Here is a 415155-nt window from a genome sequence, read left to right on the forward strand (position 1 = left end):
ATATATATATATTTTTTTGGCCTCAGCTTTTCCCAAACTAATTTAACCAGAAGACACCTGTCCCCCACAACACTATGAAGAGCTTCTGAAACTACTGCTTGCAACTCTGAGAAACTGTGAAGTATCTGAGCTTTTACCCTACTTGGGAGTAACGAGGTAGCCTGCTGCAGTTTCATAGATGCTGGCAGAAGGTGCAAGACAACTGGGTCAGGGACAAAAGACGAAGGCTTCCCTGAGATGCAGAAGCTTGAGAGACCCACGAACAGTTGCTTCCCACAGCAGCCCTGTTCATGTCATAGCACATGTGGAAAGTGACCGTGTGACCGGGCACCACACAGCCACCCGGAGGGCTCAGGGGATTCAGTTAGAGCATATGGGTTGGGCACTCAGCTCTTGACCACTTCACAGGTTGTGCCTTGGTTTCCCCGGCTGCAAATTATGGGCTATGGGCAGCCTGATCGTGAAGACTCCTTCCGGCTCTGGCTTACTGTGACTCGTCCTTGACAGTAGCATTTGGGGACACGTGGCAGTTCTACAACAGGGCAATACTCCTAAGCATGCCACATTATACCATTAGAAACCCAAATTACTGGGGTGCCTGGGTGGCCCAGTCGGTTAAGCATCTAATTTAGGCTTATGTCATGATCTCACGGTTGGTGAGTTGGAGCCCCGCGTGGGGCTCTCTGCTGTCAGCACAGAGCTTGCTTCAGATCCTCTGTCTCTCCCTCTCTCTGCCCCTCCCCCCTTCAAAAAGAAAGAAACATTAAAAAAAAAAAAAGGAACCCAAATTACCAACAAGAACTCAGAGGGACAAAATCCCTAAGATTATGCCTGAGCGATCCCTGGATTACATAACACTAATTCAAGATTGGGGACACAAAAAGCCATGTGAAGTGTCCATTTTGAAGATTATCAGATGGAGACTTAAAATTCTGCACTGGCTTTCCTTTTTCATTCTATAATCTCAAGGGAGCTAAATTTGATACTAGTCAACCCAGACCTAATTAGGGAGGAAAATCTGTTGCATGGGCATGAATACAAGAACTGCTTCATGAGATGGTACATAGCACTGCTCAGAATGTGGCCACTGTTCTTGCAGAAAATTGAGAATTGACACTATTTTTTAAATACCACCACAGACAGACTCGAAAAGATGCTCAACCTCGGGCAATCAGGGGAATGCAAATGAATCAACAATGAGGTATCCTTTTACGCTCGTCAGATTGGCAAAATTAATAAATATTCATAAGAATATGCAGAAATAGAAACTCGGTCATTGCTGGCGGAGATGTAAGTGGGTTACAACCACACTGGAGTGCAATTTGACCACACTTTGTACAGTTAAATATCCGCATAGTCTGTGATGCGGAAATTCCACTTTGAGGTATCTGTCCCGCCATCCACGTGTAAAAGGAGAAGGAGACATGTACAAAGACGTTCATTGTTACGGTGAAAGCAACGTAAACGACGTCTCACTAGGGAAATGGAAACACGGGGCGGTTCATTCCTATAACATAGTATACATTGTACACTATGCATGGAGTATACTCGTATATAGTATACTAGTATATAGTACTTACCGATGGTCAGGATAAATCACCTGAGCCAACATAGTCTTTCTCCTGTTCTGCTGCTTTGCCTAGCGGCATGAAGTGCCAGCCCCACCTTCTAGTTCAGTGGAACCACGATTGCGTTCCCTGGAAGAAATAGCCCTCGCTTAGATGACGAGTTTCTAAAAGAGCTGAAACCAGAATTGTGGGAATGAGAAGCAAAGCGCAAAATTTTTGCAAGTGGGTCGTTAGGTACATCTCGCCACCACCCCTTAGTTCTTAGCCCCCCGCGTCTGGTTACGGGTGAAACCACACTGTATGTTGCTTACTGGCCCTAGTTCAGAGTGCACAACACATCCTTCAAGGCAGTAAGTACCTCAAACTTTCAGGGTGCTTTCTCCTAGCTGGTGTCATACCGGGTTTTCAGGAAATGATTTCATTGTTCTATTAGGCCAAACTTCTTCTTTTTCAGCTGTATTAAGGTACAATTGATAAAACTTAAGATATTTAAAATGTACACATGGTGATTTGATATACTCTGTGAGGATTCCCTCTATCTAGTTAATTAAGACACCTATTACCTTATATATTTCTCTTCTCTTTCCTCTTCTTTTTTGGTGAGAACATTTAAGTTCTACTCGCCTGGCAAATTTCAATTAGATGATACGGTGTTATCAAGTATAGTTGCCATGTTTTACATTAGATCCTCAGACTTTATTCATCTTATGGCTGAAAGTTTATATCCTTTTACCAACCTCTCCCTAATTCCCCCGCCTCCCAGCTCCTGCCAATAACTTTTCTCTCTCTGTTTCTGTTTCTATGAGTTTGACTTTTTTTTTTTTTTTTTTTAGAAATTTGAGATTCCGTATATAAATGATACCACAAAGTATTTGCTTTCTCTGTCTGGCTTATTTTCTGAAAAAAAAATCACTTATTGGACTATGTTCTAAACAAATTGTTGTGACTACTGTTGAGTTGTAATAATGAATATGTAAGCTTCAATTGGGCACATTTTCATTACATATCCTTTAATCAACATTGTATTTACATGGAAGTTAATTTGGAGAACTTTCAGTTAGGCAATCCCTAACACCTCTTGGACCCAACAACATATGCTCATTTTTGAGAAGGAGTTCATCACAGTTTAAAATCATTCAAGTTCACTTCAGGTACAGTTCATGTCTCCAATACTTGTGTGTTTAAGCAATGATAGCCCAGTGACTGTAAACACAAAGACACAGGGGCGCCTAGGTGGCTGGGTCAGTTGAGCGTTTGACTTTGGCTCAGGTCATGATCTTGTGGTTCCTGAGTTCAAGCCCCAAATAGGGCTCCCCACTGTCAGCCCTGAGTCTGCTTCAGATCCTCTGTCCCTCTCTCGCTCTCTGCCCCTCCCCCACTTGCACTCTCTCAAAAGTAAATAAAACATTTTTTAAAAAAAGTTTTAGGAACACAGAAGTTGAGTTTCTTTTGTTTCCGTCATTTGTGATACCACTCGGAGGTGTTTTTTTTTTTTAATGTTTATTTATTCTGAGAGAGAGAGAAAGCTGGGGAGGGAGAGAGAAAGAGAGAGGGAGAGAGAATCCCAAGCAGGCTCTTCAATCCCAGGAACCGTCAGATCATGACCCCAGTGGAAATCGAGAGTGTGACGCTTAACAGACTGAGTCACCCAGATGCCCCTACTACTTGGAATTTTTAAGTGTATTCAAAATTTATAATACTGAAATAGAATATCAACTGGGAGATACAATGGGGTTGTTTAGTAGGTGGAAATGTTAGCTCATAAATGAAATAACACTTCACTCGTGAACGATTTTACTGAATTTGAAAATCTTTACAATTGACATGCGTCCTTTTTTGTGCATTGCTGTTCCTCGTTACTCGATTTTTGTTAAACTAGAATGCTATTATTCCTTACTGCAACAGGCCAATATATATATATGTAAGATTGTTCCCCTTTTTTTCCAAAAAGTTATTAATGTAATTAAGAAGTATTAACCTATTGTTTTTCTTCTCTCTTTTTTGCACTTTAATTCTAATATTTAGTTTATAATTTATTAATTTTTCTGGCCTGATTATAGATATGAAGTTCAATAAAAGAAATTTTTCACACTTCCTGCATTTCTTTCCTGGCCATTTATGGTTTTTCATTTCATTTAATGATTATTACTGAAAGTAATTGTGTCATATAGAAGAGAGAAGTGTTGGGGCACCTCGGGGGCTCAGTCAGTTAACGGTCCTACTCTTGATTTTGGCTCAGGTCGTGATCTCACAGTTCCTGGGATCGAGCCCCACATTGGGGTCTGCACTGACAGCAGGGAGCCTGCTTGGCATTCTCTCTCTCTCCCTCTCTCTCCCTCTCTCTCTGCCCCTCCCCTGCTCTGCTCTCTCTCTCTCTCTCTCTCTCTCTCTCAAAATAAATAAAGAAACATTTAAAAAAAATAAAGAGGAGAGAAGTGTTAGGGGAAAAAAAAGTGACCTACTCCAGCATATCTGGTGTGAGATATGTTTGTCATCTAATGAAAGGAAATGCTACCTTTCCTCTAGTTGAGACATTGGGCCTCAGGAAGTCTCTTCCAGAACTGTTGGTTCTAGGAAAACACTACTTTAGGTGGGATCTGGGGATCGGGAACTTGCTGCCACAACTGTTGACTCCAGACCCTCACCAGCAAAATGAGTGCCCTGCATGCCACTTTGCTCCCCATCCGGCTCAGTCTGGAATTCAAGCACAACATAATTTTGTCTAATCGGTCATACCTAAATCACATCCAAAACCCCGTCTACAAGGGAATCTGGGAAATGTGGTTTTTAGCTTTCTGGTTTCTGTCGTGTGGGAAGGCACATCCGCACACGTTGGATGTTGATCAAGGCACTACCACCTTCAACGGCCTCACACCCAGCCGATCGGGGCTACCGGCACCCAGGCACTTCCCACTGCCGACCGGCTCGCTACCAGCTCCTTCCGCTGTGCCTCGGCACGTACGCCCTCCTGCGCCTCTCCGCTAACCTCCGTCCTGACACAGAGAAACTACTCTGAATCCTCCCACTTTTCCTTTTCTCTGCTTTCCTTCCCCTTGAATTAGCTGAAGTTCAGCTTCCTACTGATTAAGCCTTCCTGGGTGCATCGCTGGCCTGGAAACCCTCTGTGGTAGGTACTGTTCCTTCCATTTCCGGGTGAAGAGAAGGAGCCAGTAAACTCAGATCCCTGTGCTACCTCAGACCTCGGTTTCAATGCCTGTGGTCAATCTCCTCTGTTTTGGAGCGCCCATCATCTGATTATACCACCTGTTTCACTTTCTGCATGTCAGGGGCCTACGAAATTTCAGAAAATCCTATCCTCTACTTCTCTGACTTCCATTCCATCACAACTCTTGGCCATTACCTTTGGAATGGAACTGGCTACCTGGCTCCTTCGCCTTTCGAAGGCCATTGAAGTATTTGTCTTCCTCAAACACTTTGCAACATTTGAAACTGTTAACTTTCCTCCTTCTCTGAGGGAAGCCATGTGTCCCTATGGTACTATAAGCTCTATGGGAGCAGGAATCTCGCTTATCTTGTCTATTGATGTATTTTTAGTGCCTAAACAGTGCGTGGCACATACTATCCACTGAATAAATATATTTTCCTGGATAATTGCTATGACAAAGCACAATCCTCATGTCCTAATCCTTATCCCATTGGCTAAATGTAGGCATTCCCTGAGATTTAGCCCACTGCTACCTATTTGTGCTGGTTTTTTTCCTGAGTGATATACTTCTTCTCATTTCTTTGGTGATCACTCTGTGTCAGTGATGTTTTAACTTTTATATATCCAGCCTCACCTCTGTCCTAAGCTCCAAACTGGAGATCAACAAAGCAAGTCCAATGTTGTTGCTTCTAGGAGAACCAGATGGGGTAAGTCAGAGGCCCTGGGCTCTGGGAGCCCCACTCTAGCATGGGAAGCAGGCATGTAAAATACAAGTATAACACAATGCGATGAATGCTCTTAAAAACCAAAGTGTGAACAGAGTGTCATAGGAACACAGAAGAGAGGGCAAGTAATTCAGCCTAAAGTTGTCAGTGAAAGCAACTGAAAAGTGACATTTAATTTAGGTTTTGAAGATTGAATAGAAAATGTTCAGGCAAACAAGATGTGAAAGATTGTTTTCGTGGAGGAGCCCAAACAGAGGCTCCGAGGAATGGACGAATATGGGAGATACGGTATGCTGCGAGTCCGGGATAAATATCCTGCCACACCTAGAAGTATGTACAAACCTGACCTTTAGATCTTTTTCTCCCAAACCAGTGCCTCCACCTGACTTCCTTTTGCCTGTGCACGTTCTCATCCTTCTTCCGCTTCCTTCGATTTACAGCCTCTGGGTTATCTTGGATGCTTTATTCCTCACGTCCTGATGAGAGGCCTGTTGATTTTGCTTCAAAATACTGCTCAGTCCCTTTCCTCCCTTCTATTTCTACTTAAACAGTCCTAGCTTTGACCCGCATGACTTCTTCCCTTAACCAGCAAAAGTTTCCTAAGAGTTCTCTCAACCAATACGGTCTCATGGTTCTAACCCACAACTCACTGCAGTCGAATGATTCTTCCTACTGAGATACCTGGCTACAGTATAAATGATGGCCATATGTCGGTTCCCTCCTTCAGGAAGCAGGCTCTGGAGCTCTGGAGCTCCCAGATTTCTGCCTCCTCATTTTCCTACCTGTCTGACTGCTGTTTTTCATTTACTATGCTGGCTCCTTCTCTTCTGGGCCCTCCTCAGAGCCCTCTGCTAGGCCTTCTCTTTCCTTCCTCGCTCTACACTGCCCACCCCCACCCCACCCCCAATGATCACATACACTCCTACAACTGACTTGCCATCATGTCCTGATTATTTACAAAACTACAGTTTAGATCTCTCCTCTGAATCCCACTTAGGCATCTCTGTCTGGCTACCATACAGCACTTAAAACTTCTCACATCCAAAACTGAATGATTATCCATCACGAACTTGCACTTTCTCCGCTATGTGCTGTCTCAGTCAGCAGTACTGCCTTCTATCCAGTTGCTTAAGTGGGAAATCTGGGAGTCTTCTTTGAGTCCTCCATATTTTTCAATCCCCACTCATTCGATCCAGAAAAGCTCTCTCCTCTAACTCTGAAACTATGCGTGACGGTTAGTTTTCTGTGTCAACTTGGCCACAGGCTATAGAACCCAGTTATTCCATCAAGCGCTAGTCTAGGTGTCACTGTGGACGTACTTCATAACTGTGGGTTAGCATCTACGGTCAATTGACTTTTGGTCAAGGACATTACCCTCAATAATCTGGGTGAGCCTTATTCAGTTAGTTGGAAGATACTGAGAGCGAATTTGAAGTGTCCCTGAAGAAGAAATTCTGCCTCAAGATGGCAACATCAACTCCGGCCTGAATTTTCACCCTGCTGGCCTTGCCCTATGAATTTTGAACTGGCCGGCTCCCGCAATCACAGGCGTCAATTCCTTAAAATAAATCTGTGTACCTTGTACGTATTTTTCATGGCTTTTGTTTCTCTGGGGACCCTGACAGATCCACAGTGCTCTTGTTTCCACTGCTTCCCCCTCGTCACCTCTGGACTCCTGGATAGTCTCAACTCGTCTCTCTTAACCTGTAGTCTTGCCCGCGCCGATCCATTCGCCACACTGTGACCACCGTGTACTTGTAGAGACAGAAAGCGGATCGTGTCACTCTCCTGCTTAGTAAACCTTTCAACAGCTGCTTATTATCTGACAACCCAAATTCCTTTCCTTGGTTCATGGTTCCTGAGCGCTCACCTGCTCCGCACCTCGCTGGCCACCCCGGCCTCAGCTCTTGTACTTTTTCCTTCACGTTAGGACCACACCTAACTTGCCCAGACGCCCGATGCTGTCTGCCGCCTTTGCACGTGCTTTTCCGTCCTGTGCTCTTCTTCCTTTGCGCCTCGGCTTAAATATCACTTCTTCATGAGACTTTTCCTGACGGACCAGCTTATGTCCCCTTCTGAAACTTTCCTATAAGATCAGGTCACGACACCATTAATCGTATGGTGCGTGAATGTGAAACACCAAAGGGTCTCGAAAAGTCTGATTCTTCAAGGTTTATGAGGGTGGCTAAAGATAACAAGATGCCAAAGTTGTGGTACCTTAAAGAACAAAGGTTTATTGCCTGCTCACACCACGTGCCCAACACGGGTAACAGTGCGTCAGGGGAACAGAGCGTGGAGAATCACAGCATCCTGGCTCTTCAACGCTTCAGCCCAGAAAGGACACGTATCTTTCTGCTTTCACCTCAGCGGCCAAAGGAAGTAACAGGGCCGGCCTTCACTCAGAGGAGGCCTGTGCCCGGAGGGAAGGAGGAATCAGGAAAGGTGGTGAACCCCAGAAATGCCTAACACTAGCATTAATACTAACAGCTGTCCTTTATGTACGGGGGGTACTGTGCTAAGCACATGACATTAATCCTCCTAACAGGCCCAAGGTGAATGTTAATATCTCTCTATTTCGGGGAAACTGAGGCTCGGAGAGATTGTGTGATTTGTGCGAGGCTGCAGGTGCTATTGAAGCTGGGATCTGAACCTGTGTCAACTGACTGGCAGTCAGTGCTGGCCCTTCCGCATCACCCACACCACATCCTCGTACATAATGCCCTTTCCACAACTCTCTGCTTTTGCACCGATGAGGCCCTTGGCCTGACAAAAGTGGGAAAAGTGCATCCTTGCCAAACTCTTTGTTCGCCCCTGGTGATCCGTTTCAAACCACAAGCCCCCCTGAGAAACTTCTCCTGACTTCCTCCTGCAGAATTCGTTGCCCAGCCTCAGTTACCCTCCGCTCAAATCCCTAGCAGAGCACGCACTGCATGCATTTGTTTTTATCTGTTAACCTTCTTATTTCTTCCACTAGACCGTGGCTCCTTGAACTAGGGAGCCAGGCCCCATTTCTCTCTGTAGTTACAGGACAGAGGCAAAATAGCTTAAATGCAGCCAGCATTGATTATGCATACGTGCCAGACACAGGTCTGAGTGCTTTACATGTGCTCCTTCCACTCTCACGCCATCTCTAGGAATGTTCAGTAACTTGCCCAAAGCCTCGTGGGTAGTAGACAACGGTGCTGGAATTAGAACTCCCGCAGTCTAACCTCAGAGTCCAAGCGTGCTTAGCCGCTGTGCTGCTTGAAACTTCTTTCAGTTCATACCTTACCCCTTGGCTTCTAAATACTTCCTGTATTTCCTAAAAACAAGAACACTCTCTTATACAATCACAGTACAATGATAAGAAATGGGAAAGTAGCATTGTCCTATTATGTAATCTGCAGACCCTATTCATAGCCCAGTTTCCCAATAATGTCCTTTGTAACAGAAGAGGACAGTATTTTCTGGTTCAAGATCCAGTGCGGGACCACATGTTGCGCTTAACTGTCATGTCTTTTTAGCATGCTTTGATTGGAAACAGTGCCTCAGTATTTCTTTGTCCTTTGTGACCTCAATAATGGTGACAAGTACGAGCCTTTTATTTTGTAACGTGTCCATCAGTTTGAGCTTGTCTGATGTTTCCACATTATTAGATGAAGCTGAGTAATTTTGTAAATAGGAACACCACCGAGTGAATTGTGCCCTTCTCAGTGCATCATATGAGGAGGCACGATATCCATTTGTTCCTGTAATTATCTATTATTTTACGCTAATTTTTCTTTTCCCAGTGTCTTTTTCTTCTGCATCTCCCGCATCAAATACACGCTTGACTCATGGCGTATGTTTAAACAACATTAGTTGAATGAATAAATCCTCATTCCTCTAAAAGAAAACTATTAAGCCCAAACTGTGTGAATCATAACCCTAGTTTCCTCCCTTTCTCTTTCCCCACACATGATAAACACCAAGTCTCACTGATCCTATCTCCCAACTATGCTAGGGATCCTACCATCTCCATTCTTACTGTCACTGCATTGGCTCATTATTCCAACAGCCTGGCCTCCCTGCCCCTAGTCTTGCTCCCTTTAATCCATCTTTGGAAGGTGAGTGAAAGAAAGCACGAGTCATGTACAACGGGCACAAGCATAGGTTTGATTGGGATAACTTACGAGCCTAAGTGTTAGCAAGATGAGCACGCGATCTCATGTTCTGTCATTATCCCACAGTGACACCTGCCTTCCCATTGGGCCCAGAAACCAATTGGATTTGTCAGTGGGGTTTCTGGAGTTGGTGACAGTGGCAAAGAAGACGTTGTAAAATGAAGAGGGTCCTAAATAATAATACAAAGTTCAGCATGAGAACTGGAGGCCTTAGACGGGAGGCGGTGGTTTAGAGCCCTGTGGCTAGCTCCTATAGTTAATGTTGGACAGCTTCACTTGCAGTGAGGTGTTCAGCCAGAAACAGCAGGAGCTGGTGGCCACAGTGCACACTGCCTAGTCAGTAAATAACACAAAGTTATGCGGGTATCCAACACAAGCAGAGGTAGGGAATCAAGAATATCTTTAGGAGCGAAACCCCAGCTAACTCATTGGTAATCTCCTCAGGTGAGCCTTAGAAACACCTCTTGGTGGGAGGACAACCCATGTAAGGTGGTGACAAACTGTGCCCCCAAAGCCCCCAGGTAGATCCTGCTAATGGCACCAGAAGCTGGGCATATATAGCCTGTGCCCAGTGGATCTTTGATTACTGAAGGCTTGCATGGCTATTCTCAGGAAGCAGGTAACCCTGGATCCAAACAGGAGGCAGGGGAGAGAAAGGGAGGCTGTCTTACTACACAGAAAAAGTAGTCCCGACAGTGGGTGAGAAGAACACAAATGCTGCTTTGAGTTGGGTCCAAGGTGAATCTCTGCACCCATTTAGCACGGACGTCACAGGCCATGGACACATGTGTATAGAAAGCTGAGGCAAAGAGTGGCTGAGTCCCCTTGCCCGGTAGAAGTAATAGCAGAGGCCTTGCTTGACAGTGAGGGGCTGGTAAGATCCCTCATAGCCAAATCAAATTGGGGGTGACATATCTAGGGTTGTGATAGTTGGCGCTGTGATCACTGCCCCAGACAGGTGTAGCCTGTCCATATCTGGACTAGGAAAAGAGAAGTCCTTTGCCCCTCGATCTTCTACTTGCTTCCCAGGGTTGGACCTGTCCACGCCCAACCAGTTGGGGTCCATGAACTCCCCTCAGGAAAGAACCAGGCCTTATTTTACATCCTGGAGTGAAAAGCTCCGGACAGACCCAGGGCTAACGATTCCCTTACCAAAGGCGATCTCTTGAAATCAAGGAAGATGGCTACAGTGCAAAGGGGACTTATTGCATGAGGATAAGAACCACAGGAGTGTCCTGAGCTTGAAGAGGTATGTGACAAACCCAGTGTCAAAGCTGTCTCCCCAGTGGGAGAGGATACCGGATCCCATTTCAAATTTGTATTCATCGACATTTCCAGGATCTCTTCGGTAAAAACTTTCCAGCTACTCACTACGGTCGATGCAAGTCTAAAAAAAGGGGGCGGTTATTATTATGTAGTGTGGTGCCACCACAAGTATGCCACTTCAATCTGTTGTGGCGAGCTTAATTGCCTGACAGCCCCAGTTGCTACCCTTCTGGAGCCACTGCTGTTTGTGCCAAGGTCATGTTTCCTGTAGACAATTTCCAGCCAATAATTGAGCACAGTGGAGGTACTAATGCAGATCCATTCCTATGAGTGGAAGAATCCCGGTAACAGGTGACTCTGGCTCAAGAACTTCCGATCAGCCTGGCTGAAGCTTGTTTGGAACTGTATTACAGTCTAAGATCCTTCCTACCCAACCCTCCTTCCTTCCTCTTCTATCTTAAATGTCAGATCTGCATCATGGTCTGAGGTCTCTCTTGACCTTCTCTGGCATGTGGCAAAGGTCACAGCCTTAAATCCATGAGGGCTATCTGACTGGAGGATGTGAAATGCAACCTTATACCTAGAGAGCATGTTCAAACGATGTAAGGGCAGGAGGCCTATGGGATGTATCTTCCAGCACGAGTCAGTCCTGTCTTCTGCAGTATGACCGGGTTCACCCTGAATTAAATGCTTACGAAGCTGCCAGGGTGTGCAGGCTCTGGGAGTGTCAGTAGCTTCTTTGTAAGGCAAATGAAAGCCCTTCATGGTGGTTTTGTTACTGTGGTGGGTCTGGACATAGATCTGGTAGGTCATCACGGATTTGACTGATGTCTCACGGGCTCAGTTGACGTACTTCATGCAGATGCTTTGCTTTTCTCGGGATGTGGCCCTTCCTAGGAGACAAATACATATGTGACTTATTGAGCTTGTGGGTGATTTGTATTTTTCATCGGGTATGACTTTACCAGTCTCATCCTGGGTCGCCTAATGGCCTGACTAGAGTGAGGCCATGAGCCACAGCCTGTTAAGTCTATGAAAAGGTATATTCCATTCATTGAGGAGAATTCATTGAAAGCAGTGCTTTCCAGGTCCACCCATTGTGCAGAGCAACTAATGCCATGGGTGGTCCACACTTACCGTCACTATAACCGATGGCTTAGTATTTTCCTGAACTTGTTCAGCCATCAGCGAAACACGTCTCCTTGGATGGTACCAAGTCTCAAAATGGAGGCCTCTATGAAGCCAGTAACTCGGGCAAAGCAGATAATGGGGGCATGTCAGTACCTATCGAGTGGGTGGCCACCTATTCTTGAGTTGGTTTAGCCCCCAATCAGATGTATCATTTCCATTTCACATTTTTTCAGCTTGTTGTACTTTAGCGATCATTGAGCTACTGTCTTTCAGTTCCAAACTATCCTTCCGTCCTCTGCTCTGCTCTGCTCCGTGAGCCTGGGGCTGGGGCCGGGGCCGGGGCCCTGCACACCACATTTCTCTGTTGCCAGTACTGCCTATTAGGTTCGGCCGATAAGAGGCTCTAGAGGGAGACTGGAAGCCCACGGTTCATGGGTCTTCCCTCTGGCAGGAACGGCTTGCTCCACTAGCAGCAGCTGAATTCCGTTTCCAGATTTCCCTCCTCTCTCAGAACCGGTATCATCACGTCTCCTCAGAGACACCAGCGTCAACCAGTTGGCTGGCACTCCCTCCTCAGTGCTCTAGGTCCCAGCCCCATGGGGGTCTTCTGGTGAGTTACCAAGGTACCAGAACCAACCGACAGCACCCATTCCTAGAGGTCTGGGTTTCAATTCTGTGGGCCTTTCCTTTGAGCCTCATCTCCTTCCCCCAGGCCTACAGACCCCGCCTCGGTGTCACCTTAATGGTACTGTTTTGAATTTTCAGTCCTTTAATGTCTGCTTAACCATGCTCTATATTAAATTTTCTGTTAAAAGCACCGCTGTGATTTCTATTTTCCCCACTGGACCTTCGCCGATGCCCCTAATCTGATGGAATTTGGTGTAGTGACAGCCCATCACAGGATGGGAATGTTGGAGCTTAGAATCACACTTTTTTTTCTTCAGTGAGACAATTTGTCTCCACCAGACCCAATAACTGTCATTCAAAAGGCACGGACCATTCAGTAGTGGAGAGATGACCCATCTGTATATATTGGCAGAGTCTTACTGCCAGGGGCATCAGATGTAAGACAGGCCACAGATACTTAAAACTCTATGGAATCAGAATGAGTTGGGGGTGGGGTAGGGGCAGGTACTGTTTTAGTGCTGCCTGTATTGCTTCTGTGGCTTTACTGCAAGGGGTCTCCAATGTAATTTGGCTCCCAGTCTGATGGCTTAGTACAGGTTCTGAAATAACATTTCTGGGTGCAGGATGTGCTGTTTCTAATACCCAAAGGGGCCAAACAGGTGATAAGGGCTCCTTTTGCGTTGCTAGTGTTTGCAAGGCCAACAGTTGTTCCTTATTAGGCTGTGGCATAGCTCTTTGGAAAGCCGCTCAAGCCCCCAAGCTGCTCACTCAAGTGGCCTGGTCCCGGTCTCTGTCCTCACTTAAGGCCTTGCCACCTGTGAACAGCTGTGCTTAGAGAGCATGCATAGAGAGCTGTGAGGGCCACCGTAAAAAAACTCATCAATATAATGGAACGGACCTGCCCAACTCATTACTGATATATTGCAATTTTTAAGTATTCCTGGAGAAGTTCAAAATACCTGAGGCAGGACAGTAAAGGTAAACTTCATGCTCTGCCAGGTAAGAGCAAAATAACTTCCCTTCTTCCTAGAGAGATCTGGAGAAGAGGATATTCGCAATGTCTGAGGCATCCCGTCCAAAAATAATGAGCCACATATGTAATTTAAAGTTTTCTAGTAGTCCTATTTTAATTTTTATTTATTTATTTTTGAAATGTTTATATATTTATTTTGAGAGAGAGAGAGAGAGAGAGAGCATGTGCACACAAGTGGGGGAGGGGCAGAGAGAGAGGGAGACGGAGAATCCCAAGCAGGCTTTGCACTGCCGGGGGAGAGTCTGATGTGGGACTCCAATCCATGAACTGTGAGATCATGACCTGAACTGAAATCACGAGTTGGACACCCAACCGAGCCACCCAGGCGCCCCTCTAGTAGTCCTATTTTTAAAAATAAAAAGAAGGGTGCCTGGGTGGCTCGGTTGGTTAAGCATCGGACTCTTGATTTCGGCTCAGGTCATGATCTCACAGCTGGTGAGTTGGGAGCCCAGAGTCGGGCTCTGTGCTGCCAGTGCGGAGCCTGCCTGGGATTCTCTCTCCTCTCTCTGCCCCTACGCCGTTTGCTCTCTCTCTCAAAAGAAATAAATAAACTCAAAAAAAGAAAAAGGAAAAGAAAAAGAGACAGGTATAACTAATGTTAGGGAGATAGTTTAGTCAGCCCAATAGATCCAAAATATTAACAATTCAGTATTTAAATATAAAAAATTAGTAAGATAATTTTCAGACTAAGTCTTCAAAATCCATTGTATATTTTACACTGAACAGAACCTCTCAATTCAGACCAGCAATGTTTCAAGCACTCAACGAAGCTGCCACATGTGGCTAGTGGCCAGAGACCCGGACAGTGCAGCTCTAAGGCCACACACCGATTGCCAGCAATGGCCACACTCAGTTCAGCCACCCGTTGGCATATCAGATGCTTTGAGTGCCACGGTGGCCGCTATTAAGACCACAGCGATCTGCAATCAGCGGCCACCGACACTGGATTTCCTCACTGGCTAGAGAGGGCTGGGAAGTGGGAGACCGTGTGGCCTCCCGCTCCCTCCTGGCAACGGAGAAGCCCTGTGTTTTCTTTCTCACCTGGTGATATGTGATACTCTTTCAACCGCACGATCCTGGCAGGCTTTGGGATACGAGAGGCCCTGCCTTCACGCGGAAAGATGGCAGTACTCACGCCCACTCCGCGGGTCGGTGCACCAGCATACCCATACCTATTATGCAGGGCGACAAAGGGACCGGTGGCATCTGCAGGGATTGTGCTGAGTCTCTTGGCTGTAAGTGCAACCGATCTTAAGTCCTGCCGGGGAAATTCATTTACCGTGCCCTTATCCGGTCCCAAAACAATTATCCTCGGCCTCCAGTGTCTGGTAGGTCCCTGTCTGCTGAATGCTCCCCATACCTCTGCTCCGCGCTACCTGGACCAGGACAGAAATTCAACAATCCCCTTGAAGAGGGCAGAGGACCAGGCCCGGGGCCAAGTTTGCTTTTGAATGGACTCAAATCTGAATTGAAGGGTCCTCGAGCAGTTGGACCAGGAAATCAGTTTCTGGGGTGGCACACAGGCCTGTGGGAGATGGGGAGTCTTTGAAAGTCTCTTTCAGCAGCACGAAGATGGGACTCACCACTTAGCGTCGTCCTCTGGAGGCTTCTCCAAGGACACGCATGAGAGGCTTTGCAGATTTGCTAGCCAGCCAGTGGGGAAAACGAATGGCCCGCATCTCCAAAAGGAATCCCCCCACCCAGGACCTCCTTGCATCAGCTCTCTACTCCACAGGGTCCTCTTTAATGCCCGATCTCAGATCAGTTACTGTTTGCTGCCCGCCTCCCCAGGTTCTCTCTGCAACCTCCTCAGAGTGATGTGGGTTACTTATCAGCCCACTAGCCTCTGCTTTTCTCATCTATGTCCTTATCTAGGGACCCCTTTGATCCAGACCCAGAGCCATCACAAGCGGCCTGAGGGAGCCTCCGAAAAGAGTGCCCTTCTCCTGCCTTTCCACTTTTGCTGAGACCTGGGGCCCCTTCAGGGCCCCTTATCTCATCTCCCCCGCTTTGGATGGGGCCTACTTCAGACCCCAGAGGACTATCCCTGGCAGGAGTAAAATTAGGGAGGTCTTCCTGGGGTAAGACGCCACCAGCTTTTCCAGCACTCCCTGAATTAAAGTCATTTGGTCACCAGTTACCCCCGGTGCCCAGGGTTTTCATATAACCATGCTAGGATAGCAAAGCGCCTCAAAGCCCTGTGACCTCAGCAGGGGTCTCACTTTGCATTTAGCGCCTCGGGAATGTCTCCTCCTTGTGGCTGTGTGAAACCGATTTCTATGAGCATCCGATTCAAGCACAGGGCAGGCACGCTTGCTCTCTCCCTATCGGTCAGACCAGCCAATTCACTCGGCAAAAGGGAATCCTGCGGTAAACCCCAGATGCTGGCCACTCAGGGTCACTTACCGCATGGCTGCAGCTTCTTCACCATGTAAGCGGCACAAGCCTCAAGGGATGACTGTTGGCACAAGTCCATTTGCCTGTCAGTGTACCTCAGGCCCACCCCCCACAAGCCCCTGGGTGGCACACTGCACAGTGACAGGTGTCACACCTAGGAGGGCAGATTGCATCTACTATTCTTTTTGTTAAAATAGTAGAAGAGGGAGAGAGAGAAACGAGAATGCACAGGGGAGGGGCAGAGAGAGAACCCGAAGCAGGTCCTGCACTGTCAGCACGGAGCGGGACATGGGGCTGGAACCCACGATCCGCGAGATCACGACCTGGGTGGAAACCAGAGTCCGATGCCTCACCAACTATTCTAAAGGCATATGGAGCCAAGGGCTCTTTCCCCCCGATTTCTTTCTTCTTCCGGCTCACGGGGCTGGCGGCCTTGGGGGTGCAGAGGGACCAAATGGTTTCAACCCGCCTTGCACGGAGGACTTTCCAGGGCCCGTGAGGCACACGGAACGGCCGTAAGTGAGCACGGCAACACCACGTTCACCAGTGCTTTTTGCTCAGCCAGGCTTCCCACTGCCAGCCCTGGGAAGGTTGTCTCTATCCGGGTATGGCTGAGACGATCCCTTTTGCGGTTTCCAAAAAGCCAGAGCTGGAATCAGTGCTGTTTGCCTCATGCCGGGCACCATCTGTGAAACAGCGGGTGAAGGCACACGGCACAACACCGCGCAGAAGGAAGAGGTTTTACGAAGGGAAAATTACCAGCCAGAAGAGGCACGCGGATGCCCATTTTCTGTTGCGGTGACCTGTAAAGGTCACGGCGTTGCTGGCTGCACCTTGGGGCTGTACTCCGGGGGAAGGTTATTTCTTCTCTGGGAGTCTACCTTTTCACAGGGCAAGCCTGATAATGGCTTTGTCCGCAGAGGATCAAATCGGGGCTTAAAACTGCCAGCTGTCAGGGGAGGTGTCTGGGAACACACACCGCTAGCGCCTGTGACCTTGTGGGAAGCTGGATTTGGGCTGTGGGGCAGAGGAGCCTCCTGGAAGTTATTTGGGCCCAGTCCCTCCCGCTAGCTGGTTACAAGGTAACTTGGCAGGGGCTTCCGGAGTCATGGGGCAATCCTGTCTGTCCCACACTTCAAGTGGAAATCTGAACATTTAAGACTCTTCCAAGGCTCCCTAAAGTCCAACCTCTAACGTGGCATCACAAGCGTCCCTGACAATACCTCGTCTCACCTCTCTCTCCCTCAAATTCTGTGTCCTAGCCACACAGAACTCTTGGAAGCTTTCCGCACACAGACTTTCTCATGCATGCCTAGATTAATGCCCACAGCACCCTTATATCTGGCTAACTCCTCCTCCAATCTGTTTTAAGGAAGATTTCACTTCAAAATGCTCCACGTCACTCATCATCAGGGAAATACAAATCAAAACCACGAGATACCACCTCACCCCTGTCAGAATGGCTAACGTGAACAACTCAGGCAAAAACAGGTGTGGCGAGGATGCGGAGAAAGAGGATCTCTTTTGCACTGTTGGTGGGAATGCAAGCTGCTGCAGCCACTCTGGAAAACAGTATGGAGGTTCCTCAGAAAATAAAAATAGAACTACCCTATGACCCAGCAATTACACTACTAGGTATTTATCCAAGGGATACAGGTGTGCCGTTTCGAAGGGACACATGCACCCCCATGTTTATGCAGCACTATCAACAATAGTCAAAGTATGGAAAGAGCCCAAATGTCCATGGATGGATGAATGGAGAAAGAAGATGTAGTATATATACTGGAGGGGGTGTGGGAGGGGGGATGGGCTAAATGGGTCAGGGGCATTAAGGAATCTGCTCCTGAAATCATTGTTGCACTATATGCTTACTTGGATGTAAATTAAAAAAAATAAAAATAAAAATAAAAAGATTTCACTTCACCTGAGAAGCTCTTTACTAAGGCTCCACACCACCCCAATTTGGGCAGGTCCCCCTATGTGCTCCCACCTCGGGCTGTGCATTTTAGCACTTAATGTACCATATGCTGAAACTGCCCATTCATTCAAGCTCTCCCACTTGACAGTGAGCTTCTTGAAGGTCCGAGAAATTATTCCTGTATCCCCAAGAAGCCTGTGAAATGCCTGCTATATAGTAATTACTCAGGAACTATTTAATGAGAACCAGATGAAATCTGGTGGGTGGTTCATTACCACTGACTCTCTGTAGCTTTCTCCATATAAAACACGAATACTTATTAATGCATGTACAACTTTGCTGCTGGGATACCTTAGCAACCGTTTATTTAACCCACGGAAAAACTGAACCATGAAGATGAAATGGCTTACTCAGTTATCACAGAGTTAGTCTATGCCCTGATTAAGTGTGGAATCTATCCAGCAATTCCCTTTTCCACAGAATAACTGCCTATGTCCATTTCTATCATGTACACATACTCTGTTCTTTGATGCAGTATCTTACAGGTATTGACTTCCAGGGAAATCTGACAAAGACGCCCTGAGTATTTACCAAAGTGACTTTATACCTGAAGAAGTAACACTGGAATTTTTTTCCTCTCCACATAAGCCATCCAAGTTCCAAACTACACTGAATGATCATCACACGCCCCAATTCCCAGGATTCTGTGTAATCCTATTCTGTTGACACTCAGTCTTCCTCCCAATTTTCAACCTATCCCTGCAATCCAGTGTATGGTATACACAAATTGGTGGGAAAACCTTCAAGCGCTAAATTTTGAAGCTTACGCTTTAATCGTTTAGCAGGTGCAACTTGCAAAGTTTTAATGCCTCTCCCATGAACAAAATTCCTTAGCATAAAAAAAAAAAGGATTTCCCCATTTCTTCATGGCAAGTTCTCAGAAAGAAATGGCAGAGAAAATTTCTAAATAGCCCCAAATAAAATTTTTAAACAGTCCGGAACAAACATACAGTGGAAAAGATGTTCAAGATTTAAATACTGGTACCTGTTAAGCCTTCTGAGCAATTAAGACTAGCATCTGCTAATGGCGATTTCAAAATAACTGGTTACCGGAGGCATGAGGGACAAATGGACTCAACAGGGATCAAGTCAATATAGTGACTCTAAAGGGCACTGCACTGCTACCCACCAGGAGTTCTAAGATCATGACCAGATGAGAGAAATGCCTGAGTGAGCCAAGTTGAGTCTCAAGGCTGATGCCGTAAACAGGCTATTCATAAGGTAGCACTGAAAACCACGGTGAAACCAGAAAATCCCAACGAAATCACTCATGGATTGTTTATGCCTACACCACATCTAATGTACTGTGTTCAGCTCTTCTGGCCCTGGAAGAGCCCAGAACTGGGCAGCACAGGTAGCAGAGAACCAGAGAGGCAGAAAACCAAGATTTTTCAGAGGGGAGCGGGGGGGTTAGGGGGAGAGGCAGGACATCACTGTAGGCACTGTCCTGCATTATTAAATCATTTTTGGATTTGACTCTATCACCTCTCCATTTCTACCCTATTTTCTAGGCTGTGCCAGTTTTTTGAAGTGACCATAATAGCCAATTGAGGCACATTCTACCTACAAACCTGTCATTTATTATGGAGATACTGACATCCAAAGTTTTGCTTTCTTTCTTAAACGACATAGACACATTTAGTATTTCCCAAATGGAAGGATATATTTACGCGTGCACAGACAGGAGTATGTGTTTAATATGGTTTGGTGGTACCCTATGTAATTAATGTGTTGAAATCTTTAACTGGGAATATGGAGAACCATTTTCCAATAGCCATGCTTCTGCCTTTTAAGGGCACATAAACATTATTTGCAAGGCATATATGCTTTGCATGATAAATAACTCCCCCCGCCCCGACAGTGCTAAGTTTTGTTATATTTAGAAATTTAAGACCAGGAGCAAACATCTGTCAGACTAATTTTTTGCTTTTTCATAAGTGCAACTTTTTAATAAAAATTTACATCTAGATAAACAATCTTCAGATTTTTGAAACTTTAATAAGATTTTAAAAACATCAGGACTTAGAACTGAAAAACATACACGTTTAGCACACAAATATTGTAATACGAATCAACTCCAACTCCATTTGAAAACATGTGAATCAAATTACAGTTATAGAAGTTAGTTAATTCACATTTAAGCAAGTTAGCGCCTTGCTGAATTCAGCCTTTGTAAAAAAAAGAGACTTAGTGCATATTGTAATGGCACAATGTGCTTTTGTACCATTTTGATTTTTTTTCCACCTTATTGAACAAGATCAAGTTCTTGAATGTTGGTAGAGAACAGCTAACTTCCTATGACATGTGAAACTTCCAGTGGTAACAGTTACATTTTGTAACAACACTTTCTATAGATTTCTTTTCCTATCTTAAAATTTTAAAAGCAATCATTTGTAAGGATTGCATCAACATCAATTTAGCAGAGGAAGATCAAACTTTATTGAAACTGCTTGCATACAAAATATATTGCACTATAACCAAACAAATGTCAACATAAAATCCAATCTGTTGTCGCTAATATGTACAGAGAATATTGCCCAAGAGCAGTTACATTACAAGGTCATTCTACCTTGGTTAATTATCTACAGTATTTTAAACCAAACAGCTTACAGATGATGTGTGCAAGGTACCAATTTCTGTTTTCAAATACTATACATTCCCAGAATAAATAACTAAAAATCAACATTAATGTTTGGCAATACTTTTAAAAGACTTTTTAATATTCTTGAACTCATGTGCAGTTTGTTGCCATTTTATATGCTTATTTGTATGCAAGGAAAAGTAACTGTAAAATGAAAATTCAAAGAAACAAACTCACAAAAGACATCAGAGGCAGAACTTCGGTTTGCACGGCTCTGTACAGATTCAGTGGTACCCCTACTTGGAGTTATTTTTTAAGAAAAATATAACATCTTAAGAGTGAAGGTCCTTCACGTATTTTTCCTCAGTAAATTTCATTCATAAAAATGACTCAAAAACAACCAAAACCCAACACATCAAAAAAGAAGAAAAAAAAAAACTAAAGAAAAGTATTTGTTAACCAATTCTAGTCTGCTTTCCAAATCCTCTTATACATTAGACCTAATATCTCAAAGTTTACAAACATTTAACCTGCTTCCAATGTTTCTTAGACAAAGTACCTGTACTTCACAGGATTATTATGCACACATGAAAATGACCTTCCTATCTCCCCCAAATAAGCTTGAAATTAAAATATGAAAAACTTCACAAAACTTGGGGAGGACAAAATAAAAAAGGCTAAGGTAAAATTGGTCATCAGGCCAAAGAGCAGGCATATCCTACTACCTTTCGACCAGGAAGATTTGTTCCTAGCTGAAAACATTTTAGCCTCTCAAATGAAAAGATAGTTATTTCTTCTCCTGTCTATACAGAAAAATTACACATCCCTCTCAATAACACTATTTGTCAAACTTCAGTGCAACAAAACAAAAACAGAAACAAGTTCTATTCTTTATACTGCCTAACCTGATGTTTCTGTAAGGAAAAAAATATGGAAAGCATGCATTCTTCTATAAAGTACTAATGTTTGACAGGGTTTGCTACATCTTTAACGTTTAGTGTTTCCAACTTATCTTCCCTGAACTCTGCATCCAAATATAATATTCCTACCTGCCAAGATATAAAAAAGGCACAGATCATACAACTTTTTTTTTTTTTTTTTTTTTTTTTTGCTAATGAAAATGACAAACGTCACATCACACACATCTCAGGGTCCACTAAAATACTGGAAAAGTGGACCAAACATAAACTGACACAGGACATGAAATGACATAGTATTTCATGGACTTCTATAGGAGATTGAAAACGGAAGTGATTACCAAAAAAGCTATTTATTCTGAAAAACTGAAATGTACTGGCAAGTTCTCACCCAATGCAGGAAAATGGTCCAAATTAACAAAAAAATATCACTGCTCAGTACTTTAAAAAATAAACCAAACTAAAATCCTGCCCTGAAGTGCTGAAGTATACTTAAAAGCAACGTTTCAAAATTTCAAGGTATCTTTTTGTGCAAATCTGGAAATTGTTGCTTATGGCCAATACCAAAAAAAAGAATAAGATTCTTAACAGAATTTGTGTTCATTTCATGCCCTGTGCCATCTTGCCTACTATTTGTCTTTGGCCTAACAAAGTTTTCTAATATGGAATAAGAGTTATGGAAATGGTATAGGAAATGTAACTTCAGAATGATGCAGTTTAGGGTACTCCATTCACAAGCGGTTGCTGACCATCCACGTTGTCTGGCTTTTCCTTCTTCTGGTTACGGTCTTTACCCGTGCGCAGCCGATTACCTTCACTGGAGGTATTCTGTAATGTTTTAGTGTGGACACTCCTTTCATTATTGCAGTCAACTCTGATCTAAAACAAGTTATAGTTGTTATATACACAGACCATATCCTATTGTAATCTGTAATTGGCCTGACAAGAAATTTAAGCCTGAAGTGTAAGTTCCACGTGTTAAAAGGGGAAATGTGGGTGAGAATAGAAGTGCAAGAAATTAAGGTCAGGTAGGAGCTTTATTTAGTTTATGATTTTAAAACACTCTTCTTCTTTAACTGGAACACACTGGTCATCTCACTGCGTCCAAAGTTAGACAAAAACTCACAATCCTACCGTGTCTTCTTCTAAGCAGAAGAAAACAGTGAGAAAGAAATAATTAAAATGAATTACTATTACCAATTACGATAATACATACTTATAATACCAGAGTTCAAAAGAATGGGTTTGTGGAACCCAAGAGGGACACAAATTGATGCCTTCCTATTTCACCTTTACCAAGGACAGAACTCGACGAAGGTGGTAACTAGCCTTGGTTTACACCTTAATTATCTACCATCGGTCTGATCAACTTTCTCTACTGAGGCTCCCACTGTCTTACAGTAGAAAAATCTGTGTTGGTTTCTTATAGCTTGTTCAGTAAGGCAGGGCAGATGATTGTACAATTTGAACTCTGTCTGAAGAATAGTAACGGTACAGGGAAATCTGATAACACTAACGCGTGGAAGGACTGGACTCCCAAGATGCGTGTAAAGAGGAAGGTAATTTAGAAATGATATTCTAAGATTTATACAACAGTTTAAGTAGCAACACGGAACACTTAAAACACTGCTAACAGAATTCCAGATGCTGTATAAAAAGAAGATAATATTGACCAATGGGCTTAAAATACTAGAAATATCGATCTGTTTCAAGTGCAAATGCTACATATGTCAGAATGGCTTGCCGTAATTTCAAAGTGCATTTAACTGTTGGTTACAGTGTGTATTTTTTTAATGTTTATTTATGAGAGAGAAAGAGAGAGCACGTGCACGTGAGCGAGCGAGCACACGCGCACACTCAAGCATTGGGGAGGGGCAGAGAGAGGAAGACAGAGAATCCCAAGCAGGCTCTGTGCTGACAGCAGAGAACCCAACTCCGGGCTCGAACCCACAAACCGTGAGATCGTGACCCGAGCCAAAGTCAGACGCTTAACCGACTGAGCCACCCAGGCGTCCCTCAGTGTATATTTTGAAGTGTTTGGCTGTCAAGGGTTTACTTTGATTTGGATCTATTCCCCTACACAAAAATGCAACCTTTTTATTTGATGCTCTGTTTTACTCTGAAGTATAATTATGAATATGCACCCTTTTTAACTAGTATGATCAGATTGCCAACTTCATCCAACATGTCACTTTAAGTGGGTAATGACAAGACTGGCACATAAATGCCTTACATCTTTGTAAAGCCCATGCAAGTACACTATTCCAGCAACCTCTTTATCTAGGCCTAAGGTCTTTTCTACGCTGCTCCTTAAGTACTTGCCAATAGTTAACACCTACGTAGGTCTTATTCTGTCATGAAGTTTCTGCTGTTAAAAAGCATCTCACTAATTTTGGGTGTTGGTCCCAAACCAATCCGTAGTCAATAAGGAACCGTAACTACTTGGATTAAGAATTAAGAGTTAAAGTGGGCATCTGAGTGGCTCAGTCAGTTGAGCATCCGACTCTCAGTTTCGGCTCAGGTCATGATCCCACGGTTCGTTGAGTTCGTGCCTGACGTCAGGTTCTGTGCTGACAGTGCAGAGCCTGCTTGGGGTTTTCTCTCTCCCTCTCTCTCTGCCCTTACCCTGCTGGGTGCTGTCTCAGTCTCTCTCAAAATAAATAAACAAACTTAAAAAAAAAAAGATGAATTAGGAGTTAAAGAAGTAGAGGAGAATATGGGTTCTGGAAATCAGACACCAGGGTTCAAATATCACTCCACTGTACACTAACTATGGGACCTCTTGGCAAAGGACTGAATCTTTCTAAGCTTCAAGTTTACTCGCCTATAGAATAGACAAATGAAACTACCTCAGGGGGCTGCTGTAAGATTAAAGGAGATAACATGCACACAAAGCACTCAGGAACGGTGCCAGACAAGCTCGGGTAATTTTAAAAATTTAACAATGGGTTCAGTGTAGGTGATGACCCACTGAGGTGGGATTCTCAGGATAGAGGCTGGCTATGAACAAGCAGCTGACAGATTCAGCATGTACTAGCTGAACATGATCAGCCCTGTCTGTCACGATTATTACCTAGGAGATAGACACCTTCTTTTCCTCACTTTCTAGAGAGGACCCCCTAGCCCTGCACCTCAGGGGAGGAGGGATCCACAGGGCTTGCTCAGGTTTCTCTCTCATTACATTCCAGGATGTTCCTTTGCTCAGGGGAATTGGGAGGAACCACCAATGTGGTAATGTGGTCCTAATGGGCTCTCAAAGTCTTCACAAATGCTTAAGACTGCATATTCTCTAGAGACATCTTCTTTGAACACTTGGCACAAAGATCTAAGATTGCCCACAGTTGTGATGTTGAAAGGAAAATACTTCACGTGTACCAGTATTGCAACTTTTGAACATGTTTAAAAATCAAGCAAAACCAACTTCTACATGTCAAACTGCAGCAATTCAAATAATTTAGAGGTAAAGAGACGCACAGCTTTACCTGGAGGGATCCATCTCCTGTTCTTCCTTTAGCCTCTCTTGGATTACGCGGGCGATTATCGGTTCGGGAGTGATCGTCGTTTCCTATAGGGTCATTTTCAAAAGGATCAACAGTTACTGACTTTGGCATGCTTATTGGAAGTTCTTTATCCCTATGTTCTCAACTTATTCAGACCCCGGAATCGAAAATATATAATCAACAACCTAGTGATTCCAGCCACACAATGCTTAGAAATCTAGCATGCTACCCAGGAGACGATATTTCAAAGGCATTACAATTCTGCATCCACTGTGTTATTGGTCAACCTGTGCTAACGATCAGATGTTATGTGTAGAATCCCCAAAGAAGCTGAACTAGTTACCAGTGTTTGTTCATATATTTATTCCACACAAGCCATAGGAAGGCTGTCTAATGTTCTGTCGATCACTGCTGAGCCTTTCGTCAGGTGACCAGTACAAAACAGGAGAAACGGGGTTTCAGTAACATGTCCTTGAATCAGCAAGATTTCTCACAGAACTTCAGACAGTTGTGACAATTCACCTTTATTTATTAAGAAATGCCAACTGAGGAGTCTGGGTGGCTCCATCAGTTGAGCGTCTGACTTGGTTTCAGCTCAGGTCATGATCTTGTAGTTCGTGGGTTGAGCTCCGCATCAGGCTCTATGCTGACAGCGTGGAGCCTGCTTGGGATCCTTTCTCCCTCTTTCTCTCTGCCCCACCCTGGCTGCGTCTCCCTCTCAAAATAAATAAATGAAAAAAAATTACAAGACAGGAAATGGAAACCTCTGTACCTTTGAAGCCACCTCCGCGTCCTCTTCCTCCCTGTCCTCTTCCTCCACCACCACGCCGTCGACCGTCTCCTCTGCGCAGAAAGTTCTCCCTCTCTTCCTCTGTTGGAGCTAATGACCAATCACTGAGTTCATCTCTGTGGTCAGATTCTGTTTCAGAAGCATTTGATGCTTCAGAATTAGTTCCTATCGAGAGTTAAAAGTTATATACCGTTGTCCGACTTAAAAAAAAAAGTTAGGTTAACAGAAGCTTCCAGAGACGTTTCAGGGGTAATCCAATACTCTTCCCAAATTTATAAGCCCAAAGAGTATTATCACCTTCCATTTTGTAAAACAAATTATCTTAAATTCAAAATGAAGGGTTTCACAATGTTTGACGTAATTTTGGTTTTAAACATTTTTGGTTCTCGTTAAGAAGAATAAAAGGTATTTTATTAACCATCTAAGTTCAAACCTGAGTATGCCACATCATTAAACAGCTGTGCTCCTTTAAACATCTGCGCTCTCTGGAGGAAAAGTTGTCTACAACAGTTAAATGCAATACCTTGATAAACAAAACCTCTGTAAAGAGAGTTCCTTTTAACAAGGTTTGGCCCAGGGACAGAGGGGAATGCATACATTTTGCTCACCTCTGAGAGGGTGGCAAAGACCACCATGGCAACTGCCTCAGGGAAGGGTCTTTTGTGGAATCAGGGATTGAACTTAGCTCAAGGGGGATGTGCTCACCTGGTCCACAACCTTCCCTCCCACTCCCACTGGAATAATTTATCATTAATAAAGGCATTATTAAGATAAACTCATTATGCATGAGGGGTGGGTTAATGATATAGGGGATGGGAGTGGGGGAAAAGAGCTCCACGGTGAGGTGGGACTCCAACAGCAAAAAGAACACTGTTGGGAGAGGGGTTAGGGGTTAGGTTCAAGGTTGGCCTTAGGAGTAGGTGTCTCTCTCCCCCACTCCAGAATATCAACTCTACTACCTCTCTCTCTTCCTCTGTTGGAGCTAATGACCAATTATAGCTTCACCATTATAGCTTCTTTCCTGTGGATCTTGAAGGCTTTTCCATCTTAAAGAGTTCCTTTTTGAAATGCAAATATTTGTGAGATGGATTATACCTTATACCATTATTAGCAAGTTACATAGTAGATACACAGTTGAGCAAGAAAGACAGTAGGCACTGGCAGGTGGGGACAGTGTTGTTCAGTGAAAGGTACTGGGAGAGAAGAAAGAAGCACTGACAGAAGAGCTGGGAAGGCAAAGAGAAACTTTGCCTGCTTCTTGACTGTGCCTAGGGCTGACTTTGGCCATGACACTCAAAATCACCTTATGAGCCATAGGATGCAGAGCCCTGATTTACACAGTCCATCCAGCAAGTATGACCAGCACATGCCTGACAAAAAATGAGCCACAGTACACAAATGAAAAAAATTTTGGCTATACAGTAATAAAATCAGGAAAGGCCTTAAGAAAGTCATCAACACACAAGGGCTTAAAGCAGATTTATCCCCGGTCAGGACGTGGACAGAACTCACACCTGCCCTGTAAACTGTGTGTGGTATCATCAGTTTTTAAGTCTAGGTCTCTTGCAACACAATTTGACCCACTGTGAATTGGAAACCATGTAGTGAGAAACCGTTATAATGGGGTTCTAATGAATATTAGAGATTAGCAGCTATTAAGTCTAGGAACAGATAAAGTTACTGAGTAAAATGCTTAGTTTGTACCTGAAGTATATCCAGGACCGCGTCTGCCGTGCCCCCTATTTCTGTAAGGTCTACTACCTCGACCCATTCCTTGACCATCATCAGTCACATAGCCTTTTTCCTTATCTGTACGATTTGGTGGTGGTCTAGAACTAGCTCCAATCTGTCGCAACTGCTCATCAATTTGTAATCTCTCCAAACGCAACTGGTCTACTTCCTATTTAAAATATACAAGATAACAGTAAAAATAATTTGACATTTTACTTAATAATACCTTTCTCCTTTTCATCAGATAAAAAAATATACTGGAAATATTTCAAAATTTCAGCTCTAAATTTATAGTAAACACTGTTACACAGAATTATCAGGAAATTGAATGGTCTCCTTACAAAGAAAAATTACTACAGATAACAGATTATTGATGACCATGATTAGAGATACAACAAAAATACTCAGCATTAAAATTCTAATGAATAGAATTTGACGTTGTTTGATTTGGCGCTATAATCCAATAGAATCTCTTAAGGCACAGATACGCTAGTTTGGGGACTTCTTGATGACAGGATATCGAATAAAGCAACTCTAAAATACAGGCAAATGACAGTTAAGGCTTACCCAGCTAACCTTAAAAATCACACACTGTAAATAATCTTAATTGAAATATATTTATTTTATTAAAAAATCTTAATTTATGAAGCACTGAGTTTGAGCTATCGTCTGCTTTCAAAGAAAATATCCTATGGTACATCTTTGGATGCAATTGTACAATTAAGGAAAAGTTCTTTCCAATGAACTGAAAAATGCTCACATGCCTTATATGGTGGGCGGGGGGACGACTATTTAAGAGCTGACCAAACAAGTTAGGTCTTAACGTCATGCCTTGAAACCTCTTAAAGACTGCAGCTCTGCTAGAACGAGTACAATGAACAGTATTGATGTTGATCAAAATATACACCCGGGGTCCACTGACAGACCATTACACACAGTGCTTCGGATATGCTGGGTTCTGTCATATCCAGATAAAGTCCCAATTCTAACCCTTGTCCTTCAATCTACCCATACACATCTCCTTTACTGGCTTTAGGGAACTGGATCCATAACTCTAGTGGTACCGGGTGTCTGAGTAAAGCACAGGCCATCACAGGGACTGTCTACGTGGACAGTCACTGGATAAGCCCCTGTGTTAAGCTAAGTTCTTAATCTTGCTTGTGGAAGCTTCTGGAAAGGAAAGGGCAGATAGTTTGATCTGTGCTCTGAACCAGAATTTCTGTTTTACGAAGGACCTGAGCAAAGGAGAGACTGCGTGAGTGGCTTACTCCAAGAGTATAGTTATAGCTCATGGAATGGGTGGGTGTATCTTGCAAAACAGAATGGTGGTCCAGGTTATCCCACTGGGGCAAAGCAGTCACCTTTTGGTGAGAGATGCCAGGCCCAATCAAGGGAAGATCTGGTGATGGAAAGAATGGCAACAGGACAGCTGCTGATAACCAAAGATATTCAATTGTGAAGAGTAAGTAAAAAGATCTAAAAAAGAACATTAGTCAAAAGAACAAGGGATTGGTTACAATGCAACCCTAACTCTCCAGGTCATTGGAATTCTGTAAGCTAAGAATATGAAGAAACACATACAACAGATTACAAATAAAACACACTTTAAAACAAAAACAAAGAAGCAAACCAACGGGGTACCCTACCCATGCAAACCTTGCTGGATGAAACCTTCCCATTTTCAATTAGTAACTGACCACCAGAAGGAGGAATGCAATGCCTAGCTATTGCACTTTTTCCTTCCTTATTTGCATCCAAGTCAAAACTGTTTCTTTCTTTCAAGAAATCAGCAAAAATGTTAAGATAGCATCATAAATAAAATAGGAAGTTAGATTATTTTTAAAATACTATTTAGTACCAGTCACTTGTAATTTTGATGTATATGGATATAAAGAAGAAATTAGAACAGTGACATGGGTAAGACTCCATTTCATTGAACTATAGAACATTCAGGCCAAAAGAAATTTTAAAAACCATCAGGTATAGGGAGAAGTGACTTGCCTAAAGTCACATAAGCTAGTTCATGGCAGAAGACAGACTAGAAGCAAATCACTACACTGCCAATTAAAGTGCTCTTTCCACTATACCTTGTGGCCTCCTACTTCCTCATTTCCAGTTGGCAATCTAGGAGGCATAACTGTACAAACACTAACTACAACGAGCATCTACAAGACACAAATTGTTTACATTCTGTATAACGGAGCATAGAGAAAAATACAAGAGGTAAATGTTTAAACATAGGACTTCATAAAACACTGGGATTTCCTTGATAAATGACATAAAAGGGACAAACAAAGCCAAGTGTTACAGACACAAAATTTGGCCTGGAAAAAAGTCACAAAGGCTAGAAAGGATCAACTGAATGAAAAGGCTATGTACAGGAGTATCTAAATTGAGTGTAAGGCTTAAACAGAAGAATAATGGGAAATAAGGGAATTCATTGAGAACTGGGATACCGGTCCTTAGATTTATGATGACAGAAAACTGACTTTTGTTTTCAGAAAGAATATAATATAATAAGCAAAACAAAGCGAGTATTTTCTCTATTACCTTTTACAGGTCATTCATCGTAATGTACAGGCTAGAATGAACCTTCACTGATGAAAGATAGACTGTGGAGTTTTTATATGTTAGCACAAAAGGATCACAAGTTAAAATTCTTCTTGTTCTCACCTTTAAATAGTTCAGGTGATAATCCAGAAGAACAGTGGCATTAGCAATGCTGTCCTTTGTTCCCACAAAAACAAATGGTACCATACCCTGAAAAATAAATGGCAACAATGATCCTATAATATTAATAATGGATTAATCTGAAAAAATGCAAATAATGACTAAATTCCTAGCACAGGGCCTGACAAACAGTAGGCACGCAAATGTTTGTTGAAAATATAAAGCAACATCTAGAAACAAAAGTAGTTGGTACATTTTACACATCTACTGTAATGATAAATCAATATGGCAACCTCTTGAGTGCAACAGATTATTGTGTTTTAAAGACTACTATTAAATGTTGGCAAAATCACAAATTATGTAATTCCAAAGTATACAAGCTCTGACAGAAGATGCATAAACAAAACAAATACTTTAAAATAAAATAAAATAAAATAATTAATATACTACAGGTTTTATCTAGATCAAATTCTTTAAAGAGAAATTCTAAGTTAAATACTAGGGCACAGAAGTAAAAACTAAATCAATTTTGCTAACCAAGTCAAGAGTACAAACAAAACACAAACAAAAAGAATTAGAATAAATTAAAAGGAACTAATTATTCTGTGCGGGATGGGGAGGGGCAGAGGCAGATTGATGAGCACAAAATTTAGCATTTCAATACATTTTAATACTGTACTCTAAAAATAGTAACAGGTAGAATCATATGGAAAATTTGATCTTTTCTCAATGGTACTACTTTCATATAGAGATATGTTTTTAAAAAGGAGTATATTAAAATTTTATACTTCTAGCCCATCAGTACAAATGAGAAAAAAATTTTTTCTAGTCACAAGTTATAGGTGTCGTGCAAACTAATACCTGGCAATTATGACATTCAAAGTTTGATGATACTTCATTTTATTACTGAAGAAATACATATGATTGCTGATATTCACACATGACTATAGTAAACCATACGGTGGCTTTGACGAGGATATAATTTTCTAGGCAAAGTTTCTAAGTATGAAAAGCCAAGACGCTGTCTCTTTAGTAAGTATCACTCTTTGAAAAAGAGCATTCATTTGATAGGTGTGACTGCTTTTGCTTGCCTGCTCAGTAGACAGCATCTTAAATGTATGTGAGGCTGGAACAGGTTTTTTTCTTTTCCCTTCCACATGAACCTGGCTGTTGACGGGGAACAAAACTGAACAATTAGGAAATACTGCTTGTAGAATGACCTTCATTTGGTAGGCAAGGCACCGCTTCCTTGTAGCAATGATCACCTAAGAGTCAGGTGCCACAGAAGACCCATGGGCTTCATATGGGTTTTTGTTTGCATTGAGTAACACATAGACTACTGATATAATCAGGACTATGAATCAGATCTCCTTTCCTCAAAAACACTTTTGACTGTTTTTTTCCCCAACTGATGTCGTTACAGAAGCAGCTAAATCTTATTATTTTCCAAAATGCCATATAATGAAATGCTACACTCTTCCCTCTGGATCATGTATGACCAAAATAAACCTTAAAACCTTATGTCACAGATTTAGTCTGATCAACTTTGCAGCAAATAATTTTACAACGTTTTCCCTTTTCCCCATGTCCAAACTGTTGTACCCAAGTGCCACTCTAATTTGAGCACATCACTAGTGGACCAGAATAGTAAATTGAAACAAAGATGGGCAAGAGCACAATGGTGGCCTTCAATATAGACACCCGGAGAAAGGGACTCCCTGACTGGCGTAAGAACTGGGCTCCCCAGCAGAGAGGAATATCCGATCCACTTGTGGTTATATGTCCCTTTATAAAATGGCATTTTTGCTTTTAATCTCTGGTAAGTCATAACATTTTCCCCATAAACAGGTCTCTCTGGCCACTTAGGGAGCCCTGTCCTCAAGGAACTCATGATGTGGCCAAAGAGATTCACCAGTCAATGTCTATGTAGTATGCGCTGCGAGAGGGATGAGCACACTGGAACACAGAAGGGGGCAAGGCTCTGGAGGGAGGGGACCTGTGGCAAGTACACAAAAGAAAGCTGCACAAGGAAAAAGGTCAAAGCAAGGTGGCGAGTTGGAAGGGGAAAGAGCGCTCTGGCAGAGGAAACAAGTGCATAGAGAGAGAGAACAGTGTTCAGAGAACTCTACTTCAGTATGGCCCAAGCCGCTCTGGAGGGCAAAAGGGAGGAACGATCAGAGGTGACAGTGGACAGGTGGGCGTCAAAGCAAGGCCTTACAAGCAACAGGAAGGAATTTGAGCTCTCACCCCAGGGCAATGGATGAACATACCCCCAAACACTCTTCCACCATCCCCCAACCCTGATGATCATTTGTAGTCTCTCTTAACAAGGGGCATAAACATTGAAATATAAAATTAAAATGTATTTTTCAAGGAATGTTTTCCTACCTGCCAAGCCTTGAGTTCAGGTTTCTGGGATTCCCCTGCTACAATTGATGAAACCACTAACACCTAAAGCAGTATAAGGAATGCAAGTGATGTCATTAACTATAACAAATGATACACAGAAGCCTGAACGCAGGACTTTCACTGTAGGACTTCTAAACCCATTTCTAAACAGTTAGGTTAGTTCAAATATTGAAAACCAGTTTCTAAAATATGGCTCTAAGTAGTAACTAATGCATCTAACAGAAGGTACATTTTGAGCTACCACAACCTGTAAAATCTCAAGAGATACAGCATGAAAAAATGAAAGACCACCCTCAAAAGAAAAAAGTGATCACTAAATGTAACCCCATATTTTATGTTTATAGCATCACATTTGTCACTGTGAATAAACTGAGAAGTAGGTAACACTTTGGTTTGTAATCTCTCATATAAGCTGGCAATCGGATTTCAAAAACAAAACAAAAAACAAAAAACAGAAAACAAAAAAAAACAGGCGTAGCCTTATAAGCCTAACCAGAGAAAACACCTAAAACACCAATTGTGACATCTGGGTCAAAGAAATTACTTTGAGTATAATTCAAAGTGATAATTATTTCTTACCCTCTGGACTTTTGTACTGTTAGGTTGAGAAAAATGAGTGCTGTTTTCCTTTATATCTATATGTTTTTTTTCTTCTGAGGGAGTAGGTCCAACCCTTGAGTTACTGGAAGGTAGGGAATTTGGTGGCATAATTTCCTTGGTAAAAAACACAAAAGGAAAAAATGACCAATTTAAAAGACTGTATTTAGCTCCATTTTTGTATCAATGACCATGTTTTACAAATATAAATTATCATAAACATTTTTGGCAGAAAAAATTACAGAATGCAAGTATTATGCAGTAAAACGCCCAAAAGATTTAGCATCAGCTAAAAGAACCTTTCACAAAAGAAGATTCGACAATATGTGAAAATTATGGCAATCTGGGGGGATTTCAAACAGTACTGTTGTACAGAAGAGTATGTCCTTGCCTCCCCCAACCCACACAAGTACTTTTACCAAAAAGCATATATTCATGAAGATAAAAGTGAGGATTATAACATTTAAAGACTGGGAAGAGATGCTACGCCCAGATAAAAATTTAAAGCACACAAAATAAGCACACAAACACACACACTCAAAAAGCCAAAGGATGAAAGCCAGAAAACCTAACCAGTGACCCAGCTTGGTCTGTCAGCAACATTAAGTAATATTTGAGAAGTGCCTCATATTCTTTTTTTTTTTTTTTCATATTTTATGACCATCCATTTTAAAGATTAAGAAGATTTGAAGGGATTCAAATAACTAGTCCCAAGTCACTGTCCAAGTATGACAATGACTGGCATGGTTAATTGTCAGAATTCTTACATTCCCAGTATGTGCATATTACAGAGGACTCAAATTTACGTGTTGAATAAAACATTAAGAAACTTTTATCAGACAGCGCTCCTAGGTGGCTCAGTCGGTTAAGCATCCTGCTTTTGGCTCAGGTCATAGTCTTGTGGTTTGTGAGATCGAGTCCCTGAGTCGATCTCCGTACTGACAGCGAGAAGCCTGCTTGGGATTCTCTCTCTCACTCTCACTCTCTCTCTACCCCTCCCCTGCTCATTCTCTCTCTCTCTCTCTCAAAGTAAATGCACTTAAAAAGAAACCTTTTATCAGACAGACTAGAAACACATGCATTACAACATACCTCTTCTTGGGGAACACTTTTCTCATTTTCAGCCTCAATTCTCACCCTCACGACTCCTGACTTGTCCACAATTTCCTGAATCAGTTTTCCATTTTTTCCTATTACTTTGCCTAAGTGAAGAAGTGAATAATTCATGTTTGGTTTTACAATCGATCTCAAACCAGTAAGCACTCTCCACTGTAAACTATCACATTATATATAAAACTGTAAGATTTCAGGGCGCCTGGGTGGCTCAGTCAGTTGAACATCCAACTCTGGATTTCGGTTCAGGTCACGATCTCCCGGCTCGTGGGTCCAAGCCCCATGTCGGCTCTCTCTAAATAAATAAACTTAAAAAAGTGTAAGATTTCAAAACCGAACCAAAACAGAAACTCTTTTCAAAAAGAGTTCAACTGGTTTGTTTTGTTAACTTGTCACTGTTTAAACTATTTTGGTAAAGTGTCAGAGGTATTTACATCTCATAAACTGATGGGGTGATTTTGAATCTTTAAGGAAGTTCAAAGATAGGGTCTTATTTTGCATAAAAGGGTATACTTGAAACTTGCTACAGTGGCATGTATCACTCTGCAAAATTCTGTGAAAGGAATTAAGGGGAAGGACACATACTAGAAAATACATTTGCTTATTCATTCAACAATTTCAGTTCTATCTGTACCTGATTTAAATCTGCTTTTCTGCCCATGGTAAATATTTTTAGAATTTCATATGGCACATTTATAAAAGATACTCCAAGTCTCAAAGTGATTTAAGCAGCTATACAAACACCTAAAAGAAGTGCACATTCTTGAGGCCAATGTGTTAACATGATATTACTTCTGTGCATCGCTCATAGATTTTATCAATATATTAAAAGGTGAGGTACAATTTCTTAATCTTTTATTAGTCACAGAATGAAAGATTAGGAAGTCACACTTTAAGATAACTCAAAATCACAATGAGAAAACTTAAACCAGTTTGAGATTAACTATTGTTCAATAACATCTGTTAAAACTCCAAAGACGTCAAATATCAGTAATTAACAGGCACTCTTCCCCTCATTTGTACAACTGAATCAATCATAGCCTTAACCGGGAAATGACTGCTTTCATAGCCATCAGCATGCATTAGTGTAAAGCAAGACACTACAAATGAAAGAAGTACTGGTTTTAGAATTTGACATGTGAATTACCTGGGATTCTAAGAGCCAGCCCTCCCAAGGCGCCTAAGGCACCCCTACACTGGCCAGGTCCATCATGTGCTTGCTCTACCACCTTAGCAAGGCAGGAATAGGGGAAGAACTGGAAGCCCAAATTTGCTTGGAGTTAATCCTAGATATCAGAACCTAGGGAAAAGGCCTCACAATAGGATCTTGTGGTTCATCTAATCAGCATAACCTTGGCCCTCTAGCCATGTCTTGCAGCCTCACTCACCCTCATAACCTCTTTTGACTGGTCAGTGGTCAGGGAACAAAACTGACACTAAATCAGGATTCCTGACATAGGTAGGTCCTTTCATCAATTATTTCTGCTTCTCTTCTCTTCAAATGAAAGAGGTGGGTGGGGGGGAGAGAGAAGTTGTATGGAGTCATCCCACAGTTCATTTTTAATCTAGAAAATTTGGATTTTCGTGAATGAATGCTGATTTTAATAAATATCTAAACGAGTTAGGAAAGAAAAATGAGTTTGTCACATGTTGCTATTAATATCTTAACCATCCTGAGTATTGTGTGTTAACTATAGCTAACAAAATAATTAAACGAATTCACTGTCAAAGTGGGGTGAAAAACAAGCAAATTTTCAGAAAAGAATTGACAATCTGTGTACATAGTAGAGTTTGTGAAAAATAGAGATCATAAATCATATACAGTGTGACTCCAAGAAAACTCATTCAATACTAATTAGACATCTCCCTAAAGATCTGCCTTGCCAAACCTTTTACAAAAATGCTTTCTGAAAACTCTCAACATTCCCAGTATTGTAGTAGACAATCTCTAAAACAGAACTGTCTTATTGTACTCACTAGAAACTAAACAAAACCCAGGCTGATCATACTTCAGCAGGCTTTCTTTCTGTTGAAAGGTCAGTTCTGGGACCCTCTTCTCTTTACGTAAGACCACAGGTAGAACCTACTTTTAATAGCAGATAATGCAATTCTGCATCACACAGTTATTTCCAAATACCAACTGACAGCTTATTACAATTCTGCTCTACTGAACTGGATGGAATTGTTCTCAATGAGAGGTAATATTTACAGAGTTCCCTACTATGTGCAGACCTTAAGGTAATGTATATCTATCTCTAGCTTTCTTCCTACAACTTCCTGTTTAGTTATCAAAGCAACCCTGTGAGGTGGACACTATTATGACATTTTTAGAGGTAAGGAAAATAAGAGTCAAGGGGGCTGAATTAGTTATAAGGTTAAATAGGTACCAAAAAGTGAAGGAGGGACCGAAATCTAAATCCAACACCCGAGAACTTTCCCCTACAGGCATCATGCCATTCCCCAAATGAACTTCAATGAATCTGACACCGAAGTTTTTGTTTGGTAATTACTGAAAAAGCAGTCTATTGGCTATATTTTATAAGAATTCCTAAATTTAAGAGAACTTTTCTAATTACAAAATGTATGCAATTGCTTGAAAAATTGTAAACAAAAGGAAAAGAAGTATCATTAAAAACCCTACTTATTCTTAGGAAATCAGGACAGTGCTATCCATAAAACTGGTGTCCAAGTTATCTCGATAACATCACATTCTTTAGCTGTCTGTCCAACACAGTTGAATTAATAATTCTGCATTAATTTTACCAGTCTTTATCCTTTAACAAATTTTCTTCAGGAGAATATTATTCCCAGTGTTTTTAATGGCATAGGAAGATGTTTATAATTCTATGCTGACAAAAAATAAAAGCAGGCTAAGCAGGACTGAAACTATGAGAACAAAATGCATAGGAAATCCTTATTTTCTTCTTTTTTAAACTTTCCAAAGACCTGGCATTACTTTTTGTAATCGGTTGTGATATCAAGTTCAGAAAATAAAAAATGTATAGGCAGTATGTCCCAATTTTATGTATAAATTAAAAACGTAGGTAGTGCTCCTGATAAAAACTGCACCTTATTTTGATTATGTTCTGCTAAAGACATCTGCAGCATTTGAGAGCACTGGTGAAGAGTTTCTGGTATTTGCTGGTACTTGTGATGGTGATAGTAATGAAACAATAGCACTCAAACTCAAAATGGAGAATTACTGTTAATGTTGCAAAAAGCCCCAGAGACCTTCGGAGTTACTTTTAGCTTTGCAACTTACTAGATTTAAGTAACCTACATTCATACCTTCAACTCAGATAATTAAGAATGCCATCATTTCATAGCACATCAGAGATCAAATACCAATCTCCTCCAAATTGTAAAGTCCTCAAATATCATTTGTTTTAAGGAAATATATTTAATTTTAAGATATAGAAGATACACACCGAAGAGGCTGTGCAAAATTTATCCTTCCAGGCACTAGTAGGTTTGAACTAGCAAAGCAGTATCTTTTGTACACCTTCTCAGTTTTGAGCATATTTATCAAATATTTTCTGTACACTGTAACAACAGATCATACTTCAAAGATACAGCTTCAATTAAATGACTCTCCAAGTGGGTGAACATGGAATTCTATCGGTATAACTAAATCGTTTAACTGTTGCTTTTGTAGTGTATGTCAACGTAATTTCTGACTCACCAACTAAGTTCCTTGGAACCTGTATTACATCTTCAGCAAATTCCAGAAAGCTTCTAGCCTTTTTCACTGCATCCTGATCCTAACAGCAAAGGGGAACAGATTTAAGACAAAAGATGAGCCACATGAAATATTGTTTATTTTAGAAAAAAGCTACTTAGTAAAATTTTACCTCTCCATAAATGTGAAATGTGCAGGTATCTTCATCTAAATCGATAGCAGTGACCCCGGGTACCTTTCTAGCTTGCTGAATATTAGCACCATGAGTACCAATAGCCAGACCCATCAAATCTTCTCGTACGATAAACTGCTCATGAAACCTCGAGGCAAGTTGCCTTGAACTCTGAAGAGAAATGCACATTTGATTAATATGCTTTATCAACTATTAAGACAACTGTATTTAGGTCAGCCATGTAAATTATCTTGACTTTACGTATCAGGGGCCTATAAATTACTTTCAGTTGTAAACTTTCAAGGTTTGAGAACCACCCCACCCTCCCCGCAACAGCATAAATACTTTTTGGGTTACTGAAGGTCAATGCCATCTGAGAGATTTTTGTTAATAGCAAAGGGCTTGTTGACAAGTTTCCAAGGTAACTTTTGAAAACCTTTTGCAGGGCTGCCTTAGTCAACCAATGACATCAACCATGTTATACTTAAGAAGCAGATCAAATGTTCCCAAATAAAAACCAGCTCACTGGATCTGACAGACTCAATGTTATTTAAGTAAAAAAAGATGTTTTAACATCTTTTCAGAAAATTGTATTCACTTCATTTTTATTGAAGGATATCAGTACATATACATATTTTTTTGTTCTTTTTTTCCCTGGAAACTGCACCATTTCTGTAACTTATCATTAAATACTGTGGTCTAGATATCCCTCTGATGAAGCAATGACATTAAAACAATACTCTCCTACCCCCACCTCTCCAACCTGAGGAAAGGAATCATAAAAAATTGTATCAAATGACTGTAGAATGTCAAAGATTTACAACTTATCTTGCAATATGCACGTGCAACCTAAAAAGAGATCAGAGTCTGTAAGACCTTGTGATCTGGATCCACAAGTATGATGAATTCTTTCAAATCTTCAGTCATGACTGAACTTAGTTACACGGAGACCTCAAACTTGTGGATAAGTGCTCTCTTTAAACAGCATTATCAAAATTTAATGTTTACTTCTAGCATGCCATTAATGAAAACCAAACATATTAGTGGCTCATGTTGAAAAATGGAAATTTCGTATCTGAATATGTGGATCTCTTTAATATTAGTAGTGAGGAAACATAGGCATGCACACGAATTTCTCAGGATTCAACGTACCTGCTAACTTGAATGTATGAGTGTAACTACTGTAAACAATTTTAAAAGTATAATATCCATTTTGTAGATTAAAGTAACAAAATATATCAAATATTCCTAGGGCTTTTCAAGAAGTCTTGTTTCTGAGTCCTGGTTCATTCACCTGGTTCATTCCTTTCACTGATAATTTTCTGATAAATGGTAAGCCAAAGGTATCGTAACAGATCATTTAAGAAGAATTAGATGTTTAAGAAGAGGCAGGAGTATGTTTTCCATAATACTCACAATGAAAATAAGGAGGCTTTTTTTGCCTAAAAGTTATGAGAGAATTGCTAAAGAAACCACAAATGGGTGAACACAGGGACATTAATAAAGAATGAGAGTAAAAACCAATTAAACAGACCTCCATGGCCGTAAGGACAACAAAGTAGCAAGAGGAGACAGGAATGTCTCCTCTCCTGTAAGAGTTCAGCAATCACACATCAAGTGGGAAGGTGGCAAGTTTCACAGGCTATTTACAAGAATACAGCCTTAACTACCTTCTCTCTTAAAATGCAATTTGGAACTCTTTTTCTTTATTGTTTTAACTGCATGGTGTTTTCCCTCTAATGAAATGAATAATGATGAGCAACTCTGGAATCTGACAATACCTCGAATTGGGACATTAAAATCCATTTAGTTTCTATGGTAATGAATGGAAATACTAGATAGTTATCAATGAAAATAAATGTATGGTGATGGAAATTACTGGAGGATTAATAAAAGTAGATAAAATGCACCTGAAGAGACGCAATAGTAAGTTAGGGAAATAGCCTCTGGCAGGAATCTGAAGACAGGAGTTTTAAAGAGTGACAACCAATTAGAATGAAGAAGTTCTATACCCTTTTAAACAGAGATAAACATACATAATGAAAGGAATATGATTAGATATTTAAATACTCTCTAGTACTTATATGATAACATGTTATATGGAAGAAGCATTGCCTCATTTTATTAGCAGCTTTGATGAACTTCTAGACAAAGTGAGTTGACCAGAAGTTCCTTAATATACATCAACGGCTACTTAACTCTGAAGCCTCAGGCATGAAAAACTTTAGTATGATTAGGCTTTGTAGAATTTAATTTTTCCAAATATAAAATATAGGGAATTGCTAAGAAACAGTAAATAAAGGACAACCTGCCCATATTCAAGTTTTATGACTCCACAGTTATCATTTCTAGATAGCCTTACAAGCAGCGCTAGGGACAGCCACATACCTCTAGCTGCTTACTGGCTTCTTCATTCCTCAGTATCAGAGACAGCTTAGTGCGCAGACTCCGAAAGTGCATGTCAATTAGCATGTGTGCTCGTTTTGAGGTGACTTCATTGATAGACTAACAGATATAAATCGATACCATTATTATCAAAGCAAATACTCCAAATGAAATATACCAAAATAGCCAAGTCAAAAACACTCACCAAAATGACAAGCTGATAATTCTCTGGATCGTAAGTTACAGAAAAGGCACCAACTGCCTTTTTAAAGTCCTTATGTGCCGATTCTTTGGCACACCTAGAAATAAAAATATCCACTCTGAAGCTAAGATGTAGGATTAGCAACTACTGGCATAAATACGAGCAGAGATTTGCACCTAGTACAACTGTGAAATCATGGTAAACATAATGCATGCAAAATATGCTATATCCATTTAGAAGTTTAGTCCCTTTGTCGTACATCTCTGAAATACTTAGTCCACTCCAATAATTGAAATTAAAGAGAAAGGTTCCTTTGCTGTACATCTCTGTAATACTCAGCGCAATCAAGCATTTGAGATTAGAGAAAGGAAAACACCAGTTATGCTCTTAAGAGATTAATTGTGGTCTTAGATTACCAAAGGTGACATTATTTAGGGGAGGTACTCTCCTCTGCCAAGCTTTCTTATTTCAGTTATGTAGGATTAGTCAGTAATTTTCTTGAGTTAACTGTTGAAAACTTTTGAGGAGAGCTGCAGGGTACCCCATTTTGTTTGGTTGCTTCTTTTCTGTAAGAAAAACTGCTGACCAACTTACAGGCGAGAAGGAAATGTATATGAATCGGAAAGCACAAAAATTTACACACAAATGCAAGCCATTTTTTCCCCAAGTTCACTGAATTTAAAACTTGAATTCTATTATTTTAAACTTTATATTCTTTTAAATTAATTGCATATCACCTGTAAGTCCTCAGCATTTCTTGCATACCAACTTACATTTGTCGTAAGTCTTCTGGCACGTCCAGTTTGATTTTATGAAAAGTATCTTTTGTGGCAGGTTTGTTGGGATTAACTGATCGTAGACGTTCGATTGTGACAATTTCATTGTATGTAGCATCACATGCTGCATATTCTATTACATAAAACTGAGAGAAATAGATAAAGTCATGCTTGGTCATAATGTTTGAAGAACAATAGGCTATACCTAATTCAGTTATCTTTAAGCTCTCTAGAGGGAAAAAATTGATCAACTAACACACATGAAACATACTGAACATGTGGAGAAAACATTTTAATGAAATGACAAGTTACATATTACTTTAAAATAGAAATCCACACTGAAATAGAATACATGAGTTGAGAAAAGGAAAATAGTATAAAAAATTTTAAATATGCATTTTCCTACCTCACCCTTTATCATCCTCACTTTAGCTAACCACCAACAGCAAGGCTCTTTTTCATTTGCTCTGGAATAAACCTACACAAAAATTACAACATAGATTATTTCATAATTAACATCATTCAGAAATCTACAGATTATCAGACAATGAAAAAAATTATTAAAATGAGCCAGGTGTCTTTCAAACCCGTATGTTTTATGCCTCAAAGTAGACTGCAACCTTACATCTAGACATAGATACATAATCAGAAACTACTTGATTAACTGGGAAAGCCCTGTACAAAGCGCCTTCCTATTTTCTTTGTTCTATGGCAGTAATCATCAGTTCTCTGCATATGAATACTCAAGAAAAGCTGGCTGTTCATAAACCTGGGCATGCTTTCCTTGGATACTTTGTGAGCTACAAAAACGTATCTAAAAATGTACAAACTTGTTTTTGTTTTAGTCTAATAAGTACCTAAGTGATTGGAAGTTATTGGCCCTGGCCTGCTGCCGGCTGCGTGGTCACTAAATGAGTGAGGCCTCTGACCACTCAGCCCGCTAAGGATACCACCCTGGCAGTCATGTCTCCTGAGGCCTAAGCAAACAGAACCTGGGTCACTCTCTGGTCTCCTGTCCCCTCCCTCTCCCTCAACTCCAAAAATTGGACAACTCCATGCTGGCAATCCTCTGGATACCATTTTCCTGCTCTCACATACCGGATAGCTCTTCTAACCCATCTCTCTAGTGATCTCAAAGTTCACTTACAATGTGCAGCATGAAAGCTTTGGTGATGACACTAGCAAATCAAGGTTAACAGGAAAAGAGACAGCACAGTATACATGAAAAGAGAGAAAGACAAATACTCAGAGGCAGAAGGAACAAACAGGGAGGACGAGGGGGATAGGAAGGAGAGGACAGGTGAGGAGAGGTATAGAGCCTAAGGCTAATGAGTAACTCAAGGCTCCAACTCGTCTCCCTTTTGCAACTGAATTTAACAGTGACACAATGCAGTGACAAGTTAACTCAACCTACCTTTCTCTTTTGCTCCCATCACTTCTTCACAGTTCTGCTCTAGCCAGAGGAATAACCTCAGTTAATTGTTATATAATGCAGTGAGGTCATCCTGAGAACAGCACCTCATTGGTCCCCACGAGCCATGTGACTAAGTTGGGGGGAAAAGCTCCCTTAATCCATCACTATTTCAAGCATTCCTTATATACACACACCAAAAGACCCAGTGGTCTTGTGTCCTTTTTACAACCTAAGTTAATGGTTATACAATATAGTCAGGTATGTATCACTGCTGGGCAACACGATGAGGCTACAGTATCTCATTGGTCACCACCTGTCATGTGACTCAGGTGGGAAAAAAAAAAAGTCTCCTTTGTCCCTCTAAACTTTATTAGAGCACTTCTGACACAGAGAGACCAAATGTCCTAGCCTTCAGGAAGCTTGTAATCTCCTGGGGAAGTGGACAGCTAAAGGTCCTCAGGTACTGATGGTGTTAGTGTTTCCTACTAGGACACCTCACAAAACCAAGCTCAGCTCCTTATACCTGGTAGGTACTGAGTACATTTTTGGCAAATAAATAGTACTTGATGGTATTTCCACTTTAGAAGGAGAAAAGAACACGGGCCTAGACATCCAGAGACCTTCCCTAAATATTCTGTAAATTAAAATTACTGCCCCATATCACCTTCCATCCTCTTAATTTTTTTCTCTAGAACTTAATCTGCCATAATTATTAGCTACTCTGACTAGAATGCAACCTCAAAGGCAGGAGACTCTTCAGTTTTCGTGTACCACCTGTACCTGGCACAGGAAATAAGAATTCAAGGACCTAGTACACTTTACCTTACCTGTATATAAATGTCTATTTAGCCGCTGCCTTCATACCACAAATATTCATGAAGTTGCAAGTATTAACAAGGCATTGTAGAGAACGAAGAGAAGCAGCTTAAAATGGTGTGAGAGGGAGGAAGGAAACAACACAGACTAACTACAACATAAAGCAGACTCCAAGTGCTGTAAGTCCCAAAAGCATTTTCAGTGGCTAGAGAAATTATAATGACAATGTTTTTGTTAACGTGGTGTATCTCCAGAGCACATTTTAGTCAAAGACATGAATGGCACATGAACACGTGGTTCACAGCATGCTCAGTGAAAAGATTTTTTCCCTATATGTGTTTATACTAAAACTCATAGATGGGCTTTTAATAATACACTGGGAGGATTCGCTGCTACTTAAGGAAATTCCAGAATGCTGCTCTACTACAAGGCATGACTTTTTTTCCTCTGTAATACTAATTTTCCTAATCCATTTTGCTTAAAATGGAGACAAAGTTGTCAGCTAACAATGTATTATTTTAATAAAGATTCAGAGATTGAAGGAAGGGGCAAAAGAAGTACTAGCAGGCAAAGGAAATTAGTGGTGACTTCTAAAGATGCGCCCCGAATGCTGCTCAAGCAGCCAGTTAAACATCACATAGTGTTTCAACTCGGCTGTCAAAAGCACATGTCCATTGCAGCTGTAATTTTCAAGGTAGTTTTAAACAGTGTTAAAGAGAAGGGGTGCAAAAGGCTCCGGCAAATTAAATGCTCCCACTCCTCAAAGGCAGGGGAAACTTACCTCAACTTCGTCACTTTCATTTATATCTTTATTATAACCTACGGGTGGTGGGAATCTCACATCATGGAATGGAATCTGCCTCTCTGGCTGCCAGCTGCAAATAAGCAAACACATAATTATTTTACACGCTTTCTGGTTTAATGGAAACAATGACCACCACACTGCCATCAACTCTTGGCCAAACGTGAACCTCTGTTTTTCTAGTGTAAAGAAGCAAATACTTTTAAAATAGTCAGTATTCTGCTGAGTAGGGCCTAATGGCAACGTAGAGACATTTCAACAAAGTCTGCATGCAGCACAGCAGCCTCGTAGTTCTACTTGGAATACTCCTCTAAACACAACAGATCAACATTACAATTTTCCAAACGAGTCTTTCTTCCAGTAATTTCAACCTCTAAGAGTGCTAAATGCAAGGCCACAACAGCAATTTCTTTTGATGCTTAAATTAAATGTTAGTATATGTAAGTGTTAGTAACATCATCACCATACTTCTACTTGCAAAGGAATTTTAACCACATTCTAAGGACCACAGGAACTGGTCCTAAATGCCCTCTAATTCCCAAGCAAAATGGGGCAGTCAGCACATTAGCAATTCACAACTCACTTTTCCCCCTTTAAATTTTAGATCCCACGAGGTGGTCAATTCTTGCCATGGATAGCTGGCTGCTGATCAGCATGGCCTGGTAAGGTCTGCTAAACCACAGAAACCCGATGAAGACAGCCTACAGGAGTTTGGTAAGTTGCCTATGTCTTTAAATTTAAGATGATATGGAACAATTTTGAAAAACACCACGTTATTCTTTTATATCCAAAATGATATAAAATATTAAAAGACAAACTTTGCAGAAACACTGGAGGGATTCAACTGCTGCAGTCATTTCTGGTTTTTTTTGTTGTTGTTAAACTTTCTTAGTAAAATCCTGAGAAAAGTGCTAATTTAAAAAAAAAAAAAAGAAGAGCCATATAGAAGATAGGAGGGTAGGTAATTAAGTTAGAATTTATGGAAATCTGATTAGGTCTATCTTAGACTGAACCCTTTCTCTGAATTATACACATTTGAAAATTATGACACTTTAGAAAACGCTGTCTTTACTTCAGAAAAGCCTTTTTATATATACTGAAAATTAATGACTTTTAACATGTCACAAATTCATTGCTAAGTGTGTTTTCAAAAACATATAATACAAAATATAGTTTTCTTGGTTCCAAAGAAGGAAGAATTATCTTAAATCCTAAATGTACCGAGATAAAAATTCAAATTCTTTATCCAAAAACGTGAAATATGGAAAGCAAAAACATAACATCTAAAATAAGCTGGTATTATGGCAATACGACTTTCTTTATGATTGAAAGGAAACAAAGAGTACATATAGTCTGAAGTTCTATAAAACATTAGTTTTTTCTTAAACAGAAAAACAAAAAGGAAACACCCAAGGATGGGCAGAGACTACTTTGGTAGGGACCTATCAAACCCTAGTGATGTGCTCAAACCCAGCAGTGAATCTCAAACATATTCCACGAACACAAAGAATACAGCTGATTTATTTCAAATCCCCAGAATGATAGTTTGAAGAAAAACTTTTATGCAGCTATATAGTATAGAAGAAAATAAGGAGGTCCAAATGTAGAGTAATTTTAGCTTTATAATAGAAATCTGATTAAAAACAAAAGAGAACTGATCTAATAAGACAGTGCATTAACCAGACACATTCTTGAATGCAGAGAGGAAACGAGTGTTTGCTTAACACTTAGATTAAAGACTACAGGAGAAATTAAAAGAGTGGCAAATAAAGATAACTCTTCCTTTATGGGAAACAGTGTTTGTCTAGTGATGGGAGCAAGCAGATAAGAGTATAATTACAAAAAAATTACTCTCATGTTATCAAAGATTCTTCCGTTAAAAGTGTGATGCTGCTGTCTAGTGTATAACCATGCAAATCCATGGATACTTGAAGCAGCAGAGGCAAATTCTGGAGCTTTTGGCTCTATGCCTTCAGAAAAAGTTACTCTGTTATTCAAATTTATATTCTGGACTGAGGTTAGTGTCTAGAGCTGAGAATAGGGTTCAATATTCTAAATCCTTTTATCCCTGTTCCCCTAAATGTGTTGCAGGCATCTGAGACTACTACTACTATGTCCTGTTGGTAGCTCAAAGACTCTGCTAATGATAAAATTGCAGTATGTCTGGGTCAGATACTACATTTTAACAGATTTACCGATATAACTCACATACCAAATTATCCATCCACTTAAGTGTATGTACAATTCAACGGTTTTCAGTATATTCACGTGTGCAACCATTACCAGTCAATATTACAATATTTTCTTCACGTCAAAAGGTAATCCCATGCCCTTTAGTTAGGACTCCCCATCCCCTCCAGCCCTAAGCAACCACTCATCTTTTTCTCTATGGATCTACAAACTGCTTTTGAGATGCTATCAACTCTCTTGGCACACAGAAGCCAAAATGTTGCAATTGTGGACCATTCTTCAGAGTTCAACATAATCCTAAAATCATGACCACATCTACACTCTGGCTACAGAGTTCATATGTACTTTAGAATCTTGAGTGGCTACTTTGAAAATACCCTTTATTAGTATTAAAAAAAACTCAGTCAAGAGACTTGTCTCTTCCTATAAAATGCCAACATCTATACCACAGGTACCTTCGTATAGCTAATGTTCCTAGGCCCCTAAGTATTTCTGTTTACTCTTCTAGCAGAAAAGATTGGTCACTGATATTATTGATTATAAATACATGATGAAACAGATAAAAGTTCATGAGTAAACATGATTATTCCTCATAACATATACTAGACAATTAGACCATCGATTTTACATTTAACATTATAAAACCCTCATCAATTTTACCAATACCCATGAATCCATTTTCATGTTGTAACAATCACAAATATTTCTATCCAAACTCAAAGTTACTAATACAGAAGAATCTGGTTTCTTTCCTTACATTCAAGGGGACTGGGATGTAGGGATCAAGGTTAAACAAAAGGGATCTTTGAGGTTAACAGCAGGAACAGTCATTCCATTGGTTTTAATATTGAGTTGTTCAGGATCTTCCTGGTGAGTAACATGAAGATCCATTCCTGAAAAACACTCAAACTAGACTCAAATTTTTTAAAATGAGGAGCAAAAAGAACAATTAGTATGAAATATTAAGGAACCTGAACCTTAAAATAAGACACTTACTTGTTTTCAAATGCAACTGTTATTGAATCCTCATGAACATCCTTTACAAAAGCCTGTAAGAAAGACACCAGTTACATTAACTTGTAAGCTTAAAGATCATTTGTTTTCAGTTAAATTTTATAGAGATACCAAACATTTTCTGTTTAAGAATAAAATGGAGCTTCAAATGAAAGCTTCAGTTTGTGAGGATGACTCATTCATGGATCACATCTATTAGCTGGCCACCTACTATGTGCTAGGTCCTAGGAATATGGATTAGTTAAAACAAAACATGAAAACAAAACTGCTTGTTCCAGAGGTCAGCATCTAAGGAGTGAAGTAATTGGAAATTACAATGCAGGTATTGAGTACGTACCTCGAGGTGCACTTTAGGCTAAAATTATTGAAAACTAAGAAATTTGATCCAGCACCACATGCCAGCCAGTATAGATCTCTTGTAACCTATCTTCTTCTCTTTAATACAATTTTAGGAGACTACAATAGTAAATGACTAAGTATAATCTCAAATCTAGGTATATACAAGCACACTAAATTTTCCTGAACAGCAATATGCTGCTGATGCCACTAAAAAGTCCAATTACCAGAGTTTAATTAAATTCTCAATCTCATAGGCACTTGGAGGAAAAAACAGTAATATAAAGTAGAGGTTTAAATCTTTTAAATCTGATGACGCAATTGCTAGTAATCTGCAGAAAGACATAACAAAAGTAATAGCTAACTAATTATCAAGAATTCTTTAAGCAGCATGCCTGTTCTTTAATTCTATAAAATGACATAACTAAAGTAATAGCTAACTAATTATCAAGAATTCTTTAAGCAGCATGCTGTCCGTAATTCTATAACATTAAGTTTTTAATAGGTGCAGGAAAGGTTTTTGTTTTTGTTTTGACAATTAGAGGAGTAGGATAAAGCATAAAGAAACCCACAGGGGCTTTATATCTTAATTCATTTTATAATGGCTTGAGAGATTTAAGCTTCTTACTCAAATTTGTTCTGTACACGTTTCTCTCCTTCCATGCTTTCTCCCTGCCTGTGGGATTATGGCCAAACTCCTTTTTTGGCTTGTAAAAGGCCCTGCTTGACCCTGGCCCCACCCCTCACCTCTCCAAGCTTCATCTTTCACATCCCTGGAGGCTGCGGAACTCCTTGGGCTTCTCAGTAAATGCTGTTCCTTCTTACCCACTGTCCTTCCCCTCTTTTCATCTAGCTACCTCTATCAGTCTCTTAGGTCTTGGTTCAGGTGCCACCGCTTATGCGCAAACCCAGACTAGGTTACATTCCATCCTTGCATTCTTACAGCATATCCCTATGCTCACCCCTACTATAAACTCACCCCACTATATTACTATTGCTCATCTCCCCACTAACGGTAAGCTTCCTAAGGTCTTACTTTATTTACTCTCAGACTTCAGAGGTCCTACTAAGAACTCAATGAAATGGATCATTGCTCAAGGTGTTCCTATCCTACCCATAGAGAAAAGATTGTGTGTGTGTGTGTGTGTGTGTGTGTGTGTGTGTGTGTGTGTTGTGTTCATCAGGGAAGACAAAGTAAAGGTGAGTTTTCTTATCAAACTTGGAAGACTGAGGAAGACTCCGCAACACAAAAGGGAGCGGAAGATGGAAGAAGCATGCCAGGCCTAAGGGAAAATAGGAACAAAGACTCTGAGCTGGAGAAACAGCGTGGGGTGTGATAGAAAGAAATCCTCTGTGGACATGGAAGCAAACACAACTTAATAGGGAAAAAGAATAGCGTTTTCAACAAATGCTGCCAGGGCAACTGGATATCCACGTGCAGAAGAGTAAGTTTTTGACTCTTAGACCACATACAAAAAACTAAAAATGTATGAGACCAAAATGTAAGACCTAAAACTATAAACAAACAAGTGATCCAAGGCAAATGTCTTGGTAAAAGTCTTCCAAGGCTTGAAGCTAAAGGCTTAATCAAAAACTTACACTTCTCCAGATACAAAATTAAAATGTATCAGTCAAGTATCAATTAGTTGCTCTTAAGAAAAACAATGGCAGGTGAAGCAGGGCCCTAAAAAACTTTTATATGGAAGCTACATAAACAGAGACACCAGTCTTCTGCAATTATGTTGAAAAGAATAAAAGCAAAGCTATGCTAAAAAAAAGTTCCCTTATAAGATCAAGAGGGACTATAAAATGGAATCCAAGTGTTCTGCTATACCCAACATGGCTAAGTTATTATTCCTAAATTCAGCATGCACATATATTTCTATAGATGCTGATTTGAAGGTGGGGAGGAATCCATATTTTCTTCCCATCATGTTTCCTCAGCTATATTTAAATCATGAGCACTTTCTACAGCATCTTTTGAAAACTCTAGTTTAATACTAACCACGATGTTTTAGTTTAGAATGGGAATAGCAGACCCCCCCATTCCTGCTTTCTCTTTACCTGATAGTCAATACAATCCACTTTTGAGGGGAGGGAATCCATCAAAGACTAAAATCAAGATTCCTATTATGAGGTGATCCCTTATTCACCAAGAAGGGGCATGATTTGTTTTCATTTACAAAAAATGTTTTTTTTTATTTGTGACAGAATGCGCAAGCGAGCACGAGCACACATGAGCTGGGGGAGAGGGGCAAAGGGACAGTAAGAGATTCTTAAACAGGCTCGATGCTCCATGCGGAGCCCGATATGGGGCTCAATTCTATGACCCTGGGATCATAAGCTGAGCCGAAAGTAGGAGTAGGACGCTCCAGGCACCTGGGTGGCTCAGTCTGTTAAGCCTATGACTACTGATTTCGTTTCAGGTCATGATCCTGTGGTTCGTGGGATCAAGCCCCGATTCCGGCTCTGCGCAGACAGCACAGGGCCTGCTTGGGATTCCTCTTTCCCTCTCTCTGCTCCTCTCCTGCTCGCTCATTCTCTCAAATAAATAAACTTAAAAAAAGAAAAAAAGACTCAGACATTCAACTGACTGAACCACCCAGGTGTCCTGCTTCTGTTTTCATTCTTGTCTCAAGTTTTATGTTTGCATGTCGCCACAGCAATTAACATTAGTTCCTTACTGTATACTATGCAGAAAATGTTAAGTCCTTTAGTCAGTCAAGAGAACCTTGTTACAGCTGAATGAAAAACTGTTCTCACTTAATTAGGCATCTTTCCAATACCATTGCTCTATTCTAAAACTATGCTGTCTACCATAGCAGCCACAGGCCATATGTGACTATTTATATTTAAATTAATTACAATTAAATAAAATAAAAAATCAGTCTCCCAGTCATACTTGCCACATTTCAAATGCTCAATTGCCACACATGCCTTAGTGTCTGTTGTAGTGAGCGGCATAGGTAGAGATCAGTTCCGACATCGCAGAAAATTCCACTGGATGGCACTGATTTAAAAGCATTTTACAAATGTTGGGGACTGTTTTCAAATCCACCTTACTGACTCTAAAGGTCAGTCTCATTGCTTTATTGCTGTTATTTTTATTTTTCTCTTTGCCAAAAAGTTATTGCACAGTTTAATCATACTCATTCACCACATGTGCCTAGTTCCTAAAAATCAAACGTTCCCTCAAAGCAGGAAGATCTGCAACTGTTGTGACTATTAACAACCAAAGGCTTTCAAAGGCTTTGAAAGCAATTCTGGATGTAGAGTGTCAGAAATGATTTGAATAATCATCACAGCCTACTAGCCCTTGGCTTTCTAGTTAATGAGGCTTATTTGTATGTGGATGTTTGTAGGACTATTCCAAAATCAGTCATTTTTAGTCATTGTTTGCATATTAAGTAAATACAGAAGGCACAGAATACCTTCTTGTTGCTGCTGTAACAAGCTGAATAGAAGAAACTATTGGTTGCATCTGGCCTGCTCTCACACCCAGGAGAAACATCTCCTTGACTTCTGAGGCCTTTTACTAACCTGTTCACGTCCAACCAGGGTCCCATCTTCCTGCGGCTCAACATTCTCCAGTAACCGTTCTTTTGGCCACCCTTCCCTTACCCCAACACTCATACACCCTCGTTCCGTGGACACGTCCAGAGCATTACCACCCTACCCACCACCAACCTGGAAAACTAGTAATCCCCACCTACCTACACCAAACAAAGTTGGTATCAGGGGAGAAGATAGGTTCAGGGGGATCCCTGAGGTTACAAAGACGACAGACGGAAGGGGTTTGAATAGAATGCACAAAGGGAGCTGCACTGTACTGAGAGCCAGGGCTCTTACGGGACTCAGGAAACTTAGTGGTTAAAAGTTTTGCCGTGAAGGGGGCGCGCCTGGGTGGCTCAGTGGGTTGAGCATCCGACTTCGGCTCAGGTCATGATCTCACAGTCACAGCTCATGAGTTCGAGCCCCGCATCGGGCTCTGTGCTGACAGCTTGGGGCCTGGAGCCTGCTTCAGATTCTGTGTCTCCCTCTCTCTCTCTGTCCCTCCTGTGTGTTCTCTCTCTCTCTCTCAAAATTAAATAAAACATTTAAAAAAAAAGTTTTGCTGTGAAGGAGACCTAGGCTCCAAATTTTGGTTCTACCAGATAAGCTGTGAAAGTCTCCAAGTAGTCTCTGTGCCTCAGACTCCTCAACTGCTAGTAACAAATGGATACAGGGGAACTGGATCTGCCTCATAAGGGTGTTGTAATGAAATCACACATGTCTAGTGCCTACCACAATGCCTGCCTGGCACACAGTTGGCACTAAATAAATGAGAGGTAAAGCAGAGAGGGGTGTATTTTATGAAAGATGCAGAACCATAGGGGCGCCTGGGTAGCTCAGTCGGTTAAGCGTCCAACTTCTGCTCTGGTCATGATCTCACGGTTTGTGGGTTCAAGCCCCACGTCGGGCTCTGTGCTGACAGCTCGGAGCCTAGAGCTTGCTTTGGATTCTGTGTCTCCCTCCCTCTCTGCCCCTCCCCTGCTCGTGCTCTCTCTCTCTCTCAAAAAAAAAAATATAAAACATTAAAAAAATTTTAAAAAAAAGATGCAGAACCATAAATACTCTTGCAGTTCAGAAAGTTACATCTCAACAAAAGCACACTAAAGAAAAAAGATTTAAAAATTGGGATACAAAAAGAAAAGACTATTTCCTCAAAGATACTAAATACTGAAAGGTTATTTAGACTCTGAGAAGAAAAGATGTAATGAAAACCTTTAGGGTTTGAGAAAGATGCTAAAGTGCAGTGCTAAAGACAGATACAGGCTCCTCATCAGGAGAAGAAACAAGAAATCAAAAAGTCATTATGGGATCCCCAACTTAACTGGCAACTAGATCAAACAAGCAATAGCAGAAATCATACTTACCAAAGTGTGCAATGACAATTCAAACATTACACTACCAGGACTGATGAAGCTAAGAAGTCCATCCCTATTTGGGTGAACTCTTACCCTCCAACTCACACGTCTTCACTTGGTAAACTCACTAGTCACTAGTCAGAAGAGTGGTTATCATAGAGACAACCTGTATGTACTTCAGTGTTAGCCCCTGACCCCCAGAGAACACAGCTACTACACCATCACTGAAGACAACACATGTAGTGCGATGGTAATTCTCGTTAGAGAAAATGTAGAGCACGGCACAATGTCCCTCCTAAAGAAAGCCCACAGGACCAGAGCATAGGGATATAGAATTCAAACCCAAGGCTTCACATATAGAGTGGGGTTATCATTTGTCACCCTTTGAATGTGGGCCCTAACAACACAAAGGAATGAATGGAAAGGGAAAAGCACAATTAACCTCATCAACAACCCTTCTCCAACCACAGCACATGTCCAGGATTACTTGACTTTACTTGGGCACTTAACACAAATTCTGAGAAAAATGCATTCTTTCTGATTCATCTTGACTCTAAGATAGCACACAGGTAGAGAGAATAGTATTAACTTTCCTGTGTGCGTATGTATTCAAACTTTTTAATGCTTCAGTTCTTATATGCTCCATATGACAAAAGCAATTTCATAGTGAGGTCAAAGATTTCCAACTTTCTCTTTCCTTAGTAGGAATTCACAGGAAGAATTACATAGTAAAATATCAAGATGCAAGAGGTAATTTAATAAAAAGCTGATACAGAAGCTGCATATGTCATGGCATCTTTGTATGAACAGTAAAAAGTGGTAACATCACCTTGCAACGCTTACAATGGTACTAAGGAGGTGTTACCCTAACAAGATACAATCGGAAGGTTATAATGAAATTTTAAAAAGGGCAGGAAATCAAGTCCAGTTCATTTCTTCAAGCTAAATTTCATCATTTCAGAAATGATGCTATCTGATCTCAAATCACGAATCTGAGAACCCTTACTAGCTATGAGGCCCAGTAGTAAACCACTTACCTAATCTCTCTGTACATCTCTGTCCTCATCTACAAAATGGGAATAACAATAGCACCTCAGGATTGTGGGAGAGGATTAAATAAATTATTCACAGATGTAAAGTGTCTAGAATAGTGCCTGGCACCTAGAAAGCTCTCAGTACCTCTCAACAGTCATGATCATGATCACAGCCATCTCAGAAAACACATTCCCACGGTGGACAGGAACCAGAAACCCAATTATTATACTAGTGAGTTTTGTATTTAAGGAATAATTTGGAGGTTTCTAGAATGTGTGAGCATGAAGTTGGAAAATGCACACTTCGAAAGGGGAAAAATGGTGCTTCCACAAAGACATCAAACCCTAAAAAGGCTAGACTCGGGGAAGAAAAAAAAATGTGGTTGACCTGAATAACCCACTTCCTTGAAGTATAGAACACCTATAATGCAAAGTTAGATGTAGAGACTTCAGAATAAACATGAATAATGCCTTCTGCAAGTTTATTTGTAGTAAAACACTGATTTCTAGCAGGCTATGTATGTAGCTAACATGACATGTTGGGCCACTAATGTCTTCATTAAAAATACCTCTTCCTGATTGTACATTTTGTCATAAGATAGCTGCTAGTTCAGCAATATTACTTACCACATTAAAGTCTGTCCTCAGATACCAAACTTAAAAACATAAGATGTATTAAATTAAAATCTAAAAATAAGAATACAATTTAGCATATTCACACCGTATTACAATATTGAATCAGATGTCACTATAGTTTCAGAAAACTATCTTATGTTTCAAACACACGATTTATCCATCTTCAGTAATATTCATACTAGTATCCAAAACCTAAGAACTTTAGGATGTACTAGTACATTCATATCAGAATGACATACGTTCTATATTCTCAATACATTAGAACTCTCATTCCCCCCCCAAAGAAACCCTTAACACCAAAACAAAACAAAAGCCACCACTACACTATTTTAGGTAGATGCCCCTAGAATAAAGAACCTATTTCAAAATTATTTGTTTAGGAGATACTTTGGAAAGATTTTGTGACATTTGTTCATGTGTCCTCATGTCTTAAATAACATAAGACTCTAAGTTGTACATGAAACTTTTTCCAAGTCAAAGGAATAAGTAAGCATAAGAGTAGTGGCTCTGACAACTACTAAATGTAACTTTCAAGTTTTTAAGAATAAACACTAGAGGGAAAAATAGAAATGAATTCTCCAATCTTAGAGTTTTGGTTTCATGATTCTGTTAATTGTGAATCTTGAACTTAGTTGTTTTGCAGAGAAAAGAATCCAAATATTTGCAGCTATACTCTATCCAGTTTATATTGTAAACTTGGACCATGTGCTCAGAAGATGGAGAATCATCCCTTGCAATACGGTGGTTGTGTTAGGCAAATAGAAGTGTGAATTCACTTACACTGAAGTTGTTGGAGTTGTTCGGTTTTTAAAGGCTTTTCTTGATGAACCAGGTTCCTATCTTTTTCATAAATGTAACGTTTCTCCGTAATAGTTCATTTTTTATTGGTGTTTTATTTCCCATCTTTTCTGTCCATCTCACTGGACAAGCAACTCGATTTACTTTTTGCTTTACAATTCTTGACAATATTTTGAGTCCTATGAAAAGTTAAACCTCTTCATTATAGAAACTATTTTTGTACCAGCACAGACCATTTGAAGTTTTCTTAAAAATAAACTATTAATTAAGTAAATGTAATAGCAATTTCTCTACACGTATTTGATGTTTCACATTTCCCTTCAAGAAACTAAGGGACAATCCATTCTTTTTATTTACCTTCATATTAAGCAAATTCGTTAAAAACACACACACACACACACACACACACACACACACACACAACTAAAACGGAGGATTAAGAGCAAAGATAGAGGGCATTTCTTATTATAGTCCAATCAGCTTGCAAGCAAAATCACCGCAGCAAATGATAGGTTGCTGGAAGGGAACAATAAATTCTTCAAGACCAGGATGTGCTACTTGCCTTCTCATAGCAAGCAAACTCCACTGAAAGACGGTAAGAGTGGTGTCCAATCTAAGCTAATATCAGAGATCTATTAGAACACTGCCCAACCATTAACCCCTGGCTTATATTGACTACAGTCAGCACCACAAATCTAGTGAGCAAAACTACCCATCTAGGAACCAGGATGATTCCACACTAACTAGCAGAAATTATTATGGATCACTAAAATAAATGCAAACCAACATTTTGACTACAGAGTCAACATAAACAATTTTATATTGGTGAGACTAACAATATAAATGTTGGGTTTTTCCTTTCATAGCTACAGGTTTTATCTTTTGGCTAAAAGTGTTTACATACTTTATGCACTTATGAAATACGTTGATCCCAAATATCTCCACAGAATTGGTAAATACACACGTATGAAGTCACTTGTTAATTTTCCCATAGCCAATTGAGTCTTCTCTGAAATGTTTCAGTTATGCTATAATAAATTTAAGAAATGTGTTGGACAATGACAATAGCTAATTTCCACACTTCCTTCCATATGTACCTTCTATTGCCAAAATACTAAAGTGGAATTTTATTTACAGGAGTTATAGAGAAACATTCAAGAGAAAGCAAGAATTTATAGATCTACAGTGTAGATCTACTAGATCTACAGTGACTACTACCAACAGATGCCCTACTGATACATTAAGAATGTTTTAAATCCTCCTTTTGAAAATGTAAGATATTAAATCTGCAATGATGTAACTTAAAAGAGAAAACCCCACATTACTACTATGCATGCCTATTTAAAACCTCAACAATACTGTCCACTGCAACATTACACATTGAGAAAAGATAGTCAAGTATTTGGAGCACAAAGCAATTATTTCTATTCGCGATTTGAAATCCTCTAGTAATAATGTACTCTCAGTTAATTTCCTGAAGTTTCATGGCATATATTCAGGCCTTTGGAGGGTTAAAAATTGTTTCCTTAAGTAGCAGAGTTGCTAATAATGTTTTCAGACGCTGAAGCATCTGTATTCCTGAATCTGGCCGCATTTATAACAAGGGAGGGGGCCGCCAATATTCAAGATTACAAACTTCTCTAATGCATTACTCGGATATGTCAGGGTCTTCCTGAAACTTTTGGATCTCAAAAATCTCTTCTGAAATCCACAAAGCGAGGTCACTAAAAATCAGTTGCCATTGTGATTCGGTACCGACTACAGCTTCTTACTCCTCTTTCTTCACACCCCTTGCCCAGAACAGTGGAGCTCTCCGAAGTCCCAACGCTGGACCACCGGAAAAGAGAAGCCAAAAGAGATCTCAAACCCTCTGTGAGAGGCAGGAGGCGGCTCGACGGAAGCGCCCCTAGCTACTCAGCAACTACCCACACGTCAGGCCCGGATCCCACGGTGAGAGGATATTTAGGAAAGGGAAATAAGCCGTCGCCGTCACTTCGCGCGGATACCGGCCCTTCCCGCCGGGATCTTGTACCTGCCGCCGGCCCTGGCCCATCCCCAGCTCTCCCTCGGCCCCCGAGAGGACACGCTCTTCTCCTTGCCCGCTCTCATTCCGATAGGCGCCGGGGCCTCTTATAGGAGAGGCAGCGGGGCTCGAGGGGCTTCCTACAGGCCCCAAGTCCGGTTCTTCTCTCCCAAACATCCCAACGAGCGCACCGTGACCCCCGGGCGCCGCGCTCGGGAAGAGGGCCCCAGGCCTGCCTCCCGCCGAGGCCGAGAAGAAAAGGGAGGGAAAGAAGGACGAAGATGGGGCCTGCCCTGGAGCCAAGTACCTTGTAGAAAGCGCCATTGGAGCCCCGCACTTCCACCACCAGCTCCTCCATCTTCTCGAAAGCCCTGCTCGCGCCGGGAGCCCGCCCCCGAGAGGTGGGCTGCGGGCGCAAGAGGCCCAGCCGCCGCCGCCGCCGCCGCCGCCGCGCTCCCGCACGCCCCCCGGCAGCGGCGCCGCCGTCACCGCCGCCACCCGCGCTCGCCGTCGGCTCACCGCCCGCTCGGAGGCGGCCCCTCACCGGAAGTGAAACCGAAACGGAGCCGAGCGCCTGACTGAGGCCGAAAGCTTCGGCCGCTCCGCGTGTAAACAGTGAAACAGCGTCACGTGACCGACACCGCCCCTCCCCCCGCGGGCTTGGCCCCCCTCGGCCCCGCCCTCTTTCTCCCCGCGGGCCCAGGAGCGCGCGCATGCGCGCTGCTTGGAAACCGGCTGGGGGCCGGGCCACACGTACTGTGCGCGGGCTAGGCGTGCGCGGGCTCGTTGGAGGCGGGAAGGCGGGAAGGGCGGTGACAGGTCGCACCGCGGGCTGAGGTCGCGCCGCTTCGTGGCGCCTGGCGAGGGCCAGAGCGCCTATTCCTGTAGAGGGTCAGGTGGAGGCGTGGGAAAGATCCTCCTGTAGTGATCAAGTGTATTCACTTATTCGAAGTCTGGGCTGGCTTGGGTTGGAGGCTTTTTTTTTTTTTTTTTTTTTAAGTGGGGCACATCTAATTGAGCTGGAGGTGGAGTACGGGTCAAGCCTAAAGGTGAAGAATTAGATCGAAGACGACTTTGAACTAGTTACAGTGGCAACCACGGTGACCCAGGCTTGTGTGGCCCTTAGAGGCAGAAGGTGAGAATAACGCCGCCCCCCTCCCCCAAGAGATTTTGGTCTGTCCTATGGATACATCCTGTGTCCTCCGAGACACAGCGGATTGTGTCAGGACCTCTGCAAATGTTAGTCCTCCCTCAGACCCGGCACTGACCCACGTGCTTCCCTTCCGTCAATTCGCTTTCATACTTTTACTTGACATACGTTTAAAAAAGAAAAAAAAAATGTCTTAAGCACTTGTTAATTCCTTTACAGTTTATTTTCCTATTATTTTGCCCCTACTGTATACCCACCCTGTACAGGGCGTCGGGGTGGGCGTTTGTACAGCAGTCAGGTGACCTGTCTACCAGGGACAGCGCACCTGTTTCCTTGCAGCTCTCCCCTTTTACCCGCCCCCCCCCACCCCACAGTACAACAAACCCCAGCTTTTTCTCATTCCTGTTTCTGCACTGTCCTTGTATCCACTTTGACCTAGGTTTCTTTTGGAAGGCTTTTATCCAACTGAGAAGTTTATTGAGCCCCTACCACATACCGGGCATTGTGATAAGTACTAGTGAGAAATTGGTGAAGAGAAAAAAAAAAAAAAGATTGCCAGCATTTAACTGGGAATCCAGAGGCATAGGTGGACATAACTAAATTATCAGAAAAGTAAATGTCGAGTTGCAACTGTGATAAGGGCTATGAAGAACTAGATACCCCTAGAATAGTGGGACAGGACCCAGTCTGGGGTGGGGGAGGGGTGGTCAAGGCTGGGAAATGACTCCAGCTAGAATGTGACCAGAGAGAGTTAACTGGCAGCCCTGAGCTGGTGGAGGTGGGGTGAACGGCCCCCAGGCAGATGCCCCAGAATTAGAGGCATGCTTGGGCCTCCGGTTCCCTTCCCACCCCACTCCTAGCCAGAGCAGCAGTGTCACTGGGGTGGAGCTCCAGTTTTACAGCAGCGGATCAAGGGCCACATTCCTTGAGGCCACAGTACACAGGAGTGACCCATTGGAATAGTCACAAGATGTGAAGACCGCAGGACGGCTGGACGGGGGCAGAGCATATGCTCTTTCACCCCGATGTAGTGAAAGGGGACAGATTGATTAGAATGGTCATACCCTGCACGTGTAGGGTGTTATTCAGTTCACCCAGGAGTTTCAAATGCTACCGGCTCTTCACAACCTCTACAAGCCATGCTAAACCTGGTGCTGTTCCCTGAACCTATGATTCACTCTCATGCCTCCATGTCTCTACTCACACACTTCTGCTTTCCCAGAACCACCCTTCTCCTTAGGGTTATCAGATGGATTCCTATTAGCCAGTTATTTTACCTCAGGTGCAGGGAATTCAGTTAACTTTGCTCGTCAATTCGCAGCACATTATCATCATCAGTCCCTGCCAGGCCCCTGTCCCATTTACATTATTTTATATTATTATTCTCCCTCATCTTAATACCCACTTTCATTCTTCCTCTAGATACCAACTGCAATGTGTTGGTATAGTTCCTTGATAGTTTAAGACCTGCAGTGTTTTGTGTATGCTTTTACATTTGCAGAGATGGTATTGGACTGGCAACATTTTTCTTACTGCTTTCGCTCAACCCTGTGTTCTCAAATTATATCCACATTGCTGTGTGTACACCTAGTTTTTTGCTTCTTCCTGCTGCTGAGTATTCCATAGATTTTACTGATACATTTCCCTAGTGCCGGGCATCTTGGTTACTGCCGACTCCCTGCTGTCACACTGTGGTGAAAACCCTTGTGAATGTGGGTACGAACCTTTGCAAGAATTTGTGTGTGTCTGTGCTCTCGCAGAACTTTGTACATATCTCCTGCTTCCTCACCACACTGCTTGGCACATTGCAGGGATTCGGTAAATGTTGAAATACCTCTCCTGGGATGCTTGATGTACTATGATCACTTATTTGTATTTCAGTTTCCCTCACTGGACTGTGAGTTCCTTCCAGGAAGGGAAGATGTCTTAGTTTTCTTTGTATTCCTGACACGAAGTGGTTGATTTTAGGAAATGTTTGATGACTGAGTACCTGCCTAGCCTCACTTCCTGTACGTGCTCTTAGTCTTGCCCGCTTAACTCCGTCTTAGCCTGTTCTGATCTCTAGCTCTTGAAACGCCCCGTTTCAAGACAGCTTAGCTGAATTCAGACACGGACTCAGTTCTGTTTGTGAGCCTGCTCCTCTCATATTCTCTCTCTCTCAGTCACTGGCAACCCTTTCTTCAAGTTAGTTTCCCAGGCCTAAAGCCAAATCACTTTGTCCCTTTCTCACACACACCTAGTCCCATCAGCAAATCCTTTCGGAGTCTACAATCCATTTGTCACCACTTGTGCCACTAATACCATGTTCCAAGCCCCCATCTTCTCTTACCTGGATGAGGGTAACAGCTTCTCTGGTCTCCCTGCAGCCACTCTTACCCTCTTGTCTATTCTGAACACAGAAGAGACCGTGACCCTATTCAGGTGTCTGTCAAGCTACTCTGCCACTTAAGACCCCTCCAAGTTGTTCCCTAAGTGTCTCAGGGTAAAAGCTAAAGTGCTTATTTATTCTGGACTCAGTGCATTACATACTCTGGCGTCTTATCTGTCTCACCTTCTACCTCCTCCTTCACTCCATTCCAGCCATACTGGCTTCTTTGCTGTTTCTTCAAAACACCAGGTGAGTTCTGTCTCCTCTCACTAGAATGTAAGCTCGGTGAGAACAGAGATTTTTGTTTCTTTTATTCACGGCTTGTCCCCAGTGCCTAAACACTACAGTGTTTGGAACATAGGAGGTGCTTACTAAATATTGACTGCATGAATGAATGCATATGAATGCATGAATGCATGAATGAATGAATGAATACGTGTTGAGGACTCAGATCAAGTCTGCTCCCATGCCCGTGTTTATCTGATATTGGAATTGATGCTTCAGCACTTCTAGCCTTGCCTTAGCCCCTAGTTTCCATTAAATTGCTGCCTGTTGTCTTTGCATTGATTTATTCTGTGTTATTTCCTGCTCCTTCGCAATTTGAGCCCTCTGAGTCTTTTTCATGCCTCAATCCCAGCTGAAATGCCCTTTGTCCTTTCTAATTCTAGAAATCCTATGTATCCTCTAGGACCCAGCTAAAGCTTTCCTTCTTTCATGACGCTTTCTCTGACAATTTCACCTCACTTTGACCTCTCCTTCGAACTAGATATTAGAAACAAAATGTTTTTTTTAAAAAATTAATAATCTTTGTGTTTTAGAACAGTTTTAGATTTACAGGAAAATTGAGGCAATAGGAGAGAGTTCCCGTATCAGTTTCCTGACACCCCCTCCCAGTTTCCTCTGTTATTAATATCTTGTATTATTGTGATACATTTGTTGTCACTGATGAGCCAATACCGAGACATGGTTGTTAACTGAAGTCCATAGTTGACGTTAAGGTTCACTCTTTGTGTTGTACAGTGTATGAGTTTTGACAAATGCATGATGTCATGCCTCCACCATTACAGTATCATATAGAATAATTCCACCACCCTAAAAATCCCTGTGCTCCACTTGTTTATTCATCAGCTCAACCCCCTAACCCTTGGCAACTACTGATCTTTTTACTGTGTCCATAGATTTGCTTTTTCCAGAATGTCACGTGCTTGGAGTCATACAGTATGGGGCCTTTTCAGATTGGCTTCTTTCACTTGGCAACATGCAGTTAAGATTGCTGCACCTCGTTTCATGACTTCATAGCATGTTTCCTTTTATTGAGGAATAATATTCTATCCTCTGATGTACATGATTGTTTATCCACCTGTCGAAGGACATTTTGGTTGCTTCCAGTTTTTGCTGATGATGAAAAATACGGCCTTAAACATTCATGTGCAGGTTTGTGTGGATGTAAGTGTCCAACTCATTTTGGTAAATACCTACGTGTGCAACAGCTGGATTGTATGGTGACTATGTTGGGCTTTGTGAGAAACTGCTAAGTGTCTTCCAAAAGCACTGTGTCATTTTGTATTGCCACCAGAAACGAAAGAGAATTTCTGTTGCTACACAACCTCACAGGCTTTTGGTATTATCGGTGTTTTGAATTTTGTCCATTCTGATAGGTGTCTAGAGGAATCTTGTTTTATTGCAATTCCCTAATGACGTATGGTGTTGAGCAACTTTTTATATCTGTATTTGCCATCTGTATATCTTCACTGATAAGATCTCTGTTCAGATCTTTTGCCCATTTTTTAATTGGGTTGTTTTCTTATGGATGAGTTTTAATAGTTCTTTGTATATTTTCGATACCAGCCCTTTATCAGATTGTGTTTTGCAAATATTTTCTCCCAGTCTGAGGCTTCTCTTCGTTCACTTAACAGTGTCTTTCACAGAGCAGAGGTTTTTAATTTTAAAAACAACTAACTTAGCAGTTTTTTTCTTCATGGATCATGCTTTTGGCATTGTATCCTAAAAGTCATCGCCAAAGCTCAGTTCACCTAGATTTTTTCCCATGTTATCTTTTAGATGTTTATAGTGTTACAGTTTCCATTTAGGCCTATGATATATTTTGACTTAATTTTTGTGAAAGGTGTTAGGTCTGTGTGTAGATTTTTTTTTTTTTTTTTTGCATATGGATGTTCAATTCTTCTAGTACCATTTTTTGAAAAGACTACTGTTTCTCCATTGAATTGCCTTTGCTCCATTGGAAAAGATCAGTTGGCTATATTTGTATGGGTCTAATTCTGGTCTCTCTCTTGCATTCATTGATTTGTCTATTTTTTCATTAATAATGCCATACTCACTGTATGGTATTACTATAGCTTTAAAGTAAGTTTCACAGTTGGGTGTTGTCAGTCCAGCGACTTTGTTCTCCTTCAATATTCTGTTTGCTAGTATGAGTCTTTTGCCTTTCCATATAAATTCTAGAATCAATCTATCAATATCCACAAAATAACTTGCTGGGATTTAAAAACATTTTTTTAATGTTTTTAAATTTATTTTTGAGACAGAGGGAGACAGAGCACGAGCAGGGGAGGGGCAGAAAGAGACAGAGGGAGACTCAGAATCTGAAGCAGGCTCCAGGCTCTGAGCTGTCAGCACAGAGCCCAACTCAGGGCTTGAACCCACAGACTATGAGATCATGACCTGAGCTGAAGTCAGATGCCCAACCCACTGAGCCACCCAGGCGCCCCACTTGCTGGGATTTTGATAGCAATTGTGTTATTTATAGATCGAGTTGGAAAGAAATGATAACAATATTGAGTCTTCCTGTCCATGAACATGGAATATCTCTCCATTTAGATCTTCTTTGACTTCTTTCGTCAAGGTTTTGTAGTGTTTCTCATATAGATACTATATATATTTTGTGACATTTATGCCTAAGTATCTCATTTTTTGGTGCTGAAGTAAATAGTATTGTGTTTTCAAATTTCAGTTGTCCATTGCTCACATATAAATCTTCTTCCAATCACTGCTTTTGCCACAACCCATAAATCTTGATAAGTCCTATATTTTTATTTAGCTCAAAATATTTTTAAATTTCTCTTAAACTTCTCCTTTTACCCATGTGTTATTTAGAAGTGTGTTGTTTAATTTCCAAATATTTGGGGATTTTCCAGTTATCTTTCTGTTATTGATTGCTATTTTAATTGCATTGTGATCTGAGAGCAGACATTGTATGATTTCTATTCTTTCAAATCTGTCAAGGTATGTTTTATGGACCAGAAGGTGGACTGTCATGGTAAATGTTCCATGTGAACCTGAGAAGAAAGTGTATCCTCCTGCTGTTGGATGAAGTAGTCTGTCGATGTCAATTACATTGAGTTGATTGATGGAGCTGTTCACTTCAGCTATATCCTTACTGATTTTCTGCCTGCTCAATCTATCAATTACTGACAGAAGGGTGTTAAAGTCTTCAAATATAACAATACATTGGTCTATTTCTCCTTGTAGTTCTATCAGCTTTTGCCTCATATATTTTGACACTCTGTTGTTGGCTGCACAGACCTTGAGAAATTTCATGTCTTCTCAGAGAATTGACCTCTTTATCATTATATAATACCCTTCTTTATCCTTGATAGTGTTCCTTGCTCTGAAGTCTGCTTTACCTGAAATTAATATAGCTACTCCACGTTTGTTTTGATTAGTGTTAGTCTAGTATATCTCTCTCCATCCCTTTACTTTTAATTGATTTGTATTTATATTTAAAGTGGATATTGTGTAGAAAACATGAGGTTATATCTTTGATGGTCTCCATTCTTTAGTTATTTAAAAAATGTTTATTTATTTTGAGGAAGAGCACGTGCATATGCAAGATGGGGAGGGGTGGAGAGAGAGGAAGAGAGAATCCCATGCAGGAGATCCTATGCGGGGCTCCATCCCATGGCCATGAGATCATGACCTGAGCTGCAATTAAGAGTCAGACGTTTAACTGAGTCATGCAGGTGGCCTGACAGTCTCCATCTTTTAATTCATTTTTGTAGATTATTCACATTTAAGGTGATTATTGATATAATTTGGTTAAATTTTTTAAAATGTTTGTTTATTTTTGAGAGAGACAGAGACAGAATGCAAGTGGGTTAGGGGCAGAGAGAGAGGGAGACACAGAATCCAAAGCAGGCTCCAGGCTCTGAGCTGTCAGCACAGAGCCCGACGTGGGGCTCGAACCCATGAGCTGTGAGATCATGACCTGAATCGAAGTCAGACACTCAACTGACTGAGCCACCCAGGTGCCCCTGATATAATTTGGTTAATTACCATGTTTGTAACTGTTTTCTATCCATTGTACTTGTTTTTTGTTTCTTTTTTTATCTTCCTCTTTTTCCACCTTCTCTGAGTTTAATTGAGCATTTTATATGATTCTATGTTCTCTCCTCTCTTAGTATATCAATTATGCTTATTTAACATTTTTTAGTGGTTTCCCTAGAATTTGCAATATATATTTACAGCTAATTTAAGTTTACTTTCGAATGACACCAAATAGCTTCATGGGTAGTTCAGGTACCTTGTTATACAGTATTTCCAATTCCTTTCTTCTCTCTCCCTTGTCATTTAATTTCACTTATTCATATACTAAAATCAGTAGTGCACTGTTGCTATTATTGGTTTGAAAAAAACAGTTACATGTATTAGATCAATTAAGACTAAGAAAAACAAGGGTTTCTTTTTTTACTTTCATTTTTTCCTTCTCAAAAGCTCTTCCTGTCTTTATGTAGATTTGAGTTTCTGACCTGCATCACTTTCCTTTTCTCCAAAGAAGTTTTAATGTTTTTTGCAAGGTAAACCTACTGGTTACAAATTCTCTGTCTTTAGCTGAGAACGTTTTTATTTCTTCTTCACTTTTGAAGGATAATTTCACTGTATGCAGAATTCCAGTTTTTTTCCCCCTTTCAACAATTTAAGTATTTTGCTGCACTCTATTTTTGTTTGCATGGCTTCTGATGAGGAATCTGAGGTAAGTCTCCTTACACCTCCATAGGTAACCCCCCACTGACTTCTTCCAAGTATTGTCTTTAGTTTTCTTCAGTTTGAACAGGATGTGCCTACATGTGGATTTTTTTGGTATTTATTAAGCTTGATGTCCTCTGAGCTTTCCAGGGCTGTCGTTTATTGTCTGTCATTGATTTTGGAAAATTCTCAGCCTTTATTACTTCAAATATTTTTTTCTCCTTTTTGTCCTGTTATTCACATTATGCTAGTGTTACACCTTTTGCAGTTGTTCCCCGTTCTTGGATATTCTCTTTTGGTTTTTTTTCTTCTTCCAGAAGTTTTTTTTCTTTTTGCATTTCTTTTTGGGAAGTTTTTGTTTGCATATCTTCAAGCTCACTGACTGTTTCCTCAGCCACGCCCAGTCTACCAATGAGCCGATCAAAGGCATTCTTCATTTCTGTGACAATATGTTTTTATTCATTTCTATCATTTTTTTGGTTCTTTCTTTTGCTTAGAGATTTCATCCCTCTGCACTACTGATTCATTCTTTTTCATACTTCATACATATACATTTTTAGTTATTTCTATTATCAAGCAGTATCAAACTTACAGAAAAACTCTGAGTACAATACAGAGTCCTTTTTTCCCTGAGCTATTAGGAGGTAAGCTGCTGAGCTGATGGCCATTACTTCCAAATACTTACATAGAGAATAGCACCATCAAAATCAGGAATTAGCATTGATAATAAAATATGAATAAAATGCTACAATAAAAATACTACTGTCTAATCCTGGTATTCTTTTCAAGTTTGGCCAGTTATCTCAGTAAAGCTATTTATAGCCAAAGGGTCCAGTTCTACAATAATATTTTTACCTTCAATTGCTGTGTATCTACAATAGTTACTTGGTTTTGCCTTGATTTTCATGCCTTTAACACATTTCAAGATTATAGGATACTTGTTTTGTACAGTGTTACTCAAATTGAGTTTATGTTATATGTTGCCAATATTAGATTTAGTTTTATACATTTTTGGTAGTAATATTGAAGTGACTGCAATATTTTCTTCCTTTAAAAAATGTTTTTTTGAGAAAGAGTGTGCGCACACTGAGCAGGGGCAGGAGCAGGGGCAGAGGGAGAGAGAGAAGAGGAGGGAGAGGGAGAGGGAGAGAGAGAGAATCTTAAGCAGACTCCATGCCCAGCACAGAGCCCAATATGGGGCTCAATCTCAACTGTGAGACCATGGCCTGATCCAAAATCAAGAGTCAGATGCTTAATTGACTGAGCCACCCAGGCCCCCCTGATGCTGTGTTTTTCTTACTGCATTCCGTTCCTGCTTGTTACATTACTGTTGATGCTCGTGAAAATATTTTTGCTCCTCAAATTTACACTAAAACTGTAATGCTGGAACTTTTAAAGTATAAGGGCAGGAAAAACAGGATTAGAGACAATTGCAATAATTGTAAGCTGGAAACCAGTTGAGCATATGGTATCTGATTTTGACCACTGATTTGTTCTTGCATGTTGTCTCCTTTTTCCCATTAAATATTTAACATACTAATCATAGTTACTTTAAATTCCCTATCTGATAATTGTAAAACCAGTGTCATATTTAAGTCTTACTCCTGTGTTTGCTTTAACTGTTCACACCGTGACTTTTTCTTGCCTTTTAGCATGCCTCTCAACTTTTCGTTGGAATTCAGGCATGATGTATTGGGTAATAGGAACTGAGTTAATTAGGATTTTAGGTTGAGGTTTTATGTTAATTCGGGTAGGAGCTGAGCTGTGCTTACTATTTGTTCCAGCTGTGGGTGGCAGATGCTTTAGTTTCCTCTAGTGTCCTTGTTTTTTGTATGTGTGACCTTTGTTATCTTTGGGTTTCCCTAAGAACTCCTTCTTACGTAGTCTGTCTCTCAGCTCTCTAAGTTCTACTGCACTGTTACACTGGAGCCCTGTTGGTATGGTGGCAAGGTGTTAGGGAGGGGAAGCATTATATCATCTTATCATTACCTCCCAAAATTTTAGTAGGGCCTGAGTCCCTGGGGTGTCTTCTTCAGAAGCACTTATTAGTTTTTTTCTCCCTTTAGGTGATACAGGAAGGCTAGAGGGGACTTGTACTGGCATATAGCCCCTCTCTCAGGTCAGGACAGGCTCTGGTAAGTAATTTCCTTCGGAGGGCAGGCTTTTGTTGTGGAGAACACAGACTGTATTTTAGAATGATTGCTTTTCCCCACCTTCTGCAGGAAACAGGAGGGAATTTTTCTCTGATCTTCACTGTGAGAACCTGGTGGGTTCCTGGAGGCAAAGCCCATGAAAATATAGGCGTCCCCCCAAGATTGGTCCCTCAGGAGTTTTTAACTCTCAACCAAGTCTACACCCAGCCTCAAGCAATTCATCTAAACCACCTTTTCAGTGCTCCTACCAATAATTGGCTCCAGCAGCTTCTGCCTTAGGTAATCTCTGCTGTGATTCTCCGTATTCACCTGCCTCTCCACATTTTGGGCTGGTGGTTTGCCCTGTGACCTGAGTTCTCTGGGTCTAATAAAAGTCAATGCTTCTCTTTTTGCTTAGCATCTTTCTTGTTGTGAGGCTGGGAGTGACAACTTATAAGCTCTGTATATGTCAGAGCTCAATATTAGACATTTGAGTTGGGATTTCTCTTGCACCTTGAGGCTGAATGTCAGGAGCCCTATTCATAGCCCAAACATCACCAATAAGCCTGCACAAGTACAACTATTAGTTTTCAAGGTCAGTTCAGTATCTACTTCATTATGAGATAATGATATTATTTTCTTTTTATCCATTAAGAACAAATAAGCGTGCAATGTGTGGCGGGCACCGGGTTGGCTAACTCCACTTCCATTCCCAGCCTTATTCTCCCTTGTCTGCCCTACCTCAGAGGCCAGAAAACCTACATATGCATGTTTCCAGCCACCCCAGGACTGAAATGGCCACATGACATATTTGTTTTTTTTTAGTAAGATGCAAACATGAGACTATTGGGAAGTTTCTGAGAAAGTATTAGCTTTTTTGAGAAAAGGGGACACATTTGGCTGGTGTGGACTCTTCCATAATATCTGCCTTGATTGTGGATTTGCTACCTAAAGCTAGGGAAACCATGAGGGGAGGGCCAAATAGCATCAGTGAACCAATGCCAGGAGCCACCTACCACCAGATTTCTTGTGTTAGGAAAATAAACCTCTATTTGGTTGAGCCTTCTTAAGGTGGCTTTTCTATAACCTATAGAGATATGAACTTCTAACTCATGGAGCACCTAACCTATATGAAGTCTGAGGTACAAAACTAAGAAATGAGCCATTTAATAGATAAGCACTAGGAAGAGCATGAGTAAGTTTGGCTACAATGAAAGAGTAATGCTGACACCCATGTATTCAAAGAACTAAAGCAAGGATTAGTCTTTTTTTTTTTAAATGTCTATTTGAGAGAGAGAGGGAGAACGTGAGTGGGGGAGGGGCAGAGAGAGAGGAGAGAGAATCTCAACCAGGCTCCATGCTGTCAGCACAGAGCCTGACACAGGGCTTGAACTCATAAACCATGAGATCGTGACCTGAGCCAAAATCAAGAGTCGGGTGCTTAACTGACTGAGCCACCCAGGCATCCCAAGCAAGGATTAGTCTTAATGTTGAAATATCGATTGCCATTCGTTATACATATATGTTGTGGGAGATGTGGAGGGAATGTTGATTCTGTGTAAGTTCAAAGTGCCAGTGACCAGTAGCATGAGAAAAGGGTAACTTTCAAGGAGGTGGGGCTATGGTAGTGTCCCAGTGATGCACAGATGAAATTAACCAAAGGATAGATTTCTCAAACTATCTGAATTAGGGGTAAGAGAACTTTCCTTAGCCAGTCTTCTTGGGCAAGTTATTTGATCTCTCTGTGCTTCAGTTTCCTTATCTGTAAAATGGGGATAATAATAGTGTGTACCTCACTGGGGGCATTGTGAGCATTAAATGAGATAACCTATGTGAAAAGCTTAACTAGTGTGTGCATACCATAAGTATTGTATCAACAATGTTAGGACTAGGCTGTGGACGTAGTCCTCTGCCTATATTGCCATCACCAGTCACAAACTCACACAGAACGTTGTCTCACTCTGGAGAGCAATACACATAACTGGCTTGTTCTTCACACGTCAAGGAGTATTCCAAGAAGGGCTGTTAATGCCAGGGAAATGTTTCTAAATTACAGTAGACCTTGATTTGATCATTTAGTTGGGCTCACTGAGCTGGCAAAATTAAGTGAACTTTAACCTGGAGACCAGTAAGTAAAGTCCTTCAGAAGCATACGATTGTTTAGTAAGAATCGTGTTTAGAGTTCCTTCAGGAATTGACTAAGCTTGGAGGTCTGTACATCCTTACTGAAGTGTGAAATATCGTCCATCTTCTATCTCCTGGTATTTTTCTCATGCCTGTGATTCCTAAGAGGTTATTTGAAGACGTTACCAACTGTCACCGTCTACAGTAGTACTGGCATGGTACATGTCGCACGTGTGGCTCCATTTATCGATACGGTTACATTTGATTACATATCGCTTAAACCTGACAAATATTGACTTAATGAAAGGGTTTTAAAAATATTATTTGACGTATTATTCTCATGTAATAAGAAGCCTGGAGGCAGGCACTGTGGACTTGGTATGGGGCCTCCTTCTGCTTTCCACTTACTGTTTGTGATGTGCCCATGCTTGCAGGGTGGCTGCTTCTTCTCCAGGCCTTGAGTTTACATTTCATGCACATGCCAGCTGCTCCTTTTCAAAACAAAAATCAGGCAAATACTAGCTTTTCCAAAGCTCCTCCAATAGACGTCTGCTTACCTCTCTCTGGCCAGGTTGATGTTACGTGGCCACACATAGCTGCAAGGAAGCCTGAGGATTGCCGTCTTTTAGCCAGACACATTGCGGCCCTAAACAAAACTGGAGGGGTTTTTTTGGAAGAAGATGAGAATGGTATTGGGTATGCAGCTGGCTGTGAGTGCCACACTCTGCATCCACTGTGTCAACTGTGGAACAATAATAGCTGAGGAGCTGACAATTGCAAACTAGTTGACAGAGCAGAGGGTATCAGTGAAATGTAGCGATGTTTGTGCCTGGCCTCTATGAAAAGGTTGCCTGTTTTGAAGGAGTAAAGGAAAGCCCAACCTCAGAAATATGTAATGATTATATTGTAAAGCTGCGTGCTAGAGCTTTCTTGGTTCTCTCTTAATTGGAAAACCTGCCTTTTCAGAATTAATGGGAAAAAGTATTTTCCATAATCTTTAGAATCCAGGCAGAGCAGGGCTCAGACTCTTCCTGGAGAACTGACATAAAAATATTTCAACCATTTAAAAATTAACGGGACAAGGAGGGGCGGCTGGATGGCTCAGTTGGTTAAGCGTCTGACTTCAGCTCAGGTCATGATCTCACAGCTTGTGAGTTCAAGCCCCGCATCGGGCTCTGTGCTGACAGCTAGGAGCCTGGAGCCAGTTTCGGATTCTGTGTCTCCCTCTTTTTCTGCCCCTCCCCCGCTCACACTCTGTCTCTCTCTGTCTCTCTCTCTCTCTCAAAAAATAAGCAAACATTAAATTTTTTTTTTAAATTAACGGCACAAGGACAGACTGAGGAATAGTAATAGACCAAAGGTGACTAAAAAGACATGATGACAAAATGCAGTTTGATATCCAAGATTGGATCCTGGAAGAGATGAAAGAAAGTAGCAGAAAAACTAGTGAAATCCAAATAAAATCTATAGTTTAGTTAGCGCACAGAAGTTGGTTTCTTGGTTGCAACAAATGTAACAAAGTAATGTGTACGTTAACACTAGGGGAAACTGAGTGAGGGCTTATAGGAACTCTGTATTATCCTTTGTAACTTTTCTATAGGCTGAAACTGATTCCAACGTAAAAATTTTATTAAAAAATTAAGTCAGTGTTAGAGGAAAAACTGTTAACATGGCAAACTGTTTCCATTTAATTACCAGCAACTGTAATTAGAGTGAATGGGATCCATGTGTACTAGTATGAGCGTAAGGTATTTTCACAGCTGGAATTTGGACATGTCCAGAAAACTGATGAGACAAAGGCCCACAGTGAGTCTGGTTTTCATAAGGGATGAAAAGCCTATTATGACAGAACTTACGTTTGGAGTGGAGAGATCAAGCAAACGTGGTTCAAGAACTGAGACCACCATCGGACAGGATGACCAATTTTAAGCATAGTGTGCTATCAGTCATTCAGATTGTATCCTAGTTCTAGAATCCCTGGCATCATGTCCGAGTTCTAGATGTAAGAGAAGCAGTGAAAGAGCTCATAAAGCTTGCCTCCAGAGGATGTAAGGTGTCAGCTGCATTAGGCCCATGATTTTCTCCAAGCAATAGACATGACACCAGCTGTTTTGGCAGTCATGGGAGTGTGCATCATTAATGTTTTCATTGCAGGACCTTTAGCAGTGGACCCAACCATCAGTGGTCTCATGGGCGGGCAGAGGTATCAGGAGGGATGCTTCTCGTTGGCAGTGGTAGCATAGTTTTAGTGATAAGACATATCAGTATCGGGAAAGAGAGAAATATAAAATGCCACAGGAGCCAAGAAGGCTGGTTCTAGGAGGACCAGGGTACTCACCAGAAGTATGCTTGAGAAACTGAAGAGGCCAACATTTCCTCGGCACTGTATAGGAGCAGGGGCAGAGAAATACTAACACGTAACTGCCGTTGTGACTTTCCTTTTACATCGAGGTTGATATGACCTGAGAATCACAGTTTATATGAGAATGCATTTTGCAAGACCTCACTTTAGAACTGATTGCTACTTGCTGGGTTCTTTTAGTACATGAAATCTGACTCATGGATGCTGACCAAAATACAGAATGATAAAAAAGGAAATGAAAATCAGTTTGGCTTAAAAGATGTGTATTTGAAAATGCTACTTTCCTCAAGATCTTGTAAGAAAGAAAATAAGCTATATTTCAAACAGATTAATTAATTGGTCAGTTTTGATGAATAATAATATTCAGGAGAAATTCTTAATTCAGGGTTTGGGGCTGGTGTCAGTCTAATCACTGGCAGTTAAGTCTTCTCATAAGAACACTGTATGAAGACCACCAAAAAAATGTTACAAATGTAATTTTTTAAATCGGAAACTTCTTTACCATAATGAATTTCTGAAAATGCTTGCATAAACCTAGAGGAAAATCAGGTAGAGGTTTAAAATTGAAACTCAACTTATAGCTTGGAATAAAAGATTTCCTCATTTTAGTCGAGTTACAATGTCTTGTAAGTGGAGAGGGAGACACTGAGCATATAGATTCCAACTCCAACCTCTCTCCCTCTCGTGAGACAGATCCTGACACTTGCAGCTATTGAGTATAGGTAAAGCCTTGGACTCTGCATGAGCTCCAGTGGAGAGAACTGCTATGGTACTGTCTCTTCCATGGGCTACAGCAACACGTGGTGACCAGCATTCAGGAGCCCTGGGCTTAGGGGGAGAATGCTAAATATCCCAGGAAAAGCTTGGTGGTCAAAGCAAAACGGAGACACTTTCAGTGCCTTCTTGCCAGGGACTGGCACTCTATCTGCTTCCATATTCTTGACCTGTCAAGACATGAGAGAAGAAAGACCAGAGTCTATGGGTTGAAGGAGGTCACCAGGTTCCCAACCGGGGTGGTGGGAAAAGTTGCTGAAGAGAAATGGGCTTTCTAGGACACTGGAAAGTAGGGGGTGGGGGGGGGGAGATGAAGTACTGCCCAGGAGCACTGCAGCACAGAGTCTGCTCCCTGCCCTGGCTGAGGTCAAGTCCCAGTTGAGAATCAGGAGAGCTCAGTGTTTGTAAACCTTGCCTTAAAGGAAAGCACCTAGATTATTCAAATTGTCCAGAATGTGATGTGAGTTGGAGAATAAAGGGGCAGCAGTGTGCAGTAATTTGGCTACTTTCTCTGATCTGGGAGTACCCTGCCTGCATGGAAAGTGCCACTGGAAGCTGCACCCCCAGGTTGAACTTGGAAGCCAAAGAAAAGCCATGGAAAATTATACTGCATATACTCCCATACTATGGGAGCCATTAGTGCTGTTTACCAAAAATTTCTAGTTCTCTCCCATTCGAGGAAACTGGTAGTATCTTAAGGGTTCTGTGGTCTTTTTTGTTTTGTTTTAGCCTATTTTATTTCTTGTTTGTATTTTTTCATAACAAGGGAGTTGGAACCCTGAATGGAGGGGGGATTAGACATTCAAGCAGGGGCCTGGTGAAGTATATCAAATGGATGTTCCAGGTCCTGTTACTACAGATGGTTAACATAGGAAATTAGGGGTGTCTTGAAGACCAGCTTGAGACCCCCAACAGATGAGCAGTTGCTAACTTTTCAGGCAGGGATTCGATAGTACCCAGGGCTTTCAGAAGTGGGAAGTGGTGACAGCAGTGATGAAAACACTTTCACTTTCCTGGACTTTGCTCTCCTTGTAGAAATGGCCTGAAATTCAGAGACTACAAAACCAGGGGATTTAAATAAATGTGGGAATGGATAATTGTGAGACCAGTGAAGTTTAAAAAGCCCTGTTTTTATTAACCTTCCCTGAAAACTGCCTAAGGAGGAAATGGGCTTCAAGTGAGAAAAAACTTCTTGTTGTTGTTAAAAGTAACTCTTGTAAAATGTGTACCAAACCCTTCCCCTTAAAAGGCAGCTGGAATCTTTGACCTCTGTGATTTATGAAAGTGAATTCTTTTGCTCTTAAGTGATGGTCAAAGGACCAGGATTCAGAAATCATTTTCTACACGGAATTTGACCCTCCTCCCAGAAATGTATATGTAAATATGACATAAAATGTCCATTGGTTAATAGCCCAAAAAACAATGTTCTATCTGACATTTCGTTCAAAAGATGACTGAGTATATGCGTGCATTTTGGGCAGGTAAATCAGAAAATGTTGCAACTTTTAATGGGTCTGAGCAATTGATGCCTTAAGTTTTGACATTTCCATGATGTTCTGTGCTCTCTAAGTGTACTGCACTGAAATGGCCTTGAAGTACTTTATGTAAAGGATTAAAATGACTGTAATTTTAACAAATTAAGCACCTTACTTTACTTCAGACATAATTTTCTGTATGAGGGAAGATGATCTTGCTGGACTGTGATAGAGCTGAGATTGGGGACAAGGGAGCAGATATCAATAAATCCAGACTGTTGTTATTGAATAGTCCCTCTTCTCGGTGACAAGACTTGGGGAAAGACTAGTTTGTTTGCTTTTGTTTTCTTCCCCTTAGAATGTTTTAAAATATCAGGTTGAGCCTGAGGTATCAGAGCTGACACATACAGAATTTGTATGATCCCTTTAATAAAAGCTGGGGAAGTGTAGGTTTGAAAGATGGCAGGGGTATTTAAATGGGCACTATCAGACAAAATGGAAATCTGTTGTATTCACAGTACAATAATAGTTCTGCATTGAGCACACAAGAAAAGAGAGAGTAGGAGGAGATCCAGCACGACATCTTAGAACTCCCATTCCCCACCTTCCCAGGTCACAGTGAGCTCCTCCTACAGGTACAGCCAGAGTCAGCCAAGGTGAAAGATGTCAGAGTCTCATTTTGGACCTAAAGACACCTGCAGATCAAAAGTGAGGGGATGGAGAAACATCTGTCATGCAAATGGATGTCAAAAGAAAGCCAGAGTAGCGATATTTATATTGGGCAAACTAGACTTTAAAACAAAGAGTGTATTAAGAGACACAGAAGGGCGCTGTTTTATAATAAAGGGGACAATCCAACAACAACATATAACAATTGTAAATATTTATGCACGAAACAGAGAAGCACCCAAATACATAAAACAGTTAATAACAAACATAAAGGAACTAATCCATAATAATATGATACTAGGGGACTTTAATACCCCTCTTTCATTGATGGACAGATGCTCTAAACAAAATATCAACAAATAAACCATGGCTTTGAAGGACACACTGGGCCAGATGGATTTAACAGATATATTCAGAACATTCCATCTTAAAACGGCAGAATACACATTCAAGTGCACATGGAACATTCTTCAGAATACATCACATATTAGTCCATAAAACAAGCCTCAACAAATTCAAGAAGATGGAAATCATGCATTTTTTCTGACCACAATGCTATGACAGAAGTCAACCATGAGAAAAAATATGGAAAAGAACACAAATACATGCAGTTTAAAGAACATGCTACTATGGGGCACCTGGGTGGCTCAGTTGGTTGTGTCCAACTTCAGCTCAGGTCATGATCTCACGACTTGTGAGTTCGAGCCCCACGTCAGGCTCTGTGCTGACAGCTCGGAGCCTGGAGCCCACTTTGGATTCTGTGTCTCCCTCTTTCTCTTTCTCCTCCCCTGCTCATGCTCTGTCTCTCTTCTCAAAAATAAATAAAAACATTAAAAAATTTTAAAAAAAGAACATGCTACTAAATAACGAATGGTTCAACCAGGAAATAAAAGAAGAAGTGCAAAAGTATATGGAAACAAATGAAAATGAAAATGCAATGGTCCAAAACCTTTGGGATGCAGCAAAAGTGGTTCTAAGAGGGAAGTTTATACCAATACAAGCCTACAGCAAGAAGCAAAAAAAATCTGAAACAAAATAACCCTACACCTGAAGGTGCTAGAAAAAGAGCAACAAATGGTACATAAAGCCAGTAGAAGTAAGGGAAAAAATAAAGATTAGAGCAGAAATGAATGATATAGAAACTTAAAAAAAAACAACAACAACAACATTACAATAGACCAATGAAACCAGGAGGCGGTTCTTTGAAAAAATCAATAAAATTGATAAACCTCTAGCAAGACTTATCAAGAAAAAGAGAAATGAGTCAAATAAATGAAATCACAAGTGAGAGAGGAGAAATAACCAACACCACAGAAGTATGAACAATTATGAGAGAATCTTATGAAAAACTATATGACAACAAATTGGACAACCTGAAAAAAAATGGATAAATTCCTAGAAATATATAAACTACCAAAACCAAAACAGGAAGAAATAGAAAATTTGAACATACCCACAACCAGCAATGAAATTGAATCAGTAACCACAAAACTCCCAACAAACAAAAAGCCCAGCATCACATGGCTTCCCAGGGGAATTCTACCAAACATTTAAAGAGGAATCGATACCTATTCTTCTTAAACTATTCCAAAAAATAGAAAAGGGAGGAAAAAAATCCAAATTCATTCTGTGAGGCCAACATTATCCTGATAGCAGAACCAGATAAAGATAGTACTAAAAAAGAGAAAAATAGGCCAATATCCCTGATAAACATAGATGCAAAAGGCCTCAACAAATTACTAGCAAACCAAATTCAACAATACATTAAAAAAAATCATTCTCCATGATAAAATAGAATTTATTCCTGAGTTGCCAGGATGGTTCAATATTTGCAAATCAATCTATGTTATATATCACATAAATAAGAGAAAGGATAAGAAGCATATGATCCTTTCAATACATACAAAAAAAAAAAAAAGAAAGCAAGCATTTAACAAAGTATGACATCCATTCATGATAAAAACCCTCAACAAAGTAGGTTTACAGGGTACATCCCTGAACATAATAAGGGCCATATATGAAAAACCCACAGGTCACGTCATCCTAAATGAGGAAAAACTGAGAGCTTTCCCCCTAAGGTCAGGAATAAAACAAGGATTTCCACTCTCAAATTTTATTCAACATTGTACTGGAAGTCATAGCCACAACAATCAGACAATAAAAACAATAGGCATGCAGATCAGTAAGGAAAATAAAACTTCACCTATTTGCAGAGGACATGATACTATTTCTAGAAGATCTGACAGATTTCCCGCAGAAAACTGCCAAAACTCATAAATTCAGTAAAGTAGCACAATACAAGACCAATGTCCAGAAATTTGTTGCATTTCTATACACTAACAGTGAAGCAGTAGAAAAATTAAGAAAACAATCCCACTTAGAATTGCACCAAAAATAATGATACCTAAGAATAAACCTAACCAAAGAGGTTCAAGACCTGTACTCTGAAATTTAAACACTGATGAAAGTAACTGAAGATGACACAAATAAATGGAAAGACATTCCATGCTCAGTGATTGGGAGAACAAATATTATTAAAATGTCTATAGTATGCAAAGCAATCTACACATTTAATGCAATACCTATCGAAATACCAATAGCATTTTTCACAGAACTGGAACAAACAATCCTAAAATTTGTATAGAACCACAAAAGACCCCAAATAGCCAAAGTGATCTTGAAAAAGAAAAGCAAAGCTGGAGGCATCACAATTCAGAGCTTCAAGTTACATTGCAAAGCTATAGTCATCAAGACAGTATGGTACTGGCACAAAAACAGATGCATAGAACAATGGAATGAATAGAAAACCCAGAAATGAACCCACAACCATATGGTCAACTAATCTTCAACAAAGCCAGAAATAATATCCAATGGAAAAAAGACAGTCTCTTCAACAAATGGTGTTGGGAAAACGGGACCACTTTCTTACAGCATACACAAAAACAAATTCAAAATGGGATGAAAGACCTAAATGTGAGACCTGAGACCATAAAAATCTTAGGAGAGAACACAGACAGTAACTATCTTGACACCGGCCATAGCAACTTCTTTCAAGATAGGTCTCCTGAGGCAAGTGAAACAAAAGCAAAAATAAGCTATTGGGACTCTATCAAAATAAAACCTTCTGCACAGCAAAGGAAACAATAAAACCAAAAAGATAACCTATGGAATGAGGGAAACTATTTGCAAATGACTATCCAATAAAGCTCTAGTATCCAAAATACATCAAGAACTTCTACAACTCAACACCCAAAAAACAATCCAATTTAAGAATGGGCAGAAGACATGAACAGATCTTCTTCTCCAAAGAAGGTATACAGATAGCTAACAGACACCTGAAAAGATGCTCATCATCACTTTTCAGGGAAATGCAAATCAAAGCTACGGTAAATCAATAACACGAGAAACAACAAGTTTGGGTGAGGATGTGGAAAATAAAAGAACGCTTGTGCATTGTTGGTGTAAATGAAAACTGGTGAGGCCACTGTGGAAAACAGTATGGAGGTTCCTCAAAAAGTTAAAAATAGGACTGTGTTCTGATCCAGCAATCACACTACTGGGTATTTACCTAAAGAATACAAGAACACTAATTCAAAGGGATACATGCTTCCCTATATTTACAGCAACATTATTTACAATAGCCAGGATATCTTTACATTTATATTTATATCTATAGAAGTCTTGCCATTTGCAACGACATGGATGGAGCTAGAGAGTATAATGCTACTAAGTCAAAGAAAGACAAGTCAGAGAAAGACAAATACCATACAATTTCACTCATGTGTGGTATTTAAGAAAGAAAACAAGCAAGGGGAAAAAACGAGAGTGAGAGAGAAATCATGAAACAGATTCTTAACTATAGAGAACAAACTGATGGTTACCAGAGGGGAGGTGGATGGGGGGATGGGTTAAATAGGTGATGGGGATTAAGGAGGGCATTTGTCATGATGAGCACGGGGTGATGTATGGAAGTGATGAATCGCACTGTATTGTACACCTGAAACTAATATAACAGTATGTTAACTGACTGGAATTAAATAAAAAACTTAGTAAACCATAAGAGACTCTTAACTATAGAGAACAAACTGACAGTTGCTGGAGTGGAGGTGGGTAGGGGATGGGCTTAATGGGTGATGGGCATTAAGGAGGGCACTTACTGTGATGAGAACTGGGTGTTGTATGTAAGTGATGAATCAATAAATTCTACCCCTAAACCAACTTTACCGTGTATGTTAACTGACTAGAAATTAAAAAAAAACAAACATTGAAATCTAAAACAAAATAAAAACTCGAGGATGTCACTCAAACAGGCAAAGGAAGTCAGACAGGACCTGGTGGAACAGAAGCTGCTGTCCTCACCTCCAGAGCTCAGAGAGGAATCTGAGCACAGGCACAGGGAAGATGTAGAATTAGAAAAACGAAAAACTGTTCAGAAAACTGAACTCTGGGGAGAGAAGCTTGACGGAGCCCTAGCCCCAAGCCAGATTGCTGCTGAAAGCAGGTGCTGATTGGACATGCAAAATGAGAACTGCTAGTATTACTGGCCGTGGTCCCACCCAAGTATGAGTAGGAATTTCAACCCCTACTTGGCCTGCTATGGGTCTGGTAAAACCATATTCTATACTTGAATCTTCTGTGGTTTGTATTCACTAGATTGCTTGGAAGGGATGGACTTTGCAATTTATCACTATGTTGATCATGAGGTAAACCACAGAGTGCAAAACTGGGCTATCTTGTTTCTTTGGGTTGTTTTTATTATTGGGGTGTAATTTACATAAAGCATAATGTGCTGTTTTCAGTGTACAGTTCTGTGAGCTTTGACAAATGGTTACCGTTGTATAACTACAACCTGACGCTCTCACACCCAGCCCCTGGCAAACACTCTACTCTGTTTTCTTTCCCTACGTTCTTGCCCTTCTAGAATGTCATATTAATGCATTCATACATATGTAGCCTTTTGATCCTGAATTTTTGCACTTAGAAAAATGCATTTGAAATTCATCCATGTACTGGTGGTTCATTACTTTGTATTGCTGAGAAGCATTGCATTTTGTGTATATGTACAGGTACCACAGTTTGTTCATCCATTTGCTATTTGGAGGCCATTTGTGTTGTTTCCTGCTTAGGGAGATGATGAATAAACTTGGTATAAACATTTGCGTGGAGATACTTGTGTGAATACAAGTTTTTGTTTCTCTCAAGTAAATACCCAGGAGTGGGGTTTCTAGGTCATATGGTAAGTGTGTAATCAACTATATAAGAAATTGCCGACCTCTTTTCAAAAGTGGCTGTACTATTTTACATTTTGACCAGCAACGTATACATGTTGCTCAGAAATTTTGCCAGCACTTGGTATTGTTACTTTTAAAAAGAGTCATTCTAGGGGCGCCTGGGTGGCTCAGTCGGTGAGGTGTCTGACTTCAGCTCAGGTCATGATCTCACAGCTCATGAGTTCGAGCCCCACATCGGGCTCTGTGCTGACAGCTCAGAGCCTGGAGCCTGTTTCAGATTCAGGTCCCTCTCAGTGCCCCTCCCCTGCTCATGCTCTGCTTCTCTCTCTCTGAAAAATAAAATAATAAAAAAAGACTCATTCTAATAGGTGTGTAGTGATAACACAGTTGGTTTTTAATCTGTATTTCCCTTATGGGTAGTCAAGTTGATTTCATGTGATTATCCATTTGTATATCTTAAAATTTTTTTAATGTTTATTTATTTTGAGAGAGAGAGAGAGAGCAGGGGAGGGGCAGAGAGAGAGGGAGAGAGAGAATCGCAAGTAGGCTCCACACTCAGTGCGGAGATCAGCATGGGCCTCGATCTTACGACCGTGAGATCGTGACCTGAGCTGAAATCAAGACTCAGATGCTTGACTGACAGAGCCATCCAGGCACCCCTATCTTTTTTGATAAATTACCCAAAAATCTTTTTAACAGTACATTTAAAAAGTACATTTGTTTCTTTTATTACTCTGGATCCATGTCCTTTGCTACATATAGTGTTTTGCAAATATTTTTTCCCAGTCTGTAGCTCGTCTTTTCATTATTTTAATGTGTCTTTTGAAGAGCACTAATTTTTAATTTTGATGAAGCCTAACTTATTTATTTATTCTTTATAGATTGTGCTTTGTGTGTTCTACCTTAAAAAATCTTTTCTTAGGCCAAGGTGGTAAAGCTTTATTCCTATATTATCTTCTAGTTTTATAGTTTTAGCTTTTAGATTTAAGTCTGTCATCCACTTCAGTTGAACTTTTGTATAAGGTGGGAGGTATGGGTTGTGCTTCAGTTTCTTTTCAAATGGATATCAGATTGTTTTAGCACCACATGTAGATCTTAGGCTGGAAGACTGAGGTGAGTAGAAATAAAGGCCTTTTAAAAAAAATTTTAATGTTTTATTTATTTTTGAGACAGAGAGAGACAGAGCATGAGCAGGGAATGGGCAAAGAGACAGGGAGACACAAAATCAGAAGCAGGCTCCAGGCCCCAAGTTCTGAGCTGTCAGCACAGAGCCCTACGTGGGGCTCAAACTCATTAATTATGAGATCGTGACCTGAGACGAAGTCAGACACTTAACCGACTGAGCCACCCAGGCACCCTGAAATAAAGGTATTTGAAAAGAAAGGCCCTTTTGGGGCACCTGGGTGGCTCAGTCGGTTAAGTGTCCGACTTCGGCTCAAGTCACGATCTCACGGTTCGTGGGTTCGAGCCCCACGTCGGGCTCTGTGCTGACAGCTCAGAGCCTGGAGCCTGTTTCCGATTCTGTGTCTCCCTCTCTTTCTGCCCCTCCCCTGTTCATGCTCTGTCTCTGTCTCAAGAATAAATAAACATTAAAAAAAAAGAGTGTAATTTAAAAAATAAATAAATAAATAAATAAAAGGCCCTTTTAAAAGGGTAGGGTAGAGTGAAATTATTCTAAATGTTTCATCTTACTGGCATGATGAAAAATGGAGGAGGAAATGGAGCATTTTGATACCTTATTTTAAATAAATAGTAATGAAATATGTGTATTAGAGGAAAGGAAAAATAGCATCAGCAATAAAAAATAAATAACAATTAGAGTGCCTGGGTTGCTCAGTGGGTTAAGCGTCTGACTTTGGCTCAGGTCATGATCTCGCGGTTCCTGAGTTTGAGCCCCGCGTTGGGCTGTGTGCTGACAGCTGAGAGCCTGGAGCCTGCTTCAGATTCTGTGTCTCCCTCTCTCTCTGCCCCTCCCCTGCTCATGCTCTTTCTCTTTCTCTCAATAAATAAACACTTAAAAAAGATTTAAAAAAAAGCAAATATAAAGCAAGATGCAATACACAAAACCAAACACATAAAAATTTACATGGTATTTGTTTTTATTTTTATTTTTTAAATTTTTATTTAAATTCTAGTTAGTTAACATACAGTGCAATATTGGTTTCGGGAGTAGAATTTACTGATTCATCACTTACGTACAACACCCAGTATTCATCATAACAAGTGCCCTCCTTAATACCCATCACCAATCTAGCCCATCTCCCACCCACCTCCCTCTGTCAACACTCATTCTTCTCTGTGGTTAAAAGTCTCTTATGTTTTGTTTCCCTCTCTTTTTTTCTCCCTTCCCATATATTTGTCTGTTTTGTTTCTTAAATTCCACATGAGTGAAACCATACGGTATTTGTCGTTCTCTGACTTATTTTGCTTAGCATAATACTCTCTAGCTCCATCCTCGTCATTGCAAATGGCAAGATTTCATTCTTTTTTATAGCTTATGTTCCATGGGAGATATATATATATATATATATATATATATATATACACACACACACACACACACACACACACGTACATACCACCTTTTCTTTATGCATTCATCAGTTGATGTACTTTTTGGCTCTCTCCATGGTTTGGCTATTGTTGATAATGCTGCTATAAGCATCAGGGTTCTCATACCCCTTTGAATCTGTATTTGTTAATCTTTTAGGTAAATACCTAGTAGTGCATTTGCTGGATCTTAGGGTAGTTCTATTTTTAACGTTTTGAGGAATCTCCATACTGTTCTCCAGAGTGGCTCCACCAGTTTGCATTCCCACCAACAGTGCAAAAGAGTTCTTCTTTCTCCTCATCCTTGCCAAATCTGTTGTTACTTACGTTGTTAATTTTTGACATTCTGACAGGTGTGAGATAGTATATCATCATGGTTTTGATTTGTATTTCCCTGATTAAATTACATTTGAATAGACTGATTTCTCTCGGTAAAATATAGAGACTATCAAGTAGATTAAAAATGCACTCTTTTTAAGTTTACTTATTTATTTTGAGAGAGAGAGAGAGAGAGAGAGAGAGAGAGAGACAGAGAAGGCACATGAGTGGGGAGGGGCATAGAAAGAGGGAGAGAGAATCCCAAGCAGGCTTCACACTGTCAGCACAGAGACTACCTCAGGGTTTGATCTTATGAACCATGAAATCATGACCTGAGCCAAAATTAAGAGTCAGATGCTTAATCGACTGAACCACCCAGGCACCCCCAAAATACACTTAAATAAAGTGATAAAGTTTGACATTAGGGAATAGGCAAAAAATATTAGTCCAATACAAATAAAAAGAAAATTGGGCAGAATATAAAGTTAAAAGCACCAAAGAGGACAAACAAGGACATTATGTAATTATAAAAGGCAAGGTAAACATAAGCATAAACCTATATACAGTAAATAACATAGCTGCCAAACACATAAAGTAGGAGTGGTCATTGATCTATAAACAGAAATCATTGGGTGGGGGGTTCTAGGAAAACTCTTTAAGGAAGGCTGCCTCAAATATAAGATTTCTTTTACCCCTCCCCATTCCTCTTCCTGCCTAGAATGTTGGATGTGATGGCTAGAACAGCAACAGGTATTGTTTGGCCATGAAGCAACTTTGAGCATGGAAGATAGCACTCAAAACTGCAAAGCAGAGAGCTAAAAGGAACCCAGAATATTAATGACGTAGAGCTGCCATGTCAGTCCTGGGCTATCTATGCCAAATTTGCTTGTGTGTGTGTGTGTGTGTGTGAGAGAGAGAGAGAGAGAGAGAGAGAGTCTCTACCATGTATAAGCTATTGTCATATTGGTTCTTTAACAGCTGAACACAATTCCTGTCTGATACATAGAGGACTTGCATAACATAATAAATAGACTTGAGTTAATAGCTGTGTTTGGGTTGGTAAGCATGCTATTTTGTGGGGGTAAGGAAAGAAGTAATGGAATATTTACACTATAAATCATGAGTTGGTCCAAAAAGAGAGTTGAAACACAATTTTAAAAGTAGTTTCTTTACAGATTACATTCACTGATCCAATTTAAATAAAATGTGAAGTATATAATATAAAAACTCTTACCAAGTTAGATATTTAAAAACACATTTTAAAATAGTCTCTAGATCAAAGAAAAAAAAGAAAATTGAAAACTATTTAGACAAAATTGAAAACTATTTAGAAAGGAATGGGAGTAATTCATATATAGTTTCAGAGGAAAATTCATGGCTTTAAATATTTTCATTTTAAGAAAGAATGATGAAAAATAAACTAAGTACTCATCTAAAATTTGTTAGAAAAAGAACAACCTGGGGCGCCTGGGTGGCTCGGTCGGTTGAGTGTCCAACTTCGGCCCAAGTCACAATCTTATGGTCCATGAGTTCGAGCCCCACGTCGGGCTCTGTGCTGACAGCTCAGAGCCTGGAGCCTGCTTCGGATTCTGTGTCTCCCTCTCTCTCTCTGCCCCTCCCTCGCTCATGCTCTGCCTCTCTCTCTCTCTCTCAAAAATATATAAACATTAAAAAAAAAAAGAAAAAGAAAAAGAACAACCAAAGAAACTAGGGAAACTATGAAAAATCAGTTAAGAAAAGCAAAAGGTAGAATTAATAAGGAAACAAAAATTGTAGTATATATGATAAAAATCCAAAAATGTGTTCTTTGAAAATACGTATAAATTAGATAAACCCTTTTGTTAGATGGATTAAGAAAAATGGAAAAAACAAAATCCAGTAAAATTTGTATGCAGGAAGGAGACATAAACTCATAAGCAACATGGTGATAGAATTATAAATCAATATTACATACAGGAGTTTGACAGTAGAGCTAAAAACATAGAGGGATTTTACTGATTTTTTTTTTGTAGTATATGATGACCAAAATTGACCAAAGTAGCAGTAGAAAACTGGAAAAGATCAATTGCATAGAAGAGATTGGAAAAGTGATTTAAGGTGTACCATGGCAAAATCCACCAGAGAATGTTGGATAAACTATTACAAAAATCCTTTGAAAAGCATATCTGGGGGCTCCCGGGTGGCTCAGTTGGTTAAGCATCGGACTTCGGCTCAGGTCATGATCTCATGGTTCATGGGGTTCAAGCCCCACATCCTACTCTGTGCTGACAGCTCAAAGTCTGGAGCCTGTTTCAGATTGTGTCTCCCTCTCTCTCTGCCCCTCCCATTCACTCTCTCTCTCTCTCTCTCTCTCTCTCTCAAAAATAAATGTTAAAAATTTTTTTTAAAGGAAAGCATATCTGAAGTCCAAAGAAAGTCAGGGCAATTCCTGGGGAACAGACCAAATAGAGCTGAAAAACAGAGGGGTGGGCTGGAGCCGGAGCTGAATCTCTCACTGTTCTGCACGCCGGTCTCCATAAGGAAGGCTTTAGGCAGGACAGGAGACAAGCCTATGGGATTGCATAACCTGCAGAATTGAACTGAGACCCTCATGTAAAGCTGAGTGAGGCCCTTTAAGTGAAAAGTGAACTAGAAAAATTTCATGTCCCGGGAAATGGGGAGAACCAGAAAGCTTAACTGTCTCAGCCAGGGCTCTGGGTGGTACATCTCCTTGCGTACTCCTTCCCTCTTCCATCTTCAGGCCTTCCCCCAGAGGTGGCTATTACCCTGAAGTTTGTGTTTGGGTTTATCCAAATCTCTGCTTATTTTTGAGCTTTATAAAAATGCAATGTTGAAGTAGTCTTGTTACTTGCTATTTTCACTCTATATTGTCTTCATGAGATTCATTCATGTTGTTGCATGTGGTTATAAGGGAATTCATTTTCTCTGCTGTATAATATTTCACTGTGAATTTACCACCATTTGTCTATATTCGCCTATTGTTGGACATTTTTCTCCTTTTTTAAATGTTTTATTTATTTCTGAGAGAGAGGGAGGGAGCGTGCGAGCACATGCGCACAGGGGAGGGGCAGAGAGAAAGGGGAACAGAGGATCCTAAGCAGGCTGTCTGCTGACAGCAGAGCCCAATGTGGGGCTCAAACTCAAACTGTCAGATCGTGACCTGAGCTGCGGTTGGATGCTTGGACGCTTGACCAACTGAGCCACACAGACGCCCCTGATTTTTCCCCTTTTTATTTTTTGCTATTATAAACTGTGTGGGTATGAGGTTGGCATATATAACTGTAGAATTGGTAGAATTCTCAGAGTAGAATTGCTGTTTGCAATTTTTGAATTTCAATTTATAGCATAGTGCCAAATCGTTTTCCCGTGTGTGTTTCACCTGTTTGTACTTCTACGAGCAGTTCCCAGTTATCTGCATCCTGACAAACATTTGATGTCAGATTTCTTAAGTTTTGACAGCCTAGTGGATATGAAATGATATCTAGTTTGTGGTGTAATTTATATTTATGTGATTATTAATGAAGTAGGACATCTTTTTAAATGGTCATGTGCCATTCATGTTTCTTCTGTGAAGTGTTGGGTCATGTCTTTTGCCCAATTTTGTTTGGCTGTTTTTTCTTTGCTTCCTGACTTGTAAGGGTTTTTTATGTATTCTAGATGTTAATAGTTTGTTAGGCGTATTTGTGGCATATACCTTCTCCTCGTTTACCACTTACCTTCTTTGTTGATGAGCAAAAGTTAATAATGTTAATGGAGTCATATTTATCAAAAGTTTCTCTGACATTGCTTTATGTGTATTACTTAAGAAATATTTCCTTACTTTGAGTTTATAAAGATACCTTCCTCTACTGGTTCAAATTTTTTACAATTTTATGTTTTCATATTAGAGTTTTAATCCATGAACAGCTGATTTTTGAGCATGGCATATGGTAGCCTATTCAGTTGTCTCAGCCTCATTTGCTGAATAATCTGTCCTGTCTTTGTAATATCACTCCTGGCATGTATCATTTCAATATATACGTGGGTCTCTTTCTCCACAGTCTATTCTGTTTTACTTTTCAGTTCTCTATCCCTATGCCAATATCACATTAACATTGCTTTATAATCATTTTTGACATATGTTCTAGCAAAGGCAAGCCTTGGATATTCTAAAGCATACACATCTTAGAATGCACCCATTGAGTACTTTTAAAAAATGTTGAGATTTTCCGTTGCAGTTATACCACATTATAGATCACTTGACCATGAACAAGGCATCCCTTTCTGTTTTTAAGATTTTCATTAATAACTTAAGGGTTTCAAGGCAGTGACAGCAGACCATTAAATGAAGCACTTAGCGCTTTTAGGCTCTGTGTGATTGCACAGATTGCATACCGGGGAAGCCAGGCCTGTCCACATTCCTCCTTCTATACTGTCAATATTGCCTGTATTTACATTCTGTCCAAGAGATACTATCAAAAGTTGATGGAACTAGAAATGGAGCTTTAAGTTCAGTATTTAAAGTTACCAAGGTAACCAGAGAGAGACTAAAAATAACAAAGATCAACAATCAGGGAGATGAGAAAAGGCCAGAGGGACCTTGTGAATTAAGTGCTCCTTTCCTTTCAGGGCTATCAGGGACTCAACAGATACAAGTTAAGAAATAGATGTCTAAACATATTCCCCATACTTCCAGAGAGCTACAAGCAGAAACAGGAAAAATGGATTACTTTTGAGAAGTGGGTTTAGGGTCGGGAAGGGTGTGGTGGGAGGGGATCTGCAGCCTTTTGTCCTAGGATTTTCTGTACCCTTTGGTTTGTTACCATTTACATTCATTACTTTGACAAAATAAAAACAAAGACAAGGAAAGCTGCTTTTTGTTATGTGTTGTGATAAGCTAATATGCATGAATTACCATAATTCACTCTTAGCTGATTATGGACAGAACATATTTGATTGCTTTTTGAATACGAAAATGCAAAGTTTATAATGATTAATTAGACCCAGATGTTTTCTTATTCTCATGAGTTGGATATTTATAACAATGAGAATTCCTTATATTTTACATTCTTAAAAATGGTTTGATCCAAGTATTTACCGAAGAGAAGGAGATTTTATCTTATTAGGTGGCTGGTATTTCAACTTCCATATTAAATGAGGCTTTCTGTCAGGATGAAATAAGATTTTTTTTCTGAGTCATCAGCTCTTCCCAGGGGACATTTTCAAACCAGTTATGAGTTGTAGGCACTAGAGAGAAGTGGTTAAGATTGTGGGGCCATGGTGCTGAAGGTTTAAATCCTGGACTTTCTATTTATTTACTAGCTGTCAGACCTCTGACAAGTTAGTAACTCTCTTCCTCTGTTTCATCCATTCGAAAATGCAGACAGTAATAGTACTCACCACATAGGATTTTGTCACAATAAAATGTGATAAAGGGGCACCTTGGTGGCTCAGTCGGTTAAGCGTCCGACTTCAGCTCGGATCATGATCTCACAGTTTGTGGGTTTGAGCCCCAAGTTGGGCTCTGTGCTGACAGCTCAGAGCCTGGAGCCTGCTTCAGATTCTGTGTCTCCCTCTTTCTCTCTCTCTGCCCCTCCCCCACTCACACTTGTCTCTGTATCTCTCTCAAGGATAAACATTAAAAAAAATTTTTTTAACGTGATAAAATATGTAAAATACTTAAGCAAAAATATGTCAAATACTTAAGCAGTGTCTGAGACAAAACAACTGTCTAGTTTCTATAGGTCACAGGAAAAATGTGCTTTCAAGTATCTTCGTTTTTATCCAAGAAATGGTGACAGAACCAGTAATTTCATGTATTTTACCTCTTTTTGAAAGTCAGTTGCAAAGAATCATAGTCTGGTGATTCGAACATTTTTTGGTTTTTAAATTTCCTGAAAAATCATAGTTAACTCTATATCCTCCATGGTGAATATCAGATAGTCAAAACCAAAAATCTGGATTAATTGTTTGAATGTCTCTAAATCCACTTAAACTGACCTCAGATATGTCTAGGAATACAGGGTTTGATTCTTCATTCTGGAAACAGTATTACCTTAAACTGCAAAGGTCAGGCTAACTGATTTTGAAAACTTACTTTCCTCTGATTTACTATAGTGGGGAAATATATACTTAGTTATTAATTGTTTATACCAAGCTTAGAAGACCTCTATTTGGAAACCTGTCTTGTAGAATTATAATTATGCAAAAATCTTTTGCCTTGTAGTTTTACACCTGAGAATTTGAAATTATGTTTATAATTAACAGTTAATCCAAGGTCTCCCTATTCTTTCCTTTTCCTTTCCTACCCTGTTCCTTCCTCCTTCTCTCTATCCTTCTTCCTTCTATCCCTTTTCTACACCAAAGTAGAACCTCACACTAATCTGAGTACCACATAAGCTCATTGTTTACCAACAGTCTTTGAAAACATTTTTCTCTTTTAATTTTGAAAATATACCTTGAAGGGAATGTGTGTGTGTGTGTGTGTGTGTGTGTGTGTGTGTGTGTGTGTACAGACTATGAATAGTAAATTGTAACAGTTATAAAATAACATTTGGAAGATTTAAGAGATTCCAAAGGATTTGTGATACTTAGCAGATCAGAATTATAATCTCCTTTTATCATGCCTTCATCTGTACTGTATATCTTAGAGTTCACATTTAGGATATATGTCATTTCTGAAAATAACGCTGCCTTTAAAAAATTAACTTACACACACACATCACTAATATTGAAGTACAAGTACAGAATTACTTGATAGACTAATAGGACTTTTCTGTATTCACTTGAAAGATCTTATTGAAATGTGAATAAATCCTGGGGGCAAAAGCTTTGATAGCTGTTACTTGAATTTCTTGAATGTCCTAGGAATGCTTGCTACTATTGGAATCTACCCTTGGGAAACAAAGTTAACATATTCTGGAGATTACCCTCTCATATGGTTATTCTCTGAAATACTGATGCAATGAGTTATTAAATTGGTCAGGATTCTTGCTTTGAAGTGACAGAAACTTATGTCAAAAAAGGGGATTTGTTGGCTTACATAACCTTGGACGGCCAATAGTAGAGCTAGTTCTAGGCATTCAAACAATATCATGTAATTTCTCTTTTCTCTTTCCATCTCTTGGCTCTACTTCCCTTAGTGTTGGCTTCATTCTTAAGCAGGCCTCTCACACTTAGCTGCAAAGATAGCCCTTGGCAGCTGTAGGCTTATATTGTTTCTGGTCCTTACAATCTCGGAAGAGGCCCTTTCATAACCAATGTCTGTATCAGTCCCTGAAACAGGGCCGGACTTGACTTTGTGAAATGTGTCCATCCCTGAACCAACCAGCATGCTCAGGAATATGAGGTTTATTGATTAACCTAGGGCAAGTGCATTCTCCTGAAGTAAGGGAAGCAGAGTTGTGTGCTGATGGATAATCTCCCCGGTGGGGTGGTGGAAGTTTTCAAAGAGAAAAGATGTAGGGCAGTCAAAAATTGAACAGAAGCTTTAGGATCTTTTCTTTGACTTCAATGTTCTGAAATTTCTCAATGAGAGGACTTAGTGTGGTTCTATTTTCATCTATTGGATTGGGCACCTAATGACCCCTTTTGAGTTGGAAAGTCATATCCTTCAGTTCCAGAAATTTTTCTTATATTTTGATATTTCTTTGAAGTTTTTCTCCTGTGGCTGATTGTATTTCCCCAAAATGGTGATGCCTATATAGCCTCCATCCTACATACTCTACTTACGATGTGACCTTGGTATTCCTCCAAGGAATGGTAGAGTCTATATTCCCTCCCCTTGAGCATGGGTAGACCTTTGTAACTGCCTCAGCCAATCTAATGTGGCAGAAGTAACACTGTGCAACTTCCAAGGCTAGGTCATAAAAGGAGATATGATTTCTGCCTGGGTCTGTCTGTCTGTCTGTTTCTCTCTCTCTTCTCTCTCAGAACACTTATTCTTGGAATCTATCCACCACATTGTGAGAAAGCCCAGCCCACATGGGTGTACCAGTTGACAGCCCCAGCTAGAACTTCAGTCAACAGGCAGCATCAACCACTAGACATGAATGAACCTTCAGATGCTTCCACTCTCCAGCCTTGGAGCTTTCCAGTTGAGGCCCAGACATTGTGGAGCACAAACAGTCCACGTTCTGCCTTGTATGAATTCCTGTTCTGTAGAAACCACAAGAGATAGTAAGTGATTATTGTTGTTTAAGCCACCAAGTTTTGGGAGAATTTGTTATGCAGCAATAGGTAACTAATACATTTTCCCTCTTCTCTCTATTGTCTCTACTGCCCTACCATTATAATTGTGGGCTGTAGCTCTTAAACTGCTCCTCTAATTTTCTTAACTTTTTTTCTTGTCATTTTGTTTATCTTTTTGCTGCTCTTTGTAGGAGATTTTCTCAATTTTATATTCTAATCCTTATATTGAATTAAAAAATTTTTACTATAATGTAATTTACTTTCCAGGAACTGTTTTTGTATTGGTTCTTTTTTTTGAGTGTTTCTTGTTTATAGCACCCTGTTTGCATTACGTGTGTGTGCTATCTTTTCATACATCTCTGAGGATATTGTTATATAGGTTATCTATCTACCAGCTTAGTGAGACATCATTTACATACCATAAAACGCACCCTTTCAAAGTATAAAATTCCGTGGTTTCTAGTATATTCACAGAGTTGTGTAACTGTCATCATTATCTAATTCCAGAACATTTTTATGACTCCCTCCCAAAACTCCATACCCATCGGCAGTCTCTCCTTACGCCCTCCTCCCATCTACTGGCAACTACTAATCTACTCTCTGTCTCTCTGAGTTTGCCCATTTTGGATATTTCATACAAATAAAACCCCACACTATGTGCCCTTTGTGTCTGGCTCCTTTCACTTAGCATAACATTTTCAAAGTTTATCCATGTGGTAGTATCGGTCAGTACCTTAGAAGCGGTTTCTCCCCCCATTCATGAGTAGTCTGTGCTTTCTCTAAATCTTTTTTGTTTCTTTTCTGTTTGCTTTGGATTATATCTTTCATGTCGGAAGTGTTCCACAGGTGTCTGATAATCCTTGGATGTCTGCTAAGGTTTAAGAGTGGGGGGACCAAAAGTTGATTGGAAACCCTGAGGCTATGGGTCAGCCTTGACAACTTAGAGTTTCACTGTGCCGCGCTACGGCTGGGCCACTGGGGTGGGGGGAGCTCTGCTATAGTACTGCATTACTTTGCTGCTGTAACAAAGTACCACAGACTGGCGATGGCTTAAACAACAGAAATGTTTTTGCACCCGATTCTTGAAGGCTGGAAGTTGAGGAAAAGCTGTCAGTAGGATTGGTTTCTCAGGCCTCCGTCCTTAGCTTGTAGATGGGCACTTTCTCCCTGTGTCTTCACATTCTTCACACTCACTTCACTCCCTCTGTATATGTCTGTCAAGTTTACTGGTGAGGACGTCGGTCAGATTGGACGAGGGCCTGCCCTAATGACCACATTTAACCTAATTACCTCGTTGAGACCTGTCTCCAAATACAGTCACATTCTGAGGTACTAGAGGTAGGACTTCAGCATAGGGGCTGAGTAGAAGAAAGCTGGAGACCTGGCATTCACTGAAGACTTCTGCTTTCAGTTATAGTGCCCTCAGCCCGCCGCTGGGTCTGATGCCCCCACCTAGACACCTGCTGTCTTACACTCCACAAAATAAAACCTTCAGCTCCAGCTGGGGTTGGGGAAGGGACCTGGAGTTTTAACTGCATTCTAAGTACACTTGCAAGTGACCTTTCCTTTCATCCTGCCAGAGGTACCTGCTTCCCCTACTGGTTCTACTAAGTCACCACTCAAATGCTTTCTAGCTTCCAAAATTGTGTTGCTGTTTTCTCTTCTCCCATTATTTTTTCCTTGTCAGTTTGGACCTCTTAAAAATCTTTTATTGTTGTTTTAGTGGCATTTTAGGAAGAAGTAAAAGCAAATGTGGGTGTTTAATCCATCATCTTTACTCAGAAGTCCCACACATTTATATTTTTAAATGAGCTCACGCTATACAGACTGTTCTATAATCTACTTTTATCATGAAAGAAATTCTAGTGAATATTTATGTTGTATCCATGTCAATAAATAGAATTCTGCATCAGTGGTTCTTAAGCTTGGCTGCACTTTGGAATCTCAGGGAGGGGTCAGGGTGGGGGGGACCTTTAAAGAGTACTGATGTCTGGGTCCCACCTCCAAAAGTCCTAATTGAATGGATATGAGGTATTATGGCCCTGGGAATTATAAGATCTCCCCGAGGCAGTTCAAAAATGCAGCCAAGTTTAAGAGCCACTGACCTACACTATTGTTCATCTTGCCAATACAGTATTCCATGGAAGGGATGGATAGCGATGTGTTTAAACAAGCCTCTTTCTCAACGCATAGGTCATTTCAAATAGTTCAATATTATAAAAAATGCTATTATGAACATCTTTGGACTTCAGACATTATATTTGTGATTATTTTATTGGCTAAATTCCTAGAAGTTGGATCACTGTGCCAAAGGATATGAATATTTATAGGATTTTTGGGTACAGTTTACCATAGTTCCTCTAAAGTGGTTTGGCGAATTCAGATACCTTGTTTCTCCACACTCAGAAATACTGTATACCATCATTAATGAAATTTTTTAAAAAAAGTGAATTTAGTCAGTTTTTAAAACTGAAAAATTGTATTATTGCACGGCTATTTTATTTTTTTCTTATTATATTTTTACTAGGTAAGATATGTATCACATAAAATTTACCATTTTCATCATTTTCAAGTGTGTATTCAGTGGCATTAAGTACATTCACGTTGTTGGGCAACCATCACCAGCATCCGGCTCCAGAACTTTTTTATCTTCCCCATCTGAAACTGTGTCCATTAAGCACTAACTCTCCACTCTCCCCTCCCTCTCTCCCCAGCCCTGGAAACCACCACTTTATTTTCTGTCTCTATGAATTTCACTTTTTTAGGTATCTCATATAAATAGATTCACAAGATATGTGTCCTTTTGTGACTGGCTGATTTCACTTACCATAATGTCTTTGACATTGCTCCTTTATTTTTAATATGTTTTATTATTTGTGAGGTGAAACAATGTTTATGCTATTGTCTACCCCACCTGTTATGTATGAATTCCTTAATCAAATGAAGAACATCCATGAGGAATGTTTTTGGCTTGGAGTCTGAAGCCCTCATTAACAGTGGCTAACACTCATAAGGGTTCATTTTTTCTTGACACACACAGGAGTCTGGAAGTAACCAGCTGCTGGTGGTATTTGTTCAGTAGCTCAGTGATATCACATTTGCAAGATGACCTCCCCAGCTCCACAGCCATACCATCCTTGTCCAAAGCAGGAAAGAATGAGGTAAGGAATATGGGTGACATCCGTACTTGTAATCAACAGCACACAAAATTTCCTAGAAATGCCCCTGTCTTTCGATAGATACTTGCTTGCAAGATTGTGTCACATTACTACCCCTAGTTGCCAGTGACACAGGCAAGAGAGGGGTGGTGGTGCCAGGAATGCTTGCTGAGTTAGACCATCAACAGTGCATGGTCCTTGGCCTCTTTATCTGTTAGAATGCTTGTCTCTTCTTTGTGATTTATAAAAGTTCTTTGGATATTAACACTCTCAACTCTTTTTTGGTGTATGCATGTCACATTTGTTTGGAAAATATAGTTCTCCAGCTTCTTGTTTGCGGTTTAATTTTGTTTCAACATACAGAAGGTTGATGTTATCTGTTAGGTCCGTACGTCTTTTTTATTTTCTTTTTTTGTTCTTGTGCTTACAAAAGCCTGGTCCATTTGGAGAAAAGATGAATATTCTTTCATAATTTCTTCTTGATCTTTCATGGTTTCACTTGAATTTTAAAAAGCTGGAGTGGTACCCTGTTTGATTTCTTAGGAGGAAACACATTTAATCTACCACCACTGAAGATGGACAGAACCACCCAGTCCTGTCAACTGTGGAAGAAAGTACCTTCTGTCACAGTGTTTAGTGGTGGCCAGTGGTGGCAGCTGGGGAAGGTAGACTCTTGGGGACATATTTAAAGGCAAGAAGTGTTTTGTGGTAAACAAACCTCAAGTGCTGGCTGGAGAGAATATAGAGAAAGAGGCTGGTTTAATTTCAGAAATAAGAAGTGTGAATATACAAATGGAAAGACCACACAGAGATCAGGTTTGCAAGCGGTTGTGCCATGAAATAAATGCCCCATGAACCTGATGTACAGTCTGAAGTTTGCTGAGAGAGAATATAGCTGAGACTGCTTTAGCACAGTGGTCAAAAGTAGCTTTTATGAAGGGCAGAGAAAAGCCCAGCCTACTTTATAAAGCTGTTTCTTGTATTCTTCATTAACCTAGGGCTGGACACTCTTGTGTCCCAGATGAAATTACTTTAAGGTGACAGCCAAGTGACAGCGCAGCCCTGTATAATAATGAGAAAATATACAAATATCCAAGACATTTTAGGCTTAGAAAAAAATATCTTCCCATATGTTTGCATCCAATCCCATCTGTCTTTGATATAGAAAGATGACAAACTGAAATTGACAATGAACTTCCCAAATCATTTTTCTCGGCTCCAAATGGAAACTACAGAATGGCCTAAAGAATAACCTGTAAATTCCCACCCCCAGCATGAAACACAGTGACATCGTGGTGTTTTCTAGTTATCGTGACACTGCAAGACTGAATCTGAGAAAAAATATTATATGATGATGCCATATTTTTCCATGTTTCTTTGTCTTTTCTGTGTTGGATAGATTATTGGGTATTTAGACTCATGGCTCCATTGATGCATATTAGCCTTGGAAGACCTTCGAGTTTAGCCACTTGTTTACTGACCTTCAGATATCATATGTCACATATAACACCTGTTCTTTAGGACTCTAGTTCACTTTAGAAGTGCTTGTTCATCAACACAAAGGTAGAAAACTACAACAACATCCATTTAACTAATTATTCCTCCTGAGCTGGTCTTTCAGTGACAGTATTTCCTCAAGAGTTGACTCTTGCTTCTTCCCATGTTTTAATCAAATATTTTCCTGTCTACTCCACTGTCTTCTTCAACTTCAGGTCATTTTAGGAGATGAATTGAGAGCTTTGTTCATAACATTCAACCTTTGGATTTACAAGTACACACATTTTCACTTTGCCTTTGTTAGTACAATAGTCCTTGAAAAAAAAATAGGTTAATTTGACATCATACCATGTACCCATCTTTTTACATTTGGTTCTCCCACAGGATGCTATTAGTGACTAATGTTACAGGCTTTGCATAATCTGTTTCTTTCTGCTTTTGTCCTAATAGTTCTTTTGATCACAGCTAGATCCAAACAACTAATTTAAGGTGACTTATTCCTTAAAAAGAAAAAAAAAAACAACACACATATTATTTCCATCTGTATAAAAGAAAGGCTAAGGCACTTTAATAATGAGCACATAATAGAGAAATTGGGCCTTATGATTCATAGCGTATTAGCAACAGGTCTCTTTTTGTCTGGTGTCTACCAAACACCTCAACAACTTCTTTAGGTGCTGCCTTGTTAAATCTTGCAGTGCACGTGTGGGTCTTACCTTCACAAAGCATTTTCAATTGTAGGTCTTTGGGCTTTGTTGGATCCAACCGCACTTCCCCCAACACAGTACATGTGCACTGTAAGTGTGCATTTCCCATCACAGTATCTTTATGAACCTTGTATCTACAAGCTCTTGACTTCCCTGTATTTTGCTGGCTGGGAACTTTGGAATAGATGGAGCTTTTGTTTCCTGATGCCTTAGGCAGGCTCTCCACTGCTTAGAGATACAATTTGTATCATTGGCTTTTAGAGTACAATGTTTGGCCTGGAATGATCCTACAGTTTAAATGATCGTGCCGTAACAATGGAGAAGTAGCCTTCTGTTTTCTGGAGAACAGGTCACTATGGATGGGGTTCTAACAACGTTAAAGAGGTCCTCTATTGAGGAGATGGCAACATCATGGCAGATCTCCTGTAAAGTTGGTGAGGGGGCCAAGTGCTTGATTACAAGAAAACTAAGTCTCTGTAGAGTTTCCATTTCTATACATGACCTCCTATATAAAGATGAAATTGAACTGTTGCTGTGGTATTGATTCATTATATGTAAGCCTGGGAGAGACAACAGTAAGCTTCATGATGATGGACGGGCACTTCAAGATGATGGGCACTTCAAGCTTTGTTTCGTAGCTTTTCTTCTTAATGGCTTCATTGTCTTCAGGTTTGGGCGGTGGTGTTATTGAGCTCCAGGAAAAAGAAGGTAAGTGGGGCCGGCAGCAGGGAGGAGAAGCTTGAGAGACAGATCAGTGCTCTGGTCCAAGTTTTACTAGATTTGTTCCACAAGGCTCTTGTGAAAGCAGACGACAGATAAATGGTGAAGAATACCATGTGATCACAAATATGTGAAAAAAGCATGCATTGCGAAACAAGGGCAAAAAAATAAACCAAATGTTAACAGTTGTTATCTTGTGGGTGGGAATAGCGTTGACTGGCTTTTTTTCTTAGGTTTTCTGCATTTTCCCATATTTTCCATGCTGATTATGCATTGTTTTATAATAGAGCAATAAGTTTATCAATTAAGAGTGTGATGAAAAAAGATGCCATATGCCAAGATAGATTTACCTCAATGCCTTAGTCTAAATATATTATACCATGAAATAGAATTACTAAATATTTTTTTTCCTGTTGCTGGGAATAAATAACAACACGAAATCTTGGCTTTACTCATCATCTTTGAAAGAACACACACTTAAAGAAGCACAAGTGCATCATCGAGTGTTACTCGAAAACCAACAGTGTTTCAGAAGCAATTTTAAAACTTCAGTAGCAAATAAACTCTGTGTTAACGATCCCTCAGGTATACTACTGGAGGCAAAAATCGTATCTTCATATATACCAACTTTATTGAGATATAATTCACATACCGTGTAATTCACCTATTTAAGGTGTACAATTCAGGCATTTTAGTGTATTCACAGAATTATGAAACCATTACTACAATCAATTTGAGAACATTTTCATCACCCCTGAAAGACACCCCATATCACTTAGCCATTTACTCTCCACTTCCCTCCACCTAACTCCCCCAGCTTCTGGCAACCCCTAATCTATGTTCTGTTTCCACAAATTTGCCTGTTGAGATATCTTAAAATATCCTGTGTGACTAGCTTCCTTTACTTAGCATGATGTTTTTGAGGTTCACCTATATTGTAGTATGGATCAGTACTTCATACCTTCTTCTGGCTGAGCACTGTATGGATATACTGTATTTTATTTGTCCATTTATCAGTTGATGGAGGTTTAGATTGCTTCCATTTTTAGGCTATTATGAATAATGCTGCTATGAACATTCACGTACAAGTTCTCGTATGGATATTTGTTATTCTTCCTCTCACGCTTATGCCTAGGAGTGTAATTGCTAAGTCAGGTGGTGATTCTGTGTTTAACTGTTTGTGGAACTGCCAGCCTGTTCTACAAAGCAGCTGCACCGGTTTACGGTCCCACTAGCAGTGTATAGAGTTTCTGTTTCTCTGCATAATCATCAACGCTTTTTATTACCTATCTTTTTGATTATAGCCCCACTAGTGAGTGTGAAGTGGTGTCTCATTGTGGTTTTGGTTTGTATTCCTATTAGGGCTGTTCATGTTAAGCATCTTCTCATGTGCCCATTGGCCATTTTTATATCTTCTTTGGAGAAATGTCTGTTCAAATCCTTTGCCCATTTTCAATTGGGCATTCTTTTTATCATTGAGTTGTTGAATAAAGGAAAGGATTTGGAGCCTGAGAATCCTGGATTGAACCGGAGAACAGGCACTGAGTGAAGGTGCTCAATAGGGGAGAACCAGCCTTCCTGTTTCTCATAGAGCTCTACAAGGGCTGGAGTGTTGTCTGTGAAGGAATGGGGTATTCTCTGCGACTGAATTTTTCACATGAAGTTTATTCCTTTCTTTTCTTGATTAAAGTTGAAAAACCTCTGAGCTGCCTTATGTACGTACTGTGTTTTGTTCAACAGAGAGCACTGAACCTGATTTAACCCTTTCTTGATGACTACTTGGAATATCCTGGATTGTACTGTATTTGTAGCCCTGTCAGGGCACTCGGGGATCACTCAGGTGCAGAGGGTTGTTTGCTGAGGCTCTTGTGGCTTCTAGTGACTTCTCTCCTCTGTTTGGGGTTCATTTATCAGCGAGTCTGTTTGTCACAGTGTTCTTCCTTCACCCGCTCATTGTGTCTAATTTGACTGTAATTTTAGAAGGAAAGGAGGGTTACCAGGGGAAACCAGATAAGGAAATTGGTTAAATATCACATAAAATCCAAATATAATAGTTTCTATTTCAAAAGCCAGAGGGTGCCTTTTTTTGTCTACTCCACAGTAAAGTCCATGCCCTTTATTACAGCTGTTCAGGTACTCTCATTTAGCTGTTCAGGTCCTGTTTCAGCTTCAGTTGGTTAAAGTTGCTGGAAGTTATCCTATTAGGCAAGTGGAATATTGTACTCATTCCATATTTAGTAAGGGCTTTTGCTCCATTGTCGGTATTCTTTCAGGTATATGTGTAAAATTTCAAAATTCAAAATGTCCTAGGATCAAAGTTTAGGTAACATTTAATTAAAAAAATCAACCAAAAACAGACCCAAACCTTTCATTAAGCAGGGGAGGTTTTTTTTTTGTTTTTTGTTTTTTGTTTTTTTTTTTAAATCAGACTCATATTCAACTTTAATTATCTGGAGGGAAAACATCTGTATTTGGGATTTCCATAGGGAAATATTATCTTCAAAGTACTCCATTTGGGAACTTGGGTCAAACTGACAATACTCTGTTGAAAATTAACACCTATTCCAGACGAACCTATTCTTTTTTGCGTGTAACCTGCACCCTACTGGGAAAGGTTTAAAAACATTACCCAGGTTCCAAGGGAGGGAGGGTTAGGATGATGATTGGCACGAAAGGGTTAACTGCACTGGCTGGGGCCCACTAACCAGAACCACTTTGAGGAGGCTCCTGCTCTGGGGGATGGCTGGCCTGCAGGTGCCTGGCTGTGTCAGATAGTACACTGTACTGTTTATCTGTGCAAAATATTTTTTGAGGATTATAGGATTATGTTTTTGGTCATGAGAAACCAGCTTGAAAATTTTCTGACAGTTTTCGTAGACGTGGGGCTTAATAAGCAAGCCAATGGAATGCAGGGGAACTCAGCCTGGGATGTTGCTAAAACTGCAGAACCAGGTGTCACATCCCTCGAGGGAAGCCATGACCTACAGGGTTAATTGCTGGCACCAGCTTGCCTGGAATGAGTTCAGCTGCAGGCTGGAGGTGGTTGAAGTGGCTGGAAGCTGAAATCGTGACCTAGCAAAGAGCCAGCTGGGGTGGGGCTGCTTTGAGGGAGCGGTCAGTATCTATCTGTCTATCTGTTGGGAGGGAGTTCTCACTGGGAAGGTCGTTTGGCAACCTGTTTTTACCAGAATGCCATGCCCACCATTGCAGGCACACCTTGTTCTAGGTCCTGGTTCTGTCTATCCTACGTGACCCCACTGGACTTCATTCTCTCATGCTCAGCCACATCAGGAAACATTAAAGTGGTAGGCTAGGGCTCCATTCTGGTTTTATTATTGTTTTTCTTGGTCTTCTTCTTTTCCTTTTGGTGGCACGTATCATGCCTATTTTGGATACCTCGTTAATACTTACTTGCTAGTGGACATCCGGGGCTCTCAGATTCCCTCTACATTTCCCAGTGTCTGTGATTGTGATGCAAAATCGTATGTTTTATCTGCCAGTTCTCTGCTGCTGTTGTTACCACTGTGCTCGTGACTACTGTCATTTATAGGGTTTTCTCCTGGCCTCTGCACGTCTGTGCCTTGTGTTGTCTTTTGGGTGCAGGCTTCCTTGTGTTCCTATCTTTTGTCTGATATAATCTCTCAGTGCTGCTCTGTTCCCCCAAAGGTGGGCTGTAGGTCTCAGGATCCTCCCGAGAAACTCCACCCTTGGTGGCGTGACCATGGGGTCGCACCTCCCTTCGAACACTGCTTTCTGGTCTGTGTGACATCCCTGACCCCTGTGAGCAGTGGAGCCTCCTGGCTCACCTTGCTCTCACACCAGACACCCCAGCTTTGCAAACTGCTGACCTCCATGAAGCTCTGTTCCCCACCATCCTTCGGCTCTGTTTGTCAGACTCCGCTTTTCATCTTCCCTGTGGCTTTAGCCAGGAAGGAATAGCAGCTTCTGGGCAGCATGCCATGAGAAAGACTATTCCCTCAGGAGCAGCACTTTTTCTGCTTCTCATTTTCAAATGTTCCTGCTTTAAATCTCCCTTCCCTTCCCCACCATGGCATGCAGGTTCCTTTTCAATCCATACAATCTATGACAGAAACTAATAGTTCCTTACAGTCTATAACAGAAACTGGTCCTGGTATTGCATGTATACCACAAAAAGAAAAAATTCCAAAAGATGTCAAGATAATCATGACTGCCACCTTGGAAAAACAAACAAAAACAAAACAGTAATGGAGAGCAAAGAGGAATTTCCGAGGGTTTCTGATAACCCTGACCTAGAAGGAGTTCTACTGAAATGTACTCACGGAAAATCTCACCCAGAAGGTAATGTGCAACTGTGAAATCAAATGCATTGCTTCTAACGTGAGACAACCGAGTATTGAATTAAACTGAATTTAGGTTCCCCCAGTGATGGGAACTTTCTGTCGTGTGTTTACTAGAAAGCTTCGAGTGGGGAGATGGTACTTTTCACTTCTCCAAAGTGAGCTTTTAGTCCAAATTAATGTTAAAATTCATGAATGTGCAGTGACGGCTTAAAATTGATAAATGTTGGAGAGAGAGTAGCCTCGTTTTGTAAAACATGTATTCCTCAAAATCTTTGTGTAGATACAATTTTGGAAAGCCCAGTCACATTGAAGGGCACTGAGGGAGCATGTTGTTTAAAGGAACTCTGTTTGCAGTGAATCTTTTTTTTGGGGGAGGGGGTAACGTGAATAATCTCTTAATATATCTATTTTGTGAGTTTCGGTTTCATAAGGTATGGGGCCCCTACGTTTTTCTTTTACCTCAATCATTTCATAAGAGAACATTGAAGGGATGGAGATTCCAGTTTTAATTATTTGTTGGTTGATCAAAAGCAAACATACATAAGAATGCTTTAACAAACCCATGCAGGGCCTGAAGGAACAGCCATTTCATTGATTCCGTCAACAACAGAGCTTGACGTGCAGCTTTCTCTTAGGGTTGAGACTATGTAGTCAACTTTCTTAAGAGCCTCAAGTTGCTTCTGACTACTCCCACAAATCTTTTCGTTTAGTGTTTGGCCTTGATTTTTTTGCTGCAGAAAAATTCTTTACTGAAAGCTTTGAAATGGTTACAACAATCTTTTTCATGAATATAAAGAATCCAGACAGGAATGCAGTATGGCTTTTGAAACACACACGTGGGTATGTGCCTATACACACATGTCCTTAGCTAAGATTTCAGCACTCTCTGGATGGAGAAGTGTCATAGCAGGGTCTCTAAGAAATGGGGGCTAGGATAATTTAATTTTTCACCCATTAATTTAGCCAACAAGTATTTGTGAAACATCCATTGAAAGCCAGGCATTATAGTTTTAAACATTTACTGCCTTCTGTAGGGAGAATGCCAGAATAAAGGTAATAGGACTCTAAGCTGGGGGAAGAAAAAAAGGGGGAAAGTCAGTATTTACGCACCCCCCCCCCCACATACTATGTTGGGTCAGTGCTGATTTATCACCACCACAGCTCATAGAATGTTAAAGTTGTAAAGAAGTTCTGAAATCGCCAGTCCAAAAGCTTTCCTGGTACAGAGAAGCAAACTGAAGCTCAGCGCCGAGAAATGACTCCATCAGTGTCACATGGTGAGAAAGTAATAGATCCAGAGCAAAAACTCGTAATAATAGTGAGGAGGGAGCCTGGGGCAGGCTGAGGGCCAAAACACAAGCTAGCACGCTGCACTCCCCCCACCTCCCCCCACCCCCGCCCCCAGGTGGTACATGGATGATATTCTTTGGACACTCCCCGCTACCCAAAAACAAGGAAGGACAAAAAACAATTGGTGACACTGATAAAAGTCTCCACCAGTTTACCAGAAAAAGGCAATCCTATCATAGCCCAAAGTCCAGGAACTCCCTACTGTCTCAATGTTAATGTCTTGCTAGAGGGAAAAACAATTTTAGTTTAACAATAGCTAGGCCTTCAGTAAGTCTTTAGCTTGTGAAAGTCTCTTTGGAAACTCCCTCCCCCCGACTCCATAAAATGGTCACTCCCCCCACCCCCGCCCATATTTACAGTGCAGCTCTTCTTGCCCTGCCCAGTGGTCCTGTCCCCTTGCTTTCCTAAGATCACCTTTTTTGCACCAAAGAGGTCTTCAAGAATTCTTTCTTGGCTGTCGGCTCCAGACCCCACGAACCCCGCATCACCCTAAAAGTTCATCAATAGTGTCCATGTTATAGGGCTGTTAAGAGGATTAAAGTAAGTTTATAAAGTGCTTAGAATAGTGCTTGGTACTAAGTAAGCATGATATTAATATGTTAAATGCCAGCAGCGACAGCAATAATATGCCACGCTACGACTCGAGCAGATCTGATCTTCCCTACTTTATTCTTTCCTGATGTCTTCAGAGACTTCCACAGGCCTTTCGAAACTTGGAGGCTCAGGGAAGGAGCTCACCTCATTTTGATGGAGTCAGACTTGTCCATGGGGAGGGGATAAGATGAATGGGGTCTGGTTAGATTCCGGAAGCTTGGAAGGCCACCAGTAAAAGAACCACACCCACACATCCTGCATTATGCAAGTCATTCTGGATTTTACCTTCTATTGTATTGTAAGCACATTTGCCCTTTTCAAACTACAGGTGATGTTTTTTTAATCAACTCTCCTCAAGTATTGCTCAGTGAGGTGGATACTTCACAATTCTTATTTTATTTGACCTCGACAACGTTTGACTGTTTTGATTATCCCCTCCTGCTTAAAGAAGGTTTCTTTGGCTCCACATTCTTTATCTTTTACTGCCATCTCTTTGCCAGCCTTTGTCTCTTCCCCTCCCCTCTCCTCCCCTCCCTTCTCTTCTCTTCCTTCCCTTCCCCTCTTCTCTTCCCCTCTCTCTCCCCTCCCTCCCTCCCAGGGAAAATTTCAAATGTACACAGAAACAGAATAGTACAGTTCCTCTCTGCCAGGTTTGGCCATGGACTCGGTATACAGTTAGGTTCATTTCTTTGTTTTGCTTTCAGTTTTTATGGGTTGTTTTAAAAATTATTTTTGTCTTATAATTACGTAAAATATTTCTGTAGTTTTGAAATGAAATGTACAAATCAAGGCATATTCAGAGAAGTATAGCTTCTATCTTTGTCCCTTCCATCATGTTTCCTGTCTCTCTATAGGTAGCCATTTAACTTTTTGTTTTTAGTTCGCTCGTCTATTTAAAAAATACATTATATATTATTCAGTTTTTATCCTCATCTCCACACCTGTGCTTACATCTGTTTTCCTGCTCTCCTTTATACACACACATTGCTGTCAAGTCATATTGAATGAATTATTTGAAGTTGCGGAGGGTGGGGAGGGAGTGTGTGTGTGTGTAAACCTCTCCTGCCTAATTTCTTGCCTTTAACCCCATGGTTACACCTGGGTTGATATCTGTCCCCCAGCCCCACCCCCAACCCCCAACACTGTACTTCAGTCACACTGAATTATTTGAAGGGCTTCAATATCTTATGCTTCCTACTGCCTCTGACCTTTCTTAAATGCTGTCATTTCACACAAAATCGTGCCTGGAAAGAGTTCAAGGGAGAACGAGAGAAAAGGGTGTAGGGAAACAGACAGTGGCACGTGTTGCCAATGTGGTGCACATAGTACAGCCTCTATAATGGGCGAGCCTACACATTTCAGCTGATTCTGGGACCTTAGGTATCAGTTATACTTTCACATGTACAGAGTTTGTACATGTATGAATTTATGTGCATATCTCTATCTATTGGCATTGTTGGTAATAGTAAGAGCCCAAGTGTTCTGCCACTTGTAAGCTATTTACAGAAACTATGGAACGCCCACAAGATAGAATAGGATGCAGCAGAAAAAAAATAATGAGGTTGATCTCCATGCAGTGATATTGGAAGATCTCTAGGATATGTTGCTAAGTGTATAAAACCATCTACGAAACCAGTGCATACTACCTCTGGCATAAGAGAAGGTGGGGGAGGATAAGACTCTGTTCATAAATGCTTTCTTTTTATAAAGACACACCGAAGGATAAGAAAGAAAATAATACACATAGTTGCCTATGGGGAGGAAAAGGGTGGATGGGGCAGGGAGAGTTAATAAAACAAACTTATGAAAGAAGGAAAAGGAATTAGAATTGAAAGAAGGATTGGAGAGAGTATACACAGCTCTTTTGAGGAATTTCGCTGCAAAACTTTGCTGCAAAGCAGATGGAAAATTGTATTTATAAAAGGAAACTTAAAATTGTCATTATTTTCATCAAATTCAGTATTTAATTTCTTTCCTAGTGCTTGCTATTTTAGTTTTCTTAATATATTTTCTAATTATATAATGTCAAGAAAGGGTAGTATTTTTTTAAACAACCCCCTCTTAGAGATACCCCCCATGTGGTCCACTTTACCCCACTGCACTGTGCAAATATCACTTCCTATGTGTGCCCTAGTTTCAAAAAGGTGGGAAGCACTGCCTTACAGAAAGGTGCTTGAGTGGGGTTCTCCATGTGTGGGTAACATAACTCACTGCAGGGTCTTCGGATGCTCAGGGCAAGCCCTGGATAGCATCTGAGTAAGGATCCCTGGACCGCTTACAAAGAGTTACGGAGAAGACTGTAGAAGCTGACATTGGTCCCAGGGGTATTCTGATCCTCACAGCAAATAGGGGAGATGAGGACAGTGCAACGTTTAGAAAAGGGTGCCCCAGGAAGACAGACCTCGCCATTATGACTTGGGGGTTGTGAGATTTTATTAAAAGGTCTTATATAAATAGGCACAGTTCAATATTGTTTTTTCATGAGAATATGCTGTTTCAGCCAAATTGACAACTTGTCATGGCATCCTGTGTTGTGTTCCTGCAACCCAGTTGGGGTACAAAGCTGACAGAGCTGCTGCTGGGACTATGATGAAGATCAGGCCTGACTGTGACCCTTGCTGCAGGTGTAATATCCCAGACATAGATTCTGTCTGCAAAACAGGGTGTGTGTTGGAAGTCCTTAATACTGCAACGTTCTACAAATATAAAATGAGCCACGTATATTGTTTAAACAACCTACTAGTCACATCACCCAAGTACAAAGAAACAGGTGAAACTAATTTTAATGTGATTATTTTATTTAAAGCAATATACTTATATATGAATATATAGTCAATATAAAATTATGAATAAGAATTCCACATTCTTTTTTTTTCATATTAAATACTTGAAACCTGGTATATATTTTACATTTGCAGCACATCTCAATTCCGATGCTCAATTCCGAGGTGAAATGTAGTCCTATCAAAATAGAGGAAATAAAATAATGCAAATGTAGCAAAAATATTTTACATTGCTTCAGTCTATTTTTATTTTTTTTTAATTTTTTTTTTTTGAGAGAGAGAGAGGCAGACAGACAGAGCACAAGCAAGAGAGGGGAAGAGAGAAAGGGAGACACAGAATCAGAAGCAGCCTCCAGGCTCTGAGCTGTCAGCACAGAGCCCAACCTGGGGCTCGAACCCACAAGCTGTGAGACCGTGACCTGAGCCGAACTCAAATGCTTAACCAACCAAGCCACCCAGGCGCCCCACATTGCTTCCATTTTTAAATTCAAATTAATTAAAATCAAATACAGTGAAATAAAACACAAAATTTAGTTTCTCAGTTGGACTAGCCACATCTCAGGTGCTCGCTAGCCACGTGTGGCTATTGACTAGTGGACAGCACAGATCTACAACATTTCCCTCATGTTGGACAGTGTAGCTCTAGCGGTATCATACCTGGAACTGAGAATCTGGCACAAACAGCATCCGAAAGACAGATATATTATGAATTACTTTTTAGCTATTAACATAATAACTTAAAAAAGTGAATGTAAAAAATTGTCAGAAACATATTTCTTAGAGAAAAACTTCCAGGCCTGTAAATGCTGACTTTGCTCTTTTTTCTTTTACAATTCACTTTTGGAAAATCTCCAGAAGTATAAGATAGCTGAAGGATCCAAACTGTAGTAGTTGAGTTGTACCACAAGAGGCCCTGCAAAGACAAGTTGAGCTCAAATTTCAGCCACGCTGATATTATTAAACTGAAGTGTAATTAGGAAAACATCTCACTGTCAGAATTAATATTCTCATATCTGCCTTCATTAAAATCGAAAAAAGTAATCCATTTTAATCTAATTTGAAAATAGCACATGGTATGAGGGCTCTAAATGGTGAAGTGAAGCTACCAGAGGTACCGTTTTAGCAGGACGTAGGAGACAGTATGTTATGGTTAAGAATATATATGCAGTATGAAGTCATTCAGGCCAGGGTCAAGTCACGGTTTGACCCCACAGCAGCTTCATGACCTCAGGCAAGTCTCTTCATCCTAAAATAGAACTAATTATACTACTTATGTCCTAGAATTTTTTGAAGATTAAATATAATAACACCTGTAAAATGCTTATCACAATGTACATAGGAAGTGCCCCCAAATTTTCATTATTATTATGCTTATTAGTTGTTATTAGCTCTTAATCCTCTCAGGATTTCAAATGATTTTTTTTTTTTTTTTGATAGAGAAGGAGCATTGCTTTAATCCTACCATAGTTTGTCATGCAACTCTGTATAAGTAGTGACAGGAAGACTTAAATACAGTAATGTATCAAGACAGGAAGTGACTATGTTATTTATGTAAGGGGTCCAGCCCTGCCTGGCTCTAGCCCACAGTGGCTTTCCCCAGACTTATATTGGAATCAAGTTCCTTGACCCCTTCCAAGCACCTGTTTCAGTCCTAGGGATCAGTTTCCCTGGCTATGCACTACACGGTTCATGCTCTCACTTCCATCAGGGCTGCGCCTTTTGAAGATTGATATTTGGCACCGTTTTCCCTGCTGTGACCTTGACCTCACCCCTTGGCTTTTCCCTCCTAGCCTGCTTCAGATAAACATCTTTCTTTGTTTGATCTGGCACCTTCCTGTTGAATCTTATTTCAATCGGTGGTGCTCCCATTCCTCATATATGAGCAAGAATTTGCTGTGACAGAACAAGAGAGCTCTGACTACAGAATGCCCATTTAGTCACTTTATCTCCTTTACAAAAATATTTGTTTAATTGAATAATAGTATGTGCCTTCAGAATTGGTCATGTGTGCATTTTGATTTGCAGTATTCTGTTAAATGTTTAATATTCGATGTAAATATGCACATCTTTATACTGCCACCCCACTACCCAAGCAGGCACTCTGTCCCTTTATTCTTTGCTAAATTTGCCCCAGAGCACTTATCACCATCTGATAAACTGAGCATTTTAGTGATATATTTGTTCTCTGTCTTCCTCTACTAGAAGGTAAGCTTCATGAGAGCTGAGGATTTTGTCTTTCTTATTTGCTGTTGTATCCCTGGTACCTAAAACAGTGACTGGTATAGTATAGGAGCACCATAAATATTTGTTGTATGAGTAACAATGCCTATAAACAAGAGAGTGTAACACTGGTAGACCAGAAATTTTGAGGGATTCCTAGAAGATAGAAAGCAGACAGGATCACATAGATGAGAAGAAAGGAGACTGCATCCCAAGACACATACAGGAGTAAGAACAAACCCAAAGCAAGTCTAAATTCATTCAGTAAATGCTGGGAGGCAGAAGGGATCCTTGGGGTAACCACCAGTAAAATTCACTAAAGAACTACATTAGAATAATAGGACTAGTTGCTCTTCTTCTTCAACCCTTTTCCACAATACTCTCATTCTTTTTTTTTTTTTTTTTAATTTTTTTTTTTCAACGTTTATTTATTTTTGGGACAGAGAGAGACAGAGCATGAACGGGGGAGGGGCAGAGAGAGGGAGACACAGAGTCGGAAACAGGCTCCAGGCTCTGAGCCATCAGCCCAGAGCCCGACGCGGGGCTCGAACTCACGGACCGCGAGATCGTGGCCTGGCTGAAGTCGGACGCTTAACCGACTGCGCCACCCAGGCGCCCCCACAATACTCTCATTCTTGCAGAGCTGAAGGCTGCCACACACATAATCACAAGGGGAAAACAATAAGGAAACTGGACTTTACAAAACTGAATGAGCCACCTTGGAATTGCTCTTAGTATGGATATAGCAGTCACAAGAAGTAGAACAGAACTTGAGCTAGCTGTGGCCTCTGTGACAGGCCCAGGAGAGTCAGATGGGAAGGAAAGATAGTTCTACTCAAAAGAGAAATTCTTTAATATGTTGGCAATTGCAGTAACAGTGCTCTACTTTAAGCAAAGGTGTCCAAAGACATGCTTTATGCCCTGTCCAATTATATAGAGCTGAGCTCACACAAGTTACCTCCCATTCACCAGAGCAGCCGGTTGGGGAAACATACCTACACAAATACAGAGAAAAACCATGCTAACTACCTGTATTTATAGCCTAGTCCTTCATTTATAAACATGAGCCAACAGCCAAGTACCACTGGAAAGACAAAGACTGATCCCAGAAGAAATAGGAGTAATGGATGCAACACACAAAGAATAAAACAGTAACAACAAGAAAACTTTTTCAGAGACATCTGAAAAGGTATTGCACCCGATAAACAAAATAGAATTTACTGCAAAAGAAAAGCTCGGAGAACAAAAAAGAGTTCTTGGAAATTACACTTTTACAAAATAAGGAAAGCATAATAAAAGGGTTAAATGCAGAATATACATGACCAAAGACCAAATTAGTGTTCTGGGCAATAAAATCAAAGATTAAAAAGTGAAACAAGTGAAAAAATCTTATAAACCAAAGACATGAAAATTTTAGAGAAAGGTTAAGCAATACGGTCAATTACTCTAGGAAGTTTACTCTCCATTTAATAAGAGATAACATAGTGAGGTGGAAGAAACAATAATAGAAATAATGAAACAGAAAAATTGTTCCTGAGCTGAAAAAGAACAGGAATCTTCAGAATAAATGTGTCATTCAATGCTGAGCAGAAAGAATAATAAAAGACCTGCATGTGGGCACATTCTTATGGATTTCATAACTCCAAAGATAAAATTTCAAAGGCTTCCATCAAGAGAGAGAGAGAAAGAAAAGTTTATCTAAAGGAGAAAATTTGTTTAATAAGACAATGGAGGGGTGCCTGGGTGGCTCAGTTGGTTGAGCATTCAACTTAGGCTCAAGTCATGGTCTTGCAGTTCGTGAGTTCAAGCCTTGCATTGGGCTCTGTGCTGACAGCTCAGAGCCTGAGGCCTGCTTAGGATTCTGTGTCTCCCTCTCTCTCTGCCCCTCGCCAACTCGTGCTCTGTCTCTCTCAAAAATAAATAAACATTAAAAAAATTAAAAAGAGGCAATGTAGTAGTATCTTCAAAGTTCTGAAGGAAATAATTAACTTATAATTCTATATTTAGTCAAACCAGGAATCTAGTGAGTCAAAATAAAGACATTCTCAGACATGCAGAGAGTCAGAAAGTTATTACCTACAACCTTCACTGACAAAAATACTCTAGGATGTACTGGAGTAAAAAGAGAAATGAATCCAAAGCAGAAAATTAGAATACAAGAGCCAGAAGTATGTAAAGAGACCAGTAATACTTATATTTAAGTTTAACAGTTGACAACTAATTTAAAAATATTCAGAACTAAATCCTAGATTACTACAATTTGAGACATGGACAAGAAGGGGAAAGGAAGATAGGGTGCTAAGAATTTTATCTTTTTTTAAAATTAAAAAAAATTAATGTTTATTTTTGAGAGAGACAGAGTACAAACAGGGGAGGGGCAGAGAGAGAGGGAGACAGAATCCAAAGCAGGCTCCAGGATTCGAGCTGTCAGCACAGAGCCTGATGTGGGGCTTGAACTCACAAACCATGAGATCATGAACTGAGCTGAAGTTGGATGCCCAACCGACTGAGCCACCCAGGTGCCCCAAGAATTTTATCTTTTTTTTTTTTTAACGGGAAGTGTATAGATACTGATAAGTTCTATAAGATGAAGGAAGAATGTAATTTGTAAAAAATTTTTTAGTTTATTTTTGAGAGAGAGAGAGAGAGAGAGAGGCACAGAGAGGGAGACACAGAATCTGAAGCAGGCTCCAGGCTCTGAGCTGTCAGCATAGAGCCTGATGCAGGGCTCGAACTCATGAACCGTGAGATCATGACCTGAGCCGAAGTCAGACATTAACCGATTGAGCCATAAGGTGCCCCAAGAAGATGTAATTTTTAATGTTTAAAATTTTAAGGGTAACCACTAAAAGAACAGAAAGAAGCTATATAACAAATCCCTACAGGAGGAAGAAAGGAACAAGGAAACCTAATCAAGTCAACAAAGAGTGGTAGAGTTAGAAAGGGAAAAGAGGGAGAGGAAGAAAGGTAGGAAGAGAGAGAACATGGAAAATATAAAATATGAAATAGAACATTAAAATAACATAAATATGTGTAGATTACATTCCCCTATTCAGAGAAAAGACAGACATTTAAGTTGGGTTTCATTCATGGTATAGTCATCATAAAAACACTCAACAAAGTAGGTTTAGAGGGAACATACCTCAACATAATAAAGGCCACATACTAAAAGCCCACAGTGAACATCATACTACATGAGGAAAAACAGCCTTTTCTCTCAGATCAGGAGCAAGACAATGATGTCCACTCTGACCACTTTTTTTGAGGTGTATTTATTTATTTTGAGACAGAGAGAGAGGGAGAAAGAGAATGAGAGGGGGAGTGGCAGAGAGAGAGGGAGAGAGAGAATCCCAAGCAAGCTCTGCACTGAGCCTGACACAGAACTCACTCTCACAACCATGAGATCATGACCTGAGCTAAAATCAAGAGTTGGACACTTAACTAACTGAACCACCCAGGCACCCCCAATCTCACCACTTTTATTCAACACTGTACTAGAATTCCTAGCCACAGTAATCAGAAAATGAAAAGAAATAAAAGGCATCCAATATGTAAGGAAGAAGTTAAACTTTTACTATTTGCAGATGACATGACACTATATTATAGAAAAGCCACCACAAAAGACTCCACCAAAAAAACTACTAGAACTGATAAACGAATTCAGTGAAGGCACAGGATGCAAAATCAATGTATAGAAATCTGTTGCATTTCTAGAGACTAATAATGAAGCAGTAGAAAGACAAAATAAGAAAAAGAATCCCATTTACAACTGCGTCAAAAATAACAAAATACCTAGGAATAACCTTAACCAAAGAGGTGAAAGACCTGTACTCTGAAAACTATAAAACACTGATGAAAGAAATTGAAGATGACACAAAAAATGGAAAGATATTCCATGCTCATGGATTGGAAAAACAAATGTTAAAATGTCCATACTACCCAAAGCAATCTGTACATTTAAGGCTATCCCTATTGAATAACCCACAGCATTTTTCACAGAAGTAGAAAAAAACACTCCTAAAATTTGTATGGACCCCAAGAAAGACTCCCAATTGGCCAAAGCAAAAAGAAAAGCAATACCGGAGACATCACAATTCCAGACATCAAGTTATATTACAAAGCTGTAGTAATCAAAACAGTATGGTACTGGCACAAAAATGGACACATAGGTCAACGGAACAGAATAGAAAGCCCAGAAATCAACCCACAATTATATGGTCAATTAATTTGCAGCAAAGCAGGAAATAATATCCAAAGGGAGAAAGACAGGTGTTTTAACAAATGGCATTGGGAAAAATGGACAGCAACATGCCAAAGAATGAAACTGGACCACTTCCTTACACCATACACAAAAATAAGTTCAAAATGGATTAAGGACCTAAATGTGAAACCTGAAACCACAAAAATCTTAGAAGAGAGCACAGGCAGTAATTTCTCTGACATTGGAAATATAGAGCATCCTTCTATATATGTCTCCGGAGGCAAGAGAAACAACAGCAATAATAAACTAGGAGGACTACATCAACATAAGAAGCAAAGGAAACAGCCAACAAAACTAACAACCTACTGAATGGGAGAAGATATTTGCAAATGACATATCTGATAAAGGATTAGTATCCAAAATATATAAAGAATTTATACAACTCAACACAAAAACCCAAATAATCCAATTCAAAAATGGTCAGAAGACATAAACAGGCATTTTTCCGAAGAAGACATACATACAGATAGACAACAGATGCATGAAAAGATGCTCAACATCACTTATTGTTAGGGAAATGAAAATCAAGACTACAATGAGATATTACCTCACACCTGTCAAAATGGCTAAAATAAAAAACTCAAGAAACAACAAGTGTTGGTAAGGATGTGGAGAAGAAGGAACCCCTGTGCACTGTTGGTGGGAATACAAACTGATGCAACCACTGTGGAAGACAGCATGGGGATTTCTCAAAATTAAAAAGAGAAGTACCCTAATTGCACTACTGGATATTTACCCAAAGAATATAAGAACACTAATCTGAAGGGCTATATGCACCCCTATTTTTATTGCAGCATTATTTCATTATTTACAATAGCCAAATGTGGAAGCAGTCCAAGGGTCCATGGATAAAGAAATATATATACTTCCTACCACTTCTTTATCTTTTTGATGGCTAATAGTCATATATATATATATATATATATATATATATATATATGTCATCTAAAGGAATGAAATCTTGCCATTTGCAACAACATGATTGAATCCAGAGACTTTAACTCCAAGTGAAATAAGGCATTCAGAGAAAGACAAATACCATATAATTTCACTCATATGTAGAATTTAAGAAATAAAACAAATGAGGGGCACCTGGGTGGCTCAGTCGGTTAAGTGTCCAACTTCAGCTCAGGTCATGATCTCACGATTCATGGGTTCGAGCCCTGCATTGGGCTGTGTGCTGACAGCTCAGAGCCTGGAGCCTGCTTATGATTCTGTGTCTCCCTCTCTCTCTGCCCCTCCCCCATTCACACTCTGTCTCTCTCCTTCAAAAATAAACTTTAAAAAAATTTTAAAAAAGAAAAGAAGAAGGAACAAAAGAGGCAAGCCAAGAAAAAGACTGTTAACTGTAGAGAACAAACTGATGGTGAAAGGGATTAAGAATACACTTATCTTGATGAACACTGAGTAATATATGGAAATATATGGAACTGTTGAATCACCATATTGTACAAGTAAAACTAATATAACACTGTATATTAAGTACACTGGAATTAAAATTAAAAAAACCCAAAACAACCCTTTTGACAAAGTCTAGTTATGTATCATAAAGAGAGACATCTAGAAAAAAGCCAAATGAATAAACTGACACTAAGAAGTTGAAAATAAAGAGATAGAAATAAATACTAGGAAAATGTTTTTTTTTGTTTTTACTTTTTCAGGAAAGTGGCATATGGCTGTATTGGTACAAAGTATAATTTAAGGCCAAATGCCAAATGTGGGATACAAAAAAAACCAATCAAATGAGACATGGTGATCTGTCTTGTATTGATACAAGCTATTATCCTCCCAGAAGATGCAACATAATAAACTTTTCTGTACCTACCAGTATTATTCTGAAATGTATAGAGCAAATACCATTACACATATAGTAAACTTTAACATTTCTTTCCCAGAAACTAATAGATCAAGTAGACAAAACATAATTAAGATTAGAGAAGATTGACCAGAATTATGAAATATATGTACATTGATTCTTACATGTATGAATTATATATAATATATGAATGATATATGTATCATATATACATATACATGAATTTATATTCTTATATATAATGATTCATTCTTATATATATTCATTCTTAATATGTAATATATATGTAATACATATTTATTAAAGAAAGACTTCACATTCTTTTCAAGCAAGTATAAAACTTTAATGAGGGTTAGTGATGATTTGGCTACAATGGAAAAGACAATAAATTCTTCCAAGGAGAAACTAAGCAAGTCATTTTCTCTTACCACAGTATAGCAACATAAAGAATTTAATAAATAAGACAGTAAAAAAATTCCTATGTGTATGAGTTTCTTGTTGAGGCTGTAACCAATTACCATACAATTAGTAGCTTAATTATTACTGCACTGGAGGTCAAAAATCCCAAATAGGTAATATGGGGCTAAAATCAAGAGCTCCATTCCTTGGAGGCTCTAGGGAAGAATCCTTGCCTTGCCTTTTCCACCTACCTCTGCTTTTGTCATTTCATCTTCCTCTCTGACTTTTCTGTCTCCCTCTTTTTTTCTAATGTTTATTTATTTTTGAGAGAAAGAGTGCAAGAGGGGGAGGGGCAGAGAGCAAGGGAGACATAGAACTGGAAGCAGGCTCCAGGCTCTGAGCTGTCCGCACAGAGCCCAATGCGGGGCTGGAACCCACAAACCATGAGTTCATGACCTAAACCCAAGTCAGATGCTTATCCGACTGAGCCATCCAGGTGCCCCTCCTATCTTTTTTGTTAAGTTTATTTATTTATTTTGAGAGAGAGAGAGAGAGAGAGAGAATGTGTGCATGAGCATGTGCATCCCAGGGAGGGGCAGAGAGAGAGGGACAGAAAGAATCCGAAGCAGGCTCTGTACTGTCAGCCCAGAGCCTGATGTGGGGCTCGAACCCCCAAACTGCGAGATCATCACCTGAGCCGAAACCAAGAGCCAGACGTTTAACTGACTGAGCCACTCAGGCACCTCCATATCCTATCTTTTAGATGAGATTATGGGCCCCTATTTTGTGGCTTTTTGGCACCATTCATTGAATACCTCCTAAATGAAGAAGGCTGTCCAAAAAAAAATCATTAATAAAGATGGGGGAATGTGCCTTTAAATAGGTCATGTAAAGATGGTGGGAAAATATTTTTGAGATACTAAGCTGTGTTTTTCTCCCTTCGGGTATTTACCTCTTTCTCATTTCTCTTTTCAAACACACAGTTGCCTTTATGCTTATTAGCGGTGGTTATGACAGGGCAGAAAGAAAAAGTATGCGAGTCCTCTCTCTACTTTGTGCTTCAAAAGGCTCAGCCCTTAGGGTTACTTAGAAGATTCTGGGGGGGGGGCAGCAAATGGTGGGAGAAGGAAATAAATGGGGGGACGGGAGTCTCCCTTACTGAACCAGAAAGAGATTCTTCCAGGCTGGAGGGAAGAAACAACGGAGGGAATTTGATTAGAGTAAAGATGTCGGTGGGGCCTCAAAAGAGGGGCACGTACCCCGTTTCCCATTCCCAGGCAGAGTCCTAGAGTGGCAGTAGGAATGATTGTGAGAGGGATCTGCACGGTGTCAGCGGGTTTCGTGTCCTGCTAGCATACAAGCAGCTGGATGACCCTTCGTGTGTGACGCAGAAGCTGCAGAAAAAGTCAAGACCATAAGGTAACAACAGACATCCCTGGGGAAATAGGGAGACCTCAAATTGACCGAGATTATATTTTTGCCATCCAGTGAAATGGAGCTCAAAATATAATTTCATTTGCATTATAGAAAATAAAAAGTGATATTTCCAGTGCATTTGACATTGTGGACTGAGATTCATATAATTATGAATAATGCCAGTTATCAGTTAATATTAACAGTCTACTTGTGCAGGTGAGAGAGAGTTGAGCACATCTTCCTCAGGAGGAAAAGACCAAAGAGACAACAGTATATATATTGTATAAGTCTTTTAGGAAAAGGTAGAATAATGCTTCTTTAGATGCTTTAAATTATCACATGCAAATTCAATCGCTTTTGAACTCTAGTCCAGCATCACTCACTTGAATTAATTGGGAACAGACTTGTGAGAATTAATGAAGCATCAGAATTAGAGACAATTCTCCAATACCTGCAGTAACTCGGGGTTGGTTGTAAAGCCCATCAATTACAAAGACTGTGACCTTGAATAAATTATTCAAAGGCTTTGAGCTCATTTCCTCAGCCCTGGAGTTGATATAATGATCCCTGTATTACAAGGTTGTTGTGCGGATTAAATGAGAGAATGCTTATAGAAGAACCCAGCAAGAAGCAATCATGAAATAAACTATAGTTTCCTTTTCACCTTTTCCTGTATGTGGAATTTATGGAAATGCATTAGTTTCTGTGAAAGCCCAAACTAAGCCTCAGAACGTGATCATGACATAAGTCCTAGGAATATGGCTCCATACTAAGAATGGGAAATTAGAAACCAAGGTCATATCTTTTGAGTTCTGAACCCATCAGTTAGCTTGCTGGCATTTTTCTTTTCTTTTTTTTTTCTTTTAATGTTTATTTATTTTTGAGAGGGAGAGAGACAGAACATGAGTGGGAGAGGGGTGGAGAGAGAGAGGGAGACACAGAATCTGAAGCAGGCTCCGGGCTCTGAGCTGTCAGCAGAGCCCAGTGCGGGGCTCGAACTCATGAACTGTGAGATCATGACCTGAGCCGAAACTGGATACTCAACCGACTGAGCCACCCAGGCGCCCCTGGCAATTTTCTGATATTATAGCCAATATATCTGATATTTTTCATCCTGTAACTGAGCCTTTTAACCAATTTGGATGAAACTTATGTTTATTTTCATTAAAAATACATCATCAAAAAAACTTAAATGATATAGAGAAAAACAACAAACTAGCTTCAACTCTGTAAAGGTTTCACTTAAGAGGTTAAATAAATATCAGGGTTTCAGTTTCTTTGGCTTGACCTAATTATATCTTCTCTAAGCATAGCAGAATGTGAGTAACATTTAACAACTCATTTAAACAAAACCTTATTATAAAGAGAACAGGCACAGAGCAGCGTATTTGACAGTCTGTGATGCGTGTGGCTTGTATCCACAAGCCCCAAACAACCTATGAATAAGACACATTTTACAAAGGGAAAATAAAACCTTGATGGTGAAGTGTGGGAGGCTTATGTTTTTGTTAAGAGAATTAGGTTTTGGAAAGTACAGGGCTGTTAGAAAAGGTGAAGCTCGTATTTCTCAATTTGTGGGTGATACAGTTTGGGACAATGCAATGGTAATAGCTATTATTTATTGAATGTTTAGTGTGTGCCTTGTGCTACAGTAGCTCCTTCACATATTAATTGGAGGTGTATTTGGTCAGGAGGATCTTAAGTCCTTACTTTACTCCTCTTCATCTTAGAGAAAAGAGCTTGGTGACACTTAGGAATGTGACACCTAGGTACGGGAAAGAGGTCATTTCAAAGGTTGTGCAGGTTGTTTGTGGAGACATTGCCAGGTGGATAATAGCTCTGCAATTGTTCCCCTTTCCCTCGTCCTGTCCTGTGTCTCCCTCTGCCTCTTCCTACTGTGGGCAGAGATCTGTGTAGACCATGTTTAATTTAGGGAAATGTTCTTCTTACTCAGATTGGAGCTAGATTGTGTGTGTGTGTGTGTGTGTGTGTGTATAATGTATGAATTTGTGTATAGATAGGTATTGTGTATGTGTGTATAGTGTGTGTAATTCTGTACATGTGAAAGTATAACTGATACCTAAGGTCCCAGAATCAGCTGAAATGTGTAGGCTCGCCCATTATAGAGGCTGTACTATGTGCACCACATTGGCAACACGTGCCACTGTCTGTTTCCCTACACCCTTTTCTCTCGTTCTCCCTTGAACTCTTTCCAGGCACGATTTTGTGTGAAATGACAGCATTTAAGAAAGGTCAGAGGCAGTAGGAAGCATAAGATATTGAAGCCCTTCAAATAATTCAGTGTGATTGAAGTACAGTGTTGGGGGTTGGGGGTGGGGCTGGGGGACAGATGTCAACCCAGGTGTAACCATGGGGTTAAAGGCAAGAAATTAGGCAGGAGAGGTATACGCACAGACAACACACACACACACGCACACACACACACAGTGCAACTTCAAATAATTCATTCAATCTGACTTGATGGCAGTGTGTGAGGGAGTTTTTTGGGAGGGAGGGGAGAAGTGTGTGTTTGGTTTTGTATTGCCTGCTGGATGGCCGAATGACTCCTCCTTGCTCTCTTTGTACCGGCATGAGGATCTTGGAGTGGGAGAGCAGGTTTAGAGGGCAAAAGTCCCCCAGGTTATTGTGCCGACAGTCCAGGAGGATGGACCTACAGAATGAGCAGAAGGGCTGGTAGCTGGGAATGTTCTAGACGGGAATTCTGTAAAGAGTAACTTGTGGGGAGCTTGACTCCTGGGCCATGGGAACAGTCATATGGAGAACACAGTTTTTGGTCTTTTCCCTCCTGTGCTGCGGTCTCCTTTAGTTACTCTTGGTTCCTCAGGAAACACTCAGTTGCCACCACCTTGGGTGGAGGTGTGAGGACTGACAGGACAAAGCTGCACAAGGAAGTGTGAATTGCCCTGCATTGGCCCTCCTGCTGATGCCCCTGTGCAGGGAGCAGCATGCTATGTAGTGGGCGACTGTGTTCCGGTGTTTCTGGAGGCGACCAGCATCTAAGAAAGAGGTGGCGCATGGCCGAGCTGAAAATAGCAAGGAGGAGCAGCTGCAAGGTGGGAGATTCAGGAGCAGATGTGAGATAAGCCCGTTTTCAGCGTATCCGAGAAGGTGATCCTTACAAAGGAAGAAGACTGACTTGGACTTTACACAGATCATCCTTTATTTTCCCAGGAAACCTGTGTGAGAGGTCCTCTTCTTCCTACTTTGCGTATTACAATAAAACTGTTTTTTTTTTATCTCATGCTGTAAATAATGGTGACAATAACAGCACTTGTTTGTTGTGTACCTCCTATGTGCTAGGCCCTCTGCAGGTTTCTTTACATGCAGCATTATTATGGAAAGATTGCTGCAAGGAAATAATTGTTTTCTTAGTTTTACAGATGAAAAACTGGGGACTCAGAGAGTCAAAAATATACACAGGGCCATGGAGTTTACAAGTGCCTAACTGGGACTAGAATCCAGGACTTCGGGGCCAGAGCCATGCTAATCCCCTTCATACATTGAAGAGATCAGAGATGAGAGAGACAACTAGGGATGAGCTTCCCCAACTCCACTCTCTTGCCTTTTCTAGACTTACTCATAGCCTTACCTTCTGATTTCTGTAGTTCCTTCTCTCTAGGTTATTTTACCCAAGTATCATTTGGACTCCATTTCTTTCTGCCCCCTTGAGACCTTTCTCCGGCAATCATCTCCCTTCTCTCCTAAACTTATAACTGTGAGCATTCGAAGAAGAACTCCTTCACTCTGTTCTTTCTCTCTTTCAAGCTAGTCTTCTTCAAAGAAAAGTTTCCATTCATATGTTCTATTCATTTGTCAATTCATTTCAATGAAGCGCTCACTGAGGTTATCACGGACCTCCTGATTGCCAAACCCGGTGGCCTCCTTTCAGTCTTCATTCTTTTGAACCTTTCTGAAGCTTTTGACACCATGCTATTGACTATCTCATAGTTCTTAAAATTCTCTCCTTCTTCAGTATCCAGGACACCAGTCTCTTGTTCTCCCCCTACTTTTCTTGCTTTCTTCCTCAGTCTCATTCAGCTGCTCTTTCTTCTTCCCTGTCTACCTCTTTTTTTTTTTTTAAAGTTTATTTTGAGAGACAGAGCAGACGAGGGGCAGAGAGAGAGGGAGAGAGAATCCCAGGCAGGCTCCATGCTGTCAGCACGGAGCCCGATGTGGGGCTTGCACTCACAAACCGTGAGATCATGGCCTGAGCCGCAACCAAGGGTCAGACACTTAACCGACTGAGCCCCCCGGGCGCCCCTTCCCTGCCTACCTCCTTACACACAGGCGTTACTCACAGTTTCCTCCTCTGTGTTAATCCCCTCTCTCCTGCGATGGATTTATTCTGTCCCATTGCGCTGACTTCCAAACCTGAACCAGACTTTTTTTTTTTTTTTTTGAGATTTGGAAATGTATTGGCAATTGGAATTGTTCTAAAGCCTTGTTTAAAAAGAACCCCCATCTGTGGAACATTTTGACTGCCTCAAGTGGATGCACTTTCTCATTCTTTTGCACCTCCATGGGATTTGCCTCTCACCTCTTAGCTGATACTCATCATATCAAACTTGGTCTGGTAGTTATTTGTGAGCTTATCTTACTCCTTCTGGTAGATTAGAAGCTCCTTTACAGCCAGAACTTCGGTTTTCTTATCATTGCATTTTTTTTTTTTTTTTTTTTTTTACAATACAGTGCCTTGTCCATGATAGGGGACTGATGCTTGTTGAATTTCACTTTATCAATTTTTACTATTAAATGGACTCTGATTATATCTTCTAGAATTTCTCTGAGTTGAGGCCCTTTGAACCAGACCTCCTCACCAAGCTGCTGGAGTTTGAGGGTTGCAGTTGGATTGCTGAAGAGGATGTCATGAAACGTTTATTCCTCCTCAGTTTGGGGAGAGCAGATCCACACACTCCCTGACACTATGTCCATATTTACAGTAAAGGAGCTTTAGTTCCAGAAGGAGGCCAGCCTGACATAGGCAGGCCAGCTTTCCACATGGTGGACACTGAGTTCTACAGCCATAGATCTAGGCCCAAGCAAGCAGTGGCTGAACAGATTCCACACCCCTCACCTTACAGGGAGGCCCCCGACTGTATCCCCCTTGTGTGTTGCCTGCCTGTCTGCCTGACTCATGCTGACCTGCTCACATGGCCTCTGCTGCCTGCCAAACACCTGACCATTGGCTTGTCTGCTGGATGCTAACAGAGCCCTCATCACTTCTTAAAGGAAAAAATGTAAGTTGGTGGTTACTTGTCCTCCCATACAAAAATCTCATAATGCTTGTTTTCCTTGTCACTGCTCCCTATTTCTTCTGTATGAACATATGTACATATATAATTTTAGTTTTTTCTGTTTAATGGCTACTCTTAATATGTGTGTCTTGGTCTAGATTGATTATATTATGTTGCAGGTTCCTAGAGGATAGGGATGAGTCTGGTTAGCTAATTTGATGTATTCTTAGCATCATTTGAAATGTGCACTTAATAAGCAAAAATGTCTTTGATGATGATTTAACACCATCTACTGGTCTTTGATCGAATACATCAGTCTTTAAAATCTATGGTGATTTATCAGCATTGTGATTTATCAGCCTGTATTCTTGTGATCTCATCCAAATTGGTATGACTTTGAGACAATAACTGATAGACATCTTTCATCATATTGAAAAATTAGAATGTAGTGGGGGGGTTTACACTGAGTCAAACGTAGATAACTGTGATGTAACAAGGCAAAATATATGTGCCTCCATGATGGCAGTGACAAGTTGCTCTCTCAAAGCAAGCAGTAGTTGCATCCGTCAAGGGGGTTAGGAAAACACTTCATGAAGGAGTTTAGATGTGATACAATCAGATTTGCAGTTTCGATGGCATTCTTGTGGCTGAAGTGTGGAAGATGAATCAGAAGAAGACAAAAATTAATATAGGCACACTAATGGGATAGAAAGACCAAAGAGAAACCATTGATAATCTGGAAGCTGGCCTGGCCTTCACAACCTGTTGGACATAAACAATTTTACAGAATACTAACATCAGGCAAAGTTACTCTGAGACCATGATAAAGTGAAACAAAACATGGCTACTGCATTATTTTGTTTAAATACAGACAAAAATAAGCTTGCTGTGCCACCTATAGAATACCAAACTTTGTCTTGTTTCTGTTAAAATGAGTGACCAATACTTCTTTACCAATTACAACTTTATTTCTGCTCTAGTCTGTTCATATAGATAATATTTATTGAGACACGTAACTATAAAATTGCCCCTATTTTCTGACAGCATCCATTCCAGAGTGAAGCCCTATTTCCTTAGACCATCCAAACCCAAATCCTATAATTTGGTTCTTTTAACACCCTCTTACTTAGATAACCCATGGTTATCCCACCATAGGTTAGCTTTGGTGTTCTCTCCTTCACTGCAATGAGTAAGAAACCCAACTTGTTCAACTACAGGTATATTCCTGATGGTCTTTGGCTAGAGGACATGGGCACTAATAAGAGAACAATTACAGAAGTATATGTAAGCTATGCTGAGGGCATGAAATAAGCAGTGATACCAAGGATGGAGAAGAGTGTGCAGAGTCTAGAAACATTTAAACTGTAACATCAGTAGCACTTGATTGATTAGATTTGGAGGTTGAGAGCATGGGAAGGTCCACGACAATGTCAAAGTCTCTAGCATCGGTAACTAGGTGGGTAATGATGCTGTATTCATGAATAAGGGGAAAACAGAAAGAGAGGAACTTTTATGGGGGAAGATTCTGACTACTTATAATGGAAGCACCTATGAGATATCCAGGTACAGAGGTCCATCAGGCAGTTGAGTGTATGGGTTTGAAGCTAGGAAAGATCTTATCTAGTAGTTAAACCCCAAAGAGGGGATGAAATTACCCTGGAAAAAATTATATGTATATGTGTGTGTGTGTGTGTGTGTGTGTGTGTGTGTGTGTGTGTGTATATATATATATAGAGAGAGAGAGAGAGAATGAATTTGGCTGAGATCAGAAGAACTCTGAGATTTGTTAACATTTAAAGAATAGGCAGAAGAAAACAGAGAGCCGGGAGAGATGAATGTTATAGAAGCAAGGGACTTTGAAGTTTTAAAAAAGTGAGGAGTCATGGGCAGCATCAAATGCAGTTGAGAGATCAAGTCTGTTAGGTGTGGAAATTACAAAATCATTGATGACCAGAGGGAGAGCAGTTTAAGTGGAATGGTGGGTGTGTATGCAGACAGCAGTGGGTTGGAGAGTGAATGGTGAGTGAGAAAGTGGAGGCACTAATTGTGAACAAGTCTTCTGAGACATTTGGATGAGGAGAAAAGTAGAGGTTCGGGGTAGAAGCTAGGTAGAAATGTGGGATCAACAAGCAAAGAAGGATAAGATAAAAATACCACGAGAATGTCTGTTTTGTTCTCTGATACATTACCAGTAACTCCAACAGTGTTTGGCACTTATGAAGGCATTCAATAAATATGTGTTGAATGACTGAATGGCAGAGGAAAATTGGTAGAGATCTTTCCAGAAGATGTAGGAGTTGGAGTCAATTAGAGCAAATGGTAAGGCTGTTGTTAACCAGAGAAGTGCAGACTTTCCTCTGTAGTGAATTCAGAGACATCATCCCATTTAAGCCTAGGGTCTTTTTCTAGAACCATTTGGTCTTTTCTGTTATCCCATTGTGCATAGTTTCATGTAGTTCAAAACCTTGAATAATATCACCATAGATTTCTTTTGGTAATAGGAAGCAACATCATTTAGAGAAAGTTTGTGAATTGATTTATTTCCAATGTTAATAACTGTCTTTAATATTCTACTTGTGCAACATTTCCTCTTTATGAAGCTGTCATGATTTTGTAATTTTGTAGAACTTTATGCAATCCAAACTGGCCACCAATAGACTGGTGGTCTGGTTTGCCCCAGAATGTGCTGATTTCCCCATCACTGGAGAGGCAGTCATGCACAGGCTAGCTGACCCCTTGCTGGGGATAAAGTAATTGGTATCCAGACATCATGTAAGAATTGAATTAGATAGCTTTGCAAGGTCTGTTGTAATGCAGAGCTTCTAAGATTCTGCAACTGTGTGTCTAACTAATCTAATACCATTTCCCATTTTAAAAGCAATCCTGTTACCAAAATTGTCATCTGATATGCTGTTTGTGTTAAACCTTTTGATATTGGAGAACAAATTTTGGACATTGATAATTATATCGTAGGTAAGGGAGTTTACCTAATGACAAATAATCTAAGTAGTTTTTTCTGAGAATGTGTGTGTGTGAGAGAGAGAAGATGAGAATGAAAACAAACTACTGAACTTCATTTGCTTTCCACTGACAAGTTAGGATTTTCTCTCTACCAATACTCAGAAGCTCTAGACTGAGATTAGGGATTTTTTTTTTTTTAACAAAGAAAGAGTTACTGTCAGGAAGTTATATTATATTATATTATATTATATTATATTATATTATATTATATTATATATATATTTTTTCCAATGGAGCATAAAGCTGTGGTTCTCTTGAGGTCCCTGACAGATTTTTTGTTTCAGGGGCCTGCTTTGTCAGTTCCACTGGATAGTTTTACCAGTGCAAACTGGCCTTTCGGAAAAGCCTGTTGTCTGCTATCTACTGATAGCCTGGTATCTACTGATGCGAACAGTATGAGGCTGGTATGGCAGAAAAAATAAAGTGCACACATGACTGAGGGCAGATGGTGACAAGGGGTAGACTATAGAGACCCTCCCTCCTCCAAATCTGACAGTCTCCATGTAGCCCTAGCCCAGAATACAATCTTTTTCAAAAGCCATAATCTTGGCCCCTGGGTAAAATAACAGAGGAAGGCCTTGATGGAAAATCAGAGCCTTGTGATGTGATCTGTGTCTCAAATAGGAGGTCAGTGTGATGAGGCTTCACCAACCCAGTGCTCTCCTTAACATTGCCGCCGTCTTCCTCCCACATCCTTCAAAGCTCCTTGGACAAGTTCAGACCTGATAATTACTGAACTCCTAACACCTTTTCCTCTCTAGTGACCTGAAACTTTGTGACTCTTGCTCCAGCATAAAGTCATATAGAATAAGTCATGTTTATTCACTGCCTATACACAGCACCCACTCTATGGACTATCCTCATACTAACTGTGCCAAGCTGGTATCATTGTATAGCTGAGGAAACTGATGTGTAGGTCAAAGTGACTGTGACATGGCCACACAGATATTAAATAGAAGATCTAAGATTTCGGTTCTGATCTGTTTGGCTCCAAAACCAGTCTTTGCACTATATTATTTGTTTATGAATCAATTAATGATGGTTCTAATGAGTTTTAACATTTAAGTCACCAAATTTGATTTTCTTCAATGGTTAAATTGAAAAAGATAATGTCCAATGAAGTATACACCTACTGAATAGGAGATACACATACGCTTTCTTTCTCTCAGTTGAAAGATAGTTTCACAGTAAAGATAGTTTTTCAAACTAACATTGCCTTTTAGCCACTGGTGAAATTTTAAACTTATGATAAAATATAATTAAAATTAGTGTTGGCTGGTTGGTCTCAGGTTGTCAGCATCTCCGCAGCTGAACTTGAGGTCCTGAGCATATTTTCCCCTGTCCTATCACTCCATCCCCTCAAGGCCACCTCACATGGGTTGCAGGTTGGACGTTGAACAACTCTAGGAAGCCCCATTCACATTATAGTCTATATGAATGGCACCTGAACTGCTCTCTCCTCCACGTCTATTTCTGAACACACATGAAGATCATCTAACAGGGAAACTAATTAAGGGATGACTGGTGATAGTTATAGCATTAATTAAGAATGATATTGTCAAAGCAGGAAGAATGGCACCTGACAGTTTAAACTCTGACAATCTATCTCAGAACTAGAAACCAACAAAGTGGCAAAACAAATTATGAATTCTCTGGGATATTTCGTTCCTGAAAACTCAGACACAGATACATACAGTCAGGTCAGCAGCTTGTTTCTAGTGTTGAGTGACATGTTTTGAGATGTTAACTGTGTCAGAAGAGAGGGAAGGATAAGAAACAGCTGACTAAAGGGTTCCCCTTGACCTAAATTCCAAAAAGATTCCCAGTAACAAAAATGGCTTCCTGATCTGAAGGGCTGCAAGCTTTCTTTATGGGAGACATTTTAGATTAGGTCAATAGGACAGAATCTAGAAGTTGATTAACCATATACCTAACTAGTTGCCACAATTGGAGTCTTTGTAAGGAAGTAATTGGATATCCTCAAGGTACACTGTTGTCGGTCTAAAAGGAGGACAATGTCAATGGTAAAGGCCAAGTGGAGGCAGCTGAGCAGAGAAAATGGCAATCCTTGAAATTTCAGATAATGTAGAAGAAGAAAATTATGCTATGTTGGGATGAGACAGGTTTTCTTCATGTGGGGACATGGAGACATAAATGTCAGGACACTGAAGACTTCCATTTTGAATGTCTTCCTTTAAGAGCCTTGTATTAGTTGGTTAAGGTTGCCATAACTAAGTACCCCAAACTATCAGCCCATGACAGAGCCCTTACAAATTTCTTGGATGCGAAGGTATATTACAAATACAAAAGAGATTCAAGAAAAGAAATATTGCATCTACAGTTAAAATCATATTTAGATATCATTTTTGGAGAGTTAAGATGGTGGAGTAGTAGGAGGAGCCTATGCTTGCCTCATCCCTCGAACACAGCTAGATAAATATCAAATCATATCGAACACCCAAGAAATGAATCTGATGACTGAGAGAACTAACTGTACAACTAGAAGTACACAGGAGGCCACGTTGAAGAAGGTAGGAGGCATGGAGACATAATTTGGGGGAGGAAAGGGTGGTGGGTGCTGCAGACAGGAGGGAGCCCTAATCATGGAGAGAGGAGAGAGAGAGAGAGAGAGAGTGAGCAAAAAAATGCACAGGGGATTGCACAAGAAAAACTCTTCCCCAAAACCACTGATCGGGAAAATGAGATAGGCTGATTATTGTGAGTTTTTAAAACCAGTGGAGGTCAAAGACTAGAGTTTTAGAAGTCCATGCCATGGCCAGTGTGGAGCCTGGCAGATGCAGTGGTGCTCCTGTGGAGGAGGGCAGAGACCCAGGATTGGGTGGTGAAATCTGAGGATCCCTTGGGATCCGCGGGGAGAGACATTTCCCCCTTCTTACAGTGTATCTGGGAGAGATGGCATTGCTTCTAAGGGGACAGAAGAGCCAGTAGGCACCACTGTGCTTCCCTGTTCCTTAGCATAGGGGCAGAGATACCTGCTGAGGGCAGCTAACCTGGACACTGGATTTTTGCTGCACTTTACTCTAAAATCCAAGCTCCTTTGTGTTGATGTGACTGCCCTTCTGGGACAAACTGGAGGGGTGAGACCCTCCTCCAAACGACCAGGAGAGGTCCACGCCATCCTGAGTTGTGAAACTCACCTGACATGCCTGAGATAAACCACAGGGGTACTGTGCAGCCAGGCAGGCAAATGGCCTGGACATGGTGAAGGCAGGGATCTGAAGGATGCCTGGGACACATAAGGCGAGATTGTTCCTTCTTCTGTGAGGGCTTCCCCGACAGTGGCAGGTGTGAACTCCCCTCTCCAGGGATGAGGGAGAGGGCTGACACCATTTTTATCTCCTTCCCGTCAGCAGAGACTAACTTTAGTGAGCAGAACAGCACCAAAAGTGGAAGCCTGAGCTGCTTACACCAAGCCCCACATCCCTGCACCCTTCAGGTGCTCCTTTACTAGGGAAAATGTGCCTGAGAACAAGTGCGATGGGCCCCTTCCCCAAAAGACCAGCATAGACTCCCTGGCATACACAAAGTCTACTTACTATAGAGTGCTGCAAAACTTCAGCTCTAGTGGAAAGAGGATCAGGCCTCTTTTAACAAGCAGACCAGAGCACACCTAGTTAAAACTTGCCATACTCTCATCAAGGTCCAAACACTCCCCACTGCAGGCAAGGAGAAACTCTGTAGATGATTGACCTGAGGGAGAGAGCATCCAAAACACAGCAGCAGAGTGCACGCAACATACATCAGAAACATTTCCTGAAGTACCAGGCCCTAAACAGCATATGACCTCTTCTTCATAAAGCCATTGCTCTCAGGAAACCTAACAGGCTTTCCTAATACAAAGAAGAAGACAGAAGCTTAGACAAAATGCCAAGGTGGAGGAATTCATCCCAAAAGAAAGAACAAGGAAAGGTCACAGCCATGGAGCTAATAGAAACAGATATGAGTAATATGTATGATCCAGGCTTTAAAGCAACAATCATAAGGATGCTAGCTCGGCTTGAGAAAAGCATACAAGATATCAAGGAGATGCTTTCTGCAGGGATAAAAGATCTAAAAGCTAGTCAGGCCGAAATAAAAAATGCTGTAACCAAGATGTGAAAACAACTGGATGTAATGACCACCAGGATGGAAGAAGCAGAGAAAATAATAAGTGATAAAGAAGATAAAATTATGGAAAATAATGAAGCTGAAAAGAAGAAGGAAAGATAAATACTAGATCACAAATGTAGACTTAGGGAACTCAGCAACCCATAAAGCAAACATTTGTATCATAGGACTCCCAGAAGAAGAAGAGAGGGAAAAAGTGGCAGAAGGTTGTTTTTTTAAGGTTTATTTATTTATTTTGAGGGTGAGGGGTGGCACACAAGTGGGGGAGGGGCAGGGAGATAGAGGGAGAGAGAGAATCCAAGCAGGCTCTGTAGTGTCAGCACAGAGCCCAATGCAGGGCTCCAACCCATCAACTGTGAGATCATGACCTGAGCTGAAATAAAGAGTCAGTCACTAAACTGAGCCACCCAGGCACCCCCAGAAGGTTTATTTGAGGAAATTATAGTTGAAAACTTCCCTAATCTGGAAAAGACACCGACATCCAAATCCAGGAGACATGGAGAACTCTCATCAAAACCAACAAATGCTGGTGAACACCAAGACATATTGTAGTAAATTTTTCAAAATACAGAGATAAGGAAAAATCCTAAAAGCAGCAAGGGAAAAGAAATCCCTAACTTACAAGTGAAGACCAATAAGGTTAGCAGCAGAACTATCCACAGAAATTTGGAAGGCCAGAAGAGAGTGGCATGATATATTCAACATGCTGAATGGGAAAAATATGCAGCCAAGAATACTTTCAGAAGGTCTGTCATTCAGAATGGAAGGAGAGATAAAGAGTTTCCCAACAAGCAAAAACTAAAATAGTTCATGTCCACTAAACTGGCCCTGCAAGAAATATTAAAGGGGACTCTTTGAGTGAGAAAGATCAAAGGCAACAAAGACTAGAAGGGAGCAGAGTAAATATCTAGAAACAACCACTTTACAGGTAGTAAAATGGCACAAAATTCATATCTATCAATAATCACTCTGAATGTAAATGGACTAAATGCTCCAATCAAAAGACATAGGGTATCAGAATGGATAAAAAACAAAAAACCCAAGACCCATCTATATACTGCCTACAAGAGACTCATTTTAGACCTAAAGACACTCAACCTTGAAAGTGAGGGGATGGAGAACCATCTGTCATGCTAGTGGATGTCAAAAGAAAGCTGGAGTAGCCATACTTACATCAGACACACTAGATTTTAAACCAAAGACTGTAACAAGAGATGAATAAGGGCACTATATCATAATAAAGGGGTCTATAATAAAGATCTACCAATGATAAATATTTGTGCCCCCAACTTTGGAAAACCCAAATATATAAAACAATTAAAAACAAACAAAAAGAAACTCACTGACAATAGTACAATAAAAGTAGGCGACTTTAACACCCCATTTACAACAATGGACAGATTATCTAAGCAGAAAAATCAAGGAAACAATGGCTTTGAATGACACACTGGACCAGATGGACTTAACAGATATATTGAGAACATTTCATCCTAAAGCAACAGAATACACATTCTTTTAAAGTGTACATGGGACATTCTCCAGAATAGATCACGTATGGGGTCACAAATCAGGCCTCTACACGTACAAAAAGATTGAGATCATGCCGTGCATATTTTCTGAGCACAATGCTATGAAACTTGCACAACCACAAGAAAAAATGTGGAAAGACCACAAATACATGGAGGTTAAAGAACATCCTACTAAAGAATGGATGGTTAACCAGGAAATTAAAGAAGAAATAAAGAAATACATGGAAACAAATGAAAATGAAAACATGATGGTCCAAAACCTTTGCAATACAGCAAAAGTGGTCATAAGAGGGAAGTATATAGCAATACAGGCCTAACTCAAGAAGCAAGAAAAGTCTCAAATACACAACCTAACCTTACACCTAAAGGAGTTAGAAAAAGAACAGCAAATGAAGCCTAATGCCAGTAGAAGGGAAATAAGATTAGAGCAGAAATGAATGATACAGAAACAAACAAACAAACAAAAAATAGTGCAACAGATAAATGGAAATAGGAGCTGATTCTTTGAAAGAATCACAGCCATACTTGTTAAAAAAAGAGAGAAAGGACCCAAATAAACAAAACCATGAATGAGAGAGGAGAGATCACAACCAACACCACAGAAATACAATTATAAGAGATTATTATGCAAAATTATATATCAACAAATTGGGCAGTCTAGAAGAAATGAATAAATTTCTAGAAACATAGAAACTACCAAAACTGAAACAGGAAGAAGTAGAAAATTTGAACAGACTGATAACCAGAAAAGGAATTGAATCAGTAATCAAAAATCTCCCAACAAACAAAAGTCCAGGGCCAGATGGCTTCCCAGCAGAATTCTACCAAACATTAAAAGAAGAATTAATACCTATTCTTTTCACACTGTTCCAAACATAGAAATGGAAGGAAAACTTCTAAACTCATGCTACAAGTCCAGCATACCTTGATTCCCAAACCCGACAAAGACCCCACTAAAAAGGAGAATTAGAGGCCAATATCCCTGATGAACATAGATGCAAAAATTCTCAACAAGATACTAGGAAATCGAATCTGACAGTACATTAAAAGAATTATTCACCATGATCAAGTGGGATTTATTCCTAGGCTGCAAAGGTGGTTTAGTATTTACAAATCAATCAATGTGATACTCCACATCAATAAAAGAAAGGATAATAACCATATGATCATTTCAATAGACATAGAAAAATCATTTCTCAAAGTATACATCCATTCATGATAAAACCTTAAATGAAGTCGGTTTAGAGGGAACATAATAAAGGCCATATATGAAAAACCCATAGCTCACATCATCCTCAATAGGGAAAAAACAGAGAGCTTTTCCTTTATGGTTATGGAAAACCACAGGGATGTCCACTCTCACCATTGTTATTTAACATAGTACTGGAATTCCTACCCTCGGCAATCAGACAATAAAAAGCATCAAAACTGGTAAGGAAGAAGTCAAACTGACTCTTCACAGAAGACATGAAACTGTATGTGGAAAACCTGAAAGACTCCACCAAAAAATCACTAGAACTGATGAACAAATTCAGTAAAGTCTCAGGATACAAAATCAATGTACAGAAATGTGTTGCATTTCTATATATCAATAATGCAGTGGAAAGAGAAATCAAGGAATTGATACCATTTACAATTGCACCAAAACCTGAAAGATACCTGGGAATAAACCTAACCAAAGAGGTAAAAGATTTGTACTCTGAAAACTATCAAACACTTATGAAAGAAATTGAAGATGACACAAAGAAATGGAAAGACATTCCATGCTCATAGATTGGAAGAACAAATATTGTCAAAATGTCTATACTGCCCAGAAAAATCTTCACATTTAAAGCAATCCCTATCAAAATACTACTAGCATTTTCACAGAGCTAGACCAAACAATTCTAACATTTGTATGGGACCACAAAAGACCCCAAATAGCCAAAGCAATCTTGAGAAAGAAAAGCAAAGCCAGAGGCATCACAATTCCAGATTTAAAGCTGCATTACAAAGCTGTAATCATCAAGACAGTATGGTACTGGCACAACAACAGATAAATAGATCAATGGAACAGAATAGAAAACCCAGAAATTGACCTACATCTATATGGTCAACTAATCTTTGACAAAGCAAGAGAGAATATCTAATTGAAAAAAGTCTCTTCAACAAATGGTGTTGGGGAAACTGGACAGCAACATGCAGAAGAATGAAACTGGACCACTTTCTTACACTATACACAAAAATAAATTCAAAATGGATGGAAGATCTAAATGTGAGACAGGAAACCATCAAAGTCCTAGAGGAGAACACAGACAGCAGCTTCTTTGACACTCGCTATAGCAACTTCTTACTAGACACCTCTCTGGAGATGGGGGAAACAAAAGCAAAATGAACTATTGGGATTTCATCAAGATAAAAAGATTCTGCAGTGAAAGAAACAATCAGGAAAACTAAAAAGCAACCTGTGGAATGGGAGAAGATATTTGCAAATTACATATCTGATAAAGGGTTAGTATCCAAAATCTATAAAGAACTTATCAAACTCAACACCCAAAAAACAAATAATCCAGTTAAAAATGGGCAGAAGACACGTATAGACATTTTTCCAAAGCAGACATACACATGGCTAACAGACCCATGAAATGATGCTCAGTATCTCTCCTCATCAGGGAGATTCAGATCAAAGATACAATGAGATACTACTTCACACCTGTCAGAATGGCTAAAATTAACAACACAGGAAGTAATAGATGTTGGTGAGGATTCAGAGAAAGAGGTACCTTCTTACATTGTTGTTGGGAATGTAAACTGGTGAAGCCACTCTGGAGAACAGTATGGAGGCTCCTCAAAAATTTTAAAATAGAACTACCATATGACAGAGCAATTACACTACTAGGTATTTACCCAAAGGATACAAAAGTACTGATTTGAAGGGGCATGTGCACTCCAATGTTTATAGCATCATTATCAACAATAGCCAAATTATGGAAAGAGCCAAAATGTCCATTGACTGATGAATAGATAAAAAAGAAGTGGTATATATATATACAATGAAATATTACTTAGCATCAAAAAGAATGAAATCTTGCCATCTGTAGTGACATGGATGGAGCTAGAATATATTATGCTAAGTGAAATAAGTCAGAGAAAGACAAATACCATATGATTTCACTCATGTGGAATTTAAGAAACAAAACAGGGGCATCTGGGTGGTTCAGTCAGTTGAGCATCCGACTTTGGCTCAGATCATGATCTCGTGGTTCATGAGTTCGAGCCCCACATGGGCTCTGTGCTAACAGCTCAGAGCCTGGAGCCTGCCTCAGATTCTGTGTCTTCCTCTCTCTGCCCCTCCCCTGCTCACGTTCTTTCTTTCTGTCTCTCTCTCCCCTTGCCCCCCCTGCCCCCCGTCTCTCAAAAACTGAATAAAACATCAAAAAAAAGAAAACAGATGAACATGGGGAAAGAAAAAAAAGAGAGGCAAACAGACTCAACTATAGAGAACAAAGTGAGGGTTGTTGGAGGGGAGAAGGGTGGGGGGATGGGCTAAATGGGTGATGGGCATTAAGGAAGGCACATGTGATGAGCACTGGGTGTTATATGTAAGTGATGAATCGCTAAATTCTATTCCTGAAACTAATTTTACATTGTATATTCACTAAAATTTAAATAGGAATTTGAAACATTAAAAACAATAGACATCATTTTTGGCAAGTCACTTATACTCAACATATTCGGGCAGGCCCACTCCTAACAGTTGCAAAGCCTGGGACAAGAGTATAAATGGAGGTCTGCATATCATTTTATCTAAATATTTAAATGTTATAAATCACACTAATAGGCTATTGAATGCAATATGTTCGATCCTTCCACCTTGACAAATCTACCTTCATAATAATCTTGAGGGCAGGATCCAATTTTGAATTCTTGGGCAGCTCAGAGCTCTGTGCCTGAGGGTGATGGTGCACTTTTCTTCCCAACCCATCTCAGCCCCACGTCAGGAAGGATCTCCTGCACAAGCACGTGGATGCCCCAGGCCATGTATTCAGGTCCCTCTAAATGGCCATCCCTTGGTAACCCTCAGATGTAGGGTGTATGTGCCTTGGTGTGGGTGGCCCCAGAAGGACAGACCAGAAGAAGACACCTGAGCAGGCCTAGGAAGCATGCTGAGGTCATTTGGGAAGGGAATTCTTGGGTCTTGGGTGCTCTAACTGGTTGCTGAAAGAGCACAGCATGGGCTCCAGGGAGGTGCATCCTCCTAGCTCTGTGCACTCTTCACCCCTGCAGAAGGGTTGTAGCCAGAGGAAGGCCAAAGCAGAATTTGTTGTATAAACCAGGGTAGTGTCACAGGCAAGCCACTGTGGACAGAAGGCAGAGCTCTGCTACTATTCAGTGGTAGGACCTAGGGCCTTCCTTCCGTGGGGGAAACATGGCTAAAGGACATTTCAGTGAAGTAGAATGCAATGCCCATACTAGGCAGGGATCACGGACATTGAAGTCACCTTCTGACGAGGAAACCAAGTGAAATGAAGCAAGAATGGATGCAGAAAGAGTCTGCTAGCAGGAAGCCACCTGACAGAAGGCTGAGCTTTGCTCCTGCTGGGACTGGGTGGGTAGAAGTGGATCCCTGGTCGTTCCTAAGGTCTCCCTCTATGAGACTAGAGCAATCCCTGACTTCAACCAGGGACGCCCGCTGGAGCTTATGCCACGTAGTACTGCCTTGTCATATCAGAAGGGTGGGGCCTGGGTGCAGCTGGAAAAAGGAGCAAGTGCTAAAGAGAGAGCATTTGGCTGGGTGGCTCCAGCCAGCTCTGGCCAAGGGAGCCAGGTACTGTGTCTTGCAGACAACTGTGCTGCTCCCGAAGTGTGCTTGGGAGTGGAGTGGGGTGATTAATTCTGCAGCCCTTATCGCAGCCTGAAGACAATGATCCTGCAAGTAGGCCAGTCCCTTTGCTCTCATTCCATACTGGAAAAGTAACCTTCAGAACCTTGGGTTTCCCAGCTACCTCATTACTAGCAAGGCCTCGCACACCAGTCACACGGCACAGAACTGCTTCTTCCACACAACTTGAACCTGTGGGTTTCTGCTTTATCAATTAAGTTCGTTGGCATGAAGCAGGTCCTTAAGAGGATGACTGACTTTGACAAAAGAAAGCATCCCAGTGAGCAAAGCCGAGCTGCTGGCTGTGGCTTTTCTCTCTCTCTGTCTCCCTCTGTTTTCTCTGGTCTTCTCCTGTCTCTGTCTTCCTTCTCTCCTGTCCTCATTTTGTCTCTCTCTGCCTCCCTCCGCTTTTACTTGCTCCCTCTCATCTCTCTGCTTTCTCTCCGTCTCTAGCTCCTTCCCTCTTCCCTCTTGTTCTTTCTTTTCTTCTCCGCCCCTTACCCCCCATCCTTGTACTCCCTTCTTCCCTTTCTAACTCCCTTTAGAAACCTTTGAGAAAGTCAACTGATCATGTACATTTTCAGTTGTTCCAGTCTACAGTTTATTAATATTTCACCAGAATCCAGCTTTCTTTTCAACCAGAGAGTTTAATGTAGTGGAACAGAAGAGAGAACAGGATATTTCCAAAGGAGCATTAGATCAAAGCCCCCACCCTCCCCACACTAAAGGCCACCCTGAGATTCAAGGGACAAACTCAAGGTGAGATCTTACACTGGAAATTCTTCTATCTTTCGGTTTTCTTCTCTCAGTTCTGGATGAGGCCTCATGGGGGAGCTGCTATCTCACTGTAGATAAGTATACTGTTGTTTCCAACAGGGACTGACCTTTACAGGTTGGAATGAAGCATGACTTTTGCTACAGAGAAAAGGGTTCCCAATTGTTATTTTCCTGCAGGTGTCTTTATTTCCTTCCCTACAAGAGCCCATAAACACGTTTTAATCAAGTTTAGAGCTCCATGTTGCCTTAGCAAAATAAAATCTCAAAATACAAAAATAAGATGTTCATTGTGGAAAGATTTTACTTGTTGAACATTCAAATCAAAGGTAATTTCAAGCATTTTTTTTTCTTCCACAGAGGGGTTTCACATGTAACGTCCTCAATAGAAAGAGTTCATTGTATATTAATTTTGTTGTTGTAGCTACATCAGATACGTAAATCTTAAAAAAATATCCAGGATAAGAAAATGAAAATGAATCATATGGGCATACCTTGCAAATTAATTTACAAATACAAATCTTGTCAATTTATTTTTTAAAAAACAAGTTCCAGGATAAAGTAAATGAAAGTGATTACTGCAGGACATTTATTTGATGTATTTGATGTTCAGTCACTTGGGAATTCCTGCAAATCCACATTTTCATGCAGCTCCAGTACATGAGCATTGATGTTCCTATTGCTGATCCACAGGCACTGGAGATCCTCTCCTGAAGCATCAGAGAAGAAACAGTTTCATCTGGCAGAGCTTCATTGTTAAGCAGTGTTTTTTTTTTCCCCTGTGTCTGTATTTTTAAAATTTTTGATTAACCAGAACATTTGACAAGATTGGAGATTATTTAGTTCATGTTCCTCATTTTGTGTTTGAGGAAACTGAAGTCCAGGAAGGGAAAGGGACCTCCTCAGGGTTGCACAGTTGCTGTCCTTTTCCAACTGTGTTCCATGGAGTCCTTGTAAGTCCTAGGCATACATTCAGGGCCACCAGTGAGAGAGGGGTACTGATTGGCTGTCCCCTGGGTCTATTCTTCTGTTTTTGTACCAGAGCATCTCTGTTTTTATCTGTGAGGTAGCCAATAAACTTGCCTCCTTGCTAATCTCTAGTTCGCAGCCATCCCAAGATTTCTGAATCAAGAGCCATGCCTGGCCAACACGGATCATAGGGTTTCTGCCGTAATATGTGTAGGTTGTTTCTTTCACCATTAAGGCTTAGTCATTAACCTTAGTGCCCACTGAAAAGGGAGTTGGCTATGACCTAAGGGAAATCTCTACCACAAAAGAAAAGGGAAAAGAAAGCCCAATCCTTCTGCCTAAGTAGACTTTGGGAAGAGAAAGAAGGCTGATGTAGAAGGTGGTGTGAGACAAACAAGTCCTGACCACCCTCTATAGGATCAAGTGCTGGAGTTGGGAGGTTATTACACAGGGAAAACTAAAAGCAAAGAGGCTTTTTCCTCACACCCTCTTTAGAGCCCTAGTGAGTGATGGAGAAAGGTGGCTAGATAGATGATTTTGGCTCTCCATGGCCTGCACATGGTAGGCAGCAGATTCAGAGATTTCCAGGTGCCTCACCCACGAGAAGATCAATAGAAGCCTGGGGTCAGGCCAAGGAAATGGTTTGTAGGTAGGGACTTCTCAGATTGTGACAAACGGGCTCCAGGGGTGAGTATATAAACCCCAAAGGCCAGATGGGACTGGTTACATCTTAGTGATCACCAGTTCAAGGACCAGACCAATGCAGCCATTCTCCTGCAGAGGCTAAAAAAGCATGAGAAGAGCCCAGGGAGATCTGAGGTCCCACTTCTCTCCCTTCACTGTTGACATGAAGTAAGACACCCCTTCTCAACAGGAGGAGGATCAAAGGTGTAAGGAAAAAATACGAAAGAACAAGAATTTACCCGGAAGAGACTGTTATCCCAAACAGATTCCTTATCCTTAAATCGGCCCTGTTTCAGGGGTTGGAAAAAGGCCCAGGGCTTGCAGGCCCTCACGGTTACTTCTTTCTTCTTTGTTCCCTCTCAACTGTGTTCAGGGTTCCGTCACTCAGAGCAGCTGTGCACAGGAGGCAGTGTGATGAGGTGGAGAACCAGGAGAGTTTTGTTTCTGTTGTTTGTTTTAAAGTAAGCTGTACACTCAACATGGGGCTTGAACTGATGACCCCAGATCAAGAGTTGCATACTCTACTGACTGAGCCAGCGAGGCACCCCAGAGCTGAGTTGAAGTACGGGCTCTGCAGTTAGGTCCCTGTGACTCTGGGGAAGTCACATCACTTTTGTAGGCTGCAAATTCTGTATCTATAAAATTGGGATGAATCGTCCTGTGAAATTCCTTCTAGCATTTGCATTCAATATTATAGAAATCCCAATGTTTCCTTTGGTGGAGCCCAAGAGCCCCTTCTAAATTCCTCCTCTGGTAGGTAAGAATAAAGTTCAAGAGAGAGCCTCATGGGTGGCATTCCATGGCAGGGTCACCATAGCTCTGGTCTGGTTCCTAGCCTTACCTGTTCAGTACTTTGATGGGGTCAGTGAATGTGGAAGGAATTGAGCTGTGGGGACTGACTGACAGTTAACCAAATTCACAAGAGACTGATGGGGTTCTCAGTCTTTTCAGTGATCTTGACCCTTGGGGTCTAGAGGAAGCTTAAAAGAAAATAAATAACTGCCTGCTTTCCCAGTCTCTTCAGAAAGTCTGTGGATGTCACAGTGCCTTTAGCACCAGAGGAGTTTGGGTACTAATGCTTCCTACCTAACTCCAGAGTGATGTTTAATAATTGAAAGACATTTTTGTCGGGTGCTTTGTCATCTTGTGATGCTCTGCAGGTAGGGAACTGAGAGGAATAGGGCTTTCTCGGTCACCCTGGTGATCTATGTGGGCCCTTCCCCTTTATCCAGCATCAATTAGCCAAATTCCCAGGATTTTAGAATTCTTACATATCAAATGGAAGGGAAACTATTTTAGGACAAAAAAGCCACGGATAGTCACCCAGTGGCAATTGATTAGACAAAGAAATGCAAGAGTCCAGGAACAACAGGCAAGAAATAGTAAGTAGGCTGGCTTTGAGTCAAGATTGTCAAGAATTAAGTGTGGAGCCCGAAGCAGAAATCTAATTCTCGCTGAAGAGACCCAACAGTATAGATCACAGTGCGACAGTGTCATTTAAATGGAAATACAACTGCGTCCTGTGCCCTTTAGGAAACCATACATGAGGAAGCAAAGCTTCTATCAGGAGATGTCTTGGTGGACGTGGACTCAGAGTAGAGGAAACCTGCCGACCTCCATGGTCAGTGTCATTAGCTATCATGTCCTGATGACACTAGGACTGAGATGAGAATTGGTTTTTCAATGATCAGAACCCTGGGCTCGGGCAAAGCTGCAGACCTGGGAGTCAGTCCAACTCTGGCTTCTTTGGCTGGACTCCAAGCAGGCCTCACCCATCTGTTGCCACATGGTTGCTTCAGACAGTCCAGTTACCATGCAGTTGAGTAAATTACATCTTCACATCAGTTACATTCTAGTTCCCAGGAAATAGTCTGTGCTTTTATGGATGCTTTAGAAATCCCCCAAGCTTTAAGCAAGATATGTCTTCTCCTTGTGTCTTATCTCCTCTACCACATGCCGATTTGTAGTAGCTTCACCCTCGAAGGGTGGGGCTTGTTTTGTGGCTCCCTGTTCATAGAACTGTAGCTACCACTGCCTTTCTCCCTACCAGCAGCAGCCAGCTCCTAGATTCCCTTTCTTTACTGCATGCCAAAAGAACACCTCTTGTCAGGTAGTTGGCATGTGTTTGAGGTAGAAAATAGTCCACTTGGCTCTGCTGGGAATATGACTAAGTCTGAGATGTGACTGTAAAGGGCACATCCTAGATAGAATCCCCTTTAGCCCTCTTTTCATTGAGTATTCTTCTTATGTAAATAGGAAAGCAAGGTTCAGAGAGGTTAAGTAGCCATCTAAGGGTAATGTCCAGTGTTGACTGATGAATAGTCCTTTCCTGTCTGGGAGAATTGTTTTCTTTGAGCTCTTGATGGAGCTTCCAGTAGGATGCAAATGGTGTGGAAAAGGAGGAAGGCAGTATTTGGCCAGTCGGATCTGACTCCTCTACCCTCATGGCCAGTGGCGTGAAAGAAAGAATAGCCAGCACTAGTGCACTAGCAGGTGGCAGAATGCGAACTAGAACCCCAGTCAGCCCGACTCTGAAGCCCAAGCTTTCCATACCATCCCATACTGCTAGTCACGCTCATTCTCAGGTCTAAGCATTCACTGCTTTTCCCTAGAGGCATCCATTTATTCTTGTGAGGATCGTTGCCAGCTGGCAACCACGTGACTAGGTCTTCGCTTTGCTGCAGAGGAATCCACTCCTAGCGTTGCCTTTTTATCCTTTTCCACTCCATTTGGATCCCACTGGAAACTTCATGGATAGGTTAGTGAAGGTATTTATTCCAGATACAGGGGAAGCATTCATCAGTGAAGATCAGCGCAGCAGAAGTCATGCCTGTGATACGACCTCAGCCTTCAAAGGGAATCCTGAGCAAATTTATCTCCAGCACTGGTCTGATTCTGCCACATGGCATCATTAATCTCTTGTCCTCTGAATCTCCACTTGTGAAATAGAGGTTTTGGACATGATTGCAAGCTTTACTTTCCTCTTGAATCCCTCTGTCCCTTTACATTGTTCTTGAGGAACTATGCTTGTAAGCAGGATGGGAGACGTCAGCTGCTTAAGGAAGTTGAAGTGCAGTGAGAGTCTCCTGCACCCCCTTAGCAGCTTTGTGTGGTCCAAGGGGTTTGCAGTGCTCAGCTGCAGAGAGAAACTTCCTCACTGATCATTCATAAACAATAACCAGGCCACAGACTAATTGAAACCTTCCCTGACTGCCCTGTGTCTGAATGTGGGAAATAGACCTTCTTCCTTCTAGTGCCAGAAAGAAACACAGGGTGAGCAGTAGCTAATTATATCAGTTACCAGTTCAGGCATAGTCAGGCATGAGGACTCCCAAATTCATTCCCACAGAAGCATGGAATTGAATTGGGGGACTTGGAGGGACAGGTCAGAATGTAGTCAGCAGACAGATCAGGTAACTAACGTGTGGCCTCTTGGAGGTTTTTGGTCACCTTGACACCCTGTCCCTAGCCAACTAGTAGGTCTCAGTGGTATGTTCAAAGCAGAGGACCCATGCAAGCCCTGTCACCAAGCTAGACAGGGAGACTCATGGTGCCTTGTCTAGGCAAGGTGACTAAGAAGAAGAATCTAGGTCAGGAACCAGCACACACAGACTGTTTCTGACTTCTCCCTGTATGTGCACTTGTAATTTCTTTAAAAATTAAAAACGAACATCCTTAATGGTATTTACATATAACCAACAAATGATAGGAATGTTAATCATGGTTCCTAAGAAAGTGACAAGACAATGGCAACTGATGGAATAGAATGAAGGCAATGAGATTTCAAGCTTCCTTTTTTTTTTTTTTCTGGTCCCTTGAAAATTTCCCCCATTGAACAGACACTGGTGGGACGTGTGGTATACCACATATCTACCAGTTCCTTAGAGGGAAAAATTTTTGTTAGGGAGTTGCATTTATTCCTTTAAAATAGGAGGCACTATGGCAACTGAAAACATGATTTGCAATAACCTTCTGCCTATGACTATTCAGATAAAAGCACCAGGCAATAAAAATAGAGAAGAAAATATGGGGAGTGCTATAACACATTTGGACCCTAATATGTATCCACCTCAACATTTTGTGAGAATATCTCTTCAGTTTGAGTCGCATTTCTGTACATTTCTTAACAGTGTGAAGTTGAAGGACAAACTCAGCAACTTGCTCAAGGCCTTAGGTTGAGCAGTGAACAATCACGAACAGTTTTCTCTATAATCTCATAATAACCCTCTGCCTTTACCCATATCAGGCACATTGTAAACTCTCTACAGAAAACAGTCTGTTTGCAAATTCTAGCGATTGTGGGTAATAGCAACAGTTTAGTAACAGTAACAGCTACTTTGAGAGTCAGTAAAATGTTATTTTAAAAAATCCCATCCTGTGCCTTCTTCAAAACCTATAGTTGCTGTCTACAAGTGTTTCTGAATTAGTATTGGGATTATATTGTTGTAGCAAAATAAGCCCGCTCTGTTCTTCCTGGGCACTGATGTCTTTCTTGGTTAGAGCCTTGCTTGATGAACTGTCTCTTCAGGCCACAAAGGTATAGTTTAGGGTGAAGGTTTCCAGAGTGTGAATATGGACTATTGGGGAGGGGGGGTCCCTGTTTCTGTTGATGGGGCTTCCAGTCTGGCACTGACAGGTTTAAGGCTCCTGAGAGACCAAAAACATGTGAGACATTCTCACTAAGCATGTTTTCATTCCTAAGCCATGTTTTTTCCACAAAACCCCATTTTCTTTTCTTTGATGGGTTGGGATGGGCAACCTAGAGGGAAAACTTGTATTTCTCTCCTCTGTCTTCTTTAGAACGTGTACTCAGTCTGAGGGATCCAGCTCCCCACCATCTGCTATCTGGGCCCTGCCTTGTTCTCTCTCGGCCAAAGACACCTCTCAGAAGATGACTTCCAAACAAAGCTCAGAAACACAAAGGGGAAAAAGACCCTTCACAACGTCCTTTTGGCTTTTAAAAAGTCTTTGCTTTAGTCTTCCCTGGAGAGGCTCCATCTAATCAAGCACTGTGATACCCTGTACTAGTGGGACTGTGAGAGCACGACAGAGCCCTTTTTAAAAAAATTGATGTAAAATTTTTCTTTTACACTTATTTATTTTTGAGAGACAGAGCACATGCGGGGGAGGGGCAGAGAGAGAAGGAGACACAGAATCTGAAGCAGGCTCCAGGCTCTGAGCTGTCATCAGAGGGCCCGACATGGGGCTTGAACCCACAAACCGCGAGATCATGACCTGAGCTGAAGTCGGACGCTCAACCGACTAAGCCACCCAGGCGCCCTGACAGAGCCCTTTATTCTACCCAGGGTGGGGCTATCCACAACCCCGGTCCAAGTGTTATCATTCTCTAGTTGTAGGACCATGGTGCCCGCTCTCGAGAGAAGCTGGGATGGGACATGGGATTTGCCAAGGGCTCTTCTAATCATTCCTGGTCATTCTTATTTGACTATCCTCTGCATAGACTTTCTGAACTTCCAAACGGAGAGGAGATTGCCCAGTCTGGATTTTAATGTGACAGTTAATTCTTGCCCTATCCTTGGGAAATGAAGAGCAGCTTCTCATGCATTTCTTGAAGGGACTGAAATAAGTATTTTGAAAAATATCATCTTTTAATTAATTTTCCCATAATTCTGCTCAGCATTGGAAAATAGAGAGTGTTACTTAAAGCATTTAATAAAGATAAATATGGAAACATCCAGTTGAGAAACTGCCTTAATGCAGGAAAAAATATGTCTGTATTAGCACAATCTACTGCCTTCAAGAGGTTGAAGCAAAACCAATATTATTGACTCTATATATCAGTTCCACTCAATAATGGCCAAGGCCTGCCCAAGATACACAGTAGTGTTTGCCTATGAAAGCATATCACTATGTACAAAATTTCCTCATCACTGTAGCATGGGGTGGAGTTGAGACTTGGATGGAAGACTAAGCTGGAGGCAGGTCAACAGAATGTCATTGCCAGGAGTGGTGTTGGTGGGTCTTATCCTTTAGAGTTTTTAAGATATAGCAGCAGGCTTTGGGGGTGCTTTTTGCCAAATAAACTGTGAAATGCAGCTTATTTTAATGTGTGGATGCTTGATAAAGGTCTCATGGATTTTCTACCCTAATTTCTAGCCTAGGCCATCCTATTCTTCCTCCTTGAAGGTTATGCTTAGAGTGTTAATTGGAAACATTGGATCAGAGAAACCTTCAGATAGCAGGGCTGTTTTGCTACCAGACAGTCCTGTATTCTCTCCTAAAGTCTGTCCATAATAGTTTTGGCTCTAGGCCCCATATCTAAGTTCTTTCCACCTTTTCTTTTTACCCTGAGAAAGAAAGCCTTGCTGATGTTCTCCTGGGTTTTATATAATTTGAATCAATTTAACAGGCATGATATTTTCCTTGCTGTGCCATTTCAATTAGTTCAATTTAAGAGAATTAGGTCCACTCTGGTGTTTGTTATGCAGCCCTAAAAACATGTCACTGAAATGCTTAAAATCAAAATCTATTTTGTGTTCTATGGAACTGTCCTAAGGGATATATCTTTCCTTGTGGTGCAAGTGATTATTAGAATCAAACTAATACTTGATGTTGATATCTAACTTTCCATTGAGAATTAGATATTAAGAGCTATGGCGGTTCTTTCTGTTTGATGAAGAGAGAAACATTCAGAGAATCCAGTGCTGAGTACACTTTGTGAACTTGACCACTTGAGGACTTCTAGCCAAATGTGGATGCCATGGTTGTTTGCTCTCCAAATAGACTATAGTGAGCTGGAAATCTTTTCAAACTGGCATATCTTGAATGGATCTTTTACTCAGTGAGTAATATAGTTTCACACTCAATTTGTTTAGCTTCTGGAAGTCCTGTGGAAGTAAGTCTGCTATTGTTTACAGGTACTAATTATGAAAATTTATCAGGTAAAATTACACATGAAAGTATTTAAGGAATAACTTATTGCTTTTCATGTAATTCACAATCATGTTTGCTTATTTTCTCTACATTTGTGGTATTCCTAGAATAAACAATAATATGTTCATGTTTAAAAGAAAGCGCATTGGGGGCACCTGGGGGCTCAGTCAGTTGTGTCCAACTTTTGATTTTGGCTCAGGTCATGATCTCATGGTTCGTGAGCCCGAGCCCCACATCAGGCTGTGCACTGACAGTGCAGAGCCTGCTTGGGATTCTTTCTCTTGGATTCTCTCTCTCTCCCTCTGTCTCTGCCTTTACCCTGCTCTTCCCCCCCCCCTCTCTCTCAAAATAAATAAAGAAATAAAAAGAAAAGAAAGCACATTGGAAACAAAAGCAGGTAGGAAAAAAGGAATTCACAATATAGACAAAATTGTACAGTCATTACATTCACCTCAAAGCAAAATGTCTCTCCTTTGCCCGTTACATTCTATAGGCTCGCTGTCAATATTGGGGAACCTAGTGCTGGGTATGATATTTAGTTCCATGATGTATGGGATAAATCAGGTGAAATATTTTGGGCTCATCAACAATGCCACGTATGTGTTTTAATGTGAGCACCCTCTAGAGTCCTGGCTTATGAACTTCACAAATCATGTCTTTTAGTGTGCTTTGATTTTTGGTCCTTGAAAACTGACAGCACATTTAATGTCCCACATTTCAAAGCCTGTTGAGATAGTGACTGCAGGGCAGAGCATTGCAGGTAGAGGGAACAGTATCAAAAAAGGCATGGGGTTGAGAAAGTATGTTCAGGGAGCTATAATATACATATAGCTTGTTTAGAAAATAAGGTTTATGTTGGTAAGGCTATAGATTTACGGTAGAGTTTTAATGCCAAACTTCTGGAAAGTGAATTTAACAGTTTCTCATTAAAAAATTTTTTTAGTGTTTATTTATTTTTGAGAGAGAGAGAGAGAGAGAGAGAGAGAGAGAATGAGTGGGGGAGGGGCAGAGAGAGAAGGAGACACAGAATCTGCAGCAGGCTCCAGGCTCTGAGCTGTCAGCACCAGAGCCCGACGTGGGGCTTGAACTCACGAACTGTGAGATCATGACCTGAGCCGAAGTCAGAGGTTTAACCGACTGAGCCACCCAGGTGCCCCTTGTTTTCATTTTTTTAAAATGTTTATTCATTTTTGACAGAGAGAGAGAGAGAGAGAGAGAGAGCGAGCGAGCATGAGTATGGGAAGGGAAGAGACAGGAAGACACAGAATCCGAAGCAGGCCCCAAGCTCTGAGATGGCAGCACAGAGCTACATGCGTAGCTTGAACCCATGAACTGTGAGATCATGACCTGAGCCAAAGTTGGATGCCTAGCCAACTGAGCCACCTAGGCACCCCTGGAAAGTGAATTTATTCAGTCTAGGCCGGGGGTAGGCAAATTATGGCCCTTGAGTCAAATCTAGTTGGCTGCTTGTCTTTGCAAATAAAATTGTATGAGAACACTATAAGGCTCATTTGTTTATGAATTGTTTATAGCTGCTTTCATGCTACAAGAGCATAGTTGAGTGGTTGCAACATGTACCTGTATTGAGGCAGAAACTTCAACTTCATAATGTACCTTATGAACATAGCTTTTGCTACACAGATCAAGTGCAGAAGACACTGGAAAACGAGCTTGTGCAAAAGAGCGCCAGTCCCTACAAGCATCCCCCTCTTTCCCAAGTGACTGCTGCATTTTGGGAATCTGAAACCTTGCTCACTTTGCAATTTTGGAAAGTGTTGCTTGTGGGCTCCGTGTGTATTGTACCTACTGGAAAGAAGTGATTTTCTAGTCTGCCTTGTCCAAAGGCCAACTGGGTCAGATTGTATTACACTGGTCACTTGAGACCAGGAAAGTATCCGTTGGGCCATAGCAAAGCAGACAGCACAAACTGTCATTATGCAGCATAAATTAAAGTTGCAGAAGTTATGAGGAAATGAGCACATGGGAGGCATAAGACAGCTAAATTTATATCCCAAACTCAGATATTTTCCTGGCTTTAAAATTGGAATGTCTGAAGAATGTCTGAATATGTCTCCAGAGAGTCAAACCAGGACTGATGGGGAGGGAGTTTGAGGGAAGCAGAATTCCACCTCGACATATGGAAGAGCTTTTAGACTCCTAGGATGCACGATTCCAGGAATTGTTGTTTAAGCATACAATTGGAAATCTAGTGGCAACTTACCTTTTGGCGTGCACCTGGAGAACATGCACAGGAAGAGCACTGCCCTGGGACTGGGGTTTATTCACCATGCGGGATCATCCACCCTTCTCTAGGCCTGTTTCCCTGTTTGTGAATTGAAAATGGACTAATAACCCTAGAGAGACTTTTAGCTCTACTATTCCTAAATTCAGTGTTCTGGGTAAGACGCAGAGGTACGGTGCCTTTTTCCTCTTTTTTCTTTTCTTTTCTTTTTTGCTGGGGGAGGAATCTGATATTCCAATAACTTTTGTTTTTAAGGGTAGCCTTCATGAGGCAGACCTTGTAACCCTGTCTTTTCCCATTAAAGCTTAAAAAAAAACCCAGGGATCTGAGATACTGTAGTTTAATTAAGACTTCTTTTCATGTCTGTGAAGAACAAAGAACGACTAAAACCGTGTCAGATGGTTAAGAACATAGACTCGGAAGTAGAAATGGGTTAGAATCCTAACTTGGATTCCTAATAGCTGTGGAGCCTTGGGAAACCTGCCTACTCTTCATGAGCCTCAGTTTACTTGTCTGAAAAACTGGGATGGGAATAGTAACTATATCTTAGAGTATTGTTGGAAGAATCAGACAAGGTCGCATCGTTTTTAGGAGGGCTGTGGAGTGTGGGCAAAGACCATACAAGTCCATTTGTTCCCAGTGAGGTCATTTCCTGAAGGATCCAAAATCTCACAGGATGTGCAGTGGGTACACAGAGAAGGAGAGAAGCCCAAAGCCTGCTGCTATATCTTAAAAACTCTAAAGGATAAGACCCACCAACACCACTCCTGGCAATGACATTCTGTTGACCTGCCTCCAGCTTAGTCTTCCATCCAAGTCTCAACTCTACCCCATGCTACAGTGATGAGGAAATTTTGTACATAGTGATACGCTTTCATAGGCAAACATTATTTGTATGTTGTGACCTTGCTGAATTTGTTAGTTTTAGAAGGTATTTTTTTTCTAGATTCCTTGGGATTTTCTATATAAGACTATCATGTCATTTGCTAATAGTGATGTTTTTAAGTTTATTTCAGCCTTTAAGATCTGTGTGACTATTATTTTCTTTCCTTATTACACTGGCTGGAGCCTTCAGCATTATGTTGAATCAGAGTCCTTTTATATTTGGGAGTCATTCCTAAAGAACTGCCTCAAATAGTCTACCTACTAAATTTGCCCATTTCAAGGAAGGTTTGGAGACTTCTGGCCTTTCCTGGTCCTCAGGCCAAAACCAGGTAACAGCTTTTCAAACCTGGCTTAAAACACAGAAATAGGCTCTCTGAGCTTCCTGAGCATTGTGTCCACGTCTAGCTCTCTTAGCATTCAGGAAAGCCCATTTCACCACAGGAAAATGTGTGGGGACCACTTAGCACAGAGTCCGGCAAGACTAAGCACTAAATAAATGTTGGTTGCTAGTATTATTACTATTAGACCAGGGCTTCTCAGACTTTAATGCGCATACAGATCACCAGGGGATCTTGATAAAATGCAGGTCTGGGGAGCATTTTGCATTTCTTTTCTTTTTTTTTAAAGGTTTTTAAAAATGTTTTTTATTTACTTTGAGAGAGAGAGAGAGAGAGCGCGCTTGCGCGAGCAAGTGGGGGAGGGACAGAGAGAGAGGGAGAGAGAGAATCAAGCAGGCTCCGCACCATCAGCAGCACAGATCCTGACATGGGGCTCCATCCCCCGCCAACGGTGAGATCATGACCTGAGCCAAAATCAAGGATTGTGTGCTCAACTGGCTGACTCAGCCACCTAGGCGCCCCTCATTTTGCACTTCTTACAAGCTCCCAGGTGATACCAAGTCTTCTAGCCTGAGGACCAGACTGGGAGTAACAGGATATCAATTATTCAGCACCCTCCTTCTTGGGGAAACTACTTCTCACTTGGTGGCTATGACTCAGAATTCTGACAGGGTCCATGTCACCTGAGCTAGTTAAGCAAGAGACAAGAAGGGATCTATTTCTTATTGCCCTATTTATGCCTAAGACCTGCTCAGAGAAGTTATCTCAGCCACTTTATCTTGCACAGGGAGACCAAGTTAACTAATATGATGAAGCCAAGCTTTGGTGGCCAGACCTTATTGACCAGGACATTTGAAACTGAGATGTGGTCGGTACGATTTGTTTTCCCCATTGTCAGGGTAAAATAAACACCAGTATAATTTGAAGAAGTGTCTCGTGGACCATTACTGAAATCAGAACAAAGCAATAAACAAGCTACTGTAGAGTTCTCATTTTCTAAGTTTACCCTTGGATCCACACATCTGTCTGATGAACACAGCCACAGCATCTGACGAGACAGGCATTGCGTGTGGCCTACTTGCCTCCTTTAAGCGCCACCGTCTGCGCTAGGACACAAACTAACCACTGACAGGAGGACAGTTTCAGACCATGCCCACCCTCCCAGGCTTAGCTCTGAACCACTTCCTAAATCCGCTGGATTTTATCCAGCTTCGGATCTTCTGGGGCTATTGACTTTTCAAGTTTCCTTTCCCATTTCCACCTTTGTTTTGCTCCTGGACTTGTGGGTTGAAATGCCCTGCAAGGCAGGCACTTACGGGAGTAGGGAGTACGTCGTCGAGTGTGTGAGTGTCCCGGAGCTTGGTTGGGAGGCAGGGCTCAGCCCCCGGGCAGCATATTCCAGGTGAGACTTGCAGAGATAGGCTTCCAAGAAGTATACAGAGGGGAGCGGGGAGCAGTAGTAAGTAGTTTTCCTTCTAACGACCTTGAGAATAATTGCAGGCATGTATTCACCTCGTCTTTTTGTGTCGGCTGGGCCTTAAGCTCCAAATGGGAGTTAAAAAGAGCAAACTGGGTGTCTGGAGTTCTGGGCTGGAGTCCCAACCCTTGCACGTAGCTCAAGGACCTGGAGTCTGCTAGTTTCCTTTCTCTGGGTCTTATTCCCCCATCTCCAAAATGAGACGAAGTGCTTGTGGACTCTGTCTCTGTGGGCTTGTTCAGCAGCGATAGTCTAGGATTTTATGTGCTACCTGGCCACAGAGCCTAAACCCAGTCAGCTCAGTACTTAAACTACTAATCTGTTTTTTTTTCTTTTTATCACATTTCCTTAGGTGGCTTGACTTTTAAGTGAGTAATGGTGCTTGGGCTTACCCCAGGTCTATTAGCTTTGGTAATCTGCCAGAGCACCCACCAGGCAATAGATAGATTGATTTTTCTTTGTGAACTTTGGTGAAGACTGTTTTAAAGGCAAGTGCTCTGTGGGTCTCTGTATCATCATTTACCAACCACTTTCTTGTTGAAACTTGTTAAATTCAAAAACTATTTCTGCAGCCATTTAATTTCTTCCATTAATTCAAATATTGATTTTGCTTTTCCTAGACACATGAAATAGATGACATGTGTTTTTATCTGAGAGATTTAGAATGCTTTACACTTTCTCAATTAGAGCCCTCTCTATTAATTAAAAAGTACTTACACTAAGTTGGGTAGGGTAGATTTATGGAGCTAAACTCCTTCCCTCCCTCCCTCTTTCCTTCCAAGTATAGAGAACAGACATATATATTGAGCACCTACTATGAATCAGCCCTTGTGCTAGAAGATGGCTTTCACATGCATTTAGTCATCACAAAATATTTTTAGGTAGGACTTATCACTATGTTGCAGATAAGACTGAGGATCCCTGAGGTTAAGTGATCCACTCAAGGTTCTATGACTAGTGTGTCTGCTCCCCACATGCCTGCTCTCTCTCGTGTGCCAAACCCAAATCAGTTTCCCTACCCCAAAACTATTTCGCTGGATTCCCTAATCCAATTTATTAAATAGAATCAGTGTCTACTATTTGCATTGTATCTTATAAGAGCATGTTCTTTTCCTCTCTAGCTTTCTGTGGAAATCTCGGAAGTCTACATGAGCGTAGTGAAGAACGTAAAAAAAAAAAAAAAAAAAAAAAAGAAATTATAGTCCCATTATGCAGAAATAACCTCTGCTATTATTACAGTCAATGTCCTTCCGACGTAAAACACATTCACACACATCATTTGTGCTTCTCAGCAACCCCATGCAACATCATCCCCACTAAACAGCAGAGGAAGCTGAAGCTCAGAGAAATAAGGAGCTTGCCCAAGGTATACAGCTGGAATGTGCTTGAGCCCACAATCACCCCGACGGTTGACATGAGTCCAGGGCTGGTTTTTACCACATAAACGATTAATGTTAAGGGAGAAGAAAGGAGAGTGTTTCAGGAATCACTTATCCTTCTCGTTTGAGCAGATGTCAATATTTGGTAAAATGCAAATTCTGGCAGAGCCCCACTAGTGATTATTTACTAAGCACTCAAATGAAGCCAGTCGTACTCATTTGAAGCTCTAGTTCGATTCTTGAGATCGAAGGATGGTCTCTGATAAAGGTGCTTCATTAGTGGTTACCAACAGACAGGACTCTAATGCCTTGTTTGTTCTGTAGCCTTTTGTCATACATTGGCTGGCCACCAACTTGGAAGATGTCTGCCCTCATAGGAGTTTGGAAAACCCACTGGAGATCTGAATCCAAGCTGTGGTTCCCTCTAGGCATATGTAAACACTCATTTGAATACTTATGAGTGGCAGGTACTTGAAGGTACCACCACAGTCTGACGGCTGTGAACAGAAGTCCTTTAAAAATGGATATTTCGGCATCAGAGACTACCATTTACATGTGCCTCAAGCCAAGGCAGAAGGAGGGGCCTTATAAGCCCATGCACCTCCTCCACCTAGCTAAGGATTTTGCCCTTTGGGGAAAGTATCTGAGGGCAGGTGCTCTCTGAATTAAGTTCGAATAGAATTCAGGATTTTTTTGTAATGTTTATTTATTTTTGAGGGAGAGAGAGAGAGACAGTGAGCACATGAATAGGGGAGGGGCAGAGAGAAGGAGACAAAGAATACAAAGTGGACTCCAGGCTCTGAGCTGTCAGCACAGAGCCTGACATGGAGCTCGAACTCACGGACCACGAGATCGTGACCTGAGCCAAAGTCAGACGCTTAACCAACTAAGCCACCCAGCCGCCCCTGATCCCTGGCTACTTTTAAAGATCTTTTTAAGAAAGTAATGGAAGATATATATGTTAATTTGAAAAGTTAAAAATGATGTTGAGGCTAAAAAAGTATAAGAAAGCCCCTTTTCATTCTACCCCCTCTCCAGTCTAACTCCCAAGGGTAACTAACCTCTGTTGACGGTCTGATGTGTATACTTAAAAACTTTTATCAGTGCACAGACTAAGTATAAATATACATATATATATTACTTTTTATTGAGATATATAAAGAAAAGTGCACAGGTATTAAGTATATATTCCCTTTTTTTTTTCTATATTTGTATACACCTATGTAACCATTATCTAGATTAAGAGAGAAATCACTGGTGTAGTTTTAAAAAAATACTAAAATAGGATAGTAGCATGCATGTAACTTTGTGACATTATTTTATCACTTGTAATATCACTATATGCAAAACTACCAACTCAGTGGACATAACGTTCCATAGTATGCATGTATCACAATTTATTTAATCATTTGCCTGTTGATAAGCACTTAGATTGTCTCCCTAGATTTTGCTATTAGTAGCAATGTTTTGGTGACTGTTGTTATGTATACATTTTTGTGCACATGGCTCCAGACTTTTGCATGAAAGAATTTGAGGCAGTGAATGTAATAATCCCTAACATATGCACAGTGTTTCCTACGTTCCAAGAATGGCCACAGTTATTATCCTTTTGGCTGCTATTAACAACTCTGAGAGGCAGTTCTGGTTATTTGTATCCCTTCATGGAGTCAGAGACTGAAGTCAGAGAAGTTACAAATCTTTGGCACCTATAAGTCACATCGTCTTGAGTGGAGGCAAGAACAGAAGCCAAGCACAGATGTGTGATTCCAGATTCCATGATCCCTTCCATTGCTTCTCAAGTGCCTTCTAATAGAGCTCTCCATTTGTGTGTGGACTCACTCCCCAGATTGTGTTACCAAGTTGCCTCTCTGATCAGAAGAGTTTACTCAGTTCAGTAAAGAGAGGAAGGGAAAGAGAGGACTCTGGTGCCAGGCTCACTGGGTTTGAATCTGAGGTCCACTGCTGATTAGCCAGGTGATATGGGATCAGTTCTAAGCTACAACTTCCTTTAACTATAAAATGGAATAAAACACAGCATCTGCTTATAAGGTTATAGTCAGACTTAAGTGAGAAGATGGGTGTAAATAATTTAGCAAAGTTCCTGCCATTAGAAGAGTTCAAAAAAATATTTTAAATAATAGCTTTATTTGAGATATAATTCACATATCACACAATTGACCATTTAAAAATGTATAATTCAGTGGTTTTTAGTATATTCACAGAGCTGTGCAACCATCACCCTGATACAACTTTAGAATATTTTCATCATCCCAAATAGAAACCCTCTATCTACTGTCACCCTCCAGTTCCCCCCAACAACCCCAGCCCTAGGCAACCACTCATCTACTTTTGGTCTCTATAGATTTGTCTCTTTGGACTATTTCATATGAATGGAATCATACTCTACTTGTCCATTTGTGTGGGGCTTATTTCCCTGTGCATAACATTTTCAAGGTTTATGCATGTTGTAGCATGTATCAGGACTTTGTTCCTTTTTGTTGCAGAGTCATATTCATTATACAGCTCTACTGCCTTTGTTTATCCATTCATCATTTGATGGATAAATAGATTGTTTCTACTCTTCAGCTATCATGAATAAGGCTACATGCATGTACAAGTTTTTGTTTGAATGTCTGTTTTTAATTCTTTGGGGGGATATATATATATATATATATATATATATATATATATCTATCTATCTAGGAGTATATATATAGCATTACTGCATATACTCCATAATTCATGTACTTTATTAAATGAACTTTAATAAATTCCACCAGGACTGGAATTGCTAGGTCATCTGGTTAATCTTTTGAGGAAACTATATTCCAAAGTGGCTACATCATTTTATAATGCTGTCAACAATGTGTGAAGATTCTAGTTCCTCTACATTCTTACTAACACTTGTTGTTTTCCATTTTTTGAAATTATAGCCATTCTGGTAGGTGTGAGTGATATCACACTGTCTTTTTTAAAAAAAATTATATGTTTTTATTTATTTTTGAGAGATAGATAGAGTGTGACCAGGGGAGGGGCAGAGAGAGGGGGAGACAGAATCTGAAGCAGGCTCCAGGCTCTGAGATGTCAACACAGAGGGCTCAAACTCATGAACTGCGAGATCATGACCTGAGTCAAAGTTGGACGCTTAACTGAAGCCACTCAGGCACCCCTCACACTGTGGTTCTGATTTGCATTTCCATTATGACTAATGACGTTTAGCATCTTTTCACGTGTTTCCATTGTGATTCTAACTATTGTTTATTCAACAGATATTTACTAATTCCTACTTTGGGCAACTCACCCTTATCCTCTTACATGGCTTAGAATTGCCCAACTAGACCATGAGCTTTTTGAGAACAAAGACATGACATGCCTCCAATGTCTTGCTCAGGGATGGCCACTTGAAAATACCTAACATACATATTGAGTAAATAAATGAATAAATCATCATTGGATATGGGAATTCATTGGTGAAGTCGAAAGAGACACAGATCAGAGGCAGGCTCCAGGCTCTGAGCTGTTAGCACAGAGCCCGACACGGGGCTCGAACTCATGAACCATGAGATCATGACCTGAGCCGAAGTTGGACGCCTAACCAACTGAGCCACCCAGGCGCCCCAAAGTGACACCATTTTAGGCCTGTGGTTTTCTTTTTAACAATTCCCTCCCTTTTGATCAGACTCCGCTTAACTGAGACACATGATCAAAATTTAAGACGTTAGAGTCAGTCTCAGCTACTGCTCTGAAGTTCCCACAGCTTTGCAAGCAAGCATTTCTTAATCACCTACTTTGTGTGTGTCCCTTGTCTGTGGTTGGGCTTTAGTGACAGGCACATTAACTTCAAAAGTGATTTGTCCTGGCCCCAGTCATCATTCTGCTCGACATTACAGTTTTAACTCTGATGAGGTTCTGCTAATACTTGGATCTACAGAAGTGTGGGTATTATAATCAAGTGCATGGTAAGAGGAAAAACAAACCCTGCTCCTACCAGGAAGTCAGTGTGCGCCTTTCTGGGAAATACTGTGAGGGTTGGGTGACTCCTGACAATTGGAGGCAATGTGTGCCTGGTGTATCGAAACCCTTGTGCTATCTTCTGGTATTAGTGGATCTAAGAGAGTATTTTCTGTTTAAAGTGCTTTCAGTTCTGCCAGGAATAAGCATCTTCAGTCTTGGATGAATTTGCAGAATGATTCTGACAACTTTCATCTACATTTGTTGTGAAAAGTATATGTATATTTAATATACACACTCACTATTCCTTCAGAATGTGGAGTGAAACAGCATTGAATTATTTGAAACTTTGTTTTGAGTCCTTTATTCCAAAGGTATAAGTCATGTTGAAAATTGGGAACAGACTGTATTTACTAAATACATTTCTGCTTTAAGACAGTTTTCCTCCTTTGTTTTCCTATTTATTATATACTCTAACAAATGAAACACATTAGAAAGGCAGGGTAGGCACATGGGAAGAGGTTGAGCCTTAATGCCAAGTTGACCCGATTCGCATCAACTTCGGTCACTTGCTAAATGTGTGATCTGGGGAAAAGTGGTAGGTAGAATAAAGCCCTGCAACGGCCTCCGTCCACATCCTAATCTTCAGAACCTGTGTATATGTTATCTTGCATAGCAAAATGGACTTTGCAGATGTGATTGAGGTTATGGACCTTGAGGTGGGGCATGTCCTGGGTTATACAGATGGGCCCCATCTAATCACGTGAGCCCTTAAAAGCAGAAAACTTTCTACCTGAATGAAGTCAGAGAGATGCAGGAAGTAGGAGGCAGAAGGGAAAGTCTGAGAGGTTCAAAGTGTGAGAGGGACTGGACCCGCCTTTGTTGGTTTGAAGAAGGAAGGGCAATGAGATAAGGAATGTAGGGGCCTGAAGGGGCTGAGTAAAACTCCTGGCTGACAGCCAGTAAAGAAATGGGAATCTCAGACCTACAACCACAGGGAACTGAATCCTGCCAAGAAGCTAAAGTAACTTGAAAGCCCATTTTCCTCAGACCCCCTGGTAAAGAGCACAGCCCTGCCCCTACCTTGACTTCAACCAGTGAGACCCTAAGAGGGAGACCCAGTTCAGCAATGCCATACCTGGATTCTGATCTGCAGAACTGTGAGATAATAAATGGGTGTTGTTTTAAGCAGTTAAGTTTGTGGTAATTTGTTATAGCAGCCATAGAAAGCTTATATAGTAAGTTACTGACTGTAAATTGGGAACAATACCTACCTTGAAGGGTTGTTGTAAAGATTAGAAATTACATTTGTGAATTGCCTGGCATATAATAGGTAGCTACTAAATGATAGCTTCATAGGTGGAAGGACCAGAATGAGAAATAGAGGAGAAGAGATGTTAATAGAAAGAAAAAGGATCTTTGTTCATATGTGAAACTACATTTGCGTAAGGTCAAGTTTAGCTGACTTGTATTACACTGATTGGCCATTGGTTGGTAACAGCTTGAGAACATCTGCTTACCTGCTTCTACTGCTGAGTATTAAAAAAAAATAGCATGTTCCAGTGACAAGTGATGCAAGGAAGTGTTGTGAGGCAGTAAATATTTAAATGAACTTTAATAAATCACTGGAGATATTATGCTGGGTAACTGCATCGGTTTTCCACTACTGCTGAAACAAGTCAGCTCTGATTTCCTGTTTTTACAGTGAAGATGGTGGTAGTAGGAGGGAAAAAAATCAATTCGTACAGGGCTCTACTGGCATGAATTTCCTCATCCAGGGGACCCAAGGAACAGGGAATGACCCCAAGGAATTAATACTAGATCCCCCAGAGATGGTAAAGCTCCAGTCCTGGGGGCAACAGCAAAAGATGTCATGCCATTCGATGATACAAGGACATAGAATTTTCCCAAGTGGACCTGGGAATTGAGAAAAAAACTATTGCAGCATACTTGTCTCCCGTGTCCACTCCTCTACCCTCCCACCTTGTCTCTGGACACAGCCTTGGCATCCCTTGCGTATTAGTCAACTCTGTTGCAGTAATAAACAACCACAAACTCTTGGTGACTTACAGCAGTGATTTCTTTCTTGTTCATGTTACATGCTGGTGGGTCTGGGTCTGCTCTTGGCTGTGAGGTGGCTTCATGCATTTTCTCATTCTAGGACCTAGGCTAAAGGAGCATGTTCATTCTGTTTGGGATATGTTACATTCATGGCCTAGGGAAAAAAGTAAGAGTCACAGTCATACGATGCAATTTAGCTTAAGACTTCTGCTCAGATGTGACAGATGTCATGTCCACTCACATCCCATTGGCCATTTACATCAATGGACTGAGAAGGTGTACCTCTTAGCCCTCCCATATGAGACATTGCAAGTCACGTGACACTATGGGTGTGGGTCCATAATCCTTTTAATGGGAATAGAAGGGAGAATCCTTGAAAACCTATTATCTAATCTACTAGAATTTATCCTTCTGTGTCAAGACTTCCTACCTTACTTCATGCTTCTCTTCCATTAGACTTACTCAGAGTTCCTATCCTGCCTGCAAGGGACCTTGTCCTGGTGGTTTCTTTCCTTAGATAGGATACACTCTATTCCTACTGCCATGCAGAAAGAAATGCAAATTGTTTCAAGGGTATGGTGACTTATTGAGAAATACAAGTAAAAAAAAAATTATCGTTTACTTTTGGGTGGGGTGAACTTGGCTGGGCAGATCCTCATGGCTTTAGATAGCTCAGGGGACCCAGGGATTGACCCTGCATATTTTGGACACAGGTCAGCCTCAAAGAGACTACTTCACTGAGATGCTATGCACTGAAAACTATTTTGACTCAAATTGAAAGAGCATCAAAGGAGCCTTGTGCATTAGAAAGCACTTTGTGGTGGAAAGAATCTTGCCATAATGAGCCTGTTTGTATTTTATGGGAAAGAGATAGGTTTATCTCACCAAATGGACACTTGGGAAAAGAGGGGGAAAATTCTTTATGGCAGTACTTGCTAAGGCATAATCAAAACTGAATTCTGACTTTCACCACAATTGGTCATAACCACACGTACACACACACACATACACACCCCTTGCTGATTAAAGATCATGAACTAGAGTGACCCCTGTTAGCTAGACCTGTGCTAGATCTATACATGAAGGCTCTTTTCTTGATCCATGAAAATGAGACTTATTTTGAGTCCCATACAAAGACCTGTAGACTCAAGGCAAATTTTTACTGCCATATTAGCATAACCATCATGAGCCTCTTTTTTTTCTACTGCTTAAAGTTTCCTGATTTTTATACCTCAGAGAATTCCTTAGGAAATCTCTTCACTGGTGTGTCAAATAAAAGAAAAAAAATCTCAGCTTTTTTTTTCCCTTATAAAAAATCTCTGGGAGAGGGTCTGTTTTTGATTCTTTGTAAGGTAGTTCTATATAGGCAAATTTTTCTTTATTAAATCTTTTGTTCCTTTATCTTTTTTCCCCATCAGTAGTTCTTTCAGTATAATCCCAGTACATTTAAAAATTATCATATACAAGACACACACATCCAAAATTATACAGATTCCTAAGAACTTGAGAAATTCCATTCAGAACGTGACCTAGGGCATTGGTCAAGGATAGTGAGTAGTCACCACACTCTTTCTTACCCAGTCTGGAAAGAACCCACACATTAAGGGAATCTCTTTTGGAACAGAGTTATGTCATCAAATGGAATTAAAAAAAATGCAACTCACCATTGTCATTCTCTGCTGGGTACGCTACTTACTACTTCCTGAACGTAAAGGAAACGTAGTAAAATTACCACTTTAAAGTTTTAGGGTGGGGTGAGGATGGAAACAGTAATGTTTTCCTGTAGCTCTGGTATTCTGTGATTTTGTTAACCAGTCTAAGGTCACTCAAGCCATATTTTCAGTTTTATAGATTTTGAACCTATCCCTTCTCAGTCTTCATCCTTCCCTGCAAAGAATCTGAACATATTTGAATCTGTTTTCATAAGTCAGCCCTCCTGCAAGCATACATCCTTTTGATCATTTATATTACCCTTTCCTGTAGCAAAACCAAGTATAGTACACTTTTTTAGGGTGTGGCCTGACTACTGCACATGGTGTGCCAGGTGGGAGAATGCAAGTGAAAGGGTCTCTGAGGAAAGGCTTCTACCTTCCAGAGAAGTAAGATATCCAGAACAGTCATAGATGCCAGACCACATCTATGTCTGTGGTCCCTAGATAAGTGCACTTTGTGTTTTCTTTCCTATTTTGTCCTTAGATTACAATGACCCGGAACCCTTACCCATACAAATGCTCAAGCAGTCTGATCTTTCTCTCCGGGACCCTTCTCTCTGGGACTTGGCCTCTTATAGTTCCCAAAGTTCCCAGGGTTCTTGGTCCAAAGGCTTAATCCCTAATGTTCTTATTTGTTGCTGAAGATTGAACAAACTGTGAAAAGAGGTGTTCTAGTTGCTGCTGCTATTCTACACTGAAGGTCTAGGATCTCCATGCAAGCTAAGCTCTCATTCCCGCTGCTGGCGCTGTTGTTGTCTCTGCCCCATTCAAACTTGGAAGAAAAGATAACATACTCCACCTCCTGGCCTTATGATCATCTCAGGATGTGCTACATCTAAATTGGTAAGGGCCTTAAGAGTTACAACTTGTGATAATCTCTCTCAGACACGGACACACACACATACACACGAGGACACGTGTGCACAAGCTCACCCGCCCACACCAGTTGTTTTCCCAAGGTCCAACCAGCAATAGAGTTAAGCCAGCAAAAGCTGGTAGAAACATCAACCCCCTCTAACCAGAACTAGCTTGACTTCTGGTGTTGCATTTGAGTCACTATTCCAGACTTTTTTTCTCTCTCTCTCAGGAATCCTTTTTGTCTTTCACCATCTGGCCTCATTAGGGGCCATCCCACCCATCAGATTGGCTTTACTACTGTATTTTTGAACTGCAGTGTAGTGGGAGGTGGAAATTCTACTCATTCTGCCATAATGATCCTTGGTTCCTACATAAACTTGTGGGTACAAATCGATATGCATGGGAATGATAAGAAAAACACTATCTACTATCACTCAGTAAGATTATTGAAAAACGAAACCATTGTCTCGTTTACCTCTCCCACTCTATGGCAGTATCCAATTACATCCTTATTTAAGAACAATGGTAGAATACTGATTTCATTTATGTAATTTAAAGAGGATAGTTCATGATTTTTTTTCCACAATGAAGGAAAACTGTTTTAGAAGTGAATTGCTCTCTAACTCTGGAAAAAGAAAAGTAACTGCTAGGAACTTGTTAAATGTTTATTTAACTTTCAGTTAGTTCACATACACTGTAATACTGGTTTCAGGTGTATAATATACTGGTTCAACACTTCCATATGTCACCTGGTGCTCATCACAAGTACACTCTTTAGTCCCCATCACTGATGTCCCCCATCCCCCACTCCCCTCCCCACTGGTAACTATGTTTGTTCTCTATAGTTACGAGCCTGTTACTTGGTTTGTCTCTGCCTCTCATTTTTGTTCCTTTGCTCATTTGTTTTGTTTCTTAAATTCCACATGTGAGTGAAATTATATGGTCTTTGTCTTTCTCTGACTGACTTAATTTTGCTTAGCATTATGCTCTCTAGCTGCATCCACTTTGTTGCAAATGGCAAGATTTCATTCTTTTTGTGGCTGTGTCATATTCCATTGTGTATGGATACCACATCTTCCTTATCCATTCATCAGTTGATGGGCACATCGATTGTTTCCATAATTTGCTCTTGTAGATAATACGGCTATAAATGTCAGGGTGCATGTACCCCTTTGAATTAGTCCTTTTGCATCCTTTGGGTACATACCCAGTAGTGCAATTGCTGCACTGTACGGTGGTGCTGTTTTTAACTTTTTGAGGAACCTCCAAACTGTTTTCCACAGTGAGTGCACCGGTTTGTATTCTTACCAACAGTGCCAAAGGGTTTCCCTTTCTCCACACCCTCGCCAACATCTGTTGTTTGTTGTGTTGTTGATTTTAGCCTTTCTGACCACGGTGAGGTGCTATGTCATTGTAGTTTTGATTTGCGTTTCCCTGACGATAAGTAACGTTGAGCATGTTTTCGTGGGTCTGTTAGCCATCTGTACGTCTCCTTTGGAAAAATGTCTATTCATGTTTTCTGCCCATTTTTAATCAGACTATTTGTTTTTTGAGTATCGAGTTTTACAAGTTCTTTATAGATTTTGGATACTCACCCTTTATCAGATATGTCATTTGCAAATACCTTCTCCCATTCTGTAGGTAGCCTTTTGGTTTGTTGATTGTTTCCTTTGATGTGCAGAAGCTTTTTATTTTGATGAACTCCCAATAGTTTATTTTTACTTTTGTTTCTCTTGCATCAGTAGACATATCCTGAAATATCTTGAAAGAAGTTGCTATTGCCCATTGTCAAAGAAGTTACTGGCTTTGTGCTCTTCTATGATTTTTATGCTTTCAAGTCTCACATACAGGTCTTTAAGCCACTTAATTTTGTGTATGGTGGAAGAAATTGATCCAGTTTCATTCTTCTGCATGTCACCATCCAGTTTTCCAAAACCATATGTTGAAGAGACTGCTTTTTGTTTTTTTGGCCATTGGATATTCTTTCCTGCTATACTGAAGATTAATTGACCATATAATTGTGGGTCCGTTTCTGGGTTTTCTTTTTTTTTTTTTTTTAATTTTTTTTCAACGTTTATTTATTTTTGGGACAGAGAGAGACAGAGCATGAACGGGGGAGGGGCAGAGAGAGAGGGAGACACAGAATCGGAAACAGGCTCCAGGCTCCGAGCTGTCAGCCCAGAGCCTGACGCGGGGCTCGAACTCCCAGACCGCGAGATCATGACCTGGCTGAAGTCGGACGCTTAACTGACTGCGCCACCCAGGCGCCCCCATTTCTGGGTTTTCTATTCTGCTCCAATGATCTTTTTTCTGTTTTTGTGCCAGTACCATGCTGTTTTGATTCCTACAGCTTTGCAAGATGACGTAAAGTCTGGAATTGTGATGTTTCCAGCTTTGCTTTTCTTTTTTAAGATCACTTTGGCTATACAGGGTTCCATACAGATTTTAGGATTGTTTGTCCTAGTTCTGTGAAAAGTGCTGTTGGCATTTTGACAGGGATTGCATTAATGTGTAGATTGCCTTGGGTAGTATAGACATTTTGACAATATTTGTTCTTCCAATCCATGAGCATGGAATGTCTTTCCATTTCTTTGTGTCTTTCACATCTTCAGTGTCTTTCATCGGTGTTTTATAGTTTTCAGAGTACAGGTCTTTCACCTCTTTGGTTAAGTATGTTCCTAGGTATCTCATGTTTATTGGTGCAATTGTAAATGGGATTGATTCCTTAATTTCTCTTTCTGAGGCTTCATTATTGGTGTGTAGAAGTGCAACAGGTTTCTGCACACTGATTTTGCATCCTGCAAGTTTGCTGAATTCATTTATCAGTTCTAGCAGTTTTTTGGTGGAGCCTTCCAGGTTTTCTATATATAGTATCATGTCATGTGCAAATAGTGAAAGTTTTACTTCTTCCTTACTGATTTGGATGCCTTTTCTTTCTTTTTGTTGTCTGATTGCTTTGGCCAGGACTTCCAGTACTGTGTTGAATAAAAGTGGTGAGATTGGACATCCTGTCTGATTCCTGACCTTAGGAGAAAGGCTCACAGTTTTTCCCCATTGAGGATGATGGTAACAGTGGGTTTTTCATACGTGGCCTTTATTATGTTGAGGTATGTTCCCTCACAACCTACTTTGTTGAGGATTTTTATCATGAATGGATGTTGTACTTTGTCAAATGCTTTTTCTGTATCTGTTGAAATGATCATATGGTTCTTATCCTTTTTCTTATCGATGTGATATATGACATTGATTGATTTGTGATTAGTGAACCACCCTTGTAACCCAGGAATAAATTCCACCTGATCGTGGTGAATGAGTTTTTTAAATGTATTGTTGGATTCGGTTTGCTAGTATTTTATCAAGGATTTTTGCATCTATGTTCATCAGGGATACAGGCCTGTAGTTCTCTTTTTTAGTGGTGTCTTTACCTGGCTTTGGTATCATGGTAATGCTGGTTTCATAGAATGAATTTGGAAGTTTCCCTTCCTCTATTTTTTGAAATAGTTTAAGAATAATAAGTATTAATTCTTCCTTAAATGTTATACAGAATTTCCCTGTAAAGCCATCTGGTCCTGAACTTTTGTTTGTCAGGAGGTTTGGGGAGGGCATTTTTATACCTTTATTTTAAAATCAGTGGGTACTTTTCATCCACTTTAACTATCTGTAGATTTTTTTAAAGTTGTCACAAGTACATAGGTAACCAATGTATAGAGCTTGTTTGGTGCATCTTCATTATTGATACATTTTCTGGACAACTGCACATGAATACAGTATGAAACATTCTTTATTCCTTTGGCCCAGACAGCTTTGTTGAGTCTGGTATCAATGTGTACATCTGTAGTTCCCATCTCCTTAATGGGAAATTTCCAGTTCTTTGAGTGCCCAAGGGGCATGCTTCTTGAAACCCATTCCACGGATGCAGTTGTGAATGTTGATTTTATATTCCCTGGTCATTACCTTGTCGATGGCAGAATAGCCCTCCTCGCTGTCCATCTTTGCAGGAGCAATTCTGCAAGGCCCCAGTTGGAAAGGAAAAGCACGAAGTATTGTGGGAGAAGCTATTGGGAGGTTTTGATTACTGATTCAATTTCTTTGCTGGTTATTGGTCTGTTCAAATTTTCTATTTCTTCCTTTTTCAGGTTTGGTAGTTTATATGTTTCTAGGAATTTATCCATTTCTTCCAGGTTGCACAATTTGTTGGCATATAGTTTTTCATAATATTCTCTTATGATTGTATTTCTGTGGTGTTTGTTGTTATATCTCCTCTCTCATTTGTAATTTTATTTATCTGAGTCCTCTCTCTTTTTTTCTTGATAAGTCTAGCTAAAGGTTTACCAATTTTATTGATTTTTTTCAAAGAACCAGTTCCTGGTTTCATAGGTCTGTTCTATGGCTTTTTTAGTTTCTATATCATTTATTTCTGCTCTAATCTTTATTATCTCCTTCCTTCTGCTTGTTTTAGGTTTTCTTAATTGTTCTTTTCCTAGCTTCTTTAGGTGCAAGATTAGGTTATTTGAGATTTTTCTTGCTTTTTGAGATAGGCCTGTATTGCTATAAATTTCCCTCTTAGAACCACTTTAGCTGCATCCCAGAGGTTTTGGACCATTATGTTTTCACTTTTATTCAAAATATATAAAGAAGTTATAAACTTAACACCCCAAAAATCAAATAATCCAATTAAAAATGGGCAGAAGACATGAAAAGACATTTCTCCAAAGAAGACATTCAGATGGCCAACAGACACTTGAAAACATGCTCAACATCACTCATCATCAGGGAAATGCAAATCAACCCTACAATGAGATATCACGTCACACCTGTAAGAAAGGCTAACATCAAAAATGTAAGAAACAACAAGTACTGATGAGGATGTGGAAAAAAAGGAACCCTTGTGCACTGTTGATGGGAATGCAAACTGGTGCAGCCACTCTGGAAAACAGTATGCAGGTTCCTCAAAGCGTTCAATATAGAACTACCTTATGATCCAGTAATCACACTACTGGGTATTTACCCAAAGAATACAAAAACATTAACTCAAAGGAATATATAGGCCTATATGTCTTTAGCAGCATTATTTACAAAAGCCAAAATATGGAAGTAGCACAAGTATCCATCACAGAAGTGGTGTGTGTGTGTGTGTGTGTGTGTATACACACAAATGCATACATACATATATGTATATACATACATACAATATATATATACAATACATACATTACACACACACACACACACACACACAGTGGACATTATTCAGCCATCAAAAAGAATGAAATCTTGTCGTTTGCAATGACGTGATGGAACTAGAGAATATTATGCTAAGTGAAATAAGTCAGTCAGAAAAAGACAAATACCATGATTTCACTCCTATGTGGAATTTAACAAACAAAACAAACATAAACAAAGGGGAAAGAAGACAGAGAAACCAAGAAGCAAGCTCTTAAGTGTAGAGAACAAACTGATGGTTACCAGAGGGGAGGTAGAGGGGATAAAAGAGAAATAGGTGATGGGGATTAAGGAACGCACTCGTGATGAGTACCAGATGTCATATGGAAGTGTTGAAACACTATATTGTACACATGAAACTAATATGACACTGTATTTAACTAAATAGAATTTAAATAAAAACTTTAAAATAATAAACCGATAAATAAATCCATAAACCAACAAACCAACAAACAGATGAACAAACAAAGTCGCACTTCCTTAGGTCCTTTATGATCCGGTTCCTACTGGCCTTCCCACCTTCACCATGGTTCCTTCTTTCATCTGGACTCCCTATTGCAGTAGCACAGAACTACTTTCCGTTCCAAGACAACTTCATGTTCTCCTTCTCACTTCTTAGGTTTTGTGCATGCTGCTTCCTCTTTCTGAGGCATTCAGTGCACTCCTTCACCTCGCTAACTCGAAATCAACTTGCAGGTTTCAGCCTAGATATCATTTCTTCCAGGAAGGCTTCCCTGACTATCCTATCCAACTAGTCTGAGTTATATGGCTCTCCTATATGTTTTCTTAGCAACTGGAGTTTCCCCTATCATATTGCTTACCACCCTCTATGTTAATTCCCTGTTTATTTTCCTGTATCTCCCCACCAGCTTGTAAGCTCCTGAGGGCTGGGGTCATGTGTGTCCATCTGGTTCCCAGCTATATCCCTACTATCTATTACAAAGTTTGGCTTATAAAAGCCAGTAAAGAACTCCTTACTGATTGAGTGAATAACATGCATGAGATATTTTATAAGTTATGAAGCACCTTGTCTCATTTTAACTTCACTGCCCCGGGAGACAGTATCACCGCAAAACAAAGCACCATGTTACTGTTACATTTAAGCTGACATAGACTATATTTGTGAAGTTTTATTTAAGTAACAATTAACTGAAATATTAACAAATCACACTTTTGGACAACTTTAAAGGAAATCTGACTTATACAAATCCTTCAAAAACAGTGTAATAATAACTAACTGCTTACAAAGTATCACAAAGGAAACGTTACCCTGTTATGCCTTTTAATGAATATAGGACACTCTGCTATGCATAACAGAATATTTTTGCATTCATAAATGTGCTAAAGTCCCAAAAAATGCTTAATACTCTTAAGTGGATTAAGCATGCCTTCTGTGATCTGATTTATATGGTGAATGTGCCAAGTCAAACCTTTCTCCACAGAGCAATCAGACTGTAAACTTCAGCTGAACTCTGATAAAATTATCATATTTCCAAACTAGTGGAGCCCAAATTAATGAGATTTTGCTTTAAGCTCTTCCTGTGAAAGGGCCAGCCAATCTTTGTTGAACATTTTAAATGTATTAAAATGTTCTAAAATCATACTATTTAATATAGTAGTCACTAGACACATGTGGCAGAACGTGGCTAGTGTGAATGAGGAATTGCATCTTTAATTTTACATCATTTTAAGTAATTTGAAGTTAAAAACTAAAGCAGTATGATTTTTTACATTGATTATATGTTAAAATTAAGATATTTTGGATATACTGCATTAAATAAAATATTAAAATTATTAGAATTATTTTTGCCTATTTATTTTTACTTTCTGACATGGCCATTAGAAAATCTTAAATTCCATACCTTAGTTAACATTACATTTCTATTGGACTTCACTGTTTCTATTGGACTTTTACATGCTCCACTGTTCAACTCAGATAGGAAAAAGAAATGTACAGTTTAGGTAAAATGGTACTTGCAATTTATTTTTAAGTTAATTTTTTTTAAAGATTCAGAGACAGCATGAGTAGGGGATGGGAAGAGAGAAAGAGAGAGAGAGAGAGAGAGAGAGAGAGAGAGAGAGAGAGAGAGAGACAAGATCCTAAGCAGGCTCCACACTGTCACCGCAGAGACCAATGTGGGGCTCAAACTCACAAAGCTGTGAGATCATGACCTGAGCCAAAACCAAGAGGTGGACGCTTAACCGACTGAGCCACCCAGGTGTCCTGGTACTTGCAATTTTTAAATGTTGTGTTATTTATCCTTAAAACTGAGTTAAACTCTTTGGACTAGATGACTTCCTAATACCTAGAAAATGCTAAATGCCTTTCCAACCCATAATAACAGCAGGTTATAAAGCATGCTCTAGGAGAGTGTAACTGAGCATTTATTTACCTAATTATACTACCACATTAGTTATATCAATTTATCTTTTTTCTTTATGTTTATTTTTGAGAGAGATCGTGTGAGTGGGGGATGTGCAGAGAGAGGGAGGGAGGGAGAGAGAGAGAGAGAGAGAGAGAGAGAGAGAGAGGATCCCAAGCAGGCTCCTCACTGTCAGCACAGGGCCCCATGTGGGGCTTGAACTCACAAAACCACAAGATCATGAGCCCAAACCAAGAGTCAGATGCTTAACCAACTGAGCCACCCAGGTGCCCCCCCCCTTTTCCAAGGAACATAAATTGTTTTATTTTTGTAATTGTTGCTTTTGTTTTGTTTTTTTATCATCTGTATGTCTGTTAATGAATCTTACCTTCAATGTGCAAAATATGTAAAGGGATACTGCTCTGGTTAGAATGGACACAGAGTGTGATCAATGGCCTCCCTCTGCAATAAGCCACAACCCTAACACTGCAACCGTCCCCCTACACATACACACACACCTCTCGTACCTCTGGCACCTCAGCAGAATCCTAGGGCCCTGCCATAATAAACAATGTAAACAACACTTCTCTACAACACAGCCTAGAATTGGGAAGGAGACAAAAAGAAACCTTGAGCATTCAAATGGGATGTGTCAAATTTCAGATGTTTCTGTTCCCACGCTTCCTTCTTATTAGTGCTCTCTGCAACCTTACAGAATCTGTTCATTCCCTCTTCCTGCATACACAATTCTAACATGCTTGGTTGTGGTTTCCCAGTGAACAGAATATCAGCTGCAGGAAACTGGAAGATGGACACGGTGTAGTTGGGAGGGGGAGGGGGAAATGCCGGGGGGCCATGTAGCCAACGAGGAAAGAAGAGATTCTTGCGACTGGTAGCTCTGAGGAATGAAAGCAACATGGATAATTTCCCAAAGCAGGAACCAGAATTTACATACTCTAGTATGACAAGCTGGGGCCACTGAGTATAGGGAGTTGTCTCACACCCCTTAATAGTTCCTTTGGAAAGCACTGTCTCAGGACACAATAAAATCACTGATGCTCATATTCACCCTTAAGCTTTAACAACAGGATCAGTATGGTCTATTCTATTCAGTGTATAAGTCAGAGGAGTATACAATTCATTTAAGCAACCTGTCCATAAAAGAGACTAAAATAGGGGTGCCTGGATGGCTCAGTTGGTTAAGCATCTGACTCTTGATTTGGGCTCAAGTCACGATCACATGGTTCGTGGATTCGAGCCCTGCATCAGGCTCTGCACTGACAATGTGGAGCCTGCTTGGGATTCTCTCTCTCCCTCTCTTTCTGACCCTCTCCAGCTTGTTCTCTCTCTCTCTCTCTCTCTCTCTCTCTCTCTCTCTCAAAAATATATAAATAGGGGCACCTGGGTGGCTCAGTCAGTTGAGCATCTGACTTCGGCTCAGGTCATGATCTCACGGTCTGTGAGTTCTAGCCCTGTGTCAGGCTCTGTGCTGACAGCTCAGAGCCTGGAGCCTGTTTCAGATTCTGTGTCTCCCTCTCTCTCTGCCCCTCCCCTGCTCATGCTCTGTCTCTCTCTCTCTCTGTCAAAAATAAATAAACATTAAAAAAATTATATATATATACATACATTTAAAAAGGAGAGAAACTAAAATAAGTCAAGCTTTAGTACTTAAAGAGTAACATCCTACCTGAATAACTCACATATGTGAAATAGCTCATTTCCTACCAAAGTTTGACAAATGAGGTGTTACAAGGAAGGAAGGATGCCTCCATGAATCACAACGTATAACTAACGTACATCTCCAGTCAACGCATGCTTGAAAGCATCCTGTGCTTATGGACTGTGAACTTGGCAAAAGAACAGAAGACTTGGTCCTGTAATTCATTCATCCCAAATGGAGATAAGCTGAGTCTGCGTTCTGACAAGTATTTCCTGAATCAAAGTATCTGTCTGGGAGCTGGGTCCAAACTGCTGTAACACTGCAGACTTGTGTAATACAACAGATAGCTTTCAAGGCTGGGGGGGGGTGCAGGGAGTGGGGAGAGAAAGGGATGGGGGTAATCATGGGAGGCCCAAAAGGGAGACCATTTGGGAATGGAAAAGAGCATGCAAGGAAAGTAATAGCAACTTGTCTGCCAATAAGAAATCATTGTGGGTCTATACGTTTAGCCCTGGAGCCCACCAGCCCACCACAGCTATTGGCATAAAAGGAATATGTTCAAGAAACAAAATGTCCTTCAGACAGAACTTATTATTCTTTCCCCTGGGAGTATGCTGAACATGTGGGCAATATTATGCAACCTTTGATATGATCCAGATTAGAAGCAACTGGCAATAGAACTTGACATTTCTCTTTTGCTGGACTGATATTTCAAGACCTCTCAGGTGGTGTGACATAAACAGGAAAGAATGTGTTTGGTAGAAGGGTGTTGGCATACAATGAGTCAAGATAATTGGTCTCCTTAATAAAGCTACTATTCTTTTGGATATGACCACCACAGCAGCCTAAGAAAAGTGCTATTATATGGCCACTGTGATGGCAATGATTTTCCTTCTGTATTGATTTTCCTTGTATATATTAAACATACAATTTAAATGCCTTATGAGGTATGTTTAAGGAACACAAGCAAGAATCAAAATAAGTTATTTCTTATAATAGGAAGATCATCAGACTAAGAAACAGGAGGTTTGTTGTGCATCTTTGGGTAAGACAGCTTGCCAATATCTCCTGCCATACAATGAAGAGACCTGATAAAATGAACTCTGTGTGTCTCCTGTTACAGTTCTGGTAACATCTAGGATACGGTGCACAGAAACCCTCATGACTGCCATAAGACAGAACTTGTGCCATGATCCCACTGACACACTACCATTGCTACATGGTGTCGGCTTAGGGTGTCTAGGACAGAATGTCCTTTGTGACTGATGGCAGTATACCCTCTGGATGTCTAGATGTGGCTGGTAACATGCCAAGTTTTAATGGACTGTCCAATTGTTCTGATGGATTTTATGAAAAGATTAAGAATATCTTATCTCATAATGCCTTCCACATTCCCCTCCCTGGGAGTCCCCTCAGTTACCTTGTTTGGGGACAGTCTTACTTCCCTTGTGACTCACATCTCAATCATTAATTCATACAGGGCAAGGACAAACTGCTGCTAGTATCTTCTGCCTCCATCCAAGCATCACTCACATATGAAGAGGGCTTGTTTTGCCATTCGTACATTTTTAACTCTTTATCCCCTTCCTGAATTGAACAATTCTACCGTAAGACAACAAAACTACAACTAACAGTTAATGGAATGCTAGTGCCTAGGTTTGTACATGACACCAATTTACATGAACACTTACTTCCAATTGAAAGTTTATTTTAATACAATAAATTAGAGAAATCCTTCCTTTGTCTCCCCCTAAACTGATTAGCACCAGCAATTCCCCAAACCCTAGTCAGTGAGGGTGAATTTCAAGAGAAATTCAATCCATGGCAGCCAAAATTCGTCTGAGGGCTTTGAGCTTCCTATGAATTGATACACCATGTTCTTATGATTGTTTTCAATATAAACCTGCATATATGTGAGTACGTATAACATGGTTGACATTAGTCAAATAATTAGTGAGGGGGCACCTGGGTGGCTCTGTCAGTTAAGCATCCAACTTCAGCTCAGATTATGATCTCAGTCTGTGAGTTCTAGCCCTGTGTCAGGCTCTGTGCTGACAGCTCAGAGCCTGGAGCCTGCTTCGGATTCTGTGTCTCCCTCTCTCTCTGCCCCTGCCCCACTCATGTTCTGTCTCTGTCTCTCAAAAATGAATAAATGTTAAAAAATATTTTTTAAAAAATCAGTGAGGCTCTCATGCTGAATAAATGAGCTCCCAGGACGGGATTAATTATTTCAGGAACTGCCTTAACTCTTTCATTCCACTAAGTTTCCATGTCATAATTAGTAATGTTCAATAAATTATATATCTTTTTAATTGATTTATTTTTTAATTTACCTCCAAGTTAGTTAGCATATAGTACAACAATAATTTCAGGAGTAGATTCCTTAATGCCCCTTACCCATTTAGCCCATCCCCCCTCCACAACCTCTCCAGCAATCCTCTGTTTGTTCTCTATATTTAAGAGTCTCTTATGTGTTGCCCCCCTCCCTGTTTTTATATTATTTTTGCTTCCCTTCCCTTATGTTCAGCGGTTTTGTCTCTTAAAGTCCTCATATGAGTGAAGTCATATGATATTTGTCTTTCTCTGACTAATTTCACTTAGCATAATACCCTCTAATTCCATCCACATAGTTGCAAATGGCAAGATTTCATTCTTTTTGATTGCCGCATAATACTCTATTGTATATATATATACCACATGTTCTTTATCCATTCATCCATCGATGGACATTTGGGCTCTTTCCATACTTTGGCTATTGCTATAAACATGGGGGTGCCTGTGTCCCTTCGAAACAGTACACGTGTATCCCTTAGATAAATGCCTAGTAGTGCAGTTGCTGGGTCATAGAGTAGTTCTATTTTTAGTTTTTTGAGGAACCTCCATCCTGTTTTCCAGAGTGGCTGCCCCAGCTTGCATTGCCACCAACAATGCAAAAGAGATCCTCTTTCCCTGCATCCTTGCCAACATCTGTTGTTGCCTGAGTTGTTCATGTTAGCCATTCTGACAGGTGTGAGGTGGAATCTCATTGTGCTTTTGATTTGTGTTTCCCTGATGATGAGTGATGTTGAGCATCTTCAGTTCTTCGCTGGATTCTGTGTTTTTTGGGTGTTGAGTTTGATAAGTTCTTTAGAGATTTTGGATACTAACCCTTTATCGGATATGTCATTTGCAAATACGTTCTCCCATTCTGTTGGTTGCCTTTTAGTTTTGTTGATTGTTCCCTTTGGCGTGCAGAAGATTTTTATTTTGATGAGGTCCCAGTAGTTCATTTTTGCTTTTGTTTCCCTTCCCTCCAGAGATATCTTGAGTAAGAAGTTGCTGCGGCCAAGATCCAAGAGGTTTTTGCCTGCTTTCTCCTCGAGGATTTTGATGGCTTCCTGTCTTACATTGAGGTCTTTCATTCATTTTGAGTTTATTTTTGTGAATGGGGTAAGAAAGTAGTCCAGGTTCATTTTTTTGCGTGTTTCTGTCCACTTTTCCCAGCACCACTTGCTGAAGAGACTGTCTTTATTCCATTTGATATTCTTTCCCGCTTTGTCAAAGATTAGTTGGCCATACGTTTGTGGGTCCATTTCTGGGTTCTCTATTCTTTTCCATGGATCTGTTCTTGTGCCAGTACCATACTGTCTTGATAATTACAGCTTTGTAATACAGCTTGAAGTCCAGAATTGTGATGCCTCCTGCTTTGGTTTTCTTTTTCAAGATTGCTTTGGCTATTTGGGGTCTTTTCTGGTTCCATACAAATTTTAGGATTATTTGTTCTAGCTTTGTGAAGAATACTGGTGTTATTTTCATAGGGATTGCTATTCATATTTTTAAAGGCTTCGTAATTTACAAAATCAATTCCCATTTTACAGATGAGAAAATCAAGGTACAGAGAACTGGCGAATTAATTTCTTCCATTTGTTAATGTTCTTAATATCTTTTGTACCTGGAGCAGTGCTGACTGCTATTATCAATAACTCAATACCTCACAGCATGGAATGGCACCAGCTCATTTTAGATTCTTTTTTTTAGAGGTTTTCAGTTCCTCATCCCGCTTCAGTCAATTAATAAGCTCTACTGGAATAAAGCTCTCCTTATGACATTACCAGTATTAATACAACAAAGAAAACAGCCAAATCATATATTGGTATGAACTGTGCGACTCAATGGCAATGTTCCTACTATATTGCATGGCTCTGTGTCTTTACACAATGAAGCCATTTCCTCTGCAGCTTCTATCCATTCCCAAACAACAGACGGCACAATCAGTCCTCAGTGCAAGTGTGACGACACCGGCAAGTCTTTCCATTGCATCTCGGTGGCATTCCTCCACTTCTTTATGTTCCCTGCACTTCCTGTTCTAAACTTTCTTTCCATCAAAGCAGAAAAGGACCTGATATTGTTTTAGGAGACAATAGAGATGTTCTGGAAAGGCCCTTTCAGCCTTGGCTTATGAGGAACCTCTCTCCAAATGTACAAGCCAGAATCCAAGGCCTACTGGCCAGCTCCTGTTCCCTAAGAATGTTAGCAATATTAGCATTTCTGTATAAAGGGCTAAGGAAAGGGAAAGTAAAAATTAGCATATCAACTATTTTTCTCTCCCTGGTCTGTGCGTGGATGCTTCACTGGCCCAAATTTTGCTTATCAGTCAGTGCTATGCTCCTCTTAGGGCAAAATATAGCCACAAGAATTTTCATAGTAAGGGGTTTAGAATAGAAATAGAAATTTTGAGCTAGAAATGATCGTAAAGATGTTCTAGTCCAGGCTCTTCATTTTAGAGATGAGAAAATGTGAGACTCCCAAGATAGAGAGTAGCCTGCCCACACACGGCCTAGTGAGTGGCAGGGAACAGACAGCATTTGGGTGACCCAGGTTTGCTCTCATACCCTACCTACTCTGACAAGTCAGAGTCTCTCTGGGGCTTGGTCACGAGCCAACTGAGGCTCTGGGGACTGCTGCAGATCCATCCTAAGGATGGAGGCCATCCTTAGGTTTGTCTTGTTTGGCAAAAGAATTATGGCAAATGTATGGCAATGTATGGCAAAAGAAAACAGAAAATATAGAGAAGCAAAAATAAAAGTAATTCCTAATCCCACCACCTCTGGAATTGCCACTGCTAACATTTGCAAAGTTTTTCTGACAGTGATTTGAATCTCTATAAGGCTTTTCTCCAGTTAACAGTGGCAGGGCCATTAGGTCATTGCATCATATTCTTTCCAAAAAATAACACTTAACCAATCATCTTTCCAACACCTTACAGCACTAAGTTTATTTCTGCCTCAGGACCTTTGCACTAGCCATTCCCTTGGTCTGGAATACTTCTCTTACACCTTCTCAGGCTGGTTCCTTCTTGTTATTTCAGGTTTCTGTGCCTTCAGAAGAACCTTCCCTTACCAGCTTCCTCACATTATAGCTCAATCATTCCCAATCAGATTACCCTATTCTATTTTCAATATATATTTATCATCACCTGATATTTTCTTCTTTATTTCTTTAGTCCTTTATTGTCTGTCACCTTAACTAAGCTGCATAAAGACAGAGATTGTATGTGTCTTGTTCATCATGAGACTGTCCAGCACCTAGCACAGTACCTGATACACATTACGTAGTCAGTAATGGTTTGAAAAATATGAGTGATAGTTTGAAGTAAAAGGTTTGAAATAAATGAGTAGACATGTACTTTGGGTTGTACTATAATTTAATTTAAATTAGCCATAGCATTGGAAACATCTTGAATTCATGGAATACCACACAATACAGGCAACCTGAATAAACACAAATGGTGAAGTTTGCCTTTTGTAGTACTTCTATATTCAACTGAAGCATTTTTGAACAAGCATGTTTCTCATAAATAGTTATAATTGCTATACCTTTTAATCAAAACTATTATGGTATGAGGTAAATATGAAATTCTATCCCTAAAAGTGTACTGTAAGCCTAAACATTCATGGTCAAATTTGACCTGACCTCTAGCACAATAAGTACTCAAACAGTTTCTCTTCCTTCAGGAAGCAGGACTTTTTTGATATATAAAGCCCACTTGTCTAAATCCAATCTAATATGAGGGAAAGACAGGATAATTTTACCTTTGAGTCCATATTCAATTCGACTGTAATCTTTTAAAAAGTAACAAACATCAGAACTTTCTTTAAAGGCACAAAATTATCCCATTGTAGGTTGGTATTTGGGAGTCATGTCTAATCTAACCTTTAGAGAGTAAATGGCCAATAACCATTGGCAATAACTATAGGCATGGGCTTTGTAATCAAGAGTCCTGGCTCAAGTCTAACATTCACCATTTACTGATACCTTGGGCAAGTGGCTTTAACTTCTTTTAAACTTAGTTCACTTATGTGTAAAATGAGTAATAGTGCCTACCTCCCAAATGGGCTGTAAAGATGAAATAACATATACATCACTCTGGAAGGTACCTACTACACAGCAAATACTCAACAAATAGTAGCTAGTATGACTCTATGGATAGAATATATAAATATATATACATGTATATATATATAATATGGTAAAGAAGTTATATATATATGTGTGTGTGTGTGTGTGTATACATATATATATGTATATATATATATATGTACATAATTTGGTAAATTAAAATGCTTATTAAGACCCACTTGGTATGAAGTAGGAATCATCTAAGACATAGGAAGAGTCTGTCGTGATTCTATTTCTCAAGAAGTTCACACCTACGTGCAGGAGATAAGATGAAAACACAAATAACTAGAATCCAAGGTAGATCATGGCTAAATGCTCTAAAAAGTAAAGTTGTATGGTTAGAATTCTTCTCGTTGCAGATGCCAAAAACCCAATCCAAACCAGCTTAAGCATAGAATGATAGATTGGCTCTCAGAACCAAAGAATCAAAGAATGGGTTTACACTGGAGACCTCATGCTACTGAGTTACATAGGTTCTCTCCCTCTCCTATTCCTGCCAAAGATCACAGATTTTTGCTTGACTCCATTCTTTCCTAATACAGTAAGAATTCCTCTTTGTTATAGAAATTAGAGCTACAATTGGCCTTCAATTCTAATCCTTCTAACTTACCCCTGACAGATCAATATGGCCAGGATGATGGAATATTATGATTGGCTTGGTTTTGATTATCTATCCACCTGTAAACTGCAATGAGGGCAGAAAAAAATTCCCCAAAGGAAGGTGGGACAGGTTCCTGAAAAGAGATAAATAACAAATGTGTAAACAAAAGACAAGTATTGGTAAAAATGTGAAGCAATTGGATGCTAAATGGTGTAGCTGCTATGGAAAATAATGTGGATGTTCCTTAACATTTTTTAAAAAGAACTAACATATGATCCAGAAAGCCCACTTCCCGGTATTTATCCAAAAGTATTAAAATCAGAAACTCAAAAGGCACTCTCATGTTCACTCTCATGTTCACTGCGGCATTATTCACAACAGCCAAGATGTGGAAACAATCTAAATGCCCATCATCAGATGAATGGATAAAGAAAATTTTGTGTATACATATAACAGAAAATTATTCAGCCTTAAAAAAAAAAAGGATAAAACTTCAGGACATTATACTAAGTGAAATAAGCCAGTCACAGAAAGACAAATATTGCATGGTTCCAATTACATGAGATATCTAAAATAGTCAAATTCACTGAATCAAAGAATGCAGTGGTGGTTGCCAGGGGCTGGGGAGGGGAGAAAGGTGGGAGTTACTAATCAACAGGTATAAAGTTTCAGTCAAAGAAGATGAATAAGCTCTAGAGATCTGCTGTCAAACATTTTACTTATAGTCAACAATAATGTGTTGTTATACTGTACACTTAACATGGGATCTATTCACTCAAATTTTTAAGTATTCTTAGCACAATAAAAGTTTATAAAAGAGGAAATGTCAACTGAAACAATGACCGGATAATACTAGTCATATTACATCATGCCAAACAGTCCTGCATTTTTAGTATGAATATATTTGTTATTATTATATCACTGGGAAAATGCTTAATATCAAAACAAGTGATATTTCTCTCATTTTCTTGTCCATTATTTATCTGGGAGGAGCTGGAGAGAAATCCAAAATTTAAAAAAATATCCTGACTATAACAGACTCAATCTCTATCAGATTCTTGGTGATCTGGAAGTCCTGTGTAGTCAGTGCGTCAATTAAAAGGTAGAAATAGGTTACGTTTCTCTTAGAAGACTTTTAACCAAACAGAAAAACCAGTTAATTCTCTCCAAAATCAGTCATAAGCCAGCTAGCTGATCATGAAGAATACTGCTGAGAAATATTTATGCCCAGGATGTGAAACAAACTTCACATGGCCATGAAAGGGGGGGAAAAAGTCCAATCACCCCAGAGGCATTGTTGGAATTCAATAGAATCCATTGTAGCTCTGATGAAGGTTAATGAAATCATCATGTAAAGACAACATGAGGCACGCATTCTTTTCCCAGCAGTCCACTTGGATAAGGGACACAAAGGCCTTCCTTGGATAAGGGAAAGACCATTTGCCTTCCATTCTCTCCTTCTTTGTTAATAAAAGAATCCCAATTTTTAAGCTGGATACATTGTTGCTTAGCTAAGAAAACTACATTTCCAAGACCTCTTTGCAGTTTGGAATAGCATTGTGACTGACTTCAAGACAACCAGAAGTCTGCCATGATACTTCCAAGAAAAATGGAAGTGGTACCCTTCTTGTTCCCTCTTCCCCTTTTCTGCTATAGGTAATGTGGATGCAATGGCTGGAGCCAACTTGGTCTCTGAGGTGACATTGGGAATCTAAGTCAAGCATGGCTGAGCATCAAAATAAGAGAAGTTTGGGTCCCCAACACCATGCAGCTGCCATCCTAGCCCTGAAATGCCTCTGTCCAGACTGAAATAAATCCACATCTTGTTTAAGGCACTAATTTTCACATATTTGTTACTCATAGACAAACCTAATCCTAATTGATGTAAAAGATGTCCTTAATCAGTATACTTTATTTCATCTGAATTAAAATTCCTAATAGCCTTTTCTCTGTGAATACACAGCCTTATACCATCTTGAAACCAGAAGACAAGTGCCTAATATTCTTTGTGCTATTACACATCTTTTGTAAGTTTAATGGTACTGTTACATGAATGAGACACCTAAATTAATACAAATGTTTCTCATGAAGAATGTTTTCATTTTTTATTTTAATAATGTTAAAATGCAAAGGTAAATATAAAAATGAAGCTTATATTTTATGTCAGCTCTTTATAGATTCATTGTATAACTAAATCGTTTAACACCATTTTAGATGAGTCAGCTCCCAACAAGCTAGCCCTAAGAGCTGAATTAATCTAATTGTTCTGTCAATGCTTACACATTTTATGTTAATATTAAAAGGTTCTTCTATGGAAATATTATATTCTTATTTTTAATATGCTGGCAGCCCTCCCATGGAGGCAATATAGTTTGCACCCATGACAATGAATGAGTGGAAAAGCTGGAGTTAGGGAGTTTTTGAATTATTTAAAAAGAGTGACAACGCTGAGGCTATAACCATGTTAAACTAGGAAAGTTACATTCCCTTCCTCATAGATGAAACTGTACAGGCCAGTATCAGTGAAGGATACAGCATGAATCCTTCAACAGTGTAGATGGATTTAACTTTTGTGTATACCACATGGTCAGGTGAAGTTGACAAAGCAATGATCTGACTGAATTTAATGAACATTTCTAGTACATCGGTGACTCGTTATTCATTCGCCAACCCATCCAAACTACTATGAGTACTTACTATATGACAGGCAAAGTGCTAGGTGTTAAGGGTATAAGGATAAATAATACATGAAGAAAGGGAAATAACCCAGGGTGACTGGAGGAGAAGGCACATGGGAACATAAATCAGGAGATTTTTCTATTCATCCATTCAGCCAACTCCCTCAATCGACCAACAATGATTGAATATCCACTATGCATCTGGTTAGGAGCTACAGATACAGAATCAAATTCAAGCATAAATTTGTCCTACAAAGTATCTAATTGACTCTAAGGCTCAATTAGAGCCCACTACTACCTGTGTAGTAGCTAAAATATTGTTTATATATGAAGAGGACTTTATCTGGGTCTTAATAAAAATATTAAGTCCTTATCACCAATCCCCAAAGGAAAAATCCTCCATCTAACTGGGAGCAGACAACCCTTGCTCAGAAAGTTTTTTGGCACCTATCATATGTTCAATAATGATGACAAATAATTATCATTTGTTGTGTAAGGCCTAACTCTTCCTACAAAAATGTGCCACCGACCTCATTCTCAGGAATACAGGCCATTCCTTCATTCAGTAAGTAAATACCAATTGAGCATCAGTTATGCAAGGGGCACAGTTTTAGACAGTTGGAATACAATGGTGGACAAAACAGACAAAGATCCCTGCACTCAAGGAGCTTATATTCCAGTGGGGAGAAGCAGGCATGCATAAACAACAAATTATATAGGATATTTTAAAAAGGATAAATACTATGGAAAAATAAATAGAGAAGATAAAGGGGGTGAGAAGTGTCAGATTGGGGGCCAATTGCATTATTAAAAAGGATGGCCCAAGATGCCCCCACTGACAAGGTGACATTTGAGCAAAGATTCGAAAGAGGTAAGTAAAGTGAACTAGTTAAACAGAGAAATGGTAGGAGAATAGAACTGCCAAAGCAAAGGCAGGAGTATCTGAAGAGCACCACAAGGTGTGGCTGGAGTAGAGTGACTGGGGGAGTGGGAAACAATAAGATCCAATAGGTGATGAGAGATCAGATGACTTAAGGCTTTTAAGCCATTTTGAAGACTTTAGGTTTTACTGAGTGCACAGTGAGCCACTGGAGGGTTCTGAGTTAGAAGTATGGTGTGGTAAAACTTAGGTTTTTAAAGGACCATACTGGTGTCAAAACATTTAGAATAAATTGAAGAATAGAGGAAAAGCAGGGAGACCATTAATAGGCTATTATAGTAATCCAGGGAGATAATGATGATGGCTTGAACAAGTATAGAAGTAGAGGTTGTGAAAAATGGTAAGATTCTGTATATATTTTGAAATCAATAAAATTCGCTAAAAAATAAAAACTGGAGGCAGGATATAAGAGGAAATTCAGGAAGTGATCCTTAAATTTTTGGCTTGAGTGATTACAAAGATGGAATTGCTCTCAATAGAGAAAGGAAGGCTATATTGGAAGAACAGGTTTAGTGATGGAAACAATCAATTTAGGTCTGAACATGTTGAATTTCAGACGTTTATTAGCCAACAGTTTGAATATATTAATTAGAAAGTTGAGTCTGGAGTTTATGAGATGTACAGGCTGCAAGCATTCCTTCAGCCTTTGGTATTTTGTTATGGCAGCCCTCACAAACTAACAAAGAGGGACTACCAGTCTATCCCCCTCCTGAAGGTAGTGGCTCACCCGGTGTTGTCTAGGTTACTTCCTTTGGTTGCCAGACGGTGGGGGCCAGTAAATGTTGGGTTTGTGTTGCCTATGTTGTTGGGTAAGGGAAAACGTGGGATGTTGGGGCCCAAACACCAATTTCTGTTCTTTTTACCAAATCTCCCTACTTTTCCAAGTTCCTGTTGGTTGCCTCTTACATTATTTCCAGAGATTAAAGCTGTACTTAGTAAAGAGAAGCAGGAAGAAACCTGCTCCAGACTGAAGTCCAAATCCAATCATTTACTCAGTAACGTATATATAAAAAAATAAAGACAAGCGCAATATCTTCCAGTGCCCTAAACACCTAACCTAGTGTTGGACATCTAGTGGAGTCTCAATAAATACCCTTTCTTTGAAAATTGATGTCAGTTTTCAACTGAAAACTGAATTTCAATTGAACTCAATTGAAATTGAATGCCAGTAAATGACTCTTGTACTTTCTGCAGCCCAATCCCCTAATAGCTAATACATGTTAATAGCTCTTCAGTTTATGAAGCTATGGTTACTTAATCCTAAACATACGCTCAGCCCCAGCCAAGGCTTTGGGACCATGTAATTAACAACCTATTCTGATCAGGAAATGTAAGGAGCTGTGTGCCAATAACTGGATATGAATAACTTTGTCTCTGATCTTGCTTTAACTTTGTACCCTGGTTATAGTAGCTGAGACCTTACATATATTCCCACTCTAAAAACTCGGCTCTGTTCAATTACTACCTAACTCCTGTGGGCTGCCTTAATCCAATGATGTATATCTCAATTTCTTTCCCACTGAGGTCCTGTTTTGGTCTTAGGTCCTTAGACCTTGAGGCAGTATCCTTATTGCTGGATCACCATGGTCATGCCTGTCTACCTGCCTGAACATCTGTCTATAATACTTACTGTCATACTTTCTACCTGCCACATGCTACCTAATGTCAAAATGTCTTCCTGCTGTTGGACCAGATTGATACCAACTGCCTGCTAACTGCTTGCTCCTAAGACTTATACTAGCCACCTAGCCCAAGAGACCTAGCAAAGCTAGGAGTAGGTTTGCCAGATAAATACAGAATACCTAGTTAAATTTGAATTTCAGAAAAGTAATATTTTTGGTAAACGTATGTTGCAAATATTACATGGAATATACTTATACTAAAAACTTATTTGTTTATTTGAAAATAAAATTTAACTGCATCCTGTGTTTTTATTTGCTAAATCTGGCAACCCTAGCTGGAACCATGAAAACCAGAGCTCCCGGGTGCTTAATAATATTTTTATTCAAAAGTGTTGTTCTCTTCAGGCTTTAAGATGAGGTTTTCATTTATTCCAATTGGTAATAAGAAACTGAATCACCATGCAAGTGGATTTAAAATAATGTTTTCATTTTCCATTTAAGAAAACCCTGAAAAATAGACAACTGCTTGTATCCTTCTAGGCACTCCTCAATGAATTCATTATGGGTAACAGTGTAAGTAGAATTGCATTTGGTTCCAGACTGAAAACTGAAAATTAATGAAAGAGGATGAGGGGTGAAGCTTGACATCACCTTCGAGAGGGATGTTCTATTTAACTAGTCAGGTTCATTTCATTTTATACAGCAATCTGATTGATTAGAGGACCATTCAGGGTACATTAATGTCACCTCATCACTGTAGTCCTAAAAAGCTAGATGTGCACATATTTGGACAACACAAACTATACTTATACCTCAGATTCCAACTTGGGAAAGAGATCAAGAGTTATAGACTTTTCCCAAAGACAATGTCCCAGGAAGTTATATCATAAGGACCTTCATCAAAAATGCCTCAAACTATGATCCTTCTCTTTTATAACTGGTAGAAAGCACCTAGTAGAGAAAACATTTTACTCTTTTTTGAAGGATAATTAGCATACATTGTTAAATAGTTGCAGATGTACAATATAATGATTCAACAATTCTATACATTTCTCAGTGCTCATCAAGATAAGTGTGCTCTTATCTCTTTTATCTATGTTACCCATCCTGCCACCCACCACCCCTCTAGCAACTACCGGTTGGTTTTCTGTATTTAAGTGTCTACTTGTTTGTCTCTTTTTTCTTTGTTTGTTTGTTTTCCTTCTTAAATTCCACATATAAGTAAAATCATATGGTATTTGTCTTTCTCTGGCTGATTTCACTTAGCATTGTACCCTCTAGCCCCTTCCATTTTGTTGCAAATGGCAAGGTTTCATTCTTTTTATGGCTGATGTGTATATATATGTATACATATACATACCATGCTTTCTTTATCCATTCATCTATAAATGGACACTTGGGGTACTTCCAAATCTTGGCTATTATAAATAATGCCAAAATGAACATAGGAGTGAATTATGTTTTGGAATTATCGTTTTCATTTTCTTTGGGTAAATACCCAATAGTAGATTTACTGGATCACATAGTAATTCTACTTATAATTTTTTGAGGGAACTCCATACTATTTTCCACCATGGCTGCACCAGTTTGCATTCCCACTGACAGTGCTCAAGGGTTCCTTTTTCTCCACATCCTCACCAGCATATGTTATTTCTTGTCTTTTTTATTTTACTCATTCTTACAGGTGGAAAGTGATATCTAATTGTGGTTTTGATTTGCATTTCCCTGATGACGAGTGATGCTGAACATCATTTCATGTGTCTGTTAGCCATCTGCATGTCTTCTTTGTAAAAATGTCTATTCAGGTCCTTTGCCCATGTTTTAATCATGTAGTGTGTGTGTGTGTGTGTGTGTGTGTGTGTGTGTGTGTGTGTGTGTATGTGTTGAATAGTACAAGATTTTTATATATTTTGGATATCAACCCATTATCAGATATATCATTTACAATTATCTTCTCCAATTCAGTCAACCCATTATCAGATATATCATTTACAAATATCTTCTCCAATTCAGTAGGTTACCTTTTTGTTTCCTTGATAGTTTCCTTTGCTGTGCAAAAGCATTTTATTGTGGTATAGTCCCAATAGTTTAATTCTTCTTCTGTTCCTCTTACCTGAGGAAACATATCAAGAAAACTGTATCTGTGACTAATATCAAAAAAGTTACTGCCTATGTAGTCTTCTAGGGGTTTTATGGTTTCATATCTCACATTTAGGTCTTGAATCCATTTTGAGTTTATTTTTGTGTATGGTGTAAGAAAGTTGTCCAGTTTCATCCTTTTGTACCTATCTGTCCAGTTTTCATAGCACCATTTGTTAAGGAGACTACCTTTTTTCCATTGTATATTCTTGCCTCCCTTGTCATAGATTTATTGACCAATTAAGTATGGGTTTATTTCTGGGCCCTCTACTCTGTTCTACTGGTCTATGTGTCCATTTTTGTGCCAGTACCATACTGTTTTGATTACTACAGCTTTGTAGTATATCTTGAAATCTGGGATTGTGATATCTCCAGATTTATTCTTATTTTTCAAGATACCTTTAGCTATTCAAGGTCTTTTGTGGTTCCATACAAATCTTAGTATTATTTGTTATAATTCTATAAAAAAATTTGTTTATATTTTGATAGGGATTGCATTAAATCTATAGATTGCTTTGGGTAGTATGGACTTTTTTATGTATGTATGTATGCATGCATCTACGTATTTATTTGTTTACATATTTTGACAAAGTACAACATCCATTCATGATAAAATTCTCAACACAGCAGGTATAGAGAGAACATACCTCAACATAATAAAGGCCATATATAAAAAACCCATAGCTATCATACTCAATGCTGAAAAACTGGAGCTTTTGCACTGAGATCAGGAATAAGACAAGGATGTCTACTCTTACCACTTTCATTTAACATGTATAGTACTGCAAGTCCTAGCCACAGCAATCAGGTGAGGAGTAACAAAAGGTATCCAAATTGATAAGGAAGTAAAACTTTCACTATTAGCAGATGACAGGATACCATATACAGAAAACTCTACCAAAATACTAAAACTAATAAATAAATTCGGTAAAGTCACAGGATAAAAAATTAATGTACAGAAATCAGTTGCATTTCTGTACACCAATAATGAAGTAGAAGAAAGAGAAATTAAGAAAAAAAATTCCATTTATAATTATACCCAAAATAATAAAATACTTAGGAATAAACCTAAACAAGGGGGTAAAAGACCTGTGCTCTGAAAACTATAAAACACTGATGAAAGAAATTAAAGATGACACAAAAAAATTGAAAGATGGAAAATTGAAAATTGAAAATTGAAAAATGGAAATGCTGATGGATAGGAAAACATTTTGCTTTTGTATGATGGAGGATTATCATTTAAAAATTACATTTGCTTTTGTATGATGGGGAGGCAGGAGAATGGTGGCAAAGTAGGAGGACCCTAGACTAGCCTCATCCCACAAACACAAGTAGATAATCATCCTAAATATCCCAGAAAGCAACCTGAAGACTGAAAGAACAAACTCCACAACTAAAGGGACAGAAGAGGCCACATCAAAGAAGGTAGGAAATGTGGAGATGTAGTTTAGGGGAGATATAGATCACAGCTGCTACAGAGGGGAGGGAGCTGTGGTTGCAGAGAAGGGCAAGAGAGAGGAGAGCACACAGGGGAATGCACAAGGAGAACATTTTCCCAAAGGCACTTGCTTGGAAAATGAGAAGGACTAAATTTCCTGAGTCCTTGCAACCAGTGGGGATTAAAGCCTGGAGTGGGGCTTGGCTGGGATAGAGCCCAGAGGGCACTATCCTGATCCTAGAGAGAAGGCAGGCAAAGAACCCGGGATCAGAGAGTATGGAAAGAGTGATCTGAAGAGCACCTGAGGCACAGGGGGAAGAGTATTTGCTCTTCTTGAAGCATGTCCCCGAGACACAGCATTCACAGAGACATCTCACTGAGAACAGAGGAGCCTACAGTGCCATTATCCTCCCCCACCTCTTAGCATAAACACAGAGTCACATATTGGAACCAGCACAGCACCAGCACTGGCTGCCTAACTTGCTTACATTAATCCCACCACCCTGTGCTCCAGTGGGGCTGCCCTTCTCTGTACCGCTTGCTTCAGTCCCAGTTCAGTGGGCTCCTCTCCCAGAAGAACAGTACAAACCCCTGCCCACAACACATCTCCCAACCAGAGAGTTTTGCAAGGCCTCAGCTCTGGTGGAAGTGATGACAGGTCTCATTTCACAGGCAGACCAGAGAACGCCTAGTTAAAATTCCCCCACATTCAGGCCAGGTGCCAAATACTGCCCATGGCAGGCAATTAGAGCCTCTGCTGATGACTGGCATGAAGGAGAGAGCAGCCGGAACACAACAGCAGAGCACATACAGCACACACCAGAAGCAATTCCTGAAGTGGTAGGCCCTGGGCACAATACGACATCTTCTTCATAAAGCCATTGCTTTCAGGAGCAGGAGACATAACTCGCTTCTCTAACAGAGAAGAATGCAAAACCTTAGACAAAATGCAAACATGCAGGAATTTATCCCAAAGGAAAGGAAGAGATAAGGCCACAGCCAGAGAAACAGATTTAAGTAACATTCTTAAAAGAGAATTGAAGGCAACAATTCTAAGGATATTCACTGGGCTTGAGAAAAAAATAGAAGACATTAGTGAAATCCTTACCTCAGAGATAAAAGACATAAAAAAAAGTCAATCAGATATGAAGAATGCAATAAATGAGATTAAAAACACACTTGATGCAATGAACAGCAGGACTAAAGAAGGAGAGGAATGAACAACCAGAAGACAAAGTAATGAAACATAATGCAGCTGAACAAAAGAGAGAAAGAAGAATTATGCAACACAAGAATACACTTAGGGAACTCAATGACTCCATCAAATGAATAACATTCGTATTATAGGAGTCCTGGAAGAAGAAGAGACAGAAAGAGGGCAGAAAATTTATTTTAAGAAATAATAGCTGAAAACTTCCCTGATATGGGGAAGGAAACAGATATCTACATCCAGGAGGCACAGAGAACTCCCATCAAAATCAACAAAAGCAGGCCAACACCAAGACATATTATAATTAAATTTGCAAAGCATGGTGATAAGGAAAACATCTCAAAAGTAGCAAGACAAAAGAAGACTGTACCTTACAAGGAAAACCCATAAGGCTGGCTTGAGATTTCTCAACAGAAACTTGGCAAGCCAGAATGAAGTGGCATGATATGTTCAAAGTGCTCAGTGGGAAACATCTACAGCCAAGAATACTCTATCCAGCAAGGTTATCATTCAAGATAGAAGGAGAGATAAAGAGTTTCCCAGACAAATAGAAACTAAAGGAGACCATGACCACTAAACCAGCCCTGCAAGAGATATTAAAGGGGAATCTTTGAGTGGAAAGGAGAGACCAAAAGTGACAGTATAAAGGCAAGAAACATGAAGTAGCAAAAATGAATATCTGTGTAAAAATCAATCAAGGAACTCATGGAAAATAAGGATATAAAACATAATAACATATACCTAAAATGTGGGGGGGGGGAGAGGAGATAAGAATGGGTTCAAACATGAAGGGCCAACTTAATATAGACAGTCTATATTAAGGTTTATATACAAACTTAATGGTAACCATAAATAAAAACCGTTAATATACATGTAAGAATAAAGGGAAAGAAATCCAAATATATCACTAAAGAAAGTCAGAAAAACAAGAAAGAGAGAAATACAAGAAAGGATCAGAGAAAGTCTTCAGAAACAATCACAAAAGAAGTTTAAAACTGGCAATAAATACATACCTATCAACAATTACATGGACTATAAATGGGCTAAATGCTCCAATCAAAACACATAGGGTGTCATAATAGATAAAAAAGACAAGACCTATCTACATGGCGCCTATAAGAGACTCATTTTAGACCTAATAACACCTGCAGATTGAAAGTGAGGGGATGGAAAAACATCAATCATGTAAATGGATGTCAAAAGAAAGGTGGAGTAAGCAATACTTATATCAGACAATCTAGACTCTAAAACAAAGACTATAAGAAGAGACAGGGGTGCCTGGGTGGCTCAGTCAGTTGAAGATCTGACTCTTTTTTTTTTTTTAATTTTTTTTTCAACGTTTATTTATTTTTGGGACAGAGAGAGACAGAGCATGAACGGGGGAGGGGCAGAGAGAGAGGGAGACACAGAATCGGAAACAGGCTCCAGGCTCCGAGCCATCAGCCCAGAGCCCGACGTGGGGCTCGAACTCACAGACCGCGAGATCGTGACCTGGCTGAAGTCGGACGCTTAACCGACTGCGCCACCCAGGCGCCCCGAAGATCTGACTCTTGATTTCAGCTTAGGTCATGATCCCAGGATTTGGGACTGAACCCCACTTCAGGATCCATGTTGAGCATGGAGCCTGCTTAAGATTCATTCTCTCTATCTCTCTCTCCCTTTGCCTCTGTCTCTCTCTCTCACTCAAATAGAAAAAAACTTAGAGAAGAGACAAAGAACACTATATAATAATAAAAGTGACAATTCAACAGGAAGATATAACAATTATAAATCTTTATGAACCCAACATGAAAGCACCCAAATATATAAAACAATAACAAATGTAAACAAATTAATCAATAATAACACAATAATAGTAGGAGACTTTAACACACCACTCACATCAAGCCACAGGTCATCTAAACAGAAAATAAACAAGGAGACTATGGCTTTGAAAGACACACTGGATTAGATGGACTTAACAGATATATTCAGAATATTCCATCCTAAAACAGCACAACACACATTCTTTTCAAGTGCACATGGAACATTCTCCAGAATAGATCACATATTAGGTCACAGAACAAGTCTCAACAAATTCAAAAAGATTAAAGTCTACGATGCACTTTTTCTTACCACAATGCTATGAAACTAGAAGTCAATCATAAGAAAAAATCTGAAAAGACCACAAATACATGGAGGTTAAACAACATGCTACTAAACAATGAATGGGTCACTCAGGAATCAAAGAAGAAATTAGAAATCACATGGAAACAAACAAAAATGAAAATGCAATGGTACAAAACTTTTGGGATGCAGCAAAAACAGTCCTAAGAGGGAAGCTTATAGCAGTAGGGGAATACCTCAAGAAGCAAGAAAAATCTCAAATAAACAACCTAATTACACTTAAGGGAACCAGACAAATAGCAAGAAACAAAGCCTAAAGCCAATAGAAGAAAGGAAATAGTAGAGATTAGAGCAGAAATAAATGATATAAAAACTAAAAAAACCCAAAAAAACAAAAGAATAGATTACTGAAACCACAAGCTGGCCCCTTGAAAAAATTAATAAAATTGATAAACCTCTAGTCAAATGTATCAAACAGAAAATAGAAAGTACCCATGAATAAATAAAATCACAAAGGAGAGAGAAATAACACCACAAAAATACCATTATGAGAGAATATTATAAAAAACTTTGTGCCAACAAATTGGGCAACCTAGAGGAAATGGATTAATTTCTAGAAACATATAATATGTCTAGAGACATATAAATTACCAAAACTGAAACAGGAAGAAATAGATAATTGAACAGACTGATACCAGCAATGAAATTGAATCAGTAATCAAAAAAGTCCTAACAAACAAAAGTCCAGGACCACATGACTTCACAGGCAAATTCTACCAAACATTTAAAGAAGAGGGAACAGTATGGTGGTTCTTCAAAAAACTAAAATTATAACTACCCTATGATTCAGCAATTGCACTACTAGGTATTTACCCAAAGGATACAAAAATGCATTTTTTGAATTTAAGGGGTATGTGCACTCAGGTGTTATATAGCAGCATTATCAACAATAGCCAAACGATGGAGAGAGTCCAAATGTCCATCGACTGATGAATAAAGAAGTGGTATATATATACAATAGAATATTACTCATCCGTCTAAAAGAATGACATCTTGTCATTTGTAACAACACGGATGGAGCTAGAATGCATTATGCTAAGTGAAAAAGTCAATCAGAGAAAGACAAATACCATATGATTTCACTCAAATGTGGAATTCAAGAAAAGAAATGCAGGTATATATGGGAAGGGGAGGGAGAGAAGAGAGGAAACCACACCACAAGAGACTCTTTTTAAAAATTTTTTTTTTTTTTTTTTTTTTTTTTTTTTTATGAAGTTTATTGACAAATTGGTTTCCATACAACACCCAGTGCTCATCCCAAAAGGTGCCCTCCTCAATACCCATCACCCACCCGCCCCTCCCTCCCACCCCCCATCAACCCTCAGTTTGTTCTCAGTTTTTAACAGTCTCTTATGCTTTGGCTCTCTCCCACTCTAACGTCTTTTTTTTTTTTTTCTCCCTTCCCCTCCCCCATGGGTTCCTGTTGAGTTTCTCAGGATCCACATAAGAGTGAAACCATATGGTATCTGTCTTTCTCTGTATGGCTTATTTCACTTAGCATCACACTCTCCAGTTCCATCCACGTTGCTACAAAATTTTTTTTAATGTTTATTTCTGATAGAGTGAGAGAGACAGAGCACTAGCGGGGGAGGGGCAGAGAGAGAGGGAGACAGAATCCAAAGCAGGCTCCAGGCTCTGAGCTGTCAGCACAGAGCCCAATGCAGGGCTCAAACTCATGAACTGTGAGATCATGAACCTGAGCCAAAGTTGGATGCCCAACCTACTGAGCCATCCAGGCGCCCCAAAGCACAAGAGACTCTTAATGATAGAGAATAAACTGAGGGTTTATGGAGGTGGGTGGGGGGTGGGCCAGATAGGTGATGTGTATTAAAGAAGGCACTTGTGATGAGCACTGGCTATTATATATAAGTGATGAATAACTAAATTCTATTCCTAAAACCAATATTTTACTATATGTTAACTAAAACTTAAATGAAAAATTATTTTTAAAAATTTAAAAATTTATCCAATGAAGGGTGCCTGGGTGGCTCAGTCAATTGAGCGTCTGACTTTGGCTCAGGTCATGATCTCATAGCTCCTGGGTTCAAGCCCCACATCGGGCTATGTGCTGACAGCTCAGAGCCTGGAGCCTGCTTTGGATTCTGAGTCTCCCTCTCTCTCTGCCCCTCCCCTGCTCATGCTCATTCTCTCTCTTTTAAAAATAAATATTTTTAAAAATTTTTAAAAATTCATAGGGAATCATAAAAAAAAATAAGGAAGAGTGATACCTATTCTTCTCAAAGTATTCCAAAAATAGAAGAGGCAGGAAAACTTCCAAATTCATTCTGTGAAACCAGCATTACCATGATACCAAAACCAGGTAAAGACACCACTAAAAAAGAGAACTACAGGCCTGTATCCCTGATGAACATAGATGCAAAAATCCTTGATAAAATACTAGCAAACCGAATCCAACAATACATTTAAAAAACTCATTCACCACGATCAGGTGGAATTTATTCCTGGGTTATAAGGGTGGTTCACTAATCACAAATCAATCAATGTCATATATCACATCGATAAGAAAAAGGATAAGAACCATATGATCATTTCAACAGATACAGAAAAAGCATTTGACAAAGTACAACATCCATTCATGATAAAAATCCTCAACAAAGTAGGTTGTGAGGGAACATACCTCAACATAATAAAGGCCACATATGAAAAACCCACTGTTACCATCATCCTCAATGGGGAAAAACTGTGAGCCTTTCTCCTAAGGTCAGGAATCAGACAGGATGTCCAATCTCACCACTTTTATTCAACACAGTACTGGAAGTCCTGGCCAAAGCAATCAGACAACAAAAAGAAAGAAAAGGCATCCAAATCAGTAAGGAAGAAGTAAAACTTTCACTATTTGCACATGACATGATACTATATATAGAAAACCTGGAAGGCTCCACCAAAAAACTGCTAGAACTGATAAATGAATTCAGCAAACTTGCAGGATGCAAAATCAGTGTGCAGAAACCTGTTGCACTTCTACACACCAATAATGAAGCCTCAGAAAGAGAAATTAAGGAATCAATCCCATTTACAATTGCACCACTAAACATGAGATACCTAGGAACATACTTAACCAAAGAGGTGAAAGACCTGTACTCTGAAAACTATAAAACACCGATGAAAGACACTGAAGATGTGAAAGACACAAAGAAATGGAAAGACATTCCATGCTCATGGATTGGAAGAACAAATATTGTCAAAATGTCTATACTACCCAAGGCAATCTACACATTAATGCAATCCCTGTCAAAATACCAACAGCACTTTTCACAGAACTAGGACAAACAATCCTAAAATTTGTATGGAACCATAAAAGACCCCAAATAGCCAAAGCAACCTCGAAAAAAGAAAGCAAAGCTGGAGGCATCATAATTCCAGACTTCAAGTTATATTACAAAGGTGTAGTAATCAACACAGTATGGTAGTGGCACAAAAGTAGCCACACAGATCATTGGAGCAGAATAGAAAACCCAGAAACGAACACACTTTTGTATAGTCAATTAATCTTTGACAAAGCAGGAAAGAATATCCAATGGGAAAAAGACTATCTCTTCAGCAAATGCTGTTGGGAAAACTGGACAGCAACATGCCAAAGAATGGAACTGGACCACTTTCTTACACTATAAAAAAATAAATTCAAAATGGATTAAAGACCTAAATGTGAGACCTAAAACCATTAAAATCCTAGAAGTGCACACAGGCGATAACTTCTTTTTCATTGGATGGAGCAACTTCTTTTAAGATATGCTTCCTGAGGCAATGGAGACAAAAGCAAAAATATTCGGACTACATCAAAATGAAAACCTTCTGCACAGCAAAGGAAACAACCAACAAAACTACAAGGTAACCTATGGAATGAGAGAAATTATTTGCAAATGACATCCGATAAAGAGGAAGTTGGACTTTATTTTATCCCCAGGACAATGAGTGATCATCCCAATATTTTATGCAGGGGGGTTTCATGATCTGGTTGCATTTTGGAATGAACACTTCAGTGACTTCAAGGTTAAGGGGCTGTGGAAGGGTGAGAATGGAAGCATTGAAATCAGTGAGGTCTTGGCTGGAGACACTGGGGGCTTGAACCAAGGGACTGAAGGGAGGGAGTCAGAATTTAATAGGTATTTATGGAGGTAAAAATAATAAAACTTAGTGTTTGATGAGATGTAAGGGGAGAGGGATACGGAGGAGTGACATGGAAAACTGGGTAAATGGTGGTAACTGCCATTCATTAAAATACAGAAAAGTGCAGGTGGAGCAGGTTTTAGAGAGGGTGATGAGAGCATGAGGTCACTTGTGGACGTTCTGCAGCTGGTGTCCCATGGGCAGGCTCCAAGTGTGTATGTCCTGCAGTTGGTTGGATTTCTGTGTAACTAGAGTCTGCTGAGATACACTGGCCTTTGAAATTCAAATGGAAATGATTCAAACCACATTCCACATGCAGTGGGAGCTCTACATCCTTCCCTAAGTCTCGGTAGATTCTTGAGGGGGTGATTAATGTTTTTCCTCCTTGCCTCTAGACCTCAATTCTTGCCTCTGCTGAGTTGGTTCAGTTGATGGATCATTTTTCTGCCCTGGTTTCGTGCCACATTACCCCAGCTGTTGAACTCAGCTACTTCGCCTTAATTTTCACAAAGCCCAGACCAAAAACTCAATCACACAAGGCCATTGTATATGCAGCAGGTTTGACTCAGTGATTTGTGGAGATGCAAGGGGGTTCGGTGGCAGCAATGCAGAGCAATTTTAAAATGAATAACTGTCATCCTTGTTCTTGAGAAGCCCTGGGCCAACCTGTCAACCTCAGTGGCAGCCTCCTCCTAAATTGCTTTGACCTCTCTACTTTGTCTCTCTCAGTGCGTCCTAGCAATGGAAACAAACACAAGTAAAACAAAACCAAGCCTCCTATTTTATTATGCAAAATTTCTTTATAGTTGCTTTCTTCAAGCCATATTTGAACATCCAAAGATTCATAATGTCTTCTGCTAACAGTGGTCTGTATGTTCTGAGTTCTCCCCAATCGTCCCTCCTCTCTTCCTCCAGCTACCACATCTCTGTATGGAGAAGAAGGGGTATGAGTTATTTCACCACTGATAGGAATAGTACTCCCTAGAAGAGAAATGGCCACAGCTCGTTTTTATTTTAAATATTCATTTGTTTCCCTTCGTTATATAACTCTGGCTCTTGACAGTGGGCTGGAGGTAGGGGTTTGACAGTCAACAACAGAGAGCTTCTATTTGAAGCAGTACAAGTAGATGTGAGCACCCATCGAGAACGTGTAAAATGAGAAGAGCAGGTGGCCTAGGACGAAAACTTGTGATCCAAAGACATTTAAGCCTTAAATTCTAAGGGAGCTACAGAAGAAAAGGGGCCATCCAAGTGAATTAAGGAGGGTCAAGAACCAGGAAGAAAAGCAGCAGAGTGTTTTGTCATGAGTACCAAGGCAGGGAGGTGCTATGTCTTCTTAGAAAGGAGGTGAAATCTGGATTTGTGTGTCTTTGTAACCTAGGGCCTGTCAGAGTGCCTGGGCTGTAACAAAGGCTCGAGGAATATTTGTTGAATTGAAACAGGCAACTTGCTAATCTGACTTCTACTTTCTCATAGTTGACCCAGCCGCTTTCTCAATTATTTTCCATATATTTTCAACATATTCCTCATACCCTCATCACATGACTTAGCTTGAGGTCCTTTGACAGTGTTTCCTCAACATCTTTTTTCTCATGCTTACAGCTTAAATTTGTATCTATGGGTGCCCTCTCTACCTCAACATTTTGTCTCTCTTTCCATTGTGTTTTAGAGAAGATGATGTTTTTTTTCCCCCCCTTTTGCCAGGGCTTAACTATACTGCTTACCAACTGTTCCCTTCAGGGGAACTCTGATTTGTGATAATGAGAAGCTCTAGTGAGCAACTTGCCTAGATTAAGAAAAATTATGAACTCCATTATCATTAAACACCATTTGATAAACAGTAACTTTGCAAACATTGCCTCCAGGGTAGTGGTGCTAGTAAGGGGAGAGAAATATGAAAAAGGCTCATGGTGCGGAAAAAAATGGGAACTCTGGTCCACGTAACTTCTTTACTTCCTTTCTACTGGAAACTTCTGGAGAGAGGACTATACTCAGTTCTAGTTCTTCACAACTCACTTGTACTTAACCCCTTGTAGTCTGACTTCCTGTGTTGCCAGAACTGTGGTCCACAGGATTTGGCTTACCAAGTGAATGGATTTTCCTTCAGACCTTATCCACCTCATCTGATTTGCAATATTGGATACTGTCAGCTTCTTTTTTCCTTCCTTTGATTCACTAAAACTCCATTCAATAGCTTCTCATCTCTTTTCTCCCCTTTCTTATGGAAGCTCATCATTTTCTAATGTCCTTTCTAACTGGAGACTGCCTTTTGAATGATCTCCAGGCTTGCACTTTGAACTGTCTGCTGAACATCTAAATTTGAACAGTAATTCGAAACTACATATCTAAAAACAGATATTTTACTTGATTGGATCCTGGTTTAAAAACCAACTATAAAAGACATTATTTGTAAAATCAGGTACATTTGGATATGAACTAACTCCGATATTAGGGAATTATTAAATTTCAAGGTGTGATAGTAGTATTGTGGATTTATAAGAAAACAACCTTATTCTTAGGAGATGTATGCTGAAGTATTGAGGAGTAAATTGTCATGATATCTGCAACATACTTTTAAATAGTTGAGAAAAGATATACGTACACACAAACATGCATAGAGACAGGAAGCAAATATAACACAATGGTAACAATTGTGGAATCTAGATAGTTGCTATAGAGAGGTGCTCATTGTGCCATTGTGTGACCTTTTTTGGTATGTTTAAAACATTTAATAATAATTAATTGGGCAAAATGTTTATAATCTCTTCACTGGTCCCACACCAGCTATTCCTTCCTGATTTGCCAATAGGACCATAGTCTTCAGTGTAGTGGGCACCTATAAATTTCTCGCCTAGCACACTTTTCCAGAAACTACTTCTCTCAGCCCTTTACATGGCTGTGCAGTGACATTCTGTGTTGCGTGGCCCAAAGCACCTGACCAAATCTTCAATAAATCCATTCTCTTGGATTTTTGGATTTGGGACTTAGAGGGCCTCTTAATGGCTGAAGCTACAAGATGTAAAACATCTACAAGATGTAAAACATAGGAACATTGGTTGCTAGGTTTTCTGCCATATGAAAAAATAGAGTTTGCAGTGAGAGACGACAATAGATGAGCAAAGAAGGCCAGAGGCAGGGAATAGAGAGGGTCCTGTTGATACCTTTAATGACCTCTTCTCTGTGGGCCATAAAATTCTTAATTGAGAACATTCAATCTCCGTGGTTGCAGAGGTATCCGGTATATGGTAAATTCAGAGCAAATTCTGTTAAATAGAGGATAATCTTCTTATGTTTTCATATTTAATTTTGTAAATATTTTCATCCAGACTTTTTCACAGGTACTGACTTTTTATCTCTTCTCAGAGATGCTTTCTTAAGCAAATATTTTATAAGACAAAACTTGTTAAGTAAGTTGTCTGAATTTATGATATTTTGGGAATTCTTTGCCAATTTTAAATGGTACAAGATCATAGGCCTTCTAGGTTTCATTCCATTATGGTACATAATGTATATTTATCCAATTAAAAAAGGACTTCCTTGAAAATAACTCTTCTTACAAATAAGAATAATCCAAAACCCAGTTATAGAATTTAAAAATCAAAATTTGCTCACCATATGCCCTGCCATTGTTTGATTTGTTTCAGTCTCTTCCTTGCTTTTGTGGAAATATATTTTAGTATCTTTTGCAGACTTCGTTTTCAGTAAATAGAATTCGCGAAAAGCTTCAAAAGGTAAAGTTTTTATCAGTCCCCTTAAAGACTCAGATAAAATTTTTAGATGATTTTGAACAAAATTCAACCAAACTCTAGATAACTAATTTATAAGAAAGTTCAATTTGTAGAGGATACTTAGGTTGATTTAAAATGTAGTTCTTTAAAGGCTCAAAAATGTCTAAAATGTAATAGATGAAGGTGTTCAAAGTGAAAAAGCACATACCAATATAGTGGAGTAACTTTTGGTGTTACAGTTGGCTTCTTGATGAAAGTGCTATAGTTGACTTGTATAACTGTGTATATGTAAAACTATTTATACATTTTGAGAAGTACAGCTTCTAGTTCAACTGGAAGACATCTGATTCCTTTGGGTGTACATATGAATGATGTGTGTACCACAAATAAATCAGAGTACATTTTATCCTCCATAGGTTCCTTTTTGAATTAGTGAAAACAACGTTTTTACAGTGACATTGTACCTTGTGTATTGCCACTCAAAAACAAATATTTTATGTTCAATCTTGAAACTTCTTATGGAATTTACAAATTCACAATGAAGTCAGATGTTTCACCAGAATCACCTTCTATATCTTTAATGTGATTCTGTGAATTGAATGAAAGAAATCAAATAATTATTGGATATTCTATTTGAAACATTTGGTGGCCCAGATACAACTAGCATCTTTTAACTCTTTGTGAAGTTTTTCTGCTAATGGAACCGATATATTAACAGCTGTACTTTCCCTCAAAGTATTAGGAAATTTGGAATGGAAAATGATTTATATGAATTAAGAGCAGTCATTGGATCGAAATGAAAATTACATTTCACAGTGTTATGTAAGTCTACCTTCTGCAGCTGCACGTTTTCTTTGGGCAGATTCTTCTTAAAATAACTACTCATTTTTGAAGGAGATGCTGATGCTTCTTCAGCATATTTGTGTCTTCTGGTTGTCATTGTGGGCACAGTGATATCACTTTGGCTCCCATGGTGGAGAGTAAATGCTGTCAAGCATTTTGTGCAAGTTTCCCATTCATCATCATTTTTTTGGAGAAATAGAAATTTGGTACTTAATTTTTCATTAAATATGCACTTTGATATTTTGAGTTTATTGATTCCCAGAAGGATTCTTGCAGAATAAAAAAAAGCATTGCCAAACAATATTACACCATACAATAAATAACAGATTCACTGTAGCAGGAGCAATCAGGCTACTTTCCATACGCTAGTGCAAGGCTACTGTCTCTATTCCCTGTTTATATACACCTAACATATCCTGCTTTGAGCCACTTGCTGGTCAAGGCCTGGGCCACAGCAGAACTTGCTTGTACATCAAGTTGTCTGGCTAGGCCGAAGGAGCTGTTACTAAGCCCTTATGTCAGAGAACACTTCATTTCATCAGTGATTGTGCTCCAGTTATGTCCTCGAATAGGAAATGTTGATCATGGATCGGCAGAGATGGTTATCTTTGAGATTTAACAGTTTTTAAATTTTTTTTAACGTTCGTTTACTTTTGAGAGAGAGAGCGCGCGCGCGTGCGCGCGCACACACACACACACACACACACACACACACACACACACGCATGAGTTGGGGAGGGGCAGAGAGAGACAGAGACATAGAATCCAAAGCAGGCTCCAGGCTCCGAGCTGTCAGCACAGAGCCTGACGTGGGGCTCAAACTCACGAGCCGTGAGATCATGACCTGAGCCGAAGTGGGACGCTTAACCAACTGAGCCACCCAGATGCCCCGAGATTTAACAGTTTTTTAAAGTGAGCACTCCGTGCATGGTACATGCCTCTCACACACTTCGAGAGGAAACCATGGCAGAAGCTGGATCCACAAAGTAGAGGGTACCAAACACATCCCAGCTTATTTTAATGCAACTACTACTACTAATGCTTCATTTAAAAATCACCAGAGCAAATGCTAAACGACATGGGGGTTCTGGAACAATAGGTATATACTATGACTGCCCTGGACAACCGGGCATCTTATGTTTGACTCAGTTTAGGAAAACCCATTACATTCACGGATAAAGTTCCTTTAAACTTGCATTGAACGTGGACTGTATTTGTTTCTGATTGGGTTCCCCGTAGCCTCTCACATCCAGTAAACGTGATCACTGGCTGGTCTTCTTTTTGGGAAAGACAGTTTGACAAAATAGGAAAAGACTGGTGTTAACTCTATTGCTTTCTAGCTGTGTGACCTTTGACATTTACTTAGTTTCCTCATCTGTCAATTGGGGTCAAGATGCCCATCTTATAAGTAGGTTGGATTGTTTGTTGTCAACCTAGCATCATCCTCGCCACTCTCTAAAATTTCTCTGGCTCACAGGGGAGACACTTAGAGCAACGTTTCACAGAATGCCTTTCTGGTGTGAGTCTGGGTTTGTAATGTTCCACTGGGAGGGACTTGTGTGAGCTTTGAAAGGCGAAAGAGGAAGAGAAGCTGGATCCTTTGCAGATGCTTCCCTCGGTTTTCATTGTCCTGAGATTCCCACCCCGAAGTGCTGTAGCAGCTGACATCATCACAATGGCCTTCGTGAGATTTCTGCGCTTTTGGATTTCTGGGAAGTGGCCTTCCTGACTTTCACTCCCTTAGCCTTGCCAAAGGTTGCAAAGGTTCTAATTCCCTGCATTCAACCTTTCTATTTAGCATACAGAGTTTCTGTGTTCCTGGTAAGCTCTAACAGATACCTGGAGTGGTTGTGAGGATGAAATCCATACTATGTGTACAGCACTCACCACAGAACCTGACAGGCATCAAGCAGATGGTCAATCCACAGTAGCTGCCTTATTGTTATAATCAACAGGAGAATGCCTTGATTTATTCTGTTTCTCATTTTGGTACTGGGCGAACTGGGGAGACCTCTGGACCCTCACAACTCTGCTAGTCTATCCCTGGGACTTTTCTGGAGGCTCTTAGTCTGATAGATGAGAAAAGAATTCAAGGATGGACCAGACACAGCGTTTGAGCGGGACAAGTGAAGAGTTTATTAGAGAGAGTACACTCTCGAGATATGAGAGCACTGAGCTCAAGGGAGGGTTGTGCCTGGGGTTTGGCTCTTTATCTTTTATCGAGAGTTGCTAACTAAGGGGAGGAATATTTAATATTTGGAAAGGAGATTTCTTTGCCAGCAGGGGTTCACACCTTTTCTCTTCTACTTGGTCAAGGATTCCGTGGCCTTCTTTGTCTTGGGCCTGTCTGGTTTGATCTGGCTTCTTGTGACTTTGTAGAGTACTGCCAGAACAGGCTGCTAACTTTCTCAATAATGGGGCTTGACCCTCCCTTTGTTGGCTCCATGCATCCTGTTAAAGCCTAACTAACTACTTACTCTAACTGTTCTGTCTCAGAACAAAAGCCCGTGTTCTTTGTACCTTTGAATCGTTTCTCTGTTCAGAAGCCTCTGAAGTATGGCCATTGGTTGGAAGATGGTTTGTGCTTTCCATGGCTCCAGCCTGCTCCAGCTCTGACAGTTGGCCATGGTTCTCTGTCCTGACTGCTGGACCAGGCATAGTAGGTCCAGGTAAAGAAGCTTCATAAGGATGAAGTCTGAACTTCAGAGGAGGAATGTAGAATAAGGAGAGGACAGCCTAGGGCCTTCCGCTTCATGAGCAGCTGACATAGAGAGACAGCCAGCTACCAAAGGGATGACTCCACCTTGTCCTGGTGCTAAAATCCACCTAGTTCCCCAGTACTGTTCCAGACTGATTTGTGCTAACAGTGCTCTGTCATTACAGACAGTGGATGGCACTGCCTCTACTTCTTCCCATGTACGCAATTTGGGACTTAATTTTTCTCAATATTCTGATCTGTCCTCACCCGTATGGAAACTGACAGGATAAAGAGAGAGAAGAATAGTATTTTCTCTAAACTCTAACATCTTCACTTCTCCTTTCCCACCCACAAATCACCTCTTGGAAGTATAACTGTCTTCTTTGTCTCTTGAGAACATTAAGTGAACAATGGGGATTAAGGGAATTGGCTTCTTTTAACCTGCTTTTCTGTTTCTCAAATGATGCAAGACAAATTTCTCTTGCAAGACACCCCAGGTATGTAGCATGGTCCATAGGGTGGTATCATGGTATAGTGGAGATAACATTGATATAATGAATAGGAGAGCTGAGTTCTCAATCTAGCTATGATACCTTAAACAATTCATTTCCCTTTTTTCTGGAACTTTGGCTTCTTCATGTGTGTAATAAATATGGAGTTATACAGATCTGTTGTCTCTTACCCCAAGCTCTTGCCAGATATGAAGAAGATTTCAAAGTTTTTCAGAATACTAAAAGGTAATTCATCTTGTATCATGTAACACCTTCAACAGGGTTAGGGACAACATCCTGTAATCAAATACATTAATATTTCTGCAGCAAAATGTATGAATATTCACAATGAGTGAGATAGACATTATAAATAGCCTAATGTGTGATCAGGTCACATCTTTGCTTTGTGGAGGAAGTAACACTTGAGCTGAGATCTGGATGACAAGATGGCACGTGCCATGTAAAGATCACGAGGAAGGTAAAGGATCAGGTAAAGGATCAAGCTAGGGCAGAAGTCAAGAGGTGAGAATGAGCTTGGCACACATGGAACAAAGGGAAGGTCAGTGTTGCTGAAGACAGGCAAGGATGAAAGGGGCAGAAGGGACTTAGTGAGGGAGTTAGGACTCAGATCACAGAAGGCCCTGCTGGCCTAGCTAAGGAGTCGGGATTGCGTTCTAAGTGGAGTAGGAAGATTTTTGAGGGCTTCAAGCAGGGAAATAACATAATCTAAATGAACTCTGAGCAAGTTTCCACTACTAGCATGTGAAGAAGGGAGCTGAGCAAGGGAGCAGAGAAGCCAGGGACATTGGAGGGAAACCAGGAGCTGAAGAGGCCACAAAAAGAGTTTCAAAAAGAAGCATGTGGGCAACTGTGTTGATCGCTAGTGAGAGGTTACGTCCAATGATTGATTCTCAATCAGAAACTGGTATCAGACTTGGCAATGTGGAAAAAGTCATTGCTCTGGAAATGGTTTCAATGGCGAAATGAAGACAGAGAGCTTGATTGGAGCAGGTTGAGGAAAACATGGTCCTGCTGTTAAGGGGAGCAGAGAAGTGCAGCTGCAGTTGAAGAGAGATGTGGGATGAGGGACAGTGGGTGCCATACTCTGAATGTGGGGCTAGGATTGCGGGTTGGGACAAATGCTACGGATATAGAGTGAGGAGGGGGTGGAGGAAGTCACATAGCTTGACCCCCGTATTGCAAAATGTGACTGGCCACAGCTGATGGACTCCGGTCCCAACCCATGCTGCCAGGATTGCCAATAATATTTCCTCTTAGCTCCGGAGTCTGCTTGAGGCTTTCTCTTGCAAATGTACTGGGAATAACGATAATTAAAAGTGTTTGGGGAAAATGTCAATGCCTGAATACAAATGCTCCAAGCTCATCATTCCCACGAGATTACCTCTTTCCTTGGCTACTTTTTATCTGAGGTAATTTATCTGTTACTTAAGAATTTCCAAGCTTATCTTAAACCTGGCTGGTTTTCTGCTTTGCTCGTGGTTAAAAGCTCATTCTTATGAAACTGGAATAATCTGGCACTTCTCAAAATGAACAGCGGCTCACTGGAAGCCTTCACAGTTGTTTGTGAAATAGGAAGCGTCAAAGGCAGCCTGGTCTGCTTGGGTACAGTTTGAAAAGGGCAGTTCCATTTCTTACCAACTGTTTTGTCTAGTAGGGCATCCTGTAAATATTTGCCAAGTGTGTGCCCTATGCAAGACTCCGGAGAACATGCCAGTGAACCAGACTGCATGGTATTTCCTTTCAAGGATTTTTTTAGTTTACTTAGATGATTAATGATTTGTTATTATTTATGTGCCGGACATTCTGCTGAGTACTTCACTTTTGTGACCTCACTGGATCCTTCTCTGTGAGTTTGCTTCTCCTCCTAGCTTTCTTCACAGACAAAACTGAGGCTCAGAGAGCCAAAATCATTTGCCCAAACACATAATTAAGAGGTGGCAGGGCTAGGAATTCAGATTCTGGAGCAGCACTGGCCAAAAGAACTTTCTGCAATGATGGGAGATGTTCTATCTTTACACTAACTCCTGTAGTGCTTATGCACTAGTTAGTGCAACTGAGGAACTTCGTTTAAAATTTGAATTGAATTTCTTTACATGTAAATAGCTCCTTGTAGCTCAGGAGGCTGTATGCTTTCTTCTAAACCATGCTGGGTCACCATAAGAAAGGTGGAACCAGGATGGCCATTCCTTTGTTCTGCCAGCTTTGGGGGCACTAGTGTTCTCCAGTCATCCCTAGAGTGTGCAAGGTAAGCTCCAGCCCCCAGCACACATAGCGACTAAGGGAAACAGTGAACACGGCCACCTAAGTACAGGCACGGGGAGGTAGTGACTGCTGATGGGCTGGCTTTGTCTCCTGCAGCTGCCCTGGTTGAGGGTCATTATGGTGGTGGACTGCCTCGGCGGGCTATGACCCAGGCTGTGATATTGCTCAGCACTCAGCATAGGTCCCCTCCCCCAGGTGCTGGCATCTGTCTCTGGGGCCTCAGCCTACAGTGCAGGGCCAGATGTACTCAAATGCCCATCCTTTACTGTCCTGAGCAACGCCCTGCATTCTTGCCTCAGAATCCTATTATGTCTTCTTAAAAGATGGGACTCACATTTTCAACATGTTTGGGTGAGAGAAGAAGGGCACGGTGGATTCTCTATCTCTGCCTATCCCTGTTTTGTTTGCTTACTGTGATTGTCTTTTGAGATATGACCAAGGTGACTTCTTGGTACCCTTCTCACTTAAAGCCCAGGTTAAAAATCTTTTTGTATTCATCTCCCTCCTTAGTTTGTCTTCAGGGAATGGAAAACATTTTTCCCAAGGTCTTCCTAGCTCTGTTTTCCATCCGGATCCTTAGAATGGAAATTTGCACATAGAAAGCAGTGCTCTGGTATGTGGGTGGTATTTTCCCCAGGCTTCCCAAGTGCTGTGTAGCTGAGCCTGGATGCTGGATGATTTTCTTGTTTTCCTTTGCCACTTGGGGCCAGAATTTTAATTTATATGGTTCTCCGTTTACCTCTATAGCATTCCTATAATTCAAAGGTAGTTTTCCTACCCTAATCTCCTTACTGATTTATTAATTTCACTCCTCTTTCCCACACCCTCAGTCTGGAAGCACACCCTCAAGTTCTGCTTGGGTGGCTGCACCCAGATACCTCCCTGACTCTGATTCATCATATATGGGTGGGGGGCAATTTCCCCTACTAGTTCTCCTTGGGGCGTGAAGCAATTCCTGCGGCTGGCTCTCACCTTTCTCGCTCACTCCTTAGTATTTGAGCACAGGAAGGCTCCTGAGGCTACCTGAACACAGGAATTAGATGTGTTCTTTCAGAAGTTGGCCAACATGAGTCCTATAATTGGTCTCTAAGGTCCTACATATTCTGAGTCAGGTTCCCAGAAGTCTCTCTAGCCTTACTTCCTCCAAAGTAGAAATTGAATAGCAGCCACAGATTCCCCCCTACATATCAAGAAATATGAGGTAAATCCTGTGGTATCGTTCCAGGTACTTATCAGTCATGTTCTAAAATGTCATGTTGGTTTCTTTTTGCTCAGTCTGGGATTGTGCCCACAATTTAATCTGCAGGTTTTTTTTTTCTCTTTTTTTTAACGTTTATTTATTTTTGAGACAGAGAGAGACAGAGCATGAATGGGGGAGGGTCAGAGAGAGGGAGACACAGAATCCGAAACAGGCTCCAGGCTCTGAGCTGTCAGCACAGAGCCCAACACGGGGCTCGATCTCACGGACCGTGAGATCATGACCTGAGCCGAAGTCGGCCGCTTAACCGACTGAGCCACCCAGGCGCCCCTAATTTACAGGTTTTAAGAAAAACCTTTGTGTTTGGAGATTTCATGTGTGTGGTAAATAGTGACCTTGGATTTCCATACCTTTTCTAGCCGAAGTATTTCTCACAGTGAATGACTCTCAGTGCCTTTCCCTTTGTCTTAGTGGCTGAGCAACCCATCTAAACTTTCAAATTTGGTGTCTATGTGCACAGTACAGGACTTAGTAGAGCCATTAGTGCTAGAACGTATGCCTGTATACAACATCCTATCACTGTCTGAACCTCTGATCACAGACCTCTCTCTCCCTCTGAAGAAGTTGGAGAGAGCCTGAGGAGGCTGATAATCTTGTCCTGGGGACTCCTTCCTTTATTGGTTTACTGGTCTCGACCGGATAACTTTGACTTAGATCTAGTCAGGAAAACCAATCCACTTTAGGTGTTTCAAATAGCAGGGATTTAATATGGGGAACTGGTTATAGCAATGTTGGGGTTCCCAAATAAGCAGGATGCTAGACCCAAAGCTGTTCTCTATTGTTGAAGCCATGCCAGTGGTAAGCACAAACAATAAAGAAGTGTGTCCTTCCCTCCTCCTACCTTCTAGTCTCTTGCTAGTTCTCCTCATCAGCAGAACCATCAAGGAACCAGCTGGCATGGAAATCTGGAAAATATGGTATGCAGACTCCCAGCCCCAGAATCATAGAACCAACTGTAGAAGGGTGGGCTTGGAGATCAAAGAAAATTGGGAAATAATGAATATAGTCATGAAATGGTTTGGCAAATCTGGATTGATTGTTCATAATTATTTCTTAGAATACATTAAATTCAGGAAGATCTCTAGTTTTCTCTGGTTAGTGGAATTCGACCAGTATCATGTTGAGGTCTGTGGCTTGCCATGTGCTGGGACTCTGTATATCTGATGTATTTTTTACTGAGGCTTTTGGAACTGCTATTTACCAAGGGAGAGCTTCAGACATGCCTTTCCCAGATACGAGTATCTTAAGGGGGTGTATCACCTTCAAGGTCCACTGAAAGGTCATGTTATTTAAATAACCTAATACTTCAAAATACTTTTTGTCCCCATTCACTAGCAACTGAGACAACTTGAGGCATCATTTTCAGAACATATGAAAGCAGTTTTTTCTTTGTTTTTAGTTGCCATTTGATAGGGAACAGTGTGAGACGTTTGAACTCAGGGTACAGTATATATTTTGTCATGCCTGTTCTGAATATGGCATTTTATACATACCTGTACCTTGTGTGTTATGGGCTATATATGGGCCATAAGACTCTTTTAATACGTTCTAAAAGAATAGAAAGAGTAGTTGAAAGGGAAAACCGAAGTCAGGAGTAATATTTTCTCTTTCTATAAATTGGGCCTGAGTTGGGCTTATAGTACAAAGGTTAAGATAGATCTTCAAGACCCTCAACCATTTTGGGAAAGGTCTAGAAAACTGGATAGTAGAACTTACTCACCCCTTGAAAGCCTAGATCTATGGAAAATAATAGGATTATTTAATATTTCTACAGTGATTTGTCCTTCCCAATGTGAGAATTTTCCATCACCTCTTCTTCTAGGAAAAGGAGAGAGAAAATGCAAAACATTCTATTGCACTAGCTACTGTTTATGAAGAGACAACTATGTTCCAGGAACTGTGTGAGGTTTTAAATATATTTTGTATATAATCAACAACTGTGCAAGGTAAATGTTTTGCCCTATTGTAAAGATGAGAAAATCTCCTTATGGAACTTCCTCAGACACAGGGGAAGTCTTCAGTGAAGAACCCAACAAGCAGTTCAGAGTTCTAAATCCTCACTACCCAAGGGGTGGTCTTTGGACTAGCAGCACGGATGTTATCTGAGAGCTTGTCAGAAATGTAGAATGTCTGCTCCCACTTCAGACCCACTGACTCAGAATCTACATTTCAACAATATTCCCTAGGTGAGTCATAGGCTCATGAAAGTCGGAGAAGCATGGCTCTGGGCTGATGTCAGCAACTTTTTTTTTTTTCTGTAAAAGGCTAGATAGTAAATATTTGAGGTTTTGCGGGCCATATGGTCTCTGTTGCAACCACTCAGCTCTGCCTTGTAGCATGAAAACAGCCACAGACAACGTGTAAATGAAGGGGTGTGGCCATGTTTCAATAAAAGTGTATTACAAAAATAAGCAGTGCTGGGCTGTATGTTGCTTATAGGCTGTAGTTGGCCAAGCTGTGTCCTAGATGGACTGTAGTTTATTTTTTCCTACTATGTTAGATTGTAAACTCCTTGAGGGCCATGACTATTTTCTCTAGCACGGTCTTTGACACATAGCAGTGCTCTATGCATCCTTGGTGCTAGGTGGCTTTGCCATGGGGATAAGATGCTTCATTCATTAAAAATTCAAATGAGAGGAAAATTATGTGTGCTGGAGGCAAGGCTGTTGTTCTAACACAGGAGGCTTTACAGTGTTTGGCATTAGTCCAGTGCCATCTGTCAATCTTGCAAGCACAGAAACATGCTTAGTTAGCTCACTGAGAGCAAATTCAGTCCTCAGAGCTGAACTCATAGTAACCAAGTTCATAAGACTGATGTATAAAGCCAGAATGAGCAGTTACTAATATACAATGAGAAATAATCTTCACAGGCATGACCAACATATTCTTTTCCCTTAGGTTGGCATTTCTTAATCTGGCGTCTTGGGGTTCAGATGATCATAGGACATCTGAAAATGGTATGCAAAATATATGTCTATTGCATTTTTCTTGAGGGAGGGTCTATAGTTCTAGTAGATTCCTAAAGAGGTCTGTGAATGATGTAAAGGTTGAGAATCACTGTAGGTACACTGACAGGAAAATCCAAATTATAATTTAAATTCCTTTCTTTATTTTTTTAATATGAAATTCATTGTCAAATTGGTTTCCATACAACACCCAGTGCTCATCCCAACAGGTACCCTCCTCAATGCCCATCACCCACCCACCCCTCCCTCCCACCCCCCATCAGCCCTCAGTTTATTCTTAGTATTTAAGAGTCTCTTATGGTTTGCCTCCTTCCCTCTCTGTAACTTTTTTTTCCCTCTTCCCCTCCCCCGTGGTCTTCTGTTAAGTTTCTCAGAATCCACATATGAGTGAAAACGTATTGTATCTGTCTTTCTCTGCCTGACTTATTTCACTTAGCATAACACTCTCCAGTTCCATCCACATTGCTACAAAAGGCCATATTTCATTCTTTCTCATTGCCAAGTAGTATTCCATTGTGTATATAAACCACAATGTCTTTATCCATTCATCAGTTGATGGACATTTAGGCTCTGAACAAATCAGGAGACTATAGATGCTGGAGAGGATGTGGAGAAATGGGAACCCTCTTGCATTGTTGGTGGGAATGTAAACTGGTGCAGCCACTCTGGAAAACAGTGTGGATGTTCCTCAAAAAATTAAAAATAGATCTACCCTATGACCCAGCAATAGTGCTGCTAGGAATTTACCCAAGGGATACAGGAGTGCTGATGCATAGGGGCACTTGTACCCCAATGTTTATAGCAGCACTCTCAACAATAGACAAATTATGGAAAGAGCCTAAATGTCCTTTCTTTATTTTTTAATGCTTATTTTTGAGAGAGACAGTGTACAAGTGGGGGAGGGGCAGAGAGAGAGGGAGACACAGAATCCAAAGCAGGCCCCAGGCTCTGAGCTGTCAGCACAGAGCCCAATGCAGGGCTCAAACTCATGAACCATGAGATCATGATCTGAGCTGAAGTGAGACGTTTAACCAACTGGGCCACCCAGGCGCCCCTGCTTTCTTACTTTAATGAGAACTGTTAATGGTATGACAAGATAATATTTTTGAAAAATTAACCTTAGCTTATTTTTCTGGTATTTTCAACATTCCCTCTCCTCCTCATTTTGTTTGCTCCAGCTGTACCATTCTTTGCTTTAGGGGAAAGATGACAGACTAGGTTGGAGAAATTTATTCTTGGCTTTTGAGTTTCAAAAAGTCTAGCCTTGGGGAGGGTGGTGGGTGGGAAATAAGTACCAGAGCAGTAACAGTGAACACCAAATTTGGCTGTGATGAGAGTACTATTTGCCTCAGCTAAGGATTCTTCAGACTGAGGGACAGGAAGTCAGTGTGAAGCCAGAGTTTCGATTTTGGTGGGTTCTTTGAGTAAGTGGCATTATGCTTGCCTCTTTAGGTTGAGCCCTCCAGGTAGAGGAGCACAGTTGTCATTGTAAATAATTTTGGGTTATTGGAGAGCAGAGAGGACCTGCACTTTCCACTCCCTTTTCCCAGATAGAGTCCAGTGAATCAATGACACGCCAAGATAGAAATGTCTGAATGGTATGGCTAGTGGGTGGGCTTGAGACAGCCTCATAGACTGTCCAGAGTCCAGAGTCCAGTGCAGTGCAGGAGCAGCAGAATATTTATTGAGTACATGGGAGATACACAGACCTGGCACAGAGAAATGGTAAACCTGAAGAAGTCTTGTGGTCAGGGCAAGGAGGATGTGGCAGTGATCTGTGTGGACAGAGGGAGGACCAAAAGCCAGTTGGAAATGAAGATGGCTCAGTGGACGTGAGTGAGGAACATGAGACTAAGGACAAGACTGAACCAATCATGCTATTATGTTCTCACCAATTTAGCAACTCAGGAGAAAGGGATGCAGCCAAGATTAAATACTCCCACCTGGGATTCAAAATAGCAATTAATCATAGCTATGGAAAAAAGTAAAGTCAATTATTTTTTTTACCATACTTCTGAGTTTGTGGATAGTAATTCATACCTGCCACCTGTCACAGCGTATACTTCGAGTACCTTAAGTCTGTAGAAGCACATATTCTTTTTTATTAACTCAGTGATTCACATCCCTGGTCGCATATTAGAATAACCTGGGGAGTTTTTAAAATCCTCATCCCAGGTCATTTTGCAGATTAAACTAGATCATTTTGCAGATTAAATTAGAATCTCTGGGGTAGGACCGAGACATCTGTATTTTTTTAAAGTTCCCAAGGCAATTCCAATTTGCAAACAAGGTTGAGAATGGCAGCTATAGGCCAGTCTCCAGGGGAAGTAGACCAGAATCAGAAAGTTACATGGTGATAATGGAACCAAAACCTAGTGGATGAGTTATGTGAATTGAATGAATAATGCTTTCAGGCATTCATGTTCACTGCAAGGGTGGCCTCGATGGCCTTGTTGATGGGGTTAGAAAGTCTTAGCTTGTGACAGAGTTTGGATGATCCAGCTAACATTTGCCTCACCTACTCTTTTTTATTAATGTTTATTTTTATTTTATTTTTTGAGAGATACACAAAGAGAGAAACAAGCGGGGGAAGGGCAGAGAGAGAGGGAGAGAGAATCCCAATGCTTGTGGACAGCATGGAACCTGAAACAGGGTTTGATCTCATGAATCATGACCTGAGCTGAAATCAAGAGTCGGACACTCAACCTACTGAGCCACTCAGGCGCCCCTGCCTCACCTACTCTTAATGTCTTCCTGATTTCCTAGGTAACCAAGTCCTCTTCTGACTAACACATTCTTTAGTCATGTTAACGGGTTCATTCTGGTTATTGTACAGTCCTGCAGGCTTGGGAGGTCTTCTGTATTGTAAAGGTGATTGCATATCCCTGCTGTGATTCATTATGTTTTGATTTTAAAGTTTAACTCAGAGGGTAGCCTTATTTTCCCCATTTCTAAGTTCTTAGGGGTGTTTTACTACAATTCTACCCTATCCCGGTCCTGACAGTGGTCACATCACAAACCATATTATCTCTTCACAAAGACTGTTAATAAATAATGTTGCCAAATGCGCATCTGCCACTGATTTAAAAGGAGATTCTCATGAACAATTTCTTTGAAAACATTGTTCAAATATCATGGCAGACATTCTCCTGTTGTGTTAGATAATGGAGATGTAGAAATAGCTTGCAAGCATGACCATGTAATCTTACATCAAATCATTTGGAGCAGTGTTCTTAAATGCCAAGCAGATGAATTTGCCAGCAAGCATTTATTGAGCACTCATTTTCTGTCAAAGACTGTACTTGTGAAAACAAAAATACGAAACCTGGTCCCTTGCTGAAGAATGACTGGATCTAGTCTACAACCTATCTGGGCACCATGTTTATTTCAGCATGTACATTGTAATCACTTATGAATCTGGCAAAATGCCTGCATTTTGAAAGAGCTAATGATGAGTTTTGATGATACCATAAGGTTTGTTACATCACACACACACAGCCATTCTTTTTGTCCAAGCCTGGCTAATATGACACAAAGTCATAGGTGATACTTTTTTCTATATATTCTTTTAACGTTTATTATTGAGAAACAGAGCATGAGCATGGGATGGGTAGAGAGAAGAGGAGACACAGAATCTGAAGCAGGCTCCTGGATCTGAGCTGTCAGCACAGAGCCCGACTCAGGCCTTGAACTCACAAACTGAGATCATGAACTGAGCCAAAGTCGGACGCTTAACCGACTGAGCCACCCAAGTGCCACTGTGATACTTTTTTCTTAGCAGATTATAGAGAGAGGCCATTTTTGCTTAGTGGTTAATAGGAAGATAGAAATGTGCATTTTTTCCCCTTCAGAATATTCCTCAAGTATACTGTGCTTTTCCCTGTCAATCCACATAGTAGCCGGAATGATTTAAAAATCATTATGTCCTACCCCTATTTGAAAGTTTCAATGTTTCCCATTGTCCTTAGAATAAAGTCTACATTTTAAAACATGATTAACAACTCCCCTCTCCCAGCTCTTGTAGGAAGCATTCCTTAATTTCCCATTCCATGCCTACCATCACTGGATTAAGATGTTTTTTTTCTGGATTCTCCAATCATAGCACATATACTTCATTATCATTGCTTGCTAAATTGCTTGCTCTATTTTCCCAATAGACTCTAGGACCAAGTCTAGATATTTACAATGGTACCCCAGGTACCTATCCCAGTACTTGGCCCACAGTTGATGCTCAATATTTATCAAATGAATGGATGAATGTCTCAGTCCGTATGGGCTGCTACAACAAAAATACCATAGACTGGGTGGCATAAATAACAAATACGTATTTCTTACAGTTCTGGAGACTGGGAAGTTCAAGGTCAAAGTGCTGGTATCTGATGAAAACACTCTTCCCTGTTCATAGATGGCTGTCTTCTTGCTGTGTCCTCACATGGCAGAAGAGACGAGGGAGGTCTCTGGCATCTCTTATAAGACCACGGATCCCGCTCATGAGAGCTTGACCTTCATGATGTATTCATCTTCCAAAGGCCCTACTTGCAAACACTATCACACTGGAGATGTGGTTTCAACATACGAATTTTGGGGAGAGACAAACATTCAGTCTGTAGTAGCCTCCATATAAGCTTGTGTTTTCTGTGTGTTTTCTCTACTAGCCTATAAATTCCTGGAGAGCAGGAGCTGTTTTTCATCTTTGGGTCCTCATAGTGTCTAGAACAACGTAGGAGCTCAGTATCTGGTAAATGAATGTTTAAATGCTGTTCCCTCTTTGTAGAATGCCTCTCTATTCCCAGGGTCCTCTTCCTTTCTTTCTCTAGAGAAAGCCTCCTCCTCAAGGTCCTGCTTAGTTACTACCTCCCTTGAGCAACCTTGCCTGAAACCCATGGACAGAGCCAAGTCAGTTTTCCTCACTCCCTCTCTATACTCTTACAGAACCCTAGTCCGAGTGTATGATCTTTACGGTCACACAGCATCCTACACATAGAGGAGTCCCTCACAAGGTTTAATGCTCTGCTGTCACCGTCTTCAAATTCATAATGATTTTGAAAAAGTGGCCCTTCATCTTCATTTTGCCCTGGGATCTGTAAATGATGTAGGCATTCCTGATCCCAGCACAGTGCATGGCACCTAGCATGGGGTTCAGTAAATGATTTTGAATTTGAATGTTGAATTGTCCATAGTTATTCCTGTCCAGAAGAGGAACCATAAATCTGTTCCTGTGAAATTCTTTTGCATTATTTCAACACATTTATCAGACTCTTACTACTCTTATAGATCCTTCTCTATTCACGCTTGGCATTCCATTCGCTGAAACCACAAAGGAAATGTTCTCATCCTTGGAGAACAAACCCTATTCCCAACTTTGCAGTCATGCAAACTGTCTGATAGAAAACAGAAAGTACTATATGGCTTATCTTCAAGAGGATTCATTTTGACTTGCTGGGACACTCATGTGAGAAAGCAAGGGCAGGTGATCTAATTGCACACTTGGGAAGTGCATTTTACCATCTCCATTTTTCACACACTCAGACGTACAGGATTTGGCTTCCAGGAATGGCAGAAGAGCCTTCACTATGATAGCACCCATAAGAGAGGGCTGTTATGAAATTGCTTTTTAGCTGAAATAGGAAAACATGTTGTGAAACAAATGAATGCCCTCTCAACCTGGTTTGATATAGAGGTATGATTTAGTAGTTCTGCTTGATAAGTCTATTCATTTGTTGTGATTTGTACAGAACTTTGGTTTTAGGAGTGTATGTAAGTCATCAAGGTCAGTTACAAGAGTCAGACATTCTCAATTCTCAGGTTTGGATGCAGCTGACAGAGTGTAGCATACACTGTGTGATTAGAAACAGCGTGAGTGGTATATAGCAGTGTATTTTCACTGACTTGTTTAAGTAGTATTGGTCCAATGGTTGTACTGCTTTGTTTTCAAAGCCTTAGTAAGGATGTGATGGACATTCCATGAAGGAAAGGTGGGGTTTTGCGATCAGCAATGATATCAGGACCATGTTGCTGCCTTCATCATTATAATCATTGTCATTGTAATAAGCACGTACATTATTTTAGGGCTTAACAATTTCCAAGGCATGTTTCCATCCACTGCCAGTCTGTTATTGCCAAGAGAGCAGGCACTTCTAGGAAGGTATGTTTGTTATTTTTGTCCAACATCCACTTACTGGAGATGTTTCTTTGAGAAATCAAAAGGAAAACTGGAAGAGGCAGAAAAAATTTGGAAACTCAGAACATAAATTCTGTAAGAGATATAATTGGTTTAGAAGGAAAAAGTCTAAAATAGCAAGAAAACATGAATTGGAAACATTAAAGGAAGTGATTTGGGCTCTATTCCTAAGAGGTTGCCACAGGTGTCCTTCATGGAGGTGCCCCACCACTCACAAGCCATGAGTTGGCTTTCATGGTTTGTAGCTGTCTCTGGGCTCTCAGGAGGAATGGGTTAACCCAATTAATTGCTCTTTATGCAGGCTTCCTGAGTAAATGATAAAGAGAAGTGGGGGGTAAAAGTCTGGCTAATTGCTGGCTGGAAGAAAATGCATTATGAAGATGAAAGTAGTCACCTAACAAAAGGATTTCTCTCATTACAAAAGGGATGGCAGGTCCTTTAAAATAAGGACCTCTCAAATGTTTGCTTGTAGGTCATTAATTACTCAACTGAGTAAGAAACCAAAAGCCCCTGATGAAGAAATGTCAATCAGAAATTAAGACAAAGCAAATCTAAAATCATACTGGTAAATGGACTTTAGAAGTTAGGTTTTACATGTTTCATTTTATTGGGGAGCAAGTTAAAATACCAGAGTAGGGTTCAATACCAGACCCTTAGCAATCCTTGAGAGAAAGCAAGTGAAAAAGATCACAGCCTTGTAATAAAACCTATAAACTGCAGTTAATATTGATAAGGGCAGCATACTTTCTAACCCTCATAGATTCCAAGTTCTGAAAGAGTAGGACTGTGTCTTGTTCATCTTGCACCACAGGCATAAAATAGGAATGCAGGAAATGCTTGACTGAAGATAAAATTTAGAGGGATTTCGAAGTGATGGGGGCAGCATATTTGCATATTTGGTATATTAAGTCAAGAGAGTAAGTAGTTAAGTCTTGACCAGAGTTAGATAATTTGAGACACTAAAAAAATTTGCTTGTTATCCCGATGCGGCGTGTTTTGCCTTGAGAAACATTATGGTCTGTGTTGTGAAGTATGTGTTTGGCTTTTTGGGGAGGGATGCAGTGGGGCATCATAGTCCCTTCTGCTACACAAATGATACCAGACAATTTGATAGACTTGATAGCAGAAAGACTCTGGACAGGCCCCTCTTTTCACTTCAGTGCCTTGAAAAAGGAGAGGGGGGTGCTCCTGGGTGGCTCAGTCAGTTAAGCATCTGACTTGGGCTCAGGTCATGATCTCACGGTTCGTGAGTTCATGTCCCACATTGGGTGAGCACGAGTTCCACTTCTCTCTCTCTCTCTCTCTCTCTGCCCCTTGTGGGATTTTCTCTCTTTCTTTCCCTATCTTTCTGCCCCTCGCTCACTTGTGCCTTCTCTCAAAGAAAGAAAGAAAGAAGGAAAGAGAGAAAGAAAAAGGAGGAAAAGATTTTTCCTGCCTTCTCTGCCCACTACCCTTCACTAAGCCATTAAGCCTACATTTGTGAGGAAGACATGCTGCTATAAGGGTAGATCCTAATATTCAGGAGATTCAACTCAATAAATATTTCTTGAATGCCTGCTAATTGCAAGGCTGCAAGTAGTGGATTGAAGCTAAGGTACTAGTTAAGATTGAGCAAGTATTTCCCTCTAGCATCAGTTGAGTGGATATTGGCTTGTCACTTCTTCCTGAAACTATCTTAAATCCATGCCACATCTTAACCTTCTTTCAACCTTATATTCTAAGCCATCATTATTTCTTTTACAGTTACTGCAATGGCCTCCTCACTAAACTTCTTTTTCCTCATTTGTGCCCCTTCAGTCTAACATGCATGGAGTAGCCAAGGGATTCTTTAGCAACTGCAGTCAGGATCGTGTTACTTCTCAGATCTCTGCCATGGCTCTTGATTTCACTCAGTGTTTTTAAAAGCCAAAGTCCCTCAAAATCCCTACATAGTTATCCTGTGGTCATTTTAACTCCCATCCTCTCCTCCATGCCCTTTCTGGTCCATTTAAACTGGCTGCCTCTCAGTTCCTTCAAGGTGACCAATTCCTGCCTCAGGAGTTTTGTGGAGAACATATTTTAGAAACGCTCTTTACTCACTGGCTCTTACCTATCTTTTAGGCCATAGCTTACTTGTCTATGCCTCCATTCAGTCAATTTATGTTTCATAGCATTCCATTGGCTTCCTTCGTGGCATTCACTATAGTTTCTTACTCTACGTTGTGATTGATATAATGTCTAACTCACCCACTAGGATATAAATTTCATGATGGCAGAGGTCATGCAAATTCTTGCTCAATATTTTATGCTTAGAGCCTTGTAAAACATCTGGTGCATAGTATGTACTGGGTAAATATAACCAATAACCCTTTACCTAGTGTGAGGTATAAATAATGTAGCTGAAAGTTTGCATGCCATTTACAGTGTGTACATTCTATGTAGTGTTTCTTTTATTTCCTAGGAGCTGTTATTGAATCAATTGTACATTTCAATCAGAGGTACCTTTGAATAAAGGAGATATGGCATGCAAAGTCACCTTAAAGTAATGCAATGATTCAGGGGTCAGCAGGACTTGAATGTAGCTTGATAGTAACACATCAAATGAAAGAATGTGTATGTACAAAAGCTGTTTGGGTTGTTAGTGGTAGAAGCTTAACAAAAGATGTACTAGCGATAATCATATTATTCCTTATAAATTAGTATATTGACCTCTGGTTTTATAAGTCAGTATCTGTGGATTTGCTTAATGTGGCTTTGCCCTGGGGAGATGAATCCATTCCATTTCAGGTGGGCTAATACAAGATAAAAATCAAATTTCAGAGTCTAGAACATTGAAGTCCAGACATTTGAACTACCTTGGTAATTCATCAAGATAATGTTAGTCTGATAGGGCTTTTCCTATCAGAGTATAGTGTAGGACTTTTCACATAGGGTTCATCCTGGTGCTGTGGGATTTCAGTGCATGGATTATCGTCAATCTTTGAATTTTAACTGAAGCTGCTCTACTGTTTCAGATTTGTGGCAAACACGCAGTAGGCTACAGAGAAATGCTAAACAGGCTTAAAAGAGTTTCAACAGGAAAATTCCCTCAAAATTGAGCATACTTACTGGAAATTATTACACACTACAGAGAAATGTGTATGTCATACTCGGTTCAGATTACTATAACTCAGGCTACACGGAGGTAAATAAAATACACTATTTCTCTTTCTTTTACTCTCCCATGTTGAACTACATAACATGACATTAAGTTTCTTTCATCTTCTTGACTCAATAGGTAGCTCTTTTCTTCTTTGGTTTTCTTTTTTCTTTTTCTTCCTCAGGAGATTTGCATGGCAATTCATGAGATCTCTCTCTGTCCTTTTCTCCTTCCCCCCTTTCTTACTTCTTCTCCTGTTTTCTCTTTTCTCTCTCTCTTCCCTGCTGCTTTTTTCCTTCACTGGGCTTACAAGTAAGCAATTTACTCAGCTACCTGTGAAGTAGTACTAGAAAATATCAATAGGACCCTCTGCTCCCAAAGAAAACTGCCTGACCCTCCAAAGAAGGACATTTTGGTGTGGCCATTGGATGCCATGGGTATTTTGGTACTTTTGTGTGATACTGAAGCTTTATTCTGGGGAGGAAGAGTTTTTTTATTCTCTCTTGAGAAAAATATGGTCTTTGGTCTTTGTCAGGAAAAACATTTCAAGTAAAGGATGGTCATTTGTCTGGAAATTGTAGCAAAGATAGCTTAGCTGTGTGTTTCAATTACCTATTGCTGTATAACAAACTACCCCTATTCAGTGACTTAGCACAATAGTCATCTTATTATTTCACATGACTCTGTAGATTGATTAGGCTCAGTCTAGTGATTTTTCTGCTGGACTTTCTTGGCTTCTGTCACATGACTGCAGTCAGATGATGGTTGAGGCTAAATTATCCAAGCTGTTTTAACTTACATAGTCTGATACCTTGATGGGTATTGCTGAAGGCTGGGCTTGGCTGGGCTGAGGGGACATCTAGGTCACCCATTCTCCACATGGCCTTTTCATGTGGTCTCATCATCATGGTTGCTGGACTTCTTACATGGTGGCTCAGTACATCCGAGAGCACAAAAGCAGAAGCAGTAAGGCATTCTTAAGGTTTTGTTTCAGAACAGGTACAGGGTCACTTCTGTATTCTGTTGATTAAAACAAGACACAGAGCATCCCAGATTTGCTATGGGTGGGGCCTACCCAAATTCATGAGTAATGTGAAGAATTGTTCATTTGGAGCCATCTCTGGATTAACCACCATGCTGGGTAGCACAATTTATATCCCTTCAGGTGTTGCTGAATGGTAGCTGACCAGTCAGAAACTGTATTTTCCAGAATTCATTGCTTCTTGTGGCCATTGACTAATTATTTGGAATGGGAATGAAAATTATGTATTTCACTTTAGAGTTAAGGCTTTTATGAAATGGATGACTTTTCTATCCTCTTTCCCTTTTTTCATTGGCTAGATGCAAATAGTAAGATCTTGAAGATGACAGAGACACAGATTAGCAGAGGCCTAAGTCCTTGCAATACTGCATGGAGGAAAGCTGTCAGTAAAAACAGATATGCTCACTTTTCACTATTATATGAATAAGAAATAAACTTATGATGTGTTAAGTACATGGAAATTTGGATTATATTTGATACCATAGCCTAGTGTTATTGCACTAATAAAGAAATCTGGTATTTGCACCACATCAACAAAAAATAGTATAAAAATCATATGTTCATCTCCATAGATGGAGAAAAGGCATTTGTCAAGATCCAACATCCATTCATGATAAAAACTCTTAACAAAGTGGGTTTAGAGAGAACATACCTCAATGTAATAAAGGCCATACATGAAAAACCCACAGCTAGCATCATACTTAATGGTGAAAAACTGAGAGCTTTTCCTCTAAGATTGGGAATGAGGCGAGGATGTCCACTCTCACCAATTTTATTAAGCATCGTACTGGAAGTCATAGCCACAGCAATCACATAAGAAAAAGAAATGAGAGGCATCCATATTGGTAAAGAAGAAGCTAAACTGTCACTATTTGCAGATGACATGATACTATACATAGAAAGCCCTGAAGACTATACCAGAAAACTACTACAAGAAATAAATGAATTAACTGAAGTTGCAGGATACAAAATTAATACCCGGAAATCTGTTGTATTTTTATACACTAATAATAAAATAGCAAAAAGAGAAATTGAGAAAACAACTTCATTTATAATTGCACCAAAAAGAGTAAGATACCTAGGAATAAACTTACCCAAGGAGGTGAAAGACTTGTACTCTGAAAACTATAAGGCACTGATAAAGGAAATTAAAGATGACACAAATAAAGGAAAAGATATTCTATGCTCATGGATTAAAAGAATTACTATTGTAAAAGTGTCCATATTATGCAAAGAAATCTATAGTCAGTGCAATCCCTGTCAAAATACCAACAGCATTTTTCACACTAGAACAAATAATACTAAAAGTTGTATGGAACCATAAAAGACCATGAATAGCCAAAGCAATCGTGAAAAGAAAAACAAAACCGGTAGTATCACGATTCCAGACTTCAAAATATACTACAAAACTATAGTAATCAAAACAGAATGGTACTGGTACAAAAACAGATACATAGATCAATGGAACAGAATAGAGAGCCCCAAAATAAACTTATATTTATATGTTCCATTAATGTATGAAAAAGGAAGCAAGAATATACAATGAAGAAAAGATAATCTCTTTAAAAAATGGTGCTGGGAAAACTGGACAGCTATGAGCAAAAGAGTGAAACTGGACCACTTTCTAATTCCATACACAAAAATAAACTGAAAATAGATTAAAGACCTAAATCTGAAACCTGGAACCATAAAAATCCTAGAAGAGAACACAGGTAATAATTTCTCTGATATAGGCCATAGCAACATTTTTGTAGATCTATCTTCTAAGGCAAGGGAAACAAAAGCAAAAATAAATTATTGGGACTATATCAAAATAAAAAGCTTTGCACAGTGAGGGAAACTATCAACAAAACAAAAAGGCAACCTGAATGGGAGAAGATATTTGCAAATGTTATATCTAGTAAGAGGTTACTATCCAAAATATATAAAGAACTTATACAACTCAACAGCAAAGAACAAACAATCCAATCAAAAAATGGGCAGAAGACTTGAATAGACATTTTTGTGAAGAATACATATGGATGGCCAACAGACACATGAAAAGATGCCCAACATCACTAATCCTCCAGGAAATGGAAATCAAAGCAGAGTGAGATATCACCTTATACATATCAGGATGGCTAAATTTAGAAGGACAAGAAATAAAAAGTGCAGGTAAGGATGTGGAGAAAAATGAGCCCTTATGCACTGTTGGTGAAAATGCAAATGGTATACCCAACGTGGAAAACAGTATGGGGATTCTTCAAAAATTAAAAATAGAAATACCATATGATCCAATAATTCCATTACTGGATGTTTAGCCAAAGAAAATGAAAACACTAATTCAAAAATATACACACCCCTAGGTTTATTGAAGTATTATTTACAATAGCTTAGATATGGAAGCAACCTAGATATCCATCGATGATGAATGGATAAGGAAGATGTTCCATACAGAATGGAATATTACACAGTCATTAAGAGGATGAGATTGGGCCATTTGGGACATCATGAATGGATCTAGAAGGTATTATGCTAAGTTAAATAACTCAGACAGAGAAAGACAAATACCATATGATCTCACTCATATGTGGAATCTAAGAAAAAAAAAACAACAAATGAATAAACCAAAAAAAGCAGAATCGGATCTATAAACACAGAGAACAAACTGATGTTTACTAGAGGCGAGAGAGGTGGGGAGGTGGGCAAAATGGGTGAAGGGAAGTGAGAGATATAGGCTTTCAGTTACAGAATGAATAAGTCACAGAAATAAAAGTGACAACTTAGGTAATATAGTCAATGATATTGCATTTTATGGTGACAGATGGTAGGTATGGTGAGCATAGCATAATGTTTAGAGAAGGTAAATCACTGTGTTGTACACATGAAACTGATACAACATTGTACGTCAACTATACACAAAAAAATTAGAAGAAAAGGAAATGTGGTATTTGATGAAGGCTAATTGGCATTGATTGTCATCCTATGTATAAGAATACCGTACACCATTTCATGTTTCTGTTGGCCATCTAGATGTCTTCTTTGGAAAAGTGTCTATTCATGTCTTCTGCCCATTTCTTCACTGGATTATTTGTTTTTCGGGTGTGGAGTTTGGTGAGTTGTTTATAGATTTTAGATACTAGCCCTTTGTCCGATATGTCATTTGCAAATATCTTTTCCCATTCTGTCGGTTGCCTTTTAGTTTTGTTGATTGTTTCCTTTGCAGTGCAGAAGCTTTTTATCTTGATGAGGTAGGTCCAAATAAGGTATTATGCTAAGTGAAATAAGTCAGAGAAAGACAGATACCATATGTTTTCACTCCTATGTGGATCTTGGGAAACCTAACAGAAGATCATGGGGGTGGGGAAGGGGAAAAAAAAGTTACAGAGAGGGAGGGAGGCAAAACATAAGAGACTCTTAAATAGTGAGAACAAACTGAGGGTTGATGGGGGGGTGGGGGAGAGGGGAAAGTGGGTGATGGGCATTGAGGAGAGCACTTCTTGGGATGAGCACTGGGTGTTGTATGGAAACCAATTTGACAATAAATTATATTAAAAAACACCATACACCATATTTTTCATGCCTACTTTGTGGTGACACTAATATGCAGATCCTAAAAATTTCAACTATTTAACTCATAGAGGAAATGCAACAGATACCTCTGTTGGCTAAAGAATTTCCCATTAATTCGTGGTCATAACCAACTAATTTTTCCCTTTTACTTATGGTCAAAATTTGTGCCAAATTGCTGTTAATACACTGTGAATTGATATGAAAACCACTGATGAGTTGCATAAAAGATGTCAGATGCTGTTGGTGTACTAAAAGAGCTCTGTATTAGTGTAAAATTATTATCATAGACGCCAAAATTTATGGGAACTTCACCATCATCAAAATCTGGGCACAAAAACTTTCATCTCTTAAAATTATTTTGCATGAAGAGTTGCGGCAAAATTATAATGGCAATAGAAGGATACAGTGGCACTCAGAATAGCTTAGTGCCAAAATAGCCACAACAGAATAGCAGATTTAAATTCATTATGTACCTGCTATAATGCCTGATATTCCTAGTATCAAAGTCTCACAGGGTTGGGAGGGGCCAAAAAGTCATGCGGTTAACATTATTAGGTTGGTGTTAAAACCATAACATATTGGATTGGGATAAATGCAATTCAAGATCCTGTAGAGTGGAGAATAGGCAGGCTCAGATACCACACTTGGGACTAAAGTTTCTGCAGGTCTGTTAATCTCTCTTGATTTTGAAGAGCAGAGAAGCACTTGAGATACCTTAAGTAATTAGGGTTTGTTGTAAGACTATAGACTAGGAGTAACCTCACTGGGCTGACAGCTGTCACTCGGTATCCAAGAAAGCTGCTCCAAGGGTGGGTTTTCTTGTCATACACCCTTAGATGAAACTATTCATGGATCTCCACTCCAGAACTCTGTTGTTAACTAGACTCTGCTACTTTCTCAGTTTTTGCTTCTCTTTTATCCTATGCCAGAATAGACTATCTGATGAACCCCACCTCCCAGCCTCTGTATCTGTGTCCATATACTCAGTCAGCCTCCTTTTGGTACGATGGAGGACCCACATGAGCTCCTACTACAGCCAAACCTTCCATATGTGCTGCTTTTCTTGCTTGCTCAGAGACAACGTTCCATCAGTTTTCCCTTTCTTCCTTTTATCATCAGCATTTCCCAGCTCAACTGCATCATTCCTGTGAGCACAAAAATATCTTGTAATTTCTCCATTCTTAAAAACAACACAAAACACAAACTTGGCCTTACTTCCATCTCCAGACATTGTCTTATTTGTCAGCTCTCTTTTGTAGCAAAAATGCATGAAAAGAGTTGCCCGTGCTCACTGTCTTCATTTCCTTTCTTCACATTTGCTCTTGAACCTACTCAAATTAGGGTTTAATCCTCAGCACTCTACTAATACAGCTGTTGCCAAGGTCAAAGAGCTTTTCATTGAAATCAGTGGTCAATTATCATTTCTCATTATGCTTGACCTATCTGTAGCATTTCATACAGTTAATCATTTCTTCTTCCTTGAAACACTTCAACCTGGATTTCAGGACTCGTGCTTTCCTGGTTTTCCTTCTATCTTACTGGCCACTCCTTATCCGTTTTGATTGCTGATTCCTCTATTTCTCTTACCCCTAAGGATTGGGTTGCCTTGGACTAAGTCCTCAGATCTCTTCTCTGTATGTTAATCCTTCTTGACTTATCCAGTTCTATGGCTTAGAATACCATCTCTATGCTAATGATTTCCAAATCTGTACCTCTAGCCCAAAACCTCTTCCCTAATCGCTCAGCTCATGTATCCAGTGACCTTGACATCTTCACATTAATAGATAATGACGTTTTAAACTTTATTCTTCTGTTACTGACTGAATGTTTATGTATCCCTAAAATTCATATGTTGAAACAAAATCCCTAATGTGATGGTATTTGGTGGTGAGGCCTCTGGGAGGTGATTAGGTTATGAGAGCAGAGGCCTCATGAGTGAGATTAATGCCTTATAAAAGAGGCCCTAGAGAGCTTTCTCAGCCCTTCTGCTATGTGAGGACACAGTAAGAAGAAAGCTATCTGTGAACCAGGAAGGATACCCTTACTAGATACCAAATCTGCTGGCACTTTGATCTTGGACTTCCCAGCCTGCAGAACTGTGAGAAGTAGCTGTCTCTTGTTATAAGCCACCCAATCTATGACATTCTGTTATAGCAGCCTGAACAGAGTGAGACAACATCTAAAACAGAACTCCTGATGTTCTGCTCCAAATTTGAGCAATCTGTAGCATTTCTTACAGTCAGGACATGGTAAGCCCATTATTCTAGTTGCATAGGCCAGAATCTTGGAATTATTCTCACTCTTCTTTTTATTCTCTCACATCCCACATCCAATATGTCAGCAAATCTTATGTCTCTACTGCCAGTTGAAACCCAAAAATTCAACCACTTCTTACCCTGGGACCACTCTGGTCCAAATGTCCACTACTTTCTTTCTGAGTTAATTGTAACAGCCTGCTGATGTGTCTCCTTTATTCTACCTTTTCTGTCTATAATCTACTCAATGTAGCATCCAGTGATCTTTTTAAATTTTAAGTCAGATCATATCAGTCTCCTGCTCCAAAGCATCCAGTAGCTTACCACCTCAAACAGGCAACAATGCCTACAAGACATCTGTTACCTCTCCTAAAAACAAATGTTTTCATTTCATCACCTACCACTTCCACCTTAGTCCACTCCAGTTTTCTTGATCTCTCTCTCTACTTTCTTTGCCTTTTCTCCATAGCTTTTATATCACCTATGATGCTATTTTTTCTTTTTCCCATTAGACAGTGAGCTCTGCAAGGTCAAAGATCTTGTTTTTGTTTTTGTTTTTTAAGTTAACTATTGCAAACCCAGTTCCCAGAAGAATGCCTGGAATACAGCAACTAATTTATAAATATAAATATTTGTTGAATGAATGTATAAAGTACCAAATGGCTTTACCTGTTTTTTTTTTTTTTCTAATTTCCATTCTGGGGATGAGACTGATTGGTCTAGTGAATTATCATTGCACTTTCATACAACGCCAGTTAATATATATTTATTGGTTATGAGTCAGGGCCCACTCTTTGTCTAAATAATGAGTAGAGGCTAGGGCTTTCTTTTTCCCCAGAGGAGGCCTGTGGCCAGTTTCTGTCTATTGCTGTTAGGTGGGATGAAGATAGTTATACATTAGGTTGTGGCATGGACTGGATGTTCTGGAGGAAGATGGGTTTTAATGTATTGCCATGTAAGATTTCAGGTTATGACTTCAATTTCTAGGTAGTCTATATGAAGTTAACTCTCACTTATACTTGAGGATAGGGTTTTTAGCTCTACAAATTGGGAAATGAGTAGCTACATATGGGTTTGGGGATATAAGATATGTGACCTCAGAAAAATCACTTACCATCTGAGCTTTAGTTACTTTATCTATAAAATAAGGGACAATCACAGCATTCCCCATATAGGATTGATATGAAGATTAAATGAGAATATATATGTATATATGTATATTGGAAAGAGAACCAAATAGAAATTCTAGAACAGAAAAAAAAGTAAGTGAAATTAAGCTATACAGTTGTTGATTTAACATCTAGAAGAGAGAGAGAATTGGTGAGTGAAATAGACAATGATTGAGGAGAAATTTTCCAAAATGAAACAAAAAAGATGGAAAATAGAAGAGATGATAGGATATAGAGGATACAGAGAAAAGCTTGAACATATATTCAAAATTGATGTCCAAGAACAAGAACGGGAGAAAGCAATATTTGAAGAGATAATGGCTGAGAATTTTTCAAAACATGTAAAGAGAATAAAGACAAAATAAAGATCTCAGAGTAACAAAAACAAAGAAACTCTTACAAGCAGATTTAAAGGGTAATACTTATACAGAAGAGAAATAATCCCCAATGAAGGTGTGGAGATGCAGGGAAGAATAAAGAATGATAAAAGTAGAAAACATTGGTTAATCTGAATGAACATTTTAAAGCAAGTATAATAACAATAATAACAGCATATTGCATGTATATATATGTAGCATATCTATTCCATACACACACATATATAATATACATGTAATTGAAATACCCAAAAACCTTAGTATAGAGTTTATGCATTGTCCTTGAAGAGATAAAAGTACTCACGCAGCAACAGAGCATAATTGGAGCAACAAAGGCAAGTTGTTAAAGAATGCATATGGTATAGATTTCTTTACAGGAAATTCATAATCCGCAAAATTAAACAACATATTATTTAGAGACAAACGTGTGGTTAACCGGTAAAGAATCATTCTGAGAATGATGAACACAACATTCAATGTGTGGGTATCTCTGGCCAGGGGAGGGGGAGGAGAGCAGGGAGGATCCCACAGGGAATATCAGTATCAGTGATACTTAAATCAGGTGATGGACAGTGTTTGGTAACTTCTATTTCATTATATGTAGTTTTCATAAGAGTTTTGTATCTACTCAGTGTTACTAAAAACAACCCGAAAGAGAAAGTAGGCTTATAATGTCTTATGAGATTAAGAAGTAATTTAGAAATAATAAAACGCCAAGAAAAAAAATCCCTAAAACCTAGAAAAAATGACAAGAACTCCTTTGAGCCTTACACAGTTAGCAGAAAATAATTAAGCCCCAAAGATAATATAGCTATTAAAAAAAGGTCATAAGACTGTGTAAATACTGATAAAATAACTTGTATTAACACACTAGAAAGCAATTATAAGTATCTAGGAACAGAAATTATTTTACTATCAAAATGTTGTATATATAATTTTATTTTGAAAATATTTATATGTTGTATATTTTTATTTATATATGTATATATTTTACATTTATATCTATAAATCTAACTCTATGTATCTTATTCATTATTAAAAAAACTATTTATTTTGTGAGAGAGAGAGAGAGAGAGGGAGGGAGAGAGAGAAAATCTCAAGCAAGCTCTGCATTGTCAGCATGGAGCCCAATCTGGGGCTCGAACTCACAAACTATGAGATCATGACCTGAGCTGAAATTAAGAGTTGGACGCTTAACTGACAGAGCCACCCAGGCACCCCTATATATTTTAGCATACACTTAAATATTTTATATTATATGTAAATTGATATGTGCAATTATAAATAAATAAACAATATTATATACAATAAACCTACACATACCGATTACTCAGATGCAAAAATTATCAAGTTCTCGCAACATATGTCTCATTTCTCCCATCACCTCTTATGTTGCTGAAGTCGGCTGGATATTAAAATATAAGAATTAAGAAAACCTATGAAAGAAGTAAGAGAATCTCAAAGAAAATTTGAGCAAAGAAAGATTTGTTATTGCAGTGGAGAATTCTACAACAGTGGTTGGAGAGTTGATGTCAGATTTTAGAGTTTGTGTAGGGTGAGATTTAAAATCTAAGTTAACAACAAAAAAAAAAAAAAAGAAAAGAAATTTGGTCAGAAGTACTAGAATGGGGGACAAAGAGCAGGGAGAGGAGGTCCTTACCGGAAGAAGCCTACTGTGGGTGGCAACAGTCTGCTATAGTGTGGCGGTACAGCGTGAGCTGAGTGCTAGGAATTTAGTGCTATGGGATCAGAGAGGAAGGTATTGTAAATCATGCCTGAGGGTCATCCAAAAGGCCACACAGTCTATCTGAAATATCCTCTGACGGATGGGCAAAATCTTGGCCAGGGGAAGAAAAGCAGGAGAGTACTGATCCATTGAGAGCAAACAGCAGTAATCTCTCTGCCCTGAACACTGGCAAGTCACATTCCACAACCTTTTCCCTCACCCAGCTCTAAGCCCTACCCTTGGCTCCTACCATTTGGCTAAGGGTGCCCATTGACTCTGTCAGTAAGCCATATAATGCAAAATGGGAATTAATGAAGTAGGTCAGTTGTTGTTACATCACATGCATGACAGGACATGGCCACAGGATAGGTCATTTTGATGAAAGGGATTGGGGAGTTTGGAAAGTGAATAAATCCTGGGGTATTACCAGGGGTGGGGGTTCCAAGTTGTGTGTGAGAACCCCTCATAAAGAGATGTGCCAGGTAGAGGAAAGGGGTAAAAACAAGATAGAAAGCATTGATTTTTTTTTTAATTTTCAAATCTTTTTTTAAATGTTTGTTTATTTTTGGGAGAGACAGAGCACGAGCAGAGGAGGGGCAGAAAGAGAAGGAGACACAGAATCCGAAGCAGGCTTCAGGCTCTGAGCTGTCAGCCCAGAGCCCGACATGGGGCTCAAACTCACAAACCACAAGATCATGACCTAACCAACTAAGCCACCTAGATGTCCCAGAAAGCTTTGATTCTTGACTGTTGCAAGGGCTGTTGTTCTCAGTCTTAGTACATGTTCTCAGTACATTAAAATTGCCCTGGAGCTTTAACCTTTGGCCCAATTTTGCCTGTGTGGATTTTATTTAATTGATTTAGGGCATGGCCCTGGAGTCAGAATTTTACAAGCTTCCCATGTGATTGGAATGTGCAGCCAGGGTTGAGAACCATCACTCGATCTATCATGTCTCTTCTGGAACAGCTATATTGAGGTTGTGTCGGACAGGGACTATTTTCTTATTCATCTTTATTCCCACTGATAAGCTTAGCACAGTGCCTTGCAGTTAGCAGTTCCTTAGGAAATGTTCCTTATGTTCTCAATCTCTAGAGAACATCCTGTACTAAAATATTGGTGTGTGTCTTTTTGGTGCAATGGAATCATCATTTTCTTCCAGATATACATTGGTTAGATATTTTAGTGAGAATCTCTAAAATAGTATATTAGCTCCATGCCTTGCCGTGGCAGGCATTTTTGATGTCCTTTCTGACAGTCCTTTCTCCCACCTTGTTTTCCTTTGCTAACAGAATCCTGGGTCTTGTTCAGGGGATAATGGACTCAGTCTAAACCAATTACCACTGACCACTGACTAGATAAGATCTAGAGATAAGTATGTATGACACAGTTTTTGGCCATCTAGATTACAAGGGCCATGTGAGAAAGAGTTTTCTTCCTTATACAGAGTTGTGTAAAAAGGGTTTGGGGGGAGCCCTCTTCCTTCTGATTGTGCTTTGAATCCTGTATGAATGTCTGGAGCTAGAGGATGCATCTTGTGACCAAGAGGCGACAAACCTGAGAATGGTATGATAGGATGATAAAAAGGGCTTGAATTGTGGATCATGTCTTTGAGCGCTCAAACCCTGGGACTGTTTTCCACTAGATTTCTAGTTCAGTAAACAATAAATGTCTTCCTGGCATAACCTGTTGTTGGTTAGAGTTCTGTTACTTGCAGCCAAAAGCATCACACATTGAACAACTCTTTTTTTCCTACATTTTTCCAAATGTTTATTTATTTTGAGAGATAGAGTGTGAGTGGGAGAGGGGCAGATAGAGAGGGAGAGAGAATCCCAAGCAGGCGCCACGCTATCAGTGCAGAGTCTGACGCGGGGCTCGATCTTACTAAGTGTGAGATCATGACCTGAGCCGAAACCAAGAGTTGGATGCTTAACTGAGCCACCCAGGTGCCCCTGAACAACTCCTTTTTAAAAAAAAATCGACATATTTCTGGGGCACCTGGGTGGCTCAGTCAGTTAAGCGTCTGACTTTGGCTCAGGTCATGATCTCACAGTTCATGGGTTCAAGCCATGCATCCAACTCTGTGCTGACAGCTCAGAGCCTGGAGCTTCCTTCAAATTTTGTGTGTCCCTCTCTCTCTACCCCTCCCTTGCTCGTGCTCTCTCTCAAAAGTAAATAAATGTTAAAAAATAAAAAAAATAGGGGCGCCTGGGTGGCGCAGTCGGTTAAGCGTCCGACTTCAGCCAGGTCACGATCTCGCGGTCCGGGAGTTCGAGCCCCGCGTCGGGCTCTGGGCTGATGGCTCAGAGCCTGGAGCCTGTTTCCGATGCTGTGTCTCCCTCTCTCTCTGCCCCTCCCCCGTTCATGCTCTGTCTCTCTCTGTCCCAAAAATAAATAAACGTTGAAAAAAAAAATTTAAAAAAAATAAAAAAAATAAAAAAAATAAAGTCAAGAGATTTCTTTATTTTCAGAATATACTCATCTTTAATATCATAATTTTCTCATAATAGTAAGGCATTTTTAGTTTATTTTTTTCATTGAAGTATGGTTTACATACAGTGTTATGCTGGTTTCAGGGGTACAACGTGGTGATTCAACAACTGTATAGGTTATATTATGCTTGCCACAAGTGTAGCTACTATCTGTCACCATATAATGTTGTAACAGTATCATTGACCCTATTTCCCACACTGTACCTTTAATCCTCATGATATACTCATTTCACAACTAGAAGCTCTACCTCCCATTCTGCTTCACCCATTTTGCCCATCCCCCCCACCTCCCATCTGGCAGCCACCATTTGTTCTCTGTATTTATGGGTCTATGTGCTTTGTTTGTTCATTTGTCTTGGTTTTTAGATTCCACACATAAGTGAAATAATAAGATATTTGTCTTTATCTGACTTATTTCACTTCGCATAATACCCTCTAATTCCCTCCATGTTGTCACAAATGGCAAGATCTCATTCTTTTTTATGGGTGCACAATATTCCTGTGTGTGTGTGTGTGTGTGTGTGTGTGTGTGTGTGTGTAGGCCACATATTATTTATCGTTTCATCTATAGATGGCCACTTAGGTTGCTTCCATATTTCATATTTTCGCTAGTGTGAATAGTAATACTTCACTAAACATAGGGGTACATATCTCTTTTTAAATTAGTGTTTTTGGTTTCTTTGGATAGATACCCAGTAGTGGAATTGCTGGATCATATGGTAATTCTTTTTTTCATTTTTTGAGGAGCCTCCATACTGTTTTCCACAGTGGCTGCACCTACTTAACGCTCCCACCAGGAGTGTAAGAGGGTTCCTTTTGCTCCACATCCTCGCCAACACTTGTTATTTCTTGTTTTTTGGATACTGGGCATTCTGAGAGGTGTGAGGTGATATCTCATTATGGTTTTGATTTGCATTTTCCTGATGACGAGTGATGTTGAGCATGTTTTTATGTGTCTTCTTTGGAAAGGTGTTCGGGTCCTCTGCCTGTTTTGTAATTGAATTGTTTGTTTGGTGTTGACTTGTATAAGTTCTTACTATATTTTGTATATTAACCCCAATAGTAAGGTATTCATAATTGTAATTGCTGAGTTTCCTCAGTTTTTCTCTCAGTCTTTTTTATCTGCTTATAATAATAATCCAGTTTCATTAAAGAGAAATTTCATAATACAGAGAAGTATAATGAAGAAAATTAAAGATACTCATAATCTTACCACTTAGATATATGCTATTAACATTTTGGTTTGTCTCTTTTCAGTGTTATTTTGAAAATTCATTTTATTTTTGTCAAAGTTTTATGTACTTATAGTTTAAAATCAAATAGTTGTATAAATTCTATAAAAATAGCAGTCAACTATCCAGTATTTCCCAAACCTCATTACCATTTCCCAGATGTAGTTAATTTAAACTCTTTTAGCTCTTTCTTGTCATATTTATCTCCATATGTATAAATAACATGTACTACTTATACTTCTTTATACTGAAGTTTCACATGTTTTCTTTTACTTCCAAATATGAATAAAAGGACTTGAATTTCTTACATAGCTTGCAGACTTTCTAGCCTAATACATATCTCCAATCCCATCCTTCTAATATGGTCATATTATAATTATATTTAATTTTATAGTCCCTATTTACATTATTATTATCATAGAAATTTTAATGATGGTTAAATCATGTAGTATATTATGATTATATTTCCTTTCTTATGTAACTCTCTAATCTCCATGAATTTAACAATTATCTTTTCTTCTCTCATATACCTGTCACTGTTATACCATCATATTCTCTTAAAAGATAGGTATATTTCCTCTTGGTAGCTTCACCTAAGTTATTGAAGGAATTAAACTTCTGCAACCTCATATTCTGAAAAATGCCTACTTTCTGTGTCTTTGCTTTATTGTTATAGATTCTGGGAGATTTCCTCAGATTTATCTTCCAGTATTTCTATCGACTGTTAAATTTTCTGTTACCATATTTTAATTTCCTAAAGCTATTTTGGGATATGCCTTATAGGATTCTATTTTTGTTTTATAATTTTATATTGTTTACTGTATTCATTCTTTTCTTCATCTTCCTTTAAAAATTTTTTTAATGTTTATTTATTTTTGAGAGAGAGAGAGAGACAGAGACAGAACACAAGCAGGGGAGAGGAATAGAGAGAGGGAGACACAGAATCCAAAGCAGGCTCCAGGCTCTGAGCTGTCAGCCCAGAGACTGATGTGGGGTTTGAAGTCACAAACTGTGAGATCATGACCTGAGCCAAAGTCGACAGACACTTAACCGACTGAGACACCCAGGTGCCCCTCTTCATCTTTCTTCTAAATTTATTATTCTTTTTGTATGATCCTTTCATGTTCTTCAAGTGTATGGTGCTACTTAGCTGTTCATTGATAGCCATAGTGGGGTATCTCTGCTCAGGGTGCTATCTTTTCCTTAATTCTCCTCCTCTTTTGGTGTTTCCATCCTTAGCTCTGATTGGTGTTTAAAATTCCAGAGTTTCTCTAGATTCTCCACAGTCTACCACAGTCAATATATGTAAGGGTTTCTCAATTAGACTTTCAATTAATCCTTCTGGTTTTCAGAACTTTCCACATCCTACCACCAGTGATACCTCCCATCTCTAGTTCCTGGGCTTTTCCAGGATTGTTTACTAGTTTATTATAAAGGATGCATGCCAGATGAAGAGGTACATAAGGTGAGATCTAGAAGGATCTTGAGCACAAGATTGTTTACTAGTTTATTATAGAGGATGAACAGCCAGATGAAGAGGTACATAAGGTGAGGTCTAGAAGGATCATGAGCATAGGAGCTTCTGTCCCCATGGAAGTGGGATGTGTCAAGCTCCTGAACAACTCTCGCTTTTTAGGTTTACTAGATACCTCCACAATAGGAACATATGAATATATATATGTATATGTATATATATATATATATAATATATGAACATATGAACATATATATATATATACACACATAAGCACTGAATTTTTTGATAATGTAAAAAGGTGGAAGAAAAATAAACATCTATCAATAGGGGAATGGCTGAATAAAATATGGTATATCTAAATCATAGAATATTATGCAGCCGTTAAGAAAAAATGTTTGAAGGGGTTTCCACAGAGTAATATTAAATGAAAATTGCGAGATGCAGAAGACTATGCTTTTGATGATCTTATCTATGTGAAACAATCATCAACAGAAAAAAAATTCTATATGAGATGTATATATAGGCATGTGTTTGTATAGAACTGAGTGGGGAAAAATATGGATGATCAAATTCTAGGTGGTTAAAGTGGTTTATCTTCCTGTGAGGAGGGGCTGGGGATCATATGGAGTGAGGGGGAGAGAAGAGGGAATAGAGAGCCAAGTTACAAAAAAATCATCATCATAATGGAAATATATTTTGTCTGCATCCTACCCGTCTGGCAGATATCAGATTTAGAATTCTCAAGTTTTAATTTCCATTTTGCTATAGCAACAGCCAACTAATGGCAGGACCTTATTGAGTGAGTTAATATCGTTTGATATGTCAAAATATAGCCTTCTGATTAGAAGACATTGGCCACATATTGGATTCTAAATCACATAAATAAGGGCTATAAATAGGAAATAGGATGATGGTTAAGCATATTAGAGAAAATATGTGGGGTGTGTAAATTATGTTCTTTAAGTATACTGGAACTTTTGTAACTTAAAACTGTTCAGTAGACTAGGTAACTAACAGTAGTTTCCTGCAAGTTCTGAAATCCTACTATCCTAGGATCTAGTTCTTTGATTAGATTTGCACGTTAAGTATTAAGGAATGAAAGAAGGAAAATAACGTTTAATGGCTTGTGCCAAACTCTTTCCAGTGGTAGTTCTCTGGTGTGGCTTTGGGTACCAATCTCTAAAAACCACCTCAAAGTCACTGCAGGTAAATATATGGTCAAAGTAAATATATTGTGTCTGCTGTGCAAATAGAGTTTCAAGACACATCCCTCACCCCCTTTCCAGATTGCTGTTCCTAAGCCCCTCTCAGAGAGATTCTGGGGCCTGCCAACAATACTTTGAGTTACCATTTAATTTAATCATCGCAACTACTCTGTAAGACTAACTAGCATTTCCATGTTACAGATAAGGGAATCAGAGACTGAGAGAGGTCATATAGGATTCAAATTCAGGTACCCTTACTGCAGAGTCAGAGCCTCCCCTATTTGCAGTACTTTGCATTATTTGCAAGCAACAGAAACACTTCCGGCAGATTTAGACGGAGAAGGGATTTAATCACTAGGAATGTTGGAATATGAGTCTCAGAACTATGCAGCCGTGAGCAATGCTCACCCAAATTCAGACCAAAGAATGGACTGAGTGAGGACATTACTGAATGCTGTCGCTTTCACTGAGGTCCACAAACACAGGACCACTGAGGATGGGTGCTGTCGTTGGCACTGCTGTCCCTGCTACCTCAGCAATCCACTTGTCTGCAGTCACTACTAATCCCTGCTCATAGCCGCACTCTCCTCTGGAGTCACTCCTACAGCAAAGTCCCAGCACCTGTTTGGTGACATTGGTTTAAAATAGGGGTTTTTTAAACTTCACTGTGCAGTGGAATCATCTGTGAAGCTTCTCTCTCTTTCTCTCTCTCCCCCTCCCTAGCCCCCCCCCCCCGGTTTTGTCTCTCTGGCTCCATCTCTGTGTCTGTCTCTCTTCTTCCCTCTCTCACTCTCTTCTCCACCCCTGTCTCCCCCTCCCCTCCACTTCTGTCCCCTCCCCTCTCCTCCCCTCCATCCTGCAGATGATTTTGATTCAGTTGGTCCAGGGTGGGGTCCAGGAAGCCTAGGTTTGAAAAGTTTCACAGGTGGATCTAATGTGCACTCAAGATAAAGAACCACTTGTCTACTTCACGCCAATGTTTGGTTACCAGGCTTTTTTGATCAGAAGAATCTCCTGAGTACTTGTTAAGGTAAACATTCCCTGGCCTAATCCCAGAGTCACTAAGTCCGAATCTCTATGACAAGAGCCCATGTAGCTATTATCAAGAACCTCAGGTGATTCTTTTTTTTTAATTTTTAAATGTTTTTATTTATTTTTGAGACAGAGAGAGAGAGCATGAGCAGGGGAGGGGCAGAGAGAGAGGGAGACACAGAATCGAAGCAGGCTCCAGGCTCTGAGCTGTCAGCACAGAGCCCGACGCGGGGCTCGAACTCTCAGACTGTGAGATCATGACCTGAGCTGATGTCGGACGCTTACCCGACTGAGCCACCCGGGTGCCCCATCAGGTGATTCTTTTTTTTTTTTTTAAGTTTATTTAGTTATTTTGTGTGAGAGAGTGCGCACACGAGCGGGGGGTGGAGGGGGGAGAGAGAGAGAGAGAGAGAGAGAGAGAGAGAAAGAAAGAGAGAGAGAATCCCAAGCAGTGAGCACTGCTACCATGGAGACTGATGTGGGGCTCGAACCTACAAACTGTGAGATCATGACCTGAGCTGAAATCAAGAGTTGAATGGTTGAGCCACCCAGGTGCCCAGAACTTCAGGTGATTCTTATCATTAGTTAGCAAAGTACTCTTCCGGGACACATGACCATACTCCAGCAGCAAGGAGCCTGGTATGACAAATGTCTGGCATTTCCAGCCTCTCTAAGGGAAAGGCGGGCCCTGCCTCCCAGCATACATCGGAAGGGGGTTCGTATCCCGGACTTCCAGAAAGGATGACGAATGCCTGTTGCATTCCCACACGGTTTCACTGTTGACACCTGGGTTTCTTTAAATGGAGTGTGTATTTTCTTCCAAAAGGTTAATTGTGACTAAAACATCAATTCTCGGCACACGTCTTTGCCAAGAAAACCACATTGCTGCTGCTTCTTAAGTTAGTCTTTGTCTCTGTACACATAAGAAAAAGGGGAGGGTGCTTGACCTGAGTTGGCGACGAGAGAGACTGTGGATGAGCTCCTGAATGTTATTCTGGTTGACATCTCATTTTAGCAGAAAAAGGCTGAACCGGAATTTAGCCCTCAAGAAGTACGATAAAATAAATGTGACAAAGGCCTGAATGTTGCTCAGATAATTAGTGTAAAATATGACTCAGTTGCTTCCTTAGTGGTGCCATGTCTGGATTATGAGTGATATTTAGGAATCAGAATATCTCAGTGCATTGCATTTTTTAAAGATGACCCCTTTGAGGGTCTGATACTGTCTTTTACTTGGAGTTAATTTTTCTTATGTTTTCAAGAATGGCCCTTCTACAGAATTCAGTCTCTGTCTCTCTGAGTGTACTAATTTCTCACATAGAGTGTAAGTCAGTGTAAACATTCCAATTTCAACTGCGTTCATACATCGGTATGTTCCTTCACCCAGGAAGAAAAGGCCTTCTCATCCCTACTACCAATAGATTAACTTTCTCTTATAGTGACCTATTTAGGGGGAAAGACACCCAGCCCGCATATTCCTTACACAATCAACTGCATGTTGATTGTGAGAGTGTTAGAGTGAAGAAGATAGCTTCCTGTGCAGCACAATTACAGGAAGTTCCCAAAGGAAAAGCTCGATAACAGTGATAAGGATATCACTCTCAGTGACGCATATCACAGCTTCAAACACTCCAAGCTGTATGTTGACTGTCAGTGGGTTTATCATAATGACTTTTGTTAAAGTCATTCTCAGTAACTTTATAGATCCCTCTTCATAAGTTGCTGTCTAGGGCCGCTGGTGAAGTTACACATTTGATTGATAAGACGCTTTCTCCATCCCAGCTGTGTACAAGGAAGGGCCAAGTCTGTTTTACACTAAGCCAGGAAAGCTCTTCTTTGATGGGAACAGTGTGGTCTCTGTGGGTTCAGAACGTTTAATTGAATTGTGGCTTCTTGACCTCCAGATGGGACAGGGCCCTGTGTTAATAATCAAAAACATTTTATGCATCTAGGACCGAGCGACCGGCACCATTACAACAAACTACAGTGCTCTTTGTTTCTTGCTCTTTTGCTGGGGCCAAGTGATAAGTGCTGCCAACTGGGAGTCCTGGGGTCAAGCAAGCTGGGATGACTACTACTACTGCTGTTAAAGTGAATAGAATGAAAGGAGGGGGGGATGACGTGGATTTTAGTCTGAAGGTGTGTCTGAGAAGGTTCGCAGCAGGCGGCGCTTATGCCTGGGGTCAAAGGGCACCTCCAGTCACCAAGGGCTAGAAGCCTTGAGAGGTCTACGTGGAAAAATGCTGTTGTTTATGCTTTGGCTCTCCCTGCTTGGCATCAAGAGGCACTGACCTCAGGGGATGTTATCACATTCTGTTGTGCTTTGGGGAAAAGACTGAATTTAGGTGATGATCCATTTCTAATACTTCATTTTGTAATTGGTAATTTACAAAATGATTGTGTATAGATTGTTTACAACGTATAGGTTTGTTCACAGTGTCTTCCAATAAACTTTAGAAGAGCAGGGGTCTGTGCTTTCTGTGGAGAGGGCCAGATAGTAAATATATTAGGCAGTCTGGGCCATATGGTCTCTGCCACAACTACTCGGCTTTGCAGTTGTGGCATAAAAGCAGCCGTAGGTAATATGTAAACAAATGGGTGTAGCTGTGTGCCAGTAAAACTTTATTTACAAGACAGCCAGACTGATATAACCTGTGACACAGTCACATAGTAATCATAATGGCATTGGCCCGAGAGACTTAAGACCTGGACTCGTGTCCAAGCTCTGTCATCTACTAACTGTGTGACCCTTTTAAGCCTCAGTTTCTGCGTATCTGAAATGGCATTACCTCCCGTACCTACTTCACATGTCTGTTGAGAGAGTAATAATAATAAAATAATACACAAGTAAATATTATTAGTGATTATTATCATCTGTTGAGCACTTACTACGTGGTAGGCATTCGGTTAGGTTAGTTACAGTCATCATCTAGTTGCGTCTCATGCTATGAGAAACGTTCCATTTGGTGTATCTATTACCACTACTAATAATCAAAAATTATAAATGTTATTGAGCATTTGTTATGTACCAAACACTGTGCTAATTGTTTTACATGAATTACCTCAATCTTCATGACTTTGGTAGCTCTTGTTATTATGAACTCCATATTACAAATATTAAGGTCAGCGAATGCCACTATTTTGCAGAGTATGCATTAGGGAAGTAGAGGCAACACCGATTGACTACTGAGTGAACCTAGACACTTCGTTCTTTTGCTTTTTTATTCTAAAAGGGCATTCTCTTGAAATTTAATCATGATAGGAGTGTGCCTATCTCCTTTACCTCCAGCTTAAGGATGTCTCAGTCTCTCTCTCATTTCTCTTTGCCTCGTGTCCCGTTTGCTGATTCGAATAGCTTATGAATGTCCTAAGGCAGAAACTGTCTTGACAGGTGTCTAAACAATCTGGTTGCCCAGGCTTTGAAGCACCAATGGGTTAGTAATACCATCAAACTATGGCTGGACAGTTTATAGGTGCAGGCTTGAGATAAAGGCAGGGCCCGTGGACTGTGTCTACTCTTGATTGAGAATAGCTAATAGGTGCTCATTTCAGTTTTCCTACTGAGCCACTGGCTCTGGCGTTTCCTGTCACAGTCCAAATGCGAGGGCTAGTCTCAGGGATGAAGATCAACTATTTGAATTTGGAACTTGGCGCCCTTCCCTTCTGCCCCCTTTCCCCCAGTTCCTTTCTAGGTCATCACGTGCCCATTCATTCCTTTATTTGTTCATGTATTCAACAAGCATTTACTGAGCACCTAGAATGGAATGAGCCAAGTACTGAGCTAGACACTGGGAATACAGCAGTGAACAAGATTGGGAGATAGTGACCTGAAAGAGCTGACAGTCTAGTGGGAGAGTCAGAGAAAAAAACAAGTGACATGATTATGAATTATCATAAGTTCTATGGAGTTAACACATGAACAGCTTAGCTCGGGAGGGAAGATTGGAGGGTGGAGGGGAGTTAAAGTTATCAGGTAAGGCCTCTGCAGAGCAAACACGTGTGCCGAGAGTTGCAGGAGACAAGGAGCCAGCCGGACGGAGAAAATGGGAAGAGACTTGCAGGCAGAAGGAATAGTGTATACAAAAATTCTGAGACAAGAAAGAGATTAGAGTTTCTGAGGAATAGCAAGAATGCCAAGTGCGGCCGGGGTCCAATGAACAAGGGGAGAAGAATGGTAGGAGATGAGACTGGGCGGATAGGAGGGGCCACAGTAAAGACCCTGGATTTTACTCTTATCATAACAGGGAGTCATTGGAAGCCACGCAGTGGGATGGTGACTGGTCTGGCTTGGATTTTAAAAGAAATCACTGCATGCAGGCTGAGAATAGACTGTGGGAGCCAGGATGGGAGCAGAGAGAGAACAGATGGGAGGATGCAACTGAGGTGAGGAGGATGGTGACTTGGGCTACAGGGGTGGTGGCGAAGAGGGAGTGACACTGACGGGATCTATGTCTATTTTGGGAATAGAGGTGACAGGGCTTGCTAATGGGTCGAACATGGTGGTGAGAGGAAGAGAGCCCTGAAGTATGACTGTGGTGGTGGGGGAAGCACCCCGACCTCTAGAGACCTCTGCAGGAGGAGAGGCAGTGGATGTGAGCATGGAGTGGCTATTGAGATAAAAGGAAAATCAGCAGTGTGGTTCCCTCTGTCAGGGATTCTGAGGAGATATAGAAGATGAGTAGAGAGACATAGCCCTTGGGTTAGGCAATATGGATGTCACTGGTGATCTGTGGTAGCCCGGGTGTCCTTGGTGTGGGCAAAAGACAGGAGTGGGTTAAAGAGAGAATGGGAGTAGAACTGGAGACAGTGAATATAGACAAATCTTTTGAAGACTTTAGCTTTAAATGGGAGGTGAGAAGTTGGGAGCATGTGGTGGAGAGGAATATGTAGTTGTGACGGGGTTTTTCATTAAGTTGGGAGATACTGATGCCAGAAAGAGTGGGGGGGCGGGGGGGTGGGTGTGGTGGTGGTTAGGGAAGGACTTGAAGGCCTTAAGAAGCCCAGAAGAGGGATGGGACCCGTAACCCCAGTGGAAGTGTTACCTTAGGGAGGCCACAGTAAATAGAAAAGGATGCCACCGTGGGTGGGTTTGCAGATTTGGCCATGGGAAGATGATGGAGTTCAAGCCAAAAGCGACCTGCTTTGTGCATTCACTTAACACATTTTTTGAGCACCAGCTTTGTGCCAGGCACTGCATTAGGCTCTGGGGAATGCAGGGAATGAAACAGATTAAAATCCCTGTCCCTGTGGAATTTAAATTCTAGTGGAGCTAAGTGTGGAAGAGTGGGTATGCAAGGTTTGAGGAGCTAGAAGCAGGCTTGAAACAGGCCTGCTGGAGGAAAAGAGTGGGATCATGTCTGGGCATTTGATGGTCAGTTACGCATCCAGGGCTCGCTCCTGAGCAGTGCAGTTCCAGCTTGACTCCCCTGACCACCTCACACACCTCCGGCTTCTAGGCATGGCGACCTTAAGCGTCTGTCCACCCCTCCATGAGCCCGAGGTGCCCCGAATGGATTAGATGTGCAAAAGAGGAGACGCAAATACTATCTTAATCTCTAGATAATACTCTAGTATATCAGTTTGCAGTTACTTAGGTATGTCTTCGTAATGGCAACTTACATGCTCTCATTAAAGATTTTCTGTCCCTAGCACCTGGGCTCTCTCAACTTTAACTTTAAAAAAATGGATCGAAACTGTCACGCCAAAACAATGGGTCAACATGTCAAGCTGCAGGTACTGAGCGTGTAATGTGTGCCGCGAGCTGCCTGACCCTCATTCCATCCCTACCCTTTACCTGATTTGAACAAATATCCACTTTCACTTCTGTGTTATTTGAATATTTATGCGTACATATGACTTTTATACTCAGAAAAGGAAAAGATTTAAGAAAATTCTGCCTCTAATGTGGTACTCCTAACCTTCTAGACCCGCATCATAAAGGAAAAAGGAGCGGCGCCTGGGTGGCTCAGTCGCTTAAGTGTCCGACTTCGGCTCAGGTCATGATCTCATGATTTGTGTGTTTGAGCCCCGCCTCGGGCTGTGTGCTGACAGCTCAGAGCCTGGAGCCTGTTTCAGATTCTCTGTCTCTCTCTTTCTCTCTGCCCCTCCCTGGCTCTCACTGTCTGTCTCTCAAAAATAAATAAACATTAAAAAAAATAAAGGAATATGGAAATAGAAAGTAGTATGTAGACAGGACGATGTCAATGATATATTGTTTTTTTCCCTTAATCTTTCCCCTTTTTGCCCTTCTCCTCATTCAGGTATCCAGAACTGCACGATTCGATATGATCGTTGCAAGCCACATGTGGTTAGTGGGCACTTGAAATATGGCTAGTCCAAACCGAGATGTGCCAGTAGTGTGAAACACATACTGCGTTGTAAAGCCTTAGTATGAAAAGCAAAGTAGCTCTTTAATAATCTTCATATTGCTTACCTGTTGAAATAGTTTGGATATAGTAGATCAAATAAAATATATCGAAATTAATTTCACCTCCCTCCACCCTTTTAAAAAATGTGGCTACTAAAACATTTACAATTTAATATCTGGCTCGCATTATACTTGTTTTGCACAGAGCTGGGCAAGACCATACTGTGCGGATGGCTTCCCCCATCTGGTCCTCTGCTGCCTCACTGACCTGTTCCATTCTCCTCGCTGTTCCCGGCTTTACTTGGCTGGTCGCTGGTCTGGAATGCACTTCCGCCAGATAGTCACATGGGCACACTCCCTCCCTTCCTTCAGGTTTTTATTGAAATGCCACTTTGATAGTGAAGCCTTCCAGCTCATCTAAAGTTACAAAATTGCACCCTCCATTCCTCAGCCCTCCCCTGCTTGATTTTTCTTTATAGCCCTCATCTGCAACTGAGACACTGCATTTTGTGTAGTCGTGTGCAGAGTTTCTGTTTGTCCCTATGAGAGCAAGGATTTATTTTTTCCTATTTTGTTCACTGCTGGAATGGTGCTTGGAATGTAGTGGAACTTCAGTAAATACTTGTTGAATGAAGTTGCCTCAGGGGAAGGATTTGACCCAGTGGGCCGTAGAAACAAAGGAGGTAACTGACTATGGTTTACAAAAGCCTAAGTCTTAGGGGAAGAGAATATTCCTGGCACAAACAAAATATTTGGGGGAGATGTTGGTAAAACTAGCGGGATTCCCCCCTATGGCAGAGTGGGAATAGAGGTCCCTATAGGACTCAGATACGACAGGGGTGAAAGAAGATGGACTCATGAACTGACTGAGATTAAATTTCTACCAACTGGGAAGAAGGAAGTTGCAAAGTAGAAATCAACTTGAATTGAAGAAAAGTAAAGTTCTGTATCTCCTAGACAAGAGTTTGTGGCTGAGATTTGCGTACTGAGAGAAATGGTAGACATTTCACGTTAGGATTTCCTGTGCCCTCAGGAGCAGAGAATAAGAGGCTACATTGGGGTCCAAATAGCTTTTCTCATTCCTACCTCTACTTCTATCCCACTGTCATACATATGACCGATAAAATTTCATATTCAGGAATCTTTTCAAATAAATAGTTCCATTAGGACAACTAGATTTTCTCTCTTTGTCTCCACACCTACCTCTATCTGTATATCCATATCTATATTCAGAAAATAACTTCATGTGACCATTATAACTTCAAAGGCAGAATCTGAAAACGTGAGATGCAGACCATGCCAGAAACCATTGTGTTCCGAGAAATTGCTAAAATGATAAATGACACTTCACTCGAGGAGTGAATATGGTAAGCATATGATTCCTGGTTTTATGTGAGTTATCTACCAGATGATATCTACCCCGTGTGGCATTTCTCCGTCCCCTACCTCACCCCATCTCTGAGATTCAGTCCGTCCTGCATCCTTCTTTCATGTTCTGGGATGGAGGTAGGCCAGAAGGAGAAGCCACGTAATGAGGTGAGGATATCCGCTTCACGCATTTAGTGATTTTTCTAAGCTGAAAGTTTAATGGTTTGTTCCAGGCATCAAAATCATTGCGTTAAAGTGGAAGACAAAAAAAAAAAAAAGGCTCATTCAAAACAGCTGCATCTAAATACCACCCGCCTCGCCTGTAACTTGCTCAAACTGCCAGCTCGTGGTCTGGAGTCTGATGAGGCATGTTTCTTTAGTTGGGTCTATACATTTTCGTAACAATCGTCACTGTTTTACCCCTGAATTGGAGGATGAAAAAAAATATGAATATTTTAATCAGAATTGTGTAGGCTTCAAGTCTTTTGTTTGTTTGCTTTTCTAATTTTGGAATTAGGACAGAGATTGTTCTGGCACTTGGTAAATGTTGGATTACACTGTTGGCCTATTCACATTTGCACCCAGGAAAGATATAGGAAAGAATCTAGGAAAGATCATTTCACTTAGTATTCAAAAAAGGAGAATTCATTTTCTTTTCTGTGCAAGCAGAGACACAGAGGAGTGGCTTTGATGGCTTTCCAGTTGGTCTGAGATTAAACAGATGTTCAAAATTCAGTTCAGATCGCACATGTTCAAAAGTCAAATATAGTCTGTTAAAGGGTTCAGTCATGGAAAAGGACATTTTTATTAAAAAAAATCATTCATTTTCAAGAAATTAGGTTGAATAATGAAGTGAACACATCAGTGCTGCTTTGCTCTAATTCTTTCTTTCTTTTTTTTTTTTATGTTAAACTGGAATATAGAATTTGCTATCTTTAAATCAAGTCAGTTACATGGAAAGGAAAAACACTTTTATAATTTAAAGATATATTTCAGAAATTTGAGGGCATATGCACCATACTGAAAAGGGGATAATGTGATCACAATGAAAGAAGGCATCCACTAGAATGATGCATTAAACCTTTCAAAAAAGTGTTTTAGTTGATTTATTTTTTGTCTTGGATCTGATGGGAAAGTGTCTAAAGCAGAGAAATGTGTTCTTCATGTGAAAAATGAAAATTATTGAGTTCTGTCTTTAACTTTTCCAGATACTTTTATGTATTGCATCTTGTTTAGTAGAAAATATTTCTGGTGGTCTTTTAGAGAGGGCACAAGTGAGCAAGGGGCAGAGAGAGAGAGAGAGATGGAGAGAGAAATGGGGCTCACTGGGGGGCTTTACTGAAGCAGCGCTTGAGCTCACCCTAAGTGGGACTCAAACTCAGGAACTGTGAGATCATGACCTGAGCTGAAGTCACATGCTTAATGACTGAGCCACCCAGGTGCCCACCTGGTGGTCCTGAATAGCAGTTGCAATTGCTTTTCCTATTGAAGAAATCAGAAACTGTTCCCTCTTGGTATGAATTCTCTGAATGTTTGTGTTCAGTCTGCTTTGATTTCAAAACTAGTCGTCATTGATTTTTAAAGGTGGTATCCCTTCAAAATGTGATAGCCAACTGGTATCCCTATCCCACAAACAATATTTAAAGAAGAGAATATAGGGGCGCCTGGGTGGCTCAGTCGGTTGAATATCCGACTTCAGCTCAGGTCATGATCTTGCGGTTGGTGAGTTCGAGCCCTGCGTGGGACTCTGTGCTGACAGCTCAGAGCCTGGAGCCTGCTACAGAGACACAGAATCTCTCCCCAGCTTGCACTCTTGTCTCTCTCTCTCTCTTTCAAAAATATTAAACAAATTTAAAGAAGAGAATGTATGACACTTAGAGCTAGCAAACTGATTTTCTGTGTGCTCTACGCATTTTGGCAGTTTTAAACGTCACGGGCTCATGGGAATGCCCTGCTTGCCATCCCAAACTGTGTTTAGGAGCACTTGTTTTTTTTTTTTTTAAATGTAATTTTATTTGTGTATTTTATATATATATATATATATATATATATATGAAATTTATTGACAAATTGGTTTCCATACAACACCCAGTGCTCATCCCAAAAGGTGCCCTAGGAGCACTTGTTTAAGCTGAAAGGTCAGAATGTGCACTGGGCAGTGTGTATAGGCTTTGCACACAAGATGTGCGGATTGTCTGGAAAACCCTTCCCTCCCCTCTCCCACTTTGCCTGTCACATTTTATTCTCTGCATCTCAATTTCTGTGTGTTTTCTTCTGAGAAGTCCTCCCACATGCTTTGGCTCTGAGACTTACCACACTTCATTCTAATTGCCTGTTAGCCTTTATGTCCCTTCTTATCAGACTGTAAGCTCTATGAGGGGTGTTTCATTGTTGGCCTTTCCTCTTTGTCTTTCCGGGGCCTACCTTGATATAGATGCTTATTAATGGTTTGTTTAATAAACGAATGATTTCAAAAGATCTGTTTTGATGTCCCGCCTCTTCTAGTTATTAGCTATATGAACTTGGGGAAATAACCTCTTTGAGTTTATGTCTTCATCTGTAAAATGGGGTTGATTATCCACATACTACACACTTTGTAGGAAACTGAAGCCTGGAGGATGAAGTGACCTTTTGGATGTCATATGATCATACAGATAAAAAGAGGCACAGTCAGGTCTCAAGGCCAATGTGCCTTATTCTACATTTTGCTTTCTTTCTAGAGCATGACAGTGCCTCTTCAGTGAAGTGATTTTGAGTTGTGAAGATAACAAAGAAGCAAGTACATATGAATTCATAAAATATCGTAGCTTAAGCAAGTATATATTAATTCATAAAATATTATTCATCCTGTCACTAGAAATGCTGGGGGCAACTCACTTATCTTTTTGGATAGTGACTAGTTTGTGTACTTTGTAGTCAGAACACCAGGTTTGGGGTCCATGGTCTGGGACTTCCTTAGGTTTTGACACACTGGGAAACTTTCCCTCAGCCTCTGTTTCCTTGTCTATAAAATGGGGGTAATGATGTTTCCCCCCAGTAGGATTATAGTGAAGATGAAGAAATATATACAAACTGTAAATTGCTCTCCACATATAAGATGGTGGCTTCATGACTATTACTAACAAATGTCAAGTTCGTCAGCCAGTGTCACATATGATCTCAAGGGGTCAGCACCCTTTGTAAAACCAACCGGATTAGAAGATACTGAACTTTACTTTTTCCAGTTATTTGTAACTGTTAAAACAATTTTCTAGGTTATATCTTAAATATTTTGAATGAAATTATTCTCACAGTGTCTGAAAGATAGAGTGTCGTGTTTCTCAGCTTCCAACCCATGGTATAACCACAGACAACTGAGTAGCCTCAGCAGTCAACAGACCCCGCCGGAAGGAAGTATACATAGGCTGGAGCTGGCTTTCTTTGCTGCAAGGAAAGCAGCTGAGCCTCTTTGGAAAGAATCCGAGGCCCACATGCTGACCAGCTTTTCTGAGAGTAGCTACAGGTGATAATGAAGTCTGCCGTCAAGAGTCAGGTGTGTCAAAAGGAAATAGGGAGAGTGAATTGTAGTAGCTTCCTCTGCCCCTTGTAACAAATTACCACAAACGTAGAGGCTCAAGCAACACGAATTTATTATCTTACAGTTCTGGAAGTCAGAAGTCTGAAATGGGTTTCCCCGGGCTAAAAGCAAGGTATTGGCAGGGTAACCACACTCCCTCTGTAAACTCAAGGAATGAATCTGTTTCCTTGCCTTTTTCTGGTTCTCAGAGTTGTCTGCATTCCTTGGCCTCTTGCCTACATCACTTTAACCTCTTGTTTCCATAGTCACATGTACTACTTTCTGTTCTTGTTAAATATCCCTCTGCTTCCCCCTCTCATAAGCACACTTCTGACTACATTTTGGGACCACTTGTATAATCTGGGACAATTTCCCCATCTCGAGGTTCTTTATTGTCAATATTTTAATATTTTTATTTATCTTTTTATTTATGTATTTATTCATTTGGAAAGAGAGAGCATGCATGGGGGAGGGGGAGAGGGAAAGGGAGAGAGAATCTCAAGCAGGCTTCACGTCCAGTGCACAGCCTGACACGGGGCTTGAACGCACGAACTGTGAGATCATGACCTGGGCTGAAATCAAGAGTCAGATGCTTAACCGACTGAGCCACCTAGGCACACTGCCCCCATCTCAAGGTTCTTAATCACATCTGCAAAATCCCTTTGCCATATAAAGTAACATGTATGAGTTTCAGGGATTATGATGTAGATAGTTTTGGGGACCATTATTCAGTCTACCATGTGGACATATACAAGGGTGGTATCATGATTATTACTAAGAAATGTCAAATCAGTCAGCTACTGTCACATGATCTCAAGGGGACAACCCCCTTAGTACAGCCAATGGAATAGAAGGTATTGAATTTTAGTTTCTTCAATCATTTATATAGTTAAAGCAGTTTACTAGGTTGTATCTTAAATATTTTGAATGAAATTCAAAAATGCTATCAGCAGTTTCTCTCCAAGGAAGAGAGTTTCATCTTTTCCAACTCAGTCATCCTTCCCTATGCTTCTGTTGATCTAACTGTAAAGATCAATTCCTGTTCCATCTGGCTCTGAGCATATCTAAAGAGATTACTCACACTCACCATTCCATAGATCTGATTCATAGGCCTTTAAATTTTATTTATTTATTTATTTATTTATTTATTTATTTATTTATTTAATACGAAATTTATTGTCAAATTGGTTTCCATACAACATCCAGTGCTCATCCCAATAGGTGCCTCCTCAATACCCATCACCTCCCCCCCCCTCCCTCCCACACCCCATCAACCCTCAGATTGTTCTCAGTTTTTAAGAGTCTCTTATAGGCCTTTAAATTTAATACAACAGTCTAGAATTTGCTTTAGCCGTTCTGTAAGTTTCTTCTAGGTAGGTTTCCAGTTATCACTGTTTGGTTCTGGATTTCTCTTAGTGGATAAGGGAGAAGTTGAATGGGAATATTACCAGACTTAGGAGATCTAAGTAAACATAGTGAGGAACCATGTGGGACATGGAATCTAGGTCTTCTGTTGTTATGAGTTCAAAGTTTTCCCCCTCAGCTGTATTGCTTAGTGTTAAAGGCAGGAGAGTGTAGGTGTTCCATACAGTTGAGATGCAGAAGATTTTTCATAGGCTCTTAGATTTTCAGGCTTGGGATCATACTGCATAACACTTTTATAGCACACAGGGCTCTCACAGACACATATTTCATTCAGTCCTTAAGCCTGATTTGGTGAGGGTGACAGAGTTACCATCCTCTTTTTATAAACTCAGACCTGGAGGAGTGAAGAGCTTTGCATACCTAATAAGGGGCAGACCTTGCACTTGAACTAAGGAATTCTGGTTCCTTATCCACTGTGCTGTCCACTACTCTAGAGCTGTCTGAGACCTTGAAGTTCTGTCTTATTCCTGCCTTAAAGTATTTGAAGCTCCTCTCCAGCATTCTTCTAATCTGTGAAAGCAGGTTTAACATAACTTTGAGTCTGTTCTGCTCACATTTTCTCTTGAAATATCTGCGTAATTGAAGCAAGGGATGTGAGTGTGTACTTATGTGTATAAGGGAACTTGAATGATCTAGGAAACTCTCCATTTTCTATGTTATATGAAGTGGGAAGGACAAATTATGTCTTCTATCAGACCTGTTGATGTGATTTGTATATGCCAGTATTAATGATTTGGGAAGGCACAGATGGGAAAATTGAATGCACTTGGGTGGGCTTTAATCTAATGTGCTGCTTATTTTTGACTATTAATCTGAGTTCATTCTTCTAGAATGTATGATAAAGATCTTTTGGTGACTTTGGGGGGAAAATGAGAACTTATTAAAGAAGAAATACTGACTGTAAGACAGATTTGTTCTAGGGAGAAGTCACAAACTGGAGACTTGGAATGCTAAGGATAAAGAACACTTTGTTGTAACAGTGTCACCTTGTTTTCATTACATGTACAGCACCATTCAGTTATAGAGCTGGAAAGGCCTTTGTAATCACTTAGTCTCAACTTCTCATTTGGTAGAAGAAGAAACCAAGGTTATGATGTCAGTTGTAGAAGTTCATGGTAAAGTTGGGATGAGAAGACAAGTGTAAGTCTCAGGAGCTGGGACCTCGTCTACCATATTTTTGCATTATGCCTCTTACTATTCTTTTATCTCTTTCACTCAATTCAGAGTACTTTTTTACACATACAGAGATGATAACTTAAAAATATACAGTGCCAACTGATTTTTATTCTCTGATTCTTGTACCAGCAGAATGTCTTACAGTATATGCCAAAAGTCATAACCAACCTTGAATTCAATCATAGTGTCAGGAGTAAGATACAAAAATAAAAGAATTACATTGGTCGTAATTCTAAATACAGGAAGATTGTCAGTTCATGACTTGAAAATCATTTTAGGAGAATGTCTTTCCAAGAGGCCATTAATCAGAGAGTTCAAGTTCTAATCTATAAAGAGAACTATTCCTCGTGAATTAGAGAGAATCTGACAGTTTGCTAATTCCTTATAATAGGAACAGTTAATAGAGAGAGGGTTGCAGTCAATAGGCTGTCTCCATAATTGAGTCTTAAGCTTCTGAATTTGTCAACAATAATAAAGAGTGCAATTAGAAAGTAGCTGGGGAAATAATAATAGTTGTGCCTTTAATGAAGACTGAGACCCTTTTATAAACTCTGTGTAATTAGTTTTTGTGTGCTAGCAAATCTTTTTGAGTCCTGCTAAATTATGGGCTATATCATATCTGAATGTTATTGATGCCTCTCTCTCATATACAGAGCAATTAGGTAAGATAGCTAAAAAAAAAAAAAAAAAAAAGACTGGTGAGATAGAAATAGAGCTAATTGAAAATTGAGAAGAGTAATTTCCATTGTCCAAAAAAGTGATAATGGAATCCAGCATGCAATCTACTATTTTTCATCATGTTGTCATTCTGTGATCTAATATCAGATTAGTCTATGGAAGATTTCATCCATCATAATGGGCTTCATATTCTTCAAAACCAGAATCACTGCCAGAAGTTAGATTAGGGCCAAGTGCAGAGAGAACATATGATTTTCATAAGTTTAGGAGGTAGGCAGGTGAGGGATCCCTCAACAGTGCCCCCCACCCCACCTATTTTTTTTTAATGTGGAGTTTGAAACTCAAAGAGGCAAATGACTTGCCCAAGAGGAGTTAAAGACTAATTCTCACGTTCAGGTCTTCCCAGGACACATCTTTCAATTTTCTTTGATTCTTGAATTTCACCTGACACCAAACATATACTTTTGGCTTTGCATTGAGCTATAAATTTTATTAAATGTCAAATTCTGTGCTCTTACATACAGATTCACAATTAAATTTATCTTAGGATGTGTGCAACATAGCTGTACCTTTCTGAATTTAAATAACCTTCCACATTCATTATACATTAGATACCGGGGGATATTCTGATTTACAAGATTTTAGGTTAAAGAATGACATATTCTTCACTTAGGGAGCATCCTTCATGGCTTTCAGAAGGTTGTTCTTCAGATTTATGATTCAATTAGAAAGGGCTTAGAAAAACTTTTCCTTCAATTCAATAGCAATCTAAAAGAAAATTATTTTAGTGAATTGACACCTAGAGTTTTAATGGAAGAAGATTTCTCTGCCACAAACAACCCTCCTGGGATTGTGACATTAACAACAGCCGAAAGATTCAAGCGAATCAATACTGAGGTCCAAAGTGTTGATTGTTGAGTATATGAATTACCAGAGCCAGAGGACATTATTTAAATAACTTCATCCCCAGAGGAAAAATGTGCCATGAAAACGGGCTGTATTACAGCAGTTGCAATTCTTTCATTTAACTAGATAATGAAGATAATTTATTGGCAGAGTAGATTGTGAGTAGGTTGAGAAAAGGAAGCAAAGAGAAACATAAACCATCCTTATCCCTGAAGGTTCCTGGATTTCACTGAAGTTCTTTGAGGTTGAAGTTTCCTTGAAGATTCCTGGATTTCATTGAGGTTTCTCAGAGGTTTTCCTAAAAATGCCATCTTGCTCCGTAAGTTAGATCTGCTCAGTATGGCCTGGTACTACACAACAGATGGGTTACAACCAGTTTTCCTGATGGGGGAAGAATCTGCCCACTTTAATTTTGTGAGGAAATAGCTTGGGAAGTGAAGAAAGTTCTCCTTCCCTGTCTCAAAGAAAATGTACAGCTGTGATGTGTGATTTCTGGGAACATGGTGATTTCTCGAGGACATTAGTGCCAATTCAGAGAGCCTAGGTGTTCTGAGGGGGAATTTTTGGTCTTCTTGAGGCAGACTATTCAGAAGTTTTCTTTGGATTTTAAATATTGATACTCAATTTATTAAGCTTATAAATCCCGAAACCTAGTTTTTTCTTCCCTTTTGAGTTCTGCATACAAATCTTATCATTCTCTTTATAAATCTAATAGATTTTAATAACCTTTCAAAGTGCTTTTAAATAATGTATAGTAGCATTTATCAACATAGTTAATTAAACATCCTCAAATATTTTAAACTGCATTTATATACTTAATATATAGTATTCATTTTCCTTTCTTAAGCCTTTTAATTGTCTGGTAAACAAAGCCTCTGAGTATTAAGTAAATTCTCATAATAAGTTGAATTTATGTATAAAGTGAACCAAAAGTTCTCTTAGATAAGTTCTCTCCAATAATATTAAAGAATGCAGTAGAATTCCACTTAAAATCATAACTATAGGGGTGCCTGGGTGGCTCAGTTGGTTAAGTGTCTAACTTTGGCTCGGGTCATGATCTCATGGTTTGTGAGTTTGAGCCCCACATTGGGTTCTGCAGTGACAGTGTGGAGCCTGCTTGGGATTCTTTCTCTCCCCCTCTCTCTGCCCCTCCCCCACCTCTCTCTCTCTCCCTCTCCCTCTCCCTCTCTCTCTCTCTCTCTCTCTTTCTCTCACAAAATAAACAAATAAACTTTTAAAAATAAAAAATAAAAGCCTTCACTTAAAAAATCATAAGTATAATCAGTTCTTCAGTTTCACATTTTAAATTGGACTTACTAGGCTGTCACTCTAAAAGTTCAAACTCTCTTAAATATCAAGTACATAGATGTCAAATATGTACAAAAATATAATAATATAGTTTGGTTCTCTCAAACCTTTATTTTATTCATTCCAAATCTTCTCACATTTAGAATATCTATACTCACTAAAGAAAATAGTTGCTGTTCTAAATCCTGGTTACTTACAATCAGAGATGTTGGCAGGTATGGGACCTGGAGCTATATAGGTCTTTGGACCACCCGTGCTGTCATTCTGAGCCCTTTTTTATACAGTCACCGTGTCTCAGATGACTCTACTTAATAGGGAATAGGCCTCCTAACTCACACTACCTAATTTTTTATTTCTCGAAGAAGCCCTCCACTGCCCACCCAAGTTGATCACTTACAATTTGGTGCTTCTTGAGATACGTTATAGTGCTTAGTGCCCAAGGATGGACTCTGGAGCCAGATTGCCTAGGTTTCAATCTTGGCTCTACCACTTACTAACTGTGTGATCTTAGACAAAGAATTTAAACTCTTTGTACCTCAGTTTCCTAATCTGTAAAATGTGGATAATCCTAGAAATTATCTCATGGGATTGTCATGAGAATTAAATGTGTGTTGTTTAAAAATTATTTATTTATTTTGAGAGAGAGGGCATGAGCAGGGGCAGAGAGAGAGAGGGAGAGAGAATCCCAAGTAGGCTCTGAGCTGTCAGCACAGAGCCGGACAAAGGGCTTCATCTCACAAACCATGAGATCGTGACCTGGGCCCAAATCAAGAGTTGGACGTTCAACTGACTGAGCCACTCAGGTGCCCCTAAATGTGTTAATATATGTAAAAGTCTTTGAATAGTCCCTGGCTAATAGTACAGGCTATGTAGGTGTTAACTGTTATTTATCATCACATGTATTTTCCTTCAAACTCTAAAGATCTTTGAACTGGAAGTATCTTAAGATTGTCTTTTCCGTTTAATTTTGAAGATCTTTGAACTCAGAGGAATCTTGCTATCCTTAATAATTATTGAATCATATAATTTCCTTAGATATTAAAATTATATCCAGTTTAATTTTGTATATTACTTTGAATTTGTCCTTTCTGTGGTCACAACTTACTAAGTCATTCTACTGAATGGTTTTAGACTCAGCTCTATGAATTTAGTAAATGATTTGCCTGAATCACCTAATCTCTCTGTGCCTCAATTTCCTTATCTAAAAAATGGAAATAATAATCTTTGATATGTTCTATGTATCTTATTCAATAAATACTAAATATTTATTGAGCACCCACTATGTCTTAGGCACTATTCCAGGTTCTTTGAATAAATTAGTGGACAAAATAGACTCCTGCCTCCTCGGAGATTACATTCTGGCCAGGGCAGGAGTGACAGGGAGAAAGTGGTGGGGAAAGGAGACATAATGAATGAGTAAATTACATGGTATATTAAGAGGTGGTATATGCTAAAGAACAAAATAAAACAGGTTAAGAGGAATCAGACATTTGCAGCGGGGGCATGGGGGCCAGTAACAGTATTAAACTTGATAATCAGGGTAGGCCTTAATGAGGGACATGAGATGTGAGTAAAGACTTGAAGGAACAATGTATTAGCTTCTGCTGCAGCAAAATGGAACCCTAACATATATTAGGCTCCCACAAGCACAAACACTTAGGTTTTGCTCATATTATATGCTCAATAGCCACTCCCATAACTGTTTTAAATATTTTCCTTTCTTGGATGTGGAGAATGGGGAATCCTCTTGCACTATTGGTGGGAATGCAAACTGGTGCAGCCACTCTGGAAAACAGTATGGAGGTTCCTCAAAAAGTTAAAAATAGAACTCCCCAACCATCTAGTAATTGCACTACTAGGTATTTACCCAAAAGGTACAAAAATACAGATTCAAAGGGGTACATGCATGCTGATGTTTATGGCCACATTATCAACAATAGCCAAACTATGGAGAGATCCCAAATGTCTGTCGACTGATGAATGGATAAAGAAGATGTGGTACACACACACACACACACACACACACACACACACACACAGGAATATTAGTAAGCCATCAAAAGGAATGGAATCTTGCCATTTGCAATGACATGGATGGAGCTAGGGTGTATTATGCTGAGTGAAATAAGTCAGTCAGAGAAAGACAAATACCGTATGATTTCACTCATATGTGGGATTTAAGAAACAAAACATATGAACATATGGGAAGGGGTAAAAAGAGAGAAGGAAACAAACCATAAGAGATTCTTTATAATAGAGAACAAACTGAGGGTTGAAAGAGGGACGTGTGTGTGGGGTGGGGTAAATGGGTGAGGGGTATTAAGGAGGATGCTTGTTGTTTTGAGCACTGGGTGTTATATGTAAGTGGAATCACTAAATATAACTCCTGAAAACAATATTATACTCTATGTTAACTAACTAGAATTTAAATAAAAATTTGAAGGGAAAAACCCAAACCAAACAAAATAAATATTTTCCTCTCTCAAGACATAATTATAAGTTATTTAAGTGTGTCAGGGGCCAGGTTGTATATTCCATTACAGGGAAGCATGGCAAGATTAGGGAGTGTGAAGAAAGAGTTCACATGGCCAGGGCTGGTTGCTTGCTCCTTGAATGTCTCCAAGTGTCTTGGATTTACTCTTAGCCAATCCAAAGAAATATAGCTCTCAGAATGTTCTCTGTATCGCTGATGAATTGATTATTTGGTTGTGTATACTTGGGAGATATAAAGCATACCACAGTAGCTTTGCACAAATACTAAGATTGATAATGTACATCTGGTTTCATTATTTTGATCCCGAGTTTCAGTTGCCATGGCCAATTGCTAGCAAGATGTTCCTAGTGACCAATTTTCTGTAAAAGCCTCAGGCCCTGAGATTCGAGCGTGTTTCCTTTGGTAGAGACATTCCACACTCGTCCCTGTAGTTTTTTTGCCAGAGAAGAAAGTCCATCCTGGATGGCCTTGGATTAGAAGAGATATCAGAAGCCTATGCTGGATCTCTCTGGACTCTGTCAATACGTATCTTTTTTCTTTGCTACTTTCACTCCTATCTTCTTCTGTGATTAATCTTAGCCAGAGTATAAACCTGATATTGAATTGCAATTCTTTCTAGTGAATCCCCGAGGTTAAGGAAAAGGTTGTGGGATTTCTCATACAGGAAGAGAATTGATAATTGCTATCACAGACAACTAGAACAAGGGCTTAAAAGCAGGAGCATACTTTGATGATCAAGGAAAAACAGGGAAGCCGTTGCAGAGTTAAGGGCATGAGAAGGAGAGGAATAGGAGATAAAGTCAAGGAGTAATGGAGGCGGAGCTAGATCATGTAGGGATTTATAGGTTGTGGTGAAACAGGAAGCCTTTGGAAGTTTTAAGAGAATAGAGTAACCTTGCCCCTTCCACCATGTCGGGACCTTGAAAATACAGCCATGTATGAACCAGAAAATGAGCTCTCACCAGACATCAAATTTCCTGATTCTTTGGACTTCCCAGCCTCCAGAACTGTGAGAAATAAATTTCTGTCACTTATAAGCAAAAAAAAAAAAAAAAAAAAAAAGAAAAGAAAAGAAAAAAGAGTAGTGTAATCTAAGTGTTTTTTTTTTTAAACATTTATTTATTATTGAGAGACAGAGAGAGACAGACCGTGAGCAGGGGAGGGGCAGAGAGAGAGGGAGACACAGAATCGGAAGCAGGCTCCAGGCTCCGAGCTGTTAACACAGAGCCCGACGTGGGGCTCGAACTCACAGACGGTGAGATCATGACCTGAGCTGAAGTCAGACGCTTATCCGACTGAGCCGCCCAGGTGCCCCAAAGTTTTAAAAGAGATAACTGGGGCTGTGGTTTTGAGCATGCATGGTAGATGGGCAAGGGTAGACATGGGGAAAGTCATGAAGAGGCTATTGCAGTAATCCGAGTGAGAGATGATGGTGAGGTGGACCAGTTAGCAGCAGGGCAGGGGGTTAGAAGGGTCAGACTTCAGATATTTTGAAGATGATTTTTATGGGTCAAGTGGAGGAAGGGGGTGCGTGGAAGTCTGCCAGATGTAAGCACCATACGCAGGTAAATGATTATTTTGGGGTTTGGAGTACTATTTTGGCTAGGAAGATGAATATACCTGAGAATCCTGAGAGAGGAAGACTGCTCTTATTGCCAGGCCATTCATGAAGCTACGCACAGAGATTTTTTGATGAGAATCTCAAGAAACAGGATTCGATGGTGCTGCTATTTCAGACTGTTTGTGGTCAGGCCTAACCCACCAGCTCAAGCATGCGAACATGGAGGAAAATCCCTTGCTCTCCCCATTTTCAAAGGGCACCTGCATAATTAATTTTTTCCCCTAAGACTGTGTCTGCATATTGGGAGAGGACTTGTTCTGCCTTTATTCATTGGCAGGCACGTAACTAGTGTGGTTTCAAAGTGTGGGTATTTTCTGTCACCTCATATCATTGAAAATACATGCTGATGTCACATGCAGTCTCAAGCCAGCTTCTGAGTTGAGGTCACCAGTAAGGATTTTGCCTGTGCCCCACTTTCTGGTTTCCTAGTGGTTCTCTTGTGTGCATTTTCTCTTTCCCCAATTCCCCACCCCCCAACACACATCTATAGCAGTATTTCGGAAGATATGATTCCCTCTTGTGCCCAGAGATTATACTGCTAACTCTGATGCAGAGGAGAAATTTGAGCTGAATTATTTCTATTGCTTCAGTTCTAAAAATATCACTTCCTCTTTGCCTAATGTGTGCAGGAAATATGTGGCTTTATTTCTGTATAACAGATGCAAAAGCAACTCAGGTAAGGCAGTAAACCCCAGGTGTGAATGCATTTTTGATGTACTGAGAATTGCCACAATTAGAAAGCTAAACCCTGATAGAAGACCCGAGCTAATTATACCAGGAAGAGTCAGGAAATTGTTTTAACAAAGAGAATTTGTGATATTATCCCTGTTGACAATTAGATTAGGGGATGTTCCCAGCTCTGTGGTTTACAGGATATTTCTCTACAAATCATTAGCAAAAAAATGTCAAACAAACTCTTTTGTTCTTCACCTTGAAAGAAAGCCATAGATGCTTTAGGGGATCGGAAAGTGGTGCAGGAGAGCAAGGAAACATATTTAGAAAGTTGCCTGGCCAACAAGTTGCTTTGCTACCTGACCCATGAGACAGTGACTGACTAGCTGGGTAAGGCAGCTTGCATAATGATGTGCTACTTGGGGTGTTTCAAAGGGAGACCGTGCGGTTTTCTGAAAATGTCATTTACCATACTTAGGAAGCTCTCCGTTTGGAAACATATGAATGCATTTTTTCTTGTTTGATGCATGGTAGCACCACCCAAGCCTTTATGATATATAAGGGGCTCTTTAGGAGGGAAGAAGCCTTTGAGTTCTATTACCTGTCACAGGTAAAGTGCATGTGGAGGGAGAGACGTGGGGGCCAAATGAGGGTCACTTAAACTGATTTCCATTCCTTTATTTAGAACTGTAGTATCAAAGTGGACCAGACCTGGATTCTTGCCATACCCCTGTGGTTGACAAGCTTGTTAGGAACTTTGTTTTCTTAAATGTAAAGTGGGGCTTTTAGTTGGGTTTGATCCATTCAGAAGATACTTGTTGGGGCGCCTGGGTGGCTCAGTCGGTTAAGCAGCCGACTTCGGCTCAGGTCATGATCTCACGGTCCGTGAGTTTAAGCCCCGTGTCGGGCTCTGTGCTGACAGATCAGAGCCTGGAGCCTGTTTCAGATTCTGTGTCTCCCTCTCTCTGACCCTCCCCCGTTCATGCTCTGTCTCTCTCTGTCTCAAAAATAAATAAACGTTAAAAAAATTTTTTTTTAAAAATCAAAAGATACTTGTTGAGTAGCTGTTATGTGCCAGGTACTGTTATAAGTGCTTGGGCTGCATCAGTGAAGAAAACAGGCAAAGACCCTGTCCTCATGGGCTTTCCACTCTAGTTGCAGGTGGGAGGCAGACAACAAACAATAAGCATAATAAATAAATTACGATGTTTATATTATGTTAGCAGGTGGTAAGTGCTATAGAAAGGAGAAAGCAGTAGAGTCAGGTAAGGGGTATTTGCAGTGTCGGCAGAGGTAGGCGATGTAGGGGTGGTGAGGGTAGCAATTTTGGGCAGTCTTTAAGATGCTTACTGGTTCTTAAAATCTGTAATTCTATGGTGTTTATTCATTTAATCATCATGATCATAGCAGCTTTATATTAAAATATATCTACAAAGAGACACTAGAATCCATCATGTCTACTAAGATATCTTTTGAACATACAATGTCTTTGATATATTTTGTTCTTTCTTCAGGATCAAAGGCCCTATACAGTTTACTTTCTCTTTTCTGGCCTGGTTTCAGATTTGTCTAATCTCCTTCTTTCTGTTTCCCTGGCCTTTTTGGTTCTGTCTCTATTATGGTACCTCTCCATCTGGTTTCATGTTCACTAGGCTGTGGGCCAGGACAGAGGTCAGGTTGGACAGTGAGTACATGTCCAATTCATGTTTATTAATTTCATGAATGAACTTTCCAGGCCTCCAGGCTTAATATTCCACAACTTCATACTAATTGGTTCCCAGACTAGTGCTACCACCCAAGAGCTTTCAGTGAACAGAACAAGCAATAGTTAGGAACTACTCATTCATGTATCCACAAATTTTGTGCCTGGAGAGAAAGAGAGGGAGAGGAAGAGTGAGTGAGAGAGAGAGAGAGGGAGGGAGGGATAAAGAGAGAATGTTTTAAAATGCCATTTGAAGATAAGAAATATAAGCACTTTAGAATTAATGATACTGCTTCATATTGCTTAGAGGCCAGAAGACTACTTTTGGAAGTCAGTAGACCCAGTGGACCATTTGCCACATTTGTTCTTACTTATTCATTCATTTTGCCATTTGTTTCTTTATCAAATATTATTGGGCATTAGGAACTGTGAATGACAGCTTTTCATAATATATGCATCAGAGAAGAAGTATATTACTTTTGAAAATCTAATGGGAGGCATCATAATACAAGTATTACTAATTCAAATGAAAATCAAATAGAAAAATAGTGCTTGATTAGAGATATTAATACTACTCAAGAGAAGACTACTTACTTTGAAGAGCCTTAAGGATTGCTAATCATCTATACACCAGATGGGGCAACTTACTCGAGTTCAATGTATAGTCAAATAGTGGTATCATTGAGTCCAATTCCCATGAATTCCTATTGTCTCATAATGTCCCTTGCCGGAGACCAGCTCCAGCAACCAGGGGTTCCCGAAGGATGAACGGCGTCGGCGAAAAAGTGAAAATAAAACAAAATAAAAATAAAAATAAAAATAAAAAACTAAAATAAAAAGCTAAAATAAAAACTAAAATAAAAATGGACACAGACAACAGCAGTGTGTTGAACTGGCCGATTTATTGTAGCAAGCGTGGCATTATATTTGCTAGTGATTTCCTTGTAACATACATCATCTAGGTTTTTCTAACATTACTCAATTCTAAAATTGTTCCTTTGTATAATCACTCAATAAGGAGTAACATGATTGTTTTGTCATAACGTTCCCTCCTGGCCTTTGCTTATTGATTGATTTCTTTTATTGTTTTTATTATGTATCTATGTTTATCTATAATTTATAAAGTATTTGCTTTGCTGTTTTCATGAAAGGTCATTTATCTCTCAACACCTCAAGTGGAACAGTTATAGGGACACGACCTCTTAGTTGTCTCCCTGTACCATTCGTGGTTTTGAAGAACAAAAGTGTTCACCTGGGTCCGAGGCGCCAGGAAGGGGGCCAAGAGGTCCTTAGAAACCCACGCCTTATACATTCTCAGAGAGACAATGCACCTAGGAACCAATGAATCATTCTGTACTTTAACCGACTAGGTTCAGTCATCATCTGGAATGCCTCCTGGGGGCCAAGTGGGCCCAGGGGTCAGAGTGACCTGTGTCCATAGATACACTCCTTAGTTGCCGGAGTGGGGCTTTCGGATCCATATGTCTGTCCTTCGTTGGCCGCCTTTGCTGGCAACTGCATGAGGCTATCCTTCCTGCAAGTAGAGGAGTCTCCATAGGGAATGGCAAGGGCTAAATGTAAGGCCGCACAGTTTCTTGCGGAACCTTATTTTCTTCCCGAATGGTTCTTTTCCCAGGGGGCCTGCCGAGGGCCATTCCCCAGCAGACAATACCCCAGGTAGTTTTAAGGCCGAATTACCTAAAAGCGGGAGGACAAGAAGCTTCCCTGTCCGTGGGCCACCCCGCAGTCACTAATCCGTCCACGGCCCGGGCCCTGCCACTCAGGCTGGGATAGCTCGGCTTCCAGCAGTCCCTGACTCATATATTACCTGTCTATGCCTGTAGACATCTACAAAACATATCATTCTATAAAACAAGATCATTCCAGATGGGAAAGGACACACAGGGCACTAATATTTTGGCAGAGTCCAAATGGAAGCCTGTATATGTGTTATCTATCCAAAGGACAGATGTGGCAGGCAATTGGTAGAAGTTCCGTTTTCAGCCATTTGTTGGAGAGGTATGGCAAATATCAGAGACTTAGTTACAAGAGGACTGGGCTATAAGGCAGACATTTTATCCGTTAAGGTTCCAGGTTAAATGTAGGGTTCCCGATGTTTGGGAGACATGTCTATGAGGCGGAGAACCTAGGTAGTACAAGGTCGGAGCTTCAAGTTCACAGTGGAACCAGTAGCTGAGTCAGCAAGCACTCTAGGACCTCAATTCCTATGACCAGGTTTTGTCCCGGGGTCAGGGCAGAATTGAGGTGACATGTGGGGATGAAATAAATTCAGTTTACATGTTTGGAAGAACATGGAGTCAGGGTACTAGACATGCCATAAAGCATCTAATGTATAGAATAAAAAGTTGGCTATACGAAGCATGGTGGTTAGTGGCATACATCATACATAGACTTCCAGCAAATCCAATCAATCAACAAAGATTTAGTGATCACCTAATGTATTCCAGGCACTAGATACTCAACGAGGAAGAAAACGTTGTTCTGAGATGATCACTGTATCTACTATATACCACAAATTACAGCATGTACGAGCTATTAGAAAGATATGTACGATAGGACCACGTAACTTTGCCTGGGGAAATAAAGAAAGATTGCAGGCAAGAGGTAGTATTTGAACCAGATTTTGAACGATGAGTAGGGCTTATCCAGGATATGAAGGTAAGGAAGACTTTTTGAGGGGACTAGGGCAATATCCAGAAAGGCATGGAGTTAGGAAAGGGCCTATTGTGTCAGTTGAGGTAGGTAAGAGTACATAGTGAGGAATGTTTGAAGAGATAAATGGAAAGGTAGGTTGGGCAAGATTGTGAAGGGACTTGTATGTTAAGAAGTTTAGAATGTTAAGTTCCAGGACAGCTGATACTCTTAACACTGCCTGTTATAGTGAATTTCAAAATGTACGCTGGTCTGAGCACAATATACTAAACGTTTATTTTTTGCTCACGTATATTCCAAAGCTGTACTTCCGATTGAGAGGTAACTCTACTCCAAGTGTTGACTTTCTTCTTGATGCTCCATAATCTTTAACACATGGCCTCCAACATTGCTGTGCTCTTTTGTATCACCCTGGCGGAAGGGCAAAGAGCAAGGAAAATAGCTTATGGGAAGACAGACATTGAGACCAGGCCTGGAAGTGATATTTGACACTTCTCACATTCCACTGAGCAGAATACAGTCAGGTAGCTGCACCTAACTGCAATGGAATCTGGGAAATGTCTGTGAGCCCAGGGGTAAGAGAAATGCATATAATGAATAGCCAGTGTATGCCACTCTCTTGGTGTGTTTCTAGTGCCTAGTAATAGACACTCACTAAATGTTTGCTGAATGAATAAATTAACAGGGCTTTTGCTTTGCTTTTTGATTTATTTTTTCCTGTCAGAGTGATGTGAGTTTATTATTTTTTAATTACAAAGGAAACATATTCTTCTTGTAAATATGTAAGTAAATAATTAAGAAATGTGCAATGTCAATACTTTGTTAGGATAACTAGTGGTTGTGGAGCGGTTTGACCAGATTGGGAGAGACAGGTGGTGGGCAAGCAGTTAAGAGGCTGTTCCAATAGCTTAAGAGAAGAATGTTTGACTCAGGGCACTAGGAATGAGTATAGGAAAGGCTGAATGTGAGACCCATTCCCCAGGGAGCATTAAAAGGACTTGGTGGTGAATATATTTCGTGGGGTGAGAAAGAAAGAGGAGTAGAAGGTGATGTACTACACGGTGCAGCTCAGCAATGGGATAGAGAATGCATTAGTTTTCGATTGTTGCCATAACAAATTATAGCAAATTTAGCAGCTTAAAACAACATCCATTTGTCAAAATCACAATTCTACAAGTTCAGAAGTCTAGGCAATCTTAACCAGGCATTCTGTTAGGGCAACACAAAGGCAAAATCAAGATGGTGGCTCACCTAAGCTTTTGTCTTGGGGCTCTTGGGTGGGGGAAATCAGCTTTGAAGCTCATTGAGGCGGTTGGCAAGAATTCAGTTCCTTCTTACCATTTCCACATGGTCTCTTTCATCTTCCAGTCAGCAATGTGGGTCGAGTACTTCTCAGGCTTTAAATCTCTCTCAACTCCACTTCTGCTGCATCTTTCTACTTCCTCTTCTGCTTTTAGGGCTCTCATATCATTACATTGGGCCCACCCAGATAATCCAGGCCCATCTCCTTACCTTGAGGTCATCTGTAAAGTCCCTTTTGCCAGGTAATGTAATGTATCCACAGGCATGACACCAGGGGGCAAATGTCATGGGGTCAAAATTGGGCTTACCACATGGAATGTGCAGGAAACATACCACATGGAATGCGAGTTGACTCATTTAACAGCCATTCTAGCCTCTTTGAAATTTTTTTTTTTCAACGTTTTTTATTTATTTTTGGGACAGAGAGAGACAGAGCATGAACGGGGGAGGGGCAGAGAGAGAGGGAGACACAGAATCGGAAACAGGCTCCAGGCTCTGAGCCATCAGCCCAGAGCCCGACGCGGGGCTCGAACTCCCGGACCGCGAGATCGTGACCTGGCTGAAGTCGGACGCTTAACCGACTGCGCCACCCAGGCGCCCCTCTAGCCTCTTTGGAGTACATTTCCCTGTACTGTTCCCTCTGCAGCTGAGGTTCTGGATGTGATTTAGGTTCTGCTAATCAGATGTACTCCCAGGAGACTTGAACTTGGGATTGCTGTAAGGGGGAGAGAGGAGTGTGTGAGACATCTGTTTTGGCTGGTGAGAACTGGAGCACCACTGACATGGTTCTGGCACCAGCAGCTATCGTGGTGACTTCTTGATTCAGCAGGCAGCTGTAACTTAAACCAGCCCACACACCAGATTCTCCTTGATTGTTTCGCTCATTGATACACGGATCTCCTACTGAATGTCTTCCTATGGGCCTGTGGATTTGCCAAGGTTACCTACTTTAGTGGAGGCTCTGTCCTATTTCGACAACTGAAGAAATGGAAAATCAGATGTTAAAGGGACTTGCCCAAGGTCACACAGTGATGAGAGCTGAGATTTAACTTCAAAATTCTTCCATTGTGTGAGCGAAGCCTGCTTTGTTTGTTGTTGTTGCTCTTGCGAAAGATTAGAATCATTTTCCCTAAAATGTGTGGTTTATAGCCATGTTCTGGGTTCTAACCTTGACCTTATGTGGAAGTCAGCCATTTTCAAAGAGCTTTCACATCCATAGCTTCATTGAATGTCAGGGATCATAACTGGGGACTCAGGGATTATGGAAGGGGGGGAAGGAAAAGAGAATATCCCTCCTGAAGTTGTCATAAGCAGCCCTGAAACCTGCAATTTGCAGTTTAAACTGATTCTGAGAGAGCCACACTTTTGTACTCGCTGCCCGCATAGAGTGACCTCCCAGAGACCACGTAATTTCAGGAAGACTGCTCCAGAAGCACACAAAGAACTTGGATTCTATAGACACAGCTGCACCTGCTGCCACAGGAGATAAATGAGGTGCTCTGGCAGGTCAGCCGGAAGAGACAAGCTGGGCTGTCACATTCGTACAGTGACAGATGCCTGTGCTCATGTAATGTGAGAGAGAGTCTCTGGAGCTGGAAGAGACAAAGAAATGCCACATTTTCATAATTTCTTTAAAAATGCAAAGGATGTCGCAGGGTTGTTATGTAAAAGTTGCTGCTTTGTGAAGGTAGGGAATTGTTTCTTTCAGGAAAGGGCAACATGAGTGGGAAAAGGAGCTCTGAGTCTACCCCTGGCAAGGGTAAAAGCAGCCTCAGGATGGGCTCACTTGACTAAGTTTGGATGTGGCCTGGGGGCAGGGTGCTGGAGGAGTGAGGAGGCTTAGGGAGTGAGGGCCTGTATTTTGCCTTGGAGCTCTGTGTCACGCTCTTCCACCTAAGGCGGAAGCTCTTGGAAGCAGAACCTCTGGTTTCTCCTTTACCCCTATATCTGTAATGATTAGAAAAATACCTGCCATATTTTAAGGACTTAATAAATATTTGCAGCTTGACCATTGTAAATAATTACTAGAGCTAGATTGTGTAAACAAGAGGTCAGCAAACTACCCAGCTCGTGGGCCAAATCAGGCCCATTGCCTGATTTTGCAAATAAAGTTTTATTGGCACACAGCATGCTCATTCATTTGTGTATTGTCTGTGCGCTGCAATAGCAGAGCTGAGAAGTCGTGACAGAGACCATATGGCTTGTAAAGCTGAAAATATTTACTATCTGGCTCTCCACAGGAAAAGTTTCTTGACCCCTGGTGTAAAGTACAACTTAAAGAACGTTACCCTGTAGCAGATGGGAAAAGATACCTTTATTTGACTCCACGTAGCCCTCCAGCTACCAGGACGTTTCTTTGCTCTCATTTGAAGAAAAGCTCTTCAAAACAGTTTTCTGTACGGTCTGTAATTCTTCTCTTCACATTTTCTTTTAAATCTACTCCACTGAAGCTTTTACCCTCATTGAAATTGCTCTTGTCAAGATCACCAGTGTTGTGAAATCTGTGCTCAAATTTGTCGTCCTATTATTTGACGTAGCAGTAGTATCTGACATGGTTGGGCACACTTGGAACATTTTCTTGTCTTGGCTTCTGGGTTACCACATTTCTTCTAGTTTCACTGTTTGCTCCTCCTTATCATACTTTCTTAGTCCTTCCTCATCGTATTGGCCTCTTAAGATGAATGTCCCAGGGATCAGTTCTTGGCCTTCACTTAGGCTATCTAAATTGCCTTGGTGATTCCATCTGGTTTCATATCATTAGGTACCATTACACAACCATGACTTTCAAATTTCGGTCTCTAGCCTGGATCTCTCCTCTGACCCACATATCTAACTTTTGCCCCTCTGTTTGAATATCTCCAATTTAACCTAGTCCAACAGAAAACCTGATAATTCTTCCTCAGACATGCTCCTCCTACAGTCTTCTCTATCTCTGTTGATGGAAATTCCCTTTTCGCGGTTGCTCAGGCCAAAACCCTTTGAATTATCCTTGACTCCTCTTGCTTACACTCCACATCCAATCCATAAGCAAATTCTGTTGACTATACTTAAATTACATATCTAGGCTCTATCCCCTTCTCACTACTTCTTTTGCTAAAGTCATAGTCTATCACTGCAGTCTCCCACCTTCATGAGATAGCTTTTGATTTGTCTCCCTGCTTTGTTCCTTCATCCCCTTTCTCTATTTTCAACATAACATAATATTCCTGTTAATTTAAATCACGTAACTCCTCTAAATTTAATTTAATTCCACTAATGACTTGTTAATTTAAATCCCATAACTACCCTGCTTAAAACTCTCCGATGGTTCCCATGTCACTGAGAATAAAAACCAGAGTACTTACGATAGCCTATATGGACCTATGTGATCTGGCCCTCTTATCTCTCTGTCCTTATATGCCACCACTTTGGCAGTCATGCAAATGCTTTCAGAGATCTCCTGCTGCAGAGAGAAGAACTTACAGACAGTTCCAGCTGCTGTGCTCTGAAATCCATTGCTAGGTTTATGCCAAGGCCATGCTTCTCATGACTGTTCTCAGGCAATGACTGAGCGCAGCCAAGATGCTGAGGCAGATCCATTCCTCGAAGATGCAGGATTCCTGTAATGGAAGGCTTTGGCTAGAGGACACCTCCTTGGTCTCGTCAGAACTTTTCTAGAGCTCGACTATATTCTTAAACTCTCCCTACCTCTCTTTCCTTCCCTCTCTTCTTTATAAGGTTCAGACCTGCATCATGGTAGGAGGCTCTCCCTACCTCCTCCAGCTCCTTCTCTCTGTTTCCTCACAAGTGTTTTCCCTATCAAATAAGTTTCAAAATTATGTAAAATGATGACATATAATTTGTTGTTTTCATGACACCATTGACTAATTTGACATTTGTCAGTGATTTCTTTTTTTTTTAATTTTTAACATTTATTTATTTTTGAGAGACAGAGAGAGACAGCGCAAGCAGGGGTGGGGCAGAGAGAGAGGGAGACAGAATCTGAAGCAGGCTCCAGGCTCTGAGCTGTCAGCACAGAGCTTGATGCGGGGCTCGAACTCACGAACCATGAGATCATGACCTGAGCAGAAGTCGGACGCTTAACCACCTGAGCCACCCAGGTGCCCCAGCATTTGTCAGTGATTCCTAATGATGTGGGCAGTGTGTTCCAGAGTTTATTTTTCATGCTCAAGTTCATTGGCTATACTGAGCCAAGGGTATGAATGTTTCATTTAGGCACAAAAAATAAACGCTCCCCCCAAAACCCCAGAGAACCCAAACCCTACCCTTTTGACAACTCCATTAAATGAATTTTTATCAAATACAAAATGGTCAATCCAACTTGTATTTTTTGTGTGTGTGTGAAACTTCTAATGAGTGGAACAACTTCAGTTTAGCATTGTAGACTTGAAGAATTATTGTGTTTATAACTGCAATGAAGTGTCAGTGTTGAAACTGATGTCAAATTTTATTCAATAGGCACAATCAAAATAAATGAATTAGATGCTTTTGAAGCTTTGAAGAACTATTTGATAAAGACAACCACTGAGGAATGTGAAATTTTATCAAGTGGCATTGTTAAACATCTAAGAGTATTTGAAGATGTTTGAAAAAAATATTTGCTGTTAAACAATGAAGATTTAGACTGGTTGAGAACCTATTCATTAACTCTCTTCAAAGAAAACCATTTGTAATTAGAGATTCTGAGTTATTGTTACATATTGTCTAAACAATTTCTACCACTCTCTTTTCTAGCTTCTAGATCAATTTAATAGAAAACTATTCTGGATGGAAAAGCAGGCTGTAAAAATAAAGAAACCATCAGAACTATTAACTTAATGTAACTACTTATCTTTGTGAATTAAAGCTTCCTTGAGTCCTTAAAATCAAAACAAAATATACTGGATGCTCAGCCTGCTGTAGTTATCATTTGTAATCTCAATTTTACATTATTATATTTACTGAAATAGCTTTATTTAATCCTCAAAATAAGTGAACATTTTCATGTGGTAAAGTCTTGTGCACGTTTCCTTCATGGTTTTTATATGTACTTAGAAGGAATCTTTTCATCCCAATATTAATATGACTCTTTACCCATATTTTCTTTTAATACTTTTTTGATTTCCTTCTTTTTTATTAAAAACATTTTTTTTCAACGATTTTTCTTTTTTTATTTATTTTTGGGACAGAGAGAGACAGAGCATGAACGGGGGAGGGGCAGAGAGAGAGGAAGACACAGAATCGGAAACAGGCTCCAGGCTCCGAGCCATCAGCCCAGAGCCTGACGCGGGGCTCGAACTCACGGACCGCGAGATCGTGACCTGGCTGAAGTCGGACGCTTAACCGACTGCGCCACCCAGGCGCCCCTAAAAACATTTTTTTTTACATTTATTTTTGAGAGACAGAGAGAGACAGAGCATGAGCAGGGGAGCAGAGAGAGAGGGAGACACAGAATCCGAAGCAGGCTCCAGGCTCCGAGCTGTCAGCACAGAGTCCGATGCCGGGCTCAAACCCACAAACCGTGAGATCATGACCTGAGCTGAAGTTGGACGCTTAGTCAACTGAGCCACCCAGGGGTCCCTTTTTGATTTCCTTTTTTACATTTGTATGGGGAAGCTATTAATTTTTGAATATGCCTTTTGAAACTGACACTGTCCTGAATTCCCTTGTACGTTACAGTTGTGATTGTGTAAAAATTATGTATAGAATATAATATGGCAAAAAAATACTGTAATTGTGTTAGGTGATGGGATTATGGGAAACTTTCTCATGTATTAGGAAACTTTTTACAAATGATTACTTTTCCCCTAAACAGGGAAAGAAAAAGCAGGAATTTATGGATCCAGGCTGAAGCCTCAGTTCTACCCTTATCTAGTTGGGTGATCTTTGGCAAGTCGCCTGTCAATTTCCTTACCCAGGGAGATGAAGTTATTTGAGCAAATTTGAGACCCCAAGGTCTCTGGGAACTCCAGCACTCTGGATTGTGCATTTTGACTGAACAGATCTTGTTAATAACTTGCCAGTTCAGATCAACACAGAAAACTGTTTTGGAGTTCTTTTAGACACATTTTTAAAATGTCTTTGGGTTTTAAACAAGGAAGTGATAATCCCCAGTCTTGCTTCCAAAGTGAGTCACTGGAAAGGTAACTGCAGTGATAAGATTGGTTATTTGATATTTTCTGGGAATATGAGTCATGTTGCACAATTCACAGAGTTGTTACAGTTTGTGGAATGTGCTCTGGAGAAAGGAGGCTGAGCAAGCATGGAGACTAAAGTCCATGCAGTGCTACCCACTCTTTCCTCAGTAGTGGTTCACAGGCCTTAGACATGAGTGTTCATTCTGTTTACTCAAAGTACGTTAATTTCCAGCTCCCTTGGTTCTCATCTGTAAGTGGTCACTATGTCTACTCACTTCTTCAGTTAAAATGTACCAGAGTGAAGTTGTCAAAAACACTACAATGCTCTTACAGTAATTGGATTTTCTGCTCTGAGTTGGGAACATAAGAGATATATTAAATGGAGAGATATATTAAATGGAACATGCCAGAATGCTAAGGCAGCATGAGGGACACCATCTGTCACAATATTTTTCTAGTTAATTTTAAGTGAGCAAAAGATTAAAAATATGTTTTCTGAGTCCTTGCATCTTCACTGAGGAAATCTATTAAAGCAGGAGCTGTGACGTTTGTCGTTCGCTAATCTGTCTCCCTAAGTTTCCAGCATTTAAATAAGGTTATGAATCACGTAGGAAGGGAAAGGGGGTTTAGAGGAGGAAGGGTGCTGAAAAGTGATAGAATTCTTTGCCGACTGTTTTAGTTTCCTATTGCTGCTGTAACAAATTGCCACAGACAGTGATTTAAACAACACATGTTTATATTATAGTTCCATAGGATAGAAATCTGAAATGAGTCTCACTGGGCTAAATTTAAGGTGATCACAGCGCTGCGTTCTCTTTAGAGGCTCTAGGGAAGAATTCATTTCCTTGTGTTTGTGCTTTCTGGAGGCCACCTGCATTCTTTGCTTCATGGCACCTTCCTTCGTGCATCCTCAAAACCAGCAAGGTTGCGTCTCTCTAACGGAAAGGACGTTGTTTAAATGCATAACAGGTGACAAGTAGAGAAGTACAGCCAGAAGAGAATTTGTTAGATGAAAATAAGCCTTTCCATGTATTAAGCTCAGCACAGCTTATATCTCACAGGCCCATTTCAAAAGTGGGTCACAGGTTCAGGATTCATTTTGTTTATTGACATATAATTGACATATAACATTGTGTAAGTTTAAGGTGTACAATATTTTGATCTACACGTGGCAATATGATTACCACCATGATGTTAGTTAACACCTCCATCGTGTCACATAATTACCATTTTATTTTTGTGGTTAAAAAACATTTAAGACCTAGTCTCTTAGCAACTTGTATTGTTGATTACAGTCACAATGCTGTGCATTAGATATCCACAACTTAATTATCTTCTAATTGAAAGTTTGTACTCTTTGACCAACATTTCTGCAATTTCCCTGACTCCCAGCCCCTGATAACCACCATTCTACTCTTTATACAAGTCTGGCTCTTTTAGATTCCATAAACAGTAAAACCTTAGATTGTGAGTAAGTTGTTCTGCAAGGGTTCCACAAGATCAGCAAGTATTTCTAATAAATTTTAATTTGATAAATGAGCAATATCTTGTAATACATGTAGTACATGATGCCAGATGTCACATGATCACAACTGAGCCAATGGTTCCTCTCTCTCACTCTCTCTCACTGTGGGATTGTGAGTGATTGTCTCTCATGCTCGGATGCTCAGTCTCAGCCACGGTGTTTAGCAGAAATCAGTGCTTTTTCAGAACGTTGGAAGGTGCCCACAACTGACACTAGTGTATTTTTTGTCACTTCAAAGCACCTATGGATAGTTTTTGGTTTTTCCAGACAAGAGTGAGCTTAGGAATGCTTTGCTTCATTCTAGGTCAGGTTGCCTGCACATAGAGACCCTTTCCTCTGTTGCCTTTTTGCCAGTTACATTAAATACAGTATATCACAAGAGTTTATTAATGCCGCACTGTAGTCAACATCCATGCGAGCATATAAAATGGCTCCCATGCAGAAAAAGTCTGAAAAGGAAGGCAGTAAGAAGGAGATGATTACGGTGGATGTTAAGAAAGAAATCATTGAGAAGTACGAATGACGTATGTGAATAGCCAAAATTGCAAGGTTATATAAGAAGTATATGTCTGCATCTCATCTGCAGGGGAGGAGGAAAAAAAGGCAGAGGAATCCCTTACTTCAAATGAGATTAGGGAGACGTGTAAAATGTGGGAAACAGTGCAAAATTTTGTAGAAAAGCACCACCCGGCAGGCACCTGGGTGGCTCAGTTGGTTAAGCATCTGACTCTTGAGATAGGCTCAGGTCATGATCTCATGGTCGTGAGATAGAGCCCTACCTACATTGAGCTCTGTGCTGTTAGCACAGAGCTTGGGATTCTCTCTTCCTCTCTCTCTGCCCTTCCCCTGCTAGTTTTCTGTCTCTCTCTCTCTGTCTCTCTTTGTCTCTCTCTCAAAATAAATAAATAAACTTAAAAAAAAAAGAAAAGCACCACCTGAGTAATGCTGTAGCAGTATAAGTGATGAATCTGTTGAATGACAATGCAGTGTCACATATCCATGAAATCCTCAAAAGGAGGCAAAAGCAAGTGTCATTGGATAGGTTACTTGTTGTGATCGCTTCTCGGCCTTTTGGCTAAGATCAAGTGTGGATAGGTTACTTGTTAAAGTTACACACGAAAGAAAGATTCCTTTGAGCCAATAGATAGCAGTGATTCTACTAGTGATAGCGCAAGTCATCCTAAACAATAACTCTCCTCTCTCTCATCTCCCTGACACCAGCCACGAAGGCTTTCAAAGGTAAGCGCAGGTTAATTTGTTTATTTTTCTTTATATTTTGTATTTTCTTTATTATTTTATATTATATTACAGTATTATAATCATTTTTTATATGAATATTTTTGGGTTGTTGAACAAATCTTCTGAATTTCCATGATTTCGTATTGGGAAATTCACTTTGATATCCAAGTGCTTTGGATTACAAGCATGTTTCTGGAATGAATTAAGCTCTCAAACCAAGGTTTTACTGTATAAGTGAGATCATACAGTATTTGTCCTTCTCTGTCTAATGTCTCTCACCATAATGCTCTCAAAGTCTATCCATGTTGTTGCAAATGGAAGGATTTGTTTCTTTTCTGTGGCTGAATAATATTCCACTGTCTGTATTCATATACACCACATTTTCTTTATCCATCCATCCATTGATAGTCACTTAGGTTGTTTCCATGTCTTTTTTTCTTAAATTTTTTTAAGTTTATTTATTTTGAGAGAGAGAGAGAGGGAGAGAGAGAGGGGGGAGAGAGAGAGAGAGAGAGAGAGAGAGAGAGAGAGAAGGGGTGGGGCAAAGAGAGAGGGAGAATCCCAAGCAGGTTCTGCACTGTTAGCACAGAGCCCAATGTGGGGCTTGAACTCACAAATCATGAGATCATGACCTGAGTTGAAACCAAGAGTCAGACAATTAACCGACTGAGCCACCCAGGCACCCCAGGTTGTTTCCATGTCTTGGGTTATTGTGGACAATGCTGTAATAAACATGGGAATGCAGATATGTTTTTTATTAAGTTTGAAATTTTAATTTCAGTATAATTAACATACAGTGTAATATTAGTTTCAGGTGTACAATACAGTGTGATTCATCACTTCCATACATCACCCTGTGCTCATCATGACAAATGCCCTCCTTAATCCCCATCACTTGTTTCGCCCATCCCCCCACCCACCTCCCCTCTGGTAACCATCAGTTTGTTCTCTATAGTTAAGAGTCTGATTCTTGGTTTCTTTCTCTCTCTCTCTTCCCCTTTGTTTTGTTTCTTAAATTCCAGATATGAGTGAAATCATATTGTTTTTGTCTTTCTCTGTCTGACTTATTTTGCTTTGCATTACACTCTTTAATTCCATCCATGTTGCTGCAAATGGCAAAATTTCATTCTTTTTTATTGGTGAATAATATTCCACTGGGTATAGACAGTTCGGCTGCTTCCATCTCTTGGCTTTTGTAAATAATGCTGCAATAGACATAGGGGTGCATGTCAGATATCTTTTTGATGTACTGTTTTCATTTCCTTTGTATATATACCCAGAAGTAGGATGGCTGGATCATATGGTAAGTCCATTTTAAAAATTTTTTTGAGAAACCTCCAAACTGTTTTCCATAGTGGCTGTACCAATTTACACTCCCACCAAAAGTACACAAGGATTTATTTTTTCTACATCCTTGCCAACACTTATTATCTCTTGTCTTCTTGATGATAGCCATTCAAAAAGTATGAGGTGATATCACATCACCATCCATTTTTGAGTTTCTCCTCGGCTGTGAGTATAAGTGATTAATAAAATGCTGTTGGTCTCATCTGTCCAGTATCAAGTGTCATGTGTTTAACCCTAGTGCAGGGTCCCTTCTTCATCAGTGGGGTCAAGAGCAGTCATTGAAAACACCCAGTCTTTGGAGAAATTGAATTTATAATGATTTTTCTGAAGCATTGGGGATTGTGAATCCTATACAAATTCTATGAAAGTTAAGAATCCTATTCCCAGAAAAAATGAGCTGGTGATCAAAACTCAGACATTTTACATAGAATATTAGGAGGCTCAAGGAGTCCTCTGATACACCAAGAATGACTGTCCTCATGAGCTCATGAGTTTTTGCTATGACATAAAAATTTGAGTATCATTTGTTTTGCACAATTTAAAAAATGAGTCAGTTTGATTCCTTTTCTGTGTGAAATGTGCTTCTAGTAGCTCACATTATAAGATATTTCTGTAACAATGTTACTACATATATTACTGTACAGATGGACTCAATGTTAGATATGTAGAGAGAATATTAGATATGTGGGGAGAATAGAAGCCTTGCAGCTCCTGTTATCCCGTCAAAAGAATTCTGTCTGGTTTGGCTGTTTTGTTTTTTGTTTTTTTGTTTTGAAAGACAGCGCTGGAAGAAAGTTGGAAAGCCACAAGCATTTCACTTTTTTTGTGTGCCTACTTCATGTCAGGCTCTGTGCCAAGGATTTTACAAACAATAGCTCCTTTTATCTTGTAAATTTATAAGGATGATGAATATAGATTGCCTAACACACAGTAGGTATTCCATTAATTGAGAATCAGGAAGCTGTAGTAGATTGGGTTTTGGCAATAGAGAGACCTGGACTTGAACCTTGATTTTGCTATAGTATAACCTCTTTGAGTTTCAATTTTCTCGTGTAAAATGGAAATAACAACAACAATACTACTCCTCATCTTCTATGGTGTATGGGTATTAAAAGTGTTATTATATATTAAGCGCTTGTGTTAGTACCCGATATTAGAAGGCCTCAGGAAGGTTTCAGTATTACCATCCCTCTTTTACAGATGTAGTAACAGGTCTTGAAAGGTCACAAAACTAGTGACTTATCAAGGTCATAGAATTGATATCATGGTCTGAGTCAAGTGACAGATGATTGGGCACATAATTAAATTAATTTTCAGAATGTGTGCAATTTTCTGCAGTTTCTATTAGCATATCAGCATCAATCAACAGAATGAAAGCTTGGGGCTGGGGAATAGGGACATCATATTAGATAAGAAATAGAGGAACAGCTGTAGCTATAACATCTTGAGAATGCTCAAAGAGCACAGGCTCAATGGGAAGCCATTTAGGAAATCTGAGTTGAGAACTTGCTCTCTGAGTTTCTGCCATGGTGTTATACCACAGGGGGCTCCTCTGCTGTGATACAGTTGTGCCTAGGGCTATCTGCTATATTTCAGATGCTGAGATCTTGCATACATTTTCTCACTTGAGTCCTACAACTAAAGAGATACATTTATCTCCATTTTTCATATGTTGAAATTGAGGCTCTCAGAAGTTAAAGAACTTGTTCAAGATCACCAACTGCTAAGTAGCAAAGGCTGGAATGCAATCCAGGACTGGCTGAGTGCTCTTACCTAAATTGGTTGGGGAGTAAGATTATAATTATATAATGATAATAGTAGCTATTATAATTGCCATGTATTGAGTGTTTACTGTGTGCTAGGCTTGTTGCTACCACTCTATATGAAGTAGTTCATTTAATCCTCACCAGAATCAGAATAGGCACACTTATTACCCACATAAAGAAGACGAAGCAGGTTCAAAGAGGAAAAGTAACTTGTTTAGCCAGGATCTATGGCTAGGAAGAAGTTGAGCTAGATTACAAACTCACATACTCTTACTCCAAGAATTGTGGGTGAAAACACAGGTAATTTGAACTTGACTAGGAAGCAAACTTGTGAAAAACTTAAAATTTATTAAAAATGGTTTTTTTGTAGCACCAGTGATTTAGAACAATTCAATTCCCCACCCACCCCTTGTTTTATTTTAGAGAGAGAGAAAGAGAGAGTGCACATGAGCAGGGGGAGAGAGAGAGAGAGAGAGACATAGAATGTTAAGCAGGCTCCATGCTCAGTGTGGAGCCCAATGTGGGGCTTGATCTTATGACCCTGGGATCATGACCTGACCTGAAATCACGAGGTGGACACTCAACTGACTGAGCCACCCAGGCGCCCCTTACCCCCTCCTTAAGGTAAACACCTGTTACAAAAAAAGCTAAGGACAATTTACCATCCTGTATCTATTTTTGCTGGGAAATGGTGTAAAATAATTGGCTATATATATATATACACATATATACACATATATGTGTATATATGTGTATATATATATATATATATATAATTTTTTTGTATTTTTCTTATGAAATATGGTGTAAAAAATTTCTTATGAAATGGTGTAAAATAATTGGCTATGCATATATATATTTTTTATATTTTTCTTATGAAATATATGGTATACAACCAGAACATAAATGTATGAGATCATGAATAATTATAAATCAAATATCTGTGTAATCAGCAATCAGGTTAATAAAGAACCTTGCCGGCACCTAGATGCCTGAGACACCCTTCTGATCTTGCACTTCTTCCATATGTATATGAACTATTTGAACTTCACGTCTTTTGCTTATTTTTTCTTAGTTTTTGGAGCTCTTTATATTCCCGATATGAATACTAATCATACATGTTGCAAATATCTCCTTACATTCTATTATAGGTTGTCTATTGTGTCTTTTGGTGCATGGAAAATTTTCATTTTAAGGTAGTTTTATGGAAAAGTTCTATGGAACATTGATATAAGTTAAACTTGAAAGAATTTATCAAGCATTTATTTATGCTTAATGCCTTTTGTGTCTCTTAAGAAATCTTTCCATATATGATGCTCTCCTGTATTATTCTGAAAAAGCATTATACTTTTGCCTTTTCACGTGTCAGTCTACAACCCACTCAGAGTTGATTATACAAGGGGTAAGTTAGAGGGTCATTCACTTGCGTATCACTGGAGTATCACTTGATACTCAATTATCCCAGCACCATTTACAGAAAAAATTATTCTTTCATCATCCCAATGGCAAATCAAATTTTATGTGTATTCTACATACGATTTAGTGCATATTATTGGTGAGTAGTGTTCAATTGTGTGTATGTACTACAATTTGCTCATCCATTCACTCATCAAAATAGCTTTTGGGTGGTTCCAGTTTTTTTTTAATTTTATTTATTTTTTTAATGTTTATTTTTGAGACAGTCACAGGGAGAGAGAGAGAGAGAGAGAGAGAGAGCAAGAGAGCGAGAGCGAGCGAGCGTGAGAGAGCCAAGGAGGGGCAGAGAGAGAGGAAGACACAATCCGAAGCAGGCTTCAGGCTCTGAGCTGACAGCACAGAACCCGATGCCGGGCCTGAACTCGCTAACCGGGAGATCATGACCTGAACTGAAGTCAGATGCTTAACCGACTGAGCCACCTAGGTGCCCCCCCACCGCCGATGGTTCCAGTTTTTGAAGATTATGTATTATGTTGCTATAAACATTCTGTACAGGATTTTGTGTGAACAAAACTTTTCATTTCTCAGGAGTGGGATTGCTTTGTCCTATGTAAGTGTCTGTTTAACATTTTAAGAAGCTGCCCAACATTTTTTACAAAATGGCTACACTACTTTGCATTCCTACTAACAATGTAGCAAAGTTCCAGTTGCTCTTCATCCTCACCAGCATTTGCTATTGTCTTTGCAAAATTATCACTAGCCATTATAATATGTATGTAGTGGTATCTCATTGAGGATTTCTCTTACATTTCTCTAAAGATGAATGAGGTGGAGCAGCTTTTCACGGGCTTATTTGCCAGCTGTATGTCTTCTTTGGCAAAGGGTCTGTTGAAACCCTTTCCCATTTCTTGGATATTGTTGAGTTTTGAGAGTTTTACTATGTATCCTCAATAGAACTCTCTGGTCAGATATGGAACTGACAAATATTTCCTTCCAGTCTGTGGGTCACCTTTTTCTTCTCTTAGCTGTGTCTAATGCAGAAAAAAGGTTGTTGTCTTTTTTAAATGTTGAAGAAGTTCAATTCATCAGTTTTCTTTTGTGTATCAGGCTTTTGTTGTCACAAAGATCTTTCGTAGGAATTTTTCCATTTTTCCATTTAAGTTGGTAATCTATTTTGGGTTAATTTTTGGATAAGGTGTAAGATAAGGGTGGGTTCTTTTTTGCATACAAATATCCAATATTTCCTGCAATATTTGTTGAAAAGACTACCCTTTTAGCATTGAATTGGGTCAATTTATATACTCTTTACTTTGAAATTTCTTTAGTATTCCATTTTAATATATCTCTTTGCTTTTTGGCTACATATTTTTATATTTTTGGTGGTTTTTATAAGAATTACAATGCACCTACCTTTTTACAGTCTACTTAGAATTGATATTTTACTACTGCAAGTAAAATGTAAAAGGTTTACAGTTGTATGGATCCCTTTGCCCTTCCCACTTTATATTAATGTTTTCATGTGTATTACCTTTGTCTACATTGAAAACTATACAAAGTCAACTTTTGGTTTCAATAGTTACACACATTTTAAGTAATTTAAAAGGAGAAAAAGGGTCTCTTATATTTACACTGATTTATCATTTTTTAATGTTTATTTATTTTTGAGAGAGAGAGAGAGAGCTGGGGAGGGGTAGAGAGAGAGGGAGATACAGAATCTGAAGCAGGCTCCAGGCTCTGAGCTGTCAGCACAGAGCCTGACACGGGGCTCAAACCCACAAACTGCGAGATCGTGACCTGAGCCGAATTGGGATGCTTAACCAACTGAGCCACCCAGGTGCCCCTGATTTATCATTTTTATTGATGTTCCTTCATTCCTGAATTTTCAGGTTTTTCTCTGGTATCATTTTCTCTCACACTGAAGAAGTCCCTTTAGCTGCAAAGCAGATATCCTAGTGATGTGTTATTGGTTTTCCTTCATCTGAGACTATTTTTATTTTACCTTAATTACTGAAGGCATTTTTCTTGGTTACTGAATTCTGAGATAATAGTTTTCTACTTTCTGCTCTTTAAGATGTTATTCTGCTATCCCTGGTGAAAGCTTTCACCATTTGAGTGAGTGTTCCCCTATCTATAATGCCTCAGTGTTTCTTTCCTTGCTTTTAAGACTTTTTCTTTTTAATTCATTAATTAATTATTTTTTAAATTTGTGTCCAAGTTAGCATATAGTGCAACAATGATTTCAGGAGTAGATTCCTTAAACCCCTTCCCCATTTAGCCCCTCCCCACTCCCCCAATCCCTCCAGCAACCCTCTGTTTTCCATATTTAAGAGTCTCTTATGTGTTGTACCCCTCCCTGTTTTTATATTCTTTTTGCTTCTCTTCCCTTACATTCCCTAACTGTTTTGTATCTTAAATTCCTCATATGAGTGATCGTTAGATATTTGTCTTTCTCTGACTAATTTCACTTAGCATAATACCCTCCAGTTCCATCCACGTAATTGTAAATGTAAGATTTCATTCTTTTTGATTGCCAAGTAATACTCCATTGTGTGTGTGTGTGTGTGTGTGTGTGTGTGTGTGTGTATACCACATCTTCTTTATCCATTCATCCATCGATAGACATTTGGGCTCTTTCCATACTTTGGCTATTGTTGATAGTGCTGCCGTAAACATGGGGTGCATGTGTCCCTTCGAAACAGCATACCTGTATCCCGTGGATAAATGCCTAGTAGTGCAATTGCTGGGTCTTAGGGTAGTTCTATTTTCAATTTTTTGAGGAACCTTCATCCTGTTTTCCAGAGTGGCTGCACCAGCTTGCATTCCCACCAACAATGCAAAAGAGATCCTCTTTCTCCGCATCCTCGCCACATCTGTTGTTGCCTGAGTTGTTCACGTTAGCCATTCTGACAGGGGTGAGGTGTTTTCTCATTGCGGTTTTGATTTGTATTTCCCTGATGATGAGTGATGTTGAGCATTTTTTCATGTGTCAGTTGGCCATCTGGATGTCTTCTTTGGAGAAGTGTCTATTCATGTCTTTTGCCCATTCCTTCACTGGATTATTTGTTTTTTGGGTGTTGAGTTTGATAAGTTCTTTATAGATTTTGGATGCTAACCCTTTATCTGATAGGTAATTTCCAAATATCTTCTCCCATTCCATTGGTTGCCTTTTAGTTTTGCTGATTGTTTCCTTCACTGTGCAGAAGCTTTCATTTTGATGAGGTCCCAATAGTTCATTTTTGTTTTTGTTTCCCTTGCCTCTGGAGACGTGTTGAGTAAGAAGTTGCAGCTGCTGAGGTCAAAGAGGTTTTTGCCTGCTTTCTCCTCAAGGATTTTGATGGCTTCCTGTCTTACCTTTAGGTCTTTCATCCATTTTGAGTTTATTTTTGTGTATGGTGTAAGAAAGTGGTCCAGGTTCATTTTTCTGTATGTCACTGTCCAGTTTTCCCGGCACCATTTGCTGAAGAAACTCTTTATTTCGTTGGATACTCCTTCCTGCTTTGTCAAAGATGAGTTGGCCATATGTTTGTGGGTCCATTTCTGGGTTCTCTATTCTGTTCCATTGATCTGAGTGTCTGTTCTTGTGCCAGTACCATACTTTCTTGATGATTACAGCTTTGTAATACAGCTTGAAGTCTGGGATTGTGATGCCTCCTGCTTTGGTTTTCTTTTTCAAGATTGCTTTGTCTATTTGGGGTCTTTTCTGGTTCCATACAAATTTTAGGATTGTTTGTTTTAGCTCTGTGAAGAATGCTGGTGTTATTTTGATAGGGATTGCAATATTTTTTCTATCTTTGAGTCAACTGAGCTTCATGAAAATTGATATTTATCTCTTTCACCAAATTGAGGAACTTTTCAGGCCTTGTTTCTTCAAATATTTCTTTTGCACCAGTTTCTTTCTTGTCTCGTGGAACTCTGATGACATGAATGCTAGACCATTTGAGATATCTATACAGGTTTTTTGAGCTTCTGGGTTTTTTTTTTTCTTTAAACTTTTTCTTGTCTCTTTTTCAGTTTGAATGATTTCTACTGAAAAGCAGAGATAAAAATTGCGGAATCCCTCTACATTCTTTGGACCACAGGATTCCCTTTTTTGTTTTTCTTTATTCTTGTTGAGAATATTGGATCTTCCATAGTTTTACCTACTCATGCCGCTGGTATACAGTTCCTTGGAGAATGGCAGAGAGCGGAAAAAAAAACAGAAAAAAGGGGATTTTTCTCTCATTCTCTGTTGGCCACTTTTCTGAGTTTTGTGGCCAGGAATATAAGGCTGGGCCTGGGACTTGCGCCAGTCCACATACAGAATTATGAGATCCTTCTCCAGCTCTGGGCTCCCCTCCCACGCCCTAGCTCCCCGGCCCCATTTCCTGGTTCTCTGAGTAAAAAGACAGACATTCTCTCAGATTTTTGACTACCTCCTCCATGTACAGTTCCATGACTGAGCCATAATTCATGTCAAAGCCAGAAGCTGAAAGAGGAAATAAACCTGAGAAAAATCAATTCTGTATCAGTTGCTTTTCTAACTTTGAATCACCTCTTCAATCTGCCTGCTACTGTTTACTTTTCAGAACACTCAGGTAGTTGTTTTTGTGTTTTGTCCGGAGTGTTTAGTTGTAATCAGTAAGACAGATAGGCTGTGAGGGGTTTGCTTCATTTTGGCTGGCGCTCGCTCTGAATCCTGTTGTGGTTGGGATTGGGATTGGAACTGTCTTAAATCTCTAGGTCATTTTGTGGAGAAATGTGGACATTAAACAAAATATCGAGTCTTCAAATCCTTGACTAGAGTATATCTCTTCATGTGTTTATATCTTCTAAATTTCTCTAAATACATTTTATAATCTTCATTAGAGATGTTGATCATGTTTTTGTTGGATTCATTCCTAGGTATTTAATATTTTTATGTTCTTATTCATGGTACTTTTAGAAAAGCTTTTTTAAATTGTTATTGTTTATATAGAGAAATACATTTGATTATTTTATATTGGTATTTTAATGGGAAAATTGCTGAACTGTTATTTTTTAATGACTTAATGTTCATCAAAATTCATCAAGTGCTTTTTCTGCATTTATCAACATGGTAAGTTTTGTTTATTTCTTTTCTAACCTACTAATGTGATGAATTCTTTTTTTTGATTATTCAACATTAAACCAACCTTGGGTTCCTGAAATAAACCTGACTTGAGCAAAATGTATAATTTCTTTCATTAACTTTTATATTTGCTTTACCACTATTTTGCTTAGGACTGTATATCTCTACCCATTAGTCAGAGTGGCTTATAATTTTTCTTTTACAAACCATCTTTTCGGGTTTACATATCAAAGTTATGTTAACCTTATAGAATGAGTTAGGGAGTATACCCTCTTTTTATGTTTTCTGGAATAGTCATGTAAGATTGGAATTTTTCTTCTAACAATGAATAGAACTTGAAAATTGACAAGGAAGTTCATGTTTTTCACTGTGTGCATGTGTGTGTGTGCATGTGCACACATGTGGGGTAGTTACAGGACTGTTCATATGTTCTATTTCTTCTTGAGGCCATTCTAGTAAATTCATATCTTTTAGGAACTTGCCCATTGTGTCTGCATTTTCAGACTTATTAGAATATAATTATTCTTAATATCTTAGCTTTCTCTTTTTTAACGTTTATTTACTTATTTTGAGAGAGAGAGAGAGAGAGAGAGAGAGAGAGAGAGAGAGAGAAATAGAATGAGTGAGTAGGGGAGGGGCAGAGAGAGGGAGAGAGAATCCCAAACAGGCTACACACCATCAGCACAGAGCCTCATATGGGGCTTGAACTCACAACGTGAGCTGACGTGACGTCAGATGCCGTATCAACTGAGCCACACAGGTGCCCCAATATCTTAGTTTTCATGTCATATTTGTAGCCATGTCCCTTCTTCATTTCTTACATTTAATAAGTGCTTTATCTTTTAATCACTCTCATCATAAGATTATCCTTTTTTTTTCATTTTTCAAAAACCAACATTTGGTTTTTGATCCTCTGTATTTTTTTAAAAAATGTTTTGGGGCGCCTGGGTGGCGCAGTCGGTTAAGCGTCCGACTTCAGCCAGGTCACGATCTCGCGGTCCGTGAGTTCGAGCCCCGCCTCGGGCTCTGGGCTGATGGCTCAGAGCCTGGAGCCTGTTTCCGATTCTGTGTCTCCCTCTCTCTCTGCCCCTCCCCCGTTCATGCTCTGTCTCTCTCTGTTCCAAAAATAAATAAACGTTTAAAAAAATGTTTTAATGTTTATTCATTCTTGAGAAACAGAGCACGAGCAGGGGAGGGGCAGAGAGAGAGGGAGACACAGAATGGGCTCCAAGCTCTGAGCTATCAGCACGGAGCCTGATGCGAGGCTCGAACCCATGAACTGTGAGATCATGACCTGAGCCAAAGTCGGATTCTTGATCAACTGAGCCACCCAGGCGCCCCTGATCCTCTGTTTTTTTGTTTGTTTTCTATTTTATTATTATTTCTTTGCTTCCATTAGTTTTGGGGGTTTATTTTGCTTTATTTAATTTTAACTTCATTTAGTTTTAGCAGTCCATGGCCTTAACCACAGCAACCTTGTCACCTACCCTTATGTATTTTTAAATTGTCCTCTTTTCTAACTTATGCTCTTAACACTACGCTGGGTGTTATATGTGAGTGATGAATCACTAGGTTCTACTTCTGAAACCAATACTGTGCTGTATGTGAACTAACTTGACTTTCAATAAACTAATTAAAAATAAGAACATACAGTTCTTTTCTATGTATTGATTTAGCTGCATTTAGTCTTGATATGTAATATTGTTATTACAGTTTAGTTCAAAAAATTAAAAAAAATTTCCATTATCATTTATTCTTTATGCATTATTTGGAAGAGTATTTCTTAATATTTAAACTTATGGGATTTTATTTGTATTTCTTAAATTGAGTTCTCTTTTAATTGTCCTGTGGTCAGAGAATATGCTCTATAGGATAAAAGTGGGATCTGGGATTGTTTAAGTTTACTGGTTATTCTTCCTTTTATCATTAGGTAGTGATCCTCTTTATCTCTGTAATGATTTTACCTTAAAGTAAAATTTGTCCGTTCTTAATATAGCTATACCAGCTGTCTTTTGTTAGTGTTTGCATGACATATTTCTCTATCATATTTTAAATCTTTAAATGTCATTATGATTTAGGTTTGTTTCTTGTAAATAACCAATGCTGGAATTTTTTAAAAATCCAGTCTTACAGTCCTCTTGTTGTAAGTATAGCAGTTCATACATTTGCATTGATTATAGCTACTGATATATTCAGGTTAAATTCACCATCCTATTTTGAGCTTTGTATTTGTCTTGCCCGTTCTGTATTTCGTTTTTCCCTCATTTTCTTGATTTCAAGTGGACTGATCATTAATCTCATTCCATTTTCTCCCCTCAGTTGGTTTTGAAATTATATGTTTTCTTTCTTGAGGTTGAGTTTCCCTAGACACCCCAGTTGTTATAACAGTGGGAAGCAACTTGGTGTGAGAGATTTCTCTTGTTTCACCTTGACTTTGGAAGTGAGTTCTTTCAATGTTTTTAGTCTGAAAGGGGTCAGAGTCCCTGACTTTGGTAGGCCCTGGGTTTTGACTTTTGTTGCTTTAGCCCTGCAAAGCCACCAACACTGCAGCTCAATTTCTCAGCTTTTCCTTTTGTATTGGTCTCTACCTAAGTAGGCTTTGAGTTCTTCATCCCTGGGATTTGGTTGCTGGCAATTTCTCACTATATTTATTAGCTCTTCAGTTCTTTTAAAGGACATTCTTGATGTTTTTATAGCATGTAACTTATTATCCTGAATGGTAGAGAAGGCTATATTGCTTAGTTTGCCTTTTGTGAAAGCAAAAGTCCTAAATATCCATTTGATTTTAATAATCCTTTGATCCTTATAACAGCCTCCAAATAGGTTTAATTATTCTTATTTGGAAGACAGCAGAACCTGAGCTGAGTTAGGTCAGATAGCTTGTATGTGGTTGATAAACCTGGTGCTCGTGTCATTATACCATGCCGTCTATTTTAAAATAATTTGAATCATGTAGTAGTGGTACTTCACATGATATTTAGGAATTTTTTTTGTTAGGCAAACACATTTTTCTGTTTGTTTACTGATATGCAGGATATGAATTACATAGACATGGCACTTCTGAAAATTGTACTTTAGAACTGTTTAAAAGAATAATAGTTAAAAACAGAGGCAGTATGGTAAAACCCATCTATTACGAAGAAAAATGAGCCAGTGATAAATTTATGTGTGCAAAACAGGGCTGTTTGCTTACAAAGTTAATTTATAGTTGGTCAGTTTATTTTATGAGTTGAAAAGCAAACTCCTGGTTTGAGCCCCTTTTGTTGAAAAGCAAAAATGTTTCAATGGGAATAAGACACATGAGATTTGAATATCAAATTTTTACCTTGATAAAACATTATGGTAGATGTCGAGTGACTGAGTGAATCCACCCTGAGTATGTGGAGTGGCTTTCTTTCATGCACAGGAGCAAGTCCACTGTTTCATGATGCTCAGTTGTTTTTTTCATGATGCTCATTTTTTTTCCATGATGCTCAGTTTTGAATGTTAAAATCAGAACGTTTTTGACTGCAAACAGTAGTCACAGATATTGTTGCAAATAGTAGCTAGTGAGATTTACAATACAGATCTCTAGTAGTTATGCGTTTAAAATGTTTCTTTTGTGCAATTTAAAATACTGCTTCTTCAAAATGTTCAAATATTATACAGCAAACCAAGCAGTTTCTCAGTTCTGTTGCTATGCAAAAATCTACCTAACCAGCTTCACTGCATGTTTTTGGCTTCTTGGGCTGAATGAATCTTTGTTGTGCCATTGCCTTAAAGTTTGGATCTTAAGAGTCTTTGAGACTTTTCATGATGCCAACTCACGTTAAATTAACATACATTTTTGGGGGGTATGAATTGGATATGTCAGGATGAAGGTGAGCTGACCTGGATGATGTAGGGCAGAGTTGGACATTTGCCCTCACTTAAGGTAAAGCAATCTTTTCCCATTGGTCACATACCAGGAGAAAGCACGAGAAACTAACTACTTATGGATCAGAGTGGAAAATGAAGCTAGTTATTTCTACAGCTAAATAATATGCGGGCACTTAAAACATTTTATGTTGAAAAATGAGGTGTGAAAACATTAAAGCTCATGTCTGTTGAACCTGGTAGTCATCTGCTCCAGGTTTGGTCTCCTTTGCTCATTAAGTTCCTGACCCAACAGGTAGCAGGCAAAACAACCCAACCCAACCCAACCCGAACCAACCCAACCCGTACCAACCCAACCTGAACCAAACCAAAAAGCCTCTATACCAGGGTGAAAGTTAAACTGGTTTGACTTTCATGTTGAAACATGACCCCATTGAGCCTCCTATTTTGGGGGCTGTCATTGAAGCACAACCAAGATATTGCCCAAGCAAACATATGGCTCCCAGTCAAGGACTTCATTGCTAATTAGAGATTTCTTTATTAGGTAGCTGTGATTTGTGTCAGTTTGTACACACTGGAAGACAAGACCTTTTTGAAAAATACAACTTCATATTAAAAAAATTTTTTTTTAATTTTATTTCTGAGACAGAGAGAGACAGAGCATCAGTTGGGGAGGGCCAGAGAGAGAGGGACACACAGAATCCGAAGCAGGCTCCAGGCTCCGAGCTGTCAGCACAGAGCCTGACGCGGAGCTCGAACCCACGGACTGTGAGATCATTACCTGAGCTTAACCAACTGAAGTTAGACACTTAACCAACTGAGCCACCCAGGTGCACCAATACAACTTCATTTTTAATTAAAATTAATCTATGCTTATTATCAAAACATTACAAATACATATACAAAAAAGAAAAATAATTGATAATTTCATAACACAGAGGAAACAGTTAATGCTTGTGCATTTTCATTTAGTCATTTATATATGTTTATGAGTATGTGTGTGTACATGTTTTTTACACATTTGGGATAGTAATGCATATGCAGTTTTATTTTTTGCTTCTTTCCACTTTGTATTATATGTATTTTGTCATGTCGCTAAATGAACATGCTGTAATTTAATTACTTACTCGTTATTGAATGTTTATGCTTTTCTAACCTTTCATTATTATTAACATATATTTATATACTAATTATCTAATTGTTGTATCTCTGATTATTTCCTTTAGAGTCCCAGAGATGGAATTACTGGGTGAAAGGATACAGCACACTTTTAAATAAGCACATTTGGTACACATTCCTGAAATGCCATTCAGAAATCCTGCTGTAGTGATTTGTATTCCCACCAGCAGTGTATGATAGTAACTATTTCTTTGCCCCCTAACTCCCATACAGCAGCACCGTCCACTAGAAATATAACATAAACCAGGGGCGCCTGGGTGGCTTTGTTGGATAAGCGTTGGACTCTTGATTTCAGCTCAGGTCATGATCTCACAGTTGTGAGAGATTGAGCCCCACTTGAGCCCCACATCGGGCTCTGCACTGACAACATGGAGTCTGCTTGGGATTCTCTCTCTTTCTCTCTCTCTGCCCCTCCAGCTTGCTTATGTATGCATGTGCACCTCTCTCTTTCTCTAAAATAAAAAATAAGGGGGCACCTGAGTGGCTCGGTTGGTTAAGCATCTGACTCTTGATTTTGGCCAGGTCATGATCTCACAGTTCATGAGATCAAGTTCCACGCCAGGCTCTGTGCTGACAGTGTGGAGCCTGCTTGGGATTCTCTCCCTCTCTCTTTGCCCCTCCCCTACCTATGTTTTCTCTTTCTCTCTCTCTCAAAATAAATAAACATTAAACAATGATAAAATAAAGTGAAAAAAAGGAAAATAGAAAAAAAGGAAAAAATCTAAAAAAGAAATATAATGTAAGCAATACCTGTAATTTAATATTTCTTTTAAAAAAATGGTGGCCATTTTGGGATGAGCACTGGGTGTTGTATGGAAACCAATTTGTCAATAAATTTCATATATATATAAAAAAATAAATAAAAAAAATAAAAAAATGGTGGCCAAGTGAGGAGATGATATGCTTATTACCTTGACTGTGGTAATCATTTCACTATGTATATCAGATCAACATGTTATAGACCTTAAATCATATATAATTTATGTTAAAAAATAGAATTAAAAATGTACTAGTAACCACATTAAAAGAGCAAAAAGAAGCAATTAATTTTAATAGTTATATTTAACCCAATATATCCAAAATATATCATTTCAACCTGTGATTTATATAAAATATTTACTGGCTTAGTTTACTTCTTTTCTGTGCTAAGCCTCTGAATTCCACTATAGAGTTTATACTTTACAGCTCATGTCAATTTGGATGAGCTATATTTCAAGTGGCTAGTCATGACCATAATGGATAGCATAGCCATAGAGGATTGCATTAAAAAATCCCTTGCCAATTTTATCAGAGGAAAAATAACATTCCTGTGTTGATTTGAAGTGCAGTTCCAATTACTAATAAAGCTGCATATTTCCTCACATATTGTATTTTGGGAAATACCAACAGATGAGTTATCTCTATATTTAGGATGTTAACCCTTTTTATGTCAGAGTTGTAGAAAACATTCTTTCTTCCCTTCATCTGACATTTTTCCAAATTTTTGGTAGTGAAGTTTAAAGTTTCTGTATAATCAAATTTATGTATTTTTTCTTTGTGATGTCTTTCACTGATCATATGCTTAGGAAGTCTTTTCTCGTTCCAAGACAGTTAAATATTCACCTATCCTTTTTGTGGTTTCAGTTTTTTTCGAAGCTCAACTCTTTTATCCATCTGGGTTTTATTTTGGCTTATGGCACGAGGTAAGGATGAAAAGTTACTTTTGTTTGTTCTGAAAAAGCTAATTTCCATAATACCATTTATTGAATAATCCATTCTTCTTCTTTGATTTAATTTCTTGTTAAGATTATCTGGGCATTAGGGTCCATTTTCTCTGATCTGTCGCCTTGATATTTCTTTGGTGTCTGTGTTTATTACTCCAACATTTTAATTATTATGGTTTAATAATAGATTTTAACATCATTCAGGGTAAGTTTCCTTTCTTTCTTTTTGTTTTGTTTTTCTAATATTTCATACTCACTCTTGCTTGCTTTTTCTTCCAGAGAAAATTTAGAATAATGTTGGAAAGCTCCAAACAATCCTGCTGACAGTTTTTCTATTGGTGGTATTATTAGAAATATTAAAAAAAAATTTTTTAATGTTTATTTTTGAGAGAGAAGGAGACAGAACACAAGCAGAAGAAGGGCAGAGAGAGAGGGGGACACAGAATCCAAAGCAGGCTCCTGGATCTGAGCTGTCAGTACAGTGCCTGATGTGGGGGCTTGAACTTGAGAACCTTGAGATCATGACCTGAGATGAAGTCAGGTGCTTAACTGACTGAGCCACCCAGGCGCCCCTTATTAGAAATATTTTTAAACTACATATTATCTTGGGGACTATTGCTATCTCCCTAACAGCCACTCTTTCCATTCAGATATACTGTTTCTGTCTCCATTATTCAAATCATTTCTGTTGCTCAGCAGTGTTTTCTAGTTTTCATCATATAATTTCCTTAAGTTTCCTGTTAATACAATTAGCAGGTTATTTAAATTTTCTAACTGGTTATTTTTGGCTCGTAGGAAGTATTAAATTTGGAATACTTCTCTCCTATCTAAACATTATAGGGAACTCATACTATTTGTAGGGAGCTGTTTTGTGAAAAGAAACTGTTACGGAAAGAAAGCCACTAGGAGACTTACCCTTAGTTAACAAAGGATATAAAAAAGATACGTTGTTAGGCTTTAAATCAAGGATAAGTGATTCCTATATATACATCTCTATGTTCTTCCACCTCTGGGCTCTGAGAAAACGCCTTGAGCTGTAGCACACTCTGCTTTTAAACCTCCTTTCTAATCAGAAGCTTTCTGACATTCCTTTGCCTGCACCTCTGCCCCCTGCTTCCCTGAGCTGCTGAGATTTAAGTCTCTTAGGAAGCACAGCTGCCCTTTTATTTCACTAACTGACTACTCCGTTTGTTTGAAGGCTGGTTTTTCCTGCTCTAGCAGTCATGAGCTCTTCCTGTGCCTTCTCACCACCTGATTCAATTTAGACTAAATTCAAAAGGCAGAACGTGGCAAGGGTCCAGCTGCCCACCCTGGATTTCTATGCCTCAGCAAAAGGGCCTGATCAAGAGGTGGAAATGTGGGGCTGCTGGTCTGCATTCAGCCCACGCTATCCCTCCTGACTCTCCTCCTTAGCTACTGCTTCCTTGATCGCTCCCCGCCCCTCCTCCTCTCTGCTCCTGCACCCCTCTGCCTGGGCTCCTAATGGTTCTCTCACCACAAGATGGCTTTACCAAACCCTTCAGCTTCTGTTAAAGCAATCAAGCAAATCTGCTGACACTGTTTTAAGTATTTTTTTTTCTTTAGTTTAAAGTCTTTTTAAACATAAATGATTTTGAACAGTTAAAGCAGCAGTCTTTTCTACAGTGACCTCATTAAATTCTGCTTTTGCTCAGCTCTGGGGCCCGTATGTGACAGTTGATTCCAATCACTGAGTAATTTATCTTGGAAAAATGTGTTCTATGCCATCAAAGGTAGAGGAGGTAGTAAATTTTAAAAGTAAATGATATTAATTGTAAATAGAGAATGTGAGTATACTTAGAGACACATTACACAATAGCTTCATGATAAATTTGCATTGACACTTTGTGAGAAAACAGTATTTACTAACAGAAGCATGGTTCCATTCCATATCTATTACCATGCCTTACATGAGTTTGACATTTTATTAAGCGTCTAGTCTATTTCACAAGAATCTATGATTTGCTAAGAGTTTGGTTGGACCATGGGAAATATATTATTTTGGAAATGGTGTATAATCTCAGAGATTTCATCATTACTATCCAAAAGTATGAATATTGTCCCTACTTCTTTGTGAATGTGCATGTACCCAAGCCCATGATGAATTCAAATCTAAAACTAAGAGCAAAGTGATACTTTAACACATCCACAACAAAACAGACAATTCTTTCAGCTTTTTTTTATTACCGTCTCTATTATTTACCAAATACTAAAATTGGTTCGGCATCGTGCACATCTACCCTGAAGGGTACCCAACTGTTTAAAAATTAAACCAGTGACCTGGTCACACAAATGGGTATCTTTATACTCTCTCTCCTGGGACCCTAACGTCAGATTCCCTCAGATCTATAGTAGGATACTGCATCAAGGCACCTTGACAATGAGAGACTACCTTTACTGTAGCAAACAGTTCAGTCTAGAATTACAAAGCAGCCTCTCTATTCTTCATGCAAAGGAAACTGACCATTTTTCATTTCATACATCATTTACACCGTGATACAGTGATTCCACAAAATCACTTGACTTTAAAAAGAACAAAGGAGACAGAAATATTCCTTTCCTAGTTCTAAATGTTCTGTACTGTGTAAAGGTGGACATGTTGCCACACACTTCATTTCCTTTGTTCTATATTTAAGGCAAAGGTAACATTTGTAAGAAAGAAGAGTGTGTTAGAAACACTCTTTTTCTTTAACAGTGTTAAGTATAAAGTTCCCTTTATTGGGAGAACTGAAGATACACCTTAAATCTAGATAAATTCAATCATGTGAGAGAGAGAGATTCCAGGGCATTTGTTCAAACTATATTAGTAAAAGTATGGCTGATTAATTCAGTAGGTACCTTTCACAGTATTTAATCTGCTTGATCCACAAAAGTTAGGAGTATGTGTCAGAAATTTTACCCAGATCTGGTATTTCATACTGTTCAACTTTTGCCTAAAACCAGCTGGTATATTTCAGTAAAAATTTATGGGTCATAATTATACAGTAGTATTAAATTTGAGGGCTTTCTATTGGTGACCCAGTGGCATGTCAGCTTCCATTCAGTTAAACAGTTTCATTGGTATTTTTTCTAATTAGAACTTTTAGTGTGCAATACATTCACATGGCAAAAAATTAAAAAAAAATAAAAGGAAAGATAATACATTTCAGTAAACTTGGAGAATCGTCAAAGGATGGTTGGTATAGGTGGGATTTGAGGAAAGAAAGGGTAGAATTGGAATTGGAGAGCTGGAATGAGAGCTTTTGAATGAATAGAGAAATTCATTTGGATAAACAATGGGTAAGATAGGTCAGGCAAGCAGCTAATAAATATTGTGCTTAGTAACCCATTGTGTTGATCGACATTTCATCTATTTAAGATACTTCACAGTTGCTTATGATAGTATTATGTACCCAAAGTTGGATTTGGTTTTGAAACCTTTCTTTTTCTCCCCTTATGTGAAGTCAGAAAGTACTTTTGCCAGCACTTTTCATTTGTAAGTTGGCTGTTTTTTTTAATATTCTTTAAGTTTGTTTGTTGAGAGAGAGAGAGAGAGGGAGGGAGAAAGAGAAAACAAGCAGGGGAAGGGCAGACAGATGGGGGACAGAGGATCCAAAGTGGGCTCTGTGCCAACCACAGAGAGCCCAGTGAAGGGCTTCAGCCCATGAACTGTGAGATCATGACCTGAGCTGAAGTCCGACGCTTAACCAACTGAGCCACCCGGGCGCCCCTGGGTGTTGGCTGTTTTAATGCCGGCTTTGTTTTGGACAAGTGAGCATGATAACTATCAGGTTCCCATTCTGCTTCGTCTGAAACAATTTCCCCTGCAAGAGGGAGTTGGGGAGCATAATGTAAACTAAACACTATGGCTTTTATACTGGAGTTACCTGGTTTTGTGTGACACTGAGACGTCACAGAATGTCAGTGGGGGAAAGGTATTAGATGCTGGCTCTTCTGACTTCATTTTACTAATGAGGAGCCCCGAGACCCACATGTGGTGAGGCCTTGGCTTTGTCACTTACACAGCTAGCCCTTCCTCCTGGATTGTAGTTGGGCGTATAACTGTCTTTCTCCCCACTAGACTGTGGGCAACTTGAGAACTGGTATTAAATTTTACTCGCCTTTATGCTCCCTGTGACACCCGTGTAGGGCTTCCATGCAATAGACACTCAAGAAATATTTGTTGAATGCATACGGAATGAATACTTAGTAGAGATGAATTTTACAGGCCACTAAACTTAGACATTGAAGTAGTATAACAATTTTTTGTATAACCCAATTTAGCCTCTATTTTGAATTCCTTCTCAGCTCTAAAGAAGAAAACTTAATTTTGCCAATTCAAGTTAATTTTGTAGCCTCAGGTTTTTGCAGCTGATTTGGAATGAATACGCAGTCAATTTAGGGTTCTTTTCCTCACCATCTGTCCACGATGGCACTTAGGTCTGATGCGCTCACTTAAGTGTATCTGACACTTCTCTTGCATTTGCATCCCTTTAGGTCCTTTTGCTCTTTCAGCCACCAATGTGGGGACCAATTTGTCACCCACCAGCTTGGCCTTATTGAAGCTGAAGTGTGAGATGTTTCAGAAATCACTCAGAGCCCATGCATGCACAGTACAGAAATGGGGAGTTCATGCCCAGTGGGGCAAAGCTTTGAACCATGGGCATGAGGGCTAGCTGGTAATTGCTTCTCAATTTTATCCCCAGGAAGATGCATTTCGTATGGTCTCTCAGACATTCCATTAGATCAAGCAGCCATCTACCTTTTGCAGTGGCTAACTCAAGAATGCCTTCTTATTTTGGTTCTGCCCCATCCCTGCTTTATTTTCCTGTACCTCATCCTTATTCCTTGGGATCACACTCTCAGGAAGTCTTTGTGTCAAGGCTTTCCTTCCAGGGAGCTTGGGCTAACACACAGTGCGGTGGATAGTGGGCCCGAGGTTGGCCTCTGCCCCTGCTGCCCTGAAATGTACTTATTCCTGTCCTGTTTTTAGTCATCCTCGCCCCTCTGTCCTGCTACCTGCTGAAATGTTTCATTCCCGTCAGTTCCCATTCCTAGCCTTAAAGTTCCTGTGGTGTCGGCAGAGTGGCTTTTCATTGAAGTTCTGAGGCCTGTCCAGATCCGCGACACCGTGGGCCGCAGGGGACATATGAGATGTTTCCCACTTGCCACGGGGATCTGTGAGGATGCAGTGAGGCCTGTCTGCCTAGGATGAATCCATCTTTCCTTTCCTCTCCTAACCCGTGATGGTTTGAAGTGCCTCTGTGAGTCTTTTTGCCTCCCAGAGCAATAGTTAGAGGAGGTAGTGTATGGGGTCTTCCTAATCTTGATTCCAAAATTTATCTGGAAGCTTCATCACCTCCTGCTCCTCACGGGCCTAGGACACCTCACCAATACCTATCTGGCATTTTTCTTGGGCCATCTCTCCCCTACTCTATACCCATTACTCACATGAAATCTTCAGCATATCTGGATGGGAGGGGTGCAATTCATTCTGAGAGAGGAATATTATTCTTTTCCTATTGCTTAGACCAAGGCTTTGCCGTCTGAGACTCAAAAGACATAGGCTCTTGTAACTCAAAAAAAATTTTTCCTCTAAAGACAATTGTATCTGTCTCAAATTAAGAAATTCTCCTGGGAGAGCCAAAGCATAAGAGACTGTTAAAAACTGAGAACAAACTGAGGGTTGATGGGGGGTGGGAGGGAGGGGCGGGTGGGTGATGGGTATTGAGGAGGGCACCTTTTGGGATGAGCACTGGGTGTTGTATGGAAACCAATTTGTCAATAAACTTCATATAAAAAAAAAAAGAATTCTCACAAGAAAATGTGAGCAGTAAAAAAAAAAAAAAAAAAAAAAAAATTCTCCTGGGAAATTCAGAAACTCAGCACTGGTCACTTTTTTGCTTTTATATTTCTGTCCTCACAACCTGCCCTGGGGCAGTGAAGTCTCTGATACCCTAGCTGCCTATGCTAGAAGAGGACCTTGGGGAACCATGAAATGGCAAATCAGTTAGCAATAGTTTAATGTTTCATGATATTGTCATACCACTAATGTAAGACTGGGCATGGATGAAATTAAGGCTAATCTTAGGTAAAGTTTTTCTTTGGCATAACCATCATTCCCTGGCTCGGTATTACCCTTCTTTCCTCTTTGTGCCCAGACCTCCATCTTCTACTTCATTAAGATGCTCTAAAGTAGTCACTAAGATAAATGTTACGATATTCCTGAAAGCAAAATATGCTTTTTTTTTTTTTTTTTTTTTTTTTAATTTTTTTTTTTTTTCAACGTTTATTTATTTTTGCGACAGAGAGAGACAGAGCATGAACGGGGGAGGGGCAGAGAGAGAGGGAGACACAGAATCGGAAACAGGCTCCAGGCTCCGAGCCATCAGCCCAGAGCCTGACGCGGGGCTCAAACTCACGGACCGCGAGATCGTGACCTGGCTGAAGTCGGACGCCTAACCGACTGCGCCACCCAGGCGCCCCAAAATATGCTTTTTTTTAATAGGGGCATTGACTTGCAGTTTTGTTGAACTGGGCTTAGACTAAACTACGAGTTTGATTTTTATTGTGGGTTACCCCTTTGTGGGGCGGGGGTGGGGGGGTGGGCAAGAGGATTGATTAACCAGACCCTGCTCTGACTTAGGATAGAGCATTCCTTTTACTAGATTCAGAGACCTTTCTCTCTTTTCTTCTCTATGTATTCTCTTTTTAAAATTGAGATCTAATGCACATACCATGAGTTCACCCTTTTAAAGCATACAGTTCAGTGCTTTTTAGTATATTTATGGATTTGTGCGCCTCTCTCTACTATCTAATTCCAGCATGTTTTCATCACCACAAAAAGGAACCTCGTACTTATGAGCAGTCATTACCTGTTCTCGCTCTACCAGCTCCTGACGGCACTAATCTAGTGTCTGTCTATAGATTTGCCCATTTTGGACATTTTATATTAATGGGATCACACAACGTGTACTTTACTGTGTCTGGCTTCTTTCAATTAGCATCATGTTTTCAAGTTTTATACATGGTTTAGTGTTTAGTAGTATGTCATTTCTATTTTTTTTCTGTCTTTAATGAAGTATAATTGATAAGTAAAATTACATGTATTTAAACTTTACAATATGATGATTTGATATACATATGAAATTATTGTCAAAATGAAATTCATCAATACATTCATCCGCTCACACAGTTACCATTTTGTGTGTGAGTGTGTGTGTATGGTGAGAACCCCTAAGATCTACCTACTCTTAGAAAATTTCAAGTATACAGTTCACTATTATTAACTATAGTCACTATGCTGTATATTAGATCTCCAGAACTTATTCACCAATATCCCCATGCCTTAACTTAAAATTTTTTTTCAAGCTCTATTGACATATAACTGACATATGAGATTGTACAGGTTTAAGGTATACAATGCATTGATTTGATACACTTACATTTTGCAAAATGATTACCAGTGTGGCATTAACTAATTCCTCCATTATGTCACATAATTACTATTTCTTTTTTGTAGTGGGAACATTTAAGATCTGTTCTCTTAGTAACTTTCAAGTTTCAGTACTATTACTAATGATCACCCTGCTGTACACTAGGTCCCCAGAACTTATTAATCTTATAACAGTGAGTTTATACCTCTGATAGCCACTACTCTACTCTCTGTTCCTACCAGTTCAGCTCTTTTATTTTTTTGTTTTTAATTTTTTAGAAGTTTTTATTTATTTATTTCGAGAGAGAGAGAGAGAGAGAGAGGGAGAGAGAGAATGAGCGGCAGAGGGGGAGTTAGAATCCCAAGCAGGCTCTGCCCGTGGGGCTCCAACTCATGAACCATAAGCTCATGACCTGAGCCAAAATCAAGAGTTGGATGCTTAACCAACTGAACCACCCAGGTGCCCCAGACTTCAGCTCTTTTAGATTCCACATATAAGTAATACAATGTTTCTCTTTGTCTGACTTATTTTACTCAGTATGATGCCCTCCAGGTTTATCCAATAGATCACAAATGGCAGGATTTTTTCTTTCTTATGGGCAAATAATATTCCATTGTATGTATACACCGCATTTTCTTGATCCGTTCATCTGTTGATGGACACTTTTTTTTTTTCTGTCTTGGCTGTTGTGAATAATCTGCAATGAACATGGGAGTGCAAATACCTCTTCAAGATCCTGGTTTCATATCCTTCAGATATACATAGAGGTGGGGGAGCTGAATCATGTGGTAGTTCTATTTTTAATTTTTTTCTAAGTAACTGCAGTACTGTTTTCCATAGTGGCTGTACCAATGTACATTCCCACCGACACTGAACCAGCATTCCCTTTTCTCCACACCCTCACCAACACTTATTATCTCTTCTCTTTTTCATAATAGCCCATCTAACAGGTCTCATTGTGGCTGTGATTTGCATTTCCCTGATGATTAAGGATGTTGAGCATCTTTTCATGTACCTGTTGACAATTTGTATGTCTTCTTTAGAATGATGTCTATTCAGGTCCTTTGCCTTTTTAAAAAACTGGATTATTTGTTTTTAATTATTTTATTTTTGCTATTGAGTTGTATAAATTCCATATATACGTATATTCCATATACATGTGTGTGTGCGAGTGGGGGAGGGACAGAGAGCGAGGGAGGCAGAGAATTCCAAGCAGACTTTGTCAGCTCTGCACTGTCAGCGCAGAGCCCAACATGGGGATCGATCTCATGAACCACGAGACCATGACCTGAGTTGAAACGAAGAGTTGGATGCTTAACTGACTGAGCCACCCCGGTGCCCCATTTTCCTTATATTTTTTGGATATTAACCCCTTAATGGGTATATGGTTTGTAAATATTTTCTCCCATTACATCCATTTCCTCTTCATTTTGTTGATTATTTCCCGTGCTACACATTTGTCTTTTCTTTTGTTGTAGTTTCATTTGCTTATTTTTGCTTTTGTTGCCTGTGCTTTTAAAGGTGTCATGTACAAAAAATCATTATCAAGACCAGTATCAAGGAGCTTTCCCCCTACATTTCCTTCTAGGAGTATTGAAGTTTCACATCTTACATTTAAGTCGTAATTCATTTTGAATTAATTTTTCTGCTTGGTTTAAGACAGGGGTCCAATTTCATTCTTTTGCATGTGGATATCCAGTTTTCCCCATACCATTTATTGAAGGGATTATCTTTGCCCATTGTATATTCTCAGCACACTTGTCAAAGATTAGTTGATTAATCAACTATATATATATATATATATATATAGTTGATTATATTAGTAAAAATGAGTATACACACACACACACACACACACAGACACACACACATATATATGTATGTATAATTTCTTGTTTCTATTTCTTTCCATTGGTCTATATACATGTTTTCCTGCCAGTACCATACTGTGCTATCACTATATCTTTGAAATATAGTTTGAAATCAGGAACTGTGGTACCTCCAGCTTTGTTCTTTGTTCTCAAGATTGCTTTCACATTTGGGGTATTTTGTGGCTCCGTATGAATTTTAGTATTGTTTTTTCTATTTCTGCGAAAAATGCGATTAGAATTTTGCATTGAATCTGTAGATCACTTTGGATAGTATGAATGTGTTAACAATATTAATTATTCAAATATGTGAACACAGGATATCTTTCTATTTATTTGTGTCTCCATCAATTTCTTTCACCAGTGTCTTACAGTTTTCAGTGTAGGTCTATAATTCCCTTGGTTGAATTTATTTCTAAGTATTTAGTTATTTTTGATACAATTGTGAAAGGATTATTTTCTCAATTTCTTTTTCAGGTAGTTCATTGTTAGTGAAATACAACTGATTGTTGTATGTTGATTTTGTAACCTACAGCTTTATTGAATTTGTTTATTAGTTCTAACAACTTCCTGTTAGAGTGTTTAGGGTTTTCTATGTATAAGATCATATCTGCAAATAGACAGAAGTTTACTTCTTTTCCAATTTGAATGTTTTTTTTTTCTTGCCTAATTGCCCTGGCTAGGACTTCCAGTACTATACTGAATAGGAGTGGTGAGAGTGGGCACTATTTTCTTGTTCCTAATCTTAGAGGAAAAGCTTTCAGTATTTTACTATTAAAGCTGTGGGTTTATCATATATGGCCTTTATTACGTTGAAATACATTCATTCCTTCTATACCCAATTTGTTGCAGTTTTCTCATGAAGGGATATTGAACATTTTCAAATGCTTTTTCTGCATATATTTAGGTGGTCATTTGATTTTTATCCTTCATTCTGTTAATGTAGTGTATCACGTTTATTGATTTTTATACTTTGAACATCCTTGCATCTCAGGGATAGATTCCACTTGATCATCATGTATGATTCTATTAACATGTTGTTGACTTTGGATTGCCAGTATTTTTTTTTTTGAGAATTTTTGCATCTGTGTTCATCACGGTTATTGTACTATAGTTTTCTTTTCTTGTAATGTCCTTCTCTGGCTTTCGTACCAGGGTAAGATGGTACTTGCCTTGTAAGACAAGTTTGGAAGTGTCTCTTCTTCAAATTTTTGGAAGATTTTGAGAGGTGTCTGCATTAGTTCTATAATTATTTGGTGGAATTCACCCATGAAGCCATCTGGCTGAACTTGTCTTTATTAGGATCCCCACATTTGTGTGGGGTCACCGACTGTCTTCTGTGGTCAAGTGAGGTTGCTGGCTATGCTCTGTGATCAGGTGGGGCCTTAGACTGGCCTCCACAGCTGGTCTGCTGGGCAGAACATCTCACTGTGCTCCTGGCCAGATGGATCTGTCAGCTTGGCTTCATGGATGGACAAAGCTGATGGCTGAGCTCTCTGGCCAGTGAAGCTGCTGGCAGTGATATGCAGTATGCAGTGGTTGCTGTTAGCCCCAGCCCCCTTCTTTGTTCCCAGATGACTGCCAAGTCCCCCAGTGTTCCCCATGTCATGAAACTAACGTGCATGCTGTGGGTTGTGCCACGGAACCCTGGGGAAGCTAGATATCTGCCTCAGGCTCTCTTTTCTCCATTGGAGAAACAACAGGCCCAGAGGATCCTTGTAGACGTGTTGGCCTCATGTAGAGACAATGTGGTCAAAGTGAAATGGCTCCTCTCACCCTTCTAATGTGGCTTTTCCTAGCTTTTTTTCTAAGGGAGTGCTTCAGCCTCACTCCCAGGTTCTAGGATTTTTCACAAAAGTGTCCTCTTCTGTTTATAGTTGCCGATCAGTATTTCTGTGGGGATGACTAGAGCTAGGGACCGGCTATCCCACTATCTTGTTGCTGTCATTCCTTTGTCCCTCTTTATGGCTGAATACTATTCCACTGTATAGCTCTAACCACATTTTGTGTATCCATTCACCAGTTAGGTATTTGAGTTGTTTCTATCTTTCGGTGATTTTTAATAATACCTCTGTGAATGTTTCTATGCAAGTATTTGAATATCTATTTTCAGTTCTTTTGGGATATACCTAGGAGTGGAATTGCTGGGTCATATGGTAACTTTATAGTTAACTTTTGAGGATCTGCCCAGCTGTTTTCCTAAGAGGCTGTACAATTTTACTTTCCCACCAGCAATATCTAAGGACTCTAGTTTCTCCACATCCTCACCAACACTTGTTATTCCTATCTATTAATGAGTTTTCATAATATGCCCGATTGTATTGAACCATAAGCATGCTCTGTGCTTTTCATAAAAAGACACACATCTTATCACTTATTGTATTTATTGAAGTTTTTATGAGGTTCAAGAGCATATGCATGCTTTCTTATGGATAACACTTTGTAAGGGTTCCTGTTTGCTAGCGGGGGTTGTCTGCTGCTAACCATGCAAAAGGAAGATTTATCATAGTGTTTACTTACACATGGAAAAGTACCTATGTCTTGTTTATCCCCAAACATATTCTGCTGAGGAGTCATCTTCGCTGTCTCACATTCAACCCTTTGAATTAATGCAGCTGAAATCTTGGATAAATATAGAAAATTTACATGGTCCTAACAATTGCATGCCAGCTTTTAATTGTGATTTAAACAAAGACAAAATATCATGTGCGAAAGCAAACAAAAAATAGTTAGTCAGGCATTGTTGTTTCTAAAGATGGAACCCAACCTCCAAAGCTAGAGATTTTTCCTCTATTTATAAACCTATGTGGAAATGTCATTGCTAATTTTAAAGAGTTGAAGCCTGAGTTGTTGGGTAGTTGTTGGGTAGTTTTAGATAAGCATTTGAATTTGGATTTCTAAAACAAACCCAAACTCTGAATCTGAAAATAGTTTCTTATTATGTATTATGTACAGTGCTTGGGATATAAAAATGTTTGAAATTAAAGCTTTATATAACAGTGATTTTAATTTATTTTTTTAGAGGGAGAGAGAGGGCATGTGTGCGCATGTGCGCACAGGTGCAAGCAGGGGAGGGGCAGAGGGGGATAGGAAGAGAATCCTAAGTAGGCTCCATGCCCAACATGGAGCCTGATGTAGGGCTTGACCAAACGACAGTGAGATCATGACCTGAGCTGAAACCAAGAGTAATACACTTAACTGACTGAGCCACCCAGGGACCCCTATTTCTTTTATTTACCAGTTTAATGGAGGGGTATTTTTTAAATACTAATCTATCACATCTCCCACCCCACCACCTCCAAATCATGTCTCCAGTAACCTTTACACCATTACACACCTGGGAATGATGGGGGTGTCTTCTCCCCCATTATACCACGTAGCTATTTAACCACCTAGGAAGGAAAAAGGTTAACAAGATAGAGGAAGTGGAAAGCCCACACTACACTGGACAGTTAGCATGCCGTTTGCTGCATGGTAGCATCTAGATTATTTTCCTTTGGGGCAGCGCCTACTGTATGCGCTTTCTTCGCAGCAGAGAAACTGGAAATACCTGATACTTGCTTTGCTGTGGTCCTTTGAAGCCAGGGTTATCCCAGTCCCATTGCCCCAGACCTCAAGTGGCAAATTAAAGATACAAAGCTGGGATTCTGTAAAATCCATTCTGGCAGGCGTAATATTGATGTGGCAGCCACATCCACTGTCCGGTGTTACTGATGTGGCTCTTAGTCATGATACCTCTCTGCTTGGTTCTTCAGCGCTTCTGGAATCTATGAGATACCCATTTTCCAGGAATGAATTCATTTTATGTTCTATTTAGGCAAAACTGTTTTTTGTTGCTTAGAGTTAAGACCTCTAACAGGTACATTCACCCCTCCCTGTCCCTGGTGAGTTGAGGGAGAGAGAAGAGATCAGACATATGGGAATCAGATAGTGTTTCACTTGTGTTTTAGATTCGCATTTCCAGCCTGGGGTTGAGAGGAAAGCCTAATCAAGAAAAACCATTTACTCTGCTTCTCAAATTTGGGAGGTCTTGCAGGGTATTTCCATGGCCACATGGAACAGCCACATCAGAGTAAAATGAGCAGCACAGCATAGTTAGGCAGAAAGAAGGCCTAAGTAGGCCCTTTAGAGTTTCTTGGTCTTCCATGTAGTAGAGAAAGCGTCTAGAGGTCCCCATGTATCCTGAGAAGGAGAATGGAATGTAACTGATAGTGCTTGATGGTGAACTTATGAAGGGAATTACAAAAAATGGGACAAGATGATCTTGTAGATGAGGACTGCAGGGCAGACTGACTGGGTCAGGGATGTACTAAGAGATGTAACCAGATCTCAGGGTGGTAAACTGTGCCAATGAAGTGAGGCCGAGTTAACAGGACCATTGGGCCCTTTCTGCGCTGAGAGATAACAGGCCATTAGTGTCCATCCATAGGCCACCAGATGGTTGAACAATGACAAGGGACAACTACTACTCTCACCACAGAAGCCACTGTAGATCCAGGGACATAGTTATTATGGAGCAAGATAGAAAATAATGTCCCATCTTAATAGGGAATAGACATTCCTTCTATGATATTGAAGGGAGACTTGGATAGAACTCTATGATCATTGTTGCAAACTCGTTTCAGCTCAGATAAATCAGGGTATGGCTAGTTGACTTGTGGCCTTTTAGGGAGTTTGCTTATGAAAATGAACTTCCTGTTCACTGAAATGTGGCTTGGTGGTATTGAGATCCTTGCTGAAAGAACTTTTTTTTCCTGCCTCTACATTAGGCCAGAGTTTCTCAGAAATATTTGCATTAGTCAATATTTACATTTTTCATTCCCGTAAATTGCTGTGCTTTTTCAGTATACTGAAATTTGACTATAGAACCCCAAAGCAAATTGCCTAGCATATACATGATACTCTCATTTCCCAGTGTTCAATGCAGGAAATTAGCATTTCCCTTACTCACTTGGACCAGAGAGCATGGTTTATTTCAAGTATTCAAATCCTATGTGGCATCCAGATCCCCTGACAGTACTGACCAACCAGACATCTTAAGAACCAAATGGAGTGAAAATCAACATTACTATTACAAAATTTTGATTGATATGATTCACCCATTTATATCCATTCACATTGCCTGATTCATGGCTAATTCTTGTAGTTAAAGGAGCTGATGTAGAGAGGGATGCCAAGGAATTTGCCTAAGGCAGAGGTGGAGTTAGAACTTTTTAATAAGTCCTTTACCTGCTCTGAGGGAACTGGTATTTGTTGGAGATATCCATCATCACTTTAATTTCATGCCTTTGGGACTAGGTAGTCCACCTATGGAATTAGTGGTGCTGTAACCACTTCACAGTTCTAAAATGACGTTGTACTAAGAAGGACTTCATATAAATTATTTGGTTCAGCTAATGATATAATTTGAAAGACCATTTGCTGTAATATATTTGAACAATTTTATTTATTGTTAAAATTTTTTTAAAGTTTATTTTGAGAGAAACAGAGAGAGAGCACAAGTGGGGAAGGGGCAGAGAGAGAAGGGGACAGAGGATCCGAAGAAGGCTCCATGCTAACATCAGAGAGCCTGATGCGGGGCTCAAATCCACGAACCCGTGAGATCGTGACCTGAGCCACCCAGGTGCCCCCTATTTGAACACTTTTATTTTTTTTTTTATTTTTTTTTTTTATGAAGTTTATTGACAAATTGGTTTCCATACAACACCCAGTGCTCATCCCAAAAGGTGCCCTCCTCAATACCCATCACCCACCCGCCCCTCCCTCCCACCCCCCATCAACCCTCAGTTTGTTCTCAGTTTTGAACACTTTTAAATGAGATTCTGTATTTCCCCAGAGGACAAAAATGTATTAAGGTTTGTATGTATGTATAATATGTATTCTTTCAATTCTCATTGTCTAGGGACAATGGTATTTAATCAGCTTGATATAAAGATAGCACTAGGATAGGGATAAAAATGAAACTTTCATAGATTTACATTTTAGAAACTCCGTGCTATTGCCCAGAAAAACATAAATAATCAAGCTGATTGGATTCTCCTATATACATTAATGTGACCTTGCCATTTGTAAGATGAAACTATATGAAAGAGTGACATACTATTAATGGTTGAACTGTTATTATTAGCCATGATTAAAATTTTGTTAGAAATTGTATGAAGACAATCTGAAATTAGCATGACCTTAATCTTGGAAGTGTGATCAATTTAAATGTCATTGTAGAGCATTTAAGATTCTTCTCTTTATCTGTTATGATTATGAGAAAGTAATTGAAAATCATACTTTAAGTTCCATTTTACAATAGCTAAATTTATACAGTAATTATATCACTTTTTTCTTATATGTATAATGGCTCTCAAATATTATTTAACAGGCATTGTCTAAGTAATGCTAACATGAACTTAGATGTATTCAGAGTGCATGCCTATACAGATAACTAAATGTTATTGCTTCAAAGCCTATTCGTTTACTACCTTAGATTACTGTTTGTAAGATAGGCTCCAAGGCATTTATGAAAGTGATTTATTTAAAAAAAGGTCTAGACTAGTATGAATATAATAAAATCCAAACATTGTTATGGGCTGAATTGTGCCCCTCCCCCAAATCGTATGTTGAAGTCCTAACTTCCAGTACCTCAGAATGTGAGTGTATTTGGAGATGGTTTTTAAAGAGGTAATTATGTTAAAATGGGGTCACTAGGATGAGCCATAATCCAATATAGCTGGTGTCATTATGAGAAGAGGAGATTAGGACATGAGGCCATGGAGGGAAAACCATGTGAAAATACAGAGATAAGATGGCCAACTGCAAGCCAAGGAGAGAGCCCTCAGAGGAAACCGACCTCGCTGACACCTTGATCTCAGACTTTTAGCCTCTAGAATTACAAGAGGATGCATTTTTATTGTTTGATCTGCCCAGTGTGTTGTACTTTACTGTAGCAGCCCTAGCAAAGTGATACAGTTATATATACAGAGTTGTCATTTGTGTATATTCAATTGCATGGAACCCCATTACTGATGGTGTATATGGCCTTGCAGCTGCTAAATTTGGCCCAAGAAGCAAGACAACTTGGTGTTTTCAATTATTTTCAAATGGAAGACCATAGACTGTTTGTATATGTTATTTTGCTATTGTGGAGTAGTAGTGGGGTGTAAAAGGGCAGCGACAAGGAATAATTCCGCTGTTTTCTCAACTCTGATAGTCTACTACCTATGAGTGTCATCAGATTCTGCTCTTTGTGCACGCGCTCTCCGTCTCTGTCTCTCTCTGTCTCTCTGTCTCTGTCTCTCTCACACACGCACAGTATGTGTCTGTGTGTGTGGACAGCATCAGCACTTTTCAACCTCAATTCTATACCAGTGAAATCATCAATTGTATATGTGATAGAGATAAACATTTCAGAAATTCTAGATCTTGAAAACTTTGACGTCCCACATACCCTTTCTGAAGAAGCTATTAGAGGCTGTTTTCCACCAAATGAGAAAGAAAAACACGGGCTAGACAAAACAGGCAGCATCAGAAAGGGGTGAAGAGGATTCCAGGAGGATGCTGAGCAGAACCCTGGGATGACGGCTGTGCCCCAGGTATAACTGGTCCTGGTTCTAGCTTCTTTCTGAAGACAGAGTGTCGGGTGAGCCTCACCCAAATGGCTTCACATTTGCTGGTAAACCTCCTGTTCCACTGTCCAGGGCCTTCTGCCTGGGTCAGCCAGCGACACCGTTTCATCCTGCAGAGGTGTTCTGTACTCTCTCCACGAGGAGCCTAAAAGCAAAAAGTACGTGGCAGCCTACCTTCCCGCCCATAGCCCTGTCCGACCTCCAGTACCGGACCACATCATAGCCCTGCCAGACGTCCCCCATGTGGTGAGCTTTTGCTTGCCCTGTTCTCACTTAAACCTCATTCCCATTACTCCAGAAAGGGCTCTGGTAAACTCTCAGTGGAATCAAAGTTGACACTCCACTCAGCACACCTTCTCTTGAATGTCTTCATCTAACAATGGTGATACTGCCTTTTCTTCAGAGCTTGATGGGTTTGTGCTCCATACTTGGCTTTCCAAACAAAGTATTGTGTGGAGGAGAGAGGAGGATGTTATAAGGGAGGGGCTTACAGGTCTTTTAAAGTATTGGTAAGGGTTAATTTCTTCACCTGGGTGTTGGGTGCTTGGGAGTTCATTTTATTGGTATTACTACTATGAACATATTTTGTTTATTTATTAGTACTCTTTAAAGTAGGTGCCTATAAACTTTTTCTGTAAAGGGCCAGATAGTGAAATAAATATTTTTGGCTTTGTGGATCATGCAGTCTCTGACACACCTACTCAATTCTACTGTTGTGGCACGAAAGCAGCCATGGACATACATAAACAACTGGATGTATCGTGTTCCAATAACGCTTCATTTACAGAAACAGGCAGTGGGTTAGATTTGGCCCATGAACAATAATTTGCCAGCCCCTCCAAATTGCACGTACACGTTTTATATAGTCTTATAAATGTAAGAGGATGCCAATGTTCACTCCATGGTTGCTATGGTCTGAATATTTGTGTCCATGCCCCCTGCCCCCAATTCATATGTTGAAAATCTAACATCCAGGGTGATGGTATGAGGAGGCAGGACCTTTGGGAGGTGATTAGGTCATGAGGGTGAAGTCCTCAGGAGTGGAGTAGTACCGGGGTGTAAAAGGGCAGCGACAAGGAATAAGTGGGATTAGTGCCCTTCTAAGAGGCCTCTCAGAGGCCCCTTGTCCCTTCCGCCATGTGGAGATAATGAGGAAAAGTGTGCAACCCAGAAGAGGGCCCTGCCTTGACAACGCTGAAACCCTGGTCTTTGGGCTTCCAGCCTTCAGAACTGTGAGAAATAAATTTTGGCTGCTTATAAGCAACCCAGTCTGTGGTATTTTGTTACAGCAACCCAAGTGGACTAAGACAATGGTAAATTTACAAATAACTTTTTATCAGGGCACCTGGGTGGCTCAGTCAGTTAAGCATCCGACTTCAGCTCAGGTTGTGATCTCACAGTCTGTGAGTTCGAGCCCCACATCAGGCTCTGTGCTGACAGGTCAGAGCCTGGAGCCTGCTTCAATTCTGTGTCTCCCTATCTCTCTGCCCCTCTTCCACTCACTCTGTCTCTCTCTATCAAAAAATGAATAAACATTAAAAATTTTTTTTAAAAAATATTTTTTTAGTTCTTTCCTCTTTCTATGTGCTTCTTCCCTTCTTTTCGTTTATCTTTTAGTTTGATCAGTTGTCATATTACCTTAAAATTGTGATTTCTGACATATGCCCTTCCAGTAGGATGGCTACTGGATTGGGAATCAGGAAAACTCACTCTTACTCCCCACCTCTTCTACTGACTAGTTGTTAAGTGAAAATGCCTTCCCTCCCTCTAGCCTCAGTGTCTTCCAATGTGGAATGACAGATTTGGACCAAGTGGTTTCAGAGGCCAATTCATAACTCAAGTAGTTCACTTTTTCAGATGTCTTACTATGATTCAATTTCAGACACTTACTCACGTACTTCCTGCCTCCCCCCCCCACCCACCCCACCCCAAACCCACAAGTGTAGCTTAAGTCATGCATGAACATTTTCTTGGTTATTTCCATCTCAGTGTTCTAGGTGAGAGGATTCATATTCTAATCAGTGTTTTAGATCTCAACATTCTGGGGTTGTCAGGAAGACAGTTGTTTTTTTTTTTTTTTTTTAACTGCACAGATGAACTCCCAAGTGAAGAATAGAGACTTAGTAATTGTACTGTCTTCAGAGAAGAATTACAAAATCTATCCAAAATCTGTCATAATATCCTAATGGTGTTGGTTGCATTATAAATGAAAGGCTTGTCAAGTAATCTATTATAGAAATGCAATTTTTTAGGTGTTTATAAATCCCACAGTGCTGATAGTTTTCATACAGGTTGTCAACTGCAGTATAAAATTTTATTTCTATAGGTTTAGATTTATAGATGAGTATTAGAAATGAGAAGATAAAGCCTATAGTTCATTGGTAGAGAGCTGGACCAAACCCAGGGAAGAGTGAGTGGTCCTTGATGATGATTCATCTCTAAAGATGAAGACATCCGTCCAGGCTACCTAGGTAGTAGCTTGAGGCAGCACATTTAAAATAAAATGTACAGTGTTCTTATGAAGGGAGCAATGACAGTCAAATTTTTTTCCAATAAATGAAAATAAAAAAATATGTCAAATGAGAAGATTGAGCATAATTAGTTTTCTGTGCTTTCGAGTCTTTGAGGTGATTATCTCAATAAGAGAAATCTTAATGTAATGAATTCCACCTATATGTATCAATTGGTTTCCATTTCTCAGTTCCAGCAAATGCATAGGAAATGAGTGCAAATTCAGATTCCACTTTACGTAGTACTGAGAAATATACACTAGGAAAGTGAAGGTATTTTCAGAGAAGAAAATCAATTCATCCCAGTGGGCTGGGCTTGTCAATAGTGGCCTAGAAAAGTACCAATTGCTTAGAGAGAGTGCAGGTATTATGTCCTCATTTCTACCCTTTTCCTCACTCTGCCTCTATGATCTTCCAGTAAGCCTGGAACAGGGCCCTGCACATATTAGCTGCTAAGTAAAGATTTGTTGGCCTGAATTCTCTTTATATAGCCTTTTTTTTTCTCCAGAGGAGCATCTCCTCAGCTTGAGTACCAGTCATAAAACAAGTCAAAAAGAGCATGGCTGTCTAGGTCAGAATGTAATCCTAAATACTTTATTTGAGTGAGGCTATTCAATTTCAATGTACTGATTACCGAGTTCCTACTGTGTGTCAGAAATGAGGGAAGAGTAAATGAAGCTCCGGGTTTTGAAGTTGTGAGAGGGATATTTCAGTTTAAATTCTATTTTATTCCATTCTAATAAATAGATATTTATTGAATGTATACTCAGAGCCAGACTATGCGAGGCGCTGATTGTCAATTACTCTTCAAAATAGCATGGCACAAATGGGGTTTTCGTTTTCCCTGTTTTGTAGATGAATTTAGAGGGTCTAGTGAGGTTATAAGCCCTCCCAAGATGATCCTCAAAATAGTAACATATAAGGTGGGAGTGAAGTATAAGTTTTTTGCCTCCAAACTCCATATTTTCTTCCACCACACCAAACTGGTCTTTAAGAAGCTCTATTGCTTAGACACAAATAGGAGCTCTTTAATCTGGCTGTTCTCCTACTTTCAGAACTGGGGAGGCCCCCTTAGACATTGACCAGTTGTCTGCCTCCCTGTTGCTGAGCCTAAGTAACCAGACCTGAAACTTAGGATACACAGGGCAAGGTAGCTAATTTGCTTACTTGTCTTCCATTGGAACAAGTTAATTTCTCTGGGATTTTTTTTTTTATTTCTAAAATAGGTTTAACAAAATCACCCATACCGCAGGGGTGTTATGAGTATTCAGTCTTCCAGTTTCTTAGATAAACCACTAGCCCTACCTAATCTAGGCCACACCCCTGCCCATTTGTTTGTTTGTTAATTGATTCATTCACCCAACATTTATTAAGCATTTAGTTTATGTTGGACAGTGTGGTTGGTACAAGGAATTCAGCTGTGAATGACACAGCTCTTGCCCTTATAGACTTCTGGTCTAGAGGGGAAGACAAGCATGAATCAAGCGATTATAATGAAGTATGACTACAATAGGTGGTGCTATGGGACTAGACTAGCGGGCCCCGAAAGGCCACTCCCTAGAAGAGGTGAGAAGTAAAGAGATGAATGGAAGTTACCAGGCTAAGGGGGAGGAATATAGGAGCAGATTAAACATGTTGCTGGATGTCTGCTGTTTTTAGCCATTTCCTCCCCACATCTCCAGCCCCCACTTCAAAGCCTTCATAAGTCATATAATGCTATGGTACTTGGCCACAGGGGAGCAGGTGTAAGGATTAATGACCCTGTAGGAAAATGCTCTCGCCCTAATTAATCAAGAAAGACTCACCCTTGGCCACGTCCATTCAGGGCCTTACATAACCTATGTTCACTTGGTTCTTATGCACTGTTAATATTCCTATATATTGTTACATAGGTATATTCTTATATACTGTTAAAACTATCCACATCTCTCTGAGATGTTTAAAGACCTTGCTAGGGAACAAGTTCAGGAGAACTGGGCACAGGACTGAAGGGATGGTTAGCAATACATCTGTTTACTAAATAAGGCAACTTTTCTCCAGAGCTTTTCAATCTATGTGGATATAGACAGTGTGGGTGATGTGTGAATAGATCTTTTCATCTCTTATGTGAGCCGGTATTTACTTACCTCAACCTTCATACTTCCTCTTTGTGTTATTTTCCTTTCTTTTGATTCAGACTTTATCTTTGTCCCTAAGAGCAAAAGAAACTAATGATTACTACAAGGGCAGCCTAGTCAGCAAATAGTGTCCTGTCTTGTTAGTGATTTTCCAGAAGCTTGAAATTGCACTGTGTGTGTTGGGGGCTAAAGATGGTTTAAAAAATAATAAATTATTTCAGAAATCTTTGAATAGTCTTGAAAAACACCGTTGTCTGTCTGTTCAAATGTTACCAGGTTTCTGACATGATCTATATGTTCTTTCCCTTCTGTCAGTTGAGTACTTTTCATCTGTAGCTTAATGGGCCTATGGTGCACCTTCATTATCTAGGTCACTATACACAAAAGGAGACTTTTTGATTCTCTGCACCCTTTGGCTCTTTGATAGTATCTATACATTTATGCCCTTATTCAGTTGTCTATCAAATATTTCTTGATCAAGGCTCTGGAGAGGTACTGGGGAAAATCCGAGAAGAAAAAGACATGATCCCTTTGCCTAAGGGATTCAAGGGGAAAAGCATACACAAGCAGATAACTCATGAGGCAGTGTGATACATAGTGTGACATTGATGTGTACAAATTGCCGTGGGATACTTTCTCTCAAGTTGGCAAAAGTTTCTAGAGGGGATGAGGGTGTTTGACTCCTATTCATTAAATCATAGTATCTAAGATTTCTTTCATTGAAGTATACTTGACACACAATGTTTCATTAGTTTCAGGTGTATGACACGTTATGCCATGCTTACCACAAATGCAGCTACATTTGTCATCTGTATCTAAGATTTTTGAATAACATTGTGACTGATGGTTGCAACTTATCTAGTGAGAATATGGCCTCTGAGAACTGAAGTTATAGTTTTGTGTATTCTGTACCCTAATCTCATGATCACAAGCATGTCATAAAACATTGGTCTTTGACTCAGTGCCCAGTATCAAAATCTCTGTAACCTGGACACCCCTCCCGCCATTTTCCTCTCATCCAACAGGTGCCTCTAAGGGTAACCTGCATCCATACCTCTTCTGCACTTTTGGATGCATTTATTATAGTCTCAGCAAGCTTAGCTTTTTAATATAATTGAAGTATAATTGATCTACATTATATTAATTTCAGGCATATAACGTAAATGATTCAACATTTGTATACATTGCAAAATGATCACCACAGTAAGTCTAGTTACCATCTGTCACCATACAAAGTTACATTTTTTTTCTTGTGATGGGAACTTGTAAGATTTACTTGTAATACAATATATTTACTGTAGTCACCATGCTGCACATGACATCCCCATGACTTACTTTTTATAACTGGAAGTTTGTACCTCTTGATCCCCTTCACCCATTTCACATATCCCTCACCACCCCCTCCCCTATGGCAACCACTGTGCAGGCAACCAATCTATTCTAAGTTTGATTTGATTTGTTTTATTTATTAGAGTCCACATGTAAGTGAAATCATATGGCATTTCTTTCTCTCTCTCACTTATTTCACTTAGCATAATACTTTCAGAGTCCATCCGTGTTGTTGCAATTGCCAAGATTTCATTCTTTTTTGTGACTGAGTAGTATTCCATATATATATATATATATATATATATATATATATATATATATATACATACACACACATACATACATACCACATCGTCTTTATCCATTTGCCCACCCATGGACACTTGTCTCCAAATCTTGGCTATTGAAAATATAATGCACTGAATATAGAGGTGCATATATTTTTCAAATTAGTGTTTTGGTTGTCTTTGCTGGATCATATGGTAATTTTATTTTTAATTTGTTGAGAAACCTCCGTACTGTTTTCTATAGTGGCGGCACTAATTTACATTCCTATCATCAGTGCACAAGTGTTCCTTCTTCACATCCTCACCAGCACTTGGTATTTCTTGTCCTTTTGATAATAGCCATTCTGACAGGTGTGAGGTGGTATCTCATTGTGGTTTTGACTTGTATTTCCCTGATGATGAGTGATGCTGAGCATCTTTTCATGTGCCTGTCAGCCATCCATTTTCTTTGGAAAAATGTTTATTCGGATCGCCTGCCCATTTTGTAATTGGGTTGCTTGGGTTTGTTGTTGTTGTTGTTGTTCTTACTGAGTTGTGTAAGTTCTTTATATATTTTAGATATTAAGCCCTTACTGCATATATAATTTGCAAATAACTTCTTCCATTCAGTAGGTTGCCCTTTCATTTTGTTGATAGTTTCCTTCACTGTGCAGACGCTTTATAGTTTGATGTAGTCCCATTTGTTTATTTTTGCTTTTGTTGCCATTGCCTTTGGAGCCCCTGCAACTATCGCCAAGAGTCAAGGAGCTTACTGCCTGTGTTTTCTTTTTTTTTTTTTTTTTAAGATTTATTTATTTTTGAGAGAAAGAGCACACAAGCAGGGAATGGGCAGGGGTTGGGGGGGACATAAAATCCAAAGCAGGCTCCACACTGACAGCAGTGAGCCCAGTGTGGGGCTTGAACTCACGAAATGTGACCTGAGCCGAGACTGAGCCACCCAGGTGCCCCCTCCCCCACTGCCTGTGTTTTCTTCTAGGAGTTTTATGGTTTCTGGTATTACATGCAAGTCTTTAATCCATTTTGAGTTAATTTTTGTGTATGGTTTATAATAGCGGTCTATTTTCATTCTTTTGCATGTGGCTGTCCAGTTTTCCCAGCACCATTTATTGAAGAGACTGTCCTTTCTCCATTGTATATTCTTGCCTCCTTTGTTGTAAATCAATTGACCAATTTATACATGGGTTTATTTCTGGGCTCTCTATTCTGTTTCATGGATCTATGTGTCTGTTTTTATGCCAATATCATACTGTTTTGGTTACTACAGTTTTGTAATACAGGCTTTAAAAAGTTTTTATTTAAATTCCATTTAGTTAAATACGGTGTAATATTAGTTTCAGGTGTACATTATAGTCATTCAGCACTTCCATACAATACCCTGTGCTCATCACAAGTGCGCTCCTTAACAACCCCCCCCCCACATCCCACTTCCTTTATGGTAACCATCAGTTTGTTCTCTATAGTTAAGGATCTGTTTCTTGGTTTGCCTCTCTCTTTTTTCTCCTTTGTTTTTTTCCCCTTAAATTCCACATATGAGTGAAATCACATGGTATTTGTCTTTGTCTGACTTATTTTGCTTAGCATTATACTCTGTAGCTCTATCCATATCATTGCAAATGGCAAGACTTCATTCTTTTTCATGGCTGAGTAATATTCCATTGGGGTGTGTGCGTGCGTGCGTGTGTGTGTGTGTACACACACACATACATACATATATACCACATCTTCTTTATCCATTCATCTATTGATGGACACAGGCTGTTTTCATAATTTGGCTATTGTAGGTAACGCTGCTATAAACATCAGGGTGCATGTATCCCTTTGAATTAGTATTTTTGTATTCTTTGGGTAAATACCTAGTAGTGCAATTGCTGGCTCATAGGCTAGTTCTATTTTTAACTTTTTAGGGCCTTCCATACTGTTTTCCAGAGTGGCTGCACCAGTTTGCATTCCCAACAGCAGTGCAAGAGGGTTTCCCTTTCGCCACATCCTCACCAACACCTGTTTCCTGTGTTGTTGATTTTAGCCATTCTGACAGGTGTGAGTTGGCATCTCATTGTAGTTTTGATTTGTGTTTCCCTGATGATGAGTGAAGTAATATAGTTTGAAATCAGAAAGCGTGACGCCTCCAGCTTTATTCTTGTTTCTTAAGACTGCTGTAGCTTTTTCAGAGGTTTTGTGGTTTTATACAAATTTTAGTATTGTTTTTTCTAATTCTGTGAAAAAATGCTATTGATACTTCAATTGGGACTACATTGAATCTGTAGATTGCTTAGGGTAATATAAACATTTTAACACTATTCATTCATCCAATCCATGAGCACGCATTATCTTACCATTTATTTGTATATTCAATTTCTTTAAGCAGTGTCTTATACTTTTCAGTGTCTCTCACCCCCTTGGTTAAATTTATTCCTAGATATTTTATTATTTTTGTCGCAATTGTAAATGGGATTGTTGTCTTCATTTCTCTTTCTGATAGGTTGTTGTTAATGTATAAAAATGCAACAGATTTTTGTGTATTGATTTTGCACCCTACAAGTTTACCAAATTCATTTCTCAGATCTAATAGGGTTTTTTTGTAGAGTCTTTAGAGTTTTCTACCCGTTCACAAATTGTGATAGTTTTACTTCTTCCTTTCCAATTTGGATGCCTCTTATTTATTTTTTTCTACCAAGGACTTCTAATACCATGTTGAATAAAAGTGGTGAGAGGTGAACTTCCTTGTCTTGTTCTTGATATTAAAGGAAAAGCTTTTAGGTTTTCACTGTTGAGTAGGATATTGGCTGTGGACCTGTCATATATGGCCTTGATTATCTTGAGGTACGTTCTGTCTATACTCACTTTGTTGAAAGTTTTTATCATGAATGAATGTTGATTTGTGTCAATTGCTTTTTATGTTTTGTATTCATCTACGGAGATGATATGATTTTTATCTTTCATTTTGTTAATGTGGTATACCACGTTGGTTGATTGGTGGATGTTGACCCATCTTTTTATCCCTGGAAGGTAACTTGATCATTGTATATGATCCTTTTAACGTATTGTTGAATTTGGTTTGCTAATATTCTGTTGAGGATTTTTGCATCTATGTTCATCATGGATATTAGTCTGTAATTTTCTTTTTTTTTGTGGTATCCTTGCCTTGTTTTGGTATCAGGGTAATGCTGGCCTCATAAAATAAGTTTGGGAGAATTCCCTCCTCTTCAGTTTTTGGAAGATGTTGTGAAGGATAGGTATTAAATCTTTTCATATTTTGTAGAATTCACCAATGAAGCCATTTGGTCCTGGACTTCTATTTGTTGGGAGATTTTTGAATACCAATTTAGTCTATTTATTCATGATGCAGTCTTGGAAGATTGTGTGTTTCTAGGAATTTATCTATTTCTTCTAGGTTGTCCCACATTTTTGTTTATAATTGTTCATAGTAGTATTTTATCCTTTGTATTTCTTTGGTATCTGTTATAACTTCTCCTCCTTCATTTCTAACTTTTGTTTGAGCCCTTACTCTTAATGTCTAGCTAAGAGTTTGTCAACTTTATCTTTTCAAAGAAGCAGCTCTTAGTTCATTGGTCTTTCCTATTGTCTTTTTAGTCTCTATATCATGTATTTTTTTGTTTATGTATTTCCTTCCTTCTACTGACTTTGGGCTTTTTTTCTTCTTTTTCTAGTACCTTTAGGTTCACACTTAGATTGTTTATTTGAGATTATTCTTGTTTCTTTAGGTAGGCCTGTATCAATAAACTTCTGTCTTAGAACTGCCTTTGCTGCATCCTATAGATTTTGGTATGTTGTGTTTACAATGTCAGTGGTCTTAGGTATTTTTTCATTTTTCCTTTGATTTCTCCATTGACCCATTGGTCGTTCAGTAGCATGTTGTTTAATTTCCACATATTTGTGTTTTTCCAGTTTCCTTTTTGTAAATGACAGTTTCGTTCCACTGTGGCTGGACAAGATGCTTCATATAATTTCAGTCTTCTTAAATTTATTGAGTCTTGTTTTGTGGCCTAACATATGATCTGTCCTGGACAGTGTTCTATGTGCACTAGAGAAGAATGTATATTCCACTGTTTTTAGATGGAATGTTCTATATATATCTTTTATGTCCATCTGGTCTAATGTATTATTTAAGGCCAATGATTCTTTATTGATTTTCTTCCTGGGTCATCTATCCATTGATGTAAGCAAGGTATTAAAGTCCCCTACTCTTATAGTATTGCTGACAATCTCTCCTTTTAGGTATGTTAATATTTACTTTTACATGTTTAGGTGCTTCTATGTTGGGTGCATGAATAACTACAAATATATATTCTTGCTGGATTTTCCCTTTTATCATTATATAATCCCCATCTTTGTCTTTTATTACAGTATTTGTTTTAATGTCTATTTTATCTGATATAAATATTAGCTACCTCAGCTTTCTTTTGGTTTCCATTTGCCTGAAACAAATTTTTCCACCCCTTCATGTTCAGTCTCCGTGTGTCCTTACATCTGAAGTGAGTCTTTTGTAGGCAGTATATAGATGGGTATTGTTTTGTTAATCCATTCAGCCATTCTGTATCTTTTGATTGGACATCACCTTAAAGAAGTCCCTTTAACATTTCTTATAGGGCCAGTTTAGTGGTGATGAACTCCTTTATCTTTTGTCTGTCTAGAAAGCTGTTTATGTCTCCATCAATTCTGAATGATAATCTTATCCTATAGAGTATTCTTGGTTGGAATGTTTTCCTTTCAGGACTTTGAATATGTCATGCCACTCCCATTTGGCCCGGAAACTTTCTGCTGAGAAATCTACTGATACCTTTACGGGATTTCCCGTGTATGGAACAATTTGTTTTTCTCTTGCTGTTTTTCAGATTTTTTCTTTAACTTTTGACATATTAATTATAGTGTGTCTTGGTGTGTATCTCTTTGCGTTCATCTTTTTAGTTTTTTTTTTTAATTTTTAACTTTTAAAAAAGTTTTTATTTTAGGGGCATCTGGGTGGCTCAGTTGGTTAAGCATCTGACTCTTGATTTAGGCTCAGGTCATGATCTCATGGTTTGTGGGATTGAGCCCCACGTCAGGCTCCACACTTGCACTCGCTCTCTCTCAAAACAAATCAATAAACTTAAAAAAAAAGTTTTTATTTTAATCACCTGCTGTTCATCACAACAAGTGCATTCTTTAATCCCCATCACCTATTTCACCCATCCCCCTACCCATCTCCCCTCTGGTAATCATCAGTTTGTTCTCTATAGTTAAGAGTCTGTTCTTTGTTTACCTGTCTCTTTTTGTCCTTTGTTCATTTGTTTTGTTTCTTAAACCCCACATATGAGTGGAATTGTATGATACTTGTCTTTCTCTGACTTATTTCACTTAGTGGTATACTCTCTAGCTCCATTCATGTCGTTGCAAATGACAAGATATCATTCTTTTTCATGACTGAATAATATTCCATTGTATATATACATATACCACATCTTCATTATCCATTCATCAATCGATAGACACTTGGGCTGTTTTAATAATTGACTCTTGCAGGTAATTCTTCTATAAACATCAGGTATATACTTTGAATTAGTATCTTTGTATCTTTTGATTAAATTCCTAGAAGTGTAATTGCTGGTTTGTGCGGTAGTTCTATTTTTAACTTTTGAGGAGCATCCATACTATTTTCCACAGTGGCTGCACCAGTTTGCATTTCACCAATAGTGCAAGAAAGTTCCTTTTTTTTCCATACCCTTGCCAAAACCTGTTGTTTCTTGTGTTGTTGATTTTAGCCATTCTGACAGGTGAGAGGTGATATCTCATTGTGGTTTTAATTTGCATTTCCCTGATAGTGAGTGACAATGAGCGTCTTTTCATGTGTCTGTTGGCCATCTGTATGTCTTCTTTGAAGAAATGCCTGTTTGTGTCATCTGCCCATTTTTTAAATTGGATTATTTGTTTTTTGGATATTGACTTTTATAAACTCTTGATATGTTTTGGATACTAACCCTTTATTGGACATGTCATTCTCCCTCTTTGGGTTCATCTTGTTTGGAACTCTGGGCTTCTTGGGTCTAGATATCTGTTTCCTAGCCCGGGTTTGGAAAGTTTTTAGCCATTATTTTTTCAAATAAGTTGTCTGCCCATTCGTCTCTCTCTTCTCCTTCTGGAACCCCTATAATGCAAATATTATTTGGCTTGATATTGTCCTCTAGGTCCCTATATTAAATTTTTGACATTCTTCTTTCTTTTTGCTGCTCTATTTGGATGAGGCAAAAGGAGAGCAAAAAGATGGCATCCCCCAGCCTGTGTGCCTTGAGAATACTTCCATAGCCTCTAGATGTGTTGTAATCCTGAAGCATGCCCCTCAAACTCAAGCTCTAGGACAAGTATATAGGCCTTTTTCACAGGAAGATAGGGTGTGTTTTATTCTACTCTTTGTGCAGTGCCCTGGGGATGGTAGCCAGCCAAGAACTATCTTTCTGATTATTTCAGACCTGTAGGGCCCAGGAACACAATCTTTCCTGGCAAGCAGAACCAGGCCTTCAAGGAGTTTCCATTATGTTGGCTACATGTGCCTAACAACTCTGGCAGACCTCCAGGGGTGATGCAAAGGTGGGGCATCCAGCTGCCTGGCTCTGGTGAGGCCACAGCGGTGAGGTGTGGGCAGGGTGTACCAGTACTAATAGGTTAGAAGGGGAGTGCAAAAATGGTACCTTCCACTGCCAACACTAGCAAGGTAGAGTAAGAGCATAAAAATTGCACTAACCAGTCCCTGAAAAGAGTCCTAACAGGCTCCTCCCTCTCAGTTTAAGATTAGCAAATGAGACTCCGTCATGTATGGTCTAGGCACTTTTCAAATTGTTGCTTTTGTGTTGGATCCTGGGGCAAGTGAGTCTGCATGTGAGCCCTTCAAGAGTAGATCTCTATCTCCTACAGCCCTATGATTCTTCTGGATGTAAGGCCCATTGGTTTTCAAAGCCAGACATTTTGGGAGCTTATCTTTCTGGTGCAGGTCCCAAGCATTGAAGTGCCCGATGTGGGGCCTAAACCCCTCATTCCTCAGGGAGAAACTCTATATTTGTGGGATTTCTGATTGTGGGTCACTGTGCTGGGGGTAGAGTTTTTGAAAAGACTACATTCCTCCATCCTGTTTCATACCTGTCTCAGTGTGGCCCTTTTATTTATTTGTTTTTAATTTTTATTTATTTATTTATTTTTAATATATGAAATTTATTGTCAAATTGCTTTCCATACAACACCCAGTGCTCATCCCAAAAGATGCCCTCTTCAATACCCATCACCTCCCCTCCCCTCCCTTTGTTGTGGAGGAGCTGTACAGCTAGTTTTCAGGTCTTTTTCAGATGTAAGTATTTCATATGTAGCTATAGAATTTTTGTGTTTGTGAGGAGGTGAGTTCAGGATTTTCCTATGTCGCCATCTTGAACTGCCTCCTCTAATGGTGGAGAGTGCCTCCTACCACCCCTATGGCTCCACCAGAGCTTTTATCTATGCTACTCACCTTTTCTTTCCTTTTTGATTAGTTTTCTTATTGTTGGTTTTCTAGTTTCTTAGCAGAATACTTAACTCATTTGTATTAAATCTTTCTCTTTTTTAAACAAATATTTTAACTCTATAAATTTTCCTGAGTATAGCTTTTAGTTATATCCCATTATATATATTTTGATATGAATTATTTTCCTTTGTGTTAAGTTCTAGAAAATTTATAACTTCAAATTTTTTCAATTTGGTGTTTGTCAGAGTGTTCCTTAATTTTTATATGGTGAAGTTATAGGGTCATCTCTGGGTTGTTAATTTCTTTTTATTGGACTGTGGTCAGTGTATGTGAACTATATTATCTTTAAATTTGAGAATCTAATTAGCTTTTCTTTTGGTCAGTATGTGATCAATTTTTATTAATGCTCCAATAACATAAGAGAAGAATGTATTGTTGTTTGTAAAGGCAGCTTCTCTCTCTCTCTCTCTCTCTCTCTCTCTCTCTCTCTCTCTCTCTGTATTTTTTGTGTGGTGGGTGGTATGTGTTGTATATACACAGATGGTCCCCGGCTTATGATGGTTTGACTTACGATTTTTCAACTTCACAATGGTGTGAAAGTGAAATACATTCAGTAGAAACTGTACTTTGACTTTTGACTTTTGAATTTTCATCTTTTCCCAGGCTAGTGGTATATGATCCAATACTCTCTCAATGCTGGGCAGTAGCAACAAGTTGCAGCTCCCAGTCAAGTATGTGATTCAATGGTAAACAACCAATACACTTAACCATCCTGTAACCATACATTCTGTGTTTCACTTTCAGTGTAGTACTCAATAAATTATGTGACATATTCAGGACTTTATTATAAAATAGGCTTCGTATTAGATGATTTTTTTCCAACTCTAAGCTAATATAAGTGTTCTGAGTGTGTTTAAGGTAGGCTAGGCTAAGCTATGATGTTTGGTAGGTTGGGTGTATTAAATGCGTTTTTGACTTAAAATATTTTCAATATAATGATGGGTTTATTGGAACATAACCCCATGGTAAGTCAAGGAATAAAATGTTTATTAGGTTGAGCTTTTATTTATTTTTTTATTTATTTATTTTTTAAAAAAATTTTTTTTCCAACGTTTATTTATTTTTAAGACAGAGAGAGACAGAGCATGAACGGGGGAGGGGCAGAGAGAGAGGGAGACACAGAATCGGAAACAGGCTCCAGGCTCTGAGCCATCAGCCCAGAGCCCGACGCGGGGCTCGAACTCCCGGACCGCGAGATCGTGACCTGGCTGAAGTCGGACGCTTAACCGACTGCGCCACCCAGGCACCCCTAGGTTGAGCTTTTAATGTATATTATTTAAGTATTTTATAAGTTTTTTTTTTTTTTTTTGGTATGGCCTCCTCCTACTTCTATCCTCATCAGTGATCCTCAGCTTTTTTTAGTTTTTGTTGTCTTCCTAGAACGTTTTGCTTAATGTATTTCATTGGTATGCTGTTTTTTTTTTTTTGCATAGTGATTTACTCTTGTTTTATTAACTTTCTTGGTATTAGCTTTTACTGTCACAAAATTTCTTCCTGTCTGATCTAATACTTTAGATCTTGGGGTGGCTGATATGTATATTGTCACTCTTTTCATTGCATTTGCTTGATATAAGTTAACACATCATTTTATTTATTTGCTTTCTATTCGTTACAAATATTAAGTTTTTGTGAGGAGATAATTGGGGCAAAGTCTGGCCAGATACCCAACCTGGCTGCTTTTTCTGTGTCAGTAGCTAAATGACATTTTCCAGTACTCTTACATGAAGATGGGGACACAGGACTGGTCTGGTCAATAAGATGTGAACAGAAGTAATGTGTGTCGCGTAAAAGCCTTGCCTTGAAAAGGTCCCTTAAGAGCCTTTGTGTTCGCACCCTCTTTTTGTTCATGGGCCGACTAAACTCAGAGGATCCAGCAGAGGATTTTGAGGCCCCATCAGAAGGCAGACCTAAGGATGGAGGCTTATATGGAAAACTTTAAGGAGAACACCCAAGTGGACTGTGACATGAGGGGATCTGTTTTGTCTTGTGGGGTTATGTTTTGGTTATAGTATTTAATCTACCTTAATATAGACATAAATTTACAATGCCACAAACTCAAAAGGTCCACACGTGTATATAGGGGGGAGTCATTCATCCTTCCCCTCTGGCCTTGTACCATGTCCTCTTCTCCAGAGGCAGCCATACTCAACAGTTTTTATGTATCTCCCAAGATAATTTTGTTCATATCCTTTTACTTATTTACTGTTGAATCACTGATATTTTCTTATTGATTTAAAATTTCTGTTTATATATTAAGGAAATCAGGGCTTTTGGTGGTATAAATGGCTAGCATTCTTCTCAGTGTATTGGTCTTTTTTTCCATATGGAAAGTTTGATTTATATGTGGTCAAATTTGTCAGTGTTTTAATGGAATCTCAGTTTTAGCATGCACAATTTCTCTACATTTATCAAAATATCAAGTTTAAATAGACCTGTGCTTTCTCCCCCTCAAGTCATTGACTTGTCCACTCTCCCATTTCCATCAACACCTTTAGAAGTCATTTACAGGAGCACCTGGGTGGCTCAGTCGGTTAAGTGTCCAACTCTTGATTTCGGCTCAGGTCATGATCTTGTAGTTCATGGGTTCGAGTCCTACATCAGCGCAGTGCCTGCTTGGGATTCTCTTTCTCCTCTCTCTCTCTGCCCCCACCCTGCTTGTGCTCTCTTTCTCTCTCAAAATAAATAAATAACTTTAAAAAATTTAGAAGTCATTTACTTTCCTGTCTCTCAAGACTAACCAACTCCCCCACCTTCACCCCGTATCTCTTGGGTTTCACTCAGGTAGTTTGGAATTTTAGTTCCAGGCTATTTATTTTCAATTAGAAAATGTCTCTTCTGTTTCAAAAATCCTTGCAAAGCCATTTTATTAGTTTCTAGCATCATTATTCTCATTCCTTCAGCCATAATTATAAAATGATAATATTCACTGTTCAATGTTGTTTCTTGTACTTTGTTCAGAAGATTTTTGTTCTGATTTGATTTTCATTTAGCTAGAATACTTCCTTGAATGAGTTCTTCAGACTGCCTTCTTAACCCTTACAAGTCTTAAAATATCTGGGTTTTTCATATAAAGAAGATGTTGGCCAAGAGGCATTTCTTTCTTTTTTAAAAAATGTTTATTTATTTATGTTGAGAGTGAGAGCATGAGTGGGGGAGGGGCAGAGAGAAAGGAAGAGAGAGAATCCCAAGCAGGCCGTGCCACTGGCTGTCAGTGCCGAGCCTGATGCGGGGCTCGATCTCACGAATTGTGGGATCATGACCTGAGCTGGAATCAGGAGTCCGAGGGTCAACTGACTGAGCCACCCAGGCACCCCCCAGTAGGCATTTCTTAGCTATAGTTCTTTTATCTCAGCAAACTGTAGATGTTGCTGCACTGTATTCTAGCTTCTAGTATCACACATGACTTGCCAGATGCTACTCTGTTTATTTTCCTTTAATAAGAAAGCTTTCCTTTCTTTAGAAACTTTTAAGAATTTTTTTTTAATCCTGGAGTTCAGAAAGTTAATCAGGGTATGTCCAACTGTGTCTATTTCATTAACCATGCCTGGGTCTCAGCAATCTCTTAGAGTCTCAAAACTCAAGTTATTCTTTAGCTTAAGAAGGTTGTTGCTATTATGTGGTTGATGATTTACTTCTTTTCTAGTACTCTTTTCTTCCTGGAGCTCTTCGTAATCATGTTAGGTTTTCCGGATATTTTCTCAGTGTCTCTTACTTTTTTGTTCATTGGATTCATTTCTTTGTATTTTTGCTCTGCAATATGGAATGGTTCCTCTTTTTTTTTTTTAAATATTTTTTTCAACGTTTTTTAATTTATTTTTTTTTGGGACAGAGAGAGACAGAGCATGAACGGGGGAGGGTCAGAGAGAGAGGGAGACACAGAATCGGAAACAGGCTCCAGGCTCCGAGCCATCAGCCCAGAGCCCGACGCGGGGCTCGAACTCACAGACCGCGAGATCGTGACCTGGCTGAAGTCGGACGCCCAACCGACTGTGCCACCCAGGCGCCCCTGGAATGGTTCCTCTTTTTATCTCGCAGAAAACCAATTTGAATTTTAGTAGAGACTGTTCCTTTTAAAACTTCTCTATTAACTTTAAAAATTTAGATATCATGTTTGTCAGTTTCTGAAACATTTTTTGTGCGTAAGGTTATCATGTTTAAGATCTCATTAAATTTCTTAAATTATTTTCTGTTTCTTTTATTAATTCTCTCTCCATAAGTGCCACCCTATTCAGGTCATTCACCTTTAAACATCTTGGGATCTCATTTGTATTCTATTAATATCAAAGCTTTCTCAACATATCTGAAGTTAAATTAGGCTATAGTATCTTGGGTACTGCCATATCATCAGATTATAGGAGATGTGGTGGGAGTTTATCCTCCAAAGAACAAGCAGTCTGCAATTTGGCAAACTGAGACTCTGATGTCAGTCTGCTGTGAGGAGGCCTCCTTGGTGTCAGGAAGGAATTGTGAAGGATTGTATTCAACCCGGTGATATTGACAGGAATGCTGGCCCCTTCCTAGAGATGCAAATAGGTGTTCCTCTCTATTGTGAGGGAACCCACTAAGGTAAAGTGAACTCTACCATATCTTCATCCTTCCACCTTCCAGACAACCATGGAGACTTCTCTGGCCCATATTCCATTGCAGAGGCAATCCTGTTTACAAAGTTCTGGGTTCTAGGTCAGCCGATTTCCCAGCAATACAACCAATGACGTACTACCACTGAATTTTCTTTCCAAGTGAGTCTATATCGCACATATCATCATGGATCTTGTCGAGGCCCCAGCATGTTGTCAGGGTTATTTTTGGTTGCTCAGTTGGTCTTTCAAAGAGTTGTCAGGAAGAGAGAAGCAAGGACTGAACTCAGGATACTCTCTTCCCAGAATGTCCCTCTCCCTTACTTCCATTCCTAATAGCTGTCTTACTGAAGAGGGAGGGTGGAGAATGCGGTTATAGATCTACTGCCCTGCCCGTTCTCTTTAGTGTGTCCACAAGGACCACTGCCCTATGCTCTCATGGTCTCAGTTCTTCTGTCATTAAGAGTGGCATGATTCTTTGGATTTATTCTTTACTATAGCCCATGATCCCAAGGGGCTTGACAGAGTATCCCTGAGGTACACCATGGGGTACCAAAAACTATCTGTTTCTTCCGACCTCCACTGAGCTGCCGATGGTGTGCTTGTTCCAGCCTGGGCCCTCGCTCACATACACGTTCTTTGCTGCTTGACAAGTTGACCAGGCTGCTTTTGTTCTGACTCTGCTTAGGAGCCAGCGCTCTTCACCTAGTCAGTCAAGGTCTCCTCGCTGTGCCCATGGGTCTGTCAGGTCAGCAAATCCTGGCTGGTGCCTCCTTCTGGATCTCTGGGTGTCCTTTACTTCAGAGTGAATACTTTGCTTAGGTCCTTGTTCTGGGGAACTGACCACCTACCACTTCTCTTGCTTAATAGTGTTCGTATGAGGTTGAAATGAGACAATGTTTGCAAAACTGCCATCTCCTTAATGTAACTGCCCTAACGTTTGTTTATGTGTGTGACATTTGAGCTCGTATCCTGTGTTTAAGGGCATATTAGTGTGCTTACTCTCCTCCAGGGCTTATTTATTCCTTTTGATGTTTCATGCAAGGCATTCTACCAGTTTAAATGCTATGCTATCTCCTTGCTACCACACTACCCTTTGCCTGTTTCAAAACTTCTTGAGTTTCATGTATTTTGATACTAACCCTTCCAGGTGACCCATCCTTGTCACATGTATATCCTTACATCTCTTTATTCAGCTAAGCTAAATGCATGTTTGAATCATATGGTTTGGGACTTTTCCATGTATCTTTATTGTGACTCCTGTTTTAGTATACATTTCTCTCACTTTAAATTTTAGTTTATTTATTTTGACAGAGAGAGGGAAAGAGAGCATGAGTAGGGGAGGGGCAGAGGGAAAGCGAAGGAGAGAATCCTAAGCAGGCTCCACACCAGGCATGGAGCCCAACGCAGGGCTCAGTCTCACAACCATGAGATCATGACTGTGAGATCATGACCTGAGCTGAAATCAAGAGTCAGATGTTTAACCAACTGAGCCACCGAGGCACCCCTTATTATACATTTCTTAAAAGCACAGACCTAACTTATTCTGTCCTTTATGCCTTTCTCAGCACTTGGTGTAATATAGCAAGTGTTCAAAAATTAGAACTAAAGCAATTTAAACAGCAGCACTTCCCCCTCCCCCCACTACTAAAAGCTGAAATTCACCTTTTTTCTTTCTTAGAAGGATTTATCTGGGGGCACACATATGTAAATATCTCACTTTTCAATGATTTTCTCTATACATCTATGTGAAATTATGCATGCCATGAGGCCCACCTTTAGGAATGGGAGTTAGTTTTGAAAACGAAAGAATATATTAGTACATTATGCTTGCCACTTGTGTGGGTGGTGATGCTGGGGAGCAGGAGTGATTAAGTAAAAGACAACCAAGTCGGTAGATAGATGCAGAGATAGATGATAGATAGATAGATAGATAGATAGATAGATAGATAGATATTTTGTGCTTAGGTTTTGGAAAACCTACCTTTAAAACCCACAAATTCTGTTTCTTAAGAGGCGTTTTGAAATCAGGTCTGGGGCAGTTGGCAAAAGACAAGCTGGAATAAACCTGGATATGGCACTTTGTCCATACTACTGGTATCTGAGGACTGAGTCTAATCCTTCCTTGCACTCATGCTGTTTAACTTGCAAGAAATGATGAGCAGAGGAGCTGTGTCTCAGAGAGAGAGAGAGAGAGAGAGAGAGAGAGAGAGAGAGATTGATTGATTGATTGATTTGGTAGTATAAATTCATTACCAGAATTTCAACATTCTATTTTATGGGAGATGTTTTAGTCCAGAGCACTCATGACTTGTTTTGCAGCACATGGGGTGAAAGAAAATACTAAGGGTTCTGAGAAAAATATGACTCCTTGAATGCCGCCATAAAGGGGACCTGCCTGCTCCTTTGAAATTGCAGGGCTAATTAAAACCAGCATCTTAGGAAATACACCGCTAGAGAGAGAATGTACTCAGTTGTTATCACTGAATATGTCACTAGAGATTGCTGTTATATTTATGGCTAAAAGGCATTTAAAAGTGCAAAAGAAATACTGTTCTGCAAATAGCACAGAAAAATCTAATCTATGGTCAATCTCACTGTGGAATGTATAATTCTAGTAATGAGTGCTGAAATGGGCTAATTGGAGCCTGGCTTTCAAATGTATTATAAAATACAGAAAAAAAAAAGGTTTAATGCATGAAATAAACCTGCTGGTTAACCTAGGAGAGTGGAAACTTTCAGGTTCAATGTTTTTTTTAAAAGCCTTAGAAGTTGAGAAGGTGTTCTGGAGACTGAACATGTCTGCTGGTTTTCGCAGTCTGTCGTGAGGACTCAATTTCTGTCTCTAGGAGTCTGTTCTGTTTTTCAACTCATCCTGTCATATCAATTTGGACCTGCCCTCTGATGGAAGACTGCATTACCGTGTAACTAGGAAACTATTAATTAGAGATCGTATTTAAAATTATATGCACCAGGATAGTCTTAGGAGTGAAATAGTTATTTTAATGAGGGGTCCTCTGGGGGTAGATCTGTAACAGTCTGACTACAGCATAGCTTGATTAGAAAACACAGTAAGTTTCCAGCACATACAAAACTGACACCTGAACGACACCACCAACAAACCCTGTTTTCTCTAAGAATGCAAATCAAGTTATGGTAGAAAGTGTCTTCAGTCCTGAATTACTGTTTTTCTCTAAATGTTTTGGAGAAATACCATCTGGAAATGGGATTTAGAAAGCATGTAATTATTGTGGTATTTCTATCAATAAACTGATTTGATTCTGGAAAGTTGAAAGAGTTAAAAACCTAGTTTTGAAAACATTTGGTTCAAGCAAATGAGGTTTTTTGGATTTGGGTTTTGTTTTTGTTTTTTTTTTTTTACATGGGATTGGGATGTCTGGAAATAAGGAGTTTTTACTCCTCTGGATGTCGCTTTATTTTATAATTAAAATGCAAGAAGGCCTCCCTTGGAATGTTTGCTTTGGAGACTGGAAGAACCTAAACTTGTGCTCAAATATTTCCTTAAAGAACTAAATCTCAGTTTTGTAACTGTGGTTTGAGATTGTTTGTACCTGGTTCACTCATTTGAGGACATGCACAATTACTTTAACAAATTTAGCATTAAAGTCATTGTACAGGTGCTGCAGGAATTGCTCACAGAAGAGTGTTTCTCAAAATGCAGTTAATATTAATGACTTGAGTCTTACATTTGAAACTGTAGAAATGTATTATGCTATTTCTTGGGAGTAGAATAAGATGAATAATTCACCAATATTTTATGTTTTTTCTAAAATCTCTTTTGCCCCCTAATCATGTTAGAGTGGCTAGAGTGTAAAAGTCAAGAATTACTTTGTCCTAGCGAAGGGATAATGTGTTCAGCAGTGTTGGGAGAGAAAGGAAGCAGAGTTGGCATGAATATGTCTGCCTTATTAATGAAGAAAGCCACGGGACTTCCTTATTCCAATTCAAGTTTCCAGACACAGTCTTTTGGAGAGCGGGGGCCTCTTTGTTTGTCCACACCGTGTCGTCTGCTGTCTTGCACGTGGCGGGTACTCCCTAAATATGTGTTGAAAGAGAGTGAAACCCACTACTCATTGGCTGTCTACTCCGTGCTGGGTACCCCGCTAAATAGCTTACTTGCAACATCTCATTCAATCTTATGTATCTGCATCATTCCCATTTAACAGGTAAAAAAATTAATGTACACTCCAGTGTTTTGCCTGAGGCCAGAAAAGTAGGAGGTAGATGAGAGTCCAAGCCATGTCTGCTTGATTCTGAAGCCTGTAATCGCTGGAGTAGACTGCTTGCCCAGATGAATGTAGGGATGAATAAATGGATTCATATTATATCACTCCACGATTTTGAAGCTACCTAATTATAATTTCCTTGAGTTTTTACCCACATATTGACGCCTCCCTCAGAACGGATATCAGGATAAAACAAACAGGCAGTCAGAATTTTGTCTTCTAACACACTATCTTAGAACGCACTATTCAGAAATGTTTTGCATTTAAATGTGGGGATGGCCTTTAGTAGTAGGCTTTCTGAGGAGACAGAGGTGTGAGAGGGTAAGGAGAAGAGTTCTGAAGACCTAGTGTTCACAAGTTTTTTCCTTTTCTGTGTGCTGTTTCAGAAATTGGCAAGTTTTAGACATTTGGCCCTCATCTGGTCTTCCGATTATCTGTATGAAAAGATAGCGTACTTCAGCTGCTGTGAAAGGAAGTCATTAGGATGGTTGCACTGAATCTTAGTTCCTATTGAAGTATCTTCTGATACTTCTATGGAAAGTGGCCATGGGCTGAATCTCTTAGCTTACAGAGTGCTGAATCCAGCTCCCAGTTCTTAGACTCCTAAACATCACAGGACATTGACCAAAAGAATATCCACTTTCTCAGATGTAGTTATCTTTGGACTCCTTCAGGTGATGCTCTGCATGTTCCAGATCACCTGCACCGATGTGTTTCCATTACATTTAACAGAATATTGATTGAGTAAAGACATTGCTTATTTAGCATCATGAAAATTTGGGCCATAATGAATATATATCCCATGGAAAAGAAAATCCATAAGCTCTGTCATCACTTTCTTCCAGATCATAAATTTGTGCTGCTTTCTCTGTTTCATTGTCTGTTGATGGCCACCCCATTCTCCTAGGCACCTGAGTGCTAAGCTAAGAGACCTCTTTATATCCTGTGCTTAGTTGCCTCCTGGATGAAGTCCCCAAGATCAAATGAATTTTGCCTGCATAAGATCATTAGCATCTGTTGCTTTCCGTCTCTGCTGTAGAGTCTAGACCACCACTGTTGCTCCTGTGGACTACAACAGCCTTCTGAAAGGTTTCCTTATTTGTGTTCTTGTATTCCCACAGCCCATCTTCCACACCATGGAGTGATCTTCCTAAAGTCAAAGTCAGATATTGTAGCTGCTCTGCTGAAAGGACTTCAGTGTCTCCTTATTGTTCATGGAAGAAAGTGAAAACTCCTACTATAGCATTCCAAGTATCTGCAGTCTAGTTCTGACCCACCTTCGGGTTGTATTTCTGGTTATTGCTCCTCCCACCACACTCTGCCCTCCAGCAGTAGATGGGTTGGCCAAGTATAGTCGATGGAACAAGAGTTGTGGAGTCCTAAAACCTACCTGATTTTGAATCCTGGCTTTGCCATTTACCAGCTGTGTGACTTTTGGTGACTTAGCTAATACCCCTGAGCCTCCCTTCTCCCATCTGTAGCAGTGGGGATGATGGCATGGGCCTCAAAAGTGGTCAGGAAGATTAAATGAGACAATGTGTGCACCTAACATCTGGTGAGTCTATTTCAGTGTGATCCCATTCTGCTTTGTGTTATAAGTGTTCTTGGCATCTTTATTTTCTCTGTGTTGTAAGTGCTGCAGCAGCCACACTGTGTCTTGTTCATTTTTCTATCACACATAGCACTTAGCACAGTGTCTTACACATAATAATTGCTCCAAAATGTATTGAATTGGTTCAAAATAAAATGACAGCCCAACAATTTAGTATCTGAGTTTTGTTAACTTTCTGAAGAACACATGTGAGTCACAGATTGGAGTGTTCACCTATATATGTATAAATACCAGACATTTTGCTCATTAACCAAACACTTTGGCCCATTAACGAAAATACAGTATCATAGATGATTTTAAAACTCTCCCTTATATCATGTGCCCCTGATTCTGGCTATACTTTTCTGAGATCTAATGACTTTGCATTTGCAAAGTGGAGCTACTCTAAAAATACAGCTAACAAGAATGAATGCTTCCATTTTCTCCTCTAGTGCAACTGTTTTATTACTCTCTGCAGGTGTACCTCCTTTTATGCAACAAACTTATTTATGCATAATCTGCAAATATTTATAGATTGGTTCATATTTTAACTCCAGAGAGCCTGTTGTGAATATTTTTTGCAGAGTTAATGAATTTTTAAAAGCTAATTTATGTATTTTGGGTGGGCAGTTTGGGGTCATCCATACTATATTTGTTTTTCTTAAAGTGGGGCATCATTCCCATGTGTCAAAAGCACTTAGCTTCATGCCTTGGGTGTTCTTACCCACACTGACCAGAGATAAAAAGGACCTGGGGGTTAGCTGAGACCTGGGAAAATAGGTCAAAGAGAGAGACATAGTGAGCCTGAGCTGGCTGCTTAGCTGTGTGCAGAGCTCACACAAGTACTTGTCTGATGGATACTCTGGATTGGGGGTGCTGCTCATTGCAAAGTGATGACTGAGTCTTAACACATGTCGAACCTCACAGTTAGAAATCTCCCCATCATGTGCCTTTGTTTAATGGGGCTAAGTGGAAACAATGAAATCCTGCCTCTGGTCATTATTGAACATCTAATATTCAGAAGGGCAGCATCCGTTTCCAGTGCTACTTCAGGAAAGATGCTAATCTGAAAGAAGGTAATGTGGTCTAACAAACACAAAGAGCCATACGGTCACCCCAGTCCTAAGTGGTTTAATCTGAGCAATGTTTAGCTTATAAGATCAATGACCACTTTCAGAGCCCATAATGTTTTGGCCCTCTAGTGTCTCTTGGATAAAAAGTGGGCCTTGTAAACAAATTTAGACACTTGTTGAAATTTGAACCATGATCAGCAAACCTTTCCCCATCATGGGAAGCCAAAACAGGAAACACCAGTTTAGTACCTTTTAAATCACCTGGATGATTTAAAATTTCAACATCCAGGTACTTGAAGCTATGGTCATTGCAGCTGTGCATGTTAAAACGAGATTTTTTTTTTTTTCGCTTTAATGCTAACAGTTAGGTCTCATCCTTTGATTAGATTTTTTCTATAGGTTACAGTTTTATCTCTGGCATCTCCCCAGGCTTGTACTTTATGCTCTATGTTATGAACTGAATATTTGTACCCTCCCCAAATTCATACACTGAAATCCTCACCTCCAATGTGATGATCTTAGGAGGTGGGGCCTTTGGGAGGTAATTAGGTCATGAGGATGGAGCTCTTATAAATGGGATTAGTCCCTTTTTAAGAAGAGATGTTAGAGAGATGATCTCTCTTTGAGCAATGTGAAGATACAATGAGAATCTGGTCATCTGCAAATCAGGAAGTGGTTCCTCACCAGACATGGGTCTTTTAGCACTTTGATCCTGGACTTAACCCCCAGAACTGTGAGAAATAACTGTTTATGGTATAGCCTGAGGAGACTAAGACACTCTAAAAATATGCTTTTGGGGGATGCTTTATTTCTTTCTTACTCCATTCACTTGGGTAACATACACTCTAAGTTTGAATAGCACTGCCTCTTGGGAGCTTCCCCAGGTTGTTCCTCCTTGGTGCCACCATATTGCCCTGTACTTAGGGCTCTCAGTCTACTCACCACATTACCTCATATTTCCTGATTTATATATGTAGCAACGCACCTTTCAGTTTTATTCTGAGTTGTGTTTATATCTTGAGCCTCCCTTTCCCCTGGGGGACAGAAAAGGGTTTAATTACTTCAGATGCATGGCCTCCTTCTCCAATTCTTGAGAGATGGATCAAAATTCTTGGGCTCATGTATTGTCCAGGCATCATGGGAGGATTGCAGTTAGTCCTCGATCATCAGCTAGGTCTGTAGCATCTGATGAATGGTATGGTATCCCAGATGGTTACAAGCTGTAGGTCCATGCAGGGCATTGCTTTCTCTGACTTTGTTCCCAACCAAAAGCACTCTCCTGGGCCAGCTCAGTCAGTCTCTGCTACTTCTGTGTCCTTTCTAAAGAAACTCTTTTTCTCCTGTGCCACCACAGTCATTGGAGAACTGTAGGGGTCTGTCAGGGTAGTCTTCCACCTTGTGTACTTCTCTTGATCATTTGGAAATCATTTTACTGGTCTTCACACCAGACCAGGCAGGGACAAACTAGGGAATCTTGCTACTTTCCCAAGTCTTTCCCAGGAAAAGGACAAAGATTCCCTCTGTTCTTAAAGACACACTAAACTCTCCTTGAACTATTGTTTTCTCTCTCTGTCCCCTCCCCTCCCCTTAATAAGATTTTATGTAGACTCTGGAGGTCGTAGAAGTTGGGGCTAGCTTTTTCCACAGTTCTCCAAATGTTTTCACTTGTCATTGGACCTTGATTATTGAAACTCAGAGATCAAAATGTGATTCCTTTGTCTATCTTCCTTGTGATATCTTTCTTGAGACAATGAGAGCTGCATGTCTAATGGCCCTAATATTTTTGATAATGGAGTTACAAGAAACACAGGAGCAACTGTTAATATTGCAAAATGTGATTGCAGCACACGTTCACCTCCGTCACTAATGTGTGACTTGCTCAAAGGGAAGAACTGTGTCACTAGCCCCTAGCATAGTGTTGGCCACTTATAAGGTACATGGGATATGAACAGATTGGTGCATTCCAAGAGAATACCTATGACTTTGTTCATTCACTTACTCATTAGTGCAAAACAAATGTTTCTGAGAATCTCTTTATTCTAGACCCCAGGCTGAGTACTTCAGATAAATGGATGTCAGGCATAATCCCAGGCCTCTAGGAACTTACATACAAGTTAATTCCTGATAGCTTAAGGTCACAATATGTCAAAGATATAAAATATTGGTGGAGTAAATTAAAAACAATTGGAGGATATTTGTAAGCCTAGGGGTAGTAGAGAGGGTCTTAAGCAAGACTGAAAATCCAGAGACCATGAAGAAAAAACGTAAATGTATTTGATTACATATATATTTGAAACTATTTGTATGGTACAATTCATTATAAATAAAGTAAAAAACTAAACCCTTATAGACTAGGAAAAATATTTGTGACATATATGATAAAAGGCTCATAGCCTCAATGGGCACAGTTTCTACAAATTACTAAGAAAGAGGTAAAGAATCTAGTAGGAAAGATAGGTCCAGGGTATGCACTCTCCATTCACAGATGAGAATATATGTTGCTGGTAAACATATAAAAAGATTCTCTAATAACCAGGGAAATGCAAATTAATAAAACAATGAAATTCCCCTTTCCCCGTCAGATACAAAACTGACATCCATTGGAAAGAGCTGTGGGGCATAGGCACTCTCATACATTGCTTCTGGAAGGGTAAACTGCCTAGCTTTTATGGGAAAGCAGTCTGGCAATATTTAAAATTTACAAATTTAGGACATGCATATCTTTTAGTTTTCTGGGAATATAATTTACAAAAACCAAAATCCTAGCATGTGCAAGGATGTTTACAGCAACAACAACAAAAAATCCCCACAAGCACCCTGAGTGTCCATCCATAGAGGAATTGGTTGAATATATGATAGTAGATCTTTGGTATAATAGAGCTCTGAGTTAAGTCTGGATAGAGCCAGGGGATTTAGGGGAAGCTTTTAATTTTTATCTTGTACATATCTACACTGTTTGACTTGTTATAAAGAGCAGTTATCTTTTGTAATTAAAACTCCAACAAAGTAAAAAATATAATTTTACAACTTTGTAATTATGGCGTAACACATCACATGTTCCGATAGGGGTCAGTCAGGTGCCGTGGGGACTCACAGAAGGAGGCGCCCACCCCAGTTCTAATGCATCTAGGCAGGTTTTCTGGAGGCTAGGACATCTGTGTTTACTCTTGAAGGTTGAGTGGGAATTAGCTTAGCAGGCTGGGGGTGGTGGTGGTGAGTATTAACAAGCACAGGAAGCAGCAGATATGGAGGCTAGGGAAGACAGGTGGGTGGGTTCTTATAAAACTCAACATACTCTTGTCATATGACCCAGCAGTTGTGCTCCTTGGTATTTACCCAAATGTGCTGGAGACCTATGTTCACCAAAAAAAAAACCCGTTCTCAAATGTTTACAGCAACTTTAGTCTTGATGCCAAAACTTGGAAGCAACCAAGATGGTGAATGGCTAACTAAACTGTGCTACACCCAGACAATGGGATAGTATTCAGCGCTAAAAAGAAATGAGCTATCAAGCTGAAAACACAGGCAAGAACCTTCAATGCATGTTGCTGAGTGAAAGAAGCCAGTTTTAAAAGGTACATACTGTTTGATTCCAACTATATGACATTCTGGAAACGGTGAAACTATGGAGACAGTAAAAAGATCAGTGGTTTCCAGGGGTTCAGAGGAGGAAGGAAGGATGAATAGGCGGAACACAGACTTTTTGGACAGTGAAACTATTCTGTATGGTACTGTAATGGTTGGACATAATGAAATGATGCAATTGGCAAAGTTCATAGAAATGCATCACAAAGAGTGAATTCTAATGTAAATTATGGGCCTTAATTAATAATGATAATGTATCGATATTGGTTCATCAATTATAATGAATGTACCACACAAATGCAAGGCCTTACTACTAGAGGAAACTGAGGTAGTATATGGGAACCCTGTGCTGTTTGTTCAATTTTTGTTCAAACCTTAAACTGCTCTAAAAATAATCTACTAATTAAAAACAAGATAATTCAGTATCTCTGTTAAGACGGCTCATCAAAATTTGATTTTACTACTGATAATTGGGTGTATACAACATGAAAGGTCAGACACAGCAGTTTATGGTCAGCAATTCTGATAAATTCTATTGCATAAAATTTCATAAAAATGAAAAAAGGCACATTTATAAATGAATACATTGACTCATCTCAAGAGGATACATCTCTATTTTGACTAGGCATAGATGAGAGTCACATGCTCCCTTATAATGTATAATGGATACACTATCTAATGCATTCTGAAGACAAGCAATATCTAACCACGTATCTGCAATAAAATCCAGGTTTGTCCCACCTCACCTTCACCTAACTTCATCTCCTGGATACAAGTTTGCATCCGTTGGCCACCAAAAATCAGGGTCAAGGCCCCAGGCCTGGGGATAAACTAAGGCATTGCCAATGGGCTGGGGTTCTAGGCTGAGCAACTAATTAGAACTGAAACGTAGAGACCAAAACAGAAGCGTAGCTTATAAATTTGGCAAGTTGGGAATGGGGTGGGTGTGGAAGAGAGAAAATTGTGATTCAGAGTATCTAGCTGGGAGCCCAGAGTTTCACCCTGAGAAAGGCTCTGGGCCCTGAGACTTGCTGGCAAGGAGGAGGCTTGAAGACTCGGGACTGACAGTGGTGCCTTTTCTCTTACTCTGATTTGCAACAAACTCCTTGCACCTCAAACTTCTCTCATTTTCTTGCTGCATCTTTCAGTCTCTCCTTTACCTCCCTGTATCTCCCACCTTCCAGCCATATCCATATCTGGCAGGGCTAGTTCAAGATTGTTCTGTCCCTTGTCAGGGGTCTCATAGACTCTCAGGATTGGAAGCTTTGGAATTAACTCAACTTCTCCATAAGGCTTGGATGGCCTCTGTGGTATTCTCCACACCTGTCTCTACTGGAAAGTCTCTGGTAATAAGGCATCGGTTATATCACAAAGCAGTTCTTATAATAGGGGGATGATTCTATTAATTTTTTTTCTTTTCCTTCTCTTCATGTTTTATCTTTATCTTTCTTTTTTAATGTAAATTTTATTTAGTTAATATACAGCATAATATTGGTTTCAGAAGAATTCAGTGATTCATCAGTTACATACAACACTCAGTGCTCATCCCAACAGGTGCCCTCCTTAGTACCCATCACCCATCTAGAGTTTGATTCCCTCTCTCTTTTTTTTTCTCGTTCCATTTGTTCATCTGTTTTGTTTCTTAAATTCCACATATGAGTGAAGTCATTGTATTTGTCTTTCTATGATTGACTTATTTTGCTTAGCATAATACATTCTAGCTCCATCCAGTCATGGCAAATGGCAAGCTTTCTTTTTGATGGCTGAGTAATATTGTGTATGTGTGTGTGGATGTGTGTGTGTGCATGATCTCTTCTTTATCCATTCATCAGTTGATGGACATTTAGGCTCTTTCCATAGTTTGGTTATTGTTGCTAATGCTGCTATAAGCATTAGGGTGCATGTACCATTCAAAGCTATTTTTTTGTATCCTTTGGGTAAATACCTCATAGTGCAATTGCTGGATCATAGGGTAGTTCTATTTTTAAATTTTTGAGTAAGCTCTATACTGTCTTCCAGAGTGACTGCACCAGTTTGCATTCCCACCAACACTGTAAGAGTGCTCTCCTTTCTCCACATCTTCACTAACATGTGTTATTTCTTGCATTGTTACTTTTAGCCATTCTGACAGGTGTGAGGTGGTATCTCATTGTGGTTTTGATTTGTATTTCCCTGATGATGAGTGATGTTGAGCATTTTCTCATGTGTCGGCCATCTGGATGTCTTCTTTGTAACAGTGTCTATTCATGCCTTCTGCCCATTTCTTTTTTTTTTAAGTTTATTTATTTATTTTGAGTGAGAGAGAAAGAGAGCATGCACGAGTGGGGGAGGGGCAGAGAGAGAGAGGGAGAGAGAATCCCAAGCAGGATGCATGCTCAGCACAGAACCCAATGCAGGGCTTGCTCTTATGACCATGAGATGAAGACTTGAGCTGATACCAAGAGTCAGACGCTCAACTGACTAAGCCACCCAGGCGCCCCTCTTCTGCCCATTTCTTAACTGGTTGGTTTGTTTTTTGGGTGTTGAGTTTGATAAGTTCTTTATAGATTCGGGATACTAACCCTTTATCACATATGCCGTTTGCAAGTATCTTCTCCCATTCCATAGGCTGCCTTTTAGTTTCGTTGATTGTTTCCTTCGCTCTGCAGAAGCTTTTTATCTTGATGAGGTCCCAATAGTTGATGTTTGCTTTCGTTCCTAGGAGAATGATTTTAAATGGGAGATTTCCTTGTTCAAGGCCAAATCTGTCTCCTGGGGACTTTTCTAAGTTCTCAGTATTTGTTGAACAAAGCCATCCAGAATAAGGAACAGAATAAGTCTGTTCCTTCTCTTAGGAGACAGCCCTGCAGGAATTTGAAGACCGTGCTCTCAGGTAACCTTTCAGGTGAAACATCCTGAGGCCTTTAAAATGCTTCTCATATGTCTGTTAGCCCTTTGCCATCTGAGTGACTGCTGTCCGGGCGTGTCCCCTTAACGGGTGCTGCCCAGAAGTGAGCCTGCTGCTTTAGCTGTACAGAGGAGGTTGGAGCTAGGCCACCTCTTGTTCGAATGCTGTGCTTTTGTTCATGCGATCCAAGGTCAGATTAGTCCTCTGGCAGTCCCACAGCACTTCTTATTTCTACTGAACTTGCAGATGACTAAAATCCCTGTCCTCTTTTCACGTACTGTTGCTAAGCCATATCTTCCTCCTCCATTTTTATGTATTTTGAGATTTTGGACTTAAACAGTATGTTTATACTTCATAATGGGAACACAGGCCTCGCATTCCTGCTTGGTGAGATCTCTGGGCACCCTGGTCCTACCATTTCCTGCTATTCCTCTGCCATCTCTGGTTTTGATGTGTAGGCCATTTATGTCTTCATTTTATAAATGTGGAGGAGGTAGAATCTAGCTTCTTGGGCTGCGTTCCTTCTAGAACTCCTATGTGCCTGGCCTTTGTGAGGAGCAAGCCTTTTATCAGTCACTGACTCAACTTTCTTTTTTTTTCTTTTTTTTTTTTTTTAAATTTTTTTTTCAACGTTTATTTATTTTTGGGACAGAGAGAGACAGAGCATGAACGGGGGAGGGGCAGAGAGAGAGGGAGACACAGAATTGGAAACAGGCTCCAGGCTCTGAGCCATCAGCCCAGAGCCCGACGCGGGGCTCAAACTCACGGACCGCGAGATCGTGACCTGGCTGAAGTCGGACGCTTAACCGACTGCGCCACCCAGGCGCCCCTGACTCAACTTTCTAAGTAGGTTTTAGGGTCATTTCCCTTTTCCAGGTAAGGAAATGGAGATTCAGGGAGATTCTCCTTGGTACTCAAGGCCACACAGCTAGCGTGGGGTAGATCCAACACTTACGCAACGTGTGTTTGATGCCGACGCCCATGTGCTTAAGCCCTGTGCTATACCATCTTCATCTTCTGAAAATACAGTCTTCCCAAATCCAGAGTCACATGTAAGATACATTCATCCAGGCACAGGGAAAAGATCAACTAATCTGAGGCAGGAGCATGTCTGATATGTTAGAGATACTGTAGGAATCTCTCCAGTGTGGCTGGAACCAAGTAGACAATAAAGAGGTGGTGGGAGATATTTCAGAGAGGTAATTGGGACCCATATTATACTGGCACTTGTAAGCCTTTTGACTTACACTTTGAGTGCAATGAGGGACTGGGGAGGGTTTTGAGCAGAAGAATGACATGACCTAGCTCTTATTTTAATTTTTTAAAATTAAAGTGTAATTGCCATACAGTGTTATATTAGTTCCAGGTGTACAACATATTGATTCTGCAAGTCTGTACATTAGTGCTCACCATGATAAGTGTAGTCACCATGCAAAGTTATTACAACATTGTTGACTGTATTCCCTATGCTGTACCTTTCATCTCTGTGACTTACTTATTTTATAGCTGGAAGTTTGTACCTTTTAGTCTCCTTTATCTATTTTGCCCACCCCTCTCACTTATATATTTTTTAAAAAACCTAATCTTGTTGCTGTCTGTCTTGAGAGTAGAGTGTGGAAGACATGGACAAAGTACTAGGGAGCTCAGTGGGGAAGGTCCTATGTTAGGGGATGAGGGTTGGAGGGAGGGTCAGAGAAGGCCAAGTTTTCTCATAGCTAAACCCAAAGGGCATGCAGCATAACACACTCAACATTGGGAATGCGACTTAATTCCTATCTATGGGAGATTGCAATGAAACTTAATTTTATCATCACCAGATCAGCTTTGTTCACAAAGGACTTCAAAGTGTTGAATTCCCTGATTCTGAGAGTACTTTTTCCCTTTGTCACTAGATGGCACTTGTGAGTACTTCCCATCTCTAGAACTTTTACTCCGACAGCATTTACACTAGATGGCGCTCTGGCCATTTCCCCCCGGGGGCTGGCTTCCTCCCCATGTGTGTTGACATACAAGGGTAGTTAACCTCTAGTGCACAAAGATACGAAGAACTTCGTCAATACTCTGTTCTGATAAAACAATCAATTGTATTATGAGTGCTTTTCTGTCAGTGTTGAATAATACATGCCAACGCAACGATTCTGAGTCGAATTCAGAATTCAACTGAGATCCAAGGTGATCTCGGGTGTATTTTATCAATTTGGGAAGGAGCTCCCCTGCCCCCCCCACCCTCGGCCTACCCTTTGCCACTGAGATTGGAGATCCGTGCAAATCTGCAATGGGAGATAGTTTTTTCCTGCCTGTGGTCAGCTATGTTAGTTGCCTGCTATTATTATTTTTGAAAATCTCCTTGATGAAATGTCTCTTAAAGCCAGAAAACTGAAAGATGATTCCCTTGCTTCCCAGCTAACATTCATCTTTTAGATTTTTAGGGATGGTCATACCTTTTTTTAAAAAAAAATTAGAGGCTTCTGGCATCCCCTCTCCCTTGTGCTTAGTTCTGACTTTATTATCTTTTCCTGGTTGAGATATATGATCTTAACTGGTCCTTGAACTAGGAACGCATTTCCTTTTCACAGTTTATCTTTCAAAGCTAAACTGACCGAAAGAGTTTATACTCCGTCTGAAAGCCTTCATCATCCTTGTAGCACTTAGATCTCCTCCAGATTTCCTCTGGAGTTCTTTTTGTGGAAAGAAGACCAGACTAAAAACCCTAAGACCTGGATTTAGGCTGGACCTTGCCTCTTGCTAATTGTGTATCCTTGGACTTGAAACAGTATTTACTTTACCTTCACTTTTCTCATCTGTAAAACGGGAGAATAGTTACAAATTACTGAGAGCTGCCCTCTGTTCTTTCCCATCTAATCTGACTTTATGCTGATGAGAGTGTTTCCTTTGTTTTAGGCCTGACTAGAAACTAGAAGTGGCTCTCTGAAACATAATATCTGCTCCGAGAAAAAACATCTATAACTACACATTAAGAGTGCAGAAATTCACACACACACATATATACAACAGCAACTTTCTTTGCTCTTTTTTTTTTCAGGAGAGCAATATAGTTCTAATTTCTCACTTTTGGAGAGTTTCCAAAGGATATTCACACCTCATACCTGATTTAATCCTCCCCCAAATCTGGTATGGAATAAGGCATGCAGCCATTGTAAGTCTTATTTTACAGATGAAGTATGTGAGGTTTAGAAACTAGAAGGGCTTAGTTCAAGGTCACAAGTTATGGGTGCTGGAGCAGGGATGTGAGACCAGGTCTCTGTGAGTCCTGGGCCATTGGGGCCCCAGGTGACTAATGCTGGCTATTAGAGTTAACAGGGTGAGGTGTCTTGAAACATTTGCCCACTTTTTGGGAACATTTGATGTAAGCCACAGAAAAGGGGCAGGCTACTTACCTAACGTCACGTAAAGAATCACACAAACAGAAAATTGAAGAAAGAATGAAGTCAGTCTAACTTCAGTCCATGTTTACAACAAAACCTTTTGTTTAGTTAAGGGCCAGTCCCTTATAAAAAGGAATCTTTGTTCTTTTCAAAAGAACCAAATACATTTCTAAATGTTATTCCCTTTATTAAAATCCTAGGTCTAAACGTAAGATATATTTGTGCTTAAAAAACAAAGGTCCCCCTTTGTATTGAGCAAATGGGAATCCTTTGAATCCAAACTTTCCTATTCCAGGTATGGCTCTGTGGTTGTTTTAAAGAAGTAAAACTGGAAAACATTCAATGCTTTTAAATACCACCTTTCTCTTTCTCAGTTTGCATGCTTATTATTAATACAGTTTGAATGTCTTCTTGCTTTGACATGGAAGTTTATTTTTAAAAGAACCGTGGATAATCTGTTACTATAGCAATAATTTCTCACTCAGAAGCTATTTAATCTTAAAGCAACAAGGGACTTTGAATGCAGCACTTGACTATACCAATGATTCAGGTGTTCGTGATGAAGAGAAATGGAGTTTTGGGGTTTTGTTGTTTGCTTTTAATTTTCTTCCTGTATCCCTCACCTGTTAGGCATTCTCATCAGGGGGAAGCCATTTGCCTGTAATGTCAGCATAGATGCCTATGCTGCTGGCAACACGTGAAAAGCGATTAGCCATGTGCAAGCCACATCTGTTTGTACACTGGGGATCTCTGGAAAAGTGCAGAGATGCCCATGTTCCACGTTCTAACGCAAATATACACCAGAAAATAGAACAGTTAGTTCGTAGCAAAATATGCCTGTGGGTAAATCACTTCTCCTCTGGCTTAGTAGGTTCTGAATCCAGCATCTGGGAAAGGACTATCTTTCACTGCCAGTAGACATTGTACTGTTTGGACATGACTTCTGGGGAGTAACCACTATTGTAAGAGGCAGTTCATGCAGTTTGGTGTAGTTGCTACCAGGTGGTGCTTAGGTTCAGAGCCAGCTTCGGTGCTGTTTCTGGTATGATCTGCCTACGACTTGGCCTTCATTTACCAGACAGGACCCAGTTGCCTGTTCCAAAACACGTATATACGTATATGTACATATACGTTGTGTATGTATATGTAAGCATATATATTTTTTCAGCTGAAATGAGAACAACAAAGAGATACAACCTAAATTAAATCCATCATAGAATCAAAGATCTGTATGGCCTTCTTCCTTCCTGTTTACTTTCTGTTTACTTGACTTGTTCTGAGGAAAACTCCTAGCATGAGCTACAGGGATCTGCGGATCTGATCATCTACCCTACATGTTTCCTCTTACTCTTTCTGCTTTAACCACACCACAATTTAAAAAATTCCTACTAGAGTTCTTTCTTGCTTAGGGGACTTTACATATGCTGACCCTTTGCCTGAGAGCTAGCCCACTTTATTCTACCCTGCTACTGTTTTTACCCAGCTAATTCCTATTTATTGCTTAGGTCTCAGTTCAAGGTCATTTCCTTACAGAAGCTTTGCCTACGCTTCAAGATTAGGAAAGAATCCTTGTTACATATTCCCTTAGCATTTTGGATTACCCATGACATAAAATCATGATCACTGAGGTTGCTTATTCAATGTCTGTTTCCTCAACTAGACTGTAAGTTCAATGATGTCAGGAATCTGTCTTGTTTACCATGGTATTTCCAATGCCTAGCTCAGAGTGGGCACTTAAATGTGTGTTGAATTAATGAATGAATTATAGGCAGCTTTGGTGGTAGAAAATAAGGGCTTCTTTGTTTGGATTCAAAATACTGCTTTAAGATAAGCCATCTCTGGAACTGGCAGAGTCCATTTTAAATGTGCCGCTGAGTTACTCCTGATGAGCTAGGATAAGGAATGCATCTGGTTTTTAACATGTAGATAAGAATGTACATATTGAAGCATCTGCTGTGTCCTTCAAATCTCTTTGAGAAGAGGCCTTTAGATCCTGTGGCATATTTTTTTGTCCTCCAGTGAAGATTTTTTTTTTAATTTTGGAAATTGTTAAAAGGTTTTTAGGAGCATTAAATTCATTAATTGATTCATTCCACAAATTCCATTTTCTTTTTCTCAGAAATCAGGTGTGACTAGTAACCAATGGACCAGTTTTCTTGTGTGACTCATAAACTGACTCAGATTTTCAAGAAGTTACATCTGTAATGAGAAGCATGGAGATTTTATTTTACTCATTTTTGAAGTCACTGTACAACCCAGACTTGGGGACCGACTTTGTGGATAAGCCAAGCATCTACTGAAAATTATAAGTATTGCTCAAATATCTCATGCTTGGGTTGCATTTTTTCACAAAAGACATGTCAGGCTCCAGGACCACACCTAACCCCAGGCAGGTGGGATCTGAGGAGCGAACAGGGTTTCATCCATGAGGCTTGTTTCCTCTTCTCCATCTCTGACCTGTGGCCCTGGTCATCTGTTTCTATCTTCTTTAGAGTCTGTGTCTTACTTGCTGAACTTTCTTCCTGGCATCTGCAGATGGGCAAATCAGGGTGTGTGTTTCACCCCTCCTAGACCTCGTTGATGTATACCATTAATTCAATTCTGTTTAATTCACGTGTGTTGAACCCAAGGGCAGGTGGTCTGCTAAGCAGTAAGACTAAGGGGATTGAGGACATAGGAAAATTACAGGGAAGTTACAGTCTAAGAAGAAAAGTGGATAGACACTTAAATAATTACCATAAACTATTGTGAGTGGTGCAACAACCCATGTGCACACAAGATTTAGAGGAAGGCAGCTTTAGGAGGGATTTACTTCCCTAAGGACCTCACACCATGATGCGTGCCCGTGCCATAAAGGAATCTGGCAGGCATGGGGTGCCACACCATCTTGAAATGTCAGGGACAGGGGTTACCTGCAGCCGGCCATGCCACTTTGGGGTGACAGCTTTCTTCTATAGCTCACGATGGTGTTCGGGAGTGCATTAGTTCCCTATTGCTGCTATAACAAATTGCCACAAATTTAGTGGCTTTAAAGAACACAAATTCATTCTCTTTCACTTTTGGAAGTTGGAAGTGTAGAATCAAGCTGTCTATAGGGCTGCATATTCTCCAAACACTTCAGAGGGGAATTGCTCCTGTGGCCTTTTTCAGCTTCTGGAGGCCACTGCATTCCTTGGTCCATGACCCCTTCCTCACATCATTCCCCTCTTGCTTCTGTCATCCCATCTGCTACTCTGACCTTCCTGTCTCTCTCTTGTAAGGACCCTTGATTACACTGGGGCCATGTGGAAAATCCAGGATAACCACTCTATCTCAAGGTCCTTAACTTAATCTCATCTGCAGAGTCCCTTTGGCCATGTGAGGTAACATCCAGGTTCCAGAGATTACAGCGGACATATTTGGGGGCCATTATTCTGCTTACCACAAGGATTAAGGCAATGAAAATAGCAGCAAAAACAGGAAAGAATTTGATGCTATGTCAATCTTTCTTCAGGCCATTAGCCACTTAAATCAAAATCACTGACAGTGACTCATCCAAATATTTTCTCTTTTTATTTTTACTTCATAATTTTCTACTTCTTTGAAACCTGTCATAAGACCATACTACCCACTACATCTCCTCGTTGATGTTAACTGTCCACATCCTGATTACCACCACCCTTCCCATCATTAACTTAAGACTGTAGAACCTGGTTCACTGTCTTCCTCTCTATTGTTATCATCACTTTCACTGGCCTGACCTGTCCAACACTCCAGTCTTCCATTTGGTGTCCTTTTTGTCACTGACCATTTTCCTCATGACCAAATCAGACACACAGTTCCTTGTTTACAATTCTTTTTGTTTGTTTTCTTTTTTAATTTAAATCGTAGTTAACATACAGTGAAATATTGGTTTCAGGAGTAGAATTCAGTGATTCATCACTTACATACAACACCCAGTGCTCATCACAAGTGCCCTCCTTAATACCCATTGCCCATCTATAGCCCATTCCCCATCCACCTCCCCTCTAGCAACCCTGAGTTTGCTATCTGTATTTAAGAGTCTCTTGTGGTTTGTCTCTGTCTCCGTCTCTGTCTGTCTGTCTCTCTCTCTTTTTTAGTTTTGCTGGATTATTTTGTTTCTTAAATTATACAATGAGTGAAATCATATGGTATTTGTCTTTCTCTGGGTGACTTATTTCGCTTAGCATCATACTCTCTAGCTCAATCCACATCATTGCAAATGGCAAGATTTAATTCTTTTTGGTGGTTAATATTCCATTGTGTGTGTGTGTGTGTGTGTGTGTGTGTGTGTGTGTGTGTGTGTATGTGTATCCATTTATCAGTTGGTGGACATTTGGGCTCTCTCCATAGTTTGGCTATCGTTGATAATGCTGCTATAAACATTGGGGTGCATGTACCCCTTTGAATCTGTATTTTTGTATCCTTTGAATCAATACTTAAAAGTGCAATTGTTGGATCATAGGGGAGTTCTATTTTTAGTTTTTTTTAAGTTTATTTTTTTATTTTGAGAGAGAGAAAAAAAAAGCATGAGTGTGGGGGGTACAGAGAGAGGGGAGAGAGTGAGAATCCCAAGCAGGCTCTACACCAGTGTGGAGCCGGATGTTGGGCTCAAAGCCACGAACCATGAGATCATGACCTGAGCTAAAGTTGGATTCTTAACTGACTGAGCCACCCAGGTGCCCCTATTTTTAGTTTTTTGAGGAACCTCTGTATTGTTCTCCAGAGTGGCTGTACCAGTTTGCATTCCCCCAGCAGTGCAAGAGGGTTCCCCTTTCTCCACATCTTCACTAACATCTATTGTTTTTTGTGTTGTTAATTTTAGCCATTCTGACATGAAGTATGAGGTGTGAGGTGGTATCTCATTGTGGTTTTGATTTGTATTTCCCTGATGATGAGTGGTGTTCAGCATCTTTTCATGTGTCTTTTAGCAATCTGGATGTCTTCTTTGGAAAACTGTCTATTCGTGTCTTCTGCCCATTTCATAACTGGGTTGTTTGTCTTTAGGGTGTTGAGCTTGGTAAGTTCTTTATAGATTTTGGATACTAACCCTTTATCAGATATGTCGTTTACAAATATCTTCTTCCATTCTATAGGCTGCCTTTTAGTTTCGTTGATTGTTTCCTTTGTCTAGAAGCTTTTCATCTTGATGAAGTCCCAATAGTTCATGTTTCCTTTTGTTTCCCTTGCCTTCAGTGATGTGTCTAGTAAGAAGTTGCTCTGGCTGAGGTCAAAGGGGTTGCTGTCTGCGTTCTCCTCTAGGATTTTGATGGTTTCCTATCTCACATTTAGGTCTTTAATCCATTTTGAATTTATTTTTGCTTATGGCATAAGACGGTGGTACAGTTTCATTCTTCTGCATGTCGCAGTCCAGTTTTTCTAACACCATTTTTTGAAGGGACTGTCGTTTTTCCATTGAATATTCTTTTTTGCTTTGTTGAAGATGAGTTGACCATATCATTGTGGGTCCAGTTCTGAGTTTTCTATTCTGTTCCACTGATCTATGTGTCTGTTTTTGTGCCAGTACCATATTGTCTTGATGACTACAGCTTTGTAATATAGCTTAAAATCTGGAATCGTGATGCCTCTAGTTTTGTTTCTTTTTTCTTTTTTTTAATGTTTATTTATTTTTGAAGGAGAGAGAGACAGAGGGTGAGAAGGGGAGGCTCAGAAACAGAGGACACACAGAACCTGAAGCAGGCTCCAGGCTCTGAGCACTCAGCACAGAGCCCGACGTGGGGCTCGAACTCACAGACGTGAGCTGAAGTCGGACACTTAACCAACTGAGCCACCCAGGTGCCCCTAGTTTTGTTTTCTTTTTTGGAATTGGTTTGATTCTTGAGGGTCTTTTGTGGTTCCATACACATTTTAGGATTGTTTGTTTTAACTCTGTGAAAAATGCTGGTGGTATTTTTATAGGGATTACATTGAATGTATAGATTGCTTTGGGAAGTATAGACATTTTAATTGTGTTTGTTCTTCCAATCCACGAGCATGAAGTGCTTTCCACTTCTTTGTGTCCTCTTCAATTTCTTTCATAAGTCTTCTATAGTTTTCAGAGGATAGATATTTTACCTCTTTAGTGTGGTTTATTCCTTGGTATCTTATTGTTTTTGGTGCAGTTGCAAATGGGATCGATTCCTTGATTTCCTTTCCTGCTGCTTTGTTACTGGTGTATAGAACTGCACCAGATTTATGTACATTGATTATATCCTGCAACTTTGCTGAACTCATGTATTAGTTTTAGCAATTTTTTGGTAGAGTCTTTTGGGTTTTCTACATAGAATATCATGTCATCTGCAAAAAGTAAAAGTTTGACCTCTTCCTTGCTGCTTTGGATGCCTTATTTCTTGTTGTTGTCTGATTGCTGAGGCTAGGACTTTCTGTACTATGTTAAATAGTAGTCATGAGAGTGGACATCCCTGTCTTGTTCCTGACCTTAGGGGAAAGGCTCTCAGTTTTTCCCCATTGAGGATGATATTAGCTGTGGGTCGTTCATATATGGCCTTTATGATGTTGAGGTGTGTTCCATCTATCCCTACCTCATTGAGGGTTTTTATCAAGAATGGATACTAGGGGCGCCTGGGTGGCGCAGTCGGTTAAGCGTCCGACTTCAGCCAGGTCACGATCTCGCGGTCCGGGAGTTCGAGCCCCGCGTCGGGCTCTGGGCTGACCGCTCAGAGCCTGGAGCCTGTTTCCGATTCTGTGTCTCCCTCTCTCTTTGCCCCTCCCCCATTCATGCTCTGTCTCTCTCTGTCCCAAAAATAAATAAACGTTGAAAAAAAAAAAAAAGAATGGATACTATATTTTGTTAAACCTTGTTTACAATTCTGAAATTCCAATTTCAAGCATGCTAGTCTCTAATCATTTCCTCTTATCCATTTTGCTTACTTACTGTGGTACTTGCACCGATACAATTTGGTTTACCGTTTCTCTTTATTTGTCTTCCATCTTGTGATCTCAAGTATCTCCTTCCCCAATAGGTTTTATGATCCATCTTCATATTCACTCATTTCCTCAAATATTAACTGAGCAATTTCTACATGCTTGTCTGGGATACAGTGGTGAAGAAAAATAAAGGCCTTGCCCTCATAAAGCTTACATTTTAGTTAAAATATAATCACTTCCATATAATTGTTCATAATTCCCTTGCACCGCTTCTGAAATTTCAATTTCAAACATTGTTTTATAAAATTGAGACCTCCAATTTATTAAACTCACCACTTTCTCTATGTCACCACTTTCTTTTCTTTACTGTCATTGTTTAGTTCTTCAAACTTCCCCTTCCACATGGTCTCAGCTGATGACTATACTTCATATTTGATTGAAAAAAGAGAATGAATAAAATGGGAACCCCCTCATCTTATTTCAGAATCTTCCTTCCATTTCCTGCATCCTGTATCTCTGCCATTCCATCCATTACGGTGAAAGGAGTGTCGTTGTTCATATCAAAGGTGGACACTTCGTCTTTTGCCTACTATGGATACCACTCCATCAGTTGTTCCTTCTCTGGTATCCTGTTTTGATCACATATACCCTTCCAGCTACTGCCCCATTTCTAGGTTCAAAACATCTTGAAAGAGGAGGGTAACTTCTGGGATGCCTCTTCCTCATCCTCCATTCACTCCTCAAGTCACCACAATTTGAGCTTTGTGAAAACATGGACATTGTACCCTTGAGCAACATGGGTTGAACTGTGCATGCCTACTCGTATGTGGATTTTTTGGATACAGGATAGCAGTGTAAATGTATTTTCCATATGATTTTCTTAATAACATTTTTTTTCTCTAGCTCACTTTATTGTGAGGATACCATAGTTAATACATATGACGTACAAAAAATGTAATAGTTGACTGTTTTCGTTATTGGTAAGGCTTCTGGTCAACAGTAGGCTATTAGTGGTTAAGGCTTTGGGGAGTCAAAAGCTATATGTGGATTTTTCACCTGCATGAAGGTCGGCACCCCTACCCCCTGCATTTGTCAGGGGTCAACTCTACTCTTGCCAAGGTCAATATTCATGACACCAATGTGTCATTGATATTCTTGTCTTCAAATCCAGTGAATACTGCATATATAAACAATGGGATGTGCATGGGGTGCCTGAGTGGCTCAGTCAGTTAAGCGTCCAACTTCACCTCACGTCATGATCTTGCAGATCGTGAGTTCGAGCCCCGTGTCGGGCTCTGTGCTGACAGCTCTGAGCCTGGAGCCTGCTTCAGATTCTGTGTCTCCCTCTCTCTCTCTGACCCTCCCCTGCTCAACTCTCTCTCTCTCTCTCAAAATTAAATAAATATTAAAAGAAAAACAATGGAATGTGCACTATCTCCACTTGGATGTTTGTAAGGTATCTGTCTTAATATGTCTAAAATGGAGCTCTAACCCTTAACCCCAAGCCTGTTATTTCCCCAGTCTTTACTCCTCAAATGTTGCTCCATGAACAAATGCATCACAAAATTGTATATTGAAATATCTCCAATCTATCCACTTCTTTCTGTCCCAGTCATCTCTAGCCTAGTCTCCTACCTGCTCTCCTGCTGCAACTCTTGCCCCACTATTATCCGTTCACCACTCAGATGCCAGAGTGATTTGAGAATCATTCATACTTTTCCTCCATTTTTCATTTGGTGTAGAACAGGGGTTACAAACTCATCTCCCCACCAGGGCCAGGGAGATAAATGAGTGACGTAAACCAGGTATAGTTTTTCCTTAAAGAAACAAAATCTGCCAGAAAGCTACATCAAAGTTTAAAAAAAAATTTTTTTTACTGAATTATAGTGTAAACATGTAACATAATAACCTGAATGGTCCTATATATTTTAAAATTAAATTATAAAAAAGAGATAAATTAAAACCAGCAAGGTTTAATTACCCAGCCTTTGTTTTCTTATCTTTTCTAGATTTGTCTACAGATTAACATCTCTACTAAGAAAAACAGGGCAACAGTGATGATAAATGGTGATCAATACACCCTTGAACTCAGAGTGGGGAGTACAGCCACAGGTCTGTAAACTACATTTATGGTTTTTCCTTTTCCAGAATGTCATGTAGTTCAAATCACACAGTATGTAGCCTTTTCAAATTGACTTCGTTCACTTGGTAATATGCATTTAATGTTATTGCATATCTTTTGAATGCTCGATAGCTCATTTCTTTTTAGTGCTGAATAATATTCCATTGTCTGAATTACCACAGTTTATCCATTCACCTACTGAAGAACATTTTGGTTGTTTCTAAGCTTTGGTGATTATTAATCAAGCTGCTCTAAACCTCCATGTGCAGGTTTTTGTGTGGACATACAATTTTCGACTCATTAGGGTAAATACCCAAGGAGCATGATTGCCATATTGTATGGTAAGAGTCCGTTTAGCTGGGTAAAAACCTGCCAAACTGTCTTCCAAAGTGGCTGTCCCATTTTGTATTCCTGCCAGCGGTTACGGAGGCTCACTGTTCCTCCACATTCTTCTCAGCATTTGGTGTTGTCACTGTTGTGCATTGTAGACATTCTAACAGGTGTATAGTGCTATCTCATTGTTTTAACTTGAAATTTCCTAATGACGTATGGTGTTTAACATCTTTTCATATGCTTAGTTACCATTGTTCTTTGGAGAAGTGTGTGTTTGGGTCTCTCATCAGGTTTTTTTTATGGTCTCTGTATTTATTTTATAATGACTTTTTGAGGTATAATTGGTATAGAGTAAGCTTCACATACTTAAATTGTGCAAGTTGGTAAGTTTCCACACACGCAGATCCATAATCAAAATCAATATAATAAACATATTCATCAGGGCACCTGGGTGGCTCATCGGTTAAGCATCTGACTTCGGCTCAGGTCATGATCTCGCAGTTTGTGAGTTCAAGCCCTGCATTGGGTTCCATGCTAACAGCTCGGAGCCTGGAGCCTGCTTCGGATTCTGTGTCTCCCTCTCTCTCTGCTCCTCCCCTGCTTGCTCTCTCTTTCTCTCTCTCTCTCTTTCTGTCAAAAATAAATAAACATTAAAAAAATAAATAAACATATTTATCACCCTTTTGTAATCACTTCTCCCACCGGTAGCCACTCTGACATCCCTAGATAGCCATGAATCTACTTGTTAGTATAGGTTAGTTTTATACTTTCTACAATTTAATATAAAGTGCTTAGTATGTACTCGATTTTGTCTGGCTTCTTTAACTCAGGATATTTTTGAGATTCATCCATCATGTGTCAATCATTCACTTGTATCAGTAGTTCATTTCCCTTTTATTGCTTAACAATAGTCCATTGTATGGACATATCACAGTTTATCCATTCACCTGTTGATGGACATTTGTCTCCAGTTTTTGACTACTACCAATAAAGTGGCTATGAACAGTTGTAAACAAGTCTTTGTGTAAACATATTATTTTATTTCACTACCACTACATACCTAGAAGTGGAATCATTGCATCATATGGTAGATGTATTTAACTTTTAAGAAGCTTCCAAAGTTTTTCCAAAATAGTTGTACCACTTTACATTCCCATCAATAGTATGTGAGAATTCCAATTACTACACATCCTCAATAAATCTTGATATTATCAGTCTTTTAAAATTTTAGATATTTTATTTTATTACTTTATTTTTTTAAAGTTTCTTTCTTGAGAGAACGTGTGCATGTGTGTGTGCACAAGTGGGGGAGGGGCAGAGAGAGGGGGGGACAGAGGAACCAAAGCAAACTCCATGCCGACAGCACAGAGACCAGTATGGGGCTTGATCTCATGTGAGATCGTGACCTGAGCCAAAGTCAGATGCTTAACCAACTGAGCCACCCAGGTGCCTCTTACATTTTAGATGTTTTAATAGATATGTAGCAGTATCTCATTGAGGTTTATTATTGTTTTAAAATTTTTTAATTTTTTTTTTTTGAGAGAGAGAGACAGACTGAGTGCAAGCAAGGGAGGGGCAGAGAGAGAGGGAGACACAGAATCCGAAGCAGGCTCCAGGCTCCGAGCTGTCAGCAAAGAGCCACAAACTGTGAGATCATGACCTGAGCCAAAGTCGGATGCTCAACCGACCGAGCCACCCAGGCGCCCCCGTTTTAAATTTAATTTGTAGTTAGTTAAGTACAGTGCAATATTGGTTTTAGGAGTAGAATTCAGTAATTCATCACTTTTGTACAACACCCAGTGCTCATCTAAGGAGTCACTTTTTGCCAGTTTTTTTAAGTTGGATAGTTTATTTTCCAATTGTTCATTTTTAAGAGTTGTCTTTTTTTTTAGGGGATGTTATAGATACCAGTCCTTTGTCAGATTTGTGTTTTGCTAAGGTTTTCCCCCAGTCTGTGGCTTGTCATTTCATTCTCTTTACTATGTCCTTCACCAAACAGAACCTTTTACTTTTAATGAAATCCAGCTTATCAGTTTTTTTCATGGATGGTGCTTTTGGTGTTATACGTAAAAAAATTATTGCCAAACCCAAGGTCTCCTAGGCTTTATCCTATGGAATCTTCTAGGAGTTTTATAGTTTTTCTTTTTTTTTTAATTTATTCATTTATTTTTTCTGAGAGAGGGAGAGAGAGACAGAGTGCGAGTGGAGAAGGGGCAGAGAGAAAGGGAGACACAGAATCCTAAGCAGGCTCGAGATTCTGAGCTGTCAGCAGAGAGCCTGATGTGGGGCTTGAACCCACAAGTCATGAGATCATGACCTAAGTGAAAGTTGGATGCTTAACTGACTGAGCCACCCAGGCACCCCTATAGTTTTGCTTTTTATACTTAGTTCTGTAATACACCTTGAGCTAATTTTTGTGAAGGGTGCAAGGTCTGTGTCTAGATTCTTTTTTTTGTATGTGGATATCCAGTTGTTCCAGCACCATTTGTTGAAAAGACTGTCCTTTCTCCATTGAATTCTTTTGCCCCTTTGTGTCAAGAATCAGTTGACTATGTTGGTATGGGTCCATTTCTGGGTTCTCTATTATGTTCCATTGATCTATTTGTCTATTCTTTTACCGGTTCTATACAGGCTTGATTGCTGGAGCTTTAGAGTAAGTCTTGCAGCTGGGTAGTGTCAGTCAACCAACTTTGTTTGTCTCCTTCAATACTGTGTTGGCTGTTGTGGATTTTTTGCCTTTCCAAATAATCTTTAGTATCATTTCCTTGCTACCCACAAAATAACTTGCTGGGGCTTTGATTGGGATTGCATGAATTTGTAGATTAATTTGGGAAAACTGACACCTTAGCAATATTGAGTTTTCCTATTCATGAACATGGATTACCTCTCCATTTATTTAGATCTCTTTTGATTTTATTCATCAGTTTTACATTTTTTCCATTATAGATCTTACACATATTTTGTTAGAGATATACCTAATTATTTGATTTTTTGGTGTCAATATTGGTTCAATATTTGTAGAAAATATATCCTGCTAGTATTTGATGTTAATGATAGAGAAAACTCTGGGCAGGAGAAGAAGAGTAAGGTTTACAGCGGAAGATGGTGAGAATAATGCGTGCAGTTACAGTTTATATTTTGTCGGATATTTTTTAAGATTTAAGACCCCCAATAGCTTACAATTTGCTTTGTGGTAAGATAGATGATTTTATGTAATTTTTACAATTAACTTGTAAGATCAGAATTACTATCCCTGTATGAGGAGGAAGCTTGATGGTAGATAACTTACACTGCATTCATAAGAGTGGACCTGCTACCTTTTTTTGTGAAGGAGTCCCTGAGCAGACTGTGACTTACCATGGCTGATATAAAAAAAAAAAAAAAAAAAAAACCCAAAACTCAAAGACGAATCAATGCCATGAAAAAAATCCATTTGGAGATGACAGGGCAGGATGATACTGTGCTGAAGTTTAGTTAAATTTTAAGCATTGTTTTCAAGCTAATGATCACTTACTGTGGATGGAAGTATTTACTGCTGAGTCAGATTAGATTCCCTTTTGATGGACAGCCAACACACAAAACAGGTAAACCTGCCTCACTAGAAACAGAAGATGGCAATAAGGTCTTTTTTTTTTTTCTGGAGCAGGTGGGCAATGTCGACTGAAAAGGGAAATGGCTATACTTGGCATGAAAAAAATCTGTTCCTCTGTTCCGTACTCTATTCCTAGAAGACAAGGATATAATCTTGATGAAAAACTATAGTTTGTTTTCACTACAGTTTGACTACTGAATTCATGTTTTTTTTCTATTCTTTTATTTTATGTATTTCTTTTAATCCTCCAAAATGTGTACATGAAGTATGTTCACAAACACTACACATATAAAATTCACTCCATCAACCAAAGCACACCATTAGCATAGTACGTTTTGGCTGATGGAATAAGTTATTTTGTTCCCATTCTTTGACAACAGCAACAGAAATACATTTATTTTGCATAGCTTCTTTGTTGTAGAATTTTACTGTGTTTCATTTACCAATAACCTTTTTATATGTGATTATTACCTGTAGGACCACCTGTCTTTAAGTAGGGATAGGTTACTCTAGAATTAATACCAGGCTGTTGTCTCTTTATGACAGGTGTCTTATAATTTAAATAAGTATTGTATTGATTAAGAGTTTTTGTTTAAATTCCAGTTAGCATACAGTGTAATGTTAGTTTCAGGTGTACAATATAGTGACTCAGCACTCCCATATAACATCTGGTGCTCCTCACGAGTGCGCCCCTTAATCCCCATCACCTATTTCACCCATTCCCCATCCCGCCTGCCTTCTGGTAACTATCAGTGTGTTCTCTATAGTGAAAATGAAAATTACATATGTGGCAAGCAGCGATACTTGGACTTGACCCATGTCTTCAGACATCCAGTCTCATGATTATAGAATCGTGGACCTGACAGCAATGTCAGGGATGGGCTAGTCCAACTTTATTATTTTACACTGAAAGGAAGGGAACAGGACACAGAATAAGTGGCTGAAGGCTTCACACGTGTAGTTAGTGCCAAAATCAAAACTAAAAGTCAGGATCTCCTGGTCTAGATGGACCTTGGGGTCATGGGAAGATCTTCACCTTTGAAGTTGGATAGGTATGTCGTACCAGTTTTACAAACCGGGGGAAATCCCTAACCTACTTGAGCATCATTGTCCTCAGCTCCAAATTAATGACTCATTCAGTCATTCATTTCTTCATTCATTCATTCATTCATTCCGGTATCTTCATGTCCCAGACAATAATAAGAACAGAAGAATGGTTGCTAAGATCTGAAAAACGAGTTTAGGAGTGTCTAAATGAGCTGTAAATGCTAACTTACTATATTAATGCTCTTTCTTTGCTCCACATGAGATACTTTCATATAAATCACAACAGACTTGAGAAAAGTAGCACAGGGTTATATATTATCCTCATTTTGTAGTCAGGAAATTCATCAAAGATCAGGAAACTCATCTACAAGCAGGTCAAATGAAAAACAAAAACCAAGCAGAGAGTCTCTGTGAAGGGTTCTGAACCTTGGGTGCGCATGAATCTATTGGAGAGCTTTTCTTTTCTTTTCTTTTCTTTTCTTTTCTTTTCTTTTCTTTTCTCTCTTCTCTTCTCTTCTCTTCTCTTCTCTTTTCTTTCCTTCCTTCCTTCCTTCCTTCCTTCCTTCCTTCCTTCCTATGCCTGGATCTCACAGCTGGAGGTTCTAAATTGTTCGGGGTTTGGGGTTGGGGGGGTAAAGGACATTTTTACAGAAAGCTTGCATGTGATTCTCACGTGCAAATGGGATAGAGAGACCCTGTGGGCTAGACTGAACAGTATGAGTTTTCAGTGGGCTAAATCAGTTGACAGGTTTTCCGAGGGTTACGTGGTTGGGTAGCATGAAGGGATTGAAGGCCTCAGCAGGGAAGCTCCTCTGTAGCCAGTTCAGTTCCATTAATGTCTTCCTAAACTCAGTTGTGATCTTAACTAGCCCTAGCTGAGCCCCTTCATTTTTACTGCTTTTTATTCCAAGCATAATAGCAGTTATAGTAAGGTGATGTTGGCATGAAACTCAGAAGAGAGGTGTTTGTCAAATTGAATATGGTGCCCTGCTATTTCCTGGATAGTTTGAGTTTGGTTTTGAAAATGACATTCCCCACCTCTGGAGTGGGGGACATTTGAAGAATACTATGACAACTTGAAATCTCAGCATGTCACAACTTTGCATATTCTTGTTCAAGTATTTTCTTGGAAACTACTTAGCCTAGGATTATCTTTATTTCAGTCTTAATCCATGGGGAAAGTGGGGCTCAGGCAGGGTCATTGGAAACCTATTCTGGCTTCTTTGGCTAAGTTTTCACCATGTTATGCCCAGGAAATGTCTAATAGAAATATTAATGTAAATGTCTATTCGTCAGAAAGTTCTGAGTACTGGGGGAGAGGAGATAGAAGGCAAGGTACATTCCTTGAGCTATGAACAACAGAGTAAGTAAACGAAGAGGGTATTTTTAAAAAATGTTTATTTATTTTTGACAGAGAAAGAGTCAGGGTGTGAGCAGGGGAGGGGAAGAGAGAGAGAGAGACACACACACACACAGAATCCAAAGCAGGCTCCATGCTGTCACCATAGAGCCTGACGCAGGGCTCGAACCCACAAACCTCGAGATCATGACCTGAGCCGAAGTTGGATGCTTAACTGGCTGAGCCACCCAGGCACCTCATGAAGAAGGTATTCTATCAGGATACTTTATTGTAATTGTGGAGTGTCAACCTGGTCTTGTTTCCTTTGCATTCACCAGTTCTCTTACCACCACCACCACCACCACCACACACAGACACACACACACACAGACACACACACACACACACACACACACACACACACACACACACACACTCCTTGGCTTTCCTAGTACTGTTAGACCCATCCTAGTTCATATATATATATATATATATATATATATATATATTTTTTTTTTTTTTTTTGATAGAGAGGAAGGGAGAGTATGCATGAGTCCATGAGCAGGGGAGGGGCCGAAAGAGAGAGAGAGAGTGAGAGTGAGAGAGAGAGAGAGAGAGAGAGAATCTTAAGCAGGCTTCATGCCCAGCACAGAACCTGACGTAGGGCTGGATCTCACAACTGTGGGATCATGACCTGAGCCAAATCAAGAGTCAGATGCTAAACCAACTGAGCCATCCAGGTGCCCCGGACCCATGCCAGTTCTTAATAAGTCCTGACAAAAGAGGAGTTTATACATCTCAGTAACCTTCACCTCCTCATCTTGTCTATCCATGAAGTCCTGGGGATAAAGGTGGTTTCCCAAAACTAAGGTTAGGATCTAGTCAGCAGTGTCTTCTTGTCCTCTCGCTTACCTCCTATGTTAGCCTTTGCTACCCAGCAGCTCTGGACCAGGGAAACCCTGAATCATGTACTCTGCCCTCCATGGTCTGGTCCTCTCTGGAACTAATCTGGTTTTGGGCAATCCCTTTCCTCAGAAATGAATCCTGCCTTCCCCACCTTGGCCTTTTGGCTGGTATACTGTTGTGTGTAAACAGGTCTCTAGATAATACTGCCCCTGCATGTGAGATGTCTGAGCACAGACGGCTTCATGAATCTCCTGCTTTTGTCCCCACTCCTCCACCTGAACGCATTGGGCACGATGGGCTAGTGCCTGCATTTATGACAGAACTTGCCACAACCCATCAGATGGAGGAAGCAGCCCCAGCTCCTTTGTATCTCATTTGTCTCTGTGTCTCTGTTATCTGGCTTTCCACGCTCCGCCAGCTGTATTGGTGCCATTAAGCCTGAGACGTTCTGAGTTTCCCACATGATACCCAGGAAGGATTAGGTGGCCTGCCTTCCTTGGGATAACCTTTGTTATGCAGCCCTCCTTAAGCTTACCTCACTTTGAGCTTGCTACACTCAGCCTACAGGAAACCTTGTGCTATTAGGTTTGAGCATTTTAGACCTTTGGTTTTCTATTTGCTTTGGATCTTTTGAATTAACTTTTCAGTCCTAGGGGAGGCTGTCTTGTCCCAATCTCCCTACTACCTGCAGGCCTGGACACTGAAGAGTTAGCCTATTACCTTATAGACAAAATAGAACTTTGTGTCTGTTTGTTCCCAGCCCTTACCAAATCGGTCTATTTTTTTTCCCTGGGTCTGGTATTTGGGAAATGTTGACATTATGTGTGAACATATATAAATCTCCCCTTGTTATTCTTTTCCTTTGGTCCGTGTGGTTTTTATTCTTAAACTCTTTTCCTGGGGCTCCTGGGTGTCTCAGTCGGGTGGGTGTCTGACTTCAGCTCAGGTCATGATCTCACAGCTCGTGAGTCTGAGCCCCGCGCCGGGCTCTGTGCTGACAGCTCAGAGCCTGGAGCCTGCTTCAAATTGTGTCTCTATCTCTCTGCCCCTCCCCTTCTCTGTCTCTGTCTCTGTCTCTGTCTCTCTTTCTCAAATATGAAAAATAAAACCTAAAAAAAAATTTAAACTCTTTTCCTCATAAGACCCATAGGTTGTAATATATGTTTTTTATGTTTTTATAGTTTAGCAAAATACCAAAAACGTCTTTGGCCTCTAAATGCTATATAAGGAAAACATGCAATGTTGTGACTGTTCATTTTCATCCCCTTCGTACTAAAGCGTCTTCCTTTAGAAACTCTCAGCAAGAGTGGGCAACGGGGGAAGGAGGATATCTGCTATTACTAAAGAACATTACCAAGACCGTTCTAATACCACTTATCTTATTTATAATAAACCTACGTATCAGTTGCATGTAACTAATATACATGGCTAGAAATCCATGATCTCATGCTGGGTTGAGCAATCTCCTATACGTTGAGCCTGTTCTTTTGTGAGGCCCACACAAATAGTGGAGCGTGAGCCCAGGATGATATCTGCAGGAGGAGGGCCCTTTATCAGACCATGTGTTTTGTAGAAGTTATTTCAGAACCACGATGGCCTTAACCGAGAGAGAAAGTGAGAGAGAGAGTGAAAAGGGAAGGAGAGGTGAAACCTTATTGTAGTATTTGTAATTATGCTAACTCCCGAGGAAAGGGCTGAGGCAATGCTAGCCGCTGTATTCTGCAGTGGGGCAAATGTTCAATATCCGTGCTGTGCAGTAGGGTAGTTACTAGCTTCATGTGGCTACTGAGCACTTGAAAATGCGGCTAGCGTGACTGGGGGACTCATTTGTATTTTAATTTAAATGGCTACATGTGGCTAGTGTCGGTGGTATTGGGCAGCTAAACATTTGAGGATTGGATTCCAGAGTGAGTGGCTCTTTGACCGCAATGTTGAGCTTGTCATGGTCTTTGCATGCACATGCTTCAAGGCGGGGATTGTCTGCATTATGGCTTGCCCCCGTTACTAGAGTGCTTCTGGGTTTATTAATCCATTTCCTTTAGTTCTTGTAGATTCCTATGTACCATATTTGTTCAACAAATCTGTTCTAATGCATAGAGTGTGGTGACATGTGCTATTTGTGAAGTTATGCAACTTTTATTCAAAATGGCATTCATACAGACTTGATGAAATACATTTAATTTCCTCCTACAAAGTAACTTGTTTGGTGTGAACAAGTAATTCTCATGTCACTGCGAACATAGACTTGAGGAAGAGGTATAAACAGAGGGAGAGAAGATAGATGTTTTTAATTTACCAACTTCTGACTATCGGTATCTCACTTAGCGCTTAAAAAAAAACCAACAGAACACTCATCAGTTAAGATAGATCGACAAATCTGAGGCCTGGAGTGGATCACGGAGACATCTGGTACACTCTCCTATCGAATGCTGCTTTTTTCCTTGCCACTGTCCTTCCTAACCTCTTTCCCCACAATTAGCTATTCAGCCTCTTCCAGAAGTTTCAGTGACAGGATCTCTTTCTCTTTCCTTCCTGAGGTACTTCATTCCATTGTTGGGTGACTTCCATCCTTAGAAGCTGCCTCCTTATGGTGTCATGAAATCTGTTTTCACCCATGGTATCTGCTTGTGAGATAACACAAGCATATGTAACTCTATTTCCGTGTATTAGTCCTCCAAATCTTTGAAGATAAAACTCTTTTTTACATAGAATTTTCTGGATTGATTTCGAATTAATTTATTCCTGGCAGACTTCGAAGTCTCCTCACTGTCCTCTCTCCTTTATCTTGATCCAGACATATACTAGTTTGTCAGTGGTCCACTTGAGGTAGCACCCAAAAGTGAGACTGACACTTTAGGTGAGGTTTTATCAGTAACAGACTTGGGCAGAATGCTCACTTCCTGACTTCTGGAGGCTACACCTTTACTGTTAGAGTTTAAGGTTACTTTAACTTTTTTTCTTTTCTTTTTTTTAAAGCAGAGCCACACCAATATTCATATTGATCTTACCATCAGCTAAAGGGCCATAGCACTTTCCCAAGTGTTAAGTCATGTCTCTCCTGTATTGGAACAGTTGTATTTGGGCGATCAGGTACAGCACTTTATATCAGCCCATGTTGAATTTCATCTTGATAACTTTGGTGTGTGATGTGCCTTGCCAGATCTCTCACTTCAGACATGAATAACTTGTTTCTCCAGCAGCTGGGAGTAACCCTCAGCTGTCAGCAGTTTTTCTTAACTAAAGGAAACTATCTTGCCAAGGCCACACTTACTTTTAGGGGCAGCCTGCATTCACTGATCAACTCAGGGGCATAAAGTCCGCCCCCTTCTTTGGGATCACTTTTCAGGACCATCTCAGGTCCAGTATTCCCTGTGGGGAGGAAGCTGGGCCTTCACTGGGACTGCATCACAAATCAATTTCTTCCTTTACTTATCTCTGGTTTCTTTTCCTTCCTTTCATATGTGTGGATCCCAAGAGCCGTCCCTAATGTTTTGCATGCGACTTTCTAGCTCAGAGTCTGCTTCACAGAGAGCCTCGTTTGCATTCACATATTACTCCAGTCTGTGCAGTAAATTCCAGTAAATTCATTATGAATCCTGCATCTGTCATCAAAGGTATCAACTTTTCTAATTATCAGGTAAGATTCCTTTCCTGAGGTCCAGAGTCTTACTTTCAACTCTTCACCTGCTATCTCTACCTTGATTTGTCATAGGCATCCCAAAGTCAACACAGCCACAGCAGCATTTTCACCATCTTCCCTTCTGAACTTACTCTTCTTATTACATTAACTCACCCACAGTAGAAATCTTCTCTTCTCCCTCGGTGTAAACATTCAAAGCTTCCTTTCTTACTGCCCTTTCCCTAATTACAGCTGTTAGCCTCCATCACTTATAATATTATAAGAGCCTCCTCCCGGCCTTCTGTGCCACCAATTTTTACACATGACACTCCACTTTTCTTCATATGGCCCTCAGAGAATCTTTCTAAAACTTAGGGGTGATCATGTTACCCTCTGACTTAAAAACTTTGATGCCCTTCCCCTACACCCTTCCTTAAAGGATCAAATTCATACTTTATAAGTTTTAAAGCCTCTTATTCAACTTTTCTCTCCTTCCTGTTTTGTCTGCTTCTGCTCTCTTCAGATGTACATACGTACTACCCTACTCTCTAGCCATGAGAGTCTCCAAACATGAACACTGTCCCATGTACATGTCTTTGAAGGACATTTCACTCCACCCCCCTTCATGCCTAGTGAATTCTCCTTGTCTCCCAGTGGATTATGAGATTCTTGGAGGCATATAGTTCATGCTTGCTTTCCAACATATAATGTAGTGCCCGACACATTGTGGTTCCACTGGGTCACCTGTATGCTGCACAGGTACTAGGGTGTATGTCCCTTTGAAAGAATTGAATATGGGATTCAAAGTTAGAACCTGAAAAAAGGGAAGGAACTGAAAATAGCATGACCAAGGTCAGCCACAGTATGGATTTATAGGTCTATTTGAAGTACTTTTATTTTATTTATTTATTTTAATGTTTATTTATTTTGAGAGAGAGAGAGAGAGAGAGAGGCAGCGAGAGAGGAGGAGAGAGAATCCCAAGCAGATTCTGCACTGTCAGCACAGGGCCTGACACAGGGCTCGACCCCATGAACCATGAGATTATGACCTGGGCCAAAATCAAGAGTTAGATGCTTAACCGACTAAGCCACTCAAAGCAGCCTTATTTTAAGTACTTTTAAAATGGTTTGACATTAAACTACTTTACTTACTATTAGTAAATCCTAGAAGTTTGAACTTTTTATATCTTGTTGATGATTAAACTTGTATGCCCCAGACTAAGATGTCATGGTGGATTAAAAGTACATTTCTTTAGGGGTGCCTAGGTGGCTTAGTCGGTTAGACGTCCGACTTCAACTCAGTTTATGATCTTGCAGCTCGTGAGTTTGAGCCCCACGTCAGGCTCTGTGCTGACAGCTCAGAGCCTGGAGTCCACTTCGAATTCTGTGTCTTCCTCCCTCTCTGCCCCTCCCCCACTCACACTCTGTCTCTCTCTCCTTCAAAAATAAATAAACATCAAAAAATTAATATTAAATGTATATTTCTGTAGAGAATATAGTTTTAGGATTCTTAGAATTTTTGAGGGGGAAAAAGAAATAAAAACCAAGTTACATAGGTGGTTTAACGAAATGTTAAACATACTTTCCATACAAGAGATATGTTTATCCATATTTTTCTGAGAAAGCACACATTTAGACAGTGTTTCTTGGTCCTGAATTTCACATGAGGTATGAGTTTCAAGGTAGTGATTCTGTGGTCTAGTGATTCTATGGAATTACTGGAACAGGTTGAGCAGTTTAGTAGCTTCAACCTGGTAAAAAAAATGGAAAGAGTCAAAATCCCCCAATGTGACCCAAATGGGAATGCTGGACTGAAATCAGCAAGAGGAAAGTTACAAAAAACGAACTGCTTAATCCTGAATTTAACTTTAAAAGTGTTATCACAAGATACAGGAGACCTGACTTAGAAGTGGTTTAGGTGAACAACAACAAAAGAAAACTATATTTTTGTAAGCTAACAGTTTGATGTGACCCTTAAAAAAGGGGAGGCAATCTTGTACTACCATAACTACAACGTCCAGATCACAGAATAAATAGCTAGCCAGTACTGTATTGACTCAGCTATGTCAGGAATATTGTATTTAGATCTAAAGGGAGGATGCCAAGTTAGTATGCCTCCAAAGAAGGGTATTCTGGATGGGGAAGTTTCTGTTTTCAATTAGGAAAGGTTGAAACAGCATAAATGCTAAACTGGAGAAGAGGAGACTATCAGACATGTGTGTGTGGGGGGTCACATTGGAAGCATGATCATGTACAAAGGACCGAGCACTGGGTTATGTCAACTGTGAATATCAATGGCTAAAAGTTAAAAAAATGGCAATTTTGTCTCAAATAAGACTTTATATTCTAATGCATCAAAATATGTCTAAAAGTAAAATGCCCTGCCCTTTGTGGTAATGAGTTTCATGTCATTAAGTTGCGGGCAAATTAAAACTGTATGGAAAATATCAGATGGGAGGTTGGACCAGAGGTGACCAAGGATTTAGGTTTCAGTTTAAGGTGGTATGAACTCATCTAGTGTCAGAATGCATCATTATGTATTGAGGTATTGTGGATGAAGACCATTTTGGATTCTCAGCTATTTTTTATTATTTTTTATTACATTTTATTATGTAATATCTCTTCATTTTTTAAACATGAGAGTTATATTCTATAAAGGCAGGTAAGATTGTGAGTGACATACCATGGAAGTTAAGAGAATGTCCTTGTCCCAGTTCTACCACTTGCTAGCTGTGTGACCCCGGGTAAGTCACTTTGCTTCTCTGAACATTAGTTTTTTTTTCCCCTTCACTGTTAAATATTACTAATAATAGTACCTATATTATGGGTAGTTGTAGAGATGAAATAAAACATGTAAAGCATTCAGGTCATATTCAGTAAATGTTGTTGTTGTTACTATTACTACTTGTTTCTCTGTAATTTTTGGAGGTTAACACAAAAATATTCCCTCCCTATTGAAATAATGCAGACATTTTACTCTTTGCTCATAAGATAATATGGTTCCCTTTGTGGTTGCAGTTTGTAATTATTTGATAAGTTATCCTTATTAAGTCTATGGGAAGTTTCAAACTTTTAATTCTTTCACCTTTATTTGCAACATAAAAAATAACAGAATTCATGAGGCAACAGATGAAAAACGTTATCACTTTTTGAATAACACATTCAGTTGAAAATTAAATGATTTAAAATATAATTGCTTCTGGAAGTGACTTTATGAACAGTGGAAGGATTTAGTGGAGGAATGAAAAATAAAGCAACTGCACCAAGCATGACTTGATTTTTTACTATGGCTTCATGTGAGAGTCACTTACTGCCCTGTTTTCCAGAAACAGGCCACTTTGATATTCGTAAACAGCAGTGTCGCATTCTCTAGTCACATATTTTGAAATATGGTTAGTGCATGTTTATGTTGGTGAAGTTAGGACTCAAATGCAAGTTACAGTTTTTCTTAAATGGAAACACAAACTGAATTGAACAGAACTTTCTTGTTCCTCTCCTGGCTTTGATATTCTTGACTTACCACCCTTACCTAGTAAAAATACCTCTTGCACAGTCTAGATGTGGCTTGTACTTGACCGTGCTGCACGTGGCTCCTGGGATCCGGAGAGACTGTTGAGTGCTGAGCGTAGATTTACCTACCAGCTGCATTTTGCACAGGGTTTTAGGCTGCCACCGCTGGGCGAATCCCCGCCTCCCCACCCCCAGCAACAACTGTCTTGTGGGCTTACCAATTACAAATAGAGGTCTAGCTTTAAATCAAATGTAATTGATATCAATACAAGAGTCTGGTTGGGCTTTTGGTAATTTAGGAAAATGGAGCCATTTTGAACTTAGTCAAAATCTGACCCGTTTAGAGTGAAAGGAAAGCAACTTGTTGAGGATTTTAGTCCTTTGCTGGGTCATATGGTAAGCACCTCTGTAGTTCCAGGTAAGCTGTTCCAGGCTGGCTGTTTTATTTACATTCTCACCAGCAATGGGTGCATGATCTGGTGTCTTCCCATCCTCATCAGCAGTCGGTGGTGTCGCTATTTTCTTTTTTAACCATTTTGGAGGTGTGTGGTGATGTGTCATTGTGCTTTTAATTTGCATCTCCGTGATGATATTTAACAGCTTTCATGTGCTTATTTGCCATCTCTATATCCTTTTTGGTGAAATGTCTGCTTTTGCCTTTTGTCCATTTTCTAATCGGATTTTTTTGTTGAGTTTTGTGAGTTCATTATATATTCTCGAAAAGCATCATATCTATATATGTGGTTTGTTAATATTTTTTTCCCATTCTGTGAGCTTGTATTTTTATCTCTTTATCAAGACCTTTTGCAAAGTAAATCTTTATGAAATCTACTTCATCTGTTTTTCATTTTACGTAAAATGATTTTGATGTTATGTCTAAGAACTCTCATGGAGCCCTAGGTCCTGAAGATTTTCTCCTGTGGCTTTTTCTTCAGGTTTTATGGTTTTGCATTTTACATGTAGATCTGGGGTCCATTTTGATTTAATTTTGTGTGAAGTGTGGGGTTTACATAGAGGTTTTTTTTTTTTTCCTCCTATGGCTTTTGATTAACTTTTAATTCAAAGGAACGATATTCAACAGCAGTTTATATGTTTATAATGTTATGGATTTCCCAGAAATGTATACAAGCATAGTTCTTTATGATCTCTGTATCTTGTTGGTACTCCAAACAGTGCTGGCCTACAGGTAGGAGCTCAGTACATGCTTGGTTAACGAGGCAGAAACTTCTGGGTTCAAATTCTCCACTTACTTGGGGGCACTTTATTACTTTTTTTTCACTTAGAATCACTTGGGGGACTTTGAACAAGTCAGAGTCTCAATTTCTTCATGTGCAAAAACTGGGTAACAATTCCTTTGTCTCTCTCATAGATCAAGTGAAGTAATGCATGTAAAAGTTGCTTTAAACAGTTCAATACTGTTTAAACTGTAAAGTACGTAAACACCTCTGGGATGATCATGGATTTCATTAGTAAGCATGATAGAATTGTGCTCTAGCCCAAGTGTTTGTTGCTGCCTCCCTCTCTGCCCCTCATCTTTATAGGAGCAGCAGTCTCTGCCCACAGGAGAAATGAGAAGGTTTGGTCTTACTCTCTTCCTTTCCAACCTCTCGTGTGTTTGTGAGGTGGCTGTCTGTCGGTTAGCACCGGCAACTCTGACATGCCATTCCCTTGTCAACTCATTACGCTGAGGTCTGCTCCACTGGAGCCTGAGAAAACATGGTGTGGAATTGTCCTTCATGGTCCCTTTGGTCCACGTTCAAGACTAGCACATCTGATGATACAGATTTGGGAGTCCATGATGTTACCCCAGAAATTTCACATCAAATGAGCAGGTTTTTCATAATATCCACAATGGTGCAAATATTCCCTTCCATTTTTCATGCAGAGTCCATTTTCCCTGAGCATCTGGGAACATCCTCCCCCTTCCCCAAATCCTCTGGTCTTTTTATCACCCTCCCTTTCCCCCGAGTCTTGATTTCATCCGCAAGGGGGAAGCAGCAAATCCTTGAAGTCCTATAACAACTTCTGATTATCAAATGGAACCTCTTTTAAAGCCTACTTTAAAAAGCTTAGAAAGCCTGACCATACTGCCCCAGGCAATCCAACCAGAACTTTCCGTTTTGTTATCCTCTTTTATTTTACTTAACACTGACCACTGTTTAATGATACATACATATTTGCCCTTTGTCTCTCCTACTAAAATATCTGCTTCATGAAAGAGAATGACTGAGTCTGCTTTGTTCACAGCCAGATCCTCAGAATTTTGAACATAGAAATGCTAAATAAATAGTTTTTGAATTAATCATTGAATTTTTCAGAGTGGGCTGGCTATAAGACAAATATTTGACCATCTTTTATAGCATGGTGATTATCTCATAGTTTAACTACTTTAGTTTATATGCTAACAAATTCCTCTCTCTTATATGACCTAAATCCCTCTTTCCTTACAAGGTGTATAGGGGGAGAGGAAGGAAGAAGTGAAGAGGAAGGAAAATCCCGTCCTGTCAAAAGGTGCTTTTGGAGGAAGTGAAATGAAAGGCAAGGACACAGTGATCAGGAGACTCGGGTATAATAATGAGATAATAGATTTTTATCCTTGCTAGGCAAGACAGCTGTGAACATAATAAACAAATATAAAACTATGCAGCAGGAAATGATTAGAAGTAATTAGTGGTGAATGGTTTATTAGTCAGGGAAAAAGACAAATGAAAGGGAGGTTTGAGGATATTGTTGGGGGAAGAACAGATATCAAATCCGTGGCCTTTGTGGTCAGGGTTTGGAACCTGCCATACAGGGAGGGGCAGGTTTATGGAAGGGAAATTTAGCTCCCCTCCCAAAAATGCATTTCTCTTTCTCTTAAATGCCTTCGCTGTGTTAATAATGGTAGCAATAACAATAATGATTGCATAAGCTAACAGTGATTGAGCATTTTCTGTGTGCCAGGCACTGTGCTAAGTGTGTGATGTGTATTTGCTTTAATTCTCACTATAACCCTATAAGGGAAGTGCTACTACAATATCTATTTTACAGTTGAGGAAACTGAGGCAAAGTAACTTGCCAGAGATAATAGTAAGTCTCCTTCTAGCCAGTTAGGTTCATTGTGCTCTATGTTGGTTGAAAAGATGGAATGTATTTTGATATTTAGAATGAAGTGATTATGACTTTAATGCATAAAACAAAGTCTTCTAAGTCATTAGAGCTTCTATAACGCAAGATAGTAGGGCAGATTTTTCCAGGTACTGAAGTCCCCCAGTAGTTAGGTAAGTCAGGATACCTGGATGGGCATCAGCATTTTAAGGACATTAAGGAATCTTCTAGACACAGGCTGCTACTTTCTTATAGTTAGACACCACATCTTTTATTCTTGCTCTTTTTTTCTTGGATACCTTGCCACCGTCAGCACAATATCCCCTATTCATTTCAAGGTGGGGACACTAACAGAGAAGACCCTGTCAGAGAGGTGTCACAAAGATGGTTGTGAGTCCAAGCTTTGCAGACAGACTTTCATTTATACAACCAATATTTATTGAGCACTTACTCTGTGCTAAGCGTTCTCCCAGGTGATGGGGATACAATAGTCAACCAACTTGTCAAGTCCCCACCTCTCATGAAACTTAGGTTCTAATGAGGAGAGAGAGAAAGAAGGGCCTCTTTAGATAAAGGGCAGGAAATCCTGAAGGATGAGAAAGGAAGAAGGTGAAGAGAAAATATTCCGCAAAGAGGGATCATGTCACACTGGTGTTTGAAACATTGCAGTGGCGTCAGCCCAACAGGATAAGTCCAAATTCCTGAGTGTGAGACATAAGTATCTTCGTGGTTAAGACTTCTGCTCCTGTACCCCTATGTCTGCAGCCTTGTCTCCCATCAGGCTCCCCCTTCTTGCCACCTGCACACGTTGTGTCCACAGCTCTGAATTCCTTTCCCAAATTTGTTTCCTGGTAAACTGCTCTTGATCCTTCAAGACTCAGATCAAGGACCAGCTTCTCTCACTTCTGCAGGTAGACCTGACCATGTCCCCTTTTGAGACCCTACTATATTTGGTAGCTCAGGCTATGTTAGCACTTGTCACACTGTAGTGCGTTTGCCTATTCTCATATCAGATGTGTGTTCAGAACCCAGCTTTGCTACTTGACTTTCGTGATCATCAGCTTCTCGGAAGTGTACTTCAACAAATCGTGGTCATCGTGATTGATACTAATATCGACAGTCTGTTACAGGTCTCCAAGCCTCTGCTTCATAGATCCATAGATTATAGGTGCTGAACAGTAGCTTAGATGTCTTCTATTATAAGCCTGAATAGAATTCTATAACAATGAAAAGGTCCTTAATGATCTTCAAATTGTGCATAGAGAACTTTTAGGAGTCTCTCAGAGGTGCTTCCGGCGCTAAGTTGGGAAGTTTCTGGGCTGCCACCTTGCTTTACCCAGAACATCTATTTATGCATATATAATCTCATTTGCTGTTTGCATAAGATTTCACTTGCATTGTTAAACATTTCAACTGTTCTTAACAGTTTAAAAGTCATTCATCTCATCCAACTCCTCATTTTACAGAACTCTACCTTTTGCACGGAAACAGAACTAGTTACTGGTAGTGACAGAATCTAGGTCTCTCAGCTCCCACAGAGCCCTCGAGGAAGGACTCTATCCCATCATTTGGAGATTCCAGGTCTTGCTTTGTACTGAATGAGCACACCACGCCTAGGTATAAGATTCACGAGAATCCTAAGACTCTGGGATTTTGTTCTGTGTTTTAGAACCTGGAATTCCTGACTGTCTACTAACAAACCGTTTACCTTGCTTAATCTCTTCTTCTCCATGTGCAAAGATGAGACAGAGGAGACCAGTGAACCCGGAGGTAGAAAATGCTGTCTCATGGGTACTCTCTGAGTGAAAACGTGAATAAAGCTGCCCAAGGCACACGAATCTGGCCCATGCCTTTACAAAGGGAGAAGGGTTCTTCTCCCTGTCTTTGCTTTCCGTGTTAATTACCCTGGTCACTAATGTTTTGTGTGAATTGGGTTTGACTATGAAAGCATCACCTCATATTTCTCACATTTATAAACTTTCACCGTCCTCTTTCCTTTTCTCAAGCTAGAGGTTATTTTTCTTTCCCAGTGTTGGATACCATAATTGTCTTAGTAGCAGGTTTTATAGAGCCTATGTTTTAATTTCAGACTTGAATGTTTAGCTTCCAGTACCTTTTGCGTTAAAGCCCATATGTTTGCTCTAAATAGCATGAAGTGATTAATTGAGTCATTAAGACGACTGTTGCCTTATTAGGGATCCAAGAAAGCTGAATGGAATGGTACAAGTGCAAACTAACCACATTTATTTAGCTTTCACTGCACATGTGCATGTGTGTTTTCCAAGCAAATGATTCTACAGTGCAAATTTGCAAATGATATGAGACTAGAAGAGATTGCTAAGGCTTTAGAGGTAACTAATGCCTTAGGATCCAAAGAGATCTTGATCGCTTAGAAGGAGTGGCCAAGTCAAACAAAATAATAAAGAAAAAATGTCCACTGTGCCCCTGGCTCCAAAAAATCAACTTGACAGGAGAGAGAGTCTTTAAATTGAACATTTTGGCTGATCACAAATTCAATAAGAATCAATCTTAGCTACAGAAATAGGAGTATAAAATCTGGAACAGAATAAGTGATAATATTGGTATCTTCAGTGCTGACTGGATCTCCTCCTTCAGTCCTGTGTGTAACCAGGTCCAGGAATGGCCTGTTTTATTTTGTTGTTTTTGTATGGGTTTTTTTTTTTTGCCTCCTATAATATTCATCACCTTCCATGGTCCCCTTCCCCCACATTTCCCTGTAACCTTTGTTTGGGAGACTTGACATTTTCTCGATTTTCCATAAAATGCTATAGGCATATAGTGTCTCTGATCAGAGGTCTTCCTTTCAACCAGATTGCCACCCAGTAGCCTCACATTAGAGAAATTCAGGAGTAACATTTTAAGAGGTTATAGACAAATCTGAGCACATTCAGAGGAGGCTGTGGAAACGTTCGGCCAGTGAGGAGCGGTGTGGAGATCTGGTGTGGTAATCTGAGGGGAAATGGTTTGTGAGTGGAAGAATTGGAGAGGCACAGACTTTTGAGAGGCTCCCTTAGGCAGGGCCGCTCTGTTTGGGCCTGGGTCCACATACCCTGATCACCCAGCCAACACTGAGAGGGCCTGGGACAGAGACGGTATGTAGACTACTACATAGGATGCGTGCGTGTAATCCCAGTTTGAGGGTGACTTACACTGATGATGATTTTACCTTAGGATTGCATATACCCTGCAATGGAAGGGAGGTGGCTGTTGCCACAAGTGACTAAAAGAATGTAATTCCAATGGGAATTATCCCCAATCTGGGGAGAGTAGTATACTTCCACAAATAGGGGAATGTGGGTTCCAGGCACACCTGTATCTTTTTTTTTTTTTTTTCAACGTTTATTTATTTTTGGGACAGAGAGAGACAGAGCATGAACGGGGGAGGGGCAGAGAGAGAGGGAGACACAGAATCAGAAACAGGCTCCAGGCTCTGAGCCATCAACCCAGAGCCCGACGCGGGGCTCGAACTCACGGACCGCGAGATCGTGACCTGGCCGAAGTCGGACGCTTAACCGACTGCGCCACCCAGGCGCCCCAAGGCACACCTGTATCTTAAGGAGTTGACATTAAATGAAATGATTCTGCCGATAAATGTAGAATTGAAAAAGACTGATAAATGTAAAGAACACTTGGCACAATTATGGCCATGTGATACATGCTAAATACGTGGTTGTCATCATTATGGTTATTATTACTAAGAGTCAACATATGTTTAAGGTATTTCGAGCAATTGCAATTGTGATCTTCCTTTCTGGCTGTGCCTTTCTCACTCTTCTGATGTGGATTCTCGTCTTCCACGGCCCTGTCTCTGACCTATGGCATCTATGTCTGCATCTGACCCAGGTCCAGCCAGACAGGATGCTACCAGTGTGGCTACATCCTCTATTCGCATTTGCTCAAAGTTCTGTCCTTAAAGTATACAAGTTCCCTGTCTCCATTATACGGAGTTTGCTGATTACATTTCTAGTGCTCTCCTCTTGCTAATTTTTATCCTTAATTGCAAGTGCATACATCCATGTGATGCTTCTCTGCTGTGTTAACTCCCTTATAAAACTCTAGAATGCCTTATGTGAATGTACTGGGATGTTTATTGCTCTTGTGCAAGGTGAGGTTGTGTTAGTTAGAACTTCATGGTTTCAGGCAAGAAAAAAGAACTTCCCCTGTGCTGAAAGCTTCCTGGAACATGTTCACTCATTACCCACTCTTTTCTCTGGGTACTTCCTGGCTATTAGGACAAATATCCCCACAGCAAACATAACATCAAAGGAACTGTCTGGGCCAGTATTTAACTGTTTCATAGCCACTGCATGTACAACACAGTTATTCCTAAGTAACTAAATCCTGCGGTGGCCTATTGTTTTTAAAATAAATTGGATGCTTTTTCCCCTCACCTAAAAATAGAAGGACAAGTATCTATCTATGAGCCAATTTTATTACAGCAGATTTTATTACAATGAGCCTGGCCATAAGAGGCAAATGACCCTGTTATCTATGTATTTGTAGGAGCTGTTTAACATTAACTTGGACAAAATAGACCGTTTAAGCCCTTCATCTAAAAAGTTGCATGTCCATTTGTTCAGTTCCACTGGCTGTATTTTGTTGCTATTTTATCTTACAAAAATAGTCAAAAGTAATTTTGTTTAGAACTGGGTTACCTACAAGAATATCATTGATTTTTCCTTCTCATTATAACATTATTTTCTTTTTAACTCTTTGTAGAAAATTTAGAAGTACAGAAAAAAATTCAAAAAAGGGGGAAAAATCACCCACAAATCCCATAATCCTATTACTCACTACTAGCCATTAAGTATATTTTAAGTCCTTTTGGTCATCTCCCTGTCTATTTATGTTATATACATATGTGTATGTAATATATATTTGTCAGATATATCAAAATTATCACAATACTGTATCTGTATTTATACTTTTCATATTTGGGAAAATATAGATACTTTATGGTATCATGATTTTTTCATTTAATATTGTGAACATTTTTCCATGTCATTAATATTATTTTGTAATGATATTTTAGTTGAGTCTGGTTGACACACAGTGTTACATTAGTTTCAGGTATGCAACATGATGATTCCCCAAGTTTATACATTATGCTATGTTCACCGTAAGTGTAGCTACTGTCTGTCCTGATACACTGATACATCATCATGACAATATCATCCACTATAGTCCCTATGCTGTGCCTTTTATCCCCATTACTTTTTCATTCTATAACTGGAAGTGTGTATTTCCCACTCCACTTCACCCATTTTGCCCATCACCCTCCCCCGCAACTATCAGTTTGTTCTCTGTATTTATAGGTTTGTTTCTGCTTTTTGTTTATCAATTTGTTATTATTGATTTTTAGACTCCATTTATGAGTGAAATCGTATGGTATTTGTCTGTCTCAGTGTGACTTATTTCACTTAGCGTAATACCATCTACGTCTGTCCATACTGTCTCAAATGGCGTGATCTCATTCTTTGTAATGGTTGTGTAATATTTCATTCAGTGTGTGTGTGTATAAGTGTGTGTGTGTGTGTGTGTGTGTGTGTGTACACCATATCTTCCTTATCCATTTGTCTATTGATGGGCACCTAGACTGTTTCCATCTCTTGGCTAGTATAAATAATGCTGCAATAAACATAGGGCTGCAATAAACATTTGGAATTAGTGTTTTCACTTTCTTTGGGTAAATGCCTAATAGTGGAATTAATGGATCATATGGTTTTTCTATTTTTAATTTTATGAGGAACTTCCATATTGTTTTTCACAGCGGCTATACCAATTTACATTCCCACCAACAGTATGAAAGGGTTCTTTTTTTCTCCACATCTTGACCAATACTTTTTATTTCTTGTCTTTTTGATTTTAGCCATTCTAACAAGTGTAAGGTGATATCTCATTGTGGTTTTGATTTGCTGATGATGATTAGAGATGTTGAGTGTCTTTACATGTGTCTATTGGGCATCTATGTGTCTTCTTTGGAAAAATATCTATTTAGGTCCTCTACCCATTTTTTTTTTTTTATTTATTTTTTTAAACGTTTTTAATTTATTTTTGGGACAGAGAGAGACAGAGCATGAACGGGGGAGGGGCAGAGAGAGAGGGAGACACAGAATCGGAAACAGGCTCCAGGCTCCGAGCCATCAGCCCAGAGCCTGACACGGGGCTCGAACTCACAGACCGCGAGATCGTGACCTGGCTGAAGTCGGACGCTTAACCGACTGCGCCACCCAGGCGCCCCGATCCTCTACCCATTTTTAATTGGATTATTTGGTTTTTTTTTCCGTGTTGAGTTGTAGGAGTTCTTTATATATTTTGGATATTAACCCCTTATCAGATATATCATTTGCAAATACCTTCTCCCCTCCAGTAGGTTGTTCTTTTTGTTTGATGGCTTCCTTTGCTGTGCAAAAGCTTTCAATTTTGATATAGTCCCAATAGTTTATTTTTGCTTTTTGTTTTTTCTTGCCTTAGGAGACAAATCTAGAAAAAATATTGCTATGGCTAATGTCAGAGAAATTACTGCCTGTGTTCTCTTCTAGGAGTTGTATGGTTTTAAGTCTCACATTTAGGTCTTTAATTCATTTTGAGTTGTGTGTGTGTGTGTGTGTGTGTGTGTGTATGGTGCTAAAAGATAATCCAGTTTAATTTTTTTGCATGGTGCTGTCCAGTTTTCCCAGTACTCTTTATTAAAGAGACTTTGTCCTAGATTAATGGACCATATAACTGTGGGTTTATTTCTGGCTATCTATTCTGTTCCATTGATCTATGTTTCTATTTTTGTATCAGTAACATACTGTTTTGATTACTACAGCTTTGTAATATATCTTAAAATCTGGAATTGTGATACTTACAGCTTTGTTCTTCTTTCTCAAGATTGCTTTTACTGTTCAGGTTTTATGGCTCCATACAAATTTTAGTATTGTTTGTTCTAGTTTATGAAAAATGCTGTTGGTGTTTTGATAGGGATTGCCCTGAATCTGTAGATTGCTTTGGGTAATACAGGCATTAACATTTTTTAAATATTTATTTTATTTTTTTTTTTTTGAAAGAGAGAGAGAAAGAGCACAAGCAGGGGAGGGGCAGAGAGAGAGGGAGACACATAATCTGAAGCAGGCTCCAGGTTCTGAGCTGTCATCACACAGCCCCATGTGGGGCTTGAGCCCATAAACCATGAGATCATGACCCGAGCCAAAGTCAGATGCTTAACTGACAGCCACCCAGGTGCCCCTGGGTCATATAGACATTTTAACAATATTTGTTCTTCCAATCCATGCATGGAATGTCTTTCCATTTGTTTGTATCATCTTCGGTTTCTTTCTTCAGTATTTTATAGTTTTCAGAGTATAGGTCTTTGACCTCCTTGGTTAAGTTTATTCCTGGGTATTTAATGATTTTAGATGCAATTGTAAATAGTGTTTTGTTAATTTCTTTTTCTGCTACTTTGGTATTGGCATGTAAAAATGCTACAAATTCCTGGGTATTGATTTTATATCCTGCAACTTTATTGAATTCGTTTATTACTTGTAGTAGTTTATTGGTGGAGTCTTTAGGATTTTCTACTTAGAGTATCATGTCTTCTGCAAATAGTGACAGTTTAACTTCTTCTTTACCAATATAGGTGACTCTTATTTCTCTTTTAGTTTGATTGCTGTGGCTAGGACTTCTAGTACTATGTTGAATAAAAATGGTGAGAATGGACATCCTTGTCTTGTTTCTGATCTTAGAGGAAAAGCTCTCAGTTTTTCGCCATTGAGGTTGATGCTAGCTGTGGGTTTGTCCCATTTGGCCTTTATTATGTTGAGGTATGTACCCTCTAAACCTGCTTTGTTGGCAGTTTTTATTATGAATCGATGTTGAATTTTATCACATGCCTTTACTGCATCTATTGAGATAATTTTACCTTTTGTTTTTACTTTTTACCCTTTATTTACCCTTTGTTTTCCCTTTGTTTTATTGATGTGTAGTATCATCCTGATTGATTTACAAATATCAAACCATCCTTGCATCCCCAGAATAAATCCCACTTGATTATGGTGAATGATCTTTTTAATGCATTGTTGTATGCAGTTTGCTAATATTTTATTGAGGATTTTGTGTCTGTGTTCATCAGGGATTTTGTCTTATAGTTTTCTTTTTTTGGGGTATCTTTGTCTGGTTTTGGTATCAGGGTAATGCTGCTCTCATAGAATGTATTTTGAAGCTTTCAGTTTTCTTCTATGTTTTGGAATAGTTTGAGGAAAATAGCTCCTAACTCTTCAAATGTTCAGTAGAATTCATTGGTGGATCACTTTGGACCTGGACTCTTATTTTTTTGGTAGTTTTTTGATTATTGATTCAATTTTGTTGTTTGTAATCCATCAGTCTGTTCAGATTTTCTGTTTCTTCCTGGTTCAGTTTTGGAAGATTGTATGTTTCTAGGAATTTACCCATTTCTTCTCAGTTTTCCATTTTGTTAGCATATAGTTTTTCACAGTATTCTCTTCTAATCCTTTTTATTTCTGTGGTGTCAGTTGTTACTTTATCTCTCTCATTTCTGATTTTATTTGTGTTCTTTCTCTTTGTTCTTGATGAGTCTGGCTAAGAGTTTATCAATTTTGTTTATATTTTCAAAGAAATAGCTCTTGGTTTCATGGATCTTTCTTTCTTTCTTTCTTTCTTTCTTTCTTTCTTTCTTTCTTTCTTTCTTCCATCTGTATGTCATTTATTTCTGCTCTGGTCTTTGTTTATTTTCTTCTACTCATCTTGGGATTTGTTTGTTCTTCTTCTTCTAGTTCCTTTAGGAATAAGGTTAGATTGTTTATTTCAGCTTTTTCTTATTTCTTGAGGTTAGGCCCGTATCACTGTATAATTTCCTCTTAGAATTGCCTTTGCCATGTCCCCCAAATTTGGGACCATTGTGTTTTCATTTTCATTCATCTCCATGCATTTTTAAAATTTCTTCTTTGCTTCATTGTCCCATTGGTTGTTTAGTATCATGTTGTTTAGTGTCCATGTGTCTTGTGTGTTCTCCAGGTATTTTTCTTGTGATTTATTTCTAGTTTCATACTGTTATGATCAGAAAAGATGCATGGCATGATTTCAATCTTCTTAAATTTATTGAGGCTTGTTTTGTGGCCTAATATGTGATCCATTCTGAAGAATGTTCCATGTGTACTTGAAAAGAATGTGTGTTCTATTGGTTTGGGGTGGAATGTTCTGTATATATTTGTTATGTCCACCTGGTCCAATGTATAATTCAAAGACATTGTTTTCTTGTTGGTTTTTTGCCTGGATGATCTATCCATTGATGTAAGTGGGGTGGTAAAGTCCCAGTCTATTATTGTATTACTATCAATTTCTCTTTTTATGGCTGTTAATATTTGCTTTATGTACTTGGGTGTGTTAGTATTAGATGCATAGACATTTATAATTATTATATCTTCTTGTTGGATTCATCCCTTTATCATTATGTAACGCCCTTCTTTGGCTCTTATTATGATCTTTTTTTTTAAGTAGGCTCCACACCCAATGTGGGGCTTGAACTCACAACCCTGAGATAGTCGCATGCTCTACCAGCTATACCAGCCAGATACCTCTACAGTCTTTGTTGTAAAGTCTGTTTTGTCTGCTATAAGTATTGCTACCATGTCTTTTTGTTTTGTTTTGTTTTGCTTCCATTCGCATGGTAAATGTTTTCTTATCCCTTCACTTTCAGTCTGTATGTGTCTTTTAAGTCTGGGGTGAGTCTGTTGCAGGCAACATAGATAGGTCTTGCTATTTTTATCCATTTAGTCACATTGTGTCTTTTGATTGGAGCATTTAGGCCATTTACATTTAACTTAATTGTTGAATGCAGTTATTGCTATTTTGTTGTTTTCTGGTTATTTTTATAGTTCTTCCTTGTTCCTTTCTTCTCCTGCTCTCTTTCTTTGTCATTGATGAGTTTCTATAGTGTTATGTTTGGCTTTCTTTCTTTTTATTTTTTGTGTGTCTATCATAGATTTTGGGTTTGAGGTTACTATGAGATTCATCTATAACATCCTAAGTAAATGGCAATCTATATTAATTTGCTATTCATTTAAATTCAAACACATTCTTAATAAAAGGAAAAGTAAAAAAAACCTTTCTTTATCTTCTTCCCCTCTCTTCTTTCTGTTTTACTCCCTCCTCCATGTTTTATGTATAGGTTTATAATGACATAATTTTAAATGATTGTATAATATTCCATTTCAGTTTGTGTGTAACATTTTATTCAATTTCTCATTTATAATCACAGGGCATGAAAATCATTTCTAATTTGTCATTATCATAAGTAATGCTCTGAAGGAAAGCCTGCTAAATAGATCTTTGTACAACTAGGCCTCTTATTTAGCATAGCTTACTAGAATAAGTAGTACTAAGTGAAATGGCATGAGCATTTCTCAGGTTCTTGATAATTATTCATTAATTTACTCACTCATTCATTTGATACATATTTATTGAGAATCTATGTGCCAGCCTCTCTTCAAGGGGTTGGGTATTTAGCAGTGGATTAAAAAAAAATCTCTTCCCTCATGCAGTTGACATTCTAGTGAGAGAAGACAAACTATATATATTTATATGTATATATATTTATAAATATATTATAAATAAACATACAAAATATGTTGGGTGGTGATGTGTGATATGGCAGAAAATAATGCAGGGCAATGGGATGAAGAGCTCCAGGGTTGGGCATGAGGTGGAATGACTATTTTCATGAAGTAGAGAAGATCTCTCTACCTAGGTGGTATTTGAAAGAAAATCTGAAGGAGGAAGGGAGGGAGGCTCATATATCCAGAGGAGCATTTCAGGCAAGGAAAATGGCAAATGTATAAAGACTCCAAGCCAAATGCGTGTCTAAGGTATTTGGTGGACCCACAAGGAAGTCAGTGTGGCTAGAGCAGAGTGAATGGGGAGAGAGCAGGAGCCCATGTGACCAGAACAATGGAAGGGTGGGGGGCAACAACAGGTCATGTAGAATCTTATAGGCCTTTTTGGAGTTTTTGGACTTTGAAGGAAATAGAAGTTTATTGGAAGGTTTTCACCAGAGAAAACATCTGACTTACATTTCAAAATATGAACAAATTGCTCTCCAAAATGATTGTACCAATTTTTATCTCCCACCAGCAGTGTTTGAGAGGTCACCAGACATCGTCATTTAAAAAAAAGGAAATGGAATAAAAAACTTGATTCATTTAATCTGTCCATTTGACAAAAATTGGGTGCCTGCCCTGTGCCAGGTACCATGCTAAGCACTGTATATATGTTGGTAAATAAATGATATTCCTTGGGACGCCTGGCTGGCTCAGTTGGTAGAGCATGTGGCTCTTGATCTCAGGGTCATGAGCTTGAGCCTCCTATTGGGTGTAGAGATTGCTTATATAAATATACTTTAGGGATGCCTGGATGGCTCAGTCAGTTGAGCGGTTGGCTCTTGATTTCGGCTCAGGTCATGATGTCATGCTTTGTGAGATTGAGCCTCATGTTGGGCTCTGTGCAGACAGTGCAGAACCTGCTTTGGATCCCCTGTCTCCCTCTCTCTGTCCCTCTCCCGCTCGCACATTCTCTGTCTGTCTCTCTCTCTCTCTCAAAAATGAATAAACATTAAAAACTTCAAAAATAAATATACTTTAAACACTGATATTCCCTACCCTTGTGGAATTTTTGTCCAGTGGTATAGACAGAAAATCAACATATATATTCTTAAGGTATGTGCTGTGAAGGAACCATGTGGCGATTGTGAAAAACGTGTGTGTCTTGGGCGTATGTGTGACAACTTCAGTAAGGCAGTTAGGAACGTTCTCGAGGTGATATTGAAGCAGGGAGTTAAAAAGCAAGATGGGTTCAGTCACACAGAGAACAGGAGGAAGAGAAATTCAGGAAACTGGATTGACGAAGTTGTTTATGTTTCGCTTTGTTTTTGATTACTTGTAAAATCGAACATGGTTTTATGTACTTATTGGTCATTTGCATTTCTTTGATGAAATTGAGGTTTGTATCCTTTACCGTGTTTCTTTGGGCAGTGTTCACCCTTACTGGTTTGTAAATTAACAGTAAGAACGTTAACAATTGTTTTGTCTTATTTGCCATATTTCTTGCAATATTTGCCCAACTTTCTTTCCTTTTCAGTTATTGTAGGGATGGGTGAAATGTTTGCTGCTGTCTCCAACGTATTTGATTAGGTTTGGTTGCTCAGTCTGAACACTAAGTTCATAGGGTCCATTTTAGGGTTCTGCCTTCTGTCTTCTTGATCAGCCAGTCGGTTCTTGAATTTGCTTTTGAAAGGGTAATTCTTTTCAAAATTTCCTTAAATTACTGTCCAGTATTATTCACGTGAATTTTAGTCTTGTACAAAAACTTGAGTTCAATTTTAGTAAGGGCTTAAACTGTGATTGTTTTAAGCCTGTGAATAATCAAAGGAGGAACTGAAATTTTTATTGTATTAATTCTTCCCATCTAAGAATATAGTATGTTTTTTTCCATTTAGTCAAATGTGTTATGCTGTCAACAAAATTTAATATTCTTTTTATATGGATCCTTTGTTTTAGGCTACTGTGAGGGAACTCTTTTTTTAATCAAATGCAAATCTGATCGTATTACTCCTCACCTTATCATTGGTAACATTCTGATGTATTTTGCTTATCCTTTGCTAGTCCTGTATTTAGCATTAAATATTTATGTAGCTTTGGTTACTTCCACTTTACCATGATTATGAAAATTCCATGATTACATATTTTATTTGTATTTGTAAAAGTTTCTGGAAATTTTTGTGACTGTTCTTTTTATCAGTGAATATGACCTTCCTTTCCATATTTAGTGCCTTTTGCTTTAAGTTTTCTGTCTGAATTTTATATTATCAAACCTACTTAAAAATTGTTTTTACATTTATTTATTTTTTGAGAGACATAGAGAGACAGACCACAAGCAGGGGAGGGGCAGAGAGAGAGGGGGAGACACAGAATCGGAAGCAGGCTCCAGGCTCTGAGCTGTCAGCACAGAGCCTGACGTGGGGCTTGAACTCACAAACTTTGAGATCTTGACCTGAGCCGAAGTCAGACGCTTAACTGACTGAATCACTCAGGTGCCCCTCAAACCTACTTTAAATTTGCTTACATTTACCTGACAGATCTTTGCCTTTTCTTTTATTTTAACCTTTATTCAAAGTTTTCATATGCAAATGGTGGCTGTTAGAACCTGTTAATTGAAAGAGGCATAATAAATAACAAATAAGTAAAATACACTGAAAAACACACTTATCTGTGTCAGTCCTCGGAAAAACAATGCAATAAGTCTGTCATGGTTTCTGGAATTGACGTATTTGCATATTTGGAAACTTCTCTCAGAATGTGACATAATTTCCATTTACAGAATGGAACATTCAAACTGCTGGCCAAAATTTTGGAACAGATTGTCCTCAAATGTAAGATGTATTTGATGAACAGGTACATTAGATTAATCTTATTGAGTGGCAAACTTTAGATTTATGATATGGCAGAGAGGAAAGTATTGTTGAGAGTTTGGAAAGCCAAATACCGTTTTCTGGAATTCCCAGATTTTCCTCCCTTGATAGGACCTCAGTGTGGAGGACTACAGTCAGGTTTGGTGACTCTCTGGTAGTCTGGGCCACTTCCTCCTCATTCACCCTCTACTTGCACTTTCAGTGAGCCAACACCTTCTTCCGCCCCAGGATTCCTTGCAGCTTACTGACATTGTATGGACTTTAGACCATCATGATTTCGTTATCTTTCATTTCCATCCAGTCTAAGGAATACTTCCCCTTTTGGTTTTGTGTATAGTTTCTCTTATACCATTTAGGTTGTGCATTCTCCAGGCCCCCTTTCAGGTTTTTCTTTCTGTTCTCTAAACTCTGAAATACTCAGGGGTCTCCTTCTCTGTTAACATTCTTAAGGTGATCTCAGCTATACTCATGACATCATATACACTTATATGTAGAGGACTCACAAATGAGAGTGAAAGAAAAGGGGAGAGGAGGAAGATTACTTCAACATAATTTATATGCTATCTAACCATAACATTCATTGAACAGTCACATTGTGCCAGGCGTTGGGCTAAGAGCTTTCACTGTGTTATCTAATTAAATTCTCACAAAAATTCTGTACTGTGTCATAGTATATACCATACTATAGTGTATCACACTTGTCCTTTGTTCTGGTTGCCTTTCCATTTATACTACATCCCAATTCTTCTTCAAAGACATTGTTTCAGCAATTCTTCCTACTCATTACATTACCAATTTTAATATGATGGATCTTTTTTTTTTTAATTTTTTTTTCAACGTTTATTTATTTTTGGGACAGAGAGAGACAGAGCATGAACGGGGGGAGGGGCAGAGAGAGAGGGAGACACAGAATCGGAAACAGGCTCCAGGCTCTGAGCCATCAGCCCAGAGCCTGACGCGGGGCTCGAACTCACGGACCGCGAGATCGTGACCTGGCTGAAGTCGGATGCTTAACCGACTGCGCCACCCAGGCGCCCCGATGATCTTTTTTAATAGCAATATGCTGTAACTTCTCTGATCTTAAGAACAGAATCCTCTCTGCACACATCCTTTCCTCTAGCACCACATATCTCTGCTCCCTCTCAGTAAATCTCTTCAAAGGAGTTGTTTCCATTTGCTATTTCCTTTTTTTTAAATATTTATTTATTTTTGAGAGGGGGAGGGACAGAGAGAGAGAGAGAGACAGACAGACAGACAGAATCCAAGGCAGGCTTCAGGCTCCGAGCTTTCAGCACAGAGCCTGACATGGGGCTCAAACTCACAAACAGCAAGATCATGACCTGAGCTGGAGTGGGACACTCAACTGACCGAGCCACCCAGGCGCCCTTCCATTTGCGATTTCCAATCCCTGTCCTCCCTTTCTCTCTTGAACCTAGGCCAGTTAGGCTTTCACCCCCATTATTTTGTGAAACTGCTCTTTTGAAGATCAGCAATGAAATCCATGTTAAGTTCAATGCTCAATTATTAGCCCACATGTTACTTGACCTGTAAGTAGGAGCAGATGACACTCATCACTCTGTCTTACCACTTCTTAACTTTGCTTTCAGTAGTTCTCTGGTTTTCCTCTCATCTCACTAACTGCTCTTCCTCAATCTCCTTTGCTGACTGCTTTTCCTTTTCATGAACTCTAAAAGTTCTAGTGGCCTAGGGTTCACTTTGTTTCTTGGACATCTTTCTCTATCCACATTCACTCATTAAATTGATGTATTAGTCTCTTAGAGCTACTGCAACAAACTATCACAGACTGAGTGACTTAAATAATAGGAATTTATCGTCTATGAGTTCTGGAGGTTAGAAGTCCAAAACAAACATGTCGACAGGGTTGGCTCCTTCTGTGTTCTATAAAGGAAGAATCTGTTCCATGCCCCTCTCCTTGGCTTGTAGATGGCTGTCTTCATGTTAACATGGCATCCTCCCTGTGTATGTGTCTTCAAATTTCCCATTTTCTGTAAGGACATTAGTCCTATTTGAATAGTGTCATTCTAATTACCTTATTTTCCCTTGATTACCTCTCTAAATGTCCTGTTTCCAAATAAGATCACATTCTGAGGTACTGGAGGTTAGGACTTTAACCTAAGAATTTGTGTGTGTGTGGGAGGGCACACTTCTGTTGTTTTCACTAAATAATTTGACTTTAAATACCATCCATATTCTGATGGCTCCCTAAATTGTGTCTCGAGACTGGGCCCCTGTCACAAATTCTAGCTGCCTATTCTACGGATCCTCTTGGATAGCTAATAGATTTAACATACACATACCAAACTTTGATCTCTGCACCCCACCGTCCAAGAAAACCCCTGCTCCTCCCCAGCTTTTCCATTTCAGTAAATGGAAACTTCATCCTTTTAGTTTCTTAGGCCAGAATTATTGCTGTCATTCTCAGCTTTTTTCTCTCTCTCCTACCCAACATTTAATCCCTCAGCAAATTCTGTCTGTTCCATATTCAAAATATGTCCAGAATCTGGCCACTTCCCATTATGTCCTGTCACCAACCTGATCCAAATCACCATCCACTTCCACCTAAATTATTGAAGATAGCCTTTTGATAGATTTCCCTGCTTCCTCTCTTGCTCCCTATGGCATATTCTAATCAGAGAGGACAAGGTGTTTTCTTAAGACCTAAGTCAGATCGGGTCAGATTTTGGTTTTGAACCCTCTGCTGGCTTTCTGTACAGTGGCCTAGCAGATCCTTCATGACACCGGACCCTCGTTACCCTTCTGACCTTAAGTCCTATTACACTTTCTTCTATGCGCTCTCCTCCAGCTACACAGGCGTCTTGCTGTTCCTCAGACAGGCAGGCTCTTACATCAAGATCTTCGCACCAGGCCTTGCCTCTGCCTGGACTGCCTTTCTCCCACTTGACAGCATTGTTTAGTGCCTTATCTCCTTCGAGTCTTTGTCCACATACCGCTTTCATAGTAAGGCCTTGCTTGGTCTCCTTGTTTCAGATTTCAAACCTCCTTCCACCTCCCCAGCACTCTCTGTGTCCCTGTCCTACTTTTTTTCATAGCATTTATCACCATCTGGTAAACTATATGATTTTTTAGTTGTCTGTTTCTCTCCACAAAAATGTCACATGTCCCTTCGCTTAGAGATTTCTATGTGCAAAGGCCATGCTGGATTTGAAGAAACATTAGTGGACTCCCTCACTTTTTCTTTAAGAGTCATCCCATACCTTCTTTCCTCTGCAGATATGCTGAACAGTAGGGGCACAAAGATGAGAACATTAAGATCTTTGTCCTTGCCCTTGAGGAGATCATAGTATAATCAGGGAGAAAGACACAAGTCCCAGTTTTCCCAGAGGGAGTGACACATGGCTGTGTGAGTGACAAACACTAGTGCTCTGGAAGGGCTGTTCATCACAAACCGGGAAATAATAATTCATCGAGTCAAACCCAAATGTGCCCTTCCCCAAGGCTCCTCTGACTTGGCAATTTTTATGTATTTATAAAAATAACAAATGCTCATCCCCACAATGTCTCTGATTTATATGCTTGTGAAGTCATGACTATGACTGTGATTATTTATGCAAATGAAATTAATTTCAAACTTCATCAGAGTCTCTCTTTAGTGTTTGGGGGACTAGGACCCTGCACTACTGCAGGGGCCCCTCATTGTCAGTAGGAGTCAATTCTAATTTCAAATGTAGGAAGAGAACAGCTATTTAAAGGAGCCCACTGTGAGATTTTTTAAAGCAAAGTCTTTTTATTTCAAAGTGAATAATCTCCCCCAATTTATCTTCTTTGTATGATTTGAAGAAAAAAAAAATGGGAACATGAACTTTGAATACATGAGAGTTTGAGTTTGTGCATGACATAGTTGAAAGAACCCTGCATTGAGTCTTTATCTGAGCCCTGGAACTGATTGATTTTGTGACCTTGGACAAGGTTTTTTTTTTTTGTTTGTTTTTTTTCTTTCTTTAAACTTTTCTTGTATCTCAGTTTCCCCCTTTATGAAACAGAAGGCTGCACTTCCTGTTCTCTGTGGATACTTGTAATTCATACAATCTGTGATTCTGTCAGTCTTTAGTATCCTTGCTTTTTTCCACTACTTAATTGACCTCTTCCTACATCCTTGGTTAACAGTGAATTCTCACTGTACCTCATGAGTACTGAGCCTAATTTCTGCTCTGTGGAAGCTACACACCTAATGTCCATATAGAGCCAGATTTTACGTGTATTACTTTTATTTGTTATCCCATGAGATTTTAGAATCTGTCATATGAATGAGACTTTCTTATTCTTACTGTTTTTTTTAGAATATTCACTAGGAATATAAAGGAATGGCAATATACAATTTTATATGCTTAATGCATTTATTTGTTGCCCCATAAAATCCATGGGAGGTAGATAGTATTTTGTAAAAATGGAAGCTATGATTTAGAGAGGGTATTTTTCTACTCAACAGGCACTTAAAGAGCATATCCTCTGCCCTAGACACAGCTCTCAGTAGTTACAAATATGAACTCACTTAATCCTCATTTAACCCCATGAGGAAACTGAGGGACTGAGGATTGAAGCAGTTTGTCCAAAGTCATAGAGCTATTAATTGGTAAAGCTGACACTTGGACTCAGGAAATCTAGCTCAGGATTCATGGTTTTACCTCATACAGTCAACTAGGGAAAGTGCCTCAGTTCACACAGCCACTGCACTGGGGAGCCTGCATTTCTCCCTTTCCTTTGCCCGAGTCTCTGACAACCTGCATAACTAAGTATATCCGTTCCTACATACATGTATCTACACTTGAAAGCCCCTATATATTTGTTTTTCTGTGTCACCAAATGGCATGATCTCTCTGCAGTTGGCAATTACTAATAGGAAGGGAAATTTTGTATCTTAATGACAGACTTGTGAATTGATATTATGTTGGTTAATGTTTTGTTAGAATTCTGCTAGTTCTGATGGACTTGCTGAAACAGTTTTCCATGATTTTCTCATCGATAAAGTAGTGAGGTTGAGCAGTATCAGTTGGTAAAGTCTTAATAAACTGGGTGTCTTCAGGAACCCTTTGAGATTCTAGATAATTCTCCTTCGTAGATAGATAGCTGTCCATCATTGGGGAAGTTGATAGCAGATGTATGTATACCACAGAATACTGTACAGTTCTCACAGGAGATGATTTACTAGATTTACATATGGCAACGTGGATGGATGTTAAAAAACACACTATTAAAATGGAAAATAGTAAGAGTCTGTGATCCCTAGAGTATCTAATTTATGTAGATAAAACCCAACCAAAAAATACCAGCTAAAAATATTGAAGTGGATGCCTATGGAGGATGAGGGTAGGCAGAGGGAGTGAAGGGCAAACTAAAAATGAAATAGCACAAAGGAGATGCCTTTGCATGAACCCTTGACAGTGATCCAGGCAGCATGTTTGGTAGGACGAACACTGGCTCCAAATCCCGGTCTTGCACTCATTAGCTTTATGTCACTGGGCAGGACTTTTAATACCACTAGGCCTTAGTCTCTGTACAGTATGAAAGGCTTCTTGTAAGGATTAAACAAGGAGATAGATGGATATAGGTATAGATATACTGAGAGAAAGCACTTGTCCAGTCCCAGACCCTTATCTGGCAATTTAACTCTCACACGTATCACTTCTGCTAGGTTGTTAGCCTTGCAGAATTCCTAACAATTTGGCCTATGTACAAACCATCCCTTTATAACTTTCATTTCATCATGAAATGATTTTTTCAAGGATATGTTTTGAATGAGCATTTATACAGCAATTGGCACTTTACAAAGTACTTTCACATCTATCGTTTCATTGAATCCAGGCGTTAATTTCTAAAGAAGGTGTCAGTGTCCCCATTTTAGTGATAAGACTGATGGTCACAGACACCAAGTAACATAACTGTCAACACACAGCTTGTAACTGGCGGGCCCAGAATGTGAATCTGGATCCTCCTACTTTAAGCGCCAGCATTTTCCCATAACAACACGCACATCTCTTTTAAATAACCTTCAAGATTTGTTACTCCAGAAGCTAGGCCCTTTTATTTCCCAAGCCACGATCAGGTTATCTTAGAAAGGTAAGCTAATATTATAAATTCTGCTCATGACTCAACATGCATCATTGTGAACCACAGGTCACTTCTGCAGGGTCTTGTCCGTACCTCGTGCATTAAAACATTGGCAGGGCTGCCTCTGCTTGAGGAGCTCTTGGAATTGACAACCCGTATGGCCTCTCTGGAGCCTGTTTTCTGACCTCTGGGTGAGGAAGATGGACTCTATGACCCTAAGGAATTTTCTGGCTCTAGTGCTCCTTGTTTAGTCATGCCCAGGAAAGGTGCAAAAGGGAACTTAAATTCAGGAGTTGAGAGCTGAGGCTATTAGTTTGCCCTATTCCAAGGCAGTGATGATATGAACGTGACACTTGTTTGGGAATAATTTATATTAGGATCACACTTACAGTTAATACAATCCTGTTAAAAGCTGTTAATGGAATTATTATTCTGATAATAAGCTGTTATCAGATTCTGAGTGTTAATGATATTCATTGCAACACAAGATCAGTCTGGTACTGACATTGAAGTTCCCACTGAGTATTAGGGCCATCTTCAAGGTGATAAGCATGCAACGGTTAAGACTACCATGGCGAGAAAAGATTTCTTTTTGTTATGGAAGAAAACATGCTTGTGTGTGTTTTTGAAAACTCTGAGGAAAAAAAAGTTTGTTCTCTGCTTTAGTTACAAACATTAAATAGGCAACTGGACTTGCTCAGTGAACTAGAATCTCGGCTTTTGTAATGAGTTACTTGGTTAAACCAATTGAACTATAATTATTTCTACAACTTGTTTAAATTAGGTTGTCTTCGCCGTTCATCATCGTTTTATCATTTGCAGCCTAATTACCGAGTTTGAAGTGTGGTATTCTTTTACTAAAACACTAACTTCCTGTTTTGGTTAAAACCTCAAATGTTTTCCAGCACATCATATACGTCCCTTCACTGTTGGCCGTGGCTGCTCTGACGGTTCTTGGCAAGCCCACTCAGTCACACACGTGACCTCTACTGAGGTGCTTTGAGTGCGATGTTATGATTCATTAACATCATCATACGTATGGTGAGTTTGGTGAGGGTAGGGGGAGGTAAAGAGAGTTTGTAGCCTTTGATAGGCTGTACCATTGCTCTGTCAATTGTGTGGTTGAGACAGGAATGTTCCATTTATTTCAGCACCTCAACAATTATTTATTAAGGTTTATAAATATCCATTGTACTTCCAAAAAATTCTGTAATAGTAATACCAATCATCTATGAGACATCGCATGTTTTATAAGGAGATTTAATTTACTTTATTTCATCAAAACTTAAGTGCCCTACAAATTAGGAATAGGATATATTAGTTGCTCTGTTTTAAAGACGTAGGCACTAAGGCTCAGAACCCAGACCACACTGCTAGAAAATGACAGAATCCCAGTTATCTCACTGCAAGACACATCTTTCCATTGTACTACATTGCCCCTCCATAGGCAGAGGACAATTGTGAGTTTGGGAATGTCCATTCATTAATCTCTTTCTTTTTTAATTTTTTTTTCAATGTTTATTTATTTTTGACAGAGAGAGACAGAGCATGAACGGGGGAGGGGCAGAGAGAGAGGGAGACACAGAATCGGAAACAGGCTCCAGGCTCTGAGCCATCAGCCCAGAGCCCGACGCGGGGCTCGAACTCACGGACCGCGAGATCGTGACCTGGCTGAAGTCGGACGCTTAACTGACTGCGCCACCCAGGCGCCCCTAATCTCTTTCTTATCAATATTAAAATCAACTGACTCAAGAGTTTTCCAAATAGGTTCACTTTGCGTTCAGTTCTCTCTTTAAAAATGTTCACAAGGTTATTTAACTTTTTAATGTTGCATGGCATTTTAGCCTCATAAAAATGGCTTCAGTCTCATTTAAAGACTCCTGAGCCAGTTCATAGACTAATTACCAGTTGTGGATGTTCTCTCTGAGCTGAGGGTCTTCCTAGTATGATGAATGTTCATCTCTACTAGGTTGAATGAATTCTAAATGAAGTGATTAATTTAAAAAATCAATTAGTATGGAGAGCAAATAGTTTACTCACAACAACCTCTAGTTTGAATAGTCCCCCTTGTACAGACGTGGTTGTGTGGCAATCAAGGTGAACAGGGAGGAACCGAAGCCAGGGAAACGACCCCTGGGGCGTACTAACTTTTCTTTGTTGAGGAGTAGGAAGGAATTTTCTCTGAGCTAACAACTTTCTCTCCCTTGGCCGGCTGAGTAATGACTGCCCTTGACTTGTTCCCTCAGTTTGCCAGTGATCTGGTTCTGAGATGAAATGTGTATTACATTGAGTACCTCCCTGACTTGTTCTTCTATTCCAAGTTAGAGAATCAGAAAGTAATAACTCATCAGTGGGTGTACACTTCTCTCTACGCCAAAACTTGGTCCAAATCTCTGAACTTAAGCTCTGTCAGCCTCAGGATATTTTGGAAATGAACAAAATGTCAAAGTCCATTACATGGACGTAATTAATTTGGGTTTATTTTATTCTGACCTTAACTTATATTTTTCCAAGCTAATTGATAGCTGTAGTTAAATTAACTAGATTGCTCTAGTGGAACTAGTGAATCTTATTAGCAGACCTGGTTGATGGAGAGGGAGGGGGGATAATACCTCCTTGTTCTCCATTGTTAGGGAGACCACAAGTCCTATTTTTTTGTCCTGTTTTGATGATTGAGTCTATTTATTAATAATATTCCATTTTAATCCTCAAAATTACCCCAGTTTGGGTGATAAATTATATGGCTACCCTATTTATTGTTTCTTTTTACCTACCTATACCTTGAAATAGACATGAGTACACTGACCTCCCAAATAGGGTATGGTTATTTTTATATACCCTGTTTTCTGGGGTCCTCAAGCAAACATGATGACCAAAAAGAGATATATATGTGTGCAGTCAGCTTTATTATAAATGTTTATTGTATTAATGTAATATTCGTTGGCCAAAAAAAAGAATGAAATCTTGCCATTTGCAATGTGGAACTAGACAGTATTCTGCTAAGTGAAATAAGTCAGTTAGAGAAAGACAAATACCACATGATTTCACTCCTATGTGGAATTTTAGAAACAAAACAAATAAACATAGGGAGAAAAAAAGGAGGTGCAAACCAAGAGACAGACTTGACTGTGGAGAGCAAACTCATGGTTGCTAGAGGGGAGGCGGGCAGGGGGATGGATTGAGTGGGTGATGGGTATTGGGGAGGGCACTTGTGATGGGCACCGAGTGTTGCGTGTAGGTGATGAAGCACTAAATTATACACCTGAAACTAGTATTATGCTGTGTGTTGGCTGGCTGGAATTTAAACAAAAACTTGGGGAAAAAAGAAGAACATGGTTATTTTATTAGTTTGCTAGGACTTCTGTAACAAAGTACCAGAGTCTGAGTGGCTTAAGCAAAATTTATTGTGTCACAACCCTGGAGGCTCGAAGCCTGAAACCAAGCTGTCAGCAAGGGTTGATTCCTTCTAAGGGCTGTGAGGGAAGGATCTGTTCCAGGCCTTTCTCCCTGGTTTGTGGATGGCTCTCTTCTACCTATATCTTCACATGGTGTTCTCTCTGTAGGCATTCTCCCTGTTTTCAATTTCACCCATTTTATGAGGACACCAGTCATATTGGTGACCTTACTTTCACTTAGTTACCTTTGTAAAGACCAAATAAAGTCTTTATATCTCCTAATAAGGTCATGTTCTGAGGTACTGGGGATTAGGACTTCAAGATATGCATTAGAGGCACAATTCAAACCATAACAATTATGAATAATTTATAAAACACATACCGTGCACCGGAAAAGTATTTTACAAGAATCATTCCATTTAAATCGAGGAACACACTTATACATAGGTGCTCATTCCCAGCTTTCAGATGAAGGGACTGTGGCTCAGTGAGGTGACTCACCCAAAAGTACACAGCTACTGAGTTGGAGCACCCTCGTGTGTTCTCAGGGCCTGGACCTTTCATCACTCCGCTCTGCCGATCCTGTCACACACAGAGGTGGAAGATGCCGCTTTGCAATGGTGTGATTCCGGGGCTCTGGTAAAGAATTGAGAGCCTCATACTTTTCCCTTATCTGGGACCTTATTTTATGGGTGACAAAGTCTTCAACCCCCAAATCGGGAAGTCACACATTGATTCACATGTATGCTAATGTTTAAGGGGAGGATGGGAGGAAGTTGGGCTTCTGGAAGTTGGGGGGATGAGGTGGTAAGGAGAGAAGAATCTTCTGAGGACATGACACAATGAGGGGGCTGCACATACCTATACAAGCTGCTCATTTGGAAAGTGTTTCTAGAGCCTACTCCTTACTGTTGCTGCTTCACTTTTCCCTGCTGTGGACACCTCACTATAGAGTGAGTAGATTTAAGGACTTGAGCCTTCCTCTTTGGCATATGGGGTGAGAGTGAGGGTGAAGGGGACAGGGTCAGCCTGGTATGTCTCTTCCATAGTATGGCCTTACAGTAATATCTATTAAACACAGTCAATTATGGGGGTCACCTGGCAGTAATTGAATATGTTCCTTTAATTCCCGTGTGGAGTATGATGGGGTAGAAATACATGTAAATCGAAAGCCATTTTTCCCTTGTGGTTTAGGGATGTTTCGTTACTGTTGTCAGGGGACTACAAGGGTGCTATTTTTTCATATTTATTTTCATCCTAATGTACTCTTGTTCCTTGGGAAATAAGTCTTTTTTCTAGCATTGAGAAACATTGTTCAATAGAACGGTGAAAATTCTTTATTTGAGTTGGCAGACGTTAGCAATACAGTCAAGAAGGCACTACTTAAAATATGGCAATTGCTAAGGTTTTGTACTGACTGTAGCACCTGAGGAAGATCAGAAAATTCTAGCTGGGAGACCGGTGATTTGACATCTGTGCCTGTGTTTCCACAATGCTCTCTGGCTTTGGCGGTGCTGGCTTTCCTCTTCTTTTCCATTTGCCACTCAGGTTTCATAAGTCAGATGAACGTATATGAATTAGGCAAGTGAGCACCACTACGGTAACCATTTCAAAACTTTGCCTTTTGATTATTAAGCCTTTTCTTCTCCTTGATGGAGAGGCAGGACATGCTGATGTCGTTCGGTGAAGTCTAAGAAGACACGTTTACACAGTCTTTCATAAACCTATGTGCTGATCTTGGGGAGAAAACATGGAAAAGCAATGAAATATTTTCCTGAAGCAGACCAGGCAGGTGCTAACCAAGTGATGAAGTTCACAGCCCTCCAAGCGTACAGCTTCTCTCTGAGGGATCCTGAGAGGAACGTGTCTTTAACAACTGTTTGTAAACAGTTAGATGAGGCCCTAACATTTGAATAAATCTTTACAGTTTTCGAAGCATTTTCACATTTGTTGTGCATTTAATGTCCTTAACAGCTTTGTGAGGTAGGTAGAACAGATGTTGTCATTACTTGGGTGTCTTAGGGATGAGGCATATTGGAAGCTAAGCACCATTGGGTGGCAAGTAAGTAGAGGAAGGTGTTATGCATTGGGATATAGTCTGGGGATAGTGTTACTAATTGAGTTGCAGAATTGTCCAAAGGGCATGGCTACCTTGGGATGTAGTCAGTGTCTGAGCCTAACACTGATACATTTTGTGGGAGCCCTATCTGATGAAAGGCCATCGTAGTAGGGGTTTTAGGAGTTAGGTACAATTCAGTAGGAGTCGGTGTGGTCCTGACTTATCAGCAAAGGGACTCGGAGAAGTACAGGGAAAGGAGTTCATGGAAGGAGGAGGTGGTCAGGGTCTAGCAGAGTGGACAGATTCATAGGACCATCACAATGAATTGCTTGGCAGAGAAAGTGAGATAGGTACTTAAGGTTCATCCTTGGCACACTGAGCCCTGAATTAATGGGGGCCCACTTTCCAGCTCCATCAGTAGACAGGGCTGAGGCTATTAACACACATGGGCTTGGCTTGGATTAGAGTAGGAATTGATGTGGGCTTGAAGCTACAGATAAGGTTCGACTGTGACTTCACTTGGAAGGGGTTGTGGAAAGGAAAAGCAAGGAAAATGATGCAGGAAGTGACAGCCACCTTTCTTCTCATTGTGTAGAAACAAAGGCACATCGGAGTTACGATCACGGAATAAAGAGGGTAGGATGGGCCAAGAATAAATTTTTGGTGACTCTAGATCCAGTGCTGTTTCCCCTGCATGCTGAGAAAGGGCCTAAGGAGAAGCAGAAAGGTCTTACTGGTATTTTACACATTAAGGAACAGGAAGAGTTCTAGCATTAGAATCACAGGCTCAGTGGTGAAGAAGAAGATTGAACGTGAAAGAAAACAAAAACGGGCTGTGCCGCAGAAAGAGGGGACAATCCAGTGGAATGCTAGGGAGGATTGAGAAGCTTTGTGTACACTTAGAAATTTCTGTACCAGTTGGTTGTTACAATGAAATGACTTGATAGAGGTATTTGTTTCAAATTTTCTAGGAGTTTCCCTTAGCTTGGCACACTGCTACTCAGATTCATGGCATAGACTGTATCTTTGTTTTCTATATGGACTTATTTTTGGTATATAACAGATCATTGTTATGTATTTATCGCACACATATAAATTATTTGGACAAACTAGAGAAGATCTAATATACACTTCTAAAAACCTCTGAATCCTCATAAAATAAGGTGAAGTAAAGAGTGTCTGTAGGGACACCTGGGTGGCTCAGTTAAGTCTCTGACTCTTGATTTTGGCCCAGGTCATGATCTCATGGTTCGTTATATCGAGCGCCACCTTGGACTCTGTGCTGACAGTGCAGAGCCTGCTTGGGATTCTCTCTCCCCCTTTCTCTCTGCCTCTCCCTGGCTTGTGTGCATGTATACGTGCACTCGCGCTCTCTCTTTCTCTCTCTCTGTCTCTCAAAATAAATAAATAAACTTTAAAAAAAGGAGTGTCTATAGAGGGAATCAGTGACACGAGGGTAAGCCCTGAGAATGTGCCCGATGTGCTGTCATGAGCAGAGATACAGTAGACATTTGTACTCTCAATGTCATTATGAACATTCTATGTTGGTTTCTCGATTATCTTGAGATGGACAATATAAAGAGATTATCACAAGTGTCTGAAATCAACAACCAAGGATTCTATGTGCTCAAGAATAAGTCAAGTAATAGACTCCAAGGCATGGGATACCTTCAGGTAACCAGAATGTTTGCACCCCTCGGCCTGTGCTCCTTAGCTCTTACTTTGTTCTATCCTACATTGGTTCTTTACAAGTCTGCTCCTTTTTATTAGAGCAAAAGCTTCTCTAAGGTAGGGATAAGGTCTTATTTCATTTCCTGGTTTTTATTTTGTTTTGTTTTATTTTATTTTATTTTATTTTATTTTATTTTATTTTATTTTATTTTATTTTTTTATACCACATAGCAGTGTCCTGAACATAATGGAAGCTAAATAAATCAGTGTGTTTAAAAATAAGGTAACCTGGAGAAATGGAAATAACTACTATAGTTCTTTTATTTCAAAGATGATTCACTTAGCATAATACCCTCCAGGTCCATCCATGATGGATCTTGAGAAACTTAACAGAAGACCATGGGAGAAAGGAAGGGGAAGAAAATAAAAGTTACAGAGAGGGAGGGAGGCAAACCATAAAAGACTCTTAAGGATTGAGAACAAACTAAGGGCAGATGGGGGGTGGGGGAGAGGGGAAAGTGGGTGATGGGCAGGGAGGAGGGCATTTGTTAGGATGAGCACTGGGTGTTGTATGGAAACCAATTTGACAATAAATTATATTAAAAAAGAAAAAAAGAAAAAATTCAAAAAAAGATGGTTCTATTCTAATCTGAAGAGATTATTATTTAAAATCCGATCCCCAGAAATAATATAAATGAATATGTGGTATTATAAAAATAAGCAGTCAGAACACTAGAGTTCTCATTCTAACTGCTGACGATGTACCATGTGATTCTGGGTGAGGACCTTCCCCATGTGTCTCCCTTATCCTTGTCTCCAAAATGAGCCCATTTAGTTGATAATCCCCAAAGATCCTTCCTACTCAACAGTCTGAGTCTAAAAAGGAAATCAGTGTGAAAATGGTACCAGGATGTTGAGATTCTATGAGTTCTATCAGCTCACAGGAAGACAGGTCACAAGTGTAAATCCCCCCCCCCCGCCCCGATTGTTAATTAATACAAATTCATTTCAGAGAATAAATAAAGAAAATAAAAACTAGCAATAATCCTGTTGCCCAGAGATGACCAATGGGCATCTTTGGGTATTTCCTTAGAGAGAGAGGGAAGGAGAGAGGGAAAGAAGGAAGGAGGCGAGAAATTGAGATTGAGATCTAAGAGGCTGGGAAAGATAGACTTTCATTTATGGGACTGTGCTCCATAAATTGCATGCGATCATGCTTTAGCCAATTAGCATTACATTTTGAACCTTTTTTAATGCTATTAAATAGTAGTAGAAAACTGAGTTTTAGTGCCTGAATTACATTTCATTGATATACATCATGATTTATTTCATTAATCCTCTGTTGTTATGTGATGCACACATTTTAACATAGATCTTTACAAATCCCTGCCTATTTTCTTATGATAAATTGGTCACATATGAACATTTCAAAGACCTTTGATATCTGCTGCCAAATTATGCTCTAGGAAGTGGTACAATTTATGCTGCCACCAATACTCATGGTACGACCCATCTCAACAGATTGCATGGATTTGCTTACTTTATACACCTTTGAAGGTTTCGTAGGTGAAAATATTTTATTATTTTATTTAATTAATTTATTTTTTAAATGTTTATGTTTGAGAAAGAAAGGGAGTGTGCACACGTGCACGTGTGTGCACACACGCACACACACACACACACACACACACACACACACACACCTGTGAGTGGGGGAACGGCAGAGAGAGAGAGAGAGAGGGAGAGAGAATCCCAAGCAGGCTCCTCACTCATCACAGAGCCCAACGTGGGGTCATCATCTGTGGGATCATGACCTGAGCCGAAATCAAGAGTCAGACACTTAACTGACTGAGCCAACCAAGTGCCCCTATTATTTTAATTTAATTGTTTTCCTGGACTATTGATGAGATAGAATATTTTCTATCATGTTTATTGCTTAATTGTACCTTTTGTTGGTGGGCTGTTTGATCACTCTGCCTGTTTTATCGTGGGGAGGGCTGTCACTTTTCTCTTGTTGATTTGTAGAAGTTTTTTACATATTAAGATTAACTTTTTGTATTTTATATTTTGCAAATATTTACGCATTTTATCATTTGCGTGCTATTTTTAATGCTTTCTTTTTGTCATGCGTGAATTTTACATTTCAAGCAGTCAAAGCTAGTAATTTTTAAGATTTCTACTTTGGCATTCTGTGTAGAAATGTCTTTCTTGCTCCAAGATTTTCTAAAAATGTAGTAATTGTCTTCTTTTTAGAGGTGTGAGGGGGAGGGAGAGAATAGATATTCATATTTGCTTTGTGACTGTGGGAATCTTTATGCGAAGGCATTTTTATTGTGCTTAATCAAGTAATTGTTTCCTTTATTGTCCTTGTTTTGTAGACACAGTTGCAAGATAGAAATTGTAAAAGCGTTTTCACAAAAATGTACAAGCCTGTTTGACTGTAGTTCAGTAAAATCCCTCAAGCATGTTATTTTTCTTCAACATAACTATTTTATCTTCTTTTCCATCAATATGTTTAAATATAGAACTTATGCCAAATTTCTTTAAATCCAATTTTTCTAAGATTTTAAATACAGATTACTTCTTTTTTCTCTTGCACTGCATATCCCCGTTTTGAAGTGGCTCCTGAGCCTCTCCACTTGGATATTCTGTAGGCGTCTTAAACTCGAAATGTTCAAAACTAGATTATCCTCCATGAAATGAAGCAGTTCTCTTCCATTTTCTCTGTTAGTTGATTTGGTTAATGGTTTCTTTATTGACATGGTACTGTAAGACAACAGTCCTCTCAAAAGCCTCCCTCTTTGTCTGCCCTCATGAAGTTAGTGACCGAGTCCTGTTGAGTTTCTCTCCCTAAGAGGTTTCAAAATGTCAGCTCCTATTCATTCCCACTTCTGACATAACATTGGACTTTTTCTCTTCCCTTGGATGATTGCCCTAGCCACCTAACTGGCTTGCCCTGCCTGCAGTCCTTTGCCTTTCTCATCAATCTTCCAGAGTCATTCTCTCAAATAGAGTCCCGATCATTGCCAAAAAACATAACTGGCTAGGGCTTGTCCGTAGTGGGAGTTATGGAATACTGGAATGGGGATGAGGGCGATCACTTCTCTGAGTGGCTTCTCCCAAAGTGGCACTTTGTTGACTAGTTTATAGGCCCCTAAGGAAAAGATTTTAGAGTTGACAACACAAAAGCAAGGTGATAAGCAAGGTGGGGAAGGTAGATAATGGCCAGGTGCTATCTCCCTCGACTACCAATCGTGCCTCCGCCTCCTGTACTATTCAAATCCCCTCAGGATTATGGAAAGGTGAATTGAAAGAAAAACTACATTTTATCTGTCAGATTGTCAAAGGTCTTCTACTACTGCTACTCTAACATGTTGGTGAATATATGGAGAAAACAGGTATGCTCTGAAACTACTGAAGCCATTGTAATTGGTATACCCTTCCTTGGTGACTGCAATTTTCTTACACCTATCAAAATAAAAAAAAATCATCTGTCATTTGACCTGGCAGCTCTACTTCTAGGGATTTATCTTATAGATATATTTGCATATACATGCAGAGAACCTTGTTAGGATGTTTTAGTGTAAGAAATAGGAAATTTTATTATTTGCCAATAGGAATCTGGGTAAATGAATTATGCATATTTATGTGTTAGAATAATTAGTTAGTTGATAAAAGTAATATATGCATGCATAAATGAGCAATATATAAGATATAAATGAAAGTACATTGGAAAAAAATATACAGGTATAAACTTATGTTATATAAAAAGAACCTGTATTATATATTATAAGAATATGTGTATGTTATTTGCTTATTATAAATACTACATATCATAAATAATATGATATACTAACTTATTTTTCCCATGTTACCCTCTCATGCCTCTTCTCATTTAGCCATGAGCTAAGCCACTTTATATTTCTTACTTGAAAGAAAGGACAGTGCAGAAGGAGAAAAAAACAGTAATTTTCCTGGCCATCAAGTTTCAAAAGCCTAGGCCCTCTCGAAGAGACAGGAAGGACAAACACAGTTGCACAGACCATTCAATAGCACTGTGTAAATCCAGATGATGTAGGAGTGGTACTTCTAACCGACTCAAGACTCTATGTTATTTCCTGTACTAGGGCAGAGTGACAGGGGAAGCCTGGTAGAAAAAAATCTTATGGATTCTTGGGATCAGTTAATAGAAGTTGAAAAGTGACCAGGGATGTGGAAATCATTTCCTGAATAGAGTTTATGGAACAAGCCAGAACCTAGAATAGAGTTTATGGAACAAGCCAGAACCTAGAATAGAAAAAGTATAGTGTGTTTATGGTAGAACTTAAGAACTTAAATTTCTGGGGTGCCTGGGTGGCTCAATCGGTTAGGCATCCGACTTCAGCTCAGGTCATGATCTCACATTTCACATGTTCAAGCCCCATGTTGGGCTCTGTGCTGACAGCTCAGAGCCTGGAGCCTGCTTTGGGTTCTGTGACTCCCTCTCTCTCTGCCCCTCCCCTGCTCACACTCTGTCTCTCTTTCACTCAGAAATAAATAAACATTTAAAAAAGAAAAAGAAAAACTTAAATTTCTACAGGTAACAGGCCAGGAATATAAATAAATGCCATTGACCCTTTGGGAGCAAGCAAGCTGGAGAATTCATGCTGCGATTACCAGTGCCAGCCAATTAATGTCATGTAGAATATAGGCTGTTTCCAGATCTTCCGATTATTCAAGAGAAGCTAGAAATTAGGAATATCCTAATGTTTACATGTTGTCAGCTAGCTCACATTTATTTATTTTTTTGCTCTGTTCTAATTTATTAACCTAAACAATAGTTGTGAAAGGCATTTGCAGGAAATTGATTTGAAATAGATGTCACCATAGCATAAACTTTAGTCTGCAACATTAGAAACAATGAACATAGAAAATCAACATTATATATAGACTTACAACATACTCTATTACTGTAGAATCTGAGTCAGAAATATTATACAATATGTAGACCCATGTCCCACATTTACATTTAGCCATTGGCTGTCGAGTATTGAAATGACATTACCTTGTTTCCCTGTTATTCCTACACATAAACTGATATTAAAAAAAACTTACCAGTGATGTAAATAACCAAAACAAGACCGGTCACTGATGTAAAAGAAACAAACAAACAGCATCTATGAAATAAAAGGGACTTGATACATTTGAATTTCCACAGCCTAGTCTACAGTCCCCTTCTCATTTCTTGGGCATGTCAAGTCTACTTTCAAATAACACTATCCCACTTCACAGGTAGTACAAGTACCTTATAACAACTTTCCGAATTCTTCTCTCACTTCTTCCATCTCTTATAATATTGCTGTCATTCATTTCCCATAGTCATAAGCTATAATCACCAAATTCATTACTGTTATTATTTTGAACAAACTGTTATCTGTTGGATCAATTAAGAATGATAAAAATAAAATACTTTTTTAAGACTCCTTTCCATACTGCTCTTCCTTGATTTATATAGATCTGAGTTTCTAACCTATATAATTTGCCTTCTTTCTGACAAGTCTACCGTAAACAAATTCCCTCAATTGTTGTTCATATGAGAAACTCTCTATTCTTCTCCACTTTTGAATATAATTTCTCTGGATACATAATTCTAGGTTGGCGGTTTTCTTCTTTCAACATTTTAAATAGTTCCCTCCATTCTCTTCCTGCTTCCAAGATTTATGAAGAGAAATCCAATGTAGTTCTGGTTTTTGCTCCTTTATAAGTAAAGGGTTCCCTCACACATATACCTGGCATCTTTCAAGATGTTCTTTTTTTATTTGCTGAATTTTGATACGATGTACAGCTATAGTTGTTTTGTTTTGTTTTGTTTTGTTTTGTTGTATTTTTCCACTTAGTATTCTCTGAAATTTCTACATCTTTGGTTTAGTGTTTATTATTAGTTTTGGTAAATTACTAGTTAATACTTCTGTAAATGTTTTATTTCCTTCCTTCCTTCCTTCCTTCCTTCCTTCCTTCCTTCCTTCTTCCTCCCTTCCTTCCTTCTCCTTCTGGTTTTCCTATTGCATATATGTTACATTTCTGTAATTGCCCCATGGTTCTTTGATATTCTCTTTTGTCCTTTTCATTTTTTTCTTTTTTCTTTGCATTTCTGTTTTGGAAGTTTGTATTGATATGTCTTCAAGAGCATGTCTTTATGTGACTATTAAAGACATTCTTCATTTCTATTAGTTGTTTATGTTAATGTTTCCTTTTGATCTTAGGATTTTCAGCTTTCTGTTTACGTGGCCCATCTATCCTTGCATGTTGTCCACTTTTTCCACTGAATCCTTCAGCATATTAATCACAATTGTTTCAAATTCCTAATCTGATAGTTCCTAAATTTCTGCCATACTTGAGTCTGGTTTTGAAACCTGTTCATTTTCTTTAAACTGTATTCCTGGGTATAGTGTAAGAAAGTGGTCCAGTTTCATTCTTTTGCATGTTGCTGTCCAGTATTCCCAATACCATTTGTTAAAGAGACGGTTTTTATTCCGTTGGATATTCTTTCTTGTTTTGTTGAAGATTAGCTGACTATATAATTGTGAGTCTATTTCTGGGTTTTCTATTCTGTGCCATTGATCTATGTGTCAGTTTTTGTGCCATAGCTCACATTTAAAAGCAAACAGAAGCAACATACAAAAAACATTGCGTGGCCAGATAAAACACATTTGCAGGCCACCACTTTGTAATTTTGGTGTAGACTGTAGATCTGAGCTGGCCTCAGAGACTTCACCCTGACTTGTAACAGGGTGGTGGGAGAGGTAGGTGATTTCTCTATTTCCCAGAGCAGCACAGAGCGGCAGTAGGCCTGAGTCTTTGCATTTCCTGAGAGCTTAGCAGAGTTGAAGGTCTGATCCTTGCATCAGGAAGTGTTGAGGGTGGGGAATTGGAGAAGAAAAAAGAAGAAGGAAGGAGAGTGATAGAAGAGGGGAGGAGAAAGTAGAAGAAGGAAGGGGAAGGACAAGAAGGAATTTCTTGGACTGCCAGAGTGGATGGATGATAACTCATGCAAAATGCTATCTAGGAGAATGGCGTGTGTGTGTGTGGGGGGGGTACATTGTTGATTTAGGTGAGGCTGATTGCCTCTACAACGTAGAATGAAGGTTCACATAAAAATTCAGTGCATCTTTGGAAGAATTACAATTCCATGTTTTGAGCATCTGTCCTTGTGGACTACAGTTGGACCCACTAAGTATGTATATTTATAAAATAGCTGCGGAAATGACATACTAAAAACTATTACGAGTGATTTGGAGATTAGGAACCAGAAATTTATCTCACTTTATTAAGTAAGCAGTTGAACACTATGAACTTTTCACCATATGCACCTCCTAAATAAATGAACAAATGAACCTACCTCTCTAGCCTAATCTTTTCTTGTTTCATGGTGCCACCCTGTGACTTAAACTTATGGGATCACTCCGCTTCCCCTCCTCCATATGATTCTGTTTTCTATGGTTTTGTAATAGCCACCCCCCTCCTTCTCAATGTCCTACCCTCTCTGCTGGCACTCTGACTTAACTTTCAGCATCCAGCTCAACAACTTCTTTCTTTTTGGAATTCTCCAACCTAAATCAACCATTTTATTTCTAAAGTTTATAGTATTTGGTCCATTCATAAGTAACACATGTGCCAAATTGTCATATGGCCACTGGAATACTTGCCTGTCCCTTTCACTACTCTGTGAATCCTCTGACATAGGACTCATGTCTGATTTTTCATAATGCCAAGCACATATCATTCCTCACATGAAAGCTTCAGCTCTTTGGATTTCCTGAGCATTAAAATATTGATACATCTTTCACTCAATAACAGAGATGATAAAGATCTTGATTCTAAGACCTGCTGTGGCGGCATTCTAGGCCAGTGGTTCCTAAACCACTGCAAGTTAGTTGCCTAGATCGCTTTTAAAAATTATGATGCCCTGGGGCCCCTGGGTGGCTCAATCAGTTAAGCCTTGACTCTTGGTTTCGGCTCAGGTCATGATCTCACAGTTTTGTGAATTTGAGCCCCGTGTCAGGCTCTGTGCTCACAGCACAGAGCCTGCTTGGGATTCTCTCTCTCCCTCTCTCTCTGCCCCTCCCCCACTCGTCCTGTCTCTGTCTTTCTCAAATAAATTTAAAAAAATAAATAAATAAAAATAAAAATTATGATGCCCAGCCAGTGGCCCAGACCAACCAAATCTGAATCACTGGGAGTGGAATTAGTATTTTTCTTTGCAACTCCACAGGTGCTTCTGGTGTGTCGCTAAGTTTGAAAATTGGTGTTCTAAATATTCTCAACTCCAATTTGAAGGTAGAAAAACATTCTAGAGAACGTGCTTTGTTTCCTGTAGCTTTTATACACTTTCCTGCCTCATTTATTTGCTTTTAAAACTCTTTGGAGTCTTGGACTAGCCAACAACTCTGAGCCCAGTTGCTATCTAAAAAAAAAAAAATGGAGACAGTATTCGTTTTTCACATTTTACAGGGTCATTCTTTTCTTTTTTAAAGTGCATTTATTTATTTTGAGAGAGAGAGAGAGAGAGAGAGAGAGAGAGAGAGAGAGCGCGCACAGGGAAGGAGCAGAGAGAGGGAGGGAGAAAATCCCAAGCACAGCACAGATCCCCATGTGGGGCTCGAACCCATGAACCACGAGATCATGACCTGAGCCAAAATCAAGAGTCAGATGCTCAACTGACTGAGCCACACAGACGCTGCTGCAGAGTAATGCTGAGGATTAAATGAGATGCTATAGGGGGAAAAGTGCTTTGTGAACTCTGCAGTACCATAAAAATATTTGTTCTTTACCCTTAGCAGACCTATATTTTCTTTTTTATTTCTTTCTTGTAAATGAATTGGCTTCCACAGTGAAATTTATTTCCACAATTACTTAAAACTGTACTGCTTTTTCAATGAATTTTGTTTTGATATTTCTTATCTTGACTATCTATAGCTATTTTTCCTATTTTCTGGCTTCTTTAATGGTCATAAGAGAGCTTCACATTGATCCATGTATTAATCAGAGTTCTCCAGAGAAATGGAACCAATAGGAGAAGCCTAGACCATGGAGAGCTTGTGGTATGAGTCCATTCCAAGTGTGAAGGCCAAGAACCAGGAGGGCCTATGGTATAAATTTCACTCTGAATCAAAGTCTGGAGGCAAAAGAAAACCTATATCCTAACTTGAAGACAGTAAAGTAGAGACAGAGAATTCTCTCTCAATTTTTTTTTTTCTATTCAAGCCTTTAGCGGATTGGGAGAGGCCCACCCACATAGCGGAGGGCAATCTTCTTTACTCAGTTACAGATTCGAATGTTAATTTAATCCAGAAATATCCTCGCAGACACACCTGGAGATAACTTGTAACTAGATATCTGGGCACTCTGAGCCCAGTCAAGTTGGCACATAAAATTAACCATCACGATGAAAATTAGAGAATATTAGAAACTCTACAAATTCTGAGCAAAATCTATTCTAGGTAGTGGGATCATTCATATAACCTCAAAAGAACTTGCAGAGTTTTTTTTAAGGGCACAATTTCGCTTTTGAGAAATTGCTGTGATGTTTGAGGGGACATGAGATATCACCTTTGTTAAGTTCTCCTATCAATTTGCATGGCAGATACTTCATAGAATAATTTCTGCCCAGTGCTGATCACTGAGTCATTGTCAGTTTGATTAGGTATCTTTCTTTTGACATAAATGCACTTCAGTGACATTTAAAATGGAATGAACGCTATTCTGGGCAAGAGAACCAAGCAATAAATTTCTCATGCTTTGCAACTCTGAGCCTTCTCAAGGTACTGTACCTTCAAATTCAAACATATGGGCAGTATAATTTTATATCCTCCAACAATGCATTTTTCATACTCATCTCTTTATTTAATTTTTTTTGGCTTTCAGAAGAAGCAGAACTAGTAGAGGACTCTATAGTCCTCTGAGTCACATCTATAGTAAGTATTTCCACTTGCTGTCTCGAGCCAATTTTTTAAAAGCGAAAACTGGTTAGGTTTAAATTGCCATCTGAGTGCAGTGTCCTTTATGGCATCAGCATGGGAGCTCCAGAAGGTGCAGTATGACACTGATGATGCTTGGAGCAAGGCTCCCAGAGGTAAGAGAACAGGGTTAGAACACAAATTCCGCCATGCTTGCTTCACAGGTTGAGTTAAGTTAAAACTCTCTGTGCCTTGAATTTTTCATCTATAAAAGGTGACTACCAGATGTCCAAATCACACTGACTGGTCTTGTAAAGAAAAACAAGCCTCGTGAAACAATGACATTCTCATCTAGTAATACACAATTGAGTAGAGCATTTTAGGCTACAGGGTGCTTTCAGATGCCTTTATGTCTTGATTCTCACTATGGTCTAGGGAGAGAGGGCTTGCAATAATATGAGCAAACTGGCAGAAAGGTCGTGTGACCAGCCATTGGTACAGATGGGACTTGGGCCAAGGTCTGACTAAAGCCCTGGTTCTTTTCATTATTCCTTTTTAAAAGAAAGTACGTGTGTGTGTGTGTGTGTGTGTGTGTGTGTGTGTGTGTGTATCTGTGCATGTGTGAATGTGCAAAAATGTAAGTGTGTGAGCGCACGTGCACATATGTACACGTGTGCATTCAGTTATGTGTGTGAGTATGCACGTATGTGAGCACGCGGGCATGAGTGTTCACATATGCATGTGTGCACATAGTTTTGAGGATGTGTGGATATGAAGTGTGTGTGTACATGGTTGCATGTAAGCATGGTCACACATACATATGTGTGTTTACGTGTGCGTGTGTGTCTGTGTATGGTGGAGGCAGGAGCAGGTATGCAATCGATGAGGTGATTCCAAGTTAGTACAACTCTTTTTTAAATTTTTTTTTAACATTTATTATTGAGAGACACAGAGAGACAGAGCATGAGCATGGGAGGGGTAGAGAGAGGAGGAGACACAGAATCCAAAGCAGGCTCCAGGCTCCGAACTGTCAGCACAGAGCCTGATGCAGGGCTCAAACTCACAAACCACGAGATCATGACCAAAGTCGAAGTCGGACGCTTAACTGACTGAGCCACCCAGGCGCCCCAGTACAACTCTTTTATAAATTTTTCTATGTATTTTATTATTTGAAAACTGTAAAAGGTATCAATGAGCAAAAAATTATGAAAATGTCTCATAGAGTCAGTGGTTTCTTTGGCATTAGGTGCTCTATTCTTTTTAAAGAAGCTACCTCATGAGATATAAAGTCAAAATACAGATTTAGAAGAAAAAATAGAGATCTTGTTCACAAAGTACATAAGAATTACCTGAGAGCCTTGTTAAAATTAAAAAAAACTTGGGTTTCTATCCAGACCTACTGAATAATAACTGGCATATATTAGTTTCAGGTGTACAACATATTTCTTCAACAATGCTGTACATTTCTCAGTGTCACTGTAGTAAGTACGATCACCATTTGTCACTATAGAATATTACTAGAATAGTGTTTTCAACAAATAGTGCCGGGAGAACTGAGTATTCACATGCAGAAGAAAGAAGTCGCACTGCTTATTCATTCCATATACAAAAATCAAATCAGAATGGGTCAAAGACTTAAATAGAAGAGCTAAAACCATTAAACTCTTAGAACAAACATAGGTGTAGCTGTTTGTGATCTTGGATTAGACAGTGGTCTCTTAGGACATCAAAAGCACAAGCAGCAAAATAAAAATAGTTAATTGGGCTTTATTAAAATTTTTTTTTTTTTATTTCAGAGGACACAATCAGGGAAGTGAAAAAACAACCTCCAGAATGGGAGAAATAATTGCAAATCATGTATCTGTCAAGGACTTGTCTCTCAAATGTATTAAAGAGTCTTCTGATTCAACAATAAAACACTAAATAACCCAATTAAAAAATAGGCCAAGGATTTGGATAGCTATTTCTCCAAAGAAGATACACAAATGTCCAATAAGCACATGAAAAGATGCTCAGTATCATTAGCCATTAGTTAAATGCAAACCAAACCTACAAGATCTTACTTCATACCCACGATATGGTTATAGTAATAAATACAGACAGTAAGAAGTATTGGTTAGATTTCAATTAATTAGAGCCATCATACATTGCTGGTGGGAATGAAAAAAGGTATAAGTGCTGTGGAAGTGTGGCAATTCCTCAAATATTTAAGCATAGAATTCCCATGTGAGCCTGTGGTTCCATTCATAGTAAGATACCCAAGAGAAATGAAAATATGCCCACACAGAAAATTTTATGTGGATGTTATTGACAGTGTTATTTACAAGAACCATAAAGAACAAGCAAGCCAAATGTCTATTAATTGATGTGTAAGATAAACACAAGTGGTATGTCCATGTATAATGGAACATTATTCAGCTGCAAAAGCCTTCCATTCTGTTTTTAAAACAACACAGTCATGAATAAGGGTTTATTGTTCTTGGCTTCTCTGGGAGGCCAAGGTGTATGCCACTGGAAGCCACTTCATTACTCCTCAGAGGAAGTTAGTTAATTTCCTGCTTTATTAAAGATCCATCTATCATTTTACAGAGATTTAAATTTCACAGATGAAACCAATGTGCTGATGTATCCTGATGTGTAGAACCTAAATGAAGCAAATAATTCCTTTTTTTTAGAATCAAGTATTCTTTTAATTTTTTAAATGTTTATTATTTATTTTTTGAGAGAGACAGAGACACAGTACAAGCAGGGGAGAGGCGGAGCTAGAGGGAGACACAGAATCTGAAGCAGGCTCCAGGATCTGAGCTGTTAGCACAGAGCCCAATGCAGGGCTTGAACTCACAAACCACAGGATCATGACCTGAGCCGAAGTTGGCCACTTAACCAACTGAGCCACCCAGGAGCCCCAATAATCTCCTTTTTGATCTTCAGTTCCATTGAGGAGAAAAGTCTTGTGTCTTCTTTTTTCCTGATAACCACCTTCTCAAGCTGGACAGTAGGTGGTTATATGTGAACTCACTACTTAAATACAGGTCTGTAGAGGCCTCAAGGGTGCAACTGCATCACCAGAGATAGGCCTGGGAAGCCACCACCACAGTCTTTTTTTTAACGGTTTTTAAAATTATTTTTGAGAGACAGAGTGTGAGGGGGGGAGGGGCAGAGAGCAAGGGAGTCACAGAATCTGAAGCAGGCTCCAAGCTCTGAGCTGTCAGCACAGAGCCCAGAACAGAGCTCAAACCCATGAACCGTGAGATCATGACCTGAGCAGAAGTTGGATGCTTAACCGACTGAGCCACCCAGGCGCCCCACCACAGTCCTTTCTTGAGGCCACAAAAATACATTCCCAGAAGTCAAAGAATATGGAGCTGTGAAATAGACACATTGTGCCCTTCTTCTTCTTCTTCTTCTTCTTCTTCTTCTTCTTCTTCTTCCTCTTCCTCTTCCTCTTTGTCTTCCTCCTCTTCTCCTTCTTCTCCTCCTTCTCCTCCTCCTCCCCCTCTTCCTCCTCCTCTTCTTCTTCTTCTTCTTCTTCTTCTTCTTCTTCTTCCTCCTCCTCCTCCTCCTCCTCCTCCTCCTCCCTCTCCCCCTCCTCCTCTTCTTCTCCTTCTTTTCCTCCTTCTCCTCCTCCTCCCCCTCCTCCTCATCGTCGTCTTCTTCTTCTTCTTCCTCCTCCTCCTCCTCCTCCTCCTCCTCCCTCTCCCCCTCCTCCTCTTCTTCTCCTTCTTTTCCTCCTTCTCCTCCTCCTCCCCCTCCTCCTCATCGTCGTCGTCGTCTTCTTCTTCTTCTTCTTCCTCCTCCTCCTCCTCCTCCTCCTCCTCCTCCTCCTCCCTCTCCCCCTCCTCCTCTTCTTCTCCTTCTTTTCCTCCTTCTCCTCCTCCTCCCCCTCGTCCTCCTCCCCTTCTTCTTCTTCTTCTTCTTCTTCTTCTTCTTCTTCTTCTTCTTCTTCTTCACCTGCATTGGGCATTTAAATTTTCCTACATGCTCAAATTGTGTCTAACCAATAGGCAGAAGCACTTTTTTTTAGCAATACTTAACTGTATTTGTAAACTTTCCGCAAAGAGAAGTGTACATTATAATAGCCATCACTGATTTTAATTGAAAAAGCAACCCCCATGCTGACGGTGCCTAATCTCTATTTAATGTTGATAATTTGGTTGGGTGCTAGGAATCAGTTTGCAAAACTCTTTTAAAATAGACTTTTCGTTTATATAAAGAAGAGTGCATACTAAGTCAATATGGAAAATAAATACTGGAAATGCATATATCTCTCCCAGTATCTTTGCAGTTTAACAAGGTAACAGTCCACACTGATGGAAATTTCTCGAAATTAAAAAATACCAACAACAGGGAATCATTGGAATATAAATTGATAAGATTATTCATTTCATAAAATTAAGTTCTGTGATGGCAAGTCATGAATCTTTGTCAGTAGTCTTTCCTTAGTGCCTGGCTCAGTGCCTGGCACATGGCAGGCAGGCATCAATAAATATGTATTAGCTGAATGAATAAATAACCTAAACTTGGTCAGGGAAAACACCAGATCCTACTGCTGTGGTATTTTGACTTCTGTATAAAGAGAGAATCATGTTTATCATTAATAAATGTCAGATTGGGCACAGACATATAAATCTAATTTTTTTTCCTTCTGGAGTCTTAGTTCCTTCTTTCCCAGGTTTTATTGAGAAATAGTTGATATATACAGTCTTAGTTCTTGACTCATTTGTCTGTCTTGGCAGAAAAGTACTCTTAATTTCTTCCCCTCAGCTATTCTACATGACAGTCTAAGGCATCTTTCAATTGTTTCCTCTTCTCCACCTCCTATATTTAACAAGTTACCACAATCTCAAATTTCATTTCAGAAATGTCTCTACCATGGAAAACTCTTTATCCTGTCTGCCACTGTCTTAGTTCAGGCTGTCATTATTTTTCACCTGAATATATAATTTTAAATATAAATAACATTTTAACCAGCCTTTCTGCCTCCAGTCTCCCTGCCTTCTAATCTATCATCAGTGTAGCATGTAATCCTATTGATACTTAATGAAATGATTTTTCAATAGATACAGATTTCTACCAAATAGAATTATAACATCTTACCATTAGACTATAATGGGGTCATATCTATCTTTTTCATCTCTTTGTCCACTATAGAATATATAGTGATAGGCACATAGTAGGTACTCAAAAATATTCATTGAATGAATCAATGTTAACTGATATATGAACACATCATGTACTGCCATTACTTGGTGACTTTTGATATATAATCCATATAAAATCCATATCCAATCGACCTGTAATGCCATTCTCCAGTCCTGCACTGAAATACCATAATCCTATGAGTATTCATTGCGCCTCAAGCATGTGCCAGTAATTATGCTAAATGGTGGGGATAAAGGCAGACAAGATACAGATCCTCACATGAAGGAGTACTAGGTCTAATTAAGAGATACAGGCAGCCAAATGAATAATATAATACTCGGTGGCAAGTGCATCAATAGAAGGATTATGTAATTATGAACCTCACTGGTGGGGATAGCAGTAGAGGAGGAAGTTCAAGGAAGGGGTCATAAAAGAGGTGATGCTTGATTTGATTCTTAAAGGATCATTAGGTATTATTATGAGGATAAGTAGAGGAGCAGGCTATACCAAAGAAGAAATAGCAAGTGTGATGGTGTCCTAGCTTGGGTTTCCTGGGAAGCAGACTCTGAGTTGGAGTTTAGTGTGCAGGCTATTTCTGCAGGAGGGCTTATCACAGGGTTAGTACTTACAGAAGGAAGCAAAAGAAGCAAGACTGGTCAGAGGGAGATGTCCAGTTGTGATACAGATCTAAGAGGATGCCACAAAGACTTCAGAAGCTAGGAAGTCTTACAAGGCCTTGCAAGATGTGAGTTGTTCACTCTTGGGCGAAAATGCCCATGTCTTTATACTCTGCATTGGTCATTAGATGTGAGTTGACCGTGGAAAAGGGTGTGACCTTGGACACCGTAGCTCTCTGCAACTGAGGCTGCGAGTTGAAAGATTTCCATGGACAGAATTCCCAGTAGATGGAGCACGATGTCCTTTCTTGAAGAGGGATCTGGGTTGCACATCATTGATGACAAGGAAGAATAAAATAGTTTTTCCAAGTTGATAAGCCAGCAGGTAATTTATTTTATTATTATTATTATTTTTATTGCTGGGGCATAAGGTGGTGACATTGAATAGGGAAAGGTTACACTAGGCAGGGAGAGAGAAGGGGCCTTCAGGGAGGCAGGCTGCAGCTAGAGAAGTAAGAGAAGTAAGGGGACAACCAAGAAAGCGTCGTGTAACGAAAGTCAGTAAATGGGACATTTCAAGAAAGAGAGTGGTCACAGAAGCAAGTGCTGCCGAGAGGTCATGTTAGAATAGGACTCAGGATTGACAACTGGCTCTGGCTGAAATCTCCCAGTTCACAGAAGATGGGACTACTCTGTCTCCACCCAACACACATTCGTACGCACGACATGTAGCCAATAGCTAGCCACTAAACATCAAACAAGCCTTAGTAACACCCCGAACTGGAAGCTTGTATTCTGGCTCTTTTAGTGGGTTTGCATCTTTTTGTGAGCAATCCCAGTTCTACCTGCCTACCGTGGCACCAACCGACGTTCACCTCCCTGAGTTGTAATATGTGAGTCTCCTGCCATTCAACCGGATTTCCTATACTCTTGCTGTAGTGTAGTTTTGGGATCTCCCTTAGTCTGCAGGGTAGACCGGTGTGGTTTGCAGGACTTATTCCCCGCCTTTACCCGTTCTTCTAGTAGCAAGAAGACATCAATTCCACCACAGGAAAATCTGTAACTTTATTTGGTCCTTATAGGTCCCTGTATGACCTCTTTTTAATCGAGATATTTCCATTCTACCTGAACGACTTCTCCCGCTTAATTCTGTGTCTGTTGTTACCAACATTCTGAAAAGGGAAAGGGTTAACATTAGGCAGAGAGAGAGAGAGAGAGAGAGAGAGAGAGAGAGAAGGGACCCTCAGGGAGGCAGTCTGCAGCTACACGTGGGAGGCGGAAGAAGCAGCAGCGGCGGCAGAGTTTGGGGGAGAAGGGGAGAAGATAAACGTGTTCTGGATGTGCCCGGGTTAGGTGCCATGGGCGGAGTCTCACAGACTTTCTGATAAGGTCCCGGTAAAAAGCCGGGGACAGAGTCCTCAGGGGCTACCCAGCCGGGACCCTGCTCACTCTTGAGAGCTTTGTACTTTCCTGCAATAAACTCTGCGCCTTTGCCTCACTCTCTGTTGTCCGCGACTCCGGGAGACAAGGACCAGATTCTCTCCTGTAACATCTTGGTGCCGAAACCCGGGAGCTGTCGGAGTGTAAGTAACAGCTGACTCTTTCCTTTCCTTTTCTGAGCGGAGGATCTCCTTACCAAGACTCTCAAAACCGGGCACCCGTTGGCCGGTTGAAAGCTGGTAGTGCCCCTGCGGGTCTCAGTCTCAGGTGACAGGTTTCTGGGTGAGGTTTGGTCAATCCCCCCCTTGTGAAAGGGGAACGTTGGCCTGACCCCAACCACTTCCGCTTTCTGCTCTCGGCTTATTCTTCCTTTGCCTATCCTTGGGCAGAAATGCCTTTCAAAAGCTTTCCGATCCCTGATGATCAGTATGCTCCAGCAATTAGGGACTCCTTGAAGGATCTGGAGTCCCTCTTTGTTCTCCGTAACTCTTTCTCCAGATACCTGGACATCTTATGGGTGCAGCAGCTTCGCAGGTGGTCCTACCGATTTTGTCACGTAGGGAGGGAATGCTGTTTGTGTACCTATCAGGAATTCCCCTTTAAAAGTGTCTTTCACGATAGTCTAGATAAAGGAGAGGGATCTTTCCCGCTTTTCTGTTGTCTGGTGAGACATATGTATTTTTGTCAGGTACAACTCCGGCGTACGTGTGGCCAGGACTCGAGGCTTCGCGTATCAGCAGGCGATATCAGGGTCATCCCCCCTCATGAGAAGCTAGAAGCGGCCTACTATTACCAAGCATTCTGTATTCCCTGGGTTTGGAACACTAAGAATAGGAAGGCCAGTCTACCGCCAGTGCCTTCTTTATGCGCAATAGCAGCAGGGACCTTGATAAGATGCGTTGTTAAAGCGTTCCTGTTTCAACAACAGAAAGACAGAAACTATAATACTGCCAGCTCTCAAGGATTGCACCCTTCCGTCGGGACCCATATGCTGGTAGGACATCAGGCATACAGGAGGGAAGGATGCTTGGGGGTGAGGCGAAAGTAACTGACCGTGTGGACTAGAGTCCATGGGTTGGGGGTGCAAGCAAATTGGTACGACCGAGAAACGAGGGCCCAGTCAAGAGGGCTCTGAAGAAAGCGTCATCAGGGACCTTCTCGGTTACAGGAAAGGTTCATCCAAAGGGGCATATCAGGACTGGCAGTCCAGTGCTCTGAACCTGCCCTGTGGTTCCCACTGGGCACCCGGGACACTTAAAAGGGTGGGAGACCGGCCCTTGGGGGCCCCGGCCCAGGGAAGCCTTTTCTAGAAGCAGCACATGCCCCCGCATAATCACTCCCGTTGTTTGCTTGCACCCATAACCTTTATAAATAACAAACCTTGAATCCCTAACCTCGCCAAACTCCTTGAGATTTGGAAGGATCCGGAGAGGGAAAGAAGGATGGGGTCAGGGCTAAGGCAGCGGGTCAGAATGGCTACTCCCGCTGGCCCAGCCCTTCTTCGACCCCGGGTGTTAGGCCTTTCTCTCACCTTGGGGAGGGCGGATCCAGGGAAGCCTTGATTCTAAAGGGGAGAGCTCATATGTTGGGACGCCTTCTTGGTCACCTCTCTGGCGTAACAGGTACGGAGGTTCTTTGAGGTTCTTGACTCCTACCCGGACCGTGAGATGGGAAACAAACCTTTCTCCGCCGGCACCCCTCTGTGATGTGTTCTGAGAAATTGGGAAAGATTTGGTCCACAAATGGTCAAAAGGGAGAGCATGAAGGTCCTTTTGCTCCCAGTCTTGGCCTCAATATTGGCCAGAGGATGGAGAGTCCTGGCCTCCTGAGGGAAGTACTCACTACAGTGCTATCTCACAGTTAGACCTATATCGTACGAGAGAGGGCAGATGGTCAGAGGTTCCTTACGTGCAGGTCTTCTTGGCCTTACAGGACCAAGCCTTCCCAGGGGAGACTTGTAAGTTAGGTACCAACCTCGTGGGCCCTTTATGGGGCCCGGAAGGGCGAGTACTTACAGACTTGCCCCCTGAGGCCTCTTCTCGGAAAAGGCCACCCGGGAGACCCTCATGCACTCCTTATCCAGGATTGCCAGGGATAAGAAATCCTCCCCCTGAAAGGAAGGGCACAGGTGATGTATCCATTGACTCAAATGCCTCATGGTGAATTTGGGCCCCTGAAAGTTCCGTTTTCCTTGCAAGGTTTTAAACACATTAAAAAGGACCTGGGCAGATGTGCAGACAACCCTGATCAGTATAGACAAGTGTTCTGAAACCTAACCCAGGTTGCTGGCGAAAACACAGGTCATCTCTACCAAAGGGGACTCTAATTCTCCTCTCTCTCTCTCTCTCTCTCTGTCTCTCTGTCTCTCTCTGTCTCTCTGTCTCTCCCTCTCTCTCTTTCTCTCTCTCTCTCTGTCTCTCTCTGTCTCTCTCTGTCTCTCTGTCTCTCGCTGTCTCTCTGTCTCTCCCTCTCTCTCTTTCTCTCTCTCTCTGTTTCTCCTAATGCACTCCAGTTACTCTAACTGTATGTGGAAACGTCTCCCTCATTCACTTCCTGGGTCAATGACTGTGATGATTAGAGCCAACCGTTTCTGGTTAGTCTACCTGGAGATGGAGAGACTTTAAGGAACATTCCCAAGTAGCTGCCGAAACTCCTTTTGTTTCAGGGAAGCTCCCTGTCTTCTGTGCCCCAGCAAGGACTGCCTAACTCCACTTGGTGGAAAACAGTCTGCCTCTGCTCATCTGTCCCAGCCGATAGGCTTTGGGACCTGTGTGTCTGCCCTCTGGCCTTTTACCTGCCTCCAGCCTTCTAGGAGACACCTGGCCTCTTCTGCCTTCCCCTCCCCCTCCTCCCGTGTCTGCACCACCTGGGCCGCGGCCTGCATTGCCGGGTCCTACACCGTCCTCAGTGCCTCAGGCGCCAACAGCTCCTCCGCCCCTGGCCCTCAAGGAGCAAAGAACACCCCTTAGACTTACACCGCCCCCTCGGCTGTCCTACCTGGCGCATGCCCCAGGTAAAAATTGACACTGGGGAACTGCTGAGCGGACACAGGTGGAAGCCAATGAAGACAGACACGTCTCTACAGTTGTCAACAGTAAACATCAAACGTTTTCTACCTAGGTTTACCGAGGGTCCAGTGAGCTCAGAAATGTCTCTGTTGCAGTCCGTCAACAAAAAAGATGGCTTCAAATAATAGTTAATTCTGTCTGTCTCAAAGTTTCCACGGGTAATTGTTAAAATAGCTTTCAGGGTCTTGGGTAACTCGAAACTTTAGAGGTTCGTTTGGATGATAGACTGGGTTGAATTCGTTAGACTTTTAGGCCTTCTCCAAATCATATGGCATACTAAAGCCATGCTTACTAAACACAGGTTTGTGCTTTTGGCTAAGAGGCAGAAAAACGAAGGATATTTAAATCGGTTGGAAAAAAAAAAAAACAACAACACGCTCTATGCTCAACCGATTCATAAGTTTGCCACAAAAAAAAAAAAAACAAAAAAAACTGATGTAACAGACAATGCACAACTGGTTACTACTTAGTTTTCGCTGGGGACTAGGGTTTCTAAGAGTTAAAACGCTGCTGAATGTAATCAAGCAAATGCTCCACATTTGTGTCGTTTCTGCTTCCCAAAGGCATGGGCGTCCATGCCATATGAGCAATGGATGATACGTGATGGGCTTCTACTGGGATGCACGGGAGCCATTTTGCTCCACTGAGCCCAGGGTCTGCCGATTTGTAACATCCTAGATACTCTGAACCGGATACCCACGTGGCTGGAACATATTTATGTGGGCACTGCTGGAAAAGGCAAGAGGAACAGACCTCGACTTTGGCCCTTTTAGCCACCTCAACGGCCGATTTTATCTTTACAAAAAAAGGGTTTTCGCCAGCCTTTTGAAATAAACTTGTAGGGGCGCCTGGGTGGCGCAGTCGGTTAAGCGTCCGACTTCAGCCAGGTCACGGTCTCGCGGTCCGTGGGTTCGAGCCCCGCGTCGGGCTCTGGGCTGATGGCTCGGAGCCTGGAGCCTGTTTCCGGTTCTGTGTCTCCCTCTCTCTCTGCCCCTCCCCCGTTCGTGCTCTGTCTCTCTCTGTCCCAAAAATAAATAAACGTTGAAAAAATTAAAAAAAGAAAAAAAAAAAGACATAAACTTGTAAGAGGATCACTGGTGGGCGAGATAAATTAGCGCATCCTTCTACAACCGGGGAAGTCTGGCTGGGTCACAGTCGATACCCCCAAAGTCCCGCAGGTCGGAACAGAAGGGTAGGAGAATTCAGAAAAGACAAGGTCAGCTCTCGGAGGTAGGGTCAAGCCTGGATAAGAGCAAGTGCTCCCAGCACCTCGAGAGACCGACAAAGCTTTCGACTGCCAGTCGCATAGCCAGTCCAAAAGCGGAGCCGGGACATGAGGTTTCTCCTGGCCAGCTGTAGGAAACTGAGAGAAGGGAAGCCTCTTCCTCTGTCTTCCTATACATGGCAGTTGCCCCACCAAGGCCAATACTCCGTTGGGACGCATTCTAAAACACTGGGATGCTTTTGATCCACAAACCCTGAAGGAGAAGCAACACATTAAGTGTCATGGGACTGGAGGTCCGATAGGGAGGGAACTCCCCGTTTCCTACTGGGACCCAGGTAGAACCATCTCAAGATCCTAACTGGGGACTACGACCGCCCCATTGAGGGGTGGTATTGCCACTTGCAAGCTTGTGTTTTAGAGAAATTAAAGAGGTCGAGGTAAGTCCTTAAATTATGCTCAATTGGCCACTATTTCACAAACACACAAGAGAGCCCCATGGCCTTCCTGGAGAGGTCGAGAGAGGCTCTCATTAAATATATGGCTATCTCCCCTGATACTCCTGAGGCTGAGATGATTTTAAAGGACAAATTTGTCACTCATTCAGCCCTAGATATTCAGAAATGCAAAAATTGGCCGTTGGCCTGGAAGGGACCCTGGAGGAGCTCTTAGGAGCTGTCAGCTGGGTGTATTACAACCCAGATCAAGAGGAAAGAACAGGAAAGGAGGCTGAAGATACAGTCTGAGGCCTTCATTTCGGCCTTATGTACTATGTTGGACCAGACTACCCGAGGTCCTGGCACCAAATGCCACTCGCGTGACCAGTCAGAGCACTGGAACCGAGACTGCCCTCAGGAGGCACAACAGAAGTCCAAGCCCTGCAAGCCATGCCCCTCGTGTGGAGACAATCACTGGAGGTCTGAATGCCCTCGGGGACCTCTATCTGCGAGGGCTCAGATAACCGGTGTCCCCTGGAAGGAACCGCTGGGGCCTGGGGCTCTTCGTGGTGGCTCTCCAGAACCAACTGTCTGTTGGAAGCCTGGAGCCTCGGGTAAGTCTGGGAAACTCAGGCAACTAAAAAGCTGTTTCATTTCCTCCGTGATCCCGGAGCCACCTTTTCTGTCCTCCTTTCCACTCCCGGCCGACTGTCCAGATGCAGCATAAAAATTAGAGGCGTCTCTGGAAAACTTATGGCTACGTTTTCCTCTCAGCCCCTGGGGTGCATGTGGAGATAACTAATTCTTCCTCATTTGTTCTTGATAATGCCAGAGAGCCTTACTCCCTTGCTAGGAAGGGACATCATAACCGTAGTAGAGACTATAGTGCCACCAGCTCCAGGAAAGATCGACAGTCGCGTGGGTTTTTGGGAATTAGTGGATGTTATAGGCTGTGGATGCCGGGGTTCAGAGAATAGCTCGCCCCCTCTATCCACTACTAGAGGAGACTCAATCCCACCTTCTCTCCCAAGGAAACGAGCTGGGGTCTGACCCACGCCCGCTGTCACAGCCCTCGGGATGGTTACAGACAGAGCAGGGGCATTACGATCACCTGGCACACAGAGCTGGAAGGTCATTAAAGCACTGCATCAGGCCTTTCATTTACGGAGGGATAGAACTCATCAAATGGCCCAAAGGACGTTTGCTGGGAAAAATCGGTCAAGGAGAGTTCAGCAAGTAGTATCAACCTCCAAAGTTTGTCTTAGAAACAATCCTCTCAACCACAGACTTGCTCTCCCAGACAACCAAGGAACTGGAGGCTATCCAGGGAAGACTGATGATTAGGTTTCACCCATGTGCCAAGGTCAAAGGGGTTCCGACATCTTTGGTATGAGTTGATACTCGTTCTAATTGGGTAGAGGCCTTCCCCCGCAAGACACAAAAGGCGCAAGAAGTAATAAAAGCTCTGCTTTATAAAATAATACCCGGGTCTGGCTTGCCGAAAGATTACAAAGTAATAGTGGTGAGTGGCTGCCTTGACTCCTCTCCGGGAGGACTCCCGGCTCCTAGAAAAGTTTCACAGGGCAAAATCAAGCACACTGTCGGCTTACTCAGCGGAGCTCTACGCGATACCTCCCAAGCATTAGGTGCTTTCTTTAAATCACAAATTAGGTGAAGTTAGGGCCGGACTCCTGGAGAACCGAGCCACCGCTGATGCCTTCCCTGCTCCTCCGTCACCTGGGTTGTGAGAGATCCCCTCACGTGTGCTGTTTCAGTGGGACTGATAATTGTCACAGAGTCTCACCAC

At 40.0% G+C, this 415155-nt stretch overlaps 1 protein-coding gene and 1 pseudogene across 14 annotated transcripts; both read right to left on the minus strand.

The window, feature by feature from the left end:
• Nucleotides 1–20011: 20011 nt before the first annotated feature.
• FMR1 (fragile X messenger ribonucleoprotein 1) lies at nt 20012–57963 on the minus strand. Of its 14 annotated transcripts, none has more exons than XM_047098292.1 (17): nt 57833–57957; nt 47774–47826; nt 44567–44660; nt 41962–42033; nt 41553–41701; nt 40783–40876; nt 40581–40697; nt 38193–38363; nt 38024–38102; nt 34321–34430; nt 33211–33345; nt 32611–32673; nt 30226–30312; nt 27526–27721; nt 25804–25911; nt 25014–25096; nt 20012–22410 (listed from the first exon to the last, which is right to left on the minus strand). In XM_047098292.1, exons 1-17 carry the CDS (start codon nt 57881–57883, stop codon nt 22249–22251), a joined length of 1824 nt encoding a protein of 607 aa, XP_046954248.1. In that variant the 5' UTR covers nt 57884–57957; the 3' UTR covers nt 20012–22248. The 14 variants fall into 14 exon arrangements, with proteins under 14 accessions (XP_046954248.1, XP_046954250.1, XP_046954245.1 ...); XM_047098294.1 differs by having other exon boundaries at nt 20012–22359; nt 25804–25950; XM_047098289.1 differs by having other exon boundaries at nt 25804–25950.
• Nucleotides 57964–163707: 105744 nt separating this feature from the next.
• LOC124525732 (uncharacterized) lies at nt 163708–411505 on the minus strand (annotated as a pseudogene).
• Nucleotides 411506–415155: the final 3650 nt, after the last annotated feature.

This window comes from Lynx rufus, unplaced genomic scaffold, assembly GCF_022079265.1.
Source record: "Lynx rufus isolate CCGP_SWC_20201006 ecotype Redwood Valley unplaced genomic scaffold, mLynRuf1.p SCAF_46, whole genome shotgun sequence".
NCBI lineage: Eukaryota > Metazoa > Chordata > Mammalia > Carnivora > Felidae > Lynx > Lynx rufus.

Excerpts from the sequence above, each read along its gene's own strand:
- FMR1 (XM_047098288.1), bottom strand. The coding sequence starts at position 57,883 with ATGGAGGAGCTGGTGGTGGAAGTGCGGGGCTCCAATGGCGCTTTCTAC. Across the intron at positions 30,313-32,610 it reads CTGAACTCAAGGCTTGGCAG|GGTATGGTACCATTTGTTTT; the intron begins GTAGGAAAACAT and ends TTTATTTTTCAG. Across the intron at positions 25,987-27,525 it reads CGGTCCTGGATATACTTCAG|GAACTAATTCTGAAGCATCA; the intron begins GTACAAACTAAG and ends AACTCTCGATAG.